Below are 540,000 nucleotides of genomic sequence, written 5' to 3' on the forward strand. Positions count from 1 at the left end.
TACATTGTGCCTAAATAATATGCAAGCAAACACTATGCTATTTTATACAACAGATGTGGGCATGTGCAGATATGGGTATCTCCAAGGTTCCTGAAGTCAATTCCTCTTGGGTGATAATATAGAACCTGAATATAAAGTCAGTTTGAGACTTACATGAGATACTAGTGGACCTAAAATACATACAGTGAACAGCAAACTGACACTTAAGCTCTTGATGGGGTAGATTATTATTGTACCTACATACTGATCAGTATTCTGAAAAGATTAAACGTATTAACTATTACAATCTCAACCTATATGCTCTCAAGCTACTTACATGGAGCATACCATACCAGAAGAACCCAGGATGTCCTTCTACCATCATGGGATCTTTTTCTCACCTCAGAAATTTTCAGTGCATCTAGAGGTTGGCCTCATCAGGTGCACCTCTGTTAGTATTCCTCAAGAAGCCTTCTGCAGCTGGGCCCTGGGCTTGCCTTTCTTCACTTACCATATTACCTCTGTTCTCTCCAGATGAGATGAGTTTTATGCTGTCCTTACTACCCGCTTTAGTTTATGACTTACTCACATGATTTGCTAGGTGTCAAATCCTTATTGCCCTCCGTTTTTCATTCCCTGCAAGTTTGTCTTTTCCAGCAGGCCTTGTCTTTCCCGTCTTACTTGGATCTTCTTATTTCTCCATATATTTAGCACATGCTGTTTATGATTAAACTGTGTAACAGTGCCACCCACCTTTCCTACCAACATGTAAGCTTTATGAGAGCAAGGGACACTTTCTCATATTTTGTTTCTGTTTTCCAGGGTTTAGCACAGTTAAGTCAAGGCTTCTAAAACTGCACTTGAAGAAGAGTTGGATTTGCAAAGGATTGCAGTTTGTTTTAGAGTAAGATGTTTGTAAAAAAAAAAAAAAAATCAACAAAATGAACTACTAGGAAAACAGTAAGATTAGGCAGACCCACAGTGAGTACGCCATGGGCAATGTAAGTTTCATCTCTGGGAACAAGTGAGCGAAGTAAGTAAACACGTGAAGAAGAAGAATGCACAATGGTTTTCTCCTGTGCTTTGTAAGTATTGTTTGACCCAGAGGCAGTTCTATTAGCTGTGATACCGTGTGTGGAACTTGTACAAGACGAGGCCCCTCAATATCCCATCTCGGAGAAGGAAGGAACTCATGAGCCTCGGTAGGCAGTTCATGTTTGCTGGGGGAGGGATATTTCCTTCATTAGCATAGCCACTGATAAGTAGCCCACACTCCAGAAAATACTCTCACCCTGCTCTAATAAGCAACTTGAATGAGACTCACTGGGTCACCAAAACCAAAGACAAACCAACAAACAAACGAAAAGAAGTGACAGCAGAAGATATACTCCTGGAGAAGATGAAGCTGAAGGGATCAGCAGGTGTGGAAGGAAGCTTAGTGAAGGTAAGGGGAGGTGAATATAATTAAACATGTACAAAGTCTCATAATGGGTATTTTTATGTCTAATATATCCAATAAAAAACTGAAAAGAATGTAGAAAGTACACTTTTAATATATATGATAAAAAATTTTCACTTTGGTTAGATACTTTGTGAACTTTATTTCGATACATTTAAACAGATCAATACATTCAGGTATTTGTTTTTGTTTTTAAAAGAAAAGAAAATGCAGTGTGAGAAAACTGCTATATCAGAAGTTCAGGTCAAATTTCTCTCTTGAAGAGAAAATAAAACTCACAGTTAGGCTTAGCATCTGCCTTAAGTTATTTAATTTCAAGAAATGTCTACTCAATTGAACAGATACACATCACACAATTTACATGGTTAGTCAGGAATTACACTGAAAGTTCATTAAATCATGTCTAGGGAATTTAAGTGAACTCAAGTAAGTAAATTAAGTGCTGAGTTAATTAAGTTGTTAATTAGTTAATTAACTTATAGTTTTAAGTGATGCCATTATCAAAGTGACATGAATTTCAGTTTTATTTTCCTATATTTAGAAGCCCTTCAAGGAACTGTCAAAGCTTGAGGGCTTAATTCTTTTCACAGAGTTTTGGACCAAATACTAACATATTTATAGTTATATGACTTTATTAATTAGGATTGAAGGCATTTTAAAACAATTTGTTTAATTGTCTCTTTTCTCTTGCTTTTACAAATTGAAAGGGATTGCCTTCATTTACTTTTTCTTGTGTGAAACAAACATGAACATGTTCACAGTGTTTAACCAGTTGGATGTATGTCCTTGGGTAAGGGTGGGGGGTCTCCCCAAAGGTCATGTGTTGACACTCGGTCACTAGCCTGTGTGTCATCAGGAGATATGGGCATGTCTCAGGGGAGGGTCTAGTGAAAGAAAGTCAGGTCCTTGGGACAGTCCCTTGAAGGCCATACTAAGATCCAGAATTTTTCTCTCTTTCTTCTTGCTTCCCAGCTGCCATGCTGTGAGCAGGTCTCTGGCACACCCTCCCCCTCAGGATGTACTCACTTCCTTGTCACAACCCACAGGCAATGGGGGCCCCCTGTGAGCAGGAGCTGACACCTTTGACACCATGAGCCAACAAGAGTCTGTCTTCTTTCAGGTGTATCTCAGGTATTTTGTCGCAGTGGTATGAAAGGTATCATTGTATGGTTTAGAAAAGTGGATTCCAGTTATTTGTTCTAGAATGAACCATCTCAAAATTGTTGACTTAAAATACCAGCAATTATTTATTTAGTCTGTGGGTCTTCCAACTTGGCAGGGCAGGATGCAGACAGCTTGTTATAATGCGAATTCTATCAGGGTAAATGCTGAAAGGTCAGAGAAGTAAAGGAACCAGCCACCAGAGAGACTTCTTACCTCTACTGAATCCTCAGACAGAAGGGCCCAGCTCCTGTCTCCACTTCGCCTTATCACTTCCTCTCTCTGACCAGCCATATCACTTCTGGTTTCCTCCTCCCAAGTGCTGGGATTAAAGGTGTGTGCTACTACTGCCTGGCCTCTAGTGGCTAGCTCTGCACTCTGATCTCCAGGTAAGCTTTATTTGTTAGAGCACAAACAAAATATTACCACAGCTTGTATGTTCTGACTGGAACTGGTTGACCTAAGAAGGCTCATTTACGTGGTTGACAGGCTGGTACTGGCTGCTGGCTGGGAGCTCAGCAGGACTGCTTCCTAGTGTCCCTCCATAGTTACCCTGGGCTTCCTACAGCTTCAGGCTTTGTGGAATTAGTGACAGAGACATGAACAGATATGCAGAAGAATTAAATTAGACCCACATCTATTACCTCACACAAAAACTAACTCTAAGTAAATCGATACCTACATATGAAACCTCAAACACTGAAACTACTAGAAGAAAACATAAGAAGTACTTACATGGCATAGGTGCAGAAGAGAACTCTCTGAATAGGACTCTATTTGTCAAGGAATTAAGGCCAAGAGTTGACAAGGAGAACTTCATAAATTAAAAAGATTTTGCACAGCTAAAGAAACGATCAATTGGGTGAAAAGGAAGCCCACAGACTGAGAGAGAATCTTTGCTAGTTATATATCTGACAGAGGACTAATGTTCAGAATAAAGGACTTAAAAGATGGAGTGAAAAACCAAACAACTCATTCAAAACCTAAGTCCAGGACCTGAACAGAGAATTCTCAAAAGAAGGGAAAAAATGGCTAAGATATATCTCAAAAGAAGAAGAAGAAGGAGGAGGAGGAGGAGGAGGAGGAGGAGGAGGAGGAGGAGGTGGAGAAGAAGAAGAAGAAGAAGAAGAAGAAGAAGAAGAAGAAGAAGAAGAAGAAGAAGAAGAAGAAGAAAAAAAGCTCACCATTTTGAGCAAATAGGGAAATGCAAATTGAAACAACTTGGAGATTTCATCTTACCTCGGTTAGAACGGCAAAGATCAACAAATGGCAGACAACAGGACAACAAATGCTGGATGGAGCATGGGAGAAAGAGAACCCTTATTCACTGTCAGAGGGATTGCAAACTGGTCCAGTCACTCTGGAAACCAGTGTGGAGAATTATCAAAAAGCTAAAAATAATTCTACCATGTGGCTCAACTACACCACTACTTAGCATAAGCCCAAAGGACTTGACATCCTACTCTGTTAAGGTACACAGACCAGGATAGGAGATAAAGTTCTGTTATACTGTTGGAGGTATTTTAAGAAAATGATTTGACCTTCTGAACATTCCATTTCTGATGTCTTAAAGGATTATGATACTTGCCTGATAGCTGTATATCTCAGAGCAGTTGGAAAGTCCAAATACACTACTACATAGAAAAGTATATTTTTGATGAGAAAATAAATTATGTGTGACTGGATATTCATGCTGCCAAAAAAAAAATCCATCATATTTTCATATATATATATATTACACTGCATTTGTCTGTTTGTATACAGAAGTCACAGTTAATTTTTTTTTCAGACAAAGTCTTTATGTGGCCTTTACTGTCCTGGAACTTGCTGTGTAGAATAGGCTGACTTCAAACTCACAGAGATCTGCCTGTCTCTACCTTTCAAGTGCTAGGATTAAAGGTGTGAGCCACAACACCCAACTGCTAGTACTTCAATTATGATATTGCTAAGAATCATAATTATGGCCTCAGGCAATTTACTTATACAATGAGAATACAAAACTAAGAATGTAGGAAAGATATTTTTGCACTGTTGGCAATTTAGATTTTGGGTGGAGGCCCAGGGCCTAATGGTGAAGTTGCACCTATGAACAAGTATTGATAGACTTACTAACTTTCTATATTCACCAAGCTGTTTAAATCCAGGAGACTAAGCCATGGTGTGGAAGGGTGTTTGTCAGGGATTGCTCATTGGTTGGAGGTGATCATAGCTGTGGCCCAACCAGGGAAGCCAAAGTGATCTCAGTTCTGGCAGTGGCTTCTCATCTAAGAGCAACTCCAGGAAGTTGAGCATCTGAGCGTAGCCCTAGAGCTGAAGAGAGTGGGAGGAAGGGTAAGATACAGCCTAGGAGAGAGTAGTGGAGACACTTGTGAGCAGCACCTAGTGTCCCAAAGAGAGAGTAGAGCAATCCAATGTCTTTCCCAGGGAGAAAAAGTAAGAGTGTCCAGATGAGCCATCGGGGAATGGGCTTATTAGATGGGCTTATTTATTTATTTGAACAGTTGAAGCCAGGAATCCATAGACCATCTTCCACAATGTCTCTACACTTTCGGCCATCCCTCTTACTAGGTGTGACACCCTTGAGAGTGGACCCATTCTCTAGCAACTTCAAGGCTTCCTGAATGCTTGTGTTTCCAAACCAGCCATGAGATACTGTAACAAATGTTGGACTGGATTCAGGAGAGACTATTGCACTCCTGCGAAAAGTATTTGGTTCCTTGAAGATTGGAAAGAGTCCCTGGGCAGCTACCTAGAACACTCAGTGCTCTCAGAGGCTAGTTATTGGCAAATATCTAAGTGCCTACAAGTTCAGATTTGGGTGTGTGCAGTATATTCTCTGTACAAAGGGAATTCTGTTCATGCTGGCAGCACGTTTTCGCTTAGGATGGAGTCCAAGACTGACATTCTGGTAGTATGTAGACTGAAATGGAGATAGGAAATAAAGAAAAGGAATGTTCCACATAGTTCTTAGGAAGTACACTTTCTCAATGAAAGAAGTCAATAGATGCATGCAGCATACAGCCAGTTCCCTGTTGCCCTGGGCAGGCAGGAAATAAGGCAGGTCTCAAATGTTCAGGTACTTCCAGTGCTCTGCTGGGATTATGTTCTTAAGGAATGTTATTGATTGTCTACTGGGTATTTGTTCTCTTCTTATTCCTCAATAAGAGAACTCAAAATAGTTGAGTCTTGGACCTAACTATAAAAAGACATTTTTAGACTCATAGCAGAAAACAAAACAAAAAACAAAACAAAACAAAACAAAACAGTGATGACTTCTCAGAGGCCACTAGATGGAGCTTTCCAAGGGAGTTTTTCTAGGAAGGCTGAGCTAGCTGGAAGCATTTGAATTATTTCCTTCTTTCTTTTTCTTTTTCTTTTTCCCTATCTAGGATGGTAATGAGATCGCTGGATTTGCAGCAGCTACCTCAATACCATGAAGCCAACTTGAGGAGGAAAGTAACAATGAAGGAGAATGACAGAGCATTTGTCTTTGATGACTGTGGCACTGTCATCCTAGAACCAGATTAACCATTTCTATAAAAAATAAAACAAAACACTATCTTATCTCATCTATTATTACTTTTGTCTTCTTTTTCTTAATTGAAATTTTTTTCCAGAAATTTTTTTCCATACAATATATTTTGATCATGTTTCCCACCCCCTCCAATTTCTTCCAGATACTTCCCATATCCTTACTCACCCAGCTTTATGTTCTTCTCTCTCTTTCAACAACAAACAAACAAACAAACAAACGACAAGAAAAAAACACAACACACACACACACACACACACACACACACACACACACACACACATACGAATCAAACAAACAAAAGACCAACAAGACAAAAAAAGTCAAAACAAAAGCAAACGAAACAAAAAGTCAACAAAATACCATCAAGTTAGTTTTGTGCTGGCCGTTCTTGGGCATGAGGACTACCCTAAAGTGTAACTAATACACCTAGTGAGAGCCCATTGGAGGAAAATGATTTTACCTTTGCTACTGGGTGTCGATTGCAGATAGCTTCTTGGTTAGGAGTGGGATCCCCTGCCAACTTTCCCACTTAGTGCAGAGACCCTGTCTCTTTTGGATCTGCTTAGATCTTGTGCATGTGGTGACAGTCTTTGTATGGTGCCTTAGTACCATTGTGTCTGTTTCTTGGAGTCATTTATCACCTCTGGCTCTTACAATCTTTCTGCCCCCTCTTCTGCACAGATCCTTGAGATTTGAGGCAGGAAGGGTTTGATAAAAACATCCCATTTAGGATTGAATATTTCAAAGTCTATTATTCTCTGCACATTGTCCACTTGTGGGTCTCTGTGTTAGTTCCCAGATCTTGTAAGAAGAAGCTTCTCTAGTTAGGGTTGAGCAATGTATTGATCTATGGATATAGCAGAATGTCATTAGGAGTCATTTTATTGCTGTGTTCATTTAGCAGAATAATAGTGGTATATTTTCTTCTAGGCCTGTGAACTATCTAGGCTCAGGTTATTGGTCAAATTAAAAGTATCAGTTATGGGTTCCATATTATAGGGTAGGCCTTAAATTAAAATTTAAAAAGTAGTTGTTACTCCCATAACATTTGTGCCCCTATTACATGAGTACATCTTGCAGGTAGTTCACTATTGTAGGTCACAGTAGTTGGGTGATACGGATGATTACCTTTCTCCTTTGCTACCTTCCAGTATCATGAACACTAGTTAGTAGGGGTGGATCTTCTAGATAGACACCAGCTCAACTTCTTTATGTCCAATGATAAAAGTTATTGTCATTAGCAATAGAATCTTACTGTCAGGTTGTAGAGAGTAACCAATAGCCTTAACAAGTGTTCTGTGATGTTTGGGGGTTCTGATAGAGCTCCTTTGACCAACAGCTCAACAAGATATAACCCATTCCTGGCAATGGAGTTTTTTTTTCTTAGTGATGTAAGATGTTTAGTTGGGTCATTGTCTTCCCTATTATTTGGTTACTTTCATATATGTATATATTTTAGGAAGCTTCTATAGTAGTAGGGTTCCACATGGTTTCTCAAATGGCCTTTAGTGTTAGTTGTCCCTCCCCATATTCTCTTCTTTACCCTTCTTTCCCATCCCCCTCCCTATTTAATTCTTCTAATTTCCTCCTGTCTCTTCATAACACTATATTCTAATTCTCCTATCTTGGGAGAGCCTCTCATCCCCACTAGTTCCTTATTAGGCACTTAATCTTTGTAGTTATTCCAATGGTAGAAAACTTAGAAATTTTAAAAGCTAACATCCACACAAAAGAGAAAACATACAGTGTTTGTCTTTTGGATCTGTGCTAAGTCACTTGGGATGATTTATTTTCTAATTCTATCCATTTACCTGAAAATTTCATAATTTAATTTTTATTAACAGTGGAATAATATTCCACTGTGTGCATGTACTGTACTTTTATTATCTATTTGTAAGTTGATGGACATTTAGACTGTTTCCAATGTCTGACTATTATGAATAGTGCAGCGATGAACACAGATGAGCAACTATCTTTGTAGTAGGATGTAGAGTCCTTGATGTGTATGCCCAGCAATGACATGCTGGATCTTGAGGTAGATCTATTCTCAGCTTTCTGAGGAACCGCCATACTGATTTCCATAGTGGCTGTACAAGTTTGCTCTCCCACCAGCAATGGATGAGTGTTTCCTTTACTCTACATCCTTCTCAGCATGTGCTGTCATTTGTGTTAATGATCTTGGCCATTATGACTGGAGTAAGATAAAATTTCAAAGTAGTTTTAATTTGCATTTCCCTAATGGGTAAGGACGTTGAAAATTTCTTTAGAGACTTGTGTTTCATCTTTTGTCAGCTTTCTGCTTGGTTCAGGACCCCATTATTTAGTTGGGTTGTTTGTTTTCTTGATGTTCAGTGTTTTTAGTTCTTTACATATTTTAGATACTAACCCTCTATCAGACATATAATTGGTAAAGATCTCTATCTATTCTTTAGGCTGCTGCTTTGCCTGAGTAGTGATGTCCTTTACCATACAGAAGCTTTTCACTTTAATTAGGCCACAAGAATTAATTGTTGGCCTCAGTGCTTGTGCTACTGTTAAGAAATACCTTTCCTGTGCCATTGAGTTCAAGTTCTCGTTTTCTTTTTCATCAGACTCAGGGTATCTGGTCTTATGTTGAGCTCCTTCATCCACTTCGGATTGAGTTTTGTGCAGGTGATAGATTCTACACTCATCCAGCCAGTTTGACCAGCACCATTTGGTGAAGTGACTGCCTTTTCTCCAGTGTTTGTATTTGGCTTCTTTGTCAAAAAACCAGGTGTCTATAAATTTGTGGGCTTATGTTTGGTTTTTTAATTTGATTTCATTGACTAATGTGGCTGTTGATGTTTTTATGCAAACACCATGCTGCTTTTATTACTAGCTTACACTAAAAAATGATGTGAAAAGATGAAAAGACAAAAAAGAGGAAAGATACTGAAGGGCACCCTCTGAACATAGCTTTTTGCTCCCTTTCACTTTTTAATTAAAACTCATTTTTGGATTTCTTTTTTTCTTTTCTTTTCTTTTCTTTTTCTTTTTTTTTTTTTTTTTTTGAGCTGAGGATCAAACTCAGGGCCTTGTGCTTGCTAGGCAAGCGCTCTACTGCTGAGCTAAATCCCCAACCCATATTTGGATTTCTAATGCTGAAGGGCCCTATCCTTATAGACACTCTCAATTGAAAATCCAGCCAATAGCATTTCATTTAGTCAGATTCCACTAGAGCCGTGCTTCTCAACCTTCCAAAGGCTGTGACACTGTAATACAATTCCTCATGTTGTAGTGGCCCCCAACCATAACATTATTTTGTTGCTGCTTCATAACTGTAATTTTGCTACTGTTACGAATTATAATATAAACATCTGATATGCAGGATATCTGATATGTGACTCCTGTGAAAAACCCCACAGTGATCATGACCCACAGGTTGAGAACCACTGTGCTAGAGAGCTGTGTATATAACACTTGCCTCACATGGGTAAGATCTTGATCTTGATGCATGCCCCCCCAAATTTTTTAAACAGTTTTTGAAAATTTTATACATGAATACTATAATTATATCATTTCTCCTCTCTCCTTCCCCCTCCAACTCCTCCCATGTCCCCTACTACCTCTCAAATACATGATCTCTTCTTTAATTATTATTGTTCATATGTACATGCACACACATGCATTGCAACCTGCTAAATCAGTTTGATATTTCTCATATGTGTATGTGCATAGGGCTGACCTTGGTATTGAATAACCTATCAGGGGCTCATTCCCTCATTCCTGGAGAAGACTAACTTTTCCTCCCTTAGCAGCCATTAATGGCCTATAGCTTCTCATCTAGGGTAGAGCCTTGTGAGTTTCCCCATCTACATTGTCAACCGAGGCAGTCATTGTCCAGGTCTTGTTAGACAACCACATTGTTGTGAGTTCATGGGTGCAGCTTTCTGACATGCATAAAAGACATTATCTTGGGGAGACTTCCTGGTCTTCTGGCTCTTATCTTTCTGCCCCTGCTTCTGTGATGTTACTGAGCCTTAGTTGTACAGGCTGTGTTGTAGAAGTATCAGTTGGTGTTGAGTAAGCCCTGGTTAATTGTTTTCTGAATTTTTGTCAGTTGTAGATTTCGGTGATAGTCTCCATTTGCTGCAAAAAGAAGCTTCTTTGATAAAGTGTGAGAGCTTTACTTACCTGTGGATATAAGGATAAGAAATTTAGAATAAGGTTGGGAATCATGCTGGTTTTAGAAAGTGGCCTCACCAACCATGGGTATAGATTTACAGACCTGTTGAGTGGGCCTCATGTCCAATTATAAAGCTATTGGTTATGCCCAAGATTTAACTCCCACTATTGTACCATTGGGATATCTTGCTATGCTGATCATGTGCTTTGTAGGCTTTATGGATGAAAAGAACCATTGATTTGCTTTTCTCCCTTGGCAACCAAAGGCAAAACTACATTGTTTTGGGAGTCTCTTGGTCTGTTTACTAACAACTTAGATTTCCATGCCTGATACTAGGATTTTTTGTTAGACAGTCTATAGTTCTTGAAGGGAGCTTTATAACCCCAAGCAGCACAATTTCATTTAAATTATTTATATATCTAAATAAATATATGTACACACATATATAATATTTTAAGTAAACATGAAATAATGTTTTCACATGATTTATCAATCATCCTTAGTGTTCTATATCCCTCCTTCTTTTCTTTTCTTCTGCATTGCCCTCCTGCCTCCATCCCCAGATAAAGGTCTCTCTGTTTTTGTTTTTGTTTTTGTTTTTGTTTTTCATTTCCCCTTCATAGCAGCCCAGTTGTATTATACTCTTCTCTCTAGAGATTTCCACCATGGTTCTTTTTCACTTCCCTGGTTTCTGTGGCTACTACAAGTTACATACTCACATTTAAAGATTCAGAGCTAGGATCTGCAAGTAAGAGAGAGCCTGCAACATTTGTGTTTCTGGGTCTGGGGTATCTTTTTCAGTATTATATTTCCCAGGTCCATATATTTACCTGAAAATTTCATGATTCCATTTTTCTTTATAGCTGAATAGCATTCTAGAGTGTAAATGTATCACATTTTCATTATCCATTCATCAGTTGGGAACCATATAGGTTGTTCCCATTTCCTGGCTATCGTGAATAAAGCAGCCATGGACATGGTTGAATATCTATGGACCATGATGTCAAGTCCTTTGGGCATATGCCAAGGAGTGGTATAGCTGGGCCATGTGGTAGATCTGCTTTTAGCATTCTGAGAATTCTTTACAGTGATTTCTGGAATACTTACATTAGTTTTCAGTTCTACTAACAGAGAGTGAGGTTCCCTCTTCCCCACGTCCTCCTCAGCGTTTGTTGTCAACTCTTTTCTTGATCTCAGCCATTCTGACTGGGGAAAATGAAATCTCAAAACACTTTTCATTTGCATTTCCCTAATTGCTAAGGCTGTTGAACACTTTTAAATATATTTCTTAGCTATTTGTATTTATTCTTTTAAGAACTCTGTTTAGACTGATAACATATTTTAGTTGGGTCATTTGTATTCTTGACTTTTTGTTTTTTTAGTTATTTGTATATTCTGGATACTGATCCTGTTTTAGTCACTGCTCTATTGTGAGGAGACATCATAACCAAAGAAACTTATAAAATGAAGCATTTAATTGAGGCTTGCTTATAATTTCTTAGGATTAGTCCATGATCATCATGGTGGGGAGTATGATGGTGGTCAGGTGGGCATGGTGCTGGAGAAGTAGCTGAGAGCTTACATCTGATCCACAAGTCACGGGCAGAGAATGAGACACTGGGCCAGTCAGGGATTTTGAAACTTCAAAGTTCCCAGTCAGTGACACTCCAACAAATCCACGCCTTCTCCCACAAAGTCACACCTAACCCATCTGAAACAGGTCCCCTAGTGACCAAGCATTCAAACGGGTGGAGGGCATTCTCATTCAATCACCCCAAGTCTCCGTTAAATGTACAGGTGCAAAGATTCTCTCGTACCCTGTGGGCCTCCTCTTCGCTCAGCTGATTACTTTCTTTGCTGTATAGAAGCCTTTTCGTTTTATGAGGTCCCATTTGTCAATTGTTGGCCTCAATTCCTGAGCAAATGGAGTCCTATTCAGAACATCTTATCCCATGCCTGTATCTTATAGGGTGTTGCTTTTGCTTTCTCCTAGCACTTCAGTGTTTTGGGTTTCATGTTTAAGTATTTTATCCATTTGGAGTTAGTTTTTATGCAGGGTGATAGATACAGATCTAATTCTCTTCTGAGTGTGAACATTTAGTTTCCCCAGAACCATTTGCTGAAGATGCTGTATTTTACCTAGTGTATTTTTGGCATTCTGCCAACTATGAGATGGCTATGATTAATTATATTCATGCTTAGATGTTCTCTTTTGTTCTGTTGATCTATGTGTCTAATTTTTGGCCAGATACCATACTTTTTCCCCCTTAGAACAGCTCTACAATGTATCTTAAAATCAAGGTTGGTTTTACTTCCGGCATTCTTCTTCTTCTTCTTTTCAACCAGGATTGCTTCAGTTTGTAGCTGGAGAGCTTCTCTGCAGGCCCCGCCAAGCCCCCGCAGCCCACTTACAAAACAAACACGCAGACGCTTATGTTGTTTCAACTGTTTGGCCTAATGGCTCAGGCTTCTAGCTAGCTGTTCTTACATCTTAAATTAATCCATTTCTATAAATCTATACCTTGCCACGTGGCTTGTGGATTACCAGTATCTTACATGTTGGTAGTCATGGCAGCGGCTGGCAGTGTCTCTTGACTCAGCCTTCCTGTTCCCAGAATTCTCTTCTCTGCTTGTCCCGCCTATACTTCTTGCCTGGCTACTGGCCAATCAGCATTTTATTTATACATAGCAATATCCACAGCATTGGTTTTCTGAGGTCTTTCGTGGTTTCATATGAATTTTATGATTTTTTTTCTATGTCTGTGAAGAATGTTGTAGAGATTTGTTTGGTATTGCATTGACTCTGTAAATTTCTTTTATATGATGGCCGTTTTCACAATACTAATTCTACCAATGCATGAGCTCTAGGGGCCTTTCCACCCATTAGAATCTACCTCAATGTCTTTCTTCAAATATTTAAAGTTTTCATTATAGAGAACCTTTGCCTCAGTGGTTAGGTTTAATCCTAGATTTTTCATTTATTTATTTATTGTCAATGGAACATTTCTGTGATCTCTTTCTCAATATGTTTGATATTGATGTATAGAAATGATACTGCTTTTTGTTTTTCAGGTTTAAAAATAATTTTTATGTATATTAATGTTTTGCCTACATGTATGTATGTGGACTAGATGTGTACCTGGTGCCCACATAGGTCAGAAGAATGTGTTGGATCCCCTGGAACTAGAGTTACAAATGGTTGCGACCAAACATTTTGTGGGTACTAAGAACAGAACCCTCTATAAGAGTGTCCTTAACCATTGAGACATTTCTTAAGCCTCCAAGGCTACTGATTTTTGTAAGTTAATTTTGCATCCTGCCATTTTGCTGGAAATGTTGATCATTTCTAGATGTTTTTCTGGTGGAATATTTGAGGGGTCTCTTATGCATAATAATATATCATCTCCAAACAGAAATGAATATATATATATAAAATTTTTTTTTTCCAAGACAAGATTTTTTTTTCCTGTGTAGTGTTGACTGTCTTGGAACTCATTCTGAGCTGGCCTCAGAGTTCCTCCTGCCTCTGCCTCCTGAGTGCTGGGATTAAAGACATATACCACCACCACCCAGCTATATCTTTATTTCCTATTTGTATCCCTTTAATTATTTCTACCTGCCTTATTATTTAGCTAGTGATTCAAGCACTAAGTTGAAATGGAGTAGTGAAGGCTGACAGTTCTGTTTTGTTCCTGATTTTAATGGGATTGCTTCAAGTTTTCCTCCATTTAAGATGCTGTTGGCTGTGGGTCATAGGTAGGCTTTATGAAGCTGAAGTATATTTTCTCCAGTCCTACTCTCTCTAGGATTTTAACACAAAGGCATGTTGGATTTTGTCAAAGGCTTTTCTGCATATATTGAAACTATCATGCAACGCTTTATTTATTACATTTATTGACTTACATGTGTTAAACCATCCCTGAATCTCTGAGATAAAACCAACTTGATTGTAGTGAATGATCTTTTTTATATTTGCCTATATTCAGTTTATAAGCATTTTATTAAGGATTGTTTTTTGCAGATACATTCATGAGTGATATTGACATGCAATTTTTTTGTTGTTGTTGTTGAATCTTTATCTGGCTTTGGTACTAGAGTACTAATGGCTTGGTAGGAGGAGTTTGGAATTGTTCTTTCTACTTCCTTGAATAATTTAAGAAGTGTTAGTTATATATCTTTTAAAGTCTGGGAGAATTCTCTTGTGGGTCTATCTGGGTTTGTTTGTTTGTTTGTTTGTTTTTTTCTAGTTGGAAGTCCTTTAATTAACATTTTGATCTCTTTATTTGTTATGAATCTCTTTAAAATACCTTCTTGGTTTAACTTCGCTGGTTTGGACAATCTGGAAACTCATTCATTTACTTTAAAATTTATACTTATTGGAATATAGTTTTTTAAAAATATGGAACACTTCATGAATTTGTGTGTCATCCTTGCACAGGGGCCATGCTAATCTTCTTTGTATCGTTCCAGTTTTAGTATATATACTGCCAAAGTTAGCATGGAATATAGTTTTTTAAAGTATTTCCTTATATCCTGAATTTTAAGCTGTTTATTGAAATGTTTTCCCTGTGTATCTCCGTTTCTGTTAATTTGGGTCATCTCTTTCTTTTGGCTAATTGGGGCAAGAGTCTGTCAATCCTATTTATCTTATCCAAGAACTAGCTCTTAAACTTGTTGATTCTTTATATGGTTTTCTTTATTTCTATTTCATTGATTTATGTTCTGGTTTTCATTATTCCCTGCCATTGATTGGATTTGCATTTGTTTTGTTTTTCCAAAGTCTGAGTTCTATCATTCACTCATTTATCTGTGCTGTTCTAACTTTCTTAATGTAGTTGCTTAGAGCTATACATTTCCCTCTTATTATGGCTTGAATGTGTCACAGATGTGTTATCAGTTTCAATTAGCTCCAGGAAATTTGATTTCTTTCTTTGCTTCTTCTTTGACCCATTCATCATTCAGCAACATGCTCTTTCATCTCCATGAGTTTGTATAATTACTAGAGATTTGTTTGCTGTTGATTTCAGTTTAATAGTGTTGTGATCAGACAGGATATTTGAGGTTATTTCAGTTTTTTGGAATTTATTAAGATCTGTTTCATGTTCTAGGATGTGGTCCATTTTGTAGAAACTTCCATGGGCTACTGAGTAGAAAGCATATTATCTGGTGTTTGGGTCAAATATTCTGTATGTATCTGTTAGGTCCATTTGATGTGTGATGTCATTTAAATCTGATGTTTTTGTTTATTTTTGTCCAAGTGACCACTGTTACTGAGTTGGAGTTAATTTGTGTCTCTGAGCCCAATCTTAGGTTTCTTATTAAATTCATGGTTTCAGGGTTTGGTGGATGTGTGTTTAGGATTATAATATCTTCCTGGTTAATTGTTCCATGACTAGAAAAAAGTGTCCATCTTTATCTCTTCTGATTTATTTTCATTGGACGTTCATTTTGTCAGCTATCAGGCTCACGACACCTGCTTACCTTCTTGTTCTGTTTGTCTGAAATGCCATTTTCCATCCTTTACTTTAAGGTGGTCTGTCTGAAGGTAGAATGAGTTGCTTGTAGACAATAGAAAGATGGATTTTATTTCTTAATGTATCCAACTAAGCTGTGTCTTTTTATTCAGGAGTTGAGACCATTCATATTTGACATTGTGTGTTGATGCTGTCATTTTGTTTTTTGCTGATTCTTAGTCCTATTTCATGTTTCCGTGATTACTGATTCTTTCCCCATCCCCATATACTCTTTGATGTGCTTATTTCTCTCTTTAGTGTACTCTAAAGTATTATTTCCAGTGTTCTCCATAGAGCTGGTTTGGTGGACATGAATTCTTTTAGCCTGTTTATAGCATAAAAGTCTTTTCCCCTCAACTATGGCAGATAATGTTGCTGGGTACGGTATATAGGTTGAAATCTGTGATATTTTTGAATTTGAGGTGCATTGCTGTAGGCTCTTATGGATTTTAACTTTCCACTGAGAAATCAGTTGCTAGTCTGTTGGGTTTTCCTCTCTATATGACTTGTGGTTTTTCTTATGAAGCTTTCAAAAACCTTCCCTTTGTTCAGTATATATAGTGTTTTAACTTAATATTCTGTGGGGAGTTTCTTGTCTCATTTATTTCAGATTCTGGGTACTATTTTTTGTCTGTGTAGATATATCTTTCCTTAGTTTGGGGACATTTTCTTCTATGAGCTTGTTGAAGATCTGCTCTGTGTCCTTGACAAGTGATCCTCCTTCTTCTATACCTATAATTCAATTCATATATTTGATCTTTTCGTGGTGTCTCACAGTTCTTGCACATTTCTTTCCTACGTTTTAATTTTTCATATTATTTGCTGGAGTGGTTCAATTCCTCTATCTTCAAGTTCTAGATTCTATCTTCTGCTTGATCCAATCTACTTGCAAAGCTTTTCCCTGAGTTTGTAAATTAGGTTATAACATTTTTTTTTTTTTTTTAGTTTTTCAATATTCTATCTTTTTACTGAATTAATTTTTTGTTGTACTGTTTAGATCATTTTCTTTAACTATTTGCTTGTGTTTTCTCAAATGTTATCCTGGCATTATTATTCCCTTTAAGTTTATTGAACTATTTGTTTGTTTGTTTTTTTTCTCTTTAAACTCTTTGAATTCTGTGATAAACTTTGTTATTACTCTTCTAAGTTCTGTGTCCTGGGGTTCATCCAAGTAATTCTTCCCGGAGAACATTCCATAGGGGTGGTGGATTTGGGTGTCTGACACATTGTCTTGTCCTTTCATATTATTTGTATTTTTGCAATGAGACCTGGCCATGTAGACTTCTTTCATTGGTTATGTGTCTGATGTGAGATTTTAGGCTGCCACTGTTGAGTGGAAGTTTGGGTTTCATCTTTATTGTTGACCAAGCTTGACTGACTTCTGATTAGGTATGAGGGGTTGGTAGTTCAGTCCTTCAGACACTCAATGCTGATTTTGGATAGGAAGAATGGGGCAAACCAATTTAGTGATAAACAAAAAAGCATGCAAATGAGACAAATGGCTGGTCTACTTGGGTTGGTATGTAAGCTGTGGTATCTGAGCTGTGTCTCTGAGTGTGAGTATATGCACAAGGCTAGGCTAGGGGAAGAAGTCTCAGGGTCACAAGGAGATGCAGAGAGAAGCAAGATGAACTTGCTGGACAGGTAGAGGTTAGGCGGGACTTGCAGACAAAAAGAGCATGAAGAAGAAGGGGGAGGAGTCCCAGGGTCACAAGGAGGTGCAGAGAAAAGCAAGATGAACTTGCTATGTTAAAAAGAAAGGCACCACCATGTGGCAGAGCATATGTAAGAAATAAAGGTCAATTTAAAATGTAAGGGTTAGCTAGTAACAAACCTGAGCTATTGGCCGAGCATTTATCATTAATAACAAGTCTCTATGTGGTCATTTGGGAATTGGCTGGCAGGACAGGAAAGTCTGCCTAGAGGAGAGGGCTAAGGTTATAACCCAGTGGGGAAGTGCTTTCTTAGCATGTGCAAAGCCCTAGGTTCAACCCTCAGTACTGACAAAATCAGGTTTCCTATCCAAAGCAATTTCTCCCCTCTTCTTCTTCATGCTCTCTTTTTGTCTGCAAGTCCCGCCTAACCGCTACTTGTCCAGATATTGGCCAGTCAGCTTCTTTGTTAAACCAATCACAGTGACATATATTCACACAGTGTAAAGGAATATTCCACATTCTCCCCTGTTTAACTTTTTGTTTTGAGACTAAGTTGACCTGGCTGGTCTTGAGTTTACTCTGTTGTCCAGGCTGGCCTCAAACTTACAATTCTCCTGTTTTAGCCTCCAAAATAGTTGGAATTATAGGCCTGCACTATTAGACTCAGCTAGAAAAATCATTTTTTTAAACCAGGAAAATATACCTATAAAGGTGTTACTATTGTATTTCTTTAGAAGATTGTTATTTAAAAGGTAGTAGTATGAAAACAAACCTCCATAGGGTGCTCCAAAAGACTGGAGTCAGAAGCAAAATGACAAATTCAACCCTGACTTTATGCTATTGAGTGTCTTAAAGAAGAATTGCTTTGGCGTTTAAAGACAGAAGGCAAAGATAAAATCTGAAATTGATTTACACATGCATATGAAATGCTCGAACTAGAAATAACAATGTTAGCTGAGTGTGGTGGCACATACCTGTAGTCTCAGCACTTGAGTGATAGGGTCAGGAAGATCAGTATTCAAGGTCAGGATGAGAGATGTTAGACTGTCAAGAAAACAAACTGGCACACACAGTGAAAGCAAAAATAAATAAGTAAATGCAAAATACATACAGTGTTTAAGTTGTATATACTTCATCATAATTCTCCATGCATCGGATAGTTTCAGTTCATCTGCCCTTAGGTAAGAATGCTTCTTATCCAGTAGGAATCATGATTATACATCTATAGAATTTATATTCCTCAGGCATGTTAAATAAAGGATTAGAAATCTGAGAGACTTGAACAGTGATTTTCTGTACCAGGGAAAGAAGATGCATTCCTACTACTGTGCCCCACCCCATGCCACTGGGGGTCAGGCAGGTCTCATCAATCGTGGTCCTCACCTGGCTCCTTTTCAATACAGAGAACCAAGAAGCTACCACCAGTGCACCACTTGGTCCACAGAATGAAATCTGATTGCCCACATGGTGTAATTCCACCCACATGATAGGCAACAGTACTGGATTGTCATGCTACTTGAAGCTGTTCATGTTGGAAATAAACCAAGTAGATATGTGGGGTGTCTGGGAGGGACATCTCTCACTGCCCAGCCTCCTGGGGTCCATCTGGGCCACTTTCCTTCCTTATCACTGCACCAGGTCTTTGTAAGAATACACTGTAGGTACAAGGGATGATCTTCTCAGAGAGAGGTCCACCAGAATTCCTGTAGCTGGGTCACCTCTAGTAGCTTGCTTATAAAGGACCCTGTCAACAGAAGGTCTAGGTTGATTCTCTGTTGTTCTTCCTTGCTATGACTAGGGTAGCCTACTTAACTTTCTCAAGTTTACCAATTCTTTGTTTAAAAGATTAAATGTAAGAATGCATGAGAACCCTAAAGGCTGGCTCCCAGCCCCTTTAAACCTTCTACAGAAAGGTTTTTCAACACAAATCTGTGAAATCTTCAAAATCCTGTGCATATTTTCATTTCCAGAGTTTATGACTTTCCCCAAACACCAAAGTAGTGTGGGATTTAACCCAGAGCTAAACAAGATAAACTTAAGGCTGTGTCGTTCGGAGCCCTGCTTCTTTCTCCACTGTTGCAGGACCACTTGAAGATATTGCTAAAATATTGGTTTGCAAGCAGCAGGGTTGGGAGGAGCTCTGCAGTCTCAGTAAACTCCAGGTGATGCTAATCTGGCTGACCCATGGACCCACTCTGAATGAGAGCTTAACATGTAGGTCTTAATCAATCTGAATTGCTGAGTCTACTTAATGATCATAAACATACTATTTATTTCTCTGGGTTCCAGAGGCTAAAAACCCAAGTCAAGGTGCTGGTGAAGGCCTGCTGTGCATTAAGAAATGGTGCTGTCCTGCTCTGTCCTCATATAGTGGAAGACACCCCTTCCATGGATGAGGTCACTTATGGACATTAATCCCACTTACAAAAACTTCATCCCCATAATATATTCTCCTCCATACCTTCTTACACCTCTGGAGGGTAGGATCTCAGCATTTGAATTTGGTGGGGTTGGGTCATGAGTGTTTAAGCCATGTGTATTAATTTCCTCCAGTGTGCAAAGGCACCGCAGTGCTCCTGGAAGAATGAGTGCTGGAGCTAGATAGCCAGGTTTGCTTTCTGGTTTTGTTCCTCCATTAATCTTGGTCAAACTACTGTACCATTTTCTGGCTCACTTTTCTCATCCATTAAATGCGGGTAAAGTAGTATTGCACCTCACTAATAATTAAACCCATTAAAGAGGTCATAACAATGTCTGGGACACATAAGTGCTCTGTAGAGCTGGCTGTTGTTCTTAGCTTACATATCAGCTTGTGAAGTCCATTCTTAGATGCCATATTCTTAGTTCTCATCTGACTCAGGTGACCCAATGTTCTGGATTGCTTATGTCCCAAGGAATGCCTCCAAAATGGTATCAAGGGTCAAATAATTTTGGAAACATAAAGTTATATCTCTTAGAGACATTGGAACCATGGTACCCTCAGTGTCTGTAAGGGATTGGCTTTAAGACCCACACATATACTATAATCCATGGATGTACCAATTCCTTGTATTAAATAATATATAGTCTACCCACATCCTCCTGTGTACTTTAAAATATTTCTAGCTTAATATAAATGCCATCTACAGAGTTGTCTTCTGCCCATGTCAGCTGTAGCTTCCACACATGGTGCCCTGCAGCAGAGATCGAGGTGGGGTGTTTCTGCAGCCCAGGGGGCTATACCAAAGGTGTCCCTGAGATAAAAGGGGAACAACGCTCTTGATTTCAGCCCTGACCAGCAGCAGAGCTCCCTACCTAGGGTGCACACCTTGCTACAGGGCAAGGCACGGAAGATGCATTCTGTTACTGCTGCCTGGGCCTTTGCCATAGGTAATCAGGCCCTCAGCTCACTGTGGACAAGTGTGCAAATGTGTGACTTGGAGAGGAGAGCTTCCCATCCTGCACTCTGCCTATGCAATACAATGCACTTTTATTTCACGCATGGGTATTTGTAGAGCTTATTGTTTTCTCTCCCCAGTCCTCCCTTTTGGTCTAAGCTGTTCTTTTTCTGGAAAAAAAAATTGAAGCTTGTGGCTAAATACTGAAATAAGAAGAGAGCTGTTTTCTGGTGTTTCTTTTTTCTTTTTCAAGGAATGTGTCTAGGGCTTGGACAGATGGCTCAGTGGTCAAGAGCACTTGCAGAGGACCTGAGTGGGGTTCCTGAGAGGGGTGTTATGCCCTCTTCTGGTCTCTTTAGGCACCAGGCATGCATTTGATCCACTTGCATGCATGCAGGCAAAACACTCAGATATATAAAATGTGTATAGGTATGTTCAGATTAAAAACACAGACTAGGATTTAGTGTCTGGCTAACAGGTTTTTTCTACTAATAGCAGCTTTATTGAGGCACAATTTATGTAAAATGATGTGGTCAGTTTTGATGAATGTGCATGCCAGTGTGACTACATGCATTTTGAATATATGTTATAATATATTTCCACAATTATGTGCATGTTATAATAGACTACATGCATTTTGAAACAAGCCAGCTCACAATGAGAAGTGTCACCAGAGATAAGGTGCTCTGTACTTGTGAAGGCTGAGTGGCATAGTGGGATGACTGATCACATAGCTGGTCTGTAATATGAAATGCTAAATGATCTTATAATAAAAAACCCGGTGCTAGATATTGAGGTAAATGCTAAAAGATCAGAGGAAACAAAGGAACAAGCTATGTCCACATCTTACCTCTAGGGCTCCTCTGCCTGAAAAGGCTTCAGTTTCTGTTTCCTCAGGCCTTGTATACCTTTCTCCACCCAGCCATCACTTCCTTCCTAGTGCTGGGATTAATGGCATGTGTTCTTCCCAAATACTGGGATTAAAGGTGTGGGATTCCCAAGTACTGAGATTAAAGGTGTGTGCCATCACTGCCTGGCTCTGTTTCTCTCCCAGACTGAGTCAATCTCATGTAATCCAGGGTGTCTTTGAGCTCACAGAGATCTAGACAGATCTCTACCTCCTGCATGCTAGAATTAAAAGTATGTGCCACCACTGCCTGGCATCTATGTTTAATCTAGTGGCCTGTTGTGTTCTCTGATCTTCAGGAAAATTTTATGTAGGTACACAATATATCACCACACTGGTCTGCTACTGGGTGACAAGCAAGTTTTATCGCCACTGAGGCTCAGGGCCCAGTTTGTCTTTGCTGCCTCCCAAGGCTCAAGCAGTGTCAGGGGTTGGCCACTGAGCTGTGGAACCAGCAGAGGGCCCCAGGAGTGGACAGAACAGATGAGTTGGTCTGAGCCAGCCACTTGAAAGGGTCTGAGACACTGGCTTTCCAGTGGCCATAGGACCCTGTGTCCTGGTGCTCAGCATTCTTTGGCGGGCCAGGTGTGACCTCTGTGACTGTGAAATGACTTTGTGAATGGACTCCTCTGATTAGGTGAGATTGTGGACTCCCTCTCTTTTCCTTGCCTCACGCCTTCCCTCCCCCCTCTTCCCTTTTCTCTCTTCCTCCCTTTCTTTGGGAGCACAGACCAAAACAAACAAACACAAAAACAAAACATACTTCTGTGATCTTATAAGGAAATAAATGGACTCATACTCAAACATAACTTTGAAAATGATTACTCAGTGTTTATCACCTAAAGCTCTTAAGGGTTTTCTTTTAAAGAAAAAATGAAACAGAACAACATTAAATGTAGCCAGAAATAGTTTTGTTTTGTTTTTTTTGAGCTGAGGATCAAAACCCGGGCCTTGTGCTTGCTAGGCAAGCGCTCTACCACTGAGCTAAATTCCCAACCCCAAGGCCTGTCTTTCAATTCCCATATCTGGACTTCTAATCCCAATAGCAGATACAAATGAACAGGTTAAAGAACTTCATTATTGAGAAGAGTGAGAAGAACTGACAGTTTTGTATGAGATATGGTGATGAGATTATAGACTTGAAAATTTTTGAAGTGTCAAATAAATGTAAATACTTTCTGAAGTCAGTCATAAATAACACAAACAAAAGGAATTTATTTACAAAAATGTCTTACTTCAACAACAGTTATAGTCAAGAAACAGGGTATCATGTAACAATAAATTAACAGACTCCATTAATTGTATTTAAGCTATTATTTCTTAGTAGCTAGAAAGAGGTCCTTCTGAGTCCTCCAATTGCACAAGGGCAATCATTTAACCAAAGGTGTCTGCACAAGCAGTACTGGTTACCTGAAGGTTCAGGTGAGTCACATTTCTTGGCTTTCTTCTCCTCCCTTGTTAGTTTTCTACTTTTCTCCTCTGCTGACTGTTCCTCTTTTTCTCCTCCACTATGAGCTCTTCATTAGCTTCTCTCTTCCTTATTGTCAGCTCTTTTCTCTTTCTTTGTCCTGAACACTGACAGAAACTGCTTTGTTATAGCCTTTCCCAGTTCCGAGCAATTTTAATCACAAATAATTGAATCCTAGATATGAGGTGTTGTCAGAGTGGCCCTGTGTACAATACTCACAGCAAAGTACCATCGTTGTAGTATTCTATGGTCCCTTCAAATTTTAAGCAGCATGGCCTCCAGTTCTCTCTAGCGGATTCTGATTTGAGTTCTTCTGGGTCTAATACATCTACTCTGAGCTTCTAGGAATTTTCATGGAACTCAGAGTAGACTTGGTCCTCTACTTTGGTGAGTTTCAGGAACTGGGTCAACTGAGGAAGTCGGTTTGTAATAGACTTTGACGTGCTGCATCAGTTGAATGGCCCAAGTTATCCCACTATCAGATTCATTGCTATATGACTCAGCTTAGAGAGAAAGAGCATGGACCACAGACAGCAGCTCTCCCAGAAACTAGCTGTAAGATTTCACAGGCAATATCTACGTTATAGCCAACAGTATGAGATTTTAAGTGCTGTCAATGATTGCATTTCTGGGGCCAGCTCTCTGCAAGCAGTTACATGGCATTTCACATCATAGGAGTCTTCTCACCTGCCTTCCCTGCATGTAAGCTCTCAGAAGTATTCCTATTCTCCATACAATATATAAACAGAACTTCATGTTCTCTCTCTAAATTCTTCTCATCACAATATTGAACAACTCAAAACCAAAGGGATTAATTTAAGCAGAAATACTTTGTAGACTGTCCGATCTCTTCTACTATGAAACATTGGTTTAAAAATATTTGCATTAGTGTGTGTGTGTGTGTGTGTGTGTGTGTGTGTGTGTGTGTGTGTGTGTGTGTGTATGGTATGTAAGACAGAAGTGGTCATTGGATCCCCTGGAGCTGGAGTTACAGGCAGTTGTGAGCTTCTCAACAGAGGAGACAAGGGATTAAATTCGGGCCCTCTGCAAGAACAGTGTTTACTCTTAGCTTTTGAATTATTTTTCCAGTCCCCCAAACACCATTTTAAGTATCCAAATAGCTGAAAATTGTTGTCATTATCAAACCAACTCAGTAGCATGCCACATGCAGTTGGGGAAGCTACATATTCTGTAAGTGATGCTTTCAAGGAGAAGTGAGAAGAAACACTAAAAAGGGAAGTTGTAGAAAAGAAGGTTCTGCCGAATCTTGCAGATGTGCCAGAAAGAAAGGATGCTTGTTCTGATAACAGCAGGATACCTGGGATGAGTCTGTTAAAAAGAGAGTCACACACATACACACACACACACACGTATGCTAAAAAGATGAATATGTTATATGGCTCATTGTTCTGGTCCAGTGTGGAGCACATCTTATTGCTGTTGGCATATTCCCAGGATGGCATGGGATGTCACATGGGGAGAGAAAAGCAGGGACTGAGGGATCCAGGCAAACTGTCCTTAATAACAGACCTACTCTCAGACTAAATCATTATTAACCAACTAAGCAATTCATTGGATGAATGGGCTGATCCATTAGTCATCTTTTAAAGGTTCCACTTGATCAACACTTTACAAAACTATATTTGAGATGGTGTCTTTCTATGCAGCCTAGGCTAGCCTTGAGCTCAAGAACCTCCTGCCTCAGCTTCCTGAATTTTGGGATTGCAAACATGTGCCGCCACCATGCCCAGATTGGTCCTACCTCTTAATATCTCATAACAGTAATTGAAGTTAAACATGAGTTTCTGGAGTGAGAGAACAAGTCATAACCAGGGTTGGGGGTAGTGAGGAAAAACAGAGTCAGAGTGAGAAAGTGCCAGTGTGTACGTATGAGTCAAGCCCTCAGCTGTCATTTGAAAAGGCATAGGAAATCATTTCCCATAACACTGACATTATAACCTAGCAAATACACTGACATCCAAAGCCAAGTGTTGTGGGGAGGGAGTCATCGGGTCCTTTGAAAGAGCTTAGAGACACCACAAACTCAGACAGAACTATGACCCAATGACACTGTTTTATCCAGAAAAGTTAAACCAGTATATTGAACATCCTAACAGCATCCTGGAGTACTTATACAATAGCTGTCTGGTTACCTGCCAGCCTAGACTTAGCTCTCACTGCTCATCAAAGAAGTTTTCCCCCACTTTGTGCAGCAGATATAAACAATTACAGAGACCCACAATGGGTCAAAATTTGGAGACAACTGACTGTGGGATTCCCAGCCCCATCTGATATACCTACAATAACCCCACATTTGAAGCCCAGGGAACATCACAGAGAGGGAGTGGAAAGACTGTAAAAACCAGAGGACCAGGAAGCCTGCTGTCAGATTGTGTCATATAGCTACAACAGGGAAGCTGTACCTGTGAAATCTCAGAAACACAGCTGCCTAAACAACACCAGTTGACATGCCAATGTAGTTAGGGGAATCTTATAAAGCTCCACCCCTCGATGAAGAGTTACAGGTAATAACTTCTCAGAGAGGAAAAATTAGTCCTTATAAAGGATGAGTCCTCTGGTTATCTAATTGGACAGCCCTAACAGCAAATATACACAAGTAACACTAAATAGACTTAGAAAATTGTAGTCATCTTTTCATATATATATATATGTGTGTGTGTGTGTGTGTGTGTGTGTGTGTGTGTGTGTGTGTGTAGCAATAATAATCAAGAAAAAGAGTCCACTAATTTGGTAGGAAGAGAGTGAGAGGTTGGAGGGAGGAGAAGGGGATTTTGTAATTATGTTTTAATTAACAATAAAATACATTTAAAACAATCAGTAAGTAGATCCTAGCAGTTTGTCAGAGAAAAAATTACATCATGACCAAAAGGGCTTATTTGAATAAAGATCATATATAATTTGAATAATAATATAATAATTTGAATAATAAGGATACAGTACTAGAAAATCTATATACCTAATTACATTAAAATGGAGACAAGGGTCTGATATAATACAGGATTGACTACTTTAAGACTTTGTAGGTTCTGGTGCTCTGAGATTTTAATACTAGATCATATTAAGGAACAAATGAGAAAAAATACCAAGCAATTTGATTTTGTTAATAGTTGCTGAAAAGGCATTCAATATGTATCCTGATAAGAAAAAGGTATAAAAAATTTCAGTATGAAAAACACGCATATAAAAGTAAGTTTGGATTATTTGTATCATAGCAGATTTAAGATAAGAAAGTTAGATATCACTGTTGTTATTTCAGGGTATTTCATCAGTATTTTTTTTTTATAAGCTTAAACCAAGGCAATTAAATAAGAGACCAAAATACATGATATAAATTTAGAAATAAAGGATAAAGTTATAATAGTTATTGTGTGGTAAGACCCATCCTGAATGTAGGTGAAACCATTTCATGGGATAGGCTTTGGACAGAATGAAAAGGAAAGATCCAGTTGAGCACTGGTAAGTATGAATGCATTCATTTTCTCTCTGCTCTTGACAGTGGATGTGACTAGCTGCTTTAATTTCTTGCTGACTTGATTTCCCTATTTTGGTAGACTCTAACCTAGAATTGTGAGCAAAAATAAACTCTTCCTTCCTAAGTTGCTTTTGTCAAGACACTTTATCATAGCAACACCAATGAAACCAGGGCAGGAATTTGTACCAGGAGTGGGGTTGCTGATGAGCAACCTGACCACATGGTAACTAGTGTTTGTAATAATTTACACCCATTAAACATGAAAACTCTAAAGTAAGAGTGCCTGTGTCCTAATTCATGTTGGTTCAGTTACTTGTGTAACATTGAGTGCCCTTGAGTTGGTCATGTTGCTTCTGTTCTTCTGGGTTTTCTTATTTTTAAGATGTGGATAGTAGTACTTTCTTTATGGGTTGCTATGATGGTCAGTTGCATTGACTGCCACTGAGCTATAAAGTGAGAGGGAGTGGTATGAAGAAATAGGATGGTATTGGAGAAACTCTCAAGGTCTTATGAGCCTGGAGATACATAAACTGAACTAAATATGAAAAACGTATGTGTACATGTGTATGTAAGATTGGTTTGTCTTTGGTGGTATCTGATGGAGCTGTACAGACAAGGTAAATAGAAAGAAGAGCAAGTAAAGGCAAGTGTTGATATTCTCAGATAGACTTTTCAGGAATACTTTCTATTTCTATTGTAGGGAGAGGACCTAGGCATACATAGATTTGGATTCTCCAGAGGTCAAGAAAAGCTAGGAGTTTGGGTTCCTGTGTTAGCATGGTGCTAAAAGCAGGCAGGATTAGCATTAAAGAAGTGTGATAATTTAAAGGAAAAGTAGGTCCTGAGAAATTAGAATTAAATAGTAGGTCTTAGAATCTGTTTAATGATTTTAAACCTCACTTAAACTAACAGAATAAAGAGGGGCCATTTCTCTGTGCTGTATGACCAAAGTCATCACTGTCACTAAGACAGTGGGCTTCCTTGCCAAGGGCAACAATAGAGAGATAATGGCCAGCAAATGCCCATTGCCTAAGTGACTCAAAGTTCATGCCCTTTAAATGGTAGGCCATCTTAAGCATGAAAAATGCATTAATTCCATCCCAATGTTCCAAACTTATGTCTGAACCATCCAGTAGCAGAATTCCATGTAAATGTTGTGTATTACATTCTGCAAGTGGCATATGTCTGAGACTCTTTGTGATTCATCCAGAAGTTGACTTTCTGCCTAGCACCACCATTAGTGACAGCCGCGTCACTTATTTTCAAAGGATCCTGGAAGAAGTCTTCCATTTTGGGAAGGGGGTTCTCAGAATACAGAATGCTATATTTATTAAGCTTCAGGATTTCTTAAAAGGCAGGACAGAATGAGGAAGGGGCCACACATGCAAAGGATGATATACCAGATCTTTGCTGAAGGAGATAGCAAGGCAGGAGAAAGGATAGATGGGGCTGGCAGGCCAAGAGAATATATAGAAGGAGAAGTCTGGGAGGAGAGGTCTAGGAGTGAGAGAAAGAGGGAGGGTTCTAGGGTCCAGCCACCCAGCTACACATCAAGGCACGGAGTAAGAGTAAGATTTACAGAAGTAAGAGAACAGGAAAAGCCCCCAGGCCAAATATAGCTGGGTTAATTTAAAGTTAAAGAAAGCTGACAAGAAACTAAGCCAAGCTAAGGCCTGGCATTCATAATTAAGACTAAGCCTCCATGTGTGATTTATTTGGGAGCTGAGTGGTGGGCCCCCAAAAAAGAATAAAAACAAATGATCTGAGCTGTGGTGGCACTTGTCTTTAATCCCAGCACCTGGGAGGCAGAGGCAGGCGGATCCCTGAGTTCAAGGATAGCCTGGTCTACAAAGTGAGTTCCAGGACAGCCAGGACTGTTACACAGAGAAACCCTGTCTTGAAAAAAAAAAAAAAAAAAAAAAAAAAAAGAAGAAGAAGAAGAAGAAAAAGAAAAAGAATAAAAACAAACAACAACATACACCTCACAAATATTTCCATAAAACTAGCTTCGTGTGAAATACTAGAAAACACTTATGCTTGTCAGTGTTTAAGCCTAAGTTTTTCCGGCCTCTCTGCCTGGTTTCTCTTTGCTTTCTACCACTTTCATTCAAATCAGTGATGTATGGATACACCCTTAATGGTGCAGAGTTTCATGTCTCAGGGTCTACCAGAAAATTATCCGTGATGATTCCTTGGGTTTTCTAGAGATTGGTTTTCACTGGCAGTTTGAACACAAGTTGCCCTAAAGTCAATTGCTAGTTAGTGACCCAAGCCTCAATCTTGGCTGTGGGTTTTCCATTCTAATGAGAATCACTGTGATGAAGGAGCTGTGATTTGAATAAACAAACATTTACTGAGTGCCAACTGTGTGCAAGACCTAGTGATGCTGTTGTTGTTGGATTTGTTTGAATAAAATGCTATGTGTGCACCGATGCAGGAAACAGAGGCAGACAGGGTAGGAGGAAGCTTGGAAAGTTTTCAAGATTAATTAGCATGAAGGTGGGGCATTTGGGATAGTAATCAACAGTACTAATTATACGCTCATATTAAATCAGTTATGGTGGATGAATTGGACTGGGTGAACCAGGGCAGCGAAGGCAGCTGATCTCAGCTCCTCCTTAAGACATATTAATGGAGGACATATATTTTCATCTGTTGGTGAATTTTATTCTGTTGGAATTTTTCTTAGAAAAAAATGACCCCTGTTTTTCATTTGTAGTAGAACACTGATGATTGCAAATGATCTTTACAGACATAAAAATCATCTGCTCAGTGGAGACAGTGCTTTCTTATTAAGTAGATGGGACGGTCAACACATTGCTGGGGACCTTGAGGCACTAGCGTTACATGGTGTGGCTTTGTTTCTAGAGGAGAAGAGCCCCTAATGTGGTCTAGTCATCATTATCCCTACTGGGAAACTAGGTGCTGTTTGGAGCTGAGTAGATTGGCTGGGGAGTCAAGAATGGGTTTCCAAGTCTTTGAACAAGACACACCTCAGCAGTTTATCCTGGCAGGTTCATATAAGTGCTGTGGGGAAGTGAGTGTGGCCTCTCTCCAGTTCCACTTGAGCTGGTTTCTCTTTATTAATCACAGTTTGGTATTGTACCTTAGCCCGAGGGCACTAGGGAGATACCCAGGCTATTGCAAGGACACTAGTTCAGTTCCACTATATTTCAGTGCATCATCAGCATTCGGTATATTCAGTATTATCATTCTGGAGTAAGACATAAACATAAAGAGCAGCTCTCTCTTCTTAAAAAATAAAAACAAACTCATTGTTTTTTTTTTTTTTCAAGAAAAGGTCTCATATAATATTTTGTCCTCCACATTCTCTGTAAATTGTTATGGAGATCTCCAGTTTACCAATCCTGTAGGATTAACCAGAGTTGGGGTAAACTGTATTTGTCGAGTACCATTTCGTGGGTGTGTGAGTGTGTGTATAAAGGGCAGGATGCTCGGTTCTCTTTTGTTTTACTAGCTTCCTTTGATTGTATTTGTCTAAATCTTTCAAAATCATTGGAATTTATGAAGAGTTATGTTGATTCCCTCTTTAAAAACAAAATTGATGGCTATTTAATAGAAAGGGAAACTTTCTATTATCAATTATCTGGTTACCATGAGATAGTTTATATAGGAAAGTCAATATAAATGCTTAATTTGGGCATGAAATCAAGGATACTTCCCTTCTCACTGAGCAACACTCAGAACCTAGACTAGGGCAGTTTACAGATGAACAAGTTATTGTTATTTGTTTTAACTAATTAATATGTTTTAGCTAATTAATATCATTTAAATAAATTTGAGACTAGTAAAATGAAAGTGTGTTGATGAGTATTTTGTCAAGTTGGATACAAAGTCATCTGGGAAGAGGAAGTTCAATTAAGGAGATGCCTCCTTCAGATCGGCCTGTAGGGGGCATTCCTTGATTAATGATTGATGTAAAGGACCTGCTTCATTATGGGTAGTGCTACCCTAGGGTAGGTCATCCTGGGAAGTAGGAAAAAAGGTAGCTACCATGAGTCACAGAAGCTAAAGGTTTATGAGAAGATGGTCACCGTGTCCTGTGAAGATCATAGGAAACCCTGAGTGAATGTGTGTTGCTCTCATGAACACAGCCATGTCTCAGACCCATGGGAATGGCAAAGGCTTCCTCTGGTCCAAATGTGAATGTTGACAGTGTGTGGCAAAGCTGTCAACCACAGCTTCCTCCTCTGGGTTGATGGTTGTCTAAGATTGCTCCCTACAGAGACCTCCTACCCAGGTCAGCTAAATCTGTCTCCAACTGTGTACAATAAACCCATCTCTTTATTTGGCTGTATACAGTAAACCTGTATCCTCAATTCAGATGTATAAAATAAGTACGCTGAGATTCTGGGATGCAGTTGGTCCCTCCATCAGGGAGAGCATAACTCATCTTATCTTGTTCTGTACATGTGCCAGTGTGTCTGTCCTTTCTCCATTCTCTCCTCACCCCAGTCAGGTTTCCAGGACCAAGGCTGCAAAGAGATGTAGGCTGGGCCCTGCTGCTGCTGACTTATGGCCTGGTCTGGCTAGTTCTATGTCACTAGCTAGAGTCACAAGCTAGAGTCATCAGAGAGATGACTATTCTTAATCTCTCAATTGAGAAAATGCCTCCAGAAGCAAGCCAGTAAGCATCATTTCTCCATGGCCTCTGCATCAGTTCCCACCTCTAGGTTTCTGCCCTCACTGCTTTTGATGATGGACTATTATATGGAACTGTGAGTGAAATTAACCATTTCACCCCCAAGTTGCTTTTCTTCATGGTATTTCATCACAGCAATGCTAACCCTAATAAGACATGGCCTAGAGGCAGAAGCAGGGTGCACGAGAGCATGGATATTGAAGGTACTGTGAGGCTGGCATGACTAGATAGTATTTTAGGAAATACTTGACTTCAGATTAGGAAGAAATGTACATGTGGAGGAACTGTGGGAGATTTTATAGGAAAAGTGAGATTTTAAACTGAAGGTATTGAATTGTCTTGGTAGAGCAAGGGGGGTAGGCAGTTTGGTGAGACAGAGAGATAGATCACAGCCGTTAAGTGAAGCAATATATGTAAATGCGCAGAGGTTAGCTGAGCTTCTGGAAGAAACCTAACATGGTTGTTATAGCCATGCTTAGGCCAGAGTGTGGCAAGAAGGATGCCAAGTGAGACACTGAGGGCCTTGGAAAGAGTTTGATGTGGGGAGAAATCAGACCCCAGGTGGGTGACAGGGAGAGGAGGCTGGGGCTAGACAGTTCTGCAATTTGACATGCCAGCTTCTCCCAGGTCTAGGAAAACTGAAGAAGTAACTCAAACCCCATATTTCAGGGATATTTGCATTTTCATAGGAATCAAACTGGTAAGTTATAGTTGGATGTGTCCAGTTGATGGACAAGTATCTCAAGTAAGATGGGAGCCTGGTGGTCTTTTAAAGCTATATGTCTGGTTCAAATCAGGCATCTTTAACAACCAGACAATCCAAGTACTGAAGTTTCTTTCTTTCTTTCTTATAGCCAGTACTGGTGTGGCAGGGGTACTAGAGGACATCTAGGGAATCCTGAGCTCATTCTCTGAGATGGACAAAGAAGTAGAATCTGGGAAAGACTGAAGACCAAGGGCCAGAGAAAGCTAAAGTAAAAACTAGCCCTTTGGGAAGGCCCTCAACTGACTCTGGCTTGAGTGGGGCCTCTAGATCCTCCCCTTTTCTGCACTGGTCCTGTTTAGGGACCCACCCTGTGCCTTTCCCCCTCTCTCTTTTAATGAATGTCCCTTGGGAATAAGAAGCACCATCTCAGGGAGTCAGTTTTTCCTTTTGCTGTCTACCTATTTTGCTAATTCTCCCTCACTGGGGATTGAACCTAGGGCCTCGCTCATGGCAGTCAAATCCATTACCACTGAGGCATAGCCCCAGTGACCCAAACTTACTGTTAGCTGCAATTATCAGGTCATTCTTAAATAGCTATTTTTAAAACCTCTCCTGCCTGTTTCATCTCAGAAAGGACACTAAAACATATAGACATAAGGTTTCTAGAAAGCATGTTAAATGGTAAGAGCATGTCCATGCAATTTCATATATGAGCTAGATCTCCTGACTTTTCTATTCCATCAAAAGCCTTTCTGGGGAACCTGGAATGATACGATTGGAAGGTATTTCCCATTTAAAATGTTTTCTCCTTGATAAGCCTAATAGACCATTCAAGTGCCTTTGTATGTTGAAGAGAGTAAGCATGGTTGATGCCTGTGATATGTCATGCAGATCCATACATTTTAATGCAAAGATCAGTCTGCTAAGATTATTAAGATGATTTGCCTGAGTAAGTATGGTGCTGAAAAGTCATTCTGGTCAGGACGCTGATAGATCCCCACCAAACCAGGGAGGGAGAGAAATTCCAGTGGACATTCATTTACTGTGGAAGGACAAGTCTGCCCATGGCTGTGGGCCAGTACACTGTGTGCTGAATGGGAGGAAACATCTGGTGTGGAACGCACACCCTGGCTCTGCTCCCTCTTCTGCAGGCTCTGGTTCCTTCACCCTCCAAACACACTGTTGATCCTGATTCTACCACTGCCATTTACCTGCAGGGCAGTTGCCCTTGAAGGTCTACTTCTCCACTCGTTATGGGTCCCTGACAGGGTGGTGGTCCCTCAAAACCACACTTGCTGGTTATCATGCACTAGTCACCCTGACTTCCCTCTACCCCCACACAGTCTTGTCTTCCTCCACAGCCCTCATCGCTAGTTGTTTATATCCAAGTGCCCATTAGAATGCAGCTGCAAGGGGCCCGGGGCTGTCTGTCTGCACAGTGTCTATACTTCAGTACATTCAGAAAAAAATGTGGCTGAATCCATCCGCTTGTTTTTGCTCCTAAATTAGACTATGGGGGACAGGACTGTGACCTCATGTGGTGACATTTCACTTGTATGTTAATAAATAAACTTTGCCTGGAGAGCAGAGGACATAGCCAGCCATAAACAAAAGTCAGGCAGCGGTAGTGCATGCCCTTAATCTGATCACATGGCATGCAGAGTCTCTGTGTGTTCAAGGACACACTAGGGGAACAACCAAGCATGGTGACACATGCCTTTAATCCCAGTACCAACCATAGAGACCTGGAGGTCTGTACAGACAGGCAATGACAAGGAAGTGAGGTGGCTGGGTCAAGAGCCAATGAGAAGGCAGAACCGCAAGATAATAAAGGCGCAGGTTATACAGGAAGAAGCACTCACTTGGGAAGCTACGGTGAGCTAAGAGTAGCTGGTGACTCTCACTATTTCCCTGATCTCTATGGCTTTCACCCCTGTATTTGGCTCGGTGTTCCTTTTTTTTTGAGCTGAGGACTGAACCCAGGGCCTTGTGCTAGCTAAGCAAGCGCTCTACCACTGAGCTAAATCCCCAACTCCTGGTGTTCCTTATTTAATAAGACTGTTTAGAAATTCTTCTACAGCCTCAGCTTAAGCTTACGCAGTCAGAGCCCTCTCTTTACTCCAGCTTCTGTTGTTTCGGTGGGAGGCATGGGTGACAGTCCTTGAACCAGTCTCCTTTGTTCTGTGTCAGCATGGGTCTTTGTTTGCTACCTAACAGTTGGAGCCTTAGCTGCTGCTCAAATGGAAGTAACACTGCAGTGTCCCACCCTCTGTCCTGACACATTTGACACCCGGGAGGTGCCAGCAGACTGCAGCTAGACCGGTCCTGTGAGTGACAGTTAGCTGCATAACATTTTAGTTCACACTTGTTCTGTTCCTGCAACTCCCACCTGACTAACTAGGCTAGTTAATGGCAGGTTGTTTTCGGCCTTCTCCCACACCACCCCCTTCCTCTCTCTTGTCTGTTGTACGCTCTTACTTTGATGATGTGGTCAGTTTCGTCTGTGCTCTGCACATTTTATTCCACTATCACAAACACTTTTGTTTAATGTGCATGAATTTTTAAGACAATTGGATCTTTATACTATCATTTACAGTTAAGGGCAACCCCCTGAAAGTTTTGGAGAGATGAAGGTTGGGAATGGCTAGTGTAGAAGCAGAGAGCTGGGATTCATCCAATATCCATGGCTACTGGAAGGGAGTTCAGGCAGCCTTCCCAACTTAAATACCGTCTCCAGGCTGAGGAAAAACCATTATAGGGAATAGATAAAAGCCAAAGAATCTGAATTGACTTTTTAGGAACATATACCTTAAATATTAAAGTGGTTTCGGTGCTTTCCCAGCCCTAAAGTTTCCCTTCAACTTTTTAAACCTATGAAAATGTGCAATACCAGTAAACACTAAGCATTTTGTTTAAATATTAAACTTTAAAGTGCTACATCAATTTTTAATGTGCAAGCTATCCTTGAAAGGCTCCACTAAGCTGCTCTTCCCCTTCAGAAAAACACTCGTGGGGCATCAGCCAAGCTCTCTGATTACAAGGGAAAGACCATGTGCTTCGGGCACTCGGAAGAACATCTCTGGGAAGACAATATGTGGACACACACTTTGCATCCCTGACAGTCTCCATTTCCAAGACTGCTTTAACTAGTCATGTGTCAGGAAGCTGCAGCCCCAGGAACTTCTTTAGTCAACAGTTTAGTCAACAATTGCCGAGTGGGAGAGAATCTTCTAGAGTGTGCCAGCAAAGCAGCTTTCACTGGTGGGTTTAGGTTTCTGGTGAAAATGTGCTGGGGCAGTACTTCTCAACCTTCCTTTAATACAGTTCCTCATGTTGTGGTGACCCCCAGCCGTAAAACTGTTCTCATTTCTACTTCATAACTGTAATTTTGTTACTGTCATGAATAGCAATATAAATATCCGTGTATTCCAGTGGTCTTAGCTGAGCCCTGTGAAAGGGCCCTTCTGACCACCAAAGAGGTTGTGACCGCAGGCTGAGAGTCGCTGTGCTAGAGGGGGAATGGCACATCATCTAATGAGTTACTGCGCAATTTGAAGTGGGAGTTTTGGGCCATCTGGGCTGTCCGCATTATATATTATCGTAGCTGTTCCCTGTTCTTTGTGGTTACATGACTGGTAAGGACCTAAAGTGATTGGGACAGAGATTTTGCAGAAAGGCAGGTGTGAATACTGAAGTTGGTCTCAGGTAGGACCACCCTACCTGATGATAGAGTGGTGTTGTTTTAAGTGCTGTGACACTATAAGGGAAATGCCTCTGATAATGAGCTTAAACAAGAAAAGGCTAACATTGTGCATGGCAGCACATGTCTATAGTCTCAGAATTACACAATCAGTATATCTGCCAGTGGTATATACTAATTTCCAGGTTAGTTAGACTAATTCACAGATTCACAGAGACTGTCTTGAGAGAGAGAGAGAGAGAGAGAGAGAGAGAGAGAGAGAGAGAGAGAGAGAAACATAGAGACACAGAGATAGAGAGAGACAGAGAAAGAAAGAGAAAGAGGGACCAGAGAAAGAAACAGAGAACAGAGAGATGGAGGAGAGAGAGAGAGACAGACATATATAGAGAGACACAGAGAGAGACACAGAGAGACACACACAGAGAGATCCACAAAGAGAGAGACATGGAAAGAAAGAGACAGAGACAGGCACAGACACAGACACACAGACAAACAGAGACAGAGGCAGAGAAATAAACAGAGATGGAGAGAGAAAGAGATAGAGAGAGACAGACACACATAGGGAGAGACACATAGAGAGAGACACACAAAGAGGGAGACACAGAGACACACAGAGAGATACATACACAGAGAGACAAACTGAGAGAGACACAGAGAGATACAGAGAGACACAGAGAGAGACAGAGACAAACACACACACACACACACACACACACACACACACACACACACACGGGGGGGGGGGGGGGGAGAGACTGAGACTTGGTCCACGGCTTTGGAGGTTCTAGTGCAGGTGGCTAGCCCCCATGGCTCTGAGAAGCTGACAGAGCAGCACACAGGGATAGGATATGTACTGAAGGAAAGTCACTCACTTCATGAGCCAGAGAGCAATGAGAAACACAACACAAACAAACAAACAACTCAGGATCTCACAATCCCCTTCAAGGGCCTGCCTCCAATGCCATAACTTCCTCCCTCTAGGCCTTACCCTGCAAAGGTTCCAGCACCTCCCAGTAGTGCTGATGTGCTAGATCTAAGCTGTGAGCACAATAGCCTTCAGAGGATACTTAATACCTACGTTATAGTGAGAACTAATCATAGGCTTCATTTCTTCACTTCTGGTCTAGTTTTACTTCTGTTGCGGTGATAAAATGTGCAGACGGGGAAGAAAGGGCTTACTTGGCTTATAACTTAACAGCTAGGTTACAGTCCATGGTTGTGGGGAAGTCAAGGCAGGAACTTAGAGCATCATATCTGCAGTCAAGAGCAGAGAGAGAATAAACACATTGTTCACTTGCTAGGTACTCAGCTAGCTTTTTCAAGTTGAAGCTGGCAGCCTGTGGCTCATTCTGCATGCACTGATTATTTGAGCTCCCGTGATCCATCTCACCTTCCTGAAACACTCAGCCCCCATAACCTATTTGCAAACCCCAACCAAAATCTAGGGACTATTGTCACAACTCTCTTTCTCCCCATACTTATTTTTTACTCTTTAGAACCTTTCTTTAGATACAGTTACTATCTTAAAATTTAAAGTTTCTGTCTTGATATTAAAAGTGTTTAAGTTTTCCACATTGAACAATAAATTTTCCTGACAGTGATCGCTGAAGTCCCCAGAAGGATGATGAGGACCCACAACAATGATTCTACCTGTTTCATAATAATGCCATTTTTATAAAGACCAGCCTTGGACTATAAACTGCTCAGGACAATTCCAAGGTGGCTAGCTGAGATGGTCCACCATCTTACACCACTCTAGCCAGATAAGTTTTACCCATTATTCTGAGACCGGCTACAAACGTTACAGCTAGTCCTGATGAGATTTAAGCATTGTTTTACTTTTTTTACAGGATTCCACAGAGATACCATCACTCCTTAAACAGCAGGAGGCAAGTCTAAGAAAATGATGCCTCCTCTACCAACAGGTTTTTTATTTTTCTCAGGGTTATGGATAACGGTCATCTGTAAGGGATTGGTTATAAGTTGTCATAGGGTTGGGAGTAGAACAATAAAGTTTAGACTCAGGGATCTCTTTTGGAATAGAAAAAAGGGGGATAGACAGGATAGGATAATAAGGTAGATTACTGTATCTACTTGTAAACTAAATTAGCAACTGTCAGTTTTTGATAATTTGCATTAGTATGGATTCTTGTGTATTGATACAAATGTAAAATTACTTTTCTATTCCTGTTTAAGATAATTTATATATTGATACAAAGTCAAAACCATATTTGTCATATTATACATATGTAGCAGGAATCTTAAAAGTTCTTATTAATAAAAACAAACCTGATGCTAGGTATTGAGGTGAATTCTGGAAGATCAGAGATGCAGAACAAGCCACAGCTACCTCACCTTGCTAGTTCCTCAGCTGATCCTGTTTCCTCAGGCTGGAAGCCTCTCAGTCCTCATCCAGAATGCATCTCAGCTGAACTGCTGCTTCAAAGCCTAAAAGCTTAACCAGCCAAAAGTTTCTAGTTTCTGGTCTTCACGCCTTATGTATCTTTCTACTTTCTGCCGTCACCCCCTGGGATTAAAGGCGTGTGTCACCACGCCTGGCTGTTTCTAATGTGGCCTTGAACTCAGAAATCCAGAGGGATTTCTGTCTCTGGAATGCTAGGATTAAAGGTGTGTGCTACCACTTCCTATCCTCATGTCTAATATTGTGGCTGTCCTGTTCTCTGACCCCAGATAAGTTCATTAGCCTGCACAATGTTTCAGGGAACACAATACCACCACATACATACATTCATACTTCTGTTTAAAATATTTTTATATATTGATGCAAATGTAAACTTATATTTGTCTTACTGTATGTATGTCCACTTCTGTTTAGGATATTTTGTATATTGATGCAAATTAAGGATATTTTGTCATATTGCACTATTCATTTCTACCTATGATCAAGATATTTTTGTATATTGTCACAAATTTGAGGTCATTGTCCTTATACTGTGCAGCTGTTTACAGATTGTTTATTTTTATAATATGGAGCCTTAGTCTTTAAGTATATAGGTTGATAAGAAATAGAGGTTAATAGTCACCCATGCATGTCAAACTTATAATCATGTTAGTTAGGTTTTCTAGATAAACAGAGACATATTTCAGGTGGATAGGTAATCTTCAAACACTTTAAAGACCCAGAGAACATGATATTTATTGCTTTAATTTTATTGAGGTGAGACATCATTGCTCCCAGCAGCATTGATCTACTCCGGAGAGAATGATGGGCATTAAAGACACTTCTTCTTGGCAAAACTGGTCTGCTGGGCAAAGACCTGCCCTTGCCTTGACTGCTGACAGTAAGCACAAAGTCCAATCAGAACAAGCAAATTGCTAGCAAAAGCAACTGCTGAGCCTTGACAAGACAGGGTAGGGTAGTCCTTCAAAATTTTCTGCTTCTGAATATGGTTTGTCAGATATTCTAGGCCTATAGCCAAAGTTGGATGCCCCAATAATGCATAGAAACATTGGATGTACAGGTAACCAGCTGTTTCTGTCATTTCTTGCATTTTTGGAAGTTGCTTGATTGTACTTCCTGTTTACTCAGGTAATATTCTTCTTATTCTCAGGTCTTTGATAGGGTTAAGGACTAGATAGTTATAGTTACAATCCTTTTGCATTTTTAGCTAAGAGCATTTCAGGTATAAGATTTAGATTTTCCAGGATAGGACAGCTTTTTGAGTATTCTCTTTAACTTGCCAATTACCTTTGGCCTAGATGTTTAGTATGTGTTTCTTACTTGATGTTGTTCTTATCAGTTGTAGTTCTATTTTTGTTTATGTTATTACCTTTTCTTTCTTCTAGACAATACTCTGTAATTGTTCTTACATTATATAGCCTTGTGTTAGCATTAGAACCCTTTTATTTAGACAAAAAAAAAAGGAAATGTTATGGGATGTCTTTTCATTTAGCCAATGGCTTTGACATAACAAGCTTCAAGGGGTGGTCTTGTCTGTGCAGATGACCACTTAAGAGCAGAAAGAGAAGGGTCGTGCTCTCTCTTGGGTGGTTGAGACCGAGTCAAGCGGTGAAGCTGCTTGCAGTTGGTCCTGATTGGCCTTGAGCAGAATGGTATCGGATCAGCAGTATGTCTCTATTGTTTTGGACTAGTGAGTTTGTATTCCTATTGCACCCACTAATAAATTAAGATATAGACTTTTATGGGCTCTTGTATCAGGAAATGGTACCACCTGCATTCAGGATGGGTCTTCCCACTTCAGTATCTCATCCAAGAAAATCCCTCAAAGGCATGTCTACTGGCCAGCCCCAATCCATAGACTCATTGTCTCTTTCCACAGGATTCTAGGTTGCATCAAGTTGACAGTTAAAGCTAACCATCACAACTTCCTTCATTTAGTCATTTTGGCTCAATTCTTGAAGTTCTTTGTTAAGGGTCCCAAAATCAGGAAGGTCTGTGTGCTTCAGAAATGTCATGCTAAGTGCTAGTGTGTTTGAACCCAAGAAGTATGGGGAGGGTGGTGCAGAATGGAGTTGGGTTTCAAGCCTTTCCTGTTGTTAGCTCATGCACATTAGCCATCCCACAAGAATAGGCAGGCCCACACACCTTCTGATGTCCATTCTGGTCTTAGAAGGCTCTGGGAAACATGTGTACTGGAATGCTCAACCCCTAAGGCTAATCTTTACTTTTACCACTCTACCAGATTGTTTGCGATATAAGCTTGACAACAAAAGGTTTGAAAAATCAGAAACAATAGTAAGAGAATGATGAGAATACTTGCTATTTGAGATTTCAGGGCCAAGTATTTTATAAGGAATTACTGAATTATGAATAGCATGGGGAAGAAAATGATGTGCTTGGATTCTATTCCTAGATCTTCACTAGCTACCCAAAAGGACAATATTGTGCTTGAAAATTTATGGTTCTTCCATATCCTACCACAGAGACACTTTCATATCCATATTTACTGTTTCCCTATTCACAATGGTAAGGAAATGGGACCAGCCTGGATTCCATAAACAGATGAATAGATAATAAAAATGCTGCATGTACACAATGGATGTCTATAAAGAAAAATAAGATTATGAAACTTGAAGGGAAATGGATAGAATTGCAAAGTTTCATATTCAATGAGGAAACAGACTCAGACAAAAAGCATATATGTATGTAAATGAGTTAGAGTTCAGGTAAAGGCTGAGAAGCAAGAAAGGAGACTGAACGTGGAAAGGAGTCTGGAGGGATGGTACAGGGTGCACAGGGGGACAGGAGAGATAGTCGGGGGAGAACCAACTCAGATTTTGTTTGGAAATGTCATAATGAAGTCTAATACTTCTCTTTTGTTTTGAGACAGGGTTTCTCTGTGTAACAGCTTTGGCTGTCCTAGAACTCACTCTGTAGATCAGGTTGGCTTCAAACTAATCGAGACGAACCTGCCTCTGCCTCCCTAGTGCTGGGATTAAAGGCATGTGCCACTGCCACCACCCAAGTTAAATCTAATACTTTGCATGCTAATGAAAAACAACTAAAGGTGCTGGAGCAGTGGCTCAGCTGTTATGAGTTCTTGCTGCTCTTGCAGAAGACCTGGGTTTGGTGCCCAGCATCCACATGGTTCACAACTACCTGTAACTCCAATTCCAGGGAATCCAATACCCTCTTCTGGGTACCTGGTATGCATGTGGAACACATACCTACATATGGGGAAAACACTTATACACATAAAATAAAAATTTTCAAGTTAAAAAATAAATTAATAAAGAAGGAAATTGATACCCTACTATGTACACTTTCACTGTCTGCTAACAACATATGGCTATCTAAGTTAAAATTGCATGTGACAAAAATCACTAACTTTGTGATATTCACCACACTTCCCTTACCTGGAGCCATAGGTGGATGAGGGCTTTGAGAGTGGACAGCACAGGTATGGAACATTTTTATTATGGTGCAGAATCCTCTCAGGCAGCATTGTAGGCAGGGTAAGAGGGTAAGAAATGTGGGCATTATGCTGTTTCCACTAAATGCCCTCTCCTGATGCCCCTGTGGTTGCTCCAAACCTCTGCTGGCTCCAGCTTTGTAACTTGCCACCTCTTCATCACTTTGGACAGGGGCTGTGACTTCTGTCCTGCAGAGGAACTGGTGTTAGATGTGGACCTTTCTTCCAGTCTCTTAGAGCCGCATGCACACTGTGGCCTACACCTGCTCTTGCTTCTCTGCATTCTTGCCAGCACTTGCTGTTTTTATCACCTTCTCTTAGTCAGCCTAATGGATGTCTGGTGATGTCGTATCTCAGTTTCATTTTCATTTTCCTATGGTCCATGACATTGAACAAATAGCCACATGCCTACTTGCCATGTCTCCTCCTTGGTGACATGTCAGCTTGTGTTTTTGATCAACACTTGGCCCAATTTTTAAATAGATTGTTTGTTTGCTAACCGTTGCCATCTCTTGACATACATCAGATACAGAGCATTTGTTGGATATGGGCTTGGGGGTATTTTCCTCTGAGTGTGGTCTGCCTTTTCATCTTCTTCACAGAATGTTTAAGAAAGCAAGAGTTGTTAATTTTCACAGTCTCACTCATATTTAAAATTTTCATGTTCAACTAAACGTGCCCTCTACTGGGAAGTGCAAGGCTACACTCTGTCCCCTGCTGCAAACCCCTTCACTCACCTGGTGCTCAGAACACAGATGGATGTCACTCTTGATGCTTCCATCCCCATCAGCGTATACCACTGTGCACCTACTAAAATCCCCTTTATTTCCAGTTCATTGTCATATCCACGGATTTTGTTGTTTCTCCCTTATTGCCAAGCATCTGGATTATTGCATGGAGCTAATTGCATTTCTGGCATCCAGGCTGGCCTGATACAAAGCCAATTTCCACATTGCTAGAGAATGGTCCTTTTGAGTGTAGCACAGTCATTTTATCCCCCTGCTTAAGAGGAAGAGGAGGAAGAGGAGGAGGAAGAGGAGGAGGAGGAGGAGGAGGAGGTGGAGGAAGAGGAAGCAGCAGCAGTTTAAGTAGCTTGCTATTCTCTCCAAAGTGAGGATTAAATTCTGAAATCCAATGAACACTCATTGTGCTGTGTCTCCCTTGGCCTGTCACTACATCCCATGCTAGACACTGGCTCCAGTTATACTAAACTTCTTGTGGTTTCTCAGATGAATAGGCATCCATGATTCTGATGCTCCATTTGTAATGTATTTCCAGGACTCTCCTTGAGACTTCTGCTCTGCACTCAAGAGTCAGCAGCACAAGGGCACTTCTTCCAAGGAGATCTTCTTGATTATGCAGTGAGCATTCTGAACATTATCCAATCAAGGCAGGAGGTGTGCCTGTTGATGTGTGTTTATTTCTACAACCAAACAAAATGTGTGGCACATAACTTACAAACAAATGAAACTAAGTAATTAAATCTCAGTGTTGACCAGGTCTCTGTCCATCTTCACTAACCTTCGATCTCTCCAGGTGGATAACAATCTGTGGTCTCTATCACAGGAGGCTTGCTTGCATCATAGAGTATGCTAATAAACCCTTGTTTGATAAATGGATGAAACACAAGGACAGCCCTGAAGTGCAGCCCACTTCTAGTTCACCACATTTTCCCTTTGATCATCTCTAGAGGTAAAATCGGAACCCAGTAGTAAAAAAGTATGGAAGAGATCAGCAATTATTGAGGTTTTAATGTTTACATCCCATGGCTAAGTGGGCACTTCTGATCCAGGTATGGCTGCATCTGTCCTGAGCAGCCACAGGAAGGCAGAAGGCTACTTATGTTGTCCATAATTTAGCAGGGGCAGACTGTCCTTTCTTCTTTTGGACAGCCACTGAGTAACAAAAGGAATCTATCCTCATCCAGCTGGAGGTTAGATCTGGCTTTTAGTTCCTGGGTAGTCCTTTCTGAAATATGTGGAGTTCTATAATTGATTATGACAAGTTCGAATGTATCTGACTAGCTCTAGATGATGAACTTTTCTCCAATGTGTGAGGAGTGCAATATGTGAAAATTATCCAGGGTTGTTCCTAAGGCACCAACACGGTGTAAAGCCAGCTCCCCTTATTTCTCCTTTATCGTCTGTCAAGATGCAGGAGAACCCTGCCATCTGCTTGCTCCTTAGGACCACCATAGCCCGCCTAACCTGAGCATCCTACAGTAAATCAGATTTGCCATCATACTTGTCCCCACAATGCACTCATTCACTTTTACTAAAGGGACTGTTAAGCAGGAGACAGGTCAGGTCATCAGGACAAGCCAAGGTTTCCCGTGACAACCTGTCTTGATGACAGAAACCTTACTGTAAGTCAGCAGCTCACGTCATGGGCACTTTCGTCACCATAATGAACTCCATCCAAGGTATCAATTTCAGAGAGTCTGTTATTGACCATGACCTCTGTTCTCTCTTTGTGAACTGTTCAAGTAATTCACAAGGACAATTGTTTCATGTGATCTAGACAGTCCATTCACTGATTCTTTTCATTTTGTTTTCTTCTTTTCCAGGGAGATTCCTTCGTTCAATACATCAGTCCTTAGCAAATACGGTGACCTTCCTTCTCCCTCCTCTGTCCATCAAGCTCAGAAGACTTAGGACGTCACTGTCTCTCTTCATGCCTCCATTAGAGCACTTCCCTGTCACTAGATGGAATCACTCAAGCAAATGGGTAGAGATCACTGAATTCACGAGCTAAAGTCTCAGGCTGGCAGCACACCCACTGTGTTGCTTGCCGTCTGGTACCGTCTCCTTTCCCTTTAGAGGTCCTCCTCTACCATCTTAGCTGTACCATCCCCCTCAGACTTAGTCATCTTACCTCCCTGCCGTTCAAAGCCTGCAGACCATCCTACACACACATTTGCCTTCCCTTCATGCCCTGGTGGCCAAGGCCAATCCTTCCCCTGCATCTAGATCTCATGTCCATTACTTTCAGCTTCTCCCATTGTTTTCAGAATCTCAGGAAGAATTAGTTACAAGAAAAAAAATTCCCCCTTAATATAATTACAGTAGTAAATTTAGATCTAATAGGATTATTTTTTGAATGGTATTTTTCTTCTAGAAAATGCATACAGACTACTTCCACAAAATCAATCTCTCTTTAAACTACAATGCCCCAAGATGTTTTATGGAAAATCTTCTGTCTGCTGACTAAAATATTCATTATCTAATCCCATTTCTAGCCATGTAATATCCCAGTTGCTCTGGTGAGGTAGGTCTTGTCACTGTCTCATGATGTGCCTTATAGAATACCTTCCCTTTACTCGAGTGCTCTCTTTTTCCTGCTTATCTAGCTACTGGCAGAAAAATTGCTGTTGAGTGTATCTGATGCCAAACCCTAAACCCAACCATTTAATACAATTATTGAAATTCTATAATATTTTATTTTATATTAGTAAATATCTTAGCATTTCTGGTGCTATGAAGAGACACCATATCCACAGCAACTCTTATAAAGGAAAACATTTAATTGGGGTAGCTTACATTTTCAGAGCTTTATCCCCTTATCATCATGGTGTGACATGGTGGCGTCCAGGTAGACGGTGCTGGATAAGTAGCTAAAAGTCCCACATCTTGGCATGCAGGCAACAGGAAGTGGTCTGTCTCACTGGCTATGGCTTGAACATAGGAGACCTCAAAGCCTGCCTCCACAGTGACCTCCTTCCTCCAACAAGACCACACCTACTTCAACAAGGCCATACTTCCTAATAGTGCCACTCCCTTTGGGGGCTATTTTTTTCAAACCACTGCATTAAGAGATAGACTGGAAATATCATACACTGTTTTAAACAAACAATCTAAACTCTATATTACATATAATTTCAAATAAAAAAGTGAAAAAAAAGCTGAGTGTTGTGGCATACACTTATCATCCTGGCACTTGGGGTACTGAAGAGTGTAAGGAGATCAAGATTGTAAGGCCAGTCTGGGCTACATAGCAGAATTTCATCTTAAAAGACAAAAACAAAACAAGAAAAGAAAATTAAAACCTACCTCCCAGCTTGAAAAATGTTAAGATTTTCCATATTTAATTGAATTTACCTTCTCCAATAATTTTCAGAAATTTTAGGCCCTATCTCACACAGCAAGTTTCTTTTTATTTTTAAACCCTTAAATATTCAGTTGTAACCAATTAAAATTTTAAATACTTGACTACAATGCTGTTTTCACAGTTTATAAAATCAACAGCTCCTGCAGAGCATCTCATACATAGTTGATCAACACTGGGGCTATTAAAAATTTGGGTCAGATAATCTCTGGGTAGAGAATGCTCTGGGCACCATGGAGTGTTAGAGCATCCCTGGCCTCTGCCACTAGATGTTTTTTTCCAAGTTGTGACAACTAAAAATGCTTCAGACTGGAGGTAAAATTCACACCTGGCTGAGCACCTCTGATCTAGTACACATTACTATTCATGCTACTACAGTCTTGATGGTCTTTGTGTGGGCACATGCATGTACTTGGACAGGATTTAAGAAACAGGATTCTGGCATCACACACTAGCAGAAAGAGGTAAGGTAGATTGGAGCTATGCCAGGAGAAGCCACAAAAAGTAACAATGGCACAGGGGATACTGGGATCTTGAAGGCAGAAGAGACAACATCCCTGATGTAACCACGGTAACTGGCTGGAGAACCATGCTCTGGTGAAAGTGGGCTAGTATTTCCTGACATATATGTGCAGGTGCTCAGCAGGGGAGGGGTGATTCTGCAGATGCACCTGGAACTGGAGTTTGGGGAAGAGAACTGGACTGCCTTTGGATGGTTGGGTGCACCTGGCAGAAATGTTTACCCTGATTGCAGACAAATGCCTAATGCACTGTGTGTGCTGCTTCTCTCCCCTGGTGGCCTGAAGCAGACTTGGGAAATCAGAAAACACATGCGCATTTGAAAGGCATTTCACATCCAGAGCCCCAACTGGGATCATTAACAGTTTGGAAGGGAAGAATGCCATACAGAGGATGTGATGGCACAGTGAATGGAGTTTATGCCAGGAGAAAACCATGCACAGATGCATAATTAAGTGATGAGGACAGTCAGGAGTCCACCAAGTATTTCAGGATTTTTAAAAACCGACTAATACAGAAGTTATATGCCATCAGTGAAAACCACGACTAAGAATTATTATAAAGGTTGAAAACAAAGGGGAGGGGGTAATACTAGGTGAGTTCAAACACAAAGGGAACTTTTATAATAGTAATTGCAATCAGAATAAAATCCAATGGCAAATGAAAGGCTGCATAGAAATATTTAATATTGATGTGTGCAGCTCACCAGTACTGCCAAACTTCACCCCAAATCATGATTCACACATAAGGGAGCAATATACTAATTATACTAAGATGTAAATTTCAGTTATTGCAAAGGATTTAGAAATTAACATATTGTATAAATAGTTAAAATCTGAGGAATTTGAATACCAGCTAACAAACTAAATGTATGTATTTACATATATAATTTCTGTATTTGTGAGGCTCTGTGCCTAGAAAGCTGAGGAAAGAAATTAAAAACAGGTAGTGCATTCACAAGAGTTCACTACCCATCAGACAAAACAGGGCACATCACAGGAAACATCCCGACAGCCAGCCTTCAGCCTACTTTTACCAGGTGTGATATAGAAATGAGAAATTAACGTGAAAACTTCCAGACAAATTCCACTCCCTTTGCAAGAACAATAGTAGTGTCTCTTTCTTTTTACCAAATAACAAATACTGTTTTTTTAAGCAAAATAAGAAAATGGATAAAATTTTGGCATATCAAATAAAGAGAAAAAGTTCATTCATAAATTGCTCTGATAGTAAGAAGAATAGTTTGTTTCCTCACAGATCTGGAAAATGGTAACATTGAATAGCCACGTGTTAATTCATTATCTCATACCATAGTCAAGCATGTTGATGAATTGTTAATTTTTTTAAAAACTGCATAAAATTGAGTTGGTAAACAGAATGTCTAAATAGATAAATAAGAGATTGAAAAGCAGTCTAAGATCTTAAAGGACCACACCTAAATGTTTGTAAGGGTGTTAGTTGTCAATTTTTTACAGAACTGAAAATCTCTCTGCTGCTTAAACTAGAACAGTGAATCCAAAAGCAGGAAAATAATCCTAACTTGTTCTAAAAGCCTGGGCTACCCTGATGCAAAAACTAAATAAGGATGATGTATGTCGAAAGGAAACCCCAGACAAGTCACTAAAAACTCCACATATAGAATTACTGGCTAAAGCTGCAAACTACATTGCCCATGCATATAAAAACAGTATCTACATGTTCATTAAAATAGATCGTGACCATGCAGAGTGGACAGTAGAAACAGAAGGAAGTTTCAATATAGGGAAACTATTAATTTTTAAATGATATAAAGAAGATCATATGTTATCTCTTTAAAATAATTGACAAAGTTGAACTCTAATTCATCTTAAAACTAAGACTGGAAGGAACCTGTCTCAACTTTATACAAGTTATTTCTTCAAAACCATGTGCTAGTGAAGCAATGGAAACTCTTCTTTTCCTGTAGAAATGGTACATGGATGATGAGCTCCATTTGTTGTGGAGGTGCTGGCCAGAGCAGTAACAACATATCAAGCACTAGGAAAGGAAGAGGGCAAAACCCAGCTGTTGCTTTCACAAATCTCAGTTTATCTTCCTAAAAGATTCAAGGTAACAGATGACACACAGAACTCTGTGCTGCTAAAGCAATTAGATACAACATTGAAGTGAGGAAGCGGTAGGCTTTCCTAGGACTAGAGTCCATGATCCCATCCAGTTCCAACAGAAACCAAAGTATGAAATGGCTGTGAATTAGCCTTAAAATACTTATGCCATCCTATCAACAGTGAAACAAATGGTTTTAGAAGACCCAAAGGAACAATGAGACATACCATATTCTTGAGTTGGAAAAGGCACTGATCTAGACACTATATAAATCAAATGCATATATATATATATGCAATGTATCTCATTCAAATCATGTGAATTGGCCATAACAATCATATGGTTTTTAGAAGGTAGATTAGAGGTGATATTTTCTTATTTCCATTCTCAGAAATTATCCTAATGCAATAATCACTAGAAAAACCAAAACAACCCAAAGAAAGAAGACCAACAACCCCACTGCTTACAACACTGGGAGGCACACATGTAACTGTGTGTAACCACATCATAGCTGAGCAGCATTGGCTAAGGGTGTAGATGTTGCTGGGAGGTGCTGAGTGGCAAGGGGAAGGCAACATTAAAATAAACTTCAAAAGCACAGCTCTCTAACGTCCATGCTGCACCTGAAGACAGACTCACAAGTCCAACCATGCTGGCGTGGGCATGAAGAAGGCTGGGTGGCACTGAGCGAGGCTCACCTAGGCCAGCCTTTAGACTTCTTGGTGGACCTGAAAGCTCTGCCTTCTATTGTCTAGTCAAGAAACAAGGAGGAAAAAGTGAAGATATGTGATTTGAGAGTAACAGTGAATGACAACTGATGGGCAATCCTAATTGGTCTTAACAATTAAAACCCAGAGTCAGATATCAAGGGTGAAAGCTGAAAGATCAGAAAAGCAGAGCAGCCAGCTACTAGAGACTTCTTACTTCTACAAAATTTCAGACCAAATGGGACACTGTCTCTCTGAATCCTCAGACTGAATGGGGGCAGAGATCCTGTCTTCACATGACTTATATTCCTGCCTCCACTTCCAGAGTACTGGGATTAAAGGCATGAGCTGGCAACTCCTGACTCAGCCTTCCTCTTCCCAGAATTCTCCTTGTCTGCTTACACCACCTATACTTCCTGCCTGGCTACTGGCCAATCAGCACTTTATTTATCATCATACATTCACAGCATACAGAATGACATTCCACAGCAATCCTCCCAAGTGCTGGGATTAAAGGCATGTGCCACCACTGCCTCTATGGTTAACTAGTGGCTAGATCCGCCCTCTGATCTCCAGGCAAGATTTATTTGTCAGAACACAAACAAAATATCACACAACAGGCAACTGTCCAGACCCTAAAATAGTAAAAGGATGGGAGCAAGCTCATACCAACAAGTTTAAAGATTTAGGCGGAGAAAAATCATTAGAAAAACAGAATTTGCATAATACTGCTATAAGAAATGTAATCCATGTGGTCTGTGTGTGTTCTGCCTGCCATCAAAGGAAAGAGAATGCAAACTCAATACAATGTCATTTCAAGAAGAGAGAAAAAAGGAAAACATCCCAATTGATGCAGCCTTGACTTCAAAATCTGCACATATTAAAAAAAAAAGTTAATCTCTCTCATGAGCATTGATGGCAGAAATCCTAAACAAATTATAAGCAAATTGAATCTAGGGATACTTAGAGAGATAATAGGTCATGGCCCAATGTAGTTTATGTAAAGAATGTGAAAGTGGATTAGCATTCAGAAGAAACGAATGAAGGGCCAGAGGCTGGGGAAGAAGGGGATGAAGAGGTTCAGTGTTACAAATGTCACTTCTCCCCAGATTGTATGAAGCTGACAGGAAACCCCCTCTCCTAAACAACCATCCAGGTTTTCACTGGACTGGAATGTGACAATCTGATCCTGAAGAATAACTGGAAAAGCAAAAACAAGAATAGCTAGCAGACAGTTTTTAAAAGGGAGGTATTTGTTTTTTCAATCAACAACACATCAACGTATCAAAAGGGCAAGATATGGTTCTGGAATATTCAGTAAGTTGAGTTATGATAAAGGTGGTATTCCACACCTTTAGAAGGAAATGAGTTTATAATTACTAATATCCAATACTAAGATAATGTAAAGAGCCGCATGTGGTTAGGTGCAAAGCCTTTGTGGAAGGCATTTGATAAGCATCTTACTTAGAAATATGTACATGCTTTAACTTGATAACTGCATTCTTAGCCATTCATCCCAGGAAGAGATGTGTACCTGTGTAGACCAGGGCTTTGGGCCCTGTGGATAGTGGTGAAAAACAGATACAATGGAACATCTTTGTTGATAAGGTATTGTATACCTTCTTTATGAAATATGATGCTGCAGTTGAAATAAATGAAGTTTAAACGAGAAGTTCATGTAAGTCCCAGGCCACATTTTATGGACATTTTAAAGTTGGAAGAGAACTGGGGATACTACATAGTATGTAATCTCACTAATGTCAAGAGTGTCACTTGTGTCAATAAGAGTTGAGTGAAATGGCAACCTTGTATTTATCATTGCACTGATATGGAGACTGGAGTGAATTTGATCTTCAGAAACCAGGTTTTAAAAAAGCTGGGCATGGTGGATGTACTTCTATCTTGGCAAGATGGAGACAGGCAGATTCCTGGGGCTTGCTATCTAGTCAGCCTGGCCTCGTTGATGGGTTCCAGACCAAGGAGAGGCCCTGCTTCCAGCAAACAAACAAAGCAAAACAGCAACAACAGAATCTTGTGGGCAGTGCCTGAGAAATGCCAATCTGAGGTTATCTTCTGGCATCTGCATGCACATGCCACATGGACAAGCATGTGCACACACACACACACACACACACACACACACACACACACACACACACTATTTTTTTCTATGTTAGGATTATAAGGTAAAGGCCAGGAATGGGCAAACCAGTTAAGGGGCTACTACCGAGGCCCTGAGAAGAGACAACCATAGCTGTGGTTTGGAGCAGCACCAGCAAAGGAAAGCAGCCAGTTCTGTATATATTTTGAAGACAAATGAATGAGGAAGAAAGAGAAAGAAAGAGGAGAGGTTCTGGGGCCTAAGCAGCTAAAGAGAGGAAGCTCTCATCAACTGAGAATGGGAAGGTGTCTTGGCAATGCACAGTGCTGTCATCTTTAACTTTGACAAGACTGGAGCAGTGGTGACACAGAATTAAGTCTCACTGCAGGGAAAATGGGGAGACAGACTGAGACAAAACAGCCAGTTTGCCTGGGCTGTGCATGAAAGCAGATATAGGAGACACTTTCTAGGGTGGGAGGAATAAAGGAATTTTTGTTTGTTTGTTTTCACTGTTGATGGCTTAGGTTATTATTGCTATTTTGTTATATTTTCTGGGGCTCTGTTAAACAGCGGCATGTCAGTATGCTGAAGCTGAGCCAGGAGCCATAGGGAAATGGATAGCATAGGTGAGATCAAAGGGATGTGGTTACTAATAGCCTTGAGAATGTGTGTGTGTAGGAGCTGGCTTTAGAGAAGAATGTAGACCATCCATCTAAACAAGTAGAAAGGCAGAGCATATCTTGTATGGATGCCAGTGAGCATATGCATTTGTGTCAATAGGAGCATGTGGACATTCTATGATCATGGAGAGTGGGAAGGAACATTCTTGGCTGTGAATGAAGATAGGGCTGAGGGATTAGAAGGTTGATACTAAAGGACACTGAGTGAATTAGTGTGAGAAGTGAATGGATGAGCAAAATACACTATGACTTACTTGTAGTTAGAGAGTGCCTATTATAGAGGGAGGCCTTCTCTGTTCTGGTCTGTTATAAAGCATGAACATCTCATCAAGAAGATGATCCAAGGCACTTTGTACATTCTGTCTTGGTGTTGGGAAGTATAGAAGAACAACATGGCTTTTCAGATGGAAATATCCAGAGTAAGGCTGGGTGTCCTGGGTAGAGCCTGTGAGCACATTGGTTGGAAGGTTGAGATTTGAAACTTGAGAACTCCCGGCCAGCTTGGTCTAGTGAGTTTCAGGTCACCCTGAGCTATATACACAGACTCCATCTGAAAAACTGGAGAGAGAGGGGGGGAGGAAGGGAGGGAGAGAAAGACATAGAGAGAGTTTATGATATATTGAGCCAATCTCAAGCCACATTTCTATGATAACAAAGTCAGTTTTCATATGGGTAATAACAGAACATTTCTCTGTTAGTCTATCTGCTGTTACTATAATGAAATACCTGGAGCTGGATTAGAAAGAAAATAGGCTTATATTCAAGAAGATAATGCTGATGCTGATGTTGGCTCTGGTGAGGAACTCATGGAGGATGGCTTTACCATGGTGGGGATTTGTGTTAGATAGAGAGATACAGTGAGAAAGGGAGCCAGAGAGAGACTGGGGTCCAAGGAACATTGTGCTAATCCCTCTCATGGGCATGCCTGCAGGGACTTAAAACCTCTGACTAGCTACTACTTAAAGACTCACTGTTTCCCAGGACAGGGAAATCTTCTAATACATGGATCCCTAGGGAAGAAGTCACACTCAGACCATAGCCATGCTTGCTGTCCAGACTAGAGCTGTAGGATTTATTGGCAAGGCGTGATGATATTAAGCCATGGTCAGACAGTGTGTTCCCTCTTGGAGGAGTGTGATAGGCTGACTTGTGTTAAGTAATGAAATCAGGTGAGATGCTTCCAGAGCTAGCCAGGCACAGTCAGTCCCTCAAGTTTCAGCCTCCTGTTCTTTGTGACCTGATTTCCTCCCTCAACAATTTTATTAGTGTGCCCTTTAGAGCAGACAATGACTGAGACCATTAATTCATTTGCCTTGAAATTTGTGTCAATTTTGGTGAGAGACCTGGTAGCAGTTCTAAATAAACTGAAGGTCAGTCAGTGCTCCAAAGAACACTCAGTCCCTGGGATGTCACAGTGAACATCAGTTTAAGAGAGCAACCAGGCATGTAGCTTGTAAGTAGGGGGCAATTATGTGTTCTTAATGGGTGGGTGATCTTTTTTTTCTTGCTGTATCACTTGCTGACTCAATCTCTTCTTTTTGTAAGTGGTTGGGTTCATTGGGGGCAGATGTAATGCCAGGTAAACACACCTGTGAGAAAACCGGGGATGGGCGGGGTTAGTTGGGGAAAGTCAGGTTGCAGTGACAGGCAGCTGTGGCACTGAGAAGATGTTGCAGAGGCTACCCAAGGAGCCACACTCAGAGCATGTCAGAAGAGTGCTGTCTCTCCCAGGAATGGCCTGCCTCTTGTCCCAGTCATGCTCAGTGACAGGTGGGGAGCATTGAGGGAAGGATGGCCTCTGCCCCAAGACATGGGGGAGTCTGAGTGCAACGGGGTGGGGGGGCTTTTCCTTGGTTGTTCTGGTGGTGCTCTGCTCCCCAACCCATACCTGATGAAATGTCGATGGGGCCAATCTTGTGCAGGGCTTGCATAGCACCACAGGTGTAGTGAGTTAGTGAGCGAAGCACCCAGATCCTGTCCAGAAGACAGGTTTTTGCTTCGTATTTCTCCACTTTCTGCCTCTTACATATTTTCTGTGCCCTCTTCTGTCATGCTCTCTGAGCCATGGAGGGGGTGATACAGATGTCTCATTGAGGGCCACGACTTCCACCATCACTTATTCTCAGCACTTTGGTAAGTTGTGGGTTTCTGCATTCACCACCACCAGGGCAGTAAGAAGCTTTGCTGATGATGACTGGGCACAGCATGAATCTATGAACGTATATAGTTTAGCAGGCAGTGTGACTACTTGACCATTAGCAAAACAGTAGCAATACTCCCCCCCCCCAACGCACCCCCTCACCCCGACCAGGGCCTAAGATGTCCCACAGGATCTGGACCAGGTTCACAATTCCAGGCATAACTCTCTCCTATGGAGTGGGCCCCAAATATAATCAGAAAGTGATTGGTTATGCCCATAACAATCATGAAACTATTGCACTAAGGGGCTCATCTTGCCTGGCAGGTCATTGCTCTAACTTGCAGGCTGTTGGTGGCTTTCTGCCCCCAGCAGTGCGTATAGTGCCTCCCAGCACTGAAGAAAGCAAGTTAGCAAGGAAAAACCTCTAGCCCTGTTCCAACATGATTTCTCCCTAACCTGTGTATGGTGTTTTACTAACAGTGTTTTGCCATTAAGTCTGGTTAGCAGCCAAGAGCAATAGCAGTGGCCTGGGCTGTGTTGTGGGTGAAAGCCACACATTCTATTTGTACAACTCTTTAAAATTATAGTGCTTTAAAAATATTACATTTGGTGTGTGTGTGTGTGTGTGTGTCTCCCTGGAATCAAATCCTGGCCTTCAGACTTGGTTTGCCACTGGGTCCTCTCACCAGCTGTAATTTTTCTGTTTTTGTGGTGCTGAGAATTGAACCTAGAACCTCACATGTGTTAAACATACCCTCAAGTATCCAGCTACACCCAGCGCCTTTCAAAGAGAACTTTATAGAAATATAATTTATATACAGCAAGATTGACAAATTTTAAGGATATAGCTCAAGGTTTTTCACTAGTGTGCATACCTCTTTATCCCTGACCCAAGTAATGGAGACCATGTCTATTGCTGAGGTAAGTTCTTGTGTGGCCCATAATAATGTGTGTTTCATAGAGAAGGCTGCCTAGGCTGTGAGGGGCCCATGTTGTAGGTTAGCACTATAGAGAAGATCACAGAGTGGAAACAGTGGCAGGACTTTCTGATGATGATGGAGGAGTGCCCGGGGTACCATTTTTAAGGAACATTATCTGGGGAGGCCCCTCTTATAAGGAAGTCTTGGTAGCTTACAATTTTAAAGAAGAGTGCTGATTAAAGCTGGCTTCTCTCACAATGACCTTGATGAACTGCACCACTTGGACATTTGGACGTTGATGGGCACGCAAGCCTGTGTTAAGCAATCTTGTTCCTTCATGTTGGAATGAGACAGGGCTTCTTAAGGAACAGATGACAGTTCTACTGGAAGCTTTTGCTGCCTTTTGTATTAATATTTAATGGGTGGAAAATGCATCAGAGGCTCTATTGAGATGCTCAGAAATGGATTTATTTATCCTTTCAACATTTTAACCAGAGTTATATTTTCAATAAGCATTTGGTGAACACCTATGTGGTGGTTTGAGTAAGAATGAACTCCCATAGGCTCATGTATTTGAATTCCCCAGTTGGTGGAACACTTTGAGAAGGAGATGTGGCCTTGTTGGAGGAAGTGTGTTGCTGGGCTAGGGCTTTGAGGTTTGGAAAGACTCCTGTAATCCCCAGTGTGCACGTTCTCTCTCTCCCCCGCCCTCTTGCTCCCCCCTCCCTTTCTCTGCCTAATGGTTGTGGATCAAGATGTGAGCTCTCAGCTGTTTCTTCATTCTGCTGTCATGGGCTCTAACCCTTGAATACAGCAACTGAAAGGTAACCAAGGCAATCTACCACAGCTTGTGTTTGAACCAAGTTGTGCTGAGCTAGAGGACATGGGGATGAAGGCACCAGCTGATGAGCAGACAAATAATGTTAACCAGAAAAGAATCAAAGTAGTTATTGTTTAGTAACCAAAACTTACTGAAATGGTCTAAGTATTTAACTCAGTACTAGGCCTATGAAGGTAAGCACAGTGTTTAGACAGAAAAACACCAGTTCTTTTTTTTTCCTGATTGTATTAACAAGCAAAGTCCCAGAAAGAGAGTAAACAGTCAGCTCTGGTCCAGAACAGATTTTTAAAAAGAATTAAAAATTTTTTCATATTATTTATTTTAGTCATATTCTTCCCCCTCCCCCAACTCTTCCCAAATCCTCCCCACCTCCCTACCAACCCAACTTCATGTGTTTTCTCTCTCTCTCTCTCTCTCTGAAAAACAACCAAAAATGAAAATTAAAACAGACAAAACAACAAAAAAGATGATAAAGAAGATAAGACAAAAACATCAAAAAAAAAAAAAAAAGTACACAAAAAAGACCATGGAGTTCATTTTGTGTTGACAGACTACCAACCTGCCCTAGAGTGTGGTTGGTATACCCAGTGACAATTCTTTGAAAAAAATGATAGTCCCTCTTCTAACAGTTATCAATTGCAAATTGCTTCTTGGCTAGAGATGGGACATCGTTTCCACCTCCCCTCCTCAGTGCTGGGACTTGGACAGTTTTGAACCTGTGCAGACGATGAGTGTGCTGGCCCAGTCTCTGTGAGCTCACAGGTACATCAGTTCTATGGTGTCTGAAGACACTGCCTCCTTGGGATCACCCACTACCACTGACAAGAGCAATCTGTCTTTTCCCCTTCCACATAGACTCCTAAGCCTTGAGGGAAGGGGTTTGATGAAGACCTCCCATTTAAGGCTGAGTGCTCCAAAGGCTCCCACTCTCTTCACATTGTCCAGCTGTGGATCTCTCTGTTAGCTACCATCACTGCAAGAAGAAGCTTCTTTATTTTTTTTAAGACAGTCTTGTTCCATTTCCTACACTGGCTTTGGACTTAAGGCGATCCTTCTGCCTCTGACTTCTGAGTGTTGGAATTACAGGTGTGGACCACAACACTAAGCCTTAGAACAGATATTTAAGAAACTTGGTTGAAGAAGTTTGAGTAGACTGTGATGCTGGGGGTTTGTGTGTGGAGTCTGTGTTCTAATCTCAGTAGAATAGCAAGATCTCAGCTTCTACTGGGAGTGTGAGTTGGGGTGAGACCTGGGAGTGCCTGAGGTGACGGCGTAGAAGGAAGACTGTTGGAAGTTCAGTCCACCCTAAAAATCAGAGGAGCCAGTTCTAACTATGAAGTTTGGGCACCAGAAAGTAACTGTATTCATAGCAATACACTGCAGTGAGGAATGGAGAAGCCAGGAACTCCCAAAGAAATGGATCCATAAGCCTGATGCACAGATGGGATGCAGGAGGAAGAAGGAGGCCAGAAGTGGGTTAGCAATCAATTGCTCACAGGACAAGCCTATAGTGAGGTCTAGAGTGATTGCTGTTTCTCAAGGGAAGGGTGTTTACTCACTTCGCATCCGCCCAAACTGTGCTTGGTGCCAACTGGAGTCAGTGTGGCAGTGAATAGGCTCTATGTAAGTAGAAAGGTTTGGTAGAACCTAACAACTGAAATGTGGAAAGCTGTAGTAAAGTTATGTGAAGAGGATGATGGGGGCTTGGTGGAAGAAGAACAGTTCTCTGAAGGATCAGTGCAAAGTTTTCTAGCAAAAGAGTTTTTTTTTTTTTAAACTTTAAAAATATTTAACAGTAAAAATATTTTCCATAAAGATCCAGAAAAATCAAGTAGCTCCAAAAATACTGTAATCTCTAGTGGACCTGAGTGCCTGTCACAATTACCCCACCCCACTCCAGTTGTACCCCTCAGAGGCAAAAGCTTCAACTACAGTAGCTAGCTTTTATATTGATCTGTGTACTTAAGGTTATGTTATAACGGTATTTCTTGATTTGTTATCATCTCAACATTACTTATTCATCTCCATTTACAACAGTTGAAAAGTTTACCCTCTTAAATGTCACTTCCTCTCCATTCTTTGTCCTCCAGGGAGTTTCTTGATTAAACCAACATTCAGTACTTTCATTATTATAGGATCTTGTAAATGTTTAGGACCAAGCCAAGTTTTTGGTTTTTTTTTTTTTTCAATGTAATAAAATTTAGTTATAAATTTTCAAGGTTTTCTTTTTTTAATATGAGTGGCAATTCTCTTTTTAAATTTCTTCTTTTTTTAAGATTATAATATAATTACATCATTTCCCCCTGCCTTTCCCTTCCTCCAAACACTTCCCACATATCCCATTTTAAATGATCATTTCCCATTTGGGGGTGACATTTTATTTTCAGAAATTCTTACTTCCTTGTGGTGCTAGAGATTGGGTTGCTACTTTCAAAAACTTGCATTCATATGATAATACCCTATATTCCCCTTTTGGTATCTTTTGTATCTCCCAGTAGACTTCTTCCCCACAGGCTCAAAACCATCAAGCTTTTGATGTCCCTTCCTTCCTCTTCCCAAAGGCAGAGAAATGGGTTGTTTGCCCTTTAGTTGATTCTAGGGTCATCCTGAGACATTGCACCTTATTTGCTTATGAGGTTCCAGGCTTCTTGGATCCTTGGCCTATTGTCTGTTTGTCTCTCTGTCTATCTATCTATCTATCTATCTATCTATCTATCTATCTATCAATCATCTATCTATCTATCTATCATCTATCTATTTAATCTATTATCTATCATCTATCTATCTGTCTATCATCTATCTATTTATTTTTGCTAGAGCATATGTTGCATAGAGTCTTTAGGCAGTGTTATGAGACAAATCATCTTCCCCAATACATTTTGCTGAAGTTCTACGTCAGATGCCTGTGATTGGGACCATATTTGAAGATGGAGTACTGTGTATGTCAGCAAGCTAAGGTGAGTCATCAGGTTTAAGCTTTAAGCCAACATGCTGAGTGTCCCTAAGGAAGAACAGATACCAACTGGCATACAGGGAAAATGCACTGTATGGGGCAGAGGTTGGATTCATGCAACCAAAGCCAGGATGTGTGGATTGCCAGAGATAATCAGAATGCACGAGGAGCAAGCTGAACAGATTCTCTTTTGGGGGGTGGGGTAACTCTGCTGACCTCTTAATTTTGAACCCCAACTTCCAAGAACAGCGAGAGAATAAGTGTCTGGCTCTGTTTTTCTTTGTAGTTCTTGGATGTTAAGCCAGGACCTGTGCTAACCACTCTACCACTGAGCTGCAGCCCAGCTCCAAACCTCTTGAAGTACCTAGTTTGTGTTTATTTGCTGTGGAAGTTCAAGGAAGGGCATACAGGACATTAATGTAATCTTGGTAGGTGTGAAGTATGTTCATTTACTTTTGATGACAGCACTTTAAAAAACCTTTATTTATGGGGGGTGGTATTCATGTACCGTGACTCTTATATGGTCAGAGGAGAACTTGCTGGAAATCTCAAAGTTGTTTATTTGCATTTTCCTAATTCCTAAGGATAATGAACATTGTTTGAGATGTTTCTTAGCCGTTTTTCTTTAAAAGCATCCTTTGCTGTGTCATAAGTTTTAGTGTTGCTGCAGAAGGGTCTTGTGACTTATTTTACCCAAATAGAAGTGTGGAGAGAGGGCTCCGAGACACACATCTTCAGTCTGGGTGACTTTCTTTACTGGTTTTGTTGCTGTTTACTTTTTAATAGTTGTTTTCTTAATGCTCCGGTGGCATTAGAAACATCATTTAGGTGCAGTGTGATGCATTGCTGTCGGTGGCGAGGATGGGTCCACAAACCAACTGCTATGGCACAAAACCTCAGCAATGCAATCCTATGCTCAGATCTCAGCTTGAGTTTACTTTATGTTGCACTCCTGCTTTTCCTTATACTTAAAAAATGTTTGCTAAGAATCAGTGTAGCATGCCAGACCAGCAATAGCCTCATGTATGTCCTGTTTAATAAGTCTCTTGGTTTTGTCAAGAGGCCCCAAGTATGGGCTAACCTATCCATCTATGTATGCTCTGGAAGTCCACATAACGATGAAATTCTCTAGTGATGACTCTTAGAACATATCCCCAATGATGCACAGCTGTATTGCAAAATCAGATCACGTTAGCAGGTTATGAAGGAACCCAAAGAGTGGGACTAGGAAGCCACTCTACCTTCACTTTTTGTGTCCAGCCATAGAAGATACTTAGTTAAGCAGCCCTCTATATTCTTAAGGGCCAGACTCCTGGGAGACTCTAAACCTAACCCAAACCACAGCACAAGGCCATAAAGTTACTGGCTCCAGAGTTGACTGAGGGGCAGGAGAGAGACCAGCAGTCCATGACATCCTGGTATCTCGGTAAGAGTAGAAGTTGCTTCCTGTTAACAGGCATCTGTTTCCTGTGAATGAAATGGCAGTGTCTCAGTTGCCAAGTTTATTACCTCCATCACAGAGTACTCTATAAATACAAGTAGTATTTCTTTCTGTGGGCATGTGCTGTCTAGTTTTATGTCAACCAGACACAAGCTAGAGTCATTTTGAAAGAGGGAACCTCAATTGAGAAAATGCCTCCACCAGATTGGCCTGTGGGCAAGCCTGTGGCATGACTGATGGTTGATTTGCACAGGACCAACTCACTGTGGGCAGTGCCAACCCTGGGCCGGTGGTTCTGGGTGCTAAAAGAAAGCAGGCTGAGCAAGCCAGGAGAGAGCCAGCAACATTTTTCCATGGCTTCTGAATTAGCTGGTTTCCAGATTCCTGTCCTGTTTGAGTTCCTGCCCTGCCTTCCCTCAGTGATGGACTATAAACTGTAAAATGAGATAAACCCTTTCCCTCTCAAGTTACTTTTGGTCATGATGCTTTATCACAGCAATAGAAACCCTAATTAAGACAGGCATAGAACTGGGCCTTGTTGCCTCATATGCCTTTTGTGGAAGTTCTAGCAGCTGCCTGGCATTATTTTCTGTTGTGGATAAATATGGCCATCTGAGTAAATATTGTAATTAGGACCATAAACGGCACGTTTTGGCTCCTTTTGATAAATAACACCCACTAGAATTGTTTCTTAGATGTGACACTAATGATCACTGATACCCAAACTGTGAGATTTACATCAAGAATTCTTGGCTAAAAAATCTTTGTGAGGGTGAACACTGCCATCAAAGCAGAAAATGAATGAGAGACTTCTGGTAACTGTTTCATTATCTGTAATAATCACAAAGGATTCATAGTAGAAGAAAGTTAAGTGCTGGAAGCTGGCAGACCTCAGTCAGTTATTTTTGTGCTGAGAATGTGGATACAATAGAGACTAAAAAACATAGGACTGGAACACGGTTAGCAAGTTCATAGCCCTATCAGTCTTCATTCTGATGAAGACTGATATTTGTGTTTGTCTGGAAATGTTACTAAGATTTGTGTAAAATTTAAAAGCTAACAGCTGTGTGTTAGAAACCAAAGCCATTTAAAATGTTAGGATTATAAAATTTTTTAATTAGTAAAGTGGTCAGATAAAGATGGATCACGGTGACATCATAAGGCTGTGACTCACTTCTCTTGTGATTATGTTATATTGCCTTATTAATCTTTGTAACATTTCAAAAGACAACAACAGTCATTTATCTTCAAGATGCTCTTTTAGTCTCCTTCCTCAAGCTTAATCTTTCCATTTTTCACTTTCTTGAGATCCTTTGATTATGAGAAAATTCTCTGTACTCTTCAAATCGATTTTAGTTTTCTTTAAAGCCCTGAGGAGAAAAAACAACAACCCCGGATTTTGATTTCGATGCTAAATGCTGGCTCTGCTAGAGTTGCCACAACCCGCTGGGTGGTGAGAGTGTAAGCCTTTGCCGGAAGAAAGACTGAGCCCTTGGTAGTGATGCATGCCCCATTGGCATCAGGGACTGTCTGCCTGTGAGTGGGGAGGCGTGGTCAACACAGGGCAATAAGCCCCTTGTCTTATTACCTGCTCCTCCCCCTCCACTGTCATCATTGTCCCTCTGCAGCTGGTGCACCTTACCCTATGTCAAGGCACTCTAAAGCCCCTCCCCCCAACTGCCAGAAAGGCCTGCCTGGGATCTGTGCACTCAGTCATCCAATTCTGTGTATTGGTGAGGTGACAGCCAGTGACCTCACATCAGTTTGCTGGAGAAATAGCTGAGAGGCACTGTTCTGAAGAGGAGCTAAAGTCTGAGAGGTGGAGCTTGGAGGAAGCCGGGGCGGGGGGGGGGGGGGGGGGGGGGGGGGGGGAGATGGGATTCTGTGCTCACTGTGACTTCTGACTGCCCTGCTGCTCATTTATGGAGGAAGGAGTCTGATATCATCAGAGAAGTTTGTGTGATGTTTGGAAACCAATCTGGGAGGAGGAGGAGGAGGAGGAGCTATGTGTGCACTAGAAGAAAAGACAAGAAAAATCACTGCTCCTCTCCCAGAATTCTGAAGGCAAGATCTCCATCCCTACTGCACAGTCTTGTCTTCATCACACTGAGAACTTGGACAAGATGGAGGGCCAGAACAATCTCATGTCCATTTTTAAATGGTTGATAAAATGTCAACAGAACAGATAAAATGTCAACAGTATACAGTGCTCATGGGAAAGCAGTACACAATTCCCATTTCAGTGCTTACAACTGCAGCTCTATTGGACCTTAGTTGTTCTCATATTTGTGTCTTAAGCACTTCTGTGACTACAGGGACAGAACTGAATAGCTCCGACAGAGATCAGACCTTAGAACCCCAAGCACTAAATATGTGGCTCTGCTTAGGAAATATTGTCAATTTCAGTCTATGCTCTTTAAAAAAAAAGGGACTAAAGAACAAGTCAAATGTCTAGGGCAGGATAGAGCTATAGAAAAATAGCTTACGTTTAATTGAACCTTACTCATCTATATCTTTAACTAAATTTATCAATTCCCATATCCTTGAATCCCCCATGACTTATTATTCCATGTGTGTCTTTAAAAAGCCATTTTGTAAAAGTATGAGATATGTAGATTAAATTTTGAAAATTCCAAATGATTTCTGAAAAGTCTGAAAGCTTCTGAAGACAGTCATGTATTTTTTTTTTTTTTGCAACCATTCACATGAATGAAGAGTCATATGCAAAAGACTATCTTTCATAATTGTGGGTCCAAATCAATGTGAGTAGAGTTCTAAAGCTTTGCTGAAATTTCAAAGGGAGAGAAATAATAAGTGTCCTTTGTTCCTGGAGCCTGCCAATCACATATTTTCCCTTCATTGTGGTCTTCAAAATTATTTTTACAAGATTAAGGGGCATTGGTGTATGTGTGGTATGTGCATGTGTATATGTTTTGTGTGTGGTGTACGCATGTGTGTGCCAGTGTACAGGTGTGTAGAGGCCAGAGGTGATGGTGGTTGTATTCTCTGATGGCTCTACACCTTAACTCTTTTGAGACAGGGTCTCTTGTTGAACTCAGAGTTCACTCATTTGGCTAAGTCAGCCAGCCAGTGAGCTCCAGGCACACTCTTACATCCTCCTCCCCAGGGCAATGCTTATAAGCATGTAACACCATTCCTGAGTTTGGATGTTGGTGCTGGGGACCTGAACTCAGGTCCTCATGATTGTGCAGCAAGCATTTTACTGATTGAGCCATCTCCCTAGTTCCCTTTAAATTTTTGACAGCAATCCCTATTGTCTGGACCATGAAAATTACTATCATGTTGTTGTACCATAACAGGGAAAACTCAAACCTGAGAAGATCTGGTTAAAGAAAAGCAAATGAAATATTCTGGTTAGTGGCTATGCATCTCTGAGAACATCAAGGTCGAATCTATCAGTAGGGATCTTCCACCTCTCCAGGGATGGAGTAAGACTTCAGGCTGCATCATTTCAGGTTTTGATGTGGTAAAGAAAGACAACTGTAGTTATTTTAAGCAGAAAGAAGTTGAGGACACAGAGTTACCTGCACAGGAAATCAGGAGTGCTAGCAGGGCATGTCTAGGCTGAGCCCTTGGGAGACCCCCAGGACACAGTGGTGGAGCTTACCAACTGGGAGAACAGCTACCTCTTTCAGGAGGTCAGAAATCAGAAGGCTGCTGGGGATTTGGGAATCCATACTGCCTCCTCATCAGTTGCTTCCTGATTCCCACAAAGCACCAATCTGCCACCAGAATTTGTTCCCACAAACATGTTTTCCTAGTGAAACATGGTCAGTTATCCCTGCCTCACATCTGCTCTCTATAACATGTACAGATGCATCTAAATGGGATTATGTCAATGGCTGGATCCCAGCTGTCATAGTCTCTGGGAAATGTCATTTTTAAATTTCTAGGCTTAAGGGACACTTGCAGGAAGGGAATGAAAGGGCATGCAGAGCTCAGTCATCTGTGTCTGCTTCTTGCTGCTGTGTGGCTGGAAACATAATGAATTATCTTTCTTTTCTTGAGGTCAGAGAAGTCACTGAGTCTCACAAGGCTAAAATCAGTGTGTTGGCAGAGGTACATTCCTTCTGGGGGCTCTGGGGCAGAGCCCTTCCATCAAATACCTTCCCCTGCTTCTAGAGGTTTCCCACAATTCATTTGGCCACATCATTCTGACTTCAGATTCTCTTATCACATAATCCTCTCTGCCCATGGCCTTTATATCTCCTTCCTATAAGGACTTTACAGGAGGTTCAGCAGATATCCAAGGATAATCAGTTATCTTCAGATCCTTAACTCAATCATGTTTGTAAAATCTCTTCTATGCAATATTACACACTCACAAGGATTATAGCATCGATATCTTTGGTGGAAAGGAGGAATTATTCATCCACCACATCCCAATTATTGAAAAAGGAAATATTCATTAACTATCTGCTATGTGCTAGGAGAAACATATATTCCTCATTGAACATACATTCCTGTTATAAGTAAGAAAGGAGGTAAAAAGAGTTTGGAATACGGTTTCACCTCTTGGTGATAAAAAGGAATGAACTACTAAGTCTTAAAAACGGGGAAGAAGTGGAGCCTGGATGCAGATTACAGCTGTGATCTACATCCAGGAGGCTGAGGCTGGATGTAAGTTTAAGGCCAGTCTGAACTAGACCGGGAGACTGTTACAAACCAAACCTAAAACAAAAGGACAAACCTTAAATTTACATTGCTAAGTGGATGAAGCTTGAACAGGAGACACCCCATGTGCTTCCAAATGTGCAGCATTCTGAGGAAGTGAAAACTTAGAGAAAGTAAAAGTTCATAGATTCCAGAAGTATTGGGAGTGGGGCAGAAGATGTGAACAAAATGAAGCTCCTGTCACTGTGTTTAGGAAGGACAGCTTTAAAATTTTTTGATAAATCACCTATGACAAACATTTTTATACATGTATCCTTTCACCCTCTCTAGACTATTTTCTGATATCACATTTCTAGGATGTTGAGTCATAGAGCATCACCTTCTAAAGCCCCTTCATGGTGAGGGCATGCTGACATTGACTTGCGACAGCTCACGAGGAGAGTCATCCACATTTCCTCTCTGCTCTGTGTTCACTGGCATCATGCTCTTTCTTAACTGGCCACTATGCAGGTTGAGTTGGCTCTTTGAACCTTTGCACTTCTGGCCTTACACATTGAACCAAGCCTCCCCTTGGTTCACATGCACACACTTCTCCAGAAGCGACAGACAACTAAAGCTTGTGCAAGAGAATGAGGTACCCCAGGAAAATCAGCAAATGCTACAATAAGAGCTTCCCTGTTGTCCAGAGAGCTGATTGCTAAACACTGACCAGCACACCATTGTGAAGTGGACATAATTCCACTCTTTGTTTGTACTTCAAAATATATAACTGTGCTTAAAAATAGAAGTACTTGCTAGTTGCAATATGGATGCTCCAATACTAATAATTTGTGATGTCTGTTCTAGATCTGTTTTTTTTTTTTTTCATTTTTATAGCTTATTTAGAGGTTGAAAACAATTTCTATTTTGGCTGGTATATTTGATATTCCTGGGTCAGTGTGGTCCAGTAAGGACAACTGAGTTTTGCAGAGACTTGGCACAGTTAAGTGATAATTCCAGAGATGTTTGCACTTTGGAGAACTGTTATTTAGAAAATCCTTTTAAATAATTGTTTTGGCACATGTTGTTGATGCACAAGGACCATCAACTTTGGGAACACCAAGAGAAGAGAGAGGATGATCAGAATCTTGCAGGTTCCATGATCATCCATTTATGTCCCCAGGAGGCTCTCCTTGACCTTGGAGAAATGCTTTACTAAGCACACCTATCATCAATGTTGGAGAGGAGTGAGTGGTTAGTCACTGTGAAATCTGGCTGTAGCATGCTGTACATTCTCTGACAAATGATAGTGAAGGAGACAGCCTGGCTTAAGGAAATGAGAATTCAGCTCCTGTTTTGCCGCTGGGTTATGCAAGGAACCTGAGGGCCTCCTCCATTACAGTCCTACCGCATAATCTGCTTGCTTTGCTGGTCAGCAATGTATCATATTCCCTTACATCCTGCAAAGATTAGCAAGGAATTACTCTGAGAAAATTCCCTGGAGAAAGAATGATGGTCTCCTACCTGATGAGGACACAGGAGTGCTCCCCCTCATATCTCACCAAGCCTCAGTTTCTCCTTGGGAGAATAAGTGTTGACTTGTATGCACAGAGGGAGGAGGACTTGATTCAAAACATAAGGCCTGAAGCCCAGTGATTCAGTGAGCCAATTCAGCTGCAGCTGTAGAGGCATCAAATGCCCTGTCAACAGAAACAAGACTCCTTAGAAGGAGCGTGAGGAGCTAGCATTTACAGAAGGCTGTGTGAGACGGATGCTGAGCTACGTGTTTTGTGTGTGCTGATTTGTTTTTCCTTGGAAAATAAGAGAAGGCCAGAGAGACTTTCTTACTTTGGCCCTTTTTGTGGTTTCCAGGGCCTCCTATTTGGGAGTGACCCATTTGGAGCCCAATCTGTTCCCCTCCACATGAAATATCTATGGCTCCACCTGACTACACGTGTCCCCCATGACTAGAACAATACCTGAGGTGGTATAAGACCATTGCAGGGATTTGCCATGAATGTGTTTGCGCAGACCAGAAATTCTTGCATTCTTTTACACATTCTGTAAGTGTTTTTCTTACATTTAGGTCTTTCCTGTTCCTGAGCCCCCAGGGTTTTTCAGCCTCTACTAGGTCATTACACAGGTTAAAGACCCAGGTTTTTCTCTACCACAGTTCTCCTCTGCCAGTTTACTTTCTGTATAGCTTTAATTACTTAGTTTAAAATAGCCATATTTGCATGCACAAATATTTGAGGAATTGCAATGGTAATTAGCAGTTGTACATTTTTGAGATTATTTTAAAATCTTTTCTTAAGCTACAGAGGTGACTTAGCAGTTAAGAATGTGTGCTGCTCTTGCAGAGAACTTGTGGTTAGCACCCATGCCAGTTGCCTCACACTGCCTGTAACACAGGCTCCAGTGGATCCTCTGGCCTCCATGGACAACTGCAATGACTTGCATTTACCCTACATAGATGCACACACATGATTTAAAAATTAAAGATAGTAAATATTTTAAAAATGTGTCTTTTTTTAATCATTTCTTGTGAATTGAGAGCCTCTAAACAGAGAAGCTCATTAACCAGATGGAAATAGAAAAAATTGAGGCAGGTTTGAACTATTTGAGTAGGTAATTTTTTCTCCCCTTTAGCCCAACAATCATCCAGTCTTAGTGATTTGCTGTATTTCTCCATCTGCCATGTTTCCAAGTCTAAGTTAACTTGAGCCAGCATTTTGGAAGACATTGTCTTTGAATAAAATTAAAAGCCATCATTTTGACCCATTTTGATAAAACCTGACTTAGCGGTTCAAAATGCCTACTCCTCGCCCCCACTCCGTGGCTATCTGGTTTGTGAGGCTTCAGCTTGGGAGGAACTGAAAAACACTTATTATTATCATTATCTAAGGATTAATTATCTGGAAAAGCCGGATGTAGTGGGAGAATACGGCAAGGTGAGATGGATGCCTGTCCTCTGGAGCAGCTCAGCGCTATGGAGAAGGATGGGCTAGACAGGCATTGGATGGATAGCACAGCATTCAATGTAACGCATGCATCATTTTCAAAGCCCCCGACTCTTCCTGGTTTGCTCGGGCGATTTCCTTGATGTTTCTTCCTGCGGTTTAAAGTCAATAAATGTTTCCAACTAGCTGCTGTGGAGCCATGTGGATTTATTGTTAATCAAACTAATGACCACACTGCACTCTTACTGCGGTTTAGAAGTAACAACAGAGCGCCTGTATCCGGTTCCCAATTTGCTACTTCAAATCTGGTTTTAAAAGTTTTGTTGTCGATTTGTTTTTCTTTTCATCCAAAGGTGTTAAGAATGGGATGGGAGAAGTATCTCTGAAATTATAAGAAGTAAGCCATGTTCCTACCCTAGAATGCTGAGGTAATCTCTTGCAAGGTAAACACACCCTTGAGAAGACCAGTTCCCAGACTCCCTTAATTTAGCTGTATAAGATAGGGTAGGTTAGACTATACTAAACGTGGGAAAGAGAGTTGGACTGTGGCACTGGCCGGGGAACTGGGCAGTGATGCACTTTGGGAAAGCCTGGCTCTGATGCTGCTGAGTATGTAACCTGCTAACCTGTTAACCTGGTTAACCGACTCGGCGTGTTTCTTCCTTTCCTTCTGGAATGGCATCAGTTTTTATGGTGCAACAAACCAAAATAGGGAGCTATAGGGAAAATAAACTTTTCACCTTCGTTTAAGTCAACAGTTTGTGGGACTTTAAAAAAAAAGTCCATTCTCAGGTCTGGAGAGATGGCTTAGTGGTTAAGAACAGTTGTTGTTCTTGCAGAGGACCTGGGTTTAATTCTCAGCATTCACATTGGGCAGTTCAAACTGCCTTTGACTCCAGCTCTAGGGGATGTGATGCCCTCTGTTGGTGCCACTTTGCAGAACCATTGTGAATGTATACATGTACACACGTGGGGATGTGGGTTTGTATGAGCATGGATGTGCACCCTCATGCACATAAACAGAAGTAAAGATGTTAAAGCCCACTTCTATTTTACTACTTCCCATCTAGTGTTATTGGGAACACATTACATTCTGGATTCTTTCTTTTCTCTCAGTCATGAGGTGAGATTAAGGATGCCTTAGATCACAGTGGCCCAACATCCTTCAACCTGAAATTTGAGTCTTTTTTTTTTTTTTTTTTTTAAATTTGAGGCTCTCCGCCATGAATAGATACTTCCTCTGAGGACTTCAGCATTCAAGACACAAAGAAGTAAAGACTTTCAACAAATCCAGCTTGCTGCTTTCCTCTTCCCAGACTTGCTGATTTGCATTGCTTAATCACTGAGCTCCAAACCGAGGCTCCTTACAATGATGCCTGCTCTGTTTTTGTTTGTTTAAGGCAGTGACTTTTAAAACCATAACCAATGCCCATAACGATATTTAATTGGAAATAAGACTTAATTAATTCCTCCTCATATTTGTTCTTATTCCATATGGACCTAAAGTGACTCAGTTTTGTAACAGTAGATTTCTATTCATGTCTTTCTGTTTTTACCAGGACGAAGAGATGTGGAGATAGAAAAGCCAGTGTCTAAAGGGTTAAAGCAGGCTCTGCCCATCACTATGTGGTCTTTTCCGTTTTAGCAGAGGGGTGGTGGAAAGTGGAGGGAAGGACACTGAGGATGGGAATAGGTAAAGTATACTGTAGAAAAGAAGCTGCCATTTAGCAGGAGTTTCAAAAGACCTCGATGCCTGTGCTTCTGGGACATGCAGCTCTTCCCTCCTAGTGATTTCTCTGGCACATCTTTGAGTAGCAGTTGTAAGGTCTCTGTTCAAACAGTACTCGGTAGGTGAGGGTGTGGCCAGCTTATTCTTGAGTATGCACTTAATAGAACAGTGGAGTGTGTTCTTATTTCTTCCCAGTCTCCAAATTTCCTTTGTCAGATGGGCCACTACGCTGTGTATGACAGTGGATGGGCAGTGGTATGCTCCAGTTTTGGCTCCTGGGCTCAAGACCCTTGGAATCCTGGTTTGGTTACTTGCTACTTGAATAATTTTGTGCAGATTACATTTTTGTACCTAGTTTTCAGTCTTTGGATGATACCTGCCCTTTCCATTATGAGAACAATGAATGCTTTGGGCACACAGAGAACACTATGGTGAGGCTTCCCGCAAAGCCACTGTGCAGAAGGCAGTGGCCTTCTACAGGAGAAGGATGTGCGCTATCAAATCCAGAGACTGGATTTCAGTCTCTGGTCTTGTCAGTGAGCGATTGGGGATGTCAGTTTCTTTATTTCTGAAACAGAGTCAATGTTATGGCCATTGATCCTCATCTTAGAAGGTTACTTCAGAGACAAGAGATCATGTTAGTAGAACCCCAGACCTGGAAAATTATTAGCATTCCAACTCCCTTGCCCAATGCTTTCCTAATGGAATTGCGTGATGGTGCCGCCAGTGAAAACATCCACCAACCGTTAGTCTGTTTTGAACTGCTATGATGAAATATCACAGCCTGCATACTTACATAGTGCAGAGGATTTTTTGGGCTCTTTTTGTTTTGACTCAAGGTCTCACAGGTCTAAAGGGATGGCATTGGTGTTTCCTGGGGTCTCATGAGGTGGAGTCAAAATGGGGGGACTGTCTGGACGGGCTCTCTCAGTGAGGAAGCCAAAGGGCTGGATGGGGTGAGCCTTAATCTTTCCTAATGCCCTGTTCTAAAGGGAACTAACTCATCATGTGACAAACCTTTAACCCCTTCTGGTGATGAGCAGGATTTCTGAGACCTCCCACAAGGTCTCTCTCTTACCACTGCATACCAGCCCCCAAGCTTCCAACACAGGCAGCCTCCAGGGCACCCCCAGCCATGGTGTTTGTGAGACAGACAGTGTTGTTTCGAAGGGAACTGAGCCACTTTTCTGCAGGAAGAGAATGTGGAAAAGGCGAACCCTTTGGCCTTAGTCGGAGGGTTGAGGAAAGGTAACTTTACAGCCATCTGCTTCATTTTCAGCAGCCTCTGCTCATTGTCCTGATGACTCAGAGCACTCACCCTCTCCTCTGTCCTGACAAATTAAATCCATTGCTCCACAAGATGTCTGTGCTTCCCAGAAATGACGCAAGTGCTGTGTGCCCTACTCAAAGCTGGACACTTGACTCTCAGGATATTCTCCCAAATGAGCTAAGCCCGGCCATCCACTGACAAGTCCAGTAAGGCCCCTTTCTTCTTTTAAAATAAAGTTTCGCAAAGTCCATCTTTTAAAAATTTAATGTCCTTGCCAAAACACATTAAAAGTTAATTTCTTTCTTTCACTATGATTTGTCAAAATGTGTCACATCTGATCATTCAGAAGGTGAAAAGCAGGCATTTCTCAGATGGTGAGAAGCTGAACAAAGGGTATGGTATGGGCTAATACACCTTTGTCCCCTCCTCTGTCACCCATCCTCAAACAAGCCTCCAGCTCTCTCTAACCAAGTTCAGCATGGGGGGACAGACATGAACTATAATGAGGTCATTTCATTTCAGTGCAGTTCCTTGACCTGTATCACAGCAATGTGTTAAACACAGCTAATATGTCTGTACCAAGGGACGACACCTGCTGGAGCGGGCTGGGGGAGGGGCACGTATGGAGATAGTGGGCGTGGAAATATACACAAGTGGTGACTCAGCGTCTGCCATGCTGCTTGAGTTTCATTTTAAACGGGACAGCATGTGCCAGCTGCTGTTTCTAACCAAGGAGATATCCCCATTACCCTCCTTTCTGGTAATAGGGAGCTGGCCTAGAAAGGAAAACCCCGTTGCCCTTAGAGTGGCACCAACGGCAGTAAGAGTACTTGGAGGTGGATGTAGTTATAGTGTTCATATGAGAGCCTATAAAGAAAGATCCAATGCCCCATGTGAGTGGGAAGGAGCAACTGAGAATGGGAAGGACACAGGTCCTGGGAAACTGAAATGTCCCCAGCCAGCTGTTGAGAAACACCTGTGGTGCCTTTCTGGAAACATGATTCTCATTGTGTAAAATCCAGGCACCAAAGGAGCAAAAGTGTAGGAGGTGTTATGTGGTGGTGGTGGGGAGGGGCAGACATGAACCATAATGAGGTCATTTCATTTCAGTGCATTCACAGTGCACCTGAGATTCCCCCTGGCTTCATGGAAGACCCTCCCCGCTTCCATTGGAGTCACTGCATTGTTCCTCCTGTTCTTAATGGAGCCTTGGCAAGGGCGATGATGGCATTACTGACTAGGAGTGAGGCAGCTTGCCTGTGTAATTGCATGTGGGCTGCATAGTGACTGTAAGGGAGCTGGGGTTGGGAGGGGGAACTAGTCTAGCTTTATAAATGGAAGTACTGAAACCCTGAAAAAAAAAAAAGGTTTACTCAAAATTGCTTAGTGTGTATATAAGTGGCCAAGAGTTTGGGCAGACAGAGCCCCGCAGGCACTATTTACTTCTGTTCCACAATGGAATGCTTGGGACTGGAGAAGCTAAGACAATTCCCCATATATAGCTAACAACTGGCCTGCTCACTGAGGCCCCTGCTCCTCTGTTTGGGACTCTCCTTAAGGTGTCTTAAACTGTCCTCATAGCATGGGACAGGTTCCAAGAGTGTAGACTCCAAGAGACAAAAGGAGAAACTACCAGTCTTAGAAATGGACAAGATGCCACTTCTGGTATGTTTGTGGAGTCATGGAGTTGTCCTAGATTCAAGGAGAGAAAATATAGACCCTACCTCTCATAGGAGCAATGTCAAGGGATTGCCAGCCTTATTGAGTATACTACATAGATCAAGGATGAAGGATAGACTTTAGTTGCCATACTGTTTTGCATCAAAACTAGTACCAAACCTGATCCACTTCTCAGCTGCTTCATTTAGCCTTGAACTATGATGACTATCCTGTGAGCTTTACTGAAGGCCTGGATCATGCCTTATGCACCTTGAGTTAGACATATCAACCCAAGTATAGCCAAGGCTTCGTATATGCTGAAGGAAGAAAGGAAAGAACTATTTCATTTCTACTTCTGGCTATCTGTTCTTCTTAACTGAAGTATATCAACCCAAGAAAATGTTTTTGTGCTTACAAGTGCACTCTAAGAAAAGCTTGGGGATACACTGGGATCTAGAACACCCAATATAGTCACTGGCTAGCTAATAAAGACTACTGGCTTAAACCTGTGTCCAAATAGTCTTCTCTGGTGGATACCCCATAACACTTGGTTATACTGGCTTATAATCCCAAATACTCAGGAGGCTGAAGCAGGAAGGTTGCAAACTCAAGGTCTGCCTAGCAACAGACTGAGTTCAAGGACAGTCTGGGAAACATAGTGAGATCCCTTTGTCAAGTATTTTAAGAGCATGGAGACATGGCTTGGTGGTAGAGTGCTTTGCTTAAGCATGTGTGAGCACCCTGGGGTCTAGTCCCCAGCACCAAAAGGAGGAGGAGAAAGCTGGGATAGTCATCAGAGAAATGCAATGTTGCTGATTTTAAGTGTGAAGGAAGGGGCCACACATCAAGGAATACAGAACCTTCTAGTAGTTGGAAAAGACAGGAATTTTTCCTAGAGCCTCCATGAGGAATACAGCCACACTGAGAAGATGCTTTTAGCCCAGTGAGACTTGTGTTGCATTACCAAGCTACAGAGCTATAAGATAATAAATTTATATTGTTTGAAGCCACCGAGTTGGTGGGACTTTTTACCCCAGTCTCAATAAAATAGAATGGGTGGTCAAATCAGGAAGACTTCATGAAGTGGGAAATTTTGGCAAACTTTTGAAGGGTAACCATTAGCAGATAAGATGTTGAAATCTGAAACCATCAGAAAAGTGTCTGTAATTTCAAGGCCATGTAATATGTACCCAGAGTGTGCATCAGAAATCAGAGCAGGAATAGGGCTACACACTTGAAATCCTAATGCTCAGGAGGCTGAGGAATGAGGATTGCCATGAATTCAAGGCTAGCCTGGGTTACATAGTTCCAGGCAAGGCTGGAATACAGAATGAGGCCCCGTCTCAAGAGAAAAAGAAACGGGAGGGGGGGGGAGAGCGAAAGAGTTCTCTAGATCTCTCGAGTGTTAGTGGAATTGTCTGCACTATCTTATCTGGATGGTTCTAAGTTCCTTAAGTCAGCAAGGAAAGCAGATAGGATCTGCAGCTTCAGTGGCTCATCACCTGAATGCGCCCTGGAGCTTTAGAACCACATCACTTCCCTCTGATTGGATCAGAAGACTCTGCTGATTTCTTCTCTTTAGAGTTTTCTGAATGAAAAATGATTTGATTAGGAAGCGTGTAAGTGCATACAAAGAGTGAGAAAGTGACAGAGATAGAGTATCAGACAGAGAGGACAACATACACAATCACTCTTTTCAGACAGACATTTATCCATTAACATACGTTTAACTGAGGATCTATAGATGCATAACTCATGTCCTGTTAGGGATCCAGCTATGGATTAGGTAGGTGAAGGTTTTGTCTTCATGGAGCTCCCAGCTTGTAGGAGGATATAGACATACAGCCAGGCAATTTATAGCACAGTAGAAAACATAAGTTGCTAATAGAAAACACAGAACAGGCAGTGACTCAATCTGTGGAAGAATGTGTCAGGAAGGCATTCTGGATAACAAACTTCATCCTTGAAGTGTGGTACCTGCCTGGATCCAAAGCCTGTGCAAACCTTGGGAGATGGGTAGACATATAAAGTCTTAAGCACACATAGACGGATTTGAAATTCTGGATGTGGCATAGAAACCCCTGTTTCATTTTCTTGTCGGTGATCCAGACATATGCTGGAGTTAATTGAGCACTGGAGCCTCATGGCTGCATTTCATGGGCAGCACACTGAAACCAGGCTGATGCTATGGCCTCATGCCACATGATGCTGATTTAGATGGACTGGAACAGGGCCCTGGTCTATAGGGGTTTGAAGCCTATGGTTAGTATACTGTGACTATAGGCAGGCTGGAAACACCTCTGTGCTAAGGCTTGAAGCTCAAGTTAGGCACTAAGGGCTGAGGAGAGGGCCATGAGGGTCTTACAGGCAGTTGTACAAAGCCCCCCTCCCCACCCCCGTATAGGAGCCCAAGGACCTAAGACTAATAAATGCACACAAAACCCCATGGTATAGAATAAGCTCACAGCTGCAAACGTAAATGTTTATTGCTGTGCTTTAAACTTGAGTATACATAGACATATCTGAGAATCGTGTAGAAACTGACACTTATTTAGGGGGTTGGGGCAGAGAGTACATTTCTAATAAGCTCAGTGTTGATGATGCTGTTTTTCTGTGAAAGAAACTGCTCGCTTGTATTGCCCAGCTTTCCCCACCAAACATATCAAGAGTAGATGGAGACAGCACAAGGATATAGCTATCCATTAGCCCCAAGACCCAGTGAGCTGCGGATATCGGTTGCTGGATGGGCATGCTTGTAGGGTAGGGAGGAAAGTTGCAGCCTCCACAATCTCCCGGCCAGCTCTTCTGGTTATTAGCCATCAAGGTCGGATGGCTTTTAGCTCAGCAATTCCTCCCCACTCCCTTCCCTTCCAGCGCCAATCTCCCTGAGTGCATGCATCTCGGGGCCGGGCCAGCAGACCAGCTCATTAAGTGACCACTGGGCTCTCGGTACAGTGCCAGCCAGCCAGAGAGGCGCTGGCCGAGGACAAGGCCTCTCCTGGGGCCTCTGTCCCTCTTCCCACCTTTTCTCGCGGACCGCGGTGGGGCCTGCAGCAGTGTCACCCTGCAGCAGCCCCTGGCACTTGGCATGCACTTCTGGGCGCTGTCCATGGTTGCAGCATCTTTCAGCGCACCGCGTCAGGAGGCCACCGCGGGGCCCTGCGATTGGCCGAGGAGCCCCTCGCCACCCCCACCGCCAGCCCCGCGTCAGGCCCCCCAGGCGCGTGCCAGCAGGCCCGTGGCGTCCCTGGGCTCCCGGGCGGCACACCCACTTTCCTTATTAGGACAGAGTCGGAGCTGGAGCCGCTGCGGGGCGTGGGCTGGGCCAGCAGTCCTGAGGAAGCGAGAAGGGCTCAGTCTCCGCCAGCCCGCCGAGGGAGCGGCTGGTCCCTGAGCCCCAAGGAGCGACCACTTTCCGGAGATTCTGCTCCTCCCTGCTGCTCTCATCCTTCTTGGAGCTTTCCCTTCGGACCACTGGTCCCAGTCGCTAGCAGAGACATGGAAGAATTTTTGCAACGCGCCAAATCTAAACTGGTAAGTTGAAGAAGCTTCAGGGGTGCCTGTGTCCGCGGTGGGTGTGTGCTGCTGGAGGCGGGGAGGAAAGGGTGTGCAGAGGAGGGTGAGGAGGAAAACAAGTTTGCAGCTTAGTTGACGGTGTGTGCAAGCTGTGCCAGCAAAGAATCTCTGCAACTCTCTAGTATCAGCGATCTTCCCCCAACAGCCAGGCAAGGTGCAGAGGTGAAGTGCTGAGGCCTGTCTGAACTGATGTGACTTATGCGCCACACAGTCCCTTCCGCCTGGCTTCACTCCCAGAGAGTTTGCTCCCAAAGGACAGTGAGTGACCCAGGGTGCTCCTCCTCCAGAGAAAAAGAACCCAGCCTTCCTTCCTCCCATAGATGCAAAAGACCTGTAGGCGTGAAAAAGAAAAACAAACGCGAACAAAAAAACGAAGCCCTGGGACAGTACTTTGGCTGAGAGTGGTGGCCAAGCCCTTCTGAGGGCCAGGGTTCTGCCTGGATCAGGGTGGCGCCCCTAGGAGCCTGCTCAGCGCAGGACTTAGGGGCATCCAGGGTATCCTGACTCTGTTCTCTGCTCCCTTCCACACCTTGGAGCAGAGGCAGAAGGGGGCAGCCCCAGCCTCTGAGGTTGATGGGGCTCTGCACACTGGTCTGGTATGTTTTACTGTCTGAAAATGTAAACAGTGAACTGTAATTTCACCGTGTGTCTGCAGTTACCACCTATTCTGAACATCGAGGCACTTTTCTCTAGCATGGCGATAATAATCGTAATGGAAATGCTTCAGTCTTGGCACTTAAGAAAGAAAAGCCAGGCCCATTTAGAAGCTGGGTCTTTTATGAAGACCTAGAGTACCTTTATGGGTCTGGCATAAGAGAAAATGCATAGTCGATGGTGCCTATAACCTTTAAACCTTCACAGAAGCCAGGACTAAAGTCTCTTGAGGTGATGCCACCACAAGGCAGGATGTCATCTATTTATCGGACACAACAAAGGGCAGGGAGGGCCTTCACTCTTGGTAAAGCTGGAAGTGAAGCCAGACAGCATCAACTGTAGTATCTTTTCTTTCTTTTCCTCTTTCTTATTTTTTTAAGGGATCATTAAAGTTGATGAATGCTGATACTTTGTTTTCTATCTTTAGTCCTTAACCACCCCCAGCCTTTCATTGAGTGTTTGGGAGAATTTGTTTCATAATTGAGAAAGTTTCTCATCACTTCTGTGGTTTTTGACTCCTTAGAAGTTTTACAAAAACAGTGAGTGTGGTGGGGGGGAGGGTAGGGGGAGCAATTTACTGCAGAAACTCAGTAACTGCTTTGCATCTTTGCTGGAATAAACACTGGCTGTTCTTCCCGTAGGAATGGGAGAAGGTTGCTGGAAATGCAAAGCTAATCTTGGCAGCTTGTGGTATGGGCCTGTGGGTGTACGAGGATAATGATGAAGGATAAACACAAGAGTTCGGGACTGCGGCTGTGGTCCATCACCTGTATTTTCTCAGTTTCTAGCAGTAATGCTCAGATTGTGGGGTTCGCTGGGAGTCTCATTTCTGAGCTGCAAAGCTGGGATGGAAATTCCCTCTTTGAGAATCATCAGCTGAAACTGATGTGTAATTTATTTACTGAGTCCCTTCATCAGGCCAGCAATTGTTCTCCATCATTAAAAAAAAAAAAAAAGACTGGAAAAAGGAGGTTGTTTGAAATTGTTACCAGTTTCCTGCATTAGCCAGAGGAATAATTATAGCTAAATTGGTCTTTTCTTAGAATAGGCTTCTGGCTAGAAATCACAATTAACCTTTCTCTCTCAGCTACCACGATGTGTCTAGTCGGTTTTGGCGATCACACATTTCTCCTAATAAATATTTTCAGTAATAAAATTCATGCATATTATATAATATGCAAGAAGAGAGAATACTTTAGCTGGTGTTTTCCTTGGGAAGATAAATCATGTCTATAATCATTTGTATGTGAGAAATTTATTAAGGAAAAGACATTCACTGTTCTGATTTTTGTGCTCAACTTTTGCTAGGGCCATAATTAGAACAGAATTGTGCATAAACTGTTTTCTGTTCAAAGTTAACATAAATTGATCTGTATGATACTCAAAACTGCCTGATTGCTAGGTTTTCCTCTTGTTTTGCTATTTATTTTGATGTGTTGTAGGTGTGATATATAACTTTGAATGGTTTAGAAGAGTTGAGGTTCCTTCCAAGGTCTGGACATGGGCTGGCTATCCAGGAGACAATGATTTGACTCCAAAGTGGAATTTCTACGAGCCATGGTTATATTCTCCAAGAACCAAAACTTTGAAGTTCTTGTCCTGGTCAGGCCTGTAATCCCAGAAACTAGGAAGGTTGAGGCAGGAGGATCACAAGTACAAGGATTCCCTACAGAATGAGTCCAAGTCCAAGGCAGCTTGAAAAACTTAGATCAGATCTCAAAAGAGAAAGAAAGCATGTGCGAGGCTTAGGTTCCCTCCTCATCCTGTAAAGCAAACCACCAAACAAGCAAAAAGTATTGAAGAGATTTGCCTGCTTTTCCCTACGAAGAATACTTGTTTTTCATCCCTTGTTGAGAGGAGAGTATTTTCTTTCTAGGCCAGGCCCTGGATTAAAGTAAAAGGAACCAAGTCAACAGTATAACTGACAGCAAGGAACAAGCCAGGGGTAACAGCAGCCAGAGAGTGCTGTCATTTGGTTGGACATGCCTCCTAGTCCTCCATGAAAACACAGCTATGCCCCTGATCTGGGAACCCACCGCTGGTTATGAAATGGGAGTGAGAAGACATTTTCCTCCTCTCAGCCAGTGTCCTGAGGCTCTTCCTCCACCTGTCAGTTCAGAGTTGAAATCTTGCAATTCAGACCAGGCCTCTGTTCAGTTAACCACTTGTATGTCAGTGGCTTGGTCTTTCTTAGATACACTCACTATTCCTTTGTAAGAGAGACTGAAGAAGAAAGATAAAGAAGTGCTTCCTGCCTATGATTTGGGAAATGTTCCCCAACTTTACAGAATTTCCCTCAGAAAAGTGTTCAGGTCAAGGATCAATTCATGGAAGTAAGCTCCAAGTTCCTATGAACTTTTGGGGAAAATTGTAACTGAGGGATAACCTAGGGGTGGACAGACAGCCATGAAGTGTGGCTGGCAAGAAGCCAGTGTTCCCATACCGGGAAGCTAGTTAGTTGCCGAGCCTCTTTTACCCCCTTATACCACCAGCTGGTGCAAGTCAGGCAGCTGCTGATGGGTGGGGACCACCGCCACCCACACACTATGACATGTAGGTCGTGGGTCAGCCTTGGAGGGGTCACCTGCTGCTGCTGGAAAAAGAGAACACATCAATATCCCAGGAATGCTGTTTGTCGAGAGAAAGTGAAGAGTCATGACTGCAGTCTAGGGACACATCTGCCACTCAACAGTGACAGGTGAAGCACTTGTGTCTGAAGTTTGACTTTGCCGATACACAGATTTCTATAGGAGAAAAAGGCAGGGTGAACTGAATGTCAGTGTATACTCCGGGATGAGAATTCTCAGTCTACACTCTTCATGAACAGCTGCATTGGAGAGAAGCTCTGTGGCGGAACCATTTCAATGGGAAATGAAGCAACGTATTTATCCTCATTTCTTACACTGCATGTTTACAAAATGGATTTAAATTCTTTATTACATTTGTGTGTGTGTGTGTGTGTGTGTGTGTGTGTGTGTGTGTGTGTGTGTGTGTAGGTCAGAGGTCAATTTTCAAGAGTTGGTCTTCTCCTTTCACTATGTGGGTTCCGGGGGTCAAACTCAGGTTTGCCACCCTACACCCATTGAGTCATCTCTCAGAACCTTGAAAGGGAATTTTTTAAAAGCACTTGAGAAACGACTGCAGTGGTAAGGGGCAGCAATCAATGATGGAGATGCTGCAGAGCTGACTGTATTCAGATCCAGAGCCACAAGATCGGCTCCCACCGCACCATAAGCAAGGCAGGTGCCCTGCTCTGATTTTTTTGAGACAGGTACTCTTGTAGCCCAGGCTAACCTTGAGCCTTTTGATTCTCTGCTTTCCGATATCTGGGATTACAGTCACACTCTACCTTGCGTGGCATGAGTCAGTGCATTTTGCCCAGAGCATTTATAAACAGGAAACTTGGGCCTCCAAAGCACTCCTCTGAGTAATTACAGTGTTAGCTGCTTGCTTGTGGGCTGATGAGAAATGAGCCCTTGGCTCGGACTAGAGTCAGCTGGGTTTCTCACTGTGGGATCCGCCAGACTAGCAGCTGACAATTGCTTTAGCCTCAGGACCTTTAGAAAAGAACCCACCCAGAACTTTTCCAGGTAACCAGATGTCAGAGTCTAGTGGTCTATCTAAAGCAAAGAGGTGTTCATTGTCATTCACACAGCAGCTCAGGTCCTGGAGGACACCTGATCAATGGGCAAGGTGTTTAGCAGTCTGTGGTTTGGGGGGATATTTTGTCACCTAAACAAAAAGCTGACAGGTTTGGTGTAGCACTGTTTATCTGAGTGGATAGTGTGGTTATTTTGACTTTGGTGTATAAATCTGGGGCACTCTTGCAAGCCATGGTGTCTTACTGAAGGAAGCTTTTGCTTTCTTGGCATTTTCCTCCCACCTCCAGTGTTCCATCTGAACAGAAAAGCATTTAGCTCAGTGGTAGAGCGCTTGCCTAGCAAGCACAGGGCCCTGGGTTCAATCCTCAGCTAAAAAAAAAAAAAAAGAAAAGAAAAGCATGGGAACAGGATAGTGGAGACGGAAGCTGTAAAAGGGGAGAGAACAGATAGGCCAAAAATGTAGTGCGGCTTTGGTCATTGAGTCTTCTAGGCCCCTGGGCTTACTGGAGAGTCATAGACTTTGTGGTCTTTTGGAGAAAAGTAGGAAGGGGCTAGGCTGGTGTGGGGCTAGGGGAGGCACTCACATGGACTTGGACATGAAAAGCACCTCTGGATTTGTGCAGTACACAATCTGCACTGTGATGTGGCTCTCCTATCATAGGTGCCCAAATAGCCTATTCATAATCTGCAGCATCACCACAGACCCACTACTTTGGGCTTTGGGTTTTGGTCTCCAGAAAAGGGGTATATTCTTCCTGAGAGACTTAGGCCAATGGAGCTCTACTTTGCCCTGAAGAATTAGGCCTATACAGACTGAATGAGGAAAACTTGGGTAGTTTTTAAACTGGAAATACATAATGGTATTTACTTCGTGTGTTTGTTGTAAAATCAAAGTGAGATACCATGGCTCTTAGCACAGAGCTCAAAGCAATGACTCCTCTCTCCACTCTTCCCCAAGCTTCTCCTCTTCTGTGAGACACGATGGTAACAAATGATGTTGTCAGTCATCCAGTTTATCCATCTGGAGACATCCTCTCCTTCATCCTTGACTGCAGTGGCCAGCACACTGGTGTTCTACAAACTGCTCTCACATAGCTTGCTGCAAAGGAGCCTTGAAAGTATCTGGCACTCAAAGCTGAAAGCATCTTCCACCACCATCCCCCTAAAACCCTGAGAATTGCTTTAGCATCAGGACCAGTTTCTCCATCTTAAAACCTTGTGGTTACTTTCAACGGCTCTTTGGAGTATGGATGACATTCTTAGCACGCCACTGCTATTACCCTCTTCTGGCTTCTTCTCCTTTGCCTCTGGCTTAAATAGCAGCTGCCATTTCTTCAAATGAGGTGAAGAAAGGAAATCCCCCTAGCTTACTGCTCTCATTCCTTGACTATAAACCAGATTAATAAAAAAACAAAACAAAACAAAACAAAAACAAAAAAAACAAAACGCTTTCAGGTCTCTTGTCTCAGTTTGTCACTACATTGGGCAAGTTTGATGAATGCCAATGTGCTAAGAATAGGCAGTGGGGCTTCCATATGCTTTTACTAACCCTTGTATCTCTGGAACCTGGCATGGTGCTTGATGCTCTTTATGATTTTAGAGTAAATGAAGCCATAAATCAAGAGTCCTGGTCAAGGCATGTCAGAATGCCCAATAAAAATGAATAGCTGGATGGCCAAAGTTACATCCTTGCACGCCTAAATCTGGAGCAGAACTGGAAACAATCTGCAGGACGCCAAGTTCATCGGCAAGAAGGTGAGGGGCTTTAAGAAAGTCAAGGAGTGCTATGCAATGCTTTTCACACAGTAATCCAAAATGTCCTTACAATGCTAAGAGGCTAGCTATTATCCCTGGGTGCTTGTGACATGTAAATGTTTACAGAACCGAAGCATGGCGAAGCATAACATTGGTCCTCCACTTCATGTAACTCTCAGGATGTGACCTGAATTTCCCAGCTACACTGATAACCTTATAATGAAAAGTCTCTACATCTTTGTATTCATCTGCAAAGTTTGAATATTTTTATGTATTTGATAATTCATGTTTTGAAGCGAGACATATTGATGTTTAATTTCCTAGGCTTACTATTTTAGAAATAAAATTTTCTTTCTTAGTTTTTCTTTTGTTACTCTTTTTAGAATGAGAGGTATCTCTATTATGATTTGGTTTTTTCTTTTGATTCTTGGCAAGAATATGTAAACATACTTTACAAAAAGGTATCCAATCTTGGAAGTATTTTAGCAACAACTTATGTCTAGCTAGGGTTTACTTGTTCACTTTTGAGAAGAGTTTTCAGTAAGAGAGAATATTTTGCAGAACCCTCCAAACTAGTAGCTGAAGTAGATGTAGACATACTTCAAAACTTGTGTTCTTATCCTTGGAGCCTGCTGACCTCCCTAAGAGCAGCGATGGACACACATTTGTGCATCTGAGACCTTGAACTGGTGAGTGTGAGGCAGCCATGGAGGAAGACACTTGCTCCAAATAAGAAGTTAGATTTTCCTGGATCATGTGTTCTGGATTTGGAAGAACCTTGGAGAGCCTTCTGTTCCACATGCATTTCTTGGCCCTAAATGTCGTGCAGCATTGTGACTGTGTGTGAGTTCTGCAGCTAGATGCCTGACGGCAGATCCTAACTCTGCCATTGCCAGTTAGTAGCCACACAATCTTGGGTACGTTGCCTTCCTGAGTCTTGGTTATCCTGTCTTGAAAGTAAGAACAAGAAGAAAATCCCCTTTCTAAACCTGCAGCAGGTGGGCACATGTCAAAATGAGACTGTGGTCTCCATCCAAGGTACTAGAAAGGTAACAAGGGCCACTAGTGGATAAGAGAGCCAAGCAATCCTGTTCACTGTCACAGAATTGGGAACAATTCTTAGCTCTTTTTATTTCAATGAGACTTTGTTGAATAGCTGTCTTAGCTCTAAGAGAGACCTGTTTTGTTTAACCCCATATTGGCCTTGAGGCAGGGAAGTTTATGTCTCTGTGCTGTCTGTTCTACATTAAAAGCCTTGGACAACTGATCAATCCAACCAACGCTACTGAGAATTTGTTATGAGAAAAATACGGCACCAGACTATTGAATAAGCTGTTGATCTTTACTGTGCACCCAAAAGAAAAGAAGTAACCAGTGAAATATTTGGAGGATAGAGTATGTGACTAGTTTTCATTATAACTAGAAATAGTGTAGGTGTGGACAAACTTTTATTTCCCACCCGCCAGTTCTTAAATAACCAACATGGAGACTTAATATGAATTATAAATGCTTAGCTGATAGCTCAGGCTTGTTACTAGCTGACTCTTACAACTTAAATGAACCCATTTATATTAATCTATATTCATCTTTTACCTCCTGTTTCCTCTCCGTGTCTCACTGATGACTCCTCTGACTCTGTCCTTCTTCTTCCCAGTACCCTTAATCTGGCTTTCCCACTTAACCTTATCCTGTCCAGCTATTGTCCAGTCAGCTTCTTTATTAAACCAATCACAGCATAATTTACACAGTGTACAGAAGGATTATTCCACAGCATGTAGGTATTTGGTGAAGTTTTAATGACAAAAAATGTATTGTGAGAGGTTTAAATGGAAAACAATATTTAGGTGTCAAGGTCATGAGCACATTGTTTGGTTAGGCAGATTCCCTCATGGTTAGGGCTGTCCTGGTGGTGCAGGTGGCTGGGGTTACTTTGGGGTCACTTTCACCCATTGTAAGGTGGTGTGAACTTTGGTGGGGTGCTGTTGCTGCTGTCATGTAGCCATCCTGCCATCACTGTCTAGCAAGCTAGTGAGGCGGCACCCCAGAGGACTGATGGCATGCTCAGCTCGTCCAGTGAAGCAGAGGTGAGAGAAAACCAGAGGGAATCAGAAGGGAAGTAAGAGCAAAGAGAGGGACAGAGAGATCCAGGGGGAGGGACGTCTGCACAGTGAGTGCAGCTCAGAAGGAAATCTGAAACTCAGCTCGGGATGACTCAAGGGCAACCTTTCCTTTCTCTAAGCTCATTTCCCCAGCAGTCTTTGCCAGCACAAAGCCTGCCCCAAATGGGGAATTCAGCCTAGGCAGCTTCTTCCAGGCAGCTGAAATTGATAATTGAAAATGCACTGGCACTGTCTCCATTTAGTTTCCTGTTGCTGTGATAAAATACATGGAGACAAGAGCAGCTTAAGGGAGGAAGGGTTTATTTGGCTTGCAATTCCAGGTTACAGTCCATCACTGTGCAGAAGTCAAGATGACTGGACTTGCTGCAGTCAGTCACGTGACATTCACAGTCAGGGGCAGAGAGTGGTGAATTCATGCATGCCAGTGCTCAGCTCCAGTTCCCCTCTCTTGAAAGTTCAGGTTCCCTTACCCAGGAAATGGCACCCCCATGGTGGGTGGGTCTTTCCACTTCAATTAATATAATCAAGATAATCACACATATACTTGCCCACAGGCCAACCTGATCTAGACAATTCCCCATCGAGGCTCTTTTCTTTGGTAATTCTACACTCTGTCAAGTTGAAAACTCAAACTAACCTCACACCCACTATTAGATTTTTCACAGGAGAATCCCACAAGTTCTGTTCTCTATTTTCGAGGTGACACCTCAAGATTGCTCAGGACAAGGCTAGGGTTTAGTAAAGGTGGAGAAGAGTCGGCTACCATCCCTTGCACCAGCACTTTAATAAGCACTTTGCACAATACTCGTGCATTTGCTTTTCCCAGAGTAGGTGATAGAAGTCGCTGATGGAGGAACAGCAGAAACAAAAGCAAGTCCAACAGGACCTTAAAGGAGTAGGCGGGGCCTCCAGTGTGTGCCATTGCACTTGGTGTGAGGTCGATAGTCCTGAAGATGGGCCCAGCTTGTGGAAGACAAGCCGTCATTGATGTCAACTGCATGCATACAGTATTATAGTAACGACCCTGAATAACCAAGGGGGAAAGATCTATAAACTTAGTGTTGCATTTAAAAGGAAAGCTGTGGTGTGCAAGAAGCAAGCAATTTCAGTTAAAAAAAAAAAAACGCATTAAGAGGACTAAATTAGAAAAAAGTAGAAACGGTTGCACAGAGGGTGAATGTCTATTGTGTGGTGAGGCCTCTGGAATAGGAGCCCATGTCCTTCAGTCAAACAGGTGTGTGAAATATGTTTATCACAAGTAATCATGAGTCAGCACAGAGGATGATGAAGCTGGAAATATGAGCTGAGGGGAGGTATGAATCCTTGGCATGTCTGAGATGTGAGTACTCACACCAACTCCCACCCTGAACCAGTAATTCATTTGGTGTTGGAATCCAGGAGATTATAGCAAAGACCATGGGCATGAAAAGGACTCCAAGCAAAGAATGTTTGGCAGACCCATGTGTCAAGTGTTTGAAAGGGTTTTATGAAGGAGCCCCATTTAGGAATCCTTCCCCGCCCACCCATAGTTGTAAAATCAAGACTTAGAAGGACCCACTTTCCTCCCTTTAAAGGAAGCCCATTCATTTCAAAAGGCCCAGATTTTTTTCATACAAAAAAGATGATCTCATAAATTAATGAATGACTTTTGCACATAGAGAAATGTTCCTGCTGGGCTTCCTGTCTCTTCTCCACAAAGGGAAGAGACAGAAGTTCTTCCAAACTGCACACCCTACACCTTCTTCAGACATGTTTTCACAGAACTGGTCATCTGGCCAGACCAGCACCTGGCTCTCAGAACACAAAAACGGCAGATGGTCAATTTAGCTCAGCGGCTTGTAGCCCATGGGTGTGTCCAAGAGGACAGAACACATGTCTAGCTGCTCCCAGGAAGGCAGCCACCCTGGGCTCCTCTCTTAAGACGCAAAGGGACAAGTTGCTTCGTGAATACCAGCATCCATGTAAAACACCAGGTGTAGTCATATGCCTGACTGTAACCCAGTACTGTCAGGAGTGGAAACAGGAGGATCTCTGGGGTCTGCTGGCTGCTAACCTAGCTGCAGTTTGGTGGAGAGACCCTGTTTCAAGGGAATAAGGTAGAGAGTGATAGAGCATGGCACGAGCATGGCACCCTATCTCCTCCTCTGGCCTCTGCACATGTGTAGTATATGCATATCTGAACACATGCATTTACATACACCCCTCTCTCTCTTATATACAGAAATAAATAAAACCATGCATAAAGCAAAGAAATTGCTGTGGTTCAATAACTGACTATGCTGTCCTCTTGGTTGATACCCCTGGATGGTGGCCTGAAATGCCATTACTCTTGGAAAAGTCCAGAACATAAACTCCTTGTGGTAGATGCAGATCAAAATACCATCCTAGCATTGGCTTTTAAAAACATTTTGAAAGATTTATTATCCTTCCAAACCATTAGGTCTGTTTAAGCCTGATGAGGGAAAGTGTACCTCTTATTTTTATGGAATTATCTCATTAAAAAACATGCCTCTCATTTCATTTAATTATGTCATTAAAAAATCATGACATCCTTATCAAATCCTATTCCTATAAAGAAGGGCTTTCTATGCTGGCATTTATATAGATTATTTTGATGAGCTTCATAAACACTAACCATATAGTTCCATTCTTCTCTTTGTTGGATCTGCACTCTCAGCCGAATGGATATTCCCTGGTTATGCCCTGGCCTGGTGGCCACTTGACAGAGTGGTGTAGACTAAGCTGTGAGAATCCCACTGGTCCATCTTGTGTTTGTGATTTGTGCTACAGAACTCTAAACAGCTCTGGAGTCACAGAATTGATGTTTCCAATGGTCACAGCTTTGGCATCTGTAGAAACATTCTTGGATTATATTGCAGTCTTATTCCTTAGTAAAATAATAACTATGAAAGCAAATCTGGAAAAGAGGAAATAGAAAACTCTTGGTTTTTTTAATACATGTAGAAAAATTAAGAGCTAAAAGTAAAAACTTAGCCCATTCATTGAGTGTGATGATGGGTAATATTTTGAGAAGTGGATTTGCTAGTTTTCTGTGCTCAAGACAAAATAAAATGTTCCCACATATAGGCACCTTGACTTTTATTCTTTTAACAACATTATTTACTAGGTATTTTCCTATATTATTACACATTATTCAGAACCAACATCTTCTTCTTCTAAGGAGGAAACCATAGAGATAGCTTTTGATACATGCTTTTCTTGTGAACACCTTACAGAATGAATAAAAAATGCCTTGCAGGCTTAGGCCGGCTTGTGAGCAACACTCCCTCACTGCTTCCGGCTCCTTGCAACTTCTTGCCCCATTTAATTTCTAAGAACCTTTCTCTCAAACACTTAGCTGACACTTTTAATGGACGGATTCTACCATTTTTCCACTGTGGAAGTTCTTTATTTTTTAACCTACATACAATTAATTTGGAGATACATATCTTTCTACATTTCAATAGCTCTAAAATTGAGATGCTTTTTAATGTATTTATTTTCTGTTGCTGATAGTTCCATACATTTATACACTAAGTTTCCATCCTATCCACCCCCTATTACCCTGCCTTATCCTTACTCCTTCTTCCATTCCTCCTTCCCAACAGGTCTACTCTTCCTTCCATGTCTGTTGGGTGAGTGCGTGTGCGTGTGCGTGTGCGTGTGTGCGTGCGTGCGTGCGTGCGTGTGTGTGTGTGTGTGTGTGTGTGTGTGTGTGTGTTTGACCCACTGAATTTAAATAGGATTGCATGGGTGGGGCATTATTTACTGGGACAAATTTTCATTGGTTATACCACTGAAGAAAGTGACATCTCTTTGCCTAGTCACTCTTAAATGTCTAAGGTTCCTTAAGAGGGATAGGGCCTTAGGAGTTCCTCCCTCCTTATTAGGGACATGAACATCTATGGCATTTAGTAGCCTCAGGGTTTCCAAATCAGTTCCTTAAAACCTTGAAGGATAGCTGTTGCTAGTAATTCAGAACATAGTATTGCACTTCATAATTGCTATTAATATTTGTATCACATGTGAGGATGAGATCAGAGAGACAAAGTACTCCCTTGGTCAAGGGCACACGAGCAGTTAATTTAGTGAGAGAGCTGGATGAAGGATGTCCTTCCTGATTTCCCAGCATCTGTGGGTCCAGAAAGTTGGTTCATCCTTTCAAAAGATGGTTTGAAGGTAGTTTGGATTCTTCTTCATAAAAGAGAACAATGGGGCAGGAGGCTGGAGAGATGCTCTGTGCTTAAGTGCACTTATTGCTCTTGCAGAGGACCAGGGTTCAGTTTCTAGTATCTATGTGGCAGTTCACAACCAAACCTAAGTCCAGTGCCAGGGGATCCAGTGCCCTCTTCTGACCTCCACAGGTTCCAGGTATGCACATGGTTCACATACATACATGCAGGGAAAATGTTTAGACATATAACATAAAATAAACAAATCTGAAATACCTTTTTTCGGAAGACTGATGGAGTGAAAAGACAGGGTACTTTTCCAGGAGGAGGCCAGGTGACAGGGAAGTCCTCACATAGGAACAAGCTTAGTGAACTCTGGAGGTTTGTGTGATGGACCCTGATGTACAGTAGCAAAGTGTAAGATGAATGAATGTGTCATTGGTAGAAACATGCTGAGCGCCACAGGCTTTGGAGACCAAATGTCATCTGGAATGGGAAAGGGATGCCTGAGAGACAGGGTCTCTGGAGAACCTATGGGATCACCTGATGCACCTGTCATGGGGCAACATGGGTGTCAGTTCCGTTGATTCAGCTGAGAGTTCTGTGTGGGGAAGTTTAATTGCCGATAATGCAAGCTCTTTCCCTGCTGCAGAGGAGGTGTGATCTTGTCAGGTTTCCCCTTCATTTCTCTCTCTAACTCTCCCTTTCCTTTTTTCTCTGTTCTAACCTTTCTTCCCAATAATTTCTTTATTAATGAACTAGAGAATAGTTTTAGTTTAATGTTATTTTAGTTTATCTTTCAGAATTTGTTCTAAGAAGTATATTTGTGCTGGGCAGTGGTGGTGCACGCCTGTGATCCCAGCACTCAGGAGGCAGAGGCAGGTAAATCTCTGAGTTCGAGGCCAGCCTGGTCTGCAGAGTGAGTTCCAGGACAGCCAGGGCTATGCAGAGAAACCCTGGGAAACAAAAACAAAAACAAACAAACAAACAAACAAAAATACATCATTTGTTATAGCTTGTGTTAGTGGTTTTTTTTTTTCTTTTGTTTGTTTGTTTTTCTGTTTGACACAAGATTAGGGTCATCTGGAAATAAGGAGCCTCAAGTGAGAAAATGCCTCCATCAAACTGACCTGTAGGCAAGTCTGTGGGGTCATTTTCTTGATTAATGATTGATGTGAGGGGGACCAGACCACAGTAGACAGTGCCACCCCTGAGCGGATGGTCCTGAGAGGTATAAGGAAGGTAAATTGAACATGAGCCCTGGGGAGCTTTTCTCCATAGTCTTTGCTCAGTCCCTGTCCCTAGGTTCCTGCGTTGAGCCCCTGCCTCAGTGAAGGAATGTGATCAGGATGTGTAAACCAAACAAACTCTTTCTTCCCCTAAGTTGCTTTTGCAATAGAAAGGTAACTAGGGCACAGTTACAGCGCACCAGAGGGCAAGTTCAAGGTGTGCAAACATGACGAGGCACTAGGCATCCAGGCCCATGCATAGCGTTCTTGGGTTGCCTCTCTGTCTGTCTGTCTGTCTGTCTCTGTATCCCTCTGTGTCTCCTCTTTCTTCCCATACTCCCAGACCTCAGAGGCTTTAGCTCGAGGGCTTAGACTTGTCAAACACATCCTCTCAGCTGCACACATACCCCATCTTTCTTAAAACTTGATTAATCCACTGTGGTGGAAGACAGGAAGCATGAGCTGTAATTGAAAGAAACTTCAGGGAAATTGGGTTCAGGATTAATCTGGGCTTCTTCATATTTTGTATGGGTGAAAATTTTAGGCTTACTGTTGTCTTTCAACCCCCTAAACCCTGGTTTTTCTCCTGGAGATTCTATAGTCTGTAGGATGGGTTGTACATAGTCTAACTCCAGATTATATATTGAGATGGTTTCTCATATTCCAAGGCAACTTTCTTGACATGACACTTTCTTCCAACTTCTTTCTCCCAGTGTTGGCTGGGAGGAGAAACCGACTGTGTTGTGTAGGTGCTGAATCATGCTCATAAATACTGGCCTGCTATGAGGCAGATGGTTATGGAAGTAAATTAGTGTGTGCTGTATGTCAAAATTCCTAGCTATCCAACTCTTTTCTAAATACATTTTGGCTTTTTTAAAAACACAAAGCATAAAGCATTGAGAGCCAGACAGGATCAATCAAATTAAATTAATGTTTTACCTGCCCAGAATATTTGCCAGAGTGCCTCTGAAATGTCCTTATGTGTAGGAGCCTCCGGGATCTTGGAGGACACAGACTGAGTGACTACAGATTGTGGGCCTGGGCACCCATGCTTCTCACATGGTCTCAGGAGACACTGATGTTCCCCAGCCCCAGGTCACCATGTGAGTAGAGGAGTTCCGGATCATGGATTGGCCAGGAAGCAGGAGCCAGCACTCACATGCCCTTTAAAGGCTAATTAGAGCTGGAAGTCCGCACAGCTAGGAGGCAGCAGCCAAGGGGAAAGGGAGCCGCTGGAAGGTGTGGCCCTGCTGCAGGCACACTGCCTCTGAGAAGCCCGAGGCTCTCTGGAGCTACCAGAATGTAAAAGGAAGCCAAAGGGCTAATCTGCAGCTACCCCAGTTCCAGTAAATGGTTTGGGAGGATAACCACTGAGACATCCTGCCACACAGTCAGCCTTCGGCTCTATTTACCAACAAGGTAAGCCCTGCACTAATTTAATGAGTTAGAATTAGTTCATGTCCCTTATTTTTGCTGACACAAAACACAAGGATGTGAGGCTTTACAGGGCCTGGCCGCAGGAGAGGATCATAAGTATCCCAGGGGGCTTTCTGGAGAGAGAGGAGACAAGGATGGAAGGGCCTGGCAGCCTCCTTAGAAATGCAAGGCCCTTAGCTGGATCCTTAGCTATCTCAGGAGCACAGTGCTGTCCGGCTGCTCTCAAGCTCTTACTTTTGGTAGTGTCTGAGTGAAACTTAGTTTTTTTCTTAAAACTGCTCACAGTCTTTCTCCCTATCTTTTGCTCTCTACCTGATTACCTTAAACTAGGCTTCTCTGCACGGCTGTTTGCTCTAGGGTTTCCTGTCCCACCTGCCCTTCTCTCTTAGGTCCTGCTGTTACTTCACAGGTTCCTTTATAACTCATGCCCTTCTTTCTTTGTGGATGCATTCCCTCAGGCCCTTGGGGCCCTTCTCTTCCTTCTCCCCTAACACAAAAATCTGTTCCTCTAAACGGTGAGGGCCCAGAGTGGCTTGTGTCTCCTTTAGTTTGAACATGATCAGCAGGCATTTTGGATTTTTCCAGTATCATTTAAGTACTGTTCCACATATGTTGCACGGGGTTGTGTTGTGGCAATAGAACCCGGTGTCTGTTCTGGTCATTCCTTACTCAAGGTCCTCTCGGGAGAGTGGCAAGCACCTTCTGTGTCCTGGGTACAGGCTAAAGGAGGAAGAGCCACCTGGGATCAAAGCCAGGGCTTTGTACATGCGAGATGCCAGCAAGCATTCAACCACTGGAGTATGTCTCCAGCACAGTGAATGATTCTGAAGGCCTCTGCTCAGAATTGGAACCAGTCACTTCTGAAGGAGGTGAGAAAAGCAGGGAAAAGTTAGAGCACATGGGAAGGGAAAGGATTTTTTGTCCTGGAGTCTGGTTGAAGTCTCTGGCCAGCTGAGAGTCAATAATTTTAGAACACTAACATAATTTGCATGACTACCTTTCTGGTGCTATTTTTTTTTTTTTTGGAATATTTCAAACAGGAATGTTAAAATAGCAATGAACTATACTTAGGGCCCAAGTGACTACCTCTGAGAATGGCCTTTTTCCATTTCCAGATGGAAACCTGTAATTTTTTTGGACAGCTTCACAAACAAGACCATAACTTTCATTTACAGTACAAATGTGTCTTAATGCTTTGTGCAATGTTGTAGAATATTAAGATGTGTTACATTTGTTTATGCTGTGGAACATTTGTTTAATGATGCAAAGATGTGTCGCATTCTTTTATGTTGCATTTGTTTAACTCTGTGAAGCTGTGTTACTGTGCCTGCCTAAAACACCTGATGGTCTAATAAAGAGCAGAACAGCCAATAGCGAGGCAGGAGAAAGGATAGGTGGGGCTGGCAGGTAGAGAGAATAAACAGAAGAAGAAATCTGGGAGAAAAAGCAAGAAAGAGCAAGAGAACAAGGAGAGGAGGGTGCTGGAGGCCAGCCAGCCACCCAGCCACCCAGCCAGCCAGCCAGCCACCCAGCCAGCCAGCCACCCAGCCAGCCAGCCAGCCAGCCAGCCAGCCAGCCACCCAGCCAGCCACCCAGCCACCCAGCCAGCCACCCAGCCACCCAGCCAGCCACCCAGCCAGCCACCCAGCCACCCAGCCACCCAGCCAGCCACCCAGCCACCCAGCCAGCCACCCAGCCACCCAGCCACCCAGCCACCCAGCCACCCAGCCAGCCATGGAGTAAGGGTGAAAGTGAGGTTACAGAAGTAAGAAAAGGAAAAAGCCCAGAGGAAAAGGTAGATGGATAATTTAAGTTAAGAAAAGCTGGCTAGAAATAAGCAAAGCTAAGGCTGGGCATTTACAGTTAAGAATAAAGCTCCATGTGTGATTTATTTGGGAGCTGAGTGGTGGGCTCCCCCAAAGAGTAAAAACAACCAACAGCAGTGTGACCCTTGGGACCCGTGGATTTACCTAACCAGCTAAAATCATATACAGCACAACCCAAGACCCATTCTTTGACCTCATTGGCTGGAAAGAAGGAGAAATAAATTTCTTCAGCAATGCTTTGAGATGTAACTCTAGCTACTCAAACTACACATAGAGCAATTGCAAAAGCACTTAAGCACAGTTCTCCTGAGAAGTCCACAATCATACCTGCATGCATGCTATCCTTTACTTAAGTGCCCCTCTCTTTAGTAATACTTGTGCTTACATCTCTAACTCTTTCTCTACTAGTTCCTATTCTGCTTCATATTGATTTGTCCTGTGATTTTTTTTTTCCCTGTGGTGATGGCAAGAATCCTGGCTTCAGCTGAGCTGGGGGTTGTGGGGAGTGGTCTTTGAAAAGAACTCAGGCTGCTACAAGTGGCAATGTGAAGCTTTGTCTCAGAAATATACCCCATTGCCACTGCCACTGCCACTGGCCACTGCCACTGCTACTGCACTTGAACTTCATTGGCCAAAGCAAACCCAGTGGCCATGCTGAAAAATGCTGGGGTGAGATTTACATTCCACTCCTAAACAGAGTGAGTACTGCAAGGTGTATGCATAGAACAAGGATACATTACTTCATCTTTGCAGTGCTGTGGGATGTTCTCTATGCTGTGAATGTGTTGCTCTGATTTGTTAATAAATAAAGTGCTGATTGGCTGCCGGGCGGTGGTGGCGCATGCCTTTAATCCCAGCACTTGGGAAGGCAGAGCCAGGTGGATCTCTGTGAGTTCCAGGCCAGCCTTGTCTACCAAGTGAGATCCAGGAAAGGCACAAAGCTACACAGAGAAACCCTGTCTCGAAAAACCAAAATAAATAAATAAATAAATAAATAAATAAATAAATAAATAAATAGCTGATTGGGCAGTAACCAGGCAGGAAGTATAGGTGGGACAAAGAGAGAAGAGAAGTCTGGGAACAGGAAGGCTGAGTCAGGAGATGCTGCTAGCCACCATGAGAAGTAACATGTGAAGATAATGGTAAGCCATGAGCCATGTGGCAGGGTATAGGTTAATAGAAATGGGTTAATTTAAGGTATAAGAACTAGATAGCAAGAAGCCTACCATGTTCATGCAGTTTATAAGTAATATAAGCTTCTGAGTAGCCTGGGCTACAAGGTGAGTTCAAGGACAGCCAAGGATACATAGAGAAACCCAGTCTTGAAAAACCAACAAAACAAAACAAAACAATAACCACCCAACCAGCAAACAAAACCACGAGCTTGTTGGGCAGTTGTCTATGCTATAAATCACCTCTTTCCGGTTAATGGCTGGGAAGAGGTCATTTTCCCAGCCACCTTTAGGATGACTTCAGGCTGAGTCCACGTACCAAGTTAGAGGTTTAAGGAGGCTAAGTTGCTTCCTTTCGATCATCAGGGAAGCATTTAGGAAAAAACTCCTGGGAAAAATGCTCCAGATTCCCGGTGTCTTAGCTGCTTCCTGTGTGAGACGGTACTACAACAGCATGCTCTTTGTAGGCCTTTTAAGATGAACTTTGTATATGTAAAATTGTCAGATATGGACTTGATACATAACGAAAATGCGTGGGTGTGTGCTTTGATGTGCATAGTGACCTCTGTTACTAATGTATCTGGACTAAGGAAAAACATATTGAAGACTTCCAAGTCACCGAGTTAGAATCAATAGATAATCAGGCTTATATTCCTGAGCTCAATGTTTATGAATACAATAAAATTAACACAGAGCAGAGAGTCGTGAATCCTTGGCCTCTTGACAAAATCAGTCACGATTTCTCTCAGACAGACACGGAGATCTCCAGGCTGTGTTTACCCTCTTCCAGCTTCTTTGTGGAAAGTCCTTTAAACTTTGTTGCATAAAATACCCTGGTTTATTAGCTGATTACAGTACCTGTGGGCTACAGGAGCAGGGACATTTCCAAGGATGGTGGCATGCTACTGGGAAATTCCAAACCAGGGAGTGGCTTCTGTCTGGAAGCCAGTGGTCCAGCCCTTGGGGGCAGGTCTTGGTAGATAAAGAGTTGAGAAGTACTGGTGGGTGCTGAGAAGGATTTTACTGACACATCATGAGGCTTCTGGCCTGCAGGGTTGCTGTGTCTCATATCTATCACCTCAGTTGGCAAGCCTGAAGGGGAAAGAAACCAAGCCAGGGTGGAGGAACAAAAAGGTCAAGTTCAACCACTTGGCATGGGAACTCAGATACATTTCAGAGCCTCTTTGGGACAAGGTCAATTTCTAAAATGGAATGCTATCTAATACTTACCCATCCTGACACATTGAAGAGCATTATATACATTTTTTAATATTTATTAAATAATTTTGTTTTTACAGGAACACCCCTTAGTGATTCCCATTTTATAATAATGGGGGAAACAAGGGAGGAAGGTGAGTTTTATTCTCATGGACAGAAAAGTACAGTCATTTTAAACTCAAGCAGTTCAGTCCCACAGTCCATATTCATACCCATCATGCTTTGCTGCCTTGTTGTTGTCAGCTCTTTAGCAGATGTTGACCTCTTCCAACCCCTAGGACACCAATCAGAATGTCATTTATTTGTGGCTGTGTGTATATGAGTGTGTGCATTTTCGTGTGTGCGAAGCAGGCATGTGCCACAGCGTTGTGTGGGCATCAGAGGACAACTTTTGAAAGCCAGTTCTCCCTTCCACCTCCTTGAGGAGGTCCTCTCATCTCTGCTGCACTGTGTCCTCCGGGCTGGTTGCCCAGGGAACTGCTGCTCCTGGAGGATGTTAGGACTACAGACGCGCACCACTGCATCTGGGTTTTTCACAGGAGTTCCTATGATGGAACTTGAACACAAGGCTTACATGGCAAATGCTTTTACCCACTGATCCATCTCTCATTCATGACATTTCCTTTCCCTTCTCCTAATCCCTTTCTGCTGTCCCAGTCAGAACCAGAGCGTGTCAAGGGAAGGAATGGGAGCTGTCGGTCTTATTTTTTCCGAGAAAGGTCTTACCTGACTCACAAGCTCACCTAATGTCCTTCACTGTGGGAAGTTTTCTCACTTTCCCAGCTTAGATGGCACCCACCTGGAAGGTACTATTTCATCCCGAGAAGCAAATCAGAAGTTAAAAAAGAATCCTGACATAGCTTGGTGTTCCTTCCAGCAAAATTAATTCTTATAGGAAACCTACTCCAGCGAGGTGTGAATGACTTTATGTGTATTTTTAGTGTGGTTGGGATGTCAACTCTCTTTAAAATGCATTTTTTTTTCCTGTTTACACTACCTGGTGTCAGAATGCAGTCTTCTGATTCTCCTCCACTGGGAAATGGTTATTAAATCAAAGCGTGGTGCCTGTACAACAGCTGCCATGAAGACAAGGCAAGGCTCCTGGGTGATTCTGCATCCCAGCTCCAGTCTCCTAACGGACATTTCAGTTCAGGTTGGACCTGTGCCTAGTGCCGTGTTGTGGAGGGGAAAACAGCGACCAACCTGATGTGCATTTTAGCGCCTTCCCTTCTGGAGGAGCAGTGAGACAGCAAATCACTGACCCTATCTGGAACTTTCTTTCTTTGACTGCCAAGCAAGCAGCTAGGCTTGGCTTAACCTTTCCATAGTGGGAGCTCCCCACTGAGGCAAGAATCTGTTTCAGTGTTTCAAAATTAATAATGCTCTTAAGTGGTAAGTAAGAACGTTGAAGACACAAAGTCTACAGAAGAAAGAGAAAAACAGAGAGGTCTTTGGTGGTTGAGCCTGAGGAGCAAGAACCACAAAGTGAGACGTGTTAGTCTCTTCTTTAACTCTTGTTTCCCTATCTGTTCATGGACTAGTATAAAATCTACACCCAGAGTAGAGTGGGGCACTCTGACACTAAATAAAATCAAAGCCCTTAGTCATGGACTCCAAGATGTGGCTCTCTGAGTGAACTCAATAATGGACCAGTTAATTCCCACTTTTGTGGGAGCTGTTACCCAGCTGTGCAAGGCCAAAGAGAAGGCAAGCGGGAGAGAAGAGGGCCAGGGCTGGAGCATTATGGAGACCAATGATTGTGGAGCAAAGACTTAGTCTCCCAGGCCATGCTGTTTATTTCACGTACATTTCCATGATATTTGCTGCCATTTAACAAGGAACACACATGTGAAATACTTTTTATACACCACTTCAGCTTGACCCAGATGAGCTCTTATCTCTACCGGTCAAAGCAAATCACAAGGCTGACTCAAATTTAAAGCACAGAAAAATTGGATCTGCACTACAATGGAGAGAAGGGCCATTGTAGTGTGTGTATGTGTGGATGTATGTGTATGTGTGTGTGTGTGTGTGTGTGTGTGTGTGTGTGTGTGTGTGTGTGAGAGAGAGAGAGAGAGAGAGAGAGAGAGAGAGAGCAAGAAAGACAGAGACAGAGACAGAAATTAGTGTCCATAGTATAAATAACATGGACTATTACTATTTTTATGGAGTACTTTTGTGCCCAAGAGAAGGGGAGTCAGATGCCAAGTGCCTTCTTGTATTATGAACCCCTTTACTACAAATAGAATTCCAAAGGTAATAAGAGTGTAATGTAGTCTTCTTGTCTGATGAACTTAGGAGCTCCATTGTCACATTTGGAGAATTTTGTACTTTCTGAATTCATTTGGATTCTTATGTTCAGAACAAATCACAAGCTAGAAAGACCATTTCACTGACATCTCAAAGCTCTGCTGAGTGCTACACAGACATTGTAGTATCCAAAGCTAGAAATATACCACCATCTTCTGAGAGAGAGAGAGAGAGAGAGAGAGAGAGAGAGAGAGAGAGAGAGAGAATGAGCAGTGAGTCCTAGCTTCTAGAAGTTACTAAGGCCTCAGCTTTTCAGCTCATGGCAAGGATTGTTCTAGACTAATCATCGGGATCTAAAAGGCAGGTAAGATGGCACAATGTGGATCCTTGGTTGACTGAAAGTCATTTGTTCTTTTTCTATTTCCAAGTGACATTGGCTTTCTTCATTAAGTATTAATAGTAGTTTTTAAAAGCTAATTTTTCTTATAAATAGGAGTGAATCAATTAAAATGTAAGAAAGTACAGTGGGTAGCACAGGACCCACAAGAACGGTGCTTGAGGAGTTCCTGGGTGATAGAACTATGTATTAGGAGACTCACAGAGGCAATGTCCCTCAGTGTGAGGAAATCAGGGCTGAAGCAAGAAGTCAGCTGCTGAAGCTCTTACACACAGTGAGGATTGATCTGGACTCTGACACAGTCATAAGTATTTGTCCCCATATAGCAAACTACTCATTTTCTCTAAATAAACAGCCCAAACTAAACAAAAGTTCTTTACATGTGCAGGTGTGTGTTTTATTAGGAAGCGTTACAAAGTGACTAATCCATGTTATTTGCCAATAAACATTTCATAGACTGGATAGTAATGCACATACACACTGTGTAGAAATAACTTCATGTGAAGCTGGAATCTGTGACATACTACATATGCTTTGGCAAAAACATTACATCACACACATACTTGTATACAAATATCTGCTAATAAAGAGAATTTCTTTTTTTTTAAAGGTTTATTTATTTATTATTTATATAACATGTATGCCTAAAGGCCAGAAGAGGGCACCAGATCTCATTACAGATGGTTGTGAACCACCATGTGGTTGCTGGGAATTGAACTCAGGACCTCTGGAAGAACAGTTGGTGCTCTTAACCATTGAGCCATCTCTCTAGCCCCTAATAAGGAGAATTTCTAATTGGAGATCCTGTATTTAGCATTAAAGGAACAGGAGAAGGTGAATAAATTAAAAACTAATATATGCCAAATGGAGCCCCGAAACATAGCACAGTGTGATGGAGCCTTGGAGACCATGTTAAGTGGACCAACTGAGCCATAAATGGTCACATGGAAATGATTGCATTTGTGTGACACTCCCGAACAGGTCTGTCTATAGAGAGAGAGTGCAGACTGATCACTGCCAGGGTGTTCTTTAGCAGACATGAACATGTTGAGAACTAGATAGCATGCTGGTGGCCCAACAGCGTTAATGTGCTAAAGGTCTCTGAATTGTCTGTTTTTAAATGGTTAATTGTATGCTATGTGAATTTCAGTTAGATTTTTTTAAAATGTGTCTGAGGGAGCTGGAGATATGGCTCAGGAATTAAGGGCATTTTCTGCCCTTCCAGAGGTCCCAGGTTTGATTCCTTGCACCTACATGATGACTTACAACCATCTGCAATTTCAGTTCCAGGGGATCTGATGTCCTTTTCTGGCTTCTGTGGGCGCCAGACATACATATGGTGCATATACATGTGCAAAGGCAGAACACTCATACAAATGCAAATAAAATAAATAAACCTTTTTTAAAAATGTGTCTGAGCACATGGATATTCATATGACAGACTTCATGAATTTTTTGCCATTTTAATGTTATAGTGCTTCTCAACCTTTTTAGTGTCCGGACCCTCATACTCTTAAAAAGTCCTCAGAATTACTGGGGCTGGAGAGATGACTCAGCAATGAGAGCACTGGCTACTCTTCTAGAGGAGCAGGGTTTAATTCCCAGCACCCACATGGCAGCTCACAACTGTCTGTAACTCCAGTTCCAGGGGTTCTGGTACCATCACATAGATATACATGTGGGCAGAACACCAATGAACATAGCATGAAAGCAAATGAATCATTTTAAAATGACAAGAAAAAAGGAATCATAATTATCAGTACCTTCTGATATGTGATTTCATTTGCCAACATTTATCACATTAGAAATTTAATTGGAGCAAATTAAATACTCATTAATCCATTAAAATAGCATAAACTAATTACATATTAAAATGATACAGTTTGAAAAAGGAAAACAACCCATTTTTCAAAAGTGAAAACATTCAGGAGAGTAGCTAATTCAGCTCACAAGTCAAAATGATCTTACAATTCCTTTGCCTTCTAGAAACCACTGGTCTTCAGAAAGCGAAGGAAATGCTGTGTCCATTCTTTTCACTTCACCAGCATAGGAAAAAATATGTGTACTTGAGATGGGAGACTGAATTAAACAAATATATGTTCACTGTTTCATCGAGAACACTGTCAAGTGGAACTGGCATCTGTCCCATGCAGCAGGGGCTATGAAGGGTCCCTGGTGGCTAGCAGCCCCTGATTCCTGCCAAGTGCTGGTGGTGGTGCCTAGCACAGCTTCTACACAAATGGCTATCAGTGAAAGATGCCTCTCCAAATGTCCTGTAAAAAACACTTTCCAATTTTCACAGGGATAGCATTGGCTTTGTGGAGTCACTGAAAGTATACCAGAGGCCCCTGGGTTTTGTCGGTCATGAAGGAAGACCTCAGTGATTGCTCACTGTGAAGTATCAGAGTTCTGAGTTACAGGTACTTAGGTCTTACATGGCTTTTAAACATTAAGCGTCTTTGTTGAACGACTGAGCAATCTTTTGAGTGGATGTGAATAAGAGGTCTCCTTTTTGGGATTTTTCAGACCCTTCTCTCTGATGCAGCCTCTCGGGTCTTTGCTGTGCCCTTGCCTGGAGTGCCTGCTGTGATTTCTCCCATCCTCTCTTCTTTGTCTACTTTACTGAAAATATTGTCTCCTTCCTACCACAGAGACTCACAAACTTGTGTGAGTGTGCACGCATACATACACATGTGCGCGCGCACACACATGCTTCACACACTTTTTAACACTAACTTCTTGTAAGCTACAATTTTTTAATGTAACTGACATAAACTGTTTATTTTGATGTCAGCACTGTTTTGCCTGTTGTAACACCTTTTAGGATGTGTCTGACACACTGATGTTCTGTAAACACCTGTCAGGTGCTGTGGAATGCAGTACAGCTAAAACGTTGGTGTAAACATTTATTGTTCTTTAACAAAATAGTGATGAGCAGACAGTTCCAACATGCATTCCTAAGGTGTTCGCTCCCAATGTTCGTCTGTCTGTCTGTCTGTCTGTCTGTCTGTCCTGTCTTCCCTCTCCCTCTTCCTTTCTCTCTCCCTTCCATTCTTCTCTCTTTCTCTCCCTTTCTCTGTCAAAACAAAGTGATTTATACATATAAACTAAGATTTGAGAGGCCCTGTGATGTGTTCACACATATAAACACTGTTAATCCCAGTGCTTTCCGGAGTGTTGGTGGAGGGTGTACTTTGGAAAGCACTTGTCTATACACAATCCCTCCCTCAGCTCACCTTTCAGCGTGGTTGTGAGGGTCAGCTAAGGTAAAGGCCGTGGATTGCTTACTGTCCTTCAAGAAACATTCCAGTGTAAATTAGCAGTAATCCCTCCAAGTGGAAAATTTAAAATGTTTCATTTCACAGTTCTTAATTTTATATGCTGACATAACTTTTCTTTGTTTTAATATATATGTGTATTAAGATTTATAAGATTTATTTATTTTATGTGTGTGGGTGTTTTGCCTATATGCATGTGTGTTGCCCACAGTGTGCCTGGTACTCATGAGTTCAGAAGAGAGTGATGGATTTCTATCTAGAACTGGAGCTTTGGATGGTTGTGAGCCACTATGTGGGTGCTGGGACCTGAACCCCTGTCCTCTGCAAGAGCGCCAAGATCTCTGATCTGCCGAGCTACCTTTCCAGCCCCAATTTTAATATATGTACTACAAAACAAGAGATTGTTTTGGTGGGTGATAGGGGCTTATCAGCATGTGTAGTGGCTTTTGTTTTTATGTAATTTTGAAAGAGAGCTTGAGAAATGGTATATTCTGATGGTACCTGCACAAAATGGATGAAACCTGGAGGATGAACTTTTTTTCCCTTCAGATTTTTTCAGGTCATAAAGAAAGGAAAGCCCATATGACAAGGCTCTTCTTGTCTGAATAAGGTTTATCCCTTTCAGAACTGATGCTGAGGTTTGATGTCTATGGTGGCTGTGGTAGAAAGTGGGGCTATGAGAGATGGTGAGTGGTGGATGTCTGTGGTGTCTGTAGGGGGAATAGGAGGTGGGACTATGAGAGACAATGAAGTTGTTTAGAGGGAGTGAGACCTTCTCTTTGGACTGGATTGGTTCTGTGACAATGAGGGAGCTCGTGCCCTCATTGGGTTAACTACTGTGAGGACAAATGTAATAAAACAAATTTGCCTGTCATGTTTTCTCTCTTCCACATCTGCCTACTGGCTGTTCTGAGTCCTGCCACATTATGGGGACGCACAGGGCCTTCAGCATATATGGCTACCCAGTACTGGGTTTCCCAACCCCTAGGGTTGTGAGCCCAGATAAACTTCCTTGTTTGTAAATTATCCAATCTCAAGTATCCTGTTCTGGGACAGAAGAGAGACTAAGATCACTTCCAACTTCCCCTTTCGTCAGCAATCCTCATCACACTTCCTGTAACTGTTCAAAGTAGATGGACTTCCGGCGTCTCTTAGAAGACAGCTAACTGAATTTTAGGTATCTAAGAACTCTGGGGCTATAGGATGGTTGTAGTGCTTTCTAAGTGTCTTCATTATAGCTGGAAACTTGACTATGGGTGAGAAGAAGGAAAGTCAAGAGGACCTCCATTCATTCCTTTAGAGGAAACCTGTGGATCACCTTCTAGCTCATGACACCCTCCCCTTTTCTAGGGAATCCTCAACTATGAGTGTGTGACACACTCACGTGCCTTCTGAGTACACTCTTCACTTGCCCTTCTTGTAGCAGCCTTTAAAGAGAACACCTGGTCCTCTAACTGGCTGCCATGTCCTTGAAGCCAGTATGTATATTTTTCTCCACTCAAAGTCAGCGATATCTTGACTCTCCAGTGGCCTCAAGGACCATCAGATCGACCACAGTGCGGGCCTCTTTTCTCTGCAGCACCTACATTCTGAGAAATCAGCAGGACCGGGAGCATTTTGTTGATGTGGCTATTGATCCCAGCTCTCTTTGCTGAACAGCCTGATGAGCCCCAGAATCTGTCAATAACACCACCACTGCTAACCCTACTTCCTGTGAGTCCACATTTCTATGTCTTCCCTAAGGGTCACAGTGTATCTTGACACTGCACCTAAGTAGATTTTGTTGCCCATTCTGGGCAAGTGTATCCATTAGAGATGTTTTCTCTCCAAACCCCAGAGGCTGGAAGTGATATTATAAAAGGTAACGGTTGCTTATTCCTGCAAAATACTTGAACTGTGCATTATTTATAACCCAAAGGAAATGTTCCTTCTTCAAATGGCAGATTATTCATTCCCTGATACTGTTTTGGTGTTCTAATGTTTTCCTGTTTCTTAAACACTGAGCTCAAAACCTTAGGATGGATCCAACAGCCATGGGGGATTGCTGTGGTCTGACTACAGAGATTCCTAATAGGTCACATCAGAGTCTTGAGTGTAGCAATGCCCAGAGCCCTCCCCTCAAAAATCCACCCATTGATAAATAAAAAGTAAGTAAATAAATGGATAGGTCTTCCTTTAAAATGTGGTTCCTCCTGGGATCCATTTTCTACACCCAATTTCTTTGCCATTTTCTAGAACATTAAAATGAACACAGTCCTAGTGAGCCTCAGGTTCAGACTATTATTTCAGGGATTCAGAGGCTGAGGCTGAGGATATAGGAGTGTCTAGATCAGGGTCTCATAGCTAGTTAGTAGTGAGCTGGGCTCAGTACCCTGTGTCTCCAGCCTCCTTACCGGCAAGCTTTCTGTCTGATGGCATCCTGAGGAGACAACTTTCTTTCAAACATGTCAACCTGTATTAGATTCCATGCCTAAAAGTATTCCATGTACCAACCATTTGATTAGTGTTTCTCTAGAGTCACTGTGATTCTAGAGATGGCAGGTATTGGGGTAATTATATCTAAAATTTCCTCATGGGTTTAAGTCACTTGCAAGAGCCTGTGGTTATTTTAAAACCAGTGTATAGAGTGGCATGCTGGGCTTAGAAGCAATGTTGAAACAGAAGAGTTAGAATGATTGCCACAGGCTGCTTGTCTGTGTCAAATCACTAAAAGTGATGGAGAGATGTTGGGCCCTACTCCCCATACTCCCACAGCAGTGTGATAGGTATGTGTGTAGCTCAGCTAGAACAAGCCACAGGAAGGAAAGATATGTAAATCCTTACACTCAGAATCAGTGTTCTCTGTGACCTGCTATGGGGAAGTCGTAGGAAAGAGCCCCACGGGGCAGTAGAGCTGTGGTCAGGAGGGCAGATTCCCAGTCCTTCCCTCATGCAGCATGGGTTGTGACACGAGGTGCCCTGGCATAGCACACTGCTCCTTGCACTGTCCATGCATCTTTCACAGTTCTCTATGATCCCCTTAGTCAAATCCACAGAGGTTATGAGTTCTAAGTATTCATTGTACATTTTTATTTCCATTTAATTTGGCTTTCTTCTAAAACCTAGGACTGTCCCTCTGTGTTAGATTACATCAGTTCTCTGGAAACAGGCTTTGTAAGCAAGCTCATGGAATGTTTTCTTCTGCTCATGGGAAACAGGATTTTCTACCATCTGTAAACTAGAGGCATGAATGTTAGATTTTGCTGTGTTGCATTTACCTGAGAAGGAAGATGTTCAACCCAGAGGTACCTGGGCCTGACCCTGGGTGTGTCTCATCAGATGTAGCAGAAAGGATCCAGGGCTGCCATCAACAGTATCTCTGTGCCTCCTGAGCACCCTGCAATGCTGGTATTTTCTCAGGTTTGTTAGAGGACACTGATAGGAAAGGTACAAGGTCAGGGATGGTATTTCTTGAGTGATGGGAGAGCCCTATGCCATGGTCTCCATTTACTCACTTTTAAAGTAAATTCTTATCTACTATGTGCACAGAACATCAAAGCCTTGGACTCATAGAGATGACTAAAATGCACACCCTGCGTAATAGGTATGAAGATATCCTTCACAGTTTAGAAATCTACAGAACTGGAGAATACTGAGGAACAATGATTTTTTGGTAAGGACACACAGGCTGGGGGGCAACTCCCCGGTCGAGGGCTACCTATCAGTGGGCAGAAGTCTCTAGGTCTGAGCCCTGCAAAAGAGTCATGGTTCATAGTTCAGTCAAGAGAAGGAATTCAGGGTAGAAAGATGACCTGAAGACTAAAAAGTGGGCCTGTGTAGACACGCCAGGTGCTGTCTTGTATGCCTGAGATACACTGGTGTGTGGGGGAGGGCTAAGAAGCACAGACTTTTAAACAGACCATTTTGGAGGGCTCATTGGCAAGATGGTAGGTTGTACACATGTGAAAAGGGTGTATTATAGTTTGTTACTTACATTTGGTGGGCATTACTATTAACATAGCTCCCCACAGTTGTGACTCTCTTTCTGATCTCATCTGTGACTGTCAGTAGAATCCTTCACTGTGAGACTTTTCCCCCTCGTTTCTTTAATCTCTTCTTTATTATTAGCATATGTTCTTAGCACAAAATACTGGGTTTTCTAATGACATTCTCATGCATGTGTGTCACAAACTGTGGACCATATTCACCTTTCCATGACCTGTTTATCCCCACTTCTGTGCCCCCTGCTAGTCCCCTGCTCTTCCCAAATAAAGTTCCCTTTCTGCAAACATAGTTTTAAGTCTAGAGAAGAGTCTTGTTTTATCTCTTTTTGTTTGTTTTTTTTGAGACAGAGTTTCTCTGTGTGTCCCCGACTGTCCTGGAACTTGCTTCGTAGTCCGGGCTGGCCTCGAACTCAGAGATCAGCTTGCCTCTGCCTCCCAAATGCTGGGATTAAAGGCATGAGCCACCACCAACTGACCTTGTTTTATTCCTTAACATGACATTCTCCAGTGCTGTCCCATTGTTTACAAATGATATAATCATTTTGTTCTTATTAATGGCTAAATACACTCATGTGTATGCATATATGGTCACATGTTTTTTGTCCATTCATTCGTTGGTGGACAATGAGGTTGATTCTATTTCTTGGTTATTGTGCCCAGGTTATCTCTTTTCTCTGCTGACTTAGATCTGACTTAGATTCCTTTCCATACATAGCCAGGAGTGGTATGGCCAGACCATAATACAGTTCTAGCTTTCGTTTTTTGATGAACTGTATTGTCATTCACGGTATCTGCACTAACTTACATTCCCACCATCAATGCTCTCAGGGCTTTCTTCTCAGCCCTCCCTCACCAGCATTTGTTAATTTTTTCACAGCTGATTGGACTGGGATGAAATGGAATCTCAAGTGTTTTTGATCTGCATTTGACTGATGGCTAAGCGTATTGACCACTGTTTATATAACATTTATTACTCAATTGTATTTCTTTACAAATATATGAAAAATGTCCTCTTTTAGTATTTCATGTATTCTCTAGGGCATTGTTCAGGGCTGCCGTTTCTAGGACTATTGTAACTATGTTTGGGCCATCTTATTAGAATTTATTTGTCCGGGTCCCTTAGATGTTAATTCTAAGTTGACTGATAATGGCAAATGAAGCTGCAGCAATCAGATGAAAAATGTTGACTGTTAGGCTGATCTGTGAATGGATTACAGATTTTTGTTTTTAAGTTTTCTGGTTTATTTACTTTTTAGTCTCAGGGAAACTTAGTAATACTGTCTAAATTTTTAACTCAGAGGCTGTCAAAATCAGTCCTCTGATTGGTTCTTCTGAATGAGCTGCATATCTCCTGTCAGTGGCAATCAGCATCACTCTCGGCCCACTCAGGCATCACATACCCTGTGTGCCTTCTCCTTGTGCCCTTTTAAGTGCATTCACTGGGAACCACGTGCATTTCAGAAAATACTGTTACTGTTATTTTTCTATTGCACCAGTGGAGAAAAATGAAGACCTAGCCTGATCAAATATTTGCCTTAATAATTATATTTATGATATTTAACATGACTGGAATCTCATGTGACTCTCTAGTGACTGTGACCCCCTCCCATTTAAGAGTAATAGCACCACCACCCAGACAGAGGCTTGAAGCGCTGCCATTGCCTTTTGGTGTGGATAATTAAGATAGCATTTATTTGTACTAATAATTCAGTATTATATCTCACTAATAGATGTACTGAGCAAGCACTGAAGTGACAAGATAAGTTGCCCTGTTTTGTTCCATATGTCTGTGTTCTAAGTATCCCATAGTTTTAATTGGTTCCCTGCAGAATAACATTTACAAGCATATGGTTTGGAAAATGCTGACTGCTTTTGTTATCATGCATTTTAGTATTTGTGCTAGCCTGGTTTACTTAGTCCTTATATGTGATTATGGGGTTATTTAATGCACTTCATGATGTCTTTCTTCTTAACCTGCTTACTGGGTGCTAAATGCCACCTATATGGCCTGTACAGGAGGCCGTTCATGCTTGGGCAGAGAACAGATTTGAAGGACTTTGTCATGGGTCTGTGCAGAAAGATTCCCCTCTCTCTTTCTTGTCTCCTGTGTGGATTTCTGAGGCACCATGAGGCTGCGTTCAATTATGCTTGAGAGAGGCGGGTTCGCCACTGGGAACCCAAAAGAGCCGGGAGGCACAGTTGAGCTTTCTGGCGCCTTGTTTGGGAGATTTAGCAGCGATTCCTTGAAAAGGAATTACAGATGTGAAATTAGATTCAGGGATTGGAGACGGGACCAGCTGTATTTTGGATATTAGTGTTTTGTCTGTGGCTGTTTTCCTCAGGACTATGGCAGAGTACAACTGAATTATTCATGTCTCTGAGATTGTGTGCAAAGCTTCTTTTAAAGACTTTTATTTTGGAAACTTAAAACATATACAAAAATGGAAAGAATTGCACCATGAATCTGTGGTGGACCTCTGCTTTGGTATTCTAAGTCTCAGGACTGCTGTAACAAACTGCAAAACCTGGGTGGCTTAACAAAAGACATGTATTGTCTCACAGTTCTGGAGGGTAGAAGTTGAAGATGTGGATTCCTCAGGAGGTGCCAAGAAAGAAAGACTCCAGGCCCCTCACCTAACAGATGGTGGGCCCAGCATCCCCAGGCTTGAGATGGCTTCTTCCTGTGTCTTCCTTCTGTTAGTATCTGTGTTCAAATTTCTCCTTTTATTAGCACATGCCATATTGGACTAGGCTCTATCAAATGACATCATCCCTTTCCGTGTGAATGGTACCCTCCAGAGTTGTGTGAGAGTGGGTACTCTCTGCTCTCATTGTGGTTAAAAACTAGTACTCAGCTAAAAAAAACAAAAACAAAACAAACAAACAAACAAACAAAAAACCAAAAAACCGAAACAAAACAAAAACCAAAAACAAACTAGTCTCTTGTATTTCTCTCTTCAGTTCTCTGAAATTTGTCAGTCCTGCAGAGGTCCCAAGCTCTTCTCCCAACCACTGCATCTATAAACCACCCACAAAGGGTTGCTGTTCTGTTTTGTTAGTTTAAAACATCATTTCCCCTCCTTTCTGTTCTCAAGAGTGAATTAAATTATTAATAAATTAAAAAGCCACTCCTCAACACAAACACATATCTAAGAGTCTGACTCTTTAGTTCTTGCTGGCTTGTTTGGTTGATTGGAGTTGGGTTTTTGGTTTTTGATTTTGGGCTGTGTGATTATTAGGCAAACACCATACTACTGATATGTAATCCCAGCCCTCTGTTTTCTTTTGATGAAAATTATACTCAATGTAACCTATAGTGTCTTAGTTGTCACTGGCTTCTAAAAAGCAAACAAGAGAAACAACTTGGGAGAGGATCTTAGGGCTTTGGCCTGTTCCAGAGAATAAACAGAGCTTCTGAAATCAGATCAGGGGCCATTGATGTTATGAGTCTTCTGCGTCCTTTAGCTGTGCTCTTCCATTCTTACTCAGAGGGGAGCCACAAGCTTCCCTGGGTTGCTGTCCTTTTCTGCCCAGGGAAGGACTTGGACCTTGCACCAGCTGCAAAGGGATGCAAGTCACTTGGTAATGATCCCCCAGGCTGGCATCTTTAAAGAAGACCCTGCAGCATCAAGAAACTAAGCAAAATGGCTAGTTGATTTTGAGTCTTTAATTCAGAGCCTAAAAATTTTCATGATTGAGCATAGCTATTAGAGCAAATGGATAAAGATTTATTCTACAAGATGAGTAAAACATCTTAAAAAACTGATTATCATCTATTTTATAAGGCTTACCCTGGAGAAAGATTTTATGACGTGTTGGAGTTTCTATGACATTTAAAAATCCTTCTCAGTTTTAAATTTCTGAATATGCCTTCTTATTGAAAGCCCAATAAAGCAAAAAATAAAAATTTCTCTGTTATACATTTTTCCTCTTTTTCTCCTTTCTTTTAGGTGATTAGTTTTTAACATCAAGACTGAAAAATGTGTTGGGAGAGTTGGGTCTTAAAGATGTTCTCCATTATCTGTTCAGTTAATTATCCCATCAAAATTACAAAAAAAATGCAAATGGTTAGTGTTCAAACACCAGTTGTGGGAGGCTGGAGATATAAATTGGCAGTAAAAAGCACCCTGCTCTAACAGAAGACTGAGCTCTTTTCCTGCATCCACACCGGACAGCTTACAAATCACCTGTAACTCCAGCACCAGGAACTTACCTCTGGCCTCAATGACACCAGCACTCATATGCATGACCTCCTCCCCTAACATAATTAAAGAGTAAAAATATATTTTAAAAACCAAACCAAACCAAAACAACAACAACAACAAAAACCCAAAAAACAAAACCATGCCAACTGTGGAGCTCTGTTTGCAGACTCCAAACAGTTCTCCCAAAGTACAATAAAGTAGCTGTTTGTTTCTTGAAGCCATAAAGTCCTATTATCTCATGCTAGAAAGGATATGATACATAGAAAACTTGAGAGTCTGTGGTGTAGGATGAGTTTTCCTGTCCTAACCTCTTGCTCCCAAATAACTGGCAGCTGCTTCTCAAATAACTGACTTGAGACTTAAAATAAATTATAAGTGCTCAGATAGCTCAGGCTTGTTACTACTAAATGCCTACATTTGAATTAACCCATATTTCTTATCTATGGTTTGTCTTGGTGGCTGGCTGGTACCTCTCTGACTCTGTTCTTCTTCCCATCATTCTCCTAGTTTGGTTGTCCCACCTATAATTCTGCCTGGCTACCAGCCAATCAGTTTTTTATTAAGTCAATCTGAGTGGCAAATCTTCACAGTGTACAAAAGGATTATTTTAGAGCACTGTGGTGAATACTTATCCCTACTAGAATGTGGAGCCAGTTAATGCTAACATCCTTATACTTTTCAAATATCAATGGGGGCCCTGGGGATGAAACTTAGATGTAGAATGCTTGCCTAGCATGAGTGAATCCCTATGTTTGATAGCCTGTATAACAAAAACTGGGTGTGGTGGTGCATGCCTGTAATCCCAACACTGAGGAGGTGGAGGCAGGAAGTTGAGAAGTTCAAGGTCATCTTCAGGTACATAATGAGTTGGTGCCTGGATGGGATACATAAGATCCTACCTAAAAAACTAGCTAACCAACCCCCATCACCAAAACAAATGAGTAAATAAATTATCAGTGGGATAATACAGAATTTACATATACTTATTTCTAATTTCTATAAATGTTTTCTTTTTATATCCATATCTCCCTACAGTGTTCAATGTTATAAAACATGAATTGCAATAAGCCTTTACTGCATATCTACCTACTGTGTGTTAGGTACTATTTAGTTGCTTTTTTTTTTTTTTTTTTTGGCTTGTAAGAATCATATACTTGACATTATATGTGTTTTGTGTGTGTATGTGTATATACAGAGAGCGAATGAACACTGAGGTCACCTGGAAGGTGAGAGTCCTTCTGTCATTGAAAAACACACAGTGTAATAAATAATGGCATCATTAAAAACTGTCATCTTTGCAAAGTACAGTAATTGCTCTGCATATCCCTTGCACATGTCCCTGTGAACCTGCTGGAGTGCGCCACGCTCGAAAATTCTTCTCCTCCTGTCTGCTTCTAGCCCCGTGTCTGTTCATTACTGTCATGTCTGAGTGGATTTTTGATGCACCAGGTGTGTGGTGTCACAGGCCTGATGTCTGTTCTGAATACAGACAAACACTCTCGAGTATTAAAGCAATAGATCTTCCTATGACAATGAGCTGAGTGTAGAAGGCAAAGCTTCTGGGAGAAGCCTTCCGAGCGTGTCTCCACTTGTTCGTGGGCGGGGACAAGACCTGACTAATTAGCTCCAGCCTTTCCAAGCCAAAGAACAGAAATAATTAAAGGAACTGCAGCAACCTGTGCCATGTAGTGCGTGTCACAGGAGGGGTGACATGTCTGCAGATCTGGGTCTGGACCCCAGCTTATGGAAGATACTTCTGGAAACATGGTGAAAATGGCAGAAGACATTTTGCAAGAGAATCCATTGCAGGAAAATGAAAATATTTATAAATAACATATTCTCTCTTCTTTTTTTCTTTTTTGGCATTTCTGGGACTGGAATCCAGAGCCTTGAACATGCTAGATGGGGCCTCTGGTACCAGCTATAGCTAGACTTTCCTTTCTTTTCATCCTCTTTACCTTTTAGTCGTAATGTCATAGAATTTTTTTTCTTAAGTTCTTAGACATATACTAGCAGCGAGGAGTAGGAGAATGCTGTATGTCTGTCTTCTACCTTCAAAAATTACCAATATTATTATGGGAATGTCTCAGTTTGAAGAACTGACTTTTTTTAAAAAAGTATTTGTATGTTGTATTATTGCCTGAACGAAGTTATTTGAGTTTTACAACACATTTCCTACATTTTGCTAACTACATTGTTTAACTAACTGTAAAATCTCATCAAAAGCACCATACGAAGCACTGTAATTTCTTAGATGTCCCCAGCACATGTAAAATCCTGGCCCGGGGGTAGAAATCCCAGAATCTCTCCTGGTCATGACAGTAGAGTCTCTTTGAGTCTTGAATCATTCAAACTAGAACTGTAGAAGTCGTTGACAATGGATGTGAGGAGCAGATGAAGTCCTAAGCACATGTGGATTATTAACATGACCACAATCACATCAAGGATCCCAGGGCCTCAGACCCGTGAGAATGGTACAGCCTAGTCTAAGCAGCTAAAACTAGCATATGTGAAAACTATCAATGCACCTATCTCCTCTTGGATGACTATAACCAGTTACTGCTGTCCTACAGAGAGTAGTTAACACACCTCCTTGTCCAGCTGTGTACATATACCCACCTCCTTGCTCAGCGGTATATAATAAATTCACCGCATTTCCAGCCCACTGGTGCGTCTCCATTAGAGCACATGGTCCACCCCATCCCCAGTTTTCTGTGTGTGTGTGTGTCTGTGGGTCTGTTCTTTCTTCATTCCCTCCCTGTCTCAGTCACATCAAATCAAAGCTGTGCAAATAGAAGCAACTGGACACTCACGAGTCATTCTTTCTGTACATGTTATTTCAGTTTTATTCAGGTAGTACTAAATAGCATCATAAGGCACATTTAAAACTCCTCTAAAGTCAGTTTTTTGGTTTTTTTTTTTTTTTTTTTTTTTTTTTTTGCCAGAGCTGGGGACTGAACCCAGGGCCTTGCGCTTGCTAGGCAAGTGCTCTACCACTGAGCTAAATCCCCAACTCCCAGAATATTTAACAGGCTGTAATGACCCTGAGTTTGTGTTATTTCTTCCATTACACTGTGGGACACAGACAACCTCACATGGGAAAACGCTGAAGGATTCCAACTTGGTGAATCCTAAAGCCTCTTCTAACTCTAAACTTCAGCAGATTGCAGTGTTATGACTAGCAACTCTTTCTCAAGTTGTACTTGGTTTGAAGCAATTCAGCAGTTCCTTTACTAAACTGACTTCAGATACATTCTGCAACTGATAGGGGTCATGTGCTCTTAAGGAGCTTATTACAGCTTCTTTTTGAGGCCGTGGCTCCCAGGCCTGCTTCTCGTGAGAAGTAGTTTTGATTTCTTGCAGACATGATGGGGAGCCATTTTACCACTTGCCTTGGTCTCTCCTTTGACCTCCATGACCGCGAATGAGGTTGGCTACCTACTCAGGTACATTCTTTTCTATTAGTGACCTAGCCACCTCTGTTACCTAGTATTCCCTTGTGTTGCTTGACCTCTTGAAGCCTCAGCATGTAGAAGCTCTTTGGACGGTTCAAATGTTGTCCCACCAACGGGAAGACTGTGAGGATTCTGTGCAGTCTCCTCCACAGTTTATTGTTTATCATTCCTCTTTTGGTTCTGTCGTCTATCAAAATTTATCTGTGTCTAAAAACATTTCATAGTCATATAGCCACCATCTTAGACTGCACAGTAAGTTGCTTTACCATTGAGAAGAGTCGAGGCATTTCATTTAAGGCCTTGCAGATCTCTGCTGCTCTCCAGTCAAGTGTGGAGCATGTAGTTGAAAACTTGTCTAGGAGTAGAGTGGGTTGACTAGAGAAAAGAGGGCACAGAGAATGGCTGCGTTTTAGAGCTAAAAACAATAATGCTCTCTTAAATAATGCATGTGTACTGCGTACCTAATGCAACTTACTGAACAGGTTCTCTCATAGATGCTCAAGGCCCGAGGACAAAGGAGAGTCTTCCAGACATTACCAAAGTGCAGCATGTTAATGTTTTAGTAGTTTCTTCATCAATGAAAGTGGGATAAAGAGCATAAAAGTATGCAGGCAATGTTGTGGGGCCCATAAAAAGAAAAGGAGAAGGCACTTGTCTTCCAGTCAGGAAAAAGCAATCAAACAACACTGCAGTGTTATTTTACCTGCTAATGGAATTGCTTGAATGTGTGTTTGAAGATTTAACAATTCAGTATTTCTGTCAGCGGAAATGAAAATCTGTTCAACCATTCTGGGGAGTGTTAAAATACTACTTTCTTTGACCTAGAAATTTAAAGCCTGGGAAATTATTCTAAAAAAATATTTAGGAATTCATGCAGACACATTCTCTCCCAAATATTCACTGCAGAAGGTTTAATTGTTTCCAAAAGTTTAAAAAGTCTCTAACAGTAGATTTGAGTATATTAATTATAAGGAGCCATATTAAAGAACACCATTAAATGTACCAAGTAACAGCTGGGGACTGCACAAGCAAGCAAATACAAACTACTTCTGGCCATTGCAACATCTATATCCTAGAATTTTCAGTGAACAGAGAGCCTTGTTGAATTTCAAAAGAGAGAATGCATCATATATAGCAGGAGAGAGTACTCACAAAAGCATGGGAAAAGAATATTACAAGGAGTACACTAAATGTTCATAGCAATGGATTTAATTTGGGGAATTGAGTGTTTTTCCCTTTTGTGACTGTCTGTTTTGCAAATTTTAAAATCAGTAACTGCTATGTAAACCTCAAGAGGCATGGGTGCATGCCAGATATAGGGGCCATTCTATTGCACTTAGTCTTGGAAATCCTCATATTGCCTTTGATGTGAATGGGTTGGCAACAGAATCTGTACCAAATGCTGTCTCCCAGAGAGTATGAATGCCTTTCCTGTGGAGGGCTGAGCACAGAAAGGAGACACAAGACGGGTTAGAGCTGAGGAGTAAGATTAAGGACCCAGGTTCACTTCCATCACCATGAAAAAGACGACAGCCCCCGAATCTTGAAAGGGAAAGTTGAGGGGATTTTCAAGACTTGTAAAATTGCAGAGGGCCAACTCCAGGATGCACTGTCTATTTACATGAGAAGGGACCAGTCGACCACAGACAGAAGCACTTCGAAAGCAGACAGCTAAGAAATTAAAACCCTCAGGAAACTGTCAGATGACTCCCTTGTGGACGCTTCAGTGAAGGTGAGGATTTAGGGGTGCAGGTCTAATGTTTCAAAATTCAAGTTATAGAGGAAACATAATAGGACTGCTTTCAAAACACCTCTGAACAATATATGTGTACACACACACACACACACATACACCATCATCACCATTATCATCATCATCATCCTCATCCTCATCCTCATCATTAAAGTGAACTATGCAGAAAAAGTGTACATAATGATATTTGAGGTCACTCCATCTGAGGATATTCTGTTTTCAAGATTGGCAGTACACAGGTTGACAAAGGGTAGATTCACCTCAGAAGGGAAGAATGGTAGTACAAAATACACAGACTACAGGCTCCCTCAAGTGAGCCGGTGACCCACAGCTCATCTAAGGTCCTCAGGCAGTACTTGGGATTGGCTCCCCACCACCTACTCACAACAAAAAGCCTCTTGTATATCAAAGCAAAAAAGAGGTTCAGGTCTACCTGACCACAGCTATTCACAATTGAATGTGTTTAAACTGGTCCCCATTCCCCAGTTTTCTCAAATAGAAGATGTTGAAGAAAGGCATCCTCCAGCGTGGCAAGAAGAAGCCAGAGAGAAAATACTGAGCTTGATTGGGGAGGACAGTGGTGCTAATAAAAGAAAGGCTCCAGCATGCCCCAAATTCACCTCAGTTGCTGAAGGACTTGGGGGTGGGAATACTAAGGAGAGGGGGAGTAGTAGTGATTGAGAGGAGAGGCTACTGGCAACCTAAATTGATCTGAATTGACTGTTTTGGTTTTATCAGGCAATTATATTACCTCATGATCCTTTTCAGTCTCAACCACTGAAAGCCCTTTGTCCTTTCCTAATTAGGTCACCAATTAAATTATGACATTTATGAGAAAACTGAATATAATATGCTTGTGTCCTGTACTTGCAGGTTCTGGTGAATGCTTTTGTACACCCACAACCTGAGGTGTCTGTACTTCCAAGAAGAAACCAACTATGATCTCTTAGTCTCTCATTACTTTTTATTTTATTTTTTGGAATTTATTCTGAAGTTGATTTTTTTTTTGAGACAATCAATTAGTTACTTTTTTCCATTGCCCATGACAAAGTACCTGGTAAGAATAACTAGAAGAAAGGGCAGTTTCTCTGACTGACAGCTTGAGGGTACCAGGCAGTTTCTCTGACTGACAGCTTGAGGCGACCCTCCATCATGACAGAGAAGGTATGATAACAGAGCAGGAGACAGCTGCTCACATGGTGTTCGCACTCAGGATGGATGCTGGTGTTCAGGTCTCCTCTTATTATTCAGTGCAGGACCCCGGCCCATGGATTGGTGTTGGCCTCATTCACAGACAGTCTTTGCTTTTTAGTTGCACTTTTCTCGGAATACCCCAATAGACCCACCCAGAAGTGTTTCCATGGCAATTCTAAACCTAGTTTAGTTTGACAATGACTAACCATTGTAGAACGATTCTCACTATAAAACAGCACAGCTTCCAAGTTGTGATTCTCCTGCCTCAGTCTCCCAAGTTCCTAGCATTACAAGTGTGTGCCACTATGCCAGGAATTAGTAATTTTTTATTATTTGAACCCAGACTAGGCAGCCAGTGAGCCAGAGATTCTATTTAGCAATATAATATTTTAAAAATTATTTTTAGATTTATTTTATTTTGTGTGTATGAGTATTTTGCTTGATGTACCATGTGCATGTCTGGTACCCTTGGAGGTCTGAAGAAGGTGTTGTATCCCCTGGAATTACCAATGGTTGTGAGCCAACATGTGGATGCTGGGAACCAAACCTGGGTCCTCTGCAAGAGCAACAAGTGCTCTTAACTGCTGAGCCACCTCTCCAGCCCCCATAGAGATTTGTAAAGTCTCCTATGCTGCTTCCAGGAGTTTGTTACTTACACACACACACACACATACACACACACACACACACACACACATACACACACACACACACATTTGTGAAAGGGCTATTTGATGGAAAGTATTTTGTATAAGACTTTGTACTGGAAAAGTTAGAGCAACTTTATTTCAGAAAGGGAGAAATTTAGAACAAGCCAATTTATGCTTATTGGAAGGTTCTGGAAGCCCTATTCTGGTCAGGACCTCTGCTTTCCATGGATGGGTTTAAAAGTGCTGTCTTAACACTTCCTCTAATGTGCAGTGCGGTCTGAGTATGCAAGTATTTTGTCAGCTTTTAAGAAGAGCTGGGAAGTTAACTTCGATAAGAAGTCTCATTTTATTGATACACAAAATTGTAGTTTGAAATTGAAAGCATATTCGAATCGTGATCTGAAATGATGGTGAGTTCAATGTTTTTTATGAATTAATTATGGGAAAGCACTGACAGTGCATTTGGAAGTGCACTTAGATGGTAAAGCTGGCAGTATCCGTTGCATCTGATTGTCACTGTTTTGTCTGTGTGAGGCTTGGGCGTTAACAGTAAGTCTTTGTCTCCAAGATTCCTTAGTGCTTGCTGTAGGGAACATTTCCTCGCCAGAGCTGTTCATTGCTGACTTTACAAGATCCTGTTTAGGAAAGGCATGTACTTGTCAGTTACTGAATATGTTGGACCCTCCTAACCTCAGGACCTTTGTGTATGTTCTTCCCATGGCCTGTGATAACTTCAGGCTCCACATCTTTACTGTAACATTAGATTTTTCAAAGAAACTCACTGTCACATCCTCTTAACCTCCATGGTGTTCTCATTTCTCATTATCTGGTTCATCAGCTCAAATACACTCTGTTCAATGTACCATGGTGTTATTGGATTTTCTTTTACTTTTTTTGTGTGTGTGGGGGGCGCCACCCAGCTACCAAATAAATCACACGAGGAGGCTTATTATTACTTATGAATGCCCAGCCTTAGCTTGGCTTGTTTCTTGCCAGCTTTTCTTAACCTAGATTAACCCTTTTGCCTCTGGACTTTCATCTTTCTCTACTTCTGTATATCTTACTTCCACTCTTACTCTGTGGATGGCTGTGTAGCTGTGTAGCTGGTCTCTGATGTCCTCCTCTCCTTGTTCTCTTCCTCTTTCTTCTCCCAGATTTCTCTTATCTTCTCTGCCTGCCAGCCCCACCTATGTCTCTCTCCTGCCTTGCTATTGGCTGTTCAGCTCTTTATTAGACCCTCAGGTGTTTTAGACAGGCAAAGTAACACAGCTTCACAGAGTTCAACAAATGCAACATGAACAAAAGTAACACATCCTAAAAGAATATTCTACAACACCATTGTTTTTGCAGCTCCTCTCCATTTGACTGGAGGGTGGCAGAGGGAGAAAGTATTGGACCTTAGGCACTACGCCATTAGCTGGGCTGGCAGATGTGTGATGTGTTACTTACTCTCGTTGTTGCTATGACAGAATACCCGACAATAGCAAGCCAAGGAAGGGTCTATTTTATTCAGTTTAAGATAAAGTCCTTCTCAGTGGAGGGATCCCACAGGCAGGAGCTTGAGGCCTAGCTGGCCACCCCAAGTCAGACAGCAGAGAGAGATGGATGCTGGAGCTCAGGTCATTCAGTCTTTATTCGGTCCAGGACCTCCAGACCATGAAACGGTGCAGCCCTCAAACCAATCTATTAATAACAGAAACTCCCAATCAGACCTGTCCAGGGGCTTGTCTCCCAGGTGGTTCTAGATTCTGTCAAGCTGACTGCCATATTAGCCATCTTATGGATGGATGGCAATGGAAGAGATCACGACCATGATATACTGTGACACGGGGCAAAAAGAGTAGCCAGAGAGAGATGAGAGAGCGTGAAAGAAAGGCGTATGACACCATGGGGAGCCCTCGAGTTTCACACCAGGGTCTGCCATGGATCTTGTCTCCAAGAGAATATGGCATTTGTCTCTTTAAATGAAGAAGAAATAGACGATGGTTATGGTAGAAGATTCCTGTCTTGTGAGCACTGGTCGGGTATATGTTGAAGTCACAATCCTCATTTATTTAGCTCCTTTCTTTCCTAAAGTAATAATTGGGGTTGTATCTAGAAATGCATCAACACAGAGATACTGCTATGCCCTGCACATCTTCTTTCATGTAAGTTGAAGATTGAACACAGAGCTATGTTGGGAATGACGAAGCGTAGACAAGGGAGCAGGTAAGTCAGTTCTGTCGATGTTACCAATGTTTGCAGCATCACTGAATTCGGTGTGCACATTTAGCCCCTTCTCTCCTCCCTCGGTGCCATGTACACTCAAGTGGGCACAGAGTCATTAAGGCATTATGAAGTAGTTAGATGTGGCAGGGAGTCAGCTCTCACGATGCCAGGCTGAAGATTCTGGAAACAAACTTGGCCCCATCACACACTCCTCTGACCTGTAAAAAATATTGTTGATCTTTCTACTGCCTGTCTCACAAGATATGGGAGAAGTGAGGTAATGTCTCCTCAGACCTTTGAGCTTCTCGGAAGAGCAGCATTTACAGGAATGTGATATCTTAATACATCTGCTCATGTTGTAATGGGCTGGAATTCTATTTCCCTAAATTTACTTAGGTGCTTCTAGAATATTTGTTGTCTTGACTTTGAAATCTAGACCTGAGCTAAACCCCTCAGAGGATGTTCAGTTCAGTGAGCCAGGTGTACCTTTACAAGGTTAGAAGCTGGAAAAGGGGGATGGGGCGAGAGAGCTAGACTAGGCGGTCATGGAAAGGGAGCTTGTAACCATCTTCAGAGTCTTTATCACACTTTAAGTATGTTGATTTCTTTAATAAATATCAAAGAAATTGAAACTGTGAGTCTGTTTTAATTTAGCAGTATCACGTACCGAGGAAGGCTTATGTAAAATCTCTCTGCCGCTTTTCCCTGTGATGGACTCTACCCAACCTCCTTTCTTCATCTTTTATTGATTCATAAAATCGTATGTGTACAGATACACAAAAGTAGAAGAGAAACTGTCTGGGGAAACAAAGGAGACTAATGGGAAGGGAAAGGACATAAAAAGTGGGAGAGTGGTTGTGGGGATAAATATACTCAAAGCGCATCCACACTTTCATGAACATGGTCTTATGTAATATAGTAAAATAATGCATTTTTTTTTTTTTTACTTCATCTTGGTGCTTGGGTCAAATCCTCATTGTTTAATAATTTGTTTCTGACTCTGATGCCTCCAGTTCTACACAAATAATTATATTAAACATAGAGGTTAGGCAGTGGTAGCACATGCCTTTAATCCTAGCATTTGGGAGGCAGAGATCCATCTGGATCTTTGTGAGTTCAAGGCCACACTGGAAACAGAGTCAAGCATGTTGGCATACACCTTTAATCCCAGGACTTGAGATCTCATGTCTTGCTTGGGAAAGATACATGCCTTTAATCCCAGAAAGTGATGGCAGGAAGCAGAAAGGTACATAAGGTGTGAGGACCAGGAACTAGAGGCTTTTAAGCTTTTAGCAGCAGTTCAGCTGAGATCCATTCAAATGAGGACCCAGAGGCTTTCAGTTTGAGGAAACAGGATTGGCTGAGAAGTTGGCAAGGTGAGGTTAGCTGTGGCTTGTTCTGCTTCTCTGACTCTTCAGAATTCACCCCAATAGCTGGCACTGAGTTTTTTTTAAATTAATAAGATGTCTCACAAATCTTAAAAGGTCTTATTAGTAAAAACAAACCTGGAGCCAGGTATTGAGGTGAACGCTGAAAGATCAGAGAAACAGAACAAACCACATCCAACCTTACCTTGCCAACTTCTCAGCTGATCTTGTTTCCTCAGACTGAAAGCCTCTGAATCCTCTTCCAAATGGATCTCAGTGGTACTGCTGCTAAAAAGCCTAAAAGTTTAAAAGCTTCAAATTCCTGGTCCTCACAACTTAGTATATCTTTCTGCTTTTTGCTATAACTTCCTGGGATTAAAGGTGTGTATCTTTCCTAAGCAAGACATGAGATTGCAAGTCCTGGGATTAAAGGTGTGTGCCACCATGCCTGGCTTCTTTGTCTATCTAGTGGCTGTTCTGTTCTTTGACCCCAGATAAGTTTATTGGGGTGCACAATATATTAACCACAATAAGACCATTTAAGAATTGTCAAGTTTATTCACAAGATACCTGCTAGGTTATTGAGTGTATTTTAATTTTGTTTTTCATGTTCATGAAGGAATCATAAGTGTTTGCTGTTGAGCAGTCATGACTAGTCCTGCTGTTTGGAGCAATTTTACAGTATGTGGGTGTCTAGTCAGTCTTAAACAGGGAGATGAAAATAAGTGATGAGAATCGAGATAAGGAAACACAGCTACTGCTGCTGCCTTCCTGGAAAGACGCTGTTGACAGTCAGCATGGTGGAGCATGCTGTGATCCCAGCATCGGGATGCAGGAAGATCGGAGGTTCTGCTCTCAGCAACAGAGTGTGGCTGAAGCCAGCCTGCGTTACATGAGGCCCTTTCTCAAAAGAAAGAAAGGGAAAGATACAAATTTATTTTATAATTTTGTGTGTGTGTGTGTGTGTGTGTGTGTGTGTGTGTGTGTCAGGCAATTTGCTATGGTGTTTTCTAGTACTTAGTTTTTGAATGTTTCAAAGAAATGTCAGGCTTCTTTAAAAGAATTTAAATAACTATTGAGTAAACCTCAAAAACCGAAAAACATACAAACAAACAAACAAAAAGTACACTAGAGAGGTGAATGTGCACATTTTTAAAGAAGCAATGGATACAAATTTGAGTTTTAGACCAATGATGTAAATTACAGCTCCCTTTCTGAATGAGAAAAAATGTTTCATTAGCTAAAAAATAGAACAATATGGGGAGAATATCTTCCACATCCAAGACAGAATGTGAAAAAACGAAGCCTTTCCAGATAGAATGTTTGACTACATGGTGTGGGAGGGATGGGAGAAAAGGTTACATTGTTTCCTGAACTAAGAAACACATCTTACATCGGGAGACAATCATAGCCCTCCTGGGAGCTGACAGTCACAGCAAAATGGCCTCTTACTAAGAAAATGGTGCCTCGGAAATAAAGTTCAAAGGAAGTTCATTTGTAGGTAGTCTTATATTTTTGGGGTGTGTGTGTGTGAGTGTGTGTGTGTGTGTGTGTGTGTGTGCATTGCACCTGTGTGTGATACATGTGTGTTTATATGTGCAGATGCACCTCCCTGAGTGGGTGGAAGCCCCATAGGTAGCCTTAAGAAAGGTAGATTATTTTCTTCTTGGCCATGTTAAACATAATACACAGTTTTAATATAATTTTATAGTAAATTTGTTATTTTCTGCCATTGTATATGAATATAGACAAGCACACTTTAAGAAATTGAAAATTTTCCACTTTATATTGGTTGAAAGTAAGTAAAAGTGTAATTTTTCTTTTTATTGGTTGCAGGATCGAAGTAAACGATTGGAGAAGGTCCATGCAGTTATTGGACCTAAGTCATGTGACCTGGATTCTCTCATTTCTGCCTTCACATATGCGTATTTTCTGGACAAGGTGAGGGGAAACGGACTATATCCTCTGTGTCTGAACTGTGTATCTTTTAAGAATAAATATAGGGAAATGAAGCCACTAACTTGGTTCTTCATGTTCGGGTATGTTGTTGCAGAGACTGAATATTAAAATCTAGTAAGCAACAGGCATTTACTGAGTACCTCCTGGGTGTTAAACCTTGTTCTGCTTATGTCTTGCTGGTTTCTTCTCAAAACCATTTCAGACAACATATTAAAACACGTTTGCAGTAGCTGATTGTATTTAATGAGAATTTAGAGGAGTAATAAAAAGCAGGACTCAGGACCCCTTTCTTTCCTTTGTCATGTACTATGTGACTGTGCCTTTGGGGATAGAAAGATGTGTGGAATAACTCATGAACAGCATATGAAGCACAGAACTCTGGCCGGGGACTCAGAAACAGGGCATGGTGTGTCCAATCCAGGTTCTGGAAGTCTCAGTTGTTGCCTTTATCCCTGCTGCTAATGTCCTTTGAGGGTGAAGCTTCTTACTCTGTAAAACACAGACTCACCCACAGGACTGGAAAGGCCTTTTTAACAAATCATGTTCAAACTTCCCATATATAAACCCCAACAGCCCACAATAATGAGCTTCATTGCCTGAAAACCTTCAAATGTATGTTCCGAATGTTTGGGTACTAGTTCCAGAAGGCTCGTGGAATTTTTAATTTTCCAGAGTCTGGTTTATTTTATTTCAACTTTGTTTGGATCTGGATCCCCTGATACTATGCATAGCTGATCTGGAGTGATTTAAATTCACATGAAACCCAGTCTTCCAGAATGAGCTGTGGGTGGCAAGCACTGCTTTAGGGCAGCTGAGGAAAATGATGGGTAAAGTATTCTCATCTCTACATGTGGGCTCTACATCAAATTTATCTTACAAGTTGTTGAAGTTTGCAAGGAAGAGTAATTGGCAGGAGAAGATGAATGTGTCTGAGCTGAGATGTGTGTATTAAGCAATCCTTGTTATTCTCGGCTGCTCATCCAGAGAACACTTGACTGAGCTGGATTGACTCTAAGGCTACCAGCGCTATGCAGTTTAAAGAAAGTATATAATAGTAATAACATCACCAACTATAGTTATAGTGTCATCAGTGCGGATATGTCCTGCAAAAAAAGAGGTAGGGAAATTGTGAGTAATAAAAGATAGATGATCAATGGGTAGACAGATCAATGAACAGAGACTTATATAGACTCTCCTTTCCTTTTTGGAGACTTTTAACTAAGGATAGAAACAAATATGGCATTGCTAAAGGATCATGTATTAGGGATTTTGTTGTTTCCCTGTGTCTTGGTTGGGTTTTTGTTTGTTTGTTGCTTGGTTGGTTTTGTCAGCTTGATACAAGCTACAGTTATCTGGGAAGAGTAATATCCATTGAGAAAATGCCTCTCTTCAGATTGCCTGTAAGCAAGGCTATAGGGGATTTTCCTGTTTAGTGATTGATGTGGGAAGGCCCAGCCCACAGGGCAGAGCAGTGCTGCAGCTGAACAGGCGATCCTGAGTTCTGTAAGAAAGCAGGCTGAGCAAGCCAGTAAGCAGCACTCCTCCAGGGCTTCTGCATCAGTTCCTGCCCTGAATTGGGGTGATGGACTGCAAGCTGTAAGATGAAATAAACCCTCTCCCCCCAAGTTGCTCTCTGTTACTGTGTGTTATCACCGTGATAGGAAACCTAACTAAGATACCCTGCCTTTGTCTTCATGGGTAGGTCTGCCTGCCCTTTGTGGGCTGTGCTTCTGTGGAGTTTTCCTGTGAACCGTATTCAGTCTCTCATGGCTCTGTGGCTTTGCATGCATCCTTCACACTCTGGAGAGTAGAACAGAGACCAAACCCCATTCTACAGAAACAGAAAGTGAAGGCTCAGAATGGAGAAGAGCTTTTTCCAATTCATAGAGCAGGAGCTGGGGCTACTGTCTAGTTTTCTGGTCCCACCTCCAGAAAAAGTCCTGCTTGGACAGCTTGAGACATACACTCTGACTCATGTACTGATTCTCCTCTACTGCATTTGCAGGAGTTAGACACAATTGTCAATTAATTAAGAAGAATTCCGTGCTATACATAAATCACTAATGATTATTATGCGACTGTGATTCTGTATTAGCATTACAGTGGAAAGAAAACCCACTTTGGTGGAGATGCTTTTGTGTTTTGTGTACAATAGCAGCGTCTGGTTCATTTATTTAATTCAGTGAATATTTATTAAATGTCTGCTACTGCCTGATTGTTTTATGTCTTGGAACACACAGCAGAACAAAACAATCCTGCCTTTTTAATGTTAGAGGGGAGACAAACACTGGGATGTTGAGCTGTGTAATAAGCACGTGCTGGTGACAGAGCTGTGGTGACTTGAGAATTAGGGCTACTTGCTTATTCAGAAATGAACATCACCAAACCCATGTTCTTCCAGTGGCAGTGAGATTCTCATCGCTATCCCCGTAAAGTAATTTTAAAAATACTTTACTTTAAAATTCTTATAGAAAAAGAAATTTATTGCTAATCTGAAATTCTCTTCCCCCTCCTCCCCATCTGGTCACCACAAATTTTTTTTTATATAAGAGTTTTATGAACATAAGTATGTGATATATATATATAGGAGTTCAGTAGAGATCACAACCTGTTAGTATGTGTGCTAAACCTGACTCCCAAGTGAATAACATTTTTAAAATGTCACAATTGGACTGGAGAGATGGCTCAGCAGTTAAGAGCACTGGCTGCTCTTCCAGAGGACCCAGGTTCAATTTCCAGCACCCACATGGCAGCTCACAACTGTCTAACTCCAGTTCCAGTGGATCCAGCATCCTCACAGACATACATGCAGGCAAAACACCAATGCACATAAAATAAAGTAAATTTTTTAAATGTCACAACCACACATCACAAACCATTCTTTAACATATAGTTTTCCAGATGACCTTGAGAAAATAGAAGATTTAACTATAGTAGACTTGGACTGCTGACTGGACCCAGGTTGCAAGTATTTCATTTCGATGGGGACAGACCTACCTTCTTCTGTCACCTCAGTCTGTCCCAATTATCAATTTTTCTGCCAATTCCATAAGGACATGCATTTGCTACCCATGGTGAGGAGACTCTGTGTGTGTGCATGTATAATGTATATGTCTGCATATTTTCATACAATTTTTTTTTAATTGTGGAGGGTTTGAAGTAAAGCCTACAAGTTTCTAGTAAGGTTACCTGTGAAATTTCAGGTAAAGAAAAAATAAAAGAGGTCGGAAAGCATCATGGCTGGGCTGGTGAAATGGTTCAGCAGGCACACTTACTTGCTGCCAGATCTGACCACCTGTCTGCTTTCCCAGGACCCCTGTGGTGGGAGGCGACAACTGACTCTCTGACCTCCACATGTGTGCTGTGGCATATGCGCACACAGAGAGAAGTCAATACTGTAATAATAATTTAGGAATACAACACCAGGGCCCATTTACTAGTGGAAAGTGCTCTGTAACTGGGCTCGGGGAGATTTGTTTTGAATGTCACATGGTTTAGTTGTGGCCAAAAGATTTATTCTGTCTTTAGCAATTAGCTTCAAGCTGGAGGAAAACTGCTATTTCCAGTGGTTGAATTAACTTCTCTTTTGGTAGGTCAGTCCACCTGGGGTCCTCTGCTTGCCAGTGCTGAATATCCCAAGAACTGAATTCAACTACTTCACAGAGACAAGGTTTATTTTAGAAGAGCTGAATATCTCTGAATCATTCCACATATTCCGAGATGAAATTAACCTGCATCAGCTGAATGATGAAGGAAAGCTGTCCATAACGCTTGTGGGCAGCCACGTCCTGGGGAGGTAAGACCCACTGTGAGGCTCTGTGCATTGTCCTGAGTGAAGGTTTCCCGGTCAGCTGTCACTGTTATTTGTTGGGTCCCGCCCAACCTGTCAAACAGCCCTGAATAGGGAAGTGAGGATTGAGCTCACTAGGAAACCAGCTAGGAAAAACAGAGATAGAAAAGAAAAGAAAGAGACACAGAATAGGTTCCGGAGGGCTCTGAGTCAATACTACGGCAGCCCGGAGTTTATTTCTCACAGCCTTTTTATACCCAATGCAGTGGGTAGGGAAAGACCACCCTCTCACAAAGACATCATGGTTCAAGGAACAAACAAGTGTAAACATCTCGTCTCCTTAATTCTCAAGGTATCTGGTAAGCACCCCTTTGGCTATGCATCCTGTTATCCAGTCTTAAAGAGAAAAGACAAACTTGAACTCTCTGACCTTGAGTCAAGATGGAATCAAGCCACAAATTGGAGTCATTGTGGGCTCCCACAGTTATAATTTTCTCCTTATTATTGTTTAAAAAGCCAAAAAAAGAACTTCGTAGGAAAATGAGTAATGTTTTTCTTTAATGATAAAATTTGGCCTGTGTCAGTTCTCCATTTTTACTTTTTTTGATTTTTGAGATTGCAAATATAGAATCCTCTTGTAAATTTTACCAAAATAGTATTTCCTTACAGTGTCCCAAGAACCTCAAATATTGATGTTGAAAATAAGTAACAAAATTTGAAACCAGATAAAGCAGAAAGGTTCTAAAGAAATCTCATAGAGAAAAGGGGGAAACTGGGAAATGGGCCAATTGGTCACTGGTTTCCCATTTATATGGCAAAAGGACAGGCTTTTGACAGCCCTTGTATTTCAGTTGCCTCACGACATAGACAGGAAATGTAGAGCCCAGTGCCACAGACGGCTTTGCCCAGGGTGCCATGTGCAGTCAGTGCAGAGCTGGGATGAGAGCTTGGCTCACCTGCCTGCTAGCTGGGGCAAGGATCTGAGATAAAGGGAGAGGTAGTAAGACAGAGTCCTACCTACAGGGTATTACAGAGGTGCCTCTGTGATCCACTCTCTACTGCTAGTGAGTGAAGGGACATCTGCTTGAAGTGCTCATTCTTTACAGCTTGCCCATTTGCCTATTGATGACCATCACTAACTTTGACCTTAGAATACTTGAAATAAGTCCTTCCAATTTAATACTTTTTACATGTAACCATTTTCAGGAATGTACTTACATATGAATTAAAGTATGCTGAAGCAGCATCAGTTATACAGGTGGTTTTGAAGTGTTTGGGAAACAGTCTGTGGGCTACTTTCATCCCTATGCTGTTGGTGGCAAATGAAATTCTTTTGAATAGTATTTATCAATCATCTATTGGCAAGTGGCTGGTAGTTTTGACTGACTCCAGTTATCAGATGTATTTACCAGCTTTCTAGCACTATAATGAAGTACCTGGCACAAGCTACAGAGGAAGTAAGAAGAGATTTATCTTTCTCATGGCTTTGGAGAGTCAACTCTCAGATCAAGTCACCAGAGGGGGCTGTGGTGATGTTGGTATATTATCAGCAAGAAGAACAAAACAGTCACACCTTGAACCAGGGAAGAAACTAAAAACTAGAATCACCCAACACCCTGTGAGGGCATGTGTAGCCAGAGTTCTCCTGTGTTCCACCCAGTCCACAGCTGCTCACACCAAAGTAAACACACAGGCTTATATTAATTATAACTGCATGATTATGACTCAAGCTTCTTGCTAGCTAGCTTTTATATCTTAGATTAGCCCATAACTATTAATCTGTATCTCGCCACATGGTCCGTGGCTTTACCTGCGTCCCATTACATCCTTGGGCAGCTGGCTGGCGTCCCTCTCGGCCTTCTTCCTGTCTCTCTCTTTGATTTCCCTCCTGTCTCTAAGCTGCCTTGCTATAGGCCAAACCACTTTATTTATCAACCAATCAGAGCAACACATATTCATGGCTTACAGAAAGACATTCTCCCACCAGGCATGTCTCTGGTGATCTAAGGATTACTTCCGGGGCTCACTTCTTAAAGCCCTCAGCACCGTCCAGTGTCTCCACCATGGGCACTGTCTTGTACACATGAACCTTCGGAGGAAATTCGGTCCCCAAACAACAGACAGCCTGGGTGTGCCTAGTTATTACACACTTGGCTAAAGTTATGTCTAACTTTCTCAGGACAACTCAGGCAACACACATAACTAAAGAGAACACAACACAAGACTTGGGGAAGAATTTTGTCACCACTTAAAAAGGAAAACATTAGGCTTGACATTGAGACTGAGGTTATAAGCTCTGGGCTTGTAGTTGTTTATGAAAAGGAATATTCCACAAAAATAGAGAGCTAACTCCTTTCTCCATTACTTATTTGTTTTGAATAGTCAGAAACAGTGTAGTTTTATCTGCATCTGCCTGCTTTTAAGAAAGTCCACCTCTCTCACATATATGAAGTAAGTGATGGGTGGAGGATGGCCCCGTGACAGAACATTTACCTAGCATGCAAAGGCCCTGAGATTGATCTTCAGCACTCCAAAAATAAAAAAGTACAAACTTTAATTAATTAGTTAATTAACAGTCTGAGTTTAAAAAACGTTGGGTCAAATTATCAGGGGCATAGTGGTATTTTTTCTGAACTTCAGTGACTGTACTGAGCAGGTACTGGAGAGGTTGTCAGCTAAAATCCACCTGCTCCAGTCCCTGGTCACTTAACCATGAACATATTCCTTAGCCCCATTGTGCCTCAGTTTCCCCACTTATGTAAGGATGATCTTACTAGAACCCATCTAATAGGGTCTGAACATAGCTACAGTTTCTGGTCATAAATAGTAGCTACTGTGGAGGTATGAAAATACTTGAGGAATCCTGGGGGCAGTACTGAGTGGAAATGACATATGAAGAGACACAGAATAAGGTCCTGTTCTCTCCTCTGCAGTGAGTTTGTGTGTGTGTGTGTGTGTGTGTGTGTGTGTGTGTGTGTGTGTGTTTGTGTGTGTATGTATGTGTGTGATTGTATGTATATGTGTGAGTGTATGTGTATGTATGTGTGTGTAAGAGAGTGTGTGTGATTGTGTACATGTGTGATTGTGTGTATATGTGTGTATATGTCAGTGTGTGTGTGTGTGTGTGTGTGTGTGTGTGTGTGTGTGTGTGTACACCAGTGCCCATGCAAAGGGGTGCAAACTTACACAGGGCAGAGATCCATGTCAGAAATCTTCCTACCCACCTTACCTTTTGAGGGAAGGCCAATCAGTGAACCCGGTGCTCACTGGTTGGCTAGACTGGCTGACCAGGAAGCCTCACTTGCTCCCCACCCCGACCCCCTTGTGGTGCTGGAGTGACCATAGCAAGGGGCACGTTAGGCTTTTACATGGGTTGTGGAGAATCTCAGGTCCTTATGCTTGCTCTGCAGGCATCTTAGCCAACTCTCCAGGTCCTATTCTTCACAGTCATGAGAATTTATGTTTTAGGCCAATTAGGGGAAATTATTATTCATGTGGGAGTAAAGACTGAATCATCCTCCAAAGTGGGAAAACATGCCTTATCTCTTTCTCTTCCTCTCTGTTTATTTTACAGTGAAGACAGAACTTTGGAGGCCGCAGTTGTCAGAGTTATTAACCCTGGAGAGCAGAGTGATGGTGAACTGGGGATCCCGGAGTCTTCCTCCGCACTGGTACTGAAGGAACTCCTGCGAGAAGCCCCTGAGCTCATCACCCAGCAGCTGGCACATCTTCTCAGAGGTGAGGCCGGCACTGCCGGAGTAAAGCCGGGAGGCTTAATAGGCTGGTTCTGGACCTGCTCATGCAGAAAGAGTGTGATCCATTCTTGGGTTAACAGTCCCTTTAAAGACCCAGGGAAGCTCCATCAGAGAGGCAGGTAGTAAAGAGTTTGTTAAAGAGTAGCATTATGTTGAATATTAAAAATGTGCATTTAGAAATGGGCACAAGGGCCTGTGCTGTCTCACTAGACAAGAATGTTAAATGGGGCTGCTGCATCCTGGTTGGAGAGAGCCCCTCCTCCGGCTGTTAATAGCTTCCAAAGGAGATTCTGGTCTGTGACAGTGTGAGTGTGGAGCAGAATTCCCTGTTCCTCTGGCCTTGGAGTATCCCCCAATACTTATGCATGCTTGGCTTATATAATCCTTCCTGCAAGGCAAAATATTCACCTTTTGTTTCGATATGATGCAGGGTCTCCCGCCTTGATCTTTCAGTTTTTAACGTGGGTCACTGCTGCCTAGTACTATCACAATCAACCCTCCATGTCTCTCCTCACAGTCCATGGTCTCCACCTCATGAACTCAACCAGCCTTGAGCTGAAAATATTCACTTTAAACTGTTTGTATCAACCACAGCAAAGGCATCTTTCATTGTTATTCTCCAAAAACTTCAGAATAACAATTTACGTTGTTTCCCCTCTGTACTAAGTAAGGCAAGGGGCTATACTAAGTGTTATAAGTATACTAAGTATTGTAAGTGATATTTAGTATTGTAAGGTATATGAAATATATCTGAGGATTTGACAGGATGCAGACAAATACTGCATCATCTTACACATGGGTCTTAGACACCTACAAATTTTGTTATCCACGTGAATCCTGGATTCAGCTTCCTACAGATGCTGGGGGATTACCATATGCTACTATTCGCTGGAGCCCACTGCTTTTGACAAATGGTTTTCACCTTAAAAAGTGCCCATCAGCTTTGGCACCACAAAATGAGCATTCCGATTCTTTTGCATATGAGACATGCAAAAATATTTTTGTTTTTGCATAAAGCTTTCTTTTCTTTCTGCAATTCACTTTAGACCCACTGGGCACAAATCATCCTCAAAATGTTTACTACAGGAGAGTCAGTCAGGAGACAGTCCGAAGGGACAGAAACTGGGGAGGCTGAGGACAGGCTGGCTCAATGCTTCCTAGGACTTTCCTTTTTCTGCCTCATTCTCTACCACAATCTAGGGGGGAAAGTCCATGAGTTATACCATTCCTCTAAAAGTCTCAGCACTAATGGCCCCAGGAAACTGGTCATAAATATTGTATTGACAATGGATGTCTGTAACAATGCTGTCATTGAAATGGTACCTTCCACTAACCTAAGAAATTGTCATCATTTTTCTTTGTGTAAGGCAGACAAAAAATAAGGAATCTCAGTTCAGGGAAAGTTGTCCAGCAATTCAAACATGTTGTTCAGGTAAGCACTAGAGAGCATGTTGTTTATGTATCTTAGAAACTGAGCAGTTTGTAATTTTAAAAGTCCAGGGCACATTATTTAGTGGGAAGACATAGTCAACACACAACTCACCATCATGGGGTTTACAAACAGTAAAATAACATGAAACTGTAATATATCAGTACAGTGATGTAGCTTGCTTACACTGCTGCTACTGTTAATGATGATGACTATGATGATGGTGATGATGATGGTGGTGGTAGTGATGATGATGGTGATAGTGTTCAGATTTGGAGAACTAAAAGGGACTACTTGTCTCTTCTAGTTGTCCCTTCAGAATGTTGAGTAGAAACCTGTGGTCATGGTGTGTGTGTGTGCTGTCTGTGTGCATGTATGCGGAGATGAGGTGGAACATTTCTGAAGAAAGAAGGAAGTAAAGGATGGTGAACCAGATAGCCTACCTTTGAAGAGGTGCTTCAGATGTTCAGGGTCTGTCTTCAGAGTTTTACAACTTTACTCATATTTTAGAGCAATAGATGAATTTTGTAAAGCTCTCAAATCTTTAGTTATGTAAGAAGGAAGTTGAGTCAAGGTTTGCTCTGTTCACTGAAGTCAAACTTAGATTTTAGAGTTCTCCAATCATATGTAGGATCAAGTGTAAAGGACATGTTTTCTGTCTTCCTCTAAGCCATGTTAGCATCCTTTAATTCTCAACAGGAACTGTAATCTTTCCAAACAGTCTTGTCAGCAGCTGTGAAGTTACTTTGAGGTGAACTTGACACATTTCTTTTAGACATGTTATCTATGCATTCTTCTACATCTTAAAAATTAAAATAAATTAAATACAAAATTCTTCTGCCAACATTTGGCCGTGAGAAGTTATAGATGTCACAAGACTAGATACTTGTGGCTGAGACTTAGAACAGACTTAGAAGATTGTAATAGACATAGAGAATATACTATAATAAACCTTGTACCAAATTTCTGAATTTATGGTGCGTTGACGACTATATCAATTTGATTGTCTTTTGCTCCTCACACCTATATCGTGTCACACTGAGTTGTACCTGTGTAGTGACAGGTGGATTTCAGGTATGCAAAGAAACTGTCCCTTCACTCTCTAGGAAGTGCTTCTCACCCTATGGGGGTGAGAATGGGGTGGGGTGGTAAACTAGTTTTCAATCTGTACCTTCATGTGGAAAAGATGGGGACACATTTTTATTTTTAGATAAGTTCTTATATAGCCCAGGCTGGCCTAGAACTCATGGCAATCACCTGCCTCAGTCTCCTGAGTGCTGTGATTATAGGCATGCACCCTTATACCCAATGGCCAAGCGTTCTAGGCTTGCCTTTTAGCTCCTTTCCTCTTCTCTGCTCTATGAATTGAGATGCCTGGAATTTTGTCCTGGACATATTTGGATCTTCACACCATCTTTAAGTGATCCCTTTTATTTCCAAGATTTAAAGTATTATATGCGTGCTGTGACTGCCTGGATCTCTAACATCAAACTCTTATTAGTATTCCTGACCCTGTCTAGTGCTCTTGTGACATCTTCACAAGTCTGTGCCGGTTATACAGGACTTCAGCACTGCCCTCAGGAAACACTCTTGAACTTCTACACCGAGTCTGATGAGTTTCCCTGCTCAATTTCAGAGCTCTGCTGGCCACTCACTTGCTTAAGCCACAGTCTAGCAGTTGCTTTGGGTTCTTTCTTTTTCACACCTTCCACATTGACCCATCAGCAAGCTTCCCAGATAGATGTACATCTAGGTCATAACTGGATTTTATCCATATTACAACATGATCACTGGTGGAGACCCAATCTAAGCCAGCAGCCCATCTGCTAGATGATGGTGGCCATGGCTGCCTGGCTTTGTTCTATTTCCCATGCAAAATCAGTTACCTTTAAAAGGTGTAAGGAAAACCATAACATTTCCCTGGTCACAACTCATCATATTCAGAATACAGACCCTCCACGCTTGTGAACAGCAAGGCCTTTCCTCAGCCCCTTCAAGCATCTATCTTCTTATGAGACCTGCACCACCACCCTCAACTCTTGCAGTTTTGGTTTGTTTGTTTGTAGATATTCCCAACTTTACTCATTCAGGGGGACTCACACTCAGCTCTCCCAGTGGAATGCTTGTTCCTCTCTGTCTAGCACTTTTTTCTACCTGTCCCTGCATTCTTCTCTATTTGCTCCCTCCAGAATGTCAGCTTCATGAAAAGAGAGGCCATGTGTGCTGTGTCCACTACCCTTCCTGCTGCCCCTGGTGCCTCCACTCTACCTGGCACATAGGAAAACTCTGTGGGATAAACTTTTCAAAAGTGGATTTGAGTGGGTGGGGATGTGGGAAGGACCTGGGAGGGGTTGGGGTGAACTATAATCAACATATTTTTAATGAAAAAAAATATATTTTCAATAAAGGTGTTTTTGGTTTTTTTTTTTTTTTTTTGGTTTTTCAAGACAGGGTTTCTCTGTGTAGCTTTGTGCCTTTCCTGGAACTCGCTTTGTAGACCAGGCTAGCTTTGAACTCGCAGAGATCTGCCTATCTCTGCCTCCCGAGTGCTGGGATTAAAGGCATGTGCCACCGCTGCCTGGCTCAATAAAGATTTTGATAATTTTTCAAAAAATAATATTTGTATGCTCTCTATTTTTATGGGTTCATTGATTGTGTCAGTGTCTGATACTGAAATGGCCTGCTGTTGTGCCCATCCCTCTAATATTCTTAATGTCTAGAATATGGACAGCATTTCTTCCACTGACACCCCTTTCCTTATTGTCTATTTCACTTAACTTGTAGACATGCTAGCAGGATTTATTTCATTATCTGGCAGTGACTGACTAGCTTTTGTTTTCATCAGTTGTCATTATTTGTATAATTTTTAAGATTATATAATTTTAACCCCTTTGAAGCATAGTACATCTAAAGAAAAGAATACCAAAGATGTCCATAAGAATGTAAATATGCATCATCAGGAAGGACGTATCCTTTGATATTCACCCCGGTAAAGAGGCAGAGTGTGAAGACATTGCCTCCTTTGCATTCCTGCAGCTCACGCCCACCTGAAGGTAGCAAGCATTCTGAATTCATGACTTACTTCTTGGCCTTTCTTTATATTTTAGCCAGCCCTGTGTATGTACCCCAGATTGCTACTCATGGGTTTCGTGTGGTGGCATGCTTTACATAAATGGACCCAGACAGCGTCCATTCTAAACAGTGTGTGCTTTTGTAGGCCAGTTATCTATGAATCGTGCAATCCTTCTTGCACAGAATATTTGAAGTCACTTACCAAAAAGCAAATAATACAATAAAACACTACAAGAATCAGGATGGAGAGAAAGAACAGTTGAAGAAAGAATAAGATCAGGATATCACAGAAAACATGGGGGTGTGGCAACAGTATCCCCTTTCAAACTTTGGATGTGAGCTTCTTGAAGCAAATGAAGAAAGAGATGTGATTCCTGGTGAACTTCACGTTGTTATAGAGACAGTTACTCTGTATAGATATCTAGCTCTGTTTTCCAGAGAACCTGTCTGAGTTCCTTTGTTTTTTTACAAGGAACAAACCAACTTTAAAGGTTGGCTTTTCTTTTCCATCAGTCCTTTCAAAAAGATACCTGACTCTGCTCTCACTGTCCCCAACTCCTCTCTATCTGCTGATGCCCCTTTTACACACACACACACACACACACACACACACACACACACACACATACACACACACACTACATATTCAGACTCAATCATATCTGATCTTCCTGGTTGTAAAACTTACTACTGTAACGAGCCATCAAACTGTTTGCAAAATACTATACTATGTCATTCAAATATTGATGCAGAACCTGATTGCTATAGGTGTCGTTAAGTGGTCATTCACATACCTGTCATGCTGTCATTGTGGACAAGTTCTCCTTGTGTCTCTCTACTTTCCTTGCCATATAGCTTTTTGGCCCTGAGGACAGTTAGGGATATGTGCTAACGAGTAAATCATGGCAAAAGCAGTGTTTCAAGGTTGGTGGAGTGTTTAGTCATCTTGAGATAATTTGAATTTAATTTCTCTTTGTTTAAAATAGCTATCACTGTTTATTTACTAGGCAAATTAGAACACCTCAGTTCATCCTTCTAATGCGTCCGTCAGTCTGGTCATCTCTGGTGCCCAGCATCCTTGTCTTCCATTTGCTTCTTTGCAGTGTTTTTGGACAGCACATATCTCCTGTGTCAGGTACTTCACACAGATGAAGTCATTTTCCAGACAGCCTGAATGCAAAATGGAGGCTGTCAAAGCAATTCTTATTGATTTGGTCCTTCCTCATGTTTGGTACCCCCATGCAATACTCAGCTCAGTAAAGGTGCCACTGAAGAGCTGGAGAAGGGGAAGAAGCCTCCCTGCCTTTGACATCAGCCTAAGTGGGTCCGGAGGTTGCTGGCTTTTCTTAACCCCAGCCATGCAAATCTCAGCGCTGTTCATCTGCCTGTCTTCCCGGTGTTAGCATTTAGTCTCTGTCTTCCCGGTGTTAGCATTTTGTCTCTGTCTTCCCGGTGTTAGCATTTAGTCTCTGTCTTCCTGGTGCTAGCATTTAGTGTCTTGGTCCACAAGCTTACTCCCTGCCCATCATGGGATCTTTTGCATAAGCTTCTTTCTCAGGCACTTGGCCTTCAGCTCTGGGGAGATTTTTCATTCTCCTTCTGAGATGTGCTGCAGCAGGAGCCTGCTTTTCTTCCTGTCTGCACCCTCAGTAGCTGCAGACAGAGAGGAGATTGCAGCTCCTTAAACGTGAATTTTTCAGAGCCGCTGTATCTTGTCTTAATTTGAAACAGTAAATTCAAGGCACAATTGTTAACATCTAATTCTTCCAGAAAGGCATATATTTACAAAGAGTGACTTTTGAGTTGTTTGTGTAAGGAATGGCCTGTAAAGGAAGACATAGCTCTCATGCTGGTGAAATCCCCGACCTTGGTTCTTGGAGGTGTGGACATCTTTTGGCTTCTCCCTTCCCATCTGTCTTTGTGCTGTGTGGTTCTCTTTTCTTTCTTTTCCCTTTTTAAAAAAATCTCCTTTTCCTATTTCTATCCCCCTAATTATCTGGAGGATTCCTTTATTATTTTCAAACATGGCCAATGTGAACATATCTAATAGTCACTTTTTGTGGCCTAAAGTTTACCTTTGGTCATGTTCTGAATTTGTGCCAAACGTGGTTGCAAACCCATCAGACTGCTCAACCTCTGCTGTTTTATTTCCTCAGAGATGTATTCTAAGAGAGGCTGCCAACTCTGAGATCCATTAAATTGCTGAATCATCATATTAAGAGAGGTGTGTGTGTGTGTGTGTGTTTCCAGGAACCATCTGGCAGTGAGCTTTCAGCCACTGATTTCCAAGCATGCTTTCATCAAGTCCACACTCTATCCAAATGGCCCTTCATGTTTGTCTGCAAAAGGCCTTGACAGCAGCCATAAGTTGAAGACTAAAGCAAACAGGAGCTCTCGTTCTTAGCCGGGAACAAAGTGGGAAGGCATGCCCAGGTCCTCAGAAGTCAGCTCTCTGTTCCACTGGCAATCCCAGCTGACCTTTAATAAAGACTCGTTGTTTGCTATTTTGGTAGACTGGATTAACAGCTTCAAAATGATCCCTTTTAAGGAGGTCAAATGGGAAAGGAACCAGAGCCAAGGTGGGTTTTTTTCCTTCCTCTCTTGCCCAAAGGGTGAATCATCCACCTCCAAATGGTTATGACATCAAGGCAATTGTTGCCTGGAGTGCTTCGGAAGAGGCTAGGGATAGAAACAGAACTTCTCATTTCTCCTAGAAAATCAAAGTAACTATTCAATCTCTGTGTTACTTTTTCAGCCACACAGGTAGCCTTTCTCTTAAATTCAGACGTTCTAAATTTGCAAGGATTATAAACAAATAATGTGCTTATTTTTGTGCCTTTTTAGACAAAAGTGGCAATTACAGCATATTTCTTTTCCTTCTCTACCCACCTCTGTTATTAATTCTTTAATATTTTTCTTTCAGTACCAAAAAAACATCAATCTGAGTAAACAGAAAAGAAATCTAAGCCCCTCACCCCACCCCTTTTTTTCTGCTAGGAATTCATCATGTAGACAACTCCAATCTCCCATGCTGACTGTTTCCCAGTTTCTGGTGCTGTAGAGTGTGTGCAGTGTTAGCATGCTGCAGTTGCTTAGGGAGTGTGCAGTATTAGCAGGCTGCAGTTGCTTAGGAAGTGTGCAGTATTAGCAGGCTGCAGTTGCTTAGGGAGTGTGCAGTATTAACAGGCTGCAATTGCTTAGGGAGTGTGCAGTATTAGCAGGCTGCAGTTGCTTAGAGAGTGTGCAGTATTATCAGGCTGCAATTGCTTAAGAAGTGTGCAGTATTAGCATGCTGCAATTGCTATTAGCAATTCTTTGAACAAAGGATGTTATGGTTGATTTTTCTCTACAGAAATAAAACATTTGTTATATTTTATTATAATTGCTTTCTTTGTCGCTTACTATTAATTCTATCTCCTCCTTATTAGCCTGTGAATAACTGGAATACTTTGGGGTATAGGTTTGTGGATTGTTTTTGTCCTCAGAATTTGCTAGAAGTTAAGTCAACACTCATTTGGAACCAGGTTCTAATGTACTCACAGGTGTCTTTGGCTACTGTGTATCTTGATACTGATACTTAGCAAAATTAATGTGTTTCTGGGCATTCAGAACAGAGGTAGTGAAATGTCACATTAAATTCTATGCTTTCAGTATGAAATGTATTTTATACACTTATCCACCATCAAAAAAAAAAACAAAATTAAAGACAGAATTAGAACTAAAATAAAAATTAGCCCCAGATCCCCTCTATAATACCTATACTAACTGTATAGAAATTTGTGGAGTTGTTCAGACTTTGGGTCTGGTTAATTTTGGTGTGAGGTGTTTTTATTTATTTGCACATCTTTAAATAATAATGTTTTTTAAAATAACATAAATACGTTTCTAATGTGAAGTGGAAAGTCTCCAGAGTCCTAGGATGAAGCTCATTTGTAACCTTTATCATCCACTAAAGACAGCTCAGGGTGTGGCGTGCATCTGCCTGAACAGGATTTCTGGTCCTTCTTAGGCACTCATGTCCCTGCTACTGCCAAGTCAGACTGAATCCGCCAGACTGAATCAGTCTCTTCCAGTGAGCCGTGCTCTGGGATTCTGCTTACTGCAGTATCTTTTAGACTCTCTTCTCTGTGTTTTAAAACCAAGACTCTCAGCCACATGATGAATACACAGTTGTCTATAACAAATATTAAAGTGCCCTTTATTTTTTTTCTATCTGCCCGTCTATGTGGAGGCTTCCTTTATGTTCTTCCATCAAGATAGCACTCTGCACTATGGTGAGCATAGAAACAGATGCAAAAATCCAACTGGCTTCTAATAGCCAAATACCAGAGGGGTCTGCAAATATGCAAAAATGCTACCTTACCTTTATAGAATTTGAAAAAAAAAACTTTTTTAACTCTTAAAGTACTTGGATAAAGACATGCCATTACACATTTATCATCATTGTTTATTATGATGATTAGTCACCACTCTGTAGCGCTTGTTTGAACAGTTATTTACAAATGAATGAAGTGTACAAACCATGTAGAATACTTAACAATGCTGAAGTATATGCTTCAGTATTATCAAGGTGATAAGTTTTATTATTGTACTAGAACCTTATGCAGTTTACCCAAATTAAAAGTTAATAAAGAAATCCTCAAGTCAAAGCAAAGTGGAGTTTTGATTTGACCAAGTCAAGCACATATTTGTGAAAGATATTTCTAAGCATTTTATGCTTGGATGCCATTACATTTTAAAAATCTGGCTTTTAATTTTTTGTGATTGTTTATATAAATGTAGTTTTGTGTTATTGACCTTAGATGCAGCAAATTCCTAAATTCACTTACTATTCTCATTTCATTGGTAGATTCTTTGAGGCTTTTGCAGACACCTTGTAAGAAGAAAGGTGGTTTTAGATCTTCCATCTTCCCCTCCCCCCCCCCTGGTCTTTTCCCTTTCTCTCGCCTCCCCATCTTCTTTCTCTCCCCTTTTTTCTTCCCGTTCCCCTTTCCTCATTCTTTTCTTTCTTCCCCTCCCCTCACCTCTACCCCTTTCTTCTTAACCCTTCTGCCACTCGTCACTATTGAAATGTGTTTGACTGCATCTCCTTTAAATTCTCTAAGATGCCGCTCATGCTGACCACATGTCTATAGCACCATGATGTTCTGGCATTTGGTTTTGCCTCTGTCTGAAAGCATTGTCTTTTGCTGTCTTGTTTATTTCAGAGTAGGATTTCTTGTGACACGTTTCCATCTTTTCGCTAGAAATGTTTTTATTCAGCCATGTTTTCACTGAATGTAAGACTCTAGGACAGCGATGACTTATGTCTGCATTTTGAAGACACGACTCCACCCTCTTCTGACGTCCATCCTTTTAACTGAGAAGCCAGGTTCTGTTTCGCTGCAGATTTTTTGTTGGGAATGTATTTTCTCTCCCACTGATTTACTCTTTTTCTGTGTAATTTTTAGCAGTTTTACTGCCTACAGATGTTTTACTTTATGTTAATTCTGATGTGGGTTTGTAGTTTTTCTTAGATGTTGGAATTCCCTCTCTCCCTTTCCTAGTGGGAGTTGTCATGCACATATTAAAACCGCCCGTGTTCTTAGGTCCTTAGACCTTTCTCTGTGACTTGGCCACTTTTTCTCTTCATGCTTCAGTGCAGATATTTTCTTCTGACTTGGTTTTCAGTTCCCCATCACATCTGATCTTCAGTGGAGAACATTTTGGGGTTCTTAAAAGCAGCCACTAAAAACAGAGTTTTGCATTTTCATTGACTGGCTGTAGAGTCTAATTCTCCAGCTAGTTACACTTTATTCCCCCTGGCTCTGGCTCCGTTCATCTTCTCAGGAGTTTTCCTCTCCATACATTCCCTCCATACATACACTTGGTTTAGGTCCCTTACATCTAGTAGCTTTTGAGTGACAGCTGAACATTAGCTACAGACAGCATCGAGCTGGTGAGGGGATGCTGAGTTCTTTTTCTCTGGAACAGACTTCCTTTCACACCTTGGAGGAGCTGGAAGAGTGGAGAGACTGGATCGCTCTGTTTAAACTGACTCTAAACATGGAAAACGTTCCGTTTTTGTTTCATGCTTCTCCGTGGCAGCAGATGGCAAATCTTTCCCAAAGAGGGCCAGCAAGCAGATATTTCAGGTTCTGTTGAAACACTGGTCTGCCCTCATATATATAACAATATATACGCCTATAAACAATATATAAATTAACAGAGCTGGCTGTGTCCCCATAAACTTTGTTTACAATATCAAGCAGCTAGCTAGGTTACTAGCTCTTCAGGCCTCGCACTCAAAACCCAGATGACTAAGAGTCCTTCTCCTTGAGGCTTTCTTCAAGGCTTTGTGGCACTATTGGTAGGTTTCCAGGCTTCTCTGTCCAGTGGCTACAACTTCTGAATTAGCAACTGCTTAGATAGAAAAGCAGCCAGGAACTCTGGGTCTCTGCTTCGTACTTACACCATCCTTGTTCCCAAGTTGCTGCGGGGGCCTCTGATACATTCACAATTTATGTCATTTCTGGGCATAGAACTTTGTTCTTGTTCAACTGGTCTACCAGATCCGGAAGCTGGTGAACATCTTTTGTGAAATTTGGATTTGTGTCTGCCTTAAAAACAAATGGGAAAATCATTTTTGTCTTTTAGATTTTTATGTCTAAAATCTACTCAAAAATCTCTTTGGTCACTCTCCACTTTTATCTGATCGTTTCTACTAAATTTGTCCCATTTTTTTCATGGTAAGATGATGTTTGTAAACACACAAACAGAGAACAAAACCAGCTGTGCTTCCTGCTTTCCTTTTCTGTTTTTTTCTCCATATGTAGGTAGCCAGAGTACGAAGTCTGGCTTATAAAAATACAAAATGTAAATGAGAGCATTACTCCTCCTATTTAGAACTCTGTAGCCATCCCCCATTGTTCTTAGGACACAAACACCGACGGTAAGGTAGTTTTTTATTACCTGCCTCTAACTCTTTGGCCTAATTTTTTTTTTAACATTTCCTACTAAAACCAGAGTAACAAATTAGTAGAAAAACCTCAGCCTGAAGTTGAGAGCCAGCCTGTGAGACCATATACTTTGATAACTGTAAATTACTTCAAAGCTGTGTATGATACTTGAAAGGCTAGGAACAGCCTTAGGTTAGCCAGGCTGTCAGACAGTATTGCTGTGCACCATGGGGTTGTACAATCATCCAGTTATGAAAAGAAGTAAATTAGTATATAAAATCAGTAGCATGGCAAGTTGGAAGAATATTCTCTGATCCCTTAAAGGGGATAGAATTGACAAAATTTCTGAATAGTTTGCCATTCATTTCTGTTTTGAAGTAGTTTAAAAACCAAGGCTGCAATCTGTGTTTGTGTGGAGGTGTGTTGTTCTCTCTTCCCAAACTCTGTGCCCTGGAGAGTAGGGACCAGTCCGGCCTCAGCCGGTACCTGCCCCATGAGGATGCTGATTTTCATTGTTCATGTCTTGGCTGATGGAGAGAGAGAGCTCAAGAGCCTTTGTACCCATGCCTTTCAGGCAGCATCCTGTTCAAGTGGATGACCATGGATCCTGAACTCCCAGAGAAGCAGGAGGACATTCTCTCCATCCTGGAAGAACAGTTTCCCAACCTGCCTCCAAGAGATGACATCATCAGCGTGCTGCAGGAGACCCAGCTCAGTGCTCAGGGTGAGTGAAGGTCCTAGCTCTGTCACTGCTTCCAGGAGGTGTGGCTTGCCTGTGGAGGATTATCAGGGAGTCAATCTGAGTGTGCCTGCACTCTTCCCTCTTTCTCCATGCTTCTAGAGGGCTTTCTGGGTTTGTGCCGTCAGTCTGGAAGTGAGCATCTTATGTTGGAACTCTTTGTCCAGGCTTCTGCCTGGGTATTTAGCTAGTCCATGGGCTAGTGCATTTGGTGTCTACACCCATTGAATAAGCTCTGTTTTGAGAACATTGCTGGAGCAATGTCAAACACAGTTGGGTTTCATCATTCTGATTTCATTTAGAATAAGTGGAGAGAAGATGGCTAAGCCAATGAAATTGTTCTCTAAGTCTAGGCCTCCTTGGGAGAATGGATTATCCTAATCCACCATTGTTAATAATAAACAGCCATGTTTCAGTCAGAGCTTAATCTGCACGAGGTTCTGACAGTCTAACTTTGCGAGATGACCTTCCTGAATCCTCATGACACCCCACTCTGCAGATGAGAACACTGAACCACAGACAGGCTTCCTTGCTCTCCCAGCATCCAATACACATAGCTGTGGCAAGTGAGCTGGGCAGGATCTAAACTCAGAAGGCCCTCCTTTAGGGAGAAAATACTAAATTACAAAATTTTCCCCCTTACTTTGGAGTTCCCTAGGGGCAAAGTGGTTTATCTGAGGAGTCTTTCAAGTGTGTGCTTTATTCAGCAAGTAAGCCCTGTAGGAAACCAGAGCTCACTAGGGAACACTGGGAAAGAATTAAATCTGTACCTTAGGGTGGTCCCCTGTAGAGTACAGTGATGGATGGGTGCAGGCCACCCTGGCCCTAAGGCCTGGTGGTTAACTTTTTGGAATTTTGTGAGTTGGCTAATACTGGGTTAAAACTTTGAAATTAGCCATAGTTGGTGTTTTAATACCACAGAAACAGACAGAGTACTATAAACTAGATTTAGTTGTTAAATCAGCAGACCACTGAAATAGTTGAGTGCTCCCTAGTCCAGTGGAGAGTGAATCCTCCAAAGTAGGCCGTATTGGCCAGCAAAGATCTCAGATGGCCAGTGGAGTGTGATGCTGGCCAAAATGAGATAAAAAGAGGTTAGGGATATTGGTGGGGCCTTGTCAGCATCTGCCACATACACAGTTTCCTGTGCATGGGTGTGGGTGCATGCCTATGCACAGGTGCACAGTGGTGTCTGTCTTCATTCATTCCCTGACCCACCCCAAGCTGCTGTTGTTACAGTGTACTCTAGAAATCAAAACAAGCCACACTTCACTCTGAGTCAGATGAGATTGTCGAGTAGCCCTCTGTTTCCTCATGTTGCTATGATGGACAGTGTGTTCCATACTGGCAGGGTGGGCAGTACACTATCTTCATAAACATCCAGAAAGAATGCCTATGCCTTACATGGCTTTATAGTGTATCTTTCAATAGAGAAAGCCAGTTCAACATTAAGACATACCTGTTCTTGCCTGTGATAGAAATACTTGGGTCGCCTGCTACATACAGCTCCGGAGTTCTCAGCACTATTGCCACTTTAGATTATTCCTGCCATCAAGTGAGGAATTCGGTAATACCTACTGCCAGAGACTCTTACAGGGGTGGCCAGCTCAGTTAAGATAGTTTTCATGTGAGTGGCACTATGCAATGTGCCTTATTTGCCTTGAACTCTCTATATAGACCAGACTGGTCTCAAACCCCTAGAGATCTGCCTGCCTGTGCCTCCCAAGTGCTGGATTTAGAGATGTTCAACACCACACCTGGCTCAATTATGGAAGTTTTATGAGCTACATTTATAAAGTACAATTTACGTAAGATTATACTGGCAGTTGTACAATTATAGAGGGTCACTTAAATTTGGACCTTTGGGGCTATTACTTGGCTAGTTTGTATGGTAAGACTGCCCACACCTTCCCTACCAGACCTGTTCTGGGCCTCTGGAGGCTGACACCCAGGTGTGTCCTGTTCCAGGCTCCCTTGTCTCTGTCGGTCACTGGGAAGAACAGTGAGGGCAGGAAGGAGGAAGAACACGAAGGCTGCACATGCCTTTCCTGCTCCATTCTTGCTGTTTGTCAGGCTCTGGAGACTCCTTTCTCTAGTCCTGGCTCCCTAGTCTTGCCTTTGTTCTTGGCCGGTCTCTGGCCACTGTCTTTCATTTTCTCCTTTATCCCACCACCCCTCTGTAAGTGCCCTGCTATTAAGAACCTCTGTTTGCACCATGAGGGGTACATTCTGTTTCCCGCCTGCATCTTACTTGATATAGATGCTGCCACAAACGTGATTTTTGACTTAGTGTGTGTTCATTACAGGTAAAAGTGATATTACAAAATGTGGAGCTTAGTAGAATAAATTCTATACATGTATTTTTTAAATGGATCCCAAGTATAGTTTGTTTTTTCCCTCTTGTTATCCACAGGTTTAAGTATTGAACAAACAATGTTGAAAGACCTAAAGGAGCTTTCAGATGGCGAAATAAAGGTGGCCGTCAGCACTGTGAACATGACCCTGGAGGTAAGGGTAGGGTGCTTTTCCAGCCAAAAGAGATTGCACACAGTTGCTGTCTGAACACTGGGAGTACAATGTCCTGCCATGTGAGGCAGTCCTGTGTGAGAGGGTTTGCTCTGAGTGTCTGACTGGCCAGGAGGTTATTGTTGCCGTGGAAACACTGTGTAGGCCAGTGAAAACCCTTCACATGTGTCTGTGTTTAGTAGTGATTGTAACATACATGATTAAGTTCGCTTGCATGTTTTCTTTGTGCAAACAAGTTGTGGTTTAGCCTTTGTAAGCTGTTTGGTCACATGCCATTTTGATAATCAGCTATGACTACTCCAGTATGAAGAAGGAGCCTCCACCCTCCAGTATGGTTAATGAATGACTTGGAATGTCTTTATGTCTTTCCTTGGTAAATTACCTTTTGTCTACTTTGGGGGTTCTCAATGACTTGTGTGTTAATCTTAATTAACCCAACTAATGGGAGTTATATTTTATAGAGGTGCATCTGTGCCTTTATGGAAATATATGTGTATATATATTTTACTGTTGTTTTTCCTCAGTCAGGCTACCTACCCATCTTTGCTTGGAGGCACAGAGTTCAGAAGTGTGTGGAGACAAAATTTGCTAGATAGGAATGTCTTTAGAGTGGTATATTGCTGTTTGTGTCTGCCTTGTGATAATGCTGACTGTCTCAGTGTGTCTATTTCTTGGGAATGGCTGGAATACATATTGGTGTCCACACTTTAGAAAAACCAAGAGCAAACTAGGTCTCTTGCTCTGTGACCTCTCTGTGAATTCACCCCATTGAATCAGCTTTACAGTTCAGCTCATAGACGCACATGAGCAGCAGGGGCTAGCTATGGTCAGTACCAGTAGCTAACACTTCCGAGCTTCTCAATATGTAGCTTGGTAGATCAATGCAACAGTTTCCATGGACTTTCAGATTGATAAATGCTCCATCTAATTAGTTGTGGGTGTGAACCAATACAAGAAATGTGTGTAATTTGGGACGTAGTAACTAGATAATCACCTTCAATTAGAAATCTGCCTCGTGTCTAGAAACTCAAGTAAAACATGGATCTTGCAAGGGTCAGTAGCTCTGAGAATCATTTCTACTGGTTCAAGCCTTAGGGTTTTCTTTATCTCCCCCTCCCTTGTCCCCCTTCATTTAATGGCATCTTATTAGGTTTTAAATGGCTTGTTTGGAATTCCTTTCTAAATTAACATAGAACATCTTGTAATTGCTCAGGGAACTGTCTGTAGTTAGTAAGTTATTTTAAGGCTATGAATATCATAGACTTACTATAGTTTGAATGTACCTTCATCTATATTACAGCAGTATATAAACAACTTTGTCAAACATGTTAAACTACAAATGTTTATCAAGCAGAACCAGAGATAGAATGATTGTATAATCTTGACAGTAATTTCCATGGAGGTCCAGTAATTAATCAGGCAGTTAAGTATAATTCTGGAATCCCTGTGTGATTTTTCTGGGAGGAGAGAGGCACTTACATATATGGACAGGTACAGCTGAAGCTCTCACCAGCTGAGAGTGAGCTGGGATGCTATTAACACCATGTCTGTATTTACATCAGAGTGAGGATATTAAAGAGAGCTGGGGAATGAGCAAGGACTCCTTCCTAACATGCTGCCGCTTACCTGGGGGAGAAAATGCTCACTAATGCAGTGTGTCAGTTGAAACCCCACACACAGTTAAAGGCAGAATTTAGTTTCCCCGCTAAGGCATCCCGAGACAGGGCTGTTTTCCTAACCCTATTTTGGAGGTGATTGGGGTCAGCATTCCTTCCTGATTCTCAGCCACCTCACTTAAAAACAAAAACCAGAACCCCTCAACATTAGTGTGTTTTAGAATAGCTGTTCAGTGCTTCTCTACATCTGGGTTTGTTCTCAAGGAGGCTCTTCGTTGTTCCCACAGCTTTCTAAATCAGGCTTGTTCTCCCAAGAAGGGTCCCATTGGGTTGACACTTCTTCATGGCCCCCAGAAACTCTCTACTTCTTACCACACCTCTGAGCTCTTATGCAAAGCACATTCTATAACCGACCAAGTGAGACTTCAATGTGTACTATGAATTCCAGGCAGTGTGCACTGGCTTAGTATATTTAGATGGTATTTTTATCTAATTGGGGGTGCTATTTTGACATGCCTTCAACTTTTGGGCAGTTGCGGGCACGTAGTACGTGCTTAGTAAGTACAGATATTCATTTGTGATTTGTTTGATATCTGATTGTTATTTTTTTCTGAATTGATTTACTATTTCACTGCTGAGGACCGAACCCAGGGCCTTGGGCTTCCTAGTTAAATTCTCTACCACTGCCTAGTTCTCGGGGGTTTTCTCTGTTTTTCTTTTCTTTTCCTTTCCTTTATTTCCTTCCTTCTTTTTTTTTTTTTTTTGGATATAGTATCTCCCTGTGTAGCTCAGGGTGGCCTTAATTCACTTTCTTTGCCCCCTTTGAACCAGTTTCTTTCAATTATGACCGAAAGCTAACATCAGACAGATTCTCTTTTTAAATGGCCTACATGTTCATATTCAGGGACATTACCACTTAATTCAGCAGCCTAAATACTGAGTGAGTAGTTTTCCAAACTAGTCAGCTGTTAAATCAGAAGAGGGAAATGGGATGCTCTGTAACATATCAAGGAAAAGGGAAAAGCACTCCACACATATGATGGTCCTTTACATTACTCTAAGTCCACCATTGTATATGACCTGGCCTTTGTTTGTCCAATGGACCAATTATTTTGTTGGATGTAAATATTTAGAAATCCAAGAAGCTTTTCTCCTTGTAAAGTGGGCTGTAGAGAGAGCCACATGCATGGGAGGTAGAAACCACTGATGCTGACAGACAGAGAGATTCGGGTGTTCTACACGATAAGGAAAAAGCTTGCAGATCCCCATTTGTCATTTTTGATGTATATTTCTCACAAGTGATAACTGTAATCTAAAATATGTTAATATTAGTTGTGGGAAGAACTACTATAAAAATCACAAGGTTATAAATGAATGTGATTTTGAGGTGTAAGAAGTAAAACCCTACCTGAAGCTGGGCAGCAGCAGCGCAAGAGGCCTCCACAGACAAAGCTGTTGGAAACAAAGGCATTCAGTCCCTTCCCATTTCCTCCAGGGCATTTGAGTCTGATTGCAGAATGCGCCTCACAAGGAATGTGCCTCAGGGAGTGATATCCAGCTCCTTGACTGACGATTGTTGAACTGATCCTTTGGGCCTTTTCATTGGTTACTGACTTGCCCACCGGATGAAAATGTACAGATACTAAAGCATGTGGTCAATTGGAAACAAAATTACCTTTATTCATTTGCTAGCAGAACCATTAATGATTCTGTTTACTGGGTTCATTACACCCCAGTAAAGCAGTACATTAAGATGCCTATATTTTTCCATTCTAATAATAAGCTATTGAGGTGGGTCATGGTAGCACCTTTGTCAACACCCCTTAAGCATCTCCCTGAAAAGAGGGGTAGCCCATTAGCATCTCAGCTTTGTGAGGACAAAGGTCAGGCGCTGGGGTGGGGGTTGCTTTTTATCAGTTGCACTGAGATTTATTCACACTCAGACAGACACATGCTGTAAGCAGTTGCTAGGGCTGATGTAACGGTTCTGTAAAGTCCACAGGCTACATGGTTCAAAAGACACTGATTATCTGATGGTTCTGGAAGCTCAAGGCCTCAGATCAAGATGCTTGCAGGATTAGTACCTGCTGAAGGTTGGGAGAATGAATGGCATTCCTTGCCTCGAAGAAGCATCATCAAGACCCCTGGCTTTATCTTTATGTCATCTGCCCATAGTGTGGGGCTCTGTGTCCTGACTCTCCCTGTTCCAGCTTTCAAGACATAAGTCCCAATGGATCAGACCCCACCTGACAACCTCGTTTAACTTACATCTCTAACAGTCCCGTTTCCAAATAAAGCCACATTCCAAGTGTTTCCAGTTAGGATTTTGACATAAAGGTTTCAGAGGGACATTCACTGTGATGAGATCTCCGAGAAAGCCCAGCTAATAAAATTACAGTAGGATTGTCTGTGTGAACATGGACCTGTTGCTGCCACATGCAAATCAGTTTGCTGTAAATGAGAAGCACTGGCGATCACAATTCCTACAATTTAATCCACATTTACAGCTAGTGTTCTGGATCATTGTTCTACAGAGTTGGGAGCTGGGGGAGTCTTCCTGACCAGAGCCCTACTATTTGAAACCTCAGGGGTGGGGGTGGGGGTGAGGGTGGAGCTCCAGGGCTGCATTCTCCTGGAGTGACTCAGGGCACTGACTCATCCTGTCCTGCACAGAGATCACTGCCCACAAGGTGCCCTGGAACACAGCAGAGGGGAAAAACACCAGCACTTTCTCTTGGCAGCCACAGACAGCACAGACCAGAAGAAACACCATGAGCTTTGCTCCAAGAGAATATTTATTCTGATCTGTGAATGTAAATGCCCATGATAACCAGTGATTGAAGACTGAGCAAGCCAGTCTGAAATCTGCACCTCCTTAGACACCAATGATGGCGTCTCATTGTTTGAGCACAGATACAGATACTTTTTTTTAAGTCAAGATAAAAGACATGCTTTATTTTGTAATAAAATACATAGTTTCTTTTAGGGAAACATTTTTTAACTAGCATATTCTTCAAAATGTTAATAATATACTGAAGTGTTTTTGAAGAAAAAATGACTTTTCAAAGCCTGGATAAGCCCTTCCAGGTGCTGCTGAATGAAAAAAATAAATAAATAAAAAGGAAAGGAAGGGACATGACTGCTCCTAGGGATAGTGGAGGAGAAAGTTTATTATAGATAAAAGGGAGAGCATAGTCAGAGGCAGGGATATCTGGAAGAGTCTAAAGTGGAAATGGCCAGACTGAGCTGGGCCATGTGGGAGAGAGAGAGGAGAAGGGAGAAAAGAGAGAGGGAAAGCAGGTGCAGCAGCTGGGAGGCCAAAGGTCCAAAAGGGAAGCGGTTGGTAACCAAAATGTCCGGATTATATAGGAAAGAGCCTTTGGGGGAAGGACAGCTCAGCTCCTGTGCTGGAGAGTTCAGGGTAGAGGGTAGAGTGTGCTAGCCATACCCTGTAACAGATAGGGACTGAGGGAAGCTGGGAGGACCTAGGGGCCAGGACTGCTTTGACATATTAAATAGGCACCTCAGCTGTTTGCCCCAGGTTTGAAACTTAACGCCTATCATGCTATCATTTGTAGAAGTTATTATTTTGAGTGGTGTGTTTCTAGGGATCAAACCCAGGGCCTCCCATATGTCAGGCATAGGCTCTCCTGCTAAGCCACATCCCCAGCACTTCCAGGTTCTAAATGCTGAGTCTTTCCACTTCCTTCTGAGTCCTGGTCAGCTTGTGTGAAAGATGGCGCGTGATGACGCATTGTCAGTGTGCATCAGACACTGCAATGAGAATGTCCAAGCATGAATTCAACTCCCCTGGAACCCCAAGGGATAAAGGTGCTATGGTAGGCCCCTGTTCTGATGGAAGTGGCTTCAGCATCTGCAGCAGACAAGCCTGAACCTTGAGGCTCACCACAGAGCTGTTTTTCCTCAGGCAGCAATCTCATTTGATGCTTCGGTTGAGTGCCTGGAGGGGATTCGGAAGCTATTTTCAAAATACAGCTCCCAGCTTTGCCTGGAAGGACATTTCTCATCCTATTCCACACAGAGGAAAGAATCTTGAGGACCAAGGGAGGAAGGTTTTAGGGATCCTGTCAGAGCAGAAAGACAGTGGCATCGGGAAAAGTCCATCCCAGCATGGTGACAGCTCACACCAGGAACCTGGCGCACACTGCACAGCCTGTAGGCAGCTCAACAGGTTGGAGACCCCCTTCCCAGGTAGCTCAGTTGCTCGGAGCCTCATTTTTATCAGCTTGAGTCTAGAACTCAAAATCATGCATGATTCCACTCCCTTGCTGCAATGCAGTGTTTCCAAATCAGTGTACAAAATGAAGAGCAGCCTGCTCAGCCAGTATATTTCACGAGGGGAGTTTTCTCTTTATCAAAACAAAACAAGATGGCTCTTGAACATTGGGAGTAACTCTAAACAACAAAACACTGTGTATTTGAGGTGTTTGAACTTCACAGTTCTTATGCTGAAGACTTCCAGAGGGTTTGAAGCAAAGGAGAAAACGGCTGGATGACTGTCATGGAGGGATTTTGAGAATCAGCTTATATGAGGCACACGATGTGTAGATTGCAAGTTGAAATCATTTTCAAGCCAATAATTCATAGCTTCTTGAGCACTGTGGCAGAATGAAGAGATGGAAACCAGACCTGGAAACATAAGCTTTTGTTCCCTTGTGGAATGAGCCATTCTTTACAGTGGCAGGACACTGGAGAGCCGATCAGAGTTCTCTAGTTAAAGAATTAAGCAGCTGAAGACTGTGGCATTTTAAGAACTTTGCAACCTGTATGTAGGCACTTTCTGACGATGGCCAAAAATACATCACCGACTGTCACTGTGATGAAATACCTCAGATGAATCAATCAACTTACAGGGAAGAAAGGTTTACTTTGGCTCATGGTACCAAGGGTTTCAGTCCATGATGGCTTTGAGTCTGTGGTGATACAATTCATCTTGGCAGGACATTTGGTGGAGGAAGCTGCTCACCTCGGGGAGGCCAAGAAGTAGGAGGAAGCTGGAGGTTCAATATCCCCTTTGAGGCCTCATCCCTGCTGCCTAAATTTCCTCTGCTATGCCCAACCTCCATCATCTCCCAGCAGTATCACAGGTTGGGAACTAGGCCGTTAGCATGTGGGCCTTTGATTCAAACTACAGTGTAGCTAAAAGTCTGCAAAAATGTGCTTACTTAAAAATGCATTGGAATGGAATTTTTATGTTGTTTCTCCAACTAAACTCAACTTGGGGGTAATGTATCTCTCCACTGATGACTTTTCTTTAGTTTATCTACTCGTCAATTTCAAATGGACCTTCATGATTCATAAAACACAGTCCATCTAGTTCGCCTGTGTAAATGGATTTCCCTAAATGGCACCAAATCCGTTTTTATATTTCCTAGCTATCATTTTGCTTGCTATGATCTTAATATTTGCATCTCTCCAAGATTGATACTGAAACTTAATTCTTAACAGTAGTGTTAGGAAGTGAAAGCTTTAGGAGATGATTAGGTTAAATTAGATAATTTTCATAATGGCTGTTTCTAATTTGCAAATAACGGGTTTACATATTTTCTGAAATTTGACAGTCATCCCTTGCTACCCCTTATAACATGGTGCTAGCACTCTACTGGGGCTCTGATCTCAAATGTGTGGGGTGGGGGCATGGGACACAGTGGGCAAGCCTGTGAACTTGCTTCTGGTACCCAGTGCTGGTACCCAGTGCAACTTTCTTCTCTAAAAAATGTTCTGTTTCTTATCAACCCTGTGCCCACAGAGAATGTTAACATATAATTAACTTGTTGTGGATATGAGCATAAGGCCACTAGACCTTTAAGGGCGTGCTTGTCATACGCATGTAGAAAAGTACATCCCTTTGTGAGATACTGGAGCTGAAGTGCTGGTTTCTTTCTTTTCTTTCTTTCTTTTCTCCTTCCCTCCTTCCTTCCTTCTTTCCTTCCTTCCTTTCGTTTTAAAGTAAACCAATAAATAAATTTTTTTAATAATCAAAGAAAAGATAGAAACTTAATTTATGATCATAGTTTAATTAGTTAGTTCCATGCACTTTGGCCAAAGGCATTGTATTTTCATTTGTTAATGATTTTAGTTTGGATTCAGAGTCTGGTCATCTTTAAAGTCCCAGGTAGCATTAATAATTGGTCTGTAACCTTTCCCAATTTTAGTCAAACACCACAGCTGTGGCTAGCTCACAGGCTGCTGGGAACCTAGGCTGACAAAGCCCTGTTTCCTCCACGCTTTGCCCGCTTCTCTGTAGGTGAAGACAGAACCTCCAGACGCAATGCTTCTGGGACTGTGAACTCTTCTTGTGAGATTTCACTTAGCCTGTGTCAGTGAGGGCTCAGAACCCCTTTGAGCTGTGTCCTGGGCTTCCTGTCACTTGGATAGCCCCTGTCTTTGCTCCTCCAGTAGGGTTTGCACAGTGTTCCTTTTCCTGTGCCTCCACCAGCCCCTTCCTGAGACATCGCCATAGGAGGCTATTGTCATCCTAACCATCCCACAAGATGACAAAGAAACCAGAAACAACCAAGCGAGTTAATTCCTCCTCTGCTTTAGCACTGAGGGAATTAAGAAATAGCACCACCCCAAATCTATTGTGACAATTTGAAGTTTCTTCTTAGCTAAGGATCTAATTCTCTTCTACACACTTCCTCAGAGAAAGGAACCCCTCAGGCCACAACGCTCTGCTGGGATGGCTGCTCTTTTGCTCTGTAAATACATTTTTTAAGTGTACTGTAATGTCATTTTGATGGTTTAATTTCTGAAAGGATTTGGCTAATTGCCTTTTTAGGAATATATGCAGCCCAGTTTGAGCTGCCCCGAGTTACTTTTAATAGCAGCTGTTGCTTACCTTTCCTCTAGTTTATCTTCCCTGTCACCTGCCTTCAGAATTCTTTGGCTGACTTGGGGACCTGACCTTGGTTTAAATTAATTTGACTGTAACTTTCCAGGGAAGCACTTGCAATGTTTTAGTGGTTAATTACTACATTGTATCAACTTGTCATGGAAAAGCAGGTTGCCAAGCTGAAGGTAATTTGTTCCTCTTCTTGTGACAGCCGGGTGGTAGTGGCACATGCCTTTCATCCCAGCACGTGGGAGATGGAGGCAGGTGAATTCTCTGAGTTCGAGGCCAGCCTGGTCTACCTAGTGAGTTCCAGGACTATACAGAGAATCCTGTCTTGAAAAACCAAAACCAAAACAATACAACAGGGAATGCCTTTGAGCTAGAGGTCCTTCAGCCCTCTGTGCAAATACAGACTGGATGTCTAAGTAACTAGACTGTTTCTGGCACTCACACTAAAAAGAAATCTTTTTTGAAACAGGGAGGGTCAAACAAAGGAGTCTACATTGTTTCAGAGTAGACCTTGTGCTGATCCTAATCCATGATCACCAAGGGTGCTGTACTGGCCGCATCAAGAGCATACTGCGGGCCAGTGGTGCCGCCTAGTGGTAGAGACGGGAAAACAGGTTGTGATGCTGGAAGCAGCTCTCAGTATCCACTCATTCTGTCTACCAACTCTCTTGAAATGGCAACACCCATTTTTGGGTGCCTTCTCCTGTCTTACCCTATGCTGTAAGACTTTTGATTAATAAAATCCAACTATGCTTCATATTGGAAAAAGGAATACTTATATGCATACCATGCATTCTACACCTAGACAACAAATACAATAAAATACATCCAACATGCCTTGAATGTTACCTATTGTTGGGTTGTGTGTGCCACGTTTTGTTTTCTCATTGGAACCCCCAAAGCCAAGCTTTGAAATAAATAAGTCCACGATGCCCGCCTTTCTTTTCTTTTGTTTGTTTCTTTCTTTCTTTCTTTTTTTTAAGGGAACTCTGAAAGACTCTTCCCAAAGTGGCTTCTGATGTTAAACACTGTGGCTATCTTTGGCCTTGCAACATTTTAGCCTAATGTTCTTTGTATGATACTGTCATGAAATCGAGTTTTAATCCTTTCATAAATTCTCATGCCAGGCATACCTCATTCTGCTGGACTTTAAATTGCTTTCTTTTTATGCCAAACCTCAAGTGAAACAATCATTTTCTGTCTACCTAAGAGGCTCTCAACCCGCATTGTATCCACCAGTGGTCCATCTCAGCCTACAGCCCAGCAACTGGCTGACGCACCATTGGGATGAATGCACACACATACTTTATTCATTCAGGTACTCACCCATCAACATAGACATTTATTCATGAAACATTAGTTGAATAGTTACTATGTGCCCAAAGTACACGTTTGATCCTGTTATGCACTGGTCTCTGTTCTCTTGTGTTTATAAGTGATTGCTCCTTCTCAGTGGTGCAGATCATTAAATATGAATACCAGAGAAATACAGTGTCTGATTTGGGGGGAACCCGCAGTGGAAAAGGTGCCCTGATTAATTCGAAACATAACTATGAAAGGTATATAGAAGTTGGTGCGTAAATGAGTCTGGGGGCAGGTGGTGGAAAGCAAAGGTCTTCTAGTGTTCTATCTAGGGCAGTGGTTCTCAACTTTCCTAATGGTGTGACCCTTTAATACAGCTCCTCACATTGTGGTGACCCCAACCATAAGATTACATTTGTTGCTACTTCATAACTACAATTTTGCTACTGTAATCAGTCATAATATAGATATCTGATATTTCTGATGCTCTTAGGTCCAACCCCTGTGAAAGGGTCACTGACCCCTGAGTTGAGAACCATTCATCTAGATGAGGGAAAACACATGGGCTACAGCTAGATGAGAGAGCGTGGTGCTCAGTTCTGAGTTAGACACTTGGGGGAAATGGCCTCTCCTCATGCTTGGATCTACTTTAGACTTTGCTCCGGACAGGCTGCTGGGTTGATTCTTGCTGTACAACCCTCAGGAAGAATGAAGACAGGAGAATGACAGACAGGGAGACATGCAGCAAGCACATGAGTAAATGAGTGCACGCCATGGGCTGTCCAGCGAGACCAGGCGACCCTGCTTTGGTAAAATATTGTGCCGATTCCCCCCTTTCTCCGCTAGGGAAAAGCCGGAAGTGTTCCTACAGATCCATTGTGTGCCCATGCTATAACATGGGGTCCAGAAAATAGAGAGTATTTCAGGCTTCCCAGGGTAGAGAAGGTGGGCAGGGGTGAAGGGAACACAAGTAACAGCTGATGACAGAAGAGCTGGGAAGGTGGCCAAGGGGAGCAAAGGGAGACCAAGGCCAGTCTGTGAGTGAGGTGCAGAGAGCTGGGAGTGGCAGAAACAAGACCCAGAGAGCCTGGGTCCTGCTCCTGCGTTGTAGTTTGCATCCTTAGCTGCCACTCAGAGGCAGAGCCAGGGCACTGGAAAGGCTTAGGAAGACTCTTCACAGCCGTTCCCACCAGCAGCACCAGAATGGGACACTGTGAAACATGAAGTCACACTGCATAAGCCAGGGGTTTCGGGCACCGAAACCAAATAACAGTTCTTCTTGGCCACAAAGGATATACAAGCACCACGTGCTTCCTCAGATTAGAAATGGTGTGATGGAGAAGGCAACGGACAGCAGTCTGTAGTGTGTCTCGTGTATAAGACAGGAACTTACTAGTGCTCTCTTCGGAGGGTTGTTCTGAGGACTAAGTTAACAGTAGCCAATATTTAGAATGGTCTGGCATATGGTAAGTGCTTCCTAAACATAATAATAAATTATGTAAATCAATAATTTGGACCCATTTATTCTGAAAACATTTTCAGACAGAAAATTATTCCATCACTAAAAAAAGTATCAGTGAACCTGAAACTATTTTTTTCCAATGAAAACTGAAGAAATATTAGAAGTGTTGCTTATTTTGACCAAAAATTTTAAGTTATTTGTATGTGCATTGTATGTGTGTATAGCTCAGAAGTTGATGTTGGGTGACTTCCTCAATCAGTCTCTACCTTATTTCACTTACTTATATTTTTGAGACAGGGTCTCTCACTGAACCTGGATGTCACTGATTCTGCTTGACTGTCTGGAGAGTAAGCTTCAGGAATCCACCTGCCTCTACCTGATTACAGATGTTATGTTGCAGATATAACTGTGGGAGCTGGCCACCCCATGATTGATTGGCAGTTCTCTGCGTTTTGACCAATTGTGGTTTTCTGTGATGGTCTCTGTCTGCTGCAGAGAAGCAAGCTTATTTGACAAGGAATGAGAGTGGCACTTACCTGTGGGTATAAATATAAGAATTTTGACTGCAATTAGGAACTGTGCTGATCCAGTAAAGGGTCAGTAGAAGGTTGACCTCCAAGAGCATAACCTCACTAGCCCTGGGTTGTTGACTAGGTTCCCAGTACCAGGTATTTTTTCCGTCCTTCCAGTGGCCTTAGGTCTAATGAGACAGCTGTTGGTTACTGCTAAGACACAAATGCCACTATTGCACCTTTAGGGATATCTTGCTGTGCTGTTGGTCACTGTGGTTATTGGCCATTCTTCTGGGTAGGACTATTGATTGCATCCTGTCAGTTTGAAGAACACCTTCTGGCACTATAAAAGCTAGTCTTCAAGGAGGAGGCTTTCAGCTTCTGACAGCTTTTTATGGCATTGGCTATTCAAATTGTTTGGTGAGTGATTAAAGTGAGACAGAGAGGGAAGGTGAATGACCTAAAATCACAGGGTAAATTTCCATCCAGAGAATCTGACTCTGAAGACCCGTCATTCCTCATTGTTCTGTGTTGGGTCACAGGGGGAAACCAGCTGTTCTGTGGATGGTTGTCTAAGCTATTTCTTTTCAACTGCCTACATGAATTAGCTGGCTGTGGATACAACGCAATAGTTCTGGCCAATGTGACAACGACAGCAACAAAGGATCTTTTTTGTTTCCTGTTCCTCATGACTAACAGTTGAGTGTTTCTCGTGATTTCTTGGGTCCTGTCTGAGCTCAGTCATGTGGCTGCCATCAGAGTGTAAGGTGTGGTTAGGACCAGCTGTCCTCACTCATGGGGCTGTGGCTTCATCAGGAAGACTGTGGTGAATCTGGGTAACTTCATCTCCTTCTCTCCATGTGGTCTTCCATCTAGGCATCTTCATATAAGACAAGAGCCCATCCCTGGTACTAGAAGCAAGAATGTTAGAGGTCAGGGGTCACAAGTCTTTTAAGATTATGCTGTACTCTATCTACCAAAACATGTCATTGGTGCTACTTTAAACAAAATGAGATATCCCACCCAGGGATGAGAGAAGTTGGAAAATACCCATCAGAGCCTTCCAACAGGCTTGGCTCTTTCTTAACTACTTTTTCACGTGCACTGTCCTTGTCGTGGGGGAAATGACTTCCAGATCCTCTGAGGAGACCCAAATATTCAGGTTAACTCACAGTAGGGTAGAATTTGCATGTAATCCCACCCATCCTTCCATATGCATCAAATCTCTATAACACTTCATAAACATCATGTCAGTGATTACTGTACCACAATGTTTAGGGAACTAAGTGGACAAAATGTCTAAACATGTTCAGTTATTTTTCTCAGACATTTTAAACCCAGGGTGTTTACTCCATGGATCTGGAACTCAGATTCAGAAAGCTGGTAGTAGCTGTACCTTTAGATGTGTTAGTTGCTTAGGGTTTTGTCCAGACAAATACTGTCCTGTTAAATGTTCTTGAGCTAACTGGGAAATTCCTATTGCCTGGCACACTGAGGGAGAGCAGTGATGAAGCCAAGAGCTTCTTACTTATTGACCAATCCATTTTGTAAGTCTTTTCCTTGGAGATGTAACTGGGGCTCTGAGATTCCAGTTCTCTTTGCAGGCTCTCAAATATCCATTAGCATAGAGGGTTTTAATGACTTACTCTGAAAATACCCATAACGCTTTCCTTAGATTTATGGAGATCATAGTGACAGGAAATGATGGAGAAGAAGATACTTGAGAGGTCAGGTTACATGTGTCCACGCCAGGCTGAGAAGCAATAGGAAACTGGAGGGGTTCATATTTATTTATGGTGTCATAGTGTTTGAGCTTGAAAAATATAATGTTGACATCCTTGGTCCTACTCAGAATAAATGATCCAAGCAATTAGGATAATTTCAGGAAAGCCAATGAGGTGAGTCAGTTATTAGGTGCAGGCATGGTGAGGGAACTGAGGGAAATGTAGTACAAATCCTAATTGGTCTTATTAATAAAATCTGAGTATCAGATATCAGGTTGAAAGCTAAAAGATCAGAGAAGCAGAGCAGCCATCCACTAGTTTTTACCTCTACAAAATCCTCAGCCTGAAAGGGAGTTGAGCTCTTGTTTCCTCCAGCCTTATATTCCTCTCTCCACTCAGCCATATCACTTCTTGTCTTCACCTCCCTAGTGCTGAGATTAAAGGTGTGTGCCACCACCGCCTGGCTCTGTTTCTCTTTTAGACTGGATCAATCTTGTGTAGCCCCAGGTGGCCTTGAATGCACAGAGATCCACCTGCCTCTCTCTGCCTTCCAAGTGATAGGATTAAAGGTGTGTGCCACCACTCTATGGCTAACTGGTGGCTTAGCTCTGTACTCTGATCTTCAGGCAAGCTTTATTTGCTAGATCACAAGCAAGACATAACTACAAGAAAAGACAGATGTACTCCAAGGGTTGCCACCTTAAGGCTAAAAGGAAGAGAGAAGTGCCCAGAACCTTAGAGAATATGGTTGAAAAGAGAGTGTGGCCTCAAGAGATGTTTGACAATGAAATGGCCAAGTTCTTCCCAACATCTCCTGGTGTGGTTTACTGGCTGAAATGCACAGGAGTTCAGAGTCTAGAAGAGGTTCTAGGTGGCTTCTGTGGAGCTTTTGTCTGTGGCAGGGAACAGGATGGAGGAAGATGGAGGCAGGTTCTGCAGGACATGTGGGCAAGCACTTGCTAAGAGACCGTTAGTCCAGGGCTTCAGAGGAAGCACCAGGAAGGCCTATCACCCTTGTCCCCATGGTGTGTGAAAGCAGAGTTCTTATTCCAGTTCTTGTTGCCATAACTGTGTGCCATGAACTGCTCGATTTTGAGAGGAGGTTAATTCAGATCGCAGTCCTGGAGGCCGAGAAGCAAATCACATATCACCAACTTCCAACCTACACTGAGGAGAGTCTGTTCCCCTTTCCAGGCATCATTAACATGGAGCAGTGAATATAAGAGACAGAGCAGGGCTGGAGAGATGGCTAAGCTCTTAAAGGCTAGGCTCACAACCAAAAATATAAGAGACAGAGCAGAGAAGGCTTTTATGATGAAGCCATTTGAGCTAACCTGTCAATCCATGAGTGGATTAGTCTCCATGTCCTAATCATCTACAAAGGTTCCAGCTGCTTCTACCTCAAATTGTAGCACAAGGATACAAACTTCAGAGAAAGTATATGGCTTTAAACTTTCACCATCTTAAAGGGAAGAGAATGATTGAAATGTGGTAATAAAAGAGAGAAGATGTATTAGAACACGTGAGTCTCATATTGTAGTTGGACTTTCTTTTGGAACTGCCAGCCCCTAAATAATGACACCAAGACTTCTTATTAAGTATGGATTCTTGGCCTTAGCTTAGGCTTCTCCCACTAGCTCTTATGACTTAAATTAACCCATTTCTATTAATCTACAATCTGCCATGTGTCTTGTTAAGTTTCTTCCATAATGTATGTCTGCCTCCCTCTACATCTTGCTGGCAAAGTCAGTCTCTCTTCTTCCCAGAGTTCCTCTCTCTCTCCCTGGAAATCCCACCTATCCTCTCCTGCCTAGCTATTGGCCATTCAGCTCTTTGTTAAACCAGTCGGATGCCTTGGACAGAGACTCACCTTCACAGTGTACTAACGATTATCCCACAACACCATATGAGTGAAGGGAAGGGATGCCAATCTAAAGAGTGAAAAATATGCTGACCATTTAGATTGCAGTGAGTTCTAGAATGCCCATCTGCAGTCAGCCTTTAGACTGAGAAAATGGCTGGAATGGACACAGGAATCTGTGATAGGCCAGATGCAGGCCATATGGGAGTGACAGCATTTTCCTTAGAACTTATCCAAGAGGCTGACTTTAAAGTGGAAGCTGAGCAGATCTCAGCTGAGAGAGGAGAGGAAGCGCCGCCTCCGTGACTGCAGAAAAAAGGAATGGAAACTCATTGCAATTCCCTAGGTACAGAGAGATGGGAGGCGTTCAGTTTTAACAGGGAAGTGGATGGTCATTGATTGCAATGTCTAGGGGCACAGGCCCCTTGGGTCACATGAGACACAGGGAACTCTAGCATGTGTACCCTCCATAAAGTAAGAACATCACCAACCTCGTTCTTCAACTCCCTTTCTTTGCTTCATAACAGTGGTGTCCCATACTATAGTTAGCTTGTTGATGAGGAACAGAACAAGCCAGGAAAGAAGACATGAAGCAAAGGCTGTATTTCCCTCAAGTAGCAATGAGCCTGGCTGGGAAGGGTTGAAGTTTAACTATCCATGATTGCACCTGTGCCTATGGGGTTGGAAGTTTTGACCATTAAGCCTCATAATGTGAAATAATCATGAGAGCTATGTTAACTAAGAGCATCCAGAGAAATCACAGGGTTTAGTAGAAGTTTTTATGTAGAATCATGGCAAGAATTAGCTCTACAGCATAACCTCCAAGTCCTGCTTGGTTTTCTTATGCATATATAGTAGTGTCTCTTACCTGAGGATGATACTTTTCATGACCCAGGATGCCCAGGACACATATATACTATATTTCCTATGCATACATACTCATGGTAGCTTGATTTATAAATGAGATATAGTAAGAGATTGAGATCAACACCCAAATTGAGCAATTACAGCAGTATATTATAATAAAGATTGTACAAATGTAGCATTTTCTCTCAAAATGTCTGTGTTTTTCAGACCATGATTGAGTGTAGGTTAGTGAAACTATAGAAGTAAAACCAGACACTGGAAGACAGATTGCTGTGTCCTTATAGACAAAGGGGGGCTCAGGAAGACTGCCATGTGCCCTATGGACAAAGGGGGGCTCAGGAAGACTGCCATGTGCCCTATAGACAAAGGGGGGCTCAGGAAGACTGCCATGTGCCCTATGGACAAAGGGGGGCTCAGGAAGACTGTCATGAGCCCTATAGACAGAGGGGACTCCTTGTCTCTGTGAGGGTGGGCTTAGTCCTCCCCAGTTCCGCACATTGCTCTCCGTCAAGTGTTAGTTTCTGTGTGAATTCTTTCTTCTGATTCTGAATTTAGATGGACACAGCACAGGGAGGGGAGAAGCAGCAGTGTTTTTGTTTACTTCCTACCTCCCGAGGCTCCCCAATGGACACATGTGAACCTGCAATGGGGTGATTCCATGGCAAAGTGTGTCCCTGTCAACTTGAATACTTCAGACTCCCACAGTGCAAAGTTTTGAGGTACAAGAGAAAGGCAGGATCTTTTTGTTCTTTAAAAGCCAAAGAACACACTGTTAAAACCTGCCAGTTACTAGTAATTTCTTTTTCAGACAGTTTTACTGTATGTGAAGCTTTGTCCTTGGCTTTTAATCAAGTATATTTGCAAGCTTGAACTTCTGTTATCCATCCGACGTTTGATTTTTTTGTTGCTGTTGTTTTTGACACCGGCAAACTTTCTCCCATTTTTGTATTCATGTCTGTGTCAGGCACAAAGACGGCCTATAAATTTGTTGTTGTTGTTAAAGAAGCAAGTAAACATGTTAACATATAATCTGCCAGTAATGGAATTGGAAACAAAAATCGCAGCGACTCACAATGCTCTTCCGAGATATCTTTGCGCTGCCTGTTGTGAGAAGTTAGGGTATGTAAAATAAATGATGTATGGAGCTGTAGGAAGGCGACGTTCCCAGATACCTTATGTGTAAGGAACATTAAACATAGGGCTCTCGTTTAGCAAATAAATAACCATTCATTTTGATGGCTCCATAGTCTGGACTTTCGTGCATATTTTTGCAAAGATAAGAAGAGGCCATTAGGGATTTAATATAAAATAAATCGCCAAGGGGTCTTCTTGTCGCCCAGACTTCCTGCCACATGGTGTGTTACTAATGTGCATAAATGGGCTTAAATGAATTTGTTATCTGTATTACATTTGCAGTATGTATATATTTATATATTATTTTTTAATTGTGTTTAAAAATAAAACATTAAATACATCATTTTGGAGAGTTGGGAACGTAGAATACGTAAATCAATCAGCTTCAATTAGTATTAAAAAATGTCAGTATATTAGATTTGCCTGTGGGTGTATTTACCCCACAGAGTTTAATGTATTTTAGTTTTGTCATCTATGAGGTAGCCATATGGTTAATTTGTCATCTTATAAGAATAGGAGGCTCCGACCCAAGTTCGATTAATGACATGACACTTATGTGCCTCCGAAAGAGCCCCATCTTCATTGTTTTATTGATGCCCTAGGTCAGATGCTGAGCCCTGCTTCAGCACAGCGTGGGTGGCTTCCAGGAGCCACGGAGCTTTGCCGATGTGGGTATGCTTTCTTCTTTAGTTTCTTATACCACCATCATAGCTACAGAAAGCAGGTGGCTGGGAACTTCTGAATCATAGCAGACTGTCTGACAATATTGCACCCACTGGGTAGTTTCCTAAGAGTTTATCACTAGATGTGCTTTACACTAATAAATGAAAATTAATAAATTTTAGTCTGATGAGACTGAAAAGATGGATATGTTCTTTGCATTCAAGTCTAGAATTATTCTAAGTGGTTTTGACAACATTTTAAAGCTATAGTTATTAATCTTAAAAATGCATTGATATTAGTCTAGTAAAGATGTTCTTATTAAAGAAACCATCAACTTAAGACATTAAAGATGCTGATTAGATCTTTTATTATTTTTATTAATAATCTGCTAAGGGATGTTGAAATGTTGTATCCATGTTACGTTTTCTAGATCTATTTTTCTATTCCAAGTACAGTCTCTGGGGTAAATATACTCTTCCAATATTCCGTGCTAATCAACTCTTTATGAAGCTATTATTTTAAAAGAGTGAGAACTTTCCAAAATTTCATGTGGCCCATCTTCTTTTTCAAGTTGTCTTAATGTAATACTCTTGTATGTAGAATTCTCATACAATTAATACACGTATTAGATAAGTATTAGACCTTGGCTCATAGATCTCAATCATACTTGTTTCTGAACACAAATGAAACCATGTTTTATAAGCAGCTACAAAAGCAGGCAAGTTAGTGGGCATGTGTGAGAGCCTCCCCATCCGACTCCTATGGAAGTACTTAATATTTTGTCTTCGCTCTGTCTGGCCAATTTGTCATTCTGGGGTTGTTATTCTTGCTTCGATCACAGCTTTCCTGGAGATGTTTATGGGGCATAGGCTTTAGCAGCAGGAGGTGTGTTTTGAAAAATGTTAAGTGTAAAATAGATCTTGTAATTTATTCCTATGTTATTCAGTGTTTGTTTCCACCACTTGACAGTGTATGCACACAATCCAGCACGTACCAAGAGTCTTAAATGGATGACGCCTGCGTGCCTCTGTCAATCCAGGAAACAGAGGGTCAGGCTTGCCATGAGGCAGATCCTGCCCAGGACTGTGCTCCTACTGAGTCTTCCTTTTCTGAAGCACTAAGTGATATGGGAAGTTTTTAGCCTCACAGACATGAGTAGTCTGGTGCCCAAGCACACAATAGCACTGGTGTGATGATTAAAGGTAAGAAAAAAAAACAAAACAAAGATTAAAAATAAATTTGGCTATTTAAATTTTCTGAATCTCATAAATGACATAAAATGAAGTGAAAGTTATTATTTACCACCCATAAATGACAATTAAAAATCACCTCATTTGCATTTTGCTTTTCTGTTTCCAAATAAATTATCAATCATGCCTTTGCTAGATTGAAAGAGGACTGGGCTGAGATTCTAAAGTTCCATAATGCCATGCTTTCTCAGGCACCACAGCCTCACATCCCAGATGAATGTTAGTCATATACAGGCCGTTGGGAGAACACAGGCCCTGGAGAAGTGTTTCACCAACTCCTTTATGGTCATTCAGCTCTCTAAAATATTTTGTAGGCTGTGTTATGGTACTAATAAATTATAAACTGTGGTAAACAAGGTAGTGTTGATTTTAAAGTAATTGCAACTAAATTTTATGGTATGCATGAAAGTATCCAAAATGATCAACAGTTCTTTTGTTTGTCCTCTGGCTAGATTAGGACTTTTCCTGCTTGGCCATCCTGGTTTAATACGCTCAGGAGTCAGGGTGTTTTAGTATTCTGATAAACATATGCTCTTTTCTGGGATGTGACTTGTCATCTCTTATGTTCAGCTTGGAACAAATTACACTCTACCCACTCCCAAAACACATTCTGTATATCATATCCTCCTTGTTCAATGTTCTTTTCAGATCTATAGTTCTACTCTGTATGCTCAGTTATGACAAACATGGATTTTGCACATTGATCAAATTTTGTGTCCCATCTATTATTGCTCATGGATATTCACTGAAAATCACCAACTTTCCATGTTGTTTTCATTGTTCTATAAATAAAGCCCCCTTACTGTGATGACCTGTGTGAGCAAATCTGCAAAAGGAGGCCCAGGCAAGGTAGCCACATGGGTCGTTTTTCTCAGAGTCTCTGGGTCTTAGTCCTTTAGGGTCTCACCAGTTCCTGGATGTGGAAGACTCAGAGAAAGCCAGACCCAATGAGAGAAAGATTTTATATCTATCTACACCATTTATTTTAAGAGCCTTTACCTCTCAGATCTGTGGCCAGGCTACATGCTTAAGGATGCTCTCATAGCAATAGAGAGAATGTAGAAGGCTAAGCTGTTGTAGCTGCTGGAGTTTCCCTGGAATAGGAGTTCGCCCTGCTGGTTTCAGTTTTGCTTTGGTTCAGTATTTCCTTACTATGGCCCCAATTCCCCCTTCTGGAATTACGGTAATGTATATTCTGTACCACTGTATCTTGGAAGCCTATAATTTTCCTTTTGATTTTACAGTGGTGTACAATTAAGAGATTGCTTTGATGCTAAGAAGAGATTTGAAACTTTTAAACTGTGTTGAGACTGACAGACTGTGGGGACTTTTGAAGTTGGACTATGCCTTTTGCATTAGGATATGTCCATAAACCTATAAGGACCAGGAAGTGGAATGCAGTGGTTTGGGTGAGAATGGCCCCCAGAGGCTCATATATTTGAATACTTGGTCCCCAGTTGGGAAAGATTAGGTGTGCCTTTGTTGGAGGAGGTGTGTCACTGGAGGTGGGCTTTGAGGTTTCAAAACATTGGTGTCATTGGCAGCCTTCCCCACCCCTGCTGTCGGAGTCTCTGTGACTACCAGGGTCAACAGAGTGACCATCCATGTGAGACCAGAAGGAAGTCAGGATCAATATGATTCAGTATCGGGTGTATTGGTTCAAAACTTCTAGAGTCTGACGTTGCGTAGTTTATTATAGGCATATTTAAGTACAGTACAATTTGGGGAAAGTTTCCAGGTGTAATACAATCCCCTGTGTATAAGGAGCCATAATTACATCAAAACTTTTCTCAAAGTACATGCCATTTCGTCCGTGACGGTCGGTTCTAGAAAGAGGTTACATCTATTATGTACTAGGGGAGGATCTGGTATGGTCTCGATCATAAAGATAGTATAGAGGGCTATTAGCTACTTCCAGTCCTTGTTGTGGGGTCTTGGGGGAGCCCCAGCCATACACATAGCACAAAGGTTACCTAGACTATTAAATATCTCTGGTCCTGGTTGTGGCAGCTTGGGGTAACTCCTGGCTGTACAGAAGAATGCATTCTTCCCTGGTAGTGTGACCTGCTTTGAGTGCAGAAATATTGTCTTCTTGGCCTTTCTAACTGAACTCTCAGTCTTTGGAATAATATCAGCGACACAGTAGGCTCCCTATAGATGGAGACTGAGTGAAGGACCTGGCTGGGAGTCCATCTCCCAGTCTGTGCTGGCTACCATTTTGACTGGATGTGTCTTATTTTTTGCACTTTCTTATTTGTTTGTTTGGTTTTGAGACAGGGTCTCAGAAAACTCTGTTAGTCTCACACTCACCGAGTATCTGAGGCAGATCCTCCTGCCTCTACCTTTCAAGTCTGGGATTATATACCATATGTCTTTCAGCTGTTCTCAAATTTCTCCATTCTGGTCTCTTTTTCTTTCATCTTATCAGTTATACTTATGGTTTATTGCTTCTGTTGTGGGAGTAGAAGTAGTCATTGTCATGGGGATTTTTTTTTTACAGCTTTCCAGTCAGTGACTTGCCTTATTTTGGGCCATAGCCTTTCTTCTCATTGTTTGGACCTTACTTTGGAGTTGTTGGGATTTCCAGCTTAGATTACTGATGGAAAACTAGTATGCTTTCTTAATCAATTTGTTTAGGAGAATCTTGTTATTGGCTACATATCTTTTGTGGTGAAACACTTATTTAGAGTCTGAGTTAAACATCAAGTGAGGCATATGTGAGTTGAGTTAATGAAACCATCCCTAAATTTCCTGTAATTTGTAAGGTTTTACAATTGTTTATTGTATCTGCAGAGTGCCAATATCTGTCTGTTTCAGTTTTATCCATGAAATGTTCTGAAATGTGGCAAGTTGATGTTAATAATAGGACATGGAATGATTTTCAGCCTTCTCATTAAAAGTTTTATGTGACTTTTATGGCTGAGGCCTTAAATTGAAGGCATGTACTAAGTACTACTTAATAGTAGAAAATGAGATACGTGATTCATTAGAAGTGGCTTATTTACAGTCTTTTAATAAAATTCTGTATTTTCTCAATGGAAAACAGACATGCACACATACTTTCTAAGTGTGTGTTTTCTCCCTTCCTTTGTCTTTTCTCCTCTTTTCCTCCCCCTCCCTCAGACTGTTCAAAGGAACCAGGAGGCAAAGAAAACACAATCACATGACTTCCAGAACTTTTGACTCTCACAGAGGGTATGGGCAATTCAAAATTAGATTGAGCACAGGTTAGACATGCTGAACTTGCTGTAGGCTGTGGCTTTTCTTCTTGGCTATCTGCAGAGCCAGGGAGTCTGACGAGATGCCATCCACAGATGACACTGGAGGGCCCAGAAATAAGGCGGGGACACATCTGCTTGATCTTGTGAGTCTCTTGATACATTTTCCTGGGTTTTACAAGCTCCAAGACATTTTTGAAGGACACTGTCTTTGCTGGTGTCAATGTCCAAAAACAGCAAGCACACACTTCAGACGCTTGTGTATTGACATGTGATTCTAGGCAGAATAACAGTTTATGCAGATTGGTTCTGGAGGTCGGTCAAGGCTCCTCTGAGTATGTGACAGCTAGAGCCCAGCCACCTGGGCTCATGTGGTTCAGTTAAACCCCCATTCCTACTCAAAGAATGTCCTTTCCATGCTGAACATATGTTATAGCAGCAGGACACTAGAACCTTCCCCTGCCTGTCTTCACGGCATCAAAGGGTGTTGTTGTTGTTATCTAGCACGGTTGTTCTCAACCTGTGAGTCGTGACCCTTTTGGGGTCGAATGACCCTTTGACAAGGGTTACGTGTCATGTATTTACATTACCATTCATAACGGTAGCAAAATTGCAGTTATGAAGTAGCAAGGAACATAATTTTATGGTTGCATACCACCACAACATGGGGAAGGGTCGCACCCAGTGTTAGGAAGGTTGAGAACCACTGCTGTAGGAGGTCTAGGTAAAACAGCTGGACATGATGACTGTATTCATATCTGTAGCCATAGTCCTGCAGGGGAGAAGGGAACAGGTGGATCCCCGAAGCTCACTGGCCAGCCAGCCTAGCTGAATCACTGAGCTCCAAGTCCAGGGAGAGACCTTGACTCAAAATACAAAGTGGAGAACCATAGAAAAAGATGCCCAAAGTTAGCCTCCGGCCTCCACATTTGTGTATACAAAGGCACCAATACACAGGTATGCCAACGCTCACAAGCAAGTACACGTGTCAAGTAGTGGAAGGCTGTCTGTGACTGTCTGAGCCCTCAACAGATAAATATATGATAAAAACACGGTATCTTTCTGCTGGGAAATTTATCAACTTTTATCTTCTCTTCAGGGAACATTATAATTTTTGTTAGATATTATCCCTTGGGTGAATAGTAGCCATGTTTATTACTTACTGTATCCAATATTGTTTACAATCTTTATTTTTCTCTCTATACTCTTTTATTATTTCAGAGTATCTTTTTATTAGTTAGTTAGTTAGTTTATGAATTTGGAACCCCTTCTAGCCTAGAAAGCAATGGCCAGAGAGCTCTTGCTCCACTCAGACTTAATTGTCCACGGTAAATGTGTAAGATGCACCCCTCCCCACATCACATGGTAGATGAGTGTGGGATTTTAGCAACTCCTTGTACTGTCACTTAAACTTAGGACAAATTATAGCCCTAAGCATCCGTTTTACTGTCTCTAACGTGAAACAGTAACCTTTCAGGGAGGCTAGAGAAAATGTATTAAAATGAAGCACCAAGCTAGTCTATAGCTGCTAGCACTCACCAGAAGTGGGAAAAGAAACATTTGCATTAAAGACCAAAATGAAAACATGGATGGGAAAATATTGCCACTTATTTGTAGATACTACCTTTAGTATAGAAAGAATCTTTATAGGTTTGTAATAAAGTGACTAAGTCACTCACTTAAAAAAAAGAATAAAATATCTAAATGAATAGCTGATATATTTATTAGAGGTTTTAGCTTCCCAAGTAATGGATAAAAATATATGTTTGAACCACAATGCATTAGTCTTACTGAGAGGGTCGCTCATATTCCAGATAATGAGAGTGCTGTCCTGGCAAGCTCCCTTCTCCCCCAAAACCCTTCCCTTTGGGCATGTGGAGAAGTGTTCTACAGTTCTCAGTCCTGTCACCCTGTCTGTCCTCTGTGATGCCATGTGATGCTGAGCTTGACCTAAAGCTTAGGCTCTGTATGGCAGCAAGTGGCAGTGTCCTGGCGCAGCCAAAGGACAGCATTCTTTCTGTTTGCAATTGAAAGTTTCTACCCTTGGTCAATACCTCCCTATTTTCCCCACCTCTGGCAACCAGCATTCTACTTTCTGATTTGATAGGATTGATTGTTTGGGACTCAGCATATATGTGAGATTAAGTGGTGTTCCCTAAAAGGACACTTTTTAAATTTGAACTACAAATGGTAGCACAATGTGCTATTTTTGTCTTTTAAAAGTTTGGTCTTTAAGTATCTCCCATCGTATTGGAAGCCCCATTTCCTTTTAACCATGTGGGCTCTTGAATGCTTATTGAGTGTTATGATGTTCCAAGTCATCTGAACAGAATTAATTCAGAAATTTAAAAAAATCATTTCTTCTTGTCTCGGTCTGATATTCACCATCTGGGAGACTCAGCATCACTTTCCCAGTAGGCTTAATTATGTCAAACACACATCCACATCTAGCGAATACAGGAAAACAGCCTTTCTCTGCTTTAATTATGTAAGATCTGCTACAAAGTTTTGTCTTTGCTCTCTTATTCTGAATCTAACTTAATTAAGTACGGCTCTCCTGGCATTCCAGAGGGAAGTAGCTTGCCACTGGTTAGCACAATGATAATAAATACCAACAACATCCAAGTGTACCTGGAACCCAGGCATGGTGGGGTACACCTGTAATCCCAGCACATAGAAGGCAGAGCAGGGGGATCACAAGCCTAAAACATACCTGTGCATGGTTCAGGGTCTCAGAAACTAAACTGTGTCTGGGAAGACGAACCAGAGAGTGTGACATGTTTTACTTCTAGCTCAGAGGACATGAAGTTCACTGAGGAAATGTTCTGATATGACACAGAGTTGAAGATTCTCTGTTGTCAGTGGGGCTCACTACAGTTAGTAACTCTGTGTTGCTTTATGGTAGACTTCTTACAGGTCAGCCTAGTCTTAATTCAGTATTTCAGTAGACAAGATTCTGGGCCCTGGTATGGCAATCACTGAGATGCAATGCCACGTCTTTCTCCACACTGCTCTTGGATGGTGACTTGTTTAGGAAGCTCCTTTATGGCAAAGCTGCACAGTGACTTGTCCCATGTGAAGGATCAGCTTGGAGGGTCCGGGTGGGGTGCTTCATGGAGAAAAAACAGGCTCAAGTTGTTGGAACAAGAACTCCTTATACCTCACCTCAAATCCTGCCTGCAAATCAGTGTAGCAACTTCTCAAGGTTTAATTAGCAAAGAAGTGGCCTCATCTCTGTTGCTTTTGCTTTTTGATCCCTGTTCATGATAAAGGAGGGGTTGCCCATTTATCTGACAGTCTGGCTTCTTCATGCCGAGAACCAGGGTCTTAAGTCGTTTTAGGTACCAAAAAAGATTATGGAAGGTTTGTGATAACTGTCTTTGACTGCCAATCATCTAGGAGTTACAGCAGTTGAAGAGAGAAGGAAGAGGGACAAGGAGAGGTCCAGGCAGCAGGCGTTACTCTCTGGTCTCTTATGTGACTAGAACTGGTGTTAGCCAGGCATGCATGTAACTGAACGTTTTCTGTGCCCGCCTGACTCCCACAGCCCCACCGTCAGGACAAATCTCTCTCACCCACCAGTCCCCCAAGTAAACACACAGAGGCTTATATTAATTAAAAACTGCTCAGCCATTAGCTCAAGCTTACTACTGACTCGCTCTTACACTTAAACTCAGCCCATTTCTGTTAATCCATATGTTGCCATGTGTTCCGTGGCTTTACCTGTGTGCCATTACATGCTGCTCCCTGGATGGCGGGCTGGTGTCTCCTACTCAGCCTTCCTCTTCCCAGAATTCTCCTTGTCTGCTTTATCCTGCCTATACTTCCTGCCTGGCTATTGGCCAATCAGTGTTTTATTAAACCAGTGTACAAAAGCATTATCTCACAGCACATGTGCATGTGGGGAAACCTTGTGGAGATGTTGACAATATGTAGTTCAGGAATTGTTTGCTTTGTACCCAGGTAGACCCCAGGTAGAAGGCGTCTAGGAAAGCTATCAATGGCAATTGTCTTTTCTGGTTTGACTGTTTTTCTGGTGTGCCGAGTCTTACTTGCAAATGGCAGCTTCCACACTAGAGTCCTCCAGAGTAACAACTTTTATTTGGAAGGAGAATACCATTCTGATAAAGTGGGAAGGCCACTGGGTAAGAAGTTTGGGTGTTGAGTTCTGGCTCCCCCACGAACTAGCACTGAGAACTTTAGCAGGCATTTCTCCTGTAAAATGGGAAGACTAGTGATCACTGTGGCCGCATCCAAACGTTATGGGACTTGATGATGTAAAGACCTTTGCCAAGGGTGAAATGCCCCGAAGGGTGGAGGTGTCTTTAAAATCAGTTTCCTGATTTCCCTTTGGGCCCAAGATGACAATACATTTGGAAAACATTATGTTGAAGTTCGCTGAAAAGTATTTCCTGCAGAAAGATAGACGGGCCCACTGCCCATTTAAAAACAGAAAAGTGAAAGTTGAGAGCATTAGATGGAAACTGAGCTCCCACAAGCCCCCTCTTTGGGTCTTCCTCTGGGAAACACTGGTGTTCAGGGGTTTGTTTAGCAAGATAGCTGTCTTGACTCCCAAGTGTAGCTTACAGGCATATCCTTCCCCCAGAGCGAAAACAGCTAAAGAGAGGTTCAGATTGGGAGCTGAAGCATTCAGCCAAATCCAGACCTGTCTGTGAGCTGTGTGCAAGAACAAGCTGGTTCTGTGTCTGCAAGCCTGGGCGTTTCCCTTTTCTTAGTCTGAAAGCGGTTGTCCTTGTAGTCTTCAGCACTGGGTGTGACCTACTTGGGTTGTCATATCGGTCACATTGGACTAGAAATAAAACCTTACCAGTCACAAGTGCCTACACTGTGTCCAACACCACTGTGTCCAACACTGTTCTAAATGCTCACACCTGGCCACTGCCATTGTTACCAGCATCCCTATTTGATAGATGAGAATGGTTGGGTTTTCCCCCACTGGCACATGGCTAGCAAGTGGAGGAGGCTTTCAACCCAGAAAATTCATGGGATCTCTGGCCTCCACTGCACTTCTGGACATTTTATAGAGGAAGTGGGTGGTTTATGGGCTTAAGGCCTATTAACTGCAATAATATCAACTAAATTCATGAACTGTTTTTAATATTTTTTAAATAAAGCAATTCCTTGTGCTAACTCTATCCATCATAAAAGATATGTTTCTCTTGACTGGACTATAACTGTTTGTTGAGCAAACATTAGTGTTTATTCAATACTAGTTTAACTCTTGTGTTCAGCCAAGTTTGGCAAATGGTTACATAGGGGATTTCATTTCTTTGGGTGCTCATAGCCCATAATAACAAATTATTAAATCAGTTGAGGGCACAAAGAACATTAGTCACTGAGGATGTCATCTGAAGCCAGTGACTCTTTCTTAGAGCTTTAAAGGAAGAAGAGGACCCAGGCAGAAGGACAGCTTAAACAGAGGATGTTCTAGAATGCCCACAGAAGGAGAATGAAAAGAAATGTTTGGAGATGTTCAGTTGGGTGTTGCTGTGGCATGGGAAGAGTAGAGGTTGCTGAAGGGAGTGAATGAGTAAGGCAAGGCTTGGCCTTGGAGAAGTTTGGCGATGAAGGACTCTGGGAACCATGTGATCAGACATGGCTTTCTGACTGCCAGAGAGAAGAAGCCAGTCTGGTAACACATGGAGGCTGCCATGGTGACCAGCCAGGCTGGAGCAGCTGAGCATCTGGATCAAAGTATCATATTTAATTCTACCTAAAAAAAAAAAAAAAACAAAAAAACTTAACAACAAATTAACAGACATGGCAAATGAATAAAAGTTGTAAAGTCATTCATAAGGATATGTTGATACTGAGCAGAGTAAGTTTGATCCTGAAGGGAATAAAATAATGAAACAGTATTATAACAATGTAAGCATAAAATTAAATAATATAGAGAAAAAAGAACCTTTGATGATAAAATAAGAAAAACAGCTGCAACAAATCGAATTTGATGTAGAATACCAAAACAGTAGGAAAGAAATTGGAATTAGGATTAAAAAATAGATTTTCAGAAGGTGAATTTGATAGGTCAGATTAAAATTATACCTTTTAAAAAGAAATTCTCTAATATAAATCCTGTGATTCCTTGGTAGTGAGGCAGACACAGAGGACCCTGGGAACAGCAAGGAAGTAGCTTGGGTCTTATCCCCAAGAACCAAAGGCCCATGAGAGAATCCCTCATCCACACACAGTCATCTGGCCTCAGCAGCCTTGTGTGTGGGCTCCACATGCGTCACTGGCTTCAGATTTGCATGACTGCACTGAGAAGTGTGTTGTCCTAATATAATAAGGGAGAGAAGCAGGTCCAAGAGGTGGAAAGGTAGAAGATAATGAGATTGAATGTGAATATTTAGAGTTTTAGATGTTTAAAATTAACCCCAGGCAACTTAGTTGGCATTGTCTGTGGAGACACAAAGTGAGGGGCTAGGCACTCAGGTAAATGGTAGGGATGGACAAAAGACTCACAAGTCCTTGATATTTTGGGGTGATAGTGGACAAAACAACAGGTTGGAGAGAGGACTACTGATAATATTTTGGGAGAAAGGACAAAGAAGCTAATTAATACACATCAATCAAGGGAGCAGAGGAGACTAGAGGCTAGCACCTTTAACAGAATTAAACTTACACCACTGGGCTCATTCATCTAAAAGCCTGGGGTGGGAACCTTTTGCTGAGCCCCACTGTTAATTATATCTGATAAAGATGGGTGATGATTTCTCCACCTCTTTGTACTTGATTTCTTTTTATTTGATGAGTATCAACCCCATATACCTTTGAGTCTTGAATCCTGGTATTCAGATTTGTTTTTTGTTTTTTTTCTCCCCTGTGAGCATCAGTTCAAAGATAACCTTATTTATTGGACCATCCATAGATATCTGTGGACGCACCCGAGCTGCCTCAATCCTCACAGACCTCGTAAATGATTCCTAAAAGACTCGGGGATTCAAATTCTGGCTTCTGCTGAGAACAGAACATTTCCCAAACTGCCTGATGCTCAGCCCCAGCTGAGACCTAATGCAAGTATTTTGCTTACAAGAGCCCACCAATGCGAGGTGCTTCTAACAATATGTGTCAAGCAGTGTGCAGCTGATGGTGAGAGTCAGATTTATGCATATTGTGGTTGTCCATTTCCAGCTGCTTTGTGGAGCCAAACTTTTTATGTTAACAGATCACATTATTATCACATTTAGCAGAGAATAATGAGATATGGGGGTGATACATCATTGGCAGCTCATAGTACCGTTTGAAAGCATGCTTGTTTTAAAGTCTGCAATAATGGGCCAAAGGGAGAGAGACATTCTCTGGCATGCGTGCCCTCCTTCTCTCTCACACGCATAACTGTAGGTCTTAACAACTAGTCCAGAGCAGTTATTTGTAAATACTTTCCTTCCAGAAGGGGCCTATGCAGTGGCTCATTTCTCCCAATATCTAAGTGGATAAGGTGATCTCAAGATTGAGAGAAGTGACCAACAGGATTTGCTTAGTTTCCAAAGAGCATTCATCATGAATAGATGGACATTGCCTTCAAGGATTTGACTAGTTTTGATTCTTTGAAGACTGTTAGATACTGTGGCGTGGACAGAGAGACAATTGAAGTATCTTATATATGGGAACTTAGGGTTCCTTCCCCTGGCTTCATACCTCAAGCTTAGAGACAAGCCCTGTAAGTATTCTCTCTGTAACTCTTTGACCCCTTGTGATTAATTATCCAAACTTTCATAATCACCATACTTGAAATATGTGCTAATAATTCCCTATGTGACCATAAATTCTGTAACATCTTTGTTATATCTAAGATAGTCTGTTTACTCAGAACTTTACATCATTCTGGACTTAGGGGATGAGGCACTGTATTGTGGAAAAAAGAATAGTGTACGGCAATGTATCTGGGAACTGATAAGATGAGGAGGTTTTTTGGGTACACAGGGAAGATTGATGATGATGACAGGTAAGGGCAGAGGGAAAGAAAGGTGAAGTCCTTCAGAGCCTCAGCACAAGGCGAAGCACGTGAGCTTTATGCTGGAATGCAACAAAGGAGAGAGAAGGAGGCTCCATCATCTTCGGATTGAAAGACAGAATTTGTAATCAAATAACCACAGCTATATGTGACAAAGAATTCTTCCAGCTGAAAACATAATTTTCCTGGTGGTATTATTAACACAACATCATCTTCAAGTGTTTAAAATGGGTACAAAAATAAAAACAAATTTCTGTATGTCCAAAAGCTTCAGACTGTAGTTATCAGACAGTTCACTGCACAGTCGTGCCATGTGCTGGCCAGTTTAACTCTGGCAAGGTCCCGAGGTTCATTCCCTCCTGTTTCATCCATGCTCTGGGCCAGGAATTAAGAAAGCCAACAAAATATTGGATTTCAATGCAAAGTCTTTGAACCAAATAGAAAATGTTAAAGTACTAATGTAGAAAGGTCACAGCATAGACCTGGACTCTAAACATGGAAAGTGAAGGTTGCTACATATGCATAGAATATTTGGCCAGAGGAATGCTGGAGCTAGTCCTGAGGATAAAAAGAGGCAGTAGTAACCAAGGAAATATCCCTAAACCAAGCCTCACTGCCTGTAATTCCACATTTTTATTTTTATGTAGCAAATATGCTCCTGTAGAACACAGGGTGAATGCTCTTTGAAGGGTTCTCCAAATTCCCTTAATCCTCATCAGAACTCTGTGAAGAAGATATTATTGTTACCTTCATTTTTTATATAGAGGAACTGAGCACAAAGAGTAAGAACTTGCCCAGGGTCATTCAAGTACAAAGAAACCAAAACTCTTTCATGCTCTCTTCCAAGCATCCTGAGGTTTCCCTAGCATTCCCAACGCTTTCTGTACCACTGATTATCTTATCTACCTATGTCCTGACCCCAATTTCCATCCCTTTTGCTCTTGAGTTTGTTACAGAAAATTGGAGTCTAGAAAAGTAAAAGTTCAGTGAAAAGTGCCAAGGCATTAACTATGAAGGAATTCTCCAATGCTGCACACTCTGTGTGTCTGCTAAGGACAGAGGGAAATCAAATGCAAGCAGCACTTATCTTAGAGTGCTCAGATTAGCGGGAAAACTAGACATTAAGCAGATATACAGTGCAAGCAAATAGAAGCATCATTAAGAAACCAGTGGCTATTGCTATGACCTACCTGCTACTGTATGGAGAGGCTGTATAAAAGCCTCCTTGAGAAGGTGTCTTTTAAGCTTGCAAGTCTGGGATACACAGCAATAAGCTAGGAGAAAGCCAGGGGTAAAGGGCCTGCAGTACAAAGGTTCCTAGTTAAGAAATAGGTTCCCTGGGGAGATGGAAGGGAGCTCTGGTAAGTACAGGGTGTAGGGAGGAGGGAGCCTGGGGTGGCCGCAGAGATGGCAGGTCATCACACTGTAAAGTCTGACTGGCCAGAAGCTTTTTACATTCCACAATGGACAATTGTAAGCAGGGGGGATGTGGCGAGCAAGCAATGGGGGAAACGTAAGAACAAAAACAGACACAGACTGGAAACTGTCCCCACAGACCACAGAGAGGTGGCAGGGGCTCAGAGTAGGATGGGACCATGGAGATACCATAGACAAAAGCAAGATACACTTTTGAGTTATCACAAGTAGGACTTGTTGGTAGAGTGACTGTGGGGATGATGGAGAAAACTAATTTCACTCAGAATTCCCGGGTATGAAGTCTAAAACAATTTCTGGGTGCACTGAGTCACTTTACTGGGAGAAACAGCTGGGATCCAGGTGGGAGGCCGTCTAGGTTCTGTTGGCTGGCTGCTCTGGGCAAACCCGCAGATGAGGGTCTGGCACTACAAGAAAATGATTTGCCAGCTTTTTCTCCAAGTTTAGCAGTTTTCGTTTGTGATGCGTTCTAGCCTCTGTAAATGTGTTCAGTTCCAAATTAGAGGAGAGGAAATAGGTTACCTCATTATATGTTTATTTGCAGAATGTCAAGTAAGCTTAGCAAGTATAATTGGATCACATAGCTATCAGTAACTATATATATTTTTGGTTATTAAACAGGTCCAAATGTTGGCTTATATCTCTTTGAGGATCTTTATTCATTTCTTGGATTAAAAAAAAAGCTAAAAAACCAATTCTTAATACTAAGCCACTATTTTCCTGCCCATGAAATCATTCTTGTCCAAAAATGGTTTTCCTTAGTTGGAACATCTACCTATTATTCTGGTTATATCCCTATCGTTTTCTGTAACAGGCTTGTGTTTCATCAACAGCCTTTGCATGGTTTCTTTGTCAAAAATATTTCTCTGTGTAGAAGAAAGTTTATCACTCAGAATGTTAAATGCAATTATATTGACATATGGTGATAATGGGATAAAGCATACGGGTTAAAGGTTGTAGGAACCATGGCTTGGCAATTAGCGATGTAAATGAAACATTCATTATCCATCATGCTGAGAAGTTGATGAACTGTACAGTAAGTCTGAGCCCACAGTCAGGACTGACATAAGCCATTTCAGACAATACAGTGGAGTATTTATGAGCACCAGGGACAATGCTTCCGATCCGTCAGGGAAATTTCTCTACCTATTAGTTTATGTTGAATAAAGGCATTCAGAAGTCCACACCACACAGTTTTCCTTCCATAGAAATAAACATGAGGTTTTTAAACTTTCTCTTCAAATGAGACATTTGAGAATCACAGTAACTCAATGTTGATAACTGGTCCCATCTATAAAAGTCTGTTGCACATGAGATAAGCATTTACTTGATTTGTCTTGTTTGGTGTATTTCAAAGTGTAACCTTGGTTGGAAGGAAGCTGTAAATGTGGATATTTTATTTTCCAAATATTCATAACTCTTGTGTGTGAATTATAAAAGTACTGGCATTTTCAATCCTCCCCAAATGGCTAAGAAAACATTGAGACAGTGTTCCAAAATTACATTCCCTATATATCTGATTATCTTGCATTATTTTAAACTATTTCCCATGAGTGTATCACCAATCCAGAAAGTTTGAGTTTACACTGATTTCATATTTATCCAAACTTTTTCCAAGTTCTTTATTTTAATCACACACAATAATGCCTTTACAAGTGGAATAAAAAATCATTGGAGAAATGATAAAAACAAAATCATGCATTTATGTGAACCTTGTGGTATGGATGGGAAATTAAAGGAGTCCTGTTGGATGAAATTACTCAGTTGTGATGATCAGCCCACCATTACCCAGGGCCAGAAATTCCTTTGTTAATAGCTAGATTTTTTTTTTCCTGAGGCTTCAGGGAAGACAAATCAGTCCATGCGAGAACTATGTAAGAACAATATTAATAGCTAAGATGTAATAAAGATGCCTTGCACCTCTCCTAAATTCTCCATCAAATGTTAGGTAAGCTAGGCATTGCCCTAGGCCCCCCATAAAACAAACCATGTCTTTCATTGTTTTGATACCCCAGTCTCCTGGCTACCAGCCCTTTCTCAGTTTTGGTTTTGGTTTTTGACCCACTTAGTTGAACCAAATTCCCTCCTCCCACTTGGCCCCTCCTGCCCACTTCCCCATTTGTCTGCCCCCCTTCTTTACTTCAGACAGCACCCCTATTCTGCTTTCTACTGCACATGTTTACTGCCCCCACCTTAAGATAGCTCTCTCTTACCTCATGATCCCTTTTCTAGTTTGTTGACCAACACACACACATACTCACACACACACAAACACACACAAACACACACACACACACACACACACACACACACACACACACACACACACACACACACACATACACACACACATACACACACACATACAAACACACACATACACACACACACACACACACACACATAAATACACACACACACAAACACACACACACATACACAAACACACACATAAATACACACACACACATATATACACACATAAATACACATAAATACACACACATACACACATACTCACACACACACACACACACATAAATACACACACACACACACACACATAAATACACACACACACACAAACACACACACACACACACACACACACACACACACACACACACACACACTTTTAAATCTAGGTTCTCCATATGAGAGAAAGCATACTGCATTTGTCTTTTTGAGTCCAGCTTATTTCTTTCAACATAATGACTTCTAGTTCTACCCATTTCTTGTAAATGTTGTGACTTCCTTTTTCTTGATGGCTACATGCAATTCCACTGTTCATATCTGTCACATTTTCTTTATCCATTGAAGTATTGATGGACTTCTGTGTTGGTTCCTAGTCTTAGCTACTCTGAATAGTGCCGTAATGAAATTGGATGTGCAAATATCTCTGTAGCATGTTGACTGAGAGTCCTTGGAGTATATACCCAAGAGTGGTGTAGCTAGCTCATGTGATGGTTGGTTCTGTTTGCAATTTCTTGATGAATCTTCGTGCTGATTTCTGTACTGGCTGCCTGAACTTACATTCCTACTGGCAACGAAGAAGGACTTTTCTTTCCCCACATTTTCTCCAGCATTTGTGGTCAATGCTGACTGAGGTGAGGTGAGACCTCAAAGCAGATTTAATGAGCATTTCTTATGACTAAGGATGTTAAGCACTTCTTTAAATGTTTAGTGGAAATTTGTATCTTTCCCTCTGAAAACTGGTTATTCAGCTCATGGGGCCATCTTTTGACTAGATGACACTTGTTTTGTTTTAATGTTTAATTTCTGTGGTTCTTATATACCCAAGAAGCTAATTTATGTCTGATGTATAGTTGGCAAATATTCTTTCCACATTCTGCAGGCTGTCTCTTCCTCTGGTCACTGATTGTTTACTTTATTACATTACTTTATTACACCGAGCTTTTTAATTTCATGTAACCGATCTGGCAATTCTTAAGCTTATTTCCTAAGCCATTGGGATTCCCTTTAGGAAATCCTTGCCCAGAGAATTATCCCAAAATGTTTCCCTTTAGCAGCTTCAAACTTTCAGGTCTTTTTAAGAAATTTATTTGTATTTTATGTATAAGTGCTCTGCATGTATACCTGCATGCCAGAAGAGAGCATCAGATCCTATTATAGATAGCTGTGAGTCACCCACCCTGTGGTTGCTGGGAATTGAACTCAGGACCTCTGGAAAAACAGCCAGTGCTCTTAACCTCTGAGCTGTCTCTCCAGCCCCCATTAAGGGTCTTTGCTCATGATAGCTTCAGCTTTTTGAGATCTTTCATGCTTTTACATATAATTCTGAGATTGTTTTGTTAGCTCTGCAAAGACTGACCTTGGTATGTTTATGGGAATTGAAATGAATTTGTAGATCACTTTCAGATGATAGCCATTTTAAAATATTAATTCTGCCAATCATGAGCATGGAAGGTCCTTTCATCTTGTAGTGTTTCTTTGATTTCTTTCTTTAGTGTCATAGAAGGTTCGGTACAGAGGCTTCTCACTTCTTTTTCATTTCCCTTCCTTCCTTCCTTCCTTCCTTCCTTCCTTCCTTCCTTCCTTCCTTCTTGGTTTTTTTGAGACAGACTTTCCCTGTGTAGCCCTGGCTGTCCTGGAGCTCATGCTGTAGACCAGGCTGGCCTCGAACTCAGAGATCTGCCTGCCTCTGCCTTAGCTGTGTCCCATCATTTCTTCTGAGTTGAGTCTTCATTTTCATTTGACTCTAGGAATTTAAATTTTCCTCCCTGATTTTTTGATTGGCCCTGATTAGACAAGAGTATATTATACAGTTGCCATGTGTTTGTGCAGTTTCTATATTTTCTGGCTACTGATTTCTAGTTTCATTGTACTATTATATGGTAAGATAGCATAATTTGTTTTGATTCTTTTGTACTTGATAAGAAGATTTGTGGCCTAGCATGTGGCATATTTTACATGAGGTTCCAGGCTACTGAGAAAGATGTGTACTCTGTATCTGTTACATGGCATATTCTGTATACATGTGTTAGTCCATTGGCTCTGTTGTGTACTTTAAGTCAGGTTTGTTGGGTTTTAGTTTGGATGACATATCTAGAGATGGAAGTGGTAGGCTCATATATCTGAATACTTGGCTCCCAAGTTGATGGAACTGTTTGGGAAGGATTAGGAGTTGTGGCCTTGTTAGAGGAAATGTGTCATAGAGGTGGGCCTTCAGGTTTCAAAAGACTCACACTATTCCCGGTATCATTCCCAGAGTGTGTGTGTGTGTGTGTGTGTGTGTGTGTGTGTGTGTGTGTGTGTGTGTTTCTGTGTGTGTGTTTCTGTGTCTGTGTGTCTGCCTTGTACTTGTGGATCAAGACATACACTCTCATCTGTTCCTACCACCATGCCTATGCTCTGCCATCATGGACTCTAACCCTCTGAGACTGTAAGCCCAGACTGAACAATTTCTTTTATAAGTTCCCGCGTTGTGGTGCCTTTTCATAGTAATAGAAAAGTAACTAAGACACTAAAAAGTAGCCACAAGAACACTCAAGTCCTCTTTATAAAGTGGCAATGATAGATACCTTATATCATTTGGAGATCAGCTATGGTAACTTCAACAGTTTGAATGCTACACAAATAGTTGTTTTGCTGTATTGCTTAGCAGTGACACCCCCCCAAAAAAAAACCAGTTTTCTTGGGCTCAGTGTAATAATAGGGTTCATGCTCCTCTCCCATTTCTTTTTATTTTCCTTTTTTTGGGGGGGAGTGCTTTTGTTCTTGAGGCAGAGTCTCACTGTGTAGCTCTGGCTGGCTTTGAACTCACTCAGTGATGGAATTACAGGTGTGCACCATCACACCTGCCTCTCCTTTCTTTCTATCTTAATGTTTTATTTTACAAAGGGTTGAATCTGCAGAGCCCACAGATTCCAAAGGCCAAGTGTACTTGGTGTTGGGCTGAGAAGCAGGCTGAGAACATATTTGCATCAGTGTGAAGACCAGGCAAGCCATCCTCATTCACCTTCTTGAAGTGTAAAATATAGGAGAGTCTGCCTTCAATGGAATGATAGAAAACTAAATTTTCTATCCAGTGATATACATTGGAATGATATAAAACCAAGTTTATAACCAAGCAATTTTCAGTAGTTTTAGACAAAATGTAAAGAAAATAGTTCTTGTGTACCAGAAAAGAAAAAAAGAAAAGGAAAGGAAAGAAAAGAAAGGAAAGGGAAAGTAAGAAAATGTCCTTAAACGCACAAACTATGAAACAGACCTCTTACAAGGATGACATTAATATACATGCCAAACTGGACAGGAAAAAGCCTACAAGGCCTCAAATCTGCACACACACACACATAAAAACTATGGGTAACCGAAGAAAGCTGGGAATGGGAAAAGTGTTCTTTCCCAGGGGCCAGCACATCAGTTGGTTGTCCAGTGCCAAATGGTCAGCCCTGAAAACATACCTACCAGTTACATTATATGGACTGAGCAGGTTGTATCTGGGAATATAAATGTATATAAATATATGCATTCCATAACAATTTGAAATAAGTCATGAATCTGAAGAAGAGTAAGGAGGGGTACACAGGCGGGTTTGGAGGGAGGAAAGAGAAAGAGAAATAGTATAGTTACATTATAATCTATTAAAATACAAAAGGTCCCAGAGCAAGATGTAGTGGTACACACCTGTAACCCCAGCACTTGGAAGACCAAGGCAGGAAGATTGTGAGCTACATAGTGAGATCCTGTCTCAAACATGTACAACCCCCCCCCCCCCCCACACACACACACACATACACACACATCAAACAAACTGCTTTTCTGGCTAATCTTGCCCAGCTTGTCTTGATGATAGAGATTTTTTTTCTCTTTCTGTTAAGGCTTGGGCTACTGTTTTCATAGTTTCCCAAGTGATCACAGTGTGTCAGGAATGTCCTGTAAATTGTCGCTTTCTTACAACCCTTTCTGTGGTGCAGACATTATCATGTTTCATTTCAAAGATGGAGAAACTAAAGCACAGGGCCACATCAGTTCATCACTGCTAGCAACTCTGAAACCCCTAAAATCTGCAACCTCATCCCAGAGGTGCTGGATCCTGTCTCTTCCTGCGTCTTTAGCTTGTCTTTTTAATCTCAATTTCTTTATGGTTTAGAGTTGAAATTGTTTTCCCTGTGGTTCGCCCAGGTTTTCAAGCAGTTAATCTCATTATTATTTGAAAGGCTCCAATTAAATTTAAAAATACCTGTCCCTTCCAAGCCCTGTAGCCTTAAAATAGCGCTAGTGTCTCCTAGCACTCAACTGCCTGCGTTTCCTCCCCTCTTCCGTCTGAGCCCCATTTCTGTGTTTGTACCGTTCCATCACTTCCACCTCCCCCGCCCCGTGGGGTTATTTTTTACCAAAATTAATTAACATGTAGGGTCTCGTAAGTATGTTTTCTTGCTCAATCCTTTTTACCAGTTGTTACATAGGTATAGGAAAGGAACGATTCTGACATTGTGACTGCACATATTTGTTTAAGATGAATTAATTTGTTCATCCTGTGATTATAATTAGGAAGTCGGATAGCATGCATAAAGATCTGGTAGAAATCAGTCATCTTTTTAGCCAATTCTGATGTTTTGCTAGTTTTATAAAAGATGTCCATTTTATGAAAACACTAACATGGATGGGGAATATAATAAAGCTCTACCTAGATCTGTGGTCCTCAACCTTCCTAATGCTGCGGCCCTTTAATACAGTTCCTCATATTGGGGTGATTCCAATCATAAAATCACTTTGTTGCTACTTCACAACTGTAATTTTTCTACTGTTATAGATTGTAGTATAAATATTTAATATGAAGGATATCTGATATGTGACCCCCAAGGGGGTTGCGACCCACTTGTTGAGAATTGCTGCCCTAGATGAAGAGCTACAGGCAATTAATAATGGAGGGAGAGAGAATCTCTTTCTAGATATAAGCCCCAACAGGTTATCCAACCTCAAGCAGTCAGCCTTAAACAAATACACATAAGGGCAACACTAAATGGATGTAGCAGATTGTATTTATACAGACTTATATGCATGTACACACACAGTTGTGTATATGTATATCTAAATATAGATTTATATTATACATGTATATGTAAATATATAATAATTAAAGAAGTAAAGGTCATTAATTTTATGAATTTAAGGTGGGTAGGGAGAGAGTACAGGGGGAGAGGAAGGGGTATAAATGATGTAAATAAAATTTTAATTATCAAAAATTTAATGATCAAAAAAATTAATAAAATAGTCACTTCTCCTCAATGGAAAATATCTGAGGGTAATATGAGTTGTTTATTTCATTTCTTCTTAATTGACACACAGTAATTCTAAGGGCTTTTTGTGAAGCTGGATGCATTCCAACAACAGCAGAAGACCACTTTGGGAAATTAAAATTAGCTTGGCAAATGTGCACAGGATTTGAGTAGTAGAGAGCAGGGGGGAACGGTGGGATTGGGGTAATAAATTCCAATTAAGGAAATTCTGTTGTTTATATGATTTGAATTTGGTTTTGTAACATAAATTGTTCCTTTTCCCAGTGGAAAGGTTTAAGCTAATAGGCTCTTTCCTGTCAGTGAGAACTTGGAGCGACCTGCTTCAGCTTCTCCTCTTTAACTAAAGCCACAGGTTTGTTAGATCTGTGTGGCTGCCTGCCAATAATTTATACAATCAAAATCTGCACTTAACCTTCCCTAGGGGTGTAGTCCTTTGCAAAGCTGTAAAAGTTTGTCTGTGTTGCTCCTTTAAAAGCTGACAAGAATGTGGATACAAGCTGTTCTCAAAGTCAAAGACTCCATGAGGCTTATAGCAAGTGATTGGTTGTCCATCTGAGAATTGTTCTGCTTACAGACCCTAAATTGGCAGTCACCTCTAAAAAAAAAATTAAAATAAATATCTTTTGTCAAAAATATTGCAATTGCAGTAGTTTGAATGTAATTGGCCCCCATAATCTCCTAGGGAGTGGCACTATTAGGAGGTGTGGCTTTGTTGGAGTGGGTATAGCCTTGTTAGAGAAAGTATATCACTGTGGAGGCAGGCATTGAGGTCTCCTACACTCAGGATACCACTCAGTGTCTCAGTCGACTTCCTGTTGCCTGTAAGATGTAGCACTCTCAGCTACTACTCCAGCACCATATCTGCCTGCATGCTGCCATGCTCCCCACCATGATGATACTGGATTGAACTTCTGAAACTGTAAGCAAGCCCCCTCAATTAAATGTTTTCCTTATAAGAGTTGCTATGGTAATGGTGTCCCTTCCCAGCAATAGAAACTCTAAGACAGTGATTTAATAAACTAAAGTTCACCCCTGCAGAAACCTCTCCATAGCATAGTTAAGAAACTGTAGCCAGCCTACTTTGGCTTGTGGTGGCTGATGATTATTCAATAAGCAATCATATGCCATGGTAGAGTAATGAAGGACTTGTGGGTTCAAAGATAGCTTGTGAAGGTGTGTTTTCACAGTGTGCTGAATGAATGTAGGAGTCAGTGTGAACTGCCATTAGCTGGGGTGGCACTATTAGGAGGTGTAGCCTTGTTGGAGGAAGTGTGTCACTGTGGGGGTAGGCCTGTAGGTCTCATATGCTCAAGCTGTGCCCAGTGTGGTACCCAGTTCACTTCCTATTGCCTGCAGATTGAGATGTAGAACTCTTAGCTACCTCTCCAGAACCATGTCTGCCTGCATGCTGCCTTGCTTCCCACTATGATGATAATGAACTAAACCTCCTAAATGTAAGCCAGGCTCAATTAAATGTTTTCCCTTATAAACATTGCCATGGTCATGGTGTCTCTTCACAGCAATAGAAACTCTAAGACACTGGGTGACTGTTGACTTCAGGCAGTGAGTTCAATACAGATGAGACTTTATGAACTCACTCAACTGAGTTTTCTCCATTAACTCAGTATGTTTGTGATCATGGGGATGCAGACTGAATATAACAGTGAAGGACTTTCTTCCTGTTTCCTCCTTGTGGGGAGGTGTGGTGGTAGTGGGTGGTGGAAGTAAACAATAAAGGATCCAGAATGAAAACAAAATCATTTTGAATAGTAATGTCGTGTGTATGGTAGAGTAGGACTGGAGGGCAGCAGTTTCAGTTGGAACAGGTGGTATGTTGAAGAAGGCCTCACTTCTGGTCTCACAGAAGTATTTATGACAAGAAGAAGCCAGATGTGAGAAAATCTAGTGGTAAGATACTGAACAAATGACAAATCTCAAGGTCTTATGGCAAGAGCAAGGTTGACACACTCAAAACCAAGCACACATGTGTATTACTAGCACTTGAGAATGGAGGCAAGAGGTTCAGGAGTCCAAGGTCATCCTTGCTATGACTACCCTGGACTACATAAGACATTGCCCACCCCCATACACACACAAAACCAGGAACAAAAAAAATTTATCTAGTCAAGGATGGAATGGTATAAGATGAAATGAAGGAGATTCACGGGGACTAGATGACTAAAAACATTGTTCCAAAAAACAAGGTAAGTAAAGTCATTGCTCATGAGCATTATCCAATTGTTCATAAAACTTAATTTGACCAAAACAAAATTGAATGCTAATTGGTTTAAGAGGAGACTTTAATAATATACCAATTGTTTTAAATGAAAGAGAATTAAGTTTCCTTCAAGTTAGAAATAAAAGAGCTAACGAGGAAAGAAAATTGACACCTCCTTATCCAGTGACCATTAGTAATATATTCTTGCCACAAAGCACAGAGCCAGCTACTCAGTGGCTGGCATTAACCTCACATGGAAGGGCTTTGCCTGTGGAGGGAACATATGGAATCCCATGAAAGTTTCAGCTCTTCTGCTTGAAGCTAATTTGTAAAAACCAAGAATGACATTGCATAGACACTGTGCTTATGCTGGAGTTTGAATTTTCTAAAGGATAAATCTTCAATTGGGAATTATAAAGATAGATTTTTAAAGGCCATCAAGGCTAATTATTTGTTTTATAGGCAAGAAAGCTGAAAATATGGGGTTGGCTAAGATCAGCAAGGTGACTAGTGATATAGAGACATGACTCTGCTTTCTAACTCTTGATCCAAGTGTCTTTTCACTAGAGGAGGCTATGCCTCCTACATCTGAAAACACAGAACCAACCAATGGAGGGATGGATGAAAGGATTGTTTATTCAAAAACATCAAGAATTGCACAATCATTCATTGGACAGTGGGCCTACTTGGGTAGAGATGCAAACACCAGAACCCTGTATAGTGCCTGTTTCTGTTTCCTGTGCCTCGCCTTTCCTTAGTCTGGTCTAGGCACACGTACAAACCCACAAATGCATCAAAGCCACTTGTGAGTGCTGTCATCAAATGCGAGGGTTATTTAGTCTTATCTTTCTTAGCAATATTCAATATTATTAACTCTTTCTTTCTGTTTTGTAGTGGTTTTTTTTTTTTCAAATAAAATCTTGCTATGTGGCCCACCTTAGCCTTGAATTAATAATTCTCCTACATCAACCTCCTGAATGCCAGGATTTCGGGTGTATTCTGCCATATCCAGCTTTTTTTTTTCCATATCCCATTTCACCTTGGCTTTTATGACATTATTTTTCCTGGTTTCCTTCTGTCTTCTGGAAACTTCTGTCTCCCCCTTTGCTGTCCTTTCCTCTTAAGTTTCACTTCTCGATATTGGAGTTCCCACACACTAATTTTTCTCTAATGCCACACCTATTCTGTGACTCACTACTCCTTTCCTCAGAGTGTAACTAACTGCTTCTGAACCAAAGCTTACACCACGAACTTGCCTACCAGCATCTTTAAATGCGATCTTAGCTACTGTTCTATCACTGTGAAGAGACAGCAGGGGCACAGCAGCTTGGAGAAAAGAAAGCATTTAGTTGGGGCTTGCTTACAGTTGCAGAGGTTCAGTCTGTTTTCCTTCTGGCAAGGATGATGGCAGCCTGCAGGTAGACATGGTGCTGTAGAAGTAGCTGAGATTTCTACATCCAGATCCAGGCAATGGGAGGAGAGAGGCACTGGGCCTGACCTGGGCTTTTGAAACCTCAAAGCCCATCCCCAGTGACACACCTCCTCCAACAAGGCCACACCTCCTAAACTTCCTCAACTACCGCCACTCCCTCATGACTGTGTTCAAGTATCTGACCCTGTGGGGTCTTATTCAAACCACCGCAGATGTCTGACAGGCAGTCACGTTTAACGTGCCCTAAACAGAATGCTTGCCTTTTCTCCTAAGTTTTCCCCACATCACTGTATTTTCTCAGTTGGGACCACTTCAGCCACCTTTGCCGCCAGGTTCTCTTTTAGATACTCAGGCTCTCAATTCCAGAAGCTACATCCTTGAGCAGGGCTTCTCACCTTGAGAACTCCACCAGCCTAGCTGGCTTCTTTGCTTTTCCCTTTTCTCTCTTTCAGGCCAGTCTCTACTGAACACATGCCTAATCTGCACAAAACACCAAATGTAAATTGTGCTTCCCCATCCTTACTTAAATTCTGGACTCCTGTCTCATTGCCTTTGAGGAAAATCCAAATTCTTTCCCAGGACCCACAAGTTCTGTGTCATGTGGTCCAACCTGCCACATAGTCTCATCTTGCTCCTCTGTTGCCGTACCAAGCTTCCCTGTGTTTCAGCAGTCCCGGGCTCTTTGCAGAGGCTCGTTCTTCTCTCTGGATTACTTTGGGTTTGGAATATGATAAAGCTCATTATCTCTCATTGTGTGGGAATGTGAACTGAAATGTAACCTTATTAATGTCTAGACTTCCCACACTGACTTCCCTTCCACTTCATGTTCTTTCCCATCACAGTGTTTATTCTGGGTGGCACTTATCACTATTAGAAATCCTCTTTAAATAGATTTATTTACTTACTATCTCTGTTCACTAGCCTGCAACTCCTTACCAGCCACAGACTGGTCTGTCTTGTGGAAAGCTTGGTAATCAGTGCTAAAAACAATGTCCCACGTGCAGGAGTTAAAAGATTTTTGCTGTGAGATGATTAGTGAGTGAATTCATTAATAAATGATGAATTGTCCTTCCTTTGCTACCATATAATCTTCTGAACCTAAAACCATAAAATCTTGAGATTTGCATGCCGTTTCTAAAAGTCTAGAAGCCCAGTCCACACTGGAGTTTTACCTTTGCCCAGTCCACACTGGATTCTTACCTTTGCCCATAGCTCCCAAACTTGTGTGACATGGTCAATCCCACATCACCTCATTCATTTCCTTTCTTCACCTGTTGCTTAAATCTTGGATCCCTTTTACACAGAGAAATCTTTCTGATCCATCTTCTCATTTACCAAAATGTGGCAGAAACAAGGAGGCTAGGTAGGTAACATCCAAGTGATTTACCAGGGCCAGGGAGGTATGAAACCCCAGCTGCACAGTATTTTTGTTCTCTCACAGTCCAGTGGAAGGAAGGATTGGACATGTAAAGAGCCAACCTACACTTCATGTGTATGCTGTGTGTTTAGCCCAGAAGAGACTAGAGAAGGGTCATGTCACCAAATACAGTGTGAAACACAAAGAAACATCTAAGCTTTACCTGTAGCTTGAACTCATTCAATGCCTTTCATGCTCCTAGAGAGCATGTGGGATCCAGGTACTGTTCGAAGTCCTTGCTCTAGTTTGCTTTCTGTATTGTGAGAAACACCATGACCCAAAGCAACTCAGAGTCAAGAGGGTTTATTATTTCAGCTTACAGGTTAGAGTCCATCATGAAGGGAAGGCAGGGGAGTAAGTCAAGGCAGGAACCTAGAGGCAGGAACTGAAGCAATGCCATACAGCAGTGCTTCTCAACCTTCCTAATGCTGTGGCCCTTTAATACAGTCCTCATGTTGTAGTGACCTCCAACCATAAAATTATTTTCACTGATACTTCATAATTATAATTTTGTTACTGTTATGAGTCATAACATAAATATCCGTGTTTTCTGATGGTCTTAGGTGAACCCTGTGAAAGGGTCAACCCTCCGAAGGGCTTGCAACCCACAGGTTAAGAACCACTGCTTACTGGCTTGCTCCTCATAACTTGTTCTGCCTGATTCTTATACAATGTAGGCCCACCTACCCAGGGGTGGCACCACCCACAGTGTCCTGGGCCCTCCCATATCATTATTAATCAAGAAAATGCCCCGCATGCTTTCCTAAAGGCCAATCTGATGGAGGCTCTTCTCCATCAGGGTTCCCTCTTCCCTCGCTTGTGTCAAGTTGACAGAAAACTGACCATTGCAGTCCTCTTCGGGTATCGTTCTCAAACTTCACTGGACTTTAGCACTGCACTCATGGGTGAAGAAATAGAAATGAGTTAACTTGCTTAGGATCTCATGAGCAGTGAATGATGTGACTGAACTTCAAATGGAAGCAGCCTTAGCCTGGCACCAGGCTCATTGACATAAGTGGATGAAGACTCCAGTGTCAAATGGCTTAACATCAGACTTAGAGAAAAAGTGGAGGCTTATCAGATGGAGATAGAGGGGGAAATTGCATCCTAGGAAGAAAGAACTGTAGACGAATGTCTACGCGGTCTTATTAAATAAAGAACACAGAGCCAAATACAGGGATGAAAGCCTTAGAGATCAGGGAAATGTGAGAGCCAACAACCACCTTACCTCACCAGCTCTGTAGCTTCCAAAATGCCCGACTTCCTGTCTACCCAGGCTTTTATTGCCTTGCTGTTCTGTCCTCTCATTGGCTCTTAGCTCAGCTACCTCACTTCCTTGTCACTGCCTATCTGTGCAGACCTCCAAGTCTCTATGACTGGTACTGGGATTAAAGACACATGTCACAACACTGATCTCTTCCCAGTGTGACCTCAAACACACAGAGACCCTGCCTGCCACATGATCAGATTAGGGGCGTGTGCTACCACTGCCTAACTTTTGTGTTAATGGCTTGCTATTTCCTCTGATCTCCAGGCAAACTTTATTTATTAGCATATAAATAAAATATCACCACAAAGAACACAGTTGTGTGCCAGGATGTTTCAGAGGCAGCAAGCAGCCAGTGAGGCTAGAGCAGAAGGTCCAACTGAGAGCGATGGACGTCATTTTATCAGTTAAAACACACAAATCAAAAGTTGAAAAATTGGTCACCCCTAGGGTAGCTAAAATATACTTAGAGAATCTTCCTTTCTCGCTCCACCCATCCCAGTGTGTGTGTGTGTGTGTGTGTGTGTGTGTGCGCGCGCGCACACACACACGTGCGCGCGCGCTTGCCCACGTGAGTGCAAGTAGCAGCTTAAAGGTAGATGCCATGTGTCTCCCTCCAGCTCCACCCCAACACCAGTCTGAGGTAGGGACTCTCAGGGAACCTGGAGCTCACTGTTGCAGCCATACTAGCTAGCCAGGCTTCCTGCTTCCACCCCTGAAGCACTAGGGTTACTGGGGTGCACCACTGTGCCCAGTATTCATATCGGTGCTGGGGTTCAAACTTACACTCATGTGCCTGCACGGCAAGCACTTATTTAACTGAGATGAGCTGTCACCTCAGTCCTTGTCAGAAAAACTTTTTTTTTTTTTTTCCTTTTTGAGACAGGGTTTCTCTGTAGCTTTGGAGCCTGTCCTGGAACTCACTCTGTAGCCCAGGCTGGCCTTGAACTCACAGAGATCCACCTGCCTCTGCCTCCCGAGTGCTGGGATTAAAGGCGTGCATCACCACCTCCTGGCTCAGAAAAACTTTTAAGACAGTTTAAGATATATGACATTACTTTAAAAACCTCTTTTAAGTAAAAAGGCAAATGTTGGACTCTGCACACTACATTACAGCGTTAGTGTAGTATTACATGGCATCTAGCTTGTGAACTGTTTAAAATAGTCATCATTTCACATGGAACTATAAAAATGTACCCCAAATGTTAGAGGCATAAAGACTGCTAATAGAAGTTTGTGGAGATTTTGGTAACCTCTGATTCATGTTCTCAAGTAAAAAACCACATTTTTTGGTGAAAGGAAACGTGCATGTTTGTCAAGATTTCTTTTCTTTTTTATTTTATGTGCATTAGTGTTTTGGCGTGGATGTCGGGTTCCCTGGAACTGGAGTCACAGATAGTCATGAGCTGCCATGTGGGTGCTGGGACTTGAACTTGGGTCCTCTGTAAGAGCAGCCGCTGAGCCATCTCTCCAGCTCTATCAGTATTTCTTGAGGTCTTATTTTTCAGTGGATATTCAGAGCCACCTAGTGACCAAAAAGTATTTAAAATATAAAACAGGATAAGGAAGGGCTTCCAGGAAAAGAAAAAGCAATCCTCATCCCTGTCTTTGGTGCCCAGAGATGAAGCTGTATCCAGTTTAGGTCTACAAGGTGAGATCTATCACATGGTAAGTGGAATATGCCTCTTGACCCTTTTTAGAGACCCCCAGACATAGATCTGAGATAGTGTGTATAGCTAATACAGATGGCATTTACCAAATGTGCCCCACACAACTATAAACCTTTACTCACAAGTGTGCCTCCCTTCCTTGGCCTCTGCTACTATGAAGAAGCTTATGTGCATTGTGTCCTGAGAAGAGGCACAGCAAGGTAAAGCGGTTCTGAAGGTAAATCGCAGGCTGGCAGAAAGAAAGGCACAGGGGAGTCCTAAACTTCCCAGATGAGGCTCCCGGTTTCTGACTGCTTTTGAGCAGGAAGACAGTTACACTCGTTTGCTTTATCTCCTTTTTTCAAAATTCTGCTGAATCTTGGTAGGTACACGTTTCTTGCTGGGTATCGGTGCGATCGTTTCAAGTGTATTGATGGAGCCAGGGCTCTTACTTTGGTTGCAGTAAAGTCCTACAGCTTAGAAGGACACACTAGGAGACGAAGGGGGACAGATAAGATGTGGCCATGGTGCAGAGTACTGTGATGCTTGCAGAGTACTTTGGGGGACTTTGTTTTATGGTGAGTTCAGAAGATAAATTGAGATACAGCTCATTGGAGGGTGGGTGGTAACATGGTAAGCCGATTACAGACAGCTGATTCTGATGAGTTTAGATAGAAATTATTAGCATGTGGTGATGTGGAATTACTGAGGAAAGAGGGGGGACGATGGGTCAGACAACAGTGGTTGTGGATGGTGTGAGCGGGTGATGGAGAGGGTGTGATCTGTAGATTAAACACATTGAAGATTCCTCATACCAAGCACCAACATGGTCCATTAAATGCACTAAAGATTCCTCAGAGGCGCCCAAATGTGTCAGTGCTTCAGTAAGGAAAGAAAGTTCAGTACTTCCTGGATTACTTTGACCAAGAACAAGCCCCAGACACATTTCCCACTTCTCTCCGTATGTCTTCTTTCTGTCATTTGTGGTTTGGGGCTTGCTGTAGTCTGTGCACATTTGATCAGCCTCCATTGCCTGTGTCTGTGTATCAGCCCTGAGCCTGCCTGATGTCTAGCTGTGAATCTGACCATTCCTAATGAAAGGCTTTGCTCTGGATTTATTGAACAGCAGAGGAAGCATGACATGGGAAGGAGCTGGGGACACATTACAGACACCTTTTGTAGAGTTTTTCAAGGGATTAAGCAGCAACACTGATCCCTGTTGACCTTTGGACACTCAGTGCTGTGAGTATATCCTTATCAAGTGACAGCCGCATGTTGCTGTCAACTCTGTGGTGGGTATTGGCTGTATAAAGTTGATTTTCACCATATCTGCTGTTTTTAGCAAATGACTAACACACATATATACACACATGCATTGCTCTCTGGGTCAGGGTCATGGAAGACTACATAATTTAATATTAAAGCTATGTATTATCTAGGTTATAAAGGCCGATCACATGGGCAATCCAAGGCAAGTAAGGTTGGTTGTTACATTGTTCTCTTTGAGCACACAGAAGGACAGCACTCTAAGTCTTAAGTGACCTCAAGGTGTATTACTAATTGGCTTTGGGAGCCAGCAAAAGTTCCAGTCTCTTAGAATGTAGGACGTATTTCTATAATCATGTATTACCCCAGTATGAGAAAGGTGAGTCCGAAGTGCCTATCCTATGATGTTATGATTGACATGGTATTAGTAATAGTTATAGGATACCAGGCAAGTAGCTAGTATGTGGTGGTGGAAGTTTGAGATTGATGCTGGCAGCCACCCACCCACCCACACATTCATTCATTCATTCAAGCAGGTAGAGTGTGCCTGCCAAGTGATGGATGCTGAGGCTCAGTAACATCTATAGACTGCAGCCAGCCAACTACACCTGGCTCTACATCCAGCAGCCACATGAGATCCAAGTGACAAGCTCCTTGTCATTCTACATCTTATCTAAACCAATTTATTTAATGTCAGAGTGGATATTAGAGCATACACACATGTACACACACACACACACACACACACACACACACACACACACACACACACACACACACGCTTGTCTTTGGGAATTTTAACCCAAGACTCAGAGTGGATGCCTGACTCTACAGACCATCCTAAGCCCTATGTGTATATGTATAATGTCTTTCTATTATACACTGTATGTGTCAGCCTTTTGTCACTGTGACAAATCCCTTCCAGGAAGCCAGGGTGGTGCATGTCTATAATCCCAGTACTTGGGAGACGGAGGCAGAGGATAAGAGGTTCATAGTCATGCTCAGCTACATAGTGAGTTCAAGGCTGGCTTGGGCTCTCAGAAATAGAAAAATAAATAAATAATAAAACAACTTACAAGTAGGAAAGGCTTATTTTGGTTCCAAATTCCAGGCTTCCTGGCCTTGATTTCTTGGCCTTGCTGCTCTGGCTATGCAGCACAGCACAGAATGCCTTAGAAGACTATTTTCAGGGGAGACCTCATAGCAGCTTGCATGCAGAGAGAGCGAGAGAGGACACTGGGATTCTAAGTCCCCTTCAAAGGCATGATCCTGATGACCTGCTCTTCCTCTAGGCCCCACATCCTGAAGACTCCATCACCTCCTAGTAATACCACAGGATGATAACAGGTCCTTTAACACATGAGCCTCTGAGGTACTTCAGATACAAACAGCATATATGTAACTATGACATAGTATATATATGAATTAGTTACAATGACTTAGAATAAATCCTAGTCATCTGAGAATGTTCCTTTCCTGACTAAATTAAAAACTTTCACCTTTCCATGTAAAGGAAGCCCTTTACCACTTCCTGGATGGATACAAATTGCTACCATCATTATTAAGTAAAGTAAGGTTATTTGAACACCAGAACTGCAATGGTGTAATAACTTAGATAGTAGATGATGCAGACATGGTGAATCATGGGAGGAGAGGGACAAGTGATGAGGGGCAGACTGGTGTGCAACTGTTTACTTCTGAATTTTTTTCATTTATTGTTTTCAGAAGGTTAATAAAAGGGATGGAGTTGATTTTTTTCTGTAGTATTTTGTTAGTTTCTAAAGGAAGCAGCTATTAGCCCAAGAGAGGCTATGATGAGTTTTCCCGTCACAGGAAAGCTCAGGCAGGCAGGCTTGCAATGCGTATCTCCATCACACCTCCCTGGTTGTCTCCAGGGTGCAAGACCAGCCCAGGGAGGGCAGTAGCAGCCAGGCCCTGTGCTAGAACACCACCTCAGGGCTGGGGTAGCCTCCAGTTACACGAGTGCATTCTCTACAGTCAGTCCATTTCTCCAGCCAACCCAGCCTCCCCAGAACATGGCAGCCTCCCAGTACTCATCCTATCTGCCCCGACTGCCCCTCCAAGGCTGCATTGCCTTGATCCCTGTCTGGCCAAGATTTTGCATGGAAATGTAGGAGGAGCAGCTTTGACTTTTGAGTCTTCAGCCTTTTGCTCTCTAAATGTTTTGTTTTCTGATGAACCAGGTGAGGAATTCCCTGGGGTGATGGCCTTCTCATCTATAAAGTCAGAGAAATGCTACCCACCATCCAAGTTATGGAGAGGCTTAAGTGAAGTGATGAAGTATGACGTTGATGTTACTTGGCCTGCTGAGCTATTAGGTATTAAAAGCCTACAACCTCTGTAACCTGGATGCAGCCAAGCAGTTCCATCCCCTGTTGTTCCCACTCTACTGACTCTGCAACATTAAGCAAAGGTCCCCAGCATCTCTGGGCAGTAGGCACAGGGAGTCCACACAGAGACCACTAAAAGCAAAAGAGCCTTGGCCAGGCAGGTGGGAAATCCTATCCTTGCTCCTGCATTTCACCCAGGCAGAATTTATTTAAGTTCTACACACTTGATCCCAAAAAGTTTGCTGAGGTTTTGTATGGTAATAGTTCAAAAACCTGCATCTAGAAGTACACTTGTTTGTACTTCCTTTACATTTATTAGATTATTCAAAAACTAAATTTACTTCTTTTGATTTTTTTCTTTTGTACATAAGTTTTGGTGGAAAAAATATTAATAAGATTTTTTTTCTAAATTCACAAAACTCGATTAATGTAAAAGACATGAAAATAAATGTTCAAATGATATTTTAGGTAGGCTTTCAATACATACTTTTGGAGTCCTTGCAGCTTAATATTGCACCAAGATTTTAGGTGCAATCTATGAACTACTGCCATTTTCCATGAATTTTCTCAATATGCCATCCTCAGCAGGCTAGCACTGGATCCCTGGGAGCAATTGTTAAAATGTGAATTCCTGGGCTGCTCCTCATATCTCTGGCCAAGGGGCCCAGGCAGCTGCATTTTTAATGTTCTTTAGATGAGACTTTTTGCGCTCACATTCTGGTATTTATTCTCAAAGCTGTAATCTTGGCTATGCCATAGGAAGTAAAGTTTGCATTTCCATAGCAGACTCTCTCACATTGACCCTTCAAATAACTTTACCAGGAGCATCCTGCCCTTCACTCTGGCTAGGATTTACAGCCACTCTTTCTAAAGCAGAAAAACAGGAGAGTTTACCTTGCCTTAGGTTTCAGAAACTTCTAGATGAATCAGAATGTAGCCAAGCCACCCATAAGTCTTCTCTTTGAGTTTGCCAGTTTGCAGTCTCTCCTATTCTGGCAGTAGTGCATCTAAATATTAACTAATTAATCTAGCTTGTAATATTCGCAGTTGGTCTCATTGAATGAGGTGGGAGTGGGTCAGATCTGCGGATCATCCAAATGCAAATAAGTAGCATTTGTTTGTAGGTGGAACCAAATGATTATAAATGAGTGGCGGCTGTCTCCTGGGCTTGGACATAAAGGTCTTGTAAACGAAGAATTGTATCAACAAACGGCTGTTGGGAAAATACTATTATGTAGTAATAGCTGCTATTAAAATCCATTAGCAATCTTGATGGCCTGTTTGAATTTGATGCATCATTTGCTTTGAATAGCATTTCTTCCTAAAGTTTTGCCATAGAATTTATGCAGATTGATAGGCGGTCTTCATGACATTGTGGGAGATTAATACCGATTAGACACTTTGCTACTAATCCAGCATGGAGAACTGTGGCAAATACAGCACTTAAATATGAGAGGAGAACACACACAGCCCAGAACCCTCACCCCAGTCTCTTACTGTGACATAGCCTTTAGATTTCCATGACAAACGACCACAAACTTTAAATGGGTCCTTCGTTTTCCACTTCTTAATATCCTGGCTTTCCCCTTATCCTATTACCTTTTGGAGACTCCAGAGAGCCCTCTAGGGAGGCCACAGTGCCCTCTGGACACAGCTTGGCGGAAAACACTCAATACCTAATGAGATTTTTGTAAAATGCTTGAGTTGGCAGAGAGTACAGCTGTTGGGAAGCTTGGCCACCCAGCCCCTGCGCATGCTCCTAGGTGCTCTAGCCGCACCCCAGGCGCACGGAGGGGGGGGGGTGAGGGGGGGGGGGGGGGGACGGACCCCAGGAGCCAGCACCATCTGGGCAGTGAGTGCCAGAGGGATGTTAGGGTTGTTAATCCAATATGAAGGCAGTCAGGGCCAGTTGTGCAGGCTCACTGGATCCAAGGATCTGTTGTTGACACAGATTGGAATGCATATAGAACACATGCCCTGTTTTGCGGAAAGATAGGCAGGCCAGCTCCTCTTGTCCCTCGTCTGCACTAATCTTTGCCCACACATCCTTGAGACAGTTTAACATCTTGTGATTCAGACTACAAATCTTTGGGGAAGGAAGCTTATTGTGTTTATATCCCAGAGTCTAGTCCATGATATTCACTTAAATCTCTGACTTGCCATCAGTCTCTGCATATTCTTCCCCATTTATTTATTTATTCATTAAGTAAATGTTTATTAGCATCTTCCATGGAGCAGCCAGGGCTTTGATAGCAAAGGTACAGTAAAGATATGACAAAGGCCATCATCACAGACCTGGCATTCTGTTGGGTACAGGGTAGATGGATAATAAAGTAATAAAGAGACATACAATATGATTTCAAGATTTGAAAATGCTTGAAGAAAAATAAATCAGGAACAGAAAACACACAGGAACTATTAAAACTGTTTAATACATAGCAGGGTGTAGTGGGAAGCTGTTCCAGCTTTGACCTGGAAGTACTACCCCTAAAGAGGCTTCTGGTAACTGCCATGCCTACCTATGACCTGCCCCTGGGGCGGGGCTGAGATGGGAGGCCTTAAGACCCGAGATCCGGAGGTGCCAGGCCTCTTGGTTCCTTATGATCCTGGATGCTGGATGGTAGACCGAATAAGAGTTCTCCAGAGAACCCTGCTGGACTGCACCTCACCTCTCCCAGATCCTGTAACTAACCTCTTTACTGGCTGTAAGTTACCCCAAAATCTTCTTTTTAACTATGTGGAGTTGCCTTGTTAAATCCCCACATTAGTAGGGTGTCTTTAAAAGATGAATAAGCAGTGAAGTAAAAAAGAGAGTCAGGATAGAAAGCTTTAAAAGATTTCAAAACAGAGATGATGAATTTGTAAAAGGTCCTCTTTAATTGGCTAGATGAAAATCAAGTATATAAACTGCCAAAATAGCCTTGCACCATTCAAAGAACAGAAGACAAGAAGGGAGAAGCCTGTAAAGTCCACCATGAAGCTGAATTCATGTCTGAAACTTCTAAGAGTCTTAAAAAATAAAATTAATTAAATAAAAGACTTCCTTGCCAGGACTGGCCAGAAGGCTCACCAGGTATTTGGTATGCAAGCATGGGGACTGTAGTTTGGATCCCTAGAGCCCAGTTAAAAAGCCTGTCAGGGGGCAGGCCACCTGTAACCCCAGTGCTGAGGAAGGGGATGGGGAACAGGAGGTCCCCAAGAGCTCATTGGCCACCAGTCTAACTTAAAGGGGTGAACTCCAGAACCTGTCTCAAAATCATAAGGTGGAGGGCAAGAGAAAAAAACATGGCCGATATTTACCTCTGTCCTCCACATTTGCACTCAAGGGTTAGCATACATGGATACATACCACACATAATAAATAAATAAACAAATAAATAATAAGTAATCCTTATATTAAAGTGATAGGCAAGTTCACTGGTTGGCGATTCATTGGACGTGAATGAATGAATGAATGCATGTGTGGGATGCACTTCTTTGCTGACAGTTCAAATGACCTGGACCAAACTTTAAAGAATCTTAAAGTTGCCTAAATGGGAGTGAGAGGAATGGCTCAGAGGTTAGAAGCAATTGTCACTTTTTCAGAGGACCAGAGTTCTATAGATGAATTTCTAAAGTGTCTTATTAAATAAGAAACACAAAGCCAAATACAGGGGTGCAAGCCGTAGAGATCAGAGAAATAGTGAGAGCCACCAGCTAACCTTAGCTCACCACACCGCCATAGCCTCCCAAGAGAACCAGCTTCTTCCTGTCTAACCTGCGCCTTTATTGCCTTGCTATTCTGCCTTCTCATTGGCTCTTAGCCCAGCCACCTCACTTCCTCATCACTGCCTGTCTATACAGACCTCTATGGTTGGTACTGGGATTAAAGGTGTATGTCACCACACAAAGACTCTGTCAGCATGTGATCAGATTAAGGGCTTGTGCTACACCTGGTTTCTGTTTATGGCTGACTATGACCTCTGATCTCCAGGCAAACTTTATTTATTAACATACAAATAGAATATCACGTTTCAGCACAAATAAAACATCAACCACAGAGTTCAGTTCCCAGCACCCACTCTGGGAAGCACCTGTGACTCCAGCCCTGGGATATCTGACACCATCTTCTCCCCTATGGGTGACCACACACATGTGTATGCACACATACAGAAGCATACATATTAATAAAAAATAAAATAAGTTTTAAATGTTCTTAAGTATACCAAGGCACTGATAGCTGTGGATCTCTTGACCAAGCTTGCATTCAGGTTACAGCCCTGTGGAAAACAAAGCCAAAAACAAAAACAAAAAGTCAGATGCTGGAGAAGTCTCATGCTGGGGAAGGCAAAGGTTGTCCTGGGATTCACATTACTGACACCAGTCTGGAATGTGTTCCAACATGCATGATGGTCAGTGTCTCTTCTTCACATCTAGTCCATATTAAACAAAGGGATTTTTTTTTCGAGACAGGGTTTCTCTGTGTAGCTTTGTGCCTTTCCTGGAACTCAAAGGGAAAAGCAAAACAAAACAAGGGAAGAACTGAAAACCAAGTGGCCCTTTCCAGACACGGTAGCATGTGTCTATAATCTCATCACCTGGGAGTCAAAGGATGGAGGATCCCAAACCCATGGCCAGTCTGGCCTAGCAAGACCTGGTCATTGCCAGAACAATAAGAGAAGCAAACCAAACAGGAAACAGCAGCTCACAGATGCTGCAGCAGAACAGCACATGTGCAAGTGAACTGACCGAAAGGCGGACCCTAGACACCCCAGGCGGGCCTGTGGCACCTGCTGATCGATCAGGCCTCACCAAAGCAGAGTCACAGGCCTGCTTCCCAGACCTGGCCATTGCCCTTCCCCTTCCTTCCCTCTTACTCATGAATTAAAATGTCCCCAGACATATAAAGAACTCCAAAAGTGAATCACTCAACAGCAAATCATCATTAACCAAGCAGACAAAATGAGCAGGAGTTTCTTCAAAGATGACAAAGCCATCAAGGATGCAATCCAAACCTCACTGAGAGTCCATCTCACCCCAGTTCAAATGGCTCTCATTAGAACCACCACAACACGGGGCTGGAGAAATGGCTCAGTGGGAAAAGCCTGTGCCATGGAAGTAGTGCATGTGTCTGTAATCCCAGGGACAGGGGAAGCTTGTGGGTCAGTTAGCCCATGTACACAAGGTAGAAAGTGTACACACACACACACACACACACACACACACACACACACACATACACAAACACACCCAGTGCAGGGGACAGAGACAGAGACAGAATGACAAACATAGAGACAGAGAAAAAAAAAACAAAAAAAATACAGGTAAGGATGTGGGGAAAGAGATATCTTTATACATTGCTTCTGGGAATATAAAGTAGTTTAATCAGTATGGAAATAAGTAAAGAAGTCCCTCAACAAACCAAAAATAGAACCACCATATGATCCAGCTGTACCACTCCTGGGAATGTATGTAAAGGAGTCTGTCCCATCCATGTTTATCACAGCTCTGTTGACAATAGCCAAGATATGGAGCCAGACTAGATGCCCATCAACTGATGAATGATTAAAGAAGCAGTCACATATACCCATAAGGGGGCTTTATTCAACCATAAAGAAAAAAATATATCATTTTCAGAAAAATATGTGAAATTGTAGATTATTATGCTAAACAATATAAGCCAAACCCAGGAAGACAAATGTGCCATGATTTATCTCACATATGAGCTGAAAGATTTTTCCAACCCTTAAGTACCTAAATATTCATTGTTGTTAACAATCTTTTATTCAGGAAACTAAAAGCCAACAGGGGAAAGTATAAGGACATAATTTTACTTCCATATACAGTGAAAACTTTCTAGTATCCTAGCAAAAGATGGAAAGAGCCATCTCAGGTGGAAATGACTTTCCCATCTCCAGAAGTGTTCAGTCCAAGACTCATGACCAGTTGTCAGAGTGAAGTTGAAGGAACTTAAGAGTCGGCTGGGGGATGTTGTTGAAGGCTGGACATTTGCCTAGGATGCATGAAGCCCTGGGCTTAATGCCCAGTACTGCCCCAAACAGATCAACAGAAGATGCCAGGGAAGAGATAGACTGAGCATAGGAGGCCGAGAGGAGCTGGCCTATGAGCTCACAGGGTAGGGCCAGCAAAATGGCTTAGCAGGTAAAAGTGCTTCCTGCAAGCCTGATGACCTCAGTGCTATTCCTGGGACTCGCTCACGGGGTGGGAGAAAACCAACTTCCAAAAGTTGCCTTCTGACATCCACATTTGTGCTTTTGTGCACACATGCTATGGTGTATCTCCATACCCCACACAAATAAATGTATTAAAAATGTTAGGCAAAGGGATTGGCTAAGTGATGGAACTAAATGACTTTAAGATCTAGTTCAAGTTCAAGACTGATGTTCAAATCTTGTTTTATTTTAATTCTGAAAGCGTATGATTTCATGAAAAGCCATCTACTCCTCTTTCTTTCTTACATACTATCTTATGCAGCATTGGGATAGGACCCCAGGGCTTTGTGCATGTTGAGCAAGTACTCCACTACACGCCAGAGAGAGAGAGAGAGAGAGAGAGAGAGAGAGAGAGAGAGAGAGAGAGAGAAGAAAGGGAGGGTGGGGGTAGAGAATGACCTGGAGAACTCTGGCTTCCTTCTACCAGAGTAGCCATCTAACTAAATCTAGCTACTTATTTTGTCTGCAGGCTGGAGGGATCAGTAAGAATTTCTAGTAATATTTTATATGGGAGCTTTTTCCAAATGTAGTGATTCAGACAAACCAAGCAGGAGCACTCTGCCACACTGGGTTGTGGATTCATCTCACTGTCTCCCAGTGAGACACTCATTGGAAGCTTTTCCTCTTCCCATGAAAAGAGCAGATGGGGGAGAGGAATCTGAGGTCCATGAAACAATCATTTGTTTAAATGATATGATCTAAGTCTATAAATTTGAAATATAAAATAAAAGCTTTTTATTCCTAGTAGGTATTCAAAATATTAATGACAAATGTAGAATGCTTTTAATTCCTGGCCTTTCTCTCAAGCCTAGGTTTCAGTAACTTCACCAAGGGATATCAATATTATTGACCCTACTAAGCGCTTCTCTCTCTCTCTCTCTCTCTCTCTCTCTCTCTCTCTCTCTCTCTCTCTCTGTGTGTGTGTGTGTGTGTGTGTGTGTGTGTGTGCCTGCCTGCCCTGAGGAGCTGCTACCATCTGGCAGTGAAGAACATCCAGCATTCTTGCAATGAACAGCTGTTATTCCCATCCAGGCTGGTTAGCAGAGTGCATAGGCAGAGGCTATTTGTGGGGCAAAGGGAAAGTCAACTTATTTCTCATCATGTGTGTGTTCTGAGTCTAGATTTAGGTAGGCAAATATGTGCAGCCAGAAAGCTTGGCAAATTGGTGCAGCAGGGACCTTCTGTTGAACATTAATCATTTCTTCCCCTAACTTCATGTGGTCTCTTAGCTCAAGTTTAGTAGTGAACAGTGAACTGCCACACCTGTTGTGCAGACCATCCTAGAAACCATCCTGGTAAGCCATGGCTCTGCTTTGGAGACTCATGGGGTATTTGAACATGACCATGTAGTGTCAAACTATATTTAATTTTGTACTCCTGCCCAATATACTGTAGTCTTTTCCCACACCAAATAATTTTCCAATTCTCAGTAACACCCACTTCTCTGGCCTATTAACTCTACCTTACTGGAACCAGCGCAGGTTCCACAGCTTCTGTCCTAATGAGATTGCTTGTCCCCAAACTCAGATGATCTCTGGAGCCCAGATTACCAACGATGGATTTGATAAACCAACAATAAACCAAAGGTTCCCATGAGCTCTCTGATTGTCATAATTTTCAAGAATGGCTCACAGAGCTCAGGAAGTTCTTTCTTTTTTTTTTTTTTTTTTTTGGTTTTTCGAGACAGGGTTTCTCTGTAGCTTTGGAGGCTATCCTGGAACTCACTTTGTAGACCAGGCTGGCCTCGAACTCAGAGATCCACCTGCCTCTGCCTCCCGAGTGCTGGGATTACAGGTGTGTGCCACCACTGCCTGGCTAGGAAGTTCTTTATATCATAAGATATGGTAAGTAACAGCCAAATGAAGGGCAGGGGACATGGTTGAGAAGGACCCTGAGCACAGAGGCTTCTGACTCCATGCAGTCAGACACATGGACACATGGCAGTGTGCACCTAACCTGCAAGCTCTCCAATCCAGGAGCCCACCAAGAGTCAGTTCATTAGAATAAAGCATGCTCCCATCACCAGGAAATTCTACGAAAACATCTCTATCACTTAAGAAATTTAGGAATTTTAGAGTTCTATGTAGAAGACCCCGAACAGAGACTGAAGTTTTATTTCACAAGTGGTATTTTTGAGGCAGGGTCTCACTGCATAGCTCAGGCTGACTTTGAAGTAATGATAACAGCTCTGGCTTCTTCCTGCCTTCCCAGTGCTGGAATTAGAGGTGTGCACCATTACACCTAGTGCTGGTTTGTGGTCCTAAATCGAAAACATCTCTAGTGTTCCTTTTACACTAACACACATCTAATTGTGCCCTCTTACCATCTTCAAACCCTTAGAGGGCTTGCAGTGCCTTCCAGTCAGTTAAAGTAGCATTTTTCTGTGTGGCTGATAAGCACCTCCAACACCTCCACTTCCTAAACCAGCTGTAGCCAAACCTTCCTGAACTCAGTGCTCCCCTCTGGTACCCACTGTGCTGAAACCCTGTATGTGTCCTACAATGCTTGTTTTATTCCTGTATCTTTTCTGCTCCCATGCTGTGTAACACACCATGCTGTCAACTTAGAATGTGCATCCCTGACTTCTTCCCCAAGCTAGAACATTCTTCTCTGCGGTCCAGGCATCCAGGCACCAAGAAGCCCACACTGAGCCTCCAGGTCAGATTCCTTACAACTGTTTCATGGTGGCTCAGGATAGATACTATAAAGTTCACTTTTTAAGACTATACTGTCCAGCAGTTTTAGAATATGTATACATCTGTGCCATTGTCTCTATAATCTACCATCAGCACGTTTTCATTCCCTCAAAGAACCCGTGCATCATTAGTACTGTCTTCCAGTCTGCTTTCCTCCACACACTGACACTGGCAGCCATGAATCTACCTTCTGTCTCTAAGGAGCTCCAGTCTGAATTCTCTTTGGGTATGACTGCACGCCCTTAGCTTGCCTGGTTGTCTTTCTAGTCCATCTTCTCCCATCGTACTGAATGCTTTAGTGACCAGGGACTTCATCTTTGCATCCTCAGAACCTGACTTGTGGCAACATGGTAGGACCCCCTACCCAACTTTGTGTCCTCTGTTCCTTTCTTTTCTCCTAAACCCACCAAGTTCAAGCCACACTGCCATTACTCTTGCCTGTGTGGCCTTCCGCTGAAGTGTGGTCAACCTACAGAGGGGCCATGCCCTTAAAAAAATGACTCTCCCTCTCCCAGCAGCTATCAGCTACCCATAGCTCCTTAGTTAGGGGTGGAGCCTCATGCCTCTCCCCTCTCTGTGCTGGGATTTTGTCTGAGCTTGCCCAGTTCAGTTCTGATGATACCTACCCACAGTTGGTATCAAGTCAGTTGCGCAAAAACTGTCCCTTACTTCAGATGTCTCTCAACAAGTCTCAGCTTCTGGGAGTTCTTAGCCATGAGCTGGAATCCCCACAACCATTGTCCCAAGGTCAGTTAATTTGCTGCAGAAACTTTTGGTCATCCTGGAGATGATAACGTTCACCTGTTTTATAAAGGGAAGGGTCAAAGTAAATGACTGGCCTGGAGAAGAGAGGCATAGGACACAGATGGGAAAGGAATGTAGAACCTCCATGCTCTCTAGGAGCACAGCCCAGGACCCATACATGTTCATTGATCCGGAGGCTCTGAGACCCAGGTTTCATGGGGGCATAATTGACTCATCATGGACCACTGATGATTCAATCTCCAGCCTCTCCTCCCTGGAAGTTGGGGGATGTCCCAACCTGTAACAATGCCTGACGTTGTCTTTCTAGTGACCTGCCCCTGTCCTGAGGCTACCAAGGGGCCTCTGTCCCTCAGTCATCTCAGCATAGGAGGATCACTTTCATGACTCCAGAGCTTTTTATTAAGCTTTTTCCAGAAAATGCAAACAAAGAGCTAACACACACGTCACAGTGTCATGGCACCTACTCTTGTCTGGGTTGGCCTCACCAGCTCCACATGTGACAAGAAAGTCTCACTAGTGGAGAAAGAGCCGCTCTCTCCAAGCTCACAGGACGCTGAGGATGTGAGTGCGCACATCCTCTTTGTCACTAAAGGTGGTGAAAGCGAGCCGTTAATGTGGGTCACTGTCGAGCCTTGTGGTTTTTATGAAAGAGTTCTGTTAACATTAGGAGAGGGGGTGCTGGACAGGCAAAAGGCATCAGGAGAGGGCCAATGGACAGACCACAAGTGTTAAGAACCTCTTACCGTTTCCTGTCCTCTTTTCTGAAAGGCACTGCTATAAACCAAAGTGGGGTCCATGGGCCATAAATGTATTTTCATGGAAAGGCAATTTGGTGGGGGAAAAACTAATTACGGGCTTGACCTTTGACCTAGAGGACCACCACTTTTAGGTATATGAAGATACAGCATGTAGGTACATGATAGCATCCTTTGATCTGGTCTAAGTAGATGGTTATTTCTCTGGCAGCTGGGAGGAGCACAGCTGTGGTGAACGTGTGGCAAGAGGTGCCTAGCCACCACTCTGGGCTGAGGTTCAGGGATCAAGGCTTTTATCAAAGGGATTCATAACAGGGGTAAGAATGAACATGAAAAGGAAGGGAAATTATCATGATGCTACAGGGAACACTGTAGAACTCAAGGGCCACTGGAAGGCACTACATGTAGCAGAACATAGGTTATAAATCAGTGTAATGATCTCAACAAGTTTCTCTTCTGCCTACATTCCAGGCTCGGAATGGGATAGGCATGGGGGCTCCTTTCATTTAAAATTAGGTGTTGTGCTAGCTGGTTTTTTTCTGACACCCTGACACAAACTAAAATTGTCTGGGAAGAGCAAAGAGCAATTGCAAAAATGTCTCCATCAGATTGGCCTGTAGGCAACTCTGTGGGGTGTTTTCTTCATTAATGATTGATGTGGGAATGCCCAGCACACTGTGGGCAGTGCCACCCCTTGGGCAGGTGGCCCTGAGTTGTATAAGAAAGCAGGCTGAGCAAGCCAGTAAGAAGTGTTCCTCCATGGTCTTTGCTTCAGTTCCTGCTTCCAGGTTCCTTCTCTGACTTTCTTCCAAGATAGATTGTAACCTGTGAGCCAAGGTGATCTTGGTCAGTGTTTCATCACTGCAATAGTGAAACCCAGCTAGGACAGGTGCAGCAAGACATGGGTGGAGTTTTAGAGGAGCACGGGATGGGGCAGAAGCAGACATGCCTAGCCAGGACATCCAAACTTCTGTACAATCCTCCAAGCCTCTCTTCACTCTAGCATCACCGAGGCATCTCCCCAGAATGGAGATCTTCCATGGTCACCCTCTGTCCCAGAAGGAATAATCCCTGATGGCATGACTTAGTACCTTAATTCCTGTGTTGTTCTGACCTTGGAGGGTTTGGATCGTATAAGGGCATTTGCCAACAGAATAGACTGCTATAATAACGCAGCCTCTGAACTTGGCGTCAGAGCCACATCTGCAGACTGTTTTCTTGTTGGGTAGATAATGACTTGCGTTTTGTTCAGAAGGAACTGACTGTTTAACAAATGAGTTGCTGAAGGCGCCTCAGTTACTCTCATAACTGCTCGGGCTTATTTGTGCACTTAGACAAACTTGAGAATATTATGCAGACTCTTTACAGTACAAAACAAAGACACCCCTTCAGTTCATTTCATTGTTCTCCTATCTCCCCTTTATCTATATTTAAAATCGTAAAATATACATGTTTTAAGAAGGAAATGATAAAAGATATAGAATATTTATTACGTTGTTCCTACACTTAAGTATTCTCCTTCAAGAGAACTAAAGTTGTTAACTCTGTACAAAATCGTATAAACACAGATGAGCCTATGTAAAGAAACATATCTGTAAATTATGGAGCATGGAATTGTATGGGTATTAACAATATGATCATAATACAGACATTATTCTGGAATTTAATTTTTTCTCTTAATTTTCTTTCCTCCTCAGGAAAAGATGTATAAATAGCTCACTGTTTTAGTATCAACAGGATGTTTCTGGCAGTAATTGTGTGGGTGTGATTGTCACTGTGGGGAGGCGTGGCAGGACAGTGGTGATTTTAAATTTTTGCCATTGTGAACAATACTGATTTACTATATCCTTATTCATGACTCTTTACATGATTTGTCTCTCATTGAATCATAAATTATTTAATTTTAAAATTAATAGTATATTATTTTTTAATCTGTTCTAGCACCTATTCCTACCAGCTGTATCTGAGAGCACCATTTTCCCGTATCGTAAGCAGCGTTAGACATCTTTTTCCCTAAGTTTTCAGACATCCAGTGGTGAAAAAACACTCTCGTTGGTGTCTTATTTGTCTTTGTTTGGATCACATATGAGACTAAACCCTTCTTTACATGTTCATCGACTGTTTTTGTTTTGTTTTGTTTTTTCTTCTCTCCATGTTCACTTTTAGCTTCTTTTTTTAATCGAGTCATTTTTCTTTACTGATATAAAAATAATTATTTTATGTGTATGGATATTTTGCCTGTATGTATATGTGCATGTCTGGTGCCTATGGAGGCCAAAAGAGGACATCAGATTCCCTGGGCAGGAGCTCCAGATGGTTGTTTGTAGAGGAATCTTAAAGGGTCTTATTAATAAAAACAAACCCGGAGCCAGGTATTAGGGTGAACGCTGGGAGATCTAAGAAGCAGAACAAGCCACAGCCACCTCACCTTGCCAATTCCTCAGCTGATCCTGTTTCTTCAGACTGGAAGCCTCTGAGTCCTCATTCAGAATGAATCTCAGCTGAACTGTGCTGCTCAAAAGCCTAAAAGCTTAACCAGCCAAAAGCTTCTAATTTCTGGTCTTCAAGCCTTGTATACCTTTCTGCTCTCTGCCATCACTTCCTGGGATTAAAGGCATGAGTCACCATGCCTGGCTGTTTCCAGTGTGGCTTTAAACTCAGAGATCCAGATGGATCTCTGCGTCCCAAGTGATAAGATTAAAGGCATGTGTGCCACCATTTTCTGGCCTCTATATCTAGTGGCTGTTCTGTTCTCTGACCCCAGATAAGTTTATTAGGGTGCACAATATTGTGGGGAACACAATACCACCACAGTTGTTGGCCACTGTGTGGGTGCTGGGAATTGAGCCACCATCTTCTGGAAGAGCAGCAAGTCCTCCTGACCACTGAGCCACCTCTCCACCTTCCCTTTACTGATTTTTAAATTTATGTATGGTAGGGGGTGTTTGTTTATCATAAGTATTGTAAGTGATTTTTTTTAGTCCATTTAAATCTTGACTTGGTTCACAGTATTTTAAGCATAGCTTTTACATTTTCCAAAATTAAACATATCTCTTTCCCTTCATAGTCGTGGGAATTTTAATGTTCTGAAAATCTTTGTTGGGATCTGAGAGATGGTTCAGTAGGTAAAAGTACTCACTGCCCAAGCATGAGGACCTGAGTTCAAATCCACATCACTTATGTAAAAAGCTGGGCATGGCTGCACCTATGCCTATAATCTTAATCTTGGGGTGCAAGCACACGCAAGTGCATGTGCGTGTGTGCGTGTGTGTGTGTGTGCGTGTGTGCGTGTGCGAGTGTGTGTGTGTGTGTGTGTGTGTGTGTGTGTGTGTGTGTGTGTGGTGGAGATAGTAGAATCATTGGGACTTTCTTGCCATCCTTATAGCTCCAGGTTCAGTAAAAGACCCTTTCTAAAGGGAATAACATGGAGAATGATCAAGCAGGACACTTGGGGTCCCACTCCAACCTTCAAGAGTGCACATATACCACACACACACACACACACACACACACACACACACACACACACACGTCCACATACATAGACTAAAAATAAAGTAAACAATTTTAGAAACTCTTATAGAGTGCAGAACTATAGAATCTCCTGGATTTTCTTCAAATAATTTATTATTTAACGTTTTTACATTTGGATTTTTAATTCTTGCTTTGCATGTATAGCAGTTACATTTATCTCATTTGCTGGTCAAAGGAGCCATTTCTCACTGAGTTTGCAGCAGCATGCTGTCATCTGTTCAATACCTGTTCACTCTTTCTGGACTGTGCTCTGGTTCCTGAAGGAATCATCAGATGCATTTGCCAGCATCCATTTGATGACATTTGTGGCTATGCTAAATACATCTTGCTAACTTGCAACGGGATCCAAATAATATAGTTGAAGAAGATGTGTGCGAAAAGAAGAGGGCCTTAGGTCTCTGTGAAATAATACTCTGAGTTTATTTGATCCAATTACAGTGTCAATCATGAACCTCTAGAGTCCAGGCCAGCTCTGTGTACGGATGGCAAGTATATTATAATTTATGGAGCTTCTGGTTCATTTACATTAAAAGATTACTTTTTAAGCTTCTGTGAGTGTAACTTACCCATTATTTTGACTAGAAATCAGCTTTGAATACTTTTTTCTCTTTCTGTGGGGACTGAACCCTGGGCTTTGCATACACCAGAGAAATGTTGTCACTTAGCCCAAGCTATGAGATTGAATGTGTCTGTAGCTCTAGCAGATGATTTACTTGCCATAGTTACAAACTCATGAATTTAAACTAATACCAGTTAAAATAATATAATGAGTAAGTTTTGACTTTCCATAAAGCTTAAATTGAGAATTGGAGAGATGGTTCAGGGGCTAAGAGTGTCTGCTGAGCAATCATAGGGCCCAGGATCAGATCTGAGCACTTATGTAAGAGGCTGGGCATTCCATGCATGACTAGAACCCCTCAAGAAACAGGAGAATCCTAAGGCTTGCTGACTTCCAGGCTAGTCAAGATGCAAGTTCCAGGTTCACAGAGAGACTCTGCTCTAGAGGAATAGGTGGAGAGTTACAGCCTCTTCTGGTTTCTGCACATATGTACACACAGATACATAAAGACATACATATAAATAAATAGCTCAGGCTAGCCTGGGGATGTAGCTCAGTGGTTATGTCAAGTGCTTGCAAAAAAAATGTATATTAAACAATAACAAAAACACCTTTAAGCCTACTAACTAGAGAAGTTATTGGTTATTTGCCCTGATTATTTGCTAAGAGGGATTTCCAATAAAATGCACATTTCTCTTTTAATTAATTATTTTGGTGTTTAATTAAATATAAATGGTTTTATACTGTTTTAATTTTTAAAGATTTATTTATGTACATGCTTGCACTGTGTCTCTGTGAATGGATGCATATATATATGGGTGGGAGTACATAGCTGTGTACTCTCAGAAGAGGGCATCTCATCCCTTAGAGCTGGAGTTACAGGTGTTTGCAGGATTCCCAGTTAGACCCCAAACTCAAATCCTCATGATTGTACAGCAAACACTCTTAATGACCTATCTCTCTACCCATAAAATACTTAAGTAAAATATTCCCCTTGCAGTGTTTGGGTACCACTACTTGTTTTCACTAAGAGAGCAATTGTAATTTGTGGACAAGCTACTGTTTATAGAATTCATGTTAATGAGACTGATTGTAGTTGCCTGTTAGCTGGCTCATTTGAACTGACCCATTAAAGATTCACTGAGGCCGGGCGGTGGTGGCGCACTCCTGTAATCCCAGCACTTGGGAGGCAGAGGCAAGTGGATCTCTGTGAGTTTGAGGGCAGCCTGGTTACAAAGTGAGTTCCAGGACAGCCTCCAAAGCTACAGAGAAACTCTGTCTCGAAAAAAAAAAAACAAAAAAAAAAAAAAAAAAACCCAAAAAAAAAACAAACAAACAAAAGATTCACTGAGGCTCTCTTTCAATGCCAGTTCTGAACTTATCTAAACATGTCACCAGAAACAGCCCTGTTCTTCTTGCTAAGCAGTGAACATTTCATATTTAACATTTTATTGAGGACTAGCTCAAGCTTACAATTCCTTATGTGCATTTCTGAAAAAAGTTTTTAAAACTCGTGAAATTAGGGGGAAGTTTTGACATCAAATTCTGACTAAATATTAGTCTTTATTCTCTTGAGACATTTTCTTGTGTCAGTCCCGTGTGGTTTAGAGAAGCTATCCTAAACTCCTCTGTGATTGACACATGGTTTACATTATAACCACCATTTGCCTTTCTCAAACAAAAATATTCTAAATGGCAAACTATATCACCGGCCCCAGAGATTTCTAATATGAAATTATAGACCTATATTTGGGAAGGATCAACAGAGCTTGCTACCCCATTCTTCACAACCAGTATTAATGATGGCATTAAAGAGCATTAATGGTGTCATTTATTGAATGCTTACTGTGTGTATAGGCAATACTCTACACTGAGAGCTGGAGGCTGTAATTCTTCACAGTGAGCCGCCATAACTACTTAGAGACAGAGCTGTGCTGGATGCAGCTGTGATCCGAACCAGCTCTGCTCTGTCCTCTACCTTGGCTTGCACATCCACTGTGTTTGCCCATGAGCATCCTTTCCCCCCTTCATACTGTTTTATTTCCTCAGCGTGGTGTTCCGTGTACAAACAGGATGAGAACAGTAGCATATACAAAAGAATCCATGATTTCACTTGGCTCTTCTCTGTGTCTGTTTCGTTGCTTTTAAAATGAGGCTCAAGTCTGGGTAGGCAGCTCAGTGGTGGGAAGCTTGACAAGCACACCCAAGAAAGACCTCAGGTTCCATTCTGAGCATTAAGAATTAAAAAAAAAAAAAAGTGATTCAAACATGCGGATGACTGTGAGGCTCCAGTGAGATTAACATCTTTCCAAGACTTCCAAATGGAAAGAAAGGTAGAGTGGTACATGGCATGTGACACTGTTGACCCCACACCTCTAAAAATCTTCCCAGAGTATCTTGACTTATAAAAGTATCTGACAGTCTACAGTGTTTTTTTTGTTTGTTTGTTTGTTTGTTTTTTGTTTTTTTTTTTAATAGCAACTTTGCGAAAACACAGTCACATGCCATACAGTGAATTCCTTGGAATCATATAATTCAATAGTTCTAATAAAGTTACAGATATGCAGACATGGCCACTGTTATAGTACAGTTTTCATCAACCCTGAAGAGTACTCCAAGAACTCACTAGCAGTTGCCACCATTCCCTCCTCTGCTCTGGGTCCAGAAAATGCTCTCACTTTCCTTTCTGTGTCTGGCTCTTTCATTTTCAATTTCCTACCATTCTGAAAATCCAGAGCTCTAGAGAAAGGTGAATCTTCCAAAGAAGGAAAACATTGTAAACCAGTATGAGTCTGAGCACACACAGAAATCATCTCTTGACTCTTAGGAAAGTTTGAGCTGAGAGTGCGGTTTCAGGAGGCGACCATCTTCAGAATGTCCAGGAGCTTGCAGACCTGCAGTGGTTAAATCAATAGTTAATGATGTTCATCATGTAATTTGAGCCTCTAGTTTGTTTATGCTAGACCAACTTGATCCATACTCCAAACAAATTATCTCTTATAATTACCAGCCCGAAGATAAATCTCTAAATGTTTTTCTGATGATAGTGCTGTGGTTGGCAGGTGTTAAAAGTGCCTCCCAGGGACAAAGATTGAAGATGAGCTCTTCCCACAAATCCTTCAGGCGAGGATGTTGCGCTCTCTAGCCTGCCGTGTGCAAAGAAGCCTTGTATGGTGCCCCGTTAATGAAATCTAATAGGCAAAGGTCGTACATCTTTACAAAGAAAAATGCAAAGCTGGTGTGTGATAAATGGGCTCCAGGGGCTCCATGGACCAGCTCTGTGCTAGGGTGTGTTTAAACAGTCTGCCTGGTTTCTCTCTAATGTTCATGCACTAAGTTCCCTTCTCCTAGAGATCACTTTACTGATGTAGTGGGCACAATAAATACAAAAATAAGCAGTGTGTCTGTCTTTAGTTCTTTCATCTCAAGTCACTAGATATTCATTATTAACAGAAACTTTAACTACAAGAACAGTTTATATCAGAAAAAGGCTGTGAGTGTTTAGAGAAATCCCTTAAAAATCTATTTCATTAATTAAAATGTGCTTTTAACGTCTCTCAAAGCAGTGGCTCTCAATCTGTGGGTTGTGACCCTTTTGGCAAACCTCTATCTCCAAATTTTACATTACAATTCACATTCATAACAGTAGCAAAATTACAGTTATGAAGTAGCAATGAATATAATTTTATGGTTGTGGGGTCACCACAACATGAGAAACAGTATTAAAGGGTCACAGCATTAGGAAGATTGTGAACCACTGGCTTAGAGGAAAAAGTCCTCAAATCTATATGCTTTTATATGCTATCAGAACACCAAGTAGTGCATGCAAAGATGCAAGCTTTTAGCCAAAAATCTGTGCTGTTTTAGGAATTCTAGAACAAGTTAAATTTGGCATGACAAAGAGTTAAATAGATCAGATATTGTTGAATCAAGTCACTGCTGATTTTAAAAGAAGTTATCAGTTCATTTGCTGTAGTTATACTGCTGGGCCAAGAGACAGTTCAATAAATCAACTCAAGCTTGATGGATTCTTCAATTCACTGAAATGAGTGTGTGGAAGAGAAAAGAAATCTCTTAATATTTCCTCCTTGACAAAAGGGTATGCAAAGAGCCTGAATGGATGAATGGTTGATTAATTTTGCCAGAAATTTTCTTGACAGCAGGAAATATGTTTTTGCATTACTGTTTGCCTGGGATTTATTTGGTAGAATATGAGTTATTGCATGTAAATTTGCACCTGAAGCTATGTCGCTAACATAGCTGTTTCTGAGTATGGGACCTGTAATATTTTTTATGTAGTTGTGCATGCCACACTGTTAGGTATTGCCCTGGAGCAGTGCATGTGAATGTCTCTTCTCACTGATGTTAGTACAGCAGTCAAATATTGGCTTCAGTACTGAGATTGGTTTGAGTGCTTATCTCTCTGCAAGGAAAAGGCTGGATACAACCAAGTACCAAAGCTTAGCATCCCTGAAGTCACTGATAGATTACTGATAGACTCGTACTTTTAAATATGAACAAGAAGGCAGCCCCTGTCCTTTCTACATACAAGAAGCCTGTGAATGACTACATTTCCAAGAAAGACATACAGCCACATGTGAAAATACCCTGGCTGCTGTTGATGACACTTGCACTTGATGAGATCAGAAATAGTAGTTTTTTTACTTATAACATCTCTCCTGTACTGAGTGATGTCCTATTTGTTAATGGGACCTTTCCTAGGATAATGTGGAAGGGATGCAGACTCATGATTCTCTGTTGAACTAGTAGGTAATCTAATTGCTTTAATTCACTGTGGTTGCCTCTGCTTCTGTGTTCAGCAATCAGGTCATAGCAAAAGAAATGATTAACGCTCCTGTTCTTTGGTTGTGACAGAAATTCAACTCTAGCTGCTTCAAAGAAACAGCAAATCAGAGTATATCAAGTTCTGGGGACTTGGACCCAAACTAGTGGACGGGGCTTATCGCTGTCTCCACCCCACACCTGTTTCTTGGTGCTGCCTACATTCCCAAAATGCTGTGGGTAACTTGCCAAGGTAGTTCATCAAAGAGTATCCAATCCTTAGATCTCTAGACCATGGGGCAAGAGGGAGCCTCTTAAAACACATGCGAAATTATTTTGTAGCCGAATACTTTCACTATAGCTGAGTAGATGGAGCAGAGCCCATAGGGAGAGTTCTCGTTGTTTCTACAAGAGAATTCCGAAGCAGCACGAACATTCAGACCATACCATGTAAAGGAGGGAGAGAGGAGAGCACTTCTCTTGCCATGACTCGATTCCAGGGTTTTCAGGTGTCCCAGCCTCTGCTGAACACAGCTTCAGAAGCCAACTGGGTGGGAAGAAGCATGAGGACCCAAGTTTGGATTCCCAGCATCCAAGTAAAAAGCAGGGGCACACACTAAATGCTCACAACATTTTTTTAAAATGTAACTCCATGTTTTAGTGACTTTCCTGTTGCTCTGATAAAACACTTTGACCAAAGATGACTTAAGGAAAAGAATTTAAGTTGGCTGGCATTTCTAGAGGGATGAGAGGAGTCCATGATGGCAGCACAGAGGCATGGCCACAAGCAGCAGGCACCATGACAGGAACGGGAAGCTGAGAGTGCACATACTGAACCACAAACAGGAAGTAGAAAGAGCTACCTAGAAATAAGTAGGGGCTTTGAATCTCAAAACCTGCCCCTAACACCATGATTCCTCCTACAAGTCTCCACCACCCTAAACCTCCCCACCCCTCAAAATGCTACCAACTGGGGACCAAATGGTCAAATGCCCAAGACTATCGGGACATTTCTCATTCAAACCGCGTACAGGATAGAACCTGGAGAGAAATGCACAGGATTTAGGAACAAGTAGAAAGGCCACTGTTCCAGGCAAGAATGATCTCAGCCAATCCCATTTTAAATGGACAGAGTGCAACTCTGCATTGAAGAATGTGGTTCCCTTGTTGACTGTCTCATTGTGCAGCTATGTGTGAGCCATTTCCCACCAGACATTTCTGCTAAGCAGATAAATTACTGGAAATAGATACCATTGTGTTCCAAAGGCCTCTCTGAATAGGAAAAAAATGCCTCTTATGCAAACTTTTCCATATAGTTGTCATTTTGGCACTGTTGGTGACCTGTCAGGATGAAGGTGAGGAAAGAGTCAATAATGGAGGACATCAGAGAGACATGAGTGCAGGCAGAGAGGTGGACATAGGAATTTCCTAAATGATGACCAGGGGTCACTGGGGATCCCTCCACATTCAGTCCATCTCAGAAGGAGCTGCTACAAGCCACCTGCCAGAGCCAAGTCCAGACAGATGGACGCTCTCACTGAGACTCATACTTTCGTCTCAATCCCCGGGACAAGCCAGACACAGACAAATTGCACAACTTGGACCCTGCACATTCTGAAGTTAAGCCTACCTCTCAGAGAAGATGGCAAGCTGGGTTACTTATTTGGGGGAGCACGTAGGAAACACAAAAGCAGCAGCAGGTGCTTGATTCTCAAAGTAAACAAATGCAATGAAAACAAAACAAAACAGAAAACGAATGTTTTTTTCTTTTGAAAAAGGGAGAGACAGACATGAAGGTAGATGGTGAGGATCTGGGAGGAGTTGAGGGAGGAGAAAGCATGATAAAAATACATTGTATGAAAATTTTTAATAAAATACAAACAAAAAACCAACAAAAAATAACTAAATAGGATTATTCAAAACTCACATCCAAAAGGCTCCAAATGTGTGGAGTGGGGCAGAGCCCATCTGGAGAGAGAAGCTTCTGTTTCCCTGGGAGGTTCATGTGCAGCTCTTCATGTCAAAAATCATGTCTTGGGACCTCAAGAAGACTGGACATTTGCCAGTGATAGGACTGTATTTGTGGGAAGAGGTTGACTCTCCCAGAAACAGAAGCATGATTGCAAAATAAAGCCAGGCTCCTGCCCTGCTATTGAGTCTCCAGTACACCATTTGAATGTGTCTTGGGCACTCTACATTCCTCATTTTGCAAAGGAAAGATGTTTAAGAAGGTTCTCTGCTAGTATCATTTCTTGTTAATTACTTGGATCCTTCAGGTTATTTTTTATTTTATTTTATTTTTGGTGTTTGGTTTTGTGTGTATGAGTGTCTGTGTGTGGCTTCTAACAGTGTTGGCTAATGTATTGCTGCACAATGTGTAGTCAGACTGGCACACAGCCGTCACCCAGGAACTTCAGACAGCCCATCCTGATCTAAGCAGAATCCTCATTTTAACCAGCATCTTCCAGTGATTCCTAGTGAAGTTAGAGAAGTGTTAGCTAATGTATCTAGTGATGCAAATCCCCCAATTGGGGGGCTCGGCCCCTGATAGTGGAGCTCTATTGATCTTCCCTTAACTGACGGAGGAGCTGTGCATACTCCATTATGTTCTGCAGTGCATGCTGACTGATAACCTCAGCAGAATGCTCCAAGCTCCCTGGAAACTGGCTAAGAAAAGCACAGGTGTGTGAACACCCTGTGACTAAAGTCAATGTTTACCAAGGATCAGCTGTGTTTGCTCCTAAATCTATTCAGAGTAGTTAATATAATTACATGATTCTGAGTAAACTGGTGGAATAGATTAATGCTGTATTGGAGAGACTCAGTAAAATGAGGTGATACCTGTTTGGAGTGAAAATGTGTCCTGGGATGGTGACTAGACCGCTAACAGAAGTGGGGTGGGGCTCGTGAAATGTAGATGGGATGCGCATCCTGATTTTGTCTCATGTCTGTTCTTACCCTGTATTAATGAACTGCAACTAGAAGTGAGCACTTCATTTTCTGTGCATGATTCCTACAACAAGAGCATGAGAAGCTCTTATATACTCATAAATACTCACAAAGGTTTTGCTTTGAAATGAAACTATAAATGGATACATAATTGTACTTTTGAGTTTGAATGAATTGCTGTTGTAGTTTCTTATGGAACATTTCTTTCAAAATCATTTTCCTCTCCAACCAACTTTTTAATTTAACGAATTAATTTTTATGTGTATGATTGTTTTGCCTGCATATATGTCTGTGTACCAATTCCTGTTGAGGCCAGAAGAGACCATTTGGTCCCCCTGGAACTGGAGTGACAGATGATTGTGACCTCCATGTGGGTGCTGGGAGTCAATCCCAGCTACTCCAGAAGAGTGGCCAGTGTTCTTAACCATTGAGCCATCTCTCCAATCCCTAAAAAGCAATTCTTATATTAAGCAATTGCTTATCCTAATCATAACTCTAATATCAATCCAAACTAGCAGTAGGTAGAAACCTTCCACCGTAAAGCTCTGGCGTTTAAAGAGTCAAGGAAAATAAACCCTCAGACTCTACTGTGGGCTCTTTCTTCAGCACATTAGGACATTTAGGCTCAGAGTGGAGAATGGTGATCAAACCATCTAAAGTATCATCTTCAGACCCATAGTCAGCACCTTGGGAGCTTGTGAGACAGGAGGCGCCAGACTACTGACTCAGCAGGCTCTCTGCTGATGGGCGCCAGGAGTCTGTGTTTCCAGGAACCTTCACATGATTGTCATACAGCTAAGTCATTGGCAGGGAACATGGGAAGGGTGGTGCCCAGAGAAGAATCCAGTACTTAAGCAATTCATTTGTCAGGAACTCCTCCTTTCTACCTGAGAGTCCTTTTTAATCAGAAACTTCATATCCTACATAATTTAAACAATGGCACACACACACACACACACACACACACACACACACACACACACACACACATATCACATAGTGAAAGATTCTTCTTTCTGGTATACATAAAAGTCACCCAGTGCTCTGGAGTACTGTGTGAGTGAGCATGTGTAGAACCATTTACACATCATCTCATTTTATTTTATAAGTAGGTCATTATTTCATTTTCCTAATGAAGGTGCTGCAGATTAGCACAATCAAGTAACATGCCTCAAGATCCTCAGACAGCACATGAGCTGGGATCTGAGTGCTGAGCTGCCAATTCCCAGCCCAGTTTCTTTCTTTCTTTCTTTCTTCCTTTCTTCCTTCCTTCCTTTCTTTCTTTCTTTCTTTCTTTCTTTCTTTCTTTCTTTCTTTCTTTCTTTCTTTCTTTTTTTCATGTATATACATGCTGTGTGATGTTCATGTTTGTATAGAAGCAAGGACAGCAAATGTAGAAACTATGTCTAGACATTACAGATTGAAAATAATTCTTTGTATCATTAGATTACTGTTCTTTATCCTACCTGTGTTCAGAATAATGGAGGAGAAACTGTAAAATAGACACCTGCTTCTAATTTAAATTTCATTGCGTGGGCTCTTTGCTTCTTTTGTTTTCTGTTGCTGTTGTTTGGTTTGGTTTGGTTTTACAGCTTCGTGGATCATTCTGAGACACTGTCATGGTTGAGAACCAGTGATATGGACATACACGTTTGAACAATAATCCAGACCCAGACATTTTTGACAAAACTCGTTTTCCATGTAACTTCAGCTAGCAGTCAAGGATGCCAGCTGCCCACTGAGTACATGCAAGGCATCAAGCATGCTGGGTGATATACTGGTTCCTTCTAGAGCCACATTTCAGGTTAACTGGGATCAAAGATAGGTTTGCAGGCTGGGCGGTAGTGGCACATGCCTTTAATCCCAGTGTTCAGGAGGCAGAGCCAGGCAGATCTCTGTGAGTTCAAGTCCACAGAGTCTACAGAGCGAGATCCAGGACAGGCACCAAAACTACACAGAGGGAAAAAAAAAAAAAAAAAAAAAAGATAGACTTGCAGGTTTGGGGAGTCTTAAATAGAAAGTTCAGTTTTAAAAATGTCCATGTGGGTTTGGGAGATGGTTCAGTTTGTCAGCACAGGACCTGAGTTCAGTCCCCAGAACTGACGTGAGTCCTTTCTGCTCATCCAGAGGTCCTGAGTGTGGTTCATAGCACCCATGTTAGCAGTTCATGGCAACCTGTGGCTCTGGCACCAGGCTATTCATTTCTTAAGGACTCCATGAATACACACACACACACATACATACAAATAAAGAAAAATCTTTAGGCCGTTCCCCCAACCAGCCACCATCTGCAAACCTGTAAGCCTAATAATTCTAGTCAAATTCCTTTTATGTGCAAGCCACCTTTCTTGGGTTAGTATAGTTATCACCCATCACCAAATAAGCCTCCCATACAGCAGATGGAGATCACCACAGAAAACCACAACTGGACACATTGTGGAGACCAACGGATCATGAGAAACCTGCCCCAACAGACACATCCATATCACAGCTCCTATGTCTGCAGCTCAGGAAACATGACGAAAGAATGGGTAGAAAGATTGCATGAGCCAGAATACGAGGAAGTCTGCTGTGAAACAGTCTTCCCTAGAAATGGCTGCATAAACAGGAGTGAAGCAGGGTAAATGACAGTAGACACGCTAATGGGCAGGGATTTCAAGGGATCCCACCCTTAGATGAAGGACTGGGGGCGACTTATGACTACTGGAAAATTAGCCTCTCTCTGGGAGTATGAGCCCCCTTAATGGCTGTCCAGTGCAGAGTGAACCATCTACACACAAACAACAAAAAACGGACTAATCAGGTGGTATTATATACTTATGTATACACTTGAGAGGTGGGGCATGAGAGGTATTTGTGGGAGGGCACCCTGGGAGGGGCTGGAGTCAGAGAGAATGTGATATAATTCTATTTCAATTAAAAACGCATTAAGAACAAATCTTTTAAAAATATGCCTTGGCGGGTGGGGTATGTCCATCAGAAAAGAAATTTTTAAAAAACAAAAAACAAAACAAACAAACAAAAAACAGGTGCTCAAGGCCTTTGTTCCTAAAGGTTGGCAAAATTGCCCTCCTCTCAAATGGTGTAGACTTTGGGCATGAAAACAATATTCCAAGAGGAAACTATGTAACCTTCCTGTGATTTGGTTTATTTATTTAGACAGCTAAGCATTGTTCTAGGGGCCTAGGGCTCATATGTTGAAGACAGGACACAATCATGAGTAATTGTGTTTACTGCTCCAAACTTCCATTCTTGTTCTGTTAACTTTGGACCAGTTCAAAGCTCACTGAAGGTTCATCTTTAACCTTGCAATTAGTTACAAGCAGCACATCAACTCCTGCCACTCTCGGAAAATGGGTGACAGTTTAGTTTTATCTAACAATGAAAGACCAGCTCTTGACAATGGGTTGGGAGCAGCTCAGCCATTTGCCTTCATAGTGTTGGAAATCTGCCTCCTTTGAAACTGTATTCCCTGTCCTTCTGGGTATTTCTCTCCATAACAGTCCTGCTGTTTGTGTCAGAGGAAGCTGATATTTAAATACTTAAGTCAAATGATGCCTGCGAGTTGGTGGCAGCAGAAGGTTCTCATCCTGTCTTCCTGCTTATCTAAGCTCACCATCACTAATAACTACGGAAGTTTGACAGCTGGGGTGGAGATTCAATCTCCTAGGGATTCCATGGGTTACAGAGACTCCCTTACATTGACTGGGGGGAAAAAAAGAGAGACTGGGAAATTTTAGCTTCTTTTCCTTTCTTTCTCTGTTTTAAAGCTTATTTCGCATATTTTCAATTCAGTAGACTTTCATTTTCTAAGCTTAATACTCTTGTAGGTTTGCTTTCTCACCCTCCTTTATAATTTCTTCTTTGATGGAGTATGATAGCCCTCAGCAACAAAGCAACTAAGTCACCACACCTAACTTACATTTCTAAGCACCATCATGCTCTCCCTGGGACTAGGTGGGTTGCCTGGAGATTCAGTTGAAATGTGACGTGTGTGTGTGTGTGTGTGTGTGTGTGTGTGTGTGTGTGTGTGTGTTTGGGGAGGGGGTTGCCTCCAGGAAGTGAGTCTCAGTCACAGACTTGGAACTGACACCTTTTCTGTGGTTGGTAGTCCTTCTAGTTAACAGTTGTTTGGCCCATGGATGAGGTATCCTATCCCAAACAGTTATTTCACCAGGACTTTCACACTCCAGACCAAGAGGGAACAGGTGCAAGGGCTGTGCCAGCCTGCTGGAGCTACCCATTTTCCACCCCATGAAGGATGCCAGTTGGCCCTAGTGATGCAGAATCCTGGATCCCACATTCCTGGACACCCTTGCCTTTCTTGCCATCAAGAAAGTGTTTTCAGGATTCATTTCGAATCTTGCTCAAACCCTTTGTCCCTTTACTTAAACCAATCATAGTTCAGTTCTTCTGACCTGAGGCCAAGAAAGTCACGACACTGTGAGTGAAACTTCTAAAGAGGACCTCCTCCAGGTCCCCTCACCCCCCATACACACATCTCCAAAGGAAAGTAAAACCACAAAGCCCAGAGTGGGTCTGTTTTCTGGAGGGGGTTGCTGGTAATTAGCTTAGATCGCAACAAATGGCACACACAGACTGTCGCCTCTGCATGTGTGCTCCAAGATTGGTGTTTACCCTATTATTTTCCAATTTAGAGATGGCACCAAGTTTATCAGGGAGCAAATGGAATCCAGCAAAAGCATGTCCAAGTATGGTAAGAGGTGTGTGTCTTGATGGGTAGATTTTTTTTAGACTTCAAAAATAATTAATTACTTTCACTGGATTGTGAGCAAAGGGGACATAGCAGGTCCCCCACCCCCCTTATGCTTGGTGATGTTTGGATATTTTTAGCAAATGAGTTGTCAGCAGAAAGGCTTCATTAGACCCATCAGGATTTCTGCCCATGAAGAACGAATCCCAAACTGTACTAACAGTTTCCTTGAGCCCAGATGATGAAGCACCTCTGACAAGAGCCATATTGTGCTCCCCATGTGAGGAGCAAGAGGAACAAAAGAGACAGTGTGATCTTCATTTGGTCAGGTTAATATTGACACAGTTCAGATGCATTGGGAGTGCATGTGCGTCACACACGTGTGGAAGCGCTCTGGAGACCGTGTGGTGGCTTCAGGAAGGCGGAACAAGGACTCTACAGAGAAGAATGCTCTTCCACTTTACTGAAATGATCTTCAAGTCATTCATTATTTTCACAGAGGAAAAAAAAATCCAGGAACCTTAGGATTTATCGCTCAAACACAATCAACAAGGAATGTTTTTACATCTATAACACAGCTGTGGACATAATATATTACTATTATTTTTATTTAGTCGTTCAACTGTTGCCTAGGTTCTATCATTTCTGAAAGTGAAGCATGCCTAGTGAGTGGTTTTCTGTTTGTTTGTTTGTTTGTTTGTTTGTTGAGACAGGGTTTCTCTGTGTAGCCCTGGCTGACCTAGGACTCTGTAAACCAGGTTGGCCTTGGACTCAGAGATCCTGCTGCATCTACCTTCTGGGTGCTGGGATTAAAGACGTGTGCCACCACACCCAGTGTGAGTGGTTTTCTTTTACGTATATTTCCTGAATTATCTATTCCTTCATATGTATGCATGAACAAGAAGGGGTCCTGAATAAGAGCTACATAGCCCTTCTTCAGTGTCTTTAATTGGAATGCTAGAGCAGAAACTTTGGATGATCCTTGATGGTATCCTTAACGAAAACATCAATTAGCTGGATGTGGTGTATGCCTGTCTTTCTAGCATTTGGGAGAGAGAGAGAGAGAGAGAGAGAGAGAGAGAGAGAGATATCCAGAGATTACTGTCATTGTCAACTGCAGTGAGTTTGAGGACAGATTGAGTCATGTAAGACCTTGCTTTAGCAAGGAAGAACTGATGCCTTTTCTGTGGGTGGTAGTCCTAGTTCACAGTGGTGTGGCCCCAGGGATGAGGTATCCAATCCAAAATGGAACAGAATTATTTCACCAGGATTTTCACACTCAAGACCAAGAGGGGACAGGTGCTGTCTAAGTGTGCAAGGACTGCATTAGTCTGCTGGAAATAGATGGGGGTGGCGGGGGAAGAAAGCAAGGAAAGAAAGAAGGAAGAAAGGAGGGAAGAGAGAGAGGAGGAGGGAGGAAAGAGAATGCAGATTAGGATGAGCTAATTAGTGAAATGATGGCTGTACTGTCTTCAACAGTTTGTGGAGTTCCTTCTCCTAAGTCCTCAGTCTCCTCCTGAGCACTGGTCTAAGTCAGCAGAGGAACCATTTTCCATTGTACTTTATTCAAACACCTGTTTCCAGGTCACCTCTCATGGGGGCAACATCAGCCTCTCTATGTGCTAGAAACCATGAAGATGGCACAGAGCCTCAACTCACTTCAGAGTTTCCCAGAATCCAGCTCAATCCCTTTTATAAAGTTCTGAACTTGTACCTGAACTTTGAGGTGAGTTATATCCCAGCCAACTCCTGTCCTCTTCCTGTTCCCCTCCTCTTTCTCTCCTTCCTCCTTCTCTTCCTTCTCTCTCCCTCTCTTCCATTCCCTGCTCCTGTCTTTATGTCTCATAACATGAAAACAGGGATTTTCAGTTTTCAGTGAATATACAATTTCCCTCTTTGTCCTCGAATTCTTCAGTTCAAGTGAGGGTCTCACAAGAGTCATTTCATGAAAAACTATAGCCTTTCCCTTCATAGTTTCCCACATGCCTGACCTGAATCAAAGCACCTGCCGTCTGCTGACATTAGTAGATGTCTTGATAGTTGCTAGATAGAGGAGGTTGCTTTCATAGCTAGGCCTCTCCTGTTAAGATGCCCACTTAGTCAAATGGAAAAAACAAAAGCAAAAGGCAGTCCTGTTTAGTCTCTTGCTTCCTCCATAAATTCCAATTCTTTGTCTCCCATGAGCTTTTGAGCAGATGAGAAGCAGCATTTTGAGCATGTTTAGACATTCATATTACAATAAATGATGAAGTGGGATTAGCCCATTATTTCTGTCTAAGCTATTGGAGGAAGAAAATCTTCATGAGGATCATTCTGGACAAGCAGTGATTATGCCAGGTCTACTCCCCCCCCCAAAAAAAAAATCACATGTTGCATTAACTGTGGATCCATGTAGCTCACTCCTTTGGTAGTATTCAGTTAATACACAGGAAACCCTGGATTTAATTACCCAGCACCACAGAAGCCAGGTATGATGGCACATAACTATCTCATTGCAGGAACTTGAAAGCAGGAGGGTCAGAAGTTTAGGATCCAACCTGAGTTATGTGAGAGCAAGGGAGGGGGGGGGCAGAGAGAGAGAGAGAGAGAGAGAGAGAGAGAGAGAGAGAGAGATGGGGGAGATAGAGAGAGACAGAGACAGAGGAGACAGAGACTGGGACAGACAGACAGACAGACAGAAAAAGAGAGGGGAGAAAGTAAATGTTGCTGCAGGAACAACTTGACATTTTTCTTTATAGAAGTTTCTTTGGGTTTCCAATTTTAGGCTCTTACATATAATTAATAGTCTATAATTAACTTAATCCCACATTTATATTTAGTGGGTGAGAAACTGGAAATTTTTCATGAAGCATGGTGATAGTAAAGCCAAGCTTCGTAATCAAGGTTGTCCAAGTCAAGTACATGGCTAGCTTGTGCAGAGTGGCCACGACTAAACAGAAGTCAAGACTGTAGAAAAGCTATTTTTTTATTAGGTTAAAAGCTAAATTTCTTAGTAATGTCTTTTGAGGAAGATTCTCATTTGGGAATAAAATAGGAGCTAAAATAAAGCCTTTGAATTTAGTGAGAGTAAGAATCCCATTTTTCATGTATACAAGCTGTGTAAGATCAACTACTTAATCTCCCCTAGCCTCCTTATCTAAATACAAGACAGAGACAATGTTACTGACCTCACAGGGTATCAGGAAGCTCATGGAAGGTCATGAAACATAGTTAACCAGATGCTTAATTCAATACAGTTAGGTTGTATTAGGAACATAGTATTAACTTAAATCAATATAGCTAATCAACCAATCAATAAATAAAGTACATTGATATGTATATATGCTGTATATTAATTTATGCTATAGCATTTTTTAAGTCTCACATAAGTTTTCCCAGAACATTTCTTAATTATAAAGGATGAAAATAGACACTGTGTGACTCTATCTTCAAAATATTATATCCAGTCTAGTTTTAATAGGCCCAGGAAAGTATTTTAACTACTAAGATGCTTGGGTTGCCTTTTAAAATAAGAAACAAGTACAATAGCGTATAAAAAAATGTCCAGGAAAAGAATGGAGAATTTCTTTGTTTACCAATTAAAGAATGTATGGAAAACAGAATAAATAAAATTTTTAATTTATGCATTTTGTGTTCTCATAAATCATTTTCCTGTCAAGATCATCATACTTTATTATTGCTGAATACTTTAAACATCATAATGGAAATTTGGTAGCATAAATCATGAAGCTCTCATTTAGAACATTTGTGCCCACACCTCAGCATTTTTCTTATATCTTGATTAAACAGGAAAATGGCCCGAGCTTGGTCTAGAAATAAAGCCACGCAGAGTCTAAATGTCAAACTAAACTCTTAGATTTCAGTAACTCAGCAATCCGTGCCACCCACTGCGCGGCTTGCAGGAGTGAAGGACTGTCAGACGCCGTTTCGAAGCCTCTGTGTTCCGAAGGCAGCAGTACAAAGTTGTTTTAATCTTGGTAACAGCTTTTCCCTATAAGCATTCTACCTACAAATGATAGCCACTTCCTTGATGTTTCTATTTCCCGCCAGAAGAAAACAGCACAGATGTAACAAGTCTGGAAACCCCTAGTCAGTAATACTACAGCATTCCGTTATTACCGGCCTTAGTCGATCTAGTTCACGGTCATGGGTGAGGGAGGCAACTGCTTTGGATTAGGTGTGTAGTCCAGAATGCCCAGCCTCCACAGAACAATTAGCACCAGAGGGAAAGCTCACCAAAAGCCATTAGGCACTTGGAATATGGCAGTGATGAAGGAGGCTCTATCCCTGGCACCCTGACCAAATGAATGAAGAATCACTTCCTGTTTCTCTTTGTGCTTTGAGTGGCATACAGAAGCTCAGTAGCACTACAAGGAGCTAAGGACAAAGAGTCTGTTACTGAGATAAACACGGCCTTAGCCAGGGGTTTACATTTTACATCATGTTTTTCTAAAGCATACTTTGCTCAGACTTGACTTTGTCATTTCCTCCATCATCTGACCTAAGGTTTTCTGTGTATGCCATTTAAGTGACTTAAAGATTAGTGTGATCATCATTAGAAAGTTCAAGTGGTGTGAAGGACATAAAGAAAGGAATCATTCTGCAAACAAGGAGTTCCCATGTACAGAATCTCACAAAATGCTTCCTTTGGTTGGATGGATTCCCAAAAGCCCAAGCGTGGCCTCTGGACAGTTTAATGAACAGGGAAAGAAAAGGAACCCACTGCCTGATGCTGTGTCCAAGGCACCAGGCTATCTTTTCTTATATCATCTTGGCTCTCACAGCACTCCTTAGAGGAAACAGAGGCTCAGAGAAAGAGGGACAGTCATCTGGGTAGAGAGTGCCAGAGTCAAACACCTAACTGATGGCAAGGCTTTACTAGAAAACATTAGAAGACATGTCTTAAAACACAAAAGTGCAGAGATGTTTAGATCAACAGTTGGGCTGCTAGTGACAATTTAATATCAGTGTGTCTTAATATCATTGTAAAAGAGAATTTTTAATTATTTTTTTAAACTTTTATTGATGGGGTGGGGCATGGAAGTGTGCCATGGAGACCTTTGGAGGTCAGAGGACAACATTCATGTGTCAGTTCTCTCCTTCCATCATGTGGGTCCCAGGGATCAAACTCAAGTCATCAGGCTTGGTAAAATGTGCCTTGGCCCACTAAGACACTGGTCCCACATATGGGATTTTATAAGAAAGAACTATCAAATTTTATAACAAAAAAATTTCAGGGGCTGGAGAGATAGATCAGAGTTTAAGAGCACTGACTGCTCTTCCCGAGGTCCCAAGTTCAATTCCCAGCAACTACATGATGGCTCACAACCATCTGTAATGAGGTTTGGTGCCCTCTTCTGGCCTGCAGTCATACATGCTATATATGTAATAAATAAATAAATCTTTTTAAAAAAAAATCTTTCAATTTTATGCCATAGAGATTAGATTGTACTTAGCTGTTTTAAACAGTTTCTTGTGTTAACAACTCTTTGATTTTTAACAGTAGTATAATATTCATTTGTTGCATAATTTATTGACAGTTTCTCAGTTGTTGGCCATACAGATTTTTCTTTCTGAGTATTAGTTACTAAGGTAATAAGCCCATGAATACTTTTGTCCAAAAACATTGTATAGATCAATTCTTTCTTTATGCTCTATTGCTAAAATTCATATGTGGGTGCCCATTTGGAAGTATTTACTAATAACAGAAAAAAGTAAAGATGTTGCTATTAAAGAGTTTCTCTGATTAATGAGTTCAAATATTTATTAGCTATTTGTATTTCAGTTGTAAATTGTCTTCTGTGTTTTCCAACTGTTTTTTACTGGAATATCTAATTCTAATGAATTTATTTAAACTCTTACACTCAAGGATACTAAATATTTGCCTCTCAATTAAGGAAAACAAAATGATGGCAAATAACAATTTTTGTGTTGGAAAACAGTGGGTTCAAAATAGCAAAGTGCTATCATTTTATTTATATTGTATATATTGTTATTCTATTTACTTACTTATGTATTGTGTGTACATGTATGTGTGTGTGTGTGTGTGTGTGTGTGTGTGTGTGTATACATGTGTGCATGTGCACCCCTGCAGAGGACAATTTGTCTGTTCTTTCCTTCTACCCCGGTGTACAACTCAGTTGGCAAATGCCTTTATGTGCTGACCCATCTCTTGGGGTCTGATTTACATTTTTAAAAGCCACTGTTGATGCTGTGTGAACTGATCAAAGGGAAAGGAAAGAGCCTGGGATACAAGTTGGGGTGTTGTCACCAGTGTTCGGGCAAAAGATAATGGTGGCTGGAGCTGGAGAGATGATTTGGTGCTTAAGAGCACATACTATTCTTCTAGGGGATCTGAGTGTGAATCCCAGCACCCACACCAGCTGACTCACAGACACCTGGAACTCTAGCTTCAGGGAATCCAAGACCTCTTTGTCTGTGGCACAAACACTCCCATTCATATACATGTAAACAGACAGACACACACATGCAGGCATGCACACACAGAGAGAATTAAAAATAAAAAAGAAACAGAACAGAGAGATGATATGGTGGCTATGTTTAAGACAGCCATGGAAATGGAGAAAAAGTGTTTGACCTGATGTGTGTTTTAAGGTAAAGTTAACAAGATTTGCTGCTGGAATACATGAGGCATGAAGGGGAAGGAAAAATGTCAGAATAATTCCTAGGTGTTTGGCTTGAGTAACTACGGATGGTAGTGTCATTTAATAATACTGAAGGAACTGGGCAGGACTCGCTCAGGTTATCTTGTATTTGTGAGGCTGGTCAGACATTCTCATGCATAGAGTCAGGTGGATGTGTTTATTCATTGGGAAGTAGTTTTAAAGCCAAGTATCTCTAAATGGACTTGCTAAGGAGAGTGGGTACCAAGGAGATAGTGGAGTTGGAGGACATGGTGTATCTGGGCAGTGAGAACTTGGCAGTGTAGAAGGAAGAACACTCAGTGAAGATGACCAAGGAGTGTACAGTGAGCGAGAAGAGAAGAATAAGGAGGGTGTAATGTCCAGGAAGTGGAGTTCTCCAGAAAGGAGGAGGGTCAGCTTTGTTGGAGCTGCAGGTAAAGTCCAATGGGGTAGGAACAGGGACATGTTTGATTGGGCAACATGGAGTGATTGGCATTTTGGAGAAGAGCAGTTTGAGCAGAAAGATGGGTCTCAATACCAAACAAGGGAGCCTAAGAAGACACTTGAAGGTGAGAGTGTATGGGAGTAGCTCTGTTTCGCTCCCGAGAAATGCCCACCCTTAACTACTCAGATGTTCCTAAGACATTACTTAGACTGAGTCCACCTGGTATGATGCATGGCTCTGCCAGCATTTAGCTTCAACACTGAATTTTTCTTAGAAAACTTTGGTGCCACCTCCTGGCACTCCCTTTCTCTCTCTGTGGGGGTTGTTGGCTTTTTTTTGCTGCTTACATTTTTTTGTATTAGGTTTAATCGTTGTATTTTATGTATGAGTGTTTTGCCTGCTTTTACATCTGCGTGCCAGGTGCATGCCTGGTACCCGAGAAGGTCAGAAGAGGGCATCAGACTCTCTGGTACTGAAATGATGGATGGCTGTGAACCACCACGTCGGTGCTGAGAACTGAACCCAGGTTTTCTGCAAGAACAACAAGTGGTCTTAACCCCTGAGCCATGTCTCCAGCCTGGGATACGGAATCTTTTGAAGTAATGCAGTAAGAAGTAAAATAGTATTTTTGGACAATGGAATTTCCCACTGCAGTTCACTGTACATTTCCAACAACAAACACAGTAACTTTACCAGACACTCACTTTCACAACCTCAGATCTTATATCAGGTCAAGTGGAGACAAATCATGTCTGCCTCTCCATCCTGGGATGTTACCATCATCTATACTATCATCAAGCTGTTGTAGGGTTCTTCAGATCTCTACATTAGCTTTTGGCTAGGAAATAATAACCCTTTTGCGCCCTATCTTTCTAAATTTTTCTAATTCCAAAGCTAGAGATTATTCAGGCAAACAGATTCACAACCTTCTAAATGTTTGATGACTGAATCTTTGGGACCTGGGCTCTGATGGGAAGCAATTGCCATTTTTCCTAATTTGGCTGGCCAGTTCCCAGTTGCAATGATAAGTAAATTCCTAAATTCCAGTAAGGTTCAGAAATGTAGTGCATGTCTGTTCCTGGAGTTGAATGGTAAATTATAGAGACAAGTATCCCTTTATTGTCTAACTAAGTGGGAAACGCATATGTGTGTATGTAATTTAACTGAAAGTGGAAGAAACATTTTGCAGACATCTGAGCAGGTTAACAAATCGTATTTGTATACGTGTAACTAAAACAGTAATTTATCAGGTAGAAGGCAGATGGGGAAATGAAATGCCAACCTGTGTCTACAGTGGGGCTGAGCTGATGATGAAGAACTGTTTACTCAGGGCCAGCATTGCTCGTCAGCAATGTAAGAGTCACTGCAGCACATGACTCCCCGCATAGCTAGAAGACAATAATAAATTATATGCTATGCAAACAGCGCCAGCATAAAAGCAGAGCAAACAGACTGTGCCTCAGATTCCCGAAGATTCTCACTCATTCCCTTGTTTGACTGTTTTAAATATGGAACTCTTGACACTACCTTTAGGCCAGGAGGATGGGATCTGGCTTGGACAAATTCCTTAGAGTACATGGGGCATCAATGCTGATCTTTGTTTGGGGTGACTGTGAAGTGTATCTGGTTTTGATAGCATACCAAAATGGCTCACATAATTTTTTTATCAGTACTTCCTTAAATTCTGTAGAATTTGGTTTGGGGTCACCCATAGGAGGATTGGGCAATTGTACCCAGAAGACCTAGACTGCAAGAATTACTTAAGGAACATGATGAAAACACATGTTCTTGGATTTGGTCTCTCAACTGCTAAATAACAATCCCCAGCAAATTTTTTAGATTGCACAGCCCAGGGTGTTTTTGTGATGAGGTCAGTATAAAGAATTAGGAGTTGGGGGTGTTATCCATCTAAGTCCCAGGAGAACACTGAGATTCCCATGAACTGGTTGCAGGAAAATATATGGACCAATCCCTTGCTAGTGCAGAGCTGTAAAGGTGGGATGCAGAGGAGATGCAGCTTCAGTAAGTCAGGGGTGTGGGTGGAGACTGTACCAGTACTACTGGACAAGATGTGAGAGGCGACTGCATAGCAAAGAAGAATCCAAATAGCTTCTGATGCAGCCAGCATTCGTGACTAGCAGAATGCCACAAGTACAGCTTCAAATAACGCTTCTGAATCTTAATCTGTAAAGTCAAATTAACCTGTTCTACCGATGCATGTAAAAATGTCTTCAGAAGGTGTGCCTCCCCTGTAGGGGTTTATGGATGTGTTAGGGGGTTCATATACTTACAAGTATTTAGAAAAGAACATTTTGAGGCTTCTTACAAAGTCTTCAAACTTCTAACAAAGTTGTTGATGATAAGCTGTAGTGTCTTTCCCATTTGCTTTCAGGATCAGCTCTGCTTTCGATCCATAGTGGCACAAATTCCAACATCAAGTATCTTCATCAATCACCAATGACGCTTTGAACTATTTTACCTAGTGAATGCTTATTACACATAAGGGATAGTCTGGATCAAAGAAGGCATACTCTTTGAGTGGTGGGTGAATTCAGTCTCTAAAAATATCTACTTCATGATTGCTGTGATGGCATTCAGACACCAGATTAAAAGCATGGGTGCTGGCAGTGTATTCCCTGGGTCATGTGCTTCTAAGGTTCTTGTATGTGAACATCACAAACTTCACTACCAAGTCAGATCAACAGCTCCTTTGTATCCATCAATAATACATACCGAAAGCTTTGTCATTCTTGTGTGTACTAGCTTCTAACCTAAAAGAGAAAGTGACCTAGTGAAATCCCTAACAAGAATAGCTGCCATGAGATGCCCAGCATGGTGGCTCACAGCTTCAGTCCCAGCACTCAGGAGGCAGAGGCAGGTGGATCTCTGTAAGTTCATGGCCAGCCTGGTCTACCTAGTGAGTACCAGGACCTGTCTCAAAAACCAAAACCAAAAACAAACAAAACAGATAGCCAAGCCTCATCAACATATGGAAGCCCCACTCACCAAGGGCCTCTTAGGGGATTCATAGACCTTAAGATTCCACTCAGTAAAATTGTAGAGCCTATGTTAATAGTAATTTTGGATGGCTGGTAAATAGTCTTAAGTAGCTACATTGTGCAAATATTAATGTGGTAACAGATCTATAACTATATGTACCTATTTGTCTGTTCACAATGGTTGTGAGGGGGTGGTATGACAATCACATTTTCTATGTTAAGTACTTCTGTAAAGTTTTAATATTGTACCACAACAAGCATAATTACAATTACTATTGTAAGAAAAATGCATAAAAGTTTCTAAATCCCTTGAGTGTACATCAATGATGTTTTTCACTGACAGCTGGATAAACTATCAGTTAATTGATTTTACATGATAAGGATGATAAGGATGTTGATGATGGTGATGGTGTGTTTGTATGCATGTGTGTGTGTGTGTATGTGTGTGTGTGTGTGTGTGTGTGTGTGTGTGTGTGTGTGTACCATTTCCCAGTATCTGTAGGGGATTGATTCTGAAAGCCCTCTTTGAATACCCAAATCTATAGATATTGAGGTGTCTTCTGTAAAGTGGCATTGAATTTATGTCTAACCCATGTACATCCTTCTGCATTCTCTAAGTCATCTCTAGATGACCTATAATACCTAGAACATACAGATAGAGGTTATATTATTTAGGGATGATAACAAGAACCAAGTCTGGATGTAAAGATGTACTTTTTCTAAACATATGTGATCTGATCAACTGCTGTTTGAATCCACAGATGTAGAACTCATTGATATAATGATTAGCTGTGTGTGTGTGTGTGTGTGTGTGTGTGTGTGTGTGTGTGTGTGTGTGTGGTGTGTTGAGTGACAGAGGAGGTATAGCATGGATTGACTTTTTTTATTTCTCTCCAATCATTTTACAAATATTTCTTGAGCAACTAGTATATAGCAGACATGAATGCCAGGGGTTATAATACAGGCTTCATTATGCTTCTTGAAAGAAGAGAGAGAATTGTATGGGCAAAAATGGTCTCACTATAATTGATATACCTTGAAAAGTCAACACATTTTCTGTAGGTGACATGAGCTACATTCTGGGAATGCTGCAGTTACTACTCTCCACACCTGCCCTTTATAGCAAGGCAGCCCCACATTAAAAATACTCCTGGGCTTCTACACTACAATAAAAATCCCCCAGGGGCTAGAGCTTCATCCCAGTTTGTAGATGCTCTCCTAGTATGCACAAAGACCTGGGTTCAACACCCCAGTGCCACATCCATGAGACCCTGTCTCAAGAAAGAATTCCTCGGCTAATTCATCCAAGTTTGTCTTTGGGAATTTTGGATGGAAACTAACAATAATCATAGAAAATAAAAATGTAGGGCCAGTGAGGTGTTCACAAGATAAGAGTGCTTGAAGCACAAGCCTGACAACCTGTGTTCAGTCTCCAGAACCTACACACAAGATCCAGATGCAAAGGCACACATCTGTAATCCAGAACTCCTTCAGTAAGGTGAGATGTGGAGACAGAATAGGTTGAAAGTTCACAGACCAGCTAGCCTGGGGTATGCAGAGCAGCACCAGAAACAAGAGAGACCTTCCCAGCAAAGAAGGAAAGAACTGACTCCCAAAAGTTGTGCTCTGACATCTGTACACACACACACACACACACACACACACACACACATACACACACGCTAACATGCAATGCTGTATTAGTTCCTTCTGTTGCTGTGATAAAACACCATGACCAAGCACCCTACGGATGGAGGAGTTTATTTTGGCGTATGGTTCCAGAGGGATAAGAGTCCATTATGATGAGGAAGCATGGCAGAAGGGGCGGGGATCTGAGAGATTGTATCTTACTGTAAGCACAAAGCCGAGTGAGCAAATTGAAAGTAGGGCAAGGCCTGCCCCCTTTCTCCAGCAAGGCTACACCTCCTAAACTCCCGCAAATGGCACCGCCAACCGGGGACTAATTGTGCAAATAGCTGAGCCTGTGGGGAACATTCTCATTCAAACTGCCACAGGCGCCAAAATCACAATAACAGCAGCAGCAACAAAAACCAACATTACAGGCTTAGGAGCATATCAGAATACTATGTAGGAAGACCGGGAGACAGAATATGTACTTTACCAAATTTCTTGAAAAAAGATAGACAGTCACACAGACCCTTGGTTTATGATGCTTCTTGCTTTTCTAGTGACAGGCTGAGAGTAGAGTCAACAGAAATTCTTATATGGCTATTATAAATCATAAGGGCTAGATGTTCCTTTCAAATACTTGATAAGTATTTCATAAAGGTGTGTTTCTTGTTGATAATAATGGCAGAGACATCATCTTTTCTTGGTTTGAGAAAACAAATCAGTAAAGTGTATTTTATGCCAGAACATGGACATGTCCAAAATTTCTCAAAGCATTTATTTCACTCACCTCTGATGATAAATATCTGTCCTAATGCATCACGGACCTGAGCTGATTTGTGGCCACCTGTCTGAAGCAGGCAGTCTGATGCTAATCTCGTATGTCTGTTCTTTCAGGACTGTCTGTTCCACAGCAACATCACCAGTGACTTGAAAGCCTTCACAGACAAGTTTGGGTTTGATGTCCTCATCCTGATTGCGCGCTTTGTGACGACAGAGGGGCAGCAGAAACAGCAAATCGCCGTGTACTCCCAGAACCTGGAACTGTGCAGCCAGGTGACCCTTCCTCTGTCTGTTTCACTGTTTGTGAATTTCTAGAATTAAGCACATGTGCTAAGAGATAATAATGGACTGGAGTCTTATTTAAAAAATAGGCCTAAGAGATAGAGTCCTGAGACTGAACTTGTTGGAGAAATCAGGGTATATTGCACATTGTTTCATTTTTAGAAAGACTGTCAGTCCATTTTGTGTTGCTGACAGAATACCAGAGGCCAGGTACTTTATAAAGAAAAGAGATTTATTTGGCTTACACTTCTAGAGATTCAAGGACATGCCACTGACCTGTCCATTGTTGGGAGGGTGTTCTGGTGGATAACATCGCATAGAGAACCTGGAAGCACAAGACTAGACTTGCTTTGTAACCACCCATTCTCAACATAAGTAATACAATCCCTTGAAGCCTACATTAATCCTCCTAGTGGTGCCCTTGTCATCTAACAACCTTCTAGTAGCTCCCCTTGCCTTAGAGATCCCACCATATCAATACTATCACCACCATGTCGGGAGCCAAGCTTTGAGTGCACATACCTGTGGAGGACACAAGACCATAGCAGAGCCCCACAACTATTCCCCTTCTAGACTGAACTCAAAAAGGAAACAGTCTGCTCTTTCTCACCTGAATAAAGGTGAATCCTCCTTTTCCACAGTTTTCTCTTAAAACTGTTTCCTGGTGATAACTCACCTAGTGTCTCAATACCCATGTGGTCCCTGGTGTTTAGAACAAGTGATCTGATGCCTTAGCAAACACAGTGTGCAGGTGCTCAGATCCTCACTAGGTAATCAGTTGGATCTTGTAGGGTGACAGTGGAGCCTTTTACCCAAAGCCTAGAAGAAGGAGGAGGAGGAGTGTGGGGAGAAGGAGGAGGAAGATAAGAAGGAGGAGGAGATGAGGAGGAAGAGGAAGAAGAAGAAAGTTAATCACAGCAACAGGTCATTGGATGTATGAGCCGAGTTAGTTATTATAAGAACTAACATTGAGATAGAAATAGATATGGATATGATGACTGGTTAATATGAACCTTACTAGTGAGTCCGAGTCCTTGGCTATCACAGGCGGCAAGAGGCGAGGTCTCCATTTCTTTCTTTCCTACATCTCCCCTCTGTCCTCTAACAGCTCTACTTGGCTCCTTTGTGTTAACATGACAGTACTTGTTCCCTGATTCGCTCTCTGCTTTCCCAAGTTCAGATAAGAACACGATGCCCCTGCCACTGGTGCATTTTGTCTCCCCTCCTCTGACCCACATACCTGTGTGTGTCAAATCACCAACTGTGGCTTTTCCAGTGCTAACGCACTGTGCATTTGGATTCGAGGGTGCACTCATTGCTTTTCTTGTCACAGTGACAGAATACCTGAAGGACTGGGGGAGAAATTTGTTTTGGCTCATAGTTCAGAGACACTGCCCATCACGGCAGAGAAGGCATGGCAGCGGGCAGCTGTGGTGAGTGGGAGCTTGTGGCATGGCTTATCACACTGTGGAGGGTCAGCAAGCGTAGGACCAGATAAGAAGCAGGGCTTCCCTGCAGCCTCCAAGGCTGACCCTACAGGCCTATGTCCACCTGCTAGGACCCATGTCTAAACGTTCCATAGCTTCCCCATAACCAGCAGCTGGGGACCAGGGGTTCAAATGCATGAAGCCATGGGGGATATTTTACTGCCAAACCATAACAAAAGGTAGATTTTACCCTTTTCATTCATTAACTTCCTAGAGGCAAGACATAAGATGTTCAAGTGTCTTCCACCATAGTTTTCAAATCACTTTTGGTAGCAGACCCCCTTTTCGAACCATTTTGAAAGTAAGTTTCTTTAAGCAAATGAAGTGGTCAAAAGCCCTGGAGCCCACACTTCCTCTTCTCTCCTCACCCACTAGCAGGCTCCAAAGACAGTTCCTCTAAATACCTGGCAACCCAGAGGGGGCAGTTTCTGCACCAAGGGGTCCTTCTTTATCTTGTAGTCACACAGTGAAGAGTCCACCTCTGCAGCTCAATTGCAGAGTTCAAACCTCAGGTCCCATCACACTAGCAGAGAATTGTTGAATTAATTAATTAATCCTTCCCTCATTTCTGTTTCCTTATCAACAAGGCGCGGGTTTGCACAGCCTCACGGAATTGCTGTGAGAATAAAAGAAACTGTGACCATGAAACACAACTGTGCTAGTGTGGGCAATCACTCAGTGAATGCCACTGTTCTTACCATCAAGGCCATTTCCATGGACTGTATGGCTATTATCTCCCCCATAATTTTTAACCCCGGTTAGTCCTGTAGGGCTTGTTCAAAAGCTCAGCATGGCAAAACACTCTTGATATTCCCTAAATGTCCAAGCACTGCAGCCCAGCCTGGTCTGGAACTGGCTGTCTGCTTCGGTGTCCCTCTGCCCCCCAGGCACTTTGGTCTGTTCAGGTTTCCACGTCTGTGCTCCCCAGGATAAGAAGGAACAGAAGGGACCTGGGTGCCATGGGGAAGCTCAGCCTATGGCCCTTACCCTTTCCCACCTTTTCCTTTGCCTTAACTCTCTGTCAGAGCTAGGCCAGGGCTGGCTTTCTCTCCTATTCAAATACTTTGTCAGCATCCAGGGGTTCTGCAGACTCACATTCCTCACCTGTTGGGAGATGGTACTACATTACACCTGGGAAAGGCTGTGGTTTTAAACACCTCTGCCTGTAACTCTCAGAAACCAGTGAAATGGAACAGCTGACTCATCTACATTTTAAGTTGATTGAGCAGGTTGATGGAGACCAAGAAAGAGCCGGCAGTAGGACTAAGCTGAGTGCAATTGTATCTGAGTCTCAGTTGTTTGTGGATTTCTTTGTAGACAGATGGACACAGTTCAATTTTTTAATAACTTATTTTCTTATTTTATGTACATTGGTGTATTGCCTGCATGTATGTGTGAGGGTGTCAGATCCCCTGGAACTAGAGTTTACAGATAATTGTGAGCTGCCATGTGGGTGCTGGGAATTGAACCTGGATCCTCTGGAAAAGCAGCCAGTGCTCTTAACCACTAAGCAATCTTTCTAGCCCCCTACAGTTTAATGTTATATTAAGCAAAATAATGGGCTGCAGATATAGCTCAGTTAATAGACTGTTTGCCCAGCATGTACAAAGTCCTGAGTTCAATCACGTGCACCACGTCAGCCTGGCACAGTGGTCCACTCTTCTTATAGACCCGGCACTGAAGAGCTGGAGGCAGCATACTCCTTTTCTGTTGCTGTGATAGAACACCATGACCAAGGCAATTGACAGAAGAAAGAGCTTCTGTTGGGTTACAGTTCCTGGGGGGTTAAAGTCTATAATGGCAGAGCAGTATAGCAGCAGGCAGCAGGTATGGCAGCTGGAGCAGGGAGCGTACAGTTCAGATCCTTTACCATGAAGCAGATAGAGCAAGCGGGAAGTGGCCCAAGGCTTTTCATCGCAAAGTCTACCCTCGGTGATGTACTTCTTCCTACAAACAGCACCACCAACTGGGGATGAAGTGTTCAAATACCCAAGACTAAGGTGTGTCGGGGGTTCCCACCCAAAGCACCACGGGCAGGAAGCTCAGAAGTTCAAGGTTATCCTCAATCATAGAATGAGTTTGAAATCAGCCTGCCTGACATGAGACACTGTCTCAGAATAAAAGCAAAACACAAAAATAGTGAGGAGGAGGGATTGGGGAGTTGATTCTGTTGGTAAATAAAGTACTTGCCTTACAAAAAGCTGGGCATGGTGGCACAGGCTTATCATCTTAGCATTGGGGAAATAGAGACGGATAGAGATGGGGATCCCTGAGGCCTGCTGGCTAACTGGTCTAACCTAATTGATAAGCTCTGGGCCAGTGAGAAATCCTGTCTCAAAAGGGGGTAGACAGCATTTCTGAGAATGACCCTGAAATTGTCCTCTAGCCTCCAAAAGAAAACATGCAAATGGTCATGTACACACACACACACACACACACACACACACACACACACACACACGCTTTTTTAAGGCCACCATTCTCCAGACGTGGTCCCATTTGCATGTCCTATATGCCATCACAGTCTGATTAGCTTTTCTGACGTTAGCCCACCCATGCCACATTCAATGTCCAGGCCCCTCCCACAGTGCTCATCCTGTGCCCAGATCCAGTCTGATAATTGTGGCTCTCACCCCTCATCAAAAGAAACTTCTTTTTGCAACAGACAGAGACCATTATAGAAACTTGTCAAAATTCATAGAACGACTGACTGTTGGGCACCCATCACCAACTGATACATCTATAATACAATCCCTACACCAAAGGCTCAGGGAATGGTGTGGAATGGTGTGTGTGTGTGTGTGTGTGTGTGTGTGTGTGTGTGTGTGTGTGTGTGTGTGTGAAAAGATTGCAGGAGTCAGAGGGCCAGAATATCTGCTGAGACTGTCTTTCATATATGACAGAGAAGCTCCACCCATGAAGTCTCATCAATGTGGTTGCCTAAGTAAGCCCCAAACCATGATAGCACCAGTTGAAATGCTAATGTACATGGGGGAAAGCTCAAAAGATTCTACCCTAGAAGAAGGGGCATAGGCAATTAATGCCTGCTGATAAAGGGAGAATCAGTGACTTGGGGTTTCTATTGCTTCAACAAAACACCATAACCAAAAAGCAAGTTGGGGAAGAAAGGGTTTATTTGGCTTGCACTTCCACATCATAGTTCATCATTGAAGGAAGTCAGGACAGAAAGCAAATGGGGCAGGAACCTGGAGGCAGGAACTATGCAGAGACCAGGGAGGGGTGCTGCTTACTGGCTTGCTCTCATGGCTTGCTCAGTCTGCTTTCTTATAGATCCCAGGACCACCAGCTCAGGAGCAGCACCACCCACAATGGCCTAGGCCCTCCCCCATCAATCACTAATTAAGAAAACGCCTTGCAGTCAGATCTTATGGAGGCATTTCCTCAGTTGAGGTTCCTCCTTTCAGAAAACTCTAGCTTGTGTCAAGTTGACATAAAACTAGCCAGGATGATCAGTGTTTCTCAGAAATGAGCCCCCAAGTGGTCATCTCTAAAAACATACATATATGAGAAACATTAAATTAAATGAGACTCAGCAAATTGTATTTATATATTTACTCATATATATTGTGTGTGTGTTTATGACAAAAATAAAAAAAGGCAATGAATTTGAGAGGGATTTGGGGGCGTGAAAGGAGTTAGATGGAGGGAAAGAAGGTAAGAAATGAAGTAAATGTGGCACACATATGTGAAAATACACAATTTTTAGTGAAAAGTTGAGAAAGACAAAATGCAAGGGATAGCTGCATGCTCATACAACCCCTTATGCCTCCCCATAGATTTGCTGTGAATTGGAAGAAAGTCAGAACCCTTGCCTGGAACTGGAGCCCTTTGAATGTGGCTGTGATGAGATCCTGGTATATCAGCAGGAGGACCCTTCTGTGACCTGTGAGCAGGTGGTTCTTCTTGTCAAGGAAGTCCTCAACAGGAGGTGTGCAGAGATGGTCTCCAACAGCCGGACATCCTCCACAGAAGCTGTGGCAGGCAGCGCGCCCCTGTCCCAGGGCTCTTCCGGGATTATGGAATTGTATGGTTCTGACATAGAGCCACAGCCCAGCTCTGTGAATTTCATAGAAAACCCCCCGGAGCTCAGTGATTCCAATCAAGCTCAGGTGGATGTCAATGTAGACCTCGTTAGCCCTGACAGTGGACTGGCCACCATCAGAAGCAGTCGTTCATCCAAGGAGAGCTCAGTGTTCCTCAGTGATGACAGCCCGGTGGGAGAGGGTGCTGGGCCTCACCATAGCCTGCTCCCAGGATTTGACTCCTACAGCCCCATTCCCGAAGGGGTTGTTGCAGAGGAACACGTGCGTTCTGGGGAACACAGTGAACACTTTGACCTCTTCAACTTTGACCCCGCACCCATGGCTTCTGAGCAATCCCAGCCATCTTCCCATTCTGCAGACTATTCGCCAGAAGATGACTTCCCCAACAGTGATTCATCGGAAGGAAACCTCTCTGCAGGGCCTAAAGGACTCAGTGAGATGGGGATCAACATGTCTAATTACTCCTCCAGTTCACTCTTGTCAGAGACTGGGAAAGACAGCCTTGTGGAATTTGATGAAGAGTTTGTCCAGAGACAAGAAAGCTCAGGAGATAACTCTGAAAGAAATTTAAGCCTGACATGTTTTGTGGGAGATGAACCTTCTTCCCCGCAAAGGCTGAAGAATATCCCTTCAGGTCCAAAGAGGATCCCACCAACACCTATGAATAGCTTTGTTGAAATCTCACCGTCGGCTGAAGAGCCAGCCCCACTCTATCCAGAAGATATGATCCAAAATGCAATTGGCACAGGGCACCTGGGGCCACCTCAGACCCGTACACGGTGCAGCAGCTGGTGGGGTGGCTTGGAAATTGACTCTAAAAATATTGGAGATGCATGGAGCCCCAGTGAACAAGAGTCTGTCTTCCAGAGCCCTGAATCATGGAAAGATCACAAGGCAGGCCCTGTTGAAAGGAGAACCTCAGATTCTGCATTCCAACCAAAGAGTCTTGGACTCCCAAAATCAGATCCCTGGGAATCTGAATTTGCTCAGCCTGAGCTGGGCAGCCAAGATATCCAGGACCAGAAGGAAGAGAGCTTACAATGTCAGCACCTGCCCATAGAGAGGCCACAGTTGACAGATGCCTCTCCTCAAGGGACAAACCACCTCATAGAAGACTTTGCTGCTTTGTGGCATTCAGGTCACTCACCAACAATGATGCCTGAGCCCTGGGGAAATCCCTCAGATTCTGTTGAAGCTGCAGTTACAGTGCCCTTCCCAGCCTGGGGTGCATTTGATAAGAAAGATACTGCCAAGACTCTGCAAAATACTTGGAATCTTCATCCCACTAACAATGAGAGGCCTTCTGTGCAGGACCTGAATGAGTGGGCTATGGCCAAAAGTGGGTTTTCTTTCCCTGCTGCAGATCTATTGGACAATTCCCTTGCTGAGGTCAATGAAGATGCAGCTCCAGACATCTGGGGCAAGAAGAGCAGTGTCTCCAAGGATAATATTCTTATATCTGGAAGCCCCATTTCTGATCTGGATCAAACATGGAATAATTCTAGACTACCAGGGGAAAACCAGAATAGTTTGGATCCTGAAGCCAGAGGGAAGGTGTATGAAAAGGAAAGTTCCTGGAACCTCTTTGAGGAGAGTGTTAAGAAAAGAGGGTCAGATGTATTAGCTCCTTGGGAAGATTCCTTCTTGTCATATAAATGCTCTGATTACAGTGCGTCCAACCTAGGAGAAGATTCAGTTCCATCTCCCTTAGACACCAACTACTCCACCTCTGACTCTTACACGTCACCAACATATGCTGGAGATGAAAAAGAAATGGAAGACAAGCCCTTTGCTAAAAAGAATGGTTTTGAGGCAAAAGACACTGACTGTCCTACAGAAGGGGCTGAGGCTCTTGCAATGTCACCACAGCAGCCTCAGAGAAGTCGAATTGGTTCTGGTCCTGGGAACCTAGACATGTGGGCATCACCTCATGTAGATGATAAGCCTGAAGAAAATGACACACATCACCCAGATAAAGATTTACTCAAGATAGCGGGTACAGAAGATGAGAATGCTTCCATGGAGGATGATGTGGGGGAGAGCAGCCCATCCAGTTACGATGACCCTAGCATGATGCAACTGTACAATGAGGCAAACCGACAGCTCACCCTTCTACACAGCAACACCAACTCACACCAGGCAGCCCCCGACAACCTCGACACATGGAACCGAGTGATTTTAGAGGACACACAGTCCACTGCGACAATCTCAGACATGGATAATGACTTGGATTGGGATGACTGCAGTGGGGGTGTGGCGATCAATGGTGATGGTCAAGCAGAAGGTTATATAGCTGCAAACAATGAACCTGAAACCCGGTTCTCAGTGAAGCAGCTAGAACCATGGGGCACAGAGCATCAGGAAGCAAATCAAGTAGACTGGGACCTCTCTGCCTCTGCCGAGCCCACCAGGGACACTGGTCCCAGTGAATTCCATACCCTGAATGAAAAGAGTGGGCAGTTAATTGCAAACAGTATTTGGGATTCTGTCATGAGAGATAAAGATATGCCATCATTCAGATTATCAAGTCTACCCAATACTACAGATATGGAACAAAGCACTTGGCCTCCTAACAGTCCCGGACACTCAGTAAATGGTGAGGGCAGTCACATGTTAGAAGCCTCTGGACTCAGTGAGTCAGCAGCACTTATGTCTCAGCCTGATGACCAGGATGCATGGACAGAGTCCCAAGGTGGCACAGCATCCTTGGTGCCCAGGCTGGGGAGTCTAGAAGATATTTCACAGTCAGAGCCATGGACAGGCCATATATACAGACAGAGTGGAAGTGAGATTGAAGGTCTGGGAACCTCTGGCAGCGGGCATCTCGACAAGGAGGCAGCGGTAGGCTCTGAGGTGGATGGTGCCTTGTGGGTTTCTGGAAAAGAGCCCAGTGGCCAGGAACTGTCTTTGTCAGTTGTATTTGAACACCAAGAAATCTGCAGTGCGTCAGGCAAAATCAGTTCTCTTTCAGTCACCTCCAGCCCTCAGACTGAGGGGCCAGTGGAAGCTTTAGAAGTTGAGAAGGAGCTTTACACTCCTGACTCCTTTGCCATGCAAACAGAGACTCCCACAAGTAATTTGCAGACAAAAGACACCCAAGAAGAATCTCTCATGGATCACATAAGTTCAGATGAAACCATTGCAACTTCCGGTAGGATTAATCTAATAAAAAATACGTCTTTATCAGAAAGGGAACTTGAGATAACTGAAGACTGTAACCTCCTAGAGCCAGAAAGTGCAAATGAAGAGCTACTTTATGAATCTCCTCAAAACTTTGCCAATTGGGATGGCCCTATAGATAGTGATGTGTGGGACAGTCACATAAGTTATGAGGCAGCTACGAATCCTGCAGGTCAGAGCACTGAGAACGGATTCCCAGAAGCCCTTTCACCAGAAAATTATGACAGAGACAGCCTCTCTAGTGAGTGTACTCATTCAAGTGTGTCAAGTCCTGTCCTAAACGATTCTTCCGTTGCTTTGTCCTCCTGGACCGGTGGACCCGGTACCGAACTTCAGGAAGAGGATCAAGATGACAGGAGCAAACAGATTCACCAAGAATCAGCACTATTTTCCACTGAATCCCGAGTAGAAGTCATTGCTGAAATGGAGGACTTCGCAAAAAACAGAACAGATGGGTTTGGAAAGATGTCTGGTCAAAAGGAACCTAAATTTCCTGAGATTCCAAGTGAGTCCGTCAGTGGTGACTCATCCTCTTCATCCAGCCTTGGAACAGATAGATATTCAGAATATTCTCATGTATATCAGCAAGGAAATGCAATGATTAGCCACCAAGAGGAAAATGAACTTGATTTTCTGGAAGTTGTGCAGCCAGAGGATCCTAGGATCATAGCCACAAGCTCAGGTTCTGATGATGATAGTGAGGGTAACGAAGAGTTGGAAGAGAAGGACCTCCATTTGGCCACATGCCAAGTTTCTCAGAGTGAATCTGGGGCTTGCGATGCATTGCATGAACCTGAGCTCTTAACCACAGAGGACCCCAAGCCTGAGTTTTCTGTCTTTGTGGGTAGTTCAGAGCCAATAGAGCAAGAGAGCAAGTCAAACCCATTCTGTGACAGTCAACAAAGCAGCCCTGGTCAGTGGATTTTGTCACCACTCATGCAGATAGATACACAGGACACATCTGTGGAGGCCAAAGCTGCAGGAAGAGGGAAGATGGGAGACAGCCTATGGCAGGTATCTCCTGGAACCAAGCCCCAGGATAGAGACCCTGCTCAATTGGAAATGCTTGGCTTCTCAGCTGACAGTAGTGAATGGTGGAACAGCCCTCTACAGGAAGGGAGACCAAATGCCAGTGTATCTGCAGAGTTGTCCAACTCAGAGAGTGAGTTAGAGGCGACTTCTCCAGTCTTCCAGAATTCAGGTCCCTGGGGTGTACCCATTCAGAGTGATAGTGAACCTGTGGACACAGGCAATACAAGTCCTTTCAGTGATAAACTAAAGTCACCCTTTCAAGATAGTAATGGGGACAAGTCACAGGAGAAACTTTGGAACATTCAACCAAAGCAGCTAGACTCTGATGCCAATCAATTCAGTCAGCTCGTAATATTGAACCAAATTAAAGACAAAGATTCTGGACAACACACAGTTATGTACTCTGCCACTGGTGACTTTCCTGCAGAAACTCTCACCCAAGAGCAGTGTCAGGAATCCATGATGTCTGTCTGGGACCCTGCAGATCCAGCATTTACTGACAGAGATGAAAACGGATTCATCAGCCCTGGCGTTTCACCCACAGAGTGCCAACAAGAGCAATGGAGGGAACAAGGAAAATCCCATCTCAGCCAAGGGACAGATTCAGGTACCGCCACACAAAATCTCCCTGCAGTCAATGTCACCACACAACTGATAAAGAAGTCGGGTTCTGAATGGGAGAGCCCCAGCCCCAGTGAGCTCCAGCATAATTTTATCCCAGATATTTTACATGGCAACTTCCAAGAGGGTGGGCAAGTGGCCTCAGCTTCACCCGACTTGTGGATGGATGTCAAACAACCTTTCACTTTTCAAGCAGATGCTGAGAATCCTGATATACTGACTCACTGTGACCATGACAGCAACTCCCAGACCTCCAGCAGCCCGGATGTGTGCCATGATTCTGAAGGAAAGCAAGAGATGGAGAAGCATACAGCTGTTTACCTGGGACCTGAAGTGGAACCCAGTGAGCTCTGTCTCACTGAGCCAAAGATGAATGATGACCCTATTCAGGAACCTGGGAAGGAATCTCTCCCACACAATTCAGAACTCCACTCTGAACATGCCATAGCACTGCCTCCAATCAACAGTCTGGCGGATATGAACGGCTCATCTAAGGCCGCCTCTTCCAAAAGTGCCTCAGAACCTGATACACAAGGAGATAACAATACAAGCTCAACAGCACTGGAGGAAGACGCCAACCCAGAGAAGGAAGCGGTGGACAAGATGATCCCAGGCACTGGAAATGTAGATGCTGACACTTCCGTAACTCATCAGGAGGTCAGTATAGAAGGCAATGCCTCTTGGGTGTCAGATGATCTTTTTCCTGAAAGTCAGACAGGCACTGGAGCCTTGCTCGGCTGTGAGCAACCTTTTGCCTCTGAGAACCCGGCTGTGCTCACTGACATCTTGCTAGCCTCAGACACCTGCCTGGATGTAAGCGAAGCTGCCTTCGACCACAGTTTCAGTGATGCCTCAGGCCTCACCACTTCCACGGGCACTATAGACGACATGAGTAAGTTAACTCTATCAGAGGGCCATCCTGAAACACCACTTGATGGGGATGCAGGGAAGCAAGATGTCTGTTCATCTGAAGCTTCCTGGGGTGACTTTGAATATGACGTCATGGGCCAGAATATTGATGAGGATCTGATGAAAGAGCCTGAACACTTCCGCTATGGTGGCGATCTTTCACTGGAAGAAGGCACGCTGAAGCAATCGCTGGCACCGTACACACCCCCCTTTGATTTGTCCTACCTCACAGAACCTACTGGTGATGCTGAAACAGCACAGGAAGCTGGGTCTCCAGATGCTGCCTCTCTGGGGAGTGATGCCGCAGAGATGTTGCTTTCTGCTCTTCCTGATCAAAGAGAGGAAAACCACACTGAGGCCAACAGCAGGCAGCCTAGACACCAGATGACTGTGCTGCACATTCATGAAGACCCTGAGGCTCTCTCTTCACCTGTAGGAGGAACAGGTTCCAACAGAGAGTCATCTCCATCAAACATTGACTGGGAAATAGAAACAGATAATTCAGATTCACCAGCAGGTGGCGATATGAGATCACCAAACGGTAAGCAATAATCCCCACCCCACCCCCCAACCACACACATATCTACACCCTCAAGGAACCAGCATTAATTAAATTAGTGTGTTTGTTAAAGTATTGCTACCAAAGCCGGCAGAGAAAGTAACTATGTCCAGTCTACTGTCTAACCATCTTCAGTATATGTAAATGGAATGACTATATTGTGAAACCTCCCTGTGCATGAGAAAATTGAACAGGTCCACAAAATGAAAATATGTATTAGCTTGTCTCTTTTTAAGTGATTGTTTGTGAAGATCACAGATCATACAATGTGTTAATTAAGCCTGTTCTCTCCTTCTCACTTTCCTATTCTAGGTGTCAGCAAGGAGATACTAGAGTTAGAAGAAGAGAAAGTAATTCCCACAAAAGAGCCTGAGCAGACAGAATCAGAATGTGATAGAGATAAATGGGCAGAGAAAAGCAAAGACCTTCATGCACTAGCTGTGGATTACATACTTGTAAGCCATGAAAAAAATTCACCATTGAAACCAGAGGCCTGGGAAGCAAGAGAAAACTTACCTGAATTAGAACAATTATCCATAGGTTCTGGAGAATCACAGCCACCAGACACTCAGTTAGCAGGGGTCCCAGGCACATGCCAGCCTGAGTCTTTCAATGAAGTCGAAGTTGGTTCTGGAGAGAGAATGTCTTCCGACCACAAGAGGGCATCTTTTGAAATTCCTGCACAGGAGCAGAGCTGGATGGTCTTGGGACACAGTGAGGTTGGTGATCCATCCTCAGAAACAAGGGATTCCAGGCCTGGGTCTCCTGACAGAACTATGGAGCAGTTCTTGAGTCCCAGCTTGGACAAGGGCCCCCAGTCCCAGGTTCTGGGAGGAAATAAACCGCTAGACTCTTTAGCACTAGAGGAAGTCACTGGTTTGAGCAGCCAATCAAGGAAGAGCAGGAGACGAGGTCAAGCTGGTCTAGATGCAGTTCCAACACAGGCCGCCACCCATGACAATGAATGGGAAATGCTTTCGCCACAGCTGTCCCAGAAAAACAGGATCCCTCCACGGGAAATGGAGGAGGAGACACAGTTCCTTGAGCCGAAACCCAGGAAGCCAAAACCAAATGGGTAAGCAAAACACTAGGTTTATTTTTTTTATGAAAATTATTTCATTTAGAAACCAGAGAAATAGCAAGTGGTTGTGAAATGTGAGGGTGCCAGGGTGAGAAGATCTTTCCTGCCATTTGTTATAAGATGTGTCATCAGCAAAAGCAATCTCTAGACAACTATCAGCAAAATGAAGGTTTGCAGCCAGTCTGTCTGTAGCCACCCTGCTGACTTCAGTATCTATGTGACTCTGAACAGGCAAGAGGAACGGGAATGGGGGATGTCAGCATATCTCCAGGACCTACTATGTGCTGGGCAGTTTGTACTCATCAGCTCAATGACCCTTCCATGCTGGGGACTAGGGAAGAACTAGGTGAGGGGAGAAGGAACCCAAGGCTCGGGATGTTTCTGTAATTGTCCTATACGCATCTCAAATGAACGGAAGCCGAAGCCCCCGCCTTTCTTGTTGGCACACTGACTCTTGTACAGAAAGGCCGTTCTGTGGCTCCCGGGAGGGACCTTCAGGAGACTCCAGAACAGGCTCAAAATCAGCATGCAGCACTCCTGCTCTGATTGGCTAAGAGTTGTCAAGCGGTAGTCAGAGCAGTGATGGCACTCTCTGTTCATCCAGTGTGGGATTTTTTTCTATGACCTGTTTATGGGAAGTCAAAGGGCAAGCAGCAAGAAACAGAACGTCACCACTGCCTTCAAGGTTTGGGGTGTGCTGACACTGTTAGACCTTTCCTTGTTTTTCATGAGACCTTCAAAATCAGTCTTCCTGGGTGTTAATATATCCATTTTCTCTCTTTTAAAAAATTCTTATTTTATTACATCTTAATAGTGTGTGTGTGTGTGTGTGTGTGTGTGTGTGTGTGTGTGTGTGTGTGTGTTTGGGTGTGTGCACATGAGTGCAAGGTGCCTGTAGAGCAGTTATGTTCATTCTCTGGGGATCTGATGCCTGAAGAACAGACCTTCCTGTAATAAGTGATTATATATTAACAAGAATGTCATTTTCTTTAGTCTACCCAGTTGCCGTTTGAGACTGGACAAGCCTTGTTGGTCCTATTTCCCGCCTTGATAGAGTAAACTGAGCAAATAGGCTGAAATGTCATTAAAAAGCAATAAATGGTTAAATTTAGACTGAACTTCTATCTCTCATTTCCCATCCCAGTGCTTGTCAATGAAGCACAGCCACAGAAAGACATGTTTTCTTCAACATCTGTAGCTTGGTTTATTTGGATCCCCCATTGCCTTCTGAAAGGCATCAGAGGCGGAAGAGTCAGTTTTTGATGGGAAGTTTTGAAAGTGGCTGAGTCAGATCTTGCTCCTCACACCTCAGTCTTGTCACCCCCACCCCCAGCTCCTTCAGTGCCTAGACACAGATTTCTCATCACAGCGGATGGGGCTACTTCTGCTTGGAGGCTGTTTCCTGCTGAGGCTGTGTGGTTCCAACTCCAGGGGCTGGAGGACAGAAGGAAACAGAAGTCAGAGCCCTCCAGTGTTCATTTGGGTTTTCCAAATGTTTGTAGCTGTGGTGCTTTGTGCTCGGGTACTTTATGGGAGGGAGTTCTTGTGCCGAGGTGAGGTGGTACCACCTGGCTGCTCCGAGGAAGGAGTGGCACAGAATTGCCCATCTGTACTGCTGGCTTCTAGCCTGTGGGAGAATCCAACATGTGCCCCTGGCTGAACTTGAAATGCCAGGGTGAGTGGCAGAGCTGCCTACAGAGAAGCTGATGGAAACTGATGGTGTCGAGGGACATGAAACAGCCTGGCTTTCTTTCCAAACTACATTTGTGTGTCTGTCTGCCTGTCTGCCTGCCTGTCTGTCTTTGCACATTCATTCATGCATGCCACAATGCACATGTGGAGGTCAGAAGACAACTTTGGGGAGTTGATCTCTCTTTCCACTGTGTGTCTCCCACCACCGGCGGGGGTTGAACTCAGGTCCTTGGGTTTGATGGACAAGCTCTTTTACTCACTGAGCCTTCACACCAGCCCCAACATCATGGCTTTCTAGAGCAGGATGTCTTGGTATAGTAGGACACAGCAAGAAAGATGTTATATTAAACTTTCAAATTAGGAAAATTCAAGGGAGATGTTATCCAGTCACATTTACAAAGATGGTGGCAGAGTGTGAGGAGGTACAGTAATAGTGTAGCTGATAGTGAGTGTCCTGGCTCTAGGGGGAAGGAAGTGGCAGCCAAAACCCAGGAAGATTTAGACCAGAGAGGGAACAGTGAGAAGAAGGGTAAATACCCGAAGGAGTTCAGCCAGTCTGAGTGGTCCCCACACATTAATGAGGCTTGGAGTCTGGGCTGGATATTTCCAGGTTCTTGGCCTCTTTTCCTAAGAATTATTAAAATAGAGCTTTATACAAAATTGAAAACAGAACAAACAAAAAAGCAAGATGACTTTATTTGGCGCACAGTAGTAGTGCAGATGATAGGGGAATACATTGTCAACATGGACAGCAGGCTATGTAAATGAGAGAGCTCAGGGACCCTCAATTTACAGCCCAAGGTCTCTATGAGATCTAAAGAAAGGTTGGCATATATTGGGTGGTCCTCCATTGTAATTGATAGAGTGTGTCATATAGTTATTTCCACTGTATATGTCCCTTCCCAAAATGCATCTGATTTTAATCATATGTACAATTACACATAGTTATAAGATAGTAAGTGTGTGTGTGGGGGGGGGGGGGGCTTCTCCGTAAAAGTTTACTTGAAGAATTCAGTTTGCCTTACTGCATATGGATTCAAAAACCAATTCAGGGTGTATTTTTCACTCCTGTTTTTCATATCTGAATACATTGGAACTACACTTGAATAGAGACTATCCAAATTTGATTGTTATTAGAGCCAGAGAAACCTATACTGCTGTTCAAAACTGGCAGTATATGTAGTCTGATACAAGCAGAGGGAGCCAAGGGGTTTCTGAGGTTGCTATTTACATTATTGGTAAGGAATATGTCTTAGTCATGTTCTATTGCTGTGAAGAGACACTATAATCAAGGAGATTTATTTTAAAAAAGCATTTATTTGAGAACTTTCTTAAAATTTCAGAGGGTGAGTTCATGATCTTTGTACTGGGGAACATGGCAGCAGGTAAGCAGGCATGGTGCTGGAGCAATAGCTGAGAACTTACATTTGACCCATAAATAGCAGGCAGAGTGGGAGAGAAAGAGGAGAGAGAGAGAGAGCAAGTGCTAACTAGGACAGTATGGGCTTTTGAAACCTCAAAGCCCACTCCTAGTGACACACCTCCTCCAAAATGGCTGTACCTCCTAATCCTTCCTAAAAAGTTCCACCAACTGCAGAATGAGTATTCAAATATATGAGCCTGTGGTTACCATCCTCATCAAACCATCACAGAGTATGTGTACATAGCATGTGCAGGTAAAGTAACAAGGCTGCTTTGTGTGTGCGTGAGAGAGAGAGAGAGAGGGAGAGAGAGCGAGCAAGAGAGAGAAACCAAACAGGGTCCTGGGCTAAGGTGGCACCTATGCTTGTCTGCCTCACATAAGAAGGGAGGGAGCCCAGTCAGTTTGTCCTCCTCTCCCTCTCCCTCCTCCCTCTCATCTCCCACCAGAGCCTTCATTGGCCAAAGCCAAAATCAGAGTGTGAGAGAGCCTGCAGGGAGCAAGGTGGGAAAAGAAGAGCTAAAGAGGCAAACAGATGGTTTTCTGTACAGTTGGCTGAAGTGGAGAGCAATGGCTTCAGTCTTTGAGAAGTATAGAGGCAGGAAGGCACTTGATCAGTGAACTGTTCTCTAGTGCAGTGGGAAATCTATTCCCAGGTTCTGTGGGAGTCTTTTTGAAACAAAGGCCATCAAAAGTCATTCCAGGATTAGAGACTTTAAGCTACTGGTAGGCAGAGTTTTCCTGTGCTGGCAGCTGTTCCTGGGTAACCTCACAGAGGCTTAATATTAATTATAGATGCTTGGCCAATAGCTCAGGCTTGTTACTAGCTAACTCTTACATTTTAAATTAACCCATATTTATTATCTATGCTTTTCCACAAAGCTTTGTGCCTTTTCTCAGTACTGCATTCCATCTTGCTTCTTTCTACATTAGCTCCTTGATAGTCCTGAGTCTGCCCTCCTTCTTCCCAGAATTCTCCTAGTCTAGCTCTCCTGCCCAGTCTCTTCCTGCCCAGCTATAAGTGAGTCAGTTCTTTATTAACCAATGAGAGTAATACATATTCACAGGGTACAGAAGGATTATTCCACAACATACTGGTCCCAAGTCAACAATGATTTTGCCTTTTCTATTTGATACAACTGAGGTAGGTAATGCTCTCTTACAGTGGGTAGAGACAAAGGATTCTGTGACATTCTACAACATTTCCACAGCCCTACATGCAAATTGGAGAGGATGTTCCATCTCACTGCTTCACCTTCTTTCTACTTCTTGTTTTCCATCTGAAAAAAGCTTCCATTCATTTATTTTGTTGATTTAGTTTCTGTCTCCATCTGTGAGACTGCAACTTCTAAGAAAGCAGAAAGCAGAAATCTGGTTTGTCTTATGAAGCATAATACCCCTGATGCTTAGAATAGGTTCTGCCAAATATTAAGTGCCTTACAAATTTGCCTGATTGAACAAACAGAAACAAACAAACAACAAAATAAAAACCATTTGTCCAACATAATTGTTCCCCTCCTCACTTTTTCCTGAGGTGGGGTCTCATGCACAGCCATGGCTGGCCTTAACTTGTGATACAGACCAAGCTGCCCTTCAACTTGAGTGATCCTCCTGCCTCTGCCTCCTGGGTGCTGAGATCACAGGTAGATGCCACCATACACAGCTATCGTAATTTGTTTTTAATGAGGCTGTAAAATTTTCAAGCATTTATTAGTCCCTTTCCAAAGGGGATGTGCTGTACTTAGTTTGTGAATAATATGCAACTTTCTCTCATAAAGTTTTTTTTAATCCTTTCTCTTGTAATATGAGATCATGGTTACTTATTTCCTGAATGTCTGTCCATTATAAGTCCCCCAAGATTTTTTTGAGTCCTTGAGCTTTCTTAAAGTGTTGTTATTCACTTCACTGAAACTCATCAAGAGAAATAGGTATGCCTGGTCAGGGCTTTTCTTGGTTCCTTTTGGTCATCTGTTGTCTACTTCATGGCTGTTACAATCTCTTCAGTCTAGGGGTCTCTTTCCTTGTTGGAAAAGAACAATCACTCTACTTCATCACCTGTATACTCTCAACTCCAGCAGCAGCTGACAATGTATAATCTTTAAAGGCCTTTTCAATCTTACTTTTAAAAACTCAATTCATTAAGTAATCATTGGAAAGTAGCAATTAGGCTCTGAGAAAACAATGTCAACCCTACTGGAGACTGTGATGTCTCCTGTGTCCTTTCTGCCAATACAATAACCGGAACATTATTTATTGCATTTAGGTAGTGATTCTTAAAAAACAGTAATGGCTTCCATATAAAATAAATTAATACCTTTGCTCAAGTGCTAACTCTGAGACAGAACTTAGTACAGCCTGAGAGAACATCCTGCCAGACAGAGAGAAGTGTTGCTAGCAGCCAATAGCCTGCATTTCCCATGTAATGCAGTATTACTGAACATTTTAAAGTATTTATGATTAGCCTCATGGCATAATTTCAAAGTGTAAACATTTAAATTGTGTGTATGTTTGTGTGTTTGTGTGTGAAGATATATGTATGCTTACAGGTGCCTACAGAATCCAGAGGAGGGTGTCAGGTCCCCTGGAGCTGGAGTTACAGGCAGTTGTGAGCTCCCTGACATGGGTGCTGGAAATCAAACTCTCCTGAGAGATTGGCAAGTGTTCTTAACCTCTGAGCCCCTGGAAGAGAGAATTTAGTCCGTTTCCATAGCAACTTCTGAGTTTTAAAACAGATACTATTGAAAACAGTTCCCAGCCTTCATCCTGAACAGACACAATCCCCAGGCTTGCTAGCCTTCTCTCTCTTAATACAGCATGGCTCCTCCTGACTTGACTCCTTGACCTATTCATGACCTGAACTGCTACTCCCAGAAGTGACCTTGCAAGCATAGTGTGGCCATCGCTGAATAAGTTACTTGCTAAGTGTTTCTCATAACTACTCATAATCCTAATGATTTATCTTGTTTTGTTTTGGGATGGAGTCTCACCCTGGAATTGTCTGGCCAGGAGCTTGCTTTGTAGGCCAGGTTGGCCTCTGGCACAGAAGTCTGCTGGCCTCTGGCTGCCAGGTGTTGAGTGGAAGGTATATGCCACTATGCCTGGCAATTCTAATGAATTTTGTACATTTTTAGTTAAGTAAAGATAAAAATATTGTCCCCCTTTCCCTTTCCTTGATGTTCTTCCCCAGAGCTGGGAAGAAGACACCAAATACCTTCGTTCAAGGAGCTCAAACCTCTTAAGTAAGCACCACATTCTGCTGAATAATTTGATTTTTAGTTGTTGGCATTACATCAGTTAGAGATGACCCCCAACTGTCCCATCACCCTATTCTAACACAATCCCCTTCCCTTCAAGCCCTGCTCCCACCAAAAAAGAAAAAGGGTTGTCTAACATGTAAGATTTCTAGTTATTTTTCAAATTGATTTTTATGATTATGACCATCCACATTTTGTTTCTCTAGTAATATAGATTTATAATCATAATAATAAAGCCTACAGCTTTACCAAAACATTGAGTTTTAAAAAAATATTTACTTTATTTATGTGTATGTGTGTGTGTTTCTGCGTCTGCATGAGTTTATGTGTGCCCTTTGCACACCAGCACCTGAAGAGGTCATACGAGGATGTCACAGATCCCATGGAGCTGAAGTTACAGATGGTTGTGATGTGGGCGCTAGGAACTGAACCTGGGTCCTCTGCAAGAACAATAAGCACATTTAGTCACTGAGCCATCTCTCCAGACCCCAAACACAGAGTTTCAAAAGTGTCCTAATTAGGAATTGGTGTAAGCCAGGTGGTGGTGGTGCACACCTTTGCCTTTAATTTCAGCACTCGGGAGGCAGAGCCAGGAGGATCTCTGTGAGTTCGAGGCCAGCCTGGTCTACAGAGCAAGTTCCAGGACAGGCTCCAAAGCTACACAGAGAAAAAGTCTGGGCTTTACATTTGTAATCCCAGAAGTAGGAGACAGAAGGACCACTCATTAGTTTGAGGCCAGCCTCAACAACAAAGTGAGACCCTTTTTCAAAAAATGAAAAAGCAAGCAAACAAACAAAAAACAGTTGGACTAAAACTTATTATGCTCCTTTCTGTTATGCAAATATTTTACTTGCCTTAACTACATCAGTATTTCTGCTGGCATTTTATCTTGCTCTTTATTTGTATTTGTTCATGTATTCATTTGGAGAGGGTCTTGTGTATCACTGGCTGACTTCAAACTTGCTATGGAACTGAAGTTAGCCTTAAGCTTCTGGTCCTTTCACTTCTTCCTGAATGATGGGATTATAGGCATGCATTACCACGCCTGGTTTATGAGGTTGTTGAGTATTGAATGCAGGACCCCAGGTTATCTTATAGTTTTAAAGTGGCATTATTATTGCTACCTATGAACTTGTAGGCTGAGGCACCATGCTGTTTAGTCTTCTGCAAACTTGCTAATAAGTGAAGTTAGTTTTAAACTCAAACCCTTCTCGCAGCATATTTAATCTGTCACACACCTCTGCCTCCTTATAGTCAAAGCTGTATGAATCCTGGGAGGGCATTCTGACTTTTCTAGAACTTTCTGATTTTTTCTTTAAGTGTTCTCCTGTGCTTTTACATTGTATTATCTTAAGCATTGTTCATTATGCACTAAATTGCTATCTTTTATACATACATTGTAGAGCTATTCTGTGTGTGTGTGTGTGTGTGTGTGTGTGTGTGTGTGTGTGTGTGTGTGTGTGTTTAACGGTTTCAGGGAACTGAATCTCTTTCACACTTGTATGTTGAAGAAATTCGAATCCAGCCTCATTCAGGAGTGGCAGCAGCTTTCATGAAATGATATAAAAATCAAGGGGAGATTTGTGACTCCATAACCCAGAGAGAGTATTTTATATTCCCAAATGCTACTCTGCCCAGCCTCGGCTCTGGCCCCAGGCAAAGCAGCCTGATGCACTAGGAAATCTAGGAGGCAGGTGATCAGCCTTATTTAGATGTGCCAGGGATCACGTGACCAGAAAATGGAGGCGAATCTGTACTTGCTGTTAACTGCTCCAGTAAAGAGATGCTGAAGAGGAAAAAGCACGCATCCTTCCGGCCCTCTCGCTAGAAAGCCTCCTGTCATCTTCAGAAGGTAGGTGGGTCCTGGTCAGACTTTAGGAAGATTAGGTCGGGTGAGGAGAGATTTCCATGGAGACTGTCTTTCTGGAAGCCTGCTGCTGGGAAGTTGGAGCGCGGGGAGGAGGGGGCGAGAGGAGACTGAATTCTGCCCGGCCCCTCGCCCCTGTCACCAGAGAGCTACAATTCATTTTGATCAGCTCAGAGCCAAGGGGCATGCAGACGTGTGCTTGCCGGTCCCCTTCCTGGCTGTGGGTAATTATCTAACACACCTCTGCATAGCTATAATCAATTTTTATTCCTTTATACCGAGGATGAATATGCAGATAGAAAATTAGAGGAAATGACCATTTTGAAACTGTTGAGACTCTTGAGCGATGATTGCTATAATGTTTGGTTGCATGATAGACAGACTGCCCTAGTATTGAAGAGTTCACGTTTTGTATGTTTCTAAAAGTTACTGAAGCTAGTATAACAACATCCACTTCTCTGACGAATCTTGGAACATTTACGATCTACCTGATTTCTATGCTACAGAAATAGGTCACCCTCAAAAATGGGCTTCTGCTGTTCACATTGTCTGAGAAAAATCAAGAGACAGAAGCACAGTTTTAAGTTTGAAATGTCAATGTTTCACCGAGAAAGTAAATTGTGTAAGCAATTAAAGATAAAATGCTCCCTGGCTACTTTAGAGAATAACATTAGATTTCTACCTGGCAGAAGAGATATGAGGCTGATTCCTGTCTAAGAATAGAGCACTGGCTGTGCTTTAAGGGAGAGGGGCATACTTTTATCAATTGCTCACCTTTCTGCAGATTAGTCACAGATAACTAGTTTCCAGACCTACTTCCAATCAGGAGAGTGCCAAGCCCTAACCCCAACCCCCATCCAGCCTACCCAGCCCCCCAACCCCCACCCAGCCTACCCAGCCCTACCTCCAATCCCCAGCCCCCACCCAGCCTACCCAGCCCCCCAACCCCCACCAAGCCTACCCAGCCCTAGCCCCAACCCCCAAGCCCCCACCCAGCCTACCCAGCCCCTGACCCTCCCCACCCCCTATCCAGCTTATAGCTTCAGCTCTAGCTCAAACCCTAACCCAACCCTTTCCCCTACCTCAGCCCCCTCCCCCTCAGAGGAGGATGGGAGCTGCTTCTGACTAAGCCATTTCATACTCTTCATTTGATGAAAGTGTTCTTGGCATTATAATTGGTAATATGCCCAGAACATAAAATCTAGGATAATTAAATTTAAATAGTAAAGAAAATAGGCTGTGGAATTTCTCTTAATTGTTGAGAAATTTCATATCTGCACACTACAAAAAACGAAACAACAACAACAACAAACATGGCTTCTAGAAATATCCCTATCGACAAATTGAACTCTTGTAGGACAGTAAAAACTGTGTGTGAGAATGGCTTGAACCTCCCTGCCCTGCAATTCAACAACAAGTAAGATGAGGCTGTTGTTATTGGAAGCCAGCATCCCCAAGCATCCCCCAGAGGTGCAGCTTTGTAAGAAGAAGGTAGCTTCCAGATCCTAAACAAAACCTGAAGCCCTGTGTGCTTCAGGCTCCCGCCCCCTTTCCCCCTTAACAAGAAGTCAGGTTAACTTTTCCATAGGTGGGCCTGTCTTTGGTACACCCTAGTGAATTTCTGTTCTCACCCCATTTGGTCTTTCATTATCCACTGGCTTTGGGCTTTTAGCAAAATTCAGCCCATAAATTTCAATTTCTCAGTGTTGGGTAAAACAACACACTTATCACACGTCTATTTTCAGGAGAAAGGTGATGTTTCCTACTTCATTTATAATCTTTGCACTTACATTTAGGAAATGAAGCCAAACTCTCAGAACTTGTGTATTTATTCTGAACAGAATGTTTTCCCTAAGGGCTGCATGTGATCCTAAACTAATTGGGATTCACTCTCTTCTCTCACCCTCTTGGGGAGGAGGAAGTGAAGCAACTGACTGGCTAAGAGCAGAATGAAGTCAGTTCAGTAAGGAGATGACTGAGGGACTCTGGGCCCTTCAAGGTAAGAGTGTGCTGCTCCAGTTCCTTCATGGTAAAGGACAAAAACAAGGTTCATAGATAGGGTGGTGGAGGTGGGGATAGGGTGGAGGTGGGGTTGGAGATAGTGTAGAGTTGGGGCTAGGGTAGAGTTTGAAGGTTGGGAGGAGAAGTGTTACCCATAGAAAGAGTTTGATCCGCCAAGTATAGTCAAGAGAGCCTTCAGTAACACTTGGAAGACTAAAGAGAATTTGGCTGTGCATGGAGAGCGCAGTGGTTTTGGGAGTTAGGGAAAGACTGACTAAATGGTTGAGTCCTGAGACTCAAACAAAAAAAAAACTTATCATTAAATGTATTATGTTGGTTTTGGAAGCCAGTGATTTTTTTTGAGTTAGGACTGCCTCAATGGTATGGGAACAGTGGGAGTCCATATGGCTGTGTCTGACTGTATGTTCTTAGGACTGGACCTGGGCCTGAGATCAGAAGGAGAGAAGCAGTTTCAGAACTGAAGAGAAGGGGAATGCTGCAGGGTTTAGAAATGGGAGATAGTGAGGACCTGTGGATCATTGCTCAGGGACTTGGCAAGCTTGAAGTCAGGTAACTGTTTATTCATCATGGCAGAGTTTGCAGCTTTGGTGAGTTGCTTGATATAAATTAACATAAGCAAGGTGAAGAAAGGGCAATGTCCTCTTCAGAGCAAAATCAATCCAGCTCAGGCAATGGCAGCAGCTGAAAATGAAAATCCAGGTCTGTCTTTAGCCTGCTGTGGCCCCACAGTTCACCCTGGTCTCTGCATGCTTCCTGCAGACCCCTGTGTGTAGTAGTGGGGGGGGGGAATGAAGAACAAAGGGAGATTTTCCTTTGGTTATCCTCTTCCCTCCTGGGCAGTGGCTGTGTGAGTCATCTCAGACTAGCCAGCTGGGACACACAGGGATCAGGCCAAACGCCCGCCCGCCCATGCCCATGACAAGCTCTAGAGAGTGACTCATGGGTTGTAACAACAGAATGAGTCTTGATGATTGCATAGGAGCCAGGCAGAATACAGGAGGAGAGAGAGCTATTTTGTTGTTCTTTATTGCTTCCGAGGTTTCCCAGCAGTATCAATCGCCAGCTCTTACCTGGAGACCTCAGCCAGATCACTGCACACCTGTCACTAGAAGCATTACTCCTGTGTCTTCATGTCCCACGTGACTGCCACAGCAGCTGGCCCTTCCTGTGTCAGAGTGGCTTTGTTGGATTTGTCTCCTTGATTTTTAGACTGACAGAGAGCAGATGTGTTTCTGACCCATTTGCTTTGTAATCCCCTCTCCTAGACTGATTTAACACTTCTGTATGCTGCCAACATTCAAATGTTTGTTGAACTTTTACCAGAGAGGTGAGCAGGGAGCACCCAGGGCTTGTGGGAAGCTGGTTTGAAAGCCATGATGATTCAGGTATATTTTCACCTATAGACAGATTTTTTTTTCCCTTAAAATCTTTTCCAGTTAAGAAAGTAGTAACCAAACACAACCTTTCCACAATGCTTGGAAAAGCAAAGTTTTGTGTTATCCAAACCCAGCTTGGGAGCTGCCACCACTGCCCATGATCAAGAGAATCACGAAGCAAAGGAATAAAAATGTCACCAGTTAGCAATCACATTTTCCCACCTCCAATCCCAGAAATATCTCAGAAAGGTTGATGAAATGGGAAGTTCTAGAAGTAGCTAGCTCTTTCTAAAATAAAACAGGAGCAAAAACACCATATTGTAGTCTCAAGAGTATAGTAGGAGATAGATTAGCAGATTAGCAGGTAAAATGGATGGAGGGAGAGTTGATGTTATTGAACTAAGGGAAAATTGGTAGTGATGATGGAGAAAAATCAGACTGGGATGAACAGAGGCAAGGCCCCTGTCTCTCCAGGCCTTGGAGATACTTTGTGTATTAGTCTAAGTCAGAGGTCATCAAGCCTCATTTATTACTGTATAGTCAGAGGCTAGATATCCCATAATGAGCCTTTATGATGTTTTATTTTTTTATTTTCCTGTTTGAGTTTAGCTCAAGCTTGATTCTTACTAATGTGGTGAGTATGCACTGATCTTTAGCTATGATGTTTATCTCCCATTGAAGAAGTGCTAGGAACTGTCCCTGGGTCTTCTGCATGAGCAGTAAGTTTTCCTCTAAGCCATATCTTCAGCACCACCCCCAGGACTATTGTCTATCACCAGGGACCTGGTAACCAGAAAATGAGAGTGCTGTATGAGACAGGGTCATGAAATCCCATTATACTGTATTCTGTGGACAGTCTTTAACAGCATGAGCAGTTTCTCCATAAACAGCTTTCTACATGTACAGGATGAAGACATACCAATGAGTGTGAAATGCCTAAATGAATCCATCCTCTTTGCGACGTTGACAACCCTGTGTGCTTGCTCGATGTCCCCCTTGGGAAAGTAGAAAATTAATCAAGGCTTGTAAAGGAGGTTTGTAGAACATGATTAAACTGTACAGTGGGGCACATGTAAGCAAACGTTTCTCCTCATCCTGGGGACCTAGCTTGTGTGTATGTCTCTAGATCTGTCAGGCAGCAGTAGAGGACACCAGAGAGGAGATGAACTGAAGGACTGATGTGCTCCTTCCAGAATGTTCTCCTTTGCGACATGGTGATTTTTCAGAGAAGATCATGTCCCATGTTAGTTTGCTCCTTTAAAATGTTATTGACTCCTTTAACAAAGTCCTGCAAACAGAGTGACTTATACAGTGAAACTGTATTTCCCATTGCCCTTGAGACAGAATTTGAGGTCAAGGTGTTAGCTGGGTTGGTTTCCTCTAAGTCCTCTCTTCTTGGCTTGTGTATGGCTGCCTTCTCATGGTCTCTGTGTGTGTGTCCAAATCCCTTCTTCTGACAAAGACACCAGTTAGGTTAGATTAGGACCCTTCCCAATGACCTTGTTTCAATTAATTCTTCAAAAACTGCTCACTTTCCCCTCTCTGTTCAGTCTGGGTCCCTGGTCGACAGAATGATATTACTCACATCCACCATGTATCTTTACTTTTTAGTTAATCATATTTTATATACTGGGGGTTGGGTCTTCAATATATGAATTTGGGGAGATGTAATTCAACCTATACCAGATACTTTAAGAGCTGACAATGGATCTATAAGGAATTTCATTATGGTAACAGACTCCCAGCTTCCAGAAATTCAGTGATGAGTCTTAGATTCTGAGTCTTAGATTCTGGGTTCCATGACCAACTTCAAGACTCACAGTGATGGGATGTGGATTTAATAAGTTGGTAGATACCTGTCTAGCATTTGCCTCTCTCCCAATAATAATAACGCAAACGGGTTTCATAGTCACTGCAGAATGTCTAGTTTAACTCCAAATCTGCTAAGAACAGAAATAATAACAGTAGTAATATAGTGGATCCTTTGTCAAATACCTCAGTCAGTCATCTCTTTGCAATGTGCATTAGTCTCTTTCTTTTTCCTACTGCTACTATGACCAAAATGTCCAAGAGAAACAGTATAAGAGAGGAAAGTCCTATTTGGGCTCAGAGTCACAGAGGCGACAGTCCGTCATGGTGCAGAGGTGTGGCATGTTCGTCATGGCCGTCCAGGATGCCTGGCCTCTGCTGCCTTGCTCTTGTACTCTGATTTCCCCTTCTGTCCCCTTTCTATTTATTCTGGTCCCCCAGTTTATGGGATGATACCTACAATCACAGTAGGTTCTCCCCACTGGGTTACTCCTCTCTGGAAATTTCCTCACAGGCACTCCATAAAGATGTAGTTATTAATTAGTAACTAAAGTAACTAGCAAGTAAAATATATATAGTAATTAAAATATAGCTGTTAATTAGCAGTAAAAAACAATTAGCCCCCTATCAGGCACATGTAGACCTTTGGAGGTTTTGCCCTCTTCTGGTTCCAGCCATGCTTTCTGCTTCCTGGTGAGCAGCCTCTGCTACAAGCTCTCACGTCTTCTTCCTGTGTGACACACTCTCAGAGTGATGTGTCAAGATGCTTTCATCCAGCAAATAAGTCAGTTACTAACCGCAAGGACTGCTGCTCCAGAGTTTTCTGGGAGCATTTACCCCAGGTTCATAAACGGATGTGTACACATGTAAACTCACTTGTTTTACCACCACTACATTCACAGGACCCTTAAATGCCTCCAGGCCACATTAGAAAATGAACCAATATTTGTGGAATAAGTACAAAAAGAGAAACAAAGACATCTGGGAATATACACATTTGTTCCCCCAATCTGTTTTATCTCTCACATCAGCTTTGAGTCTCTGGAGGCAGAAATCGAATTTACGCTGGCTTAAGTTAATGAAAAACATGAGTTGGTTCAAAGTATAAGGAATTCAGGAACTAATCTGATTCTAGGCAGAAATGGGTAGAGAAGCTTAAGTCATACAGTCAGTGTTTTCCTTTTTCTGCCTTTTTTCTGCCCTTCTGTGTTGTCTCTGTTCTCAACTACTATTTTTGCTACAATGCGCAGGGGTGTCCATGGCTGTCGGCTGGCAATCTCCGGAAAGCTTTTCTTTTTCTTACAATTGCCAGCAGAATCTGGGGTGAGTCTAACTGGAACAGTTTAGCTCATATGATGACCCTAGCACCAATTACTGGCAGAGGGTAGCAGGTATGTTGGTTGGGTTTGCCTGGCCTCATTATCCATGAAGGCAGAGGAATTAACCTCAGCTACCAATCCCTGTACTTGGCATGATGGAAAGATGGTTCTTCCAGCAGAAATGGATGTGTCATTAACAAAAAGGAAGGAATGTAACAGAAACACTGGTACATCTAAATAAAATCAGCCCCTTAAGAAGATGTTTTTACTAACTGCCAACGACCACAATCCAAAAGTATTAAATAACAAATTCCATAAATAAACACATCACAACTTTTTAAAAAATATAAAATAGAGTATTTTTCTTTCTTCCTCCTGGCATCAGCCTGGGTTGTTTAGGGATCTCCACGGGACCTATTCTGCCAACAGCTCAACCAAACACAACCCAGTCCCACCACTGGAAGCCTTGCCTGCAAGAGATGGCCAGTTCAGACTCCATATCCCCCCTTACTAGGAGTCCTCACTCAGGTCACTCTCATAGACTCCAGAAGTATCCACTTCACTGGGTTTCTGCACTACCCCCCAAGTGCCCCCAATACCAGCCATCTCTCCTCACACTCTCTCTCTTCATCCCATCTCTCCCCACACCTGATCCCTCTTGTTCCCATCCCCACCTGCCCCCAGTCCATCCACCCATGAAATCTATTTCCCCATCCCTGGGAGATCACTATCTCCCACTAGAGCCCTCCTCTTTACCTAACCTCTCTGTCTACAGATTGTAGCTTAGTTATCATTTACTTAACAGCTAATATCTACTTATAAGTGAATACATACCATACTTGTCTTTTTGAGTCTGGGTTACCTCACTTAAGATTTTTTTCTAGTTCCATCCATTTCCCTACAATTTCATTATGTCATTTTTTAAAAACCCCATGAGTAATAATCCATTGTGTAAATATAACACATTTTCTTCATTCTTTGGTTGAGAAACATCTAGGCTGTTAGGATAAAGTGGTGAAAAGATACCCTTAGTAGGCCCAAGGTGTGCTGCTAAGAGATCATACTATGCAACATATCTAATGCAAGAGGTTTGTTGGGGGTAGGGAGAGTGAAAGGCCATCTCAGAGTGGGGACCAGAGAGAGAGAAAGAGAGAGACAGGTAGACAGAGAGACTGGGAGATAAAGAGAGTGAACAAGACAGTGAGAATGTTCTGGGGTGGTTAGGAACTTTAAATTGGGTGCATGCTACTACACAACTCTACACGACTTATAGAGACAGGAGAGCTGCCACACCTGGCTGCTGCAGGTTGGTGGGGAGCACCAAATTTACAACATAGGTTGTTTCCAGTTTCTAGCTATTATGAATAAAGCCACCATGAACATAATTGAGTAAGTGCCCTTGTGGTAGGATGGAGCGTCCTTTGGGTATATATCCAAGAGTGGTATAGCTGGATCTTGAGGTAGATTGATTCCCAATTTTCTAACAAGCTGCTATATTGATTTCCATGTGGCTCTACAAGTTTATACACCTACTAGCAGTGGAGGACTGTTCCCATTGCCCCCACACTTGTGTTATTGATCTTAGCTCTTCTGACAGGTATAAGATGGAATCTCAAAGTAGTTTTTTATCTATATTTCCCTGATGGCTAAAGAGTTGAACATTTCTTTAAGTGTTTCTTCATCTATTTGAGATTCCTCTGTTGAGAATTCTCTGTTTAGATCTGTACCCCATTTTTTAATTGAATTATTTGTTTTTGTTTTAAATTTTGGTTCTTTCTTTCTTTCTTTCTTTCTTTATTTCTTTATTTATTTATTTATTTATTTAATATCTCATTTCTTGAGTTCTTTATGTTTTGACTATTAGTTGTCTATTGGATGTGAAGTTGATGAAATTCTTTTTCCATTCTGTAGACTGACATTTTGTCCTATTGACCCTGTTCTTTGCCTTACAGAAGATTTTCAGTTTCATGAGGTCCCATTTATTAATTGTTTATCTTAGTGCTTGTGCTATGAATGTTCCATTCAGAAAGTTGTCTCCTGTGCCAATGCATTCAAGGCTATTCTGCCCTTTCTGTTCTATCAGGTTTATTGTATCTGATTTTATGTTGATGTCTTTGATCTGCTGGGACTTGAGTTTTATGCAGGGTGATAAGTATGAATCTATTTACATTCTTCTACATGTTGACATCCAGCTTGACCAGTACCATTTTTTGAAGATGCTGTCTTTTTTCCAGTGTGAATTTCTAGCTTCTTTATCAAAGATCAGGTGTCCATAGGTATGTGGATTTATGTTTGGGTCTCCAGTTCAATTTCAGAGAACAGTGTGTCTGTTTCTATACCAATACCATGTGGTTTTTATTACTAGAGCTCTGTAGTACAACTTGAAATCAGGGATGGTGAGACCTTCAGCAGTTCTTCTTATTGTTCAGAATTGTTTTAGGGCTGGGCAGTTGTGGCTCATGCCTTTAATCCTAGCACTCTGGAGGCAGAGGCAGGCAGATCTCTGTGAGTTCGAGGCTGGACTAGTTAGTCTACAGAGTGAGAACCAAAGCTACACAGAGAAACCCTGTCTTGGAAAAAAAAGAGATAAGAAAAGAATTATTTTAGGTATCCTAGGTTTTTGGGTAGGTTTTTGGGTTTTTTATATGAAGTTGAGTATTGTTTCAAGGTCTGTAAAAAAAAAAAATGTGTTAGATTTTGATGGGGATTATGTTGAATCTGTAGATTGCTTTTGGTAAGATGGACATTTTTACTATGTTAATCCTACCAATCCATGAGCATGTGAGGTCTTTCCATCTTCCAATAGCTTCTGCAATTTCTTTCTTCCAAGAGTTGAAGTTTTTGTCATATAAGTCACTTGCTTGGTTAGAGTTACCCAAAGATACTTTATATTATTTGAGGCTATTGTGAAAGATATTGTTTCCTTAATTTCTTTCTCAGTCTGTTATTTGTATATAGGAGTGCTATGGGGTTTGTTGTTGTTGTTATTATTAGTTTGTTTGTTTTGTTTTTTGGCTTAATTTTGTATCTAGCTTCTTTGCTGAAAGTGTTTATCAGATATAGATGTTCCTTGGTGGAAATTTTAGGGTCACTTATGTATACTATCATCATCTGCAAGTAATACTTCTTCCTTTCCAATTTGTATCCCCTTGATCTCCTTTAGTTGTCTTATTGCTCTAGATAAGACTTCAAGTACCATATTGAATAGATATGGAGAGTATGGACAAACTTGTCTTGCTCCTGATTTTAGTGTAGTTGCTTTGAATTTCTCTCCATTTAATTTGATATTGGCTATACCCTTACTGTAAATTGCTTTTATTATGTTGAGGTATGTCCCTTGTACCCCTAATCTCTTCAGGACTTTTATAATGAAGGGATGTTGGATTTTGTCAAAGGCCTCTTCTACATCTGATTAGATGATGATATGTTCTTTTTCTTTAAGTTTGTTTATATGGTGGATTGCATTTACCTGTTTTCATGTATTGAATCATCCCTGCATTTTTTAAATGAAGCTTATTTTACCATGGTGGATGACCTTTTTGATGTGTTCTTGGAATTGGCTTACAAGTATTTTATTGAGTATTTTTGCATCTATGTTCATAAAGGAAATACTGGTCTGTTAGTCTCTTTGTTGAATCTTTATGTGGTTTGGGCATCAAGGTAACTGTGGCCTAATAAACTGAATTGGGCAATGCTACTGTTCTGTTTGTGGAATAATTTGAGGAGTATTGGCATTGACTTATCTTTGAAAGTGTGGTAGAATTCTGTACCGGGCTTTTTTTAGTTTGGAGACTTTTAATGACTGCTTCTATTTCAGTAAGGGCTATAGGCCTATATAAATTTTTTATCTGACATTCATTTAGCTTTGGTGAATGGTACCCATCAAGAAAATTATCCATTTCTTTTAGGTTTTCCAGTTTGGTGGAGTACAGGTTTTTAAAGTCTGTCCTTGTGATTCTTTGGATTTCCTCGTTGTCTGTTGTTATGTCCATCATTTTGTTTCTGATTTTGATATTCTCTCTCCTTCTTTTAGTTAGTTTAAGTAATGGTGTGTCTATCTTGTTGATTTTCTCAAAGAACCAACTCTTTGTTTCATTGATTCTTTGCATTGTCTCTTTGTTTCTGTTTTATTGATTTCAGCCCTTAGTTTGATTATTTCTTGTCATCTACTCTTCTTGAGTATGCTTGCTTCTTTTTGTTCTAGAGCTTTCAGATGTGCTGTTAATTTACTAGTATGAGATCTCTCTAATTTTTGTATGTAGGCACTCAGTGCATGAACTTTCCTCTTAGCACAACTTTGTGTCCCATAAGTTTGGGTATGCTATGTACTCATTTTTATTGAATTCTAGAAAGTATTTAATTTATTTCTTATTTCTGTCTTGACTCATTTTTCATTCAGTAGAGAGTTGTCTGGTTTCCATGAGTTTGTAAGCTTTCTGTTTTCTCTGTTGTTGTTGACATCCAGCTTTAATCCATGGTGTTCTGATAGGATGCAGGAAGTTACTTCAATTTTCTTGTTATTTGTTGGGACTTGCATTGTGTCTGAGTATATGGTTGGTTTTGGAGAAAATTTTATGAGGTGCTGAGAAGACTATATATTCTTTTGTGTTTGGGTGAAATATTCTATAAATATCTGTTAGGTTCTTTTAGTTTATAACATCTGTTAGCTCCAGCATTTCTCTGTTTAGTTTTTGTCTAGATGACCTGTCCATGGGTGAGAGTGGGGTATTGAAGTCTCCCACTATCAATGTGTGAGGGTCAAAATGTGATTTAGGATGCAGTAGTATTTCTTTTACATAAGTGCCCTTGTGTTTGGGACATGTTAAGAATTGAAAAGTTACCTTGGATTTTTTTTTCCTTTGATGAGTATGTATTATCTTTTCCAGTCTCTTGATTAGTTTTTATTTGAAGTCTACATTTTGTTAGCTATTAAGATGGTTACACCAGCTTGCTTCTTGGGTCCCTTTGCTTGGAATATCTTTTTCTAATCTTGTACGCTGAAGTAATGTCAATCCTTGATATTGAGGTGTATTTCTTGGATACAGCAAAAGGATGGATCCTGTTTTCTCATCCATTTTGTTATTCTATGCATTTTTAATGGGGAACTGAGACCATTAATGTGGATAGATATCAATGACCAATGATTGTTGCTTCCTGTTTTTTTTGTTGATGGTGATGGTGGTGGAAGTTGTGGTGTCTGTGTGTGTGGGTGCACACACACTTCTCTTCTTTTGGTTTTGCCTGTGTGAAATTACTTATTACCTCTGTTTTCATGGGTGTAGTAAACCTTGGTTTGCAATTTCCCTTCTAACACCCTCTGTAGAGCTGGATTTTCGTAGATAGATATTGTTTAAATTTGACTTTTTCATGGAATGAATATTTTATTTTCTCCATTTATGGTGACTGAAAGTTTTGCTGGGTATAGTAGTCTGGGCTGGCATTTGTGGTCTCTTAGAGTCTGGAGGACATCTCTCCAGGCTTTTAGAATCTCCATTGAGAGAGAAGTTGGGTGTAATTCTTATGGTTCTGCCTTTATATGTTAATTGATATTTTTTCCTTGCAGCTTTTAATATTTTTCTTTGTACTGTATGTTTAATGCTTTGATTATTATGTGGTGAGAGGTCTTTATTTTCTGTTCCAGTCTATTTGGTGTTCTGTATGCTTGTTGCACCTTTATAGACATCTCTATCTTTAGCGTAGGAAAATTTTCTTCCATGAGTTTGTTGAAAATATTTTCTAGGCCTTTGAGCTGGGATTCTCCTCTTCCTCTATTACTATTATTCTTAGGTTTTGTCTTTTCATTGTGTCCCAGATTTCCTGGATGTTTTGTATCAGAAACTTTTTAGATTTAACATTTTCTTTGACCAATGAATCTATTTCCTCTATCATGTCTTCAATGCCTGAGATTCTCTCTTCCATCTCTTATATTTTGTTGGTGAACTTTGCCTCTATAGCTCCTGTTTGAATCTCTAAATTTTTCATTTCCAGTATTCCTACCATTTGTTTTCTTTATTGCTTCTATTTCCATTTTTCTGGCTTTGAACAAGTTTGTTTGTTTTTTCAACTACTTGTTTGGTTTTTCTTGCCTTTCTTTGAGTGGATTATTCATTTCTCCCATTGCTTATTTGTCTTTTCTTCCATTTCTTTAAGATTTACTCACTTCTTTTTTAAGGACCTCTATCATCCTCATAAAGTTGGTTTTGAGGTCTTTTTCTTTTCTTTTCTTTTCTTTTTGTTTCTTGTTTTTCAAGACAGAGTTTCTCTGTGTAGCTTTGTGCCTTTCCTGAATCTCGCTCTGTAGACCAGGCTGGCCTCGAACTTACAAAGATCTGCCTGGCTCTACCTCCCAAGTGCTGGGATTAAAAGCGTGTGGTCTTTTTCTTGTGCTTCAGCTGTGTTGGAATTGCTATGTTGGGTTTGCTGTAGTAGGATAGCTGGGCCCTGGAGATGACATATTGCCCTGGGTGTTGTTGCTGGTGTTCTTACGCTGGTGTCTAGGCGTCTGGATTTGGGGTGATTGTAGGTCTAGGTGCTGATTTCCTGGTTTGTCTTTGTTGGGTAGGGGTTTTGTTCCTTCTTTTCTGTTTCCTTGATGGATTTTTGGAGTGTTTTCCTAGGGGATTTATTAATTTCCTCACACTGTTTATTTGTGTTTTTCTGGATTTATTTAAGGGATTTATTAATTTCCTCTTTAAGGGCCTCTATCATCCTCATATAGGTGGTTTTAAAGTTTACTTGTGATTCAGCTATGCTGGAATATTCAGGGCCTGCTGTGGTAGGGTAGCTGGGCTCTAGTGGAGACACGTTATCCTGGCTGTTTTGACTGAGTTTTTATGCTGTGCTCTAGTGGAGACATATTGTCCTAGCTGTTTTGACAATATTTTTATGCTGGTCTAGACATCTGGGTTTGGGGTGATTATATATCTAGAGGCTGATTTCTGGGAGGTCAGGAGGAGATGGTCTGTGGGATCCACAGGAGGTATAGACATGGCAGAAGGGAGGTTGCAGTTGGGATGAGCTTAAAACATTGGGTCTGCTTGGGGGACAGAGAGAGCAGAGAAGGTCTTCAGTCAGGCTACTTGTTCTTCTGATAGGCATAACCTGTGGTTGAGCAAGGGTTGTCTTTCTGAGTTGGGGCCTGGGACACAATGAACAGTCAGGCAGGGAGGCTGCAGCTTATGTTCTGTTACAGCACTGGGGATTGGGTCTGCTAGCCTGAGGGATTGGGTCTGCCAGGGGAGCAGAAAGCAAATCATAACTTTTTTTTTTTTTTTTAAGATTTCTTTATTATGTATAATGTTCTGTCTGCATGTATGCCTGCAGGCCTAAAGAGGGCACCAGATCTCAGTACAAATGGTTGTGAGCCACCATGTGGTTGCTGGGAATTGGACTCAGGACCTTTGGAAGAGCAAGCAGTGCCTTTAACCTCTGAGCCATTGGGCTCACAACCATCTATACTGAGATCTGGTGCCCTCTTCTGGCCTGCAGGGATATGTGCAGACAGAACACTGTATACATAATAAATAAATCTTTAAAAAAAATTTAAAAAAAAAAGATGTAAGCCATCATGCCTGGCAAGGAAAAAAAATGGAAAGACTTTCTCTTAAAAAAAAAAAAATTCATTTCATAACTTTTTAAGAACCGTGGCATTCCTGAATACTAGGCAAGTAGCTTATACTTCTAGCCCTTTTAAATTTTACCTTGAGACAGGGCTTATTCAATTTTGCTGGCCACAAAATTATGATCCTCTTCTCTTCACCTTTAAATAACTTTTGTTATATTATTATAATTATTCTATTTTATTACTAGTTATTGATTTCTTACTGTTCTTAATTCATGAAGTAAATTTTATTGGAGGTCTCTATAACAAAAAAACTACAGTGTGGATGGAGTTGGGAGCTATCTGTAGTTTCATTTGGGTTGGGGTGTCTGGAGTCTGAAGCCAACACTTCTAAAGACAGTGGGACTGCTGTGTTCTGAAAATGTTAGTAGTGACTATCTGCAGAGGTAAAGTAGAATGTGTGCTATTTATAATTACAAATGTAATAGAATACAAAATATAATTTATCACTTAAATATATAATTTAATTTTATATATAATCTGAAATGTCCTCTACACCTTATATTTTGAACACTTAATTCTCAGCTTGGAGCACTATTTTGGGGGAGTTGTGAAACCTTTAGGAGGTGGGGACTATTTGGCAGTCCCCACCTTTGGAAGTTCATGTCACGCTGTCTGTTTCCTGGGACACCATGATGTGTACAGCCTATTGGTATGTGCTGAGCAGCTCTCTCCCGTCTTTCCTGTTGTTATGAAGTAAACCCCTCTGATCTCATGAGCCAAAGTAGGCATTTCAGCCCTTCAGTTTCTCCTGTCAGGTATTTAGGATACAGCAGTACAAAAGTAAGAATAAGAAAAGTAGTTCCTGGCAGGACGGTGCTAGTGCACTCCTTTAATCCCAGCACTGGGAGGCAGAGGCAGGCAGAGCTCCGTGAGTTCAAGGCTATCCTGGTCTACAGATGGAGTTCCAGGACAGCCAGAGCTACACAGAGAAACCCTGCCTTGAAAAAAAAGGAAAGAAAGAAAAAAGAGAAAAAGAAAGGAAGGGAGGGAGGGAGGGAGGGAGGGAGGGAGGAGAGAGAGAGAGAGAGAGAGAAGAAAGAAAGAAAGAAAGAAAGAAAGGAAGGAAGGAAGGAAGGAAGGAAGGAAGGAAGGAAGGAAGGAAGAAAAAGAAAAGCGGTTCCAGAGAAACAGGACCATCGCTGGGGTATAATCTAAACACATGGCTCTCTTGGGCCACTGGACTGGCTTGTGGGAGGCATTTGGGAGTTTGGTAAGGCAAGCTAGAGAAGCCCTAGAATCCTGTAAGCATAGCTTAATGTGCCATCCTGTGCAGGGTTGGAAAACCAGAAAGCTCATGGAAATGCTGACAGCAAGGACTGTGCCTATGAGGTTCCAGACGGGACAAAGACTTTATGAGACACTGGACCAGATGCTACTGATGTGACAGTATGGCAAAGACTTGGTGTTTACCTGTGTCCTCAAAAACTGAGTGAAACTGAAATCAAACATCATGGGCATTAATTTGATAGAAGCAATTTCAAGACAGCGTAGTGTTCAGATTGCTGTAATTGCGGGCTGCTTTTAGCCAGATTTATAGTGAGAATCTAGAGCAAAAAGCAGAGAAGGGTTTGAATTTTTTTGACCAGAAAAAGAGCATCCTTAGCTTGGACAAAGAAGTCTCCGCTGTTACAGAGATTAGTGTCATTAGTGAGCAACTGCAGTTTTCTCTGGACAATAGGAGAGAAACCTTGAGGGCAATTCGGGCATTGCCTATACCCACCCTATTTCAGACTCCAAGGTATGAAACTGCAAACCCATTTGAAAGATTTTCCTTTTTAAAGAGGCTTCTCTTCCTCAGGTACTCCATTCATACAAGGCTGCACGGGGAGTACTCCTTCCAGGTTTAGCCCCTGGAGGCTGCTGCAGCTGCGATCCACGGTTGCTTGGTTGCTGCTTGAGCTGGTGGCCAGACTTGTTTTTCTGCACACTGTCCTGCTCTTAAAGGCATGCAGAATACAGTTGTTAGAGTGTTGTAGAAGCCTACACTCATGCTTAGAAAGGTCTATGGGGCCAGGTAATGTGTAGCAAGGTCAGGTTCACTATGAGGAGGCCCTAAGAAAGGTTTGTGTAATCCTATGAAAGGGATGGATAAGTTGAAATGGAGACCTGGATTGTTGGAGATGCCAGACATGTGGGATGTCTGGCAGGGACAGCTATGGGCACTTAGTGGAGCTAGCCTGAGAGAGGCTGTGTAAGCTGTAAAGAGCAAGGCCATGTGGATGGGGCTAGCCAATCCCAGGGGAGCCCACATTATATCACCAATCGCCTCGGGTGCCAAACATGTTGCTACATGATTTAATGGTCACCCTGCTGATTGCAGTCTTGCTTTGGTCCCATCTCTCCTCTGTGGCCCCATTCCTTACCTGTGGGATGGGGATGGTCACTCTGTTCCACCGTATCTTAGAAATATGCTACTTTCTTCCTGAGTTTACAGAGGCTCACAATTAAGAGTTTGTCTTGAGTCTCAAGAGAGAACTTTCACTTTTAAACAGGTTGGGAAACTGGTGAGATTGGGGACTCTTGGTGTTAGACTGACATTTGGGAGCTGGGAGATGATGTTAATAGCCTAAATCTAAAGTGCCCCCCTGGGCTTCATGTCTGAATGCTCATCCCCAGCTGCTGCTGCTGGTGTTGGGAGGCCTTAGGGGATGGGGCCCAGCTGAGGAAGTGGGTCTTAGAGACAGTGGGTCTTGGGAGGTTGTAGCTGCTATCTGGTGTCTACCTTCTCATCCCTGCTCAGTTTTCTGTGCTGCGGTGATGTGAACAGGCCCCACCACACACTCTCACTGCCATAAACGGAGCTGCTCGCCATGCCTCCCCCCAGAATGGGCTGAAACAGTTCATTGTATCTGTCAGGTGGTGTGGGCACTGTGATGCAGAAGTAACTCATACACCATGTTCTTGTCAAGGCCCAGAGTGGCCTGTGCATGCAACCCAACTCTCAGTGAGCCTCAAAGTTTGTCGTTCACTAACATGTCTGTTCAGAGAACGAAACAACAATAAAAAGAAAAACATAAGGAAAGTTTGCTTCATCAAAATGAAACAAAGTCAAACAGCTTTATATTCTATATAAAGATCTCAAGATCTGTAACAGGGCCGTGTACATTCTAAGTGCCCTGAAGAGGAGGACCCCTAGATCATCTCTGTCATTTCCCACAGAGCTTTTTGGATTTCATCTGTAGAACTGGGTCCAGACTTTGGGAAGTGATGCTTTAAATGAGTGCCATAGTCTGGCTCTGTGTCTCATTTGCCCCAGAACACAGGGGACACTGGAGTCACATTCTTCCCTGTTCATTAGTTCTCTGTCTTCCAAACTGGAGCTGCTGGGGAACTGACAGCTGGGTGGATTCTGGAATCCACCTGTGTCTTGCCACAGGCTGTCTACCTCCAGGCTTCCCTGGCGAGTCCTCCGAGGGATCCTAGAAATGACTTGATTTTCAACCAGACAGTGACTGTGTGGTGCTGAACAGATAATGTAATGCTAGAAGAAAGCAAGAAATGATTTACCCATCAGTAAGGAAGCCCAGAAAATGATGATGGGTGCTGATGGATCACCAAGGAGACAGAGCAGTGGCCCATGACTTTTCTGTTGCCATGCTCATCATACCATCTGCCTTGTAGGAGCTGACATTATGCTTGTCTGGACGCTCTCTCCACACATGAAGCAGGCACAGAAAACAATGGCTGAAGGGCTCCGAGTATGGCTCAATGATAGAACACTTGGCTTGCTTTTGCAAGACCCTGGATCAGTCCCAGGACTAGAGAGGAAAATGTAAAGACATTTGGAGTCAGGGAAGATTTGGGAAGAGTCCAAGAGTTTGTTTGTTTTGGGATTTGATTTTATTTTTATGCTTCTTGGGGGCAAGAATAACATAACTAAGAAAATACTAATAAAGAAAATACAAGCTGAAGACAAAAGAAAAATAGAGACAGCCATTCTAACAAAATAGACAAAGCAGCAATAAAAGAGACCAACGTGGAGAAAAATAGACTCCTGGGGATGAGAAACTATTAAAAGGTAGTGTATAGATCTGAAAATCGGAAGCAAAATGAGATGGAACTAGGTCAGTTTAAGACAACCGACTCCAGGAGATGGGTCACGGAGGCTGTACATAGCAGCTGCCGTGAGAAGCAGGTGGTGCTTTCAGAGTCGGAGTTATTTTCATTTTCTCCTGCTTCCTGAGGTGACATCATCAGAATGCGCTTGGAAAGATGAACCAGTATGATGGACACCCGGCCAGAGGGCAGTGGTGGCTGAGTAGCCCTGGCTGACTGCAGCCTAGGCCTTCCACCACAATGTTAACATTTCAGTCCATGTGCTCTCTTCTTCCTACATTCTGTTAAGGAAATATCAAAAACCCAGAGAATCTGGCACTGGGTAACAGCTAATGTTGCTACAGATAAACAAAGGGAAATTATGACTTACTAAGCATTCTTTTTTTCCTGCTGTGATTTGAATTTGTCTAAGTGATGCTTTCTAGAATCCCTTGAGCTAGTTGTTTGTTTGTATTGCTTTTTTCTTTTATGTTTATCTTGGGGGTAATCACCTTCAGAGGTCAGAGGACAGCCGGCAGGAGTGTCCTCATTTCATCATGCGGGTCCTGGGGATTGAACTTGTATCATCAGGCTTGGCAACAAGTACCTTTGCCGGCTGAGTCACCTTGCCTGCCCTGCATTGTTTTCATTTGAGACAAGGTCTCAAGTATCCCAGGCTGACCTTGAACTCACAACGCATTTGAGTATAATCTTGAACTTCTGATCCTCTTGCCTCCCCTTCCCAGGCACTGGAATTATAGGTATCTGCCACCGTGTACCATTTATAGAAATTCTTAAAGAATTTTATCATTTTCAAATTCTTTTATGTTTTCTGATGTTGCCAAATGCTTGTCTTTTAAAAGTTTAGACAAAGAAATTCCTTCCTCCTCTATACCTAACCCGTATAGACATTCACAATTGATGGTATTCTTTGTCCTAGACACATACACAAACACATACACACACACACACACACACACACACACACACACATGTGTGTGTGCATCTGAAAATATGTGCAATGAATTTTATGTAAATAGTATCACTCAAAGCATGCCACCTTGTTAACTTGAACTTTTAATTATACATATCTTAAAAACCATTATACACCAATATACATAGAATTTTACTGTAGAGAATGTCATGTTATATTTTATCACTCTCTTATCATTGATGGTCATTTAAATTAGCTTTTAAAATTTTTTAAAGCAAAATAAAAATTTCAACTTCCTAAAATAAAATATTTTAGTCGACAGTTTTCTTTAGTAACTGAATGAGCAGCTAGTGACCAAGGCCCCAGGCAAAATGGTGCTAAGTATTTTTTAACCTCAAAGAGAGAGATGGCAAGAGGCTTTCAGCAGCATTGATGTTTCCCTGAGGATACTAAACTCAACCATCCCCCAGTCTGTGTGCACAGGAGACCAGAGAGGAGGAGTGAGGGAGTTACTGAGGGAGGGGGTTACCTGGCTGGGAGGAGTGGGGTGTAGTTTTCTATCTCTCCAAAGCTGAGTGAGGAGTGTTGGCTCTGCATGAAGAGTTGGACAACTTCCACAGGCTGACCAGGATTATGCTTCCAGCTGGACATCTGCTTAGACACTGGGTTTGTGGGTCAGCCCTCATCTTGCCCGGACAGTTAGGAAAAGGTTTAAGCATGTCCTGTTTGTACCCTTGTCAATTCAGACTGCCCATTGAAAGTTCTTGTTTTTTTCATCTTTCTAAATGTGTTCAGATACATATTCATGACCATTCTTAGAGTGACAGGTCAAAAGCTGATAAATATAGCCCATAACAGCATCCCAATTTATACTCTGTATCAGTGCACAGACAAATTTAGAAGTGCTATTTGAACCAATATTAAAGCTTCACACTTTGAGAAAAATGCATCCAACTTCAAGAAAGCAAAAAGCTTTTCTACCTCTTTCACGCTGGGGCAGATGTCGACAAACAGCCCCATCCAGGTCAGATTTAGCCTACCACCTCTGCTTTCCCTGGTGGGAGAGAGTGGGAGATTTGGCAGAGGTTGAACTCAGAGCCCTGCAACTCTCACTGAGCTCCACCCCTGGCCCCTGGAACATGGCATCCCGTTCATTTCCATACCATCTTTAGATGCTTTGTGTTCAATGGCACAGCTGCCATGTGGCGTGCAAAATGAACACACTTAGAATCTGGCTCTTTACAGGAAAAACCCTCTGCTGTGCCCTGTTCTGGAGCAGGCAGACTTAAGTCTTCTACCACACACCCTTTGGTCAGCATATAAAACTGCTAAGACAGCAGTTGAAAATATGTTTGCGTGTACTACTATTGCTACTATATCTGGTGCCAGATCATTCCTGGTATCTTAGTGTTCTCACACCCTTGACTACAGGGGGTGGAAGCAAAGCCATGTTGATATGGTGTAAAGGAGAACCCCCTCTGAGCGTGTTTCCTTTGGCCGCAGGCATGGCTGGCAGGAGGCTGTGGGCTGCTGTTGGATGCCAGGGATGCTGAGCTGGTGAAGTAGGGTGCAGAGGGTACAGGAGCCTGGGCTGAAGCCCTATGAGATTCTGCTCCTGCTTGAATACCCAATGGAGTCTGTTGTCTTGGGCATTGATGACTCTTGTTCTGTAGGAAAACAAACAGATGCTGTCTTCTGTCTCCTCCTACGACCCCCGTTCCCAGTTGCTGTCCGTGTCCTGGAGGAGCTTTTATTGTGGGGAAGGCTGGTAAATGCCTCCCTGGAGGAACTGTCTCCAGTGCGCTCTAAGTTGTTGCTTCTTTGTGAAACATGTCTGAAGGAGTCACCAAATAGTCCCAAGTCATATTTTGAAGAAAAGCCACGTAATAACAATAATAATAAACAATCGTTATTTGAGGGAGTCAGGTGTAATGGTTAAAAAGAGTTCTAAGCCAATCTAGGCTATATGACTATCTGAAAACATAAAAGTTTTTGTTGGTTCTAGGCACCAAATTCAGGGCTTCATCTATGCAGTATGTCTTGTTTACATCCCTCTTATTCTTCCCATCTGTAAGTATCTGTTTCTGTTCAATAGCTCTTCATCTCCATCATGAATGGTCCCTATGCTCTACACTGGAATGTCTGCCCTCCAGCATTTCTGGCTTCACTTAGTACAGGAGAAGACAGGCCGGTTTCAAATCAGAAACCAAAGTGCTGTCAAAAGGCTGCACATGAGGTCAGCACGGGGTTCTATAGGGCATGACCACCCCTAAGTTGAGGGTCACATCCAGTGTCTGAGTTGGCCCACTGAGCAGTAGTAGACTACCAGGGCTTGCAGGCTAAGTGGACAGAGGAGCCTGAGGAAGTGGCTGAGACGCAAGGGCCTCCTGGAGTCAGGACTCTGTTCTTGAGACATCTGGAGTGAGAAAGGACTCCAGAAAGTAGCATCAAGGTTGAGACCAACAAGCATATTCAGTTAGCAGTCTGGAGGAAATAAGCAGAAAGATCTGAAACAGAGACAAAGCTCAAATATTTCTTCAGGGATAAACCAAGCTGTGGCTTGTCAGTATGTTGGTTATTGTTCAAATGCTTTCTGTTGCTGTGATAAATATAACCAAAAGCAAGATTCAGGCCACAGTCCATCGTTGAGGGAAGTCAGGGTGGAAACCATGGAGGAACACCATTTACTGGCTTGCTGTCTTATACAGCCCAGGTCCACCTGCCTAGGGATTGGTAACCCCCACAGTGGGCTGGATCCTCCCACATCAGTCATCAGGCAAGACAATCTCTCACAGCTGTGACCACAGGCCAGTCTGATTTAGGCAATTCTTTAGTTGGGACTCCCTCAGATGACTGTAGACTACATCAACTTGATAGCTGAAGCTGAAACTAACTGGGACAATTACTGTTCTCAATACTGTGACCAAATACTTGACAAACTGCAATTTAAGAAAGGAAAGAAGGGTAGAGTTTGGCTATTTAAAGTCCATCATGGCTAGGAAGGCATGACAGCAGGATTGTGATGTAGATGCTCACTGAGTACAGACTGAGTAGTCAGAAAGACATAGGAAGAGAGAGGTAGGCACTTTGCTCTCTTTTCCCCCAACCTACATTTAGGGTAAGTATTCCTTTCTCAGCTCAGCTTCCCTGGAAATGCCCTCCCTCACAGTCCTGCTCAAGACTTGTTTCCTAGTGGTTTCTGTATCCAAGTCAAGCTGACAAAATGAACCATCACAGCCAGTAGGAATGGAGAGAAGAAAGATGAATCTGTAGGACTGTATGACTGACTGGATAGGAAAGCAGGAGCTAAGGAAGAGTTCTGGACTTGGGTGCCCAAGGGCTGTGTGCCTGATCCCAGGAAGGGAACTGTAACAGCCAGCTAGTGCTATGCAGTGAATTATGCCCAAAGTTAGCAGTTTAAGACAACAGATATGTATCGTCTCCCAGTTGTTGTATGGCAGGAATTCCAGAGTGGAATAGCTAGGTAGTTCTGACTCAGCGCTTTATATTAAGAGGCTTTCAGGACCTCTGAGGTGAGAAGGTCTTCTGGGCTTGTGCCCAGGCTTTTGACAGAAGTTGTACTAGTCTGCATTTTCACCCATTTGATTTTGGTGCAGGGGACCGATCAAGGGCCAGGACTCTGCCACCAAGCCCCAGGCCTTTTTCCTGGGTTTTTATAGGAAGTCAAGTTCCTTGCCACCTGGACCTCTATGTACTATGACTTACACATCCTTACAGCACCCAGTTCCCTGATCCCAACACAGATTCAGTGTCTCAGGTGAGAAGAAAGGAAACCATAGGCTTTTGAGTACCTAGCCTTAGAACTTAGGTATCATCATTTCCTCTTTCTCTGTTCTGTGGATGCAAGTCACTAAATTCACTCGACATTGAAAGAAGGGGAGTTAGGTTCTGCCTTTTAAATGGATGATCTAAGAATTTGGGGGCTTTTTAAAAACCTACCATAGATAAATCTGATGTAGCTGATTTGGACTGATGGCAGATTCAGTTTTGTACATATTGGGTCTGAGATACCCACAAGTAGTTTCCTTGTGAACTATACAATCACTATAAATCTGCCCCTGCTCAAAGTACTGGCCTGTTGTCTAATTTAACCCTTTATTAGGGAGGTGGAACACTGAAGCTGGGACTCATTTATGTAGCTGAGACTGGCCTGTATAACTTTGTAGCACAGGTTGGCCTCAAGTTCATAATTCTGCCTCAGCTTCCTGAGTGGTGGATACAGGCATGTTCATTGTGCCCAATACCCATCTGATTTAAACGTTTTGTTTATGCGCACACATGAGTGTCTGCAAATGCTTGAGTGTGTGTGTGTGTGTGTATCCATGTAGGTGTTCATGCACATTTGTAGAAACTATATGACAATCTGTCATAGTTACTTATTTTTCTACTGCTGTGACAAAGCACCATGACCAAGGCAACTTACAGAGAAAAAAGAAGGGTGAGTATTAGCACTCACAGTTCAAGAGGGTGAGTCCATGGCTATCATGGCAGGAAGCATGGCAGCAGACAAGCAGGTATGGTGCTTTCCACAAGTGAAGGCAAACAGTGAGAGACCTAACTGGGAGTAGCTTGGGCTTTTGAAACCTCAAAGCCCACCCCAATGACACACCTCTTCCAATAGGACCATGCTTCCTCATCTTTCCCAAAAGCTTGGCCAAATGGGGACCAAGCATTCAAATATATGACTGAGCCTATGGTGGACCTTCTCATTCAAGCCTCCACACAATCTCAGTGTCTTTCCTCAGGGGCCACCCACCTTGTTTCTTGACCAAATAGGCCAGTTTGGCTGGCCAGCAAGCCCTAGGAGTCTGCCTGTTTCCACCCCCGAAGTGCTGAGGTTACAAATGCAGTCATGGACCTGACTTTTTTTGACATGGGTTCTGGAAGCTGAACTCAGGTTCTCTTGCTTCTGTGGCCAAGCACTCTACCAACTGGGTTACCTCCTCAACCATATCTAACTTAACTTAGCCATGATAAACACAGCTATTACTGTCTATTAAAGTTATAGAAGGATATTGAAAGCCTGCAGCAAACAGGGTTCTCCATGTTTCCCTGTTCTCAGCCAAGAATTGAATTACTATCCAGAAAGCGAGCTGTGTTTAGTCACTGTTCCTCAAATGGAAAGAATCTGTTCATAAAACTAGGTAAGTGCTGTATTTTGGGGACAATTCAAAAAGAATTTCTTAATAGAAAATTATTTATTTTTATTTCAAATTATGTCCATGAGGGGAGAGTATGTACAAGTACCTGTGGAAGGCAGAGGCGTCAGATCCTCCTGGATCTGAAGTTACAGCTGATTGGAGCCAGTCGATGTGAATGCTGGGAACCAAGCACAAGAGTCCTCTGAAAGTCAGCAAATGCTCTTGACCACTGAGCCACCTCAATAAGTGTTTTGATGGGGTACAAAGTGACCTTTTTGCACCTTCACAGTTTTGCAGTTTGACCCCAAGTGAGGAGGCTGCCTTGTGTTTCCCTCCCATCAGAACCACAGGTGTGGTGCTGTGGAGGTAGGGAGATCTTTTCCCCTAGAGTCCCTAGAGAAGGCAGTGTAGTGTGAATGCTCACTGCTTATTCTCCGTCCCTCCTGTGTTCATGTCCCTTGTACCTACAGGTATCTAGGACTCTATATCCTGCCTGGCTACAGAGCTAGTGTAGGGGGATAGAGGGTCACTGGATAGAGCTGCCAAGAGCTGATCTGTGGGCTTGACCTCAGCTTCTAGCCATGTGCACTCTTCTTGGTAAAGCTCAGTGTGATGCCTGCAGTGGGTCTATCCTGCCTCTTGCTCTAAGCAGTTTAATAAGCGCTCTGAGGTTCACAGGGTGACATGCACTGCTGTTAAATCTTGTAGCCACTTTATCAGACAAGCATCTTGAAATGGCAGTCCTCCAACCACTGAACTATTAATACGTATACAACAAAGAACAGCAAATACCCCAGGGAAGTTTTTGCTTTGTTTCCTTTTTCTTTTTAGCTCATTTCAGGAGAAAGCCAGTTTATCATACATGTGTATCTTTGTGGACTAGAAGGCAATGGGGAAATTTTAGGAACTGTGACCTAAAGAAAACTATTTATGTGATGCTTTCCCCAAAATGATCAGCATAATCCAATTGTTTCTAAAGAACAATCCCTAAACCCAGCTTGACCCGCTACATTGTTTCTTGTGAAGCTGGGTTTTTTAGTTGCCAAATTTTTAACAGTGGTTATTCCGGGAAAGGGGTGCCGCCTGCTGCTGGGTGTACATGCCTGTCAGGAAACATTACATCTAGCAGTGCTGTCCATGTGTGCCAAGTGTCGTTGTTCATTGCTCATTTCTTATTAAAAAGAACCTGGTTCCTGGCAAGGCTAATTCTACAGAGAGCGCGCGCGCATACACGCACACACACACACACACACACACACACACACACACACACACACACACGACTGTGAAATGTAGAAAGAATTTAAATTTGTCCCTATGTTAAGTGGAAGAAGGTACCTTTAGTTATGACAGGCATTCCAGCACTGCCTTCCACTGTGTGATACAAGGAGTGCCGCACTATTGTAACTGCCCCCTCTTTATTTAGAAGCATAAACACTAGGAGTACACTATCTATCGACCTACGCAGGAGTCATTCTTAAACTGGAGAATTCCGTATATATCGCTGCCTTCCACTTGGCAACCTTCAGATCATTAGCGAGAGCACAGTGTTAGTGTCAAAGCACACAGCGGCGGTTCTACTTCTTGTGGAAACTTCACCCTCAGCTAATTCAGCCCATCTTACTCGCTAATGTCTGAATTCAAGGTCATTTTCCTTGTGAACTCCTTGAAACTGTTTTCGCAAGTTGTGGCAGGTGGGCTTTGCTGTGTGATCACTTACAAGTGTTTTTCAGTCTCTAAACTGCAGTTCTGTGGTTGATTTTTACATGGATGGCCTGAAGTTAAAGAACAACCCATACAATACTGACCTTGGATGTGTTTGGATTAGCGTCTTAAGTGCTGAGTTTGGGCTTCATATTCTTTTTTTTTTTTTGAGCTGAGGATGAAACCCAGGGCCTTGTGCTTACTAGGCAAGTGCTCTGCCACTGAGCTAAATCCCCAACTAAGTGCTGAGTTTGAAGACATGTATGTTCGTACTGAGTGCAGACCTTCCCTTTAGCAAAGCTATTGTATCTCCAGATTTCCTGAGTTTGCATGTAATTCTTTTTAAATTAATAAATATATTCCTAGGATATATATTCAAGTTTTTCTTTATGAAATCTACTATATATTTCAGTTTATATTGCAGTTGTGTTTTATATATTATGAGACTCTATTGTTAAAGTGTTAATTAATTTGCATCCTCTGAAAAATTATCTCTATTAATACTGAATAATAGCCTTTTTACCTTGACAATGCTTAACAGTGTGCTCAGTTGATACTCATACAATACCCACCATGCCTGGCTCTTAGACACTTTGCTTCTCCCCCCCCACCCCATTTGGGACAAGGTCTTGGCTATGTAGTATTGGCTGGTCTGAAACTCCCTATGTAGACCAGCCTGGCTCTAACTCATAGAGATCCACCTGCCTCTGCCTCCTGAGTGCTAGGAGTAAAGGTGTATGTCACATTACTCAGCTAGACACTTTTTATTAAGCAGCATGGCTACTCAGGGTGTAAGTGATGTTACATGCTCAGCTCTGTCTCAATGGTTCAACACAATGGTTGAAAAATTATTCTTTAATCATCACAGCCTCTTTCATATTCTTTCAAAGTACTTGCTACTCTCTTCCCCATTTATCAAGTCTCTCGGCAATAACTCATACATAATGCCCCATTAGTGTAGTTAATTTTGTTATGGTTTTTTTTAGTGTGTGTGTGTGTGTGTGTGTGTGTGTGTGTGTGTGTGTGTGTGTGTGTTTCTTGGTTTGGGTTTCACCTATCATTTAGATCATAGAAATGAGGATATGCTTCAGTTCTTAGAGTTCATCTTCTACAAAAGACACCTATCCAACAATGCTTTTCAGGGCCATAGAATGGAGACTGCCTCATCTGTTCTTGATAGAGAGAGTTCTTCCAGAGCCTTCTGTAGCAGGTTAGGTCGATGACTTTCAATCAGCACTGGGAGGCCTAGACAGGTCTGTGTCTAGCCTGGAAATCTTACCCACTCATTGACTCTTTAGTAACTTTATTATGATACCTGGGAATTTCTCTTGGCAGAGTTTAAGCCTGGAAATGTATTTGTTATTGTCTAGGTATTCAAATTCATTCATTTGTTTATGGTATGGTAGACTTGCCTCATCTCCAAGACATTCTATGGACAGAACACTGTATTTTTTTCTGTGCATCTGTACCAATGATAATATTAATTTATCAATTAGTTATTGTAAGAGGTTAAAGAACAATAACTAATAAAATAAACAATAACTAATAAAATGATATAACATTTTTTAAAATTATGAGTTGTTTATTTCTCAAATTTTCCATTTAATATTTTCAGACTAGAATTGTGTATGGTAACAGAAGCCACAGAAACTGTAGCTATGGAGGGGGTTGAGAAATCTCATATGCAAGCCATTACACCCTGCTAGAAAAAGCTAAGACTTTCTGTTCTCTCTTCTTAGCAAAGACAGAGGTCTACAGAGGGAGAGACTGAAGGGTCTCTAAATTGAAGTTCAAAGCATTATTTTACTTAATTCACATGACTGATTTATTTAGGCAACTTAAGTGTCTAAGTATACTACTGATAGAAATTTTCATTTCAAAATAATTTTTAATTGAATCAAATACCAATTTAAAGAAAATTATTAAATAAATTGAGTGATTGAGTAAATATGAAGTAATAGATGATGACAATAAAGACCATGAAGGTGATATTTTGATAGTTCAATTTATGGAATACTTGAAAGCCTTTGATACCTTTCCAAATTTGTGTCTTCACTTTAATAATATACTCTTATGCTTTCCCACCCCAGGCACTATGTGTATTGTAAACACAGACTGTGTTGGAATGTGGAAATGGGATATCCAAATTAGCAAATAACATTTTGACCACAGTGTGAGCCAGATATTCCCTTTGAAGGAATAAAGTTTGCTGTGTAGTCAGAATGGGCAGGTGAGCACACTGTCTCACAGCAAAACAGAACAGAAAACCATTTCTTGTTCATGTACCAGCTGAGCTTTAGCTCATCATTGGTACCAGAAATCTAGCCAGTCGGAAACCTCAGGACCAAGGCTAGGAAGGATGATACCACATACTCCTGTTCCTGAGTCTTTTCATTAGCTACACCAAGTCACGTGGTCACTGAGTAACCAAAGTCACTCCAAAGATGAGAAGTCGGGGACAAGTGGTGACATTATTCTATCCAGTAGAGAACCCACAGAACAGGCATGAGGCGTCCTCTCGGTGGAGACATGCAGCGGTTGGTTCGTCGGTCACACTTCTGCCACCTACTCTTCCTCAGGCACTTCTTTTCTACAGATGTTTGTGCTCCTAAGCCATGCCTGGGTCTCTCCTAGACTCGCTTGCAGGCTCTTATGGCTCAGATTTCCCTCACAGCCTCTAAATACCCATGGGCTTGTCAGGGTCCTTGCCTCCAAACACCTGCTGAGCACGGCTTTCAGCTTTTCCCTTCCCTGATGACTGTCTGCATGGCTTTCCTGCATGTTCTTCACAGGTCTCCACTTTGGGCTGAGGACAGTTGCTGAGGGCTCAGGCTCTGTTCTCTAACACCGGTGAGCTGGGAGGCATGCTAGAATCTGCAGATGTGTATAGCTGTAAAATTACCTCTTACCTGGACTCATACACAATTCATAGGAATCTTAACTATGTTTGGTCCAAACACGGACGACCCATACTTCAGTTAAACCCCTGCTTTTCGATCTTATTTCTTAAATGTAAGGATACCTTAAACTCAGATAATGCTTTTTCATTTGCAGAGGGTTTCATGTGTGTTGTGTTTATTCTCCATAGTCTGTGATGTCGGATATTTATTATCTCTGTTTAAAACTTAAAACTGGCAGTCAGTTTTCTCAGCCAATCAGCTCATCAGTGGTTAAGGGAACCACAACTCCAAACCCTGACCTCATAGCCAGGATGTCTGCAGTTACTTCACCAAATTGCTGTGACTCACAGAATTCATAAAACCCACAGAATTTAGCCTGATACTCTGTCACATTTCAACCCCCCATACCTATCTTGAGGCCGAAGACTGAACTACTTTTCTGTGCATTGTCAAGTGAGTATTCTGACATCTGCCCTGAGCTCAGTGTGATGGTCACTAGGGATCTGAAACTTCTTTATTCATTTAAGATTGACTCTTGGGCAGAAAGCTAGAGAGGTTCTGTGTGTGTTCAGGGTGCTTCTGTCCAATATACATTTCCTGGGTATTTCCTCGCCTGGGTCTTGGAGATACAGCAGTGAACAGGATAGATTTGAATGCTGTTTTCACAATGCTTCAGGTGGAGAAAGCCCTTAGCCTGGAGAGCAAAATTCGCTACAGTGATGCCAGTGTGGTGGTTGCTGTCATTGCTCATGTTGAAGAATCGCCACATTCTCCTCTTATTAGTGAGGAAACAGAAACAAATGACCATATAACATGCTTTTGCAGCACACAGTGAGTGATTCATTCAGTTTGCTTTGTTTTCAAGTGTCTTGTTGTTTTTGCTTTTTTCTTGTCTTCTTGAGGCCAGATTGCATGTACCCACCCAGGCCCCAGACTCCGTATGTAGCCCAAGCTGGCGTTGGTCCTCTTGTCCCCACCTCCCAAGTGCTGAGATAGTCATGTGCCACCACACTCAGCCTGATCTAAGTGCTGAGGCTAACTGCTCTTAGCAGAATTTTTCTAAAGGACAGATATAGAGACTTAATGTTAAGGAGAACCACACAGACAACTTGAAACAACAAGTTCTGTGTGTGTGTGTGTGTGTGTGTGTGTGTGTGTGTGTGTGTGTGTGTGTGATGTGTATGTGATGTGTGTGTCGTGTGTGTGTGTGTGTGTATTTTATATATGACAATCAGTGCCATCTTGATAAGTCAGGAATCTATCCCTCTGAATCCCAGGACTTTCAAACCCAGAGCTGTGGGGCCAGAGAGAGAGCTTGGTGGTTAAGTAGGAGGACTAGAGTTTGTATTCCAGCACCCATACAAAAAGGTGGGCTATCCCCCACACACACACCTGTTACTTATACACTTTTAGGGGTAGACAGGAGGATTGTGAGGCTTTCTAGCTGCCTGATTTGCTGAAAGCTCATTCAGGCTCAATGGGAAACCCTGTGTCAGAGGAACAAGGAAGAGAATAATAGAGAAGGCACTGAGCACCCTCCTCTGACCTGTGTGTGAGTGTGTGAGTGTGTGTGTGTGTGTGTGTGTGTGTGTGTGTGTGTGTGTGTAACCAGAGGTTGAATGCAGGGTCTTGCACATACCAGCCAGGTGCTGTACTACTAAGCTACGCCTCCAGCTCTGCTCACTGTCTCTTAGCTCTGGTGCAGGATCAGTTTTCAAGAACCCAGAGCGTCAAAGCCACAGATGTTGTGTAGAGACACTCCCCATGTCAGTCAGCTTCCCGTTGCTAATAAAACAATTGAATGATCAACTTAAAAAGAGGAAGGAATTATATTTAACTGAGAGTATCAGAAGTTTTGGTCTAGGACTGCTTGGCCATGCTGCTTTGGAGCCTGTGGTGAGGCAGAATATCATGCAGCATTGAGTTTCAGAGCACAGCCATAGCAGCCAGGAAGCAAAGGTACTTGAGGCCATGTCCCAGGCATCCCTGCAAGAGCACATTCCCAATGACATACCTGCCTTCTAGGAAGTCTGTCCCCTAAAGATTCTATACCTTCCAGGAGTGCCACGGGCTGGGAACCAAGCCTTCAGCATCTAGGCTTTGGGGGGCATTTAACAATTTCTGCTGCTGTGTTCTAGAAGGGTCTGTGGAGATAGTGGAAAGACATGGGCACTTTCTCCAGGGAAGCATCAACAAAGCTGTGTGGAGTACTGTGCATCGTTTTAGCTCCATCTTCCTATCTCCACCAGAAAGAGATTAAGTGTTTTGGTCCACTACATTCTCAGCACATAGTAGATAGACCACCAATAAATATTTGTTGAATAAACAAAGCCAGTATATTTGTCACCAGAGGCAGAGGATGTATTCTGTCACCTGAGTCCATTGTCGATAACAGTGGATTTAACCTGATTCCTACAGAAGTTGCTCAAACTCCAAATATTTGGTAGACCCAGGCTGGCATGGAGAGAAGGGTCATTGAAAGAGGGATAGAGGAAGGAACGAAATTTAGAACTTGAATACCAAGTCAGCCTATTTAAACTTAGACTCATGCCTACATCTCAAGATTTACCCTAAAGGATTCCAAGTCCACGGAAGCCAACCAGAAGAAACGATATGGGAGCATTTACTGGACAAGGGCCAGAGAATAAGAACAAGGGAAATCCCATCTTCTGTCATCAGCTTCCTAGAAGAGCAGGCAAATGTGTCAAGGTTTTTTCTAGTTTCCCAGTTTCCTCTGCCTTTGTCTTCCTGAGGAGGGTGATGTACTTGGGACTGGGCTCAGCTCTGAGCCGTGACCAGAGACAGTTAATGAGGAGAAGTATCTTCACCAGCACATGGCCACAGGGAATCTTTAAATATTCAAAGGTGGGTGGGAAAGAGTGTCAGCAGTCCCTGTCTGCTCAGGGAATTGGGTGCTTTTTTTTCATTGCTTGTCTTCCAACAACTAAGGTAGGTCGCAGAGCCCTAATTTACAAGCTCCAAAAGTGAGACCAGTGGATATCCTGACCTTGGCCTGTGCAACTGAGGTATTAGGCCCACATTTATAGATGAGGGAGGGGTAAATACTCAGATCTGTCTGCTGTAAAGTACATGTGTTGCCTCTCGTGTTGAAAATAAGTATGCTTGATGTCCCTTGCCATGAGCTAGTGTTTTGCATTTTCTCCTTCTGAAGTCTTACTGGATTTGTATTTGTTTGTGGGAGCCGGGAGAAATGACTGTTGTACACAGTCAAACTGCCGTTCATTCGTGGTGTCAATGAAATTGGTGTTTGTGGTTCTCATTCTCAGAAACTGCGTTTGGGGCCACTTACCAATGGGCTCTGCACACATATTTGGCTTACATCAAGTCAGCCAAAATGTCCATCCTCCATTCTCTGTTTACTGATTTTAAAGGCAGTCAAGTCCTGTGTGGTTTTTTGGTTTTTTACATTTGCTCTTTGGCTTCTTTTCAGATTCCCATTGGAGGATGTGGGAATGGATGTCCCGTTCCAGGAGGGAGTGCTGAGCCCCAGTGCTGCAGACATGAGGCCCGGTGAGAAAACAGCTGTTTATTTCCTGGTGGCATTCTACCTGCAGCCATTATTATTCAGAGAGAGGACCACTTCCCCTGCATTCGACTTTCCTGACAAATGTAAAGAGAGAAAAATGTGTGAGAGGAAGGTGTCAGGCTCAGCGTTGACTTAAATGTTCATGCTCACGTGATGAGCCCCTTCAAGGCTCATAACCTGCTGGGCCTGCCCTTACCTGCCAGCGTTTTCAATTCCTATAATTGGCCAGTGTATACTAGGATACCAAATTCTAGATGGTTTTCGATAACTGAACATAATTGTATGAATGATTAATATGGGAAACAGGATATCAAGAACGCTCTGTCCTGACAGTAAAACACCAAACCAGAGCTGAAGGTGTAGCTAAGTGGTAGAGTGTTTAGCTAGCATACACAGGGCCCAACTTGAAACCCAGCATCACAAAAAAAAAAAAAAAAAAAAAAAAAAAAAAAAAAAAAAAAAAAAAAAAAAAAAAAAATTACCTTACTTTATAAGGGTTTAAACTCAAGGCAGAAAGGAATTATAAATGAAAAGGAATTATTAATGTTCATTTATAACCTACATGGCTCTCACTTTATAGTTGAGTCTCTCTCTTATACTGCACCAAAACCAAAACCCTACCAACTCCTGACCATGGCATCATTAGCTAAACCTATATGAGGTAAGAAGGAAGAACACAGTTTTCTTTTTTTGCTATTTAAAATAGTTTTCCAATTTTGAGTCATATGACCTTTTTAGAAGGGGTTTGTGCCAAATTTCAAATCCAGGACTTTGTATGTACTAGGTAAGAGCTCTGTGAGGAAGCTATATACCAACACACTTACCTTAAAATGTTCTGTGTGTCTCCACCATTCTTCAAAAGTCACCATAGCAGCTAATTACATATGGCTATTTAAATTAATTAAAAAGTAAAAGTTTTAAATTTCATTCTTCATTAACACCAGTGCCATTTAAAATGCTCAATAACCATATGCAGAGCAATGAGTACAAAGATTCTTTTGTAGAACTGCTCTGAGAACTCCTGTCACACAGACCCTGCTGTTCTTCAAATGTTTCAAGGGAAATATTTTTCAAGTGATGCATTAAGACATCCCATGGTGCACCGTGTGGGTGACGGTCTATATAGAAAAGCAAAAGGTAATATTGTAATAACATAATGCAGGAACAGTAGCATTTCTTAGGCCAAGGACAGAGTTGAGGGGCATACCAGATGCCTTCGAAATACTTTGTGCTAGGAAACCCATCACTGATTTTGCATGAGGCTAGGAAACATTTCTCCTACTATACTTGCACACAGAATGAATTTGCCTGTGATCGATATGCCAGAGTTTTTCACTAACGCCCTCTGGATATCCTATGGTTTGTTTTAGTGCTTGCTACACATCTGCCTAGACAGGCCATTTCCTACAGGTTAAGGGCTCAGTCCCACAAGACAGCTCCCACTTAGCCACCAATTACAGTCCCAGGCTAGACCTGTGCTCTGACCAACTGGCTATCAATTGGGGTTTCACAGCCCCCACCCCCTCTTTGGGCTTAATAATTCACTAGGACAGCTTACAGAACTCATGGAGACACGTTGCTTTTTCCTATTTTGTTAATGCAAACAATGTTAAAAATTAAGCAGAAGATGTCTGGTTCAATGATAAGATACACGGGATGGATGCTGATCAGTTCAGACTCTGAACTGTGGCCTTGGGAATTGCAGTTCTGGAGTTCCCCCAAGATTCAGATGGCTCTGAGTGGGTGCCCAAATAGTGTGGAGGGATTAAAGGGGAATTTAAAAGTTAAAAGAAAAGGAAGATAATTGGTGCAGAAAAGTTACTTCAATACTAAGATATCCATCATTAAAGCACACACAGTTTGTCAATTTTATATTCATTTAGTCCCTTGTAGCTGGAATAGCTCATTCCCAGGCTGGCATGTCCCACAGAGGAGAGATGGTGTGGCTGTAGATAGATCACAAGGCACACTGAGGAACAAAGTTGCAGTCAGGGATCAGGGCAGAAGCAATACCTTGATACTTTTCATCTGTGTTTCTCAATTATGATTATTGTAGCCAACATGGGATTATTACCCTGAAAAAGAAGTAACTAAGCAATGAGTTACATATAGTATTAGAACTATTAAAAATATCAGTAACAATAAAACTAGATTTTAGCCAGTTGGAACTGGCTCCAAACATCCCTTTAACAGTTCTCCTGGGCTAGGTTCAGGGTCATTTTAAGCATCAATTTTGGATAGGTTTTTCTAAGTAAGTGTCTTAATTAGGGTTTCTATTTTTGTGATAAAACATCATGACCAGCTAAGAATTGTGGCTCACTCCTTTAATCCTAGTGCTTGGGAGGCAGAAGCAGACAGGTCTCTGTGATTTCAAGGCCAGCCTGGTCTACATAGTGAGTTCCAGGACTTCCAGGGCTATATAACAACAACAAGCTGACCAAAACAGCTTCAGGAGGCAAGGGTTTATTCAGCCTTACAACTCTCAGGTCACAGTCCATCACCAAAGAAGCCTGTGACAGGACCTCGAGCTGGAACCTGGAGGCAGGCACTAGAGAAGAAGCCATGGAGGAATGCTGCTTATTGTCTTACTTCCACAGTTTGCTCAGCCTTTGAGGACACTCAAATTTCAAGTCTTTGAGGGCTTGGGTCTTTGAGGACACTCACATTTCAAGTCTTTGAGGGCTTGGGTCTTTGAGGGCATTCAAATTCCATATCCTAGAAAGGATGCTCAGAGAAGTCATCAGTGGGGAGGGAGGGCACCCAAGAGAGTTGCTCCCTGCATAAGTTGCTTGGTTTTATAACTTTGTATTAATTGAGTACATGGAGAACTCATTCTGAAATATCCAAAGAGATTCAAAGGGTACATTCTAGTTTCAAATCATCAAGAGGAATTTTAATCTATCAAATCAGGAATCTTCAAGATGAGGGTCCATGGCTTAGGCATAAGAGAAACTGTATTTCTGAAACAGTGGTTGCTCAGTAGTCTTCTTTGGGTAGCAGTTGCCTGTAGACAACTGTCCTGATTTGCTTACTGTTGCTGTGATAAACACCATGTACAAAAGCCACTGGGGCAGAAAAGGTTTATTTGGCCTCCACTTTCAGGTCACACACATCATTAAGGGACATCAGGCAGGAGGTCAAGCAAGAACTGGAGGAGAGCCACTGGATTGCTGCCTCGGTGTCTGCTCAAAGAGCTTTCTTATATTTTTGGTTGTGAGCATAGCCTTTAATGGCTGAGCCATCTCTCCAGCCCTCAAAGAGCTTTCTTTTTTTTTCCCCCACCCCTCAAAGAGCTTTCTTATACACAGTCCAAGATGCCCTGCCTAGGAATGGTACAGCCCACAGTGAGCTGTGCCCTCCAACATCAGTTAGCAATCCAAAAAATGCCTTGCAGACATAGAGCAATTTGATCAGGATAATCTCACAATTAAGACTCCCTCAGAGTTGATAGGTAAAACTAACTAAGAGACCCAATTCCTTCTCAACTTGATGCAAAACACTTTACGCCACACCCATTTGCTTTCTTGTTGAACCCAAGATCCCACATTAATACCAAAATATATAAAATATAGTACATCTTTTTAAAGTCCCACAGTCATTAACATTTTCAACACTTTAAAAAAAAATCAGTGTTTTTTTAAAAGCCAAAGTATTTTAACTGTGGGCTCCTGTAAAGTTAAAAACAAACAAACAAATTATATCCATTCTAATTCCAAGAGGGAAGGACCAGGGTGTAGTGACAATCAGATCAAAGTAAAAACAAAATCCAACATTATAAAAAGGTCAGGGTCCAATCTGGAACTCACTTATGATCTTCTTGGCTCCTAAGGGCTTGGGCAGTCTCACTTTCCTAGCTCTGCCATCTATAACTCACAAAGCTTGTCTTATAGTCTCCTGCTCCTCTCCTTACCTGCCACTGTCATTGGTAGACAGCCCACAGCCCTGGCATCTGCAATTTCCTGGTTCTCTGCAGCAACTGAGGCTGCACCTTCACCAATGGCTTCTCCTGTTCACTTTTCAGGACCTCTGACCCTGCCACACAAAACCAAGCCTGAGCTACTATCCATGACCCTTTCTGCCTTCCAAATCAGTACCATATGGGAGACTCTTGCATATTTCCAAATTAGGCTTCTAGCTCAAGATGCAGTTCTCATTCCCTCTGGACCACAGATTCTGTGTGCCTATCCAGAGGTGATTCTTTCTAGATACTTTCTTCTTAACGATGCTAGTCTTAATGGGTGTGAGGTTCTGGAAGACTTTGGGAGTTGGAAAAAGCCATTGAATGCTGAAGCAGAGTGTAAAGGGCCATTTTTTAGCAGGAGCCTGGAAGATAGTAGTGCTGAGACTAATGGGGAGAACGGAAGCCTGGCTCATGAGGTTTCAAGGGGGGAAGCAAGGACTTTATTAGCAACTGAGCTAGAGGCCATTTGTGCACTGTTTTTGGAAAGACTCTGGCCCTTGTATGAGGATAACTGAAAAAGTAATAGCTAATTTCTTCGTAGAAGAAATGTTTTACAAAACATAACATTGAGTCTGGGGCATTTTTATTTATTGATTATTCTTATGCAGATCTACAGTGAAAAAGAAAACAAGTGGGTCAGAAAGAAAGAAACAACACTAGGAAGCTTAATACCGCCCTCAAGATGTGTATGAAGGGTCCATATCTGCTAAAGAGATTAGCGCTGTTGAGGAGCAGCTTCCTGCTCAGCATTGGAGCAACGGAAAGGCTTCCCTTAGAGCAAGCCCCCACTCCTGGTGCCAATTTCTGTTTCGTTGTTGTTGTTGTTGTTGCTGCTGCTGCTATGATAAAATACTGTGACCAAACTCAAGCAAGTTTACCTTGGCATGCCGTTCCATAGGGCTACGTGGCCACAGTGGTGGGGAAGGCATGACAGTGGGAACAAGGAGAGATCACATCTCAACCAACCACACACAGGAAGCAGACATAGAGTAAGAAGCAGGGCAAGGCTGCAAGCCCCCAGATCTCCCCTGCAGTGATGGACTTCTTCCAGCGTGGCTGCACCTTCTAAAGTTTTTGTAATCTCCCCAAACAGTACCACCCCAAGTGCCCAAATATGTGAGCCATTGGGGCGACATTTCTCATCCAAACCACAATAGTAATTCAAGGTGAAAGTTACCTTTCTGGGGCTGTAGAGATGGCTCAGTGGTTATGAGGACTAGCTGCTCTCCCAGAGGACCCAGGTTCCAATGCCAGCACCCACACAACTCACAACCATCTGTCACTTCTGTTCCGAGAGTTCAAGGGCCCTCTTCTGGCCTCTAAGGGTACTGCACAAACATGGTATACATACACATACAGACAAAAAAACATTCATACATATAAATAAATAAATATATATATATATTTATATATATATATATATAAATATATATATATAAATTTCCCTTTGTAGAATCCAAATCCCAACCACACGAAGGGTGCCTGTCCTAGATACCTAGCCAAGAAATTTTCTTCCTAAGCTGTGGGCAGCAACCCAAATAAAATTTTGGAACATTAATCAAAGAGATAAGAGGTTTGGAAGCTGAAAGGATTTGCATGATCCCAAGTTACCAGGGAGCTGATAGAAAATAAAAGACCTGTTTGCACATTATGACCTTGGCAGCATTGGAGGGAGTGTGAACTACTTCAGACCTTATCTCCAACACCATCTGATGCCAATCAAGGCAAAATTAGGAACTGTAAAAGCTAAGTAACTTTATTTGAGATCTTGGGAATGACATGTTTGGAAAACAAGAGTTCAGAGTGTCTCAGAGAAGCTCAAATAGAAAAGGGGACTGGAAGGAGGAAGCTGCAGACAATGGACATTCTGAAGTTCATTAAAAAGGAAAATGGCTGACATGGGAAAGGCACCATCACATTAGCTTACCCACCATTAGGGCACGTGTGACAGATGGCTAGATCGAAGCACAAATGAAATGTTCCTCTGCCACTTTGCAGCAGTTGAGGCTACATTCAAGGATGTTAGGGGTATTTTCAGACTTGGTTCAATTTAAAAGTTCACATTCCTGCACCCAGTTCATTTTCTTGAATAGCCTGATAGCATGTGAATATCCCACAATACCCTCACAACTCCGTTTTGATGTGCACTTTAGATGTTTTGGTTTTTGTGATTTTTTTTTTTTTTTTCTGAAGACAAGGAGGAAAGAAAGATCTGCTATTCTCCTGGTACTTTAATGTGCTAACTAAAGTGTCAACAGACATGGCTCAAGAGTTCTGGGATTGTTTAGTTTCTTATTGTGTGGTAGGAGGATGAAATGGAGGACCCCATGCACCCTAGGCAATCTGTCTACTGCAGAGCACAGCCCAAAAGAGCCCAGCAGAGATGTTTCAAATTCAGGCCATAAAATCAGTATAATCCAAATAGGGCTTGCAAATAAAAAGGGATGCTAGGGAAATTCCAAGGAATTTAGGAGCCAGAATGATCAGGACCAGAGATAAAGACCAAATAGTTCTTCTTAAATAAATCTCAATCTCTCTCTCTCTCTCTCTCTCTCTCTCTCTCTCTCTCTCTCTCTCTGTGTGTGTGTGTGTGTGTGTGTGTGTGTGTGTGTGTGTGTGTGTGTGTTAAGCATACATATTTTCTTATGATTCTTTTAGATGTTATACTATGGAATGGAGATTAAGAGCATTATCTGCTAAATTCATAGAAAATGCCAAAACACCTATTCTCAGGTTCTGACAGCTCTGTACATTATCTTCAGTGACCTTTCTTGTTTTTCACTTTTTAAAATAAAGCCTTAAGTACATTAGTTAGATTCTTAGAACTTCCCAAGGTCACCACTCAAGCCAATATCACCCTACATTACTGTCTACAACATTCATGATGATACATGCTAAGACTGACAGAGGCAGCTCCCACCTTTATTAGCAGCATGTCTCTCTGCTCATGAGCCTTTTGTTAGCTAAAAACAGAGTCAAACAAGTCCCTTTTGTACAAGTTTATCTGAACAAAACACACACACACACACACACACACACACACACACACACACACACACTTAAAAACATTAAAATGGCTCACACCTATATCCCAGCACTGGAGAATGAAGTTGCAAGTTAAGGGCCAGCCTGGGCTACATGGTGAGAACTTGTCTTATAAAACAAAACAGGGAAGGAAGGATGTAATGGACAAACTGGGGGCAAGGTCCAAATCCCTGATTAGGGTTTTTTCCTTGAGACCAAGTTCCACTCATGAGAACCATGTATGTGACCTAATGTTGCTATTATTTTCTTCAGAACCTCCTAACACCCTGGATCTCAATGGCAGTCACCCTCAGAGAATCAAGCTCACGGCCCCAAATATCAACCTTTCTCTGGACCAAAGCGAAGGGTCAATTCTCTCTGATGATAACCTGGACAGTCCAGATGAGATTGACATCAATGTGGATGACCTCGATACCCCTGACGAAGCAGATTCTTTTGAGTACACTGGCCATGGTAAGTTGTGGAGATAGCAGCGAGGCCAAAGTTATGTAAATGAGTGATTGTCTCAGTAACATTACAAAGAAATCTTTCATTTTTGTGTAAATGGCTACTTGTTGTGACTCTAGAAGCATCTGTTAGAACCTCCCTCAGGGGTGTCCATGCTTGGCAGTTTCCAGAGGTCACTCATTGGCAACTATCACCCACTTGTGAAATCCCTACCCTACAACCTGCACTGTTACGGGAAAACTGAGGCTGTGCGTGGATAAAGAGACTTGAATCTGGAATGCAAAATCTGAAGAGGAGAAATCAGAAACCAATTCCTTTGTATAAGCAAGCTCTTGCCGTCTAAAATGCTCGCTCCCTCAGACCCTAGCTGACTAGTTACATCTCTCCACAGGTGCCACCTCAATAGGCCTTCCAAGATGTGAGCTGTCACAGACATCCCCCACCTGTGTAACCCTAGCTCCTCACACTCCATGCTGGGTTCCTTTATTGTCTGCATTTCCCTTGCTGAAACCCTGGTGGTTAAGGATTTGCTTGCTTATCTGAGTGAGGTGCTGACTGGATTTTCCCCACTAGAATTCATGCCTTCCTCAGGGCGGAGACTTTGTGGTGTTTGATGCTGTATCTCCAATGCAGAAGGAAGAAGGGATGAGGTGGGTGGATGGAGGTAAAGACAAGGCAATGAAGAGTTGCCAGACTCAGGACCAACAGCCATGATGGGGTGCTAGTCTCCTGTAAATCCTTTCTCTTGCTTGGTGACATTTGGCTTGTTCAGAAGTACAGACAAATATAGAGAGAGCCTTTGCTTCCTAAAGCAGTGATGCCATTTCACTTCACTTAAAGCCAGGTAGTTTCTCTGAAAGTATCATTGAAAGTCAAAGTGAAAGACTTCAGCTGTAACTATTGCCCCTTTCGAAAAAATTCTAGCTGGGTGACAGTGACACACACCTTTAATCCCAGCACTCGGAAGGCAGAGCCAGGCGGATCTCTGTGAGTTCAAGGCCAGTCTGGTCTACAGAGTGAGATCCAGGATAGGCACCAAAACAACACAGAGAAACTCTTTCTCGAAAAAAACAAAACAAAACAAAAAAAAGAAAGAAAAAATTCTCCTAGTCTTAAAAGGAAACATACAATTAAATGTTACCAAAAGGGTGCTCAGGCTTTAGGCACAGGAAATCCCATTCATAGGAGAATATGATTGGGAAATTAATCAAATTAGCTGATTAATTCAGCCCAATGTCATTGAGCAATAGGGACAACATCCATAAGCATTGTAGATTTACAGAGTTGAAGATTTTGTTCCCTTAAGTTATAAAATAATAAATAATAATAATAATAATAATAATAATAATAATAGATGCAGGTACAGGACTACTCTAAGCTTATTGTGCTTATATAGAGTTAAGCTGCATTTTTGTCCTGTTCATGGGTTTCTGTAGGGTTCTTCACACATGTGGACTGTAAGCATTTCTAGGGTAATCATGGTATCTAATATAATGTCAATGTGTATTTTAAGGAATAATGAAAATGAAAAGCTTCTGTGCACATTCAATACAGATGCAATTTTTCCCAAAATATTTTCTACCTGCAGTTGGTTGAATCTGCTGAAGTTGGGAGCTGAGTGTAATAATATTTGTATTTGATCTAACTGTTAAAAATACACAAGCATCCCTGGGTTCGATCCTCAGCTCAAAAAAAGAAAAAAAAAATACACAAGCATAAAGAAAAAGAACACCTTGAATTGACATTTTTTTTCCTGCCGCCTCAGAGTCGCCCCCAGCTGCTCCCTCCATCCCACCTGCTCTCATCCCTCCATCTATTCCAGGTGCCCCCTGCCATCCCAGCTCTTTTCCCGCTAATGTACTGACTTGAAACCACCCCAAGACAGCTCTGGCTGGTCCTTCCCTCCCCTTGCCTTTTGCTCTGCTGTCTCTGTGGAGAGCTTTGTCACACCACATCTGAGCCTTTTATTTATAAATAGTAAATCTGTCAAGCAAAGAGGTGGTGGCTGAGCAAGCTGGTAATTAAAGCTGCCACTTGCTGACATGGTTCTTTTTACTTAGTTGATAGAGTCATGTGGAAAGAGGCAGTTTAATGACCCTGGTTATTCTAGGTCTTAGAGTGCCGGATTCTAATGTATTGTGAACTCTAAAATTCACTTTGATTTCAAAAGAAACGTGTGTATCCAAGCACTATTATAAACAAATAAATATGCAAGCCAAAGCATTACCTATCAAAACCACAGAGTTTGTGTGAATGGCTATGTTGTATACAGCAGACATGGATAACCACTGCATAGAGAGACTGGAATATAAATACATACTAGACCTAGTGTATGAAATAAGTGCTTAAAAGACTTGTGTCTTGGGAGTTTTTCAGGCAAGCATGTTGAAGCCAGCCTATACATCCTAAGGGGGATCGTTGGTTTATTAATTCCTCCTGGTTTTGGTTTTGGTTTATTTCATTTTTTTAAAGATCCGGTCACATGATGAGACTGCAGGTGAAGTACCATCCTGACTGTCGAATCCTTTCAAGTACAGTGTTTCAAAATTGGTCATAATTTATTTTACTGGATAGACAGTTTTATAGTATTTACTGTAATGTGTGGGATGCATCCCAAGTACTTTAAGGATAATTATTGTAAGCCTCACATCTACTCTGTAAAACAGACTCTTTCCCCCACTGTAGAGGAGAACACAGAGGTCACACAATCACCTGATGTTATACAGCTGCACGTGGCCACACTAGCATTCAAACCAAGCCTTGTGTTGACTTCCTGCTCCTGCTGCTTCCCTGTCTCATAGACAGATGAGTAAAAAAGGGAGCGACCTTTCCTGAAATGGAGCCTGCACACAGGAAACCCAGTGCAAAAGCTCATGTTCACATGTGTCCTAGTTAGCATTTCTATTGCTATGATGAGACACCATGACCATGGCAACTCTTAGAGAGGAAAAACTTTCAAAGGGGTGGCTTACAGTTTCAGAGGTTTAGTTCGTTATCATCATGGTATGATACAGTGGCATGTAGGCAGACATGGTGCTGGAGGAGTTGACCATCTTGATCCAAAGGCAACAGGAAGTGACCTAGGTCACTGGGTGTGGCTTGAGCATATATGAGACCTCAAAGTCCACCCCTACAGTGACATACTTCCTCCAACAATGCTAGACCTACTGCACCAAAGCCACACCTCCTAATTGTGCCACTCCCTATGAACTTATGGAGGCCACTTACATTCAAATGACCACAACATGTATGTTTCTCTAGGTCACATTGTTGGTTTGAGAACCCATCCTTTACAGCGCCAAGGGTTTTCACACCAATTCCCTCTTTTATTTAGTAGCTGATGACCAAACACTTTCCCAGGGAATTTGTCTAACATTGCCGGTTTGCTTATGAAAAAAACAATTTAATCTCTCCATCCAAAGACACAACGTGTTCCCTTTCAATCAGTTTACATTTATAGCTGTGTCCAAACAGTTGGAGAATATAATTAAGGCTTGAGTTCTGTGCCAACGGAATCAGAACTGCACAGATAGTGGAGGACGTGGGGGTTAGTCATTCATATGAAGGGTAATCTTGATTTTGCTTTCAGAGCTTAGTGATACTAACCCTAGAAACAAAATACTCAAAGGTCAGAGGGCAATGATTACCTCATTCTATTTTTCCAACCCAACCATGACATAATTTCCCTCACAATTCAGAGCTCAGGTATGATACAGGATCTTCATCATGGACGTGAAAAGATGGTAAAGAATTTGACCTGTGTGTTTCTGATGATAAGAACATTGAACTGCAGTGGCACATGCCTTTAAACCCAGCACTCTGGAGGCAGAGCCAGGTGGATCTCTGTGAGTTTGAGGCCAGCCTGGTCTACAGAGCGAGATCCAGGACAGGCACCAAAATTATGCAGAGAAACCCTGTCTCAAAAAACAAAAACAAAAACAAACAAACAACATCAAAGGCAATTCCTCTGTGCTTTTAGACTCAGAGTCCCTAAGTGATGTTTAGTGACCCCACCTAAGCAGCTTTTCTAGCACCCCTGATGACAGGATTCTGGCTGACAGGCATGCCAGCATCCTCTCAATCAGTCAGAGTCACACCTTTTAGCATCTAATAGGGATGATCTTCCTTCTTTCCAGCACCAAAAGGCACCCACCTTTATGAAATCAAGTGCTTGTTTCCACATCACGTGTAAGCAATGGCATGTTAAGCTCGTATGTCTGAAAAGATGTTTTTTCTTTGTATTCTTGTACATTGAGGTTTTCTTAAGATTTATTTTTACCATTTTTTAAAATCATCTGTCCCTCTGTGTGTGTATGTGTGGATATGTATGCATGTGTCTCGAGGTGCCAGTGCAATACAAAAGAGGTAGACAGCTCCCCTGGAACTGGAGTTACAGGTGCTTGTAAGCCTAGTGATAAAGGTCTTGAACACTGGGCGTGTATCTCTGTAAGAGCAGTATGTACTCTTAGCTGTTCAATCATTTAACTTGCCCCTACACTGAGATTTTTACACCCAGGTTAACTTCCTGTCTGTTGTTTATCACCAAGGGGACTTTAACCTCTTAAGCTGTGTGCTGGATGTCTTTGCTACAGCCAGAAAATGTCAGGCATCTTGCCTTCTGAGAGCTTTCCTGCCATCCATGTGGTGTCATGATGTAAAAAGCCAGCCAGCTTTCATAAGTATGTGCTCCTATAGCAAGGCCATGCCGATCCCATTGTGGTCAGTGTAGCCCAGAGCATTCAAGTGTGTGTGTGTGTGTGTGTGTGTGTGTGTGTGTGTGTGTGTGTGTTAAATTGTCTCAGAAAGCCAAGAGGAAAAGTCCAGGTTGACTTCTCTTTATGAATGATGGTCTAATTGTCTTCAGCAGCTGCTAGGGAAAGGGATTATCAGTAAGGCAAAACTTCTTAGTGAAGAGGAGAGAAGGATGCTGTGCACTGATTTGGAGGATATGGGGAGAGTTAAATAGGCTCTGAACACATTTGCAATAGCTGGGAAAGAAAGATGGGACTTTAAAGTTGTAACAGAATTGTTAAGATCAGGAAGGTACTGCTAACTCAACAGACTGAGGAGAGCATCTTTACTGCCCCCTGGCTTGTGTTACTGACTTCTAGACACAAACACTTGACAAGTCCTTAAAGTCCTGAAGATTTTTCTCCTTCCTCCCTCCCTGCCTCCTTCCTTCCTTCTATTCTCTCCTGTCCTCCATCTATCTCCTTTTCTTCTTCTCCCTTTCTCTCCCCCCTCCCCTGCTCCTCCCCTGCCATCCCCAAGCTGGACAGTCATTCTGCCTCTGAACCACATCCCCAGCCCTGCCCTTGTTTCTTAAATGATTCTATTTTCTCCAAATTTATGTCAATGAGAAGGGAAATCGATGGAACCACAGGGTTTCCTGTTGCAGAAAATTGCTACACAAAACCCTCTAACCCCTGGCTGCTACTGATCCTTTTATTTTCTCTCTAGCTCTGCCCTTTAGAGCGTCAGATGGTTAGAATCACACAGTAAGTAGCTTTTTAGAGTGGCTTTCTGCTTAGGCATTTATGATTCCTTCACATCTTGAAGATTCATTTCTTTTTGGCATTTAATGATATTCCAGTGTATGGATGTGACACTCTGCTTTTCCAGTTGTCTATTGACAGGCATCTTGGTTGCTTCAAAGTTTCAGCAAGTATGAACAAAGCTACTATAAACATACATGTGAAGATTTTTGTCTGGAAATACCCTTTCTGTTGGCTAATTACAAAGGAGTTGGACTTTGCAGTGAGCGGAGCTTATTTATAAGAAACTTCCAAACTGTCTTCCAGAGTTACTGGAACATTTACATCCCCACTGTCAACATGTGAAGGTCCCTGATGCACCACATCCTCAGTAGTTTGGTGCTCATCATGTGCTGGACTTCGGCCTTTCTAATAGTATCCATAGTAATAGTTCACTATTATATTACCTTAAAATAATCTAATAGTATCCATAGTAATAGTTCACTATTATATTATCTTAAAATAATCTAATAGTATCCATAGTAATAGTTCACTATTACATTATCTTAAAATAATCTAATGATAAATGATGTCATATATCTCTTCTTAGTCTTCCTTGGTAAATGTATGTCCACTGATGAGGTAATGTCTGCTCAGTTCGTGTGTGTGTGTGTGTGTGTGTGTGTGTGTGTGTGTGTGTGTATTATGTTGCTAGGGACTGAACACAGGATCTTGTACATAGAAGGAAAATACTCTGCTACTGAGGTACAGCCTCAACATCATTGTACCACTTCTTATTTGTTTATCAAATAGTTCGTTTTCTGATTGTTAAGTCTTTTGCATGTTTGTGCATTTTGAATAATAACCATTTACCAGATTTGTACTCTATGAATACGTTCTCCTAATCTGTAGCTGCCCTCTTATTCTCTTGGTGCTGTCTTTCTCGGAGCGTATTTTCAACTTCAACACAATCTAATTTACCAATTACTTATCCCATGAATTTAGTGTTATATCTCAAAGTCATCAGTTGCAGAACCAGGCCCGGTGGCACATTCCTTCAGGGCCAGAGACTCGGGAGGCTGAGGTAGGAGGCATGCTTGTGCTCATGAGTTCTAGGCCAGCCCAGGTAACATGGCAGGCCCTAATAAAACAAACAAACAAATAAATATATACATAAATACCATCTCTATGCCAAGGTCAATTAGATTTTCTCTTATGTTGTCTTCTAGTTTTATGGTTTGGACATTTTACATTAGGTATATGACCCAATTTTAGCTAATTTGTGAACAGATGCAGTTTTGACCTATATGTATCATATATGTGTGTGTATGTATATATATATATTTTATATATATTATATATATGTGCATATATATGATATATATATACACAACACACCCCAGTATCACCCCACAGAGATCACCAAGGACAAACTAGAGCAGGCTAGATAGAGTACCAAACTACAGTAGCAAACATACTGTAGAAAGTTTGGTGAGTGGTGAGTTCACTGGTTTAGATGCATGGTAAGTTCATGAAGGGTCTGATAGGTGGTGAATTTACTGTTGTGAAGGGCACATATGTTCATGAACATCAAAAGACATGCCTAAGAACTCTGTGCTCAGACATGGTATCAGGGACAAGATAAGAAATATGGAACCTGAGAGAGTTAGAGAGCTGCTGGCTTTGTTTCCCAACTCAAGTAGAAAGGAAGAAGTGGGAAGGAATGCCAGACAAATAAATAGGTCTGCACCAGGTGACATGGTGCTTGATTAGAAGCCATGGATGCTGCCTTCCATCCTTAACAAGCTGCTGGGACCATAGTGGAACCAGAAGGAGCCAGGGGTCTGTGGGTGGTATAGCTGTTGGTATTGTCAAAAAGGGCTAGGCTGGCTTCCCAGATGAGTGTCAGTTTCTAATGCTGAGCCCCAAGTAATTGGGTACTTGTGTATGTTTAGTGACAGCTGAATCTTCCAGGATGCAATGCTGTGTTGTGGGTCCTTATAGACAGACTATCTCTAGTTGCATGTACCCACTCACCTTCCCAGAGTTTGTGAATTCCAAGTAGGTTTCTGCACTGTGTGATGTGTCTGTCTGTGAAGGTGAGTATTGAAGTTGATTCAGGCAAAGTTCCCTAGCCCAAGGAATTCACAGCCTCTTCAGACTGGGAGTCACACCTCAGTAGCTTCAGAGAGTTTGCAGAGGCTCCACTGTCGACTGTACTTGTTGCTAGCTTTGTTGCCAAGTTCTGCATTGGTATAGTGTCCATTTAACACCCACTGCCACGCTCGTACCAGTGGGTAGGAGGCACAGCACTGCTGTTTCTATCACTGTGCCACAGGAGGGACAGAGGCAATGAGCAATGTCCTTTAAATGGTCTTTTCCCACAATGTAAAAAGCCAGAACAATGTAAAAAAAATCACATAGTTACAGGGAAGTTAATGCATAATTGTTCCCTTCAGCGTAGTGAAAGCTGTGAAGAATGCCCTTTGCTGAGCTCCTTCAGTACTTCTGGTAAAAATGGTAATACTTGCGGCTTATTCTTTTAATGAACAACATGATTATTATTTTGAATGCATAAGAATAAACTTTGACCAAATACTCAGTGGGGCTTTTGGTTGTTGTCATTGTTGTTTTGTGAACCCCAAAGTTTAAAAGTTGTCAGGAAATTTCCAGTCTACAAAGTTGTTTGTTTCCCATTCACTGGATAATCTTTACTGGTGCATATTCTGGAACAATGTGTGGGAAGCATTATCAGCCTTCTGTACATCATATGCCCTAGCTTCTCAACAGGGCAATGGCCTTCATCCCTGTTGGAAGAGTCTTACAGCAGTGGTCTGAGAGGTAGAGCCACCAAGTAAAGGCACTCAAACATTCCCAGCAACCAGGGACAATGGCCTCAGGAACCTAAAGGTATCTGGGCCTGCTAACACCCCACCAGAAAGATCCATAGTGTTTAACCTCATGACCAAAGATGAGGAGGTACCAGAACCCTATCCGCGACTGTTCCTACTTCAGCATGACCTTAGGGAAGGATCTGGTCCTTCTGTCAGTCTATAAGGTAGGTGCTGTATGGTCAGGCTGCTGTCCGCCTCTAAGGAAGCTGTTCAGAGTGCGCAGCTCCAGTAGGTGGCTTTTTGAGGAGGTGGCTTACTATTGGTCTCTAACCCGCTTTTCCCGTGGAAATCTTGCCATTTCAGTCCTGCTCTGTGCTTCACTTCCAGAAGATCCCACGGCCAACAGAAGCTCTGGCCAAGAGTCAGAGTCTATTCCAGAGTATACAGCCGAAGAGGAGCGAGAAGACAACCGTCTGTGGAGGACAGTGGTGATCGGAGAGCAGGAACAGCGGATTGACATGAAGGTCATCGAACCCTACAGGAGAGTCATTTCTCATGGAGGTACTCGAGATCTGTACAAGTCTGGGGAATGGGGAGAGCAAGCCATGCTTTTCATTGGGAAACAAATGTGGGGTTCAACTGAATTCTTGGCACATAGAATAAGGTCATTAGTAAGACCTCAGCCCTGGAGGAATTTCCAATCCCCCTCTTCAGAGGCTCCAGCGCATCTTTTTAGACTCAGCCCAGTAGTTATTTCCCTACCAAAAGTTTATTCTTCTATGAACCACATTAAATTTGGGACAGACAAAAGTTAACCACAGTCATAACCTATGTTTTAGCAAGGGACCCAGGAGAGGAAAAAGTGTGTTTACCTGGGGACTCCAGGCATGCATGTGGCTTTAATTAAATTGGAGACTCAGAAAAAAAGTCAGATGAACACAGGCATTGCACTGAATGTTGTTGACTTCAGAAAACATCATTGGCTGTTTGACTTGTCTGCTGCATGCATCCCGTTCGTTCCTGCAGTCTTGAGGCATCTCTCTATCTAGCCATCCAAGAAAAGGTACAAGCTCACAAGGCAGCTGTTGCTGTCAGTGCCCTCTCTGCCTTAACGAGAACTGGGAAATAAGATGTGGCAGTTCATGAAGAGTTTGTCTCTCAGTGCTGGAGGTTGAAGCTAGGGGCTTGCATATGCCATGCAAAGGCTCTACCACTGAGCTGTCTCCTCAGCCCTTCTTCATACTGTGTTAAATCAATAGCATTTGCTTTCTAATATGCACACAAATATCTTGGTCAACTGTCCCTTCCCCAATAGATCTCTCACCTTCCTTTCTATGCACCACTACCTCCCATGGGCACCAGGACCACCCAAGGAAACTGATTGACAGAGAAATAGAATGCCTTTGAGGTCCCTTGACCATGACTTTTGTATTTCCTGCCTTACTGTGTAATCTGGAATGGCAGCATGGCCCTGTGATGGCTGCTGTGGGCAGGGGTAGGACCCTGGGGAGGAATCTCTTCCTTAGCCCTTTGGAATGAAGCTGAGCAAAGCTTGTGGAGACTGACAGAGAACTGTAAAGTCAGCCTCTTGCCGGGATGAGAAGCAGAACCGGAGCCCTACTCCAGTGTTGTTCATAGGAGTCATTCTTGCTTCAAGGTGCCCCTCTGGTGTTTTTGGTTTGTTTGCTTTGGGGTAGTAAAAAACAAACAAACAAACCTCACCAAGGTTGACCATAAGAGTGGCCTGTGCTTTCTCTAAAATGCTTGGGAAATATTGAAAAGTCTGCTAGAGTAAATCAAAGTCACATGGTGATGATGTCTACACATGTTTGCCCTTAGCTCTTCGCCTTAGGGCCCCATGTCATGAAAAGGCAGGCCACGGTTCTGCTGTCTGTCACTATAAGGCCAAACCACCTCTTGATACCTTAGTAGATTCACCTCTTGTTTTTTTTCAAACTCAGTCAAATTAAGTGGGTTGGGTGACCTGGTGTCCAAGTCACTGGAATCAGGCCAAGTGGTCACCAAGAGTACACTGGTGGGCAGGACTATCTCTACCTGCCATGGTTATTTAAAGTCCGTCTGAGACCTAAGGGGAACCTGGTTTGCTGAGCTCCATCTTTGCCACTGCCTCCCCTTGGCACTTACTCATCTCCACACAGTATGTTGTGTGCATTTGGTTTTTGTCTGAGTGACTGTCAGTTTGTTTTGAAGAAAAGGCCACCTCTCCTTTCCCTGGCTCTGCCTCAGTCTCCTTCAGCCACCCAGCTGCATGACTATGCCTCTGGCTGTACCCTCAGGCCACTGTCAAGAAGCCACCTCCTCCTCTGTGCTGGACAGCTTTTGTGCTCTAGGTAAAAATTGCTCAGATGTTACTTCTGAATTTGACAAAGCTTAATCTTACATGTTGGAAACTTATATCACTCTCTTGAACTCTGATGACCAAGCATCTTAGCTGCCAACCAAGCTTGTTAGCCTGATTTCTGGTGAACATGTCAAAACAGACAGCACACTGAACATGAGTCTTGCTTCTGTGCTCTGTATTGCTCTGAAGATGTTTCCTATCTGCCCCAAAGAAACTTCTGGCAGGGCAGTGTTCAGTGCAAGAAACTGCAAGGTGGAAGCGACCAAAAGCTTGAAGAAATTGGTCCACAGTCAGATGCTGCCCAGTGTGCACAGCTGTGTTTGTAATCCACTCTTCAGATTGGGTGACCTTGGCATGGACACCCTGTGCAAGGAGCAGAAGCTGAGTTCAGGGTCTGTGACCTTGGCACATCCCCTAACCTTCTCTGGCCTAGGTTACTTATCACCTGAAAGAGGTGAATTGCAATGATGCCAGTGTTCACATCCTATGGTCCCATGAGCACTAGTCTATAAAAAAAGAGAAAAAAAGCAAGCAAAAACAAATGATGGGTGGTTTTACGTAGCCAGTGTCATGGGGTCAGGTGGAAGCCAGAACTGATAATTTTTTTTTAACTTAGAGCTGAGAATAAGCTCACTGAATAACCCAGAGCAATCACTCTGAAGGCTGCTAACCAGGAGTTTCCTCTCTTGCTCTCTTTTTACTTCTCTCATTTCACTCTAGGAGACTCAGGTAACCTTCTCTGCAGTGTTGCTGGACAAAAGAGCCTGGAAAGAATGGGCAGAAGAGTTGCTGGCTGGTGTGTGTGTGTGTGCACGCGCGCCTGTGTTCTGTTGCCCCTGTGACATTCTGTTGCCCTGTGACACCTTCCCTTCTCTCTCCATTCCATTTGCTGGCCAGCAAACTTCTGTCACAACTCTGTCATGCCTCTTGTGTCACCTCAGGTAAGGCCTGCCAGCGCTGCTCCCTAGGGCCTCAGGAGGCTCCATGGTGGGATTGCTGACACCCCCCAGAATGTGCAGCCTACGTCCACCTCTTATTTCATGAGAACAGAGCCTGACAAATTAAATATTTAAGCAACCAAACTCCAAGCCAGGCTTGGGATTCCAGCTACTTGGGAGTCTGAGACAAAGGGCTTCTAAATTTAGGGCTTTCCTAGGCTAGAGAGCAACTCAAGGCCAACCTGAGCAACTTATTGAAACCCTGACTCAAAATGAAATGTAAGACTATATATAGATGTGGCCCAACAGTAGAACATTGCCGTAGCCTGCGCTGGCACTTAGCTACAATCCCAGTACAAATGGATAGACAACCAAATTTTATGTGAGTGATGCTGTTACCAACTTTTACCTAAAAAGTGGCATGATTTGGTGTAGAAATTGAGGGGTCAGTTGGTCCCGAAAAGCATCTGACCAGAGGACTAAAAAGCAAAGTTTCTCACTCTAGTTACTGCTCTTGCCCAGCAAATCTTGTTTTGTTTGTTTATTCATTCATTCATTCACTCATTCATTCATTCATTTTGACGTAGGACCTAGCAGTGACCTAGCTGCTCACTTACCAGTGAACCATTTTCCATGTGTGTCCAGAGCCTCACTGCAGAGATAACAGCTCCCAGCCTGGGGGCCACACTTTCATGTGGAACTCCCTTTCTTCCATGCCCTTTCTCATATCACCTCCTGCGCTCTCATTTTCTCCTCTTTCATCTTTCCTGTCTCCTCTCCACCCAGTGTGAGGAGCTGCTTTCATCTGTAAATCTCAGCAACTTTTGTACAAAGCTAACCCCTCACTTCGACAGTGGCCCCTGTGTGCTCCGTTGTTAGATGATGCAAAGATTGCAGTGCCACCGAGTTCTGAGCACACTAACGTTTTTTAGGAATTCCGCTTCTCCAGAAGCAGGAAAGGTAACTGAGTAGTCCTGATCTCATGATTCTGACACCACAGCTGACAACCACATTTAGAGAGATGTGTTCACGCTGATTTTTCCACTAGGACTGTGATGTTGACTCTCTTGTGTGGGACACTTACATTGTCCTGTGCTGTCTGAATTGCATATCTTCATGTTGGCTTGCTCCTACATCCCTTGTGGATTTCTGTTTGCTTGTGAGTCCCCAGAAACAAGAACTTCTCACATCAAATGTCTGTCTTGAAATTTCCTTCATGTGAACATTCTAAAAAGAAGCTGGCAAATGGTAAACACGGTGTTCTGATGGGACTAAAGCAGGAAGTCCAGAGGGAGGCTAACGGGATGCTGGCTCACAAATGTACTGCACCAGATGTAGTGTTACAGTGCGTAGCATTTGATAAGACACAGGGCATATGCACCCTGGCCAACACCCCAAATTAGTTCCACTCACAAGCCTACAGCACGATGCAGTTTTAGTTCCATTCTCCTTGCTTTCTTGGTGATGGAGTCATACGTGGTGCCTTTGTAGGGAGCATCTTGTTCAACCGCCCCTCAGGAGCGAGCCATCGAAATCTACTGCCAGCATTTTCCAGCCATCTTGCTACCCGAGCCGTAGTCACCGTCAGAAAGGAAAATGAAACACACTGAGTTTCACACTGGGAGAGCGGAATCAGTTATGAGCACTCTTGTCCTGCCCTGCTCAAAGCTCCAAGGGCATCTCTATGTAATGACCATGAAGTTGGAACAACATGATGTAAACTACAAGTGTATAAATTGGGGACATTTACTGGGCTGGTGAGATGGCTCATCTGCCTGGTGACCTGTGTTTCATGCCCAGAACCCCTCTGTTCAAAGGAGAGAACTGACTCCCACAAGCTGTCCTCTGACCTCCATAAGGTGTGCCAGGGAACATGCCTGTACATGCATCTCACACCCAAACACTAAATAAATATATAAATTCATAAATTCATTAATAGATAAGAAAAACAAATGTGATTAGGATAGGGTCTAGTGGCATGCGCCTATACTCCAGCTACTCTGGTGAAACGTGAGAATTCCAAGTTTAAAGTTCCAGAGTGAGTGTAAGGTGAGTGTCCCAGTTTAGCAAGACCTTGCATAAAAATGATTAGGGAACTGGAGACACAGCTCAGTGGTGGAGTGCTTGATAACACACTTAAGACTCTAGGCCTGGTTCCTAATATTACAAAGGGACATATTTAAAACCAGTCAAGGCTGAGGGTACCTCAGTGCTAGAGTGTGAGGGCAGCATATGTGAAGTCCTGGGTTCAATCCCCAGTACTTCCCCAGTGGCAATCCAGGGTATGGTCTTCCTCTTTAAGTATCAGAGACATATTTTATTCCTTGCACTTGCCCTTGGGTGGTTGACCTGCACCTGCCAGCACTTTCAGAGATGAGCTCTGAGGAAACAGAATGTTTGTGGGAAAAAGATGAGGCAGTGCTAAAATTACGTCAGTTATTTCAAAAGATGGGAATGATGTCCTGACTTTCAGAGTCTGAATGGTGCTTTCCTTGCATTTCACAGATCCTCTTTTTCCTCAGCTCCACCTGCAAATAGCACTTCCACTTCCCACCCATCTCATCTGGCAATGAATCTCAGGTTTTCCCAAATGCACACATCTCCATAGGGCTCAAGGGAATTTAGGTAGGCCCCTTTTTTAGTACACTGCTTTCTCTAAGCTGTGAGGCTGTGAATTCTGTGCTGTTATTCTGGGCCTGGCCGGAAGTTACCATGTATTCCTGCACTTCCTGTTATATCCAGAGAATCCAGGATCACTACTGTCAAATGAGTAGGTCTGGAAATCAAAATAAAGGTATTTTGCATGTCTCTTTACTAGGCCCTGGTTATTGGAGAGTGTGGGTTTTGGTTTTTAAATTGCAATTCACTGACTAAATTGTCACAGTTCACTAGATCTTAAACTAGAAGAACCAATGTGGATCTAAGAGAAGCTCTTTCTCAGCCATCAGAATGAGATTTTGTATAGATTTGCTTTTTTGTAAGTTAGTATTGTTTAAGTCAGAGACTTATGAGTCAAAGTATTGCCTCATATTATATATACTCTATATAAACATGTTAACCCCTAAAAGATAAATACATACATATTATATATATATACAGAACGTTCTTTGGTATGTGTGCTCATTTCATGATATATCTCGTTTATATGCACACACACACTGGACAAGATGTCACATTTCTCTTTTTAGGAGCTCTATGACCTTGTTAAGTTACATTCAGTTACACATATCTTTTTATTTGTCCCCAGGATACTATGGGGACGGTCTGAATGCCATCATTGTGTTTGCCGCCTGTTTTCTGCCAGACAGCAGCCGAGCGGATTACCACTATGTCATGGAAAACCTTTTCCTGTGAGTGGAGATTGGGTTGACATCCGTGGGCATGTGGTGGCTGATAAGGGGTCCTTAACTGCGCGGGTATATGGCATAGCCGATCTTAAGCCTTCAATAAGAAGCCGGTAGTATTTCTGTGAAGGAGCCTTGCTCCAGGGGACTCTGTCTGTAGAACAGTGGAAAAAGACAATGAGCGGTCTAGCCATAGTTACAACTTTTCTAACATTTCCTTTGGGCAAGGGATTGTTTTTGTTTCTGATAACATGTTCTTAGCAATGGAAAACTGCCCCCACTGACTTTTGCCCTCGTTTAATCTGAGTTGTGCTTAACATTTGATAACATTGCTGACATTTTTTATGTCACCTTTTCAACCCACGTATTTTTCTAGGGTGGCTGCACAGACACAAATAAAAGGGCGACGATGGTGCATTGTTCTCAAGAAAAAAGAGATAACATGCACCACTACTCTTCAGTGTCATTCACCCTGTAATTTGACACACTAAATTATTGTGTGAATAGAATGAAATCTTTCATGTGGGAACTGAAAATATTCTCTTCCTTCCTGTGATCAGATATGTAATAAGTACCTTAGAGCTGATGGTAGCTGAAGACTACATGATCGTGTACTTGAATGGTGCAACCCCAAGACGGAAGATGCCAGGGCTAGGCTGGATGAAGAAATGCTACCAGATGATTGACAGACGGTATGGGGGTGCCTCCATTTAATCACTATTTTGACTCCTCACTAGCTCTCATATCTAATATTATTCTAGCCTATATAATACAATCTTATCTTAGAGATAGTGGGTTGCTCATACATGACATGGGAAGTTGTAAAAATATGAAGGGAAGTACCACATGATGCCTAAAGCTCAGCAAAGCAAATCCTCCCTACATTTTATGAACACTACTCCTGAGCCTGGCAGATCTGGTCCGCTCTAGACTACAAGTGTGTTGGTGCAGCTTGAATAAGCAAACCCAGCTACCATGAGTCCTTAGTGATGTCATGTGACCTGGATACTGTTTTATGTATTAGGGCAGTGGTTCTTATACTATGGGCTGCAACCCTCAGAAAACACATATTTCCAATGGTCTTAGGAGCTGAGACACTGCTCCTCTATAAAATTACAGTTATGAAATAGCAACAAAAATAATTATGGCTAGGGGCCAGCACAATATGAAGAAGCTCATGAAAGGATTGCAGCATCAGGAAGTTTGAGAACCACTGCATTAGGATAATGATGGTTGATGAGACCATTGTATTATTTCAGCATTTCCGTCAGTTCATGGTGTCTGCTAGCCCAGCACTGCCTTTGTGTGCACCTTGCTCAAAATACTTACCTCTCGGCTCAGACAAACTTTATTGTCATACATGTGAAAATTAAAATAATAAAACTACTAATTTATGGTATCTAGTATATGTTACATCCCCTTAGATGAGACTTCTTTCATAATGCCATGAGAGTGCCTTGTTACATTTAACTAAAATCTATTTTATGATTTTATTACTTTATTATTATCCAAAGATAATAAAGTAGCATTGTTAATACTGAAAAATGTGCCTGAAATGCAAGAATTTTTAAAATGGTAAATTTACTTCATATATATGAACAAAATAAGGCTTAGTCAAACCAAATAAATTATCAAGGGATAGAGGATATAGCTTAGCTGGAAGCGTGCTCACCTAACTCTCGTGAGGCTCTGCATTCCATTACCTGCATACACCTGTAATCTCTGTATTCAGAGGGTGGAGGCAGGAGGATCAAAAGTTAGAAGTAAGCCGGGCAGTGGTGGCACACGCCTTTAATCCCAGCACTTGGGAGGCAGAGACAGGCGGATCTTTGTGAGTTCAAGGCCAGCCTGGTCTACAGAGCAAGATCCAGGAAAGGCACAAAGCTATACAGAGAAACCCTGTCTTGAAAAACAAAGAAAAAAAAAAGTTAGAAGTAATCCTTAGCTACACAGTGAGTTTGAGGCCAGCCTGAGCTACACAAGGCCCTGTTCAAAAACAAAAACAACAAACAAATAATTAATAGTCTAAGTTGTTACGAAAACATATTCTTTTCAAATTAACAAAGATAAGGTTAACAAATTGAAAAGCATCATTAAGCAAAAAATATGCCAATTATTATAAATTTGTATACTGTAAAAGTATCACCCTTCTCTTTTACATTTGTGCCTCTGGGAAAATGAGATTTAAGTGTCTAATTATGTCTCAAAAATTATTTCAGGAAGCTAGGGGTATAAAGTGCTTGCCAGGCAAGCACAAGGACCTGAGTTCAATTCCCAGCATCACGTTTTTGTTTTGTTTTGTTTTGTTTTAAAAAAAAAAAAAGGTTTGGCGGTGTATGCCTGTGTGCCTTTTTCTGGGGATGCAGAGATAAGCAGATCCCTGGAGCTCACTGGCCAGCCAGTGGAGTCTGATCAGCAAGCCTGGGGTCTCAGTGAGAGAGTATCTCAGAGAATGTCACTTGACGTTGGTGTTCTTTACAGGAATGCGTACACACTTACACACACTCCCACATGAATGAGCACATACATACAGAGTGGGGGAGAGTGAGAGAGAGGAATCAAAAGGCATTTAAAAAATTAATCGTGGACATTCTGTACATCAGAAATTGTAACTTTCCTGGAACTCCTCCCAAAAATTTCATGTATTCTTATTTGGGGATCTATTTTCTGTTTTCAATGGAAAGTCAGTTTAAAATAATATAGAGTTGTCTTGTTTTTAAATAGGTTGCGCAAGAATTTGAAGTCATTCATCATTGTCCACCCATCTTGGTTCATCAGAACAATCCTTGCTGTGACGCGGCCTTTTATAAGGTATAACTGTGATAGTCACAGGATGACTGGATGATAACGTATTTTCAGAGTATGTGAATTTTCCTGTATCAGGGATTTATAAGCTAAGAGAATCCAGGAAACCTTAATTTACTTCTACCTTCCTGGAAAGATACTTGGACTGTGCAGCCAGAGTCCTCATTTAAAGGGCAGATGTGATGGCACACGCCTGCAATCTTAGCACTCAGGAGGCTGAGGCAGGAGGATTACAAGTTTCAGGCCATCGAATTTCATAGCAAACTCTTTCCTTAAAAAAAAAAAAAAAAAGGTGATAATTACTTCATATAAGTCTTTTCCTCGACCATTGCAAAACCTGGCCTCTAAATCGCTTCCTGTAAGTGTGGGCTATGAGGTGGTGAGAGTCCTGTGCCACCCAGAAGGAGGATTGGCCAATGCTTGTGTGGAGAGATGTTAAGTGTAAGAAATAAAACATTTGCGTGACATGAGACAATACAAGCTGGGAAGGGCAGAAGCACAGGCCTTAAGTGTGTCATTTCTTCTGGGCAAGAACTGAGCAGTCAGCAAAACCGAGTGGAGAGTCGGAGGAGCAGCCTTCAGGGGTTGTACTGGGCTCAAATGTAAGGATTCACATTTTATTCCGGGACTGCTCCACACTTGACTTAGGTGCTATGTACCTTTGTGTTTGGAGATGTGAAGAAAATAAAACTTGATTCATAATATAGTAAGCTTAAAATAGTTAATTGAAGGGACAGTATTTATTTTCCAGGAACCTTTAAAAATAGAATTAAGTCTCAACCATCAGGGCAGATAAATACAATAAATACAAAAATATTTTCCTGGCTCAAAGTTATTAACAAATTTCTCATTAAAACTACAATATTCTGAAGAAAATAAATAGATACAAAGTGTGTGTGTATCTGTCTTTATGCATTGTGTATATATATATATGTAAAAAAAATTATTTTACTATACCTTCCAGATTTTTTTTTAGAAGGAGTGGTATTTATAACAGTAATTAAAATATTAAATATTATCTTATTTATTAACATTCTCATTCCTGACTTCTAACAATTGAGTGGCAGGATTCTGCTGGCAAAAATTAACTATGGACTAAAGAATGAGGAATTTAATGAACTACCTTTTTTTTTTTTTAAGTGTTATGAACTATGGGCTAGTGGCCTGGAGTAGGGCACCTGCTCTTTGGTTTTAAATGACAGAAATTCAACTCTAATTGCTTCAAGGAGACATCAAATCAAAACATATCAAGTTTCTGGAGACTTGGACTCAAATTAGTGGACAGGGCTTATTGCTGTCTCCACCCCACACCTGTTTCTTGGTGCTGCCTAAGCTCCCAAAGAAGCTGTGGGTAACTTGCCAAGGTAGCTCCTCAAAGAGTATCCAGTCCTTAGATCTCTAGACCATGGGGCAAGAGGGAGCCTCTTAAAACACATGTGAAATTATTTTGTAGCCGAATACTTTCACTATAGCTGAGTAGATGGAGCAGAGCCCATAGGGAGAGTTCTTGTTGTTTCTACAAGAGAATTCAGAAGCAGCACGAACATTCAGACCATACCATGTAAAGGAGGGAGAGAGGAGAGCACTTCTCTTGCCATGCATGACTCGATTCCAGGATTTTCAGGTATCCCAAGAAGAGTGTGACAGAGCATGCCTGGGACTCCAGTGCTAGCAGAGACAGGAACATCCCAGGGGAAGGGGGAGGGACACTCTGACCAAGGCAGTTAGCCAATCAGTGAGCTCCTGGCTCAAAATATAAGATGGAGGGAGACACTGATGTCAGATTTACCCCTCTACAAATGCACATGCACTATACACACTCAGACACAGACAGAGAGCCAGCCAGCCAGCCAACCAGACACACACACACACACACACACACACACACACACACACACACACACACACGGGGTGGGGGGGTTCACACACTAAATGCTCACAACATTTTTTTAAAATGTAACTCCATGTTTTAGTGACTTTCCTGTTGCTCTGATAAAGCACCATGACCAAAGATGACTTAAGGAAAAGAATTTAAGTTGGCTGGCATTTCTAGAGGGATGAGAGAGAGTCCATGGTGGCAGCACAAGCAGCAGGCAGGAACGGGAAGCTGAGAGTGCACATACTGAACCACAAACAGGAAGTAGAAAGAGCTACCTAGAAATAAGTAGGGGCTTTGAATCTCAAAACCTGCCCCTAACACCATGATTCCTCCTACAAGTCTCCACCACCCTAAACCTCCCCACCCCTCAAAATGCTACCAACTGGGGACCAAATGGTCAAATGCCCAAGACTATAGTGTAGTGGGTAGCCATCCCAGCATTGGTCTGGAAGTTCCAACCCCCACTGAGGCTTCAGTAATGGTCACGCCCACAAGGCAGGGCAGAGGAGGAAGCAGAAGACCCAAGATAGAGAGGAGGGCGCTCTCGCTTGGTTCTGGGACGCCGGACGCAGGAGGTAGACTGAGCAGAGTTCTCCAGAGAACACCGCCGGACTGCGCTATACCCTTGCCAGACCCTGCAACCTACCCCTTCATTTGTATGTTACCCCACAAAATAAACCTCCCTTTTAACTACGTGGAGTGGCCTTAATAATTTCACCAAGACTATCGGGACATTTCTCATTCAAACCGCGTACAGGATAGAACCTGGAGAGAAATGCACAGGATTTAGGAACAAGTAGAAAGGTCACTGTTCCAGGCAAGAATGATCTCAGCCAATCCCATTTTAAATGGACAGAGTGCAACTCTACATTGAAGAATGTGGTTCCCTTGTTGACTGTCTCATTGTGCAGCTATGTGTGAGCCATTTCCCACCAGACATTTCTGCTAAGCAGATAAATTACTGGAATTAGATATCATTGTGTTCCAAAGGCCTCTCTGAATAGGAGAAATTGCCTCTTATGCAAACTTTTCCATATAGTTGTCATTTTGGCACCGTTGGTGACCTGTCAGGATGAAGGTGAGGAAAGAGTTAATAATGGGGGACATCAGAGAGACATGAGTGCAGGCAGAGAGGTGGACATAGGAATTTCCTAAATGATGAGCTGTGGCCAGGACCCAGGGTCACTGGAGCTACCTCTGTGTTCAGTCCGTCTCAGAAGGAGCTGCTACAAGCCACCTGCCAGAGCCAAGCCCAGACAGATGGACGCTCTCACTGAGACTCATACTTACGTCTCGATCCCCGGGACAAGCCAGACACAGACAAATTACACAACTTGGACTGGGTTATTTGTTTGGGGGAGCATGTAAGAAACACAAAAGCAGCAGCAGGTGCTTGATTCTCAGAGTAAACAAAAGGCAATGAAAACAAAAACAAAAACCATTTTTCTTTTGAAAAGGGGAGAGAGAGAACACGAAGGTGGATTGGGGAAGATGGGGAGGGTCTGGGAGGAGTTGGGGTAAGAGAAAACATGATCAAAATACATTGTATGGAAATTTTTTAATAAAACACAAACAAACAAACAAACAAAAAACAACACAAAGTAACTAAATAGGATTATTCAAAACTCACATCCAAAAGGCTCCAAATGTGTGGAGTGGGCCAGAGCCCATCTTGGAGAGAGAAGCTCCTATTTCCCCATGAGGTACTTTGTTCATGTGCAGCTCTTCATGTCAAAAATCATGTCTTGGGACCCCAAGAAGACTGGACATTTGCCAGTGATAGGACTGTATTTGTGGGAAGAGGTTGACTCTCCCAGAAACGGTAGCATGATTGCAAAATGCAGCCAGGCTCCTGCTCTGCTGTTGAGTCTCTATTTGAAATAAGAATCCTGTACACCATTCAGATATGTCTCAGGCACTCTGCATTTCTCCTTTTGCAAAGGGATTGTGTTTGAGACTGTCCTCTGCCCTCTGTATCTCTGAGATCTGCATATACAGGCCCAGCCAACCACTGATAGAAAATACTAAACAGGCAAGACACTCTGGAAATGCACAGACTTTTTCTTGTGGATTTTTAGTGCTTTTTTCCCCCCCTAAGCAAGCAGTCAAACAACCACTTGCATGGTCTTGACATTGCACTATTGGATCTGGGCGTCTGGGGGTGGGTGGTGGTTCCTGGAACCGATGCCCCATGGATGGTGAGGGAGAACTGTCTGTAGAATCTGAAAGCATGGGACTTAAAGAAGTGGAAAGTTGACTGGTAAATTCAAGGTGCCAATGTTGTACACAATTCAGATAGAAAATAAAAAAGTTCAAGAAAGCCCTTCTACAACATGATGGCTAGCATTAATAAAAACTGTCTTACATTTTCAAATTTCTAAGAAGGTGGATTCTGAATGTTTTCACTACAAAACAAAAACCAAAAACAAATGAGGATGTGAAGTGGCATGTATTACCTAGCACAAATTAGCAATTCTGCAAGCACTTAGTACTTCAGAGCACCTGCTGTGTATAGAAGAGATATATACATAAATCTTTGTGATGAAAAAGTGAAATGAAAATGAAAAATGAAAAAATAGTAATAGCAATTCCCTCTGTTTCTACTATTTCTAATTGATAGATACATACATACATACATATAGATAGATAGATAGATAGATAGATAGATGATTGATTGATAGATAGATAGATAGATGATAGATATATATATATATATATAGATAGATAGATAGATAGATAGATAGATAGATATAGGTATGTATTTTGTATAGTATTCAACAATAATAAAGAAGAGATCTTGAATTTGAGGTAGGGAGGAAAGAGTTAGAAGTAGAAAGGGAGGCCGGGCAGAGGTGGCATACACCTTTAAGCCCAGCACTTGGGAGACAGAGACAGAGATCTCTGTGAGTTCAAGGCCAACCTGGTCTACAGAGTGAGATCCAGGACAGGCACCAAAACGACACAGAGAAACCTGGTCTTGAAAAGCGGAAAAAAAAAAAAAAGAAGTGGAAAGGGAAAGACAGGTGTGATGGAGATGCACTGCTTATGTATGGACTTCTCAAAAAAACAAAAGTGTTAAAAAATGGTCATAAAGCAGTGCCTGGTCCATAAGAATGGCTGAGACAGGGTTATCCTTTCTGCTCAGCAAGCATGCTGGGTCAAGCTTAAGCCTATCAAGAGTGTAAGATGTGGCTATAGGTCATTGAGAGACTGGATGCTTAGCATGTATGAAAGCCCTATTGCCAATAACGTGGAAAAGAATCACAAGAAGCCTTTCAGGAAGAGACAATCGCTTTATGAGGGAAGTATAGCAACTGATGCTAAGAGGCTCTTCTTTTTGTCTTCCAGCTCAAAATTCAGCAGTAAAATTAAATATGTTACTAGTTTATCTGAGCTCAGTGGGCTGATCCCAATGGATTGCATCCACATTCCAGAGAGCATCATCAAGTAAGTTGGAGGGTTTGGGAGCTTTGGTGAGAAATAATACACACTGCAGAAAGGGGGGTGGAGAAACACTGACTTCTAGAATAATGAAAAATGGCATCTTATTTTTAAAGGAAATTAAGTATTATCTTATAAATAAAGCTTTTGCTATAGCCTATAAGTTATTATTCTTTCAGATCCTCTTTCACACAACTTATAATGATTAGTTACTGACTTTTAAAAAATTTTATTTTGTGCAATACATTTTGATCATATTTTTCCAACCAAGATTAACTATTGACATTTTTACTGTGAAATTTGTTTCTACTCTGGAGACAGTGTACATTTAATATTAACTAGAATATTTATACCTGTGACCCTCTACATTAACGTCTTCCCATAATTTGGATTTTTTTCTTTATAAGTAATTTGTCTGCATGACCCCAGAAAAATAGATAAAAGAAATGACTATTTTCTTCAGATACCCCTCCACTGTCCTCATGATTGCCTTTGGACAAAAGATTAGATAGAGAGACTTTTTTGAGGAATGGGTGGGTGGTGAGAAAAAATTTCCTTGCTTAGGACCAGGCAAGGAGGCAGCCTGTGGGTCAGAAGCACATGGACCGTGGGTGTCAAGATTATGTCTGAAAGTAGTAATAAAAGTTAACTCAGAGTATCTGGAGCTGGAATAGGAAGACAGAGACATTCCTATCTGGTACATCATTGCAAAGAACCATTAATTCTCTGTGCATCCTGATTTTTTTTTCTCTTGATATAGCTGATTAACTGTTTGTTTGTTTGTTTGTTTGTTTGTTTCATTAGACTTGAAAGGGACTTGATCATGAACTCTAAGAAAAAAGACAAGTGTTGTGTATCTCCCTCCAGAAAATAGATAGCAAAACTGACCTTCCAATGAGGGCATCCAAAGCATCTCAGTAGCATCACATAGAAGCCAGGATCTTTTTGTTCACCGTTACTGGTTACCGTGGAACAATGAAGAGCTGTGTTTGTACAGCACACTTAACTCTCATGTGAAACCCCATTTTACAGAGGCCAGGAGATAGGTTAGTAAGAAGTTACTTATGGAAGTAAGAGCAGGAACCAGGTAGCGGTGGAACTAGAGTTCAAATCCAGGTTAGCCTGTCACCAAATGTCCACATGCCTTTCTAGTAGGATCTTTATCCAGTAGCTCACAAGTAGATGCATTGGATTTCCCGCCATCAGCCATATCAGGCCTGAACACAGCATACTACCAGAATTACTGGAGTCAGGTGGCTCAGCTGAGCCAAGCAGTACTCATGAAATCCTAACTAGGGCTGCAGTCCTCAGGAGCTTCACAAATTTCCCACAACCAGTGCCCCCTCCAGCTCTGGCCTGCATGCCATAACCTACTCTTCTTTAAAGAATAATGGTGAAATGAGGTAAGCAGGGGTTCTTTGGAGCAATGGAAGCCTTAGGCAAGCTGTAGCTGGTGGGACAGTGCCTAGGGTCCTGGAAAATTATCAGGCACCAAAAGTCACCCAAGGCCAGTGGGTGATAATAAAATTTTTATTATCCTTCTTCTCACAGACTTAATGAATTTCACAGACAATGGGGAGGGTGAGTTTTAGGAAGGAGTTTATTATAGGTTCATATGAGAGCTTATAGATGATATACCAGCAAAGCACCTGTATAATGAGTGGGTCCCAAGGAAAGGGCACCATCAAATGTTCCTGTCTAGGGATTAAGAAGGTTTTTCTAGACTGAGGCATGGGATGGGGCATGGGGGGAGATCTGCTCAGCCCAGGTGTCCTACTCACCAGGTATTCATGGGGCCCAGTTTCTGTCACAGCCTCATATATAGCTTCCAGACAACAGTATTCCTTGCTGCGTAAATGAAGAAAGATAAGAAACCAAACCAGGACAATAGGCCCCAAACGTACTTGCATTTCTAGTCTTCAGCCTGGACAGAACTACAGATATTTCTGCCTTCTTTCTGAGGACAAAATCAGAACTGCTCCTTTTTGAGGAGCCTGCCCCTAAAACTTCCTGGCGAGCTTCTCTCTCCCAGTCCCATCATTTGTCAATCATCTCCTGTACTGCTTTACCTTTGCGAAAGATGACAAGGACATTCTTTCTTCTTAAGGGAGTGAGCGCTGGCCATTTACCAGAAAAACGAAACAAAACAAAAACCAGGAAGGCCTCCCATGGCAGAGACAATGGAATGAAGATGGGCTTTGGAGGCAATTCAGTGTGAACCTCCCCTCATTCAGGCAGCCTATGAAAATCCTCAGAGGTTTAGTGTTCACATTCATAAAATGGGGAAGTAATCCTGAGAGCGTGGATGGGCCTGAGGATTGAATGAGAGCGGTGAGCAGAAGGCAGTGAGCACAGAGCTTGAGGCCTCCAGTGCTGCTGCTGATGACTGCATTGCTTTGCAGAATTACTGTACTTGAGAGCGGGGTGTCCATTGAGAAGCTAGCCATGGCCAGGTGCTTTCCATCTGTTCTCAAGGGCTACATTTTGGAAAAGTTGCTTCAAGGGGAAGAGTTCCATGTAGAAAGATTCGTTTTCTGGAGGAAGAACCTAGTACTGTGGGTCCCCCCACCCTACCCCATCTGTGTTTCCTCCTGTCATCATGATACATCTCAGGGCACCATTTCTTTTCCTAGCTCTCATTGCTTCATTTCCACATTGTGCAATTTCCAAATTGATGCGGCCACAGCTATTTTCTTTACTGAGTAACATTCAAAGCATTTGATCCCAAGCGATCCCAAGACCAAAATTCAGCTGGGTGGAGCCTGGCATCAATGGGCTGAAATGCAGTTTATATTCATTAATTACAGTTGGTTCTCATTAGCCAGGGACAGTCGTGTTCAATAAAGTCATTGTAGACACTCAGTGGATATTCCTGGGGAAATGCTAGCCTGGGATCCTGTCTGCCTCTGATTACAATGTTGTTATCACACACCAGTACATAACCTTGGCTCTGAGAAAGCTTCTTAGTGTGTATACATACTGTTGACTCACTATCACTGTGCTCAGCTATGTGTGGTAGCAACTGTGTGTGATCACAATACTCAAAGACTAAAACATAGGGATCCAGAGTCTGAGGGTCAGCCTGGGCTACACAGCAAGACCCTTTCTCAAACAAACAAGCAAAACAAACCACAGTCTTGCATTCAAGGGCCCAGCACTACAACTTGTTCCTAAAATAGTGTTATGGGACCCATGTGTTCTCTGTGAGATACATTGGCCATCTCCTGCCTACAAACAGTAGGTAATATTTGGTAACATGCTTGACTGCTGTTCTAAATAGCACAGTCACCAGCTGAAAGCAGGAAAATGAGGGAGACATTTACCAAAGAAACTATATGAGACAGGAAGGCGCAGCCTCATCCTGCTCGAGCAGCTTGAGGGTTTTGTCGCCTTGTAATGTCCACAAGTGAACAAAAGCACTGCACATTGCTTCTGGAAATTTCAGATGTCTTGGTGAACAGGCAAGTTTGCAGACATGGAATCTACAAATAATGAGGATCGACTGTATATTTATGAATTGTAAATTGTTCATTGTGCCTAATACAAATGACTTTTCTCTCCAAAGCCAGTCGTGTTGTCTGGGTAAGCGTTTTTCTCTCCTGTTCTTACTGTTATCAGCAGTGGTTCTCAACCGATGGGTTGCAAACCCTTTGGGGGTGGCCTATCAGATCTCCTGCATATCAGATGTTTACATTACAATTCCTCACAGTAGCAGGATTACTGTTATGAAGTAGCAACAAAACAATCTTGTGGTTGGGGGTCGCCACAACATGAGGAAGTGTGTGAAAGGGTCGCAGCGTTAGGAAGGTTGAGAACCACTGCTTTCGAGCATTTACCTGTCCTTTCCTCCTGTTCCTCCGTGTCCTCATGGCATCTGTTTCTTATCTTGTAAGGTACGATGAAGAAAAATCTTTTAAGAGAAGTGTGAGGTAAAAATCTGTATTCACGCTGGACCCCCTGTGTGTGTACTCCAGTGTTGTTCTTGTGGGTGACCTCAACATGCTGCCTGAGGAAGTCTGTTGTATCAGTCCTTTGAATCCCCCTCAAAGTCTTTGTCTGTGTGTTGAGCTGTTGAGGTCAACCTGACCTGCTACTGAAACCTACTAAACCAGATACACGCTGACTTGGCCCTGGCTGTGAGCTAACTTTAACCCTCCCCAGCACTCTGATATGGATGTTCTGAGCTTTATTCAGCCAGCCTGTTGCTCATTCCCTTGTGACATTGATATCACATTTATGAAGGGATTTGCGAAGTAAACGAACAGGACCACTCAACAGGAAGGATTGGCACCATGTTTAGCTGAGCGGGTCTCAGTGTGCCTGGAGACAGTTTTGAAAAAGAAAAAAAAAAGTGAATACACACCACCACTTACATTCGGCTCTGCTTTGCGGGAGACGCTCACGCTCTGCTTGCTTTTTCTTGTGTGTGTTTGTTTGTTTCTTTCTTTTCTCCAACAATTATTTTTGCTCGTGCAGACTGGATGAAGAACTGAGGGAGGCATCCGAAGCAGCTAAGTAAGACTTGGTTTGGGTTTTGCGGCTGGTGTGACATTGGCTTGCGTTCCAGGAATGACTGGGAGAATCTGCATGCCTACTGTGTTCTTCTTGCCCCTGATAATAATGCTGTACCAGGAAAGTTCCCTTCCTCCCATGGCTGATGGAATCATTGATGTTTTCACTATCATCTATTTCCCCACCTTCTTGGTTATCTTAAGGAAAGCATTTGACACTGTTTAATTTATTTTTAATGTATCTGAAATTCTAGATATCAGCAGAAAACTCATCATAGGCATTGTCAGACAGAGTGTGGCATCTGAATGACCCTTAGATAGATTGAGGCAACAGAACCACACCAGTTCATATTATGAGAAACAGTAGCAAATAAAAGTTGGAAAGATTTTTGTAGAATTAGTTTCACAGCCTTCCAAGAGTTAAATAACACTCTGGGGCTAGAGAGATGGGCCAACCATTATAAGCACTGGCTGTTCTTCTAGAGGACCGGGGTTTCTATTCCCACATGACTGCTCACAACTATCTGTCTAAGGGACCCCAAACTCTCTTCTAGCTTCCACAGACATTTCATACACATAGTACACAGACATATGTGCAGACAAAACACTCATACACATAAAATAATAGTAAAAATAAACAAATGCTTGTTTTACTTTTTAAGAACTATCAGTTAACCCATAGTTTCCAAGCTGTTTTGATTAGGGGTGGTCATTGCTCAGTCTTGTGAGGCAAAATACTGAAAAAGGCCAAGAAATACTGTCAGGAAAACAGGAAATGAACAAATGCTAAATGATGTTATTTGGTGAATATTTAGGGAGGGAACCAGTAAAGAGTTCCCAAGAACTTGGAAAGAATGTATAAGTAAAAGAATGTATATGTAAAAAGTGGCATATCTGTGGCAGTCACTTCTCTTGTTCCAAAATACCATGTGGATACCCGAAGCCATGTGCGGTTCCAACCCCTGACTGCACTCAGACATACCTGGGATTCACATGTAACATAACATGACAGAAGTTATTTAAGACTTATGAGTGATTTAATTTCCGTAATTTTCCATTTAATATTTTCAGAGCATGTTTGGCCACTTGTAGCTGAACCTGCAGAAAGTACAATTGCAGATTTGTGGTATAAGGAATTTACAAAAGGCTGTTAGGATAAGATAGTTGGGTTAGATAATAAGTTGGTTAGTGTTCAGTAGGACAATACACTAACATCAGGTTATCTTTTCCACTGGATAGAGATGGTCGCATCACTGCAGGACATAAATCTACAAGTTAACCTCTGCCCTTGTCCTAAGGGACAGCCCTGAAATAGTGTGCTGGAGCTGACTGGGAACAGCCCCAATCATTTTCTATTTTCATCTTCAAGGACACAAAGAAATCTGACATTATGTGTTAAATGTGTATGGCTGCTATCCAGAAAGTCTGCCGTATTAAGTACATTAAGCTTCTTCACCATTTTAAATGTTGTTTATACTGTTAATATTTACAACAAAAGCAAAAAGCTTGAACAATGTCCAAGGCTGTTACAAATTCTGCGTAAATGCTAAGTAGTGAGGTTTTCCTATATGGTTATAAATGCCAGTTCCTCATTAAAACAATCCATTTAGATATTTTTTTGCCTATATATTTTTGTTACAGGAACCTACAGAATTATTTGCCTAAAATCTGAATCTTTTGCATTAAAAATACCTGAATAAAAATAATTAGATGGAGGGGTTGGGGATTTAGCTCAGTGGTAGGGTGCTTGCCTAGCAAGCGCAAGGCCCAGGGTTTGATCCTCAGCTCAAAAAAAAAAAAAAAAAAAAAAAAAAAAAAAAATTAGATGGCCTTAGCTATCTTGATGCTGATTTGTTGGGTAAGCCGTTTGCCAGAAGAATCCCACCCTAATTGATCCTATTCCTTTGAATGGTGCAATTAAAAAGTGTTTTCACATTTAGATATATATATAAGGAAAATGAATTGAGATCTGTTGACCCCACAGGGGATTGGTTTTTAGTATTTTTGTTGTTGTTGTTATTGTTTCTGAGACAGCGTCTCACTATTACAGCCTTCACTGGCCTGAAACTTCCTTTGTAAACCAGGCTGGCCTCAAACTCACAGAGATACACTTGTCTCTGCCTCCCAAGTGCTAGGATTAAAGGCGTGCGCCACCACACCTGGTTCCACAGAGGCTTGGAATGCCTCAAAGTCCAACTGTTTTGCTGCCCCCACTTAGATATGTGTTAGCCTCTGATACAGCCCCTAAATCCTGGGACAGACTCTGTAGATGATTACTGGCTCAAAAAATAAGATCTCTGCTTATCTGAGGTTGGAAGCTAGCTATCCCCCGGTTCTTTCTGTTAATGAATGCCCTGACTGTCCATGTGGTTTTGTTAGACAGCTTTGGACTGGCTCGAACCAGAGTCAGACATGTGCTATATAATGAACAGAGCCTCCCCACCTACAGCATTTCAAAACCTGCACCTCTCCCCTGTGTGCTCCACACCACCTCCCGTTGACCTCCACAGAGATGGCTCAGCCTGACAGCTTTCTTTTGAACCTGAGACCCACACGAGGGTAGAAAATACTTTGGAAGGGTCTGTACTGTACACAGACCCATTGTTTGTTCACAAATGAGGAAGAATCCATTCACCACCTTTCCAGTGGTAGCACTAAAATGTCTGCTAGTTGTGTTTCCTTTGGGGAGATCCCCCAGTTAAAAAGCAGAGAGGCTGGGCTTGGAAGCTTGCCCTTTCCTGAGTGTGTTCCAGCTTTGCTGGCTTTTCCTAGTTCACTGTCAGTATGTACTTGGCTGTCCTTGCCAAACTTTGTCCATAAAAACCCCAGACCACCAGCAGGGAGGAAAAGGGAGGGAAGGAAGGAGGGGGCAATGCCCTGCAAGGCAAACAGCCTCCTGATATTTTCGGGGAAAAATACTGAACTAGCCACAGAGCCTCATCAAGTGGGTAAATTAGCTTGTCCAATTATTCTCAATGGAAAAGGAGCCCTTGTCTTTTAAAAGGACCAGTTGGACTGGAGTGGTAGCTCAGCAGTTAAGAGCACTTGCTGCTCTTCGGGTGGACCTGGTTTATGTGCCCAAAACCCATATGGCAGCTCACTGTAACTCCAATTCTTGGGGATCCAGCTTCTCCTCCTCCTCCTCCTCCTCCTCCTCCTCCTCCTCCTCCTTCTTCTTCTTATCTCTGCAGGCACCAGGCACATATGCAGTTCACTACATGCAAGCAAAACACTCGTACATATTTTTTAAACCTTTTAAAAACATAAGTAAAAAGGATCATAGAATCTTTTAAATCATTTTCCCATTTAAAAAAAAAAAAAAACTTGCCAGAGGAGGAAAAAAAAGTAAAAGCTACTGTGTATAGTATTAGGAATTGCTGCTATAAGGTGAACTTGAAATCTGTTAGCATAGTTATCACACTGATATGGATATCATGGACAACTAAGTTATAAAAAGACATACACACCATTGAAAACTTTAATTCCATTCTTTTCTATGAGTACACTTTTCTTCCTGGACCTGTCCTGCTTAGGTAGTGTTAGAATTCATGAGTGCCACCTGAACACTGCTCAGCCCTGGGGAGTGGGGAAGTGTCCTGGCCCTCGACGGCCCAGGCAGTCTTTTCTTTCCATGCCTTGGAAAATCCTCATTCTTGTGAAGCCTGAAGGCTGACTGTGTTATGCCTAAACAAAATTCAGCTGTTTAAAAGGTTTTCCTCTGTGTATAAAATACTTTTTATTATTTGAGGTCAATAAATTTTTATTCAACATTTATGTTCACTGCATAAGAACAGATTTGAAAAGTAAGAAAAAGTAGCTTGGACATGTAGTTAGAGTTTTCCTGCCTGGCCCAGTCAGGACAAATCTCTTACCTGCCGGTCCCACAGTCACTCAGACCCAACCAAGAAAGCACACAAAAACTTACATTGCTTACAAACTGTGTGGCCGTGGCAGGCTGTTTGTTATCTACCTTTTCTGTCTTAAATTAACCCATTTCTGCTTATCTATACTTTGCCACATGGCTTGTGGCTTACCAGTGTCTTTACATGTTGCTTCTCATGGCGGCGGCTGGCGGTGTCTCTCCCCAGCCTTCTACTTCCCAGAATTCTCTTCTCTCTTGTCCCGCCTATACTTCCTGCCTGGCCACTGGCCAATCAGAACTTTATTTACACAGAGCGATATCCACAGCACTTCCCCTTTTCTTTTTTTTTTTTTTAAGGAAGGTTTTAACTTTTACATAGTACAATTACATATAACAAAACAATTATCAAGCAAGAATTACAGTTACAATATTAAAGAAGATATCCTATCTATCTTATATTTGTGAGTCTAAGGTTTTATATCTAACTTATCTTTTATCATAATTGAGGAAATTATAACTATCTAGTCTTCAACCACATCAAAGACCTCAGAAGGATATAATATCTGAGAACTGGGAGAAGGATATAAGCATTTTTCAGGAGTCTTGCAAGAGTAGACAGAGACAACTGGTAGCCTGGACAGTCACCTAATGTTCCTTTGTAAAGTTGGGGCATTTGTCTTCAGTCCACAGGGCTAGAGTCTCTCGGTCACTTCTCTCAGTGTCCTGTATAATGTCTGGCAGTTTCCTCTGCGAAGCAGGAACCTGAAGGACCATTTTGTCAAGCAAAGTTTAGTGGTCACCTTTCTATGGGTCCTGCATGTCCAGTCGATCAAGCATTCCAGGCAAGAACAGTTTCTTGCCCAAATGGCTATTTTTGCAAAGGTGAAGATAAGATATGAAGTGTCTTCAATGCCCATCCTCCTCTCTGAAGTAAATTAGTGCTGACAGGAGCAGACATGTCTCACTGTCCAGAAAGTCTAAATTTTAAAAGTATTTTAAATGCCATATTCTGAAGGTCTTTGAAGTATTTGAAGATTACCTATCTATCTGAAATATGTCTATGTATATCTAGAAGACTTAACTAACATGGCTACGAGTATGATTATCATAGATGACTAATTATTAATCTATTTTAATTATCCATTTCAATTTAAAATGAGCTATACAAACATAATACCTTAAACACGATTAGAAATATACACACAGTATAACAAAATTAACTTAAAGTTTGTATCAATAGACTAAAATCTACACCAATGTAAAACATTTTAAACAAGTTGTTGCTCTTTAGAAGTAAGTTCCTTAATCTACCCTTTCATCCTATTATATCTGTATCATATCCCCTTTTCTTCTTTAGAAAGAGATCTCATTTATAATCAAACTGCTTTAAAGAAAAATATTGGTTTTTCTCTGTCCCACACCAGAGGGCTCTTCTGATTTGGGACATAAGAATCTCTTAACCTTTTCTTTTAGCAATATGTCTGGGTTTAGAGAAGGAATGAGCCAATTCCATCTCCAAAGCCAGCTTGATAATTTTGGGAATGTGGGCGTAGTTTTTCTTACTACTTCCTGCTGGAGGGGGGGCGCTGTATCTTATGGGGACACAAAGAAAATTTTAGGATTATGGAGTAGTCCATTAGGTTGAACCTCTGAGCCAGTTGCCTTGAAACTATTCTGGATGTTGGATCATCTGGGCCATGGTGTCATCAGAGACCTTCAGGTGGTCTTGGCTGATCAAACCTGATGTATCTTAATCTGGAACAAATCCACAGCCTCTGGCTTTCTGTGGAAACAAAAGCAGAGACTCTTTTCCAAAGCAACATATTCTTATATTCAAATTTTGAAGTCAAGGTACCTTTAAAATTTACATATTTGTTTAACTCAACAGCTTTTACAATCAAATCTTTTTCTGCAGTTAAAAATCCCAAAGACAAGACAAACCAGATTCTCTGTGTAATATCCATCTTTGTAAGACTGAAGCGCCACTGTGGTTGCTGGCTCCGCCCACCTCAGCTTCCCAACATGGCGGTGGTACAGTTTACCGCCAGCTCTGGGTCTGGAGCCATGTGTACCATCAACTATCAGAAGCAGTCCTATCAAAGCAGTGCATAGCCCAGAAACCCCCCCCCCCTTTTTTTAAACTAGCAAAGGCTAAATCCACAACACAGCAGAGTAAAGTGCTGCTTGTAGATTCCTCATTCCCGCCGCACTGCAGGTCAGACGCACACGCCAGGAACCCGCCACAGTAGCTCAAACTGGCAGGCTGCCGCTAACTTGAGAGAGACAACTAGGAAGCTGTTTTTAGCTCCGTTTTAGAATCTTTTCTCTCAGGTTTTAGGTGGAAATTCTTGCGAACACGTTGGGTGCCATTTGTAGTTAGAGTTTTCCTGCCTGGCCCAGTCAGGACAAATCTCTCTTACCCACCGGTCCCACAGTCGCTCAGACCCAACCAAGAAAGCACACAAAAACTTATATTGCTTACAAACTGTGTGGCCGTGGCAGGCTGTTTGTTATCTACCTTTTCTATCTTAAATTAACCCATTTCTGCTTATCTATACTTTGCCACATGGCTTGTGGCTTACCAGTGTCTTTACATGTTGCTTCTCATGGCGGCGGCTGGCGGTGTCTCTCCCCAGTCTTCCACTTCCCAGAATTCTCTACTCTCTTGTCCCGCCTATACTTCCTGCCTGGCCACTGGCCAATCAGAACTTTATTTACACAGAGCGATATCCACTGGAGGTATTTGAGGTTTTGTTACTACTAGTGTCTCTTTATATTTCTATATATTGAGTAATGACTGTATCTAAGACCTGATGCTAAAGTAAATAGCATCATTTGTTTAGATATGAAATCACAGAAGGAGCGAATGTACCACATTAAACAGTTTCAAATGCCCCAGCCAGTGATGCTGACATGGCCACAAGAGTGAGAAAATGCTGACTATTTCCTGTTTGTTTGTTTGTTTGTTTTCCCCTGCACTCAGAACGAGCTGCCTTTACAATGATCCAGAAATGACGTCTATGGACAAGGAGTAAGAACTCGCCATCAGTAACAGCTATGTGGTTATATGTAGTTAGTTTCGTATGGCTGGACTCAAAGGGAAACTAGTATCTCCAGGATCTGGTAAACCTGATGAGATGTTCAGCTTCCATGGGCTCTGTTCCTGAAATGGCTAATTACAGAGACCTTTGCCAGCTACTGTTGTCTTAGTGATTGCCACCAAGGACAACAGCGTGCTTCACCTGACCTTCCACTTTTCCACTCCAAAAGTGAGCAAATGCCTTTGGGGGCCAGTCGTACGAACACTGGGGCAAGAGGAATGCCGCTCTGCTTTTGGAATTACGTCATCCATTGCAGTGAGGAAAGGCTCAACCTTCCATGTGGATTTAATATTTTGATGGATAGGGAAGAAATATCTTTGCTTTGCAAGTTCCAAGAGGCAGTTGAGTCTGCCTGGGACTTCTGGAATTTTATAGTTGGATATTGCTGTCCTGTAAGAAATAGAAACTGGGGGTTGGGGATTTAGCTCAGTGGTAGAGTGCTTGCCTAGCAAGCGCAAGGCCCTGGGTTCAGTCCTCAGCTCCGACAAAGAAAAAAGAAAAAAAGAAAAAGAAAGAAAGAAAAAAGAAAAAAAAAAAGAAATAGAAACTGGACATGCATAGAGTCCTTAACCTATGCCAGACTCTGTAATAAGCTCACATACAGTGCCAGAGATTCATCCTAGAGTAAACTTATGAAGTGCATTTTACAGAGAAAAAAGAACTATGGATAAAGCATGTGACTAGCCAATGCTTTGCAGCCATTAAAAAAATTTTAAAAGGCCCCAAGGTGGGATTTGCAGATCCAGAGTCCATGGCTTTCAAGTCAGGGAGGTGGTCTATGCTGAAGTGGTTGGTGCTTCTCATCTAAGAAAGGACAGAAACTGCTCACATAGGAGTGGCCATGTCAGTTTCACAGAACTGTGGTCAGCAGTGTAGTCTCAGGAAATTTGACATCCAGCAATTTAGGCTTGTCCTTGTTCCCAGAACAAGAAAGGCAAGCAAAGATCAACTTAAACATGTCTGCCATAGCAGTGTCTGTCTCCTCCTAGTCCAAAGAGAAGTTGGAAAGGCACAGTGCAGTGTTTGCAGCTGCCTTGGTGACCTTACAGCTTAAAGGAAGTTTAGGGACAAAACACTGAGTCCCAACTCAAAAAAGGAACAAAGGGCGGGGTAACTGTTGTGAGGGGAACCTTCCAAGTCATGTAGTTATTTCCTAAAGGTCACTCTTGTCCCAACTTTTGAGATGACAGCACCAATTACCTCAAGCAAATTGCTTTTGCAAAGCAAACATATCTCAGTCTCTAAGTCCACTGCAATCATTTTTCAAACACAGGGCATTTCCTCCTGTTGCATAGCAAAGCCCCTTGAACACTTAACAGCACCCACAGTTCGCCTTTTCCCTCACTAACCTGTTGCTGCGACATCTTGGGGCTTACCCACTCCTCTGCCTGCCCGGTTTGTCTGCTCCTCATTAGTGAGAGGGCTATGGGGCTGGTGTAGAGGGTGGCACGTCTATTCCTGTTTGGGCTCTTTCCAGGGCTGGGCGAGGGGAAGGGTGGATGCTGCCAACTGTCGATGTTACTTCCCATTCTTAGAAGAACATATGCTCTGGAAGTTTCCCTTTTCTTCGTTCCTATCTTTCCTGAGCTCCTACCAAGCATATCATCTCCCTAATCAGCAGGATGAGATCCCAGATAAGGAACAGGAGTGGGCAAGAATTTTCTCCCCTGACCTCCAGACTTGCATTTGTTTGCTTGCTTGCTTTAACATTAGAATGAATGTTAGGACTAACGGGCTTTGTTCACCTTTTCCTGGCTTCTGGGGGAGATGGAAGGATCCTTCATGGGAGCATTTTACACCTGTAGCTAGTACTGAACGGATGAACTGCAAATTGGGCACAAGCTCTTTCAGGTGGCTCCATCAGGCTAAGAATGACATGAAATAAGATATGTAAGGGTCCCATAGTGACCTCCTGTTCTCCACAGGGAGAAGGAACATTATGCCTTCCTTGCCAGTCCTCCCTAAAACACAGTATTCTTAACTGCCATTAAATAGGATTGCCACATACCTTGTAAGGAACCTCACAAGAAGTGAGACCAGCCTGCCACTGGATGGTAGGTCATTCTTGCTCAGGGTCAAGTTGGTTATGGACAGTGAAGCTCAACTCCCCAGACAGGATGAATCCCCCATCTATATTCAGTTCTGGCCAAAAGTTGCCATCGGTGCTGTTCTCCAGCAGGTCACTTGGTTAGGAGACTGCTTTCAGTACTTGTCCCCCTCACTTTAGATCTGGACTTTATTCGTTCATATCACAGTTATAGCAGGACTATTTATCATTGTAATGCACTTTTAAATGGTGTGACCAATGGTTCTGTTTGGTGAAGTGGATTAGAAGCATTACCAGTGGCTTCATTAACCCCACAAGGTAGCGCTTGTCTCAGAAGCCATCTGTAGGGTGGTTTCCTGTGCAGACTTCTCAGGAAGTTGTCCACAGTTGCTTTTTGCATACTCTGGGTAAACAGGCGTTAATCTTTCAACTATTCAGTTACCACAAACCAAAGCAATGATTTAAACCCCAAAAAGTTTGACAAAGGACTCAGAACAAAAAAAGGAAAGAAAGGGTTGGAGCTGTCCATTCTAGTGTGTTGGATCAGATATTTGTCAAAAGGTCCAGATTGCAAAGCACAATGACTGCCTACTTTAAACTCTTGGAATCTGAGATTAGTGAATGTCTTTGTGTTTTCAATGGAAAACTGAGCCAACTCCCTGAGAGAGAATAAAGCTCCAGTTACCAACTGAGATCTAGCACTGACTTCCGAGTACATCTAACAACGTCTTAGAAACAAATGCAATTAAAAAAGAAAACATGACTTGCTTTGTAAAAGTTAGAAACAGATACAGGATTCCAGTCGACAAATGAAGATGCCACCCAAGGAAAGTCCTGCAGATAACAAGTCAGATCCTTGAAGGCACAAGAAACCAACAAGTTACCAGTGTCTGGTCCCCTTTGAGCTGGCCACTCACCACATCTGTCACAGCAGAATCTTCACACTCCCTAAGCTGGGAAGATTATTGCCAAGTTAGACCTACTCCTTTACTAGTTGTGAGATAGACTGTGCCAATCTACCTTAATGGGATACAACCCAGAAATGGGAACTTGGAGGGTGTAAGTGATGTGGTCAAGCGTGCACAACTACAAAATGCTGAAGTCACTGAGGGAATTTCAAAGGAAAAGCAGCACACAAGAGCACCCTAGACAGACAAGTGGTCGAGGTTAAAGCGACTTTGTCTGCAAAGTTACTAGAAAGGACTTGTTTGCCACATGGGCCACAGGAGTCCAGCCAGCCAGACTGACAGCTCAGAGGGGCAGAGAGAAATCCAGACTTCTGAACAGGTTGCTTTCAAATTACCCGTTCCTCTTTTTATCGTTACTGGAGTTCTCTCTCTGGCTGTTCACTGGCTCTAGTTCTCTTCCTGTGTGGGGCATGTACAAGACGGTTGTAGGATGTTCGTTAAAAGGCAGAGGAGAGACACATGCAACTCTAAGAATTTTTATTCTATGCTAGAGAGGAGCTAGGAGAATCAAGAAAGCAAATTGCTGCTTAGACAACCCAAAGACCAGTATGCAGTCCCAATTCAAGGATGAGGGCTCTCTAGAGGGTTGCTGGTGTGAGCCTGTGTTCAAAGGTCAAAGATCCCGGAGTCTGAGGTCCACAAGCGACTGCAGGAGAAAAGATTCCCAGACAGGAAGGGACAGTGTGAGGAGAGAGCAGGTCCTGTCTGACTGCTGCTTTCCAGGTCATCTGGCACCGAGTCTGGTAGACCACGCCACTCTAATTCAAGATGGCTCTTCAGCACTCAGTCCAGACTCCTGTGGTAGACACACACACACACACACACACACACACACACATACACACACACACACACACACACATACACACACACATACACACACACACACACACATACACACACACATACACACACACACACACACACACACACACACACACACACACACAGACAAAGAGAAATATGCTGTACCATCTCTCCAGTCAAGTGGACACCAAAAACTGACTCTCATAAGAAAGAAAGAGTGACCCACTAAAAATAGGAAGGCATAGTGATGTTCTTTATCTGATTTGACTTTGGGTTTGAGGCTTAACATGAACCTTTCATTTCTGGGTCCTTTTGGAAAGGTGGAAAATGCTTCCAGAAGCAATTTTGTAAAAAGAAACGGTCAATATTTTTATTTTTAAAATATTTATTTATTTGTTTGTTTGTTTACTTACTTACTTACTTACATGTGTATGTGTGTTTTGCCTGCATGTATGTCTGTACATTCTGTGCATGCCTGGTGTCCATAGAGGCTAGAAGAGGGCACCAGATTCCCTGGGACTGGGGTTACAAATGGTTACCAATGGCCATGTGGATTCTGGGAATCAAACCCAGGTCCTCTAGAAGAGCAAGCAGCCAGTAATCTTAACTGCCAAGCCATCTTAACCATCTCTCCAGACCCCAGAGTCAATACTTATAGAAAAACTTAACAACTGGTAGATGAATCTTCCAGCAGAAAGAAGTTAGGTGGTTTCTTGAGATTATTTGAAGAAAGGTGCAAACGAGTGATGGCTGAATTAGTATTGAATGCTCTCATTTGATTTTTTTTCTCTCCCCTGCCCCCTCCAAACCAGCATTGACCTGAAGTTGAAAGAGAAGCCCTAGCCAGCCTGCCAGAGGAGGGCTCACTTCCTGCTTCGTGGTTCTGCTGGAATGTGCCTGCTGGAAGAGACAGGGCTGCTGTCTGTCATCTTTCTCCACTTCGCACCACTTGGTGCCATTGGAAATGTCCAAGGGGAAACAGGAAGAGAATCTGTTTACTGTTGAAATATTTTATGAAATGTTGTGTATTTTCCCATTTTGCCAATTACGTGCCTCAATAATTTTAGTTGAACCTTAGCAAGAAAATAGGACCTTCCATTTTAATATTATGTTAACCCTTGGTGCAATAGGACTTGGTTCCTTAGACTGGCTTTTATCAAAAGCATAGCCTAACTCTGCTGTTAGACAGATGTGAATATATGTCTGTAGATTGACTGAATCTCCGTGTTCTTGTTATGGATTTAAGATGCACAGGGCTTGCCTTGTCCCAGGAATGTGGCTCTCTAGAACTCTCTGAAATACTGAGTCTGATTAAGACAGTCAGACAGATATGAAATCCTCATCAGCTAAGGCACCCGCTCCCTTCCTGTCCACTTGAGTCTTCTTTGAATTTTTCAAAAGGAACCTAGGCTTTCTAACTCATGTAAGCTTTACTTTACATAGCTGTTTGTAATGGCTCTTTTAGGACATTATTTCCCTAATGATCTTTGAAGAACTTCATATTGAGAAACGTAAGATGAACATCCAATTTTCAGTAGCTAACAATGCTTCAGGGCACAAAGCAGGTTTGAGCCCTTAAACTTCAAATGCCAGGTCCAAGGTGGCCCACTCAAACATTATTTGGCAACATTGAATCATCCAAAATTAACACGCATATGCATTGCAAAAGTAACCTGCTTTAAGAGGATTAAAATTTAGTGCAAGTATATACTAGCCTTTATGAAATAGTCCGTTTCTAGTTTTTATAAGCCCTTTAAATTGCTGGTGTAATTTTTAATCTGTGCATCTCTAGCAGAGGCTTCTAAGCTGTGCCGAGGGTAGGGCTGCAGTATAAGAGAAGGTTGTTTCCTTCAATTAGTCATATTTAGTCATACTAGGACATTTTACAGTTTAGTATCCTAAAATAAAATGCTACTAAAACACAGAGACACACATTTGTTTTCATGCTGTCTGAAGCGTCTTTCACGCCTTCCTCTCCAGAATGGAATGATGACAACAGACAGTTCTCCACAAACACTACATCTTTAGAGGAGAAAAAAAAGAAAAGAAAAAGAAAGTGTGCTGACCCCTGCGCTACCAAGTGTACCCATTCCTACCCTGGCCGCTGCACCTTTTGTATTGATTTAATGCTTTCCCCAACTGAGTGGGCAGAGCGGATTGAACTCATTGGTTTTTGTCAAAAAGTTCTTCCTTTCAAGACAGGATTTCACCAGATACTTACTATGTAAATCAAGTTGTCCTCAAACTTGTGGTGATCCTCCTGCCTCAGCCTCCAAAGTGCTGGCATTATAGGATTGCACCACCATGTCTGACCTTGTAAAGAAAATTTTGACATTTACAGACAGTGAAATATCTACCCATGGCCTAGTGAAATAAAGCAAGGGGTTCTTCACAGAAAAGCATGCAATGGCCGGACTCAAACTGAAGCCATCCAGAAAACTTCTCTTGGGAATCATTCTCCAGAGTCAAGCTCACAGACATCAGGATAGAGTGAAGACAGACCCTGCCTGGTGGCTTTGTTGAGGAGACCTGTCTACACTCTGAGCCCTGGAGAAGTCTCCTCATCAGGGAAACTTCATTGCCCAGGTGACAGGGTTTCTCTGGCTCCATTTGCTTCACGTCTGTTTCCAATCCTGTCTTCCATACAAGCTCACACATTATACATGGGCTCGTTCCCTTTTCTTCATAAGCCTCCACATCACCATCTAGTTTCACCCACTGATCCCTTTCAACCTGGTGTCTTTTTTGACCTTTATCTTTTTTTTTTTAAATCTCCTTCATTACATCTGGCTTATTTGATAGAAAAACCCCAGAATCAGTTAGGCTTTCCTAGCCTGCCCTGACCTTTCGGAAGCCTAACCCTAACATCATGGTGACATGAGTATAGCTACCCAGTATTCTGATTTGCTCACCTGCTTAACACATTAACTCCATCCAGTCCCACTTGGAAGATGAATTACAGGTTCCCGCAGCCATGTTGAACCCATGAAGTTGTGAAGACCTCAGAGTTCAACTCAGCAAATCTGTAGACACGGGGCTGTTGAGAGAGTGTGCTTGCCACAACCCACCAGATATGGTAACAATAACAACCCGGCCATTTACATTTTCTTTGAGCTTGTCTTGCCTGTGTATGGAAGATCATTCAGGTGACATGACACAGTAAATTTAGTGTGAGCATCTTTCAAATAAATGATGTTGTTCGGAATATCCTGGGCTATAATACCATTCCAGCATTTCAGCTTATGCTATTTTATTATCTTCAAAAAAACAAGTTGCTTTAATTGCACGTGCTAGAGAAAAGCCACCATGTTCACCAAATGAATAGACTTCCAGCAATTCCCCGCAAATTGCCCATAATCAGGTAGATAGGACTCTTACATTGCTCAGCCCTAGTGCCTGCCTCCTTGACGTTCTTGCTTTGGTCTGACAGCAAGGAACTGCTTTGCACTTTTTCCTGTAGATTTGTAGTTAGAGGAACACCAGGGGTCATCAGGGCCAAAGTGGTATTTTCACTCTTAAGTAGCAGCTAGTGTTTAGCTAGCTTTTGACCAAGGATGGAACAAAAATCTGCGCAGAAGGTAGTTGATGAAGAGTGAGAAGTTTGAGGGCAACAGCTAGGGATGGAAGAAGGCCCCTAAGTTCCTGTTGAAGCCATACAGTGTTATATGAAGTTCCTCCCTAGGGCATACTGATGAGCAAGGAAGTCATTCCCCAGCCTCTGTTCCTAGAATGTAATTCTGAGGATTCCTTTATGGTTCTGCACAACTCTTATCACAATTTTCCTGTGGTCTGCTGCTTTAGGAATATCTAGGTGTGCACAAATTAACCTTTTATATATTGAAAGAGTTTTCTACATGTATTGGATTGCTCAGAGTAAAGTACAGATTAGACATGTTTTAGTAAAATTCTGCCTCAAGAGTATGGATAAAAAGTATGACGATATGTAAGAACACAATATATCCATAAACCCTTGCTGTGTAACTCAGAAATAAAAATAGATTCCACATGTTGTGGTTTCCTTCTTCAACTTAGTGAAACTCTCTGTGGCCTCCCTTAGCAGGAACATGATACGCTTGGCACTTACCACCAGCAAACTGTATATACTTTGGTTTTCCTGGCCATCTAAATTGTATTATTCTCTTTCTGGTATCACCTTTCATGTCTTGGAGTTCTTTGCACTGTACTTTCAAAGTGTATCATTTGCTCCTTGGGTAAATAACTTCTCATTTTGGGAGTGTCCCCGTATTTCATGGTTACTTTATTTTGCCTTTCTCTGTCACTTACCTTTTCATAACATATTTATTTTTAAATTAAAGTATACTTAGGGCTTGGGGTATAGTTCAATGGTAAAACATGTACTTGAAATGAGCAAGTTTCTTTATTTGATCTCCAGCAAAACACACGCACGCGCGCACGCGCGCGCGCACGCACACACACACACACACACACACACACACACACACACACACACACACATGCTGGAGCATGCATGCATGGGTGCACAAAGAGGCATTTGTCATTTTAGTCTCTCCCCTCCCCCCCTTTTTTCTGGAGTTTTGTTTGATGAACTTTCACAACTTTTAAGCAAAACCAGAGTTAGAAACCATGACTATGCTTTTTAAAAATTATTTTTATTTTACATGTACTGGTGTTTTGCCTGCATGTATATCTATGGGGGGTATCAGATCTTGGAGTTCCAGCCAGTTGTGAGCTGTCATGTGGATGCTAGGAATTGAACCCAGGTCCTCTGGAAGAGCAATCAGTGCTCTTAACCTCTGAGCCAACTCTCCAGCCCCACTACTATCCTTTTGTAAACTAAATAAATAGTTGTGGGAGGCTAAGGGTGTAGCTCAGTTGGTAGAGTGCTCACCTAGCATGTATGAAGCCCTAAATTTAATCCCCAGCACCACATATACCAAGCCCAGAATCACACTCTTGTAGTCACAACAGGCAGGATCAATGATTACATTAACAAAAAGTGAGGGTTTTTGTGTACTCCACATGAGTTCTGGTGGATATTAGAATCAAGGAGGCGAAGAAGCAAAGAGGGGCTGAAGTAATCACAGATGAAAGAATGCTAGACTGGCCAGGCAGTAGTGGCACATCTGAGCACTTGGGTGGTAGAGGCAGGTGGATCTCTGTGAGTTTGAGGCCAGCCTGGTCTACAAAGTGAGTTCCAGGGCAGGCTCCAGAGCTATACAGAGAAACTCTGTCTGGGGGAAAAAAAAGGATGCCAGACTGTGCCAATGTGGACAGTTAGGTTCATTTTGCTGCCTGAGGTGGTGGGAACTGGGGGGAGACTGGGTGGAATGAGGTGGGTGCACACTGTTTCACATGGCTCAGATGTGAAGAGAAACAAGCTACACATTCAGAGGATCACTTAAATCACAGGGCAGAGGTAGAAAAGTTTAAAAAAATTCCCCAAATACACACATGCTAAACAAAGACAGGCATTATGCAAACCCATGTGTTTTCAAGGACTTAGCCCACTCTTTGGAGTAAATGCAGGGTGTGAGATGAAAGGTGGAAGGGGGGGGGGGCTAATTAATAATTCAAATCAAAGGGAGTCTTATGGAGTGAATAAGCCTTCAGCAGTGGAAGCCGTGCCTTTCAGGGCAGGTCATGGAAAAGCTGTGCTCAGGCAGTCTGGGTCTCCAAAGGGCTGTTCCCTTCCGCTTTGTCTCCTGTGCCCTTTCGCTGCATTGGCCGTCCATGTGCATAAGCCTTGCCAGGAGCTGCCTCATTTCATCATTCTAGACAGTCATGGAGTTTTTAACTCATCTGATGACTTTCGAAGTATTGATCTACATACAGCTTTGGGCTGTACAGAGTGGAAGATGCTTTGGGGGTGGGGGGGGGGGTGGGGCTGATTTTCCTACATAGTTTCATTCACATTTGCCCAAAATAACCTTCTTTAAAGATTGTTTGTTTGTTTGTTTTAATGAGCATGCATTTGCCTGTGCTGTGGTGTGTGTGTGTGTGTGTGTGTGTGCCTGGCTGCCTATGTATGCACTTTGTGCATGCAGTGACTAAGGAGGCCAGAAAGCCCTTGGAACTGGAGTTACAGGTGAGTGTGAGCCAACCAACATGGGTGCTGGAAATCACACTTGGGGCATTTGCAAGAGCAGTAAGTGCTCTAAACAACTGAACCATCTTTCCAGCTCATAAAATAACCTCCTCAACCAGGAAACTTCTTTCTTTTTAATATATGACTGTTTTGACAGAAATAACTCCTCTCCATTTCTGCAGTCTCATCCCTAATGAGGAACGACAGCCCTGGACACTTGACCTTGATTTCCTTCTGAAACTCTCCCCTCTTAAGTGGGTGAGATGAATTATCCAGCTGTCTGTCACATTCATTAGCCATTGGCATTAACACATTGTGGTTGATTCTCATTGTCCATGATGGTTCTCTGTCCTGTGAAATCAACACAGCACGAATTAGTGCACACCAATCCATTGCATGGGGAAGAAGCACAGGGCTGGGTTAGTAGGAACCTCTGGTTATAGCATTTCCATCAACTGACCAACACAGCAGCTTGCTTGTGTTCTCTCTCTATCTATCTCTCTCTCTCTTTCTCTGTGTGTGTGTGTGTGTGTGTGTGTGTGTGTGTGTTTAAAAACACCTATTTGATATGTTTTACTTTATTAACATTGAATTCGTAGCCAACAGCTTGAATATATCCCAGGCAGAGCAGAACTTCTCTGCATGTGTAATATGTGTAATCGCTCTAGAAGCCGAGTCCCAGGGCTGGAGGTGTAGCCCTGTAAGGCACAAGCTTAGCACACACAAGACCCTGGATCTGTCTCCCACTATCACAACAGCAGAAGAAGACACATCTCAGCCCTGTGCATTTAAAAATATTAAGCAGTACTTCATCTCTACACTTGGGAGTCCTCTTAAATTGTGAAATCTACAAAAAAGAGCAAAAGGAAAACCATAGGAAAGGACACTTGTTTATAGCAGGCAAGCTGAAGCAAAGACATAGCCCCACCTGTTCAACCTCAGCCAGAGTTCCTGTCTCTGACAATGCAAATGTGCCTCCACTCTGCAAATGTTCATAAATGGCCATGAAAGTGCCCTAAGTATTGATTTGAGGATATAATACATTTCAGCAAATGAATTTACAACAGTAGAGTCCTTGAATATTGACAATATAATCTATCCAATGACCCCAGCACCTAGAAGCAGCACATACTGATTTTAGTTTCTGGGGGTCAGAAAGCTTGCTTCTCTCACAGGTACAAACTAGGTGTTGGTCTGGGGTGTCTAGCGAGCCTCCATCAAGGTTTTACTGGGGCAGAATCCAGTCCCAAGCTTACCTGCCTGGCTTGGAGCAGGATTCACTTTATTGGTGGTTGTTGGACTGAGGACCCCATTCACACTGCCTGTAAGCAGAAGCCCTCAGAGCTTTGCCTTGTAGATCTGTCTAACATGGAAAACTTGTTGAGGGGGAGAGGCTAGCAAGATGGAAGGCGCATTTTTTGTGATGTCATCCATCACAGACGTGGTATTTTCTAAGTTGTTCAATTTTATCACAAGCAGGTCAATAGACCACACGAGGTATACAAACCAGGAAGTGGGGATCATTAAAGCCACCCTGGAAGTCTTTTGTCGTACCCCCAAGCCCTCTGCCAATTCCCCTGACTCCTGCTTCCTCTCACTTGTTAGTGAAGGTGTTCGTCCATGTGTTCTTCTTTTGCTTTTTCTTCTGTTCCCCCAAGAATTCAACAGACACATTTCTTCAGATTACTCACATCCTGGTGTCAAGAGCCATGGCAAACCATCGTTTTCCCTCTCAGTCCCTGTGCCCTTCCCAGTGTCTGGGGCAAAGGTCTTCCCTAATCTTAATGAGACCATTTCTCTGCCCCCTCACTGTCTTTCAGAACAGCCATGCTGGGATTTCAATCTTGATTCTACTTACTAGCTTGTATTACTTTAAACAAGTTCCTTGACCTCCATGAGCCTTACATTGTCCATCCTTTTAAAATGTGGATCAAAGTTCCATCCTCTATAGTTATATACTGGTTAAATTGTAATTAAATGTCCAACTTAGGGCTTAATACAGATAAAACATTACAAAAAAGTCTATGGTTTCTCCCCCCACACACACTGTCCTAGGCTTTGTCTTTGAGTGAGCTCATCTCCAAGCCCACTGCTAGCCCTAACCTCATCTTTGGTTTCTGCCAACCATGCCTGCATCTCATTTCCTTCTTGACTCTTCTTCCAAACAGACAACTTTCTTTACCCCTGATAGCTCTTGTAGTGGTGCATTTAATATCAACTTGACATAAGCTAAAGTCACTTGAGAAGAGGGAACTTCATTTGAAAAAAGCTCCTCTGGACTGGTCTGTGGGCAAGTTTGTGGTGCATTTTTGTTAACCAATCATTGTTCATTCTGGGTGGTGCTGCCCCTGGGCTGGTGGTCCTGAGTATATAAGAAAGCAGGTTGAGCAAGGCATGCTGAGCAAGCCAGAAGGCAGCAGTCCCTCCCATGACTTCTGTTTCAGTTCCTGCCTCCAGGTTCCTGCCTTGAGTTTCTGTCATTGCTTCCTTCATGGATTATCTGTGATGTGGAAGTGAAAGTGAAATAAACCCTTCCCTCCCAACATTGCTTTTGGTCGTGGTGTTTCATTATAGCAATAGGAAACTTGCTAAGTCAGCCATACTACTCCAGCCCCTGCCATACTCCTTTGAAACTCTTATTTCTGCTGTTTGCTTCTTGGTTTTAGATTTTTTTTTTGTTTCAGATTTATTTTTATTATTTTTGTGTGAAGGTGGCTGTGTTTGCATGTGGGTGTGAATCCAGGTGCCCCAAGAAACGAGAGGTTCATGTCAGATCCCCAGGAGCTAGAGTCACAGATAACTGTCAGCCACCTAATGTGGATGCCGGGAATCACTGCAGTCCTCTGGAAAAGTAGCAAATGCTCTTAACTGCTAAGTCATTTCTCTATCCCTTGGTTTTTATTTTTGTTTAGTAATAATCTCAAGCATTGCCAAGAACAGGGACGGAGCTATAACCAGGCCATGTGACATTTCAGAGACAGAAGTTCAATGCCTTGCAGTAGAAGATAAAGAGGAAGAAGGGAGAGACAAGAAAGGAAAGGGAAGAAGACATTTATGAGTGGGTTGTCTACAGAGTTCCTCACCATCAACCAGTATCCCATGTATCCTACCCACAAGGACATCTCATCAGGAAACTATCATTGTAGCATGCAGCTGTTCAATCCCTGTGTCCTTCAAGTTTCACCCATTGTCTCAAAAAATGTCCTTTGTAGAGAAGGATATGATCCAGACCAAATTTATACTTAGTCTTTGTGCCTCTTTAGTCTCCTTCAACCTGGCATGATTCTTCAGCTTTCCATGACTTCTGCAGCCCTGGCATTTGTGAATGTTACAGTTGTTCCATTTGGTGTCCCTCAGCTTGGCTGTAGCTGTTGGATTCAGGTTACTCATCCTTGGCAATAGAACATCAGAACTGACTTATGATTTTCCAAGTGCACCCTACAGATGCTCATTTTGAATACTTGATTACAAAGTATTGTAGGCTTTCCCACTGGAGAAAAAATAGATTTTCTGCCCCTTGTAATTAATGATTTTGTTGTGGTAGAGATCTGGGTATGCATAGATAGCCTGTTGCCCATCAAACTTTTAATTTACTAATATAGTTCTGTTGGCATGATCTTACAAAATCTTACTTTATTCAACAGTATCTCTGTAAATGGGATTATTTATTTTGGTCCTCAAATTGTTCACTGTAATCAGGCTGTTTCAGTCTGGCTTCTGTGTGCCTTGATAAGTCCTCATCAGTCTTGGAACAATTCTCTACTCTGGCACAAGATATTCCAAATGTGACTGTAATTATCCACAGCCCAGACTGGGAATTCCTCAACTCCTTTCCAGAGCTCTGGTTGAATGTGCTCTTTGTTACACAGAAAATCAGGGTTTAGTACACTGAGCTAGAGAACACACACACACACACACACACACACACACACACACACACACCATAACTAAGACTTGGATTCTCTCTGCTGTCAGTTTGACTCACTTCTGTGAGTGGCTTTACTCCGAATTGTTGTCCCCTATGATGGTCAATACAACCCCACAATGCTCAAGCTTTGGAGCTCATCTATTTGGAAACTTGCTGGAGAAGGTTGCCTCCCACCAGTAGCCTCAGCAAGGACACTGGGCCTTCTTCCATTGGAGCAACATAATACTCTTAGGGTCATAAATAGCTTTACAGCTAGTAAAACTTAACAGAGAAATGATTCACTCTTCATTATAAGAGGTAATTGCACATTTCACATTCAAAATTATTTTCTCACCTAAAAGTGATTTTCAAAAATGCATCCTAGGACTGTCGAGGTGGCTCAGTTGTTAAAGGCACTTGCTACTGAGCCTAGCCATCTGAGTTTGATCCCAAGGACCCATATTGTAGGAGAGAACCAATTGCTCCAAGTTGTTCTCTCCCCCCCCAACCCCACCACACACTGCACCGTGGCATGCACACACCCACACACACATATCCAAAATCAACAAGTAAGTATATGTAAGTATATGTATAACTTTTTCAATAATAAAATCTGTACTGGCTATCCAGAATTTTTAATAAACACATTTTAATAGTGTTGGTTCTTTGTCACCATTGGCAGTGACTCATGATCCATGTTTAATTGGAAATAATAGAAAGGGAGAAAGAAGACAAAAGAGCAGGGTTCTCTCCTCTCCTTGTGTCATCACTTGAACTTGCTGCTGGAAGTTGACATGACAGTGATGTCCTCAGTATCAGAGCTGGGCAGTGAGACCGCTGAGGCCAGAACCAAGCCCAGGGCCCCTACCCAGTCAGTGTCTTTCATCTCCTGTTGTAATCCATTTTCTCAGCATAAAAATAAAACAGACTTGTATTCTTTTCTTCTTAGAGGAAAGACATGTGCTTTTTGCAACTAAATACATCAAAACATGATGCCAGAAAAGAGAGTAAAAGCCATGCAGCTCACCCTTCAGCTCAGGGAAAACCTTTCTGGATGAATTCCTCTGAAACACACGTATACTTGACTATCACTACCTATAGAGAGACAGTAAGGACATCTTGTGTTCTGAACATCTTTTCCAATGCAGAAATCTTTCAGATAATTTCCTAGAAGCACACAGAAGCTTATCTCAAGCTGTGTGGGTGGGAAGCAGATTCACAGCCATGAGCCCTTGTTAATCAGTGCTTTTTGAAGGGGTGGTGAAGGGCCTGTGCTAGCTCAAATTACAGAGCATCCTTTGCCAGGGCTGAGCATCCCTGGGCAGTCACAGTAAGGGGCTGAGGTCATGCTGGGGACATAGCCTGGAGCTTCTAGACGCTAGGTTAGTGTTTCTTTAAGTCTCAACTGCCAAGCCTGTGACTGACATGCTAAGCCAGAAGCCAAGTTGAGAAGAGGGTGCAGGGAACCCGGCTAGAGTTTGGCCACAAAGAAGCTCTCTGCCAATGTTGACCAGCACTGGGCTTTGAAAGCTTTTTAATCTTGATCATTCTAGTGGAGAAAAATATTTTTTGTTTCTATTTGCATATCTCAAAAGCCAAGCATATTATGTATTTCTCTTCTCATGGGCTTGGCTATGATGTTTTATTCATTTTTCAGAGAAGGTAGTCATTATTTTTATTTTTATTTTTTTGGTTTTTTGAGACAGGGTTTCTCTGTGTGGCTTTGTGCCTTTCCTGGAACTCGCTTGGTAGTCCAGGCTGGCCTCAAACTCATAGAGTGCTGGGATTACAGGCGTGCGCCACCCCCCACCCCCCACCCCCGGCTATCATTATTTTTATTGAATGGCTTATAATTTTTCAGTTTGACATCTGAAATTTTTCGTGTACTTGCCAGTTAGTTAGTGATCCTAGGCCACAAATCCCCACGGAATCCCTATTACCTTTCTTGTGCCTGCGAACACTAAGCCAAGCCATGTACTCAGCAATAAACTCAGTTCAGTTTTCTACCTCTTTTGTGTCTGAGGTGATCTGAGAAAATGAAGTGAGGTGTGTGGGGGGGGGTGCCTGGTTCCCAAATGCACAGACAGCTCTGGGGAGTGGTGCACTGAGCTCAGACGGGTACACTTCTTTGAGCTATGGCCAAACTCAACAGTTTTGACTAGAACACTCTTCCCCTTGCTCCCTTCTTTCCTCTGAGGCTGGAGAGGGCAAGCAGCCATGGGTCATGCTCTGATGGAAAGCGCACCCACCTCAAAGAGTTATCCACTGCACTTTCCCTTTAGTTGGTATCGTTAGCCGCTTCTACCTCAGGTCAAAGAGTAGAAGGAAGCCAGGCGGTGGTGGCACACACCTTTAATCCCAGCTCTCGGGAGGCACAACCAGGTGGATCTCTGTGAGTTCGAGGCCAGCCTGGGCTACAGAGTGAGTTCTAGGAAAGACGCTAATCGGGCAGCTCACATCTGCCTGTAAAGGATCCAATGCTGTTTTCTGGCCTCCTTGGACACCTTTTAAAAAGTTCTTAAAATAAGCAGGGTGGTGGTGGCGCACACCTGTAATCCCAGCACTCACAAGGCAGAGCCAGGTGGATCTCTGTGAGTTTGAGGCCAGCCTGGGCTACAGAGCTAGTCCAGGACAGGCTCCAAAGCTACAGAGAAACCCTGTCTTGAAAAACAAAAACAAAACAAAACAAAACAAAAAAATTCTTAAAATAAAATAACAGGAAGTTCTTTGGGTTCATTGGGGAATGCAGTAGTCACTGAAGGCTAGTCTTCAGAAAGGACAGTTCTCCCTAACTGCATAGGGAGTGCCGACCTTCCCAGGTCCTTCCAGGAAGTACAGAAATGGTCCAAGTGCTCTCAGGAGGAAACAGTCTCATCCTGAGCCCCGCCTTCACTATGTGGAGGCAAATCATACAAAAGACAGAATTTGGGAGCAGACTTTCCTCAAAGAGAATGTGTTCAAGGTCAAGCTGTTGCCCTGAGCTTTGGAGAGGGCAGAATCAGTAAAGAATCCTTGGGCTGGCAGGAAAGAAAGAATGAATGAATGAAGCACTTGCTGATACTAACTACCTTTAGAATCCATGCCCAGCTTCTGCTGTCAATCTGCCTCCTGTTCTTTCCATGGAAACTGGTCTAGAGCTGCTGATGCTATGATAGTTGGGGAGGGGATACTGGTGACCACTAGAAGACTGGGAAATTTAGGGGTTAAGCAATAGAAACACAAATGGAAACTCTTGCTGTGTTTTAAACTTTAATTTCTCTTCCAAATTAGTCATAAAATTTTAATTTTTAAAATGTATTTGTTATTTAAAAATTCAAACCCACCTTCGTGTGATGGCTAATCGTGGTTGTTGATTTCAATTAATCTGGAATCAACTGAGAGAAATACTTCTGGTTGGATCTTTAAGGGAATTTTCAGGAAGGATTAGATAAGGAAGAGAAGTCCTTCCCAGGGTGGCAGCACCTTCTGCTGGTCTGAGGGGAAAGCAGGGCTGCTTTTGCCTGCCTACCTGCCTGCCTTCCTGCCTGCCTTCACTCCCTGATGGTGGATACATGTAATCTGCATGGCTACTGCTGTGGCCATCCTTCATTGGAACCCGGGTTCTTTGGCTTCCCAATGTAGACTAAAGACCAGAGGCTTTCTAGGGACCCTCCTGGCCTTCGGTGTCACATTGGGACTGCAGAGCGGCTTACTGGGTCCTTGGCTTTGCCAGTCAGCAGACAGCCATTGTTGGACTACCCTGCTCCATTCAGAAAGTTTATCTTGTCAGTTCCTGTGCACTACATGTTCATTCGATCAGCTCTGCCCCTCTCGAGAATGCTAATACTCCTCGGAACATTCATTCATTATGGCTCTACATCTAAGTGGCTTGGGACAATCCCAGGCATTCACTATACCTACTAATCTGCAACTTAGGCAAGGCCTGGGAGAAATGGCTCATCTCTGTAGCTGGAGTTTTCCTGCCTGGCCCACGGTCAGGACAAATCTCTCTTACCCGCCAGTCCCACAGTTGCTCAGACCCAACCAAGTAAGCACATAGAGACTTATATTGTTTACAAACTGTATGGCTGTGGCAGGCTGCTTGTTATCTAGTTCTTACATCTTAAATGAACCCATTTCTGTTAGTCTATATTTTGCCACATGGCTTGTGGTTTACCAGTATCTTACATCTTTCTCGTCATGGCGGCGGCTGGCGCTGTCTCTCTGCCCCAGCCTTTACTTCCCAGAATTCTCCTCCTCCTTGTCCTGCCTACCCTATCCTTTCTGCCTAGCTACTGGCCAATCAGCACTTTATTTATTTTACCCAATCAGAGCAACACATTTGACATACAGAACATTCCACAGCACTTCCCCTTTTCTTTTCTTTTTTTTCCAAAAAAGAAATACCTCTCTGTCCCACATAACATCTGCCAGAGCAGGTGACCAGGGATTCGAGAAGACTTTTCAAACTCCTACTAACCTAGAAGGCAAGTTGTCTAAAGTGCTTATCACATTTAAAACTACAGGATTTCTGAAGACAGAGACTGTGTCCATTATTATTTCTTTTCATAGCAATCAGTTGTATCGGTAATGAGCTATACTCATTTCTAGGGAAATTACCTCTGTGTTCAGGTGGAGTTGGCCCCACAGTCACCATTATTGTCCAAATGGAAATCTGTCCTAGGTCTGGCTCAAAAGACCATTCCATTCACGGATAATAGGTTCAGAGATGGTTAGGCATGGCTGGCACATACCTTTAATCTCAGCACTCAGGAAACAGAGGCAGACAGATCTCTGTGAATTTGAGACCAGCCCGGTGTTCATAGTGAGTTTCAGGCCAGCCAAGGCTACATAGTGAAGCCCTATCTCAAAAATAAGTAAATAAAATAAAAAATTCAGAGATGGATAGTCATGTGACTGGCACCTGGCAAGATTATTCAGGAGCCTTTTGTGATCATTACCATGCCTTCCAGGGCAGGTGAATCTGGAAGACTGTAGGTCTGAACTTGTGTAAAGGCATTGTACCTCCTGGAGAAACTTGAACATGAAGAGCATAGGCACAGAAGAGTAGAAGCAAGCAACTGAATCCTGAAACAGCCTCGCATCCTGAAACAAACAGCCGCGCATCCTGAAACAGCCACCCAGCCTGGGCAACCTGAATCTTGCCTTTCCTGCTGCCTTTAGTGTGCCCTTCCCATTTTGTATTTAACCAGGCAAACAGCATCCAAAGGGTCCTCGAAGCATGTGGCGATGCTCCAGCTTCTGTTTCTTTTTGTCACTGGTGCAAAAAGCATAGTTCCACTCCTCTGGGCCATAGGTAGATGCTCCTGTGGAAGGCATGAGCAGCACCTGTTGTTCTAAGGGCTGGTGGGATAGCTCAGCAGGTGGAGGTTCTTGCTCCCAAGCTTAACTATCTGTGTTTGATCCCTGCAATTCCCATGATGGAAGGACAGAACCAATTCCTGCAAGTTCTCCAACCTTCTTACACATGTGCGCACCCCTACACATACAAAAATAAATAAACCTAATAGAAACTTAATGTAAATATGACTACACATCAGGACATCCCCTGATAAGACCACAATGGCCATGGGTCGGTAAAGGGAGTGGAGATGAACCACTCCAGACATATAGCGGAAGCCTAGCAACTGTGATTGGTTAGCACATTACCTCAGATTTGAACAGTGAGCACTCATACCACCAGGGTCTCTATGTGGAAGAGATGTGGGGAGTATAGTGTTCTGACTTCAGGAGCATGGTTGCCATGCTTCTTATTTAGGTTGGCTGGCCACCAGGTCATGCCTGCATTTTCTTCTAGACATAAATGATAAATATAAACAATCCCAGGGTAGAAGATATACATAATGTTTCTGAATTAGATGCATCTGGAATAATTCATAAGTTAGAGGAAAGAGAATGGATCAGGAAGTTCAAGATCACCTCTGACTATACAGCAAGTTCAAAATGTGCAAAAACCCAGCTCAAAATCAAGACAAAACAAAAATTGCTTTTTGTTCTAACCTTCTGCTCTGGCTTGGATGTGATGCTCTCCCAACCCTCAGTTCATGTGCTGTAATCCTAAGTACCTAAGGTGATGACTTTAAGAGACAGGGCCTCTCATACTGTAGTGGGTGGCTCTGCACTCATATGTGCAGCACTAATTGGACTCTGTGTAATTAAATATATAACAACAGTGTGGGATATATACATATATATATATATATAAAAGAAAGCATGAACCGGGCAGTGGTAGCCCACACCTTTAATCCTAGCACTCAGGAGGCAGAGGCAGGCGAAGCTCAGAGTTCAAGGCCAGCTGGTTTTCAGAAAGAGTTCCAGGACAGCCAAAGCTACACAGAGAAACCCCATCTCAAAAACAAAACAAAACAAAACAAAAACAAACAAACAAACAAACAAACAAACAAAAACAAAATTGGGAGGTACGTTACTTTTTGTTGCTATAATAAAACATTAACCAAAACCAATGTGGGGAAACAAGGATTTATTTCATCGTACGCTTCCAGGCCACACTGCATCACCAAGAGAAGTCAGGGTAGGAACTCAAGTCAGGAACTTGGAGGCAGGAACTGAAGCCGAGACCACAGAGGAACACCACTTACGGTCTTGCGCCCAGGCTTCCATTCAGCTACCTTTCTTATACCTCTCTGGGACCACCACCTGCCCAAGGGTGACACTGCTCACAATGGCCTGTGCCCTCTCACATCAGTCAACCATTGGTGGATTAAGTTCTACCCACTGGTGAGGATTGTAACATTCCCAATACCAGCATCTGCCAAGGCAACCTTTACCGTTCAGTTGCAAAATCTGTCAGAAATTGCCTAGGAAATTTGTGGGGTCCTTGATAAATCAAAATCACTACCATGAAGCTCATTGTCCAGAACTATGCCCAACCAAAGGCTCCATAGCTTTATTTTATTTTTTTATATTTTTTGCCATTGAAGAGACCTTGCAATTTCTCCACAGCTCCAGACACTCCAGTATTAGATGTACAACATCCCAAGCAAGCATGCAGACGTATGTCCTCAGAAATTCTTCTGCCCTGGAGGATGCTTCTGTATAAGAAACCAATGCTTGTGGATTTCCTGAAGTCCCGGGAGCCACCACTAACTCTGAGTATGGCCTCTCTTAGCTCATTGACCACCATCTCCAGACTCTGTTTCTTTCTTCCCTCTACCAAACACCCATCTAAATATGCCTCCCACACAAGAGCTTCACTCCATTTTCATAACAGGGGGCTTGAACCTTTGTTTTGGCCTAGGAAGTGCTAAATAACATCCTGTGATAGGCAGCCTGGAAGAGAATCTGAACGATCTCCGCCTCTTGGAGTCCATGTCCTGGTGCGTTTCTTCCCTCTGTGTGTGGGCTGGATTTAGTGATTCATGCTAACAAACATAACACAGCAAATGGGATAAAAGGCCACTTCCAAAATTAGCTTAGCAGTGGTGACTTTTATCTCCTTTGCTCTCTTTCTCTTCCGCCTTCTCTGAGGGATGCCAACTGCCATATTGAGAGCTTCCCAACAGAGAATCCCGTGTGGCAAGGGATTACTATCTAGAACAGCCAGAGAGAACTGGGAGGTTGGCCAAAACCACATGAGCAAATCTGGACACAGGTGGATGCTCCCCAAGATAGGCCTACAGGTATCTGCACCCTTAGCCAAGCTTTGAGTTCAGCTGACTAAGACGGAGCCAGCTATGCAGCCAATGCCTGACTCAGACACTGAAATAATGAGCATCTCTTGTAGGATCCACTAAGAGTCAGGATAATTTATCTTGTAGCACCAGCTAACTGACCTATGAGATTGGCAGCACAGTATTAACTTGAAAAGAAATTGAAAACATCTTTTCCTCCTTTTGAAAATCTCTTCTAGCCAGGAATAAGAAGCAACAATAAATGGGTTGATGAATTATCCAGTGATAATTAGCAATAGTATAAGAAGATAGAACGGGGAACCTGTGACTTGCATGGCTTTAGGGCTGACCTGAGCGGAGCTACGGGGAATGAAGAAATGACAGGCACACCTTCAGAACAGCTGGGACCTGGTAGCCCATGCACTCTGATGGAGGTGCACCTGCCCCCCAGAAACTCACTATATTTGTTATATACAGTTGAACAAAGCGGTGGTTAGCTAATCCTGGTGTGTGAGTGGTTGGGTGGGGGGATCTCTGCAAGGGAGCAATCTCAGTCTAGACATCTGGAGGAGAAAGCTGAGGTTGATACTTTCTGCACACTGTCAACTTTCATCCTCACCCAGGGAAGGCTTTGCCACATCCCCGAGCCTGACCCAGGGAAGGCTTTGCCACATCCCCGAGCCTGACGCAGGGAAGGCTTTGCCACATCCCCGAGCCTGACCCAGGGAAGGCTTTGCCACATCCCCGAGCCTGACCCAGGGAAGGCTTTGCCACATCCCCGAGCCTGACCCAGGGAAGGCTTTGCCACATCCCTGAGCTTGACCCAGGGAAGGCTTTGCCACATCCCCGAGCCTGACCCAGGGAAGGCTTTGCCATTCTCGTGGGTCTGAGGCATTGGGACCTTGACATGCCATGCTCATGTCAACAACACACATTCACTCAGGACTTTATCCGCTCCCCACACAGGAACATTATCTCCTCCTGTCAGTCAGCCTGTGTTCTGCCCATGTTAAAGAATTGCCTGACTTCAAAGCTGAATGATATTCACCACCATCCTCAAACAGAGTCTGGGGCTCAGAAGAGAAGAGCATCTGCCACAGCCCCTAACCAGCCCCTTAATCTCTCTAACTCAAGCCTAGCCCAGTCTGGTGGCACACAACTGTCCTCTACCACTTGAGAGGCCAATGCAAGAGGATAATGTGAGTGACTGTGTCTGAAATTCAATTCATTGACCTTAAATTAAAATGAAATGGGTGTGGAGCCCCACAAAGGAAATCTGAGCTTGCTTTACCCAGCAGAGCTGTATTAGAGGATTGCATGACCATGTGCATGGTTTCTAGGTGACTGGAAGGGTCTGCACTTGGCTGAGCTAAGGGAAGATCTTTTGCTCCACCCCTTGGCATTTCTATAAATAGCCCTTTAGCAGAGACAGAAGGAGCTGGTGGATGAGGATCCAGGCCCTCCCGAGGCTATCCTGTGTTTCTATCTGTCTCTCTCCCCTCTATCCTTCTATCTAAATTTTTATCCCTCACTCCTCAAGAGTACCCTGGGGTAAAATGTGGGAGCCAGCCTCCCAGCTTGCCTCCCACAAATGGAGAGCCTTCTTCTTCTTGATTTATCATAAGAGTTTGAAATTCATCTCTTTTGATCACCAACAAGAAGACTTCTGCAGACTGAAAACCAACCATTTTATCCGTGGTAGAACTGTGGACTTGAAGAAACAGGCAAATACAGGGGGTGACAGAGAACAAAGCAAGAGCTTAAGAAGAAAATTCCAGAGTACGAGGTTAGGAAAATCCGAACTACTACTAAATACTGCCAGAGGCTCAGCGTGGACCACTCTAGGTTAAAACCTGGGGCGGAGTTGAAGATGAATATCGGGCTTTTCCAGCAGCAGAGAGAAGCCTCGACTTGGCTGTCAGGAACATCAGTGGTCTTCATGAGTCAAGTCCCCCAGAATCAAGCCTGTAAACTTGCCACATTAAGAATGCAGCCGACTGCTGTGCTCCGGGGGATGATGGCTGGGGATGGAGCTAAGCCACTGGCCTGCGCAGCACAGAGGGACCTCTCCACAGGAAATCTGGGCAACTGTAAAATCATTCTTGAGTTTTACTTTCAGTGGCCCTACTCTGTTCTCACAGTAAAGGTCAAAGGAAATGCTTTCAGCAGGAAACAGCCATTTTACTTACTTTAATTTATTCATTTATTATTGGCTTTTGGAGACAGATTGCTGTACAACCCAGGTTGACCTTGAACTTTCCACTCTCCTGCTTTAGCCGCTGAGTGCCTGGACTATAGTCCATACCCAGCTGTCATTTAAAAATGTGTCCAGAATGTTCTGTTCTCCCATGAGGCCTGCCCTCCAGTGCTGAACGAGGCGGAAGGAAGAAAGATGGCGAGAGTCTTCCAGTCTCACCTGAGGTGGAAAAGCAAAACAAAACAGAGAGAGAGGCACCCGGCAAGGGCAAGGGCCGGCACCGGGCAAGGGCCGGCACCGGGCAAGGGCCGGCACCGGGCAAGGGCCGGCACCGGGCAAGGGCCGGCTCCGGAGCACGGCTGACTGCAGGAGCACAGAACACCCACACCTAAGCCTCATCACATCGATAGGGTGGCTGAGTAAGGACTGGGGTGGAGCCCTAGAGAACCCCTTAATAAGTCCCTGGAGACCATTAAAGCAGTCTCAAGGGAGACTCGGAGGCAACAGAGAGGCCATGACAAGTATACCACAAGAACCACATGAAACCTTGGTTCCTAATACCTACCATGGCAGCAAACAACACGCTGAGAGCCTGAAGTCCAGCCAGACAAACACAGCTTCACACAAAAGGCCTCTTTAGAAGTTACTTTTAGGGAAGTTGTCGTGTCTAGATTTCAGCAAGAAAGAGCGAGCCTTACTAAAGACCAAGTGATGCATGTGGAGTACAGGGAATTAATTATTAAAAGCAGACATTAATCTGTCCAGACTGCAGGCCTTTCTCAAATTGATAAGCGCTCCATGTTGTTTATCTAGAACTATAATTAGAACCCAGGGCCTTGAGCTTTCTTTTCGAGCACTCTACTACCCACAGCCCTACATGTTATTTATTATTATTGGTTGAAGGTGTCCTGACATACAAAAGTTACTCATAAGTCGGAGACTTTCAGGTTACACATTAGTATATCATTTTTACTTAAAGGAAAAGGAAACATCTGCTCCATCACACCACAAGAAATAAGTCTGGGACTGGTGAGATGGCTCAGTGGGTAGACGGGCTTGTCTCTAAAGCCTGGCAACTTGAGTTCAATCCCCAGAACCCACAAAAAGCTGAAGAGAGAACCAACTTCATAATAGTTGTCCTGTGACCTCCACAAGACATGTATACCTGAACATATACATCACACACACGTGCAAACACACTAATACACACACACACACACATGTGCACACACAAACACACTAATAAATTGGTTTTAAAAGGCAATCTAAAATAACTGTCCATCTTATTGTATGAATTTTGCTTTGTACTTGGTAATAAACAGATTTCTTTCATTTATTTCACTATAAAGTATATAAGTATACTTATATACATAGAGTATACATATAAGTATGCTTAATATGCTTGTAGTCCTTAGCTAAGCTTTCATTATTGTCCCATTAAAATTATAGCAATGTTGACTGAACTCTCAGAGTGAGTGCTTAGGCTCTGGCATCCCTAACAAACTTGGTCACTGTCTTAGTTACTTTTCTATTGTTGTGATAAGACATCATAACTGAGGCAATTTGTAGAAGAAAGAATTTATTGGGGGCTTATGGTTTCCAAGGGTTAGATTCCATGACCATCACAGTGGGGAGCATGGCAGCAGGCAGGCAGATACAGCACTGGAGAAGTAGCTGATAGCTCACATCTTGATCCACGAGCATGAGGCAGAGAGAGCTAACTGGGAATGGTGTGAGTTTTTGAAACCTCCAAGCCCAACCCCCAGTGACACACCTCCTCCAACAAAGCCACACCTCCTAATTCTCTCCAAACAGTTCCACCAACTGGAGACCAAGCATTCAAATCTATGAGGCTGTAGGGGCCATTCTCATTCAAACTGTGACAGTCAACCATTATCATAGAAATAAGCCATAAATTAATAGCAAAAAGCAGTGAAAAGAGACTCATTTACTATGACCATATTAGGTAAAGAACAAAGAAGTCCAACAACACTTCCCTCTCTACATATTCCCCAAGTCCTGAAGTCAGTGTTACATTTAAAGACAAGGCAATAATTGTGCATAACTAAGCATTCTAGGCTAAGGTGTGGTCAAGCCCATCACCATTGTCTCAGCTGCAGGCTCTCCTGCCAGGTAGGAGTTGTGAATCCCCTTCCTGGAAGACAAGCTTCCCCTCTGGCTGGTACCAGGCTTCTGCCTTTTTCTTCCTTCCTGGGGGATTTCTGCTTCTTGAGGTCCTTTGTTTCAATAGTCTGATAGCACTGGGAGTAGCCCAGGTGTCTTTTTAAAGTATCTTTACTCCTTTCAGGACAGTTATAGGACTCTGATCTGGATTAAGCTCCTGCACCAGGCTCAATAGGACCAGACTGAAAATCAAAATGGAGTTACTCATGTTAGGTTCCATCACCAAACTGAAATTTAGTGCAGACAAATATCATAAGCAGGCCATATTCAATTAACATGAGAATGAAGTTCCTTCTGTTCTAAACCTTATGCAAAAGGCCTAGAGCACTGCGCTGGCTATTTTTTCATCAACTTGACACAAGCTAGAATCATCTGAGAGGAAAAAAACCTCATCTGAGAAAATGTCTCCATAAGATTGGCTCGTAGGCAAGCCTGTAGGGCATTTTCTTGATTAATATTTGTAGGCAGTTCTACTCCTTGATTAATATTTGTAGGTCATCCTGGGGTATATTAGAAGCAGGCTGAGCAAGCCTTGGGGAGTAGGCCAGTAAGCAACACTCCTCCATGGCCTCTGATTCAGTTCCTACCTTGAGCTCCTTCAGTGAAATGTAAGCTAAATAAACCCTTTCCTCCTGATGTTGCTTTTGGTGTTTTATTGCAGCACCAGAAATTGAAACGAAGATGGCAACCAGCCAGTTATTTCTCTGTAGTTCTGTCTCTCATCCTTGTCTCAAAAGAAAGGAACCTTGACTCAACCAATCTGCGCTTTATTGCTTCTGCTTTGTCCAGCTCTTTATAACTATGCAAATGACCTTTTCTGCCCATCCCATTGGAGCAACTCATTCCATTAAATGCAACAGAGCACTGCACAGCACTAGAATCAAAAACAAAGCTGGGGTTGGGAAGAGAGCTCAGTGGGGAAAGTGCCTGGTTCACAGTCATTAGGACCTGAATTTAAGTTCCAGAACTCATGTAAAAAGCCAGTATAGCAGTGCATGTTTATAAGCCCAGGGCTGGCTAGCCAGTCTGGCCTAATTGGGGAGTCTTGAGCCAATGAGAGACTCTGTCTCAAGGACAACATTCCTGAGGAAGACACGAGATTGTCCTCTGACCTCTAAGCACACAGACACAGACATGTGCACCCACATCCACACACACACATGCACACATATGGGATAAAAAAGGCAAAGCCAATTAAAATCTCTTAATCACATTTTTGAGTTTTTGCCCTTTGAGAGTCCTAAGCTAAGTGTTATGATACAAACAGACACTATTTTTGGCCCTTGGAAACTTAGTGTCTAGAAGAAGATAAAGCATATGAGTACAACCTTCCCAAATGGCATCTGTAATATATATGACCAAGGGCCAGGCCCAGCTCTGTCACTGGTTGAACAGACCCCTCTCTTTAAAGGGCGTCTTTCTTTATATTTAAAATGAGAGGAGGCTGAGGGTTAAAACTTAGTGGCAAAACACTTGCCTATCATGGTCAAGGTTCTGTGTTCCATTCCCAACATCAAAAAAAATAAAATACAAAAGGTAATGCATTAGTAGAGTTCACTTCCCCGTTGTTAAAGCAATCAGTTTAAATAATCTTCGATTTAAGTTAATCAGCCTCTAACACAACTCAACTGACGTTGGTGAGAGCTCAGCCAGTCAGAACCAAACCTGGCGATCTTCCTGGAAATTCGAGCATGTGCACGCTCTTCCTCCTGTGTTGGAGAGATGGCAAACGCTGTGACCATTTATGAGAGGCAGAAGGGGCCCTGGTGAATAGCAGGATCAAGACACCGGCAGGGATACAGCCTGAGCTAGCATCAAACACCCCAGAAGCCAAACGATGTATGGGGCTGCTCCTTGAAGGACAAGCATGGTTTGGTCAAGAAAGAGAGGGGAGAATGTTGTTAACATCAGATAACACGACTCTGAAGGAAGCACACACTTTCTCCACACCAGCATTTGAAATGACTTTTAATCTACTTTTCTTTGCTTGGTGGAAGCATAGTGGGGAATATTATTTTAAGGTGTGTTACTTTTGCTTATGTTGGGTTTGTTTAACTCTGAAGCTGTGTTACTGTGCCTGTCTAAAACACCTGATGGTCTAATAAAGAGCTGAACGGCCAATAGCAAGGCAGGGGAAAGGATAGGTGGGGCTGACAGGCAGAGAAGATAAATAAGAGAAATCTGGGAGAAGAAAGAAGAGAGATGGAGGAGTGAAGAAAGAAAGAAAGAAAGAAAGAAAGAAAGAAAGAAAGAAAGAAAGAAAGAAAGAAGCAGCCAGAGAAGGAGAATATCAGGTGTCAGCCACCCAGCTACACAGCAAACCACAGAGTAAGAGTAAGATTTACAGAAGTAAGAGAATGAGAAAAGCCCAGAGGCAAAAGGTAGATTGGATAAAGTAAAGAAAAACTGGCTAGAAACTAAGCCAAGCTAAGGCTGAGCATTCAAAATTAAGAATAAGCCTTTGTGTGTGATTTATTTGGGAGCTGGGTGGTGCCCCCCCCCCGCCCAAAAGACCAAAAGCCCCAACAACAGAAGCAAGGAATTCGTATCCATTCAATACAGAACATCTACAATGTTAATGTTGGTTATATGATAGAGGGTGGTAAGCATAGGCTCCATTTAGAGGAGTGACATGTTCCAACTTAAGCAGAGGGGCTAGCAGGTGACCCAGGGTCTGTGGAAGGAAGGATGAGTTCAGGAAGGAGTGTTGTCTCTTGAATTTCTGACTGGGAAGATTGTAACATAGATACGATGACTAAAGTACAGAAGCAAAAATGTCATATGCAAGGCAGGCAGATATCACTATTGGTGATAAGACTGAGAAATAAGTCTCTGATATCTATCAGCCCTGGCTTCAAAATGTGGCTGTGACTTCCCAAAATATGGTCTCCAGTCCAACCAAGGACAGGGAAAGCGAAGTAAGTTTCGTACTACAAAGAAAGATTTTTTTTAAAAAAAGGACTTTGTTCAAAACACAGGGAAAATACCATTTAATGTACTAAGATAAAATAATGTATTTCTCATAATTGGTGTTCAGTGTCATTCTAAATAGAAAACATTTTCAATGACTAGCATGAATTTATTATTCATCTTTTATTAAGAAATATTGGTGTTAAATATTTATTTACTTGTTCATTCATTCTTTCATTTATCATAAGACAGAAGTCTTGCTATTTACCTGAGGTTGTCTGCAAATTTGCCCTGCCTCAGGTTCCCAATACATGAGATTACAAGTGTGAATGTGTCACCACATCTGTTTTAAACTGTATTTATTTATTTACTGTCTGTCTATCTATCTGTCTGTCTATCTATCTATCTATCTATCTATCTACCTACCTACCTATCTATATCTGTGTGTTTGTATGTGTGTGTGTGTGTGTGTGTTGCATGCATATCCCACAGTGTGTATGTGGAGGTCAGAGGTCAACCTATGTGAGTAGGTTCTCTCCTTCCATCACCTGAGTCCCTGGCATGGAACTCAGGCATCAGGCTTAGCGGCAGCCCCCTTTACCCACTAAGTCATTTCTCCAGCCTCACTCAACTTTAAATGCAAATGATATAAACAGGTAATTTGCAAGTGGAATTATTAGATTTCCACACTATTATGTGATCTCAGTGAGTGTGTTATAACATGCATTTTGTTCCTACCAGAGCATCAGGAGCAGTGACTAAAACAATACACCTGATTTTATTTCAGACACAGTAAGCATACGTTCACCAGCCAACTGTGTCCTGAAGAGTGAACGAGGAAGGACTGGAAGGAGAAAGAACATCTGTCTCTTCTTGCATCTTTTGCAGCGATTGACCAATATAGAGAAATAACTCAGGAGGGATAGGGCCAGGCTCCTTGGTCATTTGCATTTCCTAGGACAATGAACACTGCTCTTTGTGATGCCTGTGCTAAGCCTGGCCTCTCCAGGTGGTCGTGTCAGTGTGCTCAGGAGTCACAGCTCCCACACATCACCCTGCAGTCTCTCTCAAACATACTCAAGGTCAGGAATGTTCCATTCACAGACAAATCTTCAACACTGTGGAACAGGCGCCGTGAACACTGAAGCAGAAGAGCAGGCCTGAGGGTGAGCCCAGGGAGGACTTATCCAAAGGCTGTAACTTTTGAGAAAATGTTACAAGAAGAAGGAGAAGGTAAAGAGGGAAACTGGAAACCCCCAGCTGAAGCCAATATAGAACCAGCTGGAGTCAGTGGTACAGAGGAACTCCAGAGTGTATGACCTGAGACCCACAGTAATCCTAAGGGTTCAACTCTGCGTGGAAATTTAAGATGTTAATGAGACACACATAGAAGTTGTATGTAGAACTACACTCAACACAGAGAACATCAGTGAGCAGGCCTATGCTGTGCAAACAACCCCTGAACCTTCTGTGATATTGGAGGCTCCACCTCCACTACTGAGCGTCTAGCTCTGCTATGCTCTAGCCTGCTTCTTCCCCTAGAACTGTAGAGTTCCTGAACAAATTCTCTTCCATTTCTGGTCTCTGACTAATGGCCTCCCCTCCACACTGCTTCTATGTGAGCTATTTTGTGGTGGGTATTGTGTTCCCTGAAATATTGTGTGTTCCCCGAAATAAACATATCTGGGGTCAGAGAACAGACAGCCACTAGAACAGAGCCAGAAATGGTGGCTAGAAAATGGGAAGAGTAAGCTATAGCAGAAGTTGGGCGGTGGTGGTACACACCTTTAATCCCAGCACTTGGGAGGCAGAGCTAGCCAGATCTCTGAGTTCAAGGCCACTTTAGAAACAGCTAAGCATGGTGACCCATGCCTTTAATCCCAGGGAGTGGGGGCAGAAAGAAAAAGGTATATAAGGCGTGAGGACCAGGAACTAAAGAGGAAAAAGCATGTAGTTAGTTAAGCTTTGGAGCAACACAGTTCAGCTGAGATTCATGTGGAGGAGGACTCAGAAGCTTCCAGCCTGAGGAAACAGGATCACCTGAGGAACTAGCAAGGTGAGATAGCTGTGGCTTGTTCTGCTTCTCTGATCTTCCAGCATTCACCCCAATAACTGGCCTCAGGTTTGTTCTTATTAATAAGACCTATTAAGATTCATACTACACTATTTCATGATTTAAAATAAAATAAAGAAGTATTCTAGAACCTTAGTGTGAGCCGCCATGAAAGCAACCTGCAGTCCTGTGATTACTACTGTGCATACCGGCTAGTCTGGACTGCCCTCCTTTGAGGCATGGACTAGAGAAGCCACGTTAAACAACTTCAGCAGAGCATAGGAGGGCATCCCGCCCCTTTCTGCACATGGCCCATAAGCTGTAAATGATACTCTACTTACTGCCCAGCCCATTCACCTTCTTCTAGCTTACTCAATTAAAAAAAAAATCTTCCTTTCTTCTTCTTCTTCTTTTTTTTTTTTTTAATTCAAAAAAAGTAGTAACAGCCCTCTCTAAAAATCTTAGAAAAGTTGGGGTGGGGAAGTACAGAAGAGAAATTTTACTTTATTGACATTCAAGAAGTTTCTAAGACTAAATTGAAAAAAGAAATACAAGTCAGAATTAGGAACTTCCACCTCTCATTTCACTTTCAACTTCAGAAATGAAATAGAATCACACACACCCACCCCCAGCTAAGATAAAATTGGTCCTCAGCTTGTAAGCAAGCATTCAGTGCACCTCTAGGCTACAAGCTAGGATGGTTTGTTGTGTTGAGACAAAGGCTTGTATGTCCTAGATTGATCTCAAACTGGATATGTCACCCTGAATCACTTTGAGCTTCTGGTCCTCCTGCCTCCACCTCTGGATGCTGGGATTACACACATGCCACATGTATCACTACATCCCTTAGGTACAGTGTTGGGTGTTGAACCCAGGGCTTTGTGCATGCTTGGCAAGCATACTATTAACTGAGCTCCACTCCCAGGCCACTCACAGAAATGGAACAGGCAAGTGTAGAGAAAGCTTAGCAACTGGGGACCCCTCTTAACTTCAGCTACCTACACACATCTTTCCTAAAATTGCACTTAGCAACCTAAGACCCTCACCTGTTATCAAGCTGCACACACAAACACTCTGAAACAAAGCACTCAGGACACTCTGACCTATAGTACCTACTGACTCTTACAACTCTCTTTTCAAAGCCAAACACTTCCTGAAGCACCTGAAATGAGGTGCAGTAAGCTGATCTAATCTGGACAAGTTTTGGATATGTGCACAGTAAGTTAAGCTATGCCCTATGAATGAACTTTAAGGGGAAAATCTCCCATTTATCATTCTATGCTATTGTGAGTATCTATCCTAGGAGTCAATCAGCTGCTATCTTGGAGAGTTCAGTTGTGCCCCTGCAAAAGGTTTATCACAGCTGGGCTTATGGGCTGCTTACACCCCTCATGGAAGACTGGAGAGGGTCACAGACTTTATCTGAGTATCCACCTGCTCCCTGTCACCTGGTGTACACAACTCTGCCTTAATTGCTTTTGGCTTCAGGGAGGAACTTGAGTATACAGGCGGGGATTGGGGTCCATGGACAGGAGGCTCCATCTATGTGGCTTTAGGGAAGCTCTCATTCCTGCTGGGTAAAGGCTTTCTGGGTCTTTCCTGTGGTAGCAAGGAGCACTCAAACCCTTAATGAACCCATTGGTTCCTCAGAGTAAACTTCAGCAGAATTGTGCCTCTGTTTGTCCTCGAAACCTTAAAAGGAGAGATAGATGTTGTTTATGTTTCTCCCTGGGAAAGAATTTCAGCAACATATGCCTATGCGTGATTGTACTTGAAAATTATTAAAATAAGATGTATTGTGGGGAAAGACCCTCCCAGTGAACAAATTCCATAACTCAAGCCTATCAAACAGAAGACAACTCATACTCCATGCCTAGCCCCTGAAGATCTGGGGCCTTTCCACAGCTCTCTTCTTCCTGTACACCTCCTCTGCCTGCCAATCAAGGCTGGCGCAATGATACAGCATTCTCTCCTTGCAATCTACTCCTTGGGATTAAGGTTTTAATGTATTAAGTGTGTTCTATGACGTTTTCCTCATAAACTATCCTGCTTGCACAATGATTACATTCTTTCTTTAATCACCAGCTCAGGACACTTGGTAGCATGAGTGATGGGAACATTTTAAATTCATGGGAAACACAAAACTCCCTTTGTGGGCATTGGTTTCAGCTGCCGCCTCAGGTAACAAGAGTTGAGTTAAGTTTTCCTTCTTCTCCTTTCCTTAGCCATTGAGTCTCTGGCCAAGGTGCTATCGAGTAGCCTGGTGACCTGCAGGCCGAGGGATAGCAGAGGAGATGAATAGCAAGTTAATGCACCAGCTGGAGAGTGGGATACTGTCACAGAAGGCAGCTGCCATCCCAGAGCAGAGCAGCAAGTCCAGCCTCTACTACTTGCTCAGTGGTTCATTTTCTGCACAGGCCTCAGGTCTGTGTGGGAGCTACAGCCTGGGGTCAGGAGCAAGTGGATCCACACATGACCCTTCAACGGTGACCCTATGTTTTCTTCCTTTGTGTCCCTCTCTAGTCTCCCATCTCTTTTTCCTTTTCTTTGTTCCACAGACCATTAGCTCCACTCTTCCCTTACCAAATAATTTTCATTGGGATTCTGAGAGAAATTGCTTCTCCCAGGCAAGGAGTCTAACAGATCAATGGCTCTCGAAGCTGCCTTGGAAGCTGATGGCAATTATCCTGTTCTTTTATATCTGTTCTGTAGAAGCCAGGATATTATTCAACATTCCACAATACACAAGATAAGCCAGCAAATAACTATCCTGCCTGAAATACCAATCATGACACAATTAAAAACCCCTCAGTAGATAAACAGTAGCCTTTAACCTAAATTTCCTGAAGCCAGAAGTTTCTCGTCATAAGAGCTGATGGCCATGAGAACAGATAAGATCAAGCACGTTCAGGGTGACATGGATGTAGAATGCCATGATGACAGTGTAGCCCAACTCAGCCTACACACCCTGTACCAACCCTCCCACTGAGGAAGCTCATGGTGCCCGGGGGATCTTTGCCCAAGGTCCTTGCTCTTGCCATTCCTGCACAGTGAAGGGGCAGACTTGGAACCAAGTCCATCCAATCTGAAATGCTCATGGACTTCAAAGACAGTCCAGTATAGAAGAAAGAATTTCTAGTAAGTGACCAGGTCAAGACAGATGTGAATCCCATACTTCAGACTCCACCTTCAGCCACCTCACCCATTCTAATCTAAATGCCCAACTTCTCTGGAATCTTCTGAGCTCCATCATGCTCTTCCTCGTCTTATTTAGAGAATCTTTAGTTCCATTTAGCAATTTCCAAACCCCAGCATCTTCAACATCTCCCATTCTGCTACTCCAAGAAACACGGGACTGCAGAAACATCCTGGTTTGTGATCTAATTGCTCCCTCACTGTAGGGATGATGGAGAATGTGTCAACAATGTGATGCATTAGCTAAACAATGTAAGCCCAAAGAAAAGAGACTAATTTCCATTGTGTACCCAGATAGATTCCATTCTGCCCCAAATACTTGCATTTCAAGAGCCAATTTTTGTAACCTGAACAGCTTTGGACTTAACCTAATAGGGGCAACAAGGTGATGAAGAAAAGACAGACACACAGACACACATACAGAAAAGCTGGCATGGGGTGGGCTGTGTGTTCTGGTGGAGACCAATCAGCAGGCTGGAAACTCTGCATGTCTGTTCTACATACCACTGAATGAGGAGGTGATTTTAGGGCACACAGCTGAGCAAGGCTTAGTTAAAATTCAAGGTCTCTGTAGGGAGGCAGTCTCAAGCAGCAGTCATCTGTGTGCAGTTGATCTGTGGTCAATACTTCCTGCACATTCTCATCTAGTGAAACAGCATGGGCCCTTTTTTGCCTATTTCTACACACACATTTTAACTATGCAGTATGCATTTTAAATATGCAATATTTTCTTTATCAAACTCTTCACTCCCTGCCTGTCTGGTGAAGCTTCCCGGGGTCTTTAAAGGATTGTTACCCCAAGAATGATTGCACTCTTTCTGTTTTTGCAGATCCAGGAAAGGGAGTAGGAAAGTGGGAGAAGAGATAAGGAATTTTTTTTCTTCTGGATTGACAAATGGACCCTTCATTTTTCACTGGGCTCCTTCTTGCCCTTCAATTTCTGTGTCTTGGGCTGCATGCCAGATTGATTATGTCAGAGCAGATCAATTGCATGCATGCATAGTTGTAATGGCTGGGAAGGCAGACCACGTCTCACCTCTCGGCCTCCTGTGACTCACTGGCTGTTAGCAATTGTATCTTCTAGGTTCTTCTCAGGGATTCCATACCATACCATGCTTACTACTTCTTCCAGTAAATGCCTCACATTTCTTTGAACTCTAAACTGATCACTCTTCTCCAGATGTACCTGTTCAGCACTCCCATACTGTTTCTAGAGAAAGTTATTTAAAGTTCAAGTTCATGAAGTTTATTCCCTAAAACACTTTAGTGGCAGCTGATCTCCTTCCTAGATGTCATAAACTCAAGCATGGCATAGCATGGCATGGTGCGGCATGGCATAGAATACCAGTGGCATGTGCAGTCTCCAAGAAGTCTGTGAACAACGAATTTGCCACCTCCAGAAAGCCGTTCTCGTGATGGCACACCTGTCTGGCATGACTTCTTCATTTGACTCAGCTCCAGCTACCACACGACTCAGACTTCAGGCCGAGCGTTGTCGCCTGCTTGATCGGCCCTATTTCCTGACTCCATTCTGCTCATCTTTTTTTGCCCATCTCCTGTTTATTCATTCCTTCAATATATAAATCATCTCCCACCCAAGTAGACTAGCATTTACCTTCTCTGAACGCACTGCTTTCAAACTATCTTTTAACTGTGGTTTCTCCAAGGACCATTAATTCTCTCGAGGGCAGGAACAATGTGGTACTTGTGCACAAGTCCCCTGCCTGTGGCCCAAACGATCACACAGCAAATGTTTTCTGAACCAAACGCTAATCTGAGAACCCAAAGCCCATTGTTTGGACCCAGGAGTCATTTGTTAGCTGAGGATTAGCTATTTGCTAGGCAAACACATTTGTCCTAATGAATTTTTTTCAAATATGAAAAGAGCATACTTTCCCCAAAAGGTTTTTATGGCATAAAATTAAATAAAATGTTCATAAATAAATAACATAGTGCTTGGAATTTAGCTGAAATCCGAAATATATACTGTCTTAGCTAGAACAAGGTGGCTCACACCTATAATTCCAGTGCTTGGGAGGCTGAAATAAAGGATTGCTGTGAGTTCTAGGCTAGCCAGGGTTACAGAGAAAGATTCTGCCTTAAAAACAAGTAAATAAATAAATAAAATCTCTTTTTGTTTTGTTTTGGCTTTTTGTTTTTGTTTTTCAAGACAGGGTCTCACTGTGTAGCCTTGGTATCCTGGAACCTGCTTTGTAGACCAGGCTGGCGTCAAACACAGAGATCCACTTGTCTCTGCTTCCTGAGTGCTGGGATTAAAGGTGTGTGCCACCATGTACAAATTTTTTTTTTTTTTTTTTTGCTCTGTGTATCAGGCTGGCCTTGAACTCATAAAGATCCTGACTCTGCCTCCTGAGTGCTGGGATCAAAGGTATGTGATACCAACACCCAGCCAAATAAATTGTTTTTAAAGTATGAAATTTTGGTAGAGTTATGTCCCAAGTGGCTAAAAACCAAGCCCTGTAAGCACAGGTTATCACTGACTACATGAATGTTCTAGTTATTACCAGTCTTCTAATGTTTTAGTATAAGCATGTTATCTACCTTTTTGGAGCTAAAGAGATTGCTCAGTGGTTAAGAGTGAATACTGCTCTTCCAGAAGACTCAAGTTCTGTTCCTAGCCCCAAATTGAATGTGACCTCTGTAGAAACTGCACACACACACACACACACACACACACACACACACACACACACACAATTTAAAACAAAAATAAAGTCTGGGCAGTTGTGGCACATTATCCTAGCACTTGGGAGGCAGAGGCAGGCAGATCTCTGCAAGTTCGAGGCCAGCCTGATCTACAGAGAGATTTCCAGAACAGCCAGAGCTACACAGAGAAACCCTGTCTTGAAAAAAACTAACTAACTCAATCAATCAATCAATCAATCAATAAAATCTTTCCAAATTCATTATTACAAATCCTCCTGATGAGTATTTGAAGTTTTCCTTTCTATTTTGGCTCTCAGATGGCAACAAATGAATAAAAATCATGTGCACACAACAAAGCTGTGCTGTTCAGAATCAAGGCTGTGTTGGGGGATTGTTGGAGGGTAGGGGCTGAGGGAGCCTTTGGTGTTGAAAAGACTTCCTGTCTTGATCTGCAGATGTTCCACACATCTGTTATCACAATCTACTGCCGTGTGTTGAATTGTGACAACATTCCCCACCGAAAAAAGACTTTGAAGTTTTACCCTCCAGCTTCTGCGATGTGGCTCCATTGGGGACAGATTTCCAAGTGGGGTCACTAGACTGGATCCTCATCCCATGTGACTGCATCCTCATAAAAAGGGAAAGTTGACATGCACAGACAGGAAAGCATCATAAGAAATGGCGCACTGATTGGGGGAACCACCAGCAGTGGTTAGGAAGAGGAAGAGGATTTGATCTAGAGTTCCAGATGGGTATGGCTCTACTTACCCTGTGACCTTGCATTTCTAGCCCTCTTACACAAAATGGATTTCTCTGTCTCTGTGTCTTTGTGTGTGTGTGTGTGTGTGTGTGTGTGTGTGTGTGTGTGTGTGTGTGTGCGCGTTTTAAAGCCTTTCAGTTTGTGACTCTTTGTTAGGGCAGTCTAAGCAAATGAATACAGATTTGGGTTCCAGACAGTGAGACATAACACATATCTAGAATGTGGAAGGGGAATTAGGAGATTTGTAAAGGCTGATGAATTTTCAGGAACTTGATAATACTGCTTCTGCTCTAACTGTAGAAAAGCCATAATCATCACAAACAGAATGTTGCTGGAAACTGGAGTATCAAAATGTTTTTGATGGAATACTAAAGTGTTGGAAATGAGGAAGATGTTACTAGACACTAGAGGATAGGCAACATGTATCACAAAAGTGGCAGAAAACTTGACTAGATTATGGTCTACTATTTTGTGTAAAGTAGGACCACAGGTGAGGCTGGATAAGTCCATCTGTCGGGACCATGGGTGAGGATGGACACAGTTTGCAAAGATTTGCGTATGAAATGTGAACCCAGTCTATCCTTGTCTCAACAGTCAGGAAGAGAGGCAGCTATCCAGAAGTGACCTGTGGAGGGCCTTCCTGTCTCATTGGGTAGGTCCAACAAGGCTTTTCGAATTTTATAGCTGGGGCTGGAGAGATGACTCAGTACTTAAGAACGCTTACTACTTTTGAAGAGATCCATGTGGTCCCAGCACCCAAAAGGCAGCTCACCACCACCTGTATCTCAAGTTCCAGAGGATCTGACACTCTCTTCTGGCCTCCATAGGCACCAGGCATATATATGGAACATATATACATGCAGACAAAACACGCACACATAAATCAAAATAAATAAACCTTTTTAAAACAATGGATTTTATACCAGTTAGATGTCACCAGCCTGCACTGAAAGAGACAGAAACAAAATAAAATAAGAAAATGTTTGAAGCCAAGCATAGTGATGCACATTTAGAGTCCCAGTGTTCCAGAGGATGAGGGAGAAGAACCAGAAGTTCAAAGCCAGCCTGAGCTACATAGCAAGCTCCAGTCCAGCTTGGGCTGTGTAGTGAGATCTTGCCTTAAAAGAATCAAGTAACATGAGCCTGTAAGCAAAGCCATAGATGTAGACTAGATGGGATGCCTGTGAATCAGGAGGGTGTCACTGCCCAGGGAACCCATTGAACTGAACTTGGTGAGGGAGAATAATTAATGTGAGGTTGTGAAATCTAGTGAAAAACTACCCTTCTCAGCTGTAAACCTGTCTTCCATTTCTCCTGGACCTTTTCCTCCACTACCACCTCATCTCAAAGCTAAGCTTTAAGGCATGTCCCACAAGGAGGGTCCCTGCAGGCATCATGACAGGCAGGAATGAATGGCGAAGAGATGAGAAGGAAAACTAGATTCAGTTTTTAGTCAAATTGGACCAAACTTCTAGAGTTTGATACCAGGTAGTTTATTGTAAGCATATTTAAACACAATAGAATTTGGGAAAACGTTTCTAGGCAACAAGCATTCCCATTCCAGGTGCACACTAAAGCTTAGGTGTGACTCTATGTGACTGTGAAGGTGGGCTCTATAGCTAAAAGACCTACAATCCAGTGTGGTCTTTGACCCAGATAGCATAGAGATCAGCAGGTCATAAAATGCGTGTGACATCTCCCCTAATAATGGGTTCTATTAACTGGGAACTAAAGATAATGGTCTAGGGAGGCAGAGTCTGGGAAAAACATTCTGGGGATTTGGATGAGATCTGACCCTACTGATAGCCAAAGGTCACCGAGTCATTAACTATCCTCTTTCAGCTTTCTGGATGGAATGTAGGTATTTTATCTCCTCCATTGAATAGATAACCCCCTGTGTTTAACATTCCTGGTTTTCCTCGTGCTCTGTGGGTGAAAAGACCTCTGTGCCCCCAAGAGCCCCCACCTGGCTCTATTCCCTCTGTGTCCCTGACAGCCCCCATCTGGCTCTATTCAGTAACTTGGTTTAGAACAAAAGTCTAGGCCATGCAGCTCAGCAGCACACACACCCTCCCATTAGCTTATTGTGAAGTCTGGTGTTCTGGACACAGAGATTCCCAATATTTGATAGCACAACCTCCATCTGGTGATTCTCTTTGCAAGAGAAAACCCAGGAGGCCCTACCAGGCTCCCTACATACTCTTTGAAGGACTTCCTGTAGACACCTCTCTGTCTAGCCTTCCAGATCCCCCACCCATCCTTCATACCCATTGGTGGTTTATAGGCATCAAGAGGCCTTTGTCTAGTTCTTATGAGCTCATAAAGAGCCCAGCATTCTCCCATTGATTCCTTCTAGTGCTTTCTAGAGCTATCCTCCAGGGAACTGTTTTAAGACCAGCTACTAATTGGGAAAATAGTCACATTAGCCAGGATCAGCTGTTGATCAGTTTCTGGGCCACATGGAGATGCTGGAAGAGAGTAGCAAATAATGGGATGTGTGTTGGTGGCAGGGAGTGGACACACACACAAATACACTTCAAAGCTTTGCCATGCACCTGCTGCATCTGTGTCCACTGTCTCTGCTATTTTCCTTCTCAAAAGATCTGGAGGAGTGCTTGTTCTAGTGTTCCATTCCTCTCGAGCAATGGTTCACAAGCTTCCTAATGTTGGGACCCTTTAATAGAGTTCCTCATGCTGTGGTGACCCCCAACCATAAAATTATTTTATCACTACTGCATAACTGCAATTTTGCTATTGTTGTGAATTATAATGTAAATATCTGACATGTGACCCCCCAAAATGGGTTGTGACCCACATACTGAGAACTAGTGTTCTAGAGCAACTACAAGAAGGGAAGGAAGCCCTTTAGACTGAAACAGTGGAGAGGGTACAGAAGAGGATTCTCTCTATTGGTACTCTCGAGAGTCCTTCTATGACATCCTAATGTCTTTAAGTCATTCTCCTGCCCTAGCATTGTAAGCCAAGCCTTGCATGAAGTGAGCTGGGCTCTCTTCCAGTCCCATTCCTGGATTCTTTTGCTTATGCCCCTCCCTCCAGCTCTCTCAGATGAGTCTGCTTCCTCTGGGGGGTGCCCTTCCTTCTGAAGCGTCCCCGCTGGCTCTCCAGGATGGCTTCCCCAGCTCGCATACTTCAGGGTCACTCTGGCTCTCCTGGTCTGCTGTGAAGACTCCATCCACCACACAACAGAATTGCCCCTTCTGTCTGTCTCTTTCTTTTGAATATATCTCCTTGTGTACCTGACTCTGGGGAGAACCCCAAAATACCAGATCTTACCACTTATTCCAAAAATGCCAACAGCATAGAAATAAGTGACCATAATTAAAAAAATGTATTTCAGTGACACCAGAACTGGAAAGGACAGCAGGCCAACTACCCAAGTTCTGTCTTCAAGGTCCTGACAATCACCACAGAATTATACCGGGGAAGAAGACAGGGCAAGAAGTTTGCGTAGTCCAACAGACTTGGTTGGTCAAACTGTGCTCTGATTGGTCATTGTATCAGGTCTGGTGATTGGGTATTTGCTGATGCAAGAGAAGTTGTCACTGGCTGGGGATGGGGTGAGCAGTTTCCGTTCTGATCATGAGATGGCTGCATTGAGTTGGGGGTGGGAGCATTCCTGGTTCTGGAATATCAGATAGACTGAGAAGCAGAAATAAAGTGCAATTAAGGCTGCATTTTCCTTCAGCAAAGGAGTTTCTGTCACACTTGGCTAGCAGGGACTGGCTTTAACCCATTTAATCCTGAAAGGATTATAAACAGCATTGGCGGCCGCACTGGTTACAGGCAGAAAAGTCATGAGCCACAGCCACGACTACCTGAGTTACAGAGAGGAAGGAAGGAGAAAGGGCAAGCGGAGGAAGGAGGGGAGAGGAGAGAGGAGAGCCAGGCCTGGAGAGAGAGAAAGATGGTGAGGTGGGGGGAGAGGAGAGCAGAGCAGAGGGAGCATGGGGTCTGCATCTTTCTTTTAAGGCACAGATTGGGTGACCATGCTGCGCATACTAGTCGCCAGCACCCCCTGATGATGTAAGACGCAAGACTCTGAACTGCGCATGTGCAGTCATGTAGCTGGAATGAGGGCAGAATTCTAACAAATCCAGCACTGGAGACAGTGAGTGGCACCCATTGTGTGTTCAGAAGATGGAGGTACTAATTTTAAGACGTGTGTAGCCCTTATTTTAGTGATCTGTTAGTGAGAGGAACACAGACCTGCATGAACACTCTGCACATTTAGCACTATGCTATGGCCCAATGTTACCTCTGTGAATCAAGGCAGCATGAAACATAAGCCACAGGTAGGTTCTTTGGTTATTTATTACTTTATTAATTTTTTCATATATTTAGTCCTTCCTTTATTGCGGTGCTGGGAATTGAGCTCAGAGCCTGACATTATCTTAAATTTATCCCTCAAACAGTGTTAGCCTCTGAATCTTTATTCTCTTCGAATGTCTGGTTGTTTGGGCGCTCTGCTTATATTTAAGAGTAGACTCTACAATGCATAGCTGCATAATAGAATTGGAATTGGGCTCTGAGAAGATGGTTTTATTACAGTTTTCATGGCAGCTAACATAAGGAAACAGCCAAGTAACACATGGATAGCAGGATAGAACAGATAATTCTCCAAAGAACACACACAAGTAAACAGCAAGTGTATGAGAATAAATTCAGCAGTCATCAGAGAAATGTACAGCAAGCCCACATGAGAGTTCATCACTAAAACAACCAAACCAAAGCAAACAAAAAAAGATAAAAAGTACCTGTAAAAACAGATAACAAGTACCTGTATGGATGCAGAGAAAGCAACCTCTGGTTCTCAAAATTTGGAAAAGTGAAATAGTGTAGCCATTGTGAAAGACAGTATAGAGTTTGTCAAACATATTCAAAATGCAGTGATCATGTGGCCCAACGTTCCCCCACTTGTGGCATTCGTGTGAAATAACTGAGGTCTCTAAGAGGAATCCTTACTCCTATGCTCACTGCAGCATGTTCCATAGGAGCTGAGACATGGAAAAGATGGAGCTGTGTATCCGCCAACAAATGGGTGAAGAAAATGCTACTGTGCTAAGCAAAAGTGACTCACAGAACACATACAGCTAATTCTGCTATGTGAGGCACCAAAAACAGGCAAAGGTATTGAAGCAGACAATAGGATGGTGGTTATGGGGTTGGGGGGGGGGGGATGACATATAGAGTGGTTGGTTGTTTAATGACTATAAAGTTACAGTCACACAAGAAGTTCCAGAGATCTGATCACATGACAAATTGCCTATAGTTAATAAGCAGCATATATGTGCAAGCTGGGAAGAGGAAAGGGAAAGTTAGGAGTTGCCAGACAGACAGAGGAAGCAAGCAAGATGTGAAGGCAGAACTGAAGAAAGGTACCAAATCACCAATGATAAGAATTATGGGTTAATTTAAGTGTAAGAGCTAGTCTGTAATAAGCCTGAGCAAATGGCCAAGCAATTATAATTAATATTAAGCCTCAATGTGATTATTTTATAAGCAGGCCATGGGACTGCGGGTGCCTGGCAGGACCCGAGATCCTTCTGGCTACGTGTGTGTGTGTGTGTGTGTGTGTGTGTGTGTGTGTGTGTGTGTGTGAAAGACAGAGAGAAAGATCATGACCACAGCAACTCTTATAATATAAGACATTTAACTGGGGTGGGGGTGGCTCACTTACAGTTTCATGGCAGGAAGCATGGTGGTGTGCAGGCAGCCATGGTGCTGGAGTAGAAGCTGAGAGAGTCCTACATCTTGCAGGCAACAGGACGTAGACTGAAACACTGGGTGATATCCTGAGCATAGGAAACCTCAAAGCCTGCCCCCACAATGACATACTTCCTCCAACAAGGCCACACCCACTCCAACAAAGCCACACCTCCTAATGGTGCCGCTCCCTATGAGATTATGGGGGCCAATTACATTCAAACTACCACACAGGGTATGCATGCACATGTGGAGATCAGAAGACAACGTTTAGGAGTTTACTCTCTCCCTTACCAAATAGGTCTCAAGAATCAAACTCAGGTCATCAGGCTTGGTAGCAATGGCTTTTACCTGCTCACCCAGCTGGCTGGCCAGGATATTTTATATTCTGTTTCTAACTGAATCTTTGAGATCCAGTGTCTCTTTCATGTTACAGCATCCTCCAGTTCAGAACAGCCACACAGCACATCCTCAAAGGGCATGGGTAAAAAGCACTTACCATATCGGGCAGCACACTCTGAGGCTGAACTCCCACTCTGAAGAAAGAGTTGGGCAAGGAGATCTACCGAAGACCTTGAGAAGGAAGTTTTTAAAAGAGGCCTCCCTGTGTTTGCCCAGTTATCCTGCCTGCAGAGATGCCTGGTGACACTCAGCCCTGTGCATCCTGTCCTTGCTTCTGGGTACAAACCTGACAGGTGGCTCTTACCCTCACTGCCAGCTTAGGTCTAAGTTCACTGAGTCTCTATGTCAGATCACAGTGACAGATCCCTTATCAATACTCCAAGCTTTCTTTTGAATTTCCTCCACTCACAGTTCCTTTGTATTTATGAGTTTTCAAGAAAAAAAAATCATTTACTCTTATTTTAGTGAACAAATGAAGAAAACTGAAAGACATACAAATATTCAAGCTGCTGTCTTTAATCCACAAAATGTCTATATGAGTAATCTGAAATGTCCTGTACTTTTTAAGCTTTGCTTTACAGATTTTTATGGAGTGTCTGATGTTTGGTTGGAAACATCTACAACCCTCTGTCTGCACTAACTCTCTCCAAAACCAGGGAATGTTTGACTAAAGATTATCCATTCAATCTAGCTGACATTGGTCCACACAGCCATGCCCAGCTCAGCTGGCTCCAGTTCAACTGAGCAAAGAACTCCAGCAGCCAAGTGAAAGCAGGCCATGAGTCATCCATTTTCACCATCATAGACCTGGTGTCAATCACACTGACCACTTCTGTATAATGCCCCTGCCTCTTTTCCTAACATGATGACTTCCTAGAATAAAGCCACCTTCTCCAACCTTTATGCTCACTTCTGCTTTTGGGAGGCTCTACATTTTTTTTTCTGATATCTTTTCTGGAATCTCATCTGTTTGTTGCTTGTTGCTTGTAGAGACAAAGTCTGTCTGGCCTCAAATCCACTAACCACCTGCTTCAGTTCATGGATTCAAAGGAGTCAGTCCACAGTGATGGGAGGAGAGTGTGGTGGAATTACCTCACAGCCAGTCAGGGAGCAGAAAGGGATTGCTGTGCTCACTCAGTATTTTCCCATTTTAGTCTGTCTGTGTGCCCAGCCCATGAGGATGGTACCATTCACATTTAGAGAGGATCTTCCCCCCTTTTCAGGTAGTTCTTTAGAACCATCTTCACTGACACTCCCAGAGGGGTGGCTCAATCTCCTACATGTTTCTAAATCTAATCAAGTTGGCAATGAAGATTAACCATCATAGAAAGACCAAAAAATGTAAGAATGCATGTATATATATGAATACATATGTGTGTTCACAGCTACATAAACTTAAGTATAGCTATATCTCACTAGCTTTGTCTATAGTAAGAGAAACTCTAAAAGCAGCGAGCAAGCCTCATTTTTATCTTCTTCGATATATGTGTACTGGCCGGTTTCATGTCAATTTGATACAAGCAGAGTCATCAGAGAGGGAGGAGCCTCAGTTGAGGAAATGCCTCCATGAGATCCAGCTCTCAGGCATTTTCTCAATTAGTGATCAATGGAAGAGGGCCCAGCCCACTGTGGGAGGGGCCATCCCTGGGCTGGAGGTCCTGGGTTCTATAAGAAAGCAAGCTGAGCAAGCCATGGGAAGCAAGCCAGTAAGTTGCACCCCTCCATGGTCTCTGCATCAGCTCCTGCATCTAGGATCCTGCCCTGTTTGAGTTCCTGTCCTGACTTCCCTCAGTGATGGACAGCAATGTGGAAGAATAAGTCAAATAAACCCTTTTCTCTCCCACTTCCTTTTCAGTCACAGGGTTTCACAGCAAGAGAAACCCTAACTCAGATGATATGGTTCTCCAAAAAAGAGCCAGTATGTTTTGGAGAAAAATGCCAGGGCTGAGGCAAGGAAGCTGAGTATGAACCTTGTACTCAAAAGCAAGGCGATGATGGGAGGCACAGCAAAAAGACATAGAAACTAATTTTACCATCAAACAGATGAGCATCACCATGTCTTATAGCTGCCTGGATAGACAGAAAACTGCTAGCCCTCGGCAACATAAACGTAAGCAGAAACTTTAATGAAGAATGGGATATTTACACAGACCTTCCCCCACAAGATATTTTTATAGCAGAAAATCTGCAATTGGAGTAACTATAAAAAGGGTAATTTCCTAGGGTGTGTGGCAGACAGCCTTTAATCAAGTGATCAGTGTGCTGGGGACATTTAACTGAGAACTCCTCATAAGGCAGGAATGGAAAGAACAGACTGACTTCTCCCAACCACAGGTCTGTAATATGTAAAAGTGCTTATGGTGGTTGACTGTAGGTATCACTTTGACTGGACCGTAGAGAGCCTAGAGAGCTAAGAAAGCATCCTTCTGGTTTTATCTATAAGGGTGTTTCCAGGGAAGGTTGCATATGAGTCAGGCAGATCTGCTCGGATGTGGGTGAGATAATCAAACTGGCGGGGAGTTCCGATGGAAGGTCACAGAAGAGGGTAGTTCCTCGCTTCTCCTTTTGGGGTTTCAAAAGAATCCAGGGTTCTCAGGCCTTAGACTGTAGTAAGAATCTGAAAGGTACTTGCTAGTTCCTCAGGTGATCCTTTTTCCTCAGGATGGAAGCTTCTGAGTCCTCCTCCACATGAATCTCAGCTGGACTGTGTTGCTCCAAAGCCTGAATGCTTAACCAACCAAATGCTTTACTAACTACATGCTTTACTCACTTAGTTCCTGGTCCTCACACCTTATATACCTTTCTCTTTCTGCCCCCACTCCCTGGGATTAAAGGTTGTGTTTCTGGGATTAAAGGCGTGGGTCACCTTGCTTAGCTGTTTCTAAAGTGGCCTTGTACTCAGAGACCCAGCTAGCTCTATCTCCCACGTGCTGGGATTAAAGGTGTGTACCACCACCGCCCAACTTCTGCTATAGCTTACTCTTCCCATTTTCTAGCCACCATTTTTGGCTTTGTTCTAGTGGCTGTCTGTTCTCTGACCCCAGATATGTTTATTTCAGGGAACACACAATATTTTGGGGAACACAATACCCACCACATTAGACCTTGAGTAGCAGCTATACCGTCTAATCCTGAGATGAGCCACCACTTGGCTTTCCAGCCTCTAACTTGCACTTCCACTGTGGGACTTTGTAAACTTTGTTATCTTGCAGGCAAATCTAATAAATGTATATATTCATGAATATGTATACAATATGTAAATATATTGCAAATGTACTCTGTGTGTAGTTGCACTTTTCAAAGGTCCCTAATACAGCATCCAATTCAGAAAGGTCAAGGTAATTTTTTTCTTTTCAATAAACTTATATTTTTCTAATCTTTAGATACAAGAAGACTTTTCCATGAAAAACACTACAATTATTTATTTCTCTTCCTATCAAATTATCAAATCTGTTAAAAATAATCACATGCTAAATAAAGAAACAGAACAAGGCACCCAGGAAAGGAATCTGTGTGGTTTTCTCATTTTGCCCTGAGCAGCAGATTAACAACTCAGTCATTGATTACTCAAAGTTGCTGTGTTGACATATTGAAGACTTTCAGTCAAATGTGTAACACTGCTGAAATGAAGAAGTATTTCTAGTATGAACTGGATAGAACTGATAAACCAGGCATTCCATATCCTCAAGTTTGGATTCATGGTGATAACTGTTTTTGGGCTTCGGGAAAAAAACAAAACTCTGCTAAGTACAATTTGATCTTTACAACATGGGAAATGCCTCTCAATCACTTCCACTCTTAGAGTGCTTTTCAGGATACCACCAGATGGTGTCTACTGGATGCTTCTATCCTGCACTGGATGTTTGTATCCTGCACTGGATGCAAAGAACTCAGTCTTGCCATCAGTATCTATGGCTAATACATTGAGAAATTTTAACTTTCTTTTGCTGTGAAGTTCTCTATGGCCTTCTTGTAGTATTTTGGCCATGTGAAAATAATATGAATATATGAATATAGCAATGTGCTAATATTTCCTCCAGGGAAAAGTGTTCCATTAATAGATACAAATAGTTCTGCATACTCTATATGTGCAAGATCAAGCCTTATGGGTACAACTCTTGTGCCTGCAGACTCTATATACTTCACATAGAGTGCAGCAATATAGTATTTCCCCAATTACCTCCTTCATACTGCATTTTTGAACAAATATTCCAATGATGGGTCTGTTGGGAGCACACTTGGGAGTCCTGGACGGTCCAGGATTGGCCAGAAACTAATTCTTGCAACCACAGGAAACTAAAGTGATCAATAATGTAATAGAACAGGAAATTCTCAAGGAACTCATTTGCTGCAGTGGTCACTGGAGGGTGACACTGGGACAGAGTCTGAGAATCTGTTAGTTATAGTATAGCTGTTATGGAATAGTCTTTTTGTACATTATGAAGATGTGTTGCTCTCACTGGTCTAATAAAGAGCTTATGGCCAATAGCTAGACAGGAAGAGGGTAGGTAGGAATTGTGGACAAAGAAAAAGAGTGTGGGGATGAAGAAGGACAGAGTCAGCAGTGAGATACAGAGGAAGCAGGACAGGGAACAAGCCATGAGCAGCATGTAAATTAATAAATATGGGTTAATTTAAGTTGTAAGAGCTAGTTAGTAACAAGCCTAAGCTGTTGGCTGAGCATTTATAATTAATAAGTCTCTGTGTGATTATTTGGGAGCTGGTAGTCCTGATGAAAAACCCCACCTATAGTAGCCATGTTAATTTACAGATGTTTTTAAAAAATAAGTTTTATTGTTATTGTTTGTTATTTGTGTGTGTGTGTGTGTGTGTGTGTGTGTGTGTGCGCGCGCGTGTGCGCGCACATGCTAAGGAAAATTTTCTGGAGTCAATTTTCTCTTTCCACTGTGGGATCCAAGAACCAAATTCAAGTACTTTTAACCACCGAGATCTCTCCCTGGGTCTAACTTATCAAGTGTGTTGTGCTTTAGTGAAAGAATGTTCTTGTTTTTAGGAAACATCCACTCTTCTAGCCAGAGGATTCAGCATACCGGATTGTTTTAGGTACTAGAGATAAAACCCAGAACCTCGCCCATGCTAAGACTGTACTGTACCATTGAGTTATACCCTCAACCTGTAGGTGTCAGTTTTAAGAATGACAGAAAAAGCCAGACATGGTGGTTCACATCATTAATTCCAGCATTCAGGAGGCAGAGACAGGTGGGTCTCTGTGAGGTCAAGGCCAGCCTATATTTGGAGTTCCAGGCCACCAGGTATATACAATGGGACCCTGACTTAAACAAATAAACAAAAAAGAGAACAGAAACACACACACACACACACACACACACACACACACACACACACGAGAGAGAGACAGAGACAGAGACAGAGACAGACAGACAGATGAGACAGACATGCAGAGAGAAGTATGTGTGTATGTGTAGCCTTCTTTTCCTGTTACTTTATTCCAGTAAGCAAGTGCTTCTGCGGTACCAGTAGGAAGACGCTCAGCAGCACCAGTCCACACACAAGTCCCTCCCAAGGAGTGTTCACAGTGAGTTACACACAGGTGGAGGAGGGAAAGCCACACTCAGTGTAAATAAGACAAAAAGGCCTTCCCACACTGTCACCACAGACAAGCCCTCCAGTAAATAGACACTGGTGGGGCCAGAGAAGGAATGTGTCATGTTTCCCATCCATCAATATGGAGAAGGTTTTCCTCCCCTTTTAAAAAAGCAAATATTATTTCTTAAGTGTTGGAATTTGTACCCTCCTTGCTTTAAAACAAAAAACCCGGAGGCTGTCACTTTGAGAATGGGGAGGGGTACAGGAGGGATGGGAGGAAGGAGACATGGGGGGGTTTGAGGGTGGAAAAGGAAAGGAAGAAGTTATGTAATTAGATTTTAATTCAAAATGTATGAAAATGAACATATATATCAACAACAACAACAAAAAAACCAAAAACTTGTCCCAAGGGAATTTTTTTTTTTCTCAAGACAGGGTTTCTCTGTGTAGCTTTCCTGGAACTCACTCTGTAGACCAGGCTGGCCTCGAACTCACAGAGATCCACCTGGCTCTGCCTCCGGAGTGCTGGGATTAAAGGCGTGCGCCACCACTGCCCGGCTTTTTTTTTTTTTTTTTTTTTTTAAGCTGAGGTTTAAACCCAGGGCCTTGCGCTTGCTAGGCAAGCGCTCTACCATTGAGCTAAATCCCCAACCCCTGAGGGAAAATCTGAAGTAGGAAGTTTCCTCAAAGGGCTTTTTGGAAAACTAAGGAAGAATAAGTCACCACTGCTCTTCCAGGGCTTCCTGCACTCTTGGAGTTGATGCTCAGGCCTGTAGTCCCAGCATGCACTCTGGCTTTGTGCTGTAAGCAGGTGGCCAAGTGATCAAACACAGGCTTCCTAGAGGAGTGACCAGGTTCCACATCTGGCATCTGCCACTAGATGTGCCTTTGAGTATTTCCTAGCCTGCACTAGGCCACATCTCTAGTTGTGTGGGTGGGAACAAGGTGCTCCTCCATCTGGGATTCTAAGAGGATGATGTAAGGGCACCAGTTTAACATGGGGCACATCCTCTGAAATCATTGCATATTTATCATTATACCATATATAACATACATTAAACATTCAATCAAATACTACTGATAAAATATTAAATCTTGGAGCTGGAGAAATGGCTAAGCAATTAAGAGCGCTGACTGTTCTTCCAAAGGACCTGGGTTCGATTCTCAGCACCCACTTGACCTCTTTTGGCCCCTATCTGTACTGTGCCTACATGGCACACCAATAAACACACAGGCAAATCACCATAAACATAAAAAGAGGAGGTTTTAATAAAATATGTATTAAATCTTAGTCTTTCTTAGTTTGCTTTCTGGCTGCCATGAAATGAACAGCTTTCTCTGCCCTGCCAGCAAGGTGATACACTACCTGGCCATTAACCCAAAACAACAGAACCCACAGAACATGGACTGAAACCTCCTAACTGTAAACCAAAACAAACCTTTCTTCCTTTTAAGTTGACTGTTGCAGGCATTTTGTTTTAGTACCAGAAAACTGACTGATATCCACAGCTAATGTGAAGGAGTCAACAAGCCTGGCTCTTTAGGAGAGATCTCTCTTTACCTTTGGTCTTTGTTCCGGTTTCTAGTACAGATTTCTGGGCCTATACCTGTCTCTCTGTCTTCAAGTGGTTTACTTAACCTCTGCTTCTGACGTCACACCCCCCCCCCCCCATCTTCTTTGTTTGACTCCTCCTGGGTACTTTGTGTAAGGACCATTACATCATCAGATCAAAATGACAGATTCATTCTCAATAACCTCCCCACCTCAAATCAGTTTACTTCCTCACACCTACACACTCCTTTTTGTCTTGTCAATAATATTCACAGGCCCCAGGGTCCAGGCATTGTTCTTCTTCTGCACTGATAAGATTCTTAAAATTATTATGAACGAATAAATGTACAAAGACAGCCAATAACGTATGAAAAGGAACATACAGCTACCACAGTAGGATGGATATTGTATTGTAGGGAGAGCAGTGGAGTAGACCTGAGAACCCAGAAAGATAGATCAGCATCTATGAGAACACTTGACAAAAGTATAATTTCAACTCAAGGAGGGAATTACTATTATCATCATTAGTAAATGATACTAACACAGCTATCCAGTCACCGAAGCAAAGCAAGCCTCTGTCTCAATCAAGAAAAATGATAAGAAACAAACAGCAACAACAAACTCCATAAAAAATAGACTCAACCAAGACAAACCCAGTATAGTCTACAAACACTCAGGGTAGCTGAGGCTTCTCAAGGAACCCGGAACTGCTGAAGCTTTTGTTTAGAGGATGTATGGGATTATGAATGAGTGAAACCATATACCCAGAAGTACTCCAGGTACAAAATTAACCACTCAAAAAATATGGTTGAAAAAGACCAGATTGAGGATTTAGCTTAGTTGGAGACACATGCCTACAAGCACAAGGACCTGGGTTTGGTCCTCAGGTCCAGTTAAAAATAAATTCTGATATGACAGGTGGGAATTGGTATCCCCCACACATAAAAAGCTGGTCCACACGAACAGGGATGAGACAAGAAGCCTGCACTGCTTGAGAGACTAGTGTCTCATCATTTTCTAAATCTGACATGCTATAATTTCCTAATTCATCAGCTGTTAAAACCAAGGCAAGGATGACTTTGCTAGGGACAAGACAGTCAACTTTTCCTGACAATCTGAGAGGCATTGCTCCTGCCTCCTGAACCCCAAGGAGAACATGCTCACCCACTTGCTTTCTTCACTTCTTCTGCTAGAGATTGCTTCAAAGTTTCCAGGCAGCACATTTCCCGGTTTGTGTTACTATGGTTCGTTTTGTTTTGAATAAAAATTAATGTTACTCTGCCTCGATGAGTAATTCCCTTTCTGAATTTTAAGTTAAGGTGAGGATTTTGTTAGTTGCCTTATGCTAGGGTTGGGAAGAAAAATAAATAGAAAATAAATAAATAAGCAAACAGACCGAGTTGGCAACACAGGGGGAAAATAGAACATCATGTGTCTGAGACTATACTCACTTGTTACACCCAGGAAAGATCCATTTTAATCCAAACTCTGCACTCCTCTCCAAAAATATCCATCCAGACTGAAATGGCTTTATAGAAACCCAAGCTTAGAATCCACAGATTCTAGGTGACCCACAGTGAGAAGGGCTAGACAGACTAAGTTGTCTTTTAAAGTGGTCTAGTGGAAAGAAGCAGACCACAGAGTTAAGGAATGTCTGCTCTAGCTGGAGTTTCTTACCAAGGTCCTTACCCTCCTGAACCTCCATGTCCTCACCTGTAAAATGAGAAGGAAACCAGTAGCTGCTTAACATTCTTTTCTTGCATATAAAATGAGAGAGTATACATACTCCTATCAGGAGCCAGGCATACTGAGAGGCCTCAACAAACAGCCATCATCATCATCATCATCATCATCATCATCATCATTGTGTTCTTACAAAAACCCCTGAGCCCTGGGCTGGGACAGTAGCTGCGTTTTCATCTCTTTCCAGGCTGCTCTGTTTCTGCAACATAATACAGAGGCCAAACACACAGAGATAATCAAACCCTGTCCTTCAGAGAGTGGGCTGTCATGGGGGAGCCTTGTAGGGTGTGTTGGACCACGGTGAGGACATGATGGTTGAGCAAGACTTTGTGCCTCCACATATTTTGGGATATTTTGTTTGTTTGTTTGTTTGTTTGTTTTGGCTTTGTTTGTTTGAGATAAGGTTTCACGTAAACAGGTTGACCTCTGTCTTACAATGTATCTAAGGGTGGCCTTGAACTCTTGATCCTCCTTCCTCTGCCTGTCATACCTGACAGTTTTGACTTGTTCTGTTTTACAAAAGAAGTATACATGCACTTTCACTCCTAAAACTAAAGCTCCTTCACGTCTGCAGGGTGATTACAATTCTGCCATTCTGTAGGCCTTCCATCTTTTTAAAATGAGCCTTCAGACTTGTCAGTAACCTTTTCTAACCATCCAATCCTCTGACACTTGATCGCCCCACACACTCAGAGGGAAAAAAAGCATTTGCAAACCCACATCTGTTCCAGCTCCGCTCACTTTGATGTATTCTACCTCTGGGACATGCTTCCCCTTTAAGAGTCCCACAAGAAGTTGACAGCTACAGGGAAGACTTTGGAAGGCAGGCTAGGAAGGCGCTTTGCGTAAAATTGCTGAAAGGACACCTAGTCTCTGCTTTCATAAAACAACAGTGGCTGGCGTTGCCGCGTTCTTGGCGGGCTGCTGCCGTTGGGGGCTCTTTTCTCTTCTCTGCTTGTCCTAGACAAGGATGGGGAGGCCAGCTCAGTAAGTTGTCTCAGCTGGCAGTCTTTACTCTGACTCAGGGGTTCGGCTTTTTTTCGCCAGGACCTCCACCCACAGGGGAAGCCTGAATTGCAAATTACTCAAGGCACACACAGCCTTTGAACCCCTCCCTGTGCAGACATGGAGGAATCAGAAGGCTGCTGATGCTTCCTCTACAGACATAAAGGAATGGCTGTGGCAGACCTGTCGGCTCTCAATGAGCTCTTTGTGCAAACGCATTCCAGAAGTTTCATGAGCGATGATTGCAGAGAGGGCTCCTTTCCCCCAGAAGTCATGGTCAAAAGGTTACTATTTCAGCCGGCCTGGAACTCCTCCAGCAAACCCCTGGCTATATGCACTATGAATTGCTGATTTGAGAATCGGTGGACAAAAAGAGGTAGAAAACAGCCAATGAAAAACCCAGAGGCCCTCATTTTCATGAGTAAGATTTTTCTTTCTAGGATAATCCTTGATAGCACAATGGCTCAAAGTACAAAAAAGAAAAGATTATGTAGAGCAAAGTTTCCTGGCTGAAGGATGTGGGAGGGGGGTGAGATCTCTTGTTGTTTTGTTTTAACATGATCTCATTAATTAGTATGGACTGGCATAGAAATAACTGTGTAGCTCAGGCTGGCCTCAAACTCTTAATCTTCCTGTCATTGCCTCCTGAGAGCTAGACATGTATCAAAGCTGGCACATCTGTTTTGTTTTGTTTTTGTACACACTTGTTGAGAATAGCTGGTACGATGAGGGCATGTATGTACTATGCTCTTGATATTTGTTGAATGAGGGAAGGAGGGAGGGAGGGAGGGAGGGAGGGAAGGAGGAAGGGAGGAAGAGAACATTCCTCCTATTGGGGCCAGGGTGGTCCAAAAATAATGATAGCAGAAGCAACAGAATTATAGTAACTGCTCTGAGCCTTTCCTGGTGGCTGACTTGGGAAATACCAGCTTCTAACACTGAAGTTACTGTTCTGAGATTCTGACCATGAAGAAAACCATGTTGGACTATTTAGAGATTGTGGGGTGTGATCAAAGGCAAGCTTTGAGGAAGGAGTTTTGAAGACTCTTGGAGAGAAAACTATCATTGATATTATCCAGTGAAAGGCTGAACCATATGGTGCTCATTCATATGGGCTTTTGAGGGTACACTCAGCTTTCCCTATCCTGAGTAAGAGCCTGCTGGCATGGAATGCTGTGCTGAGGACCATGCTGAGGAGGATGGGTGATCAGAATGCTTGTGTTATGCAAACCAGCAAGTATACGGTAAGGTCGATCTACACCACAGTATTCTTGTTGCTGTAACAAAAGGTCCCAATGAAGGCAACCTAAGAGGGTTTGTTTTGGCTCAATTTGAGGGGTGACAGTTCATCAGGGAAAGCATGTGAGCAAGAGGATGCTGGTCACTTTGAGCTTGCAGTCATGACGCAGAGAGGGATGAATTCTGGTACTCATCTGGCTTTCTCCTTTTCCTCTTTCTATTGAGTCTGGACTTCTGCTTCACACAATGAGCACACACATTTGTAGCAAGCCTTCCCTCCACAGTTAACCCTTTCTGGAAATCAAAGACACTCACAAAGGAGAGTCTTCTAGGCAACTCCAAAACCAGTTAAGTTGGCAACAGTGATTAACCGTCACAACCAGGACCTGTATACAAAATATAGCCCAAAGTCCAAATCTGGGTTGTGGGCTGTTTTTAATAAATAAAGATTTAACGGAACATGGCCACACTGACTCCTGTAATTACTGTCTATGACTGCTTTCACACTGCATGCTCAGAGCTATACAGCCACAATGCTTAAATTAGTTACTATCTGGCCATTTGGAGGAAAACGCTGCTAACCCCTGAAACAAACAGCAAGCTGTGTGGGGGAGGAAATGGCCTGTGGTATTCATTCACTCGTCAGGTATGTATTAGTCACCCAACGTGTATAAGATACTTTGGTAGGTGCTGGGAATAGAGCCCTCAACGTGACCAATGCTGCTTACATAGAAGCAAGTCAGGAAACGATCTAAATCAGATAGGTAGATATGGGCGCTGCTGCTATTGGCTGGAATGTATATCCCCAAGTTCATGTGTAAGTGTTGGGAGATGAGAGTCTCAAATGATGATGAGGTCAGGAGGATTCTGACCTAATGAAAGATCAAAGCTATTATTTTCAGGACTGGCTTAGTTGTTGTGGGAGTGGGTTCCTGATAAAAGGATGTTTGACACCTGTCTTCCCCACCTCTTGTCTTCTGAAATGTAATAATCCAGAATCAGGGACCAAACAAATTTCAGTTGTTCATAAAAATCACCTAGTCTGTTGTAAATATAAGAAAGCTATAGAGTATAATAAGCCATGAAAAGGAGATACAAGGTTGGTAGAAAGAAACGAGAGATTCTTCAATATGTAGCCATGCAGGAAAAGGCCTTTTCAAAATCCAACATCAATTCATGATAAAAATCAAAAAACAAACAAACAAACAAACAAATCCAGAGAGACTAGGAACAGAGGAAATGTATCTCAGGGTAATAAAGGCTACATATGATAAACCACAGCTGTCATTAAATGGAGGAAAATTAAAGCACTAAGATCAGGAACAAGACAAGGTATCTGCTATCAACACTCCTATTCAGTGTTGTGCCTGAAGTCCTAGCTAGAGTTATAAAACAACAGAAGGAAATAATATCCTGTAAATAGGAAAAGAAGACTTCAGAGTATCTCTGTGTGCAAACTACATTATATACAGAAGTCCCAAAGATTCCACCAGGAAACTCCATGAGCTGACAAGCACTTTCAGCAAAGTAGCAGGTTGTAAAATCAACATACCCAATTCAATAGCTCCCTTCTTTACCAAAAAAACTCAAAACAAAAACCAAAACAACAAACAAACAAAAACAACCACAACAAAAAACACTCTAAGAAAGAAATCAGGGAGAAAAAAATCACATTCACAATACACTTTGTAATTAACCCAACCGAGGAAGTAAAACTCCCATGAAACGGAAGCTTTAAAGCATTGGCTTGTGAGAGGAGCATTATCCCCCTGTGTAGGGTAACTACATTTAAACAGTGGGGAGCAGAAAGCTGTGGAGATGCCTAGGTGGTTAAGAGTACATGCAGCATTTGCAAAGGACTTGAATTCAGCTTCCAGAACCTATATCAGGTGACTTACTATAGGGAATCTGATGCCCTCTTCTGTCTTCTACAGATACCACACACACACACACGGGTGCGCGCGCGTGCACACACACACACACACACACACACACACACACGGGTGCACAGGTGCACACATACACACATGCACACAAACAGGAATAAAAAGTAAAAGAACATTTAAAATATGTTCTTTGGAATCATATAAAATAGCAGGTTTCTCTCTGTCTTCTTCAAATATCCTTGCTGTTATTTATCCCTCTACTATCCCCTCCTACACCTCACCCTCAAACCCCCTTCTCTCTTAAACCTTCCCTGTATAGATGGGGGAAACAATGCTTACCAGCTACACATAGGATAGAGGATTAGTGTCTAGACTATACAAAGAACTCAAAAATCAGAACACCAAGAAAAAAAAAAAAAAAACACAACTGAAAAAATGGGCTATGGAACTGAAGAGAGTTCTCAAAAGAAGAAACACAAATAGTTAAGAAAAAAAAATGTTTAAGTGTTCACCATCCTTGGCCATCAGAGAGACACAAATTAGAAGTTCTTTGGAGATTTTCATCCTAGCCGGGTCGGAATGGCTAAGAGAAAGAAAATAAATGCTAGCAAGGCTGTGGAGAAAGGGCTGTTGGTGGGAGAACACCAACTGTAAGGTGTGATCAAGAACCAGGTCTGGGGGGCTCTAGAACCCAGCGGAGAAATTCCTGATTATATTCTTCCAAAAAAAAAAAAAAAAAAAAAGCATAACACTGCCTTCTAAGTACTGAGCTTTGTAGCCATACTTAGTACTGCTTTCAGTCCTCATCAGAGAAGCTTTTTTGCAGTGCATGATGGTTGATGCAGACGCATAACCAGCCGACATGCAGAGAACAAGTGATTGGGGGTGTCCGGCCTTGAACGGGGCCATCTACAGCAAGGAGCCTCCCTGCAGAGTTCAGAGAACGTTGTGGAAGAGGAAGTAGAAAGACTATAGTCGCCAGAGGTCAGGAAGGACTCCTGCAGAGCCGTGGCTAGACACGGCAGGCTGTTTGTTGTACTTGTGCACTCACTGCAGCTGTGCTTGCCTGCACAGGATCTGCTGCACAAAATCAAGCCAGTGAACACCTCTAGCATGGATGGGAGAGGGCTTACAAGGCCCCATCCTTAGCTGAGGAGCTATGGCAATTGCTAGTTCCTAGTAAGTTGCCCATGCTCTCATGGATAGCCTTATAGCCATGCACAAAGGGACAGCCCTCACTGGACTCAGTAAGCTATTTTAAAAGATAGGAAGTTAGTAGGGTGGTGGTATCTGAGAAGAGTTGGAAACAGAGAGTGTAGTGGGTAACCATTCCAGCATTGGCCTGGAAGTTCCAAGCCCCATTGAGGCTTCGGTAATGGTCACGCCTACAAGGCGGGGCTGAGGGAGGAAGCTGAAGACCCAGGATCCAAAGGAGAGGGATCTCTTGGTGCCCGGACCCTGAACGCTAGAGGTAGAGTGAGCAGAGTTCTCCAGAGAACACCGCCGGACTGCGCCATACCTTTGCCAGTCCCTACAACCTTTCTATCCCTTCATGTGTAAGTTACGCCACAAAATAAACCTCCCTTTTAACTATGTGGAGTGGCCTTAATAATTTCACCAATAAGAGAGTGAGGGATTGATATGATCAAAATATACACTATACATGTAGAAAGGGCTTCAAAATAAATAAAGCTATTTTTTTTTTAAGATTTATTTATTATGTACACAGTGTTCTATCCGCATGCACCCTGACTACCAGAAGAGGGCGCCAGATCTCATTACAGATGGTGAATCACCATGTGGTTGCTGGGAACTGAACTCAAGACCTCTGGAAGAACAGCCAGTGCTGTCTTAACCTCTGAGCCATCTCTCCAGCCCCCCCCCCCTTTAAAATTTATTTATTTTTATTTTATGTGCATTGATGTTTTTGCTTGCTTGTATGTCTGTGTAAGGGTGGTGGATCCTCTGCAACTGGAGTTGCAGACAGCTGTGAGCTGACATGTGGGTGCTGGGAATTGAACCCAGGTCCTTTGGAAGAGCAGCCAGTGCTCTTAACCGCCAGCTGAGCCATCTCTCCAGCCCCCAAATAAAGCTATTTTTAAAGATTATTTTATTTTTACATTATATAATGTTTAAGTGTATGTGTACACACACACACACACACACACACACACACACACATACATACATATACATGCATATGTGTGATCCACACATGTGTACAGGTGCCTGTAGAAGCATGATGGGACTAGGGTTACAGACAGTTGTTTGAACTGTCTAATGTGTTTGCTGGGAACAAAACATGGGTCCTCTGTAAGAGCATCATGCACTCCTATCTGCTGAGATATCTCTGCATCCTCAAAATGTATTTTTGACCTTTCCTCAAGCTAGCAATATAAGTGTCACAATATTCTCAAGGGATGCTGAGCTGTGGCAGTCAGCCGGGTGATCCTGAGAGGAAACTGCCCGTACCATGCCCTATGGTCCCTAGTACTGTATGTAATATGTTCCATAGACAGTGCTTCATTTAACAATGGAGTTTGCATCCTATGTGGCTTTGTGCAATTCTATTTCCATTGTGAACATTCTGAGCACATTTGAGGTAGAGTAAGCTAAGCATAATGCCAGCATATTAGATGTATCCAACATGTTCTCAATCTTAGGACATTTTCAATTTATACTGGTCTACCAGGCTATAACAGAAATTTGGAGGCTGATTCTCCTAAAGGCACTGACTTTTCACTGGGACCTGCAGGATACAGTTTGGTATCTTTGCCTTCAGCTTTTATGTACTACCTTAAACCTTGGGACAGAGGCTGGGGTGTAGCTCAGTCTTGTGCTTGCATAGTATACAGAAAGCCATGGGTTTCTTCCCCAGCACTGCATAAACACAGTGTGGTGGTTCATGTCCATCATTCCAGGTATTTCAGAGGTAAAGGCTGGAGGATCGCAAGTTCAAGGTCAGCCTTTGCTGAATGAACCTGAGACCAGCCTGAGCCACAGGAAACACTATCAGGGGAAAAAAATAATAAGCATACCAAAGCCAAATCTCTGTCTACACATCAGGTGCTTAACTATTTCCGAGTGTTCACCTGAAACTGATAGTCCTCCTTCATGGCTGAAGTCATAATCAAGAGATTACCAACTACAATCTTTTATAACGTCCGGTTCTAAACCACCCAAACAAAGTGTAGATGTTTCCAGTCAATGTCCATAACCTAAAAGAGGAACAAGTCATTGCTGTAACAGTGCTGTTTTCCGGTCCTGATTTACTCATCCCCTGAGTCATTCTCTCCTACACTCACCTCAGATCTCAGCAACAACAGCCCTGATCATGAAACACATGGCAGATATCAAAACTAGCCTTCAGGCAGCACTTAACAACACTGATAGAAAGATAAATGGACCGTAATCCCACAAAGACTACTGACCACACAAGCTTCCGGCTAGCACCAGGCTTAAATTCTTCCCCTATGTGAGGCAAGTACCATTACCAACCCCCCTCAAGGACAGGATTGCAGATAATTGGTCTCCAGTCCCCTTTCCAGCACAGCTGTGTTGAAGAAACTCCCTTTCCCACTATATCAAAACTTCTTTCAGAGTGGGTGAAGGGTCTTGGTGTGTTGGAACACACACACACACACACACACACACACACACACACACACACGCGCTTCTGGTACACAAAAGCAAACCTCTCTGTAAGTTGAGAAGCATCCGCATTGAAGTTTTAGGCCATCCAGCTTCAGTTTGTAAAGCTGTTTAAATGAATCGGTTACAAACCAGGAATGATGGCATATGTCTACACAGCTAGTACTCAGGACACTGAGGCAAGGGGATAGCAAGTTTGAGGCCAACTTGTGCACACAGCAGAACTCTGTTTTGAGAACAAATGAGAGCAGAACTTGATAATGGATAAAGTTTAATTTTCTACTTAAATACAGTCTTGTCTCTCCAGTCACTTGTATTTGGTCCAAAATAATCATTGTTATTTTTTTTTCTGAAATTATCCTAGTTCATTAAGCTTAAAACAACTATTACATGTGTTGCTTTTTCATGAAAATAAAAACATTTTATTTTATATAGAGTAAAAGCAAGCTTAAAGGTTAATAGTTAGAAATTAGGAGATCCAGGCTATTATACAACCATTTAAGTGATGTGGGCATGACCTGCACTATCCTGGGATGATGATGTTTCTCAAATGAAAACAAATAGTTAAAACCTTCGCTCCCCCCCCCTTTTTAGTCATGCCTCATTTATTTATTTTTCTCTCATATATTACATCCTGACCACAGTTTCCCTTCCCTCCTCTCTTCCCATATCCCTCCCCCCCAGATCCATTCCCCCTCTTTCTCTTCGGAAAAGGGCAAGCCTCTCAGGGATATCAACCTATTTTTATGTCAGTACCATATGTTTTTTATTACTAAAGCTCTGTAGTAGAGTTTGAAATCAGGGATGGTGATACCTCAGGAGTTCTTTTACTGTTCAGGATTATTTTAAACTATGCTGTTTGTTTTTCCATATGAAGGTGAGTATTGTTCTTTCTAGCTCTGTAAAGAATTATGTTGCGATCTTGATGGGGATTGTGTTAAATTTGTAGATTGCTGTTGGTAAAATAGCCATGTTTATTATGTTAATCCTACCAATCCATGAGCATGGGAGATCTTTCCATCCTCTGATATCCTCTGTGAAGTTATGTCATACAGGCCTTTCACCTGCTTTTTAGAGTTACCCCAATATATTTTATATTATTTGTGGCTATTGTGAAAGGTTTTGTTTCCCTATTTTTTTTTCTTAGCCATTTGTTGTTTGTATATAGGAAGGTTACTAATTTTTTTTTTTTTTTTTGAGTTCTATCCGGCCACTTTGTTGAAGGTGTTATCAACTGTAGGAAATCACTGGTAGAATTTTTGGGGTCACTTGTGTATACTATCATATCATCTGTGAATAGTGAAAGTTTGACTTCTTCCTTTCCAGTTTGTATGCCCTGATCTCCTTTTGTTGTCTTATTGCTCTAGCTAGAACTTCGAGTACTATATTGAATAGATATGGAGAGAGTGGACAGCCTTGTCTTGTTCCTGATTTTAGTGGAATTGCTTTGAGTTTCTCTCCATTTTAATTTGATGTTGGCTATGGGTGTGCTGTAAATTGCCTGTGTTATGTTTAGGTATGTCCCTTGTATCCCTGATCTCTCCAAAACTTTTATCATGAAAGGTTGTTGGATTTTGTCAAAGGATTCTTAAGCATCTAATTAAATAATTATGTGGATGTCTTCTTTCAGTTTGTCTATAAGGTGGATTGCATTGACAGATTTTCATATGTTGAACCACCCCTGTGACTCTGGAATGGAGCCTACTTGATCATGGTGGATGATCTTTTTTTGTGAGTTCTTGGATTTGGTTTGTATTTTATTAAGTATTTGTGCATCAATATTCATAAAGGAAATTGGTCTGTAATTCTCTTTGTTGAATCTTTGTGTGGTTTGGGTATCAAGGTAACTGTGGCCTCCTAAAATGAATTTCTCAATGTTCCTTATTTTTCTATTTTATCCAATAATTTGAGTAGTATTGGTATTAGCTCTTCTTTAAAAGTCTGTAGAATTCTGCACTAAAATTGTCTGGCTCGACTTTTTTTTTTGGGGGGGGGAGACTTTTGATGACTACTTCTATTTCCTTAGGGGCTACAGGTCTATTTAAATTGTTAATCTGATCTTGATTTAACTTTGGTAAGTGGTATCTATTAAGAAAATTGTTCATTTATTTTAGAATTTCCTGTTTAGTGTAGTACAAGTTTTTTGGGTTTTTTAAAATAATCCAAATGTTTTATTATACTTAATAAACATTTAAATCAGGTTGTAATTACAGCTGAAGGATTACCTGTATTTGTAAATGTAAAATAAATTCCATTTTACATTCAGGTACACATTACAATTTGTTGGTTACATTATTCATATCACCATTTTTATAACTAGCAAGTTATATTAAATATAAAATGAAAATTAACCAAAATAAAGTGAAATGCTAAAGAGTAAGCAACACTAAACGTGGAAATTATACAAAAGAAAAATGATTTTAAAATGTATTTATGTCAATTCAGTCAATTCAATGATTTGATACTATAATCCTAAAATTCCAGAATTTTAACAGCTAGGAGTACAAAGAGTTCAGTATTTAAAAAAAAAAAAAAAAAAGAAGAAGAAGAAGAAGAAGAAGAAGAAGAAGAAGAAGAAGAAGAAAAGAATACTGAAGGAAACAACTTTTCATCCTTTGATTACTATTTTTCCCTTACTACATTAACCTAACAACTGAACTTCATCTAACCTAACCTACTTTTGTCTAACTGAGCCTACAGCCTTAGGTATTCCAACTACTACCTTTCTTTGCAAGACAATATAATGCATAGTTATTTTTAGGAGTTTAAGACATGAATTCATTTTTACTATTGTTCTAGCAACTTTTTTTTCAGCTAGTTCCTAACCCAAGGCTAAATTCAACAATCTTTAATGTTTCATTGTGCTCACTGATTTTTACTTTTATTATTATTTTTTTAAGCCTACATATCACCAGATAGAAAAACAGGTTAAGGAATTTCAAGAATTTGCTCATTGCTTTAGAATTTTTACCATTTCATCACTGTTCTGTGATGTTTTAATTTAACCACTCTGTGGCACAAGTTCAGCAATATACAAGATAGGTTATTCCTAGAAGTTTACTTTAAATTCTGAGGACTTTTTAAATTGCCACATTTTCTACATTTTTTTTTAAACAGACTGATGCATATTTAAGGTAAATCTACTATACATCAGAAAAATTAAAATTGTAAACATTTTTGTTTCTGTTATTTGCGTTACAAAAAGGATTCTTCTCCTTTCATAAATTTTAAATGTTTTGATTCACTACCTCTCAAACTTGGTGCAGTTTAGCCGTTTCCTAGATGCATCATCTGACAATTGCAGCCCTTGTTAAATGCTATCGCTGCACAAAGTGTACACCTGAAATTTGGAAGTGCTCCTTTTGTTTGTTTTGTAAGGGTTTGTTTTAGAAGGTATGTATTTTTATCTAATTCAATCCTGTCCCAGACACAATTTTAGCAGGTTTCTAATTGAATTATGCTAAAATGTTTATTAAAATGGCATAGTGTTTTTAAATTTATGGAACTTCAAAGATGTAAAACAGTGATGCAGGTGTTAGGAACTATGTTTTTAAAGTCTGTCCTGATGATTCTCTGGATTTCCTTGGTGTCTGTTGTTATGTCCCTCTTTTTGTTTCTGATTCCGTTAATTTGGATATTCTCTCTCTGTCTTTTAGTTAGTTTGGGTAAGAGCTTGTCTGTCTTGTTGATTTTATCAAAGAACTAACTCTTTGGTTCATTGATTCTTTGTAGTGTTCTCTGTTTCTATGTTATTGATGTCAGCCCTCAGTTTGACTATTTCCTGACATCTACTCCTCCTGGGTGTGTTTGCTTCTTTTTGTTCTACCAATTTCAGATGTGCTGTGAAGTTGCTGGTATGATGCCTCTGCAGTTTCTTTATGAAGGCGCTTAGTGCCATGAACTTTCCTCGCAGCACCCCTTTCATTGTGTCCCTAAGTTTAGGTATGTTCATTCATTTTCATTAAATTTTAGAAAGTCTTTAATTTCTTGTGGTGATGTATTGGGACATATTGCCTCCCACTTGGGAGGCAGAGATCCATCCAGATCTCTGTGAGTTCAAGGCCACACTGGAAACAGAGCCAGGTATGATGGCAAACACCTTTAATCCCAGCACTTGAGATCTCATGTCTTGCTTGGAAAGATACATGCCTTTAATCCCAGGAAGTGATGGCAGGAAACAGAAAGGTATATAAGGCATGAGGACCAGGAACTAGAGGCTTTTTAGCAGCAGTTCAACTGAGATCCACTCAGGTGAGGACTCAGAAGATTTCAGGCTGGGGATTCCTGGAAACAGGATCGGATGAGGAGTTGGTGAGGTAAGGTTGGCTATGGCTGTTTCTGTTGTTCTGTTTCTCTGATCTTTCAGAATTCACCCCAATATCTGGCTCCAGGTTTGGTTTTTATTAATAAAATATTTTAAGATTCATGTTGCAATTTCTTCCTTTATTTCTGCCTTTATAGTCATTCAGTAGAGAGTTGTCCAGTTTCCATGAGCTTGTAGGCTTTCTGCTGTTTCTGTTGTTGTTGAAATCCAGCTTTAACCCATGGTGGTCTGATAAGGTACAGAGGATTATTTCAATTTTCTTGTATCTGTTGAGACTTGCTTTGTGACCAAGTATGTGATCAATTTTGGAGAACGTTCTGTGAGATGCTAAGAAAAAGGTATATTCTTTTGTTTTGGGGTGAAATATTCTGTAGATATCCATTAGGTCTATTTGGTTCATAACATATGTTAGCTCCAGTATTTCTCTGTTCAGTTATTGGCTGGATGACCTGTCCATTGGTTAGAGTTGAGTATTGAAGTCTCCCACTATCAAGTGCAAGGGTTGATGTATAATTTAAGCTTTAGTAATGTTTCATTTACAAACATGGGTGCCCTTGTGTTTGGAGCATAGATGTTAAGAAATGGGAAATCATCTTGGTTGATTTTTTTCCTTTAATGAGTATGAAGTGTTCTTCTCCATCTATTTTGATTAACTTTGGTTTGAAGTCTATTTTGCTAAATATTAGAATGGCCACCCCATCTTGTTTCTTAGATCCACTTGCTTGGGAAGTCTTTTTCCAACCTTTTACTCTAAGGGCAGACCCTGGCACAGTGGTGAACTGTAGTGGATAGCCATCCCAGCATTGGCCTGGAAGTTCCAACTCCCATTGAGGCTTCCGTAATGGTCACGCCCACAAGGCGGGGCGGAGGAGGAAGCAGAAGACCAAGGATCAGGAAGAGGTCTCTCTCTTGGTTCCCAGACTCTGGATGTTGGAGGTAGACCGAGCAGAGTTCTCCAGAGAACACGGCCGGACTGCACTACACCCTTGCCAGACCCTGTAACCTACCCCTTCATTTGTAAGTACCCCACAAAATAAACCTCCCTTTTAACTACGTGGAGTGGCCTTAATAATTTCACCAATAGTGAACTCTGGAATTTGGGGAGGAAATGTATGGTGATATTTTATTTGTGCTGAAATTTGATTTTATTTGTATGTTAAATAAATAAAGTTGCCTGGAGATCAGAGGTAAAAGCAAGCCATTAAGCTGAAGTTTAGTGGTGGTAGCACATGCCCTTAATCCAATCACATGGCAGGCAGAGTCTCCGTGTGGTCAAGGACACAGCCAAGCGTGGTGACACATGCCTTTAACCCCAGTACCAACCATAGAGACCAGGAGGTCTGTATAGACAGGCAGTGTCAAGGAAGTCATGTGGCTGGGCTTAGAGCCAATGAGAAGGCAGAATAGGAAAGCAATTAAAAGACAAGTCACACAGGGAGAAAGTCTCTCTCAGGGGAAGTGACGGTAGTGAGTGGTAAGCTAAAGGTAGTCTTGGCTCTTCGATAGTGCTCTGATCTCTTGGGCTTTTAACTCTGTATTTGGCTCTGTGTTTCTTATTTAATATGACTGTTGAGAAATTCGTCTACAGAAATGTTTATCTTTGATGTTGAGGTGTGCAGGAGAAATACTGTTTTCACATCCATTCTGTTAGTCTGTGTCTTTTTATTGGGAAATTGAGTCCAGTGATATTTAAAGATACCGATGACCAATGATTGTTATTTCTTGTTATTATGTTATTATGTTGTTGTTGTTGGTGGTGGTGGTGGTGGTGGCAGTGGTAGTGTTTGTGTGTGTTTCCCTTATTAGAGTTTTGCTGGTATGAGATTATATTTATTGGCTGTATTTCTGTGGGTGTAGTTAACCTCCTTGGATCATTTTCCTTCTAGTGCATTCTGTAGGGCTGGATTTGTGGGCAGATGTTTAAATTTGACTTGATCATGGAATATCTTGTTTTCTCCATCTATGGTGATTAAAAATTTTGCTGAGTATCTGGGCTGGCATCTGTGTTCTCTTAGAGTCTGCAGGACATCTGTCTAGGCCCTCTGGCCTCTAGGGATCTGGGTGCTGGCATGGCCTCGGGTGGGGTAGGGGGCTTCTGCCAGAGGTATGGGAGGGATAAGGTGAAGGGGGAAGGAGCAACTGTTAGGCTGGGTGGGCTTTGCGGGAGTGTTGGTGGTCCTCCAGCACATGGGGTGGGGGCGGAGTGCTTACCTGGGGTTCTGGGTATTGGCATGGCCTTCGATGGAGCTTGGGGCTTCTGCCATAGATGTGGGCTGGAGAGCTCATATGTACTTTTTTTTTTTTTTTTAACAAAAAAGATTTATTTACTTTTAGTTTCTGTATTGTAGTATGAATCTTAAAGAGTCTTATTAATAAAATCAAACCTGAGGCAGGTTATTGGGTTGAATGCTGGAAGTTCAGAGAAGCAGAACAAGCCACAGCTATCTCACCTTGCTCTGTTTCCTCAAGCTGGAAGCTTCTGAGTCCTCCTCCACATGAATCTCAGCTGAACTGTGCTGCTCCAAAACCTAAATGCTTAACCAACCAAATGCTTTACTAACTACATGCTTAACTCACTTAGTTCCTGGTCCTCACACTTTATATACCTTTCTCTTTCTGCCCCCACTCCCTGGGATTAAAGGTTGTGTTTCTGGGATTAAAGGCGTGGGTCACCTTGCTTAGCTGTTTCTAAAGTGGCCTTGTACTCAGAGATCCCAAGTGCTAGGATTAAAGGCGTGCACCACCACCACCCAACTTCTGTTATGGCTTACTCTTCCCATTTTGTAGCCACCATTTTTGGCTTTGTTCTAGTGGCTGTCTGTTCTCTGACTCCATATGTTTATTTCAGGGAACACACAATATTTCAGGGAACACAATACCCACCACACTGTATATAAGTATTTTGCCTGCACATGTGTACCACATGAATGCCTGGTACACAGAAGAGCCAGAAGAGGTCATCCAGTGCCCTGGAACTGGAATTATAGATGATAGTGAACTGCCATGTGGGTGCTGGGAATTGAAGCTAGGTTCTCTGAAGATCAGAAAACGCTCTTAACCACTAAGCCAACTCTCATCTATGTATATCTTAAATTACATTGGAGCTTTAATATTACTACAGGCTTTATTGCCATCATGTTGCCCAAATGTAGGGTTGTAAATTGTGTGTGTGTGTCTGTGTGTGTGTGTGTGTGTGTGTGTGTGTGTGTGTGTGTGTGATATGTTTGCATGGTCTCCAGAACCACTACACATGCATGGATGTCAGAGGGCAACTTTTTGGAAGTGGTTTTCTCCTTTCACCTTTACGTAGGTTCTAGAGGTCAAATTCAGTTTGCCAGGTTTTTGTTGAAACACCTTTACCCACTGAGCCATCTCACCAGCCCCCAAAATAGTTGTTTAAAAACAAAAACTACCACAAAACTGTCTGGCACTACATGAAAACACCATGTTATTTTGTATTCCAAAGATTTAATTTTTAAAATTCTGAGGGAAAAAACTGCAACTTTGGCCATAGAGATGTCTGAGTGGGTAAAGGGCATCTGCTGCCGAGCCTGACGACCTGAGTTCAATCCCTCGGATCCACATGTTAAGAAGAAAGAACCAACTCCCGAAAGTTGTCCTCTGACTTCTACAGGAAGACCAAGACACACATGCACCCCAGCACACTATTAAACAAACAAATCAATAGATGTAACTTTGAAAAATAAAAACAAAACTATTTGAAAATGAAAAGTATCAGACTAGACATTTACAAGCCCAAGATCTTGATGAATTACATCTTGCAGATCCTCATTCACCAGATACCCATGAGACCAATAAGGATGTTCAAAAAGGTTCCAAACTCCAGAGTGATGGAGCAGCAAGAAAAGCAGCATGTTCCAGATTTGTTTAGATTGCTACAAGGCATAGACATCATATGTGAAAGGAGAAAAGGCTTCCTTACATCTGAAAAACAAGACTTCTAAGAACCAATGTGACTTCAAGGGAAAATCATAATTATAACGACCCTGAGTTCAGTCAGTCCCACATAATAACTAATTTTTACTTGTCTTAGTATGTGGTGAGCAGTTTTGTGAGCCCACCTGGTTCCTATTAGGGTTTTGAAAATTCTTACTCAGTCCAATTCTGTGGTTTTAAAGTGATCAGAAATCTGCATTTGCCCAAGTTTTATTCTGCTTTTTTAAATGAGCGCCTTGTGATTTGTGTCACAGCTGCATTGTGGAAGGAAACGTGGTTGTTTAGTGATGGAGTGTTAAGATAATAACAAGATTTGGCAACACTGAAAGTTTTCAGAATGTACAATGACTGAAGAGAACTCGAAATCAAGTGCATGATCGATCTGGGGTGTTGCAGGCAGGGCTCATCCACAATGCTCCCCTGATGTCACTGCAGCCTTAGTTCTGGACATACAAAGTGTGCACTTTGCACTGTGCATGCCATCCTGCCTTACCAGACCCACAGACGCCACCTGAAATATCCTGGCTCAGCCTGCAGGCTACTGCGTGCCATGAACTGCCGCATTTCACTGTATGTACAAGTTCTGTGCTTATAGTAACAATGGTTAAATAACAGAAAGAAAGACTTCTAATAGTCCCTCCTTTCCTGAGCATATATCAAACTGGTATATCTCTGTATTGGATTGTGCTAGATCATCTGATTTTAAAATTTTCTATTTGAGTTGCTGACAAGTAAGCTTTAGAAAATGTTACAGAATTTCTACTCAGAGTTTGGGTAGACTTTTTAATAAAAATTTCTGAAATGGTCTTAAACAATCTTCTACCATTTTTGTTATATGTTTGTATGAAGTAGGACTCTTAGTATTGATGATTAAAAAAATCAACATATCAGTCAACTTTGAAAAGCACTGAAGATGCTTTACTTTCCATAGTATCAAAGAGTCAGCCAAGATTTAAGCTTTATGCAAAAATAAATACATGAGTTCATCTCATTAGCCTGTAGTTTTCCTTTCATCTTTAATACATGGTAATTTTATATGTATGTCAAAGAATTGTTTTAAAATAAATTTCTCTCTGATTTATTATTAGTAAATGTTTGATTTCAGTAGATATTTTACAGGCATATATATATAGATAGATAGATAGATATAGATAGATAGATAGATATATTTCCTTTATACCTGATTGCTAAAAATTTTCCAGGTGAAAAGTGGTCACAGGTGGAAATGTTTTAAAAAGCCTTGTTGCAGAGTATATGACTGCTGTATGTGGAGTGAACTCTCTCTCTCTCTCTCTCTCTCTCTCTCTCTCTCTCTCTCTCTCTCTCTCACACACACACACACACACACACACACACACACACACACACAGAGTTAAAAACCTAGTAAAATTCTTCAGTAGCATTGTGCTGAGGGTGCTGACAGCCCATCACTGGGAAGGGCAGTCTCTTTGAGATTTGTAAGAAGAAAGCACACTCTGTACACAGAAAGCATCGGTGAGTTCTGAATGGATCCTTCTCAAAGAGCTCAGCCTCACAAAACTCACAATCCCATCGCTGCCATTGCTAGCTGCTGTTTACCTAGAACCCAATACGTGTCAATCAATGGAAAGATGATCCTTTGTCATAGAAATGAAGAACAGGGTATCAGAAAAAAGAAATCACTCAAGATCTGTAGAGCATTGCTGTGAGCAACTGAATTAGAATTTTTTTTCTTTTTTTGCAGTGATGGGAGTTGAACTCAAGGCCTCACACATTCTAGTCAAGCACTCTAGCATTGAGCTAGAGTGTCCATCCACTTTAGCAGTGTTTTGTTGTTTCCACATTTTATTTCTTAAGACTGAGTGTGCAGGGGGCTGGAGAGATGGCTCAGAGGTTAAGAGCACCAACTGCTCTTCCAGAGGTCCTGAATTAAATTCCCAACACCCACATGGTGGCTCATAACCATCTGTAATGAGATCTGGCATTTTCTTCCGTATACATAATAAATAAATAAATCTTTAAAGAAAAAAAAGAGTGAGTGTGTATGAGGAAGGAAGAGAGCAGGGGTACATTTATTTATTTAGTGTAAATGTGTGTATGGAAGAGGGAGAGAAAGAAGAGAGACAGAGAGAGTTCACAAGCTCATGTACCAGTATGCATATGGAGATAAAAAGACAAGACAACTAGCCAATTTACAGGGTTCTCTCCTTCCCCCACAGGATCAATGTCTAAAGGTCAGTACGCTTGGTGGCAAGTGCCTTTCCCTACCTAGCCTAGGAGAAGTATTTTAGGAACGGTTTCTTTAACTGCAATTCAGAACCACATGCTTCCTGACATAGCACAAAGACTGCTTCTCCAGCAGAGCAAGCACTTGGAGGAACAGCTAAGGAAACGTGATCAGGAAATGCCACAATAAGGACATCATTTGAGGGTACTCTCCATGCTGTATTTTCAGGAGGTCTCCTCCACCCCTGCCCACCCACAGCCAGAGGGTCACTTAGAACTTTGTCAGATGTTAGGAATGCCCTCTGACACTCCTCAGAGGACTTGACAGAGCACTCATGGGCTTTCTAGGGAAATGGGCAACCTTACCTCTTCTCTATGTAATCTACACACAACCTAGGGCTCCCTCCACAGCAGGGACGACCTTTTCCCACCAGAATTCCAAGTCCTTACCTGATGGAATTATGCCTGGGCACTTTACCTTCCAGGCCACGCTTTCATTTATTTCTACTTCATTTTCACATTTTGCTTAGTAGAAAAGGCCAGCCGGTCCCCCAGAAACCTCTACATTCTGCTCCACAGAGTTCTGAAGAAAGGGGTATTGCTACTGATGGCTTGGATGGGAGACAAAGATCCCAAGGTCCTTTCTTTCCCCCAACGCCAGGGTGGGCCACTTGAGTGATATTGCCTCTCTCAACCACAGACTCCAGCGTTGTTGTTATTTCTGCCCACGTGAGACCTGATCTGTTCTGAAACAGTCATTTCCCCCACTGTGATTTGCTCCTGGTTTGTTGTTGTTGTTTCTCATCCTGCTTCTCACCCCAATTCTCAGGAGAGCCGAGAGGACTTGACTGCTGGTACACAGCAGTTGCATACGGAGAAAGGAAGGCCACCAATCATGCCGCCTTGGATGATCATGTGACCTTCTGCGGCTTCCGGTTTGCAAACAAGCCACTCTCTCAACCAACGTCAACGAGTGTCTCTGTGTTTCGGTGCCCTGTTACTATTTCCCCTCAATAGGCAGCACAAACGTGGCAAAAATCCAAAGCTTTCTAGGAAGATACACCCGGCCCATGCTCCAGATAAAACCAAAGGCGAGATTGGATGAGTGCCAACCACACCCACATCAGGAGCCAGCAGATTAGCATGGAAACCAACATGTCAAACGCAAGCTGTTTCTATGTGGAATCTGTGGGTGCATGGTGTATAAAAGAAAGAAAATACAAGCATATCCAGCAAATTCTGAAGGACCGTGGTCTCACCCTCTTTTATTTGGAGGACTTCATTCGTTCGTTCATTCATTCATTCATTCATTCATTCATTCATTCTATAAATATTTATTAGGGACCAGGCATCATTTTACATTTGGAAGACACATAAGGAAAAATAAAACATCTCTACTCTTAGAAAATCTGGGGGGCTGGAGAGATGGCTCAGCGGTTAAGAGCACTGACTGTTCTTCCAAAGGCTGGAGAGATAGCACAGAGGTTAAGAGCACTGACTACTCTTCCAGAGGTCCTGAGTTCAATTCCCAGCAACCACATGGTGGCTCACAACCATCTGTAATGAGATCTGGCGCCCTCTTCAGGCTTGCAGGCATACATGCAGGCAAAATACTATATACATAATAAATTAAATTTACAAAAGAAAGAAAGAAAGAAAAAGAAAATCTGGGCCTGAGAGATGGCTCAGCAATTAAGAGCATGCACTGTTCTAGCAGAAGACAACAGTTTGGTTCCCTGCACCCACATTGCAACTCCAGGGGATGCACCTGCACTCACATACATATCCCCACACACAAACACATCTTTAAAATAAAAGTAAATCTTAAAATGTATTTATTTCAAACAAATAAATCTAAGATTGGGATATTCTTGAGGCAATATTTGTCAACATACTTATTCTCTAAAATACTTAAAGGATAAGTGATAACTACTCCACAGGCAGTAATAAAAATGGCCAGTGTGTGTAAAATGCTGCATGGTGCCAAGGATATGGTAAGCATGGAATAGATTTCAGCGAGTATAACTATTATCTCCCTCTTTTGTGCATTTACTTCCCAAGATCCTACCTCAGACAAACAAAATACTTGGAGAGCATTTGAACTGTCTAGGGAGTAGACATTCTGCATTTAAACTGCAGTGATGCAAAACTACTTGAATGTCTCAGGCACACAGGAGAATCAAGACAGCGAACAGCAATACATGCTTTTATTTAGTGTGTATAGATGTTTTACTTGCATGTATGTCTGTGTATGGTACATATGAGTGTGTGCCCCCAGATCTCTTAGAACCCAAGTCACATACGGTTGTGAGCCACCACATAAATGCTGGCAATGGAATACAAGTCCTCTGAAAGAGCAACCAGTGCTCTCAACCACTGGGCCATCTCTTCTGCCCCTTTTATAGTGTTTTTGCACAGTTTGAGGGAGATAGAAAAAATAAATGCCTTAGATTTACTGTGAAATCCAACAAACAGTTAACATCAGTGCTCATTAAAATGAGGGGTTCCCCGATTTCTGCTGAATTGTGGGAAGATCTTAAGTTTGAATAAATATTTATGTGGAGTTTCCAGAAGTTACCTGGCATGGAAATTATCCTGGAAGGAAAAATAGGGAAATATTATTCCAAGCTACAAAACAGTTCCTAGAGTGGGTTGCTTTGTTTTGAGTTTGCCCCCACCTCTGAAAATGCTCTTAATGATGGTCTGGAACAATCACGCCTTTTATATCCACTCAGTGAATGACTCCATCCCCAGCCAAAACTGAGAACAGAGCAACTGGTTCAAGAAAGAACCAGGTCCTGTTCAAAGAAGGTGCACTGGTCAGTGAGTGTGCTTGTGGGAGACCTTGAACTTTTCAGCAAAGGAAACAACCAAGAAGAGAGAAGCTTTTGTTCCAGAAATCTCCTAGCAAATTAGAAAGAAATTTGGTACTGAGTTTTTCTGGGGAATCATCCATCCAAGCCCAATCTACTCCAGATAGATAACTCAGAACATGTTTGTATTTAAGGGAACCCGGGCAGAATGTCACATTTCTAAATTTGACAATCTAGGCATCCAGACATCCCATCTTTGACATCTCAGGCAGAGTTAAGCACATTTCTAAATTTACCTATGTGTTGATTTGTAAGCTTTTTTACAGTGATATTTTTTTCTTTAAATGATTTTATTTTTTAAATTTTTTTTAAAGATTTACTTATTCATTATGTATACAGAAGAGGGTGCCAGATCTCATTGCAGATGGTTGTGAGCCACCATGTGGTTGCTGGGAAGTGAACTCAGGACCTCTGGAAGAGCAGTTGGTGCTCTTAACCTCTGAGCCATCTCTCCAGCCCCACAGTGTTATTTCTGTTCCAAGCTTTGTGGAGTGTTTTCCCTTCCTGGTATTGAGAAGACATTCCTATGTCTGAATTGTGAATTATAAGTTGATAAAAATTAAACCTGTGAAATGCTTTGGCGATTGGAGAGCTTGGTACAGGAGAGGACGGGCCAAAGAACAGGACTGATGCTGAAATTCCATTCTTATCAGCAAGGGTTTTAATTCTGAGAATAGACCGAATTGCTTTCATAACCTTTAGCTTGTGACTTGCACAACCAAGAAGCAGGTACCAGGGACAAAACATTTTCATTTCTGATGGTGTCAATGTGGTGATAATGGTCACTAGTCAGCAGGAGCTCTCTCCACTTGCCAGTGAGCTGCCTATCAGTATCCACCTGCACTATAGAAAAAGTTTCCTTCTCTAATTCTAGTAGTTACTCCCAGGACACTATTCATATGACCAAGAACCAGTAGTTTCCAATTTTAGTTCAGTTCCTCCTGATTTGACACTAATATAGTACTGGTATTTTCATGAATATCTGGAATCCTTCATCTTGGGCAGAGTAGTTTGCTTTCCTCAATTGGAGTTCAAAAGTCCAGTACAAGAGAAAAAAGTTCACTGTGAATGTAGATGTAACTGTCTTATTAAATAAGAAACACAGAACCAATTGCAGAGTTAAAAACCACAAGGTCAGAGCAAGAGCGGAAAACCTTACCCTTCACTGCTTCTGCTGTTCTTCCTCTCCACAAGAGACCTACTTCTGTGTGTCCTATTTATAGACTTTCTGTTCTGTTTTCTCATTGGTTGTAAACCCAGCCACATGACCTCCTTGTCACTGCCTGTTTGTACAGACCTCCAGGTCTTCTATGGTTGGTATTGAGATTAAAGGCGTGTGTCTGTCATGCTGGCTGTGTCCTTGAACACATAGAGATCCGCCTAGCTCTGCCTCCCAAGTGCTGGGATTAAAGGCATGCACCACTACCACCCAGCTTCTGCTCTGGCTTGCTCTGACCTCAGGGCAACTTTATTAACATACAAATAAAATCACATTTCAATACAAATAAAATATCACTATAGTGTGAAGGAAGGTAAAACTCAAAACAACCTGTCTGTTGCTTGCATAGTCACCATCATCCATCACTCCTGTCTGACTAACCTTCATTTTGTTCCAGATTCTACTCACCTGGGAATCCCTCACCCCCTCTAATTTTGTCCTGGGGTTCCCTTGTGAAGAACTGAGAAACTCCAGTCCTTTCTTGGTGGCATTCCAGAGGCGGTCATGAGGAACGCCGGCAGTGTGATAGTCGCTGGGGTGGAGGAGCTCTCTAAAGTCAGACCTGTGACTGGGTGTCCCCACGGGTAACTTGATACAGCAGACGCCCTGTGTCTCCTTTCTGATTTATCCCCTCAGCTTATTCCTACCCAGACAGCCCTCTCTGGAAGAACCTTAACAGGAAGTTAGGTTTGAGTGCCATGGCCAGGTGAGACACAAAATTGGTAACAGTATAAGACAAATGAATGACAGAAACAGTGTATCACAGACTTGAAAAAGGAGAGAGCAGCAGGCCTTGGGGGGTCAACAGAAAGAGGAAGCCATTCCGAGCACACATGCCAGCCACTTACTGGCTTCCTCAAGGCTCAGGGACCATCACAGAGGACATTGGAAATCATAAGATCCAGAAGTCAGGAAGGACTGGCGCAAAGCAGCTGTCTTCTGGACACAACAGAATCACTGCTCTCAGGAACTTGATTATGGCACATTGCTTGAACCCCCCCCCCCAAAAAAAACCTTCATTTTTTTTTTTTTTTTTTTTTTTGGTTTATCGAGACAGGGTTTCTCTGTAGCTTTGGAGCCTGTCCTGGACTAGCTCTGTATCCCAGGCTGGCCTCGAACTCACAGAGATGCACCTGCCTCTGCCTCCCGAGTGCTGGGATTAAAGGCGTGTGCCACCGCCACCCGGCCTTTTATTTGTTTGTTTGTTTTAGACATAGTCTCACTAAATAGCTCAGGCCAGCCTTGACCTTGGGGCAATCCTGCCTTAGTCTCCCAAATGCTGGGAGGACAACTTGAGTCACCAAGACATGCCAGGAGGATCTCTGTTAGTTTGTGGCCAGCCTAGACTACAGAGTGAGATCCAGGACAGGCACCAAAACTACATGAAGAAACCTGTCTTGAAAAACCAATAAGAGACAGAGAGAGACAGAGAGACAGAGAGAGACAGAGAGGGGGGGACTGAAAGAGAGGGAGAAAAAGAAAACAACAATAACAAAATAATAGCTTCCTACCCATAATACTGAGCTTGAATCTAACACATGGAAACAATTTGAAAAAAAAAAAATCAAGTGATCTCTGTAAAAGTAGCTGGCCTGAACTCTTGGGAAGTAGCAATGTAAAAAACAAACCCACTCACACAAACACTTGTGTATTCCCAGCAGCATAAATACACATTCAAACACACAAACGTGGCTTGCACAGAGAGGGGAAGTGTTCCCCATCCAAACACACGAAGAAAGGAAACAGGACGGTGACATGTGACAGGATTCTTCACCTCTGAAGCACAGAAACAGTCAAGAGTGCTTTGAAGAATGTCCTTGTGTTTAAGATGCCCAACGATGGTTTGGATATGGTTTTAGCGTGTCCACCCAGAGATCTTGGGCTGGAAAGGGGTCACTAGCATTGTGGTGTTGAGGGGTGGAACCTTGAGAGGCAGAGCCTACCAGAGGGTAGGCAGGTAATTGGGGCACTGTCCTGAGAAGGGATATAACCCATGGTGTGTGCTCTTTCTCGAAAAATTAAAGTATTCTGAAGTACATTCCAGTTTCATATCTCCTCTGGCTTCCCGCCTTGTTGTGTGATCTCTTCCTGTAATGTCACATGCTCTCTAACCTGTAATGTCGTCAGCCGTGAGGCTTTTGCACCTCTGTGGCTATGAGCTCAATAAGCCTCTTTTCTAACTCAGCCTGGTGTGTTTTGCTACAGCGACAGGAAATGGACAGAGACAACAGAAAAGCATCATCAAACAGTGAGTCTCAGCAGACTGTCCGCGGGAACCAAGTAGACAAGAAGGAGGGGGTGGGGAGAGCGCGCAACAGATGGAGAATCACGGCAAATGGTTCTTCTTCTGACGCCCTTAAAGGTTAAAAATTGATTAGACTATTACCTGGTGAGCCACCTCAACATGTCCCCTGTATTAAAGGCCTATGCTGAGTGTGGTGATGTGCATGCAGCCAATGCCACCGAAATGCACACTTAAATGGTAAATTTTGTGTTACGTTCACTTATACGGGCATTTTAAAGGCTATGTCGGAATGCAGGCACCCAGGCTTGAACTCCAGGCAGGCGGGGCAGTGAGGACAAAGACTGTCTCGTTTAGGATGTTCTATTTAAGTGGACCAGAGAGGGCCAGGAGAAGGACAGAGCCTGAGACAAGGCACAAGTCAGTTCAAGCGCTAGCTGTGGAGCCACTGATGACTGTAGTGGCTGCTGGGTTGATCTGGGACTCTGCTTTTTCTGGAAGATTTTGGCTGGGCTTCAGTGTTTTTCAGCCAATGGTTTCTGTCTCCTTACTGCTGCAGTGTGCTGGCCCTGCTCCCGCCCTCGGGTGGGCACCCAGCCAGGAAAGTTTGCTGATGTCAGTTCGAATGCATGGGACCCAGGTGTCTGGAACATTTTTATTCTGTCTCCGTCTTTAATGGGAAACAGAATGAAATAACAATGTGGGCACGGTTCCAGATAGATTATGCTGCTGGCTTGGCAGCTCCGGGACCAGGCAACTGGGGTTCAAATCCAAAGATGGTGTCGACCGGGGTCAAGCCGTGGCTCTGGCTGAGGCTTCCAATTGGTGGTTCGAATTTGTGTTGAGTTGACAAAAACTACCAGCACCGTTGATGAGTGAGTTAGCGTCAATCATGTGGAAATCAGAGGACAGCCGATGGGAGACTGTCCTCCACCATGCGGGATTGAACTCAGGTCATCAGGCTTTGCAGCAAGCGGCTTTCCCCACTCAGCCTTTTCACTGCCCTGAATTTCTGTTTTAAAAACACAATGACTGCTGAAATGTAATCCCTGCTTACCTTGTCAGTGGGAACATTTCATCATTAGTTTTCATTTTAGATGGACTTCTTATTTATGAAAATGAAAGAAAAACAGTATAGTCAGGACCTCTTGACCTTTCCCTTTCTTCTTCCCTCCCTCCTTCCACTCTCCAATATTGTTAAGATTTATATGTTTTATAAATTATAGCTCCAAGGTGGAGCTATAATGTTTGCATCGGTTTCATACATGAGCACATGCTTCTTTTGCTAAGCCGTCTATGTTTCTGGCTTCATTTTTATTCTTCTCTTAGTTTGATAGAAATTTGTTTGCACATTTTTTTCTCTCAATCATTTTTTCATGATCAATTCATAGAAGGGATATTTACCGTGACAAGCCATTCTTGCTTGGCACTGTAGGGTTTTAGAACAGCCAAGCCCTGCAGGTGGCCATTGTGGCTATATACCTCATCCCTAAGCTCTCGTTCTGTGTGTAGTGCAGCCTGAGAACAAAGGTAACTGGGAGTTGCTCAGCTGGGAAGAAGAAGTAGGAAGCTGTAAACTTCCCTCATATTCGTATCTGAACAACAGCAATACATTCTGAGAAAGGTGTTAGGCCACTTCCTGTGTGACCTTCAGCCCGAGTTGAGAGAAGCTCAGAGAGTCCAATGTAGCAGTGGAAACCTGGGGTGTAGGACCGACCGTCATGCTGCACATTGCTTAACTGGAAACTTTCCTTTTGATAAATGGAATGAATATACTCAAAGATGCTGATAAAAAGCTTAGTTATTACACGAACCAGAGACACAATAGCTTAGCCCCATTGTGAAGCATTGCATGCTGTAAATCACCATGGATGCTGCACTCTCCTGAGACTTGCACGTAGTAGGTCTGTACACATATCACAAACAGGAGAGATGTGCAGGGCAGTGTATTCTCTTAAGACATCACTAGCTCACAGGTGTTTTTCAGATCCATGACCATCTTACAGGACCACTGTCCTGGATACCGTCCCTTGTCACAATGCTGTCACATGTAGGACTGGGCTTGGTCTGTTTCTGACTTGAAGCTTAGGCATAAGCCCCATGAAATAGCCAGGACTGGTTGATTGTTTTCCTCGAGACCTTCCAAGTTTTCTTTTAACTTTTTTTCTGAGGGCGGGGCACGCTCTCCATTATGAAGATTGAATGCTTTTTCTTTCAAGCACGCATCTGCCCTGTGTACATCTTCACATGTTTTTGTTTGTTGGCTTCCCTTCATTCTCTCCAGAACCTCGACTAGGAGCTATCACTTTGTGTCTTCTGCTTTCTTCTGAGCCCATGCTGTGCTGCTGTCTCTGTGTTGCCCCATGAGGTGTTTCCTCAATCAGATAACAGGCCTCAAGGGAACCTGATATAAGCAATCCCCACCACCATCTTCCCAGGGCCGGCACTGTGACAACGTATCACACGGTTCCATGTGTACCGGCCTCGGTGCATGATATCTGAAAGTTTATCATGCCCGTGTTCATCAAAGCACAGGATATAAGTTCCCCTATGACCCCACTTTCAGGGGAAGGAAGCCAAAAATCGAAGACCCCCCCCAGCTCATAAGTGGCATGGCAGGTATTTAAGCCCCATCCCTCTGGAAAACGGTGTCTGAGACTTTCATTCCCATAGCACATTGCTTCTGGTGGGAGTTGTTCCAGCTTCCTGGCATTTCATCTGTGGCCATTAGAGCTCAGGGGAAGGAAGAATTGAAGTGAGTGCATTCCCTTCTGATTAAACCAAATGAGAAACTGAAAAACAACTTTTCTTTCTTTCTTGGTTGTTTTTTTGTTTGTTTGTTTGTTTGTTTGTTGTTTGTTTTTTGCATGTAGTGTTGGGGATGGAGTGCTGTTGGGAGCCCCTGCTGGTCAGAGGTTGCAGTCGCTCATGGTCGGCCAGCTCTCTCCAAGCTCAGTAACACGGAGGACCTCCCCACCCCACTCCACCCCCCACCCTGGCGGCTGGCTGCTCTCTACCTGACCTTATCTGGAGAATGTCTCTAGGCCTGGATGCCTGACTTATCTCTAGTTTGACCTTGACACAGTTCCCTGCAGAAGCTTTTCCCCATGCTGCTCATGGTAAGTAGACTAGAGCTAGGAGCCTTCTGGTTGGAACTTGCTGTTTAATGCAAATTAGATGATGCCCCAGCTTCTGTTCCCATACTTTTTATAACCCCTCAGTCTGGAATAAAGTTCCAGCTGTTTCACTGAAGCTGTCTCCTGGAAGGCTATTTCCACCGTGTTCACAGGTCTTACAAAGCTCTCTGTCACCGATTCTGTCCCTTTGTCCTCATGGACTTGGGGCCAATGGACGGAGAGGAAAAAGGGGACCCTACAGAATGCAGGGCGCCACACTGTGGTGACATTTTGTTTGCGCTGAAATGTGATTTTATTTGTATGTTAATAAAGTTTGCCTGAAGGTCAGAGGTCATAGGGAAGCCCAAAACATAACCTACACCCTTAATCCTATTACAGGCAGGCAGAGTCTCTGTGTGTTCAAGGACACAGTCAAGCGTGGTGACTCCTGCCTTTAATCCCAGTACCAACCATAGAGACCTGGAGGTCTGTATAGACAGGCAGTAACCAGAAAGTGAGGTAGCTGGGTTAAGAGTCATTGAGAAGGCAGAACAGGAAGGCAATAAAGGTGCAGGTTAGACAGGAAGAGGCTCTCTTGGGAAGCTATGGCGACGTGGCGAGCTAAGGTTAGTTGGTGGCTATTGCTCTGATCTCTACAGCTTGCACCTCTGTATTTGGCTCTGTGTTTCTTATTTAATAAGACTGCTTAGAAATTCATTTACACCACACTTGCTAGACAAGAGCTCTACAGCGGAGCCCCATCGAAAATCCTGAAAAGGAGCCTGTTCCACTTAAGTTTTAATTTATTATCACCACCATCATTATTGAATGCATGATGTTTGTGTGTGAGTATTGGCTCCTGAGCATGAGGGTGGAGGTCAGAGGATAACTTGAGGAATCTAATGTCCTTAATTGCATCATCAGCCTGGGATGTGGCCCAGCCTAAAGGCGAGCGGGCCCTCTGTGTCCTTCCCTTTTCTCTCTCCCCACCCCCCCTTTCTCTCCCAATAAAGCTCTAAAAGGTAACTATGTTGCACTGACTCTTCTGTCCAGCACTCTCCACCAGCGGCCAGCCACCAGTGCCACCCGCCTTAACCAACATATGGCTCGTGACTCCAGCACACTCCTCTGTTGGCATGGCTGCCGCGGGCAGCGGCCAGCCACGAGCAGCGTCAATTTAACCAACAACCTCTCCTACCAGTGATTCCCGTAGCAGTGGAGCTCAGCTTACCAGGATTTTGTGGTAATGCTTTTTACCCTTTGTATCAGTTAATTTTCTATTTCTGCAATAAAACACTCTGATGAAGATTGAGACATAAAGGGTTTATTTAGCTTTACCCTTCCAGAAGGGATGTACTCCATCGTGATGGGGAAGAAATGGCAGCAGCTGGTAAGCCTGGCAGCAGGAGCAGGAAGGTGACGTAAGCACATTTTCATCCACACAGGAAGCAGAGAGAACTGGAGGTGGGGTCAGGCTATGAAGTCTCAAAGCCTGCCTGCCACCAGTGCTGTACTTCCGCCAGAAAGCTCCAAGTTCTAAGGATTCCTCAACCTTCCCAGACAATGCCACTTGGAGACTAAGTACTCCTATCTGTGAGCCTATGGGGGACACTTCTCATTCAAACCACCACACCCTTTATTCTGCTCAGTTATCTCCCCTGCCCTAGGAGCATATTCTTACATTTAATAATAATCCATTTCAGATGGATGAGGTATAAGGCACATAAAATAATAACATGTAAAACCTCCAAATTAGGAGCAAGTAACAGGCCCTTTGGCTTGGTAGAATTGACTGCCCATCTATCCTTCATAATATTTTTACCCTAGGAAGGGAATGCTAATGATTTTCAAGGTTCTTGGGAGACCCCATATTCTCACATCACATCCTATATAACACCATCTCATTTCCTGAAGATTCATATTTGAGATCCCCAGCAGATTATAAAAATATTCTTCTATCTGGGCAGTGGTGGCACATGCCTTTAATTCCAGCCATTGGGGGTGGAAACAGGCGGATCTCTGAGGTTGAGGCCAGCCTAGTCTACAGATTGAGTTCCAGGGCAGCCAAAGCTACACAGAGAGACCCTGTCTCAAAACACACACACACACACACACACACACACACACACACACACACACACACACACACACACAAGAATATTCCTCTGGCTGGGCAGTGGTGGTGCACACCTTTAATCCCAGAACTTGGTAGACAGAGGCAGGCCAATCTCTGTGAATTTGAGGCCAGCCCAGTCTACAGATCGAGTACCAGGACAGCCAATGCTACACAGAGAAACTCTGTTTCAGGAAAAAAGAAAGAAAGTATATTGTTCTATAAGTACAAATTGCTGATAAATATATTTTTTAAAAGTTCAACATTCTTTGCCATTAGAGAAATGCAAATTAAAATCAGGACAGGCAAAATGTCTGTCATTTCAACAATAACAAAGAATGCAAGTGGCCAGGCAGTGGTGGCGCACGCCTGTAATCCCAGCACTCGGGAGGCAGAGGCAGGTGGATCTCTGTGAGTTCGAGGTCAGCCTGGTCTACAGAGCTACTCCAGGACAGGCTCCAAAGCTACAGAGAAACCCTGTCTGGAAAAAACAAAAAAACAAAAAACAAAGAGAGAGAGAGAGAGAGAAAGAAGAAGAAGAAGAAGAAGAAGAAGAAGAAGAAGAAGAAGAAGAAGAAGAATGCTGATAAAGACTGGGGGAGAAGAACAGATTTACACCATTAGTGAAATTATAAATTAATGCACAACTATGGAAATTGTATAATGAAGTGATTCCATTCTTAGGTATGCACCGTGGGAGTCTGTTAGCACACAGGAATAACTGTAGAGCTGTGTCCATTGACTGATGAATGAATCAGAGAAAACACGGCATGGTGTGTGTACGAAATTGAATTTTACTCAGCCAAAAGGAATAATGAAATTATGTCATTTGCAAGAAAACAATCATGTTAAGTGAAATAAGCCAAATTTGAAAGACAAAGCTGATGTTTTCTCTCACACATGAAATCTAATTTAAATATGTATGTATGTATGCATATATATGAAAAGAGATGGGGTGGTTTGGAAAGAGAATGGGGACAATGGGAGAGGAAGACAGGATCAGAGAAGGTGGTGAGTGAATACAGCCTGAGGACATGAGCCACACAAGTGAAGATGTCATAAGGAAACTCATCATTTTTACAATTAATACGCTGTAAGTTTTTAAAGAATTTTTTTTTATTTTTGGTTTTCTTCTAAAACCATAAAGCAAACAGTCAGCTGGCTGAGAATTGGGGCCTGCTGACATTGTTCCTCTTTCTGGAAACCCCACACACACTCCAGCAGGGGCACTTGGGGTGCTGGGCAGGAAGGTGAAGTGTGTAGAGCCCTCTGATTGGTATTTTCTGAACACAGAGCCTACAAAGCTGCACTCCCAGGCTCTCGGCATGAACCCAGGACTCAGGGGAACTGAAAGGGCTTGAGTTGATAGTCATGTGCTTACAGAAAACAATAGCTTCCAAATTTTATGAAAAATCATTTTGAGAAACAATAATTGGATAGCTTAATGAATGTACTAAGATTGTCGTTTGCTTTTTTAAATTAAAATGGCAGATGATCACACAAGACCAGTTTGTATTAAAATGTCCAATTTTAGTGAGAAGGACAAATTGGATAAAACCCAGCTATAAATAAAGAGAAAGGAAAGAAAATGTTGAGTAAAAGCAGAGACAACCACCCTTCAGAAAAAAAAAAAAAACAACAACAACAATTAATGTACTATGGGATAGTTAGCTTTCATTGGTAACACATTAGTACAACCTGGAATCACTGGGCAAGAGATTCTCAGTGAAGGATTGTCCATATTATGATTGTCCTGTGTGTGTATGTCTGGGGCCTTGAATGAGGTGGGAAGGCCCACCTAAAGGTGGGAGAACCTTCTGGTATCAACCTAGATAAAAGGACTTGGAAGAAGGAAAGCATTTTTGATAGTTTTGCTCACTTGGCCTTCAATCCCAATGCCAAGTCTAGCCTGTCACTGCCTAGTCATTCACTCATGATGGAAAGAGACGATTTGGGCTTCTGACATGAGCTGAAGAGCAGCAGTTCTCCAGGAGTCCTCCAGACCCTCTGCAACAGATTGTACAGCTGAGGCACCCAGCCTTATGGGCAGAGCAGCCACCGGCTTCTCAGCCTCTCTAGTGTCGAACAAGGATGGTTGGACTTCTCCGATGGAATCGTGTACCTCAGTGTAGTAAGCCCTCTTTATATAGCTATGTGATCTGCTTTCTTCCTCTAGAGAACCCTAACTAATCGGTGTCATAAACAATCTAGCCCAGACACTATTCATCTTTACATCAGTGCAATTGTAAAGTGTAACATTTACTGTTTTGAGGGAAGGAAGGCATCCATGAAAGGGAAAGTCATGTTGTGTCTCTCTCAGCGACTGTGCTGGCTCAAAAGCCTCCGAAAATGTGATGGAATGGCTAAGGTTTTGTCTGTAGTAACACGAACCCCGATAATGCCCACCCTCCACCAACTGTGTGGTCCTGTCACAAAGCTGAGCTGCAGACCTCAGCCTTCACTGAAAGCCTCCGTACCTACTTCAGGAAGCCTCCACCCAGTACTCAGTAACAAAGCAGTCCCATGCGTGTTCTGTCCCCATGGCTCTGAAGCTGGATTAGAAGACACTAGCCTGTACAACGTTAGCTGGTGAGGTATCTGCAGTAGCTTTTGTGTTCATGTGCTTTTCCTATGACATTGATCCCTTGAGGTACCCAAGGAGCACTACAGAACTGTCCATCCTGGCGTGTTGCTATCACTTTATTGCAGACCTGGTAATGGAGGGTTTAGTCTAGAAAACGTCATAGCTTGTTCCTGGAGCCTCCCGACTCTGGTTTATTTCCAGTCTGAGTCTGGGCTGAGGAACAGGGAGTTCCCTGCTTTCTACTTCCTGTGTGTTCCTATCTCTTGTCATAAGCACCCCCAATCCTTTTAGGAAGATATACACATATATACCACTTTCATATTGTCCCACACAAACATGATATTTATTTATTATATACACACAAGTAAGATATTTAAAAATCAAATACCAGCCTGGGGATATGGCTCAAAAGGTAAGAGCTCTTACTTCGTAAGCATGAGGATCTGAGTTCAAATCTCCACACCCATGTAAAAGGCCATATGTGTGTGTGTGTGACGCCAGTGCTGTCAGGGGCAGAGACAGAGGATTGTTGAGGCTTGCTGACTGCCAAGCTAGCTCCAAGACCACTGAAAGACTTTGTCTCAAGGAAATAAACATAGCATGATAGAGGGAGACATGTGATATTCTCCCTTGACTGCTGCATGCACACACATGCACCTATAAACCACACACACACACACACACACACACACACACACACACGAGAGAGAGAGAGAGAGAGAGAGAGAGAGAGAGAGAGAGAGAGAGAGAGAGAACTAGTTGGAACACAGATATACAGATATAGATGAAACATACCATTACCAACCCAGTACAGTAGCTGAGGAGACTTGGGTAAAGATCAGCTGGGAACAACCTTGATGGAAATGCGTTTGTGCAGGAGGGAAATCAGCAGCCAGGGATACTCACTGAGCCTCAAAGATGTCCTATTGTTAAAAACTCATCAAACTGAAGCTGGAGGGATGACTCATTAGGAATACTTGTTGCTCTTGCAAAGGACTCAGGTTTGATATCCAGCACCTATATGGTGACCCACAACCATCCATAACTCCAGTTCTAGGGGATCCAAAGCTCTTTTCTGACTTCTCCAAGCACCAGGCATGCATATGGTACACAGACATACATGCAGGCAAAACATTCATACACATAAAATAAGTAAGTCTAAAAAAGTTGTCAACCCTTGTTACTCAGTATTTGGCTTAGTGATATTACTTAAACCAAAGTACTTAAGCCTCTTCTGGAATATAACCCTTTCTCATTTTAATACTAATTGTTCATTCAGAGTATTTTGTGGGTTTATAGCTGAGGTTTTCACTTTACCTGAATAACAGGTGCAAAGTCTCAGAATATATTCCAGAAGCATTTGAAAACAAATTTTAGTCACCCTGACAGATGGTATGTGTAGATGTAACCGGCTTGTTAAATAAGAAACACAGACCCAATTGCAGAGTTAAAAACCACAAGGTCAGAGCAAGAGCGGAAAACCTTACCCTTCACTGCTTCTGCTGTTCTTCCTCTCCGCAAGAGAGCTACCTCTGTGTGTCCTGTCTTTTTTATAGATTTTCTGTTCTGTTTTCTCATTGGTTGTAAACCCAGCCACATGACCTCCTCGTCACTGCTTGTTTGTACAGACCTCCGGGTATATAGTTGGTATTGAGATTAAAGGCGTGTGTCTGCCTTGCTGGCTGTGTCCTTGAACACACAGAGATCTACCTAGCTCTGCTCCGAAAGTGCTGGGATTAAAGGCATGCACCACAACCGCTCAGCTTCTGCTCTGGCTTGCTCTGACCTCAGGGCAACTTTATTAACATACAAATAAAATCACATTTCAATACAAATGAAATTTCACTGTAGGTATCTGCTTGGATCCCAGTGCTGAGGGCCAAGCAGGGCTCTGTACTTGCAGGTCTTCAGTCATTTAGAATACCCTGGACACATACATGTGTGAACAAAACAAAACAAAAACCACCACCTGGAGATAAAGGCCAGCAGGGACCTGGGGGACAAAGTGACTCTCTTCTATCAGTGACTGGCAGGAATTTACCTACAACTACAAAGGAAATATATTAGACAGAACAACCCTGGAAAAAGGGAGTGCCCCTAATAGAGCAGAACCCCAGGAAATGCTTAAAACTCATTTTGTTTTGGCCTCGGACTATGTGATGTTTAATACTGTCAACCTGACAGTTTCTGAAATCTCCTAGGAGACACACATAGGGGATGTCTGTGAGCGAGTGTTTACATTGTGTTAATTGAGATGAGAAGACTCACCCTAAATGTGGTAGGATCTGGGACTAAATAAAAAAGGAGAAAATAACCTGGGCATCAACATTTGTCTGTCCCTCTGTTTGATGGCTGTAGATGAAATGTGACCAGCTGCCTCATGTTCCTCTGCCACGCCTTCCCCACCATGATGAGCTGTATCCCAAACTGTGAACCAGAGTGAACCATTTCTTCAATTACTTTTGTAAGGTATTTTCTCACAGAAACAAGAAAAAATATTTTTTAGGCTATTAGTGGAATTAAGAGATTTGTTAAGACACTTTAAAGTTTCAGAAAGAAATAGAAGTTATGCTCTTCTGAAACTGAGTTATTTAAAAGTAAAGGTGTACACAAAAAGGGAGGGAGGGAGGAAGGGAAGGAAGGTTGTTGTGATAGGATCTCATTGTATAAGATGGCTTCAAACTCAAGATTCTCCTTCCTCCTTTTCCCAAATCCTAGGATTATAGACATCTCTAACATTATATTCTTGCATTTCCTATAGGCTGGTGTGACTATGAATTACACCTGGTATGGAGTGATTCTTAAGCCAATAGATCTGTGCAGATTCCAACTCTGCAACCTGTAGTCACACTCCAGGAACAAATCAGTTTATCATTTTCACACTGCCACCCTACCAGGGACATGAGAGGAAACCAGGTTTTCTGCATGAGGCTGGGGCTGTAGCTCCAGAAGGAAATGTAGAGAGTGGGATATTTCTGGGGTGACCTAGTGCAAATAGTCTGACCAGAGACAGCCCAACCTATCTATGAAATGGGAAGGGAAAGAGGGTTGGCATCCGAAACCGCCTTCAGAAAATTATACTTTGAATTTTCTGAGCTTGTTTATCTGCTGTTAGCACATGATGGTCTTGACAAAGTATTTTTAGAAAACATAATTATGCCAACAGAAATCAAACAAACAAAAACAAATGGAGCTGGATGTGGTAGCACATGCCTTTAATCCCAGTAGTTGGGAGGTAGAGGCAAAGGCAGGCAGATCTCTATGAGTTCAAGGCCAGCCTAGTCTATATAGGGAGCTCCAGATCAACCAAGGTGATGTACTCAGACCCTGTCTCAAAACACACACACACACACACACACACACACACACACACACACACACACACAGAGAGAGAGAGAGAGAGAGAGAGAGAGAGAGAGAGAGAGAGAGAACCCATCAAATACAAATATACAAAAAAACCTGGGTATCCCTGCTTGAGACACTTACAAGGAAAGCTGTGCTCTGTGACTTACTTGATGGCAGTGGGGGGAAAAAGAGATTCCCCAAGAAGAGTTAAACTCTCAGGAATAGACTGGATCATCTCTCATCTGCTGAATATTCCCTCCTGGACAGGGTCAATTTTAACCTCTCTGAAAATTGTGTAGGTAGTTATTAGCCACTTTGGAAACATTTACAAAATGAAAGAAATCATTTATTCACTGCCAAGTGATTACCAATGTCAGCATTGTCATGGCTAGCTTTACAAGTCTATTCTCCATATTCACATACATGCAGGGATATTTCAAAACTAAGGCTGTGGCACAGGCACTCTTGCAATCTGCTTTTATTTGAACCATTACATGGCAGAGTCCTTCCTATTGGTGTTTGTAAGCTCTTGTAGTTCTCAAATTTGAGCACCCATCAGAATCATGTGATGAGCATGATGAGGCACAGGTGACTGCTCTCTGCCCACTGAGTCTCTTGGCCAGTACATCTGACATCATCTGAGAAGATGCCTTTTTCAAAGTGAATCCAGAGTCCTACACATGCTAAGTTAGCACTTCCTACCACCATCTCCATCCCCTATCTAAAGCTTCACATCTCAAACAAGGGGGCCTTGATGTTTCTGTTCTAGGGGCTCACTGTAAGAACTCTCCTCTGCATTACACACTGATGATGGATGATGATGGGTCATGATGTGGAGAGGTGTATTTATTTAGTCATTTCTCTCTATTTGGATAACGATAAATTCCACTGGAGTAAAAGCAATTTTGTAGTCAAACTTGAGTCTTGTCCTTATGAAAGGCTATTTGTTAGCTCACACTAAAAGCCAAGGAAACCATGAGGCTTTCTCAGGGTTGAGCCATGTCCCATGGGCATCAAAGTAACACAGTGATGGATGTCCTCTGTCTTTTCCCTGTAGATAGAGCACTAAGAGATCTGAGTGGGCTACAAAAACAGGTTGGGGACTAAATGGCCTAAATGTAAGTAAAGCTGAGGCCACAGGCTTCAAGAAAGAGTTTCATGTGTGAGCTTGTTCTGAGGGAAAGGACTCTGATACCTGGCAAGAATCAAGACACAGTGTATGGGGGTTGGTGTGTAGCTGAGTTGATAGAGTGCTTACCTAGCATGCATGAAGCTTGGATTCAATACCCAGCACTGCATAAAACTGTGCATGGTGGTATATGCCTGCAATTCTAGAACTCGGGAGGGTAGAGACAGGAGGATCAGAAATTCAAAGTCATCCTCAGCAATATAATGAATTCACAGCCAAACTGAGCTTCATAAGACACTGCCCCAGAAAGGAGGGAGGGGCAGTGCCTTGGCTACTTTTCTATTGCTGTGGTCAGACACCATGACCAAGGCAACTTACAGAAGAAAGAGTTCGTTGGGAGCTTGTAGTTTCAGAGATTGAGTCCAGGACCACATGGTGGGGAGCATGGCAGCAGGTAGACAGGCATGGTGCTGGAGCAGTAGCTGAGAGCTTTTATCTTGAGACACAACCATGAGCCTAAGGAAGAAAGCACTGGGAATGACATGAGCTTTTGAAACCCCAAAGTCCAGGCCCAGTGATACACCTCCTTCAACAAAGCCACACGGTCTAATCCTTCCCAAATAGTTCTACCAACTGGGGACAAAGTATACAACTATATGAGCCTATGGGGACCATTCTTATTCAAACTACCAAGGCAGCAAGATGGCTTAGTGGGTAAAGGTTCCTGACACCAACCTTGGGGACCCAGGAAGCTGTACTCCGATCTCCACCCATGAGCTATGGCATGTGCGTGTGCACACACACACACATACACACACACACACCACACACAAAAACCATATATGTATATATATATACATTCTATATTACATATATGTATAATATATGCTATATACATATACAATTAATATATAAATATGTACAATAATATTTATATTATCTATTATATGGTATTAAATAGTGTATAATATAAACTGCATAAAACATATTTATAGTACATATAAATATGTATTAATATACTGTCTCTTATTTAGTCTTCAACAACTTGATACATGCAAGAGTGTATCTTGATCATTGTCCTCTCCTAACTATCCTCTCCCACTCCTCCCAGACACCCTCCACATGTGCTCCTCCTCATTCACACCCTCTCCTTTTCTGTATATACAATCCACTGAGTCCAATTACTGCCTGTTCTACTGCTGACTGATCTTGTAGGCTTGATCTAGTAGAGGTCTTATGCAGAAAACTGGAGCTGCTGTGAATGCATGGATGCAACAGCCATGTCATATACAGAAGACACATTTCACAGCTCTCCTCCCATCTTTTGGCTCTTAGGTCCTTTTTACCCTTTCTTCCACAATGTTCTCTGAGCCCTGGTATTGATGGTGGGCTGATACAGATTTTCCATACATATGGAAAATGTATATATCAAAATAGACACATGTATACATACATACACACATACACACACATATATGAAATTCATATTCTCATTATATGATGTCCCAGACTTGTCTTGAACTTACCATCTTTTTTTCCAGCATGCCCAATCTTGGCATTCCAGGTGTGTTGGGTGCCATCACAGTCATCTTCCATGGTGTCCATACAGAGATTTGACATTGAGAGGGCTTGATGAGGGTGTACTGTGTGTGTTCATTGGTGATCCGTTTGCAATTGTGTGGTCACAGGTATTGAAAAATTGACTAAAAGAATCCCTGGGAGGGTGAGATTGCTCTTGTCTTTATCTGCCCCTAGGACTTCTTTAAAGATGCACCTTTTTAAATATAAGCATGCACACACAACTTTGGGTCATACAATTTCTGTCCAACTGATCCAGGCCATTCTCACAGAGGTTTTCTGCAGAAACGAAAAAGACTGTTCTCTCATTTGTCAGGAAGTGACCAGTAGTTCAGTTCCTAGCAATACAGAAGGGTGTGAGGGCATACAGTTGCAGGGAAAGCTCTGTGATCTGCTGAACCCAGACTCTATACCAGCTGCTAACCATTCCTGGCTCCAGCCATGCTCATGCATGAGGCCAGCCCCACCCTTCTTATGGTTTGATTACAAAAGGCAGAACTCCACCATTTGTTATTTGAATTCATTCAGTCTGTCTTTCTTTTAACTTAAAAAGAAACATCAATACCGAATTATAGAAAAACAAGAGGTACTTCTCTCACAGACCTGTGATGCCTATGGGAAAAGTGGACCAATGAAGAAGAAAATATGAATTAGATGTTTAAGCATCACTTAGTGCTTAATGCAAGTACACCTGTACAATTAAGCCCACTGGATGAAGCACAGTACCTATGTGTCACAGGATTTAGAAGTTTCTAGCACGTGTTTTCAAAGAGTGGAGAGGATGGACAAGCGCACAGATTTTAGAGCTAGACCTGAATATGTCAGTGTTTGCTACTTTATCTGAAAATAACAATGCCTCTAAATGCCTTAAACACTATGAAAACTTGAGTTTGATACTGACAAGGCCAAAGGTGGGGTACTTGTGGGCTATTAACTCACTGAATCAGACCAGTTCTCTGCGACTCCACTTTTTCAGTCTCTTCTCTCATATTATTGGGTCACACAGTGACTTCAGTTATTCCAAACACAACATCTAGGAGACATCAAACCTAGAGATTCTGTCTTCTCCAATGGCCCTTTGGGAGTTCCTGGCCTTTCCCAAAATCTCCGATGACAAGCAGATCTGATCATCTCATTAGTTAGAATGGTCATAAGCAAACCCCTGAAAGTCAAGTGCAAAGGGAGTAACTCTGCCCAAGTTTCTTTTTTTTTTCATTTTTCTTCATTAAGAATTTTTTCTACTCACTCTACATGCTATCCATAGACTCCCCTCCTCCCTCCTCCCACTTCCCAGTCCTCTTTCCCAAGCCACCCCACATACCCACATCCCCCAAATCAAGGTCTCCCATGGGGAGTCAGCAGAACCCAGCACACTGAGCCTAGGCAGGTCCAAGCCCCTTCCCACTGCACCAAGGCTGTGCAAACTGTCACACATACCACAGGCACCGGATTCCAGAAGCCTGCCCATAGACCAGGGACAGATCCCGAGTTTCTAAATAGTCAAGACTACCTTCCTCTCGAGCTCAAGGAAGATGGCAGGGGTGGGAAGAGGGCTGTTCTCTCCTCAAAACAACAGGCTAGAGAGAAAGAAGGGAGATGGAGGCTAAGTTGGCAACTTACAATACCTGATGACAGGTTTTGTGTGGCATCTCTAAGGCCCTGGTTTTTTGATCTTCAGAAAAAAAAAATCAAACTGTGAAAAATAACCTGAATATGATTAGCATAGACCCATATGAATATGTGAATTCATGAATACATTCGTTTTCCTCTCTACCTTTTTGTTTTAACTTGTGTTCAATCACATTGTTATAGAATACCTGCTATGCACTGCAACATCAGGAGACAGGATGATAGTGAATAAAAAGGACACTGTACCTGATGCTTAACTTCAAGAGACAAATAAGACACAGTGATCGACACATCGCTCGTGGCTTACTGGTGCCTTACATCTCGCTTGTCATGGTGGCTGCTGACAGTATCTCCCTCTGCCTCAGCCTTCCACTTCCCAGAATTCTCCTCTCTGCTTGTCCCACCTATACTTCCTGCCTGGCTACTGGCCAATCAGTGTTTTATTTATTAACCAATCTGTTTGACATACAGAACATCCCACAGCACCAAGGCTATACAGAGAAACTCTGTCTTGAAAGATCAAAGTAGTAGTAGTAGTAGTAATGGAGTGCAGACGCATGGCAAGGAGGAGCTTTTTAGTTAGAGTGGAGCAGCACACCTGAACTAGGCCTGGGTCACCTGAGAAAATTCTGAGATTCCTACATTGTTGTGTAAGTATCACAGGCACTACTTTGTGTCTACAATTATATATTCAGTATTTGCTAATTCATGATTGACTTCGACTTTATAGAACATAACTACTGGAAAGATCAAGCATTGAACATAACTGTTCACCCTCTCACAGGCTGAGACACTGGGGAGAGCCTGGACATCTGAGCTCTTGTCCACATCTTCATTTCATTCTGAAGCATTTGAGAATTTGTTCTAACTTGTTTCTACACAGTCTTAGTTAGGGCTGCAATAAAACGGCATGGCCAAAAAGCAAGTTGGGAAAGAAAGGGTTTATTGACTTACACTTTCATGTTGTTGTTCATCATCAAAGGAAGTCAGGATGGGAACTCAAACAGGGCTGGAACTTGGAGGCAGGAGCTGATGCAGAGACCATGGAGGGGTGCTGCTCACTGGCTTGCTTCCCATGGCTGGCTCAGCCTGCTTTCTGTTTTTTTTTTTGTTTGTTTGTTTTTTTGTTTGTTTGTTTGTTTGTTTGTTTTGTTTTGATTTTGGTGTGGGAACAGGGAGAGGTAGCTGTCTGGTCCCTGGGACTCCGATGGGTAGGGCCTAGGGGCTAGAGACCTGATCTGCCGTTGTGGAGATGTTCCCAGTCAGTGTAGTGTAGGCTTATGATTCTGGTGATCTGGTTCGGTGGCTGGGCGGCGCCTTCTTTTGTGTTCTCAGGTCACGTTTTTGCTCACTCGTCAACTCCTCAGCTGATCTTGTTTCCTCAGACTGTAGACCGTGGGATTCTGAATCCTCTCCCAAATGGATCTCAGCTGAGCAGGTTGTTTAGTAGGTAACCTCACCAACACCTCCAAGTTGTTGGGTTTCGCAGGATCGGCAGCTGGGCCCTGGGTTGGCGTCAGACTGAGTGTTCCTATCTGTCCCGGTCACGTCCCACGGAGATGGCTCCTTCCCCGGGCATCCCTGTTCTAGGTTCTTACTCTCCTTATTTTCACTAACTCCTCAGCTTGCAATAGCTCAGTTTCTGGTCTTTATTACGACCACGTCTCTACCACCGTTCAGTCTGCCTCTGCCGCCACTCTGCCTGCCTCTGCCGTCGCCCAGTCTGCTTTCTTATAGAACCCAGGGCTACCAGCCCAGGGATGGTACCACCTAGAACGGGCTGGGCCCTCACCCATCAAATACTAGTTAAGAAACTGCCTGACTGTCAGATCTTATAGAGGCATTTCTTCAACTGAAGTTCCCTCCTTTCAGATAACTTTAATTTATATGTCATGTTAGAGTGGGACTAGCCAGCGCGCGCGCACACACACACGCGCGCACACACACACACACACACACACACACACACACACACACACACTTCAAAAGCTTGTCACATTTTCAATCAGTACCCTTTCCTTCCCTTTTTCCCCCAGGCTGTTGGAGCAGGAAGCTGAAGGATCATATCTTACTTACCTATGAACTCTCAAAGACCAACTCAGTGACGTACTTCCTCCAGCAAGACTATACTACCTCCCAAACACTGCTACTAAGTGGAGACCAAGTGTTTGGATAGCTGAAACTCTCCACCAGTGGGATTTCATCATGTGCTCCCAGGCCTAGCTTTAACACAGGTTCTATGGGTTGAACTCAGGCCCTCATGTTTGTACCACAAGCACGGACTGTACTGACTGAGCCGCCTCCCATTTACTTGTAGCTGATTTTGGCAAATACCAAGGATCATGATTGCTGGGTGGCACTGTCAGACAATGTTTGGCTGTACCATTTTGTATTCCCACTGGCAGTGAATGCGGGGTCCTGTTGGTGTCATCTCTTCACCAGCATTTATTGCTCCCATGTTCTGGATATTCTGACAGGTTTGCCTTGGTGTTTTGTTGTTTTAACTTGAGATTCTCTAGTGACATATGGAGCATCTTTTCCTATGATTATTTACCACTTATATAATACCAGTCATAATGCCTTGAAATATCATCTTGTGGGTCTTTTGCTCATTTTAAAAGTTTAGGTTCTGGGGTTGGGGATTTAGCTCAGTGCTAAGTAGAGTGCTGCTTGCCTAGCAAGCACAAGGCCCTGGGTTTGGTCCTCAGCTCTGGAAGAAAAAAAAAAGCTTAGGTTCTTAATTTTTCATATCATTGAATTTTAAGTATTTGTTGCTCATTTTCTATGACAATCCCTTAGCAGATATGGATTTTGCAAGCCCCTTTGCCAATCTGAGGCTGTATTTTAGCAGAAGATACATACTAAGAGATTAAAAGTAACATCTGGAGGCTGGGTACTGTTCTGTAAAGACAGCTAATAAATATTGCCCTGAGTAAAAATGTGGATTGATGGATGATTTTGTTCATTGGGACAGGGATGTGTCACCTTCATTTCTGTGTTTCCAGGCCTAGGATAGAGCAAGATAGACAGTAAGCACTCACTAAACACCTGCACATTAAGAAAGTAAATCAATTTGTTTAATCTTGATTAATTACTCTTCTAGGGGAAAATATCTCACTTCAATTTCTTTCAAATAGAAATTGTAACAGATGGGGAAAGCATACAGAATTCCTAATTCAACCTTTTACAGTATTCTAGGTGAAAACAAAACCCCGCTGCATACTTCATGCTGCATCTGAACTACAGTGTCCTGTCATTTTCATGTTCTGCTCACAAATATTTCTGTTGAGGAGATTTTATCTTCAGCAATCTAGCTACCTAAGCATGTGATTGTGTTAACTCGAGAGCAGGTCACAGAATGTGGGTCTCTGCCAGAGTAGGTTCATTTTGCTCACTCAGAGAGAAGGAAGGAGAAGGAGATGACAGTCTTACCTTGTGAGTTCCTGTTGTACTTTTCCTAAGCGGAATGTAGAAATGCCACTAAGGAAGTCACTGTCACGGTCATGGTCACAGTACACCTGCTTCCTACAATGCTAGACTCCAGTTTGTATGAGGTTCACAAGAGGACATAGGCGTGGATAATGAAAACAGGAGAGCTGTGTAATACATGCACAGACTTAATTTTTAAAGCAGTATTCATTTTGGCTTAGTGAGCAGTTAAGCCATAGTAGCCGGAGAGAGAAAGGCCTTCCCCAGGAATCCTTCCACATAACTGCCACATGACAGGTGCACTCCAGGGATACCATGATTCTTGGCTAATTTATCGCTAAAAAATAAAATAAAATAAAATAAAATAAAATAAAATAAAATAAAATAAAATAAAATAAAAATAGAACCTGAGCAGACTGCAGAACTCACTCATGCTGTCACAGGGTAAATAAGTGGTGGTCTACAGTGTATTGTGAGGGTGTATACTAGGTAAGGAATATTAAACATTTTGGTTTATAATATCTCAACTCACAATATGTTTATTAGGAAGCAACCCCATAGATCAAGCATCTGTATTTCTCCTGTTACTAAAATGATGGGAATATGGGGCTAGCAGATGGTTCAACAGTTAAGAGCACTTGTTGCTCTTGCCGAGGACCCAGGTTCAGTTCCCAGCACACATGATGGCTCACACCAGTCTTCAGTTTCGGGGGATCAGACACTATCTTCTGACCTCTAAGGGTACCAGGTACACATACAATGTACAAAAATACACACAGGCAAAACACTCATACACATAAAATAAAATAAATAAATTTTAAAAAATTGTTTAATAAGATAAAATGGTGACTATGTGTCATTGCATATGATCAAAATCCATAGACAGGAGGATATCAAGAGTGAACCACAATGCAAGTTCTGGATTTTGGGAGATAGTGGTAAGTCAGTGAAGACCCACCACTGTGACAAACATTCCACTCAGGTGCAGGATGCTGCTAGGGGAGGAGTTTTGTCTATGGCTGGAGCAGGAGTGGAAGATACATTGGGAAAATGAGAATTCTCTGTTCTTTCTACTTAATTTTTATATGAATTATAAACTATACTAAAAACTACATTCAATTAAATAAATGTGCCCAATGGCACATGTATGTGCACAAGTTCAATGATCCAGTTTAGATAATTAATTCTTCCCTGGACACTGTGGAAAGAGAGGTCATTCATGCAAAGAGGTAAGGAGGACAGCAATGGGAAGAAGAAAACATGCATGTGCACGCGAGAACATACACACACACACACACACACACACACACACACACACACACATACACACGAGAGATGTCTGAACCAGATGCTGAAAGCATCTTCTATTATGAAACCCTGCAGCAACATGTTTTAGGAAAATGTGTGATGTACATTAACTTTTTTGATGAAAATGCTTTCTAAGAAAACCCAATCAAAGCTGGCCTTGGTGGGATATACCTGTAATCCCAGCATTTAGGAGACTAGCGACTTTGAGGCCAGCTTGCGCTCTCTAGTGATACCCTATCTCAAAAACAAATGAGCAGGGTGGTGAGATGGTTCAGTGGAATACAGTGCTTTTCAGCAACCCTGATGACCTGAGTTTGATCCCCAGGACCTACGTAGTGGAAGGAGAATATACCTTCTAACTCTGCCCGCCACATGTGTGCTGTAGTGTGCACTTGTACACATACATGCATACTAAATAAATAGATAATTGTTTTTTTTTTTTTTAAATGAACAGGCAAAACTGAAAACAGCAGTTGAGTGTTGCTGTGTTTGGGATTTTCGATGTCCCTTAAAGGTGTGCTGAAAACTTACTAGCCATGCCACTGGAACCTTGGAAGGTAGTTAAGGTGTTACCATGTAACTTGGAAAGAATCTCTGAGACCCTGACCGCCCCCCCCCCCTTCTCTCCCTTTCTGCTTTGCAGCCACTATAGGATGAATGGTTCTCTCTTCCGGGTCTTCCTGCCATGATGTACTGGGCCACCATGGGTCCAAAGCCATGGCACTAAATGCCCGTGGACTGGAATCTTTGAAATTGTGAGTCAAAATAAACCGTGCCCCTGCTTCTTTCATATGCCTTGTCAAAGCAGCTGAAAGCTGACTAGTAAGACTTCCCTTAAACAAAGACATTATTTATTGACCTGCAAATGAAGAGGCTGAGCTCAACTGCCCCCCGAGGTTCAAGACACAGCTTGGTAATACCATCTGTGTCTCCCATATCATCCCTCTGCTTCCTTGGTGTGTGGGATATTGTACCTGTTTTGTAAAACCCAGAGAAACCACCAAGTAGCCGGTTTCTGATGTAAGCACATACGATCCTTTTATTCAGGTTCAACCTGGGCCACTGCACAGCAGATTGAAGGAAATGTGGTGGCCCAGGTGTAGAGAGTTTTCATAGGGAAAAACCACAAGCCAAGAATTGGCAACTTGGGATTGGGTAGAAGGGCTATGGGGCAAGGTGATTTTTTGAAACTATTGGTCTAGACTTTGGGCACAAAACCACATTTGAAACCATTGGGTTAGACTTTTGGTGGGGAACCACAACCCCTGAACAGGATCTAGATATCTTCAAGGGCCATAAACCTCAGACAGGATGTCTGCAGGAGGATACTGCTCTGTATCCATTCGGGTTGTCGTGGCACATTCCTGAGGTCCTTCCTGGAACTGAGTACAGCAGGTGGTCTGAGATGGTGGCCTTTTCCCAAACATGAAGCCTGTAAAGTGAAGTCTAGGTAGTCCTTTCCCTAAGATGGAGTCTGTGAAGTCAAATCTAGACCTTCACAGGGAACCCCCGTTTCCTGAGAGACAAGCTCAGTAGCTCTAGTACCTTACTGCTCTCAGTTCATGTAAAATGAGGATACAGCAAGTAGACAGAAACTGAAGTTGGAGAGTATTCCCAGTGCTATTCTATCAGAGAGGTGATGAGTAGATACCAGAGACTCAAAGCCTCAAGTGAACACTGTTCATAAAGACATAGAGTAGCTCAAAGAACCATATGTAGTCAGTCCTAGGGTGGACAGGACATGTCATACAATAAAAAAACCAGAGAGATGGAGCAGAGACAAGGTCAAGTGCCAGGTTCAAGCCCTGCTTCATCTCTGTGTGGTTGGACTATCAAGCACTAGTCTGACCAGAGATGAAAATGGGACAGAGCAAAAGGCGGATCCTGAGTAGTAACAGTAGAACTGGCAAGAATGACCTGAGAGACTGTGTAACTGAACAGCTCATTTATTCAGAGGGGCAAGGGACATTTATACCCTAGGAAGAATGGCCAATTGGATTCATGTGGTGGTATGTCATTGGTTGGGGTAAGAACATTGAGGGTACTTCATTTGCATATCTGGGAGCTTTGGGGGCCAGAAGAATGAACTTTGTAAGGTCATATAGCAAGTCCAGCCTAGGATGTTTTGGAGTTCAGATAAGCAGCAACCAATCCTGTAGCCTTAGAGAATTGTGTGAGCATATCAGCTGCTATGTACATCGGGGCAGATCCACTTTGGGGAAAGCCTAGGTGCTGAGGTCTGCTGCATTCTAGCAAGGTCAGGGAGCAGCCAAACCTCTGACTCTCTCAGGATGAGAAAATCTGGCATTTGGGGGTGTATGCTTCCATGGCTTTTTAGCTTCAGTCCAGTCCAAAAGTCAAGGAGGGTCATGTATACCACATGAAGAAATTGGAATCTTAGTTCTTTTGTTTGTTTATTTGTTTATTCATAGACAATTTCATACATGTATATGATGTATCTTGATCATATCCACCCCAACATACCCTTCCCACTTCTCCTGGATCTCCCCCCTTACAGCTCCCTCCCACCTTCATGTTATCTCCTTAGTTTTCTTTGGTATAATTCACTGAGTCTAATTACAGGCTGCCTGAATGTGCATGGTAATGGAGCCATCCACCTGGGCCTGATAAACCCAGAAGAAGCCACATGCCTAAAGAAAAGTGATCCTCCTTCCCCGACAGTAGCCATCAATTAATTGTCAATAGCTTCTCAGCTAGGGATGGAGCCTCATGAACCCTCCCCCATCCATGCTGGAATGTTGACTGGCTTGATCTTGGGCAAATAACCACAGCTATGAGTTAATGAGTGTAAATCCCATGTCATGTCCAGACGACAGCAAGCATTTCTCCGAATTCCTCCCCAGCCTTCAGCTCTTACATTCTTCTTTACCCATTCTTCTGCAATGTTCCCCGCACTTTGCAGGGACTGATAGAGATATTCCTTTAGGGATGAGTACTCCAGTCACATATTCTCATCACTTTGACCTGTTCTGAATCTGTGCTTCTGCTGTTGCCCACTGCAAAGAAGAAGCTTCTCAGACCAAGGCGGAGAGCTGCACTAATGTATGTGGGCAGAGATAAATATTTAGGAAGGGTGTTTGACATGTCTAGGAAGTTCTCCCCTAAGGCTTTGACTTCCCAAGCCAGGTACTTTTGACCAGATAGAATGCCAGGCATGAAGTCACTCTTGTGGAGTACCCTCAAATTCAATCAGAGAGTGGCCTGCTACCCTTTTAACAGTCATACCACTAGTTCGCCAGTGGGCACATCTTGCCTGGAAGGCCACCACTGTAGTAAGCTTTGCTGCTGGCCAAGTCCACTGATGCCTTTTCTACCCCCGTGGTCTACTTAGCACCTTTTAGAACTATGAACACTAACCAGCAGAGAATGCTTCCCTGTTCATTTTAGCTTGACTTTTATGTCCTGCAACCAAAGTATTTGGGTCTGAAGTCATAAAGCCGTATCTTCTGGTTTTGTGGGCAAGCAAGAGCAACGGCAATAGTCTGTATTGTTTTAGGAGCATCTGTTAACTCCCTACCGACAGTTCATAGGAAGTTATCCCATATCTGGCAATGAGATTTTCATTTAATAACCCATATCTTCTGGGGGGAGGTATGGCATGACTTACCTTTTAAATAACAGGGCATCTTCAAAATAGCTTATGCAAATTCCAAACTTCTGCTTTTGAGAGTTCATTCTGAGAGTGGAGAGATGTTGTATGACTCAGATAAAGTGACCTAACCTCCTGGTGCTGCTTCAGTTCCTCCATTTCTGGAAGGTTGAAAACACAGTGCGTCTAATACAGGTTCATGGGAAGGATCTAAAGTGTTTAGAATGCCTATGGTGGGAAGTAATTATTTGCCTCCGTTGTTTGAGTTGAACAGTGTAACTATAGAGGAATGGAACTGAGATGTAAACTCATCACATCCACAGCTTGCTGTCTTCGTCAACATCCTTTACTGGTGCTCAAGATGCTTTCACTGGACACTCAACCTGCAAATAACTTCATTTTTCCCTCCAGGAACATCCTCTAAGACCTCTAAACAGGATCAGATGACAGTTGATATCCAAAGACAAAGGAAACTCATTGCTCAGCTAGGTATGGTGGTACACGTCTTTGAACCCAGGATGGAGGAGGCAGAGGCAAGCAGTTCTCTTATGAGTTCAAGACCAACTTGGTCTACACATTGAGTTCCAGGCCAGCCAGGGCTATATCATGAGACCTGTCTTTAAACAAATGAATAAACCTCTTTGCTTTAAAATCTGTGTCTTGCTATGTCCTGCAATCCCAACCATTTCATCCTAACCATTATCCAAGATTCCATATTAACAGTGACCCTGTCTCCCCTCAACCAGAATTCAAAACCTCATAAAACACTCAACAGGGTCTTCCTCTCACTGAAACAATACCAGAATTCTGAACATAGTACCTCCACTACTGCAGTGTGCAATACACACTCTGCTTTGTCTGGGGTCAGGTTGTTTTGATGATGTTTCCAGGAAGCCAGCACAAACAGGCAGCTCAGGAACTGGCAGTGGCCCAGATGAGGAATGATGAGACATTATCAGGGCCTGATGACAAGAGACTGTGAAAGAAGCACTATGGAAGGAAGAGGGCATGTGCCAGGATGCTTTGGGACTGGCAGCTTCAGTAAACTGTTAAGACTAGAGAAGAGTTTTGTGAAGTCTAGTCTATAAAGTCCGTTAGACCTGACTGTGTGTGTGTGTGTGTGTGTGTGTGTGTGTGTGTGTGTGTGTGTGAGAGAGAGAGAGAGAGAGAGAGAGAGAGAGAGAGAGAGAGAGAGAGAGAAGTCACCAATAGCATACAATGCAGAAAAGATAATCCATTCAATAAATGACCTTGGGAAACTGTACATCCATATGCACAGGAATCAAACCTGTCTTAGGGTTTTTACTACTGTGAAGAGACACCATGGCCATGGCAACATTTACAAAGAAAATATTTAATTGGGGTGGCTCACTTACACTTTCAGAGGTTCAGTCCACTATCATCATGACGGAGCATGGCAGCATGCAGGCAGACATGGTGCTAGAGCTAGAGTGCTACATATTGCAGGCAACAGGAAGTTGACTGACTGTCACACTGGAGGAAGCTTGAGCAAAGGAGACCTCAAAGCCTGCCCTGACAATGACACACTTTCTCCAACATGGCCATACCTCCTAATAGTGCCACTACCTTTGGGGGCCATTTTCTTTCAAACCACCAAAAAACCAAATCCTCATCTTCTACCATGTATCAAATCAAATCAAATTAGCAAGCACAACACATATGAAAATACAAGTGCCTTAGGAGAAAACATAGGGAGAAATTTCCTTGATATTGGTCTCGGTGATATTGTGCACCAATATAAAACTAATTACATATATTGTACAAATGATTCTATCAATGTAAAATATTAACATGAATTATAAAATGATAACTGTAAAGTCATAAAAATTTAATCCCCAAAGTATAGGAAACAAAAACGAAAACACTCCTACCCACTTAGCCATCTCTCCAGCCCCAAGGAACTAATGTACTTTTAAAAAGAATACTTACCCATTTGTGTGTAGGCAGTAGCGGGTACACTTGTACCACAGCACACATGTGGAGGTAAGAGAGCAACTTTTAGGAGCTGTTTCTTGCCTTTCTTGTTGAGGCAGGGTCTCTCTTGTTTCTACCATGCTAAAATCGCTGAGCTAGTTGCCTAGGAGCTTCAGCAGTGAGTCTCTGGTCTCCACCTCCCACCTTCTCACAATGTCTGGGTTTTTACCTGCTGAACCACCTCCTTATTTTTCATATATCATTTTTGTGGTATTGTGTGTTTACATTTGTACATGCACAGTATATGTGTTTGTGTACTTGTGTACACATGTGTAGGAGGGTGCCTGTATGAGTGTGCTTGTGGAGGTTAGAAGTTGTTAGGTGTCTTCCAAAGTGACTCTCTGTTTTTGAGTCAAGGTCTCTTACTCAGTGTTCATGTGCCAGTGCAGCAGATGAGCTGACCAATGAGGCTCCAGGAGTCTGCCTTTTTCCTTCCCTCGATAGCATCGAGGTTACAGAAATGCACTATGGTGCTAGAGATCCAAACTCAAGTCCTCACCATTGCAAGGCAGGCACTTTATTACCTCAGCTATTTCCCTCACACTGTCAGCTCATACATCTTAGTAGTAAAAAAGAAGAAACAATATTAATGGGCAGGACTTGAGTAGACACACTAATATATATAGTGTTTCATATAACCAATGGGTATATGAAAAGGTACATGATTTCAAAAATTGTCAAGGAAGTGCAAATCACACATTTGCTGGGAAATAACAAACACCAGTCAGTGTTAAGTGTTAGTAACATCATGGATCGAAGAGAGTTCTATGTTTTTAGTGTGAGTATAAGTCAACACAGCAATTATAGACTATGCCCTAGTTCTTCCCTCTTACATTACACAAGACAGCATTACAGGAGCCTCTATAGCTAAAAATCCCAACTGGTGGGATCTTCATCAAGGAGACTGAAATCCGTGTTAGTGAAATCTCTGGGCTCTTAGCTATTGCACTTATACTCACAACAGATGACGGCTGACATAGAAGGGCTCCTTTGAGACAGTTCTTTGCTCCCCTCAAAGGAACACCCAGCCATTATTCCTATCCAGGAGTTGTTGTTCTGGTTTGATGGCTCCGAGTCCTTCCCAACTTATCTCAAATTCCAGGAGTCACAATTCTGCAGGACTGCATTTGATGGCAGGAAGAGAGTGTCCCCAGGCAGAAGCAATTATCATGGGATCAGAACTGAACTGCCCTACTCAAGGAAAAATGACTTCTCTGGTGCCAGATGGATCTCTGGAATGAGACCAAGAGCATGATCAACCAGAACATTGTTCAACCAAGATTACTTGGCTGTGCACATCATGTTCATCCCACTGCTTCTGTTGTTCCCTATGAAATCCTGAAGTTTTATTAGCACATGAAAGACAGGACTTAGGACACTGGTCCCTGTTTATGCCCACTCAGGCCAAGCTGAATAAATTCTTTTTTTTTTTTTTTATGACCACTCATCTCTCTCACTGGACTATCAAAGTGGTGGGTGGCTATATTTGGTTTGTTGGAACTTTCTGAGTTTTAAGTATTAATTGACAAGCAAAAGGATGAATAAAATGGGTGAGTATGATACTACTATTCAGCCCTGAAAAAGAGAAGAAAAGCATGCTGTTACAGCAGTGTGGATAAGCCAGGGGGCACCGTACCGAGGGAAAGAAGCCAGGCAAAGGACGAACAATTCCCAGCCTCTTTGCAAGCGCACCCTAAAGAAGTCAGCCTCATGGAGACAACAGGAAGTTGATTGTAGGGGCTGTGGGAGTAGAACATAAAAATGGAGGGGATTTAGCTCCAAAGGTATAAACTCCTAGTCCTAAGTACAGGGTAACTGGTTACTGCTGTGCTGTGTACTTCAAATTTACTAAGAGTAGGTCTCCTCTCTCTCTCTCTCTCTCTCTCTCTCTCTCTCTCTCTCTCTCTCTCTTACATTTACTATTTCTTGTTTGTGTCACTGTCACTGTGTGGAGGTCAGAGGACAACTTGGGAAAGTCAATTCTCTCCTACCATGTGGGTCCTGGGGATTGAACTCAGGTTATGATGATAGGCAGCCAACATCTTTATTGGCTGAGCCATCTCTGTGGCCCCTGAGAGTAGATCTTGGAGGGTTTTTACCACACAACAAAGGCAACCGTGAGGTGTGGTGAATATGCTCGTTAACGTGATTGTGGTCATCCCTTAGCAAGTGCCAGCATCTACCAAGCATCCTGCCATACACTTTAATCACATATAATCTTGCTTGTCAATTATACCTCAACAGCCTGCAGGCAGCACGCTAATCTTTCCTTTTTCCCTCAAGCTTTTCTCTTGGCCCACCTACCTATTCTGGCCTGTGACCCACATGCTGGTCTTTCCAGCTGGTTCCTCCACTCCTCACATTCCTTGGTGAATCCTGCAATTGCTAATTCACCTAGAAACACAAAACTCAGCCACAAATCCTCTATTCCCTCCATTTCCTGGACATGCTCCTACTACTAGAAAGTACAGGTAAACACAGGCTGCTTTGGAACCAGGGGCTTGAAACTTTTCATGTGTTTTATGTAGGGATAGCTCCTTCTCCATCTTCTGCTTTTATCAAGTAGTAGAAGACACATCTGGACTATCTCTTGATAGTTTGCAAACCCTCCTCTCCCCACTGCCTGTAGGACTCCCTCCCAGGGCTAGGCGTGGCTCAGCAGATAAACTACTGCGTATGCACACGCATAAGAAGGATCCAAGTTTGCATCTACTTAAAAACCAGGAACCCCAGTACTGGGCGGGAGGAGAGGAGACAGGTACCTGGGGCTAGCTGGCCAACCTAACAAAAACAGCTAACTTCGGGGTTGGGGACTTAGCTCAGTGGTAGAGCGGTTGCCTACCAAGTGCAAGGCCCTGGGTTAGGTACCCAGACCCGGAAGAAAAAAAAAGAAAAAGTAAAGAAAACAAACAAACAGCTAACTTCAGGTTAGGATAGAGATCCTGTTAGACAGAAAACAAGGTAAAGAGTTACAGAGGAGAACACCTGACCTCTGACCTCCACTAACAAACACATGATTTCATACACACACAGAAAGAAAGAGAAAGAAGGGAGGGGGGATCATGCTTCTGCATTCCCCATGCTTCTTCAATTTTCTCTCATGCCTCCACAAGCTCTTTAAGGGATCATTTCAACAACTCCACAGTGAGAGAACTATCTGTCTCTATACCTGTAATTTCTCAATGCATTCGCTATTGAAAGAAAGAAAAATAAAAGGAAGGGAGGGAGGGTGGGTGGAAGGAAGGAAGGAAGGAAGGAAGGAAGGAAGGAAGGAAGGAAGGAAGGAAGGAAGGAGGGCTAGTAGTGTTTTGTGAAAGAGCCATGCATACATGCCTCCTCTACTCAAAGCAGAGCAGTTGGTTGGAAGAACAGGAGAGGCTGAAACAGAAGACAGTTCTGTTTGAAAACAACAGATGCCCTTTGAGTTATGTTTAACTCCTTTGCAAGCTGTAGCCAGAATAGTACGGGCGATTGTGCTCAAAAAGGAAGTAACATTACCCTCCAGGTGCACAGAGCATGCAGTAAGCTAATGCTCAACAAATGTCAGCTGTTATTCACTCAATGGGCTTCAAGGAACATATTCAAATGGTGTTCTTTGAGTGAAGGTGTAGGACAAAATTCTCTAATGAGAAAACATTTCTTTTAAATCAAGTAATATAAAGGAATTCTAACCAGGCCAAGAGGTTTTCTCTTGTGTCTAAAAGCAACAAAATAAATTATAAATACCTAGCAATATTTAAGCCAGTGGTGTTAATGTTCAGAATTTTTTTCAATGGTTTCTTGAAACCACATTTGTTTCTGTTCTTAGCTAATCTTAAATGTGGGAAATCCTTCACAGTCCGCACGAAATTTTCTAGTTAGATAAGATCTTCTGTACCAACAGCGATCATCAAAGTTACCCCTATGGCAGGGAGATGAATGTTTTCTAGTTCTACTAAAGGTAAACATCTTTTTCTCACTGGTGAGTAGCATGTCATCAAATATCTGATACCAAAAAAAATATTCATATGCATGTGTATTAATGTTCTTATTTATTTGGGTTTGTACGAGTGAATGCCAGGTTGGGGGAAAGCAGAAGAGGGTGTCAGATTCAATACCCCTGGAGCTGGAGTTACAGTATGTTGTGGGGCTGGCCCAAAATGGAGTCACCTCTGATAGCAAGATAGATGCTCTTTGAGTGTGGGAACCCACCCCTCTGGATGTTTTGCAGATCTCAGAGGTCCACTGGCCCCTTATCTTAGAAGAACAGCTTGACCACAGCCTCCTGCTATCCTAATAGCCAGAAGCTCTCCTCACAAAATATGCTTACAGAAGTTCCTTTTGCCTGCTACAGCTCCTTTCCCCTTAATGTTCTGCTCAACTAAAATCACCCTATAAAACCCCAATACAAATTTATAAAAATTCCCTTTTGGCAGGGTTGTTCTCCTTTCTCTTGGAGATAGCCTGGAAGTTCATTCCCCAAAATAAAGCTTTATCTTGGCCTCAGTGTGGCTCTGGTGGTCTGGCTCTTTAAGTTTACAGTTGTGAGTCACAGATATTAGTGCTGGGTCTCTCTTTTGTCCTCTAAAGGGCAGCAATTGTTCTTAACTTCTGAGGCACTTCTCCAACCCCACATATATCCATTTTAAGAAGCCAAAGGCAAAATCACTACCAACCTAAGTACTCTAGGATCTTGAAGACAGATTGGCAATTGCCCCCAGAAGTGAAGCATGTATGCATGGCTCTTCCAATAAAGTAACACCACTAACCAGCCCTTTTTTCCCCCAATTGCAAATGCATTGCTCTTCTGGCTACTTCTGGAAATTGCTTTACCTGACCTATACAACTAAAAAAAATCTCATAGTTAGTCAAGGATAAGGCCTCAAAACACACTGCTAAGCCCCACAGCTTAAATCTAAATCATTTCCTGGGGAAGAGTAGCAAGCAGATGGAGCCCTTCTGCTTGAGTAAGTACACAAGGTAGAAGGAATAAGATTCCCTAAGACAAATCATGAGGAAAAATCAGATTTGACAGCCAATAATTTTATTGAGCTAAAGGGAATGACTCAAAAAGGTGCAATTTTGGGAAAACTCCAAACACTCCTCTCTGTTCAATACCTTTTCTTTTAGAAGATCACATTACATATAGTTTTCATCTCTCAAAATCTGAATATTTTATAAACTTGTAAAAGATTTTATTATCATTTGTGTGTGTGTGTGTGTGTGTGTGTGTGTGTGTGCATATATGCGCGTGCGCGCGTGCACTGGAAATCAAATCAAGGTTCTCATACATGCCAGACAAGCTAAGGTGCCACATAGCTTTTAGCCATAGAAATCTGTCCTCTCTATCACTGGACACAAGCTGAAGTGTGTCCAACATGTGGAATGCAACTCATAGCATGCTTCTAAATTCCCCACCTTCATCTTTGTGTATGACTTGTTACTTTTTTTTTTGACAGGGTCTCATTGTATATCCCTGGCTGGCCGTGAACTAGCTATGGAAACCAGATTTGTCCTGAGTTTACAGTGATTCTCCCTGCCTCTGAAGTTCACCATTACACTAGCCTTTTATCTTACTTTGCAAAGTAATTTTCTCTGGCCATATCTTCCTTTCAGATATTTTTTACCTTGGTAAATTCACACATCTCTACCTTGATTTTTCAATCACTATTCACAAATATAAAAACTAACTTTATTGTGACTGGTGTAACTAAGAAGGAAGGAATAACTTGTGCAGACACAGCATTGGTTTCTGAATGATTGATTTTAATGGTGATATGACTGATTCATTCAAACACGTAAAACTTACCATAAATAGTCTTGCATTTTATACTTCATAATGATTATTTAAACAGATAAAAACACCCAGTTCCATCAATCCTACACATCAACTACCAAAACAGCCTCTTCCAACCAAAATCATGTGAAGAGGAAATACATTCACTTAAATGAACCCTCCTAGATGAGTGATACAAATACACACTTTGAAATCATGATGTTCCTGGTTTTTAAGGCAAAGCAATTTTGTTTTTTATTACTTCAGACTTGGAAAAATCTAGGCAGTTGCCTATAAAATAAACAATCTTTTAAAATAAATTTTTAACAAATACACAAATCTTTTTTTTTTTTTTTTTTTTTTTTGCCAGAGCTGAGGACCAAACCCAGGGCCTTGCACTTGCTAGGCAAGCGCTCTACCACTCAGCTAAATCCCCAACCCCAAACACACAAATCTTGACTGACTTAATAGCTAGAATGATTTTATTTGTGAATGTGATTACTAAAAGTTTTCTATAAAAGATCTTAATGATTGTATTAAAATTAGTGTTTCATAACAACTATGAAGTAACTTAAATAAAGCCTGTTATCTCGCCCGGTGAACTGGAATTGTGCTCTTCTGGGATGTTTCATTAGGGTTTCATTTCAAGTTCCCTTTTCAGTTCTTCCAGTTATTAATCCCCACTGTATGAATTTCTTTTTCTTTAAGTCATATTGGAAAATTTAAAAACAAAATTCACTGAGTCCCAGTAAATAGACACTGCAGGAGCCCTGCGTCAGGCATCGGGATGCTACCGTAGTGGGCTTAGTTCAACAAGTGCCGTCTTAGGAAGGTGAGGTATCAAAAGGGGGGTGGCTTCACAGCTCTGGAACTCTAGCATCCCAGTTTCACTCCTATAGTGGAAAAAAAAAGCAACAACAACCCTCCAACTTGTCAATTAACTTTAAACTAAATGCAGCCACACTATAATACTCAGAGTGTTTAGGTGAATAACATAAATTACTTGATTTTTAAAAAACACTTGTAATTAAAGAAATTTAATTTCCAGTTTTGCAAAGTTCAAGAGTTCATTGAGTATAAAGCAAATGGGGCTATGTGTGTTAACCGCTGGTGACTTATGGGTCACTGGACTATTATTGCTTTAACCCCGCGTTTTTAAAATAGAAACAGAAAAACTGCTTAAGTCACAGCTGTTTACACAAATTTTATGTCACCAGGTATCACCAGTTTTAGATGTAAAAGATGCCCTGTCTCATAGGTTGAAAGTCTTTCTACTAAAAGAAGCATTCCACAAAACCTGGGTACAAACTACAGAAAGAAACCAGAAGCCAGTATGGAGGGCACACAGCACCCACCACGGCATCTCCATCAGCACTACCTGCAGTGTGATAGCAGACATGCTTCTTCTGGACCAACGCAAAACTCATCTTATCTACTGACCCCTTTCTAGTGATAAGAGTTGTCATTAAAAGAAAGATATGTTCTGGCTTTGAGGCGGAAAACATACTTTCTCAGTTGAATGCCTTAAAATTGTCTGATATTATGATTTTCTCATGGATTATAAAGTTTTAGAGATAAAAGTACAAGGTGTTGATTCTTGTTTAAAATTTAATACTAGCCGGGCAGCGGTGGTGCATGTCTTTAATCCCAGCACTTTGGAGGCAGAGCCGGGTGGATCTCTGTGAGTTCGAGGCCAGCCTGGTCAATAGAGCGAGATCCAGGACAGGCGCCAAAACTACACATTCACTATGATTCTGGCCAAACAGTTTAGATTCAGCTAAATAATATTAGGAGAGGGAAAACAAAACAAAACAAATTCCACTTGAGATGAGAGTCAGAACTGCAGAAACTACCATTTTTCTCTTTTGGTGAAAACACACTGTGATACCACAGCGCTCTTCCCAGGCCTTCAAATAGTTCATGTGGACACAAGTGTGCTTCTTTCCCCCGCCTCAAGGGCCATGAGAGAGGGAGAAACTAGCAACCAGCAGGCTAAGAAAATCCAGTGGGCAGATAACAAGGTCAGGATGCCACCACCTGACACTAGCCCATCCAGTAGGCAGAAACCTTAATTTCTTAGGACAGAACCAGCTGCTGGCTATAAACAGGAATGTAGCGGGCCTCTGCAACGGCCATCCCAGACTCCTTCCCCTGAACACCTTCTTCATCCTCCCTAGTTTTCTGCACCAGTTACTGGTGACTGAATCACCCCAAAGAACCAAAGCATTGATAAAATAGCAACATGTCTGCTGCTTGACAGCATGCACAGTCTGGGAGGACCGGATAAAAGATTATTTAGCTGGAAAAATTGAGTTTTGTTTCTTCTCCTTTCTAAAGAGACGGGGTCTTGTTATTTTGCCCAGCCTAGCTGCTATCACTTGAGCTTGAACAATCCTCCTCCTTCACAGGCACAGGCCACACACCCAGCTGGTTCCTAGAATTTCCTAGTAACTTAAAAGACTCCATAAAATCATGAGCTAGAAACTGTCCCTTCTCCCTTGCTTTTGAAAACATGTATGCATAGTTATAAGCAAAACTTAAGATAGAGATATTCATGCTGAACATATTTTAAACTCCCTGAGATGACACACAGAGACACCACACCCACAGAGTCACAGCAGGAAGTAGATTATTTACAAGGATAACTTAAGAGGAAAATCAAATGTCCATTCCAAAAGAATATACAAGGTATTTTTGTGATTGGTTGTTGCTACAAATTTATTCACGTTAAGAAAATTATCATGTTTAAAATTCTCTTGAGAATTTTGGCACAGATCAAATCTCCTCTAGATTAAGTACCTGTTTGGTTTTTTCATTAGTCAGGGAGGCTAATTCCTCCATTGGCCTCTTTCCCAATCACCTGGGTCCCCTCTGTCCATAAAAATCTTCCCCAGCTTCCAGCCATTTTAACTCTCTCCTCACAATTGCTGTAGAACACTTAATGCATCAACCTCTCTTGTAACTGTATTCTGCACAATTCATGCAGCGTCTCTGACACGGACTTAAAAGCCATCACCCTAAAGAGGACCCCACATAAGACAAAGGAAACAGATGAGGGTAACACTTTGTACATCCTTATTTTCCCCAGGATTCCCGACAGCAGTTAGTGTTCTAAGGCTTCCAAGGCTTTATGCCTCAGATGCTCATCCAAACACTGGATGGCAAAGGGGTCAACATCCATGTCAAATTTATTGGCGAAAAAGTGGTGTGTGTGAAGCATCCAGCTCAAGTCACCAACTCCGAAAACACACACGGAGCGCACATGGACTCCGCTGCATGGCGGGTAAGGGGCGCCTTTGGAAACATCGCCTTCAAAGTACTGCCACTTGACAAAGCGAGCGACAGCATTCATGTCAGACAGGTCGTACTTGTGGCTTGAGGGGAGAGAACCAGGGACTTCAGGGATCCTCTGGATACTGGCCCAGAGGTACTCGTCCGGGCTGTATGTATCTTGTGCCCACTCCATGAACTTTTGGATACTTTCATTTTCTAGCACGTAGCCTATATACTCCCTACTGACTACAAAGTAGGCACTGCCTGAAAAGAGAGGAGTTCTGAGTGGAGGTGGCGCTTTGACTACCCCAGTGTTTGACAGCTTCCCATCAACAATGACGTATCGTTTTTTCCACCTTTCTTCCTTGTTCTGAGGCATCTTCTCAGTTTCCAGGTTGTTTTCACCCGAGAATGACTTGAGCTTCCTGACAATTTCTAGGTTGGTTTTAATAGGGAAATCCATACCACAAAGATTGATCAAGTACTTCCAGTTTGCACTCATTCTGTACAGGTCCTTCATACAGTTGAGATCAGCCTGTACCCGACTCCAGGATGCATAAACAACATTCTCCAACTGGCTGGCCACAAAGACATTATCAAAGCAGGACGCAATGCCCATCACTGCGGCTAAAAAGGATTCCTCTGCTTTTTTGTCCACGTGAATGCAGTAGAAATTCTGCGGCATATAGATGGCCCTCAGGAGCCTGTCGAGCATTTCAATCTTGTGATGAACCACTATGGAGTATGCAATTGGAAAGCCGACCTCTTCTTTACTAAGGGGCTCTACAATGTATTTGCGCGTCCTGATGAAAGAGACGCAGTCACGGGTCATGTTTATATAGTCATACGGTGTCCACCGCGGGCGCTTCCTAAATTTCACTGTTAGCAACTCAAGCCTCACCTTCTGGATTTCCTCTGGGTCATGCTGTAAAACTTTGGTGCAATTAATGTTGCTATCAGCATCATCTCCAGCAAGCTCCAAGTGTCTGATATTAACAAATTCCAGCTTCTGATGAATTCTTAGAACAGAGAAGGTAATTAGAGAGAGGACAAGACCCACCAAATAGTATTTTGCAGGATAAGAAAAAAGTCTCCTCCGAAACAAGTTTCTCAGCATTTCAAATAACAGTCAGAGACTTCCCTCTGAGATGGGGCAATCTGGTAAGCCTTGGATGTCAATGGTATTTCCTCCAGTTTCCCTCTGTTGTGGCCCGACAAGCTGCCAGTTTATCAGTGGAACAAGGTTTCACTGGACAGGACAACGCTAAAAAGTAACAGAAAGGAAGACATCAGCAGCCAGGAGATGTGCAAAGGTCAGATCTGTTCTGCTTTTTGCTGATTTAGGGCTGTTACACGCTTAGAGATAAGTTTAAAAAACGAAGATCTTGGAAGCAAGACAAATTCTGAGTATTCAAAGTAGGCTGGAAAGGCTTAGCTGAAGTGAAGCCAGATTGGTGACTGTGTTGGGTGGACCCCTAAGTGTAGTTCCACAGTGATAATGTTTCAATAAACAATACAGCTTTGCATCTCCTGCATTGGCTATGACAAATTATAAGCCCTTAGAAAAACAATACTTGGGCTGGGAGTGTAGTTCAGTTGGTAGAATGCTTGTTAAACATGCAAGAAATCCTGGATTCAGTGCCCAGTACCACATAAGATCAGGCACATAACACATCTGTAACCTCAACACGCAAGCAGAGGCAGAAGGATCAGAAGTTCAAGGTCATCCCTGGACACATAATAAAGTTGAGGCTACCTAACTGAAAATTAGAAAAAACAAAACAAAACAAAAAAACCATTTCTATAAATTTTCTAAATTCAAATGCCAAGAGCCCAACCAATTTTCAGTATATAAAATGCTTATAAACATTCAATTATTATTTGTGTGTGTGTGTGTGTGTGTGTGTGTGTATAAGGCACACACACTCAGGGGCAGGGTGAGTACACACATGCTTGTATATGTGTGGTGAGTATTATTTCTCAGTTGCTCTTTGCCATGTTTTTATGCAGCAGGGTCTCTCACAGATGACCTACAGATGACCAAGTATGTTAGGTTGTCTGGCCCCTGAGTCCCAGGGACCTGACTTTATCTGCCTCTTTAGCACTGAGATGACAAACTATACAACTTTGCTTTTTGTTTTTGTTTTGGGGGGATTGAATTCAGGTGCTTAAGTTTATAAATCAAGCTCTTCATTGATGGAGCTAACTCCTTGGCCTCTTTTTTTTCCTGTAAGATTATTTTATTTTTAGCCGGGCGGTGGTGGCGCACGCCTTTAATCCCAGCACTTGGGAGGCAGAGGCAGGTGGATCCCTGTGAGTTCGAGGCCAGTCTGGTCTACAGAGTGAGATCCAGGAAAGGCACAGTGCTACACAGAGAAACCCTGTCTCAAAAAACCAAAAAAAAAAAAAAAAAAAAAGATTATTTTGTTTTTAATTATGTATATGGGAAGGCAGCATGTCCACATGAGTACAGGTACCCACAGAGACCAAAGATTCCCTGAGCTAGAGTTACCCATGCAGGTATAAGACATTCCGTGTGGGTGTCAGGAACCAAGCATGGGTCCTTTGCAAAAGCAGCAAGTGTTCTTAACCACCGAGCCATCTCTCCAGTCCCTACTGTTTTTATTTTGTTTTGTTTTGTTTTAAGAACAATTATGTAAACTCAGTGTATGAAAGCCTTTAATCCCAGCACTCAGGAATCAGAGGTAGTTGGATGTTCTTGAGTTTTAGGTCAACCAAGGATACGCAGTGAGATCCTGCTTCAAAAACAAACTAAAACAAAACAAAACACAAACAAAAAACATTTTTGTGACATGGCAATTGGTTCTGTAACTAAGAGTCCTTTTTGAAAAATAGTCAAAGGTCATTCATTTTATCCATACCAGACCTGAAGCAATTTTTGGGGGGAGGGGGGAAGTAAGAAGGGAAGAGTGTTTTTGTTGTTTGGAGGCCAGGTTGGCCTTGAACTACTGACGATCACGTTGCTTCAGCTTCCCAAGCACTAACTGGGATTGCAGGCATGGACCACCACGCCAGGCTTGAAGTACATTGTTGACACCAGAATAAATAATGCCACTTTAAGATATTTCATTAGGAAGCAATTTGTTAGTATCAATAAGACAAAGTGGAAAGTAAATAACTGATGGGATGACAAAGAAAAACATTCAGACTTTTTACCATTTAGAATCACAGGACATCTAAATTCGTCGGGGCTCTGATTCCTGGTGACATCCTGCACTTGTTCAGAGGAGCTACCGAGCTGCCAAGTTTCTATTGAGCACCAGGCATCCAGCAACGATGACATGTCCCTGCAGGCTTCTCAAACAGTCTGCAAAATGAAAAGGGAGTGGAGTGAAGGGGTGCTGATGGTGTGTTTGTAGTATGCACATCCCCAGAAAGAACTATTCGAGTATGTTTCCGCTCCGCCCTCTCCCTCAAACCGGTGGCTAACCGAGGTTTCTAATCTTAACTTCTTTTTCTACTACTGTGTGTGCGATTTAGGTTAAAAATTTCCCCCCTCTCCTTCTCTTCCTCCTTTGAGAACCAAACCAAGGGCCTAACACAGGTTAAGCTTTCTAAAAGAAACTCCAACAGCACTCCCGAAATGAGTGCTCGGGAACAATTTAACAGTCTAATCCAACTGGAGAATCCCACCCACTTTGTCCTCATTATAAAGACTCCCTATGCTCACTGACATATTAACAACAACCTCACAGTTAAGTAAGCTGCTCACTTCATTTTCTTCTAATCACCAATACTTAATGTTGCTACCACTAACATTATTAACAATGGAGGCTTGAGAGATGGCTCAGTGGTTAAGAAGGCTTGCTGTGCCTCCAGAGGACCTGAATTCAGTCCCCAGTACCCATGTCAGTCAGGTGGCTCAAAACCACCTGCCACTTCAGGCACCATACTTACAACTATACACAAAATACATAATTAAAAATAAAATTAGTATTAATTGTAAAATACCTTTAAGTAACCCTTTCCCCACTTTAGTTTAGGGAATAAGGAAAAGTACTTCTGGCCAATCATTTGCAGACCACCATAAGGCTAACAAAACAGTGACTTCCCCCTTTTTCTTTCTTTTTCTCATTTTGAGGCAAGATCCCACTTTGTCCCAAGGCCTTCTGTGTATTTATAATCCTCCAGCCTCAGTCTCTAGGGTGCTGGGATTACAGACCTGACTATAGACTTGAGTGGCTTCCCACAATAATACAGGGTTGAAGGTCTGATTTCCAGAGACAATACTACCACAAGATGTCCAGATACAACAACCAACATTTTTACATGGCATGTAAAGAAATCAAAAGTCTGCCCCATACATAGGGGGAAAGTGGTCAATTCCATGCTCAAAGAAGGCCAGGCATTAGCCTTAACAGACTAACTAACTACTAGACATCTATTCAAACAACTTAAGAATTAAAATTATGAGATAACTAACCAAATTAAGAAATTGAGAATGGCAGTTCGAAAGAATTTAGTTTTTTTAAAAGAGGACCAACAGAAATCTGGAATGGACTGTAGACAAATTTCTAAACAGTCTTATTAAATAAGAAACACAGAGCCAAATACAGGGGTGAAAGCCGTAGAGATCAGAGAAGTAGTGACAGCCACCAGCTAACCTTAGCTCACCACGCTGCCATAGCCTCCCAAGAGAACCAGCTTCTTCCTGTCTAACCTGCGCCTTTATTGGTTTGCTGTTCTTCCTTCTCATTGGCTCTTACCACTTCCTCCTCACTCCCTGTCTGTACAGACCTCCAGGTCTCTATGGGTGGTACTGGGATTAAAGGCATGTGTCACCATGCTTGGCTCTGTTCCCTAGTGTGTTCTTGAACACACAGAGACTCTGTCTGCCATGTGATCGGATTAAGGGCGTGTGCTACCACTGCCTGACTTTTGTTTATGGCTGACTATGACCTCTGATCCCCAGGCAAACTTTATTTATTCACAAACAAATAAAATATCACATTTCAGCACAAATAAAATATCACCACAATGAACATATTATAATCACTAAATCAGTAGTTCTCAACCTTTCTAATGTTATGACCCATTAATACAGCTTTTCATGTTATGGTGACCCCCTCCAACCATAAAATTATTTTCATTGCTACTTCATAACTATAATTTTGCTGTTGCTATGAATCATAATGTAAATACCTGTGTTTTCTGATGGTCTTTTCTGATGGACCCTTGTGGATGGGTTATTTGACCCCCAGAGAGTTGTGACCCACAGTTGAGAATCGCTGCACTAAATGGAACTGACACATTACAACACTTGAACTGACTAGAGGGGTCCAAAAGCAGGGCTGAGCTGACATAAGAAAGAGAACCAATCATTGAGCCCGAAGAAAAGTTAAGTGACAGTATTCAGTCTGAGGAACAAAAAGAAAACAATTAGGGAACACTGACAGAGTCTCTAAGATCTAAGAGACAACATGAAAAGCATCTGGGCAAGGGGCGTCCCAGAAGAAGAGAACAAAGAAAGACAGTATAGGCATAATTGTTTAATAATGGTTGAAAAGCTTTCCAAATTAGCTTTCTACAAATTTATCTATATACTTGAACAGCTCAAATAGGTCCATGGATACAAAACAGTATGGCCAAACAGTTGGGCAGTTTCTTATACAACTTAATGCAGAGTAACAATTCAACCCAACAATCACATTCCTGGTATTTACATGAGTGAGTTGCAAAAGCATGCAAATCAATGTTTATAGCAACTTCATTCAAAATTGCCAAAATTTGGACATATTCAAGATGTCCTTCAATAAGGAAATAGAAAAACATACTGTGGGACAGCTGTTGACTGAGAGCCATGAATTCACACCTCAGTGGCCTTAGCAAAGCTAAAATATGCACAGCTGAGACATAAAGAACTAGAGCTGTAGTTCTTGCAGCAGGCAAGCTGAGCACAGAAGTCATTTCCAAGGTGTGGGAGTTTTATGCAGGGAGTCTATACAGTTTATGTAGGGTGGGCTCACTCCTCAATAGGCTCAGTTTAAGGTCATGGAGATTACAGTGATGGACGGGAGCACTTCTGGACATGCTTAGATAGGCCAAAAATGCATTAACATAGGAGTGTCCTCCTGCTAGGCTCAGCGTCCCTCAGTGGCTAACACATCCATACAATGGAATATTACTGAGTTGATATAAGAAGTTATCCCATCATAACAGAAAGAAGTCAATTGGAAAGGAGAGCAAACTGTGTTGTTCCAAGCACAAGATGTTTTGGCAAAGACAAAACTGTAGAAAGAGTAGTAAGATCAATATTTGTCAGAGGTGTGGAAGAAGGGAAGGAGGAAGAGGAAGTAGAGCTTGCTTATTAGCGAACAAGGAAATTACTCCGTGTGACTGTGGTTAAGGGACATTATGTACCCCTCACAATGGCCAAGAATTAATTGCTGAGCACCAGTGTGCAGCTCATCAGTTCAGTAGAGCACTTGCCTGGCATGCATTAGGTGCTGGGTTTAATTCTCAGCATTGAGGAAAGGGGCGGGGGGCGGGGGGTGGGGTGTGTGTGGGGGGGGTCAGTTACAACAAACATACCATACTAGGAAGACAACTCAGTGGTTTAGAGCACTTACTGCTCTTCCAGAGGATCAGGATTTGGTTCCCAGCACCCACGGCAGGCAGCTACAACCACCTGGAACTTCAATTAAAAATGATATGGTGCCATTTTTTTTTTTCTTCCATGGGGACCCCTAGTGTGTGCATGCACACACACACACACACACACACACACACACACACACATTAAAAAAATGCTAATACAAGATGTTCATAACAGGGAAAATAGTGTGCAGTATGGGAACTATTTTTTCTCTGCAATTTTTCTATAAACCTAAAACTGTTCCATAGATCTATCAAAATGAATTGTACACTCATTTGGTTCACTGAACTTCAATGAATATACACTCATAAACACTCATAAACTGTCAGGTATGGTGTTCAGTGCCTTTAATACCAGTCATCTGAGATCAGAGGCAAAGGTCTGGGCTACATAGGGAGAGTGGCCCTCAAAAAACAAGACAAAATAAAACAAGAAAACCCACAAATGACTGTCATCAAATGATCAGCAAAAACACTGAGAAGTTATGACTGTCCCAGAAAAGCTGAATTTATGCTGATATAACTGCTCTACAAGGAACAATAAATGGAGCCATTTGGCTGAAATAAAAAGATGTCAGACAGTAACTCAAACCCGCACAAGTTAAGACATCACAGCGATGGTGGTACATCCATAGATAAGAAGCTACTGACTGTGAATGGAATACTCAGCCATCTGACTTGAAGGACAATTGAGCAAACTAATAATGCCTTTGATTCTGCACATTTATCATCATGGTAAATGAGGAGAGGGCAGCTCATTAAAATGTTTCACTAATCATCCCAGCCTCAACCAGATGAGCATTCTCTTCAAGTGTGGAGACAGGAAAAGGAGACATCATGGAGAAAGAGATTTCCGTGAAGAACGGAAGCTTGAGGGAAATACGCATGAATGCTGTGCTAACAACTTGCTAAAGATTCTTAACTTATACACTGGAACAAAATTACTCCCCAGTGAGAAGAGAGAAGAGAACCTGAAAACAGAGGTTATGAGCATATGAGTAAAACAAACAGAGGAGTAAACTCTAAAAGGAGACTCTTGGTTTTTTGTGTCAGTAATAAGGAGAGTTGGTAAAAGAAAGGGGCCAAGAGAAGTATGACATGCCTCAAGGACAGTATGATCACTCTCTGTGTTATAGCATCAAACAAATAATCACCCCAGTCAAGGAGGGGGCAGCTGGGTACTCAGTGAAGTGGGAAGGAAGACAGAGATGACCTTGGATGAAGAGAAAGGATTGGACAACTGGCAGAGCAGAGGGAGGACAAGAAGCCCCAAGTCACAGCCCACCACAGAGACGGAAAGAGCAAGCTCTGCTTACACTATGGGATCTTCAAAAGGTTCAGGGATTGCTGGAGACATACCTACCTTTCCAGGGAGGTCTGCAAGCTGTTTACAAAACAGTTGGGGCTCCACCTCCAGCCTGGCTAAGAGCAAGGTTTCCTCTCTGCAGAAGTGCCCCAGGAGAGTCTGTGATCCAACAGAAAACCGAGAGTCCCAGGCATGTAGACCAGTGAGGACGGGTCTAGCCCACTTGTTTTCCCTATCAGCTCCTGGAATTTTTGGTCATCGGTGTGAGACAGTTTATTTACTAGGGAATCTAGACTAAGAGAAAATGAGACTTAAATATCTTTCGTACAAGTGAGTACTTCTTAAGTCTTCAAAGGAAACGGACTTTAGGAAGAGGAAAACTACCATTACAGAGTCTCAGAGAGACATAGTGTCTTCAAAAATAATATATGACAGGGCCAGTGAGATGGCACAGGAGGTAAAGGCATGTGCTGCCAAGCCTGACAGTCCCGGGTACTCACATGGCAGGAGAAAAGTGACTTCTGCAAGTTGTTTTCTGACATCCACACACGCACTTGTGCAGGTACAAGCATGCACCCCCCCCCCCCCCCCCCACTCTCTACTTAAACAAACAAGTAAAATCGAAAAAAAATAAAAGTAACTATGAGGTGGATTACATTGTCAGAAGGCTACTAGAATAGTACTGTCCTACGCTCTTCCACAAGGGAACTTTGCCAGCCCCCATTCAAGCAGTTAACCCCGGCCCACACACCAATTTGGACAGATAATGATTATGTTGACCGAGAGTTTGGCAGGGCCGACACTGAGCACCAATGTCAGCCCATGTAGGAACATGCAGCTTCCACCTCGCTGCCTTGGAAAGTGGGCTCTCCAGAGGCTCCTTTCAAGATAGATTCCACACTCTGAGAAGCCACGGGGAGAAGAAACCAGACAGCAGTACCCCAGGCATGGGCTCCAGGCGTCACAGGTGCCGCCACCAAGTGGATCAATCATCAGGTGCCTGGAGCTATTGCCAGTCTTAACTGAATCCTTGAGCATGTCAGTTCAAAATAAAGTAGATGGGGCTACATTTGAGGCGGTTTGCCCCAAAGCAATAGGTTAGTAGAGCAAGCAGAGAAACACAGAACACCTAGCAAAGAAAACCAGGCCTTTGAACATTAATGATATGATAGCAAAATGAGAAAAGTCACTAGAAAGGGTAGAAGGAGTTCCAGAGACAAAATGACTCCTGACCAGCAAGGGAAAACACAGGCCTTCTAGGACAGCATGGCCAAGAGACCCACCAAGTGAATAAAAGGAACCCCAGAGTAGAAAACACATTTACACTGTGAACCTGTTCTCAGGTAGTTGTTGCCCAAGCATGAGCTCCAACAACCCACTAGTAACAGGGTGAGCAAAGCCCAGAATTGTGACAAAGCCAATGGTAGGCAAGGTCCCGGCAGCGACATCTTCACGAAGATAAAACACCGCAAACCAGTTTAAACAACAGCAGACGTTGGGCTGAATTTATGACAGCTACCTTGAAAACAATGCAAAGGAAGGGAACTAGGAACAGACATAAATATGGAGTCCAAAGACAAAGGAGATGAGCTATGGTGAAGGCAGCCACATATCAAGCTTCCCATGGTTTAGCTCTTGAAAAGTCTTGGCATGTAAGTGCTGTCAACCAAAATTCAATAAAACTATGCTCTAGGCTTTGGGATCCATCCCCCACATGAGAAAAGAAGAGGAGGGAAAGGAGGTGAGGTGGAGGGGGGGGGAGATGAAATTCAGTAAAGTTGAGTCAGAAGCAGTGAGCAACAAGGGATGAGCGTGGAAGCAGCCCACACTCAGCAACACCCATAACTAATCAGAGCATCAAGGGAGCACGGTTTACCGGGCTGTGGTAAAACAAAAGCCTCTTTCTACTTTTATTTAACCAATGACCATTTTGCACAATTCAATACGGTGAGGACCAGACAGAAAAAGTCAAGCTGGGATAAGGATACAAGCCAGGGCCGGTTACAGGAGAAGCAAGCAAGGTCTCCAAACCACTGAGTGTCAGATCAACTTCAGCTTAAAACATGCAAGAAACACAAGACAACCAACGCAAAAAAAAAAGAGCATTTCAAAACCACAACCTCCCAATAGAACCAGGGCACACTTGAGTATGTCAAAATAAGATGGGTTCTAAAACATCACTCATATTCACCCCCCAACCAAGCACTTACGAGTGCAGATTTCACTTTCAGAAAGTCCACTGAACAAAAAGAGAAGTGGGAAGAGTAAGTGGTAGAGAATCCAGCTGTGTGGCTCAGGCTATACCGTCCTTATGACTGTATGCAAGGGGGTGCCAGCATATCGGTTCCATTAGGAGGAGGGCTTTTATTGTGAATAAGAGATAAAATACCCAGAGGCATCTGCAAGAGTCCGGAGTAGAGAGAAACAGAAACAGACTAGATATGGCCAGGGCTACAAGAGTGGAAGAGATCAATGGAAACAGAAAAAGACAGAGCATGGCGGCATGGGGGTTGGGGCGAGAGAGAACAGACAGACAGAGCAGGAGCAGCTGGGCGGAGGGAAGATGGAAAAGCCTTTCACAAGTTCCCGAGGAGTGCTGGCTTTTGTCTAACGGTCAGAAATCCTTCTATAGTCCAGACTGAGATCATTTCTAGACATATGAAGGGACCTAACAATTACATTTCTAATAATTAAAAAAAAGAAAAAGAAAGTATGGTGGCCCACAATTATAATCCCAGCACTTAGGAGGCAGACAGGAGGATGAGTTCAAGTACCAGGCCAGCCTAACCTATATAGCAAGACAACAGAAGAAGCTGGGCATGGTGACTCACACCTTTAATCCCAGCACGCAGGAAACAGAGGCTAGCAGATCTTCGGGAGTTCAAGGCCAGCTTGGTCTACATAGTGAGTTCCAGGACAGCCAGAGCTACATAGTGAGACAATGTCTTACACAACAAAAAGGCAAAGATAATTTTTCAAAGGTTTCTATTTGTGTGTGTGTGTGTGTGTGTGTGTGTGTGTGTGTGTGTGTGTGTGTGAAGGGGATATACCCACCTGCCACAGTATTCATGTGGAGGTCAAAGGATAACTTGCAGAAGTTGATTCTCTCCTTCCACCATGTAGGTCCCAAGGATCAAACTCAGGTCATCAGGCTTGTTAGGTCATCTACTCACTGGGCTACCTCAGCTCCAAAGCAAGAATTGAGAGATGATAACAACGTTCATCTTTATAAGTGAACATATTAAAACTCTATCTAGCCAGGAGGTGGTGGTGCACACCTTTAACCCCAGCACTCAGAAGCAGGTGGATCTCTGTGAGCAGTCTGGTCTACAGAGCGGAGTTTCAGGACAGCCAAGACTACTCAGAGAAAGCCTAACTCAAAAAACCAAAAACCCAAACAAACAAAAAACTCTATCTACTATATCTTTTTTTCCTTTTGATTTTACAGTGCTCTCATGAGAAACCAGGGCCTCCAGCATGTTAGCAAGCACTCTATCTGAACCGTACCACTGATGCTGCAAGACCATTTTTAAAGCATTGAAAATACTCCTTAAAAACTACACATGCACATGCACACAATAGACATGCACACACTTATACAACCATATGGGCATGCAGAGCAGGGCCCACAACCTATAGCAACAGGAAGCATGGTCCAAATCTGTCCAGTTAGCATCTCATTCCAGGGAATAATCTTGTGCTCAACCTCTCTCAGGGACTGCTGTGACATGAGCAAAATAACAATTCCCTGTGTCTAATACCAAGTCATGCAAATGTCTCAGGAATTGTGACTCCAGTGAGAAAGCCCAAAGTGCCACCAGGAGAAGGCCGGCCAAGAGATGTGCTAGGAACAGATGGCTGAGGGCAAGGACTGGGTATGTGGGTGGGACTCCTCTTTCTTGCTATCTGCACTTTCATAGCCTCTCTTCCTCTGGGTGTGCCTGGCCTCTGCCCCTTCCAACCCTCTTCTTCTTTACCTACCCACTGCTGTCTGTCACTCCCTGAGGTCTGCCTAGATTCTGAGTCTCCTACTGAAAGAGAATCTAACCACAAGGAACGCTCTTGACATGTATCTACTGCTCTCAGAATTCATCTGGAGTTTTCTGAGGCTCCTGCCAAGAAAACATTAAGCAACACAGACCTTTTATAAGCACCACTGGGTAGCATTTTGGGGCCCCTTTAGAAAGAGTATTTTGAATATTACAACCAAAATGAGATTATGTGGTGACAAGACAGGAGAGTCAAAGCCACAACCCAGTGCCAGGCACAGAAGATCGCTCAGAGTGTGCTGAATGAACAGCCCATGTTCCTCTGCTAGGAGTGGCGAGTGGCGCATCTATCCCCTCATCCTTTTGACTGCTGGGGAAGAGCTGCATTCAGATCCCCGATGCTGGCAGGAAGCAGACATTTCTAAATATATAGAAGATCAAATAATAAGTCCTTTTGTTTTTTTTTAAGTATATAGTTGTAAGGGCCCGCATTTAAATCTCCAAAGTTAGAGGGAATGACTGAGGGCTGACCTGGAGCCTTATGAGCTGAATCCTTAAGCACAAGATTCAGGTAGTGGGACACTTGGGCCCCAGTGCTTGCTGAAGGCTTCCATGAAGCTAGGCAAAGCTTCATCTGCAAACAAGTCTGCCAGGCAGCAGGTCAAATGTGAAACAAAATAAAGGCATGGTTACAGAAAGTTACACAAACCTCTTCTTGGCAGATTACTACAAAATGCATGCCACTTAAAAAAAAGGGGGTGGGGTGGGGAGCACCCCTAACTGTGATGCCAATATAAATAGCATCTGTGATGATAATTTATCTGTGTCCCCCAATAAAATTTACCTGAGGATCAGAGGAGAAAGGTCAGCCACTATTGGTAAAAACAGAAGTCATGCGGCTGGAGAGATCGCTCAGAGGTTAAGAGCACTGGTTGTTCTTCTAGAGGTCCTGAGTTCAATTCCCAGCAACCACATGGTGGCTCACAACCATCTACAATGAGATCTGGTACCCTTGTTCTGGCCTACAGGCAGAACACTCACTGTATACATAGTAAATAAATAAATCTTAAAAAAAAAAATCCAGAAGTCATGCAATGTTAGCACACACCCTTAATCGTCTGTATCTCTGAGTTCAAGGTCACACTAGAGAACAGAGCCAAGCCTGGTAACACACACCTTTAATCCCAGCATCAACCATAGAATTCTAGAAGTCTGTGCAGACAGATGGGAAGTGATGTAGTTTGGTGGAGAGGAAATGAGTTAGCAGAATAGAAAGATATATAAGTCTGTTTAGACAGGAAGTCGCTCACTTTTGTAAGCCGCGGTGCGGTGAGGTAAGGTTAGCTCGTGGCTGTGCTGATTCCTTTGATGTCTGTCAGATCACCCCTATTTCTGGCTCTGTGTTTTTTATTTAATAAGACAACTTAGAACTTCATCTACAAGCATCATTGCTTTTGGGATGCTTAATGTTTTCCAGGAAATCTCCCAAGTGATTGACCTGTGTTAGCACACAGGATATTCACTATTCACCGGAACCCCACACAGAAGTTTTCCCTTTAAGACAGGGATACTGAGTCAGAAAGGTTACGTGGTTTAAGGTCACACAGCTAGATAAGCCAAAGAGCTAGGTTTATTTAAACCCATACCATCTGGTCCTCAGATTTATGCTAGACTGTCTATTGAGAAAAAGCCAGAAGCTGGCTGATCAGGGCCCTCAATATAAGAGAGAGGCAATAGAAATACCAAGGTTCCAAAAGAGAGCGAGAGACCAGCTATGGAGGAGTCTAGGAAGAAACCAGTCTTAAGGAGAGCAAGGGAAGTTCCAGACAGTTCTTTAAGGAGACAGAACCGAGGAAACCCCTGAAGGAGGTAGTGACTGACAGTTACGGCAGAGTTCAAATTAAGAGTGTAAAGTACATAGAACACACAAAAAATATGAAAATGAGATTAATTTGGCTGGACACAGTGGTACACGTCTTTAATCCCAGTACTCTGGAGGCAGAGGCAGGCAATCTTTTTGAGTTCTGGGGGCCAGCCCACGTCTACACAGCAAGTTCCAAAACAGTCAGGGTTCCATAGCGAGATCTCATCTTATAACAAAGTACAGTGAAAAAGAAAAAAGGGAGAATATTAATTTGGAAAGACAAAACAGAAGAGAAATCACTGTGTGTTGATGCTCAGCCTTCTCACACACTGGCACTGGCTGCCGAGAACACAGGCATGCATACATCTTCAAAGCATTTCGGAACACCAGGGCATGAGGCATCCTTTCACTCTGGTGTCTTCCCAGAGGCTCTGTGATAAGCACTTTCTCAATAGGATGGCTGTAGCAACCAGGGTGACAGTGCAGTTTACCAAACATATGTAGAATACTGCTGCCCTAACCCCCGCCCCCCAGCTGATTTCTTACAAACACCGGGAGGGGTTTCAGAAACAGTGACTTCTGTTTTGATGTGATGAGCTCACTATTGCTATTTCTCCACAAAGAATATTTAAATATTGGCTTGTTTTTATTTATGTGCATGTACCAGTGTCCACAAAGGGCAGAGACGGTGTCAGATGCCTTCAAGCTGGAGTCACAGGTGGTTGTCAGCTGTTTGATGTGGGCACTGGGAACTGATCTTAGATCTCTGGGAGAGCAGCAAGCGCTCTTAGCCGCTGAGCGACCTCTCCAGTGCCCTGCTTTCTAATGGCATAAGGATTAAATATCAAAAGATATCTAGTCTACCTCAACAGAAGCCTTCAGTCTTTTTAGTGCAAAAGAGGTGGATTTTATTCAGTCTGCATTGAAACTGATGTTAGGGCCTGGAGAGGCGGCTCAGCGGTTGAGAGCATGTGTTGCTCTTGCAGAGGATGAAAGTTCAATTCCCAGTACCCCCATGATAGCTCACAACTAGTTGTAACTTCAATTCCAGAGGATTCAACCTTCTGGACTCTATGAGCACCAAGCACCCACATGACGCACAGATATGCAGGCAAATACTCATATACATAAAATAAAATAAATCTTTAAAATCACCTTGTATTTATCAACTGGTCATCTGCTTGCTCTAACAAAATTAGGACTACATGAAGTTGGGCACAGTGGTGTACTTCTGTATAATCCTGGCACTTGGCAGGCAGAGATCCTACCTACATAAGATCCTGTCTCAAAAAACAAAGACAGAACAAACAGCAGGGGAAAAAAAGAAAGACAGAAAGTGAACGACAAAGGAGAGAGAAAAGAAAGGGAGAGAAAAAACCTGGGCCAACGAGATGGCTCAGCAGGTAAAAGGGCTTGCTGTGGGAGCCTGAGGACATGAGTTCAGTACCCAGATCCCAGGTGGTAGAAGGATCAAACTGACTCTAAAAGCTGTCCTCTGACCTCCACACACCACATGGGCACCTATCCCCACAGACATGCAGCATACATATAGCCACGCATGCACATACAATAATAGCAAAAAAATTAAATAAAAAAGCCGGGCGGTGGTGGCGCACGCCTTTAATCCCAGCACTCGGGAGGCAGAGCCAGGCGGATCTCTGTGAGTTCGAGGCCAGCCTGGTGTCCAGAGTGAGATCTAGTACACCCTCCAAAGCTACACAGAGAAACTGTCCCGAAAAACAAAATAAATAAATAAATAAAAAGATGCTGAGTGGAAAATGCAAACCATCTACTCCCCCTGCTGCTCCTACAGCCCAGGAGTCTTCTGTCTTCTACAGGATTCACAGAAATTCAGGTGGACTCCACAGCTCCACAAGGTAAAATTTCAGATATGCACGCTTTTGTAATCATGCCTTTGTTATTTTCTGTTTTGTTTGGTGAAAAAAAGGTCTCATTATGTAGCTCAGATTAACCTCAAACTTGCTGTCCTTCTGCCTAACCTACTGACTAAGCAGGTTTTACATTTTCTTGTTATGTGTCTGTCTCTGTCCCTCACAACCCCCCAAAACAAAACAAACAAGACAAAACAAAACAAAACAACAACAACAAAAACACAACTAACTCTTGATCCAGACTTCTCTGTAAACAGCATATGCAGATCAGAGGTGAGAGACAGCTGGTGTTGGCCTGGATGGGTCTGTCTCAAACCTGGAGGAGTTCTAATATGATACCAAAAGAGAACAGCTGTGGAGAGTTCACTGGCATCAGCGTTCTTGCAGAGGCCCCCTCATCCCAGGGTGACTTCCCTTGGGGCCCAGCAAGTGTGGACACTACAGTAGAGGATGGCCATAGCCCAGGACCAGGGGAAATTAGAGGCAGGATTTTCCTTATCAATTCAAGGAGGATTTCAATATTTAATATAATGACATTATATTGTGCTTCCCACAGCAAAAGCCCCTTTGCTCCAACCCTAGCTTTATTCCTCCATCACTAATAACTTTTACCAAACTTCTCTTTCAAGTTAAAATTTTGTGCTAGAAATATACATGCCTTTAGCCACAGGAATTTCTTACATTTCACACATTCCCTTGAAAGTCAAAGGAAGCCCATAACTGCACTTAAGTACCAAAAAGCCATCACATTAGAAGCTAGAAAAAGAAGCGAGAAACAAAATGTGTTCGATCAACAGAGTGGAATAATATTCAGCCTTAAAAAAAAAAAAAAATCCCAACATACACTGTAACATCAATGACCCTGAAGGCACTATGTTAACTGAAATACAAAGACATAAAAAAGAGATTCTCTAAGATTCCAGTTACACAAGGTACTAGAGTAGCCAAACTCAGTGTAGACAAACACCTGTCTGTCTATCTACCATCTGTCTACCTACCTAGCTACCTCTCTGCAATGCTGGGGCTCAAACCCAGGGCTGCCAGGGCTCATGCAAGGGCCATACACTGAACTACATCCAGTCCCAAAGCATATTACTCAAAAGCATCTTTTAAAATGACTTTTACATAGACAGTGAAGGAAATTATCAGCAGAGTACAGGTAGGTAGAAGGCCAGGTTATTCAAAGGGAGAAAAAGGATAGTTCTATTTCCGTGGTATAAAAACTTTAGAGATGGGCTGGGGTTGAAGCTGAGTTATAGAGGGCTTACCTAGCAGGTACAAGACCCTGGGTTCAATTCCATGCACCCACAGAAAAGAAAAGAAGAGGAAAGAAAAAGAGGAAAGGGAAGGGAAGGGAAGGGAAGGGAAGAGAAGGGAAGAGGAGAGGAGAAGAGAAGAGAAGAGATGAGAAGAGAAGTTCAGACTCGTTCAGAACAAAGATTTCAGAGTCACTGCCTCAAAAGTTGCCATGCTTCCTCAGCCAAGCTGGTTTAATATTACCCACGAGGTGCTGAAGTGTGAGTAACAGGAGAAGTCCTGCTGGTTCAGGCACCCGCAGGGCTGGTTCACAGAGATGGACTTCGACAGTCCCAGCAGAACCACATCCACTCACATCCACTGGGAAAATGGTTTTTAAAAGAAATCTTCAACCTCATTATGATCACAGGCAAAAAAAAGAAGAGAGAGAGAGAGAGAGAGAGAGAGAGAGAGAGAGAGAGAGAGAGAGAGAGAGAGAGAGAGAGAAGGAGCTCCCTGCCCACTTCCCCGCCCAAGCATGCCAGTGTGAGCTCTGCACTTACTGTCCTTCCCTGAGTGGGCAGTCTGTTCTTTTAGAAGACTGGCTGTGGCAGCAGAGTTTGATGGAAACAGAGTTTCAGATTGAAGTTATTTTCAAGTTCAGCTTGTAGGCTACCGGTTTTTTTTTTTTTTTTTCAATGAGACCAGACGACAGCCAAGAGCGGCCCTTCAGCAGAGATTTCGGCTGCTTTTCTGCCCTGAAGTGGAAACTGAGCCAGAAGAAACTTGAGCCCATCCTGTTTGCCACATGACAGGCCCAGGGCCCTGAACCCACTACAAATGCTCCCATCACCTCCTCAGTCCCAGAAATTCAAACACGATTTGCATTTCAGAGGCTGCCCCCAAGTTCTCTACCTTTGGTTTGGTAAAGGTGATTATTGACATTTTCATTCCAAATGATGAGGTCCAAAGCTACCTATTAGCAATGACAAGTGTTCTTTTGCCTGCTTTCCCCTAGCACATTCAGAAACCAAGCTCAACATCTTCCACGTGGTCCCCTCCCGTGAATCATGTGAGTGGTGCATCCCTGAAGCCCACCATTCACTATTAGAATCCACTGGGCCAAAAAAGGTAAGGACAAGCAGAAATGGATATAAATTATTGTAACTGTAATTCTTGCTTAATATATGTAATTTTACTAGGTTAAAATTAAAACCTTCCTTTAGTTTAGAAAGAAAAGGGGAAGTGGTGAGGGAATGTCTTTTTGTATGCTGTGAAAAAAAATGTTGCTCTGATTGGTTGATAAATAAAGCTGTTTGGCCAATGGTGAGGCAGAATAGGGTTAGGCAGGACATTCTAACTAGAGAGGAGGAAGTTGAAAGGCAGAACAGAGAGGATGCTGCCAGTCTCCACCATGAAAAGCAAGATGTAAAGGCACTAGAAAACCATGAGCCATGTGGCAACGTATAGATTTATAAAAATGGGTTAATTTAAGATGTAAGATCTAGCTAGTGAGAAGCCTGAGCCAATAGGCCATACATACAGTTTGTAATTAATATAAGCCTCTGTGTATTCATTTGGGTCTGAGCGTCTACGGGACTGTGAGGATGGGGGAGTCGGGTGGGCACAGGAAAGCTTCAGCTACAAATTAACTATGCCAATTCTTAACAGGCAGTAGAAGTAAAATAGTAAATAGTAAATATATAAATAAATTAATAGATAGATAGATAGATAGATAGATAGATAGATAGATTTACTGAATAAGAAGACCACACATTCAAATATACCCACCCCTTCCCCAAAATGTAGGGCAGCCTCTTTGATGCTTTTCTGTTAACTGAATCTGCCTCCAGACAAGGAAACTCAAGTTCGTTACTGAGACAGTCCAAGTTACAGTGGGTGAGGGAGCAGAGCAGGAATTCAAAGCACCCACTGTTGGCTTCTACAGAAGGAGCATTTACAAAGAAATCCCAAACCACAGACCTCGTTTGGGGTAGAGTTCTCATCCTGTTTGGGGATTATCCTAATGGTTCTGAACTTTGGTTAGAAAGAGCTGGATTTGATGAGAGTGCCCAATTCCTGGGTGCTAGCTGGCCTTAGCAGATTCATGATGGCCAGGGCTGGGAAGGATGTCTGTGTCTTGGGCCTACTGGGTCATGGTGAGAGCCAGTTACATTTCAAGTTTTAAGTACTATGCCTTAAAAAAAAGTACTATGCCTAAGAAATCCATGAAACAAAAATGACTGTTCTGCAAGCCCCAAGGACAGACAGTTCCTGAAATGCTGGAGCCTATTGTTTATGGGAGATAACAAGTCACATGGTTTCCATTACCCTAAACAAGTTTGTTTGACCCATATGTACTGGATGTGCTGATCACATGTCGGGAGGAGGTTCACAGGCTGGAGGTACTTCAGGATGTATGCTTGCCCCTGACTGGACCCAATGGGAAATGCAATAAATTATCAGTTTTCCTTCTGAAAGCCGCTACAAACTGTGATTCTGAGCCATTTCCCAGGAACCTGAATGGACTTGGACAGAGCTCATCCACCTGGTCAGTACTTAATTAAAGCTTGCTTCAAATTTGGCTTCAAACTGTGGTAGTGGTCTTATTCTCAATCAGTGGGATTAATACCATGTGTCAGGGAAATGGGGATGGTGTAAGTTTAAATAAAGTCACTTACTTCTCACATTGAGGAGCTTTGAATTTGATGTGCATCTAAGAACTGATAAAGGTGTGTCCAGGACTATGGCTTTGTTTGCTTCTTTTTTCTTCTCCCACTCCCGACATTGAGTTTCTCTGTGTAGCCCTAGAACTCTTCTGTAGACCAGGCTGGACTTGAACTCAGACATCCATCTGCCTCTGCCTCTGGAGTGCTGGGATAAAAGGCGTGGGCCACCACCATTTAGAGGACTGGTTCTATTAATACTGAACAAGTGCTTCACACTCATACATTCTTGTTTAATTCCCATCACCACCCTCCAGGCAGCTACTTTTCTTCTCATGGACTAGTCAGAGTAAAAAGGAAATCAAGGCTTCAACTATTTTACATGTGGTCGTCCGCTCTGGTTTCGTTATTACCCTCAAAGTAGATATTTTTGCTCTCATGGAATAGAGTAAAAGGAAACTAAGTCCAGCTGCTTTACATGTGGTCAATCTGCTCTGGTTGGCAGGCGTCAGTGATGAGAAAGGGCCAACATTCTGGGGACAGAGAGACCAGAACACAGGCTTTTCTTATAGACAAGCACCATACAGTAGGCAGTCACTAACAGCTCCTGGTCTGTCCCCTGGGTCTTTACCAACCCCACTCCCTCAGTCTTCTTGCAAGTTGGATATCATAAACTCTCCTATAAAGTATGCCAGCCCAAAGGCCTCAGGGACCTCTTCATGACCTGGGCTCTGCATTTGACCAAATGCTTCAAAATAACTAGGAAACCTCACCCACCATGTTCACTTGATTTCAGTTACTTTTAGATACAGCTGTTAAATTTAAAACCATCTCCAAAGCCAAGCATACATCCCAATGTAGTGACATCAAAATAAGGTTTCTGAGAAGAAATATTTAGGTTGTATTCCAGTACGTTCATTTTAAAAAAGTATCCAAGTAAATATATCAAATGTATACAATGAGAAAAATGTGGGAAGCACATACCCAAAATTATTCAAGGGGAACCTTTTGTTTCTTTTGGAGGAGGGGGGATGTTTATTCTAATTTTTGTTTGAATTTTAATTTCAGCAATTTTTTTAAAAAAAAATCACAAACTGACAAAGTAGTGTACACCTTTGATCCCAGCACTTAGGAGGCAGGGGCAAGAGGATCTCTGTGAGTTCAAGACCAGCCTGGTCAACATAGTAAGTCCCAGGATAGCCACAACTACACAGAAACTATCTCAAAAAACAATAAAAAGTTATAAACTGAGTTTTAAAAGGCATCCATCAAGCCAGCATGGATGGGGAAGGACTGCATGAGTCCCCACTCCAAGCCGAGGAGCTACTGGCCATTGATGATGGCTAGAGAACAGTCTAGTGGGTTGAGGTATTCTAGTGGTCCTATACCTATGAGCATTTGGGTAGCAGCAATTTTGGACTCAGTGGAGAGGGAGAGGCCAATGAAGTTGGAAAAGGGACATGGAAGGAAATCTGGGAGGTACTGGAGGTAAGGAGTTGGAAATGGATATGATAAAAATATGTTGTATACATGTGAAATTCTCAAAGAAGAAATGTTTAAATTTTTAAAAAGGCATCAATGCTCTAACGTAAGTTCTAGTCCAAATATTCACAAAGCATTATGATCATTTCTCAAAGACAAATTCACAGTGTATCATTTCATATCCTCCAGGGTCACTCCTTTTGGAGGGTTACAGGGCAAATGCACTGAGCCACCCCCAGCCCTGGGTTTTCTCTTCTCCACGGCTTTTCATACACAGCTGTGAAAATTGCAGACTTTATTTGTTCAGGCTAAATGGCAGTGGGCACTATCTTCTGCCCCTTTCAGTTCCTGGATGTCAAGGATCCTTATTGTTTTTGCCACAACTTGTGTCTTAGGGATGAATATTAAGAGTATTTCCAAATTATGTTGTTATGAACATTCGCTATGAATATATTAATATATTCCTAGCTTTGTTTTCTTTGAAAGGATTTCTTTGGAATTCCCAGGAGCAGTATTCCTACACCAGTATTTAGAAATCTCTGTACTCCTTGAACACCCTCCATATGAACCATAATAGTTACAGAGTACCATTTCATCTCTGAAATTACTTTAATTATGTATAACATATGCATATACTTTATGACTTTTGTCAATATTTCAACTGGAATGTGGCACATCACCAAGGGGTTTCTCTTGTAGTCCTCACTACCAACTACTGCTTGAATACTTTCTCTTGAGTTTGCTCACCAATGAGAAATAACGATGACCTCTATAGCCAGCCAGATCCAGCATGAACCTTGGAAAGCACCATTTAACAACTGAAAGCTCCAGAGAACCCTTCGGGACTCTACACTACAATGTCTTCTTTCAGAAAATTTCATCATATTTCTTTCAGAGGTCCATTAAAACAGAAAAGTGTATATTTTCAATGGGATATGAGGTTACAATACATGTTGTAATATTAGCCTCTTTCACTTAAAAAAAATTTTAAATGATTTAGTTGGTAAAATGATCATATATTGAACTTGGGAGTTTTTAAGAATAAGTGAACCAAACCAGGTGTGGTAGGTGTACACACACATACAACCCCAACACTCAAGAGGTAGAGGCAATAGGACCACTGCAAGTTCAAGGCCAGGCTGGTCTACAAGACCCTGCCTCAAACACAGCCCATCCCCTTCCAAGAAACAAAGAAGAGTAAGTGGGGCTGGAAAGAAGACGTGTTAAATGCAAAGCACTGGCTGCTCTTCCAGAGGATCCAAGCTTGATTCCTAGCACCCACATGGCAGCTCAAACTCTTGTCCTAGGGGATCCAATGCCTTCTCCTGGCCTCCTTGGGTACCAAGTATGCACATGCTGCATAGACACATATGCAGGCACACACAAATACAAATAAAAATATGTTTAGAGTTAACCAGTCTATAACATGCTTATACTGTATTTAACACACTGTGAACTCTATTGTTATTTACATTTCCCTCATATCTAACCTTTGTTAAATCTGTTTGTTTAGTTTTGAGATTCTAACTATGTAAAGCAGGCTAGCCTCAAATTCCCAACCTGCAGAGGAGAGAGGAGGGCAGGCATGGTAAGGAGTGTCCTCTACCACTCTCTATCTTACTGCCTGCGACAAGGTCTCTTGGTGATATTGAAGCTCACCAGTTTAGCCAGAATAAGTGCCCTTAACCACTGACTGAACTCTCCGGGGCCCGTGGGTTTCTGTTGCTGTTGCTTGTTTGTTCTGGGGGGAGGGCAGGCGGTATCTATCTATCTATCTATCTATCTATCTACCAATCTATCTACCCACTATCTAATCTATCTACCTACTATCTACCTATCTACCATCTATCTATCTATCTACCTAGTATCTACCTACCTACTATCTATCTATCTATCTATCTATCTATCTATCTATCTATCTATCTATCTATCTATCTATGAGTTAGGGTATATCTATCTATCTATCTATCTACCTACCTAGTATCTACCTACCTACTATCTATCTATCTACCTAGTATCTACCTACTATCTATCTATCTATCTATCTATCTATCTATCTATCTATCTATCTCTGAGTTAGGGTATCTCTGTGTAGCACTGGCTGTCCTGGAACTCACTCTGTAGACCAGGCTGTCCTCAAACTTACAGACATATGCCTACCTCTGCCTCCGAAGTGCTGGGATTAAAGGCCTGCACCACCACTGCCCAGCAATGTTTTGTTTTGTTTTGTTTTGTTTTGTTTTTTAATCCTACATTTTTGGCTATAGTTTGTATTTTCAAGGAGCTTAGAAATTTGTCGTTCCATTCTATATAATTTGTTTCAGATATATTTCATCAGGAGGTCCTGGGTTTGATCCCTAATGCTGCATAAAAGCACACAAAGGGGTTGGGGATTTAGCTCAGTGGTAGAGTGCTTGCCTAGCAAACACAAGGCCCTGGGTTTGGCCTTCAGCTCTAACAAAAAAAAAAAAAAAAAAGGCTCGAGCGCGCGCGCGCACGCGTGCGCGCGCACACACACACACACACACACACACACACACACACACACACACACAAGTTGTAAGACTGTAGAGTATAGGCTTTCATCTAGAAGCTGTGGTATGTGGGGACTAAGAGCCTCATGAGTTTTCAGGAGGCCACACAGTAGCTACAGGAAGGCTTCCTGAGCCATACCAAAGGCTCTATTAATCAGAGAAAGGAGTCAGGCTTCGCCTCCACTGGTGGATTGTCTTATTTAATAGCATAACAAATTGAAGTTCAGGGCTCCAACTTTTCAAAGGTTAGACACACATACCAACAACAGTTCTACCTTCATCTCCCAAGGACAAAACAAGCAAACAAACCCAGTAAGCCCAAGACAGTGCCCTAGGCACATTCCTATGTCCAGTGGCTGATTCCAGAAAATTCTTCACTACCTGACTCCAGCCGAATCCTGCAGTTGACCTTTCACAGAAGGCTTGGTCAGAATACACAATGATATAGCATTGACCTGAGACTTGCTTTTCAGTACTCACCTTCACCTTTTCTCACACAGCTGCCCAGAGAGCCAGAGGCCTCACCACAAGTTCACAAAAACAACCAAAATGCCTTAGGCTGATCCTCAACAATAGCATGTGACCATGACGTGACAAAAGCAGTGGCCTCGTTACCAGGTGTTTAGATCATTATAGTACTGCTGCATGTTTCAATGGAAAATTTTATTTTACTTTTGGGCAGTGCTAGGAATCACACCCAGGGTCTTCCACACACTAGGCAAGCATTCCATTGAGCTACATCCCCACCTCATAAATACACTCTGATTGACAAAAAAAAAAATTGTACTTATGGGTACAATGAGATACATGTGAGGTTTTATACTCAAATCCGTGGAGAAACTAGACACTGTATCCATCTACACAATTTGAGTATTAGATGTGTAAATGTTGGCATGTGTGGAAGGTGCACAGACATGTACCTGCACGTGGAGACCAGAGGTCAACATCAGATATCTTCCAGTCACTCCCCAGCTTGTCTTCTGCACCTCAAGTATGCAGACTCTGTCCAGCAATCTCCTTGGATCCACTAATTGCTCCCCACCCCCAAGACTGAGATTGCAAGCCGGAGGCACCAAACTGGTGGGATACTTTGGTCAGTAAACTTCTTGCTCAGCAAGCATGAAGACCTGACTTCCACCCCCAGAATCCATGCTAAGAAAAAGAACAAGAGGAGAAGGAGGAGGAGGAGGATGCTAACTAAGCACAGAGGCACACACTTGTAATCTTAGCACTGATAAGAAAGACAGGCAGAACTCAGGCACTCTGGACAGCTAGCCTAGCCAAATCTAACCTAGCCTTACCATCAATCCATGTCTCAAAAATTTAATCAAGTGTAATGCTTCTGAGGGATGACACTCAAGGTTGTCCTTTGGCAACCTTGGCAAAATTGGTAAGACCAAGACCCATAATGAGGTGTCAATGACATTAGTCACCCAAGCACAAAGGAAAGGCAGGAAGCAGAGCTCAATGTAGGGCACAGACTCTGCTCCCATGGCCACCAAAGCAGCTCAAGAAGTTCTAGTCAGAGACCTCTACTCAGGGGGAGTCAGAATTCTTCACTTCAGGCCAGGTCAGTGAGAGGCAGAGCTGAGTTTCTAAAAGGGGTTTTTAATAGGAAGTCTCACCCAGGAGTTAACAGAAAAACAAAAGGAGTTCTTCAGCAGAGAACACAGTACATCCAGATGGGCTGTGGGCTTCTTAGGGGAGAGAGAGCGGGGCTTCCTAGTCTTTACAGTAGCTATATACAAGTAGGCATCTGAAGTAACCAAACGGTTGCTAAGGAAGAATTCAAGTGGTTCTGAAACATCAGGTAGGTCTATAAAAGACCGAGTAAAATCCTAGGTCACCAGGATTGCAGAGGAAGCTAAGATGTTTGTTGACATTGTAAAAAAAAAGCCCATGAGCCATCCACAAAGTTTCCATGGGGCCAGGCTACAGCCAAGGTCCGGAAAGGTGTGAGGCCACTCTGGAGCTCACGCACATTCCTCATAAGATGCCCACCCCCCATATTCCCACTGGCTCACCAAAACAGACTTAGGTGGGACCCTTCAGTTTATCACCACTGCCCTCTGTGATGAACAGACTTGCTGTTCATATCTTCCCAGGAAAAGGACTCAACGGTTTTCACAAACCCAATCATGAACCTTGGCACCAGTAAATACTCCAACAGGACTATAGTTCTCGAAGTGTGCTTGTCTTTCACATGGGTCCAATCCCTAGCACAGCCAAATTAAACATACTTTTTTGTAAAAACCTTTTAAAGAAACCACACTAGTTAAAGAAATGTTCTACTTCAGAAACAAATAAACTCAGCTAATAATCTTGTTCCTTCCTTTCAAGAAAAGTAAAATGAAGCATCTTCGTGCCTCCTCTCTCTCCTATCACAGACTAACCCTGCCCCGCTGTCCTTATCATCCCTGGAATTCGGGCCCACCCTCTATTTTCCCCAAACTGTGTTCGTCTCTTATCTTTCTGATGTTTCCAGGTACAACTAAACCAATGCAGTGTCTCTCCACTCAATTCTAACCAAAAAAGAAAAAACAAACACAAACCAAACCAGAAACCATAGACCCCAGGCTTTCTCCTACCCTGCGTGTGTACTAGTTCCTTATGAACAGCAGCCTTAGCTGGCCTCTCTTCTCCAACAGGGAATGGTCAACAGTTGCAGGGACAGGCCTTTTCTCTCTTTTCTCTGTCCTCTCTTTCAAGGCTTTCCTATGCAGTGAGTGCAGGCATTTCCATCCCAGATCTTTTTAGCTGCCAGCTCCTCAGCTCTCTCTCTCACAGGCAAAACATCTCCAAAAGGGAATTACCTCCCTCCCCCACCCGGTACCAACCTCATCCCACCCACCCACCCAGTGTCTCTTCCAACACCATAAATGCTTTCCCTATCCCATCCCACTCAGTTGTTCATGCCAGAAACTTCTGAGTCATCCTTGCTACCACCCTGTCAGCAGTATTAGTGAACCACCACTATCATTCTGATGTGAACTACAAACTCAGCTATCAGTTTTTACCCAGCACACCATCCCTGGGTGACTGCAGGGACCTGGGGAGGCACTGTTTGCTAACACCCACTCTCTGCTCCTGGGTGGCTGCACATGCTTGCACAGGCTGTGCCCCATGACTGGCTGAGGAACTGAAGACTTTGGTGCTACCCTCCCTGGGAGTAAAAAGCAGTCTTCTCACACTGGTACCCTGTAAGGCACCGTGAGTACCAGCCGTACCCACTCCTCACACCGCTCTCTGCACAGCTGCAGCATAATCATATGAAAACCACCGAGGAGCCCCTTTCTGATTTCAAACCCATGAAGTCCTGCAAATGGCCCCAAGGCCACATTTTTCTCTTGAGCACAACACTTTTCTGCTAGAACTCCATCCCCTAACTTACCTGGTTGCTTCCTAGTCACTTTTGGGGAGTATGTTGTATATCAAATACAACTTATATTGAAGGAAACCGTCCAGGCCTTCCCCAAACCATTGGAACGGCTTTTGGGCAACAAACAATCCCATGTGCTTTTCTGAAGCACCACTTAAGATCAGGATATCTTGTGTGACTGCGTGCTTGTCTGTCTCTCTAGCCAACAGACTAAAGGATGCATTAAGTGCAGAGACAAAATACAGAGATATGCCGGGCAGTGGTGGTGCATGCCTTTAATCCCAGCACTTGGGAGGCAGATCCAGGCGGATCTCTGTGAGTTCGAGGCCAGCCTGGGCTACCAAGTGAGCTCCAGGAAAAGGTGCAAAGCTACACAGGGAAACCCTGTCTCGAAAAAACAAACAAACAAACAAAAACAAAAAACAAAAAAATACAGAGACATTCATCCCATCGTGGTCACAGCTGCTCCCCCACCCCCACCCCGCAGAGCCAACAATGCCTGGTTCAGTGAAGAACCTGAGTGAAGAAGTAGCCCAGGTACCCAGGACCCCGAGGAATGATGGCTACCACTCTAACAAAAGAAAAACTAATCATGGGAGGGGTCTTGAGAATTTCTTAATTGGAAGTAAAAGTACAGATCAACATCTCAGAAACCCCACGTGGGGCTGGACAAAGCCCAGTGGAGGAGTGCCAGCCTAGGTGGGGCAAGGCCCTGGGTTTGATCCCACCTGGCACACAGAGGAAAAAAAAATAGAAAACTCCAGGGTTTGGGGGTGGGAGCATTTCACTTGGGTGGGGTCGCCATCCTCCTTTTAGCTATGGACATAGAGCTTTAACAGAGCCAGCTTCCCAGGTGCATGGCCTACGAATCCATTCCACGGGGCCCCTGGCATGCTGGCTTCATACTGTTCCCACCAGGCTAACACTCTTACATTTTAAACAAACAAACAGACAAAAAAAAAAAACCCAAAAAACAAAACAAAACAAAACAAAAACAAAAAAACCTCACAAATTATGTAGCCGTTCCTGAGTTTTACAAATTACTTTTATTTCTGAAGGGGCCAATTACAAGCAACTCGTGGTTAAAAATGCACCTTTCATAGCCAGGGCTACACTTCCACCTCCCTGAACTTCCGTAAGGCCTAATAAAGGGGTCACATTTTCTTCCTATATCAGTCACTGCATGTGTTTTATGGCACTCTTTTTCATTAACTTTGGTTTCTTAGACTACAGAAGTGTACTGCAGAATGCTGTTAGCTAAAGACTGAATCTCTTTTACCATGTGGGACCCCAGGACTGAACTCAGGCAGTCAGGCTTGGCAGCAGGCATCTCAACCTGCTGAGCCATCTGACTGGCTTTATTTACATGGAGTCTCAGCATTATTATTTTTGGTTAGGTTTTGCTGTTTGCTTGCTGAGGGAGGGGCTCTATGTAGGCCAGGGTAGCCTTGAACCATTAATCCTTCCATTCCAGCCTCTTGAGTGCTAGGGATAAAAGCATGCATGGAAAATTCTTGACACTACAGACTATCAACTTTTCCTAATAAATATGCATGGTCAATCCATGTTTCATTAACTTAAAGAAGCTGAAAGAAACATGGAGTATACTAAAAAAAGGGAAAAAAAACAAAATCAGTTAATATTCCTCTTTTAAAGATATATTTATTTTTTAATATGTATGTGCTCATGAATGCAGGTAACCAAAGATGCCTCAGGAGGGCCTCAGACCCCTGGAGCTGGCATTACAATCAATTGTGAGCCTTCCAACATGGGTTCTAGAAACTAAATTCTGGTTCTCTATAAGAGCAGCAAGTGCTCTTAACCACTGAGCCATCCTCTCTATAGCCACTAGTATTCCTTCTCTAGTTATAAGTTTCTAATCCCAAACTTTATGAAGTTTTACAATGGTATGAATACCTGAAATTTCTGTAGCAATAAAATTTCTGTGGCACACAAGCCATTCACAGGGAATAGTAACTCTTGGAGTTTAGTAATAAAAAATGTCTTAAAACTCAAGGCAATTTAATAGGAAGTACTTAAACAATAGTTCATTGACACATAGAATATTTCACTCGCAGGACTACTTTCATTCTCAATTGGGGTGACTTTGCTCCCCTGGGAAATCCTTGACAATGTCTGGAGCCATATGAGATTATTGTCACTGGCGTAGGAGAGGGGCTTCTGTCATCTGGTGGGTACAAGAATGCTGGTAAAGGTCCTATAAAGTACAGAACGATCCCCTGCCACAGAAAACATCTGGCCAAGGGCTAGGGCTAAAGCTCAGATTGCAAGAGTACAGGAATAAAGCTCTGGGTTTGGTACCCAGAACCACATAAGGGTACTTGGTGGAGCTCACCTATAATTTTAGCTCCTGGGAAGGAGGTACGGAAGGATTAGAAATTGAAGGTCATTCTCTGTCCACTTCATAGTAAGTTGCAAGCTACACAGACCCTATCACAAAATGAAATCTATCTGGCCAAAAATGTCAACAGTGCTATAAACACATATGACATTTGTCTCTGAAGGTAACCTGACAGCATAAACTGTACCTAGTCAAAGCTAAGAATACAGACTCCACAAGAACATACCACACCTGATTTACAATAGTCACCTGGGAACACCCTTTTCAGCAGAGTTGGGTATTTGACATCCTGACCTAGAACTGTGAGTACATTTCCTCATTAAGAAAGATGAATTAATAAAAACGACAGGGACCCTTGCCCCATAAACGACTACATTACTTAGCGCAGCTTAAATACTACATACTTCACAGCTAGGCATGCTGCACGTGTCTGAAATCCCAGCACTCAGGATGATCCAGACTTTGAGGCCAGCCTGAGCTATGTACAGTAAGACCCTGTCCAAACAAACAAACAACCAGAAAACAGCATCTGGAATTTAGGAAAGTCAGTTTCCAACAGTACTGTTTTCCACTGTCTAATTTCCTAATTGGCTCTTTCTAAGAAAGCAAGGTTTTCCCAAAATACCATCTTTAAAGCCTGAAAAAGGAAGGAAGGAAGGAAGGAAGGAAGGAAGGAAGGAAGGGAAGAAGGGAGGGGAAAGTTGAGATACCTGTAGTGTTCCACCCTTCCAGAACTGAAACCTGCTCTCAATCCTCCTGCATCAGCACCGCCCCCCAACAAGCTACTAACAGGTAATTTACGCTGATCTTAAAAAAAAAAAAAAAAAAAAAAAAAAAAAAAAAAATTACCCCTCCTCCTCTTCCCTTCTAGAAGACAAACCTGCCTTTCAGGACAGCTCTAAATGGGGGCAGCAGACCAGAGGAAAAAAAACATATTGCTCCCCCACTACTCACCAAATTCAGGTCACAGCCCCACCCACCCGCCTTCTCAAGTCAACGCACCAGTGCTCAGTCTGAACCCTGTATCTCCTCCTAATTTGCCTCTAGTTCCATTATTTGTAACAAAACAACTTTCTTCTGAGGTGAAAAGGTAAGTCAAAGAATGCACACCAATCTGACAGTTTTTGCAGAGTCAAGTTCGGATCTACTGAACGACTCTTCTATGGTGGAACTGGGAAGAGGCTTAACAGTCACGTGACGGGGCGGGGGGCACACTTTTTATTCAGCATTGAAAGAACTGAGACTGGGAGCAGCTGTGAGCATGGGGTGAGTTTCTTAAGTTTCAGGCGTGGTGGCGCACGTTTTTAACTTTGTAAGCAGAGGCAGGCAAATCTCTCTGTTTTGTTCAAAGCCACCCCCCAAAAAAGTAAAGCAGAAAGCCTAGTAACCCCCCAAAAAACAAACAAACAAAACAAAACAAAGAAACTAAGGGAGTACGTATCTAAGAAGAATTACCTGTTTTCTTAACAGACCCGCAGCCCCGAAGAACAAAGGCAAGAGGAAGGACGGCTACTGCTTGGACCCCAGGCATTCTCTGCCTCAGCGCCAGCTTCTCGGTCGTGCTCTAACAGGGGTCGGAACGCCTCTTCGCTGGGCTGTGGTTTTACGAAGTTTAAGTCCTTGGCGCCTAAGCCACCACTGTAACCGTTCGCCTCTTACCTTCCTCTTACTTTCCATGCCCGCAGCCAACCCCGATTTCTAAGTCCCCACTCTTTACACTGGTCCGGGAAAAAGAGGCCAGAAAGTGACTTCCAGATGCCACAGTGTAGCGGCGGCGTCCCACCGAAGGACCGGAAAGAGGGTGGGAAGAGGACGCCCGCTCCTGCTCCATCCTGGCCCGGGGCTCCCGGATCGAGCGCCTTCTCACCCGGTATCAGCACCACTCCCTCCCGGGTGGAGCTCGTCCCGCCCGCCCACGTAGATCCGGCTTGATGCTATCCAGATCTGCCCAGCTACACGGCCACTAGTCCGGCTTAGGTTACCTGGATTCTGTGCCTGCTGGGCGCACGAAACTCCGCTGAACCGGCTCACAACACGGATCCTGGCGCGCTCAGCCCGCTGCGCTCCAGACCTCGGGGCCAGCGCCACGCCCTAGGACCCGCCCTCGAGACCACGCCTCCGTGCCCACCCTTGAGACCACGCCCCTGGTCCCCGCATCGCCCACCTGCGGTCCCCAATCGAGGTGAGGGCGCCCTCTGGTCGCTGCAGTGGTCCTGGAAGATGTTAGGATCCAAACTTCCTTACTTCCTAGGATTTCTTAGTTCACTGGGCCAAGTAGGACCAGGTACCTGAATGAAAACTTTTAAGAACTTTTATGCCTTCTTCCTCTGAGGCAGGAAATGTGCCAACTGTGTCTGATTTTAAAAATGAATAAAAAGTTCAAATGCCAAAGCGTTTGTTTATAGCACATGAAGTTTAGAGATGCCCATACCTTACCGTTTTCTAGAAGAAACCTTGAAGCACATTTTGCACAAGAAACATAGACGGACATGTTTATGCCACCATAATGTCAGAATTTATTGAATAGCCAATAAATTCACAAGCAAGGTCAGTTTTTTGGATGCAACTTGCCAAGTAATCCTGATTTTACTTGAGAGCTAGCTCTTCTTTTTCCACACTTTGATTAGTAGTATTAACTCTCACGTCACACATTATACTTTATACAATAAATAGCACACAAATACTCAATTTACAGACACTGAGAGTTTGCAAGCCGGTGGGCCATAGGTGGGACCTTGTTTCCAGTCAGCATGCCTGGTGTCCCTCAAGGATAGGTAGTCATTATCCATGGGAGTCTGGAGAGCAAGGCTGGGTTGGCTTGGAAGCACCAATCTGCACAGGTCATCCTCTTGGGCTGTACACCGGAAGAGGTTACACATCCTGAGGTATGCCTTCTTACAAAGTCACACGAGTTTAATTGACACCCACAGTGGCTACTGAGTGAGGCAACAGCACACCAGTTCATGCCCACTCCAGCCCCATGTGTCCTTTCTGCTAAGCCTGGCCTTTCCTCTTCTACGCTGGGGGCTGGTTCCTGGAGGATTGTTTTGTTTGCTCTATCCCTGCACCCTGCACCACTCTCTTCCTGGAGCCTTACTGGGATAAAGCAACACCAGCCCTGGCCACCTGCAGAAACAATGACCTAGGTTCTCATAATACCGTCCTTGATCTTAAGGAAAGTCAATCTTGCCCTTTTTCCTAAGAGATTCCCCGTCCAGTGACGGTCTTACGACCTCTCGCTTTAATCGTATGAGAAAGAGTAATGTCATAATGCATTATTTAAAAGTTTAGTTCTATTATTATTTTACATGTATGGATGTTTTGCTGGCATATATATATATATATACACACACACACACACAGTGTCCTCTGAAGCCTGAAGAGGGCATCGATGCTCTCAAATTGGAGCTACAGCTGGTTGTGAGTCACCATGTGGGTGGTAGGAATTGAACTGAGATCCTCTGGAAGAGCAGCCACCTTTCCAGTTCCTATTGTAATGCACTGTGTTTAGGTCTAGAACAGAGAGCGGGCATAAGCTCTTTCTAATCTAAGGTTTATGGTTTTCTTTTCTTTCTTTCTTTTTTTTTTTTTTTTAAGATTTATTTATTTATCATGTATACAATGTTCTGCCTGCATGTATGCCTGCAGGCCAGAAGAGGGCACCAGATCTCATTACAGATGATTGTGAGCCACCCTGTGGTTGCTGGGGATTGAACTCAGAACCTCTGGAAGAACAGCCAGTGCTCTTCACAGCTGAGTCATCTCTCCAGCCCCAAGGTTTATGTTTTTGTCATGGAAACAAAAGTATGACAAGTACCTTCTACAATGTACTTAGTTTGTATTTTGTTTCAACTAGATAAAAAGCAACTGCAATTTCTTTTCTCCAACTATCCCTAAATCCACTTGTCCCTTCACTAGGGGCAAAGCAATATTTGTAAAGTCCTTTGGTAAAGTCATTGTAAAAGTAAGTACACCAAGAAGCCTCAGAATGCGTTATGGAGTGTCATGATGTGAGACTAAGACTGTCACTTGTTTTCACGAGGATAAACTGTTTCCTCCATCCTCCCTGAACTGATTTGCTCTTCCTAGGTTTACCTCAAGTAGTTTAAGTTTGTTTTGAACCATCAATGTCTAGAAGAAACATACTTTTTCTTTCTTCCTTTTCCATTTGTTTCGTTTTCTGTTTGTTTGGGTACTGTAATGGAAACCAGGGACTTACAGGAAATGCTTTGATCACTGAGCTACATCACCAGCCTCTGACCATCTATCTAACTTTAATGTGTATTGCCTGCTTTTAGAATAAGTCTTATGTGAGGCTGCAGAGTACTTGCTGCTCTTGCAGATGGTTCAGAGTTGGTTTCTAGTACCCACATGAAAGCTCAGAATCACCCGAAACTCCATTTTCAGGGGATCTAGTACCCTCTTCTGACCTCCATGGGCACCAGACAAACATGATGTACATAGACACATGCAGGTAAATACTCATACATATAAAATAAAAAAAATGAATCATTAAAGACAAAAAAAAGAAAGAGGGAGTCTTATTTTCCAATTGGATATAGTACACCATGCATGTAATCATTTGCATTTAAATGCTGCTGTAACTCATATTGCATCAGACTCTGCAAGTGTTTCAGGACTGTAGTATTGGGATGCATGAATCAGGACCTGGTCAGAAAAGAGAAATCAAAGCAGTGTCTTTTCAGAGAATTTAAGGAATCGCTGGAAAAGACAGGGGCAGTTGGAAAGGGACAAGGGAGGGACTGCTGAGACAGAGGGACTTAACTGCAGGCAGTAGCTACCATTCAGCTAGGGACAGGGAAACCCTGGGTGACTGGGAGTCAGATTCCTGGGGAGGGAGTGGGCCCACACTGGGGCCTTATTTCTGAAGGTCAGCCCTGGGGCTGGATACAGAAGATAGATTAAATCCCAGAGATCAGGGACAGCCCCTGTAGCCAGGAAGACACATGACCTACTGACACCAGGAAGAACAGGCAAATAAGATGGATCACATTCCTCTTTGCTCCTCCAGCCTTCCGTCTCCTCCAGCAGTGCTACCGGCAAAACCTTCCAGAAAATGTGGTTTACTGAGTCCAGCCCTAGGACATAGTGTAGAAGGGTCAGCTTCCAGACCATTTCAATAAGCATCACAAGCCAACTCACTATCACAAACTCCAGCTGTCCTAATATTGGTGTGAAGGGTGTCTAATAGACAAAACTGTTATACTACACACAGTGTCAGTGGATATATTTGTAAATGATTGAAACAATACTTTAAAATATACATATTAATTTTATGTGTATAAATGTTTTGCCTGTAGTCTGTGTGCCATGTGAGTATCCAATGCCCACAGAGACCAGAAGAGGTCATCAGATCACCCAGGGACTGGAGTTACAAACAGTTGTGAGCACCCATGTGGGTGCTGGGAATCAAACAGAGGCCCTCTGGTGTTGTGTGATAAAACTTCTCCTAGAGAGATGCAACACACACATCTACTCACTCTAGATAGGGAGCCCATTCTAGACTAAAATACGAATACCACCAAAGTCCAACTTGGTGAACTATGAGTTTTATTGGGTTTACTTACAGGAATATGGGTGAAGGGTTACTTACAGGAGCAGAAATGACTCAAAGGCAGCTGCATCACCAAAGCCACCCCAGCATGGGTGACAGCTCACAGAAGCTGGGCCCCTGGAGCACACTGCACAGCCTGCAGGCAGCTCAACATCGGAAGAGTGTCCTTTCCAGGCAGCTGGTCTGGTTTAAAGAGTCTTCTTTGGCAGCTTAGCTTCCTTTGTTTGAGAGGACCGCTCAGCTTTTATTGCTTACTCTGGCAGGCAAGGGCTTGGTGAATCTGGTCAGTTTCAGGGACTTCCTGAAGCAGTTTTGGGTCGTTTACCTTCCTGCTTAAGGAGGTTCCCTGCAGGATGGAATATTTCAGTCTTAGCAGAAACGATTGCACAGCAAATGGATGAACAGACTGTGCTCTTAACTGATGAGCCATCTCTCAGCCCCAGGCAATAGCTTTTATAAATATCACAAGAGAACTGTAGTATATGTTGTTGGGAATATTATTTTAAAGTATGATACTTTTGTTTATGTTGCATTTGTTTAACTCTGGGAAGCTGTGTTACTGTGCCTATCTAAAACACCTGATGGTCTAATAAAGAGTGAATGGTCAATAGTGAAGCAGGAGAAAGGATAGGTGGGGCTGCCAGGCAGAGAGGACAAATAGAAGGAAAAATCTGGGAGGAGAGGAAAGAAGTACCCAGAGAAGGAGGAGGACACCAGGGGCCAGCCACCCAGCTACACAGCAAGCCACAGAATAAGAAATAATGAAAGATAAAAAGAGAAATTGAGAAAGGTAAAAGCTGGAGGCAAAAGCTAGATGGAATAATTTAAGTAAAGCTGGCTAGCAACAAGCCAAACTAAGGATAGATGTTTATAATTAAGAATAAGCCTCCATGTGTGATTTATTTGGGAGCTGGGTGGAGGGCCCCCCAAAGAGCAAAAACAAACAACAATATGTAATGCCCTCAAATAAGAGGATATCCTCAGTGAGCTATATCAGAGACACAGGTAGATATATTTGACTCTTTCCTCCATGTCATAGTTTATTAAAAGGATATAAATTCAACAACCTAAGTCAATTTCATTGGCTTTAATTCTCTACTTATTCATTCTTGATTTTACTTGGTGTCCATGACCATCAGCAATCACAACTTCTTTTATTCAAACTTAATTACTGATGTTACTAATGCTGTGTGTATGGAGAGGTATCTCCTCCTGTACTCCCTTCAGTTCTAACTTGTGATCCAGAAGAATTCACAGCAGGATACAAGCAGGGCAAACAAGTAACCAAGGCTTACCTCAGCGGGGGAGAAAGCAAGTACATCCTCCAGAGCAAAGGGGAAGGGCAGATGGAACAGAGTACAATTGCAAAGGGCTGGCTGGCATCTGGACCTGTGACTCCTGGTCAACTGTACCTCCTCCCCTAGCCTAGCCTTGGGGCATCCTGCAGTGGTTTCCTTCCTGGAAGAAGCAAAGGCTTTTTAAGAAGCTGCCCTTACCCATTATTCAGTCTGTTTTAATTATATGTATTAAATGCAAGAATGTGTTTGAATGTGTAACTTCCCATAAAGTGGGGCTGGGGGATAGGGGTGGGGTGTTCCTTGATGACTCCAGCCTATCAAGACCAAAACTAGCTTTTGGTTTTTTCTTGAGGCCTGCTTGTAGCTAGAGTTTTCCTGCCTGGCCCAGTCAAGACAAATCTCTCTTACCCGCCAGTCCCACAGTCGCTCAGACCCAACCAAGAAAGCACACAGAAACTTATATAGCTTATAAACTGTATGGCCGTGGCAGGCTGCTTGTTATCTACCTTTTCTATCTTAAATTAACCCATTTCTGTTAATCTATACTTTGCCACATGGCGTGTGGCTTACCAGTGTCTTTACATGTTGCTTCTCATGGCGGCGGCTGGCGGTGTCTCTCTCCAGCCTTCTACTTCCCAGAATCCTCTTCTCTCTTGTCCCGCCTATACTTCCTGCCTGGCCACTGGCCAATCAGAATTTTATTTACACAGAGCGATAACCACAGCACTTCCCCTTTTCTTTTTTTTTTAAGGAAGGTTTTAACTTTTATATAGTACAATTACATATAACAAAACAATTATCTAGCAAGAATTACAGTTACAATATTAAAGTGTGGCTTACCAGTGTCTTTACATGTTGCTTCTCATGGCGGCGGCTGGCGGTGTCTCTCTCCAGCCTTCTACTTCCCAGAATCCTCTTCTCTCTTGTCCCGCCTATACTTCCTGCCTGGCCACTGGCCAATCAGAATTTTATTTACACAGAGCGATAACCACAGCACCTGCTCCTTCCTCTTTTCGGGTCAGCTTGACTAGCTCATAACCAGCTGCAAGCCCTAATATTTACCTTCCTCAGCATTCCCAGCTTTGCCGTTCTAACATTCCTAACATTCATTTTAAACTCAGCATTCGTTTTGGGGTTTTATTGCTGTTTTGTTGTTTTACAAGATCACACAGTTGTGTGTGGCTAAGGCATCAGAGAGGCTGTGTTGAAGGAGGAGGCAGAGAGCTGGTAGAGAGGTAAGGAGATTTTTCTGCAGAGGATTGTTTAAGTTTTGCAAACCAGGGCACAGGCACTGGGTTATCAAGTCCATGCAGACCCAGTGGCAGCAATTTTTGCATGCCGGCCTGGGTAGGCCACTCAGGAGAAACCATGCTTTAACTAGAGTCCAGGGGTGAACAGAGTGCATTGGCTGTGGCGGTTTCCCTGGATAAAACTCACAAGTGACCAGGTGGTGTCAGTGTGCTCACTATGTCTACCTTGGGGTACTCCATTTACATCTGGTGTGATTGAGAAGCTTGTCTGTCTGAGGCTTCTGATATGAATGGACATATTCTCGTGTGTAATTATTTATCAGCACAGATAAATTATTCATCAGCTTGAGGCTCTTGGTGTGCAGGCAGATGGCAGTTGGGTACTTGGATAAACAAGATATAGTCATTCTACCTTAGCATTTATGGTCACAGTGGGATAACTTAGGTCAAAATTGTTGCTGTGTAAAGTAACTCAAGGCTCTGCACAAGCTGACAGCCATTGCTCCAGAGCATCTTAGAGCTTCCCTGGTATGCTCTCCTCAGGAGCATTGCCGAACGTGACCCATCCCTGCCTTCCTGAAAGGAGTGAAGATTACAGAAATCACCTCAGGCAGAGATTTGCTGGTCCTCAAGTGACTTAGGTAAGAACCATAGGTGACCTGTTGCTTACTGATGACAGGCCTCACACAGACCTCAAATTCCTATTCTCATAAGTGATGAGTTCTTTCCTATATCCCCACTGGTCAAAATGCTTTACTGGACCAAACTTCAGTCTGAGCTCTCTTCCAAGCCTTTGACTGTTTTGCCTGCCAGGAAGAAAACCTCTTCTTATCCACTGTGTAGTCATACCTCCTGCTCAAGCCACTCCCTGGGACTGGTCCTTCCTAACATTGTTCACAGCTCTGTGTTCAAAGGAACAGAGAAGAAAAAAGAAGAGAGAGGTTTTAAGAGTGTTTGTTCGTTGGTTCGTTCGTTGGTTGGTTGGTTGGTTGGTTGGTTTGGGGTTTTTTTGAGACAGGGCTTCTCTGTTTTCTATGTAGCCCCGGCTGTCCTGGAACCCACTCTGTAGACCAGGCTGGCCTTGAATTCAGAGATCCACCTGCCTCTGCCTCCTGAGTGCTGGGATTAAAGGCATGCACCACCACCTCCTGGCTAAGAGTTTTTAACTCTTTTTTAAATGCTCTTTTCTACCCAATCTTACAAAAAACTGCTGAACTTACAGTTGAAGCCCCCACCCCACAGCTGTTAGTCAAGCAAGCAGCACCTTGTCGGCATTAGGTGCCTTACATTCTTTGAGCTGTCTTCCTTCATTCCCACCCCCTGCCACACCTCTGCTACCTCTCCCAAGCTTTCCAAATCACAGTCCCTGCTCACAAAGATGCCTGGAAAGTTAATGCTGCTCTAGTTTCCTTCTGTAGCTTGTGGCCAAGCATCCTGATGGAAAGCATCTTAAGGGAAGAGACAGATGATTTCTCTTACACGGTCAAGTTACAGCCCATCACTGAGGGGAATTCAAGGCAAGAACTCAAACATCTAGTACCATAGTACATCCATAGCAGAGAGAAGAGAATGTGAAAAATTGATAGAAAATATTTTGAGCCAGGCGGTGGTGGCGCATGCCTGTAATCCCAGCACTCAGGAGGCAGAGGCAGGTGGATCTCTGTGAGTTTGAGGCCAGCCTGGTCTACAAAGCGAGTTCCAGGACAGCCTCCAAAGCTACAGAGAAACCCTGTCTCGAAAAAACCAAAATATATATGAATAATTATGCTGATAGGCTTTGTATTAACAGCAATTACATCTTGGGAACCACATTAACTTAAAGATATCTAAGGTCACTAGTTCTCTAAAAACCTTCGAAGTTTGGGAGCATTGCTCAAGGCGATAGAATTTTCTCTAGCACTCATTATAACAACAACAACAGAAAAAAAAAGTAACAAAAATGAACAAACAGAAAACTGTGGACCTCTACAAAATCAATTTAATTAATGGATACTCATTAACTATATGGAGTATTTCTAGATTGGGTAGAATAACGAGAGTGTAGCTGTTTATATAACGGAATAGTGAGAGGCTACATCATTTTGATCTGTTTATAACGTGTTCATTGTTTATAGGTTGAAAAGGTGTGCTACAAGGAAGTGTGTAACTATAGAAATCATGAGTTAGCCTGATAGCTCATGCCTCTGGTGCCAGCACTTTAGAAGATGAGGCAGAGGGGTCAGTTTGAGTTTGAGATCAGCCTGTGCTACATAGCAAGATCCTGAATAAAAAACAAACAAAACAAAAAGCATGAGCACGATTCTCAGGCTGCAATGGGCTTCTTGAACCTGCGAGCGTGTACGCGTGTATTCTCCTTCTGCTGTTTGCTGGAGTCGGAACACCTCATACCACAGGTATTTATTTTCTCACAACTCCGGCGGCTGCAACTGTTGCTTCTGCTGAGGATGGAATCCGGTAACTTGTGCATACTGGGCGAGCCCTCTACAGCTGAGGCAAATCCCCAGCTCTGTTTCGTTTGCCAAAGACTTCCTAAAGGAGCCTGAAAACCTTTCCACCTCAGACCGGGAAATGCTGGGATTCCAGCCCACCCCCCCCCCCCCCCACCCTCCACCCCCCACCCCCCACCCCCCACCCCCCACCCTCCACCCCCCCCCCACCACCCACCCACCCCTCACCACCACCACCCACCACCCCGTTTCCTCAGAATTCTTGAGGCTGGAAGTTCCCGATCAAGGTGTTGCAGAAAGCATTTTTTATTAGGCCTTTCTCCTTGGCTTGTACAAGCAAAAAGTAATGTTCCTTACTGTTTTGTTTTTGGCTGGTTTTTATTTATTTATTTATTTTTGGACAGTTCTTGCCCATATTCCAGGCTGGCTTTGAGCTCACTATGTAGCTCAAGTTGGTTTAAAGCCTGCCAGCCCCTGTCCTCAGCCTCCTGAGTGCTGGGATTACAGACACGTGCTGCCTTTTCTGGGTTTTAGAGCTCTTCTATTACTACTTCTTGTTGTTTGTTTGTTTGTTTGTTTGTTTAAATATGGAACGCTTCATGAATTTGCATGTCATCCTTGCGCAGGGGCCATGCTAATCTTCTCTGTATCGTTCCAATTTTAGTCTATGTGCTGCCGAAGCTAGCACTTTAAAAAGATTTGTTTTTTTTTGTTGTTGTTTTTGTTTTTTGTTTTGTTTTTCCAGACAGGGTTTCTCTGTGTAGCTTTGCTCCTTTCCTCACTCTGTGGCCCAGGTTGGCCTGGAACTCACAGAGATCCTCCCGCCTCTGCCTCCCCAGTGCTGGGATTAAAGGCATGTGCCACCACTGCCCAGCTACTTCTTGTTTTAATTATAGATACTTTTAAGACACTTGGCCACCCACCCACCCACCCTCAACAGAAGGTTCAAATCCTGTGCAGGAACAACATCTGAAGGGCTCCTTGGGAGACTATGATATCCTAACTTGCACCAGACAGCCCTCCAAGTGCCTCTGAGATGTTAAGTGGTAAATGACCTTGGACAGAAAGGAGTAAAGAGAAGTCACGTGAGGCTCCTCACACAACCACTCCCAAGTTAAAGATTCTACGGAGATTGACTGAAGACAACTTTGTGACTAAGCTGAGTTGGAATGTTGCAGGTCCAGATCCAAAGTATCCTCAGTATTAGTTCCCTTCTTAGCCACTCATTGTCTATCTCCATGTCTGACCCATCATTTCAACTATCAGGAACACACAGGCACACACACACACACACACACACACACACACACACACACACACAACTTTAAAAAAAAAAAAAAAAAAGGACAGAAGAGCCATGCAGGCTCACTAGTGTTTTAAAAATTCCTTGCCGGGCGGTGGTAGCGCATGCCTATAATCCCAGCACTCGGGAGGCAGAGGCAGGTGGATCTCTGTGAGTTCAAGACCAGCCTGGTCTACAAAGTGAGTTCCAGGACAGCCTCCAAAGCTACAGAGAAACCCTGTCTCGGGAGAAAAAAAAGAAATTCCTGGGCTGGGGGAACAAGATGATCCAGCTACAGTAATTGTTTAAAAAGTGACCTAACTGGAGTGTGAAGTGTGGTGCCGGCGCCCTCTGCTGGTATCAGGCTCACCAAACACACAGTCTCATCAAGCTTTATGAAGATCAGATACTAGAAGTAAATGTTGAACAATTTTACTAGATAGTATTATCTACCTAGTACAAATGGTTTTGCTTTGTGTCCTGGCTAGTTTGTATGTCAACTAGACACAATCCAGAGTCATTTGAGAAGAGGGAGCCTCAAATGAAAAAAAAAAAGTGTGTCTATAAAATCCAGCTGGAGGCATTTTCTTTTTCTTTTCTTTTTTTAAAAAATGTATTCTTCTCTCATATATTACACCCTGATCACAGGCCCCCCCAACCTCTCTTCCTAATCTCTCCCCCTGACTCTCCCCCTCAACTCCCCCAGATCCATTCCGGGGCATCAACCAAACATGGCATATCAAGTTGCAATAAGCCTAGGCACAAACCCTTAAGGCTGGATGAGGCAATCCAGTAGAAAAGGGGTCACAAAAGCAGGCAAAAAAGTCAGAAACAAGCCAGGTGGTGGTGGCAAACGCCTTTAATCCCAGCACTCAGGAGGCAGAGCCAGATGGATCTCTGTGAGTTCAAGGCCAGCCTGGGCTACAGAGTGAGTTCCAGGAAAGGAGCAAAGCTACACAGAGAAACCCTGTCTCGAAAAAACAAAAACAACAACAACAAAAGAGTCAGAAACAGCATGTAGGGCATGTAGGGCCCTGGAACCCCCAATTTGGGTAACTGTTGCCTGCTTGCCAACCTTGACCTTGATGTCCTCCCTATGCTGATTCCCGGATGGTCTCCACCCTCCTAAATGCTTAAGGGAGGTTCCTTGTTTGTGTGTCCTGCATTTGGTGTAAGCAGCTTAGATGCAAGAAGTAGAACATTGGGTAGTGAACTTCTGCCCTCCGGGGTTCCTCCATTGTGCTGTAAGCCTGTATTTAAGGTTTCCTCCCTCTTTCAATAAACGGCATTCGGCATTCTGCTGGCACGAATGACCCACTGTCTTTTGTCTGTTTTTCTATCCACAGCCCCTCGCTTAGACATGGTGAACGGGTGGTGGTAGTGTGGGCGGTATTGCTACATTTTCTCACTTGGTGATTGTGGTTGGTGTTTTTTACTCTTTTGGGGGGGCCCACCACCCAGCTTCCAAATAAATCACTCACAGAGGCTTATTCTTAATTATAAACACCCAGCCTTAGCTTGGCTTTTTCTTGCCAGCTTTCCTTAACTTAAATTTTCCCATCTACCTTTTGCCTCTGGGCTTTTCCTGTTCTCTTACTTCTGTATCTTACTCTGACTTCTCCACTCCAGGGCTGGCTGTGTAGATGGGTGGCTGGCCCCTGATGTCCTCCTTCCTCTCTCGTTCCTTGATCTCTTCCTCCCACATTCCCCCTTCTACATATTCTCTCTACCTGTCAGCCCCACCTATCCTTGCTATTGGCCGTTCAGCTCTTTATTCAACCATCAGGTGTTTTAGACAGGCACAGTCACACAGCTTCACAGAGTTCAACAAATGCAATATAAACAAAAGTAACACACCTTAAAATGATATTCTGCAACAGGTGATTGATAAAAGAGGACCCAGTTCACTGTGAGTGGGATCATCTCTGAGCTGATGGTCTTGGGTTCTATAAGAAAGCAGTCTGAGCAAGCCATGGGGAGCAAGCCAGTAGACATAACTGTAGCTGGAAGGTTTCTCTGGTCTTGTCTGGTCCCAAGGTCCAACAGCCATTTGTAAAATAATCATTTAGAGGCTTAATATTAATTGCCAATTGCATGGCCTATGACAGGCTTCTTGCTAGCTAGCTCTGTAACTTGACCCATTTCTATAGTCTGGAAGTTGCCACATGGCTGTGGCTTACTGGTATTTTCATATCTTGCTTCTACTGGTGTCTCTCTCCCCTCTGCCTTTCTTCTTCCTGTCTCTCTCTCTCTTCAATTTCCCCGCCTAGCTATCACCTGACTTGCCATAGGTCAAACGGCTTTAGTTATCAACCAATCAGAGCAGCACATATTCACAGCGTACAGAAAGACATCCCACAGCAGACAGCACTCCTTGCTCAGTGGTTAAGAGCACTGGCTGCTCTTCCAGAGGATCAGGGTTCAATTCTCAGCACCCACATGGCAGCTAACAACTATTTGTAACTACCATTCCAGGGGAATCTGGTACCATCACACAGACATATATGTGGGCAAAACAGTACGTAAAAAATAAATAAATCTTAAAAAGAAAAAAGGAATTAAACCTCCAAGAACCTTGCTCATGCCTAGGTTCAGGTGCCATCTCTTCCAGGAAGGCAAACTTCCTGAGCCCTGCTGGAACCCATCAGATTCTTCAAAATCTCTCCTCCTGTCCTGGCTCCTTCCTGGATAATCTCTGGAGGTCGTTCTTATTTTTGTTCTATCGAGACAGGGTTTCATTATGTAGCTGTGACTGTCCTAGCACTCACTATGTAGACCAGACTAACCTCAAACTCACAGATATCTGCCTGCATCTGCCTTCCAAGTGCTAGGATTAAAGGCATGTACCACTATGCCCAACTTGGAGGTCTATTTTAAACTCCCAGATCTTGGGCTAACTGGTGTATTCATGTCTCCCCCATAGAAGTTGTATCAGAGACTATGGGGGTCCAGCCCCTCAATAGTCCCCTCCCAGGGTCAGGGAAGAATCTACAACCAGCTGATAATTGATGAAAAGAAATGAATCTATGTGCACGAAACTCCTTGGTCCCTATATTTATTATTCTGTGTCAGTTCTCTCTCTACAAGCTTCTATTCTGCTCTCATGTTTAGTTCCTTTCTTGCCTGTTTTCTCTCTACACTTATCCCCTCTAGGTTCCTTCATCTTCGTTCTGCCCCTTCTAGGTTCTCATCCATCTTGTTCTTTCCCATATCATCTCCTTTCCCGTCTCCTTCTCTCTCATCTGGCTCTTCCTCATCTTCCACCTCGTTCCTTTAGTACTCTCTTCTAGTCCTTCAACCTAGTTCTTCTCCGTCTCAGTTTGTTCCTCTCAAGTTCTTACCCATCTAGTTCTTCTATTCTCTTTTCTCTTCTCCATCCTTCTGTACCCTGGAAGTCCTGGTATATACACTTACAAGGAGTAATCCCTTGGCAGTGCAAAGCCAGGCTTCTAGGGTCAAATGGAGGGGTGATAAGAATCACACAGAGAGGCAAGAACCGTTTATTATTTGCAACCCCAAAGGGAAGTGACCAATGGGGAAATGAATTAACTAAAGGCTGAATTCAGGTAATATCTAAGAAGAGGGCACTTATGTGCTCAACTATAATCTTAAGCGTGATTGGTAGAAAATGTTAAGAGTCTATAAGTTGCTAGGTCAATGGGAGAAAATAAAACTCCCTTCTTTTTTCCTGTGGCTCCTATCTGCCCAAGCTATCTGCTGTTTTTCCTGCTGGTTGGGGGAAGGTGTGCCTGGTCACTAGGCAACCTGTGTACAGCTAGATACCTCTGGTCATAGTTAAAGGGAGATCTGGAACTAGAGGTAAGATTTGGGAAAGGAGGTAGTTAAACTTATTTGGCACATCCATCAGGCTTTCTCAAATGGGTAGTCTGGATGTTTAGATCTGTCTTTAGAGAGTACAGAGGTATCTCTGATAAGGTCCTTTCCTCCATCTGGGGATGGACCTGGCCGGATGCTGCCAATGATGATAATTACAGGGAGGCTTGAACTGGGGTTCTGGCTGTGCATAGCTGTCAACACACAAGGTTATCTAAATATTCCTTTAGTAGAGGGGAAATGGTGCCCAATCAATGATGGAAAAGCTACAATAACACACAAGAAACTCATAGCAGGAAATGGCTGATAATCAAAAGCCAAATATCACCAAGGCTTCTTGAACCTTAGCTTGACCTCTGGAAGGCCCTTGGCTTCTTCCAGGCATTAGCTTGTCATAATCAGCTGAACTCCTACTTTGCATATTTCTGCAGCTTGCAGCAATGTTGTACCATTGGGGCTATTGGGATGATTCAGTTAGTCAAAGCACTTTCAAGCCTGACAGTTTGGTCCTGGGACCCACATGTTAGAGAATAAACTATGCAAGTTGTCCTCTGACCTCCACATGCCACTGTGGCTTGCATATTCCCCCACCACATACCCACATCTCCCTGCCTACACAAAACAAATTAGTATATGTTTTTAAAAATAGAAATTGTGCAATTTACACACTCAGTACCAATGTAAGGTTTCATATACCCACCCCAGAGTTTTGTTTTGCATGCTACGGATTAAACCCAGGCCTTCCTTCCTTCCTTCCTTCCTTCCTTCCTTCCTTCCTTCCTTCCTTTCTTCTGTTGTGGGATAATCTTTCTGTACAATGTGAAGATGTGTCTTTGCCAAGGTGCCTTCTGATTGGCTTAATAAGGAGCTGAATGTCCAATAGCTAGTCAGGAGAGAATAGGTGGGATTTCCAGGCAGAAAGAGGAACTCAGGATGAATCTAGGTGCGTGAGAGATGCCAGCAAGACACTGAAGTAGGTAGGACATACAGTACAGAGGAGAGGTGACTGAGCCATGTGGCAGGATGTAGATTAATAGAAACAGGTTAATTTAAGATATAAGAGCTAGGTGGGAGAGAAGCCTAAGCAAAGGCTAAGCTTTCATAATTAATAATGAGTTTCTGTGTCATTATTTGTGAGCTGGCAGCCCAAAGGAGTCCAACTACATTCTTTTTTCCTTCCTATTTCCTTTTAAAAACTTAATTAATTAATTAATTAATTTATTATTTTATTTTATTTTATTTTATTTTTTTGAGCTAAGGATTGAACCCAGGGCCTTGCACTCTCTAGGCAAGCGCTCTACCACTGAGCTAAATCCCCAACCCTATTTATTTATTTTTGATACAGGGTATCTCTATGTAGTCCTGGCTGTTCTGGAACTCATTATGTAGACAAGATTGGCCTAGAACTCACAAAGATCCTGCTATTTCTGCCTCCCAAGTGCTGGTATTAAAGGTGTGTGCTACCATACCCAACTGAAACATGCTTTCTTGAGCTCATTAACCACTTCTCTACTGCTTCCCATGGTTTCTTTTGCAGCAGAGCTCCCCCTTCCTAGAAAGTCAAAGCAAGGAGCAGTTTCTTTGTCCAGTGGCTAACCTTGACACAATGAAAACAAACTCTATAAGGAGTTTCAATGCCCATCATCTCTGAAGTAAACTGATGCTGCCAGGAGTTAATTTTGTTATGCTGTATGTATATTTCTACTCTTAGTTTAAGATATCATGTTTTTTGCAGCTCATTTAAAAATGTAATATATAATTAAGAAATACAAATTAATAGTTAGTCAAACTTATAGTCATGTTAGGTTTTCGAGGGATACAGAAATGTTTCAGATAGATAGGTAATCTTCAAAACATTTCAAAGAACTACAGAATACAGCATTTAAAATGTTTTAATAACAGACTTTTCATGACAGTTGAGACATGTCTGCTCCTGGCAGCACCAATTACTTCAAAGAGGATGATGGGCATCAAAGAAACTCCATATGGGATTTGTTTTCTTTGTGGCAAAAGTTAGCCACTGGGCAAGAAAGTGCCCTTGCCTTGACAAGCAGGAAACACAAGAAAGTAACTGCTGAACCTTGCCGAGACAAGGTGGGACAGTACTTCAAAAATCCTGCTTTACAGAAAAATCTGTCACATATTCTAGGCCTGGAGGCCGGAGATGGATGCCCCAACATTATAGAGAAACTTTGGGTGACAGTCCAGGCTTGTAGTCCCTGTCATTAGGTAACCATTTCATTCTTCTGGGGTTTTTGGTGGAGTTGAAGACTAAATAGTTATAAATATAGTTTTCCTTGAGTATAATAGAAAGTAAATTACATACAAAACTTTAGACTCACCAAGAAAAGATAGATAATTAAGTATTTTCTCTAATTTTGCCAAATACAAATGGATGAAATAGTGTTACTATAATTCTTACTTAATAACTGTTTTTGTTCTATATCTATTATCTTACTATGTTAAAGTCAAAACCTTCCTTTTAAATTAGACAAAAAGGGGAAATGTGGAATATCCTCTTGAACATTGTAAAGATTTGTCACTTGAATTGGTTTAATAAAATGCTGATTGGCCAGTAGCTGGTCAGGATTACGGGCAGAGTGACCAAACTAAGATTGCTGGGAAGAGGAAGGGTGGAGTCAGGAGTCACAAGCCAGATGCAGAGGAAGCAAGATGAGAACGCTGCACTGAGAAAAGGTGCCAAGTCACGTGACTAAACATAGTTAAGAATTGTGGGTTAACTTAAGTGTAAGAGCTAGGTAGTAATAAGCCTGAGCATTTATAATTAATATAGGCCTCTGTGTGGTAATTTGGGAAGCAGCTGCTGGGTAGTGGCTGAGAGTTGCTGGTGGGACAGAAACTTCTACCTACAGAGTCCCACTCCGTGCTGTCCAGGAAGAAATTGGCCAGGATTTCTGGCTATTCTTAGACTTCTGACCCTTGTACTACACAGGGATAGAAACTAACCAGACTGTCAGCCAACTGAATGACAAAACTTATTGTGACTGAGGCAGCCTAAATTAATGTTAGAAGACTTACAAGGGGCTAAAATTTGTCTACTATCCAAAACCTTTAACCTAGACACTTCCTCTTATTCTGATGCCTGCTATTCTGCCTTATGGGTTAATTCATCTGGACAAAACAATATTACTGAGTCCCTGAGAACTACTTGGTGGACATGTTTTAACGGTTTAACTAAATGTATTTCTTCTGATGATTTATATAATGGAAAGGAAAAAATACATTTTAATATAGACCCTGGACTACAAAGAAAAAAAGAACTGTGCCTGTCCTCATTCCACTCCTGGTTGGAGAGCATAGCTCACTCAACAGTCATAGACATATCCGCCTTTATCAGAGGAGATGAGAATTTAAGGAACTAAGCAGACAGGTTGATCAGGACCTAGAGATACTAAAAGTTTCCATTTCCAAATTAGAACAACAGTTAGACTCCCTTGCAGAAAGAAGTGTTCCTATGAAATTGGAGAGGTTTAGACTTCCTTCTCATGAAATAAGTGGGCTATGTATGGCCTTGGGAAAAAATTATTGTTTCTATGCTAATTGATTAGGAGTAAATAAAAAGAAATCTTGCCATGGTTGTAAAAAAAATTCAAAGAGAGTGAAAGTGACAAAGTCATTAATCAGATAATTGGTACCAATTGTCTTGGTCCTCTTGGCTGACTATTCTGCTATCAGACTGGCTGGACCTTTAAATCTCATTCTGATTGGATTAACAGTAGGGTCCTACATCTTAAACTATATGGCCAATTATGTATCAATTCAATAAAATTAATGGTCCTTAGGACCAATTATACCTCTTTAGATCAGCATGAGCTCACAATTTGACTCATTCACTTAGACCAGTGGGGAATGTAACGGGCCCCCAGACCTTAGCACAACTGACTCCATGATGAAAGTACCATGTAGGCCATAAGACTCAGAAAATAGACAATACCACCTGCCAAAACTAAAACAAAGGCCTAATCCATCAAAGCCCATAGTTCTGGGAAAGTCTCTAAATGCACTAACCTTGCTTTTTGGCTTCAGTAGTTCCAATTCTGGCTCACTGCTCTTGTTAAACTGAAGTATGTCAACCTGGGATGTGTTTTTTGTGCTTCAAAGCTCATCCTGAGAGAGGGTTGAGGCTACACTGGGATCCCAAATACCAGTGTAGTTGCTGGCTGGCTAGTAAAGACTTTCTATTGGCTTAAACCAATGTCCGAGTAGTCTTCTCTGGTGAACAACACACAACACTGTGGCACATGGTGGGTCAGCACCATTTCACCCAAATACTCTTTGACATTGGACCCTGTCCTTCACCTGCGTTCTGAACCTTAAGCAGCTTTCTTCCTGTTACTCTGGGTGAACCTGCTCCATCACTCTCATCTCCCAGGTCCCTTAATGCTGACAAACCTCCAGCCCCAGCTCTCTTCCCCCTGCAATCATTTCTTACAGCCTCATCCAGCCTCACCATTTTAAACCCATTTGGATTTCAGAGAGCTAGCTTCCTCCTTTTCTACCCCTACTGTGGCTCCACCCTGTTATGGGATATTTGTACACTGTGTGTGAAGATGTGTTGCTGTGATTGGTATAATAAAAAGCTGAATGGCCAATAGCTAGGCAGGAGGTATAGGTGGGACTTCTGGGCAGAGAAAGAGAACACTGGGAAGAAGAAAAGCAGAGTCACCAACCGGCAAGACACAGAGGGAAAGCAGGACAAGCAGTACAGGGATGAAGTAAGGAGCCAGCAGTCCCAAAGAGAAAGTATAACTACAAATGGTGCCCAATGTCCAGCACGTAAATCCACAAAGGGCCTGAAAAAAAAAGTCTTAAGCAGGCTCAGTGCTCACAGCATCGAGAGGAATGGATTTTTAAAGAGGCCTTTCTAGAGCACTTGAATGGGGTTTATAACCAACAGGTGGCATGCAGTAGTGGGAGACTAGGTAGAAAAACCCTCCACAGCATGAAACTTCCAAGAGCTTTGGCAGATAGACAGGTTCCAGACCAGTGTCCACAGGCATGAGGCTCGGCTCTCACTGACCCAAAGGGGGCGGAGCCAGCCACAGGCCATGTGCTAGTGGCAGAGGGTCTAGCCACCGCTTAGCAGTTTTAGGTTTGGCTCATTGGTCAGAGAATGCTGCAAGTGCCTGACTGCAGGTACTTAGTAAAGTCCAGTCCAGGCTGAGAAAACCTCTGAACAGGCTACAGTATACTTGAAAATCAGCTTAGATGCTGAAGAAAGAAAAGAAAATGGGTATAGACAGTCACAGAGAAAAAAAAAAATAGTTTAAAAACAATAGTAAGGTCTTTACAGAGAAAATAAGTAAAACAACAACAACAACAAAACCAACCACATAAGTATGGAAAATATTATAACACAGGGAGTTGGACCTTACATGATGCTTTGTTAATTTTCAGTTTTTTAAAATGCTAATGAACAGAAAATGGTAGTCACTGAGAGACACTAGATTGTGGAAGGGACTGATGGACTAAACCAGCCTATATACTTTAGCAATGTCTTGGCTTCAGAATGGAAGTTGAGAAATGTGTTGTGTTGAGGGAGAGGTTGTTAAAGTGGGAACAGAGATCTGGGATAAAGTCAGGTTTATTCAATATAGTGCACTCAAATTACAGAAACAAATCAGCTATGCCACTGCTGATCCAGCTACTGCCTCTTTGCTTCCAAGGAAGAGATGGAGAAGGTCTGGAGAAGGTCATTAAGCTGTGGCTTCAGCAAGCCCTCCACAGTCCAAGATGAGGGAATGCCTTGGCTCTTATCCAGTCAAGTAACTCCAGAGAAGACCACACCTATTGGGCTAAGCTACTCTAATACAATTGGCTATCACAAGAAACAAAAAGCTATGGATTCCTTCACAATTTATAAAGATCAGATTTGACCAGAGGAGACTTCTGAGGATCTTAGCTACAGACATGAGAAGAAAAAGTCAAGAAAGAATAAATACTGATCTCCCTACATGGGAACAGCTCTGAGGCTGGATGAGACATGATAAATCTAGTTGGTTATGGAGTCCTTGTGACTTATTATATTATAGTTTGGATATGCAGTCCAAATGGACTTATAAAGTTGACAGATATCTTTTACTTACTCAAACATAGAACAAAAAAAAAAAATCTTTAGCTCACTTGTGCACACTGCATGTTCCATACTTGTGTTAATGCACATATATGTTACCTTTAAAAGTTTATGTGTTTTCAGAAAAGGACTAGACACCAATAAAGACAAGTAGCTCAGGTGATCCAGCCTCTCAGAATGCCTCTGCTACAGTTTCCTTAAAATGCTACATCAAGATCAACTGCAAAGCTACTAGTTGAGATGGTCTAGCTTCACAGACTACTCCAGCCAAGACTTCAAATAAGCTCTACAATTTTCCATCACACAGAGACTAAACAAAAAGTGATATAGCTGGCTCCCCCAGGACTTGACCAGTATCCCAATTTTCTCAATGTCCCTTAAAGATCCCATCACTACCAGACAACAGGAAGCAGTCTAGAAAACATAATACCCACATTCCCAAGAGGTGGGGATAGGTGATTTGGATCATTAGATGGGTTATAGATGTTTGTCATCATTTAGGTGGGTTGGTTGCAAGTTGTTACTGGTAATGGTAATGGAGAAAACTGTGGGAGCCTACAACTGACTCAGTTTCCCAGTTTGAATCTGAAGTCTATTCTGAGTCAATAGAGTTCAAGCTTGTTTGCTTCAAGGCTGTGAGAAAGTTCTGATTAACCCACAGAGTTTCCTTGAAGGGCTGTGAGAAAGTCCTGATTAGCCCACAGAGCCTCCTTGAAGGGCTGTAAGAAAGTCCTGATTAGCCCACAAAAAGGAACACACTATCTAGCTAGATGGAGGCTGCTGATGCCAGCCAGAGGTACACTGAGATAGAAAATGAAACTGCCTGCTCCTTAACAAAAGGCAGGATAGATAATGGTTGAATGCCTGTGCTGTGCATTGTTCTACCTCTGTCCTTCCAGACTGTATATAAGCTGGCTTTGAAATAAACTCAGGGCTGTCTGGCATTGACCGGCAGACCTCTTGACTTTTTTCTGTCTTCTTCATTGTCTCTTCAATACACACGCCTCTACCCAGCTACCCAGCTGACTGTCAGCAGGCCCCACAGAAAACTAAGCAATGGATATTAGATTCTAGAATCTCTTTTTGAAAAGAAAAAGGGGGATATGGAAAGGATAGGATAAAGGGTAGATTATTCAATCTACTTTAGACTTAAAAGCAACTATTAGCCTTAAATAGTTTACATTTGTATGGATTTTTTAATATTGATACAAATTTAAAGTTATCCTTGTTATACTGTATATATGTTTCTACTCTTGTTTAAGAATTTTTTATGTATTGATACAAATTTAAAGTTATTTTTGTTATACTATATATATGTTTCTATTCTTGTTAAGGTATTGTACCTATGCAGCTCATTCAAAAATATAAAATTTTAGTCCTTAACAGCTATTTAGGATAAAGACAGGTTGGCAGTTAGTCATCTATAACAATCAAAGCTATAGTCATGTTAGGCATGTTTTTAAGGTCAAACAGAGATATATTTTAAATAGATGGTCTTCTAACACAAAACATGGCACTTAAAAATGTTTGTAATAACATAAGGTTTTTCATGACAATGAGACATGTCTCTTCCTAGCAGCACTAATTTACTTTAAAAAAGGATGATGGGCATCAAAGAAACTCCATATGTAGTTTGCTTTCAATGTGGCAAAGCTAGCCATTTGGGTAAGAAGCTGCCCTTGCCTTAACTGCTGACAGTATGTTGTCCAAATTGGACAAGCAGGACATCAAAGAAAGCTACTGCTGAAGTTTGCCAAGACAAGGTAGGACAGTCTTTCAAAATTCCTGCTTCACAGAAAAGTCTGTCAGATATTCTAGGACTGTAGGCCAAGGATAGATGCCCAGTCTTAGAGGAACCTTGGGCGTCTGTCCAGGCAGCTAGCTGTTCCTGTCATTTCTACAGTTTTGGATGTTGTTTGCTCTGGACTTCCTGTTTACTCATGTAATATTACATCCTCAGGTCTCTTATGGGAGTTGAAGACTAGATAGTTACACTGTTTTCCTTGTTACCAAATGTAAAAAAAACTTAGAAAAGAAATGTAAAGTTTATAAAGGTTAAGAGACACAAAAACTTAACTTGCTTATTTAAGAAAATGTTTTAAGGTCTAAAAGAATATTTTTAGGATGCCAGTACAAGTTATAGTAAAAAGTGGTTAGGTATAAAATGTTGGATTCATCAAGATAGAGTGAGTAATAAAGTATTTTTTCTAAATTTTCCAAATACAAATAGACTGGACATTACAAACATAATTCTTATTTGATAATTGTTCTTTTGTTGTTGTTGTTTTTGTTTTTTGAGACAGGGTTTCTCTGTAGCTTTGGAGCCTGTCCTAGACTAGCTCTGTAGACCAGGCTGGTCTCGAACTCACAGAGATCCACCGGCCTCTGCCTCCCGAGTGCTGGGGATAATTGTTCTTATTGTATATAGTTTTACTGCATTAGAGCCAAAAGCTTTCCTTTTTATTTAGACAAAAAGGAGAAAAGGTTGTGGAATATTGTACACTGTATGAAGATGTATTGCTGTGATTGGTGTAACATAAAGCTAAACAGCCAATAGCTAGGCAGGAGATATAGGTGGGACTTCTGGGCAGAGAGAAAGAACACTGGGAAAAAGAGAAGCAGAGTTGCCAGCAAGATATGGAGGGAGAGCAGGGCCTAAGCTAAGGCCAAGCTTTATAATTAATACGTTTCCATGTCATTATCAGCAGGCTGGCGATCCCAATGAGAAAGCACAACCTCACCACCCTTTGAGTTCCAAGCTCATATTTCCAGCGTCAGAAGTTAAACAAACATCTCAGATGAGTGTGTCCAGCACCTATCCTAATCCTCTCCTTCTCCACAGCTCCATCCATCCATGCAGTTGCTCACACCCAGCATTTTCAGTCAGCCTTGTCTCCCTCCCCTACAGCCAGCTGACTTGCCAGCTGAGTCACATCCCAGCCCTATTTTTGTTTGTTTTGATTTCTGTGTTTTGGGTTGTGAGTCTTAGACTCGCCATGTCTAGTTTTTGTTGTTTTGTTTGTTTTGGCTAAGCATTTGTGATACCACTGATATTCCCAACACCACTTGGATTCTTTGATTTTTTTTCCCCTTTTATCCCAAACATCTATAAATGATCTCTACAGCTGGGTATGGTGGCACATGCCTATAACCTCAGCACTTCGGAGGTTGAAGCTAGATATGAGGAGTACAAAGTCATCTTAGGACACTCAGTGAGATCAAGGCCAGACTGGGCTCCATGAGACCTTGTGTCTTTAAAAATAAGGAAAAGGGAAAAAAAAAAGTTCAATAACATTTGATTAGTGAATAAAGGAACTGATTAATAAATGACTCATGTGTCCCTCTATGGTATAAAGATTATGTTCATTTCTCCTTTATTCTTTCCAATAAAGGGGAAAACCCTTCATCTCTTTCTTTTTGATGCTATAACAACTCACTAAAGATGTCCCCACATTTACTATGTTCTTCTCCTTCTTGTTTTTTTGAGACAGGCTTTCTTTGTGTAGCTCTGGCTGTCCTAGAACTCGCTCTGTAGACCAGGCTGGGCTCGAATTCACAGAAATCCACCTTCCTCTGCCTCCCAAGTGCTGGGATTAAAGGTGTGTGTCACCACCACCCAGCAGACAGTTTCTATTCAAATATATTAAATGTATCTAGATATGAAGAATAGAATGATCTGGCCTGATTTGCTTTTGGGTGTGTACCAGTAAAGTAAATTCTCTCCTCAAGCGTACTCTGGAAAGACTCCCCTATTGACCATCTTATGTCCATGCATACTTGGACTACATATTATTACAATGGAATGCATTATGAGAGAGGATATGCTCAATAGAAAGCAAACAATTGTATGATCTAATCTATCAGTCAAAACATTGAACCAGCCTCACTGCTCCCTAGTAACTAAATACCTCCTTCTCTTGAACTTCATAAAAGAAAACATAGACAATAACCAGGACCCTTGAGCATTTTCAGTCTTAACAGTGCACCCCTCTCTAACCTGGGCTAACAATCCAAATGCAGTTATCTTGCTTGTTTTGAAAATCTACATGAGCACCCCCCTCTTTTTTTCCATTCTTTGGATAAAAGATCAAAAACCTGGAAACATCTGGCCCAGACCCTAGCCACAGCCAATACTAACACATCTGGCAGAGCTAGCCAGGAGGTGAGACAATACATTCTTTCTCATCTTACCCCTAAAACTTTCCTACTGACTGCCTTCTTGTCCTTTTCATGCTGATTGGCAGATGGCCGAACTAGCCAGTTTAGCTGAAGTGCTTGCCAGCGGCCTTTCTTCCTACTTGCCTGGCTCAGAAGCAGCAGGAGCTCCACAGGTGAGTGCTGCAGAAATGACAGACTGACAAGATTCAGGGAAGGGTCCTAGTGAGCCCTGGGGAGCCCCCAGGTCCTTCTATACTTCTTTCTGCTTTCCAGACCAAAACCAACCCTTTTTTCTTTTCTATTTTCTTTTTTGAGACAGGGACTCACCACGTATCCCTGAGTGGTCAGAACTCAATAGGCTGGCTTCTATCTCAGAGGGGTAAGCCTGCCTCTGCCATTGCCCTGGAGTGTGAGGACTGAAGGTGTGCATCGCAAGTTCTGCTTGTGCCTGATATTTTTAAAGTTTGTTTCCCCTACCTTTCACATTCCCTTTTGGTCTTGTATAAAGTTGGAGCAATGCTACTGAAGTTTCTATCCCTGAAGTTAAAACACTAAGGTTCCTAGTCTTCTTTTAGTATTGCATCTGCTCTTGAGAATAGAGCCTAATTCTGTTGCTATTTGAGTTTTAAGAATTTTTCTGGCTGGGCAATGGTGGCACATGACTTTAATCCTAGTACTTGAGAGGCAGAGGCAGAGGCAGACAGATCTCTGAGTTCAAGGCCAGCCTGGTCTACAAACCAAGTTCCAGGACAGCCAGGGCTACACAGAGAAACCCTGTTTAGGAAAAAAAAAAAAAAATTAAGAAAAGAACTGTGGGACATACATAAGCTACAGAGATGGTGTGGAAGGACATTAGCTCAAGATAAGATACTAAGATCTGGAAATGATATCAGTGCACAAACAACTCGTAAACAAGAAATGAGTATAGGGTGACCTTTAAAATGATTGGTCGGTTCCTTCACTCCCTCCTAGGGTTCTGAGGTTTTTGCTATAAAAGAGGCTTACTGCCTAACAATAAAGGAGTTCTTGCTTGACTTGACTCCCTGCTGCGACGGAGTGTCACAGGGAAGTGGCACCCTTACCTTTCCTTAGTTCCAGGCCACCTCTTCAGAGGTGACCTAAGTTCCTGGTGGGGCAGGACCCCACAAAGAACTTTTTTGGAAAAATAATAAATAAATATATAAATCAACTAATTAAATTTAAAATAAAGCAAATAAATAAGTAAGTAAATAAACAAAAAACTTTTCTGGGGCTGCAGAGGTGGCTCAGCAGTTAAAACCACTTGCTGTTCTTCTAGAGGACTTGAGTTCAGTCCCCAGCACCCACATGGAGTCGCTCACAACCACCTGTAACTCTAGTTCCAGGCAATGTGACAACCTCTTCTGGCCTTCATGGGAACCTGCACACATGTAACTTGCACACACATAGACACATATGTAAACATAAATAGAAGGTTCAGGGAACATCTTGGAAGAGCAGGCAGAAAGAATGTAATGACCAAGGAGAGCTGTGAACTGCTGTCCTCTGGACATGGCATGGCTGTTGAACTCATGAGCTCATACCAGCTGTGGTTACCTGCCCAAGATCAAGTCAGCTGTGGTCACCTGCCCAAGATCAAGTCAGCTGTGGTTACCTGCCCAAGATCAAGTCAGCTGTGGTTACCTGCCCAAGATCAAGTCAGCTGTGGTCACCTGCACAAGATCAAGCCCAGCTGTGGTTATAAGCCCAAGATCAAGTCAGCTGTGGTTACCTGCCCAAGATCAAGCCCAGCTGGGGTCACCTGCACAAGATCAAGCCTAGCTGTGGTTACAAGCCCAAGATCAAGTCAGCTGTGGTTACCTTCCCAAGATCAAGTCATCTGTGGTTACCTGCACAATATCAAGTCAGCTGTGGTTATCTGCAGAAGATCAAGTCAGCTGTGGTCACCTGCACAAGATCAAGCCCAGCTGTGGTTACAAACCCAAGATCAAGTCAGCTGTGGTCACCTGCACAAGATCAAGTCAGCTGTGGTTACCTGCCCAAGATCAAGTCAGCTGTGGTTACCTGCCCAAGATCAAGTCAGCTGTGGTTACCTGCCCAAGATCAAGTCAGCTGTGGTTACCTGCCCAAGATCAAGTCATCTGTGGTCACCTGCCCAAGATCAAGTCATCTGTAGTTACCTGCCCAAGATCAAGTCAGCTGTGGTTATCTGTAGATCAAGTCAGCTGTGGTCACCTGCCCAAGATCAAGTCATCTGTGGTTATCTGCAGAAGATCAAGTCCAGCTGTTGTCACCTGTACAAGATCAAGCCAGTTGAAATTCTGGATAGATGGGGGTAGATGATCTCCAAGCCCATCCCTTACTGAGGAGCTTTTGGATAGCAGTGGATAGTTATGAGGAGGGAGATTCATTCTCTCTCTCTCTCTCTCTCTCTCTCTCTCTCTCTCTCTCTGTGTGTGTGTGTGTGTGTGTGTGTGTGTGCGTGTGTCCACTAGTAGGTTTCTCTAGATCAATAGTTCTCAACCTTCCTAATGCAGCAACCCTTTAATACAGTTCCTTACATTGTGGTGACCCCCCACCACCACAAAACTATTTGATTGCTACTTTATAACTGTAATTTTGCTACTGTTATGAATCCTAATTTAAATATCTGATATGTAGGATATATGATATGTGACTCAAAGGGATCATGGCCCACAGGTTAAGTAAGAACTGCTGCTCTAGAGGCTGGCCCCACACCCTTGGGCAGCACTAACTAGACAGAGTGGGTTGTCAAAGACACAAAAAAGGCATGAAGTTGTGAGGGGATGTATTGGGGGATAAACAGGGAGCTGGGGGAAATGAAGAGTATATATAATCCTATTTAATATATACATGTATGAAAGTCTACAAAGTAAAGAAAAATGGAATAATTTTGAAAGACTTTTCTCCCTTTCCTTTTTTGCTCTCATCAATTTTACATGTGTCTCAATTACAAAATGTTTATTCCTGGAACTCACATGCTAAGAACATGATTTATTCTTGTGCTGTGGTATCTCAGGAGTAGTTTATATGCTAGCTATGAAGGCAAACACACAAGTTGAAAGAAACTAAACACAGAATGAAGAAAACCAAGAGGTGGATAGGTGTGCCCCAGCCAAAGCTTAGAACTACAGGAATCTGTCAGCTATTACTGTGCTGGCCACCTTTGGGAGGTGATGAGTGAGTTCTGCTTCTGGCCTGTGACTGGGGAACCAAGATGCCCTCCTCAGGGCAAGCCTGCCCTCCTACCTTCCTGCTGTTCCTTCAGGAAGTAAACCTGGAGACAGATCCTTTCCTAACTACCTTTGCTCAGATATTTCTTTCATTTTTAAAACTGTTGTTTGCTGTCTATTAGATGGCACATTAAAAGACATTAGAGTTTCTGTCACTAAAAGGCTCCTGTGATAAGATCACCAAGTCACAGGACTGGGTAAATTAGGAGCAAAGCAAATCTGGCAACTTTCAGGTCCATGTTTGCACAGCCAATATGAATGACATTTTCCTTCCTTTCTATGGCTTCACTTACTGTGACTTTTTAAAGGTCTAATTAGTGAGCTTTGGGGGCCTTGCCTTCCTCAATACCCTCTCTAGATTCAAGGACTCAGGGACCTTGTCCTTTTTGTAAATAATTCCCCCCCCCAAGTTAGGGAGATGCTCCTCTTACCTTATGAAGCATGTGTGGATTGTTCCCCTTCCTTTCCTTACCCAAGTCCTAAGTCTTAGATCATGGTACCTCCTGACTTCTTTGTCTACGCATATGACCCTAGTCCCCTAACGATTATAATAACCTGCAGGGAACCATGGAGTTGGCTTGGCATAGTTTTGCCTTAAGAGGCATGTGTTGTAGGTTTTTTTCAGGTTAGAGTCCACAGCTCCTGGGGCACAATGTGCCTTCCAGTTCCTGAGAGACCTGAGCACTCACTCCCTCAGGCAGTGAAGCGTTCAAGTCATTGTGTGTTTCTCTGAATGTTCCCTTAGCAGTCAAGAAAGCATGAAGGCTTGACAGGACAATTGGTCTTAGACACTAATCTTATTTACCCTGTATGACTTGCAAACTTCACTGTATCCTGGCAACTGTCATTATATTCTGTTTCTGATAAAGGTATACAAAGTCTGATTGTTCTCAATAAAATCGTCACAGCTTCAGTTGCTCTGTGGCCCCTCCAAACAAGCCTGATTTAATTCCTCATAGGCATACCAGGTGACCTTAGCCTGGTAAGTAAGCAGGGGCACTTACAGATGATCTGAACAGAAACCTGAAATATAGGGATTTAAAGAGAGAAAAAAAGTTAAAGGTAAGGAACTCCTGGATGCTGCAAGCTGAAAAAAATATATGAAGTAGGAATTCAGCTGATTATGATAAAGCTATACCTGGAAGAAGCCAAGAGCTTTCCACAGGTAAGCCAAAGCTTAAGGAGTCTTGGTGATATTTGGCTTTTAAATATTAGCTGTTTCTTACTATGAATTCCACATATGCTATTGTAGCTTTTCCATCATTTATTGGGCACCATTTCCCCTCTATTAATGCAACATTTAGATAACCTTCTGTGCTGATAGCTATATACAGCCAGAACCTCAGTTCAAGCCTCACTGTAATTACCATTAACAGCATCTGTCCAGGGCCATCTCCGGATGGATGAAAGTATCATATCGGAGATACCTCTGTACTCTCTAAGAACAGACTTAAACATCCAGACTATCTGTTTGAGAAGGCCTGATGGATGTGCTAATTAAGCTTAATTTTCTCCTTTCCAAAATCTTATCTCTAGTTTTAGATCTACCTTTAAATATTAGCTCAGAACTGAAGGGTTTCTGCTTATAGGGACATCAAGCTGACTTAGGCTGCTCAGCCACCTAGTGCACCCCACCCCCACAAACCACCACTGCCAGAAAACAGCAGCCAAGGTAGCTTAGACAGGTAAGGGACCAGAGGAAAGTAAGACAGTTTTATTTCTACTCATCACTGATAAACTCCTAACACCTCAACTAACAACTTATAAGAATATAGTTGAGCACATAAAATCCCCCTTGCTCAGATATTAACCGAATTTAGCCCTCAGTTGATTCTATTCTCCATTAGTCACTTCCCTTTTGGGTTGCAGATCATGGCTGGCAGTTACTGCTCTTTTGTGTGGATCTTGTTTTCCCTCCTTTAGACCCTGAGAGAATTCAAGCCTGGTGACCTGGCTTTCCTTGTTTTAATCAGAGCATTGCTATTTCACGAGTATATAACTGTATACCTCAGAGACTTGGGAGGAAGAGACAGAGAAGAGAAAAGAGAATGGAAGAACTAGATGGCTAAGAACTGGAGAGGGACAAACTGAGATGGAGAAGAACTAGACTGAAGGGCTAGAAGAGAGGAATGAGATGGAAGATGAGGAAGAGCCAGATGGGGAAGAAAAGGATGAGGAAGAACAAGATGAGAAAAAAAGGAGATGGGAAATGAGCTAAGATGAGAAAGAAATAGATGGATGAGAACCTAGCTGGGGCAGAACTAAGACGAGAGAATTAAGATAGAACTTAGAGGAGACAGCAGATAAAATTAGAGAAATATCAGGCAAGAAAGGAGCTAGGCATGAGAGCAGACTAAAAGCTGTGTAGATAGAGAACTAACTCAGAATAATGAAGTGTATGGACTAAAGGGTATAGTGTATCTAGATTCATTTTATATCGTAAAATATTAAATTATCAGCTGGTTGTAGATTCTTTCCGGATCCTGGGAGAGGACTATCAAGGGGCAGGATTCCCATAGTCTCCATTACCTGGAAAGGCAGGAACATTCATTGGAGGTTAAAAGATGGACAGGCAGGGACAAAGGAGTGACATTTGTTTTCAGAAGGTCTGCCAAAACTTTAGTTCTAGAGGAAGGAGCTAAAACAGGACACGATCAGCTGATGAAGTTTCTGGAGTTGATTAATGAACTTCAGCCCTCTTTTCCTGAACTCGGTCCCAGGTAGGAAGAACAATTCCGAGAGTGTTAGAGGCAATGGGGGCCAGAAAAGATTCCTAGTGATGCTTTCAGCTTTAGAGAAAAATAAAAACAGTAATCGATAAAAGTGACACAGTTAAAATTGAAAATGGAAGTGACCAGGAGAAAGGAGAAGAAGTAACACTGGGAACAGAAGGAAACTCTGAAGACACATCTAGTGTCTCTCTGTGATGAGGCTGAAGGTTGTCCTCCTCTTTGTGCTGATTTACTCCCCCACCTCCAGCTCCAATTTCCTCCATCCCTAAAACCTACCCATCAAGTGCAGTTCCTGACAGCATAGAGACTTTCCCCTGCTTTGCTTCATCCCATACTGAGGCTATTTGTTGGGTGCCAGATGTAACATGAATTCCAGTTGGTGTTAATAATAAAAACCCAGAGCCAGATGTCAGGGTGAAAGCTGAAAGATCAGAGTAGAGCAGCCTGCCATTACACTAGAAAGACTTCTGATTTCTAGGAATCCTCAGACTGAAAGGGCAAAGCTCCTGTCTCTGCCCTGCCTTATCACTTCCTCTTTCCACCCAGCCATATCACTTCCTGTTTCCTCCTCCCAATCGCTAGGATTAAAGGTATTTACCACCACTGCCTGGCCTCTATGGTTAACTAGTAGCTGGCTCTGCCCTCTGATCTCCAAGCAAGCTTTATTTGTTAGGGCACAAACAAAATATCACAGTTATTTAAAGAGGTTTCTCATATCCCAATAAGAAAATTAACTCTGTCTAAGTCAAGGTACAGGTCTCCAATACAAGAGGCTCTGCATCATGCTTGGGAGACAGGAGAAGACATGAGGGGATTTTCTCTCTTACAGGTGAGTGAAATGTCCTACTCAGATAACCTGGAGCAAAGAGTTAGAATGTATATACTTATTTCATTGAAGACTTAAGGATCTTAAGCAGCCTTGTGCTCAGTATGGATCAACTGCTCCTTTTACATTGTCTCTCCTTGATTCTATATCTGGGGAAGCTTTTCTTCCCTCTGACTGGAGGATTTCAGCAAAGGCTTGTCTTGCTGGGGGTTAGTATTTTCTGTAAAAGGTTGTTTATTCAGAAAGATGTCAGGATCAAGCTATTAGAAATCAACAAAATAATGTGCTCATAACTTTTGAAATGTTAACAGGAGAGGGCATGTCTAGAGATGCTCAATGACAGATCACACGTTGTCGTGAGGCTTATGGAGAACTCAGGGCTTTGGCTTTACAGGCATGGCATAAGTTACCAGATTCTAGAAAGAGACAAGGGAACTTTCTAAAATTAGACAGGGGCTGGATGAACCATGTGGAGGTTTTTGTTTCCCATCTTTTGCAGGCTGTCAGTCACCTGATGGTTGATGGGGAGGTAGTAGTAATTATTATTGTTAAATAACTGTCATGTGAGAATTCTAATGCTGCATGCCAGATAGCCATTCATCCTTTAGGGAAAAAAGAGATATTAATGATTACATGCACCTCTGTACTGATGTTAATCCTTGATTCACTCAAGGGTTATCTCTGACACCTTCCATGGCCAAATGGTGCCTCAATTACTGGCAGTCATCCAACAAGAAAAAACATGATAATGGATGTTTAAAATGTGGTCAGTCTGGACATTTTAAAAGACAATGTCCACAAGGAAGCCAGAATACTCCTCAGATCATGGAGATTAAGATTCCAGGTTTATGCCCTTGATGTAAAAAAGAAAATCATTGGAAAAACAAATATATATCAATGAGGAAGGATGAGGGACAGCTTTTGCCTCAAGGAAACTGGGTGAAGGGCCAGCCCAGTCCCTGCCAAAATTTGGGGTGCATCCAGTAACAGTTCAGACTTATCCTTAGGGATGAATGTCAATCCATCAGTCCTTCTTAGTGCCCAACACTCCCATGCACCAAAATTTTCCAGGGCAACCTCAGACAGTCCTGGACATGACCTCAGTGCCATCTCCAGATTTATATTAACACCAGAAATGGGAGTCTAGACCATATCTACTGGGTGTATTTGGGCCCATGCCACAGGAGTGGCTGAATTAATAACAGGCAAGAGTAACGCAACCATAAAAGGTTTACAGATTTGACTAATAATTACATATTGAAAATATATTAGAGAGATTAAAGTTATGGCATCTGCCCCTAATACCATCCAAACTATAGGAAAAGAATAACACATTGCTCAACTGTTATTGATTTCAAAAATCAATGGTTAGTCACATAAAGTCTGCTCAGGAATGGGGAATAGAAAGTTTTGGGTCCTCAGATGTGTATTGGATGAAATCAGTTACTAAAAAGTGGCCTACCATGCCTCTATGGATAGATGGTGAGAAACCTGAGGGGCTGTTGGAGACTGGAGCCAATGTTTCAGTTCTTTCCTGTCAGTCTTGGTCCTCCCACTGGCCTCTTCAAGGCACCCAAACCAAGTTCCAAGTAGTAGGAGTTTCCCATGGGCCTAAACAAAGTTCAAAAGTTCTTAATTAAAAAGCTGAGACAGTCAATCAGTTTCTTCCAGTTCTATGTGTAACAAGGGTTGACAGTTAATTTATGGGGATGAGATGTTCCTAGGCATGTATCTCTTTGTTTCTAATGTACCTAATCAACAGATGATGCCCTCACAGGATGGATTCCTGGAAAGGGTCTAAAAAAAGAGTAACAGGGATAACTGAACCTTTAAATCCCATTCTACAATATAATAAACAAGGTTTGGGTTTTTTTCCCTAAGGACTGCTGAAAAGTATCATGCTGATCCTATAGTCTGGCTTTTGAGGATCCTGTCTAGGTAGATTAGTGGCTGCCAGACATTAGTCTTAAAAGAACTGGGGGGAAAAGGAATATACAGAAGAATCTAACAGTCCATGAAATTTTCCTATTTTTGTGATTATGAAATGATTAGGAAAATGTCATTTGCTACAGAATAAATGTCACCATGGAATTAACAGGACCTTTACAACCAGAACTTCCAACACCTGTTGCTATTCTAAGGGATAGTCTGCTTTAGTGCTAACAATTTAAAGAATTGTTTCTGTACTATACCTTTGCATTCTAAAGATTGTAAAAGATTTGCTTTTACTATACCTTCTCTTAACTTATCTGAACCAATGAAAAGATATCATTGAAAACTTTTGCCTCAAGAAATGGCCAAGAGTCAACTTTATACCAAAAACTTGTTGCTACTGCTTTAAAGCGAGCTAGAGAGTTGTTTCCTCTTGATTTTATTATACATTATATGGATAACATTCTGATTTCTGCTAAAAATAATAAAATTCTAGGAGATTTATTTGCTGAAGTAAAAATTAGATTAACCCACTGTGGATTAATTACAGCCCCTAAAAAACTCAACGTACTTCTCTAATCTTATATCTAGAAAAATTGATAAAGTCTTCAGTAATCATTCCTCAATGGGTGGAGATTTAAAAAGACACCTTAAAAACTCTAAATGATTTTCAAAAACTACTAGGGGACTTGAACTGTGTTAGACCTATGTTAAAAATTCCCTTAGCCAGGAGGTGGTGGCATATGCCTTTGATCCCAGCACTTAGGAGGCAGAGACAGGAGGATCCCTGTGAGTTTGATGCCAGCTTGTTTTACAGAGTGAGTTCCAGGACAGCCAAACTGTCTCAAACAAACTAACAAAGAAAAAGTAAAGGACATCACAGCTATATCCTTTATTTGTTATTCTTAAGGGACTCCTGATCCTTTATCTCCTAGAAAATGGACTGAACTTGATTATATAGCAATGCAGGTTTTTAAAATACACTTAGGAATGCTGAACTTCAGCAAATCTCATAACCCTATACTGTTCCTACACTGTTGGTTATCCCTTCTCTCAGAATCCCTAAGGGGTTGCTCTGGGATAAGTGGCCAATAGAAAGGATACATCTTTCTTAGTCCAAAAAAGGTTATCACTTCATATTGGTTTATGGTTGCTGAATTGATAATTCTGGGTAGATCTCAGAAAACAAAACAAAACAATTATTTGGTCAAGAGCCAAGAAAAATTTATATTCCTTAATTAAATGTGTATGAATTAAAAATTTTAATTAATACTTCAGATGACTTAGCATTGGCTTTTGTGGCATATCCCTTTCAAATTGTTAATCATTTTCCTTCCAATAAACTAACCAACTTTGCATTAAAAAAAGCTATTATATTTCCCAAAAGCTTTATGCTTCAGCCAATGCTCTCTGCATAAGTATTATCTGCGGATGCCACGAAGATGGTAAGGGTGCCCTGGTTTCTAGAGATGCTTCTCTGATTTTACCCACCCAGATGCTTCTGCACAACAGATGGAATTACTGATGATTTACATTGCTTTACAATGTCACCCTCAACCTCTAAACTTATACTCTGATTGGCAATAGACAGTCTTGGCAATGCAATGTCTGAAAATGAATCATTTCATCAAGCACCTCTATTCATGACTTACTACAATTAATTCAACAGAAATTACAGACTCAAAAATATCCAGTTTGTTCTTTGGCCATATTAGGTCACATTCTAAACTTCTAGGACCTTTGTCTAAACATATGCAATAGCAGATTCCCTTTTAACATTGTCTCCTTTCCTAGGAAATAACAACCTAAAACAAAAACAAAAATAAAAACGTGAAAATCTCATGCATGCTTTTGTCAAAATGCTTCAACATTTAAAAAAAGGTTCACACTAACTAAAGAGCAAGCTTGTGTGATGGTTAAGAAATGCCCTTCTTTATCCAGGCGGTGGTGGTGCACGCCTGTAATCCCAGCACTCGGGAGGCAGAGGCAGGTGGATCTCTGTGAGTTCGAGGCCAGCCTGGTCTACAAAGCGAGTTCCAGGACAGCCTCCAAAGCTACAGAGAAACCCTGTCTCAAAAAAAAAACCAAACAAAAACAAAAACAAAAAAAACCAAAAACCAAAAAACAAAACCAAAAAAAAAAAAAAAAAAAAAAGGAAAGAAAGAAATGCCCTTCTTCTATAAAAGTTAACACCACACCTCTACGTTTTTTTAATTTTTCAAGACAGGGTTTCTCTATGTAACAACCCTGGCTCTCCTGACCTGGAACTCGCTTTTTAGACCTGGCTGGCCTCAAACTTGCAGGGACCCACTTGCCTCTGTCTTCCAAGTGCTGGGATTAAAGGAGTGTGTAATGGGTAGCCATTCCAGCTTTGATCTCGAAGTTCCACCCTCTTTGAGGCTTCCGAAACTGTCACATCTACAAGGCAGAGCCGAGAGGACCCCTGAAGACCGGATGTGCAGGCTCTCTTGGTTCCTGGATCCTGGAGGCTGGAGGCAGACCGAGCAGAGTTCTCCAGAGAGACTGCAGAAAAGCCTTTCCCAGACCCTGTAACAGACCCCTTCACTTGTAAGTTACCCCACAAAATAAACCTCCCTTTTAACTACGTGGGCCTAAGTATTTAAACCAATAGGCGTGTGCCACCACGCCCAGCTCACCTCTACCCTCTTATGTTATGACTGCCTGAGAATTATTGCCAAATCATATTTGGCACATGGATGTTTCTCATGTTCCTAGCTTTGGGAGACTGAAATATGTTCACATCATTGTGGATACGTATTCATTGCTCATTTTTACTGTTCTCCTATCAGAAAAAGCAGTTAAGGATGTTATTACCTGTTTACTCAGAGCTTTTGCTCTTTTAGGCCCCTACAAAAACTGACAATGCCCTGCATACATTGCCAAGCCTTTTCAGAAATTTTGCCAACAGTTTGATATAGCCCATACCACAGGCATTCTTTATAACCCTCCATGTTAATCTTTTTGAAAAGAGCTAATGGACAGCTTAAACATTATTTCAGAATAAAGGAGGGAGAGTGTTGTCCTTCTATTTAATTGTTGCTGCTGACTTTTAAGACACAGCAACTGCAGCTCTGCCACCAGCAGCTGCCGGGAGGCCACAAAGGTAGTAGCCAGAGGGCATTCTGTTCCCTCAGGCTCCGACTCTCGCAAAGCTATGAAGGGAACTTAACTAAACCTCTATCCCTCTAAAGAACTTCGTTTGTTCCATTCCTAATATGCTGTTCCTAAATGATAAACGTAATACTGACCTTGGTTTTGGTAAAGTTATAAATGAGGATTTTATGCCCTTCCATTAATCATGTTCTTGTATGGCTGCTTACCACCTACCTCAACCTGCAACCTAATCTTCATGTCTAAGATTCTTTGGTTTGCAGGATGGTCCAGGGTGTGCTGGCACTTACCATGAGGACTGGCAAACTGTTATGATCCATGGGTGGGGCAGACAGCCAAGTCCTGAAAGTTGTCTCTTACCACCCCCCACCTCCCCCCACACTGACTAGATAAATGTAGTAAAGAAATAAATAAAAAGATTCTGTAGACACAGAATGAAGTCAGTGTGATTAAGGAATATTGAGATCATGATAGCTTATATACTCTTAGGATCCAAGGATTTCCTTTTTCTTAGTGGGTTTATGAAGTATCTTTCCTGAAGACTGCCTTGCTCTCAATTCATCCTCATCTACACCAGCTCCTAGGAATGAGTTTCCTAGCACTATAAAACATTAGACAGTATTTGGCCCTCACATGCACAAAAGATGATGTTTGGCCAACAGGGAAACTGTGAACTGATGTTCCCAAAGAACAAATCAACACATGAATTAAGCATTCTACAAAGCTCATTGACTCAGTAAGCTCTTCTGTGACTGTGTTACAAGTTGGGAACCACAGTTCATCTTAAGGTATCTTTGGCCCTCTAGATGACCATTTGTTGCCCATTTCTGTACTCGACCTAACATTCTTGTGACTATTAGATAAATCTGTCATGTTCACTAGTCTTGGCAAGTCTAACACAATATCAAAACTGTCCTCTAGGGAGCAGAGTCAGCTGGAATTAATACTTTGGATGAAAGACAAAGACCCCAGCCACCAGTAACACCTCTAGGCATCCATGTCCCTTGCCTTCTGACTTCTCTTTTCTAGCTGCAAAACCAGCAGAGGCCAGTGATAGGTCCTTATCACATCAAGTCACTGTCCCCACCTCTGTCTTCACATATACCAAGCCAGAGACTCTGAAGAGAAATCATAGTCCCAGACTCAGAAGTCACCTAATGGAATAAGGACGAATTATTCATGTTGACTTCAAACACATGGGGTTGGCTTGAAGGCAGAGTTGATTTTTAAAACCCAAACCACATAATCAGATTTTTTTTGCTTGTTTGAGACAGGGTCTCGTGTAGCTCAGTCCTACTTGAAGTCAGTACACAGTGGAGGAGAAATGACTTTAAACTCCCAATCCCCATGCTTCCACCTTACAAGTACTGGGATTACGGCTATGCACTACCATGGCTGGCATTAATTTTTTTTTTTATTAACCTAATTTTTATTGCTTCTTTGGGAATTTCACATCATGTAGCCCAATCCCACTCATTTTCCAGTCCCTCCATATCCACCTTCTACCCCTGTAGCCTTCTCCTCAAAAGAAAACAAAAATAATAATAATAAAATGAACAAACCACTTCACTCCTCCATCTGTCTCTTTTCTCCATCACACAATTCATTTGTTGTAGTGGCCTTGGGAGCTGCAGTGTGTCACAAAACGACACAAGCTTTTGCTCAAACAATTTTACTTGCAAATGTCCATTGCAAAGACTTGTTGGTCTGGTTCAAGGCCTCTGGCTTCTGGTACACCATCAATACTGGACCCTCACCAAAACTTCACTTGGATATCCTTGCTATTGCCCTGAGCCACGGAGATCCTGCAGCTCCTGAGCGAAACACTCATAAAACTACACATAAAAGAGAGAGTATATATATATATATATTCATCTTTATATTTAGTTTCAGGATTCTCAAATACAAAACGTGAGTTCATAGTGATGGGGCTATGATCTTGGTGGTAGAGAGTGTGCTTAATCATAAGGTATAGGGTTCTGCCTTCAGTGTCAGCACTTGAGCATGTACACACACACACACACACACACACACACACACACAGACAGAGAGAGAGAGAGAGAGAGAGAGAGAGAGAGAGAGAGAGAAGAAAAAAATTAATACATGATGAGTCTTTTCAAATTAAAAATTTCTGCACTCTTTCCTGGTCCCAGGGAACTTTGAAGACTGGTACTGCTTTCGTCACTTCATAGGCCTTGCTGGGAGCAGAGGCCAGTAGAAGGTGGTGTCTTAGCTAGGGTTTCCACTGCTGTGACAAATACTATGACCAAAGGCAACTTGGGGAGGAAAAGGTCCATTTGGTTTTTAGGCCACAGCCCATCATTGAGGAAACCTAAGGCAGGTTCTCAAAGCAGAAAACAAATTAACACATGAATATTTTCAAATTAAAATTTTCCCAACTCTTTTCTGGCCCTAGGGAATTTCATATAGTACTGTTCTCCAGGTAATTAAGTCATGCTACAAAGACTGAGACCCAGGAAGCTCTCCTGTGTCTGCGCACCCTTGGATTCACTCCCCTATACAGTAGCCTACACATGAGTCTTCGTTTACCCCAGGCTTTTGTTCCTAGGAACCAAGGGCTTCAGGACCAAGTCACACTGTGGATAGCCGCTGGAGTGGAGCTCCAAGCTAAGGGGAACCTTGGACTCTGACCCAAAGTGGGAACATGATGCCACTGTAATCCAGGGCTCCTGCCCACTATTACAGATTGAGGGCATGTCAACTGATGTCACTTGCATTCAGCACAGCTCAAGTGAAGCTTGGGAACCATGGACTCTTTGTTCTGAGGCAAACAGTCTTTAGCTTCAGTATAATTCCTTCAGTTCCCTTGATAATTGTATTAACTGCTGAGAGGAAATCAAACTGAAATTTCTCTAGAAGAAACAATCGGAGGCTGGGTGCAGAACTAGGAGCCGGAAGAAAGAGGCTAAGCCACGTAGAGATGTGGGTGACCAGCTAGCTATCTTGGGTGTGTTTTTTTGCTTTTGCTTCTGCAAGTGAATATTGGTCCCAGGCCACACAACTCTTCTCTTCCAGCTCCTTTCTAAATTCTACGTTTTGTTGGTCATTTATTTATTTATTTATTTGTTTTTGTTTTGTTTGTTTTTTTGAGACAGGGTCTCTCTGTGTAGCCCTGCCTGTGACTGTCCTGGAACTGACCATGTAGACCAGGCTAGCCTAGAACTGTGCCTCCCAAGGCTTGTGCCACCACTGTCCAGACCTTTCTAAATTCTTGAGTAGATTTTACATCCTTCAATACATATGAATGCTAGAGCAAGACGAGTATTGTTCTTTAAGAATTCAAAGAAGTGAAAGCAGAGAGATGAGTCACAGTATAAAGAAAAGAACATAATAGTTTAAATCCTTTCTGTTCTTACCCCCATCTCTACTAAGGAAACATGGGTAAATATTTAAAGAGCACAATGGTTTAATTTGTTTTTTAATTCATTACCTTTGTGTCTATTTAGGGAATACAGATAATTATTTAAAGTCTATTGGCTTGAAAAAAAATACAAGGTATCAGGCTGCTTAGACATACACATTTCATTTCTTCACTGGGCAGAAGAAAAAAAAAGCAGAAGAGAGAAGTTGGAGAGTTCCCCGAATGCTGACAGCATTGTGGTCAGCCCCTGGCCTGTGGGGCTGGCCACAGAGCTCAGTGCCGCAGAGACTGTCTAGCAGGACGAGGCCCTAGACTCCATCTGCAGCCCTGAGGGTAGCGGTGAGCAGAGAGTGGGGGGTGGCAACAGTATCAAACTGTGGTCTTTGTCAGTCTCAGGAGATGAATTGAAGCCCAGACTGCTGACCCCATCAGAGTTTCTGGTTGAGTAGGTGAAGCCTGGCTCTTTCCCCAGTGATTCTACCTGTGTGGGAACCACCCCTCCCCACTTTGAGAACACTGACTCACAAGCACTCCCATGGAAATCATTTCCTGGTGTGGTATTTATCATGAGACGCTTTCTGAAATATTGAAAGCATTACAAGGAAAGTGTACTATGATTAAATGTGTTATGAGAATACTGGATTGAGATAAGTTATTAAAAGAAAATACTTTTGAGAAATCAAAGTAGTTTGCTGTCTATACACATAAAACTTACTGTGAACCCTTACTTGACTTTTAATCCTGGGATTATATTCTTACCCAGAAAGATGATATGGAAAGAATTCTGTTGTTTGTTGCAAGAATGTCCTGAAAATCCACTAAACACGAGGTTACTCAGTTTACCCTTGTTGAACAAATACCATTTTCCCAGAAAATAAATCCCAACCAAAGCCTGTTTTCTCCCCTGCACTGCTTACCACCTCGCCCTGCTCTGCCCACTGACAGTAGCACTTAGGTCACATACTTGCACAATTCTAATGTATTTAGGGTCACACAATTCAAGGCTCTTCTCTTTGGATGAGCAAGGGAGCTGGGCTCTGTATTGGTGACCTTGAGACAGATGGATTTTGGGCACTTCTGGGAAGGTTCATCTGCAGGTGGAAATAGGAAGTAAAGAACTTGGTGATGGTGATTCAGGGCTCAGGTACTCTCTCATGCCACCATGCTTCTGGAACAATTGTTACTGTAAAATGCCAACCATGGGCAGCTGGGCAGTGGGGCACACGCCTTTAATCCCAGCACTCGGGAGGCAGAGCCAGGCAGATTTCTGTGAGTTTGAGGCCAGCCTGGTCTACAGAGCAAGATACAGGAAAGGCACAAAGCTACACAGAGAAACCCTGTCTTGAAAAACCAAAAAAAAAAAAAAAAAAAAAAAAAAAGTTCCTGAAAGATAGGAATGTCTTCAACCACTCAAATTTGGGGACTGGACACCACAAACTAACTCACTACTTGATTTGAGAGTTGAGATATGTCCGTCAGTCTGAGAGGGCATGAGGGTGGGGACTGATTTCAGTGATGCAAACAGCAATTAAACACATCATGCCCAGATCATAAAACTGTAATAAAAAGCTCTGGACACAAGCTCAGAGGAACTTCCAAATTGCTGACACAGTAACGTGTGTGTGTGTGTGTGTGTGTGTGTGTGTGTGTGTGTGTGTGTGTGGTGGTGGTGGTGGTGGTGGTGGTGGTGGTAGGGTGGGGCAATGTACCCAGGTTCCAAGAAAAAGGGCAGTGAAGCTGTTTCCTCCCAGGCCTCACCCTTCTCTCTGAAATAACTACTGGGCTCCCCTGAATTCTGTTGGTTGGACCAGTAAAGTCCTGAACTCAGTGAATCATGTGAACAGCCAAACAGAAACACTGAAGGTCAGAAATGTTGGTGGCTGGGATCTTTACCTGGGGACAACATCTGAAGTGAAAAGAGATTTTAAAAACAACAAAAACCCATAAGAAATGAATTTTACTACTTTTAAATCTTAAAAAAAAATTTAAGCCGGCACAAAGAAAATACTCTATTTCACCTTGTACATGAGATCATTTCATTTCAACATGAGTTGATTTCTAACAAGGCTGCCAAAGCAATTCAATGCAGTTTTTCCAAAACATGATGTTGGACAACTGATACCCACACAGAAGAGTAAAACTCAACTCCTATCTTATACCATCTACAAAAATGAACTTTAATTGATCAAACCTGAGCCAAGCAAGGTGATTTACTCCTGTAATCTCAGCACTAAGGGGGCTGAGGCAGGAGGATGGCCACAAGTTCAAGGCTAACCTAGGCTACATAATGAATATTAAACCAACCATAGCTACATAGTGAGATCCTTTCTTTTCTTTTTCTTCTTTTTCTTTTCTTTTTTTTTTTTTTTGAGCTGAGGATCGAACCCAGGGTCTTGCGCTTGCTAGGCAAGCACTCTACCACTGGGCAAAATCCCCAACCCGAGGTCCTTTCTTTATAAAAGGAACTGGTGAGGTGCCCAGAGACGGATAGACATAAGCCCTCATCCCTAACCCAGAAGCTATCTCTGTGATAACTGCTCACAAAGGAAAAGTTAGTTTTCTCCAACAGAATGACATAGGGTATACAAACCACACTTAAGGGCAGGTCCCATGCCCAGCAGTAGATGGCCAACAAAAAGTAAACTCAATGGTACATTTGGAAGGTTTAATATATATATCGTATTTCATAATGTTTTATCTGGGCATTTTTTTTCTTTTTTTACTTTACAGATCTTTTGCTTATATACATGATTTCCAATTTTATTTTTATGGGTTTTCTGTGTGTGCAAATGTGTTTTTTCTCAGCATTCCTATGTGTTTCTTATGCTGGCGGGAGGGAGCACCTTCAGGAACCAGAGCAAGCAGCTGCTGCCATCCATTATCATATTTCTTTGTTGTGTCCATGAAACATTCAAAATGGCTAGTGTGGACACAAAGGCAGCCTGGCAGGCTGTTTGCCTCCAGACAGACAGAGTCCAGCAGCTCCCAATTAGGGTGTTACATCACCCCGTTCCCCAACACCTTTGGATATAAACACCAGAGAGACTATTTACAAGAACTTATTGTTCCTAGGCCTGGCAGTGCACACCTACAATCTTTTTTTTCTTTTTTTGAGCTGAGGATCGAACCCAGGCCTAGCAAGCACTCTACCACTGAGCTAAATCCCCAACCCGAACTCCTACAATCTTAATACTCAAGCAGCTGAGGCAGAAAGTTCAAGTCTTCGCTGTCTTAAAAACACAAGAAAAGAAAAATGAGAAGAGACGGGAAGGGAAGAAATAAGGGAGGGGATAAAGGAAAGAGTTTGTCATTCACATGACTAGAGATTTTAAATTACATTTATTTCTTGTGTGCGCGTGCGTGTGTGTGTGTGTGTGTGTGTGTGTGTGTGTGTGTGTGTGTGTGTTGGGAGATATGCAGGCATGCCCTGTGCAGGTCAGAGGAACTGGTTTTTGCCTTTTGCCACATGAGTCTTTCTTTGGGATCAAATTCAGGTGGTTATGCTTGGCAATAAATGCCTGTACCTACTCAGCCATCTCACCACCCTCTAGTAGAGATGTCAATAGAAGGTAACAGTGCTTTAATAATGCCCAGCACCTGCTCAGTGCCCCAGGGAGGGGTGACTCTTCTTTGTCTGTCTCAATATAACAACCTCGGAAACTGATGTTGTGGCACAGGCTTGTAATCCTGACATGCAGGCAGAGGGCTGCACAGTGGGGTGCTATTCTGAAGTCAAAACACAAATACTCCCACAGAATGTGATCCCTTTGCCAACATAGTTGCTTGTTATATATTTTTGCCAAATTGAGAGTTGGAGCTGCTGTTGTAATGTATGTATCCTGATTGTGGTCATAGCACATTTGTTCTTACTGCTTTGTAGGCTGGGTGTTTGAGATGATGGATAGGGTGGTGTCTGGAGATGGTGGGCAAGGAGGTGTGTGCAGATGATAATGGACAGGGTGGTGTCTGCTGAGGCCTCTCTCTTTGGCTGGCAATATCCGTTTTCTCTGTGTCTTCCCATGATCCTCCCCCTGTCTGAATTTCTCTCTCATATAAAGACAGAGGTTGTACTAGGATTACAGCCTGCTCTAATACTTTGTCACTATAATCTTTATTTCTTGAGATTCTACTATAATTACATCACTTCCCTCTTCCATTTCCTTCCTCTATTTCTAAATGCCTTCAGATTCTGAGGAACTGGAAATTAGACTTCAAAGTACAGATTTGGGGATGGCATAATTCAACCCAGAAGCGGCACTGGAAATTTATTCATAAACTATGATCCATTGACTTTGCCATTGAATATTTGGATGCCTTTATGTTACATCATTTTAATGGGACTTTTAAATGACTGATTTATAAGGATTTATTATACTCTAGATTGCTCATCATGAAAGTTGCCCTGGTAATTATTTTACTTAACTTCCATATGACAAAGTTTAGGACTTTGTTTACATGAGGAATTTTTATTTAATCAAAGAAACAATATTCCCATTTATTGTTTTCTGCACGGGGTATCCTAAGATGTGTGTAGCCGTTTGTATGTCTAATAGACAATAACTGTAATTTACCAAAAACATTTATTTATTTACTCACTTACTTTTGTGTTTCTGAGACGTGGTCTCACTCAGGCTGTCCTTGAACTTGTGATCCTTCTGCCTCAGGCTCTAGATGTCTGGGATTGCAGGTGTGAGCCACCAGGTGCAGCTGCTTTTATTACTTGTTGTTCCCATGTAGACACTGAGTACGTTCTCATATTTAAGCATTTATTCCAGATGGACTTCATGTGATACATATCATGAAGTATGAAGCTTATTTTATTTTCATAATAATTTAACAAGTTGCCTAAATTTGGCACTCATGCTTTGAGTAAATAAATAAGTGTTAAAATGTTTGAAGGCTAGAGATACAGCTCCATAATAGCATGCTTGGCTTTCATGTTTGAAGCCCTAGGCTCGATAGTCAGATCTATAAAATGCTTTTTTTTTTTAAGTACTGTTTCTTTTTGTTTTGTTTTTTTGTTGTTGGTTTTTTTTTTTTTTTGAAGCTGAGGATCGAACCCTGGGCCTTGTGCTTGCTAGGCAAGAGCTCTACCACTGAGCTAAATTCCCAAACCCAAGTACTGTTTCTTATTTGCCTTTTGATTTTTTTTTTCCTCCATGTGAGCTTTGGTGATGGTTGAATGTATTTTTATTTAATGTTCTGGAAAAAGTGCGTTTGACCGTTGGTTTTGGTAAGAGTTGCCTGACTTCATTGTTACTGGTTTCTGGGGTAGGGCAAATGATTCATCTTTTCCTTAACTAATATGAAACTTTTGACCTTTGTGTTCTGAACAGGAAACAAAAAGACCTGGCTGTCAATCTCCAGCTTCATGCTGCTCAAAGTGTTCTTCAGAACAGAACAGTTTTGTTTTGTTTTGTTTTTAATCCATTTGGCTTCTTTCCATTTTGATATTAAAGATTTGTTATTTGGGACTGGGCAGATTGCTCAGCAGTGAAGATCACTGGCTGCTCTTACAGAGGACCCGGGTTTGATTCCCAGCACCCACATGGTGGCTCAAAACCACCTGTAATTCCAGTTCCAGAGACTCCAATGCCTTCTTTTGGTCTCTGAGGATATCAGACATATATGCAGTCTGTACACAGGCAAATACGCAGGAAAACACTCATACACAAAAATAAAAGTAAATATTTTTTGAAGAGAGAGAAAACTTATTTGTTATGGATTTTGGACTACCCCTAAGTCCATCTTTACACTTAAGTCACCAATCTCTCCTGGCAACCGTGCCAGTAGCTCAATTATTGGTTTGGAACTTGGGGTCAGATTCTATTTCACTTTTGAAAGGTGCAAAGACTTTTAAGGTATTATTAAAGTACTGGATTATATTCATAACATTAAAGAAAATACTATGACCTGACTTTTGCCTATCAATGAGAATGGATATTTACTTCACTAAGGGAAACAGTACTCTCTTGAATTCCTCTGCCAACCTTAGTGCCCCCTTAAAGACCACCACGGTTTAGAAGATCCTACCAACATTGCCTGCCAGGGCAAACCATTTTTACCCATGTTAAGAAATAGTTTTGATATGCTAGGCAGTGGTGGCACACGACTTTAATCCCATCACTCGGGAGGCAGAGCCAGGTGGATCTCTGTGAGTTCGAGGCCAGCCTGGGCTACAGAGTGAGATCCAGGACAGGAACCAAAACTACAGAGAAACTCTGTCTTGAAAGAGAGAGGAGAGAGAGAGAGAGAGAGAGAGAGAGAGAGAGAGAGAGAGAGAGAAGGGAGGGAGGGAGGGAGGGAGAGAGAGAGAGAGAGAGAGAGAGAGAGAGAGAGAGAGAGGAGAGAGGAGGGAGGGAGAGATTGATTCAGCATGACCAGCACAGCTGCTCAGTTCTCTCTCTGAGGAACCACACACCTCCAACGTTGAGGTTTGTGAGGGGGCTTGGGAAGGAGTGCCACCCCATGGGCTGCTGGGGCTGAAATGGTTAGCCTAAGGAAGCTTTGAAAAAACAAACAAACAAACAAAACAAAAAGGGGCTCTGTGCTAGGGGCGACAATAGGGGTCTTTGTGCTGGGGATGCCAGCCTCAGGATCGAGGTCTTACTTGAGGTTGCTTCAGACTGCTTCTCCAGCTCTGCTCTGGCATTATTCCTTGCAGTTCTTATCTTTGCAGAGAATCTGCCTTGACTGCATGCTGTGGGAACTCACGAAGTCCTTACCTGTAGAAACATGTTCATACCACTATGCTCTGGCAGTGTTTCCTTTTGTTTGTGTCTGTCTGTCTATCCTATCGATTTATTTTCCTGAATGGAGAGGAAATATAAATTTCTGGGTGTGTAATTCTAGGTTCTCTTTGTCCCCATCCCCACCCCACATCTTATTTTGCCCTGTGAAATACATATTCAAATGCAGCATCAAGACTAAGGGCCTTGGGCAGTGGTTGTGCATGCCTCCTTTCATCCCAGCACTTGAGAGGCAGACGCAGGTAGATCTCTGAGTTCGAGACCATCATGGTCTACAGAATGAATTCCAGGACAGCCAGAGCTACATAAAGAAACCCTGTGTGAGGGTATTCTCAATAAGACTTTAGAAGTATATGTAAATGTCTGTTTTTCGTAATTGCTCTTTATATTGTGTGTTATCAGACAAGATAGTTATTTAAGAAACATGGGAAAGGCAGAAATGACTGCAGTGCAGCAGTGATTATGGTGCACTTTTTTCACTATTTAAGTTGGATATTTCTCTACATTCCTGAAACAATTTTTAGGGTTATTTTTGGTACTAGAAAATGCAGGCAGTGTTTTCATAAAAGTAACTGTACAGTGATTTCAAATACAATATATGAAGGCAATGCATGGCCTTCCAATAAAAGATATTTGAAGACTGAAAAAAAACATGGGGCTGGAGAGATGGCTCAGAGGTTAAGAGTGCCGACTGTTCTTCCAGAGGTCCTGAGTTCAATTCCCAGCACCCACATGGTGGCTCACAACCATCTGTAATGAGATCTGGCACCCTCTTCTGTATACATAATAAGTAAATAAATCTTAAAAAAAAAAAAAAAAGAAACCCTGTGTGGAAAAACAAAACAAACAAACAAACAAACAAAAACAAAAAAACAAAGCAAAAGAGTACAGGATGGCTGGCTGAGCTTAGTTCAGAGAGTGCTCATTTTGTATGTACAAGGCCCTAGACAAGGTCACCTGCACTTAGGAGGAGATGGAAAGTCACAGGACCAGGACTTAGGTAGTAGGAAGTAGGTAGGTCAGCCTTGGTTTGAAGACAACCCAAGCTCCTCGAAACTCTGTCAAAAAACAAACAAGCTGGGTGGTGGTGGCGCATGCCCGTAATCCCAGCACTCAGGAGGCAGAGCCAAGTGGATCTCTGTGAGTTTGAGGTCAGCCTGGTCTCCAAAGTGAGTTCCAGGAAAGGTGCAAAGCTACACAGAGAAACCCTGTCTCGGAAAACCAAACCAAACCAAAAAAAAAACCCCAAACAAACAAGCAAACAACAAAAATATTCCTAAACAAAGACTGAGGCAGGAGGAACTCAAGTTTGAAACCAGTCTGGGCTACATAGAACCTGTCTCAAAAAAAAAAAAAAAATTAGTAAAGCTCAGAGGTGGTGGCGCACGCCTTTAGTCCCAGCACTCAGGAGGCAGAGGCAGGTTGATCTCTGAGTTTGAGGACAGCCTAGTCTACAGCGTAAGTTCCAGGACAGCCAAAGCTACACAGAGAAACTCTATCTCAAAAAGTCAAAAAATAAACAAAAACAAACAAACACAACCCCACTCTCTACATGCAGGCAAAACACTAATGTATGTAAAATAAAAATAAATAGCCAGGTGGTGGTGGCACATGCCTGTAATCCCAGCACTCGGGAGGCAGAGGCAGGTGGATCTCTGTGAGTTTGAGGCCAGCCTGGTCTATAAAGCTAGTCCAGGACAGACTCCAAAGCTACAGAGAAATCCTGTCTCGAAAATCTAACTAACTAAATAACTAAATAAATAAATAAATAAATAAATAAGTAGATAAAAATAATACCACGTTGACCAGAAAAAAAAATTTCCCAAACAAAGCCAACCAAACTAAATTAGCATAGCCCACTTAGGGAGGCAAAGAGCGATGATTGTACCTCACCAAAGATCACATCCTCTGTGCTTGACACAGTAACACGCCAACCTTCGTCAGGACGCACTGGCACCTGGCCGGGGGAGGCACGCTAATTAATTCCCTAGCTTTGACTTTCAATTGCATTTCTAGTCTAATGACTATGAAATTGTCTTTAAAAAGTAGTAGTGTGCCACCTTGTGGATAAATGAAGAACGTGGGGTTTTGTAGTAAGAATTTCTTTTCTTTTTTTGAAGCATAAATATTTATTTGTAACAAAGGAGTTTGTGTACAGTGTTGAAAATCTACAGCTTCTTGTTAAATTCACATTTGCACTTCACTTTTTTAAACAAACATTTATAATCATTATTTTATATTTTATACATATATAGATATGTAAATACAACATCGAGTTCAGTGGTCCAGAGTGATTTAAAACTGGAAAATATTTTCTCTGCAGAAAATAGCATGTAGCAAGAATTTCAAACTGTATCCACCACCCGTCCCCTCCAGACCCCATTCCCCACCCCCACTGCACAAACAACCAACAAGCATTTCTCTGGGAAAACCAAACACACAAAGAAGCAGACACAAAGAACAGCGTGCGCTCAACCACCCCTTGGGTGCTCAGGTGAGAACTGTAGGAGTCACGTGACTCCGGAATTGAAGTATACCCCACTGAAGCAGCAGGATGAAGAAATGGAGGAACTTTGGACTTCTTCACATCAGACTTTAAGTCAGGACACATGTGCTGTGGGATGCTCTGTATGTCAAATGTGTTGCTCCCATTGGTTAAAATAAAGTGCTGATTGGCTAGTAGCCAGGCAGGAAGGATAAGGTAGGCGGGACAAGGAAGAGGAGAATGCTGGGAATAGGAAGGCTGAGAAGAGAGACACTGCCAGCCACCGCCATGACAGAAAAGACATAAGGTACTGGTAAGCCACGAGCCACGTGGCAAAGTATAGATTAATAGAAATGGGTTAATTTAAGATAGAAGAAGTAGATAACAAGAAGCCTGCCATGGCCATACAGTTTATAAGTAATATAAGTCTCTGTGTGTTTATTTGGTTGGGTCTGAATTACTGTGGGACTGGCGGGTGAGAGAGATTTGTCCTGACTATGGGCCAGGCAGGAAAACTCTAACTACACACATGTCACCTTCAGGTCCTGCCTGACACTAGGATCTCCCTGAGAGAAGACCAGTGTTCTGTGAGAGAGTATAAACTTTGGTTTATAGCCCACACAGGCAGATTATACAATTATTAATTAGTGTCTTTGACATCCAGCCCTCGCACATGAGAGGCACATTTAACAACCCGCTACACAAGCATCTCACCACAGGCTTTTATGATGTAGTTGATCACAGACAGGGACCTTTTAACTTCCCATAATGGGTGACAAGGCCATCGCCAGGCTCCACATATGTCACGGATTCTCCACGGCCTTCTGGGTCTAGCAGGTCCTAGGATCTCAGTCTCAGCTTCCTTTGTACAAGAGTCTCAGATCAGATTTAAAAAGAAAAAAAAATTCTATCTAGCCAGACATGGTGGTGCACACCTTTAGTCCCAGCACTTAAGAGGCAGAGACTGGCAGATCTCTGTGAGTTTGAGGCCAACCAGGTCTATGTAGCAAATTCCAGGTCAGCTAGAGCTACTCAGTGAGATCCTGGTTTTTTGTGTGTTTGGGTTTTTTTTTTGTTTGTTTGTTTTGTTTGGTTGTTTGTTTGTTTGTTTTTTGGTTTTTCAAGATAGGGTTTCTCTGTGTAGTTTTGGTGCCTGTCCTAGATCTCGCTCTGTAGACCAAGCTGGCCTCAAACTCACAGACATTTGCCTGGCTCTGCCTCCCGAGTGCTGGGATTAAAGGCATGTGGTACTACCACCTGGCCCCTGATTTTTTTTTTTTGTTTGTTTGTTTGTTTTGGTTTTTGGTTTTTCAAGACAGGGTTTCTTTGTGTAGCAGCCCTGGTTGTCCTGGAACTAGCTCTGTAGACCAGGCTGTCCTTAAATTCACAGAGATCCTCCTACTTCTGTCTCTTAAGTGCTGGGATTAAAAGTGTATGCCACCACCACCTGGTAAGAGACCATGTCTTAAAAAAAGAATTAAAAAACAATCTGTGTGCTTCAAGAGTTTACAAAAGCAGTTGATCCAAATTTCATTAAAATATGTTACGAATGTAGTTTTCGTAGTTGTCTTAGGCACTGTTCTGTCGCTGGGAAAAGATCCATAACCAAGGCAACACTTATATGTGCCTATGGGGGCCATCCTTATTCAAACCCCCACAACACTGTCATTACAATATATATACATATATGTATACTTCCTGTGATGTGAACCAAGTGTCTGTTGAGGGAAATCAGAATAAGTAACTATACTTCTTTGACGTAAAAATTGTTTGAGATGGTCTAGATCCTGTAACTCCAGCTTCAGAGGATCTGACCCCTCTGGCATCCACAGGCACCGACATTCATGAGCACACACCTACATATACACAGATATAATGCATATACATAATTAAAAATGAATTCTTTAAAAAAATCACCTGAGCTAAGAGCAAGCTCTCCCTGACTTCCTATATATCAAGAATCAGGGCATAGATTTACAATGACAAAGGTACCCTCCTCCTCCTCACTCTACCAGGAAGTTAACCCCTGAAGATGCCCGTCCAGATATGGACCCGGAGGAAGCTCTGTGGACTGGCTTTACCAACAGGCTGTGGTGTCGTTTGTCTGCGTCCCCATGATTTCCCACCTTAGAGACCAGACACCCTTTCCTCGCTTGACTTGGGGCTGCATGCCTCCCATCTCAGCACCCGATGAGACAGAGGCAAGGACCTGGGGTCTGAGGAGCCTGGGCTGCAGAGTAAAAGCTTGTCTCAGAACAACAAGAAAGACAACAACAACAACAACAACAAGCCCTCCCAAGTCCTTCCCTTTGTCCCGGCATCTTCCTCCTAAACATTTATTGTTGTCTAGTAAAGATCGGCATCAGCTGGTGAGCTCAGTCACCTCTCTGGAAATGACTCCTTCCCTGGGATCCCCCTGGACGTGTAGGGTGTTTACATCAGTGAGCCTCTAGCACAGTGTTCACATTAATGTGTTCTCACTGAGTCAAGCTGCACTGCCCAAAGTAAATTTTGTAACTTTGAACCACAAAATATATTTCTATAATACAATAAAACATTTTGTGGGTTTTGGTACTAAGGCTTCTTGGAGGATTTTATGTCTGCTGTCAAAGGCAGAATTTTCTATGTCTGCTCTCAAAGGCTAGCCTGCATCATGAGATTCTTCCATTACAGCCTCCTATGTTCTAGGAGTACAGCCACATGCCACCACATCTGGACTAACTGCTGGACTTTCTAGAAAAAGTCTGTTCAGTTTTATAAGTTTCCAAGAGCCTTTGGAACTGACTACCCCATTTTGTATTGCCATCAGCAAAGAGTGAGAGAGAACCTTCCATTCACATCCCGGTAGTCAATGTTATCAGCAGGTTGGAGATTAGCTATTCCGATGGGTGTGTAGTGTTGTCTCCTTGTCTTTTTATTTGTTTATTTATTCTTGAGACAAGTTCTTGCCATGTAGCCTTGGCTACCCTGGAACTCTCTATGTAGATCAGGCTGGCCCCAAACCCTGAGTGCTGGGGGTAAAAGCATGTGCAGTCCAGCCTGGCCTGTTTTTTCTATTTTTAAAGTTGGTATGCTTATTTTTTTAACATGAAAATGTTCTTTAGATTAATTTGAAATTGTTCATTGATGGTATCTTTCCTTCATCTACTATCCTTCCCTTCACTACTTCCCAGTTAATTGTTACTGTGACCTTTCTTCCTGAAGAGACAAGTCAGCCAGAGGAAGGTCTCCTTCTCTGCAGGCAGAGGCCGGCTAGGTGCTGCAAGTCTAATTCAGAAGGGGAAACAGGAATATTTGGGATATTTTCATCTTTAAAAGCACTAAATCTGGGCTGGAGAGATGGATCAGTGGTTAAGAGCACTGACTACTCTTCCAGTTCCTGAGTTCAATTCCCAGCAACCACATGGTGGCTCACAACCATCTGTAATAGGATCTGGTGCCCTCTTCTGGCCTGCAGTCATACAGGCTGTATACATAATAAATAAATAAATCTTTGAGGGGAAAAAAAGCACTAAACTTGACAAACACATTCTCTCTCCCAGCTCTGGATTTGCATAAGAGATGGTAATCAAGGAGGCTCAGTCATGTATCTCTTGAACCAATTGCCTTGGAACCCTATTAATGAGTGTGAAAAATAATAAATCACATAGTCTACACATCTGAGTATCTGCAAGCATGCCCTTCCCCTGCCTCCATTTTGAAGTGACATTGATGGTTTCGGATTTGATTTTTACCTAAAGCATTGAACACACATAGAACCCTGAAGAGCAAATCCATTCTTGAGTAAAAGAGAGCCATGGCAGACTACCAAGATGCAATGGAAAGGATCATATTTTTTTTTCCCCAGACAGCATTTCTGTGTGTAACAGTCAGTCCTGGCTGTCCTGGATCTCACTTTGTAGACCAGGCTGGCCTCGAACTCTCTGAGATCCACCTGCCTCTGCCTTCCAAGTGCTGGGATTAAAGGCATGCACCACCACCACCCAGCATAATTTTCTCTTCCATACCTACATTAATGTACAGTAAGTCTCCATAGGAACACATGTCAATAGCAACTTGCAAATAGACCTTGCTGGATGTGGTGGCACATGCCATTACTTTCAGCATTTGGTGGGTAGAGGCAAGCAGACTTCTGTAGTTCAAGGCCAGTTTGGTCTAAATAACAAGTTGAGGTCAGTCAGGACTACACAGCCAAAACTTTGCCTCAAAAAGAAAAGGGGGTGGGGGGACGGGACAGGGAGGGTTGAGGGAATGGAGGACTTGACAATTTCCTCTTAGAAACTCTCCAACTTGCTTTCTTCATAAATTTCACTGAATGCTTTCTCCAACCATGATGTAATGATTAGATGAGATAGCATGATACATACTTAGCATTATATATTTTCTTTCTTTTTTTCTAACAAAGCAGGGTTTCTCTGCGTAGCCCTGGCTGTCCAGGAATTCTGTAGACCAGGCTAGCCTTGAGCTCAGAGATTCACCGGCCTCTGCCTCGAGTGTTGGGAATAAAGGCGTGGGCCACCACACCCTATTTTTACTTTTTAAAAATAAGCCAGGCGGTAGTGGCACATGCCTTTAATCCCAGCACTTGGGAGGTAATTTGTTCAGCAGTTTTCATACATCAGTTATTCAAGGCTGCAGGTTCCGCATTCAAATTCTGGATTATCTAGGGCTACAATAGTAAACTCAGAGCCAGTCTTTTAAACTTTTCTGAAGACTCCTATTAGACTGTTTACTGTGCCAGCTTCCCATGCGGCCTGGGGTGAGAGTTAGTTTCCTTAATTCCCTAGCATCTTGCAATGTGCTTTGATCTTTCCACAAATGCTTGTTTTAGGCTGGTCCTATGGTAGTGAGTTATCTCAACTGATGTTCACAATTATTTAAATACTTGTTTTGTGTTAGTATACCAGCGTCAGGAAACGAAACTTTACTGAAGTCATCTTTGTACCAATACAGAGAAAACACTCTTAACATCAGCTAAACATTCTCAGAGTTACATACAAGTAAGGGAAAAGAAAGCAGAGGCAAAGACTGGGCAGAATTTTATACAAATTTGTGGCAGAAAAATAGAACAACTGAAACTATTCCGTGAGCAATGCTTATCTCAGCATAGCTCAGCCTAAAAAAGCAAAAAAGGAGGTAATTAGAGGCTGGGCCACGGGCAAGGGCGGGGCCACAACAGCGTGGGCGGGGCCTCAACTTCAGGATCTGGACCCGGGCGATGTGGTGAAGGGTAGCGGCTGGGGCGGGGCCACGACCAGGTTGGGAGTGACGAAAGCGCTGGGCGGGGCCTTAACCACAGGGGCTGGACCAGGGACGAGAGGGGTCGTGGCCACAACGAAGCGGGGCGGGGCGGGGCGGGGCGAGGGTTCTGGGCGGGGCCGCAACGGCGGAGGCGGGGCTACTGCGGAGGCGCTACGGAAGCCGGGCAGGTTCGTCGCCTGGGCCGCAGACTTGTGCGTTCACTGCGGTTGTCGTAGTTCCGGCTGAGCGTTCGCCGAGTTCTGGCGGCTGGAGGCTGCTCTGCCGGCAGGCAACGGTAAGCGGTGGGTGTCCCGCTCCGCCAGCCCAGCTCCTGCGGGATCCCCGGCTGGCCCGGGTCCGGGTGCCGCACTCACGGCCGCTCCGCCGCAGACGCGGAGCGAGCAGCAGCCCGCATCCTCCGAGGTCGGCGTCATGAGGAGCCTGCCGTTCTTCTGCCGCGGTCAGGTGGTGCGCGGCTTCGGCCGCGGCTCCAAGCAGCTGGGCATCCCCACAGGTGAGCGCGTCGCGGGGCCGTGGAGCTCCGGGCGGTGGGGCAGGGGTTCGGGTGGCCACTCCTGCCACTAACGCGGAGCGTTCAGAGCCCGGTCCGGGAAGGTACTGCAGGCTGGACTGGCCGAACTCTCAAGCCGTTGAAAGTTCTATTCTTTTCAGATGTTACTGTGTAGTGATCAGTGACAACACGGGTAGTTCTACGAGAGCCAACGTTTATTTGGTCTGACTACGTCAGTTTTAGTAGTCAAGAGATGACTGCCCATCCTTAAATGATGATACCTGGGCGGCTTCTTGACCCATTGAGTCAATCTTTGAATTTGAGGTTTGGGTTTGTGTATTTTGAAGATAAGAATCTTTTCAAGTGACTCAGCCTGCTTAGCGTTACTAGGTAAGAGCGCGGCGCGGGGGGTGGGGGGGGGCTTTCTGTTTGTTTTAATTCTAACAGACCTGGGTTTCCCAGGCTGCCGCCTACTTCATGAGCTCAGGAGAGTTCTCATAGCCTCCTGAGTGGGACTAGAGATATGGGTAATCTCTGATGAACCTCCCCGTTTATTTTACCTCTTTCTTTCCACTTGGACATTTTCATGTAGGTTTGTTTGGTGTTTTTTGGTTTTTCAAGACAGGGTTTCTTTGTGTAGTTTAGGTGCCTGTCCTGGATCTCACTCTGTAGGCCAGGCTGGCTTTGAATTCACAGAGATCCGCCTGGCTCTGCCTCCTGAGTGCTGGGATTAAAGGCGTGCACCACGCCTGGCTCGTGGTGTTTTTGTTTTGTTTTGTTTTTGAGGTAGTCATACACTTGCTTTGTGTCTTATTCCTAACCTATGCGTCTAAAGAGAAAAAAATCCAAGCCAGAATATGGAGGGTTGGATTGGGAGTCTTAGAAAAGATCCTGGAAGTCAGAGTGTAAAGATTCAGACTAACCTTTTAATGTGATTTCAGTCAATATTTAATACGAAAATTGTAACTGAGTATCTATTTACTTCTGTTTAGCCAATTTTCCTGAACAAGTAGTAGACAATCTTCCAGCTGATGTGTCCACTGGCATTTATTATGGTTGGGCCAGTGTCGGGAGTGGAGATGTCCACAAAATGGTGGTGAGCATAGGATGGAACCCGTACTACAAGAATGTGAAAAAGTCCATGGTAAGAGTCACGTTTTATGGGTTGGGGATTTAGCTCAGTGGTAGAGCCCTTGCCTAGCAAGCGCAAGGCCCTGGGTTTGATCCTTAGCTCTGGAAAAAAAAAAAAAAAGTCACATTTTGCTCTGTTAAGTGCACACAGAACTCCCCAGCATACTTGAAAGGGTTTAGAGTAAAATATCAGACGTGGTGATACTTTACCCCTCTGGCTGAGACTGAGCGGTCATAAGTTCAAGAATGCCTGGGTGACTGGGTGTGGTGTCACACACCTTTAATCCCAGCACTTGGGAGGTGGAGAGAGGTGGATCTCTGAGTTCAAGGTGGACTGGTCTATATAGTGAATTCCAGGGGAGCAAAGACTGCTAGAGACCCTGTCTCAAAACAGCAACAAACCCGAAAGACTAGCCTGGGCTGTGTGCTGTCTTATACTTCCACTTCACTCCTACTGCACCCCAAGCATTTTACTTTTAATCCTGTGTCTGTGTGGATATGCACGTGTGCTCAGGTTCCCATGGAGGCCAGAAAAGGAAGTGGATCCATGCAGCTGGCCAACACTGGTGCTGGGAACCAAACTCAGGTCCTTACATGCTCTTAACTGCTGAGCTGTGTGTGACCCCATGCCTCCATTAAAAATTTAAAGTAACTGCTGCAGCCACACTATTGGACATTCCTATAATCCTAAAACTTAGACACTGATGCAGGAGGATAACAGATATAGCCTGGATTGTATTGTGAGACCCTACCCCAAAAAAGAGTAATTTCTGGTAAGAAAGAATTTCCATTGTAATGCTCTTTGTTTTCAGTATGTTCTATAAGTGGGCATTTCCGTTTCCCTCAGTATTACCTGTTTCATTAAAAGGCCATTTTCTTTTTGAAACAGGAAAACTAGTCTTCCTGCTTTAGCCTTCCCAGTGCTGGATGACAGATGTGGGCTACCAGGCACTGAAGCAGTGTTTTTGTAATTGTTCATGAATTTATATTTACCAGAAATAAAAATGAAGTATACTTGTTTTTGAGACAGGGTCTCTGCAGTGTAACCCTACCTGGCCTGGAACTCAGAGATTCATCCAACAGCCTCTGCCTCTCCAGTGCTGGGATTAAGGCATGTGCAATCACGCCCAGCTGTTTTGTTAATGACAGGGTCTTCCTATGTAGCCCAGATTGGTCTGGAACTCACCAGATAGCCCAGGACCCCAAAATACTCATGCCTCGGCCTTCTAAGTTTTAAGATTACAGGTATGGGCCATAAAACAGGCTTAAAAGTGAGGTTCTTTAAAAAGCAATTTATAAAATTGGTCTTTGCCACAGTATTTTACTCAGAGTTTACTTACTTGATAGCCTTTAGACAATTGCTTACTGAGTGTTTCAATGTCATTCCTGTTCTCTCTCTCTATCAAAAACTCTCAACGTCGCTGGGAATCATATCCAGGGCCATAACATACTGGGCCAATGTTCTGCTTAGCTACCCTCCTAGCCCCTCTCTCTAAACTCACCTTGAGGGTATAGTCCTTTTCTTTCTTTTCCCCATAGCTTACATACTCGTTGGATTTAGGTTAATCGTTTGTAGATCAAATGGAAAAACAGTTAGTAGGAGAATTTTATTTTGAGGCTGTTTTGCTGTGTAACCCTGGCTGACCTTGAACTCACAAGCCATCCTCTGTCTCTGACTTCTGAGTGTCAGGGTGCTAGGCCTGTGCCAGCACGCTGAATTTTTAACTTGGGGGAGTAATAAGAGAGAAGTGTGTCACAGAGAATCACGGAGCCAAGTGCTGATGTAATAGATCAGCGGTTCTCAATCTTGCAATACTGCAACCTTTTGCTATGCTGTTGTGACCCCCAACCATAAAACTGTTGTCGTTGCTACTTTGTAGCTGTCATTTCTCTACTCTTATGAATTGTAATGTAAATAATTTTGGAAATAGGGTTGCCAAGGGAGTTTTGACCTACAGGTTGAGAACTCCTTTGTAGACAGTAATGACCTTGAGCTCCCTATGGGTTTGGGCTGTGCTGATTAGTGGGGTGAAAAATTGGGCTGTGCTGATTATTTAGTGGGGTGAAAATTGTTGGGGAGATAAGAATTGATAAGAGAACACACACATGCTTTTCTTTTGTGAGGAGTGGAAGGAACAGGGAGGAGAGGCTGTTGGCATTTCCATAAAGCATTATCAAGTCATTTCTGGACTGCCTAGAATTCTGATAGGAAAAACTCAGTTACCCACTCTCCAGAAGCTCATGCAGATCAGGACAGGCTGTTTATTTTTAATATTGTTATTTGCCGGTAACAGCCATCCATGGAAGTCTTTTGCCCTAAAAAAAAAATAAAAAAAAAAAAGTGTTGTCCTATTAATTTTAGTATAGCCCAGGTCATCATTTTCTTTTCTAGATAGTGTTTTTAATAATCTAATTGGGGATCAAACTCAGGTCTTCTAGATTGGTGCCAACCACCTTTACCCTCTAAGCCATTACAACATTTGCCCCACCTGTTCTGAGAAAGGCTCTCTGTAGCTTAGTGTGTTCTGACTCAGTAATGTGGCCTCAGCGCCAGAGTGCTGGAATTAACAGGAACCGTTGCCTGTCCTTGAGCCCTTACCATGATGTCTGAATTTCCATAGCATTGGCCTATCTACTACTCTCTTCCCCTACTGAGCCTGAGACCCTGCCATGTCTAACAAGTTCGTGTCTAACAAGTCCTCACCACTGAGCTGTATCCCACGTCCCCTTCCCCCCTTTTGTTTTATTTGGGATGGCTTTGCTAAGTTGCTCATGTTGGCCTTGCATTTGCTCTGTAGCCCAGGCAGGCAAGATCCTCATGTCACAGCCTCCCCAGGAAGCTGGAATTACAGGCAGGCCTGCACCACTTGTTTCTCCAGCTCTGTTTCCAAGGTTTTCTCCAATGCTTTTGGTGTTACCATATCAACTGTTAGAATAACTCATTAGTTTTTTTTTGTTGCTCTTAGTTTATTTAAGAGTCTTTTTCAAATGTGGATATAAAAGAGAATGTGTACCAAGTACTTCTCTAAATTGCAAAGATGAGGAAGAACAGTGCAGTAGCTGAGGTAGGTTCCTCTGTTATCTCAGGCTCTGAGCAGCCTGGAGGCACAGGCTTGCAATCTCAGTCCCCAGGAGGCAGAACCCAGAGGAGCTCACAGCTACCCTGGGCTGCAGCCAAGACTGCCTGGAAAGAGAGAGCAGCATGGTAGTGGAGTGCTTAGCCAGTGATGAAAGTTTGCGGGTTTGATTCCCAACAGGGGAAGGGAAAAGAGGACCATGCCTGGAGAAAAAGAGGGTGAGCTGCAGGTTTTTTATCTTTAAAACTGGGTTTTCTCTGGGTGAAGGTGGAGCATGCCTTTAATCCCAGAGGCAGGTCTGTGAGTTTGAGGCCAGCCTGGTGTAGTATGAATCTTAAATGGTCTTATTAATAAAATCAAGCCTGGAGCCAGGTATTGGGGTGAATGCTGGAAGATCAGAGAAACAGAACAAGCCACAGCTACCTCACCTTGCCAGTTCCTCAGCTGATCCTGTTTCCTCAGACTGGAAGCCTCTGAGTCCTCATCCAGAATGGATCTCAGCTGAACTGCTGCTCAAAAGCCTAAAAGCTTAACCAGCCAAATGCTGCTAGTTCCTGGTCCTCACGCCTTATATATCTTAATCTTTCTGCCACCATTCCCTGGGATTAAAGGCTCACTTCTTGGGATTAAAGGCATGAGTTACCATGCCTGGCTGTTTCCAATGTGGCCTTGAACTCACAGAGATCCAGAGGGATTTCTGCCTCTGGAATGCTAGGATTAAAGGTGTGTGCTACCACTGTGTATCCTCTATGTTTAATATTGTGGCCGTCCTGTTCTCTGACCCCAGATAAGATTATTAGCGTGCACAATATTTTGGGGAACACAATACCACCACAGCCTGGACTACAGAGTAAGTTCGAGGCCAGCCAGAGCTGTAACATAGAGAAACTATGTCTTGAAAAAACAATGAAAATTTATTTACTTATTGGTTTTTTTGGGTTTTTTTTTTTGAGACAGGGTTTTATCTATTTATTTATTTATTTTGAGCTGACCACTGAGATAAATCCCCAACCCTAAGTTCATTTATTTTATTTTATGCATGTAAATGTTTTGCCTGCATGTATATAAGTGCACTGTGTACATGCCTGGTGTCACAGGAGGCCAGAAGAGGAAGTTGGATCTCCTAGAAATTGAGTTACATACAGTTATGAGCCGTCCTCTGGATCCTAGGAGTCAACCCTGGATCCTCTGGAAGAGGAGCTCCTTCTTTTAACTGGTTGTTGAACCATCTCTATACAGCGCCACTCCCACCCCACACACCATGGTAATCTTTTCCACACTTTTTGTTTGTAGGAAACCCACATCATACATACCTTCAAGGAGGACTTCTATGGAGAAATTCTCAATGTGGCCATTGTTGGCTACCTCAGACCAGAAAAAAACTTTGATTCTTTAGGTAAGAATTTATAATCATCTTCACTACTATTATGGCTGCTACTATGTGGTCATGATGACAGGACATATATTTGAGCATTTAATGTATGTTATGCACTATTATAAGTATCATATGTAAGTTAATCCCTTTGTCACCCACAGTAGCCATATGATGTATTGCTATGTCTATCTCACTGATAAGGAAATTGATACACAGAGATTAGGTAGTTTGCCTTGGTCTGTTTTCTGTTGGTCTGACTGAGTACCAGCTGTTTATTTGGTGCACAGTTCTGGAAGCTGGAGTCAGGAGTGGTCCAGGCATGTGGGCAGTACCTGGTGAGGGCCTTCTTACTGCCTCAGTGGTGGGCATTGCAGAGTGGGACAGGAGAGGGCTAAGAAGAGCTGCCCTTCTATCACAGCCACTGCCTGGGTACTCATAAGTCCATTCAGCCCCCGAGGCCCAGTCACTTTCCAGTGTTTCCACTTCCAAATACTTTCAGCCTTGGGGACTGTTCAGTACATGAATTCCAGGGCACACCCGAGTCATAGCAGTTAGCTAGCCAATGATGGCACCTGGCATCTGAGCCTGCAAGACTGGCCGGGCAGGAGGTGCTGGAAGTGTAAGAAAGAGTAATTATGGGGGTGGAGAGATGGGTCAGGGGTTAAGAATACTTCCAGAGGACCAACACCCACATGGCAGCTCCCAACTGTCTGTAGTAACTCCAAGATTTGACGCCCTCACACAGATATACATGCAGGCAAAACACCAATACACATTTAAAAAAAACCAATAAATTAAAAAAAACAAAACCAGTAATGAGGAGATTTTCTTCCAATGTCATCAAGTACCTGTTGGTATAGAGAGAATCTAAAGCCCTGTGATATGAAGTTTCTTTCCAAGAGAACACTTTGTGTTGCACTGACTCCCTGGAGAAAGACGGCACTGCTGTTGGTTGAGCCCTGTCACTTGCCAGGGCTGTGGGGAAGGGTGGCTAGCCTGTGTTTGGGGGAAGGCTGAGCGAGTAGTAACAGTCTTACCAGCAGGTTTTCTTCTGTCTCCAGAGTCACTCATTTCAGCGATTCAAGGTGACATTGAAGAAGCTAAAAACCAACTGGATTTACCAGAACATTTGAAACTCAAAGATGACAATTTCTTCAAAGTTTCTAAAGGCAAAATTCTGAATGGCCACTGATGAAAAGAACCTTATCTGTCCATGTACTGTGGTGTCTCTAGCTTGTGATACAGTCTCACCGTCGTCATATTTTCAATTGAACCTTTGTGTGTAGCTACCAAGTGTTCTTCAGCGGTTAGCTCCATCATGTTATGTTGTACTAAAAGATTCATTCAGAAATCAAGACTTTAAATGTAGTATGTTGATTCCAATGTAGCACTAGAAAGCTAGTGTCTTGTAGTGGAAATAAAGTCTGAGTGTCACTGGGGAGTGAAGGCTGGCTGCGGTTCTCGTGGTTCTCAAACCATGTGTGCTGGCGCTGCTGAATGGGCTGCTTGTCCCAAGAAATGCAGCACAGGACTTACCTGGGGAGGACAGTCTACAGTGTATTTTTATTATTTGTGTATTAATATATTTTTACAGACCTACAGACTTGTGAGCCTCGAGTCACTTCATTTTAGTGTCCCAGTGTCTGTGTAGAGCTACTTCAGCTTGAAGTGGCCTGGTTGTCCCAGGGCGTTCGCTTTTCTGCACATGCTGAAGACTGCACAGGACCTTATTGGCAGGAACAACCCTGAATTAGACTCCAGCCCCTTTTCTTTTTAAGTCACACAGTGTCTTGCTTTTCTGTTTTTAAAATGCCTTTTTAAAGAGTAGATGTCCTTGCTCTTTAAGGGTTTTTTTTTTTTTTCCTTTTACTTTGGTTCATTTTTCCCCCTATAAGTGATTGATATTATTCGCATTTGGAATATCCTACAGCCCTGTGCTTCAGAGATTGCATGTGTGTGTACACCATTCCATTCATTACCGTGTGACTGGTGGTCAGGTGCATATACACATTGCATTTTTAGGAGAAAACTCAACTTCATTTATAGGCTTCCTTGGGATTGAAATGAACACAACTATATATATATTTTCTCTCCTTTTGAGACAGGCTTCCATTATGTAGCTCTGGCTGGCTTCAGACGAGTCCTAGAGATCCACCTCTCTTTGCACTGGGATTAAAGGAATGCACCACCAAGCTTGGTTGTAACAGTTTTCTAAAAGAACACAAAATATTTGTCTTCTCCTTAGGGTAACTAATAAATTAAATGATGATGTAGAAGTATTTTTTGCGAAGTGTGGTCCTATGTTTTCAAAGTAAATTATGTCTATGTAGCTCTGTATGAACAGCTACTTAAGTATAATTTAATGCTCACCTAGAGTCCTTGTAGTTTCAGAAATGGAGAAGGTTTAGTTAAATATCTTCTTATCTCCCAGTTTCCCTTACTTACTTGTGGTGGCTGGAGTTATTTAAAGTTGGATTACAGATCACTTTGTGCCCATCAGCACATTGAATCACTGTTTGCTATATGGCAACAGATTTGCTGATGGGGGGGGGGTACACATAAAGTATGAAGGCAATCACCACACACATGATGCATGCATGTGGGTTGTGGTGAGAGATGGAACTCACTCAGCCTTAGGAATACCAGGCAAGTGCTCTACCACTGAGCTACATCCCTAGCCTTGAAAATAGAATTTTTGATATCGGAAATTCTATACTTAAAAGAAGCCTTAATTATCAGTGCATTTATGAAGCAAAGTGAAAAACAAACATGGAAAGTACAAGAGTACAGTTGTGTTTTTTTAGTAATACTAGCTCGCTGTTATGTTTCATGAAGTGTGTGAAAGTTCATTGCTAATGTCATCTCCCATTTTGTTGAACAGTCGTTGCTTTGGAACTATACAGTGTGTGGTTTAGAGGTTAGTTAATTCTCTGAACTTCTGTATTGATGTATCATAAGAAATTATAGTACCATTTTGATTAGTCTGAATGTTTTTAGGCCTTGGAATAAATTTTGACTATGTGTTACTCTTTTCCTCTTCCTCATCAGTTCAGTCTCACCTGTTTTCAAATGTACTGGCTGGTTGTTACTTTAAGGTGTGTTTACGCTCCTGAGTAGATCAAGTGGTGGTGCCTGCATGACTGAGAGCCTGGTCTTCAAGGAGCCCCTCTCAGTCGTCCCCCCAACCCCCCTTTTTGAGACAATCCCTAACTGGCCTTGAATGTACAGAGATCCACCTGACTCTACTTTCTGAGTGCTGGGATTAAAAGTGTACATCCAACCTGGCCAAGCTCCCCTCCCCTTTAGTGCCTGTAGCATTAGGAGTTAAAAGAAGCAGGAAAGTTTAAATCTGACTCCCTTCTGTAATCCTCAGACAGTTCTGTAACATGGCCTGTGCCACCAACCAATGGGAGGCATTCTTGCCTGTTTGATACATACAAATCCATTTCAGCACTCAACTCTTCTGGGATGGCTTACCAGTTTGTTGAAGCAGGAATCTTAAAAGTTCTTATTAATACAATCAAATCTGAGGCCAGTTGTCGGGGTGAATGCTGGAAGATCAGAGAAGAACAAGCCACAGCTTCCTCACCTCACCAGTTCCTCAGCTGGTCTTGTTTCCTCAGACTGGAAGCTTCTGTGTCCTCATCCCAATGGCTCTCACCTGAACTGCTGCTCCAAAGCCTAAAAGCCTAACTAGCCAAAATGCTGCTAGTTTCTGGTCTTCACGCCTTATATATCTTTCTCTTTCTGCCATCACTCCCTGGGATTAAAGTCGTGAGTCGCATGCTGACTCTATCCTTGAACACACAGAGATCCACCTGGCTCTGCCTCCCAAGTGCTGGGATTAAAGGCGTGCACCACCACGGCCCAACTTCTGCTATGGCTTGCTCTGACCCATTTTCTAGCCACCATTTTTGGTTCTGTATCTAGTGGCTGTCTGTTCTCTGACCCCAGATAAATTTATTAGGGTGCACAATATTGTGGGGAACACAATACCACCACAGTTTGTCACTTATGTGACAGGGATGTGGAAGGACCAGTAGCTTGCAAGTTAAGAGGACAGTTTTGCTTTCCTGATGAGATTTCGGTCGTTTTCTTATTACCCCTTTACTTGGAGCAGATGGGAAACCAATGGAGGAGAGGCGGTTTCACCTTTAGAGACGGAGCTATGACACAGATCAGTGCTGCCAAAGGAGATGCCATCATAAGGACGAGTCAGAAACATGGAGAACAAGTTTTCCATAGATGGCAAGTAGTCTTAGAATTTGAAATGACTAATGAGTATAGAGAAATAAGAACGGTAGCATAGCCACGCTCTATAAAACTTAGGGAAAGTCAGGTATGGTAGTGTGTTCCTGGAGCTTCAGCACTGGGGAGGCTGAAACAAGCTCACTTCAGCCCAGAAGTCTGAGGAGACCAGCCTGATGAGCATAGCAGCACCCTCATCTTAGATAGGGAAGTGGGGTGGGTGAGTAGTGTATAGTGCAGTGGTAGGGGCTGTACTCCACAGTGTGAGGCCCTGGCTTCAATCCCAGCACCAAATTCACTACAATAACAAAGTTAATTGTGTACTTGGAGAGTGTTTGGGAAACAGGATGAACTTTTGAGTTGGCTTTTTGTTCTTTGTTTTGCTTTTGTTTTTGTTACAGAATTTTACTGTGTATAGTCCAGGCGCACTTGAAATTCACTGAGGTCATTCTACCTCAGCCTCCCAAGTGCTGGGATTGTGTGTGCTCTACTACAGTAGTAAATATGCTGTTGTGCTACAGGTCAAACCCCAGGTCATATGCATGCTTGACAAGCAGTCCACCAATTGAGCTGCATCCCCAGTCTCTTAAACCCTTAATCACACTAATTATTTGTTAACATTTAACATATTTTAGGATGAGTTCTAATTTGAGATGGGGTTTCCCTGTGTAGCTCTTGCTGACCTTGAACTCTCAGAGGCCCACATGCCTTTTCCTTCCCAAGTGCTAGGATTAAAATTATATGCCACTGTACCTGGCTTAGGTTGGTTGATTTGTTTCCTATTTATTTTGTGTACATCTGTTTGTGTGCACATGTGTATGTTGTGGGTGAGCAGGCATGTGTACCACAGTGGGAATGTGAGGGTCAGAGGGCAACTATATGAGTTCATTCTGTTCCACTAATCGGGTCCTAGGATTGAATTCAGATCGTCAAGCTTGGCAGCAGATGCTTTTATACACTTGGCAGTTTTGGCCTGGATTATAACTTTTAGAGACAGGGTCTTGGTTTATTGTTCAGACTGGCCTTGAGCTTAAAATCCTGCCTAAAAACTCCCAAATGCTGGGATTACAAGTTTGTGCTTCTGTGGCTGAAACATGGACATTTGTACCTGGTTTTTATCAGTCAACTTGCTTCTTCCCCTGGAGGTTCACATTCTCCAGTTTCATACCAATGGTTTCATTTTCTTTATTTTTGTTTTATGTGTACGAGTGTTTGCCTGCATGTACTTCTATGTACCACATGTGTGCAGTGCCCAAGGAGGCCAGAAGAGGGTGTCATCTGTCCTGGGAGTAGTGTTACAGGTAGTTTTTGAGCCTCCGTGTGGTTGCTGGGGTTTGAACCCAGGTCCTTTGGAAGAACAACCAATACTCTTAACTGTTGAACCATCTCCCTATAATTTCATTTTTCACACAGTGTATTCAACAGCTACATCCAGTGTTTTGGGGATGTAAAGATTGGAAGTCACTTTAGGACATGAAGTGTGGGTTCTGTCCAGAGCAAGGTACACCAATTTCTACTTACTCAAGGGAATTTCAGGTGAGGACAAAGGTCTTTTTAGACTGTTTTGAGTTTTCTATGATTTTCTGGGGCTGAACAGGAAGTCATTTTGCTTACAGGTTTGAAGGCATTTCACAGTAAAGGCTGCCCAGTCTTTGTGTCAGATGAAGGGTGTGTGTGTATGTGTGTGTGTGTGTGTGTGTGTGTGTGTGTGTGTGTGTGTGTGTTGGCAGTGTTGGTATTTCTGATGGCCAAAGACTTGAGACTTAAAAGGGATGGTCTTCTCTAGATTATCTATCTACAGGGAACCTATTTTGTTAGAAGCCACAGTGACTTCAGTGAGCAGACACTTCACAGAGTTATGGAGCAACTATTGCCTATGGCACTCTATGAAGGTGGGAGGGTGTTATGAAGGGGAATGAGGTGAGTCTCTGACCTTGAGGATCATGTGTTCTTCCAGAGAAATTCCAATTTATTTTACTTTATCTCCATCACACCCTGTGGTCCCTCACATGCATTAGGGTTGTTGGGAGATAATGTGTTGACTGCATGTCTGTGGAAGGAATCAGGAACTCTATCTCTGCCCCATGCAGCCAGTAAGGAAATACCATGCCCATTCTTTCCAATACAATTGAGATGTAGAGGACAGGATAA

The 540,000-nt window shown here is 42.5% G+C and overlaps 3 protein-coding genes, 2 non-coding genes and 1 pseudogene across 9 annotated transcripts; 2 read left to right on the top strand and 4 right to left on the bottom strand.

The window, feature by feature from the left end:
* The window catches only part of LOC118577976, a 32,908-nt pseudogene extending 5,868 nt beyond the window's left edge, over positions 1-27,040 (bottom strand).
* Positions 14,675-14,781, bottom strand: LOC118576802. Its single transcript, XR_004944012.1, has one exon. It is a non-coding gene; the product is annotated as a U6 spliceosomal RNA (small nuclear RNA).
* Positions 27,041-75,496: 48,456 nt separating the features above from the next.
* Prune2 (prune homolog 2 with BCH domain) lies at positions 75,497-338,513 on the top strand. Of its 5 annotated transcripts, none has more exons than XM_036206923.1 (21): positions 75,497-75,911; positions 121,715-121,819; positions 125,431-125,633; positions 129,202-129,365; positions 141,396-141,545; positions 143,974-144,068; positions 234,916-235,074; positions 240,368-246,917; positions 247,248-248,010; positions 288,586-288,665; positions 295,940-296,140; positions 304,830-305,003; positions 307,525-307,533; positions 310,990-311,092; positions 311,647-311,778; positions 313,811-313,897; positions 319,119-319,217; positions 323,105-323,140; positions 323,688-323,726; positions 330,568-330,615; positions 335,320-338,513. In XM_036206923.1, the coding sequence occupies exons 1-21, from the start codon at positions 75,876-75,878 to the stop codon at positions 335,348-335,350; spliced, it is 9,264 nt and encodes a 3,087-aa protein (XP_036062816.1). In that variant the 5' UTR covers positions 75,497-75,875; the 3' UTR covers positions 335,351-338,513. The 5 variants fall into 5 exon arrangements, with proteins under 5 accessions (XP_036062816.1, XP_036062819.1, XP_036062822.1 ...); XM_036206926.1 differs by having other exon boundaries at positions 304,833-305,003; XM_036206929.1 differs by lacking the exon at positions 307,525-307,533.
* Positions 338,514-440,976: 102,463 nt separating this feature from the next.
* Gcnt1 (glucosaminyl (N-acetyl) transferase 1) lies at positions 440,977-473,907 on the bottom strand. The gene is made up of 3 exons (XM_036202338.1): positions 473,840-473,907; positions 445,710-445,860; positions 440,977-443,796 (listed from the first exon to the last, which is right to left on the bottom strand). Exon 3 carries the CDS (start codon positions 443,647-443,649, stop codon positions 442,363-442,365), a length of 1,287 nt encoding a protein of 428 aa, XP_036058231.1. The 5' UTR covers positions 443,650-443,796; positions 445,710-445,860; positions 473,840-473,907; the 3' UTR covers positions 440,977-442,362.
* Positions 473,908-483,008: 9,101 nt separating this feature from the next.
* Positions 483,009-483,115, bottom strand: LOC118576793. The gene has a single exon (XR_004944004.1). It is a non-coding gene; the product is annotated as a U6 spliceosomal RNA (small nuclear RNA).
* A 44,552-nt stretch (positions 483,116-527,667) lies between these two features.
* Rfk (riboflavin kinase) lies at positions 527,668-536,645 on the top strand. Its single transcript, XM_036176302.1, has 4 exons — positions 527,668-528,021; positions 529,011-529,162; positions 533,520-533,622; positions 534,663-536,645. The coding sequence occupies exons 1-4, from the start codon at positions 527,940-527,942 to the stop codon at positions 534,791-534,793; spliced, it is 468 nt and encodes a 155-aa protein (XP_036032195.1). The 5' UTR covers positions 527,668-527,939; the 3' UTR covers positions 534,794-536,645.
* Positions 536,646-540,000: the final 3,355 nt, after the last annotated feature.

The sequence above is a fragment of the Onychomys torridus genome, chromosome 1 (assembly GCF_903995425.1).
Source record: "Onychomys torridus chromosome 1, mOncTor1.1, whole genome shotgun sequence".
NCBI classification, from domain to species: domain Eukaryota; kingdom Metazoa; phylum Chordata; class Mammalia; order Rodentia; family Cricetidae; genus Onychomys; species Onychomys torridus.

What these genes read in the sequence shown, in the direction of transcription:
- Prune2 (XM_036206923.1), top strand. Translation starts at nt 75,876, where the DNA reads ATGGAAGAATTTTTGCAACGCGCCAAATCTAAACTG. An exon ending in CGATATGAGATCACCAAACG is followed by an intron (nt 246,918 to 247,247) that starts GTAAGCAATAAT and finishes TTCCTATTCTAG; the next exon opens with GTGTCAGCAAGGAGATACTA. An exon ending in GAGGCATCCGAAGCAGCTAA is followed by an intron (nt 323,727 to 330,567) that starts GTAAGACTTGGT and finishes CCCTGCACTCAG; the next exon opens with AACGAGCTGCCTTTACAATG.
- Gcnt1 (XM_036202338.1), bottom strand. Translation starts at nt 443,649, where the DNA reads ATGCTGAGAAACTTGTTTCGGAGGAGACTTTTTTCTTATCCTGCAAAA.
- Rfk (XM_036176302.1), top strand. Translation starts at nt 527,940, where the DNA reads ATGAGGAGCCTGCCGTTCTTCTGCCGCGGTCAGGTGGTGCGCGGCTTC. An exon ending in GCAGCTGGGCATCCCCACAG is followed by an intron (nt 528,022 to 529,010) that starts GTGAGCGCGTCG and finishes ACTTCTGTTTAG; the next exon opens with CCAATTTTCCTGAACAAGTA. An exon ending in AAAAAACTTTGATTCTTTAG is followed by an intron (nt 533,623 to 534,662) that starts GTAAGAATTTAT and finishes TTCTGTCTCCAG; the next exon opens with AGTCACTCATTTCAGCGATT.